At 50.3% G+C, this 497445-nt stretch overlaps 29 protein-coding genes and 6 long non-coding RNA genes across 58 annotated transcripts in view; 16 read left to right on the top strand and 19 right to left on the bottom strand.

Moving 5' to 3' along the window:
* Positions 1-2653: 2653 nt before the first annotated feature.
* LOC147652020 (uncharacterized) lies at positions 2654-21653 on the bottom strand. The gene is made up of 3 exons (XR_015289916.1): positions 21184-21653; positions 8646-8879; positions 2654-6015 (listed from the first exon to the last, which is right to left on the bottom strand). It is a non-coding gene; the product is annotated as an uncharacterized LOC147652020 (long non-coding RNA).
* Positions 21350-37626, top strand: MINPP1 (multiple inositol-polyphosphate phosphatase 1). The gene is made up of 5 exons (XM_086900017.1): positions 21350-22218; positions 22836-23024; positions 23907-24004; positions 24960-25093; positions 33948-37626. Exons 1-5 carry the CDS (start codon positions 21678-21680, stop codon positions 34345-34347), a joined length of 1362 nt encoding a protein of 453 aa, XP_086756143.1. The 5' UTR covers positions 21350-21677; the 3' UTR covers positions 34348-37626.
* A 9875-nt stretch (positions 37627-47501) lies between these two features.
* Positions 47502-73089, top strand: PAPSS2 (3'-phosphoadenosine 5'-phosphosulfate synthase 2). 2 transcript variants are annotated; one of them, XM_086900008.1, is made up of 13 exons: positions 47533-47611; positions 60975-61080; positions 62464-62699; positions 63386-63524; positions 63786-63904; positions 64024-64137; positions 64779-64890; positions 66516-66536; positions 67995-68200; positions 68851-68986; positions 69927-70195; positions 70681-70910; positions 71081-73089. In XM_086900008.1, the coding sequence occupies exons 1-13, from the start codon at positions 47591-47593 to the stop codon at positions 71220-71222; spliced, it is 1851 nt and encodes a 616-aa protein (XP_086756134.1). In that variant the 5' UTR covers positions 47533-47590; the 3' UTR covers positions 71223-73089. The 2 variants fall into 2 exon arrangements, with proteins under 2 accessions (XP_086756135.1, XP_086756134.1); XM_086900009.1 differs by lacking the exon at positions 66516-66536 and having other exon boundaries at positions 47502-47611.
* Positions 73090-74618: 1529 nt separating this feature from the next.
* On the bottom strand, positions 74619-90757 carry ATAD1 (ATPase family AAA domain containing 1). 7 transcript variants are annotated; one of them, XM_086900012.1, is made up of 13 exons: positions 90562-90757; positions 89712-89797; positions 89028-89272; positions 87952-88939; positions 86153-86328; positions 84848-84946; positions 84497-84617; positions 82503-82703; positions 81787-81893; positions 79990-80079; positions 78440-78490; positions 76865-77001; positions 74619-76035 (listed from the first exon to the last, which is right to left on the bottom strand). In XM_086900012.1, exons 5-13 carry the CDS (start codon positions 86312-86314, stop codon positions 75915-75917), a joined length of 1089 nt encoding a protein of 362 aa, XP_086756138.1. In that variant the 5' UTR covers positions 86315-86328; positions 87952-88939; positions 89028-89272; positions 89712-89797; positions 90562-90757; the 3' UTR covers positions 74619-75914. The 7 variants fall into 7 exon arrangements, with proteins under 7 accessions (XP_086756138.1, XP_086756137.1, XP_086756139.1 ...); XM_086900011.1 differs by having other exon boundaries at positions 87952-88921; XM_086900013.1 differs by having other exon boundaries at positions 87952-88921; positions 89028-89163.
* On the top strand, positions 80149-83697 carry LOC147652019 (uncharacterized). Its single transcript, XR_015289912.1, has 2 exons — positions 80149-80387; positions 81420-83697. It is a non-coding gene; the product is annotated as an uncharacterized LOC147652019 (long non-coding RNA).
* Positions 90758-91003: 246 nt separating the features above from the next.
* PTEN (phosphatase and tensin homolog) lies at positions 91004-138492 on the top strand. Its single transcript, XM_086900010.1, has 9 exons — positions 91004-91560; positions 107366-107450; positions 111169-111213; positions 115964-116007; positions 119165-119403; positions 124781-124922; positions 127436-127602; positions 134539-134763; positions 136087-138492. The coding sequence occupies exons 1-9, from the start codon at positions 91482-91484 to the stop codon at positions 136270-136272; spliced, it is 1212 nt and encodes a 403-aa protein (XP_086756136.1). The 5' UTR covers positions 91004-91481; the 3' UTR covers positions 136273-138492.
* Positions 138493-163945: 25453 nt separating this feature from the next.
* On the bottom strand, positions 163946-169649 carry LOC147652018 (uncharacterized). Its single transcript, XR_015289645.1, has 4 exons — positions 169580-169649; positions 168787-168936; positions 168062-168166; positions 163946-167790 (listed from the first exon to the last, which is right to left on the bottom strand). It is a non-coding gene; the product is annotated as an uncharacterized LOC147652018 (long non-coding RNA).
* Positions 169650-183098: 13449 nt separating this feature from the next.
* On the bottom strand, positions 183099-236557 carry RNLS (renalase, FAD dependent amine oxidase). 2 transcript variants are annotated; one of them, XM_086899048.1, is made up of 7 exons: positions 236413-236557; positions 236209-236305; positions 234928-235070; positions 234165-234323; positions 193231-193404; positions 186279-186454; positions 183099-183409 (listed from the first exon to the last, which is right to left on the bottom strand). In XM_086899048.1, exons 1-7 carry the CDS (start codon positions 236522-236524, stop codon positions 183212-183214), a joined length of 1059 nt encoding a protein of 352 aa, XP_086755174.1. In that variant the 5' UTR covers positions 236525-236557; the 3' UTR covers positions 183099-183211. The 2 variants fall into 2 exon arrangements, with proteins under 2 accessions (XP_086755174.1, XP_086755175.1); XM_086899049.1 differs by lacking the exon at positions 193231-193404.
* Positions 236558-242500: 5943 nt separating this feature from the next.
* LOC111931631 (lipase member K-like) lies at positions 242501-249686 on the top strand. The gene is made up of 10 exons (XM_023930331.2): positions 242501-242735; positions 243833-243948; positions 244087-244204; positions 245063-245261; positions 245518-245627; positions 245782-245918; positions 246336-246473; positions 246571-246642; positions 247677-247745; positions 248621-249686. The coding sequence occupies exons 2-10, from the start codon at positions 243844-243846 to the stop codon at positions 248852-248854; spliced, it is 1182 nt and encodes a 393-aa protein (XP_023786099.2). The 5' UTR covers positions 242501-242735; positions 243833-243843; the 3' UTR covers positions 248855-249686.
* A 4526-nt stretch (positions 249687-254212) lies between these two features.
* On the bottom strand, positions 254213-257802 carry LOC111931611 (lipase member M-like). Its single transcript, XM_023930315.2, has 9 exons — positions 257689-257802; positions 257268-257385; positions 256629-256827; positions 256406-256515; positions 256030-256166; positions 255732-255878; positions 255178-255249; positions 254876-254941; positions 254213-254801 (listed from the first exon to the last, which is right to left on the bottom strand). Exons 1-9 carry the CDS (start codon positions 257785-257787, stop codon positions 254568-254570), a joined length of 1182 nt encoding a protein of 393 aa, XP_023786083.2. The 5' UTR covers positions 257788-257802; the 3' UTR covers positions 254213-254567.
* Positions 257803-265843: 8041 nt separating this feature from the next.
* On the top strand, positions 265844-272289 carry LOC111931629 (lysosomal acid lipase/cholesteryl ester hydrolase-like). 2 transcript variants are annotated; one of them, XM_023930328.2, is made up of 10 exons: positions 265844-265972; positions 267425-267514; positions 267995-268160; positions 268873-269071; positions 269279-269388; positions 269711-269847; positions 270234-270377; positions 270814-270885; positions 271464-271529; positions 271963-272289. In XM_023930328.2, exons 2-10 carry the CDS (start codon positions 267431-267433, stop codon positions 272194-272196), a joined length of 1212 nt encoding a protein of 403 aa, XP_023786096.2. In that variant the 5' UTR covers positions 265844-265972; positions 267425-267430; the 3' UTR covers positions 272197-272289. The 2 variants fall into 2 exon arrangements, with proteins under 2 accessions (XP_023786096.2, XP_023786097.2); XM_023930329.2 differs by lacking the exon at positions 270814-270885 and having other exon boundaries at positions 265888-265972; positions 271963-272281.
* A 7114-nt stretch (positions 272290-279403) lies between these two features.
* LOC111931630 (lipase member M-like) lies at positions 279404-286935 on the top strand. Its single transcript, XM_023930330.2, has 10 exons — positions 279404-279529; positions 280371-280486; positions 281428-281545; positions 281877-282075; positions 282844-282953; positions 283247-283392; positions 283945-284091; positions 284603-284674; positions 285630-285695; positions 285812-286935. Exons 2-10 carry the CDS (start codon positions 280382-280384, stop codon positions 286043-286045), a joined length of 1197 nt encoding a protein of 398 aa, XP_023786098.1. The 5' UTR covers positions 279404-279529; positions 280371-280381; the 3' UTR covers positions 286046-286935.
* LOC147652017 (uncharacterized) lies at positions 283230-287232 on the bottom strand. Its single transcript, XR_015289644.1, has 2 exons — positions 283806-287232; positions 283230-283659 (listed from the first exon to the last, which is right to left on the bottom strand). It is a non-coding gene; the product is annotated as an uncharacterized LOC147652017 (long non-coding RNA).
* A 428-nt stretch (positions 287233-287660) lies between these two features.
* Positions 287661-290298, top strand: PAOX (polyamine oxidase). The gene is made up of 7 exons (XM_086899044.1): positions 287661-287820; positions 288143-288635; positions 288715-288914; positions 289144-289399; positions 289499-289611; positions 289687-289844; positions 290129-290298. The coding sequence occupies exons 1-7, from the start codon at positions 287676-287678 to the stop codon at positions 290267-290269; spliced, it is 1506 nt and encodes a 501-aa protein (XP_086755170.1). The 5' UTR covers positions 287661-287675; the 3' UTR covers positions 290270-290298.
* A 364-nt stretch (positions 290299-290662) lies between these two features.
* Positions 290663-293837, top strand: MTG1 (mitochondrial ribosome associated GTPase 1). Its single transcript, XM_086899047.1, has 11 exons — positions 290663-290810; positions 290909-290973; positions 291097-291201; positions 291285-291365; positions 291563-291619; positions 292316-292406; positions 292487-292548; positions 292702-292798; positions 292969-293050; positions 293155-293267; positions 293352-293837. The coding sequence occupies exons 1-11, from the start codon at positions 290696-290698 to the stop codon at positions 293447-293449; spliced, it is 966 nt and encodes a 321-aa protein (XP_086755173.1). The 5' UTR covers positions 290663-290695; the 3' UTR covers positions 293450-293837.
* Positions 293838-294044: 207 nt separating this feature from the next.
* SPRN (shadow of prion protein) lies at positions 294045-295086 on the bottom strand. Its single transcript, XM_086899045.1, has 2 exons — positions 295006-295086; positions 294045-294545 (listed from the first exon to the last, which is right to left on the bottom strand). The coding sequence occupies exon 2, from the start codon at positions 294536-294538 to the stop codon at positions 294128-294130; it is 411 nt and encodes a 136-aa protein (XP_086755171.1). The 5' UTR covers positions 294539-294545; positions 295006-295086; the 3' UTR covers positions 294045-294127.
* Positions 295087-295392: 306 nt separating this feature from the next.
* On the top strand, positions 295393-297643 carry ECHS1 (enoyl-CoA hydratase, short chain 1). The gene is made up of 8 exons (XM_086901345.1): positions 295393-295532; positions 296187-296384; positions 296456-296583; positions 296664-296763; positions 296854-296958; positions 297036-297155; positions 297241-297308; positions 297392-297643. The coding sequence occupies exons 1-8, from the start codon at positions 295412-295414 to the stop codon at positions 297455-297457; spliced, it is 906 nt and encodes a 301-aa protein (XP_086757471.1). The 5' UTR covers positions 295393-295411; the 3' UTR covers positions 297458-297643.
* Positions 297644-298021: 378 nt separating this feature from the next.
* Positions 298022-299439, bottom strand: LOC147652015 (uncharacterized). The gene is made up of 4 exons (XM_086901346.1): positions 299181-299439; positions 298954-299026; positions 298798-298856; positions 298022-298439 (listed from the first exon to the last, which is right to left on the bottom strand). The coding sequence occupies exons 1-4, from the start codon at positions 299378-299380 to the stop codon at positions 298127-298129; spliced, it is 645 nt and encodes a 214-aa protein (XP_086757472.1). The 5' UTR covers positions 299381-299439; the 3' UTR covers positions 298022-298126.
* An 861-nt stretch (positions 299440-300300) lies between these two features.
* ZNF511 (zinc finger protein 511) lies at positions 300301-303630 on the bottom strand. 2 transcript variants are annotated; one of them, XM_023945830.2, is made up of 6 exons: positions 303356-303630; positions 303157-303230; positions 302164-302365; positions 301944-302068; positions 301431-301616; positions 300301-300906 (listed from the first exon to the last, which is right to left on the bottom strand). In XM_023945830.2, the coding sequence occupies exons 1-6, from the start codon at positions 303509-303511 to the stop codon at positions 300837-300839; spliced, it is 813 nt and encodes a 270-aa protein (XP_023801598.2). In that variant the 5' UTR covers positions 303512-303630; the 3' UTR covers positions 300301-300836. The 2 variants fall into 2 exon arrangements, with proteins under 2 accessions (XP_023801598.2, XP_086757470.1); XM_086901344.1 differs by having other exon boundaries at positions 301216-301616; positions 303356-303585.
* TUBGCP2 (tubulin gamma complex component 2) lies at positions 303515-325218 on the top strand. 6 transcript variants are annotated; one of them, XM_086901337.1, is made up of 19 exons: positions 303515-303664; positions 304247-304392; positions 304871-305043; positions 305720-305848; positions 306136-306312; positions 309205-309364; positions 309747-309954; positions 310539-310738; positions 311164-311353; positions 311886-312031; positions 312629-312809; positions 313714-313894; positions 314101-314273; positions 315307-315435; positions 315875-315995; positions 317808-317951; positions 318403-318531; positions 319208-319371; positions 324896-325218. In XM_086901337.1, the coding sequence occupies exons 3-19, from the start codon at positions 304894-304896 to the stop codon at positions 324999-325001; spliced, it is 2688 nt and encodes an 895-aa protein (XP_086757463.1). In that variant the 5' UTR covers positions 303515-303664; positions 304247-304392; positions 304871-304893; the 3' UTR covers positions 325002-325218. The 6 variants fall into 6 exon arrangements, with proteins under 6 accessions (XP_086757463.1, XP_086757466.1, XP_086757469.1 ...); XM_086901340.1 differs by having other exon boundaries at positions 303623-303664; positions 304247-304697; XM_086901339.1 differs by having other exon boundaries at positions 303655-303962.
* A 1361-nt stretch (positions 325219-326579) lies between these two features.
* On the top strand, positions 326580-338771 carry ADAM8 (ADAM metallopeptidase domain 8). 2 transcript variants are annotated; one of them, XM_086900620.1, is made up of 21 exons: positions 326580-326697; positions 327766-327875; positions 330860-330936; positions 331137-331215; positions 331313-331389; positions 332639-332825; positions 333194-333259; positions 333358-333426; positions 333931-334100; positions 334179-334260; positions 334792-334940; positions 335140-335317; positions 335957-336046; positions 336278-336473; positions 336594-336693; positions 336775-336961; positions 337049-337126; positions 337212-337296; positions 337388-337502; positions 337579-337789; positions 337952-338771. In XM_086900620.1, the coding sequence occupies exons 1-21, from the start codon at positions 326628-326630 to the stop codon at positions 338096-338098; spliced, it is 2523 nt and encodes an 840-aa protein (XP_086756746.1). In that variant the 5' UTR covers positions 326580-326627; the 3' UTR covers positions 338099-338771. The 2 variants fall into 2 exon arrangements, with proteins under 2 accessions (XP_086756746.1, XP_086756745.1); XM_086900619.1 differs by having other exon boundaries at positions 337579-338228.
* LOC147652014 (uncharacterized) lies at positions 328525-338449 on the bottom strand. Its single transcript, XR_015290084.1, has 2 exons — positions 338195-338449; positions 328525-330922 (listed from the first exon to the last, which is right to left on the bottom strand). It is a non-coding gene; the product is annotated as an uncharacterized LOC147652014 (long non-coding RNA).
* A 345-nt stretch (positions 338772-339116) lies between the features above and the next one.
* Positions 339117-352026, bottom strand: ERLIN1 (ER lipid raft associated 1). The gene is given in 13 exon segments (XM_086900629.1): positions 339117-342074; positions 342076-342219; positions 342392-342471; positions 342740-342829; positions 343297-343388; positions 343936-343994; positions 344417-344490; positions 345265-345390; positions 346675-346736; positions 350070-350116; positions 350485-350566; positions 351417-351572; positions 351984-352026. Coding segments are annotated over 12 exon segments (1092 nt in total). The 5' UTR covers positions 351530-351572; positions 351984-352026; the 3' UTR covers positions 339117-341951.
* Positions 352027-352174: 148 nt separating this feature from the next.
* CHUK (component of inhibitor of nuclear factor kappa B kinase complex) lies at positions 352175-367190 on the bottom strand. The gene is made up of 21 exons (XM_023930318.2): positions 367035-367190; positions 366871-366965; positions 365302-365416; positions 363771-363840; positions 363031-363119; positions 362684-362773; positions 362370-362494; positions 361870-361977; positions 361441-361576; positions 360517-360711; positions 360016-360118; positions 358932-359055; positions 358319-358470; positions 357389-357450; positions 356381-356490; positions 354963-355012; positions 354746-354842; positions 354198-354345; positions 353719-353858; positions 353067-353163; positions 352175-352460 (listed from the first exon to the last, which is right to left on the bottom strand). The coding sequence occupies exons 1-21, from the start codon at positions 367188-367190 to the stop codon at positions 352434-352436; spliced, it is 2289 nt and encodes a 762-aa protein (XP_023786086.2). The 3' UTR covers positions 352175-352433.
* LOC147652013 (uncharacterized) lies at positions 358532-362001 on the top strand. Its single transcript, XR_015290085.1, has 2 exons — positions 358532-359140; positions 359374-362001. It is a non-coding gene; the product is annotated as an uncharacterized LOC147652013 (long non-coding RNA).
* A 15-nt stretch (positions 367191-367205) lies between the features above and the next one.
* On the bottom strand, positions 367206-375435 carry CWF19L1 (CWF19 like cell cycle control factor 1). Its single transcript, XM_086900627.1, has 14 exons — positions 375331-375435; positions 375120-375204; positions 374806-374884; positions 374294-374395; positions 373369-373583; positions 372527-372645; positions 372274-372358; positions 371610-371750; positions 370659-370770; positions 369848-369927; positions 368803-369012; positions 368301-368420; positions 367506-367603; positions 367206-367429 (listed from the first exon to the last, which is right to left on the bottom strand). Exons 1-14 carry the CDS (start codon positions 375351-375353, stop codon positions 367285-367287), a joined length of 1614 nt encoding a protein of 537 aa, XP_086756753.1. The 5' UTR covers positions 375354-375435; the 3' UTR covers positions 367206-367284.
* Positions 375436-376414: 979 nt separating this feature from the next.
* Positions 376415-382432, top strand: DNAJC9 (DnaJ heat shock protein family (Hsp40) member C9). Of its 2 annotated transcripts, XM_086900628.1 has the most exons (6): positions 376468-376949; positions 377008-377651; positions 377884-378021; positions 378144-378398; positions 379059-379142; positions 379545-382432. In XM_086900628.1, exons 2-6 carry the CDS (start codon positions 377472-377474, stop codon positions 379674-379676), a joined length of 789 nt encoding a protein of 262 aa, XP_086756754.1. In that variant the 5' UTR covers positions 376468-376949; positions 377008-377471; the 3' UTR covers positions 379677-382432. The 2 variants fall into 2 exon arrangements, with proteins under 2 accessions (XP_023786093.2, XP_086756754.1); XM_023930325.2 differs by having other exon boundaries at positions 376415-377651.
* Positions 378549-391638, bottom strand: FAM149B1 (family with sequence similarity 149 member B1). 4 transcript variants are annotated; one of them, XM_086900622.1, is made up of 15 exons: positions 391358-391480; positions 390641-390745; positions 390404-390515; positions 389342-389484; positions 388843-388962; positions 388109-388291; positions 386975-387162; positions 386586-386716; positions 385982-386035; positions 385437-385549; positions 384961-385140; positions 383905-384034; positions 383465-383590; positions 382872-382953; positions 378549-382152 (listed from the first exon to the last, which is right to left on the bottom strand). In XM_086900622.1, exons 1-15 carry the CDS (start codon positions 391390-391392, stop codon positions 382079-382081), a joined length of 1776 nt encoding a protein of 591 aa, XP_086756748.1. In that variant the 5' UTR covers positions 391393-391480; the 3' UTR covers positions 378549-382078. The 4 variants fall into 4 exon arrangements, with proteins under 4 accessions (XP_086756748.1, XP_086756751.1, XP_086756749.1 ...); XM_086900625.1 differs by having other exon boundaries at positions 391093-391441; XM_086900623.1 differs by lacking the exon at positions 385982-386035 and having other exon boundaries at positions 391358-391638.
* Positions 391448-400596, top strand: LOC111931610 (protein ecdysoneless homolog). Its single transcript, XM_086900621.1, has 13 exons — positions 391448-391662; positions 392266-392383; positions 392737-392824; positions 393789-393967; positions 394649-394844; positions 395757-395885; positions 396033-396158; positions 396898-396983; positions 397729-397835; positions 398243-398420; positions 398867-398934; positions 399012-399232; positions 399747-400596. Exons 1-13 carry the CDS (start codon positions 391467-391469, stop codon positions 399975-399977), a joined length of 1923 nt encoding a protein of 640 aa, XP_086756747.1. The 5' UTR covers positions 391448-391466; the 3' UTR covers positions 399978-400596.
* A 4440-nt stretch (positions 400597-405036) lies between these two features.
* Positions 405037-408156, bottom strand: LOC147652011 (C-type lectin domain family 2 member D5-like). The gene is made up of 6 exons (XM_086900618.1): positions 408098-408156; positions 406838-407339; positions 406385-406480; positions 406115-406284; positions 405830-405930; positions 405037-405737 (listed from the first exon to the last, which is right to left on the bottom strand). Exons 2-6 carry the CDS (start codon positions 407133-407135, stop codon positions 405620-405622), a joined length of 783 nt encoding a protein of 260 aa, XP_086756744.1. The 5' UTR covers positions 407136-407339; positions 408098-408156; the 3' UTR covers positions 405037-405619.
* A 7757-nt stretch (positions 408157-415913) lies between these two features.
* On the bottom strand, positions 415914-419101 carry LOC111931473 (uncharacterized). Its single transcript, XM_086900617.1, has 6 exons — positions 419038-419101; positions 417787-418289; positions 417348-417431; positions 417078-417247; positions 416793-416893; positions 415914-416700 (listed from the first exon to the last, which is right to left on the bottom strand). Exons 2-6 carry the CDS (start codon positions 418181-418183, stop codon positions 416583-416585), a joined length of 870 nt encoding a protein of 289 aa, XP_086756743.1. The 5' UTR covers positions 418184-418289; positions 419038-419101; the 3' UTR covers positions 415914-416582.
* Positions 419102-420141: 1040 nt separating this feature from the next.
* Positions 420142-423488, bottom strand: LOC147652010 (C-type lectin domain family 2 member D5-like). The gene is made up of 6 exons (XM_086900615.1): positions 423320-423488; positions 422059-422561; positions 421500-421583; positions 421230-421399; positions 420933-421033; positions 420142-420840 (listed from the first exon to the last, which is right to left on the bottom strand). Exons 2-6 carry the CDS (start codon positions 422453-422455, stop codon positions 420723-420725), a joined length of 870 nt encoding a protein of 289 aa, XP_086756741.1. The 5' UTR covers positions 422456-422561; positions 423320-423488; the 3' UTR covers positions 420142-420722.
* Positions 423489-432103: 8615 nt separating this feature from the next.
* On the top strand, positions 432104-442112 carry LOC111931472 (microsomal triglyceride transfer protein-like). The gene is made up of 18 exons (XM_086900616.1): positions 432104-432288; positions 433335-433516; positions 433704-433847; positions 434338-434445; positions 434998-435114; positions 435941-436080; positions 436158-436311; positions 436476-436633; positions 436844-437009; positions 437414-437521; positions 437636-437848; positions 437937-438148; positions 438726-438823; positions 439483-439604; positions 439912-440139; positions 440421-440545; positions 440767-440937; positions 441202-442112. Exons 1-18 carry the CDS (start codon positions 432222-432224, stop codon positions 441347-441349), a joined length of 2661 nt encoding a protein of 886 aa, XP_086756742.1. The 5' UTR covers positions 432104-432221; the 3' UTR covers positions 441350-442112.
* Positions 442113-445089: 2977 nt separating this feature from the next.
* On the bottom strand, positions 445090-475586 carry ADAMTS14 (ADAM metallopeptidase with thrombospondin type 1 motif 14). 4 transcript variants are annotated; one of them, XM_086900611.1, is made up of 22 exons: positions 475478-475586; positions 474659-475065; positions 468154-468310; positions 467285-467481; positions 460298-460381; positions 458985-459141; positions 455997-456102; positions 455749-455892; positions 455058-455190; positions 454837-454950; positions 454538-454686; positions 454185-454360; positions 453228-453361; positions 452805-452928; positions 452615-452695; positions 452229-452392; positions 451609-451774; positions 450789-450921; positions 450449-450656; positions 449740-449866; positions 449168-449281; positions 445090-447993 (listed from the first exon to the last, which is right to left on the bottom strand). In XM_086900611.1, the coding sequence occupies exons 1-22, from the start codon at positions 475548-475550 to the stop codon at positions 447668-447670; spliced, it is 3474 nt and encodes a 1157-aa protein (XP_086756737.1). In that variant the 5' UTR covers positions 475551-475586; the 3' UTR covers positions 445090-447667. The 4 variants fall into 4 exon arrangements, with proteins under 4 accessions (XP_086756737.1, XP_086756738.1, XP_086756740.1 ...); XM_086900612.1 differs by having other exon boundaries at positions 458994-459141; XM_086900614.1 differs by lacking the exons at positions 474659-475065; positions 475478-475586 and adding an exon at positions 468429-468529 and having other exon boundaries at positions 458994-459141.
* An 11421-nt stretch (positions 475587-487007) lies between these two features.
* The window catches only part of PALD1 (phosphatase domain containing paladin 1), a 21807-nt gene continuing 11369 nt past the window's right edge, over positions 487008-497445 (bottom strand). Inside the window, exons 11-20 of the mRNA XM_086899073.1 lie at positions 496831-496926; positions 496535-496669; positions 495654-495770; positions 495391-495570; positions 494744-494941; positions 494325-494465; positions 493662-493733; positions 493382-493522; positions 490047-490202; positions 487008-487345 (exon numbers count right to left, since the gene is read on the bottom strand). Of these exons, the coding sequence (XP_086755199.1) occupies positions 487196-487345; positions 490047-490202; positions 493382-493522; positions 493662-493733; positions 494325-494465; positions 494744-494941; positions 495391-495570; positions 495654-495770; positions 496535-496669; positions 496831-496926 (1386 nt within the window). The 3' untranslated portion in view covers positions 487008-487195. The remainder of the gene's footprint in view (positions 487346-490046; positions 490203-493381; positions 493523-493661; positions 493734-494324; positions 494466-494743; positions 494942-495390; positions 495571-495653; positions 495771-496534; positions 496670-496830; positions 496927-497445) is intronic.

The following is a 497445-nucleotide window of genomic DNA, read 5'->3' as shown; positions in this document are numbered from 1 at the left end:
CTGAGGCTGGAAAATCCCTCCCAGCCCATGGAGTCCAATCTGTGCCTCATCCCCACCTTGTCCCCAGCCCAGAGCACTGAGTGCCACGTCCAGCCCTTCCCTGGACACCTCCAGGCATGGGCACTCCAAAGCTCCCTGGGCAGCCCCTGCCAAGGCCTGAGCTCCCTTGCCATGGAGAAATTCCTCCTGGTGTCCAAGCTGAGCCTCCCCTGGCACAGCTTGAGGCCGTTTCCCCTTGTCCTGTCCCTGTTCCCTGGCAGCAGAGCCCGACCCCCCCTGGCTGTCCCCTCCTGTCAGGGAGTTGTGCAGAGCCAGAAGGTTCCCCTGAGCCTCCTTTGCTCCAGGCTGAGCCCCTTTCCCAGCTCCCTCAGCCCCTCCTGGGGCTCCAGCCCCTTCCCCAGCTCCGTTCCCTGCCCTGGACACGCTCCAGCCCCTCCATGTCCTTCCTGGACTGGGGACCCAGGAGTGGACACAGCCCTGCAGGTCTGCCTCAAAGAAGCCACCCTGAACCCTTCTGAGCATTATGTAGTGCCCCCAAAATACTAAATTCTGGCATCAGTGTAAGCTTGCTCAGTGCAGCTGAGGTGTAGCAGGGTGTGAGTTCTCCTCCTAAATCCGTCTGGCAGCTTTCCAGTACCTAAAGATAAACCTACAAGAAAGACAGAGAGTGTTTTAGTGCCAAGCCAAGGGGGAATGGCTTCCCACTGCCAGAGGACAAGGTTAGATGGGATATTGGGGAGAATTCCCTTGGGATCCTGGACTGGGATGAACACATCCGGTCCAAGATCCCCAAAACCAGAGTGTAGGGTGTTGGAGCAAAGTCTGCTATCTGCCTTTATTTCACTCTGCATGAGTTCTAGTGGCCATTTGGCTTCAGTTCTCCTAGAGCTCTGGAGATGTGAGAAGTCAGTCAGTACTGATAAAATCACAGTTAAAATAAAGTCACAGGACAATTTATCTTAAAATCAGCCCCTGGGTTCCACCATCTCCAGATAGAAAGAGGCTCAAATTTTGTGAGCACTAACACCCATTGCAAACCTTGCGCTTCACAAATTGTGACTTCTAATACAAAACCGAGTTTTTTCCATGCCAAAAGGTCAAAATAATTTCCTGGTACCCACAGAGGAGTTCCTGCGTGTGCTGAGTGTTCCCAGCGTGGGAAGATCTGCAAGGTCTGATTAAAACTTTTCCCGTATTTCAGGCATTTTTCCAGCCAGGAGACTGTGGAGATAGCAGAGCCACACATCCAGCTCCCCCTCTCCCAGGCATGGGAGAATGACAACACACATGGGAGGGACTGGATGTACCGGTGTGTCTCAGTAACACTAAGCAAGAGACATGTTTTGCTGATCTTGGCACATGAACAAAACAAAATATGAAAACCCTCGTGACTTATCCCAATCAACAAGTGATTGCAGATATTACCCAAGCAAAATTAAGAATTAAGCTTGAATAAATAGTAATTTATGCACTGGGACAGGTGAAACACAGTGGTGTCCTGGGCCTCTGTAAAGAGCTATCAGATCCTGTACTTTCTGAAAATGGAGTTGAGCCATTCTGAGAGAAAATTCTCTGCGTAATAAAACTCGAATTTAGAGCCAGCTTGGGAGTTATTTAAAGGTCTGCTGTGACCTGCAGCTCCTCACAGATTTTCATCAGCACCAGTGAAGAGTGGACAAGTTTTGTTTGACCTCAGGGTCCAGGCAGCAGCTTTCACCCTGTGCAAACTGTTCGGTAGTTAGGAGGGGAAACGCAGATGGAAGAGAATGGCTTTGGAGAAGGGTTCTGGAGAAATCCAGCGGAGTGGTGCTGTGGACACCAGATGCCAACAGCTTTGAGTCTCTCCTCCCTGAAGAGGGATTTACTTGTGAGTAGATCTAACACTGGCAGCTCTGTTCTAGTTTTTCCCAGGTGGATCAGGAAGAGTTTAGGAGTAGGGAAGGCTTTTGAGGGGTACTGGTGCATCTCCCTTTTGGGGAGTGGAGCCTTTGGAGGGCTTGGCAATCCCAAATCCAATTTATCTTTCCTTTTGCTCCCCGTTGTGTGATGCCATCAAGACAGGGACATTCCTTTAGGGGGTTCCTGCTTTTCAGCAGGGTGCTGTTTCCTTCCTGGCTATCATTTCTTACCATCCCATCTCACTAATGCTCTAATAGGATTAATGTTATTGACACTTCCCTCGGGGTAGTCATACAATAAATCTCCCCTTTCCGGGGTTGTTCCCCCAGGATGGGCATTTTCCCAGATATACGAACAGATAATACGAACCTGAAGCTTGTGCAAATTGGTTCCCCAGGAGCCTGACCTCCCTGTTGGGAATGACAAAGGGCCATCCAAGAGGCTTAGGAATAGCTGTCCTGGGCTTAATCCTGCTGAGCCACTTCTTTTCCTGAAAACAGCTTTTCCTGCCTGGCTACAACCAATCTCCAAGTGTGGGGGAGGTTCCAAGAGTGTGCCAGCACCAAGGCCAGGTTGGACAGGGCTTGGAGCATCCTGGGATAGTGGAAGGTGTCCCTGCCCATGGATGAGCTCAGCTGAGCTTCTCCTGCTGGAGCTTTGAATAAATTAATCAGATTAATCAGAATAAGCAGAATCAATGCGAATGGATCAACAGTGAAGTGCTAATATGTCACAATCATTAGGCATTGATCAATAATCCATAAATTAATGATGTTCCACTGGAAGAGATATTTTTATTTAGAAAGGTTGACTATTTATTTAGGAATGTTGACTGTTAGCACTCTGACGCTTTGTTAAAGAACTAATGTTAAACTAACTTCAGTAAAATTTTAATTACTTTCTTCTAACCTCACTCACAGTAGGTCCTTCTTGGAGGGCAGCAACGACCCTGTGCCCATCATTTATGCCATCACTTGATGACATCTTTTCCTCACTGATGGTATTTATGACATCATTTCTGTGGGTTTTATTATTTAGTGCCTTTATCCATGACACCATTTACACCAAACAGCATCATTGTCTTTGCGATGTCATTTCGGTATCATTTTGACTGCATGTGACATCATTAATTCAGTATCTTTACACCAAACCCTGATGTTTGATGGGGTTGTACTGACTGTGATGGTTTTAAAAGCCTTAGAAATAGAAACAGCCAGAGAGGTCATTGCTCCAAATGTGTAGAGTCCCACAGGGCTTTGTCCCTGTCCCCTGATGGCAGCAAGGGCTGTTCAGAACAAGGCAGCAGAGCAAAAAATCGGAATTAAACACATGGTGAATGGAGTCAAGCAAACAGCACAATGAATCCACATGCTGTGGCTTTAAGGAACTGCAGGGCATGGCTGTTAGCTGCAGTATAAATGGGAAAAGAGACCAAAATCTCTGTTTCCAAAGGATGCAGGAGATCCCGATTCAGCTACTTTGTTATTCAAGCAGTGATTAATGGTGGGGTGGCGTCATCCTCTCAGATCAAGGATATTAAGCAGTGATGGGTTGCAGACAAACAGCATTATAAATGCAAGATTGTTTCAGATCATTAGGAAAATACGTAAACTCATTTCTTTAATTAATCTGGCTTTAATGGCTGATTGCTTCTGATTAAAATAGCACGTGTCTGGGGGAAATGCGTCAAAATTGGAAGTAAAAGGAGAAACTCTTAATGGAGGGAGGGCAAAAAACATTTCCCCACTTAAAGAGAAGAAGAGAGAAAAAGGAAAAAGAAGTGTGGAAGATGGTAAAAGAAGGAAGACAAGACAATTCCAAGGGGAAAGCAAGCCAGCAGTTCTCCAGATGGGACTGGTGGGTTTTCCAGAGTTACAGGCTGTCATTGCCTTGCCAGAGCATCCCTCTGGAAGCAGAGTCCTGGCTGGGCTGGGCACTGCTCTCCCCAGGGTCCTGGTTACTGGACGTGTCCCCAGGCTTCAGGACTAGAAACAGGACAGCCCAGGGCACCAGCATTGCTGCCTTCAGTGGATCCATACAGCATTTCCTTAAGTGCCATGCCAGGCATTTCCCATGGGATAATGGAAGGGCGACAGAGGATGCCGGAAAACGCCTGTGGGATAAAAGCTGCAGCTGCCACTGGGCTGGAGATGCTGAGTAGCCGTGGGGCCGGCAGCGGGATGGAGCTGATGATTCCTGGTGTCCCGCTGCAGATATCCCCGCTCCCGGCTCCTTCAGCGAGCGACGCTTCTCCAGCATCCCGGGAAGTTATTCTCCCTCTTTCCCTTCCTGCTAACGGGGTTTGCTTCTCCTCTTAGGGAAAAAAAAAAAAGCTGTTTCCAGAAAGTGCTCTATTTTCTGAGAATGGCGGCTCCCAAGCTCATCAAATCCCTCATCCCCTTTCCTCCCCCGGCTCTCCCAAGGAGCGAGCGGCTGCTCCCGACCAGGCTTGTCAAAACACGCCAGGCGTTCCCGGGCTGGCACCGCTGCTCAGCGCCCCTGCACGGAGCAGGGTGATTCTGTTGTTAAATCACCCTTGAACAGCAGCATCAGCTCTGCATTCCCCCGGCTGAGGAGCCTGGCTGGGGAGGGCACGCTGCCAGCCGCTCCGGAGTGTCACAGGTGGTACGAGGTGACATTATCTCCGTGCTCCTGCTGTGGCAGGACTTTGGATCCCATTTGCTCTGAAATTCCTACCAAAACAATACCTCACGTGCTGCAGACCTTTGGATTTTCCTACGATACCTGTGCTGCTCGTTCCAAATGCTTCCCCCCTCCCCACTCCTCTTATATGAGCTGTGAATAAATAAACGTTGGAGTGGATGTGGATCGTTGCTGTGCTGCATGTCTCGGCGTGCTGGTTTCCTTGGAAAACCTGTGCTTATCCCCAGAAGGGTTTTCCAGACACACCAGCAGGGCTCAGCTGAGCCTGGAGCGGAGCCGGCACTGCTGCATCCCCCTCCCTGCACATGGAGCCTGCGTGCTCGGGCAGGTCCAGCAGCCCAAAAGGCATTCATTATGGAGTCATTAAAACTCAGTTACCTCTCCAGGCAGGAGTTAGGAGAAGGAAGCCTTGCTCTGGGAAATCAGCAGCACCAAGGTGGGATTTTAGCAGTGCTGTGGCTCTGCAGTGACTCAGGGAAGCCTGATTAGTTCCAGGCTTTCAAGAGACATTAGCTTGTGTCTGCTTCCTATATTCACTTTGCCAGCAGGTTTATTCTGCAAGCAACATCCTGAAATCCTGGGAAAACAGGAGGGAATGGCTTTGCCAGTGCGCAGGGCTGTGTTTACAGCATGGCAGAGGCTGGGAAGATGCAGATTTCTTGAGGGAAAGAGGCTAACAATAAATTTATAAGAATTGTTTCCTTGGGACTATCTGGGGCTTCCCGTGATGCAGCTGTGCTGTGAGCAGAGCCCATCCCAAATGTCCCCAAGATGTCTCTGAGCAGAAGGGGAGGCCATCAGATCCCCCTTTGCCTCCTCCCCTCTGGCTGTGGAAGCCTGGCTCCCACAGCCTCTCCTGGCTTTCCCTGGCTGCCACCCACCCCTGCCAGGGTGTCCCCAGGCTCGCTTTGCTTTGGAGATGTTTTGGAGCCCCAAACTGGTCCCAGTGCCCAGCCAAGCCCTCCCCAGTGCAGAACAGGAGGAAATGCCCCCACTTAATCCGATATCGAGTTGATAGACAGGATGATGCCTCCAGATCATCTTCAAGTCACCTCCTTTGGAGACCCAGGAAAACCTGGCTGTCCCCCTGTGCCAGGCCACTGAGCTCCAGACCCTGTCACCTCCGTGGTGCCCAAGGGGCAGGAGCAAAAGGATGCCTGGAGGCCCCCAGTGAAGCTCTGTGTGGTTTTCTGCTGAGCCCAGAGACATTGCAGACACCAGTGGCAGCTCTCCTTCCTGCTCAGTCCCGGGATCCCATCCTGGAGACTTTTTCATATCATACCCTCTGTTTGTTCTTCACCTCACGTGATTTTGGGAGCTGCCATTGCCAAAAAGCGGACTGGGGGTTCTTTGTTCCTGTTGTGCTGGCACCCGGGGAGGGCACGGGTTTCATTCCCAAACTGGATTTTCTCGGTTTTCCCTGTAGGGGCAGCAGTTGCCTTTCAAGCCAGCCTAGAGGAAGAAAAAGATCCGTATTTTATAAAAATTCACTGTTCCCAGTGAATGCAGCTCTGATACCAGGACTAAGGTCAGAATGAGCCTCTGTTAAGTGGGTTTAGCAGTTGTCATGTTCAGCTCAGTGCCTAAAGCCACCTAATGATTTGTGTTCTGTGTCCCCAAGCCAGCGCCGTTCCTCAGATTAGCATAAGGTCTATAAATCAAGCTTCTTTTGATGATGATGGTAATAACAATAACAATAATAAGAGATATTTTCGTTGTCCTGATCGATTTCAGGCAATAGGCTTGCCCTGGAGTGGGGATCTCCAGAGTTCCCTCCCCAAAACTGCTGCTGTCATGCATCAGGTGAGGGAAATTAAGGTCATGGTGTTAGAGAAAGGTTCTTCCCCCAGAGAGTGCTGGGGCACTGCCCAGGCTCCCCAGGGAATGGTCACAGCCCCAAGGCTGCCCGAGCTCCAGAAGCATTTGGACAGCCATCCCAGGCACAGGGTGAGACCATTGGGGTGTCTGTGCAGGCCCAGAAGCTGGGCTTGATGATCCCTGCGGGTCCCTTCCAACTCTGGGTATTCTATGATTCTGGCCTTAGAATAAATCTCTGTCTGGATCCTCTCATCCTTTCAAGGAAACATCAGATAAAACAGGTGGATATCCTCTTACCAGCGTGATAAAGATATAGAATCAAATAAACCTTGAGGGCATCAAGTTCTCCATGTGAGGACGAGCATCAAACTTTTTCCCAGCTTTGGGGCTTCTATAGTTTTTCCCACAACAGCCTCTGGATACAATAATCTGGTGCTGCTTTTGGGAAGAAAGGAAACAAGGGGAGAAGCTGAAGATAAGGTTCTCATTTTGATGGCAAATGTTGGCAACTTGAAGATTTAACACCAAAGTCCAAGTGGAGCAAGAGTACATTACTTGAGTGGGATTGCAAAGTAGTATAAGAAAACTCAGAATGATACAACCTCCTCACTCCTGCTGAGCCTGGACCCCTTCAACATGGCCACACAATTTATAAGTGTAAAAAATAATGTCATTTCCACCTCTGCTAAAGAAAGAGAAGGCAGCTCAAAGCAGCTTGGTGGCTCAGGTATTGCTGGGGCTCAGACCTTCCTCTCTCGGGCCAGGGGTGCCTTTCAGAGGAGAGGATGTGGGAAGAAGCAGAGGGTGTGTGGGAAGAAGGCGGGAGGTGGAGCGACTGCCATCAAATCCAGCGGGAGTTTTGTGTGGAGCACAATCCCATTAGCGGTGTTATTCACGGGTCACGGCCCGAGGGCTGAGGGTTGAATGTGTTTGTTCTGCAAATTGGGCTAATATTGTGAGGAGCATGAAAGAGGATGTGTAAACGTGTGTTTGGCCTCTGTTTGGAGATCACAGCAGAGAATGTTTCCTTGAAATTGTATTAGCTCAGATCCAATTTTAGGGTAACTTACAGCTAGGAAAGGCTTGCATGTCTTTAATAACAACCACGATCTCTTTAATGTTTAATACATCAGAAATTAGAGCAAAAAAAGTTTTGCTTTTGATTTGAAATGAGACAGCTGGAACCAAATGAAATCTGAAGCTCCTCGAATCAGCCAAGGCTTGGGCTTTGTCCTGGAGGGTGCTGTGACACCCAGGTGACCTGGCAGCCAGCAAAGGGAGAGGCTGCCCTGAGATTTTTGGATAAAAATGCGGATTGTGGAGATGGCATCATGAGAGATCACCCAAAGCTCAGGTTAGCACAGCAGCCTCACCCTAAAACAAGCTGTAAGTAGCTGAAACGCCTCTGGTTAGACGGGCTGTGCTGGAGTCCAGATTTGGAGCTGGGGATTCTCACAGGGCTGTATCAAACGCCACTGCCAGTGTGGTGGCTTCACTGTCAGACCTCCTGGCAATCACTCCCTTTGCTGCTTTCACTTTTCTGATGGCATTGCCATTGACTGTTGCCTCTGTCCTGGCTGGAAACAATTTTCTGCAGCAGCAATTTGATTTCCATGCTCAACCATCACTAGGTGTAATTATCACCACCGTAGGAGCACCCTTGGTGCAAGGAGGATTTATTAGACATGATTAATAAGCACAAATAGTTTATCTGGTGTCACCTGGTATCCCATGTCCCTCAGAACTCACCCTTGTGCACCAAGAGTTGCAAATGTCCTTCAATGCCTGTTTAAATACACAGCAGCAGTAACCCAGGGCAGATAATAATAGTCCTGAACCGAGCACTAAACCAGGGGAAAGCTGGTTCTAGCTGAGTGTGGTGTCGTATTTTTGATGCAGGAAGGGAGAATAATTCCTGTTGGGTATGCACATGAATGCAGATGTGATTTGGATGGCAGGAACAGGACGTTTAGAAATGGAAATCTCATTATCCTGACAGTAATTCAGGACTATTACAGGGAAGCTCAGGGTCTTTAATCAGTAACACTGTATTAGCATAACAGAGTTAATGGTGAGAAAGTAAAAGATACTGATTAAAGAACATTTTTCTCCACCTACTGATAGATCTGCCACCTTCTGTATCCAAACATCAGTGGGCCAAATCCTGCCTTTGATTTGCTGAACCCTTTTCCCTGAGCCAAGGGGAGCATAGGTGGGTGTGCCTCCTGCCCTAATCTGATATAGATATTTGTGGTGTCTGTTACCTTGGAAAGGTTCTTCTCTGGCTTCTTTCAAACCCCTCTGATGCTGAGGTGACAAGAGCTTTATTATCTCCATGCCCTGGGGGCTGTTATAGTGTAGTTCCCATAGGAATTGGGCATGGGGAGTCAGATGTGGAGGCCCATGTGGAGCACAGAGCTGCTGCAGCAGAATTCTCCTGGTGCCACTGGGCTTCTCGCAGCTTCTCTGGGTGTTTAACAACCCATGGTTATCTCCAGCTAAAATAAAAAAAAAGAACATGCTCTAAGGCCTTGGAGGAATTAGCTGGCTTCCCTGAGCGAGGGGAAGTGCTGACTTTCTGTGTCAGTTCAAAGTTATTCCCGGGGATGAATTAGCTCTTGTTCCGACCACATGCGCTGGAATGGGCTCCCTGACTCTGCTGCTGCCTCAGCAGCCAAATGCCAACGTGCATCAGGAGCCAGAAAGCCTCCAAGAGGAGATCTCCGACCCTGGCTGGTGGGATCAAGCTTTTGTGAAGTGTGTTTTCCTTGTGCAAAATATCTGGAGGCTTAAAATCATAACGGTGAGATAGTTTCAAATGCAACCAGCATTTCTTCTGGTTAAATAAACTCTGAGGAGCGCCCTTGTTCATTAGCAGAAAGATTTATAATGACTACAGAAGTTGCAAAAGGATATTTAGGCTGCCATCAGCAGCTTTGGTAGGACCAGAAAAGGCAGGGCAGGATCTTTAAAAACACAGGCCATTAAACACATAGACCACAAGTGTTTTGTTCTGTGTCTATTTAAGTCAGAGTAAAAATACACCAACAGAGGGAACAGATTGGCTTTTAAAATATTCCATGAGATAAACAACAGCTTTGGCTAAGTCCAACCAAATAAATTTTACCTAGAAGTTTAAGTAGTCTTGGAGGTCAGGGGAAGTGTTAAGGGTGATACAAACTTGTTCTACAAAAATAAACATTAGTTACATAGAATCACAGAATGGTTTAGGTTGGAAGGGACCTTGAAGCTCATCTCATTCTACCCCTGCCATGGGCAGGGACACCTTCCACTGTCCCAGGCTGCTCCAAGCTCTGTCCACCCTGGCCTTGGACACTTCCAGGGATCCAGGGGCAGCCACAGCTGCTCTGGGCACCCTGTGCCAGGGCCTGCCCACCCTCCCAGGGAAGGATTTCCTCCTAATAGCTGATCTACACCTACTCCCCCTTGTCCTATTACTCCATGGTTTGTAGTCAGAGGATCTGCTTCAACTCTGAAGTTTTTCTCAGGCTGAAATTATAGAGAGGCTAAACTAGAGGCTTTATGAAAGGAACCAACTGCAACCTCTTAGTGGAAAAGGGAGTATTTTACTGTTAGTTAGAAGAGCCAAGTGTCACCTCTTTTTTATTTTAATCTTATTCCAGCCCCGTGATTTCCCAAAAATAGACCCACTCACCAAGAACGTCACATTCATCTTGGTTCAGCTAATGATATTTATACTTTTTTATTGGATGGGATTAATTTTCCTATCCTGTTAATGCAGCATGTGATCATTAAATACCTTTACTGCACGCATAGACATATACTTTCTGTGTCAGAAAGGAAAGCAACTGGCATTTTAAATTACTGAGTGATAATTGTAGGTGGCTGTTTTCCATAGTGCTTAAGGAATTCCTTTCATTATGATAAATGGGTGTAAGGCTCCCTTTTTACACAGAATCAGTTCACAAGTGAATTTATTCGACAGTCACGGGTTGTGGGTCTACTGAAGAACATTTCCCACAAAGGTGCCTGTGTTAATGTAGTGAACATGTGTGACAGCACCTTATGGAGGAGAGGCACAGAGACTTCCCAAATGATGGGTTTGGGTACTAACTCCTTGTACAACTAATGCAGCAGCTCACATCCTGCCAAATTTCACTGAGCCTTATTTCACATCCACAGCTCAAGAAGTGCAGGGAGTGCCTAAGCAAAAAGAGATCAGTGGCAAGCACAGTAAATTATTATCCTGGCATTTTAAGTAAAAGGTTTTACAAAATCGATTCGCAGCCGTGCGCCATTAACGTATCAACTGCAAAAGTGAATTCCAGCATAGGAAATCTGCCAAAAAGAGGAGATTTTTATCCTGACAGGAGCAAAAGAAACAGACATTCAATCAGGGTAGATGTCAGTAAAGCCAAGAGAAATAAGAACCTCATTCTACACAGCACTGTTTCCCCAGACATAAAAAAGGTGATTAAAAAAGAGAGCCTCTAAAGCTTGAGTTCACAGCTCCTGAGTGGACCAGCCCAGTGCCTTCAACAAAACCACCACAGCCCCTGTAACCTCCCACAGAAAGCAAGAAGAAAACTGCTGGGGTTTGACCATGTTATATCAGGCAGCACCTCCCACGTGGAGCTTGTTTCTGTGCACAGAGGTTTGTTTCCTCAGCCACAACAACACAGAAAACTTGCCTGGGTCGCTATTTTTCCTGTCAAACAGGAATTTGAGCAATACTTTCCCCTGTTTTGCTTCAAAGGAAGCTTTCCCACCTCTTCCATTCAGCGTTGCACTGGTCCCTCATTCATGGGCTGTTTCAGGGAGATTCCTAAACCCTCCCAGTGTCTGTCCCAGGGCCGCTGGCTTAGTGGTTATGGTGGTGTTCCATCAAAGTTTGGAGACCTTGGAGGCCTTTTCCAACCATAATGATTCTGTGGCTGTGTGATTCCATAGAAGGTGTGCTACCCCACATCCACCCTGAACCCCCCAGCTGCAGTCTGGGGGTCAGGGGCCATCGGTCCATCGCTGTTGCTGCCAGGAAAGGTTTGGCTTTGACCAGTCTGTCACCAAAGACCTGCAAACACCCTGAAGAGGGGTAAAACATCCCATTCATTGTTAAATTTGAGTTTGAGTGGATTCTCCATATACACATAAAGAAAATAAGATGATTTTCACAGCTTTCTGCTTTCAGCACAGGACTCAAAGTCATTCCCAAAGCAGGACATGATAGCACCATTTCTCCACTCCCCCTATGTCCAGGTCCATGCCCCAAGCACTGCTGCACTGGGGCAGCCCTTTCCAATCTTGTGTAAAGAAGAGTAAATGACTTTACCTTAATGAATGGTAAACCCAGCCCACAACTCCCTTTTCCTTTATCCACGCTCACAGTGTTACTGACACACGCTGATTCAGAGGGGCAAGCAGACAAAAGTTTTTAATTTGTTACCCCAGTCCTCAATGGGGATGTTAAGGATTTTCCAGACAAAAGACTAAGACTCAGCTAGCCCCAGCTGAATGCCTCTTTCTGTTCATTTCTCTTTTGTGGTGTAACTGCTAACAGTGCTAAAAGAAAGAGCCCAATGACTGACGTGGTGCTTCATTCCCATTATTGGAATCTGTGCTCTGAAACACAGGATCAGCTGAGCCCTGGGCAGAGCTGGGAGCAAAACAACATATTTCCTCTGCAAAGCTCTGTTTGCCACCAGCCTGGCTTTGGGTGGGGCAAAACCTTTCCAAAAGTATAAATGGATGATATGTTTTGTTTGCAATCCACTCTGTCTGGGCAACATAGAAACTGTGCAATATGTAAGAGCCAAAACCAAGCAGAGTGTGAGTGCAGAGAGCAAATTTCAGTGTGAGAGTTACCAAAATGTACCCTCAGTAACTTCACAGGCAGCACCAGGCTGGCTGGGAGTGTGGATGTGCTGGAGGGCAGGAAGCTCTGCAGAGGCATCAGGACAGGCTGGATCCATGGGCTGAGGTTCAGCAAGGCCAAGTGCTGGGTCCTGCCCTGGGGTCACCCCAAGCCCTGCAGCTCCAGGCTGGGGCAGAGGGGCTGGAAAGGGCCCGTCAGGAGAGGCCCTGGGGGTGCTGTGCCAGCGGCTGGACAGGAGCACAGGGGGGCACAAGGGTCCCTGGGCTGGCCCTGCTGAGGGACCTCCAGGGCTGGGTCCAGTTCTGGGCCCTGAGAGCCCTGGAGGGGCTGGAGCGTGTCCAAGGAAGGGAACGGAGCTGGGGAAGGGGCTGGAGCCCCAGGAGGGGCTGAGGGAGCTGGGAAAGGGGCTCAGCCTGGAGCAAAGGAGGCTCAGGGGAACCTTCTGGCTCTGCACAACTCCCTGACAGGAGGGGACAGCCAGGGGGGGTCGGGCTGTGCTGCCAGGGAACAGGGACAGGACAAGGGGAAACGGCCTCAAGCTGTGCCAGGGGAGGCTCAGCTTGGACAGCAGGAGGAATTTCTCCATGGCAAGGGAGCTCAGGCCTTGGCAGGGGCTGCCCAGGGAGCTTTGGAGTGCCCATGCCTGGAGGTGTCCAGGGAAGGGCTGGACGTGGCACTCAGTGCTCTGGGCTGGGGACAGGGTGGGGATGAGGCACAGCTTGGACTCCATGGGCTGGGAGGGATTTTCCAGCCTCAGTGACCCTGGGATTCTGGGATTCTGTGATTGCATGACAACCAGTATGGACTGCCCTTGCATCCATAACCATGATGTACCTTTGGCATGGCTGCAGACTTTGGGGGAGGAGAGAACAAGCATGTGTGTTCATTTTAGCACTAAAGGGACTGGGAGTTCACTCTCAATATTTGCTTCTCCTCTTGTCAGAGTGTATTGGCAAGTATAATAATTTCATTTGCTTTCTAATGCCTCAAATCTAGAGGAGATGAAAGCTAAATTTCACAAAACAGGGGAGTGAAGAGTAGGCAGAGGAGCAAAGTGAGCAGCAGTGAGTTGTTACTTCCCATTGAAAAAATAAAAAAAGTTAACTAGTCCAAACTAAAAAGTTAACTAGTCCAGATAAGAAATTCTGAACTCCAAACTTCTTGAAATAATTCCCTACAAACCAGTTTTTTACACCTAGAAAGAAGTTAGCATGGCCTTCAGCCTTCTAAGGGTAAATGAGGGTGATCAGCATATTTTAAAAGAAAATAAAAATTCTGAGCAGGAATGAAAAATGTAGGTGGAATTGAAAAGCAGTATCACACAGATAATTTACTGCCTTCGAATTAGCAGAAATGTTACCAGAAAACATTTTGTTTCCTGAATCTATTAAAAAGCTGCCTTGGTCATGAAGAAAATCTGTCTTAGATGACTGTGGTAATTTTAGAAAGCTGCTGACCAGCCGTGACTGTACATCTGCTGAATAACTTGGCAAACTGCCCCTGTTTCCAGTCCTTCATCCTGGATGATTTAATAAGATGTGGCTTTGAATGCAGCATGATACAGTTGGATTCATTTCATGCCAACTCCTGACACTGATTTTTTCTGAAGCTCTTTCAGAGCTTTTCCCCCCCTGTTTTCCTGCAGGGATGGATTGCACTGGTCAGGGGAAGTCACACTATTGTTGTTATTATAACATTTCTTTTGTCTTGAGCAAGAGCTGGGTTGTAAAATAGTGCTGCAGGCTGGAACCCCTGGCTGGAAGCAGAGCAGAAGTGGAAACATCCCATTTCACCAAACCTAGTGTCTGCCATCAGAGGCAGGCAAAGCACCTCCTTCCTCTCACCAAGATTGCTGAATTCACCCTGAGGTCAGCTGGGTCATTTACTGCTGCGAGGCTGCTCCCAAAGCATCCCTTTCTATCCAAGAATCCTCCTGATGTCCGGTCCGTGTTCACTCCTGTATGGTTTGCAGCCATCTGAGTGCCCTCTCAGAAGCTGTGCACCAGCCAGCACTGCTTCCCTGTGGTCCTGCCCGTGGCTGGCTGTGGCTGTGGCTGTGTGTGGGGAGTGTAAATCTCTCCCTAGGTGCTGATAGCGTCACTTCAGACCTGCCTCAAACTCCTGTTTGCCGCTACGTGGCCGTGCCATACAGAGGGCTCCCAGCTGCCTGGAGATCTGCTGGTCTGTTCAAGCCTTTCTCTTTCTTTGTCCTACTGAGCTGATGAGTTTGCAGCAGAAATCCCTTCTTGCTGCAAGAATTTCTCACTGTTAAGCTTCATCCTATCTCTGACTTGTTCTCTGTGCTGGGGCAGTGTCAAGCTTTGTGATGTCAAAAACCAACTTCCAACCAAACTTCCTTACCTTGGTCTTCTTCAGGCCATCCAAGCCCAAACCCTGTCTGACAGAGCCATACTAAAAACAATGGCACTGGATTAATTCATTAATTCATTAATTGCTCTTCCTAGTTCATAGAATCCCAGGGTTACTGAGACTGGAAAATCCCTCCCAGCCCATGGAGTCCAAGCTGTGCCTGATCCCCACCTTGTCCCCAGCCCAGAGCACTGAGTGCCACGTCCAGCCCTTCCCTGGACACCTCCAGGCATGGGGACTCCAAAGCTCCCTGGGCAGCCCCTGCCAAGGCCTGAGCTCCCTTGCCATGGAGAAATTCCTCCTGGTGTCCAAGCTGAGCCTCCCCTGGCACAGCTTGAGGCCGTTTCCTCTTGTCCAGTCCAATTCTTTCATGATTCACTATTCTGAATAGTCTCTTGCCTTTAGCATGCTTGAATCTTTGAGCTTTTTTTGTGCCTGTGGTTTGGTGAACATACAACCAAGAAGTTTACCTTTCTATAGATACAGCACAGATCCACATAGTTTCTGTAGTTTCTGTCCTCCTCTTACTACATGGAAAAAGAAACTCTTATTTAAATTTGTTGTTACCCTTGGAAAACCCCGTTCAGCTGGGTTTTGAGGCTTTCTGAATTTATCTCGGGGTTTTTGAATCTCCAAACCATTCCACAGCCTGAGTGTTTTGCTGCATGGGGTCATGCTGCTCCAGAACTGGAAGGGCCTGCCATGTTCCAGAAAGGCAAGCACGTAATTATGGGGTGGCCATGCTGATGACGCCCACAGAGGGTAAAGCCACACTGCAAGACCAGAAACTCTGCTTCCAAAGAGGTCAAACCACTTAGGATCCCCGGAGGTTTCTGTGGTTTCTGGGAGAACAGGCTGTGTCACACACGTTTAAATGGTGCTTGCCAGAGGGGAGAGCATGTGGAGCACTTTCTCTCCATTAGGACAGCATGGATGAGATCTGAATTCAGCCCTTTCTGCAGAAAGCAATAATTATATGTGTCATTCCTTTTCCAGTTCTCCCACTGATAACCAAAATGTGGCATCAGCTACGGAATTGGTTTCCTTGTGAGAATAAACTTCTCCCTACACATGTGCCCAGAAGGCAAAGGACTGCCCAGAAGAGCAGAAAGTGCATCTGAAGAGCCCACACTTCAAAAGGAGCAGCAGGGACCTGGCAGTGCCCCCAGATTAAAGAGGTTTGGCACCCAGAGTACAAGTGTGCCCCCAAAATCAAGCATCACTCTGCTGACATGGCTTTGCACTGGTGAGCTGAGATGTAATGCCAACTGAGAGAGAATCAAGAGCTCGGGTTTCTGGATGCCTCCATCCCACCCAGCAGCAGCAACAACACAGCATTGCCTGCTCAGCACAAGCACCAGCTGCTGCATGTGAGCCAGGGAAGTTCAGGGGGAAGAGGGACACCCTCCTCATGGGAGGCAAGGTACACAAGGAACTCCCAAAGGTAATGTGCTGCCACATCACCTTCCAGTGTGAAGGTGTGACCCAAAAGCAGGCTGAGTTGCTCCAAGCCCGCACCCTCCACCTCCTCTGAGTCTGCACCACACCCCTTCACCTTCCTGCCTCTCTCTATGCCAGATCAGCCTCCCAGCAGCTCATCTCTGCCCAGCCCACACCTCATGCCCAGGGCCAGGACAGGGACACACTCACGGAGATCTGCTCACCTGGGCTGCTGTGTGAGCCCTGGCTGAGCTGAGCCACTGCCAGCCTGTTCCATGTCTGCAGGGCTCATCCGCTTGAGAACGATGAAGTTGAGGTGTCTGGAGGATGCAGTGAATTGGGATCTTGTGGGTTTGCTTTCTGCCCTTGTGTTGGAATTAATTTGTTTAGGGGGAATAACTAAAACCAAAGGAAATGAGGACATTCAGCTCTGGGCCACCTGGGTTAATGCACACCTTGTCGGGAGGTGACAGCAGAGCAGCACTCCCGTGTGTCTGACTTCCTGCTGCCTCAGCTCTGTGAGGCTCAAAGGCTGGCAACAACCAACTACAAGTGCAAGGTGCTGCACCTGGGCCAGGGCAACTCCCAGGATCAATCCAGGGGATGAGCAGCTGGAGCAGCCCTGGAGAAGGACCTGGGGGTGCTGGGGGTGAGAGCTGGGACCCAGAGCCCCCCCATGCCCTGGGCTGAGCCCCAGTGTGGGCAGCAGGGGAGGGGGGGGATTCTGCCCCTCTGTCCCTGTGCTCAGGTGAGACCCCACCTGCAGAGCTGCCCCAGCCCTGGGGCCCAGCACAGGAGGGACCTGGAGCTGCTGGAGAGAGGCCAGGGGAGGTACCAGGATGATCAGAGGGATGGAGCAGCTCTGCTGGGAGGAAAGGCTGGGACAGCTGGGATTGTTCAGCCTGGAGAGGAGAAGCTTTGGGGTGACCAAATTGTGGCCTTCCAGGGCCTGAAGGGGCTGACAAGAAAGATGGAGAGAGATTCTGTACAAGGGATGGAGGGACAAGGGGCAATGGCTTCCCAGTGCCAGAGGGCAGGGATGGATGGGATATTGGGAAGGAATTGTTCCCTGGGAGGGTGGGCAGGCCCTGGCACAGGGTGCCCAGAGCAGCTGTGGCTGCCCCTGGATCCCTGGAAGTGGCCAAGGCCAGGTTGGACTTTGGGGCTTGGAGCAACCTGGGATAGTGGAAGGTGTCCCTGCTCATGGCAGGGGTTTGGTACTGGATGATCTTTAAGGTTCTTTCCAACCCAAATAATTCTGTGATTCTATGATTATTTCCTCTCCTAAAATCATGGCCACTCATCAGATAATGAGGAATGACTGCCAGCCAGCAGGAAGAGATTCTTGCTTAGAGAACTGTTCCTTGGCAGTGAAGGAATGAGTTTGCATGGAAAAGGAAAGCAGAACACAGAATTAGGGGCTGACACCTTTCCTCCCTGGACCATGTAATTAATATCTTTGGGTTTAAAAGCATTGCACAGAGAGCTGAAACCATGCCTCACTCGTACAGGTGCAGGCAGTGAGTTCTGTACTGTGGGAATTACCCCAGTGCTCAGACTGGCAATGGGAGCATTTTCTTCATTCCTGGAAAAAACAGCTAATGGCACACACTTAGCTGGGGACCGAGGAAAATTTAGGTTCTCTGTCCTTTCAGTGCTAAAGAAATATACTTCCATTAATGGCAATTACAGGCCACCAAAGCAGTGAGGAGCAGGAGGGTTTATAAGAAAAAAGAAGAGAGGTTTCAGAAGAGGTTGGTGCATTAACTTTCTCAGTTGTGTTTTGAATAGAGCTTGGTTTGGAAATTGATGCATCTCTACAGAAAATCCATAGATGAAGCAGAAACAAGGAAATTATTCAGGACAGGACTATCTGATTGCACTGCAAGAGAACAAAAATAATGCTGCTGTGGAAATGTGAGTCATGAACTAACCACCCTCAGCATCACCAGAACTGAAGATGGAAAGAAAAAAAATAAAACAAAACAACAAATGAGAACACAAGACAGAACAATCTGATAATGTTGCATTTGGAACAGGCATGTTTGTGAATGGTTTTGGCCTCTGATTTAGATATAAAGAAAACACAAGGAGCAAAAAAGAACGTTACAATACTCATGGAGGGTGAAAATGGCAGTGTGGCTGTTGTGTAAATGCTTTGTCCAGAGTTTTGGGATATGCACTAGAGATGCTGTGACTCCTCATAGAATTATATCTTATTGATAAGATTTTCCCTGTCCTAAAAAAAATATCCTGTGAAACCATTCAAAATACATATCTGAACAATTTCATGAGATACAATAGGATGTGATGATTTAATGTGGTGTGAGAGGAGCAAGGAAGGGATTTTGTGGGGTAACTGTGTCCTTGACTACACAGAACATAGAAATCCCTTTCTGAAACAGAAACGGGGATCACAGACTATTTTTTTATTTAATTACCCTTTTAACATCACATTTACAATCCCTAACAAAAAACTCTTTGAGTTCTCTTTTTCTCCCTCACGCACAGCAGTTCATGTGCACACTATAATATGCAAAATATTATATGTAATATGCAAAATCCTTTTCCTACTAAAACCAACTGCAGATTTCTTACAGTGAATAATTATGCAGAAGATGGAATGGGTATTTTCCTCGGTATTTACAAAATACCCTCAATAGGTTTCAAAGCAACACTGTATGTAGTCTCACGCTGGTTTTGTTATAAAAGATGATAGGCTAGAAGTGACTTGTGGTAGATATGTCTAATATAAACTAAATGAACCACAGGAAAGGGGCCAAGCAGCCCTGCACAGCGTCACTGGGACACAGCTGAGTCACTCTGCCCTGCTCCAACAGAGAGCCCATAATTTTGCCCAGAAGCTTTAAACCATTTACTTATTCTCATATTTTCTTTTCCCTTTCACTATTACAGGCTTTCCCTAACCTGTTTGAGCCTTAGCATACTCTTGCATTAACACTTGCTTTTGGATATTGAGAAGGTGGGAGACAGGTGAGGTACACACTTTCAAACAGAATTTCACTAGTGGACTAAACAGATCATGAAAATTTATTTATTCACTGAAAATTCTCAGCTGCAGCAGCACTAGGCTGAATATGCAGGCAGGGAGTAAAGTCTGACTCTGTATAAAACACAAGCCTCCCCAGGATGTGCTGTGGGCCAAAAGCTCAGATAACTCTGTTTCCTTAGCTACATGCTGGTAGCTATTCAGTCGTGAGGGTTTAGCTGAAAATGGGTATAATCAGCATGGGGATGTTTTGCTTATGCTTTTGCCCAAACTGTTTTATAACCTGATGTGTCACCACTGTGCTGCTCAGGCTTTTCCACAGGATGCCTCTTTTTTTTCTTTGCTTTTCTAAGCCTCTCTAAGCTTTTCTGGATAGGTCATTACAATGCCATCATTCCATGCTGCCAGCCTTGCCAGCGGGATGTGACTGTGGAGTGTCTGCAGGGAGGGCTCCCAGCAGGGCCCAGCCTCTGCTCCGGGGGCCCAGCAATGGCACCAGAGCCACGGGCAGGGCCTGATGGCAGCAATTCCCCCTGGCCAGGAGGCACAACTTCTTCCCTGGCCACTGCCCAGCCCTGAACACATTGGCCACAGAGGCTGTGGGCTCTCCGGCCTGGGGCTGTGGCACAGCTGTGTGCACACAATGCTGTGCCCTGTGCTCTGGGATGGCCCTGCTGGAGCAGGGAGGTGCCACCAGCTGCCCTCTGAGCTCCCTTCAGCCTCAGCCATCCTGGGATCCTGTGTTTATAACCAATTCTGGTGGTGCTCCGGACACAGCTCCCAGCTGGAAGCATCCTTCCCTGGCTGCAAACTTCATGCTGCCACTGGTTTTTACCAGCTGCTTATTTCTACCTGCTCTTGACGGGAACAAAAAAAACGTGTTAAAAAGAGTTGGGCTCGTGTGAGGAGACTCAGGGGTGTCTTTACCATGCCACAACTCCCTGACAGGAGGGGACAGCCAGGGAGGGTCGGGCTCTGCTGCCAGGGAACAGGGACAGGACAAGGGGAAACAGCCTCAAGCTGTGCCAGGGGAGGCTCAGCTTGGACACCAGGAGGAATTTCTCCATGGCAAGGGAGCTCAGGCCTTGGCAGGGGCTGCCCAGGGAGCTTTGGAGTGCCCATGCCTGGAGGTGTCCAGGGAAGGGCTGGACGTGGCACTCAGTGCTCTGGGCTGGGGACAAGGTGGGGATGAGGCACGGCTTGGACTCCATGGGCTGGGAGGGATTTTCCAGCCTCAGTGATCCTGGGATTCTGTGGTTCAGTGATCTATGTGTGTCCCTTCCAACTCAAGACATTCTACGATTCTATGGAAAAACCCACATGCCCCATGCTGCCAACCCCTGCAGCAGCCGCCTTCAATCCCCTCATACCCATCACTACCTTACTTTGAGTGCAATCCAGTTAGTTTTAAGAAAAAAAAAAAAAAAAAAAAAAAAAAAAAAAAAAAGCCAGAAACACCCATGAAAGACCCTTTTTGGCTTTGGTTGCCCATGTTGGAGGACAAAGCAAATTCTGAGGGGAGCTGCAGACGTGAGCAGCATTCCTGGTTTGGGATGAATTTCTGCCATTAAGAAGCAACAGAGAGGAGATTGTACTAACTTTTTAAAAATCTCTCTTTGCCAGAGCTTCTCTAATGATGGAGATATGCACATCATAGCTGAAGTTCTCACAGAGCTCTGAGAAACAGATAGCTTTAAAGTTTGCTTCCACATCCCCACTTGCCCCATTCTCAGCACAGCCTAGGTACAGGGTTTTGACTGAAGTGGTCTTAAAATTTAGCTAATTTAAATGCTAATTAGACTAATTGATGAATAAAACATGGTAGAGATTGGCTAGGAAGTTTCTGCTGTTGCTTTACATTATCAGATAGATAAATTCTCTAAAACAGGACTCCAAGGGACAGCAGCACATTCTGTTACCCGTTGAACAAGGTGTTATTTTCGGTAATTCTAAACCATGGAGTTGGTAATACATTGCACAGCTGCATAGAAGAAAGAGAAGCAATTTTAAATTTTTCAGAACTAGCACATCTTGGACACTGACTACCAAGAAGAAGGTTAGGTTGTCCTGAGCCCATCTGCTTCACGGGGTTTGCTCTGACTTTCATACACAGAGAAAGCCAATGTACCTTGTCTCTGCCTCTGTTTCCCGACTGCAGTCGATGCAGTTGTTCTGCCTCTACAGAGGAATTAAACCATTCCCCTCGTCTGACTCTGCATTGGCATTTTTGTTTTTACTGAGCTCCGTGAAGTCAGTGATGCTCCATAGCGGCAAAGCAGATGCAGAAATAGGTCAGACAGCTCATGGCTCCCCTCAGGGCTCCCTCCTCCGCCTCGGCCCCGCCTGGCTGCGAGTGTCCCGGGCTGGACGAAGCCGTGAGGGGACGCGTGAAGCCGAGAGGGCCCGGGTGAAGCTGCGATGGGGCAGGTGATGCCGTGAGGAGCCATGAGGAGCTGCGCTGTGCCGAGTGTAAGCCGTGAAGGGGCGGACGAAGTAGTGAGGAGGCGGGCGGAGCCGTGAGGGGACGGGAGGAGCGGGGCTGGGGCGGTCCCTGGGGCGGCTGAAGCCGTCAAGAGGCGGCCCCGCTCCACCTCTTCCTGCGGCAGCCGCGCAGTTGCAGCCATGGCGCCTCGCCGGGAAGCCGGTCTGCTGCTGCTGCTCCTCGTCCTGCCGCCGGCGAGCGCGGGGCTGAGCGGCTACTTCGGCACCAAGTCCCGCTACGAGGAGGTGAACCCGCACCTGGTGAGCGACCCGCTGTCGCTGGGTCCCGGGGCGGGCGGGTCGCTGCCCGCCTCCTGCACTCCGCTGCAGCTCCGCGCCGTGCTCCGGCACGGTACCCGCTACCCCACGGCCGGGCAGATCCGCCGGCTGGGCGAGCTGCACGCCCGGCTGCTCCGCCGGGCCCCGGGAGCCGCCGCCTGCCCCGCCGCCGCCGCTCTGGCCGACTGGCCCATGTGGTACGAGGAGAGCCTGGACGGGCGGCTGGCGCCGCAGGGCCGGCGCGACATGGAGCAGCTGGCCCGGCGCATGGCCGCCCGCTTCCCCGCGCTCTTCGCCGCCCGCCGCCGCCTGGCGCTGGCCAGCAGCTCCAAGCACCGCTGCCTGCAGAGCGGGGCGGCCTTCCGCCGCGGCCTCGGGCCCACCCTCGACTTCGGCGGCGACGGTGAGTGCCCGACACCCTGCCCTGGGGAGGGCCTTGGCTTTTACTGAAGGACTGACGGATTCGCAGCTCTCCCAAGGGGATGGGAGACTCCTGTCCCTCCTTGAGGGCGCGCCAGGTGCTCTCTGGGGGCCTGCTCCCTGAGGGGGTGAGAGAGCCCCATGGCCTGACTGAATGACTCCCGTGTCCTCCCTGGGGGACTGGGGCAGCCCCTGGCCCTCCCTGAGGGATTCCCGGCTCTCCCAAAGGGGATGGGGGTGTCTCACACCATCTCTGCTCTCCCTGAGAGCTGGGGGAGCCTCGATCCAACCCTGAGGGGGCACCATGATCTCTCTGAGGGGCTGGGGGACTCCAGATGCCTTCCTGGGTGGCTGGAAGAATCCCTTCCTGAGGGAGCCCCCCATGCTCCCAGAGGGGTTGGGGATGTCCCCTGCTCTCCCTGGGGTTGAGGGAAGCCACAAGACCAGTCCCACATCCCCTATGCCCAGGTTGAGGGGGACCCTGCATCCCCTCCATAGGGACTGTGGTGAGTGGGCTGTCCCTTGGAGGGTGTCACGGTGGCCGTGTGCTGGTACCCTTGGGGATGGTGGTGCTCCTCCTGATGCCCACTTTTCTTTCAGAGGTGGAGGTTGAAGTTAACGACTCCCTGATGCGGTTCTTTGATCACTGTGCCAAGTTTGTAGCCCTGGTGGAGGAGAATGACACGGCCATGTGCCAGGTGAATGCCTTCAAAGAGGGGCCCGAGATGAAGAAGGTCCGGGAGAAGGTGGCCAGTGCCTTGTGTTTGCCGGTGGAGGAGCTAAATGCAGGTAAGGAATTCCTGTTACAGGTGGCTTCGGCTCCAAGGCTGGCCAAGAACAGACTTCCAAGATGTGTAGTTATGCAGAGGAGGTAATTTAAAGTGGCTGTCGCTTGGAGATGCAGTCTCTAATTAAGTGCATGAGACTGTAAGTCTGTGTTGGTGTTGCAGTAATGAATGATTGTTGGATAGCAGTCAGAAGAAAAAGATGTTTGAAAACATCTTTCCTTCAGCTGAAATCAGTTTTACCTGGTTTTGGAGGGATTTGAGTGTTTTAGTTTTACTTTCTGGAGCAGGTGTAGCTTTTGTGAAACGCATTACAACTCAAGCACGTAAATGACCTGAGGAAAAGCAGCCCTGTGTGTCTGTGTGGTAACTCACCTGTCCAGAGCAGAAGTGCCGGGTTTCCCTGTGTTTTCAAGTGGTGGGAAAAGCCCCCCAAAATAAGTGTTGCTGTTGGGATTGCAACATTAGGGACACTCTGGAAACAAAGTTCAGCCTTGTGCTGCTCCTACTCAGCTGCTGATGTGGAGGGGAAGTTGTCTAAGACCTCACAGCTACCCTGTGCTGACTCTTCTGACCTGTGTGGCTGCACCAGCAGCTGACACCTGTTACACATCAGCAGGTGGGCAGCATTTAATGTGAAATGCTCTTGTTTTCCCCTTGCAGTGATGTAATGTGAAGTTTGCAGTCCAAAATTTTGATTTTGCGCAATAATTCTGCTAAACTGTGTATTTTTGGTGCTTCTTTGTCCTGCCAGTTATTTATTGGATTTCATTGTTTGCATTGTGAAACAGTAATTGCAATTCATTTTAGAGGTAAACTGAGGAGAGGAAGTTGCTGCTTGTGTAGCAGTGGTTTATCTCTTGTTTGTTTGTTGGATTTATTGCAGATCTTGTTCAAGTGGCTTTCCTCACCTGCTCATATGAGCTAGCCATAAAAAATGTGACCTCCCCGTGGTGTTCTCTCTTCAGTGAAGAAGATGCTAAGGTACGTGGGGCTTGGAGCAACCTGCTCTAGTGGAAAGTGTCCCTGCCTGTGGCAGGGGGTTTGGAATGAGGTGATCTTCAATGGCCTTCCATCCCAAACCATTCTGTAATGTGTGTTTTTCATATGATAGAAGCATGTGGTCACATTCACTCTGGGGTACATCAGATGAGGTCTTCCAGGGCCTCTAAGACTCTTCATTTGGTTTTGGGGAATATCAGCTCTCTTAAACCAAATAAGTGACTCTTGACAAAACCCAGTAGAAGCCAAATAAATAAGACAAATGTTTGTTCCTCTTTTTTCAAAACTGTCTGATGTAACTTCTGATGTTCAGTAAGGCTCTCCCACAGCCGTTAAGGAAATTTGCACCCCTGGGAAAAGAGGAGACCTTTGCATGGGGTAGGTGTTTGGCTAGAGGTTGGGCAGTTAGGAATAAGTGATATCCTGACTAAGAGGATCAGGGTCACCATGGGCTTCTGCTGAGACCTGCTCTGTTCAGTCTAGTTAAAAATAATTTAGCAGGGAGGTGGGAAATGACTGTGATGCCAGGAATTGTCAGGAAAGGCACAGAGAATGAGCAGAGTACCATGTGCTCTTGCATAATTCCAAGGCACATTTCTGTCTACTGGAGATGTGCACGTGTCTCTGGAACGTGAAAACAGACAAGCTGGGCTGAAGTTATGGGATGGACTCTTTGGGAAGAATGATGAGCCAAAGGCAAAATCAGAAGTGCTAAAAAAGCAGTGGATAGTGGTTGTCTTGTGATGTGAAGCATCTCACCTGTGATTGTTGCCAGACGCTGAATTTGGCCACTCTTTGGTCTGTTCTGTTGTCTGGGTTTGTGCTGAAGTAGTTTCAACTGGAGCCTCAGTGTTTGGGGTTGTTGTCATTGCTGCAGGCTCTGAGCTTTCTGTTTTCCCTTGGTGCAGTAATAAAAACCTGTGAGCTCTAACTTTAGGTGCTGGAATACCTGAATGACCTGAAGCAATACTGGAAAAGAGGATATGGCTATGACATCAACAGTCGTTCCAGCTGCATCTTATTCCAAGATATCTTCCAGCACTTGGACAAAGCAGTGGAAGAAAGCAAAAGGTAAATCAAGACGCTTCAGTGCTTTGGGTGGGAGCTTTCTGTGGTCAGTCCTGAGCTGGATTTCATGTGAAAGGAAGTTCAGTACTTCCAAACATGGCAACATTAGGGGAGTTGGAGCTCAGGGAATTTTAACAGCAAGAATACAGTTTTTACTGGAGCAGTTTTGCTTTCATTGATGCTTTTGTGCTCAGCTAAAGTATTTCCATCTTTTAACTTGCTGGTCCACACAGGCCTTCAGGGGACAGCCAACTGCTGTCTGACAGTGGTGTTCTCTTCTTGCAATTTGAGAGGAGACATTGAGTTAAAATGATGAGCTTTTTTTTGTTAAAAATAATTTGTTGCTTAAATGTTAATGTACAATCTGCATGCATGTTCTTACATAAACTGAACAATTAGAAATTAATGGTTAGTAATCGGTCACATGGATTAATACCTTAGCAGATTGGCATGGAAATTTTATGAAAGTGCAGGATATCAAGGATAGGATTATATAATGGAAGGAGAGTGACCAGTTTTGTTCCCTTTTAGTGTCGTTTCCTCTTTGAGCAATGAGAGCCTTTCAATCCTTAAATTTCACGCACTAGTTGTAGCTGTGTGTCTTCACTGTATATAAAACATCCCTGTAAACTTAATAATAACAAATTTTTAAAAACCCAGAAGCTGTAGTTGGAACAAAGAGGTACAGATGAAGATTTCAGCTTTATTTGAAGCTGGATCACCAGCTGCTAAATTGGGAGGTGGGAAGAGCAGGTGGCTGAGGCAGAGCTCCCGAGCACCGTGGTAACTTTGTGTGTTTCAGCATTGGCTATGGAAGGTTCAGTTGCAACACCTGGGGCTCTGGTGTTGTTTTGCCCTCACAGAGGGAAGCAGGCAGTGAGTGAAAAGGATCAGGACCCTAGATCTTGCAAAATTCCAAGCCGGGTGAGCAGTCTTCAGGATGAGCCTCATCTTTAACAGGAACGGGAGAGCCGTAGGAGGTAGCTGAGCGCCACAGGAATGTTACTCCCTTCCACAACAGAAGGTGGCAGTCGTAAAGCACTGGAGACCTGGGAATAAGCTGGGTTGGGTAACCCTGGAGAGGATGTGGGAATCTACCAGAGCCAGCTTGTCTCTCTTGGAATCTAGGGAACAGAGATGCAGCTAATCCTATTTCATCTACAGAGAGAGATTTATCTCTTTTTTCATCTATGGAGAGACACCCTGTGGCAGTGTGAGAGTACAATGAAAACATACAAATAGAAAGATATGCCAGTCTCTTCTTTCTTTTTATGGTGATGATCAGCTTCAAGACAACAGATATTTTTGCAGCATTATCAGAAAATGAACTTTTGTGATGATGAAATGTCTTTCAGTGGAATGTTGTTTCAATTTAAGTGTTTAACATTGATTTATAACTGGCTGCTTGCTCTAAAAATTTAAGAACAAGAAAGTACTCTAAAAATTAAAGGAAAAGAAATTTACTTCCAGGGCATTATTTTTGCCCCAAAGTCTCTTTTTCTTCTTGGAAAGCTTAGACTGGGCTTTCCAGAAGTAAAAAGGGAAGCATTTATGTTCTGGGAAGAAGCTGAAAGATCTGGATTATCTGTTCTGCTCTAGAATTGGCAGTGGAGAGCAGTGTTGGCAAAGCTGTATTTTTGTAGCATACTTTATGCATTTATGTTCAGTAGCTTTGTTCTGTTTTCATTCCCAGTTATAGTGAAATTAAAAAGAGAGCCTGCTTCTTCTGTGACATGATTGTGGCCCTTGCAATCTGCTCACCAAACTTAGTTGCCTTATCAAAGCTTGCTTTAATTTCCTGGGGGAATACCCTTCCTGCTGATTAGTCTATGATTAAGAATATGGTGAATGTGGTAATAAATACCTATTTCTAATTAGTTTCACTTTCAGTTTGCAGTGCAGAAGTTTCAGATGTTTTCAGGCTTTTCCACTGTGTGAATTCCAGTGTAACTCTGGTGTTTAAACTAGCAATAGTCTCTTCTGTGCAGGTCTTGCTGTACAGCAAGATGGTGTTAAAAGCTGTGAAAGGGGTAGGCTGGGGGCCAGGGCTCTCTTTCCTCCATACAAATTTTCCTAGTTACAGAAATACAATGAAATTTATCAGAAGAGAGGTATATAAAATGAAACCATTTCTGCTTAGGAAATACTTTGGTTAAAAGTCTCACTCATTACGTATCAAACCCATGTGATTTGCTGTACTGAAATGGTATAGCTGGGCAGTTGTCTTACATCTTCACAATTATAAAGAATTGTGTTTTTCCCTGCTAGGGATAGAAAATAGCCAGAGAAGCTGGTGAAGAGTTACTTTTCATTGCTGGTGTTCCCAGCATTGAGCATTCTCAACATTCCCATTGTTGAGAAATTCAGGTATTTTGGTACTTTATACAATATGAAGCTGCTCGTCTGATTTTAAAAATCATTGCAGCTGCACACTTGGGCAGAGGTGGATTTGCAAATCAGTTTGTGGCACACTTTAAAGCATATCAGCTATTCACTAAAGCTGTTTTAAACTGCCTGTATTTTTATTTTTTTTTCCTTCTAGCTTCAAATATTTAACGTTAATATTTCTTGCTGGTGAAAGAATATAAAGTACCTGTTATTGCTTGTACTGTCCAAATGGGTTACCATAAGGCACTGGAAACTGGGAGGATGCTTTATGCAGCCCTCTCAGTATTTATAGTGTGTATTGATAAATACCAGCCTAGCTGCACATGATGTACTGCAGAATATTTGGTGATGGTTTCCTTTGAGAGAGTAAATGGGTCCAAGGTATTAAAATAAAAAATACTTACTTGAATTTGAATATGTTTCAAGATCGATTGAAGTTGATCTTTGTGAGTTATACCACAAAGATATACGGTAAACAGACCAATTTGGCAATTTATTGGTAGCTTTTATTGTTGCATGTAATTTGCCCTTCTCTTTGCAGGTCACTTCCCAACACAATAGGTAACATTACAGGAGTCATTTACTGCTGTGCCCTAATTGCTCCTTCCAAACCTATGACTCAGTACAAAGGAATAGAATGGATGATCTAAAACCACTTCACAGTTCAAAACTTTACAAAGGGAACTGAGCAAAAAGCTTCTGTGTGTACAGTAGCAATGAAATAATTAGATTGAAAATCCCCTTCTGCTCAGGTTCAAAATGTTCTCTCAGGTTTTTTTTTATTAAAATCCCTTCACTGCTGCTGGGATGACTTTCATTAATAAACAGTTGATGTTTCAGTCAGCAGCTCTCTATCAGAGCTGTGTGGTTGGCTTTGACTGCTCCATCTTTCAAAGGTGGAACTTCTGACATGACTAAAGGGAGATTTTGGGGAAAGCCGGAGTTGTTAAATTTACCACAGATCCTTGTGGCATATTCAGCAGGATCTCTGTGTCTGCATTTCTGAAGTGTGTGCTGGCATGGCTCAGAGAGCTGGGCAGCCCAGGGTCTCTCCCCTGGGAATGTGGCTGTTCATCTGTCTGCCCAGAACTGGAGATTTAAAGTTTCTTGGGCCTTTCAGTGATGTCCTCAATCTCACATTAATCAATTAATATATGCTTGCTCAGGATTGATCTGGAAAGGTATCTGAGCATCTTTGGTAGTCTTACCCTTTATGTAAGAACAAAAATCCCAAATTAAACAGTACCAGACAAGTGAGCTGGTCTGACCAGTGTCCACCTTGGGCAGCAAGGGTTTGGCAAGTGCCATCAGCCATTTGGTTTTGGCTCATGATGGATCAACACTGAGCATTGTGCTGCTGCTGTAGCTCTCTGAGGTCTGAAACAATGGGAGAGGTGGTATCAGCCAGGAGAGAGGCTTTGAAAGTGCAGCAGCTCTGCAGTGAAACGCAAGGAGGCCTAGCCTAATTAGCTCTGAGTGATTTAAGTGTTGTAGGACTAGATAAGAGCCTTTTAATCAGGGTTTTTAATGAGTTTTGTGGTCCAGTCAGCTCTTCAAGTTTGCTTTTGTCATGAGTGAGCTTGTTCCTTGTTGCAATAGAAGAAAAATTTTCTCTTGTCAGTATTAGTGTTGGCATTTTGTTGTGTTGGTGCTGATTCTGGGAATTATTGTCTGTCTTCTATTTATGGTGGAAATTTTGACATATGAGGACTTACTACCATTTAACTTTTTTTTATTCTTCTTCCCACTGGTGAAAACTCTCTGAGCTTTAACACTGTTAAATATTTGTGCTGCCTTCTGAGTGCCACCACTGCCCTCCCTGATCTCTGCTGCTTCCTGCTATGTTTAGGGTTTGCCCAGTTTTTTTTTTCCTCCGAAATAAATCACAGGGGGAAGTGAGAAGGATGAAGGATCCCATAGTTGAAAGCAGGTTTTGGAGTCCTTTGACCTGACTTTTCTATTAGGGAGAAAAGGGACAGAATGTGGTATAAGCTTGCTTGTTAAACAGGTGTTAAAACTTCCCTCCAAGAACTGCACAGAAGGTATTTTTTGAAGGTTGGCCAGTTGAGCTTTGCTGCAGGAAATGTTTCATCTTACCCCATTATTTCCTGGGGTTTGAGTTATTTCTAATTGAAAGTCCAATCCGTGCTTAGGAAGTAAACTTTGGTTAAAAGAAAGTTCACTTTTTCCATATGGAAAATGAACTGTCAGTAGTCCTGGGAAGAGTAGGAATGATTTGCTCTTGAGGATGGGTGAGCTGATGCAGAAGATTCAGAGTTAAACCCAAATCTGCTGAGGTCCAGGAGAACTAGAATTTGCCTGGATGATAAATCCCACGTCTGTGCTTCTCCACAAAGCTTTTTTCCCACTGTGGTGAGACTTAGCTTTTGGGCTTGTGCTGCTGCATTGTTCAGCACTTTGTCCAATTTCATCTGTGGTCAGATTTACTTAAAAGGTGAAAAAAGACAAACCATGAAACCCCAATGTGGGCAGTTCAGGAAATGGCACATCTCTCCGATGAAACCAGTTTGTGCTCTGCCTACTGAGAGCCCTGCTGCTCATTTGGAAGTGCCCCATGTAATGAATATGAGATCAATTACTTTCAAACAAGCTCCTAATATTTTATGGCAGAGTTTTATGCACAGTCCCTTCATCTCCCTTCAGAGGTGGGAATGAGATTTCCTCAGTGGGCTTTCCCAAGCCATGTACTAGTAAATAAAAGGGAGGGGAAAAGTGGATTGGAATGCCATTAATAATTGCTGGAATATGATGCTGGGAACTTTGGTGCTTCCATCAAGATGCTGAGTCATTGATAGATTGTGAGGCAAATTGAGCATGGAAACACCAGGCCTGCCATTTAATATTTTATCAGCCTGTGCTACTGTTTATCAGTGTTTTGTTGCTTGCTCTGCTTTTATCAGAAATGCAGTGGCAGCTGTAACCTTTGCCTGTGTGTATTATCTGAAGAGGTAATCTGTCATCATTTTCCCCACAATTAAAAATACTGCTCTTTAACCTTGATGGCATTTTGATTGCCATTGCTGATGATGGGAAACTACATCTGATCTGGAGCCTTGACCCTGGAGACTGAACAGGGAGTGCTGGAGCTGTCTGGGAAATCACCAATACTGGTGAAATACCAGGCATGCTGGGTTAAAGAGGCTGTGGAAAACAGTGTGGTATCAGGAAACAGTTTTAATCCTCATTAAACTAATCCAGTGGGATAGCTCTGAGTGGGAGAGGTTTGTTTTGCCTCCCAAGGCTGTTTGGCCTGTTGGCATGAGGATTTTGTGAGGCTAAGGCAGGTGAAGGAAAAGCTCAAGCTACACTGAGAATGAGAACCTTGTTTAGTCCTTCTTTTCCTACTTCTTCCCTTGTTCTTAAAAACTTGTCTGTGCTGTAATTTGCTTCCTGCTTTGCAAACATATGCCTTGCTGGTTTATTTATGATTTATTTTTTCCTCTCTTTTTTTTTTGTGATTTACTTCCATTTCAACATTCCTGCTTGGCATTGGCTGGAAAGCAAAGCCAAACTTTGCTTAAAGCCACCGTTGATAGCCAGAATGTGTTTGTTTTTTTTGTTTGTTTGTTTTTGTCTTGGCATTTCTGAAGCCTTTTTTGAGTGGTGGGATGTGAAATCCATTCCCTGTGGAGCCACTAATGCCTATTTAATGTTGTTCTGGAGATTCTAGCAGCATATTTGCATTCCCAGCCTCCCTCTTAGTTAACAAAACAAAGACCACCATGCGGCTGGGATGACATGAAAGTACAAATAATTAAACAATGGTAAAATTAAAAGAGCAGCTCCAGGAGATAATCAGAATTCCAGACCAGTCTTGTTGAAATAATACTCCAGACTAGTACTGCTGAGCACCTTGATGAATCTGATACACCTGAGAAGTGTTAGGATGGCTCTTTAAAAGGAAAACATTCCTCTTGGAGCTCTTGGGGGGATCAGCAAATATAAAATAAGGTGATCTGGTAGCTACAGTCATGATTTCCAAACATCTTTCTGAACAGGTTTCCTTACCTAAAGGTAGGGTTAAGGGGAAAGGTCTTTGCACAGGGAAAAAATTGATAAAATTACGTGAAATGGAGGGTAGAGACAGCTAATTGATTTTTCTTAGTAGAGATAGAGCTGAAAGAATCTGACCTGCTCTGAATGTTGTAAATTACCTATGAAAAAGAGGTGACAAGGTCAGTGGTATTGCAAATTTAGCAGTTTTATTCAAGATAAATGAGATGAAGTACTCCTGCTAGGAAGATTATGAAAGGACCTGGTGAGACTGACTGGGCTGGAAAACTGCAGAGCTGTCAGGTAATCCATGTGGGGAAAAATGATCTTCTTATCACCTGTTGGTTGGATTATTGCTCAGGGGTTGAGTTGTTGTAGCTGTTCAGGATACCTCAAACTTCAGGAAAATGGGGCTTGGAGCAGCCTGGTCTATGGAATGTGTGAGATGATCTTTAGGGTCCCTTCCAATCCAAACCATTCCATGATTCCATGCTGGATATCATGAATTAAGCAGAGTGCTCATGGGTGTAGCATCAATTTCTGTGTAACTTATGGTTCCTGCATATCTGCATATTCTGATTTAAAGGGATATAGCTCATGTGGAAAATTGTGGAAGGACTAAGGTAGGATATCTCAACTTGGAAAGAACACTATTGCAAAGCTCTGAGTAGAACAGATGAAATGGGACATGGCATCTACAAATAGAAAAAAATTAAGAGCAGTGTGTGAAGCTGTGCAACTCCTTGCTACAGGACATTGTATGTGCCAGAAATGCATGTGGACTGAGGGAAAGATTTGGCAAAGGAGTGATTCATTATCTAGAAGCCACCTTTGGCCCTGGAGACTTCTGAGCTGGAAATTGGAGGAGATCAAAGGAATGGCCTTCTGGTTTCCTCCCACAGACATCTGTGTCTTCCTGCTGTGACAGGAGGGATGTGAATGTGTCCTTAAACCTAAAAATACTTCCCTGCAGGTGTGTGTGGATGGGAAGGATACACGTGAACTGGTCAAGTGGACAAGAGAGGGAAGAGAAAGGGATTCAAGAATCCAAAATCTTTACAATTTTAAAATGAGTGAAGGGATCATAAATAGCAAGGGGAGAAGATGGGCAGGATCACGGATTTTGGAGGAGCTGGAAGAGTGTGGTGAATGTCAAGATCTTGGTGCAAAAACAAAGGTGGGAAAAAAGACAGTGTCCTTCACAGGGAACTTCTATGTGGATTGAAGGCTGCTTCTTTTGAACAGAAAACAGAGGCAGGGTTTGGATATATTTTTTTTTAAGGGATGTTTTGTCTAAAGGGAGAGTCTGAGGAGTAGAGTCAGAAGGGCTCAGGCTCACCAGAGCATGGTACAAGGTGTGTGTCAGACTGCAGAAACACCATGGCTGCACTGGCAGCTGACAGGCTCTATCCTGGCCCAGCACTGAATTCCTGCTGAGCTGATCAAAGTTCCAATCCACAGGCAAGTCTCCCAGTTAGCCAGTTTTCCATTGCTTTGGGTTGGAGCGGAGGAAACGCCTCCTTTTCTGACCAATCAAGATGTGCCTCCTGAAGGCTAAGTGTGTATTTACCTGTGCTAGATCAAGTGACCATGGGCCACTTGGAAATGATCCCCAAAAGCCATCATCCTTCTCTGGAGCAAGGGTCAGGTTTTCCTCTTGGCTGGTCCTTCCTGGCACAGCAAACCAGCTCTTATCTCTCCTTTGGCTGAGCGCTGTGTAACCTTTTATTACATAAACTGTCCCCTGTCATGGTACCAGTCTGGCTTGATTTGCTGACCTGTTCCTGAGGGAACATCATCTCCTTTTGGACTGCTTGATGTCCTCAGGAATTGGTAATAGCAGTATTCCTGCTGGTCATTTGGACTGCTAAACTGGGGAGGGACAGCTGTTCTCCTGCATCACTGGATCACTGTCTTCAGACTAAATCTGGTAAATGCTGCTGATGATTTGAAGGAGACTCTCTCACATCCAATGAAGGGCTTGACTGTGTGAGCTCCATTCCCTTCCCTGGACACGCTCCAGGGCTCTCAGGGCCCAGAACTGGACCCAGCCCTGGAGGTCCCTCAGCAGGGCCAGCCCAGGCACCCCTGGGCACCCCTGTGCTCCTGTGCAGCCGCTGGCACAGCACCCCCAGGGCCTCTCCTGACGGGCCCTTTCCAGCCCCTCTGCCCCAGCCTGGAGCTGCAGGGCTTGGGGTGACCCCAGGGCAGGACCCAGCACTTGGCCTTGCCAAACCTCTCACTGCGTTGGCCTCAGATCAATACCTGGAGAAAGTTTAGGAAGCTGTATTTAAAATATCTGTAACAGGCTGGAATTCCCAAACAGGTTTTCCTCAGGAGTACCACAGGCTCAAGGCATCCTTCAGCCGTGGTCGCTGGTAGCTGTGCAATGTGTTGGTGTTTTGTTTTAAAGCACAGGTTCTTGCTCATCCCTTATGCTTCTTTTCTTTCGTAGCTCCAAACCCATTTCTTCACCTTTGATTGTCCAAGTTGGGCATGCAGAGACCCTCCAGCCCCTGCTTGCCCTGATGGGTTACTTCAAAGATGATGAGCCTCTCCTGGCCAACAACTACGCCCGGCAAGCGCATCGGAAATTCCGCAGCGGCCGCATCGTGCCTTACGCAGCCAACCTGGTGTTTGTGCTCTACCACTGCGACCACGTGAACGCCTCCCAGGAGGAGTACCAGGTGCAGCTGCTGCTCAATGAGAAACTGCTGTCCTTCCAGTACTCCAACGAGACCATCTCCACCTACACAGACCTCAAGGACTACTACAAGGACATCCTGGAAAACTGCCACTTCAAAGAGGAGTGCGAATTGCCCACGGTCAACGTCACTGCTGTCGATGAGCTGTGAGGGAAGGAAACGGAACGGGCCTTCATCAGATCGGTCTGGCTTCAGTTCCACAGGTGTTGGGATCAAGCACTTTGGATGATTTGCTGCTGCTGTGTTGACTTTCTAACCTTGCAGATTTGGGGGGTTGTCTCAGCTCAGTGCACTGGTTCTCTGTTGCATAAGCAGGACTGCGTAAACAACTGCTCTCACAGGGAAGTTGTAACAAATGTGTGATGCAAGACACAAATACCTGTCTGTTTATGTGGGAAAATAAGCTGATTTCATTGGTTACTGCTGTTATGAATGGGCCATAGATGGATTTAAGAGCTGGGGCAGCTTCTATTTTATTGGATCTAAGGGTGGTTGCACTGATTCAGTGTTGCTTTGTGCTCCCTGTGTTTCTAGCTGCTGTTTTCCTGTGCCATGCATGAAGTATTTCAAACCTTTTTTTGATCCTTTTCCCAAGCTTCTAGAAGGGAGAGGGTGTACATAGTTCTTCTCCACAGCTGCACAACTTCTGCCTGGACAGCACCATTTCTATTTTGGGCATTTTAAAGCAGGAGGAGTTCCTGCATGCATCACCTGCTTGAAAAGGGGCAAGGAATTAAAGGTCTTAAGGTCATCATCGACCCATCCTGCATAGCAAGTTAGTCTCCAGGGTAAGTAAATGATCTTTAAAAAGAAGTTGGAGAAAAGGAAGTGAAAGTGAGGCAGTGGAAAGTAGCCACTCTTCCTTTAAGGTCCTCTGGGACATGCAGCAATTATTCTCTAAATACTGTGGAGTGTCCTTTCACTAGCACCATCAATTTCTGGTGTTATTTGGGCTGAGGCATTCAGGTTAGGCTGTGCCATAGCTTTGAATCTCTTAGTCCTGGCCAGGTGCTGACAGTTTTCCTACCAGCTCTGGCTGGAAAGCACCTCTGATATCTCCTGCCTGAAACAGAATTGTAGCTAACTCTAAATCCAAGTTTTTGAATTGTATAAAGACTGGGCTGAAACTTGACTTCTGTTGGCTTTAAGGTGCCAAACAAGCTGCCATTTATGTAGGCCTTACACATTTGATGTGCCACCTTGCTTTTGAAATTCAGGTGGTTTTAAAGAGGTGGATGGCACTGGTGATATTTTAAAGCAACTGCACTTTAAGTATGTTCCCTTATGCCTGAAAGCTGGGGAGTATTTTAGGGTTCAGCAGTGTGACAGTAAAAGGAAAACTGAAGATAACTGATGAGAAATGTCTGAATTAAGTCAGATAAAAATTCAAGGGAATGGCTGTTTGACCAAGTTGCCCAAAAGTAAATGAGGGCATGGATTTATGGTGCTGGTAGCTCTTGAAGTGTGCACTCTCACCATCTAATGAGCATTCAGAGCTCACCCTGAAAAGTGGGGTTTATTTTGCTGTGTTTCCTGGGCAGGAGGTGAAGACTGGGAATAAGTGATTACCACAGTATAACCTGCAGCAATTGAGGGTATAAATGTCTACTGTGCACCTGATAAGTTCTTTCTGTAGGCTCACCCCCAGAACTGGAAACTTAACTGCTGCAAAAACAGAAAAAAAGTCAAATTCCAAGTTGAGAAGTTACACTTAGTGTATGGTTTTTACTGATTTTTTTTCTCCTGAGGACTCAGCCTTTTGTCACTTTTTTCTTCTTAATGAGTATGAAAATCACTTTGTATTTACATACCTGTAAGTTAAGGAGCAATTGAACACCTGGTTTTTGCTCTCTGAGTTAAGGGCATTTCCCTACCTGTGTTTGTAGGGCCCTGTTTGATTAGTGCACCACTTGCTGCAGAGACCAAGAGATCACTGAAGATACTGATTTAAATGTTTCAGCTCTTGCCTATGTTAAACCAGCAGCTCTTTCTGAGGCTGGGGAAATGGTTAGGGAGGAGTTCAGTGCTGCAACAACCAGAGGAATATAGGTCAGGATAATTGTCAGCCCCTGCATATGACTACTGCTCAATCACCTTTGCATGTCTCCTTTTTCACATGATCCTACCTTGAGACTAAGTCAACTGATGGAAATGGTTGTGACAGATTGCAGTTAGGAACTTCATTGCAACATTTTAGTCAGGCTACAAATGAGCCTTTGTTTAAAGGCAGTTAAGTTTGGAAAGAGCAGATAGGAGAGTGAGAAAATCCACCTTTGAACAAATATTTTTTTCTATGAGTCAGTGATGATTCATGAACAGAAGGGATGAAAGCCTGACTGTGTGAGATGAATGGAGGATTCTGTTGTCAGTTCAGCAAGGCTGATTTTAAGACATCACATTTGTTAAAAGATACATCCTTCTTCCTTATGGAAGGAAGACTACATTGCACCTGACTGCTTTTTTGATTGTGTGCCAGATGACGTGCAGGAACCGAAAAACTCCTATTGTGGAGTACCCTTTTTGCCTTAGCAGGTTGATTGTATGTTTAAGTTCTGTGGCTGATGCCTCAGAAGCTTCACCTTGGAGCCTGGGTCCCTCATACCACCAGTGTAACAGATCTCTCTTCAGTGGCTGTCAGCAATTATCTGGAGAGGAAAATGTGCTGCTGGGGCTCTGATCTGTGTTTAGAGGATGCTCTGACTCACTCCTTTGGCAGAATTAGAGGCTCGGTGTGGAAACTGCACCATTGTGGCACTATAGAAGTGTTGGGACATGTAAATACTCCAGGTACTTATTCTGGTTCTTAGCACGGGGGAGGTGACTTCACTCTGATCCTTTTGTCTAATAAACAAAGACATTTGTTTAGATACTTAAACAAAAGAGAACTAAAATGGATCAAAATACTTATCCAAAGATGGGCACTAGCTCAGTGTGTAGTGTTTGCTCAGGCTGCCACATCCCCTGGCAGTGCACATTCCCACATCCTGCGAAAGTCCTGCAAGACAAATAAAGCTTTCTCCTCCTTCCTGTGGCTCTGGAGGCTTCATCTCAGACATCTGTCAAGGACTCTTTGCAACCTTTCTGAAACTGGAAGCATTCACTGATGGGAAATACCAACAGTGTTCTTGTATGCTGGCCTTCAATATGTGTGAAGTACAGTTTAATTTGTTAAATGGTTAATCATTCTGGCAAGCGATTTTTTTTCTGTCTAATAAGAGCTGCTGTTTTTCTGGTTAGTGTGGAGATGTCAAATATGGATTTGTAGATATCTGGTACTAACTGGATGAATTTGGAGAATTTTTGGATTTTTAGTGCTGTGAAATAAAACTGCACACTTTACTTCATCTGTTTTCTGAGAAGCAATAATGACATGATCTTTGGAATCATGGTTGTGTTTTCCTTCAAAATACAGTTGGGAGGTTGCTGTTACATGTGTTGGTGTCTCTGATTATTTTAAGCCATCAGATTTCTCAGTGGCTAATAAAAAATGCCTTAATTGGGTTTTTACACTTACATTTCCAGGGGACTAAAGATTTACTCTTGTTTCCAGGAACCCTAGTATAAAAAACAGCAACAATTTCCTGACAAGGTTTTTGCAGATGCAAAAAGGGGTGCGGTGGCTGGGATGGCATCATCTTCGATTAAGAGCTGTTTCTGTATTTTCTGTGTAGATGTATTAGTCTGTAAAACAGCTGGAAATGGAAAACAATAGAGGATGTTTTGTTCAAAACAGGGAAAAGCCCTCCAGACTGTGCAGTCACAGGCAAAGGAGTGAAATGCCTCTTAAACTGAGACACCACATAGAACTTCAGGGAAGGAGCATGGTCACCACCATCCATCTCCTCCACTCCCTGTTTTTTGGTTCTGTAACACGTTAAAGAGTTGTTTGTTATCTAAGTGCTTGTTACCAGGTGCTGCTGATGCAGGAATAATGGCTTATCTTTAAAGTGTTAAATTCTTGCTTTCCTGGGCTTTAAATTATAGATTTTTCTCCTGACCTCACCGGCCTGGGGTGAAGGTCAGGACTGAGCATGTAGCATTCATGGTGGTGGACTCATTTATTTAATTTAACAATTCCTTGGGGTTTAAAGGGACCATTGTTTTCCTGACATTCTGTTGAAAGGTTAGAGCACACCTCTTACTGTCTTCAGTTAAAAAAAACAAATCCCTCATCTTCAGGAAAGGAATTGTTGTGAAAGGAATAGTATGAGGGAGTGAGGTGAATCTTGTATTTCTTTAGGGGTCAAAAAAGCTCTGCAAGCTTGTCCACATTAGTGGCCTGTAGCTCTCAAATGCTTCCCTGGCTATGATAGCAGAGAGATCCTGAACCTCTTACAGAAACAGTGTGCCCAGGTGATCCTGGGAACCACTCCAGAAAGAGCATCCAGGTGGGATGAGGCTCAAGGTCATTCTGGCTTTTGGTGGGACAGAGCAAACATTCCCTATCCACTCCTGGTTGTGGCTACAGGGTTTTTTTTACCTGAGGACAGTGCATTTGTGTTTAGCTTGATATAGTTCTCTTGAAGAATTCCTCTTCTTTATGGCTCTCCTGGTGCTTCCCTAACCCAAAGGCTTTCTGCCCCTCTGCTCAGGTGGGACCCCACCTGCAGAGCTGGCCCAGCACAGGAGGGACCTGGAGCTGCTGGAGAGAGGCCAGGGGAGGCACCAGGATGATCAGAGGGATGGAGCAGTTCTGCTGGGAGGAAAGGTTGAGAGAGATGGGATTGTTCAGCCCGGAGAGAAGCTCTGGAGTGACCCAGCTGTGGCCTTCCAGGGCCTGAAGGAGCTACCAGAAACATGGAGAGAGATTTTGAAAAAGGACCTGGAGTGCCAGGACAACAGGGAATGGCTTCCCAGTGCTAGAGGACAGGGATAGATGGAATATTGGGAAGGAATTGTTCCCTGGGAGGGTGGGCAGGCCCTGGCACAGGGTGCCCAGAGCAGCTGTGGCTGCCCCTGGATCCCTGGAAGTGCCCAAGGCCAGGCTGGACTTTGGGGCTTGGACCAGCCTGGGTCAGTGGAAGGTGTCCCTGCCCATGGCAGGGGTGGGGTTGGATGGGCTTTAAGGTCCTTCCCAACACAAACCTTCCTGTGATTCCATGACTTGCGTTGCAGTAGGATGTGGTGGATGCTGGAGCTCAGCTGGAGCTTTGGGAAGGTCCAGCTCCTCTCATTTGAGTCTCCTGCTAGACTGGAATTTCAGCCACGTTTCCAGGAGCTGTGATTGAAAACCGAGAGCTTCCAACATTCTCAGTTAGCAGAGTTGGTTACCATATGCAAATGGTGAGGCTTGGCATGTGTTCTGGAGAAGTTCTTGTGATACAGATCTTGTTTCAAGGTTGTTTTCCTCAACACCAGCAATTCATCACATTCCTTGGAGCACTTTTATTGGGAGAGGAGTTAAACGCTTGACCTTCTTTGCATCCCACTTACGCTACTTGTGACTTTGATTTTCTTTTCCCCACATGGGAGGGGCTCATCTTGCTTCTTTATTCTTTGTGCTAAAGTTATTCTGTTCTTCTCATTGCTACTTTGATTTTTGGCTTCGTTTTGCCCTGTGCCTATAAATATATTTCCTGGGCCACACTTGCACGCATTGCTCAAGGTGAGGCTGTGCTGTTGACTTGAAAAGGAGTGAAATGATAATTCTTGTGAACTTTTCTAGGTTTTTATTTCACACTTCCCCCGCATAAAATTGCATCCCAAAGATGTCCTCTGTGTATGATGTATTGCTCCTTCTTGCTATTAATGCTATTTGCTGCTCTCTGAGGATTTTGGTTGCCTAAAAATACTTCTGAAAATTGGAACAACTTTTTATTTATAAATGCTCAATATCTTGTGTTTTTTAATGATGGTAGTTAGAAATTAATAATTGGTTTGTTAGAATAAATATACAAGGGGTGAGGTAGAGGGAATATTTTTAGACAGTCAGATATTTCTGTCCAAAGCACAGGGAGGTGGCTCTTGATCCTCTGTGATTCCCCCTTTGTGCTGGATCAGCCAGGAGAGAATTGGCTTTCTGGGCTGCCAGGTCATGTCCAGCCTCTCATTCACCTATCAGCTTTTTAAATTAAACCCCCTAAGCTCCAGTTCCTGCTTTGTGTGCCAGAAGAGAGATTTGAAGTCCTTAGGTGTTTGATTTTCAGCCTGTAATGTTATACTCACCCTTGGTCTCCCTATTCTGTGTCCTGACATAGTCATTGACCCGCCTGGTCCCTCTGGAGATGCCACTGGCATCTCATTTCAGTCTTTGCTTTGCGAGGTCTGATAAGTTGGTTCCTCTCCATCTCTCCTCCTCACCTGACTGACTTCATGTGAGTGCTGGCTTGTTTCACTTCAGTTCTTTTGAACTTTAATGACCACCATTGTACTTGGTTTGCCAGATGCAGTCTAACAAACAGCTCGCTGCTGGCATGTGGGGAGATTTCCCCACCTTTTTTTTCATGGGAGGGTTAATCATTAGGCCAGTGAGGTTTTTATATTTATTTGGTTGGTCAAGGGCTGTTTTCTGTGGCCCTGTGGAGGTTTTGTGCTCTGGTTCCCATCTTCTCCTACAGAACTTTCTCACCCGATACCACAGGACATTTCTTGCACTTAGATTTGTGTAGAATAAATTTTGTTTTTGCAATATAAAGAGTGTTGCTACCTGTATCCTGCATTTCTCCATTTTCCTGCAGGCCTGATGCTTTTATTATCCAGGCCCTGCTTCCCCAGGGCCTTGTGCTCCCAGCCCTCTCAAGCATGCGGTATATGCAAAGTCCTGCTGGGTCTTGGTGTTGCAGAAAAGCCTTTGGGGTTCAGATTTCATCTCCCATAACCCAGAATTATCAGGCTGTTTGTCAGCCCTCGTGGGCCTTGGTGTGGCAAAGAACAGCACGTCTTTCCTCTGCAGGAAATGCAGGCTCTGCCCCAAACCCACCAGCGAGGGTGTTTGGTGTCCCCTGGTATCCCCAGGGTTGATTATCCCTGGGGATAATCAGGAGGTTTCCCCTTTGCCTTACTTCTCCTGGGTCTGAGGTCAGGTGAGATGGATCCTCCAGCGTTCCCTTGGAGCAGATCTCCTCTGTCTCCATCTGCATCCTTTCCAGGCAGAACTGGGAGCAAATGCCACCCCCAGCATGCCATGGCCTGACTGTCCTGTGCTCCATGTCCCTGCTCAGGCAGGTAAGAGGTTCAGCTTAACTCAGACTAACTCAAAGGGGTTCTTGATAGGTTCAGGTTCTTTTTTTCTCTTTTCCCTCGGGAGGTGCTGCGTGTTGATCAACCCAGCTTTGGGCACAGGGCTGGAGTTGGATGTCAAAGCCAAGTCTGGGGGCGTGCTTGGAGCTTCCAGCTGGATGAGGCAAGACAAGAGCAGAGGCTCATGTGACCTACTTCTTCAGCTCTCACACACAGCCTGCAGAGCAGAGACCTGAGCTGGAGGAGACAGCTCTGCTGGTAAATGAGGAGCTGTTTCCATGCTGTGCAGCAACAGAGCGCTCTCAGGAGATTTGACCTCCATCATGGTTATTGGGCCACTTTGCCCAGAGCAGCTGTGGCTGCCCCTGGATCCCTGGAAGTGCCCAAGGCCAGGTTGGACTTTGGGGCTTGGAGCAGCCTGGGACAGTGGAAGGTGTCCCTGCCCATGGCAGGGAGTGGCACTGGATGGGCCTTAAGGTCCTTTCTAACCTAGGCTGTTGTATGAAAATCAGTGTTTGAATAAAGCACCCAACACCTGTCACAAACAGTAAATTGTCACCCTGATTTTTTAAAGCTTATCACTGCTACCTAAGAAGGGCATTTGTATGAGAGTGGTAAAAAGGCTTCTCTGGATTATTCTAAAGATAGCAAAATTGAGATTGAGTTTATTAAACCAGAAGAAGTTTCCCTTCACATGGTTTCCTGCGAGAGCAGTTGCTTTTCTTGGTTGGTGGCAGCACACATCTGTCATGGTTGACAGCTTGTCTGGAAATCTGTGTGACAAATCCCACTAGGAAATGGCACAGGGGGGAAAAGTGCTACAATCCAGTAGCGTATTGCAGATCCTAAATCTGCTTCTGCACAGGAATGAAAACAGGTGGGGACTGTGGGGTTTTCCCTGTGCTGGCTGGAAAGGTGCTTGGTGTTCCTGTTCCCAAGTGTCTGGAGATGGAGGGAGTGACAGGTGGGAGCTGCTGTCACAGCTGGCTGCTCTGTAAAAGGCTTAGGGTGAAATTAGACTTCAAAATGTGATAGGAGCTGACTTCTCTACCTGCCTGTACTTGTCCAGCCCTAACACTGCCCGGCCCTGGAGAGGCTGGATTTTAAATTGGCCCTTCCTTAGCTGATTCTCCTTCAATCACAACAGTCCTGGTGGCAGTTTTAGCCAGCCTGGTATCTTTGCAGATATCTTTGGCCTTTTTTTCTGCCAGCTTGCTTTTAGAAGAAGATATATGTGTCTTCTAATCTGACTTCCTGAGTTCCCAGATTACTGCAGGGAAAGTGAGTCTGAAAAAAAAAATCAGGAGCTGAGATATTTATTCTGGTATTGTAAAAGGAATAAGGTAGGGATATAGGTCAAAGTCTGTGATAGGGATAAGAAATTGCATAGGGCAAAGGCAACAGACCTGTAGCAGATAATTACACTCAATAAATAAATAAATATCTTTACTGCAATATGACACACCACAAAAGGATAAGGATCCTTTTGTGCTTCCAAGGAAAGATACTTGTTAAGTCAATATTCCCTTCCTTGTGGAGTGTTGTCCAGGCCCTGGTAGGGGTAGGTATTATATGTTATATATTTTGTATCTTGCAGCTGTGGTGTGCAATCGGAAGGAGAGCATGAGGTCTCTCTGTAAATGGGAGCTGGGAGTGCTCTGGGCTCTGTGGGACTGGCAGGGAAACCTCAAGGGCACTGCAAGTTTATAGACAGGCAAAGGGAAAAAGAAATATGAATACAAAAAAAAAAGAAAAAAGTGGTGAGTGAGAAAAGTCAAGGACCCCTGTCAGAACTTAGTTTACAGATCTGGTGGGTAGAAGCTGATGGCAGCAATTCCCCCTGGCCAGGAGGCACAACTTCTTCCCTGGCCACTGCCCAGCCCTGAACACATTGGCCACAGAGGCTGTGGGCTCTCCTGCCTGGGGCTGTGGCACAGCTGTGTGCACACAATGCTGTGCCCTGTGCTCTGGGATGGCCCTGCTGGAGCAGGGAGGTGCCACCAGCTGCCCTCTGAGCTCCCTTCAGCCTCAGCCATCCTGGGATCCTGTGCTGAGCAGTGCTCAGAGGAGAGGACACATTTGTACCCACTCTGAAAGAGAAGGTGACAGAAGCAGCTGTGGGACTGTGTATTTTGCATTTTTACCGTTTTCCTAATGTTTATGGGGATTTGGTATGTGTGGGATGCCATCCCCAAGGCTGGACCAGCTGCACTGGGAACCTTCAGAGCTGTCAGTGCAGCCTGGAGGGCGTGTGGGAAAGCAAGATCCTGCTGGGGGCAGGAGTGGTTGTGTCACTGGGGCACTAAAAACCCAGCCTGGCAATCCCAGCTCTGGGTTGTTTATAAAGTGAGCTCTGCAGCACTATGAGAAGACCAAAGTAGGTGCAGAGCTGGTTCCTGGCTTGGGCTCCTCTCTCCCATTGTGAAATCCTGGCAAACTGGTTTTGAACTTGGTTTCTGGCTGTAGCAGTCCCCAACAGCAGTGGGTGTTGCCAGTGCTGGAGGCTTCAGTGGCTGATTTCTTGTCGCTTCTGGAGCTCCTGTTCTCTCCAACATCCTTCTGAAAGTTGGGGATGATCCCGTGTGAATTATAGAACAAGGAAAGGAAAAATATTTCCTGTTCTCATTCATGTCCTGATTGCTGACTCCAGGAGGTAATGCCCTAACCTGGCTCTCTGGTGCTTCCAGCAACCTGTGCTGTGCTTTCATAGCTTATTTCTGATTTGACATCTTACAAGTGAGGCTCTGGGGCTGCAGATCCACCCTTGACAGAATTCAGCCCCATTTGTAAAGGGTGAAAGGTGAGGTGGATAAGCTGGAAGAGCTTGTTGGGGCAGTTCAGTATCTCTGGTATCTCTGTGCGCTGATGCCAGAGGTGTTACGTGTGTTCACTTGGGGAATAATCGGATTTCAAAGGTACCGATCCTAAGGCACTGGGGACACGATGAGCAGAATTTGTCATACTCCCAGTGATTGGAGGATGCTCCATTAACTGGGTGACAGCTTCCTCTGGCACTTTGGAGAAACAAAGCCAGAGAATCTGAGAAGAAATGGTGCTGAAGGCAACCACTGTGTCTCCATCACTTGAAAAACTAAGCAAGGCACAGAACCTTCATCTGCAGGTTCCCTGGCACTGGGAAAGCAAATTAACTAGAGCAGAGGCTGCAGCAGTGGAGTGCTTTTCTCCTGGCAATCATCAAATAAGGGAATTCCTGCAAGGATTTAAGAGTATACTTGTGCAAAGTCAGAGACAGTGACCTCTCCCCGTGTCTTCCACGTGGGAGAATTCCACAAGGCACAGCCCTCTCCTTCCATGGCACTTGCCCAGAGGCTGCAGCACTTCTGGGGCTGACACCCCAGAGCAGAAAGGATGTGGCCTCTTAATTTCCACCTCTGCTACCTTGTAGGTGGCAGAAGGTGTTGGTGAACCTATCCCACTGGTCATGGCCAGCTTGAGAACACTGACGTGAGCATTGGTGCTTTGGGGCAATTTCTTGGGTAATGCTGGGACAGGAATTTTGCCTAAGAAGGTGATTTGGAATGGGGAAGGTGGATGGAGCAAATGCCTCACAAGCAGCTGCTTGCTGGGCCTGTTTGGGGGAGTTATATATAGATTCTGCTCTCTGTTAGAGTAACAGGTTGCACAATGGGCTCCTAAGAGAGCTTTTTCTCTAGGAATTTGTCTCTTTGGGATTGGGGTGTCAGGGTGGAACAGACTTTGCAGGAAAATGCTGAATCCCAGTGCACAGGGGGAATGACTTTCTTTTGTCCTTCCTGGTAAGGAGAGGAACAACAGTCTCCTGCAGGCAGAGTGAAAATCCCCACAAATAAAAATATTCCCTGTAATCATAAAATCACAGAATGGTTTGAGCTGAAAGGGATCTTAAAGTTCATCCAATTCCACCCTGTGCCATGGGCAGGGACACCTTCTGCAGTCCCGGGTTTCTGCAAGCCACATCCAGCCTGGCCTTGGACACTTCCAGGGATCCAGGGGCAGGCCCTGCATGTTTTGCTGGGATGCTTCTGCTTTCTCTGGCTGTGTGAGGCTGAAGCTCTTGTTCAATAGTCCAGGAAGTTCTTTGATGAGAATTGAGTGTTGCTAATTTGCATCTCTCTTGAGGTAAGCAACTACTTTTTTTTTTTTTTTTTTTTCCTCTTGCTTCATTTCCGATTGTTTCATCAGTTACTTCCTTGAAAAGCCCCACACGAATTAAAACTTGTGACAACAGCCAAATATATTTAGTTATTATAGCTCAATGTAACGAAATTTCACACTATTCTTTGCACTGTGCTTGGGGAAAATAAGTGAAAAATAGGTGAAAAACCATTGGATTTCTTATACACAAAACATTTGCTTGAATTGTCAGGAGGTTACAAGGAGTCAGTTTAATTCCTAGAAGGGAAATAACTTTGATGAAGTTAGAAGTGAGGAATGATGCAACAAATGGAGATAGTGTTGACTCATTTTCTGTCTCACTGATAGGTATCTAGGGGACACATGGAGGTGTTACATGCTCTGGATGCTAATTTTTCTGGTACATTGTAACACTTGTTCTCCATCTTTTCCCTTTCCTTTCTACAGCTCGCTTTTAATGGGGAAAAAAAAAAGTTTTCCTTCAGAAATGCCCTCTCTAGAACCAGTTGTGTGTCAGGCCAGGATGGTTTAGAGCGGTCTGTTTGGCACCTTTTCCACCCTTCTGCTTTACTGAAAGTACAGGAAGGCAAGGTAACATGGAGAAGGGAGTAAAGATGTGAATTTAAATGTACCAGGATGGACTTTTCCAATGGATACTGTTCCGATTTCCCTGTTCTTCCAACCTTGCTGTGCTGTTTCTATGGCAGAAATTTAATCTGCCCTTAATTGAGAAAAACAATATGAGGAAAAGCAGGGAATGAGTGATGCTAAAGAACGACCCTGGTATTATTCAGCTGAGTTAATCCCGAATGTAATGCCCTGGGTTTAACTGGAATTACACTGGGGATTAGTTCAGCTGATAGCTGATCACACTCTAATAGCTGCCTGGCTTTGGAAGTTGGTTGAGCAGGTGCTGTTGCCTCCTTCCAGCCCCATTCCTTCACCTCCTTGTTTTTCCCACAGCGGGCCCCGTTCTTCCTGCAGCAGAACCTCATTTGAGGAACCCCATTTATCCTTTCACTGGTCCCTTGGGGTTTCCCATTTTCTGTGTTAGGACTTCACCAGGAGAATGAACCTTGGGGAGCATTGCAAAACCCCAACATCTTTTTCCTTTGAGGGGCTTCACTCGGGGCATCACCGGTTTTAAACTCTGCTGGGATGAAGGAGAGAGATGAAACAGGAGTATTTTACGGACAGCTGGTGACCATGTGCTGAACAGGTCCCAGGAGCTGCCCCAAGTAGGCTCAGCGTGTTGGACCTGGAGGGAGCGCTTGTTCTTCCAGGCTCCGTGAGAAGTGAGGTATCTCCTCCTAGAGGAGAGGCAGCACGGTTGGCACAGCCATCCTTGTAGCCCTGGGATGGATCCAGGGATGGGGATGGAGCAGGGGGGCAGTGGTCCAGGAGGACAAATGCCGTGCTGGATGGGACCATTCACCCTCAGGTATAGAATTACCCACCCACCAGGATCCTCCTTTCTCTGTCCCTGGCTCACGGGCCATCCTCAGGGCTGTGCTGTGCTTTCCCTTCACCGGGACATCACCTGCCCTTTCCTCTGTTTCAGCAGAGTGCTGGGGCCTGAGCTTTTCCAGCAGTGGAAAACTGAGGATCTGGGGCAAAGCTGTCATTCACGGGGTTTCTCTTCCCCTCGCCTGCTGCACTTTGTTTGCTGGGAGCCTCCTCCGTGTTTCTTTCCAACTTTTTCGCTATTTCGGCCAAACCCTCAGGGACCAGCCTCCAGCACTGCTTGGTTTTAAACATCATTTCTATCATCATCATCATCATCATCCTCGGGAGGTGCTTTTTCGCTGGTGTAGTACGGGCTGCTGTTCCTCCTCCCTCTCGTCGAGCCGTGGCAGGAGAGCCCCCAGCGCTTCGTTTGGGGTCGCTTTCCCCGGGCGGCTCTGCCGGGGTCCGGCCGCCGCTGCCCCGGCCCGGAGCGCCCTGCCCGCTTTCCCCGGGGGCCGGGCCGGAGGAGGCGGCGGCGGGGGCGGGCGCAGGGCGAGAGGGGCCGGCCCAGGGCCGCGCTACGTGTCCCGCAGCCCTTATAGCCCCGGCCCGCCGGGCCCGCCGCCGCAGCACCATGTCGAGCGGCGAGCACACGGTAGGGACGCGCCGGGCAGCGGGGGGCGGGCGGTCCCTGCCGGTCCCTGTCCCTCTCCCTGTCCCTTTGCCTGTCCCTCTGCCTGTCCTGCGCTGGGATCCCCGGGCAGCGGCAGCCGGGCCGCTCCGGCGGCGCTCCGGAGCTGCCCAGCCCCATCCATCCCTCGGGCGGCGGGGCACGGTGCGAGCATCCTCCGCCGGCGCTCGGCCGCATCCCGCGCCTGTCCCGCTGTGCCCAGCCGGGTGCCCCCTCCGGGAGGAGCCCGGCGTGAGGCCTCGCTCCTGGCTTTTTGGGTGTCCCGGTGCCGGCCGGGGAAAGGAGTCTCTGTGAGCGGCACTGCCGGGCTCTCGGCACCGCTGTGGAACGAGCGCAGCCAAGAGAAGTGATCACAGGCAGGGCACAGCTCAGTTAGAAATTAAAATTGCAAATCGCAGCCGCGGCCAGACATCGCGTTCCGCTTGCCAGCTGCCCTCCCCTACTCCCTGCATCTGGGATGGGAGCTCTGGGTCCCTCTGGCTGTGCATACGTTTTCCAGGTTTTAAATCAGAACCAGAAGAAATCTTGACGTAAGTCTCTCGGGCTGCTTTTTGCTGGTTGGTTTTCTTTTTCTTTAAGTTTGCCATAAAGTTTTCCGATGGATTTGATGCATTTTGGACACAGTGGTAATCTGTCCTGGGAGGAATGCACCCAAAACCACACGGAACAAGGCACGCCTGTGTGGCGGGGTGTTCTTGGAAACGCAAAAAGCTGTGGTTTAGGGATTATTTCAGGCAGGGGAGGTGCGAGCCGTAGGCTGTGTATGGGAGTTCTGTTTATTGCTGGAAAAATGACCTTTATAAGCGAGTTTGTGACTGACCTTTGTGCCGTGGCTGTCAAAACAGATGCTATCAGCTTGACAGCTGTAGGCGGATTTTGGTGTCTTTATCTGCCAGGTATCTGATGGAGTGAGAAAAGGCGTGATTTCGCTAATTACAAAAGGTTTGGGGAGCGATGGTGATGTCCCATTAGTGATCTTCCAGTCCCCTGCCAGGAAGATGCGGTTGCACAGAACGTAAAGGAAGTTCTGTCTCCGACCTGCAACCTCAGCAGCTTCTCGGTTTCAACCATCTCCACTTTATATCAAAGGCAGGGATAGGGAATTTCACTTTGTTCGCTTTGACTTTTGTTTTTGTGCCCACAGACGATTTGTCGTGACGCCTTTCATAGCTGCAACAGCCAAAGGTGTTCCACTTTAAAATGAAGACACAATCATTTATCCTGTTGAAATCTCAGTTGATACAGCAGTAGGATTATCCTTCTGTTGCCCCTTCTTCTTCCCCATTCTTTCTTCTCCCAATAACACAAATCCTTATTACTCCTAAATAATCCTTGTTGCTACAAAAACCTCGGGTTTTATCACAGTTCCGTGATGTGAGCGCTGTTAATCTTTGTCCCACAGACCAGGTTCTGTGAGGCTGGTTGTCACCAGCTTTATTCACCAGCTGAGGGGATGTCAGAGCTGGGCTTTGCAGGTGATGTTGATCAGCTGTCAGTTTTGGAAAGGCAACAGCAGTGCCAGCTGTTGTGAGATGAACCACTGTGCTATTTGGCAACGTTCCTCATTTTGCAAGTTGGATAACTAGAAGGCCAGGATTTAAATCCTAAATCCAGCCTGAATAAATGTTCTCAGAGTTTGAATGTGGTGTGAGGATGTTTTAATTGCACACCTATTTATTAACTGATAATACGGTAAGGTGTAAAGAAGAAAACTTTTTTTTTTCTTTTTCCACTTCTGCGTGTGCTGTCCTTAAAAATGGCACCTTAATTCTGCCTGGTGTGAGGACCAGAGCCTTGGTGTGCAGGAATCTCTCTTTGGCCGGTTAATATGGAAACGCTTTGTGCTCTCTTCATTTCTGCTCATTTCACTGCAAGAGGCATGAAGTCCTCTACGTGCCAGGCAGCACCCTCCTGTTCCCAGCCCTCCCTGACAGAAAGCATTGATTTCTGGCCAGTTTCAGGACTGACTTTTTGGGCAGAAGAACGCTCTGTAAGGATGACCTTGAGGCCTTGGTGTTCCTCACACAGCCCTCCTGTGTGCCTCAGTGGCAAAGCCTGCTCTCAGGAGCAAGCACACCGTGAAGGGAGTGCAGTGAGGGAGGTGGGGCTGTGGGCCTGCTCTTGTTTATTGTGTGGGCTCTTGCACAGCGTGGCTTTCAGGGCTGAGGGGCTCTTTGAGCTCTGTCGAAAGAGCAGCTGGTTCTCCCCGCAGGTATTTCCGCAGCTCGCTCCCTGTGCCCGCCGAGCGGCGTTTTCCTGAGGGCCAGGAGGACACGGCCGGTGCCCTGTGCTCCAGGGAAGCTCCAGGGAAGCTTGTCACAGAGGCCAGAGCCACAGACACAGGGTGACTCTGCCCTGCTCTGTGTCCCCAGGGCTGTGTGGGAAGTGCAGCTCAGCGCATCTCCTGGGATGGAGGCGTTGGGTCCTGCCCCCGGACAGTGAAGTTTCTCTTCGGGTGCCTTTGCAGCTTTTTGGGTGAAGTTTCTTTTCAGGTGCCTTTGCTTTGCTTGGGGAGAATGAGAGCCCGGTGCTGAAGCTGCCTGTTTCAGGGGAAGTGTTTCAGGGTTGTCACCTGCCTGGGCTGGCAGAGCATCTCCAGGAATCCGGCTGGTGTGGCATCCCTGGCTTGCAGCGGGATGTGCTTCCGCAGCCCCGCGGGTCACTCGGGCTTCTGCTAGCTCACTTGTGCTTGGGTAGGGCTTATGTGCAAATGGTGGGGGCTTATTTAAGTTTCTCTAAAGAGGAGCAACAAACCCACAAGATCAGATGTCAACCCTGAGGAAAGAGGCTTAGTTTCTTTGCCTAAAAACTACTCTCACGGTGAAAAAAAAACCAGAGCTGCAGGGCAGAGTTCAGATGGACTGAGTGATACCCCAGGCGGAGCAGGAACATATGTACATCTCCATCAATTTAACTGCCAAGCAACATGAAAGAAAAAGCTTATTAAAACACCCAATCCGTGCATTCATCTCCTCTCACATTTGGTCTTAACTGTTGCCTTGAATGCAGAGAGCAAAACAACTTGAAAGATGTTTATTTTCAAAGCAGCTCCGAGTAGCTCATCGCAGTGACACTGCCTGGGGGACAGGGCAGCAAAGCCCTGATTTCAGGGAATTAGTGTGGCTTGCCCTGCGTTGAGTCACTCAAGAAAGTGACTTGTCCAAAACTCATGTTCTGTCCAGCGAGTCACAAGCTGCTTGCTCTTACAGCATGATTTATTCTGTGGAGCACGCTGCCCAGCTCACTGCACCGTGACATCCAAAGGTGATTGTTTTCCAGCTGCTCATTGCATGCTTGGGATTTCTTGGGTTATTTTCTGTTACTTTGGTTGCTTTGTATCTCTTTTCTTCGCAGACCGTGGAAAGGTGAGCAACTTTTGTTGCTTTATTGATTATAACTTTCATCCCTTTTTCTTCCAATTTCTTCTAAAGCCCTTCCCTATTAGAAAGTTCTCTTTTCAGTCTCTTGCCCCCACCTTGCTGTTTCATTCTCTTGGGCTGCCAGTGTGGCAGACCAGTGTTTAATAACTACACTCTGCTCTGTAAGAGCAGGCAGGCTCAGTTCGGGGGATTTCAGGGAAGAAAAATTGCAAATTCCTAAATACAAATGCCTTCTCCTTTCCATGCTTGAGCCCTCCAGGGGTCGGGGAATTAAATAAGCGTGGTGGTGTGGTCTGAGCACCTCTGCTGGTGCTGCTGGTGGTTGGAGAGGTGCTGCCATCCGGAGAGGGGTGGCCAAGGCACAGAAACCCGGCTGTAACTCCTGCAGTGGGAGCACTGGGAGCCAGCGTGTTCCTTCCTGTCCTGCTGCTGGGCTCCGGCATAAACACAGCCTCCAGCCTCCTCTGGTTCTCAGGCTGCACAGATCAAGTCACAGCCGGTCACAGGTCCGTGCTAAAACCCCTAATGCAGGTGTAGGTTTCCATCCATGCCCCTGCAAGAGCATTTACTCCATCAGCAAGTGATGCTGAAGGACCCACACCACCCAGACATGTGCACTGCAGCTGCAGCTTAGATTTAGGCCACGGGGATTTTGTTTTTCTGGAGGGTTTTCAAGACAAACACTGGAATATTTGCTTCTTTTTTTAATTTTAACTGGGCTGATATTGAGACTGGAGGGTGCCTTTAGAAATGAAAAGCCCTTGCCTATCTGAAACCAAGTGTTTTAGATAAACTTACAGCTCTATGTGTCCCCAGAGATAAGAAGCGTGCAGGGCCTGTGTGAATGCTTGAACCTGTACTTTGGTCACGCTGCTCATACACTTTGCTTCTCAAAAATCCATTAAGAAAAAGGCTGTGTAATTCAAGTTACCATTTATGATTTTGCTGTTATCGTGAGCAGGGTGTCACAGCCGAAGGGAGTGAGAAATAGCTCCTTAATGGTTTCACAGCTTAATCATTTCCAAGTGAAAATTTACACGGGGTGTATCATTAACAAAAGGAGGGATGCAAAAAAAAAAAGCCCTGGGTGTGCGTCATGCCACGGGATGCTGGGAGGTTGGGATTTGCCTGTGGGGCTGGAAGTTCCTTGCTAGCACTGCCTCCTATCCCTCCCAGAGTGGTCTTTGCTCGCAGCTTGGCTCGGTTACAGCTCCATGTGTCAAAAGCTTTGTCTGCTGAGTGGGTGCCAAAATGCCTTTAGAGAGCAGAGCTTGAGGAAGGAGTTGGTTTACACGGATTTGATTTTATTTTCTGCTAGCTGCAGCGCTTTGGGGGTTGTTGAGATGAGCTTTTTCTGTGCCTTGCTGGAAAACAGCAATCTGCACCCACATTTCCAAGACTTTCTGACCTGGAGGTCTTTGCGGCCTCTCTGGCAGAACAAAATGTTTTCTTCGATATCAAACTGTATTTTAGCCTCCCATTGTGGTGCAAAACGTTTGTTTGGGTGGGAGGTCATTTTTTTGGCCTGCCCAGCCCTTCTGATGGGAAGATCATTAGGTTGTATTGCCAGTGGGCATGGGAGGAGGGGGGAAAAAGTCATTTTTGAGGAGGGCTGAGCTGGGCACCCGCCTCTGGGCATGATGAGTCCCTCCAGCCACGGCTGGGGCAGCTCACTGCATCTCTGGAAAGCTGATCTGAGACCCTGGGGATGGATGGGAGGGGTGTTGAGCTCTCAGAGGTGCAGTCTGAAGTCCAGGGGGGGCTGCTCTTCAAACAAGCGATGTCATTTTTACGTCTTAAATATTGTGGGAGCTGAAGTCTTCATCTGCTGTCGGTCTCATTCACCACTACCCTTCTGTGGTTGTAAAATTGGGGTGATGCCGCCCTCTGAGAGATGCTGGGAGTTTGCATGAACTTTTGAGGGACCAATTAACAATAATCTGCGAGGAAAATGTGGAGCTGTCCTTGGACCAGCCTTTGAGCAGCGTGGAATGGCCAAGGGCTGTGTCTACACCTGCTTTGGGAAGGGGTGGGGGAAATGCTGAGCATCCACTCGTTCAGGAAGAGTCCAACATCCTCAGTGCTGACCTAGGCCAGGGTCTAGGTGACCCTGTGTGCACTCACACATTTGAAAGCCCATGCTGCAGCTTGTAGGGCTCAGATGCACAGGGAGATGGGGCAGGAAAACTTCATCCTCCTGAAGTCCTCAGCTTGTGCTTGTCTCCTGAAGCTGGTTTTCTAGAGAGGTGCATTCAGTGGTACAGCAGTGAGAACAGCCCTGTCCTTATCCAGCAGGAATTCCAAGGGGGCTGAGGAGGTGCTGAGTGAGGGGACGATGTGGCCCTGTCTGTTGTTCCCAGCAGCAGCTGAGAGTGGGAGCCAGGAAAGAGTTTATGGCTGGGACACCAGTGCATTGTCCCCCTTTCCACTGATTTATGACCTGAGATACCAGAGGCTGTGCCTTTCCTCCTGATAGTCCTTGATGAATTTTCCTTCCCTGAATTCATTGTCGTGATTTTTTTCCAGCCTAGTGAACTTTTGGCTCGCCAGGCAAAGTTCCCCCATTTAACCATGTCCTGTGTGGTGCTCCTGGCCGAGTTCCCCTGCGCTCCTTCCTGCTGCTGCTTTTGCACTTTGAAAGCCCTAAAAAAGGTGCTGAGGTGGAGAGAGGTGTCCCATGGCCAGCTGGTGACCACTGACCACTGCAAAGTCAGGCACACGGGGCACAAAACTCCGGGTTCAAGGGTGGGCATCCAACCTGGAGCAGGGAGAGGCACAGTGTGGCCACAGCACTGAGAGCCCACCAGCCTGGGCTGGAGCCCAGCTTTTCCCTTTCACCAGGTCCTGCAGAGGAGAGGCCTCACAGAAGAATTTCTTTTACAGAATCCCAGGATCACTGAGGCTGGAAAATCCCTCCCAGCCCATGCAGTCCAAGCTGTGTCTGATCCCCACCTTGTCCCCAGCCCAGAGCACTGAGTGCCACGTCCAGCCCTTCCCTGGACACCTCCAGGCATGGGGACTCCAAAGCTCCCTGGGCAGCCCCTGCCAAGGCCTGAGCTCCCTTGCCATGGAGAAATTCCTCCTGGTGTCCAAGCTGAGCCTCCCCTGGCACAGCTTGAGGCCGTTTCCCCTTGTCCTGTCCCTGTTCCCTGGCAGCACAGCCCGACCCCCCCTGGCTGTCCCCTCCTGTCAGGGAGTTGTGCAGAGCCAGAAGGTTCCCCTGAGCCTCCTTTGCTCCAGGCTGAGCCCCTTTCCCAGCTCCCTCAGCCCCTCCTGGGGCTCCAGCCCCTTCCCCAGCTCCGTTCCCTGCCCTGGGCTCAGAAATAGATGTATTTTAAAACCTGATGAAGCTGCCTGAGACACAGATCCTCTGCAGCTCCTGCTGCTTTTGAAACCACTGGAGCTTCTCTAAAGACAGAGGATTTCTTTCCTGAGAGGGATGTGTCGGGCACAGTAAAAGGTCTCACATCACTGAGACCTGTTTTCAGGTTTAGGGTGCCTGTCCTGCCATGGCAGGAGGCAGGGCATGTACAGTTCCAGATTTGCCATACAGAACCACAACCTACTACTTAAATTCCTGAATCTCATATTCAGGGGGGAAAAAAACCAATAAATTTACACATGAATACAATTCCTACCTGGAAATCTTTATGTCACTGAAGTTAATGTGTGGTCAGAATCTGTACCTGTGCCTTCTTTTCCTCTTGTCCTTGCAACCTGAGGGGCTGATATTCAGTTTCTCATTTCTGGAACAGGATCTTTTTCTCCAGGGGAAGGTAGGGAAGCAGAGCTGTGTGTTCTGGGTGGTTTTCCTGGCAGGCATCAAACCAAGGCAGTTCTTCTGCAATGTCAAACCCATTGTTTGCAAAAGGAGCAGGGGCCCAACTGCTCAGGAGGGTTCATCTGGGGGAGATCATTTAGCAGAGCCGCTCTGAATATTAAACATTGGGCAACCATGGAGAGGTTTTTGTGTTTAAATTGTCATTTTTGTCAGTGCCTGACAAAATGCTTTGTTTGTTAAATATTTGTTGCCCCTGCAGCTGTCCTTTGAGATTTCAGGAATGAAGATGGTGGGGGGGGTGATTGTTTTTATAACATCTGTCCTGGCCTTACAAGTTTATCCCAAAAATGCAGGAGCACAGGATGAGTCACTAGCTTTTCTGCATCGAGGAAATTGGAGTAGTGACATCATCTCATTCCAAGATAAGGAAACGCCTGAGCTGGGAGTCTTCAGAGAGGCAGATTTCAGTACCCAACTGCTGATTTGGACTCACAGTGTAGAAATCAGCATCTGATTTGGGAAGTTACTGGAACGTGAGCCTGGTTTTGTTGATTTTCTTCCCTTTTTTTCGTGTGCCAGCGTTGTATAAAACTCGATTGTGACAACCCAAGCCCTGCGAATTTATGCCAAGAGGAAAATATTTGAGCTGCCATCAGCAAATAAGGTCTTGCTAAGGGCTCAGAAATTCTTGTGGCTTAAGAAAACACGGCTTCAGTTTAACAGCAGCTTGAAAATCTCGTGTGTTAGCGGCGTTTGGCACCTCCAGCTGTCTGTCTCCAGGCTGAAAGGCCGCTTGTTTTGGGGCACTGGGATGGCTCTGCTGCTCTCTCCTCAGGGTTTCCTGTATTTCATTCCTGGCAGGGCCCTGGGGGCGATGCCAAGAGGAGCAGGCTGCGAGTGCCAAGGAGAGACTGAGTCTGCTGGGCTTTATTCAGAGCACGGGGTGGAGACAGGGATCCCAGTCCAGCATCCTGCCCAGCACAGGGAATGCTGGCAACCTCAGAGCTCGGTCTGGAGAGGTTCCTGCTCACCTCCAGGAGCTGGGAAAGGAGGCTCATCCCATGGGCAGGGAACAGCAGGGACACCAGCATTGAAACAGGGAGGTGGTGGCACAGCAGGGACAGCAGCAGGGAGGTGGTGGCACAGCAGGGACAGCAGCAGGGAGGTGGTGGCACAGCAGGGACAGCAGCAGGGAGGTGGTGGCACAGCAGGGGACAGCAGCATGGCAGCAGGAAGGTGGGCAGTACGAAAGATGCTTGCAAGGTCCCACTTCCCCATCCGGGCCTGCATCCTGAGGGGTTAAACGGGCAGAATTTCCAGGGTAACCCTGCCTTGCTGGGGTTTTCCCTTGGGGAAGAATGGGGCTGGGTTTGAGGCATTTTCTGCCTCAGTGCAGTAAGTGAATATTTGGGGAAAGTCCATGGGTTTTGGGTTACAAGAGCTAAGCTAGGATGTGAGAGATGCCAAGGTTTCTCCATTGTTCTTCAATACGATTGTAATTAAATCTTTGCTGCCACAGACAAAACCCCACTTTTCCCTCTCTTCCTCCTTTTCTTTGGAGTATCCCTTTTGCTCTTCTTCAGCAAAAGACTTTTGCAGGAGGCTTTCCCCTCTGGTTGCTCATGAATACAATATTGCCCTTTTTCCAGAGCAGCCCTGATAGAAGAAAATAATTTTTTAAGGAAAAATTTGATAAATGTAATTTTTATACTTCAAATGCAACCGGTATGAACAAATATTTTTAATTTATTTTTTTTTTTCAGTATGATGGCAGGAGTTGGGAGAGTTTCTTTAATGATAGGGTAGCTCCCTCTCCTGAGCCTTAGGGAAATGTTTGACTTCAAACTCAGAATCAAAGAATCTCCTGGGCTGGAAGGGACCCACAGGGATCATCAGGTCCAGTTCCTGACCCTGTGCAGGACACCCCAATAATCCCTCCATGTGCTTGATCCCACAGCTTGCCTGTGCAAATGAAGGCTTGCTTGATCATTCTATTATTTTAAAAGCCCATTCTACCATTTGCAAATAGGATCAGCTGAAAACGTTTTGAAAGCCTCTATTTTTATTTTGATCTAATTTTTCCTTCCTGGAGACATGTCCAGGCCGCGGTACCGAAATAGGGCGTGTGTAAAACGCTCGACTGGAAAAAAAATGAATCATATTCCTGGTGCTGTGAGCTTGCCCTATAAATAAAAAGGCAGCTGGGGGAGTCCTGACCCTGCCCTGGCTGTAGGGTCAGGGTTTCCCCGGGGCCCTGAGCGCTGCCAGCTGGATGCTGGTGCTGAATGAGCCGGACGGGTGAGTAACGCGCCCTTCGCAGCGCGGAGCTCCGCAGCCTCAGCACCATCCCTGGTTTTGGGAGCGAGTCCCTCTCCGGAGCAGGATGCTGCTGCAGCTCCTGGACAGCTTCCAGGTCTGTGCCTGTGCCAGCTGCAGCAGGCAGGGGTGAAGTGAGGGCGCCGTAAGGACACGGGCTGGGACCTGCTGGGCCACCGCCACGGCCAGCGCGGCTTTCTGGTGCCTCATCTCCTTCTGCAGCATCACAGAGCTCTGCCCTCTCTGAACAAGGGCTGGCCTGAGGGTGTTGTGGGGATCTCTCAAATGTCCTTCATTTCCACCCCTCAGCTGTGCAACGTGGCACTTGCAGTTGCTTCTTGCCGTGCTTCCACTTGTGGTGCAGCCATGGAGGTGCTGGTTGAAGAACCGGGGATGTGGAGGCAGGAGGAGCTGCTGCCCCAAGGATCAGAGTTTATACTTGGATTCCTAGTGGGAGATGGCAAAACATCCATGCAATTTGTTGGGACAACCCTAAACCCAAAAGGGCACCGGAGCTGGGGAGGGGTTGTGATGAGGAGCAGCTCAGGGAGCTGGGAAAGGGGCTCAGCCTGGAGCAAAGGAGGCTCAGGGCTCAAGCTGTGCCGGGGGAGGCTTAGACTGGATATTAGGAAACTTTTTTTCATGGAAAGGGTTGTAGAACATTGGAATGGGCTGCTCAGGCAGGTGGTGAACCTGAACACTTCCACCATCCCTGGAAGTGTTCAGAAAACATGTGGATATGGCTCTTGAGGACATGGTTTAGTGGTGAACACGGTGGTGGTGCTGGTTTGATGGTTGGACTTGATGATCTTAAAGGTCTTTTCCAAGCTCAACACCTCAATAAGTCTAGGATTATAAATATTTATTGTCTGGTGCATTTTCTGTTAAATGTGCAGTGGTTCTGCTCCCAGCAAACATCAGTGATGTCTGGGAGAGGCCCCACAGACCTCGTGCCTTTAACTGTCAGGTGAGAAGATGCTCCCTGATAAGATCTCCTTGAGTAGTCACATGTAATTTATGTGGGCAAGCACAGCTACTCCCTTCCAGGGCTAATTACTCCAGAAGGAGCTGAGGTCACTTTTTTGGATGCTATGAATTGAGCAATGGTGGCTCTCAGAGCAGAGGACACTGATGGCTCCTAATTTCCAGCGAGAGTTTCCTATCTCAGAGGCCACATCTCTTTATTCAGGAGGATCACTGGGCTCTGGCTGCAACCTGCTCTCACACAGCAGGGCAGCACCTTGTCCCACCAGAGTGGTTGATGAAAAGCGTCTTCCCTTTGGAAATTGAGCCAAGAGACCCTTGATGGGCAGCTCAGTCAAGCCTGATCCTAAAGACAGCCAAAATCTTGGTGTCTCCCTGTTTGCCAACCTCATGGAAGGGTTCAGTGGGAGGGGAGACCAAAAGCAGAGTTAGGATTTGGTTTCTTGGTCTGCTGCAGCCTCAGTCCAAGGTTTGGAGCGACGTGTTTGTTTTTTTTCTCATTTCCTGGATGAAGTAAGGCAGGGTGGGCTGAGCACTGAGCTCATCCAGACAGGGCCAAACAGCAGATTTCCAAGGAATGGGGAGAGTGTGGTGGTGTCATCTTTAACCATCTGTCTGGCAGGGGATGCACGGCCCTTCTTTGGAGATGCTGCTGGGACATTTATTGCCTTGTTTGGAGCCTTGTTTGGGGCTGAATTATAACTCAGAAGTTCCTCTCCCAAACCTCATTTCACTGACCCAGACTATTCCAAGACTTGCTTTCTGGTGTGCTAAACTGTCCCTGCTTTAGGGCCCAACATCCAGGTTTATTATTATCTACTTAAACATGTTTGATTTGCCGTGACAGGGTTAAAACCCCAAGAGTCAAATCAGTAGCACAGCCCTGCATCTGATTAAACCCCATCCCCTGCTTATCTCTGTCTCCACACCCTCTTGCAGGACATGCTCTTCCCAGGCAAAATCTCTCCAGGATTTGCTCTCAGGCCATTAATGATCAGTTTTCCTGGTGCCTTCATTCCCTTCCACCACGCTTCATCTCTGGCTTCCCAAACCATCCCTAGCTGGTGGATGATGAGGTGGGAAGTTGGTCTTTCCCACTCAAGAGTCCATTCCCAGCCCAGCCATCCAGTTGCTCAGGGTTGGGAAGAGTTTCCTGGGAAGTTTATGAACAGAGCAGAAAAACCCGAGGGGTTTGGTACCTTCTGGAGCTCCCAGCAGGTGGGAGAGGTGTGACAGTGTTGCTGAATTGCAAAAATTCCCTCCGTGGTGCTTTCCCAAGCTCCCAAAGGTGCCAGCATGCAAAATAAGAGCTCTGAGATGCTCACCCAGTGCAGATTTATGGCACAGCAGCCTGTACTTAGAACACTTTCCTTACATCAGCCGTGTAGGAGTGTGCCAGATCCTGCATCTTCCCGAGGCACGGACGTTATCGTGGCTCATCTCCCGCGGGACACGGCCTCAACCCCTGGGGATGGGAGAAAATTAATCCATGGTGGTGCTGTCTCACCTCTGCGAGCTCAAAATGTTCAAAGTTTTGATACCCACACCCCCCCGCAGAAGAAAATACCACAAAATGGAACAAACCACAGAAACCAAGTCTTGAGCTATTTATCTCTTATTCTCTGAGTCACAGCATGTGCAGCATTCACTCACCTTCTCAGGGGCAGGTCTAGAGATGTTTTGGGCTTTTTATAGAAGCGCAGGATGGTTTGTGTTGGAAGGGACCTTAAAGCCACCCAGTGCCACCCCTGCCATGGGCAGGGACACCTTCCACTGTCCCAGGCTGCTCCAAGTCCCATCCAACCTGGCCTTGGACACTTCCAGGGATCCAGGGGCAGCCACAGCTGCTCTGGGTGACCTCCCCAACCTCACAGGGAAGGATTTCTTCTGTATAACTAACCTAAATTCCCCCTCCTCTTTCAGTCTGAGCCCATTCCCCTTGTCCTGTCCCTCTGATGAACAGTCCCTTTCCAGCTTCCCCGTAGGCTCCCTCAGATACTGGAAAGTTCCATGAGGTCTCTGTGCAACCTTCTCTTCTCTCTCTCTCTCTGCATATGTATCCAGGATATATTTATATCCTTGTATCCTCCTTGTTCTTTCCCTTGCATGCCTCAGTTGGGAGCATCATCCTCACAATTAACAGGGTCCTGTGGATATTTCAAGTGGAACATTCCTTGTGGAGGTGGTGTTGTTGGAGCTGCAGGGCACAGCCAGGCTGTTTCACCTGCAGCCCTGCAGAGGCTCCGGGCTCAGCAAGGTTAGGAACCACCAGGATTAGGAAGCACCAGAATTCAGGCCTGTGGCTCAGCGTTGTGCTGGCACTTTGTTTGCTTGGGAACGCAAATGGACACGTCAGGGGTGGCTTCCTCTGCCTCCCATGGCGTGCCCAGCTCGGTGCTGCTCCTGCCCCAGCTGCAGTTCTCCTGTTACACAGCCAGTAAATTAGCACCTGAAGTCGCTCTCGTTTTTCAAGCCTGATTAAAATAATAGGTGAGTCTGTCTGTGTTTGAAACTGTCGAGAAGGCAGGGAGGCTGTCTCTGCCCAGACTCTGTGTCCTGCCTGCCCGCAGGGGGATCAGTCACCTGGCAGTGCTCCTCCAGCAGAGCCAGTCACCTTCTCCCTCCTCCCTGCTGGCACAAAGGCATCACCACCAGAAGCACCCTGGGCAGAGGCAGAGAACCTCCAAAAAATGAGTCTGCGCTTCTGAGGCAGAAATCCAACTCAGGCCAAAGCACCGGAGTTCACCATGCTGGCTCATTAATGAATTCGCATTTCCCTCCCATCCATTTGTCCCAGCAGAGATTTCCTTTTGCACTGAGAGCAGCAAAGGTAACAGAAGCGCTTTGTTCTGCTCTGTTTTCTCAGAGATCCACCAACGTGGTTTACCAAGCCCATCATGTCAGCAGGACTAAGAGAGGACAAGTTGTCGGCACCAGGGGAGGATTCCGAGGCTGCACGGTTTGGCTCACAGGTATTTTTGGCTGGGTGTGAAAGCGTGGCCTCACCTGTGAAACTCCATGAGAACGGCTGGCAGGTGGGGATTTGGGATCTGCAGGAAACGTCAGCGTTCCCTGCGAGCCGGGAATTGCAAAACATCCCCACGTGGGAAACGCAGACACGCGGTGCTGGCGCAGCAAGATGTTCTCCCTGGCAGCTGCTGCCCATAACTAATGTTTTTATGGATTTCCCAGCTGCTATCAGGCTCCTTTGAACATGTCAGAGGCCCTCGGGGTAGCACTTGTTGTTCCCAAGTGTGTATCTGAGGAAGCCTTGGCTCAAATCCAGCCAGCCTTTGGCAGTGGAACATACCCAGGGCTGTCCAAAACGCGGATGTTTTCATTCAGGAGCGGTGGGAAGTTTATTGGGACATATAGGTCTGCTGTGTTTGAGGCAGCCACCTTGTCTGGAGAACAAACACTCCCAGCCACAGAGTCACGCTGAAGCGATCCCTTGCATTTGTTTTGTTGCCCTTCTCTTCTGCCTTGAAGTATAAACTCATTGTTTGAGGATTAAGGGCTGCCAGAAATGACAGTTGAATTTCTCATTTCTAATATTTAGACAAGTCTGTCTTTTGCCAGTTGTCCAGTTGTTCCTTTGCTTGTTAAATATTGGCATTTTCTTTGGCTGCTGGAAGATGTTGAAGGACGTGCTTGGAAGGATTTGTAAAGCCATTCTGATTTGCCTTCCTGTCACCTTAGGTTGTAGATCCTGGATTAAAGCACATTTCTGTTCTGTTCTCCTCCTCAATTTTGAAGTGCCCAATCTGCTTTTATATAGTTTCTGAAACCAAAGCCAAGGCAATTTCCTTCCTTTTTTGAGTATTGCTCAAAAATCTCGTGTCTGAAAGGTTTGAGCTCGCCTGGCTGACGATTATTCTTTGAAATACGCACCTAGAGAAGGAGGTGACGAGGGGCCTTTGCTGCTGGAGCCTGTCCCACTCCACGTGGCTGCAGCAAGAGCCTCTCCTTGGGTTCAGAATGGGAGAGCAGTTGGCTCTTGACAGTTGGGAGCAGGGGAAGGAAGATGCAGAGAGACCTGAAGGAATCCAGCAGCATCCTTTCAACCCTCCCCTGCATCCTGGAACCCACGTGTCCCAACACGGCCCGGCAAGAGGCACTGCTGGGTTGGACCCCCTCCGAGGTTGGGCTGTAGCTGCTTTTCTCATGCCCTTCAACAAAAAGGGTTGAAAAGGGCTCTGTGGAGGACAAATTCAACTTCCATTAGGAAGGAATGAGGTGAGGGACTTCAGACAGAAAGGAATTTGGTCCGCCCGTGTCACGGCTGCGCTCTCACTTTCAAACCTTGACGGTCTCTTGACCTCAAACCTGACCCCTCACTTTTCTGCCTCCCCCAGGCCTTTCTGGAGCTGGCAAGACAACCATTGGCTTTGCTCTGGAAGAGTACCTGGTGGCTCACGGCATCCCGTGCTACTCCCTGGACGGCGACAACGTCCGGCACGGCCTGAACAAGAACCTGGGCTTCTCGGCCCAGGACCGCGAGGAGAACATCCGGCGCATCGCCGAGGTGGCGCGGCTCTTCGCCGACGCGGGGCTCATCTGCATCACCAGCTTCATCTCCCCCTTCACAAAGGTAAGAGATCCTGCTCTCTTCTCAGCTTCACCTCCGAGGATGAAGATGATTTCTGGAGAGGGTTTCCTAAATCCACCCTCGGATGCTTCGTAGAACACCACTGACACACGACAGCACGCGAGCAGAGCCTGGAGGGCTGGATAAATTCAGTGTTGCAAATTGATGAAAAGCCAAGAGGAGTTTAAGATCTCCCTGCTATTAACTCCTCAGAAGCAGAAGAGGGTCACAGAAGCAGCATCCTGTCCTAGAGCTGTCGCTGCTCTTTTGGAAAAAGATTTGGCTGCGATTTTCTCTTCCGTAGCTGCTGTTATCAGGCTGATGCAAGCAGTTCCTTTCTTCGTAGAATCAAGGAACCACTAAGGTTGGAAAAGACCTCTAAGATCATGGGGTCTGACCCTTTCGACACAGGGCAGATAATTATTCACAATCTAAAGTTCTGCTGTTCTGCCTAACAAAAAGATCTTGAGGTTTTGCATGGGAAAAGATGAAAACAGATTGAAGTTGTAGATTTTGACAATTTTTTTTTTAAAGTATCTTTAAAAGAAAGGAAGAAGGTGAGATGAAAAACCCTTACTAGAACTAGTGTACATTTAATAAAATCTGTAAGAGAGATTAATTTACTTGTGTCAAAGTCCAGGGAGGTTTTTATGCTGCAATTCATGTTTTTCCCATCTTTCTTCTAACAGGATCGTCAAAACGCACGAAAAATTCATGAGGCAGCTGGACTTCCTTTCTTCGAAATCTTTGTAGATGCTCCTCTAAATATTTGTGAAAGCAGAGATGTGAAGGGCCTGTACAAAAAGGCAAGAGCTGGAGAGATCAAAGGTACAGAGGAGTGGGATCTTATTTTGCCTTTCGCTTGCCAAAGCTCTGGCTGCCTCGTCCTGGCAGTGCCACAGATAGGGGTGGGTGTCTAAAGGCCCTTTGTAGTGCACAAGAGGATCCTGTTCCCCTAATCTTACTGTCACAAGTGTCACTTGTACCCAGCACGGTTGAATGCCCCCAGGTTGTTTGTATAGCGTTCTTGGCTCTAAGGCACTGATTGTTCCATTCAATAAATTTAATTTGGGGGTTAATTGCCCGTAGGATTCACGGGGATTGACTCAGAGTATGAGAAACCCGAAGCTCCGGAGCTGGTGGTGAAAACAAACGTTGCTTCGGTGTCTGAGTGCATCCAGCAGGTCGTGGAGCTCCTCCAAGCACAGGTGGGTCACTCTTGTGTCACCATCACTGGCAGCTTTGGAAGCCTGCTTTGGGACGTCGCCTTTTTGGTGTGCCTGTAAAAACCAGCGTGTTACAAGCGCCGCCTGTCTCTGTCTTTCAGAACATCGTGCCCCAAGGCTCAGTCAAGGATGTTCTGGAGCTGTTTGTGCCCGAGGATAAGCTCAGCAGTGTCCGGGCTGAGGCAGAGAAGCTGCCAGCGGTGGAGATCACTAAGGTATTGTCACACACGGGTACTGACACTATTTATTCCAAGGGTGGAAACTTCCAGGAGGATGTTTCCAGAGGGATGTGTGTGTTCTTCTGATGGCCCTGATCTTTTGTGGCTGTGGTTTATGGCGAGCTGAGGTGGGATCCTGATCCTCAGCCATTTTCTGCCGTGCCTCCACCCTGTGCTGCGATCTCCTCTGCTGTGCTCGTACAGCCCCACACGTTCAAACTGCCAGAGGGCAGGGACAGATGGGATCTTGGGAGGCCCTGGCACAGGGTGCCCAGAGCAGCTGTGGCTGCCCCTGGACCCCTGGAAGTGCCCAAGGCCAGGCTGGATGGGGCTTGGAGCAGCCTGGGATAGTGGAAGGTGTCCCTGCCCATGACAGGAGGTGGAATGAGATGGGCTTTAAGGTCCCTTCCAGGCCAAACCATTCTGGGATTCTAAATCCTGCTGTGAAAGTGCGTGAGTCTGGCTTAAAAAGCCCCGAGCTACATCCCCCGTGTCTTTCTCCTCCTAATGAATGTGCTGTATTTGAAGCAAAACAAAATGAAAATGCCGTTTCAGCAGAAGGGAAGGAAAAGCAACCTCTGAGCGTGACACGGTGACAGGAGTGTGGCAGGAGTGTGACCCCTGGGTTTGTTTTGCAGCTGGATCTGCAGTGGGTGCAGGTGCTGAGCGAAGGCTGGGCCACTCCTCTGACAGGATTCATGCGGGAGGCAGAGTACCTGCAAGTGCTGCACTTTGGCACCCTGCTCAACGGTATGGATCCCCTGTGTCCTGCTGTCCTGCCTTGGGGCACACACCAGGGCTCCTGAAGGTGGCCAAGGTCACCCTGCTGTGGCCACAGCCCTGGCTCACAGCTCTGACATCTCACATGGTGCTGCTCAAACCTTCCAGGAGTGGTTGTGTGGCTCCTGTCGTGCTTGGCTGTAGCAGGGTAAATAGAGATGCAAGCCCAAAGCCAAGGAAGCAGGGAGGCTGCCAGGCTGAGCTGGGGGTGGGAGGAGAGAAGGCTTTGTGGGAACAGGAGCAGAGCCTGTTTTGCCCCCCACCCCATTTCCCTGCCTCTCCAACATGGTAAAGTGAATCTGATTTCCCTATGCAGTCACCTGTTAGAGGTGCTTTGACCCTGGAAGAGGCAAAGAGGGCTCAGGTGATGAGCATCCCCAGCTGAGACTGGGGCACAGCAGTTTCCACTCCGTTTCTCAGCTGTGGACGCTGTTGCTGTGACTTCACTTGGGGCACTCACATTGGGGTTTGTAGACCTGGCAGTGATCTCTGCCCTCGGGGACCTGGGTGAGCAAGTCCCTTAGAGCCCTGCATGCCTTCTAGAGGATCCTGTGGTCGCACAGGGCAGTGATTTGCTGCTGCTGCTGCTCAGATTTGGGCACCGTGCAGCAGAGGCAAAGCTCAGGACTGCTCACTTTGCACCGCAGGAGTGTCTGTGTGGGGGCTCTGCTCCCAGACACACCACAGCCTTTCACCTCCTGCCCAGTGTGCAAACAGCATTCAGAAGCACATGCCCCTGTTATCAGAGCCTCCTCTGTGGTCTTTGAGCTGCCTGTTGTGCCTGGAGGGGTCACAGAGTGCCCTGGGACGGCCACGTTGCTGCAGAGCCCCGTACTTTGCGCCGGAGGCTCAAAGCGTATCTGGTTTTGGGGTGCCCCCACCCAAACCTGCTGACATCCCTGAGCACATCTCTGAGCTCTGTGGGTGGATGTTCAGGGTTTGTGGAGCTCTGTGGGAGCAGGGATGAAGGCCAGGAGAGCAGCTTTGCAGAGGGGTGAGCTCTCCAGAGCGAGGTCTGTGTAGCAGAGGGCAGCAGCATCGGTCCCTGGTGCACCCTGTCTCCACAGGGGTCTCCAAACTCTGCATCAGTGTGGTCAGGCCCCCAGGGTGACATCTGAGTGGGAAAGAGAACACCCAGGTGCTCCTGCACAAGCTTTGGGAAGTGGTGGAGGGCTCCATCTCAAGGTGCTGAGGCTGGGCCTGGCACTGCCAAGGAGAGGCCTGAGCCTGCTCTTCCCAGAGCCATTGTGCCCTGGGCTGGGCGATGGTTTGGGCAGCTCCTGTGGTTTTTTGGGAGCATTTACTCAAGCTCTGCAGTAAATCCCTCCTGAATGCCCCAGCAGGTGGGGGATGTGCTTTGTGCAGGGCCGCCAGGAAGGGAGGGTGGATCTGCAGCAATGCACCGGTGACCCACAGCTGTCGGCAGGGGTGACAGTGACAGTGGAGGTGCTGGTCACACTCGGTGTGAGCTGTGCTAGCACTGTGGAGGACCACAGCCACACCAACAGGAGCTTTTAAATGCTTTGAGTCTTGAAATGGTTTCTGTAACGTGCCCCTGAGCATTAATTATCTTAATTATGTTTGTGTTCTCCCAGGAAAGAGGCGCACGGTAGCTGGTATGTATGGAACCCTTCTCAGGCTCTGCACAAATTGCCTCAATTGAGATTCTTCTTGGCTATAATTTTTTGAGATTTATTAAGAAAACTAAACTATTGAAATGATTATGAAATTATTTGCAGGCATGACCCGTTTATGATCCAGGCAGTTATGACATGGCCCGACACACCCTGTGTCCTAGGGACCAGTCTGCACAAAGATCCCAGTTGTGTAATTTTGTAATTACCTGCACTGGAGTGATCTTTGGTTACCTCTCCATCCTGCATTTGGAAAGGGAGCCTGAAGATCCTCGCTCTCAGCAGCATTTGTTGGTTTCATAATACATTTTTCCCCCGGTTCTGGCTTCATTGATTCATTATTACTATGATTTAAATGTATGAAGCTGATATTGATTGGATCCCATGTGAATATAATTATGATTATTCATGAAAATTGCTGCCTGGCTGATGAATGATACCCAGTCATGAATTTAAAGTAAATGCAATATTTTAATAAAAATTAAAGTAAAAATCTATATCATAGTCAAAAATCCTCAAATTAGAACTCTCAAGGGCCCAAACTGATTTCAGTCAGATCAGAACAAATTGAATCAGTGATTTGTTTGTGACTGGAAACCCACTGGAGAGACGTTTCTCCCATATTAATGTTGGAATATCCAAGGAGAAATGGGAGGACCTCAGCAGGACACTGGGAAATTGGGAGAGCTGGTTTAAAACCAAGATGATTTCAGGCTATTTGGGGACAACACTGAAATTAGAAACTATGTGTGCACTTAGAGACTCACACAGAAAACAGATTAAACATGGGCAGCGCAGAGATGTAAAAGAAGACGAGTAGCAGTATAGAGATAGCCAGAGGGAAAAAACCAAAAAGGAAATAAAACCCAAAAAGGAAATAAAACCCAAAAAGGAAAAAAAACAACCCAAAAGGAAAAAAAAGACAAAAAAGGGGAAAAAACCCCAAATTAAGACTGAGTGTGGTGGAAGAGGCAGCCCAGGGGGTGTGCAGGGAACGGGATGCTCCAGGGAACACCAGACTGGAGCCATCTCCACAAGGTGGTTCTCCTGGAGGAGCAGGCATTTTCCAAGCACACTGAAAATTTTCAATTAGCCAGGCTTGTGTTGTGCAAGCACATGTAAATTTTTCACTTTCACAAGCAGCTAAGGAAGAGGAACCAGGGAAAGGCAGCAGGAACTGATGAGATGCCCCGGGTGCCTTGGAGACATCTCTGGCCCTTAGATAAGGAGCTTTTCTACTCCTCTACCATCACCATTTGCCAGCAGCGCAGAGAAAATGCTGCAATGGCCGATTTCCCACGGAAACCTGTGTTCACCGTGTTCTGGGGCTGGTTAAATTCTGCGTTAAATTCAGCGCGGGCAAGGTGTCCAAGCCTTCAAGGGCTGCGAGCCCGAGCGTCCCCTTGGGCGTGCTGAACTCCTCTCCCCGTCTCTCGGCAGACGGCGTGGTGAACCTGAGCATCCCCATCGTGCTGCCGGTGTCTGCGGAGGACAAGCAGCGGCTGGAGGGCAGCGAGGCGCTGGCGCTCAGCTTCCAGGGCCGCCGGGTCGCGGTGCTGCGCGGCCCCGAGTTCTTCGCGCACAGGAAAGAGGAGCGATGCGCCCGCGTCTGGGGCACCACCTGCCCTCGCCACCCGCACATCCAGGTGGGAACCGGGCCTCCCTCTCCAGCTGAACGTTCCCAAGGGTTCTGTCCAGGGTGATGGGGTGTCTCTCTGCGCTTGCAGCCCTGCTCCTTGCTGGGAAGCACAGGCAGGACTGAATTTTTTGGCTGTTCCCTACAGGCAGCCAACAGGGTTGTTGGGTTTTTACAGCTCCTCTCTTCTCGCTTAGTCTGTGGTGGCACAAGGGGCATCATCCCTCGGGCTTCACACAGTGACCTGAGCTTTCTGCTTAAAAAGGCTACAGCTGTGGTAGTTCTGTCCCCTCCCTTAAAACGACTCGTTTAATTAATTAACAGCAGGCCTGCGCCTTGCAACAGGCTCCTTCCTCCTGCGTATTCCCGGGAGGAAGGAGCAAAGAGGGAGGTGGAGGAAGGTCTCTGCCTTCCTGTAGACTGCTGGCTGCCAGAGGGGAGCCCAGCACCCAGCTGGGTGGGGACTGGGTGGCTGCTGCCCCCTTGACGAGGTTTTGCTGCCCGTGGCATTCGGTTCAGGTGGGCACTGCAGGGATGTTTTCCACCTGCCAGAAGGGAAGGCCATCAACAATGGGGTTGAGCCTCACACTTCTCAAAGGAGACTGGGAGGGGGACAAGGTGTGCCGTCCCCTTTGCACTGAAGGTGTGTGTAATTCCCAGATGGTGATGGAGAGTGGAGACTGGCTGGTTGGTGGAGACCTGCAGGTCCTGGAGAAGATCAAATGGAATGATGGGCTCGACCAGTACCGCCTGACCCCGCTGGCTCTCAAGCAGAAGTTCAGGGAAATGAATGCTGGTGAGTGCCCTGGGTTACACCAGTGACAGTGACAGGGCTCTTCCTGCCCCACCAGGCCTTGGTGCGATCTGGATCCCAGATCCCAGCATGATCTGGGACTTGCTCCCAAGCTCACAGCACTTCCAGGTGGCTTCTGGATGCTTCCAAGACGGGGCTGTTTGGGGGGGTGGGCAGTAAAGGAGACTCAGGGCACGGCACAAAAAGTAGCACAGGGTCTCTTTGGCTAGGTCAGTGCTTGGCTGTGTCCTCCCACAGCTGCTCTGGGGGCTGGGAAGTGCTGAGCAGCCTGTTCAGGTCCCCCCTGACAGGTCAGATCCTTTCTGCACTGACCTGCTTGGCCTTCACACCTGGGGCACAACTCAGGTAGACACCAGCTTCTCCCAGCTCTCTGTGCCATGGAATCCTAGAATGGTTTGGGTTGGAAGGACCTTAAAGCTCATCTCATTCCCTGCCCTGGGCAGGGCATCTTCTACATTTCCAGGCTGGATTGCTCCAAGCCCCATCCAATGTGGTCCCAACAAGCTGGCAAAGGTCAAACACCCACCCTCACCTTGGGGAAAGAGCATTGGCCCTCCTGAAGGTGGCACTGAGCTTGGGGAGGTGACAGATCACTTATGACATCAGTGAAGGTGTCCAGTGCTGTGCACAAACATTGCAGGAGAGCTGATAGGGCTCCAAAGGAAGGGAATGGAGTGAAAATAACCTTGGGAGGGTGAGGGTGAAACACTCAGCTGAGGTGTTCAGGGCCTTGCTCATGTGGAGACAGGACACACACAGGTCTGTCATGACTGAGGCAGGGCACACATGGGTCTCTCAGGATGGAGGCAGGGCACACATGGGTCTCTCAGGACGGAGGCAGGGCACACACAGATCTCTCAGGACCATGTGGAAGCCCAGGGTGAGGAATGAGGCCCGTCACCCCCTGACCTTTCCCTTCCAGATGCTGTCTTCGCGTTCCAGCTGCGCAACCCCGTGCACAACGGGCACGCCCTGCTCATGCAGGACACGCGGCGCCAGCTCCTGGAGAGGGGCTACAAGAACCCTGTGCTCCTGCTGCACCCCCTGGGGGGGTGGACCAAGGACGACGATGTCCCTCTGGAGTGGCGCATGAAGCAGCACGCGGCCGTGCTGGAGGAGCAAGTCCTGGACCCCAAGTCCACCATTGTGGCCATCTTCCCCTCTCCCATGCTCTACGCCGGCCCCACGGAGGTAACACAGCCCTTGGATGCTGAGCAGGGCAAGGCAGGAAGCCTGTCCATGGGAGCTGTGCTCCCAGCCTGCCTGTGCAGCTCTGGAAAACCCTGGGAGGGGGCTGGAGCCGTGTCCCCACTCTTAGCTCCCTGCATGGTTTGCCTGCACTCGCTGCTGCAGTGTTCCCCCCACAGAGTTCCCATCCTCTCCTGGGCTGGGGAGAAGGGACAGAAACAAGCTTCACCTTTTTCTGGCAGGCAGGAATGTTCATTTGTTTGTCCCCAGGGGTTTCCCTTCTGTCCCTAAAATCAGTGGGCTGAAAAGGGGCAGATGCTGAACCTCCCCTTCTGTGTGCTGGGGGCCACCGCTTTGGCACGCTGAAAATTCAAACTGCGACCTCCGTTCGCCGCCAGATCGCACCCGGCCCGATTCCCACACCCTGCCTGTGGGTCCCCAGAGCCTCCCTGTGCCCCAGCCCTCAGCCCCTGTGCCACTCCCTGCAGGTGCAGTGGCACTGCCGAGCCCGGATGGTTGCGGGGGCCAACTTCTACATCGTGGGGCGCGACCCGGCGGGAATGCCACACCCCGACACCAAGCAGGACCTGTACGAGGCCACGCACGGCGGGAAGGTGCTGAGCATGGCCCCCGGCCTCACCTCGGTGGAGATCATCCCCTTCCGGGTGGCTGCCTACAACAAGCTCAAAAGAGCCATGGATTTCTACGACTCCAAAAGGTAACGCAGCGCTTTCTTCAGAAGGTGGGGTTTCTCAGGCTGAGAGGCGGTAGGAGCGCATTCCCGCAGCTGGAATTGTGTTACGGACACTCCAGCTCCTCTGGGATGAGGAACCCTGGGGGGTGACTCAGGCCAGCTGTGCTGATGTCTCCTGTCTCTGTTCCGCACAGGCACGACGATTTTGACTTCATCTCAGGAACACGCATGAGGAAGCTTGCTCGGGAAGGGGAAAACCCCCCGGACGGCTTCATGGCCCCCAAAGCCTGGAAAGTCCTCACCACGTACTACCAGTCACTGGAAAAAAAGAATTAACTCCTCCTCCTCCTCCTCCCCCTCCCTGGAAATACCTGTATTAAGAGTGAGCAATGATCGATTGATTCCCTGTGACGCAGATCACTTGGCGTGACCCTGGGATTTTCCTACCTGGGTCAGAGTGTTTTTTACCAATCAGAAATACTTGGAGCCTGGTCCTTCTCCCCCTAAAGCTGCTGGGAGAGTTCCCACAGAGCTGGAAGGGATGGGGAGCGGGCCCGTGCCACCGGGATCGTTGCGGTGCTGCCAGGACCACACAGCAGCTCCCAGTGCAGAGGGGGGGCCTCGGACCAGGGTAAATCCTGCCTGTGCCCTGCCTGGAGCAGAAATGAAGAAGTGCCTTTCCACACTGTGCCTTAGACAGGGTTTTGCTAATTAACGGCAGAATCTTTTTAATGCCCTTTTTTACAAAGGACTTTCTAAGATCAGCTGTGACCAGTGCCAGTTCCTTGTGGCTGAGCCAATTCCTCGCTGCTTCTTTCCTCCTGTTCGACCTCTCTGGTCAAACAAACCCCAGGCTGCGCATTCCTGTTGCTCCGAGTTCAGCTGTCTCTGAGACTGTGCCATGCTGATCCCTGCACCCACAGCTCAGCAGGGGAACTGTCCTGGGAGGCACCATAAAGCCCTGAGAAAGCTCTGGACAGCAAGGAAAAGTCAGGGATGCTGTCACTGTGCTTTCAGGTGGGCAGGATGGGAGCCCCCTTCCCTCTGCCCACACTCCTCCCATCCCAAAGGCAAATCCAAGACAAAGCAGCAAAGACACGGCGCGAGGTGGATCTGGAGAAGCAGCTGAGAGGAGGCTGAAGCTCCTGCCCTCATCCACACCTGTGTGGGTACAGGTGACCCGATTCATTCCGTGTCTGTGGGATGGGGCTGCTGGGGACAGCCAGAGGATGGCAGGAAAGCCCTCGGGCCCCTCATCCCTGAGGGGTGCTGCTGCTGAGAGCCGGCGCCCAGGGCTGCTCCCAGCTCTGGCTGTGGAAAGTTACCCCGGACTTTATCTCCTTCCCCACCCTCATCCTGACATGGACTTTGCCTATGCCGTGCCTGAGGCTTTTCCGCTGACTCCAGCTCCTGGCTGGCCAGCGGGGGCTTCCTGGGACGGGGCTGCTCCTGCCTTGCCTCCCCAGCTCTGAGGTGGCAGCAGAGGAAAACAACCAAGCACTTGGTAAAATGACAGCAATGGTCTCACTCGGTGATTTTTGCAGCTGGTCTGCTTTAGCAGCTGCCCCAGGACCCGTCAGGATGCGTTCCCAATGAGCGGGGACCAGCGTTCCTCTCCTCTCGTGCTCTGGTTTTAATTCTGGATGGATCCACGCTCAGCAAAACCAACCCACTCCCACTTGTGCTGCAGGAACCTGCTCTGCTGAGGCCACGGTGTCCAAGCCTTTGTCTGTGACTGGAAAATATCCTTGCAAAAGGGCTTTTAAGTATTTTTATTTTTTTTGGAGCAAAGCTGTGTTTTACCCCAGGGCAGATGCTGCAGCCTCCGTGGGAGCTGACAGTGCTCCAGCCTCATCCAGCCAGCCCCTCTGGCAGGAAGCCAAAAGCAATATTCCCATTTAGGATTTTTAAGGAGTGAAACAGCACTGTTGCTGCTCATCGTAAAATAACCCACTGTTAAAAGCTGCCCCCCCCCAGTAAATCACAGCCAAATACAGATTTTGTATTATCATTTTAAACCAGCGTAGTGTCCTGATTACCTCTGATTAAAACACGTGGACTGGAGGGTTTATAGTCTATTTATTAAAGACATGAGACTGGAATTTGTACCTCAACTGATGCATCTCATGATTTAATATATTCTGAACTCGATACTCTATGAAACACTCACTTTTAGTACAAATAAATATTTATATGTGTGAAAGTAGCTCTCACTTGGTGATTTTTGGGTGGAAATTTGCTGGAGACTCGCTCAGCCTCGGCAACGCTGTGCTTGAGCTGCTGTCCCTGGAGCTGTGGGAGAGCTCTCTTCCCTCCTTCAGAGAGTCAGGACCAGATGCTGAGGCTTGGACCAAGCCTGTGGAGCCGTGGAATTAAAGCAGCCACATTCCAAACCACGCCGCTTCCTCAGCCTTTCCAGGAAGCTGCCAGAGGGTTTGTGCTTTGACAGGGACTCCCGCAGCAGCAGCAAGAGCAGGCAAGTATGGAAGAGTTCCTGGAGCAGTGGGAATTGCACTCCAGCTGCAGGAACTGCCCCCAGGGGCAATCAGCAATTGCTCCTGGTGCCTCTCAGGCAGCCCCCGATGAGCTTGTGGGCAGCAGGGAGAGGCAGCTTTGGAGGCACAGGCTCGGATCCGAGCTCAGGCAGTGACCGGGGCTGCCCCCGGCTGTTCCTGTGCCCTCCTGGAGTGACACTGAACCCCTCCAATTAAAGCAAATTAAGACCTGTCTGTGCTGGGGTTTCACCAAGCAGGAAGCAGCCTGAAGAAAGGCAGGAGGTGCAGGAGGAGCTTCCCAGGCTTTCCCTGGAATTTCTCAGGTGGAACAGGCCCTAGGTGAGAGCAGGCCCTGAATGCCAGAGAATTTCCCCAGCACAGGTGCCATTCCAACCTTCTCAGGGATTCCAGGAATTCCAGCACTAATGGCAGGGTTAAGGTTACTCATGGACTCCCAGAATGGTTTGGGCTGGAAGAGACCTTAAAGCCCATCCAGTGCCACCCCTGCCATGGGCAGGGACACCTTCCACTATCCCAGCCTGCTCCAAGCCCCATCCAACCTGGCCTTGGGCACTTCCAGGGATCCAGGGGCAGCCACAGCTGCTCTGGGCACCCTGTGCCAGGGGCTGCCCACCCTCCCAGGGAACAATTCCTTCCCAATATCCCATCTATCCCTGCCCTCTGGCACTGGAAAGCCGTTCCCCCTTGTCCCTCCATCCCTTGTACAGAATCTCTCTCCATCTTTCTTGTCAGCCCCTTTGGGCACTGGAAGGCCACAACTGGGTCACCTCAAAGCTTCTCCTCTCCAGGGTGAACAATCCCAGTTGTCCCACCCTTTCTTCCCAGCAGAGCTGCTCCATCCCTCTGATCATCCTGGTGCCTCCTCTGGACTCATTCCTGGATTCCAGGTCACCCAGAGCCAGCACTGGGCACTCAGCCCCAGCACTAAAGTAACTTGTGGGATTAACATCCCAGATCTGGATTTTTCCCATTTCCATAGCCCAGCAGTTCTGCTCTGCCTAAATTCCTGCACCTTTGTGTTAGACCTCCCATTGCTTTGTGATACAGAGAAGAAATCTAAGCAATTATTCAATTATTTTTATCTTCCCCCTCCCATTTGGTTTTAAGACTGGGACAAACTCAGCCCTGGTGCATCACCCAGCCAGCATTCCAGAGGGCAGGGCAGCAGGAAGCAGGCCGAGCTTGAGGGACACTGTCACCAGCCCCTGACACCATGTCATGCCAGGGCTCCAGCCCTCCTTATTTCACTTTATTTCCCTTTGCAGTGCATTTGGTTTTACATCATTCTGTGCCTCCAACGTTTCCCTCCCCTCACAGGCAGCTGTGACACAGCATCCCACCCCTGGGTTTCGAACAATTAATTCCCTTTACAGACCTGGGGTCAATTAGTGCACAATTCATAGCATTATATGAAAAAACCTGAAGTTCTTGACTATCTCTGACAAATAACTTCACAAAAAAACAAACATTTTTGCCACTCACATTTGTAACCCTTGGCCTTTATCACAAGAGAACAAGAATTCACCAGAACTGGTACCAGCAAGGACAGCACGTTGCTAAACCACATCAATAAGCCCCAAACCCATTTCCTCCTCTTTATATTCACAGATCTGATCATGGGACAGAGTCAAACATCACACAATGTTCCTCCCCTGTGCCTCAGGGCTGTGACACTTGAGGGGACGGTGCCACAGTGGGGCTTGCAGAGACCGAGGGAGAAGCAAGTCCTTGGGACAGTGCACAGGAGCTCAGAAAGCTCAGAGGGCATGGGGCTTTAGGAAAGAGCAAGTGGGATTCTACTCTAACTGCTCACAGCAAGTGAAAACCAAAAACAAAATCAGCCTTCATGTAAAAAGCCTTCAAAAGCAGAATTCATAAAAAAATTAAAAGTATTCAAACATTCTTACATAATAGTTTGCTATCTTGACTAAATGGCACCAGATTTCAAGTGGTCATGTGGAAGAAAAATCAGTAGCATTTCAAATGTTGCTTTGTTCTAGGAGCAGTTTCTATCCTGGCATTTGCTGCTAAAAGGTAGAAGTGAACTGAGTATCGAGGAATCTTTCCCCTATGCAGCTTCTGATTTGGTTTGCTTCAGGAAGTAGAAAAGATTTTCCATACTCAAGTTATCTACAGATTATGTCTATATATAAAAAAAAGTGTGGCTATGTACAGGTCCTGCACTCACACACCCATCTGTACACACACAGCCCGTGCCAGGTCCTGCCCCCTGGCTCCGGGACCACCCTCTCCTGCTGGAAGGCTCCAAGGGATCCCTGGGGACAACACGCAGGCACTCGCTCTTGGTCTGGGCTGAATTGTTCCGCTCATGATCTGTGCTTCCACTTCCAGTTGGAATTGCAATAACTTAGAGGTTGTTGTTGTATAAAAACGATTCCAGGAACAGAACTCCCTTTGCCACCCCCATTCCCACCCCCTGACACTGGTTTTGCTAACTGATTACAGAAGTCAAACTAAATCACTTCAGGAACTGCAAACACACTCTTTCCTCTTAATCAAACACGATCTCCATGGCCAGGTTCTGCATGGAGACGTCCTTGGATTTCCTCATCTTCTCGATGGCCCTGTGGAGATCCTGCTGCTGCACAGGCCGGATCTCATCTTCATCATGGCTGGGGAAGAGAGAGGAACAGCCAGGTGAGGGTCCAGGGGCTGTGAGCAGCCATCCCTGCAAACAGCAGCTCTGACATGGATCCAGCATCAGGCTGGAATCCCAGGATCACTGAGGCTGGAAAATCCCTCCCAGCCCATGCAGTCCAAGCTGTGCCTCATCCCCACCTTGTCCCCAGCCCAGAGCACTGAGTGCCACGTCCAGCCCTTCCCTGGACACCTCCAGGCATGGGGACTCCAAAGCTCCCTGGGCAGCCCCTGCCAAGGCCTGAGCTCCCTTGCCATGGAGAAATTCCTCCTGGTGTCCAAGCTGAGCCTCCCCTGGCACAGCTTGAGGCCGTTTCCCCTTGTCCTGTCCCTGTTCCCTGGCAGCAGAGCCCGACCCCCCCTGGCTGTCCCCTCCTGTCAGGGAGTTGTGCAGAGCCAGAAGGTTCCCCTGAGCCTCCTTTGCTCCAGGCTGAGCCCCTTTCCCAGCTCCCTCAGCTGCTCCTGGGGCTCCAGCCCCTTCCCCAGCTCCGTTCCCTGCCCTGGACACGCTCCAGCCCCTCAATGCACCCAGGATTGCTGCAGGAGTGGCAAACACCACAGGGATGTCCCAGCACCGTGTCAGCAGCACTGAAGGCTGGCACTAACCACTGCAGCAGCAGGACTTGGTGGCTCAGGCCACCTCCAGCTTGGGCACCTTGCAACAACCAAGGTGCCAAAAGGAATAACAATAACTGAGTTGTGGTGGGGGGAGGCACTCCTGCTCTGTGTGACCCTCCAGGCAATCCCAGCCGCAGTCAGGGAGCACAAGGAACAGCTGTGAGAGTGCAGCAGGGCCCCACGTACACGTCCTCCTCGCAGGCGTTGTTGACGTACTCCCGCACGCAGAGCAGCGCCGCGTCCCGGCACATCTCCTTCAGGTCGCTGCCCGAGAAGCCGTCGGTCTCCTTGGCCACCTGCAGCAGATCCACGTGGCTGTCCACCTGTGGGAAACTCCAGCTCAGGCCACCACTCCAAAGCCACTGCCTTTGGTCCCCACGACAAGCACCGGTCACCTCCTTCCCAGAGTTTTTACCCTCTCTGAGATCATCCTCATTGGACATTTTTGGAGAGCTGAATTTTTCCCTTACTCTGAACCTCCCAGTGAGGTTCACACCGTTACAGGAAACTGGTGTTTCGGCTCATCAAACCCTGCCATCGATTCAAAACCCCACCAGAACTCCACATAAACCATTGGTATGTCCTGCACTAACCACGCTCCTGCACGGATCTGCCTGGAAAAACTGGATCCCAGGAATAGTGACCCCTTTTCCCTGGACTCTGTTGTCTGTTCCTGCTTTACACAGCCCCAAACCGGGGGATTTAGAGGCAAAATAATGTGTCTGCCTTGGTGCACTGGGTCAGGCTGAACTCTTGCCAGTCAAGACCCCAGGTTTATTCCATCTTTTTATGGAATTTCTGATTCCTTTCCCACCATGAGCATCAGTATTTCCTTTTCAAAAAGTTAAAGCCAAGGCAGTCCAATAAAAGGCTGAAATTCTGGGATGACTTCTCTCAAGAGGGGAACTATTCTGTGGTTTCAATCAGGCAAGGAAAAAGGGGGGAAGGGCTCCCCTTGCCATGTGAAGTCTGGGTTTGAGAGATCCAGTTCCTCTTCCTATGGGATAACCGATACAGGCTGGTGTTTTTACCTCCCTGAAAACCTTATTTGTGTGCTTCCCTGCCAGATGCTGCTGAGCTGCCATTTTTAGGCCTCTTCAAAAAATTTATGTTGGTTTTACCAATAAAAGATATTTATTAGGCTGGAGCTCAGCCTAGAGATACTTTGCAACATTAACTTGAAGGCAATTAGTGCTGCTGACTAAATTTGGGAAGAAGCTCTGATGACAGCGATCCCCTATCCTGTCACAGACACTTCCAGCTGTGCTCACACCTCATCCTTCCCCTCTCCTCTCTCTGAAGGAAATTTGAATTATGGATCAAGAGCAGCACTGTCAAAGTCATTCCTCTTTGCTTGACCGGGGCTAAGAAAGAGTTAAAGAGTCAGCATCTTCTCCCTGCTTCAAACTGAAATTTCCCTTCCCTGATCTAAACATGATTCACCTTCACCTTTCTTAGAGTGAAATCTCTTCTCTTGTAACAGAGCAAGCAAACAGAGACAGAGAAATGGAGTCATTCTGCTCAGAGGGGGTGATTCACCACACAAGCCAAGGCTCCTGATCACAAAGGAGGCAACTCCAGGGCTTTAATGTAAGGCCACACCTAAACCCACAAAAGATTCCCAAGTTCTCACCAGAAAGCCCTGGCAGATCATCTCAGCCTCACTGCAAGGCAGGCAATTACAAACCACACGTTCTGCAAGGCCAGAGCTGCACTGGTGGCAGCAATGCAGCCATGAGCCACCAACAGGACGCTACTCACATTTTCATTCTTCAAAATCAGCTTCAAGATCGCCTCTCTTTGCTTCAGAGCCTGGAACAGAAGAGACTGAAGTTACACCAGGGGGCAAAAATAAACACTTGTGACATCGCAGGGCTTTCAGTCCCTTCAGTTCCCTGGCCGAGGACACGTGACACGCACTGAGGAAACCTCTCTGATGGCAAATTCAGCTCCACAGGTGATGTGTGGGAAATTCTAAACCTGATAAATCACACACTCTGTGAGGAGGCTGCTGAAGAATCAGCTGAGTCCTGAGCAGATCCTTCCTAGGAAGGTCAAACACAGCCAGCAAAGACTGGGTTTTGTGCCTGCCAAACCTCACTTACACCATGAAAAAAGGGGAAAAATTTCCCCACAGATAATCTGGCAGCTGAACAGTTGCTACTCTGTCCCAAAACCCACTTCTGCCATTTCCCTCTGCTTAGCAGGTAATTTTTGATGAGTAATTTGGGGCCTTTTCATCTCGAACTCAGTTATAAAATCTGCAAGGCTTTCACTCCTGCCTGTGCCTGTTCCCAATCCACAGCACATCAATTATTCCACCTTCAGTAAGAGTCAGGGCCAGCCTGGGCTGATCACAAAGCAAGAGAGAAGCTGGAAGCTCATGGCAGGGCTGTAGTGGGGTAAGGAAAATCTGTTCCCCAAATGACACCTCCTGTGGTAACTCTGATCCTGGGAGAGGGAGCCAATCCCTGTAATATCCCAGGGCACACAATTCATCCTTCTAACGATGGGGCTTGATAGAATGACACAACAAAGTACTCAAATCCACATCCCTGGCCCCTGCTAACTTAAGGAAGAGTTGGAGATGAGGAAGGTGTGTGGAGCAGGTATGGAAGAACAGCAGCTCCCAGGTTATGCGTGCTGTTTCCAAAGGGATCCACTCCCATGGAGTGAAAGTCAGTTCCAACAACACAGGCCTGGGAACACAACTCCTCTCTTCTTGCACAATCAATAAGAATTTTACTCCTCCAGTTTGGTCTCTGAGTTTCAGCAGAAATGGATGATTTCTGTAGCCAGAAGGGAATTCTGACAGCCACAACTGAACTCCTGATAACACTGACACAGAAGTGTCTGGTGACATCAGCAGGCACTCAAAGGTGACTGAAGTATCTGGAGAAGGATGGCAAGAGCAACCTTTGGAGGAAGGACAACCTTGTGACAGCTGCCTGATTGATAAAGAACTTAATAACTGGGGCATAAATCATGGAATCCTGGGATGGTTTGGGTCCTTAAAGACCATCTCGTTCCAAGCCCATCAGAGGCAGAACAAACCAGGTTCTCCATGCTGTCTATTGTGGAAAGGCCTGAGCAGAACAGAGTTACAAACCAGCCCTTCCCAGCTGCAGCATCCAAACAGCTCCATTCCCAGAGAGGAGCAGGGATGAGATCAAAACTTCACCTTAAAAAGCCGAGTTATGGACATTCTTCAAACCCCCTAAACCCAGCTCAGCAGAATGCAGCATTTCCTGGAGGAAATCCCCCAGAGCTGTGGATTTCTCTTCCGGTGGGGCAGGCCAGGCAGGACTTACGGGCTGGTTGATGTGGAAGCGGGTGGGCATCCTCCTCATGATGGCAGAGTCCAGGTCCTGGGGCCGGTTGGTGGCTCCCATCACAATCACCTGTGTGACACCACAGACACCCCTGAAACCAGAGCTGGCAAACATCCACAGGCTGGGAATGTCAGCACCAGCCAGGGTATTTCCCCCACTGTATCAAGAGCACTGACATTTAAAGAAGTTCCATAAAGGTTTCCTGGCAGTGATGTCAGCACAGGCAGCTGGAGAGAGCCCTGGTGCCACAAATACCACCTGGGGGGAGATTTCTGCACCAGTCCAACTTGAAAATTCAAACCCTAAGAAGGAACTTAAAACTTCTGCTTGTGATGTCACTTTGGTGGATGGTGGAAATCCAAAGATGTTTTGGGAAGGTATTTAAAAATGTGCTGAAAAAAGAATCACAGAAGGTTTGGGTTGGAAAAGACCTTAAAGGTCATCTTGATGTAAGCCCTCCATGGGCAGGGGCACCTTCCAGGATTCCCCCATAGCAATGGGTTCACCTGGCAGCTTTCACATGCACCCAAATGGTGTCTTTACTTTTTTAAACATTCAAAAAAAGCATTCCATGACCCACAGGTTAGCAGTGGGTTAAAGGTGTCCAAGCCAAGCCCAACAGCAGGACAGTGTTTACCTCCCTGGAGCACTCCAGTTCTTAATTCCAGAACAAATTTACTCCCCATTCACAGCAGCTTTGTTTCCCCATTTCTTACTCTAAGCTGTGTACATGGTAAACACCCAGGCAGGAGAGTGAAAATCGGCAGGGTGATTAATCTGGGCTCCAGGGGGTTTCCTGCCCTGCTCCTGCCTTTGGGCCAGGCCCAGCAGCTCCAGGAACGCGGGCCAGCGGGGCTGGTGGCCCGGCAGAGTCACCCTGCCACCTAGAGGCACTGGGATTGCTGGCATTATTCTCTGGGCATTATTTTCAGCCAGAAGGCAATTTCCCCACCTGCCCCGAGTTCCTGTCACGCTCCAGATCCAGCCCACAGCTGAGTGTGGCTTCCAGATGGAATCAACACATCCACCTCAACCCAATTCCTTGCAATTTCTTCCAAGCATTTGGGATTTTTGTTTTTCTTACAAAAGGCAAACGCTGCTGAGCTCGAGAGACCCCAAATCGTTTCACTGCAGGGAATGAATAATTTCATTTGCTCCAAGGAATTGTGAGTGTATTGGGAGAAAAGGTACTTGGAAGATAATATCAGTTTCCAGTGAAGGGTTCATACCATCGAATTTTTACTGATGGGATGCTTTAACCCTCCTCTTGTTTTTTACTCATTTTGGGAATAATCAGCTGAAAAACGTCTTTGGCACGAGCTTGGGAGAGGAGGAAAAGCCATTTATGGAAAAATACACGTGAAAAAGGCTGAAAATTTTCAACTTAGAGAATAAACCGTCTGTTTCAGGGCTTTAAGAAGGTCATCCCAGGTGACAGAGCAGAACCATGGCATGCAGGCTTTCTGCTACATTCAAGTCATTCAGAATCCCAGAATTCCAGTGAAAACCATTCCCAGGTTTGGGATGGGAGGGACCTTAAAGCCCATCCCATCTCATCTGAAAATACCACTTCTTGATTAAAACCAAAGTAAGCACAAAGCCAATCTTCCCAGGAAGAACAATGATCTGTGGATACAACTCCCCTCGTTCCCATAAAGTGCTGGGAATCACTGACAGGTAAAGAAGCCTTTGGCAATCCCTGTTCCCAAGCAGCTCCACGCACAATATCCCAGCTGAGGGTATCCCATCCCTTCTCCCAGCACCCTGAGGACTCACCTGGCAGTTGTAGTCAGTGTCCAGCCCATCCCACAGACTCATGAACTGGGCTTTCATCATGGCCGTGGCCTCGTGGTCGGTGCTCGATCGGTTCCGCAGGAAGGAATCTGTGCCAAAGGAGGGAAGCAGTCACTGCCAGCCCAATTCCTCAAGGGAATGCACACCTGGGCTCTTCTCTTAGCTCATAAATGCATTTTTAACCACCAGTGTCAGCAAACAATAAGTGCTGCCAAGGGTGGAGGCAGCACAGTGTACTCTCCCCCCCATTCTTAAACCCCCCTTCCAAAGGATGCTACACAAGCCATCACAGGAGATTGCCCCACATCTTGTGCTCCAAATTTCCACCTTCCTGAATTCATGGAAAGCAGCCTCCCCTCCTGTTCTTCAGACTTGTGAAATCACTATTCCAGAACTCTCCTAAAACCATATTTTATTGCCCAGTACGTGCCCTGACAGCAGAAGCACTGAAGTGTATTTGTTGCTGGGTTTCCCTGTGAACCAAAAATAAGTAGAAACTTGTTTTACTTGTGAATTCCTTCACTGCCACCAGGAAAAAAAGACATTGTTTTTCCTAATGTGCCACCATTCCTTTACAATTCTATTTCTCTTACTGAGCCTTCACTCTTTCTAAGGATGACAGTAGATCCATACATCACTGAACCTACGGTTCAATGTCACTCTGCTATAACTACTGATAAAAAAAAAGAGATTTTTACCTATTTCATCAATAAAAATGATGGATGGCTGGAGCTTTATGGCCAGGGAGAAGACAGCAGCAGCCAGTTTTTGGGATTCTCCATACCATTTATCCGTCAGCGTGGAGGGCTGGAGGTTGATGAACCTACACCCGGCTTCCTTGGCCGTAGCTTTGGCAATCAGGGTTTTCCCACAGCCAGGGGGGCCATAGAGAAGGACTCCTGGAAAATTCACAGTGTTAATGCTTTGCTAGGACAGGCCTGGAGGTGTCCAGGCTCGAGTTTGATCCAGGTCTTAGAAGGTAAGAAACCAAACCACTATTCCATTAAATCAAGAGGTTTTAAGATCATCCCTATTAAATTACAGATCAGAATAGCTGAAGACAGGAATGGTGAAGTTGAGAGGAGACACATGAAAGATGACTGGTTTATTGACCCTGCCCATGGCAGGGGGGTGGAACATCATCTTTAAGGTCCCTTCCAACCCAAACCACTCCATGACTCCTTTTTATTCCATTTCCAGGACTATAAAGGTTACAGAAAATTAACCCCTATTTATACCCTGTCAGTACCTGACAGGCCTTGTTTATATCTCCTCTCAGTCCTGCTAATAAAACTTAGCACAGAGGAATGAGGAAAGGAAAAATCCATCACACAACAGACCCACAGACATTTGAAACAAATTACCCACAATTAAACATGACATTTTGTGTTATTTTTAAACTTGTCACAGTGCAAGAATTCACAGGAGTGTTTTTCTAACACAGTTACAAAGAAAACAATTTCAAGAGCAACATTCAGTCAAAAGAGCCTGAAACACAGGAAATTATTAAGGTTTTTTTCTCTGTTTATGAGAGTGATGCCCACAAACATCATTACTTTGGAGCAGTGACTTGCTATTAACACCCAGCACAAGCCACTCGTAAAACTGGGGAGCAGCCCGAGCTGGAAAGTCTGCTTTAAAAAGATAAATAAAAAAATTCATTTTTTCCTTCAGCTCATTAGATCATGGAATTCATGTAATTTTCCAGACAGCTTCAGTTTGGGACTTACACAGAACATAGCCTGGAAAAACTAAACCAGCTACCAAAGTGCTGCATTTTCCACCCCTTGGGACACAGGACTGAGGTGGTCACAGAGCCAGGCAGTAGTTAAGAGCTCCAGAAATCAATATTCCAGGGAACAAAACAATAAACTTGTTTTTTTCTGTCCAACATTTTAGGTTTAAATTCTGCTTTTTTCTTTTCTTTTGCAGTAACATATAATAAATATGGCTGTAGGGGTTTCAGCAGAGTCCAACTTCTGTTTTACTGTGGAAAATGAACCCAAATCCAGAGAGAACCGAGGGATCTCCAGAGGAAAAATGGGATGTCTGTCTTTTGCTGAATGATGGGAATTTCTAGGAGTGCCAAAGCTGTAGAGCAGAGTTAGAGCTCAGCTCTGCCAAAGGACAACACAGGGTGTAAAGACAATAAAAATGACAATTTAGGCAGTTAAAAGTGCAGGATTACATGGATTATAATGGCCTGGAGTGACAGGACAAGGGGAAATGGCTTCATGCTGAGAGAGAGGAGGTTTGGATGGGAAGGAATTGTTCCCTGTGAGGGTGGGCAGGCCCTGGCACAGGGTGCCCAGAGCAGCTGTGGCTGCCCCTGGATCCCTGGAAGTGTCCAAGGCTAGGTTGGATTTTGGGGCTTGGAGCAGCCTGGGATAGTGGAAGGTGTCCCTGCCCATGGCATTGGATGGGCTTTGAGGTCCCTCCCAACCCAAATCACTTCATGATCCTGTGATTAGTGCACAAAAATGGACCACCATAACCAAAATCCAGCTATTGCTTCTTTACCAAGATGAAATTTCTTCACCAAAGCAGAAGAAGAGGGGAAATCTGAGGGTTTCCCCTGGCATCAGTCCTAATGTTTGCACTTTGACCTTTAACAACCCACTTCCCTTTCTGAGAAACTGTACCGTTTGTGTTTTAAATACCAAGGTATAAATCCATCACATTCCCTTCCTACCTTTGGGGGGCTGTAAGAGCCTGGAATTCTCAAATAAATATTTCTTCTTGATGGGCAAAATGACAGTGTCTTTCAAATCTGTGATGACATCATCTAAGCCTGCAATATCACTCCAGGTGACCTGCAATGGAAGAACAGTGTTGGGAACGATCAGCATTGATCCTGCCTAGAAAAAGCACCCACCAGCTTCAAAGGAAAAAGGAGAAGGGATTAAAACCCTCTAATCTCAATGATGCAGTTTGAGGTTTAGATCACAGGAATATTTCCTGTGTGTTTCCACAGAGGTGCAAATGATGTAATCCAGAGACAAAGGGGAATTTTGCAGGTCTGAGGAGCAGGGAAGCTGCTTACATGCATGCTGAGTGGGTCCACCAGGTGGGCAGCAATGCTCATCTCATACTCAGTCAGCTTCACATTCTTCACTCCTATTTGCTTCATTAGCTTTTCAGCCTGGGGGAAACCAAACACCAAGAAAATCAAGGGAAAGAAATCAAATGCTTCATTCAAAAATCAGCTTTTTAAAAGAACTGCTGTTTGTGGTTTGAAAAGCTTCTCCCTAAGAGATGAAATCTTATTTTAAGCAGAAGGTTCTGCTGTTTCCTAATGACTTTGTTGACACTTGAGTGAAACCAAGTCAGATGTCTCAGTCCCCATCAAACAAATCCTGGGGCTTTCACATGCCCAAATCCTCAACTCCTCTGTTATGACCTAAGAAACGACCAAAACAAACCTGGAAACACAGAGTGTGCCCCACAAGCCTCGACAGCACTTGGGGAGAGTTGCGTATTTTTGAACGAACCAAGGAAATTTTAATGTAGTTTTGAATTCCCAGAAGTCACTCAATTTCTAATATGTGTTCAGTGGGTTTTCCCTAATTTACGAGGAAAACTCATTGTGTCAACACACTTGTACATTTCAGTTTCTACTCAAACTTACAGTAAGTCCAAGAAGGTTTTGGGACAGTGCAGCCTCTTAGATAACAGCTGGCACTGAACCCATTGGGAAAGCTGGCTTTCAACTAAAAAGCTCATTACAGAAGGGAAACCACCCAACACAGATTTAGGTTGTTCAAAACCTGTGAAATTCTTGCCAGTCAGAAACCAAACGAAAAAAACCTGCCACATTTCCAAAGCAAACCTTTAACTTTTGGTTCTGAAGGGCCACTAAAGCTTTTCCAGAGCACAAATCGTTCCATTTCAAGACAAGGAACGAGGCTTTTCATCTTTTCCCCTTCCCAAGGCACTTCGACTGCTGGTGGAGGTCTCTGCCACTAAGATGCCAGAAATGCAGAGCTTTCAAGTTCTCTTTTAAGAATTAAGTAATCTCTGCTCAAGGTTTTTGAAAACAAGCAAGAGGCTGATGATTTAAGGCCACTGCTGCTCAGCAGAGTTGTCAGAAGCAGAGATGGCACCAGACCCACAGACTTGCTGAGAATCAGAGCCAACAGCAGCCTCTAGACCAACAGCTTTGCCACCACTTCAAGCTAGAAATTGTAATTTGTTATAAAATTGTTGCTTGTTATATACTGTAATTTGTTACAAAACACGAGCCCTGAAAAGACCAACAGCCTAAACCCCGAGACTGACTAAAACACTTCAGCTTCCCACAGGCACACTCCTCAATATCCCAGGGAAACACTGCAGAATGGAATCCTACCTGCTTCTGAGCTTCCACTTTCTGTTTCCTGGTGGGGTCGATGGCATCCACCATCCACTTGATGGTGAAATAGGTGACAGCCCCAAAGATGGTCAGGCGGAAGATCAACCCCACCACCTCGTTCCGGCTCAGGGGCCGCGAGAACGCCTCGGCGTGGACCATCCTCCTTCCCAGCTCTGAGGGGAAAAGGGAAGCACAGGGAGGGACAGAATGGAAAATCACAGCTGGAAAAGAAACACCTGCCCTGTGTTTAAATGCTGTTTGATAGAAGCTGCTTCGCAGGGACTTTGGACAAGGGATGGAGGCACAGGACACAAGGAATGGCTTCCCAATGGCAGAGGGCAGGGACGGATGGGATATTGGGAAGGAATTGTTCCCTGGGAGGGTGAGCAGGCCCTGGCACAGGGTGCCCAGAGCAGCTGTGGCTGCCCCTGGATCCCTCAAAGTGTCCAAGGCCAGGTTGGAGCAGCCTGGGATAGTGGAAGGTGTCCCAGCCCTGGCAGCAGGGGAGAAATCTAAGTTGCCTTCCAATCCAAACCATCCCGGGATTCTGTGCTCACAAAGTTGACATTCCCATTGAGGGAACATTTTGGGACTGCTATTGACCCTGAATGCTGAATCCTGGAGCCAGGGAAATCCATTATTTAACCAGAGAGGTCTTTTCCCTAAGAGGAAGTTTACAGGAAAGGCACCCGGCTGCCACATTAAGGAGCAATCAACGACTTGCATTTGATTAAAATGAGGTTAAGAGCTGGAGCCTGCACCTGGCAGGATGTATGGGGAGTTATTAATATCCCTGGAAACCTGAAAATGCTGGATGTGGCACACAGCTATCCAGGGAAAAGCCTGACTGCTGCATGAGCCAAGCCCAGAGAGCACAGCACCCTCAATCTCGGGAACAAAAGGCACAGAGGGAAAGAACTTTGCTAAAACATTGGAAAAATGACTTGTAAAATCAGGGTCCACTTCCTCCCCAGCTGGTGGGGGTGATCTGCTTGAGAACCCCCAAATCAGTCCATGGACACTGCCCCATTTTCCTGATGCAAGGGCAAAACCAGCAGCAATTCTTTTGGCAGCTCCTGACGCTCCCTGGCCATTCTCCAAACCAAGCTGGCAGCCAGGACAACCCTGGAGCACCCACAGCCAAATCATCCCTGGATCCCCCTCCCCAGGCAACTCTGGAGCCAAATTATCCATGGATGCCTGCTAAAGGACCTAAGGAAGTCCTCCGGAGCTGGAGGATTTTTGCATGTCCTAGTCAACCTGACTTATTAAAATAAAGGGGCTCTGTAGTCACCGAACAAGGAAAAAACCTCCCCAAGAACCCCGTGCAGAAATCTCCTTCTTATGCAACCCATGCCCTGAGGGCCAACCGAAAGGAAAAGCTTGAACACGAGAGAAATTGAAGCATAATCTCGCTGAGCAAAGTCCTAATAACTCACAAACGCTAAAACCTGTAGGAACTCAGCGTTTCTTTTCCCTGAGGCGAGGACTCTTCACTCCGGGCCCGCTGCGGCTCCGCTCTCTCCGTACAGGCGCAAAAGGGAAACCAAAAGCGGCAGCGGCGCTGGCTCCTGTTCCGCTCCGAGGGCAAATCGAGGCACTGCCGGGAAACCCTGGCCTGCCCCGGGGAGCCCCGCAGGGCCCGCCCCAGCGCGGGGATTGTCCCCGGTGGCGGGCAGCCCGCCCCGTCACGGCTGTCCCGGGCAGGGCCGGGCCGCGCCGCCCGTGACCTTCCCGCCGCCCGGCAGGTGCGGCGCGGCGGGGCCGCTCTGCCTCTGTCCCGCCGGGTCACTCACCGTGCGGCGGCTCTCCGGAACTCCGGGGCAAGGGGCGGGACGAGCAGCAGGAGGAGGAAGGAGAGGAGGAGGAAGAGCAGGAGGAAGAAGCGGAGCAAAAGCCGGCGGCAGCAGCGAGGGCCCGGCAGCGGCGCGTCCGGCACTTCCTCCGTCCGTGCGGCGCTCGCTGCCCCGCCCAAAGGTTCCGGCCGGCGGCGCCCCGCGCGAAGGTTCCGCCCACCGGATGCGGGGCAGCTCCAGGCTGGGAAGGGCCGGGATCGGCCGGGATGGGCCGGGATCGGCGGTAGCGGAACGGAGCGTCCAGCGCGGCTTCACCGGCACCCCCGGGGCCGCGGCTCCCGCTTACAGCGTGTAATGACAACGGGAACGCCGCTCTATCGCCACGAACGCGTAAAATTCAGAGAACGTAACATATGCAACGCGTTAAGAGAAATACAAGAATAAATATATAATGTATGCATAAATATAATACATATAATATATAAAACATGCTTATATACACATATTTTATATAGATAGAGATATAATTTATACATACATATGTGTACATAGCAGATATGAAACATATCTAACGTATTTACAACATGTACACAGTGAGAGAAGAATGTCCAGAAGAAAGGTGAAAATTACAACATTTATTGTCTAATAGCCGTAATTAACTCAAAGTTTTGGCAATTTCTCTTCAGCCCTTGTGCTCTAGAGCCAAGATTTTCCAGCAACAGGACAAGAGGAAATGGCCTCAGGCTGTGCCAGGGGAGGTTCAGGTGGGACATCAGCAGGAATTTCTTCAAGGAAGAAATTATTTTGATTTGATCAGGCAAGTCCTCCCTTTCATGCTGCTCCTGCAGGCTTTGATGGTAAAAAAGATTATAATCTTCTAGAGGTTTTTGTTTTTCAGTTCATGTTCACCATTGTGTTCGTTCATTCCTGGAGGAAAATACTTGGGACCCTTCTGGTTTTCTTCCCACTCCTGAAAATAAAGGGACATCTGTTTTGCTGCAATTAAGGAGAAATGCAAACACACACACACACACACACACACACACACTCTCGAGGAAAAGCAGCTCAAAACTTACGTTTTATCACTGCTGTGGTGGCAACCTCTGAAAAAACTCCCGTGGAAAAATATCTTTTAAAGATGTGGGGAAGTGCAGTGTTTCAGAAGCCAGCCAGGGTCGTGGCGATGCAGAGGGTGTGGATTGGAATGGGCTCCTGTTTAGCCAAATATTGAGGGATTCTGATCAGGATTGTGACTGAATTTGGGATTCCTTCCCAACGTTCAGGTGGGCTTTCCATTCACAGCTCCAGTGAAATGGACTGGCTGGAGAAAAAATGGGGTTATACTGGAGGGAAAAGGTGGTTTGGTGGCAGCTCTGTCCCCAAGCCCTTGGCATGCCTTGGATCATGGAGAGTGCTTCCCACATAAAGACAGATCCAGGAGGTGGAAACATGAATTAAAACTCAGACATAGAATGAGTTGGGATGGCTGGGAACCTCAATCTAGCTCATTCCACCCCGTGCCATGGGCAGGGACACCCTCCTCAATATTCCAGGTTGCTCCCATCTGGCCTTGGACACTTCCCAGGATCCAGGGGCAGCCACAGTTTTATCAGTTTGGGGTTTGCAGCTGGAGGAAAGGGGGAGTGAGGAAATCAAGGGGGCCGAGAGGGACCCCTGTGCCTGGGAGAGCACAAAGTTCTCTTTGAGGCCAGTGTTGGCACAAGGGTAAATGGATGCAGACCAGTCCCGAATATATTTACCCTGAAAACCAGGAGAAGGTTCTGGGAACGGCTTCGCAGTGGGAATAGTGGTGGCAAAACATCTCAAGATGCAACTCAATACGTTTCTGAAAGGAATTATATAATAGAGCATTTGCAAAGGCTGGAGGCTGCAGCAGCCTGGGAAATCCCTCCACCTTATGTCCCACTTTATTTGGAGCCCTTTAAAGGTCGTTTTCCTGCAAAACATGAACGCTGCTAATTCCCAGAAAGTTACTAGAGTAAGAAGAGCCTTGTACAATGGGCTTTATCTCCTAATATTTTAAAGAGTTACAGAGAGTGATTTAGAGATTTACAAACGGGACTTTCTCCCTGCCAGGGTAATTATGATCAGTGTGGGAAGCAGAACGGAGCGGGACAGAAAGCTCCATGGAAATACCACGGGCTGCTGGGCCAGACGGCCTGACCTGGGGGGACTGTCATGTCCCCGTCCCCGAGCTTGGCTACCCCGAGGACATCAGAAGGAATTTCTTCATGGAATGGGTGCTCAGGCCTTGGCAGGGACTGCCCAGGGAGTCTCCGTGCCTGGAGGTGTCCAAGGAAGGGTAGGACGTGGCACTCAGTGCGCTGGGCTGGGGACAAGGTAGGCATCGGGAACAGCTTGGAGTCGATGATCCTGGAGAGCTTTCCCAACCCTAATGCTTCTGCGATTCCGAGGGCAGCAGGTGGCCGAAAGCCCCCTTCCCGGTGGCTGCAGGGGGCGACAGGCGCTCGCTCACCGCGGCTTCTCCGCTCCACGCCAGCCCCGGGGGGCGTGAGGGGAGGAAGGCGAGCTCCCTCAAGACGCCGGGCTGACCGCCCCCCCCCCTTCCTTTTTCCCGCGGGGCCGCACCGAGCTCGTTCTTTCCCTTGCTTCTTCCCGCCCAGCTCGGCTGAAGAAGGACGAGAGGCGGGCGAGCGGGAATCCCGGGGGCTCTGAGGGGCTCGGGGGGCCCCAGGACCGCGCGGGCCCCTCACGGCCCCTCACGGCCACTTCCGCCCGCGGGGGAGGCGCCGCCGCGAGTGCCCACGTGACCCAACGCAGCACCACCGCGGCCGTCTCACTTTACCGCCCGTATCCCTCCGCTCGCAGCCCACCCCCCCCCTCTCCCCCGCCCCCTCCGGGGGGCGAGGGGGGCCAGACGGGCGGAGAGGTACGGGCGGCGAGCGCAGTGCGATCCGGTCCCCGGTCCCCCCGGTCCGCCGCTTCTCCGCTTCTCCGGTGGCGGGGTGGGAGGGACTACTTTGTGTGTTGGCGGATGCGTCGCGTGGGCGTGGCGGCGCCGCCCGCCGTCCCTCTCGGAAGCCGCGGCCATGATGGGCGCCCCGCGCCGGCGAGCGCTGCGGGCCGGGGGATGAGCGCGGCCGTGCCGCCCTGAGGAGCCGCCGCCGGGAAGAGCCGAGGGAGCGACCGCCCGGCCCCCGGGGCGGGAAGCGGAGCGGGGCCGGGCCGGGGGCGCGCCCCGCGTCGCTGTCACCATTGCCGGGGCCCGGAGCGCCGCAGAGCTGCTCCCCCCGCCGCCGCCGCGCTCGCCCCAAACACGGCGGCGGCGGCGGCACCGCCCGCAGGGGCTCGGCGCGGCTCCCGACGCGCTCGGAGGAGGAGGAGGAGAAGGAGGAGGAGGAGGGAGCAGCAGCCGGTGCCGCCGCCGGGAGCCGGGCCCGCCCGGGGCTGAGCCGCCGGAGCATCAGCGCCCGGGGCCGCCCGGTGGTGCCTCGCGGCCGCCGCCCGGGCCCTGCGCGCTGCCCCGGAGCGGCCCCCGGCTGCCAGACATGACCGCCATCATCAAAGAGATCGTCAGCAGGAACAAAAGGCGATACCAGGAGGATGGCTTCGACCTGGACCTGACCTGTATCCTCCTCCCGCTCCTGCTCCCGCACGTCCCGCGATTGCATCAGACCCGCGCGGCGTTACCTAACGCGCTGCCCCGGGCCGCTCCGCCGCCGGGGCTCGCCCGGGCCGCCGCGCCCTCCCCCGCCGCCGCCGCCGCCTCGGCCGCCTTTTGTCCGGGCCCGGCAGATTAACGGGAGCTCCAGGATTAACGCCAGCGCTCCTTGCCGGCCGGCCCGCGGCCCCCCCCGAGCCGCCGAAGGGCAATGCCCCCCCCCTCCCCCCGGCCCTGGAGCCCCTGGCCGCTCCGGAGCAGCCGCTTATCTCCGGCTCTGTTGGCTTTTGGGCTCACGCACCAAATGCGCCCGACCCGCCGTGATTTGTGTCCGCAGCGCTTTATTTTTTATTTTTATTTTTAATTTTTAAATTTAGTAACTCGTCTTGAATTGCGATTATAATCATGGCAGGCCTGTGGCTTCCCTCGGGTTGCTTCAGTCGGAGCCTGTGTCCTCTGCCCTGATTTCCAGCCCTCCGCTAAGTCAGAGCTGTACCTTAGGATGCAGCAAGGCTCTCCATGACAAGAGATGGCAATCGCTCCTTCCAAATTAAAAAAAGCTAAAATACCAACCAAATCCCACCAGTCATCTTTTTTTTTTTTTTTACCGGTGAACTACACGAGGATGTGTCAAAAACGAGAGCGCACCGGGTCTCGTCGCGGTGGATTGTATAGAATATTTATTCTGGAATAAGTAATTAGCGTGCATTTACGGCTAATGAGGCAAAACCCTGTGTGCCGTTTTGGTGGCCTTTGGAACAAATGTGCTGGAACAGCGTCAGGCAGATGTTTAGCTTGGAATGCCCTGCAGGGTTCATGGTGGGTAGGGGCTCTGCTGTGGACAGGGCCTTGCTGCGTGGTGGGGAAAGATTGGTGCCGTGGGAAAGATTTTTGGGGTAAGAACTTTGCTTAGAAGTTATAAAAATGAATATTGACAGTAGTGCTCAGAGCTGGACTTCTCTCTCTGGAGAGATGTTTCTGTTCTGCAACAGGATTAGGTGGAAATATTGGGTTTTGGAGCAATTACATCCTGGTCTGAGCAAGTACTCTAAATAAATCCAGTTTTTGAGCAGGATCAAAGCTGATAAAAGCTGCTGCTGGTACAGAGCTCTTGCTTTTGCACTGAGCCTTGGCCTAAAATTTTGGTGGCTTTAAAACAACTTGAAAGGTTCTGGACTTTAGCAAGCAGCTGCTTAGCTTTTAATTAAGAACTCAGCAGGTCTGGTTCATTATTCCTGCATTATGTTGGTGATAAAAATACTTTTAGGCCTGGATTTTTAGGTGTTTGCACTTGGTGATTTTGTTGGCTGTTGGCATTATGGAAAGAGTTAAGTGGTGACTAAGCCAAAAGATTTTTGCCTTCACAGTTGAAGAGTTTGGTGTTTCAGGTATCTTTGCCCAGATGTGCACTTGGTAGAGAGAGATATTTTGGCCCAAACACATCTTTTTAACTGGTCATATGCTCCCAGCAACGAAATTAGTGAATGTTGAACCTCAACTTCCTTGCTCAAGATTTCCTAATGATGTGTCAAATGGAACTGATTGCTTATTTTTAATTTTTATCCTTAGAATTTTGTGGTAAAGAACCAGGCCATTACACTGGGCTTATGCTGGCGTTTCTAAAAGGAGCAGCTGGCTGCAGTTCTGCCATGAAATTTATGGAAAAGATGGTATGGTTTATAAATGATAGAAAAAAATATCATAGGAAGAGGTGGATTTTTTTGTAGCTGCACATTTTGAACAGATAAGTAATGAATGAAGACTTCTGCCTGTGCAGTGCCATGGCTTTGCTTGAAGACTGATGTTGCCGCAGAAGCGAAAGTTAAATTTTTTTAATCACTTTGTGCAGGCTTCTTTTTGCAGGGCTCCGATGGAAATGTTGCTTGCCATTCCTGGTAGCTGGGAAATAACCTATTTATTCCTTACACACATGGCCATGGATTTATCTCTCCAACCATGTGGTATTAAGGGGAAAAAAGAGAAAATGTGGAGGCCAAGTGTGCTGTTGAGCAAGGCATGGCAGGAGGACCAGCTGTTAGAGATGCCTGGTTAGTTCAGGGTAGCTGCCTCTGTCCAGCTAAAAGGGAGAGACAGCCAGGAGTTGGGCAGCCCAATGATTTGGACACTTGGCTGGGATATGGGAAATTGAGTTCTGTCTTCCTCCTGTAGCTCCAGAACCCTCAGCAGCTGGTGCTCTCCTGGGCTTTGGGAGCTCGAGAGTGAAAGGAATTGCAGTGAATGCAGGTGGGGTGCCTGTGTTCTGTGCTCTGCCCTTTCTCCTAGCCTTCTCTGAAGGAAGCTTCCTGTCTTGGTGTCTCCTGTGGCCAGAGACTTCTGGGTATGTATATTATCCAAAGGCCTTGCAGGAGCTCCTAGGTGCTGCAGGCTGGGTGAGGTGATGAAGTGCCAGAATCCTTGGCTGGGCTGTGTCAGATCCTTTTAAAAGTGATCTTGTATGTGCATTACAGGACATTGTGCTTGGAACTCTCAGTTCCTGAGGAGTTGGTTAAGAATCCTTGTGTGTGTAGTGTGGGATTTCAGCAAAGGGAGATAGCATCTTCCCAAAATCTGTGCAGAGTATGAAAACAGGCCTGTGTGTCTTTAAAAACCACACTGCTACTGCTTTTCATCTAATCAGATGTTCTCTCTGAGCAGTCTTTATGCACATCTTGGAAAAAAATATTATGAACTTAGAAGAAAGGGTTTTAAAAATCAGATATTTCTTCCTGATTTATTTGGGTTTCTAATTAATTTCTGCAGTACTTGATACTTTTTGGTGCACATGGATGAGAAGGAAAGTTTGAATTCGCTTCTTTCATCTCTGATGGTTGCATTTCTTGATGCTGCAAGCACCAGAATGTTTTCTGAGGCACTCTGTGGGTAATTTCTGAAATTGTGCAGCTTGGTAATGCCCTGATTAGTGCAGGGAACAGCAGAGAGAAAACAATTCCATGCAGCAGTGTGTGGATTGCCTGTGCCTTAAGAGCTCTGTGTGTAACTGAGTTTAGCATGTGAGAAAAAAATCGTGTAACTGCTTCTTGTGCCCGTCCTAGCTCGGGTTAAACTTTGTCTCGTGTCCCCAGGCCTTCTGATAGGGGTGAAAATGGGCAGCTAAGCTGAGCCCAGGGCTTGACTGAAGCATGTGGAGCTCGTGACCTACATAGTGGTACAAACTGCAGCAACATTCAGGCGAGATGAGATGTTGGGTGCAGTTAACACGTCTCACACGTCGTTTGTCTCGTGGAATGAAAGGCAGGGAACGCTGAAATTGCAGGAGGAAGCTGCTTAGAATCTCTTACTGCTTTATGCTATTTGCAGTCCTAAAGCTCTTTGCATTTTTAATGAAATTTTAAATTATGGGACTTGACTCAAAATGGCTCAGCTTCCAGGAAAAAAAAAAAGTGAATTAGTGGCATGAAGTCCATACCGTGTTTAAAAATAGAGCCTGAGCTGGAAATGCCATTTGTTTAGAAGACTTGGTCTCATTTTAAAAATGAAGTTTGTTAGAGGTTTTGTAACAAGTTTGTCTTGCACACAAGCACAGGGAGGGTTTAGCAGAAACTAGAAGAGACCAACTAGCAATGCATTTTATTGGTGGGAAAATATTTCTTTGTTCTGAAGTAAACCATGTTACTTAGCAGCGTTTAGAGCCCGACAGACTCATTTTGCTTCTGGAGCCTGGGATGATGTTGGGTTTTGGACAAGATTAGTGCCAGTTTTGCTCTGAATTCATCCCAGAAGTCTGTTTGCATAGACAGCACTCCAGCATCCCTGCTGGCTGGGGACTCATCTGAGTTTCAGTTCCTTGCTTGTTACAGGATGTGTTTGATTCCAGGAAGATTGCTCTTTCTGCACTTAGCAAGGATGAAGGGTTTTGACCTATCCAGATGGAGAAAGCAAGGTGGTGATTGCTGCAAATGTGTTTCTGCATTTTCTCTTCTGGGCTTAGACATGGCCAGGTCGTTTACTGTTCCTCACAGCCCAGCAAACCCCAAACCCTGTGGCATACTGCCATAGTTGTGTGGATAGGGGTGTTGGGCAGCTGAAGCCTTCAAACCCCACACTCCAGCAGGTGCTGTGTGGTGCAATCCCACCCAGGGTCACCCAGCCCCTTCCTGCCCTGCTTTTTCACTGCTTTTATTCAGAAAGGGACTTAGAGGAGGCCCTCACAAATTACAGCACTTGCTTAAGCATAGTGCAGGATTCTTAGGGAAATGCTTCAGCTTGGATCATCAGAAATCATCAGTGTATGTGGAGACTGTTTGCACAAGCTGAACTCAAATTAAAAAATACCTGTCTGTGCACACTTTTAAATGGACAGAAGCTGCTGAAGTGGTGGCTGTGTGTTCTTCTCAAGGTGGGCAGAGAAATGAGTGGACCTTGTATAGTATTTCTTACATGGTGACCTCTTAAAAAAAGCCCAGCCAAAGTGATGAATGATTGGAGCCTGCTTTTAAGCTCAGTTAATTGTGTGAAGTCCTCAGAACATCCAGAGCTTTGCTGTTGAATGTGAAGAGGGTAATGCTGAATCAAGTGCCAGCTTTGCTAGGACCAGCACTGGGTCTGAGTGTTCCTTTATTAAGGAAAAATCCAAGTTTCCTCTTGCTTACACTAAGACTGATGAGTTGTTGGCACTTGAGGAGTTGTTTGGTGGGGTTTGCTTGGTGAGGACAGTTCTGTCACTGTTGAGGACTTGTGAAAATCCCACCCCACGTTTACTCTGTGTGGTTGGCTGGCCAGCACCAGCACTGGGTCCAGCTGGAGTCTTGGAGGGTGGTGAATTTTGGAAATGCATCTTTCTAGGAATCTCTGCTAGTCAGGAAGGCCTTTCTGTCCACGGGATCATTCCATCTGCCTTCCTCTGACCTGGGAGAGGATGTAGCTGTGAGTGTGGAGCTTATGCAACACTGGAACTGCTGTTGCTGCTGCAGTATAATGCATGCACACAGATTAGTTGGCTCTTGATGACTGCTAGGCTGGGGCTGACAGATTTCTTTAGGACAAAATTCCTGTTGCTACCCAGTGCTACACTTAAGATGCCAAGAAGAACTTGCTTGTCTTACCAAAGTGTTGTGGAGCCTGGTGTCTGCTGTAGAGACAGTGAGTATTGATGTATTAAAATACTGTGTAGAGGAGCACAGAATTGTCTTAATTTTCTCCCAGAAGAGAGGTGTCTGTATTTTCCATTCTCTTCCTTGTCCTTGGTTTGGACACCCAAGTCCTCTTTGGTGTGGAAGCAATTGATATCATTTATTCAGTAATAATATGGCTGAAAGGGTGTTGTGTTAAAACCCCTCTGTGCTAAAAAGCATAAAGCCAAAACTAAACTTCAGGGAGTACAAATACAAAGTTGAAATTTTATATGTAAAGCTTCTGTCTACCAAGTTTTTTCTGGTTGTGAATTGCTGAATAGTTCCTTAAATGAAATTATATTTTTGATGGATTAATGTTGTTGCCATATTAATGTTGCATAAGCTGACAAATTATAGCCTGTTACCTTAGCCAGAGTCTTCCTCTATAACAGGTTTAAGCAGGAAAATGGTTGTTATATAATGATTTAAAGGACAATTGTTGTGTTCAGACAAACTGGAAGAGAAGGGAGGGAATAGGCAGCCGAGCTGTCAAATCCCTTAATTACATTAGAGGCCAAAGATACTGTCATTCCTCATAACTAACTCCCTTCCAAAGCCCAGCTCCTTTCTAGTTTGGAGCAACTCAGAGCTCTGTGTGATTTTTATTCATTTGCTGTACCTGATACAGGGTGGATGTTGAAGATTAATTTATTGCACAGCTTTTTCAGGGGGGAAAATTTGATATAGCCTGGAGTTGTGTATCCAGTAATTCCTGGATATGCCCTCTGCCTCATCTTAAATCCTAGGGGAGGTGTGGGCTCCTCTGATTTGGCACTTGGGTGAAGATTTTCTGGGATTAAAGCTGTGGAAGTTTGTGCTTTCCTGGGAGTTACTGGAATGGTGATTTCTGTGCTCTAAGAAGGGAATTGATTTGGAAATGTACGGCCCTGTAGAGCAGGATGTCTTCTGAAACATGGATTATTTGTGGCTGGTTGACTCTGCTTTGGGTTCTGTTAGTTTTTAGATGTGTCTTAGGCCCAGGTTGATATTTCAGATGTAAACAAATCCTTGTTCCAGTTTCTAATTCAAGCCAGCATCCTCTTTGCTCCTGTCGTCATCCGCCTTGTTTGCTGTCTTGCCTGTGAGGCCCTGGGATAAAAAAAAAATAAAAAAAGGCATTTTTGTAGAATGGAAGTAAATAATTGTGCAATTAGGCCCTGTATCATGCTGCATAAATCTAGGTTATCTTAATAACGATTCTTAGGCAATGTAGCTCAAGTGGTGGCTCTGTGATTCAAATGGTAATTGACTGTGCAGCTAAAAAAATTAAACTCAACTGCTCTGTGTTTGGGATGATGACTATTGCAAAAGCTGGCATTGTTCCCTTTAAAGATGAACTCCCAGCTCCACAGCCCCAGCGTGCAGCAGTGCAGAAAAACTGCTTAATATCCAGTTTTTTGTAGTGAAGTGCTTAAGAAATGTCTTTATAAACTTAATTCTGCCTTTGTGGAGCTGCAGTATAATAGCTTTTAATTGCATGATTAATTTTCTTAGAGGCCTCTGCTTAATTCATTGCACTGCCTGGGTATATATTGGGCTACAACTGAGGATTTGTGTATCTTCTGTTCTTTCATTTCTTGTGTGGGTGAGTTAGAGAAGTAATGTCCCTTTTTTTATGTTAGCATTTAGAGGAGGGAAACACCAGATCTCGTTTGGATAAAATTATCTACTTGGGGCTTACTGTTTGAGGAATGGTTTATTAGAATGGTCTTGTGTCTAGTTTGGCCACTCACCTTTATCTTCTTTTGATTAAGGTTTGATAAATCCATACAAAGTCTACTTTTTGTAATTTCTGTTCTATGAAGGTTTTTAGTCTGCTGTATTTGTCCTCCAGACCGATAGCTATTTTAAATTCCCTTGTCTCTGAAAGTTTTGGATGTTCTTTCAGGCTTGCAAAAAGTTGAGTCTGAGCCATTTTTCACTTCCTGTCAGTAAATATCAAAGTAGTGACTCTTCTGTGCTGGCTTCTCTTTACTGAATAAAATTCCTGTGTTTTTCTGGGGGTGTTTGAGGTTAGGACATGCTTAAGTACACAGTGGTGGTTCAGGGAGATCCTGCAAAGTGGGGTGGTGTGCTGGAAACACACGGTGACAGCTCATAGCTCTGATTGAAAGAGCTCATGCTGAGTTGGGTTGGTGGTTAAAACAGGTCAGTTTGGCACTTAAAAACTCAAATTGAGATGTGGCAGTCCAGCTCCTCACAGCACTGGTTCCTGTGCTCAGTCCCTGTCTCACCTCATGTGCACACCTGGATGTGGCACCAGATGCTCTGGTTTGGGTGACAGGAGGGGGATCAGTTACACATTGGATCTGATGATCCCAGAGGATTTTCCAGCCTCAGTGATCCTGGGATTCTGCTCCATTGTCCTTGGGCCACCATATGTGGTTGCAGCTTGTTGGGATGCCGGGCTGGCTATGGAAAGATGGGGTGTGGCCTCTTCCACAGTGTCAGCAGAAATAAAAGAACCTCCTTTACTGGACCTCTGCATCTTTCCCTCTGGAAATCTGTTGGGATTGTAGGTCTGGATTTGGGGTTGAGTTAGGAACTGGAGGCCCAAACTCTGCCATCACAGCTGAAGAGTTCTGTCAAACCTGGCATCAATAGTACAGAGTCTGATGCATCATTTGTTATGTTCCCATTTGCTCTTAGCTCTTTCTGAATGGAAAGAGCAGCTTTTCTGTGTCCTTTAATATAGTCAGCTATTTTAGAGGGGTTTCATGAGTTGGAAGGGATTCACAAGGATCATCAAAGTCCAGCTCCTGGCTTTGCACAGGACACCCCAGCAATCCCACCCTGTGTCTAAGAGTGTTGTCCAAACACTTCTTGCAGCTCTACACAGGAGCTCGTGTTACCTTTACTATCTGCATGCTTTTGTATCTATATTTATGATTCCAGACCATTTTGAAATGGAAGTAGCAGGTGCCTTTTTCTCAGCCTTTGTCAGTACAAGCTGTTCTCCAGAGCAGCCCATCATCTTTCATGCCTTTGTTACCATTTTTTCTATTTGTGCTGTGAGGACTGTGGGGTTTTTTCCCCAGTCTTAACGTGACCCCATTAGCTGTTCAGCAAAGCCTCTGTATGGCTGAGAGTTCCTGGACACATTTCCTACACCTCACAGATGAAGGTAGGGACTCTTGCTCTGGGATGACCTCCAAAATGCAATACAGTAAGCAGGTCCAGAAGTGAGTTGTGGGTGTGGACAACCTGACATATCCTCTTGAGGTGGCTTCTGATTTATTTCTTTATGCTGTGGGAATTTGAGGTCCCCTCCAGACCTGCTGTCAGCCCCACGGCCTCGTGTGGACAGGTTTGCCTGCCGGATGTTGCAGTTATCCCTTATCCAGGTTGTTGCATTTAAATTGCAGGCTGAAAGCTTAAAAAAACTAAAGAATGGGGGAAAAAAGAGTCCTTGTTGGAATATGGAACATCAAGGGGTTAAATACATTTTTTCTAAATGATAAAATGTTTCAGCCACATCTGAGTTGGTCCCTTTGCTTGTTCTTCAAGGCACAGATGGTAGAGTTGACAAGTGCAGCTGGCTGGCTACAAGGAATCCTCCTTTGCTCTGAAGAACTTTCTTCCTGTTCATTTCCTCCATACTTCCTGATGATCCAGGCTCATAGAAAAATACTAAACTTATTTTGCATTTCATGCTGGCTAGTGGAAATGCTGCCTGTTAAATAAAGAAAGCAGTCATGGCTACAGCTTAAACAGCATGTATGTCAGGGAAGTATTCTAGATTTGTCTGGGTATATTTTCCTATGTCATTTTCTTTTTTGTTGTTGGGATGCTGTCAAGCAAATGGCACTAATAAGAGCTTGGCCATTTGTCAGGGCTCTTAAATCTGTTTGAGGATGGAGTGTGGACACTTCTTGTAACACTCCCCCCGTAGCTCCAGGCTGTCAAGCTGTTGAACAGTTAGAACAGTACTGTTTTTTTTCTCTCTTGCTGTTGCTCTGTGGACTTGTTTAAGCTGGAGTTAAAGGGCTGGAGGTCACCAGGCGAACGTTTCGTCGCTGGCAGGCCCAGCTGCGCCGCCAGACCGCCTCACACGGCTCCTGCAGCCAGAGTTCCTGAAAACTGCAGGCAAATTCAGACAACAAAGCAACTTTGAGAGACTTCAAAGCCACGCTGTGCCTCTGCTCCCGGGCTTTGCTGTCAAACGGGACTTGGCAGTGACAGCTTGGCCACCCCGCGCTGGTGGCTGGGTCCCCTCGCAGGCAGGAGGGTGAGGGGTGACACGGAGCAGAGCTGGCAGCAGATGAGGAGTGGGCTGGTGGGGAGCAGATTAAAGCAAGGCCAAACCTCCCCTGCCTGAACTGGAAGTGAAAATTAGCATTCCTGGCAGTCGAGAAGCTTTTTTTCAGGCTGTAGATTCCCTGATTTAAGTCTGTTCTTTGTTAAATGAAGCTCCTGTTTGGGAGCTGGAAGCTGAGGGTTGGGAGAAATGGGCTGTTGTTGTTTTACGTGCAGGTGTCGGGTTCAGGGTGTACAGTAAGGTTTTTAGCCCCAGAGTGCAACTTGAACAGCCCCATCATTCACAGCTTCAGGAGCACTCAGCTTCTTTGAAATTTCTGTTCTAAAGAAAGATGAAATGTAATGCTTGGTAGGTCTTCCTGAAGCCTTTGATTCACAGAATCCCAAAATGGTTTGGGCTGGAAGGAACCTGAAAGCTCATCCAGTTCCACCCCCTGCCATAGGCAAGGAGATATTCCATGCTGTCATGTCTCTCCAAGCCCTCTCCATCCTGATCTTGAACATTCCAGGAATCCAGGGGTATCCCACAGCTTCTCTGGGCAGCCTTTGCCAGGGTCTCCCCACCTTCCTAGGGAAGGATTTCTTCCCAATATCCAATATAAACCTACTGTCTATCAGTGGGAAGCCATTCCCCCTTCTCCTTTTGTTCCAGGCCCTAATAAAAAAGATTTGTAAGATTGCAAAGGGCTATGAGTTTTAAAGTTCTTTTTAATTTGTGTTTTGATGTAAAACCTGTCTCAATGTTTGGTTTAAAAAGTAAATTCTGTGTGTAAATTCTGAAGCACTGCGTGCTCTGGCCTGTCTGTAAAGTAGGAGATGAGGTCACTTGTTCTTTGTTTTCCTGTTGTAGCCACCTTAATGAGTGGAGTGAGGATCAGGGGTTAAATACTTGGAAATACAGGATTTCATAAAATCACTCAGACATTCTAATGATGTTATAGTTACTAATTGACAATGTTGATCATTGTAGAAAAAGCTGCAGCTGTTGGTTTTTGCAGCTTCCTTGTGACTGTTTAAGAATTAAGAATTGGTAAATATTTTGCTATGCTTTTTTGGCCACCTTCCATTATTAGGAAAAAGTCTGAATTTGTGAGCAAAATCACTTACAGGACCAGCATGAGTAATTTACTTTTATATCTCCATGTATGTAAAGAATTGCAAGTGTATACTGCATATTCTTTAATTTGGTCTTGGCATAATGTGAATATATAGACAGCTATTTTTGAAAGTGATTATAACAGCTGATTTGCATAATGATCCAGGATTTTTTCTCATAGCAACTGGAAAGACTGTCATCTTCAGCAATGTGGGAATGATTTCAGGCTTTAAGGAGAATGTTTTGTTCAATCTGTGAGCAGCATTATAGCAAAGGCATTTCTGAAGTGGCACATGGGTTATTTGCATTGGTCTGGTTTCAGTACTGACAAAGCATCATTGTAGCATTGGGTGATTTAGCAGATAATTGGCTGCTGTGATTTTAAGGTTCCTTGGGCACAGCACAGTGTTGTCTTGGCTCCTTTGGAAATGGAGTTCTGTAGTTGGTGATAAGAACTTGAGTGGAGAGCAGTGTTCTGGTGTTCTGCCTGTGTATCATGAGGCACCACAGTACAGAAAAGATGTAAAACTGCCAGAGAGTGACCAAGGGAGGGACATGGGGATGGGGAAGGGCCTGGAGTGGCTGCATGAGAAGCAGCTGGGAGCACTGGATTTGTTCAGCTGGAGGAGACTGAGCTCAGAGCTCACCAGGGGCTGCAGCTCTGCTCTCTGTGACAGGGACAGGACGCAGGGAAGGGCTGGAGCTGTGCCAGACCAGGCTCAGGCTGGAGATCAGGGACAGGTCCTTCCCCCAGAGGGTGCTGGCACTGCCCAGGCTCCCCAGGGAATGGGCCTGAGGCTGCCAGAGCTCCAGGAGCGTTTGGACAGCGCTGCCAGGGATGCACAGGCTGGGATTGCTGGGGGGTCTGGGCAGGGCTGGAAGCTGGGCTGGATGATCCTTGGGGATCTCTTCCAGCTGAGGATATTTGTGGTTCTACAATCATGAGTCTCTCCATGGTATTTTTTTATTTTTTTAATTATCAGCACTAAACTAAAATCGCAGCTTCCATGTTTACAACACTGAGGAAGTAGTGAGTACTTTCAAAACTGTTAGAACTGTTTCTGGGAATGAGTATCTTCGGAAAGAGCTACTTTGACAAAATGTGGGATTTATTTTATGCTGTTTAGAAAGCCCATTTCAAATCCTTGTAGATCCTTGTGGGTTCCTTCCAACTCAGCATATCCTATGATCCTATGAAATTTTGGTAGTTACACCACTGTGGTTGACTTTGTTTTTGCATATGTTGAACAGCCTCAGTAAATGACTGAGGCTTTTTCCATTTTTGTTTTCCTGTCTTAAAAAAAAAAAAAAAAAAAAAAAGTTTGGAATTGATAATGAGCTTGTTGCACGTTTTAAATGATCAGTTCTCCCAGATTTCTAAAATTAGTAGTATGATTACCAATTTCATGATGACTCAGAGTTCTTCCTTTGAATGGAAGCCCAGCTTCCCAAGCTCTTGTGTACAAAATCTCATCTCGGTAGTGAGTATCTTAATTTCAGCTTTGGAAATCAATGTTAAATGAAGTGAGGTGTGAAAAGGGGTGTCTGTGAGCTGTTGAGCGTGGCTGGTGAGAGCAGAGCTTGCTAAAGGAGGTGCTCAGTGGATAGTTGCTCCTGAACTGGTCTTTGCAGTCATCACGGGCTGTCCCCTGTCCCTGCAGAGGGGTTTCATTTCCCAGCATGGAAATAAAAACAGGCTGGGAGGGATGCAGGAACAACTATCCCCTTTGCAGGCCTTGGGGTATCTTTTCACAGGATGGGTGGAAGAAGTTGGCTTTATGACAGCTTTTCCATTTAAGTGATGAAGCTTCTATTTCTGCTCAGAGATTTAATTCATCTGTGCAAACAGCAGCTTCCATACTGTTCTTCCATCTTACTGCTCCCTAAAGCAAATGCATTCTTTAGTCGTTGAAACAACCACAGGAGCTTCAAAGCAACACGTCAAGGCTGCCAGAGCTCCAGGAGCATTTGGACAATGCTCTCAGGATGCACAGGCTGGGATTGTTGGGGTGTTTGTGCAGGGCCAGGAGATGGACTGGGTGATCCCTGTGGGTCCCTGCCAGCTCAGGATATTTGTTGGTTCCATCTCTTCTCCATGCTGTCAGGAGCACGTGTTGAAAAGACCCCAGATTCTCTTTCTCAGCAGTAAGAATGGGTTGTCATTACTGCTCTGTGCTTTCCACGGGAGCAGATGCAGCCTGGTGCCTGGAAGGGCGTCGCTGGGGCCGTGTCCTTTGGCACCAGCCCTGTGCAGACACCAGGGTGAGTCAGCAGTGGCTGTGAGCTGCATTCCAGTCTAATGCTTTGAGATAATCACTGAGGTGCTTCAGGACGATTATATTTAGGTGGGGGAGACATTGGCTTGCCTATTTAAGAAAATAATCATGTTTTTCTTAAAACAACCCTTCATCCCCATTCAGCTCACTGTTGGATATTTAATTTTGAGCAACACTTGAGGTTTTTGTGCTGTCACGTTGCAAAGCCCCAGAGCACAGTAAACACTTTTAGTGAATCAGTGTCACAGACTCACAGAATAGTTGGGGTTGGAAGGGACCTCTGGAGACCATCCAATCTAACTCCCTCTCCAGGCAGGGTCACCTGAAGCAGGTGACACAGGAGCACTTCCAGGTGGGCTTGGAACGTCTCCAGAGAGACCCAACGCCCTCCCAGGGCAGCTGTTCCAGTGCTGTGTTATCCTCCAGGGAGGTTCTTCCTCATGTCAGAGTGGCCTCAGTAAATGGATTCATATTTCCCCTCCACACACCCCGTTTGATTTCTTTACTCGCATATTGGGGAACACCTTTTGCAATTCCCACTTCTGGTTAAAAAGTAAAGACAGTTGTAGTGGTCACAGAATCATGGAATGATTTAAGGGACTTTAAGCTCATTCAGTGCCATGCCATGCCGTGGAATTCCACCATCCCAGGCTGCTCCAAGCCCTGTCCAGCCTGGCCTGGGACACTGCCAGGGATGATGCATGGATCAGCTTAAGCATTCCCAGTGATTCCTGGTTGTCAAGGTGGTGATCAGTCAGAGGCTGGACTCCTGATCCTAGAGGGCTTTCCCAGCCTGCTGGATCCCTGAGCCAGTCCTGCAGCAGTTTGGAAGCAGGAATGGCTGTGAGCTGTGCCCTCACCCTCGTGCATCGCCCTTGAGCAAAGGAGTGGAGCAGAGAGAGCCGGGAGCCAAGCGGGAATCGCGATTCCAACAGCCTGGGAGCGCCCCGGTTATTTTGGAACTTTTTATCTCCCTGTGCCTGCGTGTTCGGAGGCTTTGGTGTTTGGAGCAGTGTGTGAGCAGGCTGGGAACGCTGCTGTTAAGATGTTCTGTTCCCTTGGCTCGGGGGGTGTGTCTGCCTCAATCCCATCTTGCACCAGCTGGGAATCCTGGAAAGTATCTCCTGTCTCAGCCCCTCGGAGAGGAGAAGCATCTGAGCATCAACCACAGGCTGCAGTGCCTGAAAAAATGTAGGAAAGCTCTTGATTGCAAATAGAAATGTGAACAAGTCACAATTTGGTGAAGTTTGGGCATCTGCCCCATGGGTGATAGTGTAACTGAAACTGAGTTTTGTTTTGATGTGTCAAAATTATTTTCCCTCTGTTGCCAGCACCAGGGCTCATCTTCTACACAAACTGCTGTGGAGAGCAGACTGATGGACTGGATTATTTTGCTGTGATGATTTATAGCTTGTGTAGCCCCACTGCTCAGAGCAGGATGCAAGAGGATGGGCTCTGGAGGATAAATGCTGGAACTGGGAATAGGGAGGAGTCAGGCTGAAATTGGGAAGGAGGAGGGAGTGATGGGGTGTATTAGCCAGGTAATTCACAGTTAATATATTATAGAACCAGTTTCTTCCGTTTATGGTGAGGAATAACTGATAAAACAGTGAAGACATTGCTAATTATATAGCACCTTTGTTAATTAAAGAGGTGTGAACTGCTTGCTGAGTAAAATAGATCAGAGGGAAATTCAAAGTTTGTGATTTGAGGTTATCCCAAGCTCTCTAAGTTAAGCACTTTAATGTTTGAGGTGTTTGGGTTTTTTTCCCCCAATATGTGTTTTTTAGTGTTTGGGCAACTACAGAATAAATTGGAAACCAGACACAAACCTGTTTCAGTGTCTGTATTTAAAGCAGCCACAAATATTTATTTGGCTTACTCCAAAGCTTTTTCATATTTTTCTCTTTGTCTATACAAATGATCTGTTGAATGGCCCAAGCAGACCAATGTCTATTAATACTTGGATTACAACACAGTAAACGTTAATTTTTAATTTTTTTTTTTTTCAAGAGTACAAAACATTATTTCCGTGTATTCAGTTCCTAATGTTTTTCTGAAGCCTTGCAGTTAATGGTGTCAATGCAGAACTTGGTCTGTGCTGCTCTGCTCTGAGGACTTGTGGGAATTTTGCAAGGGTGGAGTAAAGTAGTTTGTGTCCTACTTCAGGCTTTTCTTCGTGCACAAGTAACTGGAATTTTAATATCTTGGAAGCCGATGCAGTGTCTCCCATTCTGATGTGATTATTCTTTGGAGCTTTGGTATATTTTGACCATGGAAATAAAAATGAGTCTTAAAAGGGTGGGATAATTTAGGTTGAGAGGGCCCTCTGGAAATCACCTCCTCCAGCCCCCCTTTTTAAAGCAGGGCCAACTTCAAACATATCATGCTTTGTTCTTGCTCCTTCTAAAATTAGTTTGAGGAGGAGTATGTTAATGTGGCAGGGTATGGGCTGTTTCGAGCTGCTGCTTTCATTTCTGGTTCGCTTTTCAGCTGAGCTTTTTCACTACATTATCATTTCTAATAATGCTTTAAACTTGGGAGGACTTTCTTTTTTAGAACCGTGTTTAAAAAGAAATCCATGTATCATTTCACCACAGGGAAAATAAATACCAGTAATTTTCTAGCAGTTGTGAGTTCTTTACTACATCAACTCTAAATGTAAACTTAAAATTTTCTTATTTGCCCTTTTTCCTTAACATTGATTTGTTTGGCTAAGAGGTACTTTTCTTAAATTTTTTTTTCCCTGGATTGCTTTTGGCAAGTGAATCGCAGATACCTCAGAATAAGAAATGAGAACATTTGCTCAGAAGTGGGTAATAGTTGGGGTTTTTTTGATAAGCAAGGTATATAATCCTTTTCAGATCTGCACATCCCTACACCTATTGCATGCAGTCTCTTGAGTTGTTGCTCTGATTTGGGTACAGCTACACATTTGATTAATATCCATTTAATGCTTTTGTAGACATTTCACATGCTTTCTAAATATTTCCATAACTTGCATATTCAGATATTTATCCAAACATAATTGCTATGGGCTTTCCTGCGGAGAGGCTTGAAGGGGTGTACCGGAACAACATTGATGATGTAGTAAGGTAAGGCTTAATTTTTCTTTTCCTTAACTTATAAAACTTGGAATAATCTTTTCTATACTCATTTATGTCCTGCTGAGGGAAGGCTGTGTGTTCTGACTTGTAGAAATGCTGAGATTTTTTGCATCTTGCAGATGTTGCCTTAATAGCTTTCCTGAAAAATGTTGGGAACAACAAAAAATGGCCAGGCTGCTGTTCTGGGTTGATCTCAAATGCATATAATCTGCTTTTCTAGTGTGAAAAATTGACTTCAGTAAGTTGTGTTGGAGTATAAAAAGGTTATTTACTTTTAGAAAGACACCAAACCATGCATCTCTTCAGTGTCAAAAGTTTCCTCAGGTAGCTGATGGTATTTCAGGATAAGTTTGCCCTTATCCTTTCTTAATCGATAAATGAAGTGTTTGATAAGGAAATTTTGAATTCAGATAGTAAATATAGGTGACTTGAAATAAAGGCTTGTAGATTAAGATTTGTGTTGAATAATTATGGAAAAGGAGAAAGATGACCTAAAATCTGTTACTGCTGGTAAAAAAATAACAAACCTATAGGTAGTCATTTTTAATTCCAAATAAAGTCATTACTCTGAAGTGCTGGCTGCAATTGAAGGAGAGATGGGGAGTGTTGTAGGAATGCTAATGTAATTAATTCAGTTAAAAAATCCTACCTGGAGAGTGTGAGAGGTTGCATTAAAAACTAAACACTTGGCAGAAACTGCAGAAAGTTTGTGTTTTTAGGATTAAAAGTTGTGATTTTCTGAAGCCATGGTGCTTTAGAGAGTCATGAGCTCCATAGGTCTGTGAGAGACTCAGCCTTTAGGGTGGAGGATCATGCAGGAAGGTTTTCAGGGAAGGTAATGGGCATGTCTGGGCAAGGAGATTTCTGCCCTACTCAGATGAGACCCCACCTGGAATTCTGGTGCCTCCAACATAAGGATGAGGACTTGGAGCAAGTCCAGAGGCCACTGAAATGCTGATGGGGCTGGAGCCCTGGCAGAGGTGGCACTGGATGGACTTTAAGGTCTTTTCCCACCCAACCTGTTCTGGGATTCCATGATTGTACAGTTGCTGGGAAGCAGAACTAGGGCTGCTGGAGTTTCTGTGGGGATTGCATCCAGGCTGATACAGAAGTGAGCTGAGCTCCTCGGTTCCCACCCTGGGAGGACTCGTCACCCTCACCTGACAGTCTGGAGGCAGTGGCTCCCTGCACAGCTGCACTCAGCTGGGCTCCAGGGGGTTGGTTTTGCATGTTCCACTGTCGTGATGAAAATCACCATCCACAAATAGCACTGAGAGTGTCAGAGCCTGGAGCTGACCTGGCTGGGGGAAGTGCAGTGCCTGCATTCTCTGCTGCCTTGCTGAGAAGTCATGGCTTCTCCAGAGCTGGGCAGATCAGTGAGGGTCAATGCAGCGGGCAGGAAGCACTCATGGAGAGAGGGTGTGTGTGTGGAGGGGGATTGTTAACAGAGGGGGAAGTTGTGTTCTTTAATTCACACAAGATAACATTGCTTGGAGAGGTTGGGGCTGTCCCTGGATCCCTGGAAGTGCCCAAGGCCAGGTTGGACAGGGCCTAGAGCATCCTGGGATAGTGGAAGGTGTCCTTGTCCATGGCAGTGGGTGGAACTGGATGGGCTTTAAGGTCCCTCCTGACACACAGACTCCACCTCTCCAGCCAGCTTTCTTTCCCAGCAGTCAGAGGCCCTTTTAATGAAGTTCATGGAATATCCAGTCCCTGATGAGCTCCACCTTTGAAAATTGTGGGATAGGGTCAAAGGCTGGACTTTGGATCAGTCACAGAATCGTTTTGGTTGGAAGGTATTTAAAGATTATCTCCTTCCACCCCTGCCATGGGCAGGGACCCCTTCCACTATCCCAGGCTGCTCCAAGCCTGTCCAGCCTGGCCTTGGACACTTCCAGGGATCCACAGCTTCTCTGGGCACCCTGTGCCAGGGCCTCCCCACCATCACAGCCAAGAATTTCTTAGTATTATCTGATCTAACATGGAAATAATGTAAATAAATATTGATAGGCAGGAGTCTTTGAAGGCTCTCTTCCATTCACAGCATTGATTTCAGTAGCTTCTGGATGAAGGAAAACACATTTTAGTGGTTGAGTAGGTAGATATGTGTAAATTAGATTTTAGTACTGGAATGCCTATATAATTATTAAGCTGTCCATAAACACTGATCAAAAGGAGCAGTGATCACCTAAAAGCATCATCAACCAAATTAAGATAAACAGAGATGTAAATTAAGTGGCTGCAGGGAACTGGATGCTCAAGTATTATTACATTAGTTGTCTTCTCTTTTTAAACAAGAATAAAATGTGATCATGCAGCATTCTGCATGTTGCAGTCCTCATCTGCTCCAGTCATCTTTTGATTGGGGAGTTTTTTCCAAGTGCTTTTTATGCAGAAATCCAAGGTGCTCGAGCTGCCGAGCAATTGGTATTGAGCCAGGATCCAGCAGTGGGCTTTTTCTGAATAGCTGATACCCTGACAAATTCCAGGCTAATGCTGGATGAGAAGTACAACCTGCACCGCTGGCTGTCTCCTGTGACTGACGCTTGGAGAGGTTTTGGATGGAATTTTGTCCTTTAAAAAATCCTTGCCTGGAAGCTTATTCTCCACTGTGTGGATATTCCTAGAAAAGCAGAGCCAGCTCTCCTCGCTCTCCGGTGTGTGTTAACAAACAGAACATCTCCTGAAGCAAATCCCCGTGTCCACCATCTTCCTGAGGCTCTCCAAGGCTGCCAACAGGGGCACCAGTGGGAGTCAGGGAGTTTTTTTCCTGATGGACTCGGAGTTTCACACTCGGTGCTGCACAAGGAGCGCTCACATCTGTTCCCATTTTAGCGCAGGCCTTTAACCACAGAGCTGTTCTAGGTTCTTCTGGAATATTATGACTGATAACCAGAGCTTGTTTTTGCTTGAGCTTTCCAGGATTTTAGCAGCTAGTGTTTCTTTTCAGTTTGAACAGCATGTTCTGTCATGGCTAATTAAATTCCTTCTGGCTGATGTGCAGATACACACTGTTGATGATGTTAAGTGTAAACATTTGCATGTTATTTCTTCTTGCACATTGCCAGGTGACACATCATATATAATCACAGCAATTCTGATGAATCATGCTTGCAGTTTGGCTCGCCAAGGCTTGTATGGGAAGTTTGTCTTCCAAAGTGAGCATGGAAATGAAATGAGTGTGAAAAAGTGTAGTGGTCTTCCTTCCAAAACACAGAATATCACTGGGGACAGACTTCAGTGGCAAATAATAAAAAAACTGGGATTAAAGCGAATGATTCTCTTTAACTGCTTTTCTTCCTTGTGGCAAAGTATTTTGTATAGGTAATTAAATAGGAATTGTTTACAGATACCTGGTGTAATCAGTGCTTTCTGTTTGAAATTAGCCAAGCCTTCCTCAGCTTCTCTACAGTGATCTGCAGGTGTTTTAGCAATCAGGAAATCAGTCCACATACAGTAAATATTTCAGTTTCAGGTCAGATCTTGGTTCCCTTAGTTGCATTAGTCATGTTATCCATGCTGTTGGATTATTTGGATGACTGAGGTTCCCAACGTGCTGCCTCCTTGGTTTTTGGGGTTCTGCAGGGCTGGGACTTGGAATGCAGAACTGCACATGCTGGCTGGGTGGTGCTTTAAGGATGCTGTAAATTAAGGTCAATATTATTCACTGTATATTAATGCATATTTTTTTTTTTTCCTCTTGAAGGTTTTTGGATTCAAAGCATAAAAACCATTACAAGATATACAATCTGTAAGTATGCTCTTAAAGATGCATTCTCCAAAATAATGACTTCTAAAAATAGCTGAGGAGTGCAAGTGGCTTGTTGCTGTCCTGAAGCAGAGATAGAGATGTTTTGCACATTTCTTAAAACAATTAAGCCTGATTGAGAGCACTGGTACTTCATTTAGTGGAGCTGAGTGAGGTTAAATGAAATGCTGGTGTGTATTCATGTTACTTGAACGCTTTTAAATGACTTGGCATCCAGCCCATCTGGAGCTTGGGCCATGTGATTAAAAAGTGAAAAGTAATTCACAGCAGGCTTTCTGTTCATGTATTAATGTCCATTTGCCAAATGAATATTTTCCTAATTTTTTCTCTTATTTTTTAAAAAAATCAAACTGCATTGGTACCCAGACTCTGTTTGCTTCTTCCCTCTTCATGTCTGTCCCTGTTTATTACTTTGAAAAAGCTGTTGGAGCAATTAGTGGTGGTTTCTGACTTCTCTAAGTATAATGTTTTCCTCTGAAAATTTGGTTCTGCAGAAAGCTGTAACATTTAAAGGAGTTTTCTGGTTTTGGTTTTCTGTTTTTTTGTTGTTGCTGGTCCTTCATCTAATTTATTTGTTAGCTTAGTCTAATTTCATTTGTATAAATGATTTGGTGATGTCAAAGAGCCGTGGTTTTCCTACCCCTCATTTTTTTCTTAAAAATCTAAGTTGAACATTGATTTGTTGAACTGTTACAGCTTTATTATTTTTTTTAATAGATACGTTTTTAAATATTTCCAAGTAATAGAAAAATTACTGTAGTACTGAAATCCAGGCAATGCATGACATTGTTATCTGTCAGTCATTGAAACAAATATTTAAAAATAAGGATTTAAATTTGCCTCTAGGTTAGCTAAAGGATTGTGGATCAATCAGCTGTTCCCTGATATTGGAGGGAAGTGACAGTAGAAGCTGAGGAACTTTACAGTGGTCATTGAAGGTGTTGTGGGGCAGAAAAATATACATAAAAAAAGAGACATTGGTCACCTTTCATAGAGTTCAGTAGCAAAATTATATTTTCCAGCTTAGGAGCTTTCCAGAGTGTCATCCTTTTAATAGATGGATAACATTTCCGGGTGGAAAGGCCAGTGCTTCCCAGAAGAGCTGATGGCTCCTTGGCACGGAGGTGCAGGTAGAGGAGGTAATTCCTGGCTCTTTTCCTTTGGAATCTTCTGGAGCTCAGCTCTGGAGATCTGGATCATTTAAAATCAAACTGTTCTGCTTCATCAGCCCCCCCAAAGCTTCCTGGCAGTCCCTGCTTGTTTTGAGGAGCAAAGCAGAGCATGGGCAGCTAAGTGCAATCTCCTGCTGCTGCCTGGGGCCAGTGCAGCTGTCACCTGCTGGCAAGGGTGGCTTTGGTGTCCCTGACGGGGTCTGGGTTCGCTGAGCCCCCTGTTCCAGTGTGCCTCCAGAGGTGCCAGGTAACAACTGGAGGTTGCTGGAGGAAATTTGTCAGAAAAGAGAATTTTGGGAGGACTGATGAGCATCTTTTCAAGTACCACCTCCCTGAGGAGCTCCTCGCTAAGCTTCCACTTTGCTGTATGCCAGCTGCCTCATTTTACTGTAAAGAAACACAGCTCAGTCCCCCAGCCCTGCACAGGAAGCTTTAAAGTTTGTAAGTGAGAAGAGCAGCAATGAGACAAATGCATTTGACTTTTCTGTTGTTGCTCTGTGTGTTTTCAGCTGTGGAAAAAACTTGTCCAGATGTGCCAGAGGTTTTTGTCTTTGGGTTCTTTATATAAAAATTGATTTTCTTGTTGTTAACTGCAAAATGATCACAAATCTTCCTAGAATTACTTTGTTCATCCTCAGATGAAAAATTTTGGGGGATAAAACTGTCCAGAGAGATCTTAATGGTTGTGCAGGCAAAATTTATACACATAAAATGCCATCAGGTGAATTGTGGCAATGTTTGGTCAGGAGATGGGAAGAATTGCATCCATCAGGTATTCCAGAGAACTCAGTTTCTTCAGATTAAGTTGATCCTTTGTAAATAGTGATCTATTGTCAGTGTTTCAAAAGAGGAGGTGGGAGTTCAGAGGAGTTATGTGATTATAGTCAGAATTATTTCAAACTCTGTCATGGGATTTGAGTTCCCTTAAGGTAGCTGTTCCATAAAGTTGATAATAGTGTGTGTATTGCAGTTTCATCTAAAAGGATTTAGAGATTTTTCTGAAACTGTCAGCTCTGCCCCATCTTTACATCTTGGCTTTTAGCTTCCCAGCAGTTTGAGCAGTTTCGTTTTCCTCCTTGTGTTGCTTCTGTCCTCTTTGCCTTTAACCCTTTGCTATTTCTTCAGTATTCTCCTTAATTTAAATCTGTTCTTCCACTTGGATCTCTCAACTTCCCATGGTGACAGACTGTCACCTGCCCTGTTGTAATCATTTCCATCTTCTCCAGTGGGTTTCCTTGGACTGTCCTGCAGGCAGGTGGTTAAAGGAAGGAGCTGTAATGAAAATGGGGATTTTCTGTGCTTGCTGTATCCCTGGGGCCGAGCAATGGCACAGGAAGCCCCTAGTCCTGTCAGCAGTGGAACCATGACTGATCAGGAGGGTGCCTGGCTGGCAGCACTTTGCTTCTGGGCTGCTTTAAACTCACTTTAACCCTAAGGAGGATCTGAGGAGCAGCCAACCCCCCTCCTTAACCCCAAAAATGTCAAAAATATTCAGGTTTCATCTGGACATCTGATGCTATTTGAGTTATAATGGCGTTTAAAAACCCCACCCCAAATGCATTGAAGCATTAAGCCCCATCAGTATCCCCCAAAGTGGGTGTTGGTGGGATTTCTGCTGCCAACACACAAAAATTTAGTGCAGTTGAGCAGGAGCTCTGCATTGGTTGTGCTCAGCTCCCAGAAGAGTGCAGAGAGAGGGACATGTCCATGTTCTGCACTCAGTTTTTATCCTTGGTATCAATAAAACTACTTTTTTTATCCCTCATAGTATTCTACTTGATGATACTCTATCAAAGTTTCAAATTTGATGAGTTTTCTGTCTGTTTGTGGATTTTTTGAAATGTTTTGAGGACTTTCATCACTTACTCCCCATTTGAGTTGGGTGTTTCTTTAGAAGGAAGCAGGAAACTTTCCTGGATAAGATGCTTTGTGTTAACTGCTTTGCTTCCTAGCAGCTTCCACAGTTCCTGTGCTGCTGGCTGCTCCATCCCTCTTGGATGTACATCCTGCATGCAGCCTCTCTGCTCAGAGGCTCAAGTGCAGATAATATTTTTGTGAGTCCCCTCTGCCAGTTTAACCTGGTCACTTGTGACCCAGAGAAAGTGTCAGCAATGTGATTGGAGCTTTGAAAGCTGCCAGGCTTTTCCCTAGCAGAGGGTAGAGCCAAGAAGGCTCTGGAATTCAGGGAAAGGGAAGCAGTGAGAGCGTGTGCAGCCTCAGTAGCCCTGCCTATGTCTGTGTCATGGGCAGAGCTCAGGGCAGCTCTGGGAGGCTCCAGTTACAATTGCACAAGGAGGAGCCCGAAAGTTTGAATGTCTGAAAGTGTCAACTAAGCTCCATATGGCTCCAAAGGCTGCAGTCATACCTGGTAAGCAGGGGTGAGTTCATAGCAGTCCTGAAACTGCTGTGGGAATTGGAACCCTGTGAAAAGTACATGCTGTAATCAGAACCAAAGATCTAGGTGTGATTTGTCTACTGAAATGACTCCAGTAGTTGTGTTTCAACCTGGTGTCCACTTTCATAGAATGGTTTGGGTTGGAAGGACCTTAAACATAATCTTGTTCCAACTCCCTACTGTGGGCAGGGATGCCATTCACTAGATCAGGTTGCTCAGGTCCCCATCCAGTCTAGTCTTGGCAGGCTTTGAGGCAAGATTATTCTCAATTTTCCTTTCTGAACTGCACTTCCACTCACATCATCTTCCCTGCAGGGAGCAGCTCCAAGGAAAATTCTGGAGGATATCCAATCTTGCCTTCTTTCCCCTTACCCCAAGATCTGATCTGGTTGTTCCCTAGTGTGCTGGTTTGGCTGGTTTAGAGCCCAGCTGAGGGTTTGGGTTTCTGTCTCATCACTGGTGTTTATCCCTGGGCAAGGCAAATCCAGTGTGGTTTGCTGTGCTCCTGTCTGGCTGGAGAGGGTCTCTTCGAGTGGGCAGGGACTGATGTGGCTGCAGAGCCTTGAGAAATGTGTCATTTGCCAGCTCTGAGGGGGAAAGTGGCTGACTGGCCTTCAGGGTTCACTTAAATTCAGGAATCAATGCCGAGTGGCAGAGCAGTGTCACAATCTCTGCTTGATACAAGTGATAATACTCAGTGGAGCTTGAGGTGCTCCTGTGATGTCCTTGTGATCCCCATTGCTCTGAGCACCCACGCTGCTGCTGAGGCACCCTGACCTGTGTTCTGAGTTGAGGATCCCCTGGATGAAGGTCACAGCTGTCTGCTCTCCGTGTGTTTGGCAGCAGAAAGCTGCTCCAGTGCTGGAGCTGCTCATGCACAGGGTTTCAAGGTAATAATACTTAAATGAATTGAGTCACGTTGACTAAAACATAGCCACAGACTGCAGTTACCAGAGGGGTAAGTATTTGCCTTTCAGTAAAGTAATTCACATTTTAGTGAGCAGTCTGCTGCAAAACAGTTTGTTGGGGTTTTTTTTTGTGTGTGTGTGTAACCTGTAGTTTTAAATCATAAAGGTGATGGGCATGCATTATTTCCCTGGGTGTGATAGATGCTGGGAGTGCCTCAGAGACTTGTCTTGAACTCTTGTCTATTTTTCTTTTTCAGATGTGCTGAAAGACATTATGACACCGCCAAATTTAACTGCAGAGGTACGTTTTTACTGCCTAATGTGTGTTCTCTTTAAACCTCAGTGAATGAAGGCCTAAAGGAGGAGCTGATGAATAGTCATGTAGGAGATTTGGGCACAAGGAATGATGTCAGATTGCTTTGAGTCATTGGAAAAACTTGCTATATTCTTGGTGCTTTGAAAAAACCGTGTTCCTGACAGTTAAAGATCAAGATCTAATAAAACGTCTACAGTTGCAAAAAATGTGTTACACAGAAGTTTCATTTCAGTGAAGTACAAACTCCTTGTACAATTTACATTTACAATGTGAGGCTCAGAGGAGTCTGGTTTTTATGAAGGATGAAAATGGAGAACACTTAAGCCACTATCACTATGTGTGTAAAGCAACTTTTGGAAGATCTGGAAGAACCTTTAGATGCTAAAAAAGAGATAAATTCCCATTTGATGTCTCTTAGAGATGGGTTGGGTCTTAGACACTGCAGAGCTTGCCAAAAGCAGTGAGGAATCTTTCAGAGGTGCCTTTTGACCAGGTCCTTGTGAGTGGATACTGATGTAACTGTTGTGTCAGTGTTACTTCCCCAGGTAATAAATAAATTTAGATTTATCCATGTTCTTTGGGCAGAGGAGCATTTCTTGCTCAGAAGTTCCTGTGCTTCAGATGAGGGTAGATGAGGAGTCCTTGTGCCTAGGGAATCATAGGAGATGAACAAATTTTGGGCTTATTCTGCATCATAGCAATGGCTCAACTTCCGTTTTTCATTAATATTATTTTAAACCATCCATCTAGTTATGAAGAGGCTTTAGAACGTGACCAAAATGTAATTGGCTGCTTTAATGCCTTAATATAGAAGGCCTGAAATTGTCTTGTTGAAGTCGTCAGCGCTTCTGATTTGCTCTTACGATGTTGAATGACAGTGCCCTGAAACCTCACTCCATACTCACCAGCCAGAAAAAAGTATTTTAGGATGTGCTTGAGCAGTGCTTTGGGTAAGAAGAGAAGAGGACATGTTCTAATATGGCCAGAACATATGTTTGCTTTAATTTCTGCTTTTTGGTACGGGGGTGCTCAGCTCCCTTCGCTGTCAATCCCAGCCCCAAATGCTGTTTATGACAGTACCTTTCACAGCTCCTCTGCACAAGACATGCTGCATTTTTTAATGTTCATCCCCGAATTAGTTAACCTCAGATAACCAAATTGGTGACTCAGGACTTCCCTTAGCAGAGGAGCAAAAGTTCTACTTGAAAATCTTCTGAAGAGAACTGACTGCAAAGGGAACTTCTGTTTTGTACTGACCATGAAACACCAGAATAGTTTGTTATTCACCCAGGATGATCTTGCATCACATAAAACCCTAAACACTAAAATCTCTTCATCTTCTCTGGGAAGTAACTTTGTGTCCATGGTTTTTCCAGTTTCTGAAATCCTTCCATGCTGGAATTGTCTTCTGCTTTGCCACAGAGTTTCCTTTTTTTTTTTAAACTCTTCTGTGTGCTATGGGATTCTTCTTGATATATGTAGGGGCTGGGATAGAGCAAGCAGGATTATTCTCCAGGCTGTGTGTTCCATTGTAAGGAATCAAAATCCATGGAGGAATGAACTGCACCTTCTCATGGCCCTGCTCAAGACTGTACAGCTTAATGTTTCTTTCCTCTTAATCCCTCCACACCATCCCAGGGCACCCATTTCATCTTCTCACTTCAGCTTTGAAGAAAGTACCACAAGGTTTGCCTTTGATTCCAAATCTTGGAGAGCATCTTGTGACTACTTGGGAGTTTCCAGGCTGTTCTTTCAGGACTTCTTTACTTCCCTTCTCATGGAAACCTTGCTGGCTGTAATTGTGATAGATTCAAAGCTGTACAGACATTTTTGCAGCTCCTTTTCTTAGGGATTTCTAAATAAATCCCATCCTTAGGGTCTCGTAAAACTTTGGGGGTCATTTGAGGAGCCTTTGGATCTTCTATGTGGAAGAGTTTGTGTGTTCACATTTGTGAACATGTGTGGGCTCTTTAGCAAAGATTATTCACTTTATCAGCTTCCCCATTTGTTCTGGGAGATGAAGGGGGCAGTCTGTGCTGTGAGTGAATAAATTCGTTGATTCCTCCAAAAGGATGTGGACTTGTCCTGCAATCCTTCAGCAGTTCCATAACTTCATCCCTCGCTTGTGCTCTTGGAGTCCTTGGGGATTCATCAAAAGGAGTCTTGCGTGTGTGACTACAGAGTGGTGCTTACGAAACCAATACAGACACTTGCCAAAAAAATGAAATGTATTCATTTTTAGCCCAGAAAAGGAAATGGTGTTTCTAGCTGGGAATTTTGAAGTGAACTGGAGTTGTATTTATAAGATCCCAAGGCTGTCGGAGGGGAATTGGGGTGCACTTCATCAAGTGCTGTTCTGCTGAAAGCAGAACATTGTGTGTAGTTCTGCTGGTCAGGGTGATATTGTCCCTCATCTCATCTGAGGTGGGAGAAGTTTGGGTGTTTCTCTCTGCTTAATGCTTATTTTTTGCTCTCTTGAGTTTTCTTGCATTTCCTGCATCGCTTGAAATTCTTTTCATCCCTAGATGGAAAAGTGTGTATGAATACACCCATATCAGAAAGGACAGCATTGTTCAGTGCTCTGACTCTAAACCCGACAAGTATTGCCAGTGCCTTACCTGAGATTTCTCTCCCAATTACCATTTTTGAAATACAGAAATGACAGATTTTTGTTTCACAAGGCTTTTGAGCAGATTCTGAGAGTTTTTTCCCAATGTAGACCCAACTGTGTTCGGTAGTTTTTCAGCAAAGTTCCTGTTGTCTGCTCAGTGACTGAGGTCTGGCCTTGCTCTCTCTCAGCAGGTAGTTTAATTATTGCTGGAGTAATGGCTTTTCACAAGGTTATTCTGTGTGCCAGCACGCTCTTAAATTCTAGAAAACTCATGTTACAGAGCCTGTGCCACTCAGTTCAATAGAGGGGTGAAATAGTTGATCAGTGGAGCAGGATGCCTGCTTATGGACTACTGGAGAAATGTTTGCAGTGCTCATGATATACTGAATAATACTGGAATTAAAAATGCATATCGATATGGAAGATGGTGGGGGGGAATAATTGAATAACTTAATTTTTACATGCTTGTCACAAAGGTGACCTGAGCTTGCTTTGCCTTTTGAGGTTCTGATGAACTCCTTCTCCCTGCAGTTGCACAGTACCCTTTTGAAGACCATAACCCACCACAGCTGGAGCTCATCAAACCTTTTTGTGAAGATCTTGACCAGTGGCTAAGTGAAGATGACAATCATGTGGCAGCAATCCACTGTAAAGCTGGAAAGGGACGAACTGGTGTAATGATTTGTGCATATTTGTTGCATCGAGGGAAGTTTTTAAGGGCCCAAGAAGCCCTCGATTTCTATGGGGAAGTAAGGACCAGAGACAAGAAGGTGAGCTGTTGCTGTTCTTCTGTCCCTCTACCTGTAACTAATCTGTAACTGGCTGCTTTTTCCTCCTTGAGATCCATTTGATGCTCAAACCCTTTTAAGTTGTGATGTCTGATTTAGCTCCGGTAGGATTGGATCAGTGCGGTTGGAAATGGAAACGCTGTCCTAAGCAGCAGTAGCCTTTAGTCACAGCTCTAAACCAGCCTGTCTTTTCACATGTCCTGTTCAAGAAGACCTGGACAGTTGATTTTAAATGGCTTTTTCAGCACTGTTCTGCTGCATGGTGCATCAGAGGGGCAGTGAACTTTCTCGTTCAGCATTTTCTGCCCAAATGAGAGGATTGTTCTAGCTGATTTTGCCTGAATGGATGAGTTGTTCATCTCCTCAGGTTCTCTTGACTGCTGTGGTGGGGTTTGGAGATGCATAGGGGAATATCCCAACTGGAAGGCCCTTATTGTTGGGTGCCCCTTGTCAGTAAAGGGTAGTTAATTGTCATTAATGACAATTTACCCTCCTTATTTGAAATCTTCTCCAAAGATGATAAGATACGACTTTTAAGGTAGTTTCAGCAAGTTTCCCTGCTGGTCTTCAATATTTCCCTGAGTGTGTTGGTTGAGCATCCCAAGGGGATCATCCCTGCAAGCCAGTTTCAACCTCCTCAAGCACAGAGCTCTCCCTGCTCCTGGAGTATTTACAGTTAAAGTATTAATTTCACAGTGTGTTGGTCTCTAATAAGAAGAGCTCATGTCTGAAGGCTCTTGAGAGCAGAAATGTCACCTATGAAATTTTAGAATTCGGCTGTTAATTCAGTGGAAGGAGCAAGTAACTCCTCAGTTTGCTCTGCTGATAAGGTGGAGCTGTTTTTCCATGTAGTGCTGAGCTGGTTGTGGTGTAATCTGGAGTGGAGACAAGGTCAAGATTTCCCATCAAAACTTTGTGGCTTTTGGTAAAAGTGCATGAGAGAGACTAGGAATGAGCAGTGTGCTGAATAAACAGAGTAGATTACTCCTGCTGATAAGGGTTATCTCCAGAGCTGAATAAAGCAGCATGAAAACGACAAATACACAGTGAAATGCTGTGCCTCAGTTTCCCTTTTGTGAAAAGAAGGTTGTATTTCTTCAGGCTGGGGGTAAGGTCAGTTGGGTGTTTATCAGTACCCCAGGGGTACCTTGGGCATCTTGGAGGGAGGGAGAACTCAGTTAAACAGGAGTAGTGAGAGCCTTGTTTACTTGACTGTAAATACTGTCTGTAACCAGCAACTTGTTTTGGTTTCAGTGTCTCTGCTGCAAGAGTTGACTTTTTTCCCTTCCTAGCTCCACTTGAGCATGGTTATCTTGATGTGGCCAGTGAGCAGCATGTGATTCACATAATCCTTCAGTAGTGTTTATAAACAGGTATTCCAGTGCAGGTTTCTGGAGCCTTTTCTTCCCTTGTGGCCCATATTTCAGCGTTATATGTCAAGTGCCGCTCTCTGATTTGATATTTCACCACACCTTTGTATAACTGACTTCCTCAATTCAAAGTCAATGAGGCATCAAAAGAGCTGTTTGTACAAAGGGACAAGCAAATGCCTTTTTTCTTTCCTTTTGGGCCAACACAGGTATGATTAAGGCTTTAATAGGGACCAGATTTTCTTGGTTTACAGCGAGGACAAGGTGCCCACTTTGCACGTGTGGCTGCTTTGAGCAGCCCAGCTCCAATCACTGCTGCCATTAATGCTCATGGCAGAGAGCTGCTGCGAGGGCTCAGGCTGTGCTGGCAGGAAGTGTGAGTCTAATTGCAAGAGGAAGTATGACTAATTGGTCAAGAGCACAGCTCTGAGTACTTCTGGAGCCAGCTTTTCCCAAGTGCCTGCTGGGAGAAGCAGCTCCAGGGAGGCCTTTGCACCATCAAGTGAGGGTTGTTGTAGGTGAGGCTCAGAGTTGCTGCACAGGCTGTTCTTGTGCTGGGCAAAAAGACATGGCAGAGGCCAAGGTGTCCCTGACCAAACCCTCTTGTGGTGTATTTTATTTCCTCTACAAGCTGCCTCTTTTGGCTTCTGAAACTCATTGGAGTGGGGGGAACTTAGTCAGAAGAAGGGAGTGGTGAAGACTAGGATGTGTGGGCTGCATGGTTGTGTCTGTTGGTCTCCACCACTGTAGAACAGGAGTGATTCTTTCCTTTTGAACAAAAGGAGACAAACTGTTTTCTGAAATGGGATAAAGAACTGTGCTTGTCTGTTGTCAGAGGTGGGGAAGAAGTAACTGCCCAAAAAGCCCTCTAAAGAAGCTGCTGCTTCCAGTGTTTGAAGTGATTAGTTTATCCCACCTCTTCCTTATGACAGGCACTGACACCCTACTGTGGTGGTAGAGACTGGCAGCTTACCTCCCTACAGCTGGAGGTCTTAATTTACTCCTGCTTCTGCCTTGGAGGGTTTTGTGGTGAGGATTAGGCTTGGAAGGAAGCTCAGTGGGTAGGGATCAGCTGTTCAAGTGCTGGAGATGATCTGCTCGGGAGCATTCTTTGAGCACCATACAGTTTTATTTTCAAGGATGGCTCCTAAGAGTTCTCATATGGGAAAAGGCTGAGAGAATTGGAGTTGTTCAGCCTGGAGGAGAGAAGCCTTGGGGTGATTTAATTGTGGCCTTCCAGTACCTGGAGGAGCTGACAAGAAAGATGGAGAGAGAATCTTTACAAGGGCCTGGAAGGACAGGACAAGGGGAATGGCTTCATGCTGACAAAGTAGAGTTAGATGGGATATTGGGAAGGAATTCTTCCCTGGGAGTGTTGGGAGTGCCCAGAGAAGCTGTGGCTGCCCCTGGATCCCTGGAAATGTCCAAGGCCAGGTTGGACATTGGGGCTTGGAGCAACCTGGAATAGTGGGATGTGTCCCTGCCCATGGCAGGGGGTGACACTGGATGATCTTTAAGGTCCCTCCCAACACAGCCAGCCCGTGCTGTGTTTCTGTGGTGTTGCTGTATCTGAACAGGAAGTGAAAACCAATTACTTCATGTGAGGAAGCCTCAGAATGACCCTGTGAGCAGGGCAGAGATGCCATGTTGGTGTCAGAGCTCGCCAGTTGTGGTGTCTGTTTGTTGGACGTGCTCAGGTGCCAACCTTTGCTAAACCTGATGCCCTAGGCCTGCTCTGAGGCTGCAGCCTCACTCTCCCAGTGGAGTGTGTTCCTAAAGGGAATGTGGGAATATTGTTTCCAAAATATTTGTTCTTCGTAGTCCTACCTGTGCTACATTGAGAGGAGAACCAGGAGCAGCACTTGACAATGTTTGGGATGCCCTGGGAAGCTCTGGCATAGAGACCAGAGGAGCTTATCTCACAGCCATGTAAAATGGTGATAGTGATAGATGGAAAACACAAGCTTGAATTACTTCCCTGTGCTTCTGGAGTAAAAGTGAGTGGTGGCTGATTGCACCCCTTGGAGCATTGTTAGTTTGTTATGAAAGTGTTCTGCTTGGAATTCAGACCTTTGGAAACGGAGAACTGCGTTCTGCTTCAGTGGGACTGGTTTTAGGGTCTCGGGATCTAAGGGCTGTATCTCCAGGGAGTCAGACTGTGGCTGGAGGGCTAAAACTGCCCTGTTGGCTGAGAACTGGCTTTGCTGTGGGATTGACTATCAGAAAGTGCTCCCTTGGTTCTGCTCCCAGCTTTGCTTGCCCTGGCCAGGTGTCCTGGGGTTTTTCCATAGGACACATCCATTACGGAGCAAGGAAGCTCTGGGCAGAGAGGGATGTGTTCTCTTCACCTCTGCTTTCCTCCTGCCTGGCAGCCCTGGCAAGCACTGCTGGCCTGCTCTGAGGCTGGGATTTGCTCAGCCCTGAAGCTCAGATCCCAGGAAAAAGAAGTTTTGAACTCCCTCAAGGAGTGGATGTGATAAGCACTGAGGACATCTGAGCCAAAACCATGGCCAGTGTGCAAGGCTGCTTGGGAAGGTCATTGTGCAAGTGCTCAGGGAAAGGTCTTTTGTGTAATATAGAAGCAGCTCAAGTGATAAGGAGACATAATTATCAACTTTCTTTTTTTTTTTTTTTTAAATGGCAGGAAGTGACTATTTCCATGTGTGCAGAATAGAGATTTACTAAATTAAAAGCACTCTGGCTACTCTTAGCTTCTGGCTGTTGTGAGGTGAAACAGATGAAACTAAAAGTTTATAGAAAAATGAGGTCTAGGTTTTGTCACAATGTTCACAGACTTGTGTATGAAAATTTTTTGTTTATCTCCAGTTTATTCCAATTCCACATTCAGTTTTAATCAGATCACTCACTGATGCTGTTGAAAGTCTGCAGTAACAGGTCGTTCTAGATCATGTAATGCATTTTCTGGGAAATGAAACAGGTTTTCATCTTTATCAATCTTACTTGAAAGTATTGGCTTAAAGAGCTGTTCCCTTATTTGAAGCTTTGAGCTGATTTAAAATCAGTAATAAAAACATTCTTAGATTTTATGCTCTCAAAGCAAATGTTTACCTCAGAGTTTGAACACTTGGGCTGTTGGGCCTCTTTTAATGAAACTTCCACATTTTTGGGAAAATACTCCAGGATGTTTTGTAAAGAGAAGGCAGCATCAGTCTTGAGTACAGTGATATTAGCCAAAATTAGTCTTTTGACTTAAAATGGTGTCAAAATGTAATTCCTGTAGTGGTAGATTTTAGAATTCCTAAATATAGTGGTGCTTTAGAGTATATTCATGGCACCTCTTGTTAAACATTTGATGCTCTCCATACCCAAAAAAGGAGCAGTATGGGATTATTTTTGACATGACCCCCAGGGTGTCTGTGGTGTTTGTTTTTAAGAAATGGGAAACATCTGCATTCTTTGCTTCATGGCTGGAGATGGATGTTTGGAGAGCACAGAATCACAGAAGGGTTTGGGTCAGATGGGACCTTAGAGGGTAGCTCCAGCCTTCCTGCAATGTTAGGGACACCTTCCACTATCCCAGGTTGTTCCAAGCCCCATCCATCCTGCCCTTGGACATTTCCAGGGATCCAGGGGCAGCCACAGCTTCTCCGGGCACCCTGTGCCAGGGCCTGCCCACCCTCCCAGGGAAGGAATTCTTCCCAATATCCCCTCTAACCCTACCCTCTGGCACTGGGAAGCCATTCCAAGTTCCTTCTCCATGTTTCTTCCATGTACCCTTCAGGTACTGGAAGGCCACACCCCAAAGCTTCACTTCTCCAGGCTGTGCTATCCCATTTCCCTCAGCCTTTCCTGGTGGGAGAGGTGCTCCATCCCGAGATGTGCTGAAGTAGCTGGCAAAGCAGTGCCCTGCTCTGTGTGCTGGGGGCTGGTCAGTAGTGAATGACCTCCTTTGGGCTGGAGGTGATGGGCAGGAGCCCTGTCAGTGATGCTGATCAAAGGTTTTTGACACTTGTTTTCCCTCTGTTTAGGGAGTGACAATTCCCAGTCAGAGACGCTACGTGTACTACTATAGCTACCTGTTAAAGAATCACCTGGATTATAGACCAGTGGCACTGCTGTTCCACAAGATGATGTTTGAAACAATTCCCATGTTCAGCAGCGGAACTTGCAGTAAGTACCAGCACCCCTTCACCTCTGCTAGGGAACCTGTTGGCATTTTGGATGGGGTGATGGCACCAAGAGCTGCACATCTTGGAGAAAGTCACGTGTAAACACCTCACAATCCAAAATCTGCTGGCTTAGTGGGCTCTGTCCACTGGGATCCTCCCAGGTGTAGTCTGTGAAGGACTCATGATTGTTTTACTGTGGTTTTAAATTGGCAAGTGTTTGAATGGTTTGAAGATAAGTGATTCCATATGTAGAAGCACTGAGGCTGGAAAAGACCTCCAAGATTGAGTCCAGCCTGTTACCAGTCCCCACCTTGTCACCCAAACCAGAGCACTGAGTGCCACATCCACTTGTTCCTTGGACTCCTCCAGGGATGCACCATTCTATGACTCTTTGGGTATTTGCTCCTTAATTTTATGAAAAGCCTCCTTTTTTTTCAACACAGCAACTCTTGGGAAACATGAATTGCTGAAAAACATTTGCCTAATGGCATGTTGGCTTCCAATACAGCAACATCATTCTTCCCATGATGTTCAAAAAAAATAAATGAATCAGTTCAACTGGATAAATATCTAATTAACTCTGGAATAAACTTTTCTTTATGTGGAGGTTTCTAAAGCATTAATACACCTGTAAATGATTATTCTCATCTCCTGATACACTGAGTTAGTGAGGAACAGCAGATTTTGTGAAGCTTTCAAATACAAAAACAAATTCTGCTCTGTCCTGTGGGCTGTGTTGCAGGGCAGTGACTGCCTTGTGTTGCGTGCTTGTTTTTTGTTGGTGGAAAAAATCTAATGGTTTTGCTATGAGGATTACAGTAATGTGTAATTAATTCCAGTGCCTCCTGTGGCTTTGATTAAAATTGCCCTGTTAATATTGTTGTGAGACAGTACCTGAACATGTCACACACACAAGAAACAATTGAGCAGCTTGTCAGGCTGTAACCAGGAAGGGAGGGAGGAGCCTCTGCCAAAACCCCTCTGCCTTAGGGAAGAGAGGTGTGGAGGTTACAGATTTCTGCAATTACCACTTAGTTAATGTTTTGGATGAACTGTGCTGTACTTGTGAGTCTGAGCTGCTCAAGTGAGCGCTGACTTGAGTGTCCATGGGAGGCTGCTAGGGTGGTTTTTACACCGGAGGATGTTGGGATAGACAAGGAATTGGCCAAGCACCTGAGAAGATAAATTAACTACCAGGCTCAGCAGTTGTGTGCTGCAATATTTTAAGTTTCTGTGGAGTTCTCAGTGATTTTTCAGAATGTGAAATCGATGGTCTGTGTTGTGTCTTTAGTTGTGTTGTCAGCTGTGGTGGGAGGAATTTTACCAACGTGATAACTTTCAGTTTGCCTTGTTTGTTATCATTCTGATGCTATAAAGTCATGCACAGAGCAGAATCCAGCCTCTAGGGCAGAATGAGGGGGTGACAGAGTTTCACAGCTCTGAGGATTCGAGGGAGATAAGGGCAGGAAGAGAAAGTTGTGTGGAGACCTCACAGCACCATCCAGGGTCTGAAAGGGCTACTGGGAAGCTGGAGAGGGACCTTGCAACAGGAGCTGCGGTGATAGGACTGGGGGAGATGGCTTGACACTGCCAGAGGGGAAATTTAGGTGAGATATTGGGAAGGAATTGTTCCCTGGGAGGGTGGGCAGGCCCTGGCACAGGGTGCCCTGGGCAGCTGTGGCTGCCCCTGGATCCCTGGAAGTGTCCAAGGGCAGGTTGGACTTTGGGGCTTGGAGCAGCCTGGGATAGTGGAAGGTGTCGCTGCTCCTGGCAGGGGTGGCACTGGATGGACTTTAAGTCCCTTCCAACCCAGACCATCCTGGGGATTCTCTGAACCTGGCAGTTATAGTTTCATCACTGGGCCCTTCAGCAGGACAGTGTGGGTGTGGTTAGTAGGGACTGCCACACCTCTACAGGGGTGTCTGATATGACCATTTCCAAAGCAACTCTTCCTAAACTGGACCAAAAACCTGTTTTAATTTCAGTATTACCCCTGCAGATTTAATTGGGGGAGTTATGCCATGGCTGGAACTTCTCTGGTGATGGTGATTTACAGGACTAGCTTAGGCTGTGCTGGTTAGTTTTCAGCATTAATGTTCAGTTTTGTTCTTGTTTGTTTATGTAAGAGTAGAGTCAGTTTGACATGACCAGCCACTCTACAATTGGAGGAAGAGGTGAGAGTGAATAAAACCTCTCACTTCAGTCTGTGTAATAGAGAGGAGAGGGAAAATGCAAGGAACAGTCAAGTAGTTGTTACGTTTTACATCATTATATTAAAAAGAAATAACATTTTAGGATCTCCCTGGTGTCCTGAAAGTATTGCCATGAAGGACAGAAATCTCTAAGGTTATTTCCAGTAGCATCTGGTGAAGTTTGATCACCTGTGCTGTTAAACCCTTAATGGAAACTTAGTTAACTTTGAAAATACCATGATTTTGTTTCTGCTCCCACTGTTGTGCTTTTTGACACTTTTGAGTCTTTTCTCACCAAGTGGCACTCTGTTTTGTCACACAGATCCTCAGTTTGTGGTGTACCAGCTCAAGGTAAAGATATTCACCTCCCCTTCAGGACCCTCACGACGTGAAGACAAGTACATGTACTTTGAATTCCCTCAACCTTTGCCGGTATGCGGTGATATCAAAGTGGAATTTTTCCACAAACAGAACAAGATGTTGAAAAAGGTTGGTTTCCTTGCTTTTTCTGGAAAATGTTGTCGAGCCAGCCCCTGATGCTGGGGGCTGGGGTGTTGGTTATTTTTCAAGGATGTTTAATCACAGCATTTAATTCTTTGATGTCTGGTTTTCCCGAGGAGCCGGTTGACCACAAAATGAAAGTTGGATGTTTGGGGAGTCGGTGAGATTAAGTACAAAGGTTGGATAAAAATGATCCTGGGTCTGTATTGCAGTCATTTGGGTAGTAGTGAGTAATCTAATTGAGGAAGAAACATTCACCTTCTAAAAATAGACTTGCATACTGAGCAAGTTAACTCCAGCTGTTTTCTTCACTAAATTTTCCTGAGGTTTGAGCAGGCACAGAAGACCCTGTCTGTGCTGTTGGCTGATTTGTACCCATCTGTCAAATTTAGCTGAATTTCTGAGATAATTGTGTTCCCACGCACTTTGTAAAAGTATCTCTGCAATCTCTCCACCACCTCTCTGTTCCCAGCTGCAGTGCCTTGACATGAGAGGTTTAGAGAATTCCCTCAGAGCTGAGGGTTTTATTAGGGTCTTAGTTGTGGAAAAAAAAATTAATCTAGAACTCAGTTTGAAGCCAAAGTCAGTTCTTAAAGCTGAATCCCTGAGTTTCTTTAGTTCTGGTGCTTGTGGAGCCACTTTGGGTCTACCAGAGTGAAAGGTGAGGATGGGACTCAGACGTGTTGATTAAAGGCTGCTTTGGTTTTTGCTACTTAAAATCCTTATCAGTACTTACTCCCTGTTGAATTGAGGTTAGGAAACTTTAGAGCATTCAGTGAGTGAATTCATAAAAGTAAGAAATGCTAAAGTGGATCAGGAGATGAAGAAGTGGTGAGGTAACATCACTTAGAGCTGTGCAGACATGTTGTACCTGCCAGCTGTGTGTGAATGCACACATGCACACTGTTGTGTGGGCTTGGTAGTGTGAACAAGTTTAATTCACATGCTGGTGTCTGCAAAAGTTTCTGGACAGTTCCTTAGTGGCCCTGTTTTCCTTCTCTGCCTGTTTGAGGAGATGCTTTAGTTGGTCAGTGCAGTACAGAGACTGTAAAAGCATTTTAAAAGTAGAAATTCTACTTCAAAGCCAAGATTATTGACATGCAAGCAGCCAGTTTTGAGAAGAGTCTTTTAAAGGAGCACTCAGATGAGTACTGTGGGCTAAAAATGAGTAATGCAGGGAGGAGATGATGCAAAACCCCAACATCTGAGACAAGGTCCTGCTTTATCTACTCTCTCCTATCTGGACTGTGAGTTTGTTGTTTCTTTGTCATCTCCAGTAACACATGGATTACAGACACACCTGATGGGAAGTGCTGTGCTGCCCTGGCCATCTCTGAAATACCAGTGTGCAGGTCAGCTGCTGGGTCTTGGCTCTGTAGCTCCAGGAACAAACTCCTGTATTTATTTTACCTCTGGACAGAGCACTGAGATCCAGAGACAGCACAATGAGAGCCCCTCATGAGCACACACAGTTTCTGCAGTATGGGTTGGGTCTTCAGGAGTGTGTAGAAGTGCAGAACCACAGCAGGAGGATTACTGTGCTGGAGTTTCATTTCAGGGTGTCAGATTGTGGTTTCATTTCTTAAGAATCTTTGTAGCTTCTGAGTAGCTGGTTGATTTCTTTTTATTTTTTCTTCTTTTTGTCTATTTTTATCAAACACCTGAACTATTTGGGTTCTGTGGATTATAGATAGTGCAGAGGTGCTCAGTTTCTCAGTGGTTTTGGCCTGGTAGAGCCAAAGAAATGGTGAAGGTCGTTCTTTTCACATCTGCAAACTTTTCTGAGATGGAAATTGCTCCTTCATCACCCAGTAAAAGAACTACCTTGATAATCTGTCTTAAATATCTGTTGAATCAAGTGTTTTATTGCCTCAGCTTTCAGTATGAATGGAGGAGAAAGGAAAATAGGTGTGAGATGTTCCACAGTTCTGGTAACAGACCTCTCTGAGCTCTGCTACAAATGCAGGAGCTGATCATTCCAAGAGGTCCTTGGACAGGTTGTTGCATAAAGTGAATGAGGTGAGAACAGGGAAAAGGGGAATATTAGTGCCAGAAGAACTCACCTTGGCTCAGATTGAACACATTTCTCTGTCCAGGTGTTTCACATCTGTGCTGTTTCTTATCTGCATCAACTGTCTACACAGCTTTTAACCAAAATCCCAAACTGAAGGCCCTCCTCTGGGGAGACTTGTATTTTAAAGATCCCTTTATGCAATGATCACCTAGTTCATGAGGAACAGCATAATTAGGTGTAACAGCATCTTATCTCTCAGAGATTCTGCTTTATTAATCAGGTTTATGAAAAGTGGAATTTAAGTCTTTTGCCTGTCACTGGTTCTTGTTCTCCCCAGGTTTTCTGTTAACAGATTATAGCTAAACAAGTCTTAAAGACATCACATATTGACCAGTCTGCATTTTAACTTTAGCATAATATAAAAACCTAGTAAGATCAATTGAAAGTGTAATTCCTGGTCCATTCTGAGCCTCAGGCTGGAGAATGGCTGTGTCTCATCTCTGGAGATGCAGAAAACTTCTTTGCCCTGGCTCTGGTTTGGTGTTTGGTAACACAGATCTCAGCTGAAGTGCCCCAGATTCCCTCACCTGTACTTGCTTCCAAATTTCCCAATCCTTTGATGAACAGCATTATCTGCAGAGCTCTCTGTAGGGAGGGCTCTCCTCAATTTTGCTCAGGCTCATTTTGGATAAAATTATGCATAAACCAAACCAAACCTGAATGACCAAATGACTTCAAGCACCTAATGTTACAGAGTCAGTGTGAGATTTAAAGCAGCCACTTTTTTTTAATAGCAAAAGCTAATTTAAGCAAATTCAGTGGCTTTTGGGAGCTGACCTCAGCCACAGGATCATTGGTGCCACTGGGGAATTGGTACAGGGCAGGCAGCCTTGGAAAAGTTTCATCCCTTCCATAGTTTCTGCCACCTGGCATCAGTTAGAAGTCCCCAGCTCTTGGTCTTTTCTTGTCTAATCAAGTTGTTTACTTTATTCTCAGACTATTTCTTCAGTGAGCTGTAGCTACTTCCTTTCAAGAATGAAATGCATGCCCACATGAGAACAAAATGGCTTGAGGCTCGAGTGCCGTGACTCTGTATGAATTTCTGATGGTAGAAGTTAGTAATTTGGGGGAATTTTTTTTTATTTTTTTTTTGAGCATGGCTTTTTGCTGTAGCTTGACTGTTCCTCCATCTCAGACTGCTGCTGTAGTCACTCTAGTTTTGCCCCCATGGATCTGTGCAAAGCCTTTTTTTTCCAGTTATTGATGTTGACATGATAATCTGAAAGTATTTCAGAGTATCCTTAGATCACTCGGTTCAATGGGAGTCTGTTTAAAAATAATACAGAAATCTCCTCATCTCCAGAGCCTGGGGCTGAAGGAGACCTTTTTTTGGGAGTCCTCCCAGTACAGATGAGAGGGAAATGTTGATGTGGGTTTAATTTGTGAGAGTCAGTGGTGTTTTATCCCCAGACTCCAGCGTAGGAGGGCTGACAGCATTGTTTGAGCAGTTGCATTTCATCTCTCAAGTCTAGAGATAAGTTCTGCTGCAGAGTTCAACAAGACTTTGGGCAGTTGCTGTTAAGCAAACGCTGAGGAATGAACTCTGAAAATGTCAGAAGACTCAGTGTTGATCTGAAAATGGTACAGGAAGTTCCATCGGGCAGGCCTAGGGAACAGGCTGAACCATGATCTCCATTCTTGGAGAGCATCTCCAGACCCTCAGCGGGTGCTGCAGAGGGACTCTGAGTGCCTGTAGATCTCTCAGCAAAAGTTAAGCTCTCAGGAGGACATGGGAACTCCTGATTGATGGCTTGAATCCTGAATTTGCATCTCAGTCTGCAGCTAGAGACCAGCTCTAGAGTGGAGAATGCTTTTCTGTCAGTCTGTGAAAGTGCACGAGGTAGGGACAAGCACTGTTTGTCAGAATTGTGGGATTAAATCAGCCTCTGTCTCATCTGATACTGCAGTGGAGATTTATGGCACAGATTTGGTTATGGGAAGAAGTACATCTGTGGTTTATTTTTTTTTTTTTAAGACAGATGTCTGTGATGTAACTGGAAGTGAAGCAAAACACATTGAAAAACAGTCTCTAATACTTTTTTTTTTTTTTTAGAGATCTGTTCATTAACTTGTGTTATGTGAGCACTTGGTCTGGTATTTTGATTTGCTATATAAAGCCTGAGTTCAGTTCATGCCTTGATTTTTAAAATTCCTATCTTTGGCCCATATTACATCATCTTTCCTCCTTGTCTCCCATGAAATATCTTGGGTCCTGATGCTTTAGCTGAATGCTCACTTTGAATAATGGATTTGCTCTTCGGAGAAAACAGTGACACGTTATCAGCCTGAAGAGCTAATTCCAAAAAACATGACCAAGTCTTTCCTCAATTTGAGTGGTGGCCATGCCATGTTCCAGGACCCATGAACTCAGTTTATTAGGCTAATTAAGTTGTGTAGTGGGAAGGAAAGGAAAATAACTTGATGCTTTAAAAAGCTGGAGGGAGATAAAAGGAGAAATGACCAGCTCAGCTGAGTTGTATTGTTTAGTTTGAGTCCCTGAAGACTTCTGCAAATTTATCCCAAGGAACACAGATTAAAAGCTGCCTAGTGAGAGGTTTATTGTCTGTCAGCCCCTGTCAGTGAAGCTGAGTTCCCCCAGCCCCTGAAGTTCCAACTAAATGCCTCCTGGTTTTCCACTCGTGGAGCTGAAGATGAGGCATGACAAAACTGTGCCTTCTGCTGGCATTGATTCCCATCCAGTGGCCTCTTTTTCTGTGGCACTGCTTTCCCACTGGTGACAGGAGCCATTCTCCAACCATCCATCCCCTGCAGCATGTCCTCCCCTCCCTGGAGATGACACTGGTGGTGCTGGGGACCAGCACCAGGGGGATTTTCAGCAGGAAAGCTGCTGCTTGTCTCTGTCTTGACCTGAGCAGGTCCTGTGTTTTGAGCAGGAATAAACATCTCACCTCCTTGGAGTCCTTTCTGAGGAACTCACTGTGTGGGTGAGGAGGAGCCTGGATCAGGGTACCATGGGGTTGTCTTCACAGGGATTTTGTCTGCTGCCTCCTGCTCTGGGAGAGAGACATCATCAGAGTGACCCCAGGATATTCATCCTCAGCTTCCAGACCCGGGCAGGACATTTCTCAGGCTGTTCTTGGGGAAAGAGGAGAGTGTGAAATGTATATGCAGGGCCTGGCAAGAGCCTGCTAACTACTGCCTCCCATGGATGGGCTCCAACAAGGCTTCTTCAGAGATGGGATGGCTTGAAGGGAATCAGGGGCAGTGGGAAACAGCTGTCAGACTCCCCCAACAACTCACTTGCTAGATGAACTTGATTCCCAAAGTGCTGGAGAGAGAGGCATGTGGTAAAGTGGGAACTCAGCTACCAGAGGTGTTCCTGGCTGGATTTTTAACTTCTGTCTTGGGGTCTCTCAGGTGCTTAGAAAAATGCAGACAAGCTGGAAGCGGTTTTGTAGGCTTTACCTAAAATACTGAAAATCAATCTGCTGCCGTTTGGTGGAGAGGGACACTTGTGAATTCCCAGTATCTTGTTTGAATAAATTTGTGAGGAGGATGAGTGTGAGTTAAGTAGTCCAGCTCTTCCCTGTCCTCTTTCATTGGCTCAGGAAAATGCTGTGGTATTTTGCTGGTGCCAAACTGCCTTCAGCAGGAGGCCTGCTCGTGTCACACATGCTGGAATCACTTCTGTTCCACCTCTGTTTTCCCCCCCGCTTCCTTACTAGCAGAGATGAATAGGAAGATAGGGCAGGACATGGATTTTTCCAATAAGAAATTGGAATTAAATCTCCTTGGTAAACCAAAATATGTAAGTTAGCTCAGAAGGAGTGAGTTTGTGTTCTGTTCCTGTGTAATAGCAAGGAATGTTAGATTCTGGAATGGGTTACTTTCCTTGCAGCTTTAGCAGCAATGCAGGAATACTGACCATTGTGGGAGGAACTGTCCATTCCCATCTTTGATCTTTGCCCTGAAAAGCCACATCAGAGTCACACAGAAGATTTCAGGTGTAGAGAGCAAGTGGATGTAGCTCAGTGTCAGATGGAGAGGGGTTTGCTGTGCCATCAGGACCAAGCTGCCAAGGAGAGCTGACCTTGGAAACATCAGCTCTGGGCTGGCAGAAAGCTGCTTCTCCAGAGCCTTCAGGATCTCTGATAGAGGGATGTCCTGCCTCTTGGTACAGCTGGAGCTGTGGCAGAGTGGAGAATCAAACTGCTGATGGTTGTCTGTCAAGTTCTGCTTAAGCTGAACATCCTTCAGCTGTCACTGCCTCAGCTTCTCCCTAAAATCTTCCTGCTGAGTGACGGGACAGCAGGCGCTGGCTCTGCCTTCCTCCCAGTGCTGTTCAGCAAAAGTCTGGCTGGGTGAAAGCATCTCAGCAAAGCACCCATGAATCCTTTGCTGTAGTAGTAAAGTAGTTGCTCAATTGTAGCTAGATCTGTATAAAAATAAGAAAATCTTTCTGTTACAGGGGAGATTCAATATTGCTCACCTCATCTGATGAGGTTGTCTGTTGGGTTCAGGGATTGCTTGGCAAGGTGTGAGGAAAAAAAAATAAATCTATTTATGCCTTGTGATTGCAAGTTTTAGTTTACTGAATTTATTATCATCTGCTTTTATTGCAGGTATGCTAGTTTAAAGCCCAGCTCTCAATGAGTGATTCTTAAAAGCTTAATTGGTTAAAATTGAGCTTGATGAATGCAGATTTTTGTGTGTTGTCCAGGAGATGTGGTGAAAATGTCTTTGCATGCAATGTAACAAATGACAGACTGTTGTCCAAGTTTTGCCTGATATAACAGATCTGTTTTTGACCAGATGCTGATAGCAGTCTAATTAACGTGCCATTAGTGAATACTAAAGCAAGCTTGTTTTCTGTGTTCTTCCTCCCCCAGGACAAAATGTTTCACTTTTGGGTAAATACATTCTTCATAGGACTGGATGAAAATTCAGACAAAGTAGAAAATGGAAGTCTAGTTGCAGATCAGGAACTTGATGGTATTTTCAGTACAGAGCGCTCAGATAATGATAAGGAATATTTAATCCTTACATTAACAAAAAACGATCTAGACAAAGCAAATAAAGATAAAGCCAACAGATATTTCTCTCCAAACTTCAAGGTCAGTATATTTTATTTGTGAACAAAGCTGAAAAGCTGCATGATTTGTTTGTCTTGCCTTTGGAGGGACCCTGTGAAACTGCTGTGTAGAAGCTGAGTTCATGTGTTGGTATTGCCATCACTTAGCAAAGCTTTGAGCTTTGTACTTCTGTCTGCTTTTTGGGGAGCTGATGGATGTTGAGCAGCTGGGGTTGAAGTCTGCAGGTTGTTCAGGTGTTTATTGAAGCCATCAGAGGTGTGGGAGAGCTGGTGACCAGGTGCCATCATCCCTGCTCCAGCTGCATTGCCTGAGTTCTGGGCTGGGCACACTCAGCTGCTGAGCTGATTTGCAGCAGCGCCTTTTCCATGGGAAGCAGAGGGGGGCACAAGGATGATTTGGGGTCTGGAGCATCTCTCTGATGAGGAGAGGCTGCGGGAGCTGGGCTGGGTCAGTCTGGAGAAGGGAAGGCTGAGGGGGGATCCCTGTCTGTCCCACACAGACATCTCCAGAGGGTGTCAGAGGAGGCTGCCAGGCTCTGTTCTGTGGTGCCAGTGACAGAGAGAGAAGCAAAGGCCATACACAAAAACACAAGTTCCACCTCAACATGAGGAAGAGCTTCTTTCCATGAGGGTGGCAGAGCCCTGCAACAGCTGCCTGGGGTGGGTATGGAGTCTCCCTCTCTGGAGACATTCCAAGCCCACCTGGAAATGCTCCTGTGCCTGGGCAGGGGGTGTTGGACTGGATCATCTCCAGAGGTCTCTTCAACCCCAGCTGATTCCAGGAATACCTTACCCAGGCAGTTTAGCTTTGGGGAATATGAGCCATTGCCAGCAGCGTTTTAAACACGAAAAAGGCATTTGTAAGAATTCCAGCATTTTCTAACTTCCTCATAAAAGATCAGCCAGTGCTCATTTGAAGGTAATGGTCATAGCTGCTTGGAATATTGCTTGGATCAGACTTCCCACACATGAGATACCCATTAGAGAGTGTTTTGTTCATTCCTGTGCACTCTTGCTGCAATCTCCTGGTGCTCTGGGAATTGTGGAGGGCAGGAGGGTGGTGGTGTGGCCTGGTGTGCTGGGATATCCTGCTGCTGCAGCTCAGGAGCACCTGAGCCCTCAGCCAGACACAATTCCTGCAGCTGGGCTGGAAAAATCCTGCTGCTTTGCCAGGCCTTTGTTTTGCCAGGGGTGGTGTTGAGAGGCTGGCAAACCTCTCTCTGGGGAGAGCAGCACGGGTGTGACTCAGGGTAGCCAAGGAGCTGTGCTGTTAAGAGCTGCTTTGTTGCCTGTGCTCAATTGAAGTCTGGGTTCCCTTTTTAAATGTTGTTTTTTCCTTCCCCAGGTGAAGCTATTTTTCACAAAAACAGTAGAAGAGCCATCAAACCCAGAGGCTAGCAGTTCAACTTCTGTAACACCAGATGTTAGTGACAATGAACCTGATCATTATAGATACTCTGACACCACTGACTCTGATCCAGAGAATGAACCTTTTGATGAAGATCAGCATACGCAGATTACAAAAGTCTGAATATTTTTTTTATCAGAGATAAAAAAAAAAACATACAAAAAAACCAACCATGAAGACAGACAAACTTGAATAAACTGAAAAAAAAGAAAAGGACCTTTCTAAATGGCAAAAGGACATAGTGTCAGATTACCAATTATAGGAACAATTCTTTCCTGACCAATCTTGTTTTGCCCTATAAATCTACAGGGTTTGACACTTGTCCAGTCGGGGGGGTAAAAGAAAGGTTACGTAGCTCTTATGTATATACCTTTTTGTGTCAAAGGACATTAAAACTTCAATTAGGAACTATAAACATGGCACTTTCCCATTTTATTCCAGTTTTATAAAAGTGGAGACAGACCTAATGTGTATGCGTAGGAATTTTTCCTTTTGTGTTCTGTCACCAAACGAAGTTTCAAAAACCGAAAAAAAAAAAAAAAAATATTTACAGGTTCACATCCTGCCCCTTTTTTTTGCACTTGTGTGGCAACAGAAAAGTCTGCAGTTGGCTAAGAGATGTTTCTAGAAGGTTTTTCCTACATTCTAATGCATGTTTTTTGGATGGGGGCTGGAAGGTGATGCTCGGAAAGGAGCGTGGCCTGTGTACCATATCCGGCTGTTCCATGCACCTTTCCTCAGCATGCTGCCCTAATTCATCCGGGACAATGGGTGAGGAGTCGCCGCTGTCACTGCTTGTTGTTTGTGCATTTTTCATTTTTTTTAAGTGTAATGGTGCTAGAAAAGGCAGCTAGAGGGAGTGATTCTGTCTAGGGGTACAGGAATGAACCTTCACGACACCCACGAGACCTGCGCAATGAAGGGAGACCAGGAATTGGGGTCACGAGAAACAAAACAAAAATAAAAAACAAAAGGAAACACAGCAACAATGACTTAACCATACAAATGTGGAGGCTATCAACTAAAGTAAGAGCTTGAAACAAATGGTTACAAAATTTGACAATGATTTATTGGGATTTTTTCTGAATTGTAATGGCTGCTCCATCTCCTGTGTAATCAAGGCCAGTGCTAAAAGTCAGATGCTCTTAGTGCAAAAACATCAGTCAACATCTTACATTTATATTAGTAGTTTTTCAATCATATTCCTGCTGTGAATACTTCATGTGCTGCCTTGCAAGCTTTTTGGTTTTGTTTTTTTTTTTTTTCCCTCTCTCATGAATATAAAAAGATTTTGTAATGGTGCACAGGAAATGTCATTGGAGATTCTCCAGGTTAGTGTTTGTTTGGAAGATTTCTGATGCATTTATTCAATCAAACCTCTGTCAGCCGTTCCACCCCTTTGACCCTACACATTCTATTACAATGAGTTTTGCAGTTTTGCACACTTTTTTTTTAAAAAAAAAAAAAAATGTCATTAACTGTTAGGGAATTTTACTTGAATACTCATTACCTGCAATGTTTTAAAAACGGACATTACACACCAGAGACAGGAAAAACCAGTGTTGCAGTAAATTCTCAACGCTGTAAATGAAGATTAAAAAGCAGAAATGCATTATACAAAAAACATTTAAAAACTAGAAAAAACAACCCCTTCAACCACCCAACAAATTGTTTTCCTAAACCAAGTGGCAGGGTTGGATCATTTGTTCCTAGGGACACAGGTAGGGCTCAAAGTTGGCTTCTGGTGGACGATTGTCATGCCCAGCCTGAGGTGACTCAGGAGTCCAGCTGCTGGTGTGTCCAGATGTGAAGTCACTGCCAAAACGGGCCTCTCTAAGTGGGCCATGAACAGCTGACCCCAAATTGATGCTTTTTTTTTAGGATTTAGTACACACATCCCTCCACTTAATTAACTTTTTGGTGCTGACATGGAAGTTCATGAGCTGTGTTCTCAGCCAGAATTATGAATGGGATCTGTCAGAGCCCTGCACAGCAGCATTAATGGTTGGAATTTGAACCACACAAGGCAGGACTTCCACTAATTACAATTGGTAAACCAAGGTGTAAAGGGCTTTAATTTTTTATTTTTTTTTTTCTTATCTGGTTTCTGTTGGTCAATTCTGCTCCTCAGATTCATGATTCTAACAAAGCTGGTAATATGTTCTGACTTACAGGTTTAATTAGACTTTAATGGATCAAGGTTCAGTGCTCATTGTGACGAGCAAGAGGTGGTTTTCCCTTGGGAACAGGAATTTTAACTCTTACCCTTCCAATCGTGTTTCACCCTGTCTGGTTTATAACAGTTGAAAGTTGTGTTGGCTTAATAAACCAAACTGTTCTTGCTTGGATAGTATTGGGATCTTGGCACTGCTGCGTGTCCCACTTTGGATAATCAGGATTGGATGGTGCAGTTCCAGTCGGTGACGCCGGATCGGGAATCAGGACGCAAGGATGGGCTTTTGCACTGTTATTTTTCCTTTGGAATGTGAAGGTTGGAATGAGGGTTTTGAATTTTTTGTTTTTATTTTTATTTTTTTTTTTTAATTTTTTTGGATTTTTTTTTTTTTTTTTTTTAATGTTTCGACGTCTTTGAAAAGCCTTGCTTACATTTTATGGTGTAGTCATTGGATATGGAAAAATGGCATTATATATATATATTATATATATAAATATATATTATACATACTCTCCTATACTTTATTTCAGTTACCACCCCCATAGAAGTTGACAAGAATTGCTATGACTGAAAGGTTTTTGAGTCCTTATTAAAACTTTATTTATGACAGTATTCATAATTAGCTTGAGCTGCATTCTGTAGGTAATCTTTCCTTGAGTTTCCGGACTGTACGCTTCAGCCTGTTGGGATATGCAAGAGCTTACATGTCTGAAACTACTTGAAGGCATCACTTTGGTAAGAGCTTAACTGTAAGGCCCTGAAGCATCCCCTGGGCTTGGGCAGCCCCAGTGAAAAATCTTTGCCACAGCTGCTCCTCCAGGGCAGCTGTGCAAATACAGCCTCCAGATTCCTCCCCGGGGCACACATTGTAAACTGAAGTGGAGTTTACATGCAGCATCAAAATCAGCTTTCCAAATTAAAAACAAAAAAAAAAAACAACAAACCCTTCAAATAATCCAAAAAGAGGATGCTGGTGTGCAAGTTCCATGTTTAGTCCTAGCAAGTGTGTGCAATATGTTAACGATGCCTGTGGTTGCCACGAAGTGCCTCGTTTACCTTCTCAATACTGTTGGAAAGTGTCGTGCATGCAGATGGATGGGGTGGGACTGTGCACTAAAAGGGGCTCCAACTGCAGCGTTTTGGCAGAGCTGCCTTTCTCTGCCAGTTCAAATTTCCAGTCTGTTTTCATATAGCATATATATATATAGATACTAAAAGAAAAAAAAAAAAATCAGTCTGTTAAGCAGCCTTACTCTGATTCAGCCTCTTCAAATACTATTGTGCTGTGCAACAGTGGCTCTGTGTGTAACTGAGAATACACAAAAACCAAGTATGACATGTACAGGATAATGCCTCATACAAATCAGATGTCCGTTTGTTATTGTGTTTAACAACCCTTTATCTCTTAGTGTTAAAACTCCACTTAAAACTGATTAAAGTCTCATTCTTGTCACTGTGTGGGTGTTTTATTGCAGTGTTCTGAGCTTGGAGAACAGCTGAGACGTTGTGCTTGTAAAGCTGTGGAATTTGGAGTGCGCTGCTTGGAGCCAAGGGCGCTCCTTGTGCATCCAGGGGTTTGAAGGGAGCTGCTGCTCCAAAGCCTGGTGTTTTCCAGAGGTTTGAGCAGTGCAGAAGTGGAAGTCCAGACGTGTGCAGGGATATCAGACCCTCACTTTGTTATCCTGGTGAAGGGAAAGCACCTCCTGGGGCATCAGACCACACGGGCAGGTGCCTGTCCCCAGTGCCTGAGGAGCTGCAAGAAGGATGGAGACAGGCTAACGACGAGGGCCTGGAGTGCCAGGAAATGGGGAATGGCTTCCCAGTGCCAGAGGGCAGGGATGGATGGGATATTGGGAAGAAATCCTTCCCTGTGAGGGTGGGCAGGCCCTGGCACAGGGTGCCCAGAGCAGCTGTGGCTGCCCCTGGATCCCTGGAAGTGTCCAAGGCCAGGTTGGACTTTGGGGCTTGGAGCAGCCTGGGACAGTGGAAGCTGTCCCTGCCCATGGAACTGGATGGGCTTTAAGGTTCCTTCCCACCCAGGCCATCCTGGGATTTTCTATTTAGTCTCGCAGAGAACTTCAAAATGCACCTTATAAATAAGTTAATGTTGCATCTGCTGCATAATGAGACGTGAGTGCCACCTGAGAATTCTTCTCCTGAAGTAGCTTTACATTGACAATGAGATGCATTTTTCCCTATAGAATTACAGGATTGTTAAGGTTGGAAAAGCCCTTTGAGATCATCAAGTCCACTCTCAGGACAAGATCAAGTAGGTAATTCTGGGGTTCTTCTGGTTGCTTGGCTGTTTTCAAGCCAGATTTTCAAGTGGCACTTCAATCCTAGGTGGTGTTCCCTGTTCCCAGGGTTCCCCCTGGGCTGCAGGAAGGTGAGAAGGGGTGGGGAGGTGCTCTGCTGCGCCCCCAAATCGGGTAACTTCAGGTGCCTCTTGTTACTCCTCCTTCCTTCCCACCACTGGTAAGGCCAGCTTGCTTTCATTTGGCTGAGCATCTCCAAAAAACGCTGGGTTCTGTTTGGGAAGGGAGGTTTTGGTGCTCTGTGGGGTGGGTGCAGTGTTGGCCAGGTGGGTCTGACCCTGCAGGTGAGTGGCACTGGGAAGGGCTTTGCACCTCAGCACGTGCTGCTACCCAGGCTGTTAAAGCATGTTCCTTTTGGTGAGCTTGGTTTGTGTCCAAAAAAATGACAGCAGGGTGGGAAGATGCAGAGGAGAGTAGTCTGAACAGGGTTCAACATGATGAGGAATTTCTATAAATATATATATACATATATAAATATATATACAATATAAATCCACAGAGATCTCTCTCTGTGAGGGGATTCTGCTCTGGAGACAGGTGGGAAGTGCTGTGGACAGAGGATTTTATTTGACTCTGACACTCATCCCACTGACTGAAAGTCCCATGGCCCAGCCCCCAGCAGCTAAAGGTGGTTTCTAGGCAAAAAAAAAAGCTCATTTTTTCCACTCTGGTGACCGACGTGGTGACAGAGATTCCCAGGGAGGTGCTGGGTGGCAGCACAGAGGACAGTCCCTGTGCTCCATCCCCACACCTGGGATTTCCGTGTCCTCTGAGCCCTCTGCAGCTCCAGGGCCTGGCTGAGCTTTCCCAACCTCTGGCATCAGCAGGGAGCAGCAGCTCAGTTCCTTCAGCTCCCTTTCCAGGCAGCCACGGAGGGGTGGTTAATAATTAATTGTGTCTTCTTTTAAAGCTGCAGCAGAGTTATAAATTGCACTCTTTCAAGAAGGAAAGGTACTGGTGGGAGAATTTAAACTCCTTTTCCTGCTCCACTGCTCCACCTGGGTGCAGTGGGAGCTGGACTGAAAAAGAAACAACCCAACAAACCATTCCAATAGATTGTGACTCGATGCAAAGGGAGGGGGGTTGAGTAAGGAGTCAGCTCAGTGTCCTCTCAAAAACAGAACGTGAATTGCTGCTTTGGCTTCTTGTCACCCTCGTTCTTCGCTATCTTCTCAAACCCCATCTTTCCACATCTGTCCCTGCTAATTCTGCTCCTTTCTTTATTTCATACAATCCTGTGCAAGGCAGATGAGAAAATCCCTTTATTTTGAACTGAAGGTCCCACTAAAATAAAAGCCATTGCTTGTTTCTTTGCCTTTTGCTCCCTGTTCTTTGAGGCTTTTCCTTGTTGGGCTTTTTTTAATGGCATTTCATTGTTTTTTCCATGTGTTTCTTCTCATTTTCCACTTACCTTCTGTGCTTTCAAACTTTTCAGCCACTGCTCTGTGTTGCAATATAGGACAGGTAATTATTTTCTGCCTGGGTTTTTTGGGGTTTATTTTTTTTAGTTGCTTGTTTTTGTTTGGTTGTGGTTTGGGTTTTTTTTTTTTTCTTTTTGTCTACCGAGCTTTATTCTGAAGGCACAGCAGGGAGAAATGATTTTAGGGTTTTTTTTTTTTTAAAAAAAAAGAAAGAACAGCTCTGAGAAACATTAGGGTTGTGCAGGTTCAGCAGATGTGTTTGCCTTGGTGAGCTCCTGGTGCTCTGCACAAACCTGGATGTGTTTATCCGGCCTAATGGGAGCGATGAGCACATGGACTGGACTTGTGATGAGCAACCTGAATAAAAAAAGCTTGCTAATGAACTGCTGGGCTACACTTTCCAGCTGCAAACGTTGCTGTATGGGCTGTGCTGGCTACAGAAGTATTAAAAAAATGGGCTTAGTGGGGTTTATTTTTACTTTTTGAGGGCTCCTGTGCTCGGTAATTTACTTTGTCTCCCATCCCTAAGCCCTGAAATTTGTGGCACTTTGCCTTCAAGTTTTCCTGCTCACAGAGGAGTTTTAAGCTGATAAAAGGTGGTATTTCAAAGGCTGAGCTTGGTGCTTTAAATTTGTATAATTCAGGCTGCTTCAGGCCCTGCTGGTGTTTTTGTGGCCTTTGACAAAATAATTGTAGTGTCAAGGTTATGTGGGGTCTGGAAGAGGCTGAAAGCAGCTGGGAAACGCTGGATTGAGGAATTCCAGCAGCCTGGACAGAGAGAGATCTTGGGCTGCCCCATCCTCCAGTGGCAGGAGGAAAATGGCAGAAGAAAACGGGAAGGATTCTGTCATGGAAATCTCTGCAGGAATGAGCCTCTTAAATGGAAATTAATGAGTTTGGAGGAGAAGGCGGCAAAGGCTTTAATGTAAATCAGGATTTGGTAATGGGAGAGTGAAACCTCGTGGGTGGAGGCATGGAACTTGTGAGGAAAGGGGTGATGGCACATGTTTATAGAGATTTGCTGGGGTTTTGCAAGGATGGGATGAAACAGCTGATGAGAGGTGTCTGAGAGGCATCTGGAGGGCGGGAGATGCGTTTGAGAGGTTGGCTTGGGGATCCTTCGCTTTAAAAAGTGTTTGAAACTATGGAAACAGGAGGGCTGACAGCTCCAGACTGGAGTTGGGACTGCAACCAGCTTAGGAAAACGTTGAAATTTGCGTTGGAGGATGGTAAAGATCACGCAGCAGTGAGAGGAGACTGATAACATCCACTCACCAGCACAAAGAAGAGTTATTCCCCTTCCCTGAATGTCAGCACTTGGGAAGGACGTGGCTTTTTTCCCTGGAACCTGAAAAGCAGCTCTGGTCCACGTGTTTTGAGTGTTTTATGAGTGTCTGAAGTGGTTCTCAGCCCTCACTCACAGGTGGGCACGCTTCAAACCAGCCTGCAGCTGAGGCCTGGGGGCTTGGAGGCTTCCTGGAAAAGCTGCAGCCCCCCAGGAAAGGGAGAGGGCTGGAAGCAGCTGGGAACCACTGAGCTGAGGAACACAGAGCAATGAGAAAAAGCCAGATAGGAAGGTTGGAATTTTTTTTACCCCAGCTTGTCCATCATCTTGGCTTTCATCTCGTTTGTGTCGAGAGGAAGGCAAAGCTTGGCACAAGAACTCCCAGCTCTCGTGTTTGTGCCTTGAAGCAGGAGAAGGGATGGCACCCAATGTCTCTGGCCTTTTCTGGGGCTGGGGTCTGTGCTGCAGAACTCCAGGGAATGCTCCAGCTTCTCCTGAAGGTTGAAGCATTGAAGGAAGATTCTGCAAGGAGCATAATTTGCCACCTTCATCTCTTTGTCAGCTCCCTCTGACAAGCTTCATTTCCCGAGAGTAAGATCTGGAGAGGTTATTGTAGAGAGGAGTATGATCAGATCTGCCAAACTCTGACATTCACATAAAGCTCTACCTGTTGGACAGAATCCTGAGCTTTGGCACAGCATCTCCTGACCAGTATCTGGAAGGCAGCTGGATGCTGGAGGTGGAAGTATGAATTCCCCTAAGCCAGCTCATTCTTCATGTTGTGTCCTTTGTGTCCTTGGTGAAGGTCCCAGCCTGTGGTCAGGAGCTTGCTCAGGTTTGTGCGCTTGGCAGAAGTTTTTTTCCTCTCCATCCATCCTCATTCCCTCTTCTTCCCTGTCCCCACAGCAAAAAAACTTGGGAGTAGGAAGCTTTGATCACTTTGGTTCTGCAAGGGCAGCATTTCAGGCCCCTCTGGGGAGGTGGGGTTTGATTTTTAGGGATTTGACAATGTGCTCACAACAGCAGGAGGTGGATGGGTGGGCACAGCCTCAGGCACCCCCTGAGGTGGATCTTGGCAGGGAAGATGCAGCATGAGGAGGTGGATGTGCCCTGGAGTCACTTCCACCGGCCCAAGAGGGACTGAGTTAAGCGATGTGGCTGGGAAAGGAAATCGTCTGGGGGACCTGTGGGGTACAAGAGTCCTCTGGGAGCAGCTGGGGGCTCTGTGGCTGTACCTACACCCTCATGCAGGTGCTGTGGCACGAGCTGGCCAAGAAGTGCTGCCCAAAACCCCCATGACCAGTTCCTGTCAGGGTGTTCAAGGTGGGCTTTTGGCACAGGTTAGTGGCCGTGGCCTGATGTCCTCTCTTCAATACTTGACTTCCCTTAGACAGGTGCGTTTTTCTGACAAAGCTGATGCCCTTTTTGGGATGGAACACTGCCCAGTTTGTCTGTAGCTGAGTTTTCGTGTCGTATTCCACCTCCTGCAGCAGCTGCATGGGAGCTGGGTTGGTCCTGCATGGTTTTAGCCCCAGGGCAGTGCTCAGGGGCCGGGCACCTCCGTGCTCTGGGTTTTATGCTCTGTATCTGCAGCTCTGGGTGCCTCCTCTCCATCACCCTGCCGGTGAGCTGACTCAGAAGTGGCCCTGCTGCTGCTTGTGTCCCCTCCTTGTGAGAAAGCCCTGGGTGCTGGGCTCCTTTGCACATGTGTTTGTGGGGCTGCAGGCGTTCATTTCCAGCCCTGCAGAACCGTGCGCAGCAGAGCCTGTGAAGTGCTGCCCAAGCCCCCTCTCGCCTCCTTCCACGTGGAGAGCTTTCTTAATGAAGAGTTAAGAGACCTCAGGGACCAGATGCAGCTCGGTGATGGAAACAGTTGCACAATAGAGTGCTTGATTAATGCCTTCTGACTTTCCCAGGAGTTGAAGTCCTCCAGACAAAGCAAGCTCGGCTTGACTGCAGGGAGAAGGGAAGGCAAGAGGAGAGGTGAGAAGTCTGGACAAGGAGGTGTGGGGAGGTAAAAGGAGCTGAATGTCCACGTGTCAGTATCTGAAGGAAAACCTGAAAAAGAGGAATTGAACGGCCCACTGCTGACTGCTTGCTTTGGGTGGTTGGTCCTGTGGTTTTATTTAGCTCAGTGTCTTGCTGTAAAGCCTTAAAACGTAAAAGTAACAGTTTTGAATGCACACCTGTGTAACTGCACAACCATTTGGGCTTCTGGCTCACAGAAATGGGTGTCCTGCCCTGGGGGCTGGAGATGGCTGCTCAGGGGCGAGTAAGGGGATACACATCTGAGACCAGCCCCTCACCAGAACTGGCTGGTGGCTTCCTGAGCCTGGAGCGGTTTGTGTATCGAGCACGTTCTTCTTCAAGGCTCCCATCTCCCCCTCTTGGCACCCTCTGCATCTCTGGACAAGGGGTTTCACAGGAGCTGTGGGGGAAGTGAGGGAACATCTCCTCAATCCAGTCAGGCGCTTCCAGTGCTTGTGCTAGAAGAGGCAGCGGAATGCCATCCCTTCCTCCTCCTCCTCCTCGCCCTGTTGGAGATCTCTGGCAAAGCCACCTCCAGGCTGAAGTGTCCAAGCCTGAATGCAATACTTCCAGAGGAAAGGCATCTCCAGGTTTTCTGCCACGGCAGAGCCCCTTTCAGGAGCGAGGCTGTTTCCTCCCCTCGTGGCGCAGCTGTGGCTGCAGGACCCATGCCTGCTTTGCATTCCCCGAGGGGTCGCTCAGTTTGGGTCACCATCCTTGTGACTTGAGGTTTGGTGGTGACACAGGCAAGGAGGGTTCTCCCAGGGGTTTCTCCATGGCACAAGCCCTGTGTGGGCCATGGCCAGGTGCCCGTGTCACTGTGCGTGTCCCCGGCGCTCATCGCTGCTTTCCCTCTCTGCCCTGCGTGTTGAGTTTAAAATCACGAGATCAAAGCCAGCACTTGCTATCTCCAGCATCTCCAGCACGTGTTTCCTTTATTTTGAAGCCCATTAAGTAGTTTAATTGGGAGATGGGTGCTCCTGGATAAGCATTTTGAATACATGAGCTGCTTTAGCCGTGCTCATGCCTCATAATGATTTTTTACCTCAGGTGACAGTCGCTTCTCCCCCGTTTTCTCCCTCTTGCTGCATTTGTGAGGCGACCCAGGCTTTTATTCCCTGCACTTGCTGGAGACCAAGGTGTGGCTGTGGCACTGTGCAGGTGTCTGGGGAATGGTTAATCCCCTCCTGCAGGGGTGTTTTAAAGATGTCTGTGCTCTGTTCTCAGCTGCCAAGCCAAGCCCCAGTGAGGATTTTACTCTCTGCGTCCCTAGAGGTGCCCAGTGCTCTTGCAAACAGGGTGTGCACAGTCTCTGGCCACTTTGGTTTCACCAGGGCTGCAGCTTTTCTGTTTTTCTGTTCCAATTGCTGCCAAAAGCTGACTCTTTATCTCATCTGTGGTCTTTCACCACGAGCTGATGTGGTCCCCGCTCTGATTTGTGCCTCAGCCCCGCCGTGCTCGGCGCAGGTCGAGCTGTGGTCTCTCAGGGCCTGTTTTCCCCTAGCCTTTGTAGCAAAAATAAATAAAAGCAGAGCCACTTGGTGCCACGTGTGCTGCTCTCACCCTCCTCATGTCGATATTTCTCCCTTTGGGGTTGTGATCAGCTGCACCCCTGTGGTCTGACCTCCTCCAGCTGGAGCTGCATCCTCAGCTTGAGCTACAGCATCTTTTTAAAGGCTTTTCCTCCCTTTTCCCGAGGTAAAAGATGCTGATATTGGACCATTTCAGCCTGGAGGTGGCAGACACCTGGCTTTCATCCAAGGGCTTTCATGGCAGGAGCCAAAGCTTGAGGCTGAATCCAGCACCTGTGGACCTCAAACCTGTGCTGATCCACAGCAAATCCTAAATCCATAGGAAGTGCCAACAGCCTTGGCTCTCTCCTCCATGGCCAAGGCTGCTGAGCACAGGGTTTGTCCCGCTTTTCTGATGTAGCTGGATTCCTGGCAGCACGTCATTATTAATAATTTCATGAGTTAGACCCTAAATAAGTGGCCTGAGCTGATTTTTTTTTCCTCTCCCTCCTGCCCTCCTCTCCCTGTGGCACACTGTCAATGACCCTGCTGCTTGCACAGAAAATCCCTGTTCAAATGGATGTTTTCCCATGAGAAACTGTTGCCAAATCAGTTAATTTTTTTCCCCCCCACCCCATCAAAAGAAAAATAAGTCCTGAGCCAGAAAGGCTCCTCACCTCTTCAGTTTAATGGCAGTGAGCTTCCAGGCTGTGCTGTGAGATCTGCCCACAAGTCTATTGAACAGAACAGGATTTTTTTTCTCCCCCAGTAAAAGGGGATACTTTCAGGAGGCATTTGGAGGTGTTTTCACCTCCCAAAGAGGGCTGGTAGCACACATTTTATTCCAAATTCAGCTCAGATGAGGAGGGACCAGAGTGTGCAGGCAGAGCACGGTCTCCAGCCAAAGGGCTGGAGCTGATGCAGCAGGAGATTATTGGGGAATTAAATCCAGCAGAGTGGCCTGAGGGAACCTGATGCTGCTGGAAATCACAGGGGCTTATCCAGGCACGTCTGCTTGACCCACACTGAGGTCTCCTGTTGAGGGATGTGTTTTCCCAGCCTGCTGCTGCTCTGGGGATGTGACAGTGCTCAGAGGTGGGAGCTCTCCCCCACACCTGGCCCGGGTGTGAGGCTCCTTTTAGACCCCCCCAGCTGCCAGGGGGGGATGTTACTGCTTCAAAGGTGAGATATTTGTGCCACGTGCTTGTGATGCTCTGCCCAAGGAGTGTAAATCATGCCAGAGGTTTTCCACATTCCGTTCATGAGGTCTCCAGTAGGGTCCCACAAACCAAATCTGCCTGGAGGGATTTCAGTGCAGCTGAGAGTCGGTGAAATTTGGGATTTGCCCTTCCTCTCCCTCTCAGAAAACAGCCCAAAGGCTCCCAAAACACCACAGATGTCTTTGAAAATGAAGCTCCCCATTTGCCTTGATGTAACCCAACCTCAAGTTGCTAAAGAAAGTCAATTAAACTGAGAGCAGCTCCTAGTGAAATTAAAATTGGGTGATTTGTGACTGACTGGAACTGAGTGTTTTCAGTTGAAAGGGACCTACAATGATCAAACTGAGTATTTCAAGCTCTCTGAAAATTTCCCTGAAAGTCTCCTCTCCACCAACCATCAAACATGGTTTCATAATTGTATATAATTTTATTCACTATATATATAGAATATATATATATAGATACCATTATAGGTAACTTATAGTGCATACAGTCAGGTGAAATACTGTATATCTTCTAACAGGAAGTCAAAAATGGTGGTTTTACCTTGGTAAAAATGTCACTGTTGGTGACTGTGCTTAGTGAAAGCTCGTGCTCCAAACAACATCAGTTTTGTCAGGCGGCACTTTCTCTTTAAAATAATAATAAAAATTAAAATAATTAAAATTTCTCTGTGGAGCTACCCTTTCTCACGGGGCACACTGCAGAAACAAGCTCATCACTTCTGATTTCACCCCGCAGAGTGGGAGGCAGAGGGATCCCAGACACTTTCCCACTTCTCGGGACACCGGAGCAGCTCTGGGATGTCTCTGCTGTCTGTGAGATGTCTCCTGACCAATGTTATTTGTCTGAATTCCCAGGAATGCTGCTGCTTGTTCTTCAGAGCGGAAAAATGTTCTATTTTTGGCCTGACAACCTTTTTTCTTTCTTTTTTTTTTTTTTTTTTTTTCTTTTTTTTTTCTTTTCTGGGAATAAAATGATTCAAACAAAGCATGGCAAGGGTTTGTTTAGGTTTGAGTGGTGTGGGATGGGGCTGGAGCAAGGCAGAGCTTCAGGCAGGGACAGGAGGAATCTATTACTGCTCTCCTCGCAGTTTAAGTGGATGGTGATGGGGATCCTGGCGTGTCAGAGTGGAGGCAGACGTGGATATGTGGGAAAATGTCTCTTGGAGCAGGGAAAAAAAAAAAGATCAAAACAAACGGGTAAATAAACACAGGAGCATATGTCTCAAGACTGGGGGGAAAAAAATGAGATTGGATCAAAACTCAGCATCATTCCAGAGCTTGAGGTGGCCCTGGGAGAGCAAAGGCAAGGAATTGTGGCTGCCCCTGGATCCCTGGAAGGGTCCAAGGCCAGGCTGGACTTTGGGGCTGGGAGCAACCTGGGATAGTGGAAGGTGTCCCTGCCCATGGCAGGGGGTGGAATTTTGGGTCTTTAGGGTGCATTCCAACCCAAACCATCCTGGGATTCTGCCACTCTAATTGCTCCAAACCTCAAACTGCTTTAAGCTTCGCAGGTAAAATGGGGTTGGAACCCCGAGGTAACGTTACTGGGAAGGACCAGACCCGACCATCCTTTAGGAGGTGATGGCTTAGGGAAGGGCTTGACCAATTTGGTGTTTTGCTGGTTTCCTCCCATGATATGTGATAGACTAAGCCTTTCTCTACCCACTTTTTAAGCAAAAGCAGCAACGGGAGGATCTCAAGCGCGTTTGGAGTCGGCGGTGAACGCGCGCCAAGCCGCCCTCCTCCAGAAACTGCCCCGCGCGAGCTCTGCCTTGAGAACTCTCAGGAACACTTTGAAGTAGGGCTGAAGCAGGAAGTTAATTAGAGCTGCTTTGATATCTTCCAGCGTGTTTTAACAGCTGCTTCGGAGGCAGCAAGAGCATGGTTTAGCTCATGCTCCTGAAAGTCCACGCTGCCCCTACCAAAATTCCTCCCTGTGTCATGGCATGGCTGCTCTCTTGTGCTTCCCTGAGAGCTCAAACTCGCTTTCACGGGGACTTGGGCAAATGAAAAGGCCAAACCTTATTGACTGTGGTTTGTAAAATTCTTTTTTAAGTAGTAACCATAATAATAATAATATTAAAAATAATAAAAATCCCTTGATGCTGGGGTGTTGCAGCCACACTCTGAAATTTCCCTGTTTCTCACTTCTGTTTTCAGTTGTCTTTCTCCCAGCTCCTCCAGCAGGCTAACATTTTCCATGGCTTGTTCACATCTAAATGGCTTCCCAGGATATTTTAAAATGAAATCATTGCAGTGAAGAGGTTCAAGCTGTCTCTTCTTGGTGGGGAACCTCCATAAAGCCCAAAAGCAGAGGTTTTGACCCCGTTGGTCCACCCTCTTGGGGGAGAATGCTCAGCTGAACTCTTTTGCTGTGGTGATTAATGGTTGACTGGCAATTTGCTGCTCTGTCACGGAAAATAAACGGCTCTTCCACAGTTTTTCCTCAGTGCAGCTGTAACCTCTATCCTCCTTTCTTGTCTTTTGGTTGATCTTCATTCTTATGACTGGATTCTTGTGTTGTTTGTCACCATTTTTAAAAAAAAATAATCATAAAATCATATAATCACGGAATGGTTTGGGTTGGAAGGTTGGGTTAAAGCTTGTCCCATTCCACCTCCTGCCATTGGCAGGGGCACCTTCCACTGTCCCAGGTTGCTTCCCTTGGTCAAAGCCCACACTGGGTTTATCTTAAGCAAGGCCAATGTCTGGGTATGGATTTTAAAAGGAAAATGAAATTTTTTTGATGGCTGTAGAAAGCAAAACAAATAAAGCAAATATAAAGAAGGGGGGGTTCTTTTTTCCCACCTCTTTTAGCTCAGTGCACTGTACCTAAAATTGGGGAATACACATCTGTGGGTCACAGCGTGAAAGCCATGACTTTCTCCATCATGGAAGAGTGGGAGATATCCCGGCTTTCCCATTGCTCCTTACTCTTCCTCTTTGGGCTTTGTGGGAGCTTTTAGGGAAATGTCCTGGTGGGTCCAGGCCGAGCCTGGGGCAGGCCAGCAGAGGCCGTGGAATTTTGTCTCTCTGCTGGAGCTTGCCCAGTTACCAGTGGCAGGAGGCCGAGGGTTCACAGGGGCTCACGGGACCGAGGTGTGTCCCCATCCTTGGGGTGAGTTTCTGCTGGAAGGGCATCCTGAGGCAAGGCTGGAGGCACTTCCCGAGCCTCTCTCTTTCCCACTTGGATCAGCACCGCCCCTGCTCACCCCTGGCCCTGGGCCCGCCTTCTGCAGCCACTGGAGCAACATCTGCTGTGCCCATCAGTGCCTCTCCCCTCCTGGCCTGCAGCCCACGCCGTGGCTGCCGTGGATTAAGGACAATTTCCCGACCTGGAAGCGCAGGCTGGATGGGGCAGAGCACGGAGCGGGTGGACGCACAGCACGGAATCACAGCTCTGGCAGGAGTCTGGGGAACTCTTTGCTCCCTCTGAATTTGGGATCACCTTCTGAGTAGAACTCATTGAATGCCCCTGCACCTCTGATCCCCCCAAATCCAGTTCTCTCCATACTTTCTTCCCATTTTGCTCCAGCAGCTGTTAGCACCTGAAGTCGCTCAGGGATGACTTAACTCCCCTGGAGCCACTTCAGTGACGCACAAATCCCCCCTGGAGGAGCCAGGATCCCCCTGCCTGGCTGCTGGATGCAGAGCCCAGCTATTCCTGGAGCCATAAATCCTGGCACCTCGTTAGTGGCGGGCCAGAGCCGGGCCGTGGGACTGGCGTTAATTACATGGGGGAAACGAAGCGATCCTGAGCCATCTCCTGCCTCGGGTGCAGGAACCAAAGGCGTGACCAGGAGAAGGGCTTGGGCAGGAATGCCAAAGTGCCAAGTGTCCTTCTGGTGAAGGGCTGCTCTTGGAACTGATGCTTCTTTTGGGGCCGAAAATCGATGCTGCGCTTCCGAGTGTCCCTGGAACCTGCTGTGGATGGCTCTGGATGGGCTCCAGCCAAGGCACTGCAGGGTGTGGGGGGGAAACAGGCAGGAAAGATGGAACCCTTGGAGCTGATCACCTCCTGGAAGTCAGCACTGCTGCTTCTGCAGTCTTCAAACCTGCTCTTTATTAGCATCAATTATGAACTCTCTTTGTTGTGCTATTTGTATTTTGCAGGAATCTTCACTGGTTTGTCCTGCCATGGAAAACCGAGCTCTGTCAGAATTTGTGAAACACTTGTCTTCCTGGAAAGAAAAAGAAGTTTTTAAAGTCTAACTGTGGTTGTTTTTTACATAATCCATCCCTGGCACCGTCAAAAATATTTTTTCACCCAGTGCCACGGATCTGTGACCCCTTAAATCTCCAGAAAACCAGTTATGTTCAGATGGTTTTTAAATTATCGAGGAGTTTTGGCACGTCCCCTGTGAGGGAAGAGAGCAAGAAGGAGTAATGTGGTGAAGTGTCCCAGTGCAGGAGAGGATGGGTCTTGGAACCAGAGAATAATTTAGGTCAGAAGAACCTGCTGGGGGTCTCTGGCCCAACTTTACCCCACGCCATGCCAGCTGTGAAGCTGCGTGGTGCCAGAGCTGCAAGCCTGTGCTTTCCAGTGGCATTACTGGGATCAGGTGGGATGGCTTTCCTGGGATGTCCGACTCAGAATTCAAAGCCCTGCCTAGAAAAGCACTTGGCCTCCAGGATTCTGCTTCTTGCAAATAAGGTCTGTCACCAAACCACTGAAAATGTGGAGAGGGAAGGGAGAAAATCCTCTCCAGTGCCTGCAGGTCAATGTCCTTCCAGGAAAATAGAAAAAAGGGAATAATGGAGTTTGGCTCACGGATGAGAACAAACATGAAACCTCCCTGACTGCCTCAATTGCCATCTGCAGGAGAGGGAGAGGGGAGAGCGTGTTTACCATGGCAGGCTCCAGGGTGATGCAGGCTGTCAGAATTATAAAATATTCTTGGAATTGCTAAATGTTATAGACAGTAATTCCACCTCGGAAAGTCTCCCGGTGCAAATGAAATCCATTAAACAAGGGCTCGGCACCAAATGAATCTGGGCATCGCTGTAGGAATTAGCTGCTCTTTGGTCCCAGTTCGTGGGGAATTGCTCAAGGACGTTTCAGTGGATGTTCCAAGGCCTGGTCGGGAAGGCAGGGCTGGCAGGAAAAGCTGGGTTGGTGTGGAGGGGGAGACAAGAGAGTTTGAATTCCCTTCAAAGTGGAAACCACAGCAAGCCTTGAAACGGGAGATGGAAATAGAAGCAGGGAGCACTGGATGTCCGTGGGGTTTGACCTGAGGAGAGAAACTGCATGGGGATACTGGGAATAAATCCTTCCCTGGGAGGGAGGGCAGGCCCTGGCACAGGGTGTCCAGAGCAGCTGTGGCTGCCCCTGGATCCCTGGAAGTGCCCAAGGCCAGGCTGGAAGGGGCTTGGAGCAGCCTGGGACAGTGGGAGGTGTCCCTGCCTGTGGCAGGGGGTGGCACTGGATGGGCTTTAAGGTCCCTTCCCACCCAGGCCATTCTGTGGGATAAATTGACCAGGAAGGTGTTGGAGGTTCTTGAAGTCAGAAAAAGACTCTCCCGTGGTGGGGCAAACACTAAAATACCCTCCCATGTCAGTGCTTGAATGGAAAACAGCCAAAATAATGCCTTTGTCTTCTGGATAAGGAGCTCCTGGCAGCTTTGAGGGAGGCTGAGGAGCTTTGAGAGAGGGATGGTGGCAGCTCCCAGAGAGGCTGCAGGAAGAGAACTCAAGATGCAGCCTGATCTAAGACCTGGCAGCAACGAGGGGAAATATTAATCCCACAGGGTGGGAAATCCCAGCAAAACACCTTGTTCAGCCCTTCCTGCTCGGGGCTGGCAGGTTTCAAACACCAAATCTCGTGCAGATGAGATGTTTGGCACCTCTCAAGGTTTTATTTCCGTCCTTCAAGGCAGACTGAATGTGACACATCTAAATGTGTGCGAGGCATGCATTAACAGGCCAGAACTTGGCTGCTGGGTCTGGCCATCCCTCAAACAGAAAATAGCCCCAGGATGGGATTCCCACAGCCAGGGTCTGCCCTGGGCTGTCTTGGCCATGCACTCTTTTTTATTAAAACACAAAAAAAGTATAAAAATTGTCGGTGGTATCAGCTGTCCTAGGAAGGGGGGAAAAAAAAAAAAGCCTTGATGGCATGGTTGCCATGTTCTTATGGATTTTTTTTTTTTTGTGCTGCTGAGCTTTTCCCAGTGCTGGTCCCAGTCCCATGGCAGAAGTGCTGCTTGGTCACAGTGCTGGGGGTGTGCCCAGCCCCACAAGTCCTTGGCCATCCTGTGGCACAACTTGTGGTGGTTGTTGCTGCTTCTATTTTACCTCACTTTGGCAAAAACTCCTCTGGAAATCAAGAGGAAAAGAAAAGGGGAAAACAGATTGATGAAAGTGGTCATGTAAATAAGAGGTTGCCTGTGAAAGAAATTAAGATAGAGCTGAGAAAAGGTGAATAACTGGGGATTTGGGCAGGTGCTGCTGAAGCCGCTGTGTTTGTCGGCTGCCAGTGCCATGGAGCTGAGTAACAGCCTTGGGAGAGAGCCAACCAGATGCTAGCTCTAAAATAAAAAGGGAAAATTATAAAAAAAAGAAAAAAGGAAAAGACACACCAGAATCCAACATCTGCTGATGGCCATGACTCCCATCCCACAGGGCTGGGAGGAAGGCACAGGCTGCAGCTTCTGCTGCCACCGGCACCTCCTTGGCTGGAAAACCCCTGGAGAAACCTCTCAACGTGGCAAACCTTGGTGTCCAACCACCTCCTGCCACCTGCTGCCTGGCACAGTCCCCCTGGGGCTGTGAATCAGCTCTGGGCTGGGAAAAGGGAAAAGCCCCGGTGGTGGGATGGGTGCCCTCAGCTGAACTTCCACCCGGGGTTTGTTTAGGCCACATCCCTCCCTCACATCAGGTTTAAATGGACACTGGATGGGCCTTTTTGGGAAGGCTGAGACCTTGCTGAGCGTTCAGAGGGGGAAAAAAAAGCAGGATCTGCCATGACATCAGCCTGGGTAAAGTTTGATAATGGGAAAGACTGGGGAGGGAGGCCCCCTTGGAGGTCCCTAACCTTGCATCTCCAGCAGGTTGCTCACATCCAGGTGAGTCCTGGCATCCCTGAGGATGGAGATCCTCCTCTGCTTGGAAACCCATCCAAGGGATGCCCCCTCTCCACACACAGGGAAAATCCCTCTTCTCCAGTCAGTGCTTAATGCTCCCAGGTAACAACAAATCAAGAAGCACCACTGTCAACACTCCAATTTGTGGTTTATATTCCACAAAGAGCTTAAAATTCCTGCTGGGATCTGTTCTCCCTTTGAGAAATCCAATCCGGCCCGTGGAGTGACAGAGCATGACCTTGTTGAACCGTGATTCCCCACGAGCAGCCAAACCACTAATGATGGACATGTGGTTATTTTTGGAAGGGGAGCTCCTGTTACTTGGTTTGTTGTCACTTTTTCTTGAGTGAATTTGGCCGTGGAGATCTGTGAGGGTTTTTTTTTTTTTTACTGGATTTGATAACAGGGACCAAATTGAGGCACTCAAAGCTTCAGTGTGGTTTGATACTTGAACCAACACACTGAAATATTTCCTCTCAGAGGGAACTTAGGGCAAAGCAAGGGTTTGTCTTTCAAATAGAGCAGTGATAAGGGATGAAAAATCATGAAGAGTGACAGGCACGCAGAAAAATCACAAAATATTCAGGAAATTTATAGTAAATTATGGGTTGGCTGCAGAATTATTTCCCTGCTGGCTAAAATCTAAAGGGACCCGTCCCTCTGGTTTTGGCCCTGAGGGTGCAGACTGGACTTGCTCTCCAGGAAGCTAGCAGGTCTAAATTCCACTGAGATGCTCCCAAAAAGCTTTTCTTTAGAGGGAAAGCCGATTCCATTTCTCACAGGCAGGCTGTGGTGATGTAGACCCAGGGAAAAGGTGGCAAAGAAGGAATATGTTCATGTGACAAACTTCAGACATGGGACCCACACGGGAAGTGTTGTAAGGGAAAACAGGGATGGGGAGCAATTTTCAGGATGGGTTTAAATTTTCAGGTAACAGGCACAGTGTTTTGAAAGGGACATAAGGAAATCCTCCCTGCTACACCCATTTCTCCTCCACAAAACCCAAGGAACCTGTGGGTGCCCTTTTTTTCCCCCCTTTGCCATGCCTTGCAGAGGTGCTTGCAGGCGTTTGTGCACAGCTGTGGAGTCGAGATGCCTCGTGGGCTGACTGCAGGCACCGAGCTTTGAATGACTGATTTTATTTAGAAAGTTTCAAATCCACTTACTTTCCAACTGTGCTGGTTGTGCTCATTTATTAACTTCCTTCTCCACCTCATTTACTGCCTGTCAGATGTTCACACCCAGGAAACGTGCGCTTGCATAACTGAAACTTTTGCAACTTCAGTGTTCAGTGGGAGCTTAAGCTTCCAGTTACAATTTCTTTTCAGAAGAGGTGTGTTTAGCAGCCTCGGCCCTGTGTGCAAACCTGTAGTAACAGCGTGCTGGTAACTCCTAGGCTGAGTAAAACAGACTCACTCTCTTCCTCCAACGGGCTCTGAAAAACAGCTCTGTGTGGCACAGGAATTTTTTGTTTTTCTGGGGAGGGAGGCAAGGCAAACAAAGACTTTTGATCAAAAATATGAAGAAATGACAGGTTTTGTTCCTGATGCAGGTTTGATTCTTGAATTCACTTGTTTCATTTGTCTAAACTCCACGGGGAAGTACCTGTGGTAGGCAAGCGCTCCTTTCAATTTCACTTACTGAGGAAAAAAAAAACAATAAAAAAAAACATTAACTCAATGTTTTTAAGAATTCTCAGGGAATAATCTTGCCCATCATTCCAGTGTGAGGGTATGGAGGGTGCAAGTACAGTGAAAGCAACCCCCCAGCTTTGCCTGTGCAGACATCAAGATGTGGGGGAGCCTCATCTGAGCATGCTGAGACAAACCTCCCTAACTGGGGAGACCCTAATTTTGAGGTGTTTTTTTATTGTGAGTCTGCAGGGTCAGGGGGCTCCGCTTCCACCTCTTGGTGAACACAGACAGACCTGGAGACCTGGAGCTGTCCACGGGGAGCAGGTGGGCACAGACCCCAAGGTCTCATGCAGAGACCAAGGGGATTTTTGTCTACCCCCTTTGGGTAGAAGATGCCACAGCTGCTCTGGTTCTCTGCCAGGAGCAGACTCTGATGATGGGAAGGTTGCCCAAGTCCGTCCTGGGGCTCCCAGGCTGAAATTTGCTGCTGCCTAGCCAGGATGGATTAAGGAATTGTAGGGGGAAGGTGTTGTTTGCCTGTGGAGTCAGGGAAAGAAGGAAAGCCTGCTGTCTAGGCCAGCTGTGGGAGCTGCAGAGAGCCACCAGGCTGGACAGCTTCAGCTCCAGGCTGAGCACGGGGAGAATCTTCAAATGGAAACCTGATGTTGCCTTGTCTTGGGCAGCACCTGGAGAGAGAGAGAGGGGCTGCTGGATGCTGTCACCAGCTGCTCCAAGGCTGGCAGTGTGGTCTCCTACTGAATCCTCCCTAATCCAGAGAGCAGAGCAGATGCTCCACCGTGGACCTAGCCCGTTCTGGGGACAGCTACAGCTCTTGCACACTGTAAGAGCAAATTGATTACCAGATTAAACACGTGTTAGAGCATGCAATTCTTTCTTTTTGCTCGATTGCAATCTCAGAAGAATAGATGGCCACAAAGATACAGGTTAAGATTGTGAGGTAGCAGGGTGTGGAGGTGCGTGCACTGATGAGAGAGTTGCATGGACTTCATTGTGTTTAACAGTTGTACTGAATTTGCAGTAATTTATCACAGATGTGGTGCCTGGGCAGGCCCTGGCACAGGGTGCCCAGAGCAGCTGTGGCTGCCCCTGGATCCCTGGCAGTGTCCAAGGCCAGGCTGGACTTTGGGGCTTGGAGCAGCCTGGGACAGTGGAAGGTGTCCCTGCCCATGGCAGGGGTGGCACTGGATGAATTTAAGTTCCCTCCCAACACAAACCATTCGGGATTTCCATGGTTCAGCATCAGTGCTTTGCTTGGAGAGAAGTGTGGGTGTTGCCTGCTCACTTCACATGCTGGAGACCTAATCTGAAACCACAAACCAGAATTTGTGCCCTGGCCAAAGAAATGTGGGAGATGTTCAGGGCGCAGCGCTGCCGCGTTTGACGCACGACGGGCAAACGCCACAACGAGAAAAACCACAAAGGTTCAGGGGTAGGATCAGAAACACCATTTATAACCTGGGCAGGGTGAAAAGGGATTAATTTCTGCTAGTAGGTCAGGGAAAAGTGTGCTCCAAGCCTGCCAGGTGACCAGTGACAAAGCAGTAAGTGGCTTCCCAAGGAGAAGGTTGAGAGCCTGGTGGGATCGAGGGCGCTTTGCAGAGGACAGCAGAGCCTAAGGGATTGTGAAGTGGGGCCACAAGCTTGGAAGTGAAACTGCAAGTAGGATCAGCAGCCAAAAGGTTTTGGGAACTTTCCCTGTGGTGATCAGAGGCCTCACAATGTGAAAATCCTGCAAAGGGAAATGTCTCTACCAGGGGTCATTTTACCTTGCCAAACCCAGTAATTTAAAGGCAGCCACAGGCTTCAAGAGGGGGGATCTCAGTCTGAGAAGAAGAGATCCCAGAGAGAAGATATCCCACACCAAGTACTAAACTGAAGGTGAAAAATCTGGGTTCAGATCCAGGGGCTGAATAATAGGGGGAATTAAAGTCTCATCCCAGAAGGCTGCTGCTTGTTCCTACAGGCTTCTGAGAAAAGCTTCAGTTTTAATGAATAAAAATTTTTCCAGGAACAACATTTTGTTGTGAAAAAATCCTCAAAAGTACCTGAAATCATAAGCTTTTTAAGGAAAAGCATAAATTATTTCCAGCAGGGTGGGACTTGTTACTAGAATTCAGTGGGATGTTTTGGTGTGAGAGTTTGTTAGCCTGGGGCCATTCTCAGTGCTCACAGGTCTCCTGGGCACTTGTTTTGCAGATGGGCTGCTCTGCTGCTGCCTTCTCTGGAGATTTATGAACTGCTCTTATCCTTCTCATCAGGAGTGTTTCATAAATAACCCTTGTGATCCCCCAGTTCTCGTATTTTCACCTCTTTTTTTTCTTTTTTTTCCTGTGGGGAGAGAAAATGGTTGTTCCCTCCTGAGAAATCCCAGCTCTGGCTGATGTTATCTTGCATTTCCCCCTTGTAGTTTCTCAAGCTCATTTTGTGGTCCTGAGCAAGTGTCTGTCAGGGCATCTGGGGTTTGGTACAGCACACACATCCCCTACTTCTGAGCTGAGCTAACATGGAACCATGGAATCCCAGACTGGTTTGGGTTGGAAAGGACCTCAAAGCCCACCCAGTGCCACCTCTGCCATGGGCAGGGACACCTTCCACTGTCCCAGGCTGCTCCAAGCCCTAAAGTCCAGCCTGGCCTTGGACACTCCCAGGGATCCAGGGGCAGCCACAGCTGCTCTGGGCACCCTGTGCCAGGGGCTTCCCCCCTCACAGAGAAAGATTTATTCCCAATATCCCATCTGACCCTGCTGAAGCTGGAGGGTTTGGAGCACAGGTGTGATGGGGAGCAGCTGAGGGAGCTGGGAAAGGGGCTCAGCCTGGAGCAAAGGAGGCTCAGGGGAACCTTCTGGCTCTGCACAACTCCCTGACAGGAGGGGACAGCCAGGGGGGGTCGGGCTCTGCTGCCAGGGAACAGGGACAGGACAAGGGGAAACGGCCTCAAGCTGTGCCAGGGGAGGCTCAGCTTGGACACCAGGAGGAATTTCTCCATGGCAAGGGAGCTCAGGCCTTGGCAGGGGCTGCCCAGGGAGCTTTGGAGTCCCCATGCCTGGAGGTGTCCAGGGAAGGGCTGGACGTGGCACTCAGTGCTCTGGGCTGGGGACAAGGTGGGGATCAGGCACAGCTTGGACTCCATGGGCTGGGAGGGATTTTCCAGCCTCAGTGATCCTGGGATTTATATTTACTTGGTACACTTGATAATTTCTACCTTCCCAAATCCCTCCTTTTGTTTTTGTTGGATGGAAGGTTGGGGAGGGTTCCTTTCTCGGTGCTCCCTGGTGTCCAGAGCGGGAGGAACAGCCCTTGCAGCAGCTGCCAAGGGAGGGAGACGCGCGGCCCGGGGAACACGGTGTCCTCCCTGCAGCACAGAGCCCGGCTCTGCTGCAGCTTGCTTCAGGTGGCTACATGTGGGTAGGTGCCACGAGTGACTCACAGATGACTGCAGAGCTAAAGACTCCTTGCATGGGGTTGATCTGAGGTGAGGAGAGAGGGAGGAAGGAGAAATCTCGCATGACTCTCTGGACTGGTTCTTTGAGGGTGCTGGAGAAGTCACTGGCCTGTGGAATTCCCTCAGGCAAAGTAGCGTGCAGCAGATCATTCCCAGAGATTCCTCAGTTCTCAGCAACCAGGGACAGGACCCAGGGAAGGGCTGGAGCTGTGCCAGGCCAGGCTCAGGCTGGAGATCAGGGACAGGTTCTTCCCCCAGAGGGTGCTGGCACTGCCCAGGCTCCCCAGGGAATGGGCACAGCCTGAGGCTGCCAGAGCTCCAGGAGCGTTCGGACAGCGCTGCCAGGGATGCACAGGCTGGGATTGCTGGGGGGTCTGGATCAGTGATCCCTGTGGGACCCTTCCAACTTGGGATATTCTGTGATTCTAAAGCTGGGAAAGCTGGGATGACCAACACATCCAGCAAATGGAACATTTCCTGACGGGTGTCTGAGTGCAAGCAACGCTTTTATTTAATGTGCCAAATTGCTGTGAAAACCCCTCCAAAACAAGAATTGAGCTTGTGCATCCAGGCCATCCTACAGGAATTTATTTATGTCTATGGGAGCTCTGTCTTCAAGCTTGCCCTGTTGTCTCCTGCTCACCTCTCTTTTGGAGGACCAGAAGGGTTTTGGAAGAGTTGGATGTGGTTCCTGTAGATTTTAGAATCAAAGAATCCCAGAATGGTTTGGGTGGGAAGGGACCTCAAAACCCATGGGCAGGGACACCTTCCACTATCCCAGGCTTCTCCAAGCCCCAAAGTCCAGCCTGGCCTTGGGCACTGCCAGGGATCCAGGGGCAGCCACAGCTGCTCTGGGCACCCTGTGCCAGGGCCTGCCCACCCTCCCAGGGAACAATTCCTTCCCAATATCCCATCAATCCCTGCCCTCTGGCACTGGGAAGCCATTCCCTGTGTCCTGGCCCTCCATCCCTTGCACAGAGTCTCTCCCCATGTTTCCTGTAGTTCCTTCATGGTTTAGAAGACCACAGTGAGGTCACCCTGCAGCCTCCCCTCTTCAGGCTGAACAATCCCAACTCTCCCAGCCTTTCCTCGAAAAATGCAAATGAAAAAAAAAAAAAAAAAAAACCAACACGAAAGCTCAAGATTCCCCCGTGTCCTGCAGAAAAATCTTAGGAAATTCTCCCTGTTCTTGCAGCCCTGCATTTCCCAGGATCTAAGATGCCCATCTTCCTGTAGTGGCTTGGCTCTAACCTGGACATCAGCTCCCGCTTTGGCGTGCCAGGCTCTCGGGATGGTGTTGCAATGTCCTTTGGGCTGTGGGAGCGGGGAGCTCTGGAAATCTGCATGTTTGGGCAAGTTCAGTGCAGTTGCCTCTGCTGGAGCCTGACTTCCTTCCTTGGACAAAGCCCGAGGTTTGTGGGCTCCAATAACGTGGCAAGTCACCAACTTGGCATCTATAGGAACAAGGAGGGCGCGGCCCCACTCCCATCGCACAAAAAATGTCAGAGCCTGTGGAGAGGAGACAAAGGTGGAAGCAAGACACGGTTTCTTTTCTTTCCTCCCAAAGCCTGTGGTGTTTCTGGTTGCTGAGAATGATTCCATAAGTGCCAGCATATGGGGAAAATTTGGGGGTTCTTGTAAAGAGTTGGGGTCTGAACCTATGGCATTTGGGCTGGGGAATTCTTCTCGGGAGTGACAAAACTCCTTGTCATTTTAACGCCTGGAGCCGAGGTAATTGAGGTTGGTTTTGGTGATTGACGCTGATTTCTTGGGTGAAGGAGGTGTCTGTCCGTGGGCAGAGGCTGTGGTCACCTCTCCTCATGAGGTCATGGGCCACAGAGCTGGTGTGGGATGGCTCAGTTCTCCCTGCCAGCCACAGGGTGACCAGGGTGATCTCCAAGAACAAAACTAGCCCAGCACGGGCTGTTCTTTCTTTTCCAGCCTTTTGGCACGCTCAGAGCCATGTTTTTGAGCCATCCCCTGTGGCCACGTGGACGTTTCCTTCTGACAGCAAGAACAGAGACTGGTGCAACTTCTGGTTTCCAGGAGCTTTATAACAAATCACCACAAGTCACAGAACTTGTTGTAAAGCGGAGGCTTCGTGTTTCACTCGTTACCGTGGCTCCAAACGTCAAAGCAGCGAGAACTTCCAGCATCATTGTCACAGTGCTGTTCCCTGGGAGGAGAAAATGCCATGGGTCTGCTGGGAATGACAAACAATGCTGGCACAGGGAGAGGCAACAGGGCTGAAATCAAAATGCTTGTGTTTATAATTGCTTTTACCATGGTCCCTGGAAGGCTCCCGCGGCAGACGCAGGGTCCTGTAGGGTGAGGGGCTGAGCAGGAATAGAACAGGGCATAATCCCAGTCCCCAAAGGGTTTGAGGGCTGTCAGGCTCCTCCATCAGCCAGACTGACACCACCACGCTTGGAGACCATGTCACAGACAGACACAGATTTTAATTGGGAAAACAAAAAAAAAAAGAAAAAAAAAGAAAAAAAAAAGAAAGAAAAGAAATTTATAGACTTCTTTTTCAGCTGCAAATTAAATTTCTTCTGTCTTGTCAACGGCTTTTGGATGGCCACTGCGGAAGGATCCTTTTGGTGAGACAAAAGGGCTGCAGAAATAATAGAAATGAACGTCTGCAGCTGAAGAGCTTGACTGAGACTTGAAAAGTTTGCTTTGGGTGGCAGCCAGGTCCTGCTGAGGTCTGCAGGAGTTTTGCTCTTGGCCTCGGTGGGGCCGAGCTTTCACCCTTGGAGATCACGTCCTGAGGAGAATTCAGTCTAAAATAATTCTCAAAACTTGTATTGTTTGACTCCCATCCAGGGGTTTTTTTTGGAGGCTCAGTGGCTTTGTGCTTCTCATTGACTCGGATTGCTCCCCTTGGCATCTTCCAAGGATGAGCCCTCATCGGAGGCTCAGGAGGCTCAAGGGAGGGTCAGATGTGAACAGGCCTCAATCCGGGTTCCCAAACCAACAGATTCTTTAATTTGGGGAGTATAGGACTTGCTGGGCGTGTGCTGAAGCCACGCATTTTTGGAGGGAGCCATAGCACACGAGAGAGCCACACCATGGTCACAGCCAGGACCTGGTGGCGTCATCGGGGGATCCTTCCCTGCCCTCTGCCCATTGCCCATCAGGGGCAGGCTTTTGGAAAGGGAAAGAGGGAAATGGTAAAGAGCAGTTGGATTCTTACTGTATGTGCTCGCTGTTCTTGATGATTTTCCCCTCCTTTTTTAGGGATGTGGTGGCAGGAAAAGCAACTTGGTCAATTCGCAGCCCTGAAGCTCCCAGAGATGCCAGGCTGGGTTTTCCCCACCCTGCTCTAGAATCACACTTAAACAGAATTATCAGGATTGAAGGTTTGCCTCCTGAAATCAGTTGGTTTCACAGCAGACCCTGAGAAATTAGTTTCTGTTTGGTTTTGGTTTTTTTTACTGAAAGAGGGTGTGAAATCATTTTAACAGGAGCCTTTTGGAAAACCTTGAAAACTGTCTAGTAAATAGATTTATAGTGTATAGGCTTTCTTTTGTTGCACTTGAAGTTGTCCAGCATGGAGTGCATGACTTAGATTCAAAAAGTAAATTAATCTGTGAATCAGTGACTGCAATACAGGGACTATCAACCACCAAGAGGGTCCTTTAAATCTCTGCTGAGCTGGGGCTCTCTGAAAACTGTGGCCTTGCGTGGGGAAGAACAATAAGAATAAAAGGAAATCTGAGAATTATTTGTCTTGTAATTATTTTTAGAAAAATAATTTCTTTTTTTTTGCTGGGAGAACTTTCATTTTCCCTGCTCTCAAATAAAGCAGTGATATGGTCCTGCTGTGCCTCAGGCTGTCCGCCTAAAATAAAGGAAAGGCTAAAAAGATGGACCATCTGGAAGCCTGTGCAGAAGGAGCGTGCCAGAGCAGGCTGACGTGCAAGAGCATCCTTTGGATGTATTTTTGAACGCTGGTCAATCCACTGAGGGCTTTTTTTATCATTATTTTTTGTGATGAGTCGATGGCAACTTCTCAGAGGCTTTTGCTGCGTGTTGCAGTGCTGGTGGTTATTCCATTAGAGGCGGAAGGGGAATTCTGGGACACGCTATCTCTCCCTGGAAGCAGCCTAAGGCTGGCACCAAAACCTCCCCTCAGCTCTGCAGGCGTGCTGAGGGGCTGTGGCAGCCCATTTCCCTCAGCTTTTTGGGCCGAAACTCCAGCTGGGAGTGGCGATTCCTCTGAGCCAGTGGTCTCCAAACATTTTTTATTATGCTCCCCCTCTCTGCAAAAACCATTTTTAAGCATGCACCTCAATCTCAATGCATCCCTAAGGAAACAAAGCAGATTTATTTTCTGGGGGGGGGAAATGTTGGGAAAATCTGTTTTTTTTTATAATGCTGGTGGTTCTGGGTTGATGGTTGGCCTGGATAATCTTAAAGCTCTTTTCCAGCCTTAATGATTCTATAATTTTTGGTGGAAATTTTCATGCCAGAAGCCTGACCAGCTCCTCAAAGGCTCTCAGTGTTCCAAGCAACCCCCACGAGGAGACGATTCCCGGTCTTTTGGAGGGTGCTGGAGAGGGACACTTGAAGGCAGGTAATTCTTTTCAAAGGACAAGTGATGGCACTTCCCCTCCTCTCATCGTGGCCCATGTAGAAAGTGCTGAAAGACTGAAGGGCAGCACAGTGTGGGGGCATTTGTGCTGTTTGCTTCTCCAGCCACACGCACAGCCCTGTCCTTTTTATAGCGCCGCATATGGCACAACCATAAATTGAATTTTTCCTCACAATCCATCTGACCCGTATCATTCTGTTGGCTTTGGCAGAGCTGATTCCAACAGGCTGAGGTTAGGACAGAAAATATGCTCCAGTTATGGAGGAGCCGTGGATTCCCAGCCATGAGGAGGCACAGACTGCTCTCTTTTGTGCTGTTTATTGGTGGCACGCGGCTGGCACGGCTTTGGGTCGCTTTTGTCTTCCATGGGGTGTGATGCAGGTGAAGTAGGTGTCTGCCTGTGCCCACCAGCCTGGTCTGGAATGCTGTGGCTGGTGGCTCTGGCTGTGCTTTATGGAAAACAGGGACCAGAGCTGTCCCACCCCTGGGCAGTGGGATGCTGAAGGTGTCATTTCAGAGCGTCACACAGCAAACTGGGGCAACAAAACCACTGCAACTGGTGAGCTGAGCCTGCCCTTGTGTTTAGAGGGGGAAAAAACCCCTTTGGTGGTCTCTAAACCTCCCCTCACTACGGCCAGAGCTTCTCCCTTCATCTTGGACTCTCAAAGGAAGAAACAGCACTGATGGGCTGCTGACAATTTGAGAAGATTAGAAACTGTCCTACAAGATTAGGAAGCTGCAAAAAATGGGCTGTAGCTACTTTCTTTCCCAGTGCTCTCAGCTGCAGCTGAGAATCTAGACCAGACTTTATTTTTGGCAAGGGGGAAAAAATAAATCTCCTTTGATACTGTGCAAAAAAAAAAAAAAAAAGGAGGGGGAAAAAAAAAAAAAGAAGCAAGTAAATGTTAAGCCTTGTGCCTTGAGCAAGGATCTCTTCTGGCTGTACAGCAGCAGCATTTTAGAGCTGAAATCCACTTGCTTTGATCGCTGATGGGGAAAAAAAAAAAAAAAAAGACATAAAAGGGATTTATGGTGAAATAATGGATTTGATCCCTGGTAATCCTTTCTTTGGGATTAGACTTGGAATATTATTTTTGTGATCTCTGGAATTAGACTATGCTGGCGTAACAAACCAGAGCATGTGAGTTGCTCTGCAGGATGAGGGTGAGCTGTGAATAGAGAATTACTTGCACAGAACAAAGCAGATGATGAATTTACAGTTCTATTTTTGACTACGCAAGGTCCACAGGCAAGTCTAAAACCCAGCATAAAACCAACCCCGACCCAGGGCAGAAAAGACCCCAGGCCTTCTCTTCTTTGTGGCTGAGCTGTTGTGATCTCCAAGGACTGCTGGTTAGGGCTTCTTTTTTGAGGATTTTCCCATTCATGGGAATTTAGGAGCTTGTACCCGCTCCTGTTGGTGGACACGAGATTTAAAATGTCACTGGAAACCTCCTTGGTGCAGATTTTCCCATGTGGCCACGGTGCCTTCCAGGGAAATTTGGCAATCCTGGCTTTCTCTGCCCAGAGGGTGAGAAACACCCACAAACCTCAGGTCTCCCAGCACGGATAATGTGCTAAGAAATCTTCCCGGGCAGGTCGTTTTTGGGTCTCTTCAAACAAAATAGGTGCAAAATGTGCTGTGAAGCCTTGCTGTGGAACTTTGAACTCCCAAATCTTTCGGAGGAAGCTGTTCCAAGGAGCTTCTAGGTTTCCCTGCCAAATTTCAGCTTTCTGTACTCAGGGGTAGCTTTTAAACTGGGGGGAAATTCTTCAGTGTTGGGCTTTGGAACAGCTGCTATTTAAAAAATACCAAAACCACAGATAAAAGCTGTGGGCAGTGAGCAAGCTAGGGAAAGGGAAAAATATTCACTGCCTGCCCCCATTCCTGGGTGTGCTGCTGGAATTGCAACCTCCCTTCTGCTCTCAAGGGTCACTGAACTTTGACCAGGCTCCCAACCTCACCCTCACCTTGGGGAATCTGTGGCCACAAAGGCGTGGCTGAGGAAGGAGCAAGGAAATGAGCTCTGGAGACCCCCTTGGGAGCTGCTGTGGTGCCCTGTGCCAGCTGCTTCCCCAGAGCGGCTCTCTTTTGGGAGCTGTGGAGATCCCAGGACAAGTTATCAGCTTCCCCAGCACTGCCTTTCCTGACAAAATGCCACCTCCTGAAAGTGCTGGGGGAAGGATTGCTGGGCTGGCTCCCTGCCTTTCCTTTGGGAAGTTATTCATGGAGCGCTCGGTTGGGGATCCCTACCAAAAACCACTTGCACGGATTTCTGGGCAAGGCATGCCATGTAATCCCCTAGGAAGGAGCCAGTGGCTACAACCCATTTTCCAGAGGTAAAAGAGTCTCCTGTTCCCTCTGGGGGGTGGAAAATGTGCTAATCCTTTCCATTTTTGGCTCAGGGAGGGCAAGCTACCTTTCCCGGAGTGGCAGGGTTACGGGCGACGGATGAGGAGCTTGGAATCCATCCTGCTTGGCTGATGCTCAGGAGCTTCCCTGCAGCACTCCGTGTCTGGAGGTGGTGCTGACAGCCCTGTGCACAGCCTGCAGCTGGCACCACTCCCCTGGATCCGGCTGTGCCACCTGGATTCCGGAGATCCAAGGGCTGGCATGGCAGCGTGTCCCCTCGGAAGCCTCGGGAAGCCGCGGGAAGGGCGGTTTGGGTGCGTGGAAAACCCCAGTTACGGTGGTACCAGCTCTAGTTCAGTGAAGGGTCTGAGCACCAAACTTCATTTGCTTTCTAGATTTGCAGTCCTTGATCCCAAATTCGCTAGCAGCAGGGCGGTGATGCTTGGGAATTTTCCTGGAGCTGATGGAAGAGCAGCCTGCCTGCACTGGGGATTTGTGCCAATCCAAGTTACACCTGGAGGATCAGCAAAACTCATGGTTTGGGGTTCCTGGAGTAGAGAGCAGACAACAGGAGAGAGACTATTTACAAGAATGTGTAGTAATAGGACAAGGGGCAGCAACTTCACACTGAAAGAAATGAGGTTTAGGGTTGAAATTAGAAAAAAATCCTTCCCTGTGGGGGTGCTGAGGCCCTGGCACAGGGTGCCCAGGGAAGCTGTGGTGCCCCTGGATCCCTGGAAGTGCCCAAGGCCAGGCTGGACAGTTTGTTGGAAGGGGTTCCTGTTCACAGCAGGGGTATAGAACGAGATGATCTCTTACCGATCTTTACTTTCAGGGAGGTGTGTGTTTGGGCTATTTGTGGACACAGCCTTGCAGAAAACAACATGCCTCTTGTGCTTTTTTGTTCTGGTAAATTCTTGAGACCTGAAATGTAGAGAGATTTCTTTGGTTTCCAAAGAAACCTTCACCTCTGGCTTTTATTTCTACCTTCAGTTGTTTGGCTTTTGGAGCTCCTCCCAACAGTGGTTTGAACCAAAACCACAGACTCCTGCCTGCTGAAAAGGAGGAGCAGAAAAATCCAAGGAGAAATAACACTTCAGCATCACTATCAGATCTCTACCATCTTCAGTCTCAAAGTCCTCCTTCCCTTTCATTAGATCCAGGCGAAATGAAATACTACCAGCGGTTGCTTTGCGTTCTTTCCATTCCCTGTTTTCCCCCCCTCCTCCCCTTGACTGTGAGTCAGTGCTGAGGTTCTTGGAGAGGCTGGGAAGAGGAGAGTGCCTGATTTCCATGGGCACAGGGCCTGCCAGCATCTGGCCACAGCTACAACAAGCAAAAATCATATGTGGTGTTTATGGTTAGGAAGGATCTCTGTTTCTTGACCGTGTGAGGCATTCACGGTAAGAGAGAAAAAAGGCTCAAGGTTTTTTTTAATCAAAAGTGACTGTCTGATAGAAGAATAAACCCAAGGGAAGGGCACTTTTGTTTTCCAGAATCAGGCCCAGTTCCACCCCCCAGGGATGGAGATTCATGGCACAAACTGAGGTTGTTTTGATCCTGTGATCCGAGGGCTGCCAATCTTCGTCATCTCTCAAAATATCCATGAATTTTTGGTTTTCACGCTGCTTATCTGGGTTGGTGAACTGTTGAGTGTTATCCCATTATAAGTCAAGGTAGGTCTGGTTCCTACTCTGGAAACACACAAAATTAATTGCTTTTAATTAAAAATGACCTAATAGATAATGACTGTAGACACCAAGAGTGCCTGTCCTCATCCTGTGAATTTCTCAGAGCACAGATACCATATCTAAAGAGGTTACAGGGAAGATTAAAAAAATCCTGTGAGGAATTTTTTACCTGTGGCCATAAATCCACTGATTTAGAGTCAGAGACCTCTTTAGCATCAGCTGAAGAAAACCCAGGTGAAGGAAACAGGTACAGACTGCAGAGCAAACTGGTGGTCCAGCCTCTAAAAGCCATCTTTTAGAGATGGTGCCAGGCTGAAAAATGGTATCAGCTTCTGCAGTGGCAGAGGGGAGCTGGCTGCAGACCTCCTCCAAGCCCCACAGGCTCCTGGGGAAGCTGCACCTGCCCTTGCTGACTTCAGGCTGTGTTCCTATCACTGATACTGAACATCCTCTGTGACAAGCAGCAGCTGATGGGAAGCATTTCTTCATTCTCACAAACCATTACCCCCCACCCCCCAGACAGATTTTATGAAGCGTGGGAACCTAAAAGCTGAAGTTTAGTTTCCATTGCTGGTTGGTTTAGGTTTACAGAGTCATTTTCCTTGCCCAAGTGGAGCAGGTTTGTGTTAAAAGTTGTTCTACAGACCTGATTCCTCTCTGTGGCCCGCTCACCTTGCAGGCAAGGTCAGAGCTTGCTGATCTAGCAAGCCCTGATTGTTGCTTTTCCCCACCCCTGATCACTTGAAAGGGTTTCTCAAACACACCTGCGTCATGACCTCGATTTTGATAATCAGTCTCATGAGGGAGTTTTCACACAGAGGCGAGGCAGCTGTGGGGAGGTTCTGCTCCTCTCAGCCCCCTTAGCGCAGGCACCAACCACAGCCTGCAGGTGAGATGGCAGAATAATGGCACAATGGAAGGGAAATCACTAATTTCTGAGCGAGTCCTTTCCTTTGGGCTGCAGTGGAAGTAATGTTGACCTGCCAGGGGAAACCTTGGCATTAAAACAGGGGAAAGATGGAGAGGGACTCCAGGACCTGGAGGGACAGGACACAGGGAATGGCTTCCCAGTGCCAGAGGGCAGGGATGGATGGGATATTGGGAAGGAATTGTTCCCTGGGAGGGTGAGCAGGCCCTGGCACAGGGTGTCCAGAGCAGCTGTGGCTGCCCCTGGATCCCTGGAAGTGTCCAAGGGCCAGGTTGGACTTTGGGGCTGGGATAGTGGAAGGTGTCCCTGCCCATGGCAGGGGTGGCACTGGATGGGCTCTAAGCTCCCTTCCAGCCCAAACCATTCTGGGACTCCATGATTATTTCCCCTTTGCAATTCTTCTAGAAACTTTCTCCAAGGGACAAATAGAGGAACAGCCAGATCTGGGCTCTAAAGTGCCCTCTTGCTGCTCAATGAAGGTGCACTGCAGTGGGGACCTTAACTTGTGTCCCTGGAGACCCAGCTGGAAACCAGCCCGAGCCAAGGATGGCACAAGAGCTGCTCATTTCCAGATGTGGATCCCTCCCTCCTTCCTGGGGCTGGCCTCTCACCTCATCCCAAGGGTTTAATCCCCAGTGCAAAATTCACATCCATGAGGTGAGCTGAGGTCTCCAGCTTCCCCTTTTAAACCCATGGATGCTCCCCATCCAAGCCAGCAGATCTAGAGAGAAGGTCCTCGATGCTGCAGAAGGAGGGAACCTCCCCTGCCCTTCTTGCCACGTGTCAAAATGTTAACACAGCCCATGTGTCCACACACAAATAGGAAAAAATATCCTGCCCAAACCAGCTGTGCCTCCACGGGGAGCAGCCTCAGTGCTTTCACGTTGCTTAAGTGGGGTGTAAGGTTAATTAGGAAATCCCTGGAACAGCCCTTTGAAGTGTAGGGGCAGCCAGACTCACTCTTTCCTCTTCCTCCAGCTGTCCCAGCCCCCAGGCAGGGCAGGTGGGACTGAAGAAAGGACTTTATGGCTGGGGAAAGAGTGGGAATGGGTGGGAATCCCACCAAAGATAAGAGGGCTGGCACCATGGGGCCTGCCAGAGGGGGCAGGAGAATCTCTGATGATGCCACTGGAGATATCAGGAGTTCCTGGGACCTCAAAAATGTTCAGCAGAGCTGAGGCTGAGCAGGGGTTTGTGTCAGGAAATATTCCCTGTAACTGTGTGTGAGAATTTGCTTTTTCTGGGGTTTTCCAAAGTGTCCCTGCAAAAACACGTCTCCTTGAGCACAGAGCCGTGGCTAACACAGGGAAAGGTGCTGGGATTTCAGTTTCCAGATGCTGAACTCCAGCATCTTCCCAGACATGCTCCTAAAAGAGCACAGTAATGGAGTGGTTAAACTCCATTAAACTCCATCCCCGCTGTCCAGTACTGGATACAAGGACACATCCACTGGCTATAAAATACTGGCCTCATCTCCTTGGATTGATGCTCCCTCTGTTATTTTAGTCTTATCAGGTTTATAGCCCTCTGAGGGATGGAGGCCAAGCTGTCCCTGATGTAAAATAGAAGGAATCCTGCACAAATGAGGATATTTACTTTATTAGCATTTTGGCTCATTAACCAGGGCAAACCCCTGGCTCGCTGCCCCTATGTGAGGCAAAACCAAGTGATTTCCTTGTCAATGCAGGTTTTTGGAGCTCCAGGCTCATTCCTCAGGATTTAAGCAGTGTTCAAAGCACAGCTGCAGGTGCCACCATCCCCATCCCCATTTCCAGGGGTGTCCCTGCCACGCCCCAGGAACACCAGGAGCCCCTGGTGCCAGTGTGGATGGAGCACAGAGGGGATGTTGGTAATTCTAGGGGGATTTGGGGTCTGGACTCTGCACAGCCAGAGCCTCAGATTCACCAGCACAAGCTGCAGCAGTGGAATCCCCACATGACTGAAATCCAGGCTTTTCAGCACATTCCTTTGGCTACCTGGGAAAAAATGGGATATGCAGGATGGTAAAGCTTAGGGACAACGTGGAAGAATCAATTTGTTAACTGGGTGCAAAGTGATCCACAAAGGGAAAATAAGGAAAATAACCCAAATTCTACCCGTGAGGTGATTGGCTCCGACTGCTCTCAGCACTCCAGAATGACATCCCTACATTCTGATGGATGGTCTCTGGAAAGAACAGGAGCATCCAAACAAAGCCATAATGCCGTGAGGAATTGCCAGTAGAGGAAGGGAGAGCACCACGATGCTGCAGCACAAATTCACCACACCCCTGGGACTTGGATACTGGGAGCAGCTTTAGTCTTCCCATTTCTGAAGGGAGGTAACAGAGCTGGGAAAGCTTTGGGAAGGATGAAAGAACTGGAATGGCTTCTGTAGGAGGAGCTATTTAAGCCAGATCTGTCCTGCTGCCTATGACAGGCCCTGCTATGAGAAATTCGAGTGAAGCAGAGGGCACCAACTTCAGCTGGAGACAGGTTCAGGTTGGGCAGGAGAAGGGTGCTGCTCTCAGGACACACATTTCCCCTGCAGAGTCCCCTAGTTTTGGGGATGTGAGGAGCTTTGGTGAGTTTAAAAGGGTGATGAAGGAGTTAATGAACGAGGAATTCCTTCCAGGGTGCCGATGGCTTCCAAAATGACCCACTTCATAAAATCCCTGAGCAGCAAAGTGCCAGAAGCTGCGAGAGCCCCCAGGTGAAATTTCCCCTGCGTGTTTTCCTTGTTCTTACACCTTTCCCCGGGTATTTGGGCAGAGTTCAAGACGGGACACTGGGCTCAGGGGATTTGCAACAATACAGACATTGTCACGCTCTTCTGACACAGGAAATCAAAGAGACCTTCCCTTGTGAGGACGGATGTGATGAGCAAGTGATTTCTGCTTTACATCCTCATTCAAGCTGAGCACCTGATGATGAAGCCCAGAGTTCAGAGACTGAGGGATGGAAAAATTCAACTCCCCCAAAGCATTCTGTTTCAGAACACCTGTGCTCCCAGGTTTCTGAGTAAAAGAACTACACATAGGCTGCCTCGGGATCCAACCGCTGAGCAATATTGGCAGGATAAAAGCCCAACCAACCAAAATGCTGAACAAGCAGAGAAACTTGAAACCTGTGCCACTTGCAACCTGTGTTCACAGCTTCTTTTGCCAGCAGAAAAGGGTCACGGGCTTCTGGGTGATTCACTTCGTGTCATTTGGCTCCACCTCAGAGGTGAGGGTTTCGGAATTACTCACAGCCCCGTGCTAACGGATGGCTTCGTGTGATGCTACTGAAGTTTTGCACCCTTTGAACCCAAAGAGGTACAGAGCAGGTGACATCAAAATGAGACCTCCAAGCTCTTTTTTTCCCCCCAGTTTGAGGCAGGTTTCATTCCAGTGAGCCCTCGTTTCGGGCACCGGAGTTGGCTCGTGGCTGATATTGATTGAGACTCAGCAAAACGATCTCTGGGGAGAGACAAATGGGCTTTGATTACCTGATGACACAAGAGCTCTTAACCATCACCCAGGCATCACAAATTCATTTCCAAAATACCAGGGCCTGTCTTCTCTAATCCATCTCGCACAAGGAAGGAAGAGGTTTTGGTGCACCAAAGGGGGCCTGGGCAGGATCTGGCAGAGGTGGAACAAGGTGGAGTGAGAGGGCTCAAGCATCTAAAAAGTACAACCCTCTTTTGACTCCTTAGATGCCTTTTCCTCCCCTCCCTCAATTTCTTCCCCAGGGAAACTGGAATCTGACACAAAAGAATGAAAGAAAAAACCCCAAAGCTTTGCTTAAGCCATGTATACGAAACTCTTGTAAACGGAAAGTTTGGAAGCCAGAGAAAATTGCTTGTTGTGCCAGATAGGGCTATTTTCAAAGTCCCCAGGTGTATTCCTTTGCCCTTCTCTCATTAAAAAGCTACAATGGATCCTACACAGATGGGTTTTTTTAAAGGTGTACAGAGTTGCCCAAGAAGATGGAGGGATCCAGGAGATATTTTTGTGAGGGCTGTGGTGCCTCAGCCAGGCTGGGATGCAAGCTGTAGGCTTGGCTTATTTTCCCACACTTCTCAACTACATGGCCACCTTTGTTTTAGCTGTGAAGCCTCCCTGGCCAAACAAATATTTTTATTAATACTCATCGGCAAAAATATAAACAGATACTGAGTTAGAAGCACGGGCTCAGCTCTGATTGTTTGACCTTTAGTTTCTATTGACAACAGCAAAGTAAACAATTTCTGTGGAGACTCAGTGCTGATTTCTGCCACAAATAAATAAGAACTTGAGATTAAAATGGTGAGCTTTAAGTTATTGAACAGAGACCTGAAGCCATTGAAACTGGGAGCTGCCCTGGAAGTACTGACACCGGTGGAGCAACGAGTGTCCCCTGCAAAATGCTGCTCTTTGCTCATCTTGCAGGCAGGGAGAGGTTGGATTAGGGTGGATCTGCCCAGAGGTGTGGACTTGAGCTAAAGAGGACTTGAGAAGGCTGTCTGCCCTCCTGCCCAGTGCTCAGGGTAGGTTTTCAGAGCCAGCAGCTCCCTTGAGGAGCTCAACTGGGCAGGGAAAGTTCCTGTGCACAGTTCTGGTGTTCCAAGAAAAGAAGGACGTGGAACTGTTGGAGCAGGTCCAGAGAAGGCACCAAGCTGCTGAGGGAACTGGAGCACCTCCCCTGTGGAGCCAGGCTGGGAGAGCTGGGGCTGTGAGAAGCTTGTGTGGAGACCTCACAGCTCCTTGCAGAGTCTGAAGGGTCTACAGGGAAGCTGGAGAGGGATTTCATCAGGAACTGGAGTGGCAGGACAAGGGGAAATGGCTTCCCAGTGCCAGAGGGCAGGGATGGATGGAATATTGGGAAGGAATTGTTCCCTGGCAGGGTGGGCAGGCCCTGGCACAGGGTGCCCAGAGAAGCTGTGGCTGCCCCTGGATCCCTGGAAGCGCCCAAGGCCAGGCTGGACTTTGGGGCTTGGAGCAACCTGGGACAGTGGAAGGTGTCCCTGCCCATGGCAGGGGTGGCACTGGATGGGCTTTAAGTTCCCTTCCAACACAAACCATTCTCTTCACCAGTAATTTTATGATTCAAGCAGAGCAGGGAAGTAAAACCCCATTGCTTTACGTCCAGACAGGAAAATACCGAAACCCCAAACATGGAAGAACCTTCGCTGAAAGTAAAAGGTGAAAAGCCTTGGTTTTAGCATAGCTGCAAGGAACACCAGGCACTTTGAGCGTTGTTCAGTCCGTGCTGGGGATGGCTGATCCAGCAGGGAGCCCAAGGCCTGCTGTAGTCGGAGGGTTACGGTAGGCCCGTGTGCCGCCCTGACCTTTCGGGAGCCGCGGTCCGGCCGTCCCTCCCATCCCTCCCCCACAGCCTGGGACAGCTGTAAACATCCCCATCATAAAGACACGATTGTAAGATCCTATTTATTTGCCATTAGGAACCGGCCTGGCACGGGCTTGGGTTGCCCGAGGGGCTGGGCGGGCAGGGCCTGTCCGAGCCCTCCTGCCACGACCCGGCCGGGGACCGTGGCGTGCAACAAACGCCTCTGGTCTGTCCCTGTGCCCCTCCGAGCAGGGCCTGGCGCCAGCATCCCTGCGACGGCTCCTGCCAGATGGAAACAACAACCCAATTCCCTCCTCGCCTCTCACCAGCTCTTCCCAGCCCTGCTGCTCCCCCGGGTGCAGGAGCCGAGGGTGGGGAGGAGGGCAGGAAGTTGCTGACGCGTGTGGTTGGATTTCGGTTTGAGCCCCATCCAGAAAGGAGCACCAAATATTAGTAAACAGATCAGGAAACATTTCCGTGTCTGGCAATAACTCCGCTTTTCCAGGGCAGCCATCTCCAGAGGTTTTTCCACCAGGGGAAAAAGACCCCTCTGGGTTGCTTTGCTCAAACTGGGGCAGCTCAGCTTCTGGACCCCCTTCAGATCCTGCCCTTCCAACCCAGGTCTCCGGGCAGGTGCTGCAGCGGGATTCCGATCCGAGTCCTGCGCGCTCCCGGACATCCCAGGGGATTACAGGATCCACGTCCAGCATCCCCAATCCAGGCTGAAAAGGAAAGGATCAAGATGCTTGGCCTATATTGCTTTGGAAAAGAAGATTATGAAGCGGTTTCCTTGCCGTGTGTTGAAGAGGGAATTACTGTGCTCCGGTGGGCTCCTCGGGGCAGGGACAAAAGGCCTGTCAAGTCCTGCTGCTTCAAGCTGCAGTCGGTCCCGTTGGGAAAAGGACACAGGAATGAATCCAGCACTCAGTGAAATCCTAGTTTTACCATTTCTCAGCATCCTGGGATGAACCCAAACTGCTCCTCTTGCAACATGTGAGGGAAATGTAGCAGTCCCTGATTCTGGAGGACTGAACTGCCCCAAACCTGTGTTTCTGTGCTCTTCACCATGACTTCCACTCAACAAATTCAAATTTAGGGGCTTGGATAAAAAGCACGTGGTCAAGGGCTGGTTTTGGAGAGAAGATCTCGTTTTTGGGCACAGCACCTCCCACTGCAGGTGTTGAGGGATGTTGATGTGGGATGGAGGTGCCACCAGCATGAAGAACAGGAACTGAGAGGATGAGGGACAAAGGCGAGGCTTGTAAGGGGAAAATAATTTCAAACGAGACCATCCTGATCCACAGCCAACAGCAAGCCTAAAAGCCAAGGAGGATAAAGAAACAGAATTTGTCTTTTTTCATGTTGAACTCCATGAGATGGTGTGAGAAACCATCTGATCTAACACCTCCTGTGACCAAGTCACTGTGACTGCATGAATCATCCCACGCAGACACCTGGTGATGGCAAAGGTGACACTGTGACACCCACAGCTTGCCACTTATTTTGCCACTGGTTGTTTTCACTGCTGCCATCAGTGCTGCCTGCAACAACTAACAAATGGCATGTCCATTTGGGGACCAAATCTCCAGGGAGATGCCACCACACCTTGTGCTCTCACCATTTCAGTCTCCTTCCTACACCTCTGTCCTGCTTTTTTTGGTTTACAAAGATAAGGGGCCTATCTCACTCCAATCCCTGCCATGGGCAGGGACACCTTCCACTATCCCAGGCTGCTCCAAGCCCTGTGTTTGGACACTCACAGGGATCCAGGGGCAGCCACAGCTCCTCTAGGCACCCTGTGCCAAGTCCTCAGCACCCTCACTGCCCATCCTGGGCATCCCTCAGCCCCAGCAGCAGGGACAACAAAGTGAGCAGGTCAAGTGAAGCCTGCTGGACCAGCTTTGCCAAAAAGCCAAACCTGCTGAGGGAGCTGGGAAAGGGGCTCAGCCTGGAGCAAAGGAGGCTCAGGGGAACCTTCTGGCTCTGCACAACTCCCTGACAGGAGGGGACAGCCAGGGGGGGTCGGGCTCTGCTGCCAGGGAACAGGGACAGGACAAGGGGAAACAGCCTCAAGCTGTGCCAGGGGAGGCTCAGCTTGGACACCAGGAGGAATTTCTCCATGGCAAGGGAGCTCAGGCCTTGGCAGGGGCTGCCCAGGGAGCTTTGGAGTCCCCATGCCTGGAGGTGTCCAGGGAAGGGCTGGACGTGGCACTCAGTGCTCTGGGCTGGGGACAAGGTGGGGATGAGGCACAGCTTGGACTCCATGGGCTGGGAGGGATTTTCCAGCCTCAGTGGTTCTGGAATTCTCTAAACACCAACCAAAAGCATCCTGAGGGAATTCCTCACGCAGCCTCCCAGCACAGCTGGGAAGCTAATGCCGGATTTAAGGGGCTTTGCTGGGAATGGGCTGGAGCTCAGTCGCGTGCTCAGCTCCTGCAGGGCTCATCTCCAGCTCAGCCTCGGCCCGGGAAAGCGCTGAACGTGCCGGGGCGTTTTAACGAGCTTTCCAAATGGTTCCTACCCCTCTGCTCCGAGGCCAGGCTTCCATGGAGCAAACAGAACTGTGCCGAGGCGTGGATGGAGCCGGAATCCTTTCCTAGCCCTGGCCAACTGGGAATAAGAGTTACTTCTTTATAGCAGATGTGTAGCTCAAAGTTCACCATAAGGGCACTCACATCGAGAGCACAGCGTGTATTGTTCTGCAAGAAGGCTCAGCTCAGCCCTTCAAAAGACTCTGGAACAACTAATTTCATTATTCAAAGAATAAAGTGAGGCAGAGGGAGACAAAATTAACCCTCTGGCCGCTCCCTGGAAGCGGGGATTTCTTTAGCACCCTGTGCTCACAGATGCATGCAGAGAACCTGCCTCGCAGTGTCCCAGCTCTGTTTTTCTCACTAGTTTAAGAGCTGGATATCTTATTCTTCTCAAAATGACTACCTGGACCCAGGCCAGGCTGAGCACCCCCACATGAAGGCCTCTGTGTGTACACTGCATCAGAGAATATTCATCTCCATTTAAGACCCCCAGGGAAAATCAGAAGCAAAAAATAATTTATTTTTTTTTTTTTTAAATTATCCATACAAAAAAAAGTTTGTTCTCTTACTGACCAAATTCAAAAACAATACTTGCAGGCAGGAAGGACAAAAGAAGACAAGTCCTACGAGAAAAAATCACCTATTTTTAGGCAGATTTGAGCAAAGAAAAATCCACTCCTCCAAACCATGTCCCCTGCTTGCCCAAGGATCTCTTGGCCGTGTGGCTGGGGCATGAACTGTCCCTGAAATTCTCCCTGCCCGACCAAATTCCTCTCTCTGGAGCTGAGCTGCTCGCTCAGCATCAATCCTACCTGTGAGTTAAGCTCTAAGGGAAAAGCCCAGGACACCTAAAGAAAATCCAGCCCAGAGCAGCAGGTTGATAAAGGGTCGGTCAAGGACCAGGACCGGGATGGGTCCCTTGCATTTGCTGTTTCACTTCCCAGTTCCAGCACAGGGTGCAGGGGGTGGAATTAAGATGAGCTCTTTTACCTGGAGAAGCAGCCAGGAGCCATCTCCAGCCACATTTGGGGCAGAAACCCCAGTTTTCTCCAGAAACCCCGGGTTTCTCCTCAACCCCCAGCTGCTCAAAAAATCCTTTGGCGAATCCTTTGGCAAGGGCTGGAGCCGCGATATTTGATGGGATTATTTCTATTTGTTCCCATCCTGCCGTGCTTGCATCCTGCATTCCCAAACTGGTCCCCAGGACCGCTTTTAACCCAAAGGAAAGTGGGATTTGCGCTACACAGGTGCAAACCCCAAACGACCGGGATGCAGGGCGCTGGTGATGCAGGGTTTGGACCATGTTCCCTCACAGCCCCGTGGTTAATGCAACAGCACATCTGTGAGCAGCTGGAGAACAAAAATCGCTTTGTCCCGGCGTGTTCCCGAGGCTCCATCCCTCCCGTGCCGGGGAGCCGCCAGGTGCAGATGGTCTCTGCAAACGGGAACTCGCTCAGCTTCGAGGCGCTGAGCTGGGATTTTCTGCGCTGGGAGAAGGTGGCGAAGGAGAGAGTGGCTGATCCCTTCCTCTCCTGCCAGCTCATCTCCTTTCCCTGCGCTCCGGGCAAGGCAAGCAGTGCCGGGACAGAGGCTGACCTGTATTCCAGCGCTGACTGCCCACCACCTTTCTAAAAAAAATTAATTAAATAAATAAATAAATATTTTTTCCCTTCCAATCTGGGCTGAAAAAGGATGGTGAAAGCCGAAGCGAGCATCACGGCCCTGGGTGGCCGCAGCTTTGCTCCGCAGCCGCGGGTGCGCCAGGGCCCCGCGGGGAGATGCGGGCGGCTGATAGCGAAGGAAGGAAGGATGCTCCGGGCCGGCCGAGGCAGGAGGTGCTCTGTGCACTGCAGAAAATGTCACACGGAGCCGTGGCTGACCGCAGAGTCCCCGGCTGGGCCGTGGGGTGGCAGGGGCACGGCGGAACGGGCTGGCTTTCCCACAGCCTGGGCTGCCCGCCCGCCCCCCGGGAAGCCTCGGCACTGAAAAGCGCTTTCCCAGATGCTGGGAGCAGTCGGGGACAGCCACACGCACCTGGCTGGGTTTTCCCGTGGTGACGCTCAGGATGAGAACTGGGAAATGAGGAGAATCACCGGGCTTTCCAGGGGTCTCTGCGGGTCTCACCACCACAGCCTCCAAGATGACAGCAACCTGCCCTGCAGCCCTTTGCTCCACATAAAACCTCTCCGCTGGGCTTGAGCCGTAACTCTCTCCCTGCTTCCATTTATTTGCCTCCAGGGGAGGAATTTTGCTTTTCAAGAGGAGCCTCCCTCCTCCTCCTCCTCCCCGGCGGAGGTGTCACCACCGGCTGATTCCCACCTGGATGCGGGAATTAAGCGCAAATCCCAAGGATGCTGAGCGGGAGGCGCTGCAGGGAGCGGCGGCAGCAGAAGGCTCCGGGATTTCAGGGCTTCGGCTCTGCCACACAAAGCGGCTTAGGGACGGCACAGCTGAGCCAGAGGCTGGATTAGAGACAAAACCGGCTCTGGCTCCGGGGAAATCTCTGCACAGGGGCTCAAGGTGCTCGCTGGGCAGCTCAGAGAGCTGGTCCTTCCCTGGGAGCATCTGGGCTCCTGGTTCCAGCACAGCCTCTGCAAGACATGTCACAGCCTCCTTCCTTGTGGCATGTCACAGCCTCCTTGTGGCATGTCACAGCCTCCTTTTGGCATGTCACAGCCTCCTTCCTCATGGCATGTCACAGCCTCCTTGTGGCATGTCACAGCCTCCTTTTGGCATGTCACAGCCTCCTTGTGGCATGTCACAGCCTCCTTTTGGCATGTCACAGCCTCCTCATGGCTGTCACAGCCTCCTTTTGGCATGTCACAGCCTCCTTCCTCATGGCATGTCACAGCCTCCTTTTGGCATGTCACAGCCTCCTTCCTCATGGCATGTCACAGTCTCCTTATGGCATGTCACAGCCTCCTCGTGGCATGTCACAGCCTCCTTCCTCATGGCATGTCACAGCCTCCTTTTGGCATGTCACAGCCTCCTTCCTCATGGCATGTCACAGCCTCCTTGTGGCATGTCACAGCCTCCTCATGGCATGTCACAGCCTCCTCATGGCATGTCACAGCCTCCTCATGGCATGTCACAGCCTCCTCATGGCATGTCACAGCCTCCTCTGGAGGCACCGGCCCCTCGGAGTCGGTCACTCCGGAATTGGCAGCCGAGCCCAGGCAGGTGCCAGGCTGGGGCTGGTGACCCTTTGTGTCACCCTTTGGGTGGCACAAGTTGAGGTTGCTGCTCCTTGCATTGACTCGAGGAGGAAACTCCTCTGCCAGGGTCAGCAGCAGAGACCCCTGCTTTGAGCCTGGGGCTGTACCTGCACAACACAGCCCCTCCACCAAGGGGAAATGTGGTCACAGGGGTGCTTTCAGCTGGGCAGAACCTCCCACCTGCAGCTGCCTTTCAAAAGGAATTTTTAAAAAAACAAACAAACAAAAAAAGAACCCCAAACAAAAACCCCGAGTCTCCAAACCTAAATTAATCTTTCGATTTATTTTCATACGCTTGCGCAAAAACACGGCCCAGGTCTCTGGAGACAGAGGAGACTTGTCTGGCTGATTTCCTGGGGTTTTCCCTGGATGGATGTGACTTTTGATTAACTGGCAGATCCATCCATTGCAGCCTTGTTCCCACATTCCCGCTGTAAGAGCAGTGGCCTGCCCTGCCAAGGGGCGTTCCCTGGGTGGAAGTTACCACAGCTGGGAACTGCAAACCCATGGCCCAGGCTTTCCTTGCGAGGAGGAAGATGAGAACATCTTGGTCTGGGAGCTGGAAGGCTCCAGTTCTGCTTCAGGCAGTGGCTGGGCACAGCTGAGGGCAGACACAGCCATCCCCCTTGTCTGGGAACAGGGAGAGAGTGGCTGGAGTGGACGGATCTGCCAGTTAATCGAAAATCAGGGATGAAATCCCAGGAAATCAACCAGACAAGTCTCTTCTGTTGCCACCCTCCTGGACACAGTGGCCTCTTTGAAACATCTCCCTGTCACCCGCCTTGTGTGGGAATTCCACATCTCCCTGCTCCCACATTCCCAGGGAGCACAACACATCCAACAACTTTTCCTCTCCACCTTAAAAAAAAAAACTCCAAGCAATTTTTATCTAAATCATCTTAATCTGGAGGGATGCTGCAGAACAGAGGCGTTTTGGTAGACTGGCACGGTATTTCCAGGAGGAATTTCTTCCAGGAAAGGGAGCTCAGGCCTTGGCAGGGGCTGCCCAGGGAGGTTTGGAGTCCCCATCCCTGGAGATGTCCAAGGAATGCCTGGACATGGCACTCAGTGCTCTGGTGACAAGGTGAGGATCAGGCACAGCCCTGAGAGGGCTTTTCCCACCTCCATGAGTCTGGGATATGAGGAAGGAGCAATCTGAGACTCACCAGGATTTGAAAAAGCTCCAAATTGAAAATCTCATGACTCTAAGAACATCTCTGAATCTGTGATTTGCTTATTAAAGGTACTTTGAGGCATCAGGGTGACCAAAAGCTGAGGGATTGCTGAAAGGACAGAGTCAGAGACATCTCCACTGACCTGTCACTCCTGGTATCAGTGGCTGCTGCTGATACAAAGCCCCTGGAAGAGCATCACATCTCTTCAGAGAAATCCATCTGAGAGGAACAACACAGTGTTGAGTCAAAGACACCTTACATCCAGTTTTCTGCCTACTTTTAAAATTAACAAGTCTTAAATTCTTAGTGTCACTTAAAATACTCCACTAGAAATGGCCAAAGGCATTTTGTAAATCACAGTGGTCAGGTGCTGTGATCCAGGATGTCAGATTTGGGTGGAATGCAGGGGTAAAGCAAGAAAAACAGAGGCTGGACTGTACTCTGTAATGGTTTAAATTCTGTCTGCTAAATTCTGTTATTTTTAGTGCTGTGGTAGAGAGCTACCAGACTTGTTACACGTGATTTAAGAGGAAGGGCAAGTTAAAACCCAGTTTAGAATAAATGAGTTATTCCTTGCATAATTTCTGAGTAATTTCTGAACCCATACCGTTTCACCCCCCTGCCATGGGCAGGAACACCTTCCACTATCCCAGGCTGCTCCAAGCTCCATCCAGCCTGGCCTGGGACACCTCCAGGGATCCAGGGGCAGCCACAGCTGCTCTGGGCACCCTCCCAGGGAACAATTCCTTCCCAATATCCCATTTATCCCTGCCCTCTGGCACTGGGAAGCCATCCCCCCTTGTCCTGTCACTAGGACAAGGAGTAAATAAGGAGTTTCCCTGGAACAAACTCTGCAGCTTTATGGATTTTTGTGCCACTTCAAGTCAGGGTCCTCTGTTTGATGTAATTTTCATTATTTTGTAAAAGTATCAGGAGACCTGGCAAGAGTGCTGGAGCTCCATGCCCCTGCCTAGAGCCAGGGAAAGTCTTACTTCAATCAAAATAACCACTCTCAGCACAGATCCTGTAAAATTCAATTTAATTCCACCCCAATAATTATTCCAGCACACCGATACATCTTCCTTTATTTGTTTTTTGTAAGATGATGTTCAAATTCAATCCATCACAGCAAAATTCATAGCAAATCTAGAGGAAGTTTAGCAGCCTGACTTTGAAATTGCTGTAAATGAGGCTCCACAGCCTGTGCAAGGCTCATGGCAGACTCCATGCAGCCATCGAAGTTGGAACGAGTGAATCCATCACCCCCACAGATCAGGAGAGGCTGAGTGTGAAGAATCATCTGTCCTGGACAATTGGGCACAGCCCTTGTAACCTGGAAATGAAAAACATGAAGGGAGTGGGGAGAGAAAGTCTTTTATTCACCTGAATTTCACACCAGAAAGGTCTGAATTCCTGAGAAGCACATCACAGAACCACAGAGTGGTTTGGGTTGGGAGGGACCTTAAAGCTCATCTTGTTCCACCCCCTGCCATGGTCAGGGACATCTTCCACTAGCCCAGGGTGCTCCAAGCCCTGTCCAGCCTGGCCTCCCACTCCAAAAGCCAGATCCAAACATTAACCATCAAAATACTTATTTCTGGGAGTTGAATAATTAAGAGTAAATTAAGAGTAAAACTTTGTTGTGTGTGGAAATTCAGAAACTTTAAGAGAAGCCAGTCTCAGCAGGAGTGACTCGTCTGACCCCGGTGTAGAGATTGAAAAAGGTGTGAGGGTGATCTCACATCAACAAAGTGGGGCTTGCAAAATCCCACATGGGTTCAACACAGGAAAGAGACCCTCCTGTCTCTGGGACCACAGAATCCCAGGGTCACTGAGGCTGGAAAATCCCTCCCAGCCCATGGAGTCCAAGCTGTGCCTCATCCCCACCTTGTCCCCAGCCCAGAGCACTGAGTGCCACGTCCAGCCCTTCCCTGGACACCTCCAGGCATGGGGACTCCAAAGCTCCCTGGGCAGCCCCTGCCAAGGCCTGAGCTCCCTTGCCATGGAGAAATTCCTCCTGGTGCCCAACCTACTAAAGCATGATACAGAGAGTACAGTTTTCTTTTGATCATTTCTTGGATTCCCACCCAGTAAACTGTTACTGTATCCCCTCTTGGGACTGTCAGCTTCCAAGGAATCTTGCTAAATCCAGGGCATTTTTCCACGGATTCAAACGTACCCTCAGCTGGCCACTGAGGAGCCAGCCATTCTCTGCCACTGCCAAGTGTGGATGAGCTGCAAAGAACCCACATTTATGTTGCTGGCTGCATTTTCTGCTACTGCTGTTAGCATCTCTTCAAAGGACAAAATCAGCAAGCCCTTATCCTTTATTCAGCTTAACAGAGGAGTCCATCCAGGTATGGCAAATCCAGACAGAGATTTCCCTTGTGACCAGTTTTAGGTCAGTTCTTTATTTACTCCTGAATTTTTCTTACAGATTCAGCTGAGTACAAACAATGCAGAAGGACTTGGCAGAAAAAGTCTTTTTTGAGCGTCCTTTCTTCTTGGCTACCCAGTGCTCATTTGATGCTGGCTGTACCATACAGCTCCTACCCCTCCTGGTATTGGGTCAAAGGTTGGAATTGATGATCTTGGAGGTGTTTTCCAGCCTCAGTAAATCCACATGAAGTGACTCTGCCAAAGACACACGGTGGGCTGGGAAGCTGTTGGCTCTGAATGCTAATGGTGCCTTCACCATAATTAGAGCAAGGGGATCCAGAACTGCAGCTGTGCTGCTAAGTAGTGTCAGTAGAATTTTGGAAGTCCTAATCCCTCATCTGCCATGGATAATTGTAATGTCTGCATTTTAATCCCAGGATTGTGTTTGGCCATGTGAAGGATGTTACAGCCGGATTTAATTAACAAGTAGGATAAATCCCATCTAAAAGAGTCAGGGGAAAGATGCACCCATCTTAACAGCTCCCCTGGCCTCTGTGGCAACTGCTTATTATAATTGAAAGTAAAGAGAGCTATTGGAGAAAGAGGGAGCTCTGCCCCAGATATTTCATTTAGGCAGTGATTATTTTATAGGGTGGCATTAGAGATCTCTTTACTGAGATAACCGGTCTGACCTCCTGGGGCTTATTTGCAACCTAAGACATATTGACATTCATCCACCAAATTACAGACTGCTGATAATTCCTCCTGTGGCACCAGCAGCTGCTGGAGTCAGAGCAACAGAAGCAGGAGCTGGATGGGGTTTGGAAGCCCCTTCCAGAGCTGGATCCAACTCTTCTCCCCGCTCCCACCCACAGCTCTCGTGAGCACCAGCAGTCCTCAGCAGCTAAGGCAGGAGAGAAGAGCAGATGCCACAACCAGGGAACCTTAACCTGGTTTTCCCAAAACCTCCCCCCTGAACTGATAAAGAGGGACTCAGAGAACACACCACGATTTTGATGTGTTTTATATAAATATTAATACCCGTGCTAAGGTTGCTTTTGCAATCCACCAATACTTTACTCGCAGAAAAATAAACTTTGTGCTAACGACACCAGGTTCCCAAATTGGATGAAGATCAAGGGGTATGAGCAGACTCCACAACAACCATCCACAGAAACTTCAAAAAAGGAAAAATTTTTAGGGGACTGCTTTAAAAGTAAATATTTTGCGTCGACCTCCACCGTTCAAATTCACCAATGTAATTAAACTTGAGAGGCTTTGGGTAAACATGGAGGTACACTCCAATACTTCAGGAAATCGCCAACAATTTCCTTGGATTTTTAAAAGAAGACAGCAAAATATGCACATTTTGCTATTATTACCCTTAGGTAGTTTACTTTCAAATACTTTTTGCATAACATTCTGTTAAATTGAGCTAGGCCAAATCAAATAATCACAATTAGCACGTCTGTACTTCTGCTCTTCTGTGGTAGGGTGGGAATTTTGCTAATAATACCACATACTTTTGGATGCAGAGAGATGCATTTAGTCATGATTTTTAAGCACCAGTGAAAATCCCACTGAATTACGTGGGATTTACTTCCTTCCTGTACATTACTCCTACCCTACTTACCAAGAGAGCTGCATAACTCACTGCTGAGCCAGGCCCAAAATGTTAAAAGAAATGGCTACAAACGACCTGGCTTTTGCTGGCCAGCTCTGGATGCTGCTCATGGCTACGTGGAGGAATGTGTTGTGGATATTGAGCAACCATCCCCTCTTCTCCTGCTCCTCGAGGAACACACAGCCCCAGCAGGGAGTACCTGGGAGTATCTCCATCTCTGGCACTTGATGCTGCTGGGTTTGGGCAGGGAGGGCACAATCCTCTGCAGGTGGCTGAGGATGATCTGCTGCACCTCTGCAGGGTCTGAGTCCAGGTGCTCGCTTCCAAAGGTCACTGTGGTGTGCACCACGACTGAGGGCCCGATTTCAGGAGATTCTGAAAGGAAAAAAATAAAGAATTTAAGAGGAGAGGTGCTTCTGAAGGATTGCTCATTCATACCTGCCTTCCCCACATGCTGACAATTGTGCCTCTGGCCTAGGAGTCAGTAAGAACAAAAATATCTGTGGTACTACCCTGTTCTTCCAGGTGGGAAAAAAGCACAAGGAATAACAACCCAAGTTGTTCACAACAAGAACACAAGCCAAAGAGGACATCTCTGCAGCAGCCTGGTTTTGGACACTTCCAGGGGTCCAGAGGCAGCCACAGCTTCTCTGGGCACCCTGTGCCAGGGCCTCATCAGCTTCACTGTAAAAAAATTGGGTTTTTTATCTCATCTAAATTGACCCTCTCCCACAGTTTAAAACCATCACCCTTTGTCCTGTCACAAATGCTTGTTCTCATCTTTTGTCCATGGAATCACAGCTCTAGTGCTGATGTTGATTCCAGCAGATTTGGAAAGGGCCAGGCTTTGTTACATTTGGGGCTGGTTGCAGGTTCTCTGCAGCAGGTGACTCCTGTCCCCACTGGCATGTTGGTTTGTCACCTTACACATGTGGCCTAAAAACCAGCAGCCGGAGAATTTGCCTGGATTAGGGGATTTTTGGGCTCAGGGACTTCCCTGTGCCAAGTCAGGATGAGGATCCAACAGATCCTTGTGTGAGTCACTCCCGCTCCGATGAGCAGGATGGAGCAAGGACACGACGTGGGTTATGCTGCATTTCAGCTGAGCTGGTTGTTCAATTAAGTGAATCCCTCTCACTCCCTTTCCCAGCAACTCCTTCCTCTGGAAGCAGAAAGCCTCTCCTGGTTAGACCTTTGCCTGAGTTCTTAGAAGACTTTAGTTTCAGCCAATGCGTTTTCTGACGGAGGAATCCACGAAGAAAGAGGCGGCTGAGCACTTTCTGACCATTCTGGCTGCTGGGCACAAAGCTTGATAAACTCCTTATCACCGCTCTGCCACTCAGGAAATCTCCAGCCCCTGGAGCCAGAGATCCCCTCTGGGAAGATGACACATTCCAGCTTTCCAAAGGCAACCAAAATGTCTTTCCCTGGTGAGCTTCCTGTCCTGGTCTGATCACTCCAGAGCTGCAGCAGTGCCAAATCTGCTTTAAACTCCTGTGGAAGGAACCCCTCTCTGAGTCTCTTTCTTGGGTGGGCCGGCTCAGCCAACCCTTGCACTTGAAAACGTGGCAGAAAGGGCAGTAAGATGTTTCCTGGTTTCGCAGCTACCACAGGACATATCTCTGTGGGCATCAGAAATGCTGCTCAGACTTTCCTTCCCCTTTTTGGGGCAGAAACCAGGTATTCTGATGTCTCCACAGACATGGAGAGGGACAGAAGAAGACCAAACCCCTTCCTGTGTGAGCGGAGCACCCCTGGGACAGGGCCCTGAGCGATGGAAAACTCCATCTTGACCTAGAACCTGGGAATGAGGGGAAAGGTTTCTGGACTGTGAGCAGAAGGCGGGAGCCATCGGCTTCTTCTGAACGCCTTGGGACTGTCTCAACAGTCGTCATCAATTCCCAGCTGGAGGAATCATACAGGCTGTGCAGAAAAAGGGAAGGAGAGACTGCTGACAGTGAGAATTCAGACAGGGATAAGCCTGCTGGGAGTATTAGCTCCTAGAAAAAGGATGGGGTTAATAAAAAGTGCCCTGGAGAGGAGCACAGAGAACGGAGCCCAGGGCCACGGTGGCTTGCAGCCCAAGGGCATCTGGAGTCAGGAATGTGGCTCTGAGCTCTGAGTAACACATTTAGTGCAGAACTGTGGTGTCCTGGTCCAGCTGCTCTCACTGTCACAGGGGGATGAAAAGGCTCCAGGCAGTGACAACAAGAACAGCCCCTGGTGCCAAGTCCTCCCACAGGGATCTCCTCCTGCCCTGGCAAGTTCTCAGATGGTGCTAAGGGTGTCAAGCCAGCTCCTGTGGGGGCCACGTCCTTCTTACCATCAGTCTCAGGGATGGAGCGAGACACAGAAATTACAGTAAAATAAAACATATGAATTTATGATTACAACAATGAAACAAGACATATGTTCTTGGAGAAAGCCCATGGTGGATCATCTGCCCACCAAAATATTCCCCCAGGCAAAATGCAAAATCTACTTTTCTGTGGTGAATCTATGCCAAGGTCAGGGTTCAGAGTCCCTAAACTGAAAAAGTACTTCAGAGATGTGATGTGATCCCTGGACCTGAAGTTCCCTTAGCAGAGAGAACCCCACCAGAGCATGAAAGCCACAAGATCCATTTGGGAAATGGTCAGCATGGTGTCTATCATGTTCTGGGAGCGTGACAGGTTAGAAAAGGAACCGTGGAAAAGGAGGAATCGGCAGGTTAAACGGATCTCAAGGTGCCAGGATGGGGACAGAGCACAGTGCTCTTGGGACTAAATTAATGGGGCACCCTAAGCAGGACCCACCTGCTCTTCAGCTGCCAGAGAGAGGAGACTTGGCAAAGACAGGGAGAAGCAGCTATAGCTCCTACTATCCCCAAGAAAGCAAAAGGCAACTGTATTTTCCCAAACAACAGAGAGAAAACCATGTCTGATGTGGAGCACATCTGTGGCTCACAGACCATGCAGATCCCATAAACCCCCTGACCCTCAGGAGAGGGAGATCTGCTTTCATAAAGGTATAAAAGTAAGCAGCCACAACCTGCAGCTCAATTTGCAAGCTCCACAGATGCATCCACAAAACATCCACAGAGAGGAAGGAAGATTTTTTTACTGGTTCAGCTGTGCTAACATTGAAACTTGCAGGGCAGCAAATGCAGACAGATCTTGAAGAATTTCCTGTCTTTGCCAAGGGGGCTTGCTTAGATTCGCTTCCCAGTTCACTTGTCAGTGTGTTCAATAAATCCTCACCAGAACATTGTCTGACTCAGAGCCACAGAACTTCAGGAGGAACCTCTGGAGGTCTCTAGTCCAAGCTCCTGCTCAAAAGTGGGGCCAGCTTCAAAGGCAGATCGTTTTCTACGATTGTTGGAGTGCTCAGGGATCGTCCAAGAGTTACAGCCTGGCCTCCAGCAGAAAACTGTCTGTGGATGTGGTGGGCACACATCTCCCACAGGAATGCTCTCCCCATCTTAGGGGAGCAGCACTGAGTATTTTTCTCATGTTGCTGCCCAAAACCTGGAGCCATAGCGGATCCCGATAAAAACCGAGATGCGGTCGTTTCCTGACCCTCAGGAGTTTGTAAGCTTCCTGGGGAGATGTGTTTTGTCATCTGAACCCCATTCTGGTCCTGGGTAGCAGGAGAGGAGGGGAAAGGGCTTTTGCCACACCAAACAAACCCTGGGAGAGGGAAATGCTGCTGGGTCAGTGTAGAGGGCAGCAGGGAAGCTGGACGCCTCCAGACAGGCTGGAACTGCATCCCTGCTCCCTGGGAGGTGCCAAAAGAGATGTGCAGGCCTCATAAGCCCTACCTAAAAGTTTAAGAAAGTGCAGTAATCAACTTTACAACACCTAGAAAGCAAGAGAGATGGAGGTTCACTTTCAAAATGCCACGCTGCTGTTCGGAAGGAGAGCCAGGAGCTTCTCCAGTTATCCTCAGAAATTCCTGTGGCTCCTAAGGTCACACATTCTCCCTAGAATAAAATCTCCTGCCTGATAAGGCACATTTGGGAGAAATCATAGAAAGAACGACACTAACTTTTTTATATTCAGAAACCCAGCATTTCATTAGCCTTACCAAGTTTCTGATTATTTTTCTAAAAGGCAGGCAGGGCTGGCAGAGGGTTACAACACAACGAGGCAAAAACTTAAATAGTTCTTTTAACTCTTTCCTCTTCCTAAAAATTCTTTTTTTTTCAGGAAGGAAAGGAATCTCTGTTTCAAAATTAAAGAGGGCACTCAGGAATTATACAATGCTAAAAACCTGTAAGGCAGATCTTCCCTTTAAATTACATAACACCGCAATCCTGGAGCAAAAGAAAGGAACCACTTCCCCTTTCATGTGTCATCTATCTTTAGTCCTCCTGGAATGCAGAGAGATGCAAAGACTGCGGTATTCCAGAAATAATTTATGCTGGAGAATTCCCACTGTCCCCCCGACCCGGTATAAATATGGATGGGGTGTTTGAGGCAGCCAATCCCACAAAGTGTTTAATATTCATGCACACCACACGCGGAATTCAGCACACGCTTCTCGTGGGCTCCTCCTTATGTAACATCACCTCTGCAGGCAGGGACGGGATTCTACCGACAGCAGCTGGGATCCTCAGCTGATGGAAAAAGCCTTCCCTCCTGGAGACTCCTGATGGCACCAGGAATTGGTGGCATCAGAGAAATTGCTTTATCAAACCCATCCCGCTGCGTGACTGCGACGACAGGGCCGGTTTGTGTCTCGCCGGTGCAATGTGAAACGCTCCTGTGTTGGGTGTCTCTGCCTTACTGCCACATCTCAGACAAGTGACAAGGACAGCCTGGGCTTCCACAGCCAGGGCCAGCCTTTGCCTTTTCGGCCTTTTGAAGGCTGGACTACCTGCTTTAGGGGGATGTTATATATGTGAGGCCCTCAGCAGAAAGCTCACAGGATCACAGAATCATAAAATGGATAGAAGATCGTCCGGCTCCAAACCTCCTGCAGGGCACAGCTATCAGCTGTGGTTACTTCCTCTGGATTTCTGTTGTTCCAGGCTGTTTATTAAAAAGCTACTGTTTGAGGTGGCAGTGAGGGTGAGATAAACCTCCATTAATTGTGGATACATCAGGTGAAGAAACAACTGGAGAAAGCGATGGCTTTTTGGGAGCGATGACTGTCCTGGAAGATCTCAGCTGCCCCGGCCAGCCATTCTGTTTCCTCTGAATGTTTACTTTTTTTGGTTGCCACCATCCCCTTCCTCAGATGAGTCCAAATAATCAAGGTTGAAGAACAGAAGAATGGGAAGGTGGACAAGAGGACTGAAGCTAAAAGGGACAGCGAGGTGCTCATGTGCCTCCCACTGAAATGTTCTGGAGGGCAGCTGGAAACACAGGAAGAAAAATGCAGATGCCAAATGCTTGCATATGCGCTAAAACAAGCATAAAGGAACTTTTTATTCATGTGTTTTGGTTGCAGAACTTCACATGTAAATAAATTTCACACTCAGCCTCCCTTGCCTGTGCTGTCTAAAGTCTGTCTCCTAGGAAGAGACGCACACAAAGTTTGTTCTTCTTGGAAAAAATTGCTCATATAAACAGAACTCTCCCCCAGTTAAAGGGAAATTTCAGTGAGAAAGGTATGTGCCAACACTGATGTTCTGGTGCTTTCTATGTATTTGTTAACAATATGCCCCAAATAATGTGCCTTGTACATGGTTCAATTGCATCTGGAGACAGCAAAGCTGTTTGATAATTCCATCATAGTTCCATGTTTGTTGTTCTTGGTGCTGGTGCAAAGAGAAGGGGAAAGCATGGGTGAATTCCTCCTTGACACTGGTGAGGGTAAGATCAGCAGGCCCTATTGTCTATCAGGTATTTTTCGTTGAACATGACAATGGCAACAGGATCTCAGATGCAAGAAAATCTCCAGCTGAACACTGTCAGTAACAAGGAGACAATGCCAGAGAAAAAAAGATCACTCTGTATTTGGCTTTCCTTAAGCTCCTTTTTTAACATATCCACTGTTCAGTCCCTGCTGGAGAAAGCACATCAGGGTGGATACATCCTTGTTTTGGCCGGTCCAGCCATTCTTCTGTTTTGTTTTCACTCTTTTCAGATGAACAGGCTAAATTCTTAAGGAAAACAAATTTGAGCTTCCACAGGGGGATGGAGAATCTCTCCTACAAGGAAAGGATGGGCAAGCTGGGAATGTTTTGCTTGGAGAGGAGAAGGCTCCAGGGAGAGCTCAGAGCCCCTTCCAGCACCTAAAGGGGCTCCAGGAGAGCTGGAGAGGGACTGGGGACAAGGGATGGAGGGACAGGACACAGGGAATGGCTTCCCACTGCCAGAGGGCAGGGATGGATGGGATATTGGGAAGGAATTGTTCCCTGGCAGGGTGGGCAGGCCCTGGCACAGGGTGCCCAGAGCAGCTGTGGCTGCCCCTGGATCCCTGGCAGTGTCCAACGGCCAGGTTGGACAGGTGGAAGGTGTCCCTGCCCATGGCAGGGGGGTGGAACTTTGGGTCTTTAAGGTCCCTCACAAGCCGAACCATCCTGGATTCTGCGACTCTAACTTGTCTCCAAGTGTTTTTTCTCGAGTTATTCTATGGCACCACACTCCTGGCGGGTGAAGAACATTTAATAAACGAAACACACCCTTCCTCCACTGCCATCCTCCAGAAAGAGAGGAGAAGGGTCTGTCTTGGGGGATATTCATGCAGCACATGCAGCCATTTCAGGGACTCTCCCTGATCACAAAAGCACCCTGGCTAACTCTGAACTGGGCTGAGCAGCTCCAGTCATACAACTCATTCCTGCTTCCAAGCCCTGTGGAAAGAGCAGGAGCTGCAGAGTAACTGGTGAGGGGAGACAAACTGGCGAGTGCATGAATCAGTGTTTAAACAAAGGAACCCCAGCTCTTTCTTGGAATAGCAACATTTTGATGTCTCCAATCCCCTGACAGTGGTTTCATAAACGCACTAACGTAAACCATGTGCTGGGGGCTGATTTTCTGAGGGCCGGCCCGCTCTCATTGTGTGCTTTATTACAGGCCAAATGTGACATTAAACGCCATCCGCTGCGGCTTGGAGTTAAATACTCGCTCTGTTCAGAATAGCAACACTCAATTAAACAGCATTTCTCATGCTCTACACCCTCCATTGTGGCTGTGTTTAAGGGAAATAATGGGAGCACTGACCTATATTGCGTTTCTTGTTATCGATGGAGATGAAGCGTATGCAGGGATTACCAGTGATGTACTGAGCAGCCCAGGGGACAGCAATCCCTGTCCCAGCCTCATAAAACAGTCCCAGGGCATAGCGAGATGAGTAGCTCACAGATTCCAGTTGCTGCTTTTGACTTTCATTAATTACTGTGGAAAAAAAAAAAAAAAAAAAGGAAAAGAAAAATCAGACAATCCCTCTCAGAACATTAAATATGGGAATGCTGCGGTTAAGCTGATTATTTCCCTTCCTGAAAATGACCAGACTGCTAAAACTAAGAATTTAATATTAAGCCTAGTGCTTTGTAGTATTTTTTTCTGGGACACCTCTTCATGAAGTTTTAATGGTGCATTATGCAGAGTGTGTCCTTCACACACGACCCTCCCCCAGCTGCTGGGGGTTCATCTCCCAGCTCCCCCTCAGTTTCCTCTGACTCGAAACTTCAATGACTTCGGTGACTTTTTGTTTCAAATCTTTCCTCAAAGGGTGAATAAATAGCAATAAAATGCTTGGGTTGCCTTGAGGACATCGAGTAAATGGCCGTATGGCTCGACAAGCACCAAAATGACTTCACATATCAACAAAATGAACTCAGAGCCTCTTGAACCTCTGGGGAAAAGAGCCCTGTGGCTTCTGCACTGCAATTCAAATGAATGAAGAAAACTCTGCACTCAGCATACAATAGGCTCGTAGTAAAGCTCAGCTCCTTCAGCTGAAGGTATTTCAAAGCAGTTTAGAAAATTTCAGAGCAAGTAGGAATCCTAATTCCTCCCTGTGATTAACTCTTCTATCTTCCAATTACAGTGAGATCTGCTTTTTGCAGCAATTTCATAATCTTCATAAAAAGCTGCACAAAGCAGCATTAGCCCCACTGTAAGCATTCAAATATTTAATTTCATGCCACAGAGAATCCCACCAGCTTGGCTAATTGTGGAGTCTCCACGTCCCTCTTCCTGTGACTGAATGGATGTCCAAGGCTTCTGCCAGCTGGAGCAGCGCACGCAGAGACAACAGTTCAGCTGATGTTGTAGGAAGGAAGGAACAGCTCACCCCACAATGGGTCAGGCTGACCTGGCCCCACCTCCCTGCCGCAGCAGGGCCATCCCAAACTCATGGCACAGGATTGTGTCCTGCCAGCTCTCCCAGCTGAGGCTCCTGGTGGGTCCCCCCCACCAGCCTGACCCAATGCCCAGCACACCACAGCATCACAAGTCGGATTCCACCTCAAATCCCACCAGAAACCGACCCTGAAATGTCCCCAAGAAAAAAAAAACAACACAAAAACCTGAAAACACTTGGGAAGTACTTTTTTTTTTTCCTATTTCCCCCACAAATATGCTTGGGAACAGAGAAATGGGGAGAGCAGGAAGAAACACTGACCAAGCCACAAAACCTGGGGAGAGGAAAGGAGGAGAAATACGGCATCTGGCAGAAGTGGTGGTGGTGGAGGTGCCAGGTGGAGGAAGCAGGACTGGCTGAGCATGAAGGGCTTTGAAGAAGCTCCCTTTCCCTCTCCAGTTCTCCCTCCAAGAAGGAGCTGAGGGGTCCAGCTGCCTCTCACCCCTGCTCTCAGATCTTTCCAAGAAGGATCTACTCCAAGGTCACTCTGCTCTCTTCACCCCTGGGATCCAGGGCTCCTGGGTGCCTGGGGCTCCATGCCAAAGGCCCAGAGCAGCCTGGCACGCCCCAGGCAGGGCTCTGGCTTCCATCCCAGTTTTCTGTGCTGTTCAAAGGCTGACCCAGGCACTGGCAGGACTGCCCCAGCTCCACGAGTCTCCTGCAGGCTGTCACCTCCATCCTCCTCCATCCTTCCCCTCTTCCACAGCTTCCCTCCAGCTACTGCAGCCCTCAGGACAGGGGGATTTCTGGTGTGGCTTGGAGGGGAAGCCAGGGCATTAAGCAGGGCTGTGGGGCAGGATGGAGGGCTGCCCTGGAGGAAAGGATGCCAGCAGGAGAGGACCTCGCACATCCCACCCTGCTGGAAATGTTCTCTGGCCTAAGTTCCCGCTAAAGCCGTGAGTTTAACCCAGTGCCAGCATCCGGGAACCGTCGCGGGGCTCCTTTCCAGCGGGAACAGCGGCGGGAGCGATTTCCCCAGGGCTTGTCCCAGCTCCTCCTGGCAGACCAGAGGAGCCCAGGCAGGGAACAGAGCTGCTGCTGAACACATTCAACACCGCAGAGGGGACAGATGTCACGCAGAACCCCCCTGGCCCCTCTCAGGAAGGAGCTGTGCCCAGCTGGGCTCCCAGATGCCCATCACCACCAGGCCCCTTCTTACAGCCACCACAAATAATCACAATGCATTGCACATTCTTGCTGCTCTTCCAAAGAATATCAAAGTCCTATAAACAAGCAAACAAACATGAAGTTGTAACATCCCATCTAAAACACTACCCTTTGCCCAGGCTACTCTGGCTACTCCTTTTCCCTTAGGGAAAGGAAAATAAACAAGACCTCCTCCAGCCTGTGAAGCAAATTCCCTGCGATGGAGCTGAGCTTCCCTGCTCCTCAGGGTGGGAATTTGCTTCAGGTTTATTACAGGGAGCAGGTACAACCTTCACAGCATTCGGTGCTGCCAAAGCTGAGGTGGCCAGCTGGCTCTCAAGTACCTCGTTTGAGAGGTACCATGTCATTATGGAGCTGTGTCCACCAGCTCTGAAGCTTCAGAAGGTGTTCAGGATCATGGGGATGGGTGCTGGACAGCAGAGAGGGGATGGAGGATAAGCTGAGATTTTGGCAGGTGTAAACAGACGGAGCCTGGCCGGGGAAGAAGTGGAGGAAGGACAGGAGCCCAGCTGAGCAGGCCAGGAGAGGGGAGAAGAGAGAAGGCAGGCAGCTCCAGGGCTGTGACTTCCCAGATCAAAGGGCTGTGAACAGCCAGGGCAGCTCATTCACAGTAGCCAGGGAAGGAAGAGCATCAGGAAGGAGTGACTTTCCCAAGCCTTGAGGAGATGGGATACCAGCCAGGCTGAGGAGAGCCTGCTGCAGTGCCCAGCACCAGAAGGTGTTTTGGGGGCAGTGAGAGGCTGCTCACCTGGTGAGATGTGAACCCCAGACTCACTGAGGAGCTCAACAATCCCAGGATCACTGAGGCTGGAAAATCCCTCCCAGCCCATGGAGTCCAAGCTGTGCCTCATCCCCACCTTGTCCCCAGCCCAGAGCACTGAGTGCCACGTCCAGCCCTTCCCTGGACACCTCCAGGCATGGGGACTCCAAAGCTCCCTGGGCAGCCCCTGCCAAGGCCTGAGCACCCCTTTCTGTGGATAAAGGTCCCTCCAGTCTCAGCCCTGCCCCATCCCAGGCTAAACCAGAGCTGGGAGGGAACTGCAGGCTGGAAGCAGGAGGGCCCTGGACCCCAGGCTCAGGCTCAGGGCAGCTGCACCAGGTCACTGAGGCCATGACAGGGCATCCCTGGGGATGGGGATCACCCACCTCTCAGGTCCCCACCCCAGAGCTGCTCCCCTGGGGCTGGCTGGGGTTTGCTGTGCCCCAGCTGCCCCTCTGGTCTCTTTCTGAGCACACCATAAACCAGAACTGACTAAAACCCTTCATCCCCAACAGTCAGCTTCACACCCCAACATTTGAAAGCGCGTTAATTCAACTACTGATGTGCCTTTGCTAACTAATTTCCTTCACTACTGCTTAGGTTCTTTAAAAAAAAATAAAATCTATGGTTCACTGGGCTCTAAGCAGCTGCACATTTACCAAATCCAGGAAGTTTTTATAGCTTGGGAAGACAGGCAAGAAAGTGACGTCAGATTTGAAATCCAGCAACAAAAAAAGCAAAAACAAAGCTAAGAGTTGTAAGATTGAGGTTTTCCCCCTGCTCCATCCATTATGCATTGCAGCAAGGCCAACAAGTTGATCTAAGGACATGGAGAGAACCTTCATTTTGAATTTCCATACTTTTATTGGTTTAAATGAAAACCAGACTGTTGTTTTAACGCTGGGTATGAAACCACAAAATAACTATTAATTTTTCCCCTTCCAACAAAAACGGTTAAGATGATTTTAATAACATTTTGGAAGAAAAAAACCAAAACAACCCTAGCTTTCAGAACACAGAATTGCCCAGCATACAGCCATAGCGATATTTTTAAAGCAATGCATGAAGACATGAAAATCTTGTATTTTCCACTGCAAGATTCAGCTACAGCTGCACTGCGAGTGCCACTGAAGTGAGAGTCCTCTGGAGATTTCATCACATCAAAGCAAGGGGCATGTACACTTTATTTGCTGTTTCTGCAGACACTGACAGCAGACTGGATTACTTATCTGTAACACTCAATAAATACAGCCAGGGCCTTTTATCTGCCGTTCCAGGGCTTTAATGTCACCTCTCTGCCTCACTCGTGCTGTGGGAAGGAGAGGACCCAGAGATCCCATTAGGGCCAGCAGGACAGAGGAGAGCCAAGGCTGGAGCTGGCAGGCTGGGAGCACGGGCACCACGCCAGCCAGGCATCCAGGAGGGAGCCCAGCCTCCCAGCACCGAGCCAGGGAGGCAGAAATAAACCCAGCTGCTCCCATGGCCAGGAACCTGTGACTGGGGTGATCAAGGTTTAACCCTGGACTTTTTACTCTTTTGCCAGAAAAGTGCAGGAGGAGATTGCAGTATCAGGGAATCACAGACTGGTTTGGGTCGGAAGGGACCTTAAAAATCATCTCTTCCCACCCCCTGCCGTGGGCAGGGACACCTTCCACTATCCCAGGCTGCTCCAAGCTCCATCCAACCTGGCCTTGGGCACTTCCAGGGATCCAGGGGCAGCCACAGCTGCTCTGGGCACCCTGTGCCAGGGCCTGCCCACCCTCCCAGGGAACAATTCCTTCCCAATATCCCATCCATCCCTGCCCTCTGGCAGTTTGAAGACACCCTGCCCTGCAGAGAGGCACTGCAGGAGTGCACACCTGGATCCCTCACCACCTGCTTGTGGCAGCTGCCAGAGGCTCCAACAAGGGCTGGGCTCCCACCTGCACTTTTGGGCGAGCAGGGATGGGCAAGAGCCACAATGGGTCAGTGCAGGACTCAGGCTGCTGGGGTAGGGAGAAACCACATCAGGACTGCAGGGAAAAACAGGTGCTATGATGTGAGATGTATTTAAAACAAGGCTTGTTTTGGAAAGTTTCACTATTGCTAATGCAGTGCTGCTAAAAGCTTGTGGAGACTCATCTCCCCATGAAGTCACCACACGACGTCAGAGCGCAGCTGGGACACCTGGATCCAGCTCTTGCATTACCCTGAGGGTGTGTGGGAAAACTTGGGCACAGAAACCAAAATCCTGGCTTGACAGACTTCCAGGCATGAGAGGGAAAACCCTCACTTTGTTTCACCAGCCAGTCTTGTCGAGTGGCAGAGGGGATTTTGCATCCTGGCAATCACCAGCTCCACCAAAAGGTAACAAGCAGCCAGAACTATCCTCTGCTTTAGTGCACAGCAGCTACTGCCTTGTATGTTCAAAATCACTTATTAAGGTATTGCCAAGGTCACTGTAAATCCAGAGCTAAATAGACATGACCAGCCACCAAAGCAGTAAGGAGAAAAAAAACCCTTGGCAGTACTTTTAAGGAATGAAAGTGTTATTAAAACTGCAAAACATGAGGATGCTGGACTTTCTACTTCAGGAGAAGATTGCTCTTTTTTGTCTTCTTTCACTGTAAACTTCTTATTCTAATAGTTCCATTTTGATGGGAACAGTATTAGAGCCTGGCTTGAACTTTGTGACTTTTTCACTGCCCAGCCACCCTGCAGCTTCCAGAACCCGAAACCTTCCACCTTCTTCATTTTTTCTCACACTTCACTTCAGTGACCACCTGCCTCTCCAATAGCTATGCCCTCAATAACCCCACCACTGACCCTATGCCCCAAAAGGTTTTGTGATTTCCTTAGACTGCTTTCCTTAAGATTTTACTTGCAGCAAATCCACACTCATCACTCCGACACCGCTGGTGACAGGGCATCTCTCAGTGCCCAGTGACCACCACTGTTCTAAAAGCTGGAAACTGTGGTAAAATGGCTACAAAGGTATTTTCAGCTCAGGTGTGAAATTAAGGGATCTCAAGAGATTCACCCAGCAGAATGGGCAGCTCAGATAATACCTGCAGGGACAGTTCATTGTCACAGCTGCCACCGCTCTGCTCGGCAGGCGACTTACTCAGGTTGGCACATTATCACAACAAAACCTCCTTGGATGGCTGCCTCTCCTTCCCCAGCAGGCTGGCAGAGACCTCTCCCACTGCTCTCCAGGGTCAGGAGCTGCTGCCCCGAGCTCTCCAGCTGCGTGGGGACAAAGGACAGGCCTTGCAGCCCGTGCCACTGGCCCTCTGCCACCGCGCTGACCGCCTCCTCAAGACGCAGCCTGCTCCTGCTGCTGCTTTGCGTAGGAGGGAGCAGAGGTTATGAGAAAGGCTCTGGTTTTAAGCTCAGCTTCCTTATCAAACAGCTCAGAAATTTTGGTTTGTTTTTTTTTTTTAAAGGCAGCAGTTAACAGTTAAAAGCCAGCCATGGCTGTGTCTGCACTGAAATGGTCACAAAGCGGAGTTATTGTGATATTCTCTGCACTGCTCTGGAATAATCCTGCTCAGATCCAACACGTCCCTCACCTCTGTGTGTGTGCAACACTGAGGACCTAAATAACTACTTCAAATCACAGCAGCCCCGGCTCACTTGGCACAAAGCTTCATTATCTAAAGTCTGTGGCACATGAAGGAAAGGCACGTTTGGAAATGTAGATGATGAAGTGGAAAAGAGCTGCTGGGGGAGAAAAAGGCAGCACAAGTGAGTTTTTTTATGAAGTTTCTGATTTTGAGAACTAAGCTTGGATAACTGTCCATCAGCTGCTCTTGGTGAGATTATTGGGAATTCATAGAATCACAGGAGAGCTGGGGTTGAAGGGACCTCTGGGGAGCATCCAGACCAACACTCAGCCAAGACAGGGCCACCTGGAGCAGGTGGCACAGGAGCACTTCCAGGTGAGCTTGGAATGAATCCAGAGGGAGACTCCACACCCTCCCTGGGCAGCTGTTCCAGTGCTCTGCCACCCTCATGGAGAGATGCTCTGCCTCGTGGTGAGGTGGAACTTCCCGTGTTTAAGTTTATGGCCACTGCTCCTTGTCCTCAGTATTTCACTCAGTATTAAACTAAAACCTTGCATTTTCACGAGGAACATCTCCATTAATCTGTTAACCAACAGAGAAATGGAACTGCAGCTTTTCCAGAGCACAGGGCAAAGCTGGCACAGGGGCTGAGAGCCACCCACTCCTGTCTCCTGGAGGAAGGGCAGGAAAGAGGAGGGATGAGGAACCAGGGGAGATTCTCTGTGGCATCTTTGCCAAACACTTCAATGCTCAACTCATACTTCTTTTTTAAAAAAAAAACAAAAAACAACAAAAACTTTGATCCAAAGAAATAATACTTTTTGTTACTTTTAATAGACACAGACATAATAATGTTTAAATCTGGTAAACCACTATCCTCCATCCCCAGTGCCATAGTTTATTTTTACCCTGCATTACACACATCCACACTGTTCCCTTCAGCCAGCGTGCTCACTCTCAGGTGGGTTTAATGCACACTCTGACATTAGATTCACATTTCCTTGGATTTGCATTAATGAAGAAAACAACTTTTCAGCCTGGTTATTTGGAGGACTGAGCTGTGAGGACAGAGGCTGACTCTCAGCCCAAAATCTGGTCGTGCAATGCCCACACACCACAGCACGGAAATGCAGCTCCCCGTGGGTTATGGCATCCATGGTTTTGATCCAAAATTAATGACAGTTGAAAATCTGAACCTCTGCTAAGCTTCCACCCTGGGAAGAACAGGATATGACATTTATAAGCAAGTAAAACTAAAGGAGAAGACAATAACTGAGTGTTTTTCACCATCCAAGCCCTTCCTGTGGTTACAGCACAACCTGCCTGGGGAAAGGAAGCCAGTCCTGTCATGGTTCAAAATGCCCACATTTCAGCTGGGACATTTCTTCCAGTTTTGTTTGGCTGTGGAGTCACCAGCACAGAATAACTCCTTCCAGCAAGGAATTAAGAGCCCCAGAATTTTCCAGGAGATTTTGGATATGCCTGGAAGTTAAGATTCACTTAGAAAGAACCCTGAGAAATTAGTCAATGAAGTCGAAATAAAAAGTAAAATGCACGTATATAAAATAAAATAAACTCCAGTTCCTGCTTTGTAAGCATTTAGAGGGAGATGTAGATTACACACATGGCAGGCCATCGTGTCACTCTGATTAGCAGCACTGCAAATCCAGTTTCCACACTAAACCACACTTCTAGTGTGTTATTCTCACAGAGCCCACTAGTTCCTGCGGTTTGCACTGATGTTGATAGAAACTGAAGACACCTTCAAGAAAATCTGATTTATTCTGGGCTCTCTACATAGATTTAAGACCTTACCTTTGAGGAAAGAGACTTGGAAAAGTTTGGCTATTAAAAAAAAAAAAAATAAAGCTCATTGTCACATTTCCCCCGGATTAATTTGCAAATTAATTTGCAGAAGTTACTCTGTAACTTGATGTAGGAAGGAAGCTCTTCTAAGTCCTCTGTAATGACATGGCACAGCAGGAAGATGAAACTGGATTAATTTGCAAATTAAGCTTCCTTCCTACATCAAGTTACAAAGCACTACACACAGTTCTGGTACTCTCCGGTGCCAAAACGTAAAAGCTCATTGCTTACATAATCACCATCATAAAACATTTAGCAAATAACTTATTCACCTACTGTACACAGCATTGAGCTGAATACCAAAGCCAAGAGGATTTATTTTCTTTAAATATTACACCAGTTGCTGAAATAGCATTAAAAGCTTTTCAAGGCAACAAAGCAAGAGGTTGGATTATTGCTGCGTGCTGTGACTCGGGCAGAAGAAACACAGACAGAAATGGAATTAGATCTGCCTGGTGCTTGTGGTTTCCAGGCTGCAGCTCCTCGTGGAAGACCCTAACAGCCTGTAGGGCTGGGACACAGCAGCTGGGATGCTCCCACAAGGTCCCAGTAAAGACAGACTCCTGGAAACACCTCCCTGTTTCCCAGCTCACCTCAAGCCCCGTAAAGCAATACCAGGCAGTGCAATGCAGCTTCACAATATCAGACACTAAAGCTATTTCCATTTAAATAAGAACTGGAGGAAAATGCTTTCAGGCATTAATTATTGAGGAAGGATTCATCTGGCCTCTGGAAATTTCCACTTAAGATGAGATATTAACATATTTTCTTCTCTTTTTAAAGTGCATCTGGTTCATTACCACGAGGATGCAGAAGGAAGGAACACAGGGTAGAGCTGTGCACCTTAAAAGTCAAAGAAATTGCATTCAACTTTGGAAAGAACCCCCCTTGGGGTGACTTTTAGGGGACTTTTTCCCCCACCATTCAGGCCAGACTAGTATATAGTATTACATGACTAATACTGAAGTTTTGGTATTACCTCTACTTGGACCTCTGCTTTTGAAATTTTCTGAGTCACTCCAAACAGCCTTCCTGAGCTTCCCCCAGTGCCTGTGCTGGGAGAGAGCTTTACACCCCTAACACAATGCAGCTGTCTCTTCCAGGCTGAGCAGTGCCAGGCCACTGAGTCACCCCTTGCTGAGAAGTGGCTCCGTGCCCCTGGCCATCCAGCACCTCTGGAGCTCCTGGAACGCTGCACGCACCAGGGCACGCACTGCTGGACACAGCAGGCTGTCTCCAGCAGCACCAGGGCATGCACAAACAGCAGCAACCTCCTGAAAAGGAGCTCCAGGGGCTGCTTCTGACCCAGCTTCCCTTCCACACTGACCTGCACCACGGGTGCCTTCCCAAGGCAAGGGTTTTCTCGTGTTAAAACCGAATTATGACGCTCTTCCTCCTGGTGTCGTGGGAATTATCAATCACACTCCTCCTTAAACAGCAGGACTGAAGTGGAAGACACAGCCAAGAAGTGGGTTTGCTGCCATACCCTCCTCCCTGACAGTCCAGCTATGGTTCCCATATGGTTTTTTTACTGGTAAGGAAAGACTGTGTTAAATACTGAAGGATCTGTCTGCTGCTTTCCTTAGTTAAGAAAAATGGTTGCTGGGGAACTAAGTGACCTTACACATCTGTAGGGAATTTCTGGACGTTTATTCTGCTGCTAATTCTCAGCATTAAGCTTTGTTTTCTCAATTCATCATAAACAGCCTCCCTTTTTTGATATTATTAATGACTGTGAGTTTCTATCTGTCACACAATTTAGCTTAAATGCTTCCAGGCTGCTTCTCTTCGTTCCAGGGGTTTGGCCTGAAGTTGCCTCTGTGTTTTACCATCCTCAGATGGGTCCTCTACCAGCTCTGCTCATTTCCACTCTCTCCTGTCCAGAACCTCGGTGCATGCTGATGGGTATTCTGCAATCCCTGAAGCTGGACACCTGACTTCTCAAAGAGATGCAAAAGATGGTGGTACAAACAAAAATATAACTTAGTATGGTTTTCTTTTATGAAATCTGCAAAGAATGATTCCCTTATGGAGATGATTCCTTACAGGAAATACCTGATCAGCTACCCAATCTCTCCTGCTTCCACCACAGGAAAGCATGGACCAGTATGGAAGCAAAGAAGGGAAAAAAAAAATAAAAAATGCAGCACAGAACAAATCCCAAAGAGAAAAGGGGCTTGAAGGCAATCTTAATATAAAAGGCTGAGAGAATTGGGATTGTTCAGCCTGGAGAGGAGAAGCTTTGAGGTGACCTCACTGTGGCCTTCCAGTGCTTGAAGGAGCCAACAAAAACCACTTTTGGTTTTTTGGAGAGATTCTTTACAAGGGATGGAGGGACAGGACACAGGGAATGGCTTCCCAGTGCCAGAGGGCAGGGATGGATGGGATATTGGGAAGGAATTGTTCCCTGGGAGGGTGGGCAGGCCCTGGCACAGGGTGCCCAGAGCAGCTGTGGCTGCCCCTGGATCCCTGGAAGTGCCCAAGGCCAGGTTGGACTCTGGGGCTTGGAGCAGCCTGGGATAGTGGGAGGTGCCCATGGCAGGGGTGGAATGAGATGAGTTTTAAGGTCCCTTCCAACTCCTTGATGTTTTATGATTCTATGACAATCCTGAAGCCCCTCAGGAGAGAAGAGTTGCAACAAGGAGATACTTTTCCCCATCTGATAAAAGTTCTGTGCTCTCCCTTGGATGGGTGAGCTGAAAACCCACGAAATACCAAATCCTACTGTTCATGTCACCACCTGCTGTGGAATGTGACCCCTGACTACAAGGCAAAAGGATCAAGATGACAAAATTACCAGTGAGAAAGGGAGGAAAGCCACTGGCACAGCGACATGCCAGCGGTGCTAGAAAATTCATGACAAATCACACACAAATATTTGCAAAAAAAAAAAAAAAGGACTAAATTATATTTGGAGGAAGTCTGTGATTTTCTACTGTTGGGAGAAATCTTCTCATCACAAGCTGAAACACTGAATCCATTTAAATGTAATTTAAACTCCCAACGAGGCTCTCAAGCCGATGCTTCCAAAGGCATACAAATTATTTCAGAGGGTAAACGCTCATCCCACTGAGACATGGCCAAGAGAACTCTGCTTGGTTTGTCAACACCTGTAAGACAAACAGGAGGGAGGTGCAGTAGGTTTTAAGGGAAGAAAGTAGGGGATAAGGCAGAGAGGTGACACAAGGCAAAGACCCATTTCCCTCCTCATCACCAGAAAAAACAAGTATTTGCTTAATACAATCCACCACAACTGTGCCTGTGCAAACACAAAACTCCACTGCCTGGCACTAGAAGCTTTCTGATTATCATCTTTTGCCCAATCATGTCCAATAGCTCCCTGTCTCAGCCTTTAATTCACCCCAGACACTTTTTAAAATGTAAAAAAGGTAAACTGCCTTACCAGTACTTCAGGGGGTTATGGGGAAGGAAATAAAGCCATAAAGTTTATTCTTTCAAGAGGAAAATACAACTTTTCTGAAGAGAAAAGTCATTATAAAACCTAGTATCTAATGAGAAAGTTTATTTTTAGAAGGCTTCTGCACTGTAATAATTAGTCCAGGAGAATCTGGGACACACAGTTTCAGGAATCCTCATCCTGAGATAAAGCTACATAACACCAGAGCATCACAGGGCTGGGGATCTTCATAATCATGTCACAAACATCTACAGATCCAAATTTGGATGGAATTTAAAGTTTAACATTCATAATATTGTGTACAGGATGATAATAATAATAATAAAAAAAAAAAATCAAATCCATTTACTTTCATCTGGGAATTATCTAAGCAGTCTTATAAAGCAAATCCTCTTGCTGGGGAGGAAGAAGCTATTGGACAATGGAAAATGCCAGGACTCACGACTGCCAGCCTGGACAGACGTTTCCTGCAGGAAGAAATCCTCATCCATCAGATCTTTTACAATTTACATGACTCTCATCTTCTCTAAAAATGGCCCTGACAAGCCATTCCCTTTTTTAAACCCACACCAAGTTCTGCTGGGTTTAATAGGAACCACCAGAACTGCAAAAAACACCGTAAAACTCCCCACAGAAATAAAGAGACCCAGGATATATAAATGCCACTTACACATGCCACACTGACACCACCCATGGACAGAGCACACGTGAGGTTTGGGGCTTTTTTTTATTCTGGGTAGTTTTTAATCAAATAAGTTGTGGCCATATTTCTTTTTGGGGTCTATTTTGCTTTTTTCTTTTTGTTTTTTTTTTAGCTGAATTAATTCTAGACTTTCTGGGCCTTTCCTCCCAGAAGTTCTAATAAAGCAAAGACTGAAAAGCTGAAACAAACAGTTTTATCCTTTTACTATTTTTAGAAGCCCATTTGAATTCTTATGTGCATATTTCAGTAACTAAAAGGGCAAGGGAGAGGGGAAAACATAATTTCTGATGTGTTCCAGCACTGCAAACAGAAGAATCTGAAGTGGATACAAAGGAATAGGCAGGAGAGAAAAGGGAAGAAACTGGGACTGGGTAAAGGAGCAGGGAAAGAAGCAAAAGGGCAGATGAGAAGGCAGGAAAAACAACATTAAATACATGGCAATAAGGCAGGAGGAAAAGACAACAGAATACAGTAGAGGTAATTTACAAACAAACAAACAGATTTACAAACAAAAAAAAAACGTTTAGGGAAAAGCAGTTTTCAAAAAGCAAGTGAAAGATGAATCCAGAGAAACCTGAACTAAACGAGGAAAACGCAGAACTGAAGTTTTCAGAGAGAGGCAGTCCAGAAGGAAGGCTCACAACTGAGATGAACAGACACTTCTGTGCATTCCCATGCCAGATGTTCTGTCTCCCTAAACTTAGAAGAAACAATGGGATGAATCTTTTTACTGAATTGGCAGGGTATTTTATTTTCGATTACGCGGTTTAAAAATTAACGTTGCCTTGGCCGGTGCTAAATGTCTGAAAGTCTCTTTAAAGATTTCCACTGCAACTGCTGAAAAGAATCATCCAGAGAGCTGCTGTTCTCCTCCTAAATATGCTCTCTGTGTTTTATTTACTCTTCTGAACTGCAGAACTGTAACAGATCTCGCTACCAAAAGTACTTTAAAAAGTTGTTACATTCTGTATCTGAATGCTCAGCACCACCAGCAGCCCCAAGCAAGCTCAGAGCTCATTCCACCTTTTCAGAAAAGGCTGAGACAACACACAACCCAACCTGAAAAATTATTCAGGCCCACCAGGAGATGAGAGAGGCTAAAATACACTAAAAAAAATAAAAAAAAAATAAAACAAATGCAGAAATTTTCAAGGCCAGCTCGGATGGGGCTTGGAGCAACTGGGTCTCATGAAAAGTGCCCCTGCCCCATGGCAGGGGGTTGGAGGGGGATGATTTTTAAGGTCCCTTCCAACCTAAACTACTCTGTGATTCCCTGATCCTATGAAATGGGCGAGGAGCTGCCAGTGGGTATTTTTAGTGGGTTCCTGCAGAGATTGGTAAGAAGTTTAAAAGAGCACAAACAATTTGATCACTGAAAATTAAACTGCAATGGAAACCTGCAAATGGTACAAAGTCTGCCTGAGCAGGCAGCCCTGCACAATCTGTACCTTCCATGCAGGAAGCTGGAGTAGCAAGGAGAAGGAGAGCTTCAATTTCTGTACAGAACTCATCAGATGCATCCTGAAATGACAAATCCTGACCCTAAAAAGGAGCTGGAGGAAAACACTGTCTGGGAGATGGGATAATTAAGGAGGCTCAGCACTCCTCTAGACAGAGAATTCCCATCTCTAAGAAGATCAGCCAGCCCCAGAAAAACACCTCAAGAAGCAGCAACTGGAAAGAAAAGTTTTCAAAAGCAGGTGGTTAACTAACAGCTGTTCCATCCTTGATGGTTTCTGCAAACCCTGAAGGAATTTCTCTGCTGGAGTGCCAGAGGGAACCTAGGTGTGCTCTACTGCCACCTGAGACCAGGCTCAACACAGGATGTGAAGGAAGGGATGGCCTGTGACAGGTCAGTGAAAATACACTGACTGAACCATCTTTCAAACTTCAAACAATTTGTGAGGCCCGTGCAAAGTCTCTCCTGTCGTGTCAGCAGCCTAGAGGGGCTCCAAAAGGGCTGGAAAAGGACTTTTCCCATGGGTGTGAAGTGACAGGACAAGGGGGAATGGCTTTAAGTGAAGAAGAGGAGGTTAAAAGTGGATATTAGGTTTAGATATTAGGAAGTTCTTTACCCTGCAGGCATGGGGGGAGCACCCCCTCTCCTCCCCCTCCTGTAGCAGCCTGGATGTGAGCCAAGATCCAAACACACCTTCCCCAGTTACAGCCCTGGGTCTAGGGCAGAGCAGTGACACTCCCTCACCCCCTGACAGCAACTCTGCCTCTTCCTAGGGCAAAGTCACACCACAGTCACCCATCACCGATGCACACAGGGGCACAAAGACAAAATCACAGCCCTGAGGGCCTGCAAGACGGGCTGAGGCCAGGACACGGAGAGCTGGGGGCAGGACAGCCTGTGCAGGAGGCACTGGGAGCACTGGGGGCACTGGGAGCACTGGGGGCACTGGGGGCACTGGGAGCACTGGGGGAGCATTGGGAGCACTGGGGGCACAGGGAGCACTGGGAGCATTGGGAGCACTGGGGGCACTGGGAGCACTGGGAGCACTGGGGGCACTGGGGCACTGGGGGCACTGGGAGCACTGGGAGCATTGGGGGCACTGGGGGCACTGGGGGCACTGGGAGCACTGGGAGCACTGGGAGCACTGGGGGCATTGGGGGCACTGCGGGCACTGGGGGCACTGGGAGCACTGGGGGCACTGGGGGCACTGGGAGCACTGGGGACACTGGGGGCACTGGGAGCACTGGGGGTGCTGGGAGCACTGGGAGCACTGGGGGCACTGGGGGCACTGGGGGCACTGGGAGCACTGGGAGCACTGGGGGCACTGGGGGCACTGGGAACACTGGGGGAGCATTGGGAGCACTGGGGGCACTGGGGGCACTGGGAGCATTGGGGGCACTGGGGGCACTGGGATCACTGGGGGCACTGGGAGCACTGGGGGCACTGGGGGCACTGGGGGCACTGGGAGCACTGGGGGCATTGGGGGCACTGGGGGCACTGGGAGCACTGGGAGCACTGGGGGAGCATTGGGAGCACTGGGGGAGCATTGGGAGCACTGGGAGCACTGGGAGCACTGGGAGCACTGGGGGCACTGGGAGCACTGGGAGCACTGGGAACACTGGGGGAGCATTGGGAGCACTGGGGGCACTGGGAGCACTGGGAGCACTGGGAGCACTGGGAGCACTGGGAACACTGGGGGAGCATTGGGAGCACTGGGGGCACTGGGGGCACTGGGAGCATTGGGAGCACTGGGGGCACTGGGGGCACTGGGAGCACTGGGAGCACTGGGAGCACTGGGAGCACTGGGAGCACTGGGAGCACTGGGGGCACTGGGAGCACTGGGAGCACTGGGAGCACTGGGAGCACTGGGAGCATTGGGGGAGCACTGGGAGCATTGGGAGCACTGGGGGCACTGGGAGCACTGGAGGCACTGGGAGCACTGGGGACACTGGGGGCACTGGGAGCACTGGGAGCACTGGGGGCACTGGGGGCACTGGGGGCGCTGCCATCTGCTGCAGGAGAGCCAAATGCCAGCGCTGGGACACAGCAGAACTGATCCCTCCCCATTCCCTTCCCACACAAGACCGGGATGTGGGGCGGTGCTGGACTGGGCTGGGCCCCATGATCTCAGAGGGCTTTTCCAGTCTCGGTGACTCTGTGATGGTTTTGTTACATCAGCAGCACATGAACCTGCTGGAGAGAGGCCAGGGGAGGCACCAGGATGAGCAGAGGGATGGAGCAGCTCTGCTGGGAGGAAAGGCTGGGACAGCTGGGATTGTTCAGCCTGGAGAGGAGAAGCTTTGGGGTGACCAAATTGTGGCCTTCCAGGGCCTGAAGGGGCTGACAAGAAAGATGGAGAGAGATTCTGTACAAGGGATGGAGGGCCAGGACACAGGGAATGGCTTCCCAGTGCCAGAGGGCAGGGATAGATGGGATATTGGGAAGGAATTGTTCCCTGGGAGGGTGGGCAGGCCTTGGCACAGGGTGCCCAGAGCAGCTGTGGCTGCCCCTGGATCCCTGGAAGTGCCCAAGGCCAGGTTGGACTTTGGGGCTTGGAGCAGCCTGGGATGGTGGAAGGTGTCCCTGCCCATGGCAGGGGTGGCGCTGGATGGGCTTTGAGGCCCCTTCCAACCCAAACCATTCCTTGATCACCAAACTTCAGCTTCTCCAGCTCCCAGGTCAGGCTTTGAAACTAAGCACATTTGCCTTCTGATTTTTTTCATTTCTTTCAACTTCTCTCACTAGCATAGAAAATATAATATTTAATTTTCCAGACATGGTCAAAGCAGCTCAGAATTGAAGGTGACTCTTTAACTCTGGATTAAAAAAACCCAAGCAAAACAAACCAAAACCAAATCCCCCAGATGCTACAGAATAAAACTGATACTACTGTAACCACATGAAAAATACTATCATGATAGCTGTAAAAACAGTATTTCTAGTTTTGAATAGTTGCATGACATAATCAAAGCTCTCTGACAAAAAACTGCCAGAGGGGGAAAAAAAAACAAACCAACTCTTGCAGCCCCACTCTCAATCACTAGGATTGGAAACTACTTATTTTCGACAAATCCCTTCATTCTGTGGAACTTGGGCTTGTCACAAAGGCAACAGAAACCCATTAAGTGAGTGGTCCAGGCTTCCAGGGTATTAGGTCTCTTCCCTGGATCAAGTTGTGTATGTCTAAATATAATCCAGAGTAAAGCAGCTAAATGTTATCACACTCATAGTAAGTAACAGCAGAGCTTTTCAACTTAAATAGCCAAGCCAAAATAGGAAACTTCTTCTGGAGGAATAAAAACACCAGGAAAACCTTGTTGTGTTTCAGAGCATGCTGCTGAAATCCTACTGGCACAGGTTCTGGTTCTACAGAAATCTCTGAACAAGCAGTTACTGAAGGGAAATTCAATTACAGCTCAGTCTCTTCTGCAGGGACCTTCTCACCTGACTAACCAGAAGCCAGAAAAAAAACCCAATCCAACAAAACAAAAAAACCAAAAAAAAACCCAAACAGCACAACAGAACAAGGGAAACCTGTCCAGTTATCTAGAAAAAAAAATTCATTCCAAAAATCATGTCCTGGTGTGCTCTGTTAGTTCATACATAATGCACTTCCCTCATTAAAATACGTTATTCTGACTTTTTCCTTTGGCTGAAAACAGAGCGCAGCAGGACAAGCGTATCCTAAACATGTGGAGAAGCTGCAGTTTTGCTTGGCATTTACACTCTGTCCCTTCCTACACTTGTCCTGATTTACAGGAAGGTTATTAACAGGCAGGAGTTCTCTCTTCTGCTGTTTGAAATCCATCAAGCACTAAAGCCCCAGCCCTAAGTGAGGCTTTTTACTTTTCATCACACAGACAATAAGATACATCAGTATTCAAATTACATCAAATTACAGAATGACCATAATGGCTATTTCATGGTTAAAAATACCCTAAGCAATGCAGTCAACACCAGCCACTTCAACAGGCATTGTTTATAGAACTGCAAACTCTTCTTTTTATAAATAAAGGTTTCATCTATATGATCAAAGAAAGATTTCTATGCAGCCACTCTATTTTTTTTTTTTAAAAAATAGCTTTTTAAGTTCAGAAAACACTTAAAGAATGAAGCTTTCCTAGTCCAAGTCTCAGCCTGCAGCAGATTTTACAGTTGAGTAATAAACCCTTTTAAAATATGGTTTATTATGGAAATACTGTCAGAGCCTTAATTAAAGTAGGCGCCACAACAGTGGAGCTGCTTACACAACAGATGGGCTCTGCAGAGCACACCAGGCACCCCCTGACCTGGGCATGGAGGGTTCTCCTCCCATCCCACCCTGTCCAGTGGCACCCTGGCAATGGGATCACATCCCTCTGGAACAGCACCTCGTGTCCCCAGCGGAGCTGTGAAACCTCCGACACACCTCCTGCAACACCACGGAATTTAAAATGGGGTCTTTACAACAGAATTTAAGGCCTGAGATTTAATTCAGTTTTGGCTCAAATATGTGGCATAGATCATGAAGAGTTAAGATCCCATGTCAGCAATATTTTGTAGTTTTCATTAAAAAATCCTGGCCTCACAGAAGTCAGTTTTGCCCACAGCTTCAGAGCCCAAGTTTTACCCAAAGTAAATTGGAGAATCACCTGCTCATTAGGAAAAAAAAAAAAAAAAAAACCCCAAAAAAAAACCAAGGAGGCTTTCAGAAAAATGATGCTTTATGACAAGAATTTGCTATATGCTGATAAAATGGGCGAAGACTGAGAGAGTCTGGTAAATGTAAAAACCTCAGCATCCTTCTATTGAAGAAATTCAGAATCTGTGTGCAAAACACATTGAGGGCACCTAATGCAAGCAGGAAAGTTCCCAGAACAGAGAGCCTCCCATCCTTCTGCAGCCTTCATTCCAGCGTGTGCACCATGTGTCTAGGTTTAATCCCACAGTTCCTTATCCCCAGGCAAACAGGATTCTTTCCCAGTCAATTATGTTAATTGCAAAAGAACTCGCCTGTCCCCGGGGAAACTGTGGGAAGATCCTGCAGGGCCACGCCAGGGATTCCAGCCACATCCTCGGTGTCACTGCAAACTCCAGGGGAGGAGGGAGGAAAGGGGGCTTCTGCCTCCAGGTTTAAGGAATGCTGGCTGTGCCAGGAGCCTGCTGTGAGGAAGAGGCTGAAGGTTCTTCAAACAGATGGTGCTTTCTTTGTGTTTTCATCTCCAGGGTACAACACAAGCACAAGTCTCCCCCCTAATTTCTGCAAATGACCCCATTTACCAACTTCTTTTTGTACTTGGTCCTCTCCCCCAAAAAACCACCAGGAATGTGAAGGACAGCAGGTATACAATGACAGGAGAAGCAGACATATGAAGCACACCTTCATGTGATTTTAAATCCGTGATTAAAATGTGATTTTAATCTTTCACTGGTTTATCCAGTGAAAGAACTGCAGTGCAAGGAGCCCTGGGCAGGACACATGAGGAGTTTTGGAAACCACGCCTGCAGATGAAAAGCTCAGGGACTGTGCTCTGTCCAGCCCACGCAGAGGAGGCCAAGGAACAGCTTAATCCCACAGGGATTGCACAAGTCTGGGAAGCAAACATTTGACAGAGGACTTTTCACTCCGGCCGACGCAAGCCCAGCAAGACTACTGGCCAGCTAAAGCCAGGCTTCTTTCAAGGCAGGATTTAAAGGGAGAGATAAATCTATCAAAGGCAAGGAATGGAAGACCTCTTGCCCTTCCCAAAAGCTGAAAAATCACAAGCCAGAGCAATCCCCACTCAAACGTACCAAGCATCCTTTGGCTCATCCATCACTGAAAGTGTTTATGCCAAGATTGGATGTTTCTTTCCAGATTGGCCCCAATTAAAACAGTCTTATGGCCTCCAGGGGACTGTTTTATCTGGTCAGGGCGGTCCCTCTGGGCTTTCTAATCTGTAATCTAATTTCCAATCGTGGAACAGCACTGCTATGTGCTCTCCTTGGTTCCATCCTTGGAAGTGTCATGCGGTGCAGGATGTGGTAAATAAAAGCACATAGCACTTATTTTTAAAGCTGGCTGGGCTGAGATAGGGAGGAAGGACTATTTGTGGGTGGTTTAAACGAATGTACTATATTTAATTCATGGCATTCATCAGATGACACAGCAAGAGGCACAGAACAAGGATCAAACAATTAAGATTTACTGAGAAAATGCAATAATTCTACTTGTTCGGGATGGCTAAGGACGGCCAGCTCCTCAGCCAGCCACGAGATTTCCATTTTCCATTCATCAGTTTCCCCCCAAAGCCTGGCAGTGAAATACATATTTATTCACGTTGGGTTTGGTGACATCATATTTAAGAACATACCACATCTCCCCGTCCCGCTGACAGATCCTGGTGTGTAAAATGGGAGCAGAACTGAAAAAAATAACTTTGTCTGAGCCTGGGCCCTCAGCACTGAGCTGGTCCCAGCTTGCTTCCCATCACTTTGAATTCTTTCTGCATTTGCCAGAGTGGAGGTGGCCAAGTGAACCTTCTGCCTGCCCCACACTATCAGGCCACTCAAAAAGTTTGGTTAGATTTTTATGATAAAAATGAACAATAAATCTACCTGGCCCAAGAATGTTTTGTTGTGTTTTTTTTTTCTTTTCACGACTGCCCTATTCTCTCTCCAATTCTCCACACAATCAACAGACAAAAGAAGGTCTTGCATGTTTCCTTGAAAAGAATTCTGTAATTAGAAAGAAATTTGACTGATACAAAGTTAGCTCAGTGGAAAAGTGCAAGGATGGTGAAATGATCAAAGTCACTTGTAAAAACAGACAAAACCAAACATTTGCTCATGTTTATCCAATGGGTCTCCCATAGAAAAGAAACATTAATGAACATTTAAATAAGACATTTCACAGCCTAGATAAAAACTGTATTTAAAAAAAACCCTAATTCCAAATCTCAGGCAATTTAGGAGTATAAAAAAAACCCACTGAGCAGTCTCCTACTTTTTTATATGATAAGCAAATATCTGTTTATTAAATATCAAGCCCCCAATTTTCATTCCACGGGAGCTGTATGTATAATTACTCTCAGTTTTTCTGGAAGGCAGCACTGCAGGGCCAGACAGTCATTCTTTTAAACCACTGATGTCTGTGCTTCGTGAGCTTCTGAGCAGGAGCTCCTTTAAAAGGAACATGAAAGAACTAAACACACATAAAGAGCATATTCACAGCCAGACAAACAATAAATAGCTCAACGAGGCCAGATTGTGATAGCACAGCAAAGACTTGTCTAGCGTGTGTGCGTGTTATTTAAAAGTTCAAAAAGTCACATACATTTTTAATAAACCAAAACCACACATTATGAGTTCATTACTGCTGAGTCTTCAGAGCAATAGCTTAGTGGACTGGAATAATAATCCAAGCTGGAGTTTATGACGTTCCATGTCTTTTTCTGCACGACGGATTCCAGCCTCACGCAGCTCTGTAACCAGACAATTCCCACCCTTTGCTCGCTCAGCCTGGGATTCCCATGAACTGCAAACTTCCTCCACCGTAACCGAGAGGAACTAAATATAAAAAAAAAAAAAAAATCATGCAAATCACTACCCAAAACACATATCTGTGCCTCAGAAAGAGAAAATGAAAATAAAAGCCCTGCTGCTGTTCGAATTCTGCATCATTCTCCTCTCCCGCTCCAGCCAGAAAGACAGAAATGGCCTGATTGCTTTGCTGGTGAAGTTGTGATGCATTTAACAAACTTCCACCGTCCCTGCCATGTCCCAAGGCCTGTGAGCTGTGCTCATGCTGAATAACAAAGTCCACAGATTTGGGAAAAAAGCTCCTGAAAGCAGAGAAGCGCAAATGTAGCTGTTTAGCCACCCCAACTCAAATTTAAAATAAATTCAGTTTGTCGAGCGAGGGACCGAAGGAGGAATGGCAGCGTCACCCCAAACACATTTCCTCTGTGTGGGGAGCATGGAAATGTGAAATCCAGGCAGCCCATGGAGAAAATCTGGGTTATCTGCACCTCCAAAAACTGTGACTCAGCCCAGCCAGGGAGGGCCTGGCCCTGTGTTGTTTTTTGGGGGTTTTTTGAGGGTTTGGGAAAGGCCCTGGAGGGGGATTCCACCATCCATCAGGCTGTGGTACACTGAGCAGCCCCCCAGGGGGAACTCAGCTGGTCACTGGGCCAGGGCTCATTTTGTCCCTCTGTCCCAGAGTTCACCTCTCTGGGATATTTGAGAAAACCCCCACGGCCCAATTTTATCTTCCTGGTGGTTACAAGGGTTACAAAGATCAGCTACGCTGATGTAGTTACCAAAGAGCTTCCAAATTAAAGGGTTTAAACCCCCTAAGGGAAACAAAATAACTGAATTAATCTTATAATACCCTTCTGAGAAATACCCAGTGATGCACCTCTCCTACAGATCCAGGCTGGGAGAGCTGGGGGTGTTCACCTGGAGAAGGACTTTAAATTTTTTATGAAAACTTGCACTTGGGGCTTAAATTAGCGAAGAGAGTCACTCTGGCCCCTGACTTACAAACTGCACATTTACGTGAGGGGTATCAGGAGCAAAATAGCCTCAACTATTTCATGTTTTCCTACCAACCAATAACATAAATTTGAACACTCAGAATCATTTAGGTTGGAAAAGGCCTCCAAAACAGAGTCCAACCTCTGACCGAGATCCCCACCTTGTCAGCTCACAGAATTCATTTCAAGGGGAGGAATTTAAGACACAGCTTTCAAAAAAAAAAAAAAAGACTCCAAAACCCCAAAAACCTTGTTGCTGAACACTTCTTTGCATGCAACTGATGGCATTATCAACAAGTGAAAATTAAGTGTAAGGCCTGCACTCCCAGATAAAATTTCTGCTGCTGCTGCTTCCAAGCTCACATCAAGTTGTGCACACGTGATGGAGGGAACAGTGAGGCAGCTCAAAGCTCTCATTACTTGCCCAAACAGGCCTGTATTTAAAGGCTGCAGGAATAAATCTGAATAAAGCTGATCTTTCTGCTGTTCAGCTGCTTCTGAAGTGAAACCTCTGTCCTGATGTGATCTGAACTGCACCACTGGATTCACTCCAAAATTTCATGCATTCTCTTCAGAATTACCTAAAGCTGAAGCTTGCTACAGTCACATCTGGTTTAGCCCTCAGCTGTGCCTTACCAACTTGAATAAAGGGATGAAAACAAAGCCTCAGTGAAAACCAAAGCCACAGGTGGAGCTCACCTTCGAAATTCTGAGCTGGATTCTATCTGCTCATCATTCCTGTGCTTCCCAGCAAAAGTCTTTAGCACTGTTTATTGTAATGGTGTGGGTTTCAAGGCAGGACTCCATGTCAAATGGTCTGATGGGGATAAGCAATAGACAATTTATTACTTATCTGAACTGAAAAACTCAAAACAACATAACCAAATAAAGTCACCTCAGCTGAAAAAGAAAGAGAAAAAAAAAAAAAGTAGTATCAGTTCCCGACTCAAAACACGAAATTTTATAAAATATCACTTCTAGAATGCTGCATATATTGGGATTGGCAGAATAAAAATTAGCAAAGAGCAGACAGACTTTGCCCTTGCTATTTCCCCCCCCAAATTATGAAAAGTAACACAATGTAAATTAAAATGAGAGGAAACTTTGCAGAAGATGTTTTGGGGTTCTTGGGCATTAAGAGTCCTGAATAAACCAGGAGGAAAAAAAATAGAAGGAAAACCAGAAAATGTTTTTTGCACAGCTTCCAGGATGCTTAATCCCCCATGCTGGCTGTGCACAGGAACACACAATATTCTCTTCACCCTCCTAAAAACACTTCTGAGGAAGTCACAAATCACAGAGCAAACGTCTCCAAACCTTGCACAAGATTTCTAATCCTAAAACAATCGATGACTCACGACTTGTAGCGTTGGTGAGTGAAACTGCTGACATCAAAACCAGTGCCAGGGGTGAGCTGGCATGATAATTATGCACACTCACTTTCAGCTAGCCAAATGCCTCCCAAAAATAGAACCAGAGATACCAGGATTACCAGGATTCCTAGTTATTTTTTTTTTTAAAAAAAGAACATTATTGATGACAACTCAGCAGAAGGTTTCCATTCCACTACAAGTGGAATATTAAACTTTTAGTAAAATATTAAGAGTATTGAAACTGAAATTAAGGACTGGCCCCCCACAAAAAAATTCCTACTTGGCAGTTCTGTCTTTTGTTCAAGTGTGAAAGATTTACAACTCATTAATTAGCTTTTAGGAGGTGTTTTATGTGCCCTGCAATGAATGCACACCTCACAAAGGATCATCTGCAAAGAGAGATACACACTGTAAATGGCACTGAGAGGTTCTGGAACACAAGCCAGTGTTCCATTTGTAAAAGCATGCTGAAATTTAGGGCTGGACGTCTGACACACAATCACACCCGTGCAGCACTGCTTGACTTCCTACACCACTAGAAAACAAGTGAGAAAATGCAGAATTGTGTGTGAAAACAGAGATGCATCCGGGAGGTCAACACACATCCAAACCAACTCCTCCAGCAAGAAACTCATCCTGTGCCCATGCCTTGCAGCTTCTGCATTAAAAACACTCAATTTACACAAAGCTGAATTTATTCTCCCTGATTTTCTTACATTCCCAGGGTTTCCACATTCCTCCTTTTATTACCCTTCTGACTTGAAATTAATTAACGCAGAATTAACACAGGTGGCATTTCCACTGCTTTCTGCAGCACCTCAGGATAATCCAGGGCGAGCCACAGGCTCATCACCCTTCCAGTGCACAAAAAGGCAAAAACAAAACCACTTATTTGTGCACAATTCACCTCAGCCTCCCCAGCCCTCCAGCGAGCCACTTCCTTAATGCTTCCTTAGAGATCCCCAAGCCTAAAATACCTAAAATACACCACCTTTGAAAAAAGCAAAATCCCTCATAAAGCGCTAAAAACTCAGTCGAGGCACAGAATTTGCACAGCCCCTGAAATGAACACTTTTACATAGCAAAATGAAGCATTTTTGGCACCAACTGTTCCCACAGAAAGGGAAGGCTCAATCCAGTTTCCCCAAACAGAGGAAGAAAAAAAAAAATAAATTAAAAAAATAAAAATAAAAATTAAAAAACAGGCAGGGGAAAGACATTTTTAGATCATACAAAAATACAAAGAACTGATATAACCCACAAGGAAGTGTGGCTTGTGTGCACCACTATTAATCTATCTTGACTGAACAATATATATATATATTTTTTTTTATTTTTTTTTATTTCACTCTTCCGCCTCCACTTTTTGTTTGCTGTTGAGGACAGATAAGTGCTCCTGGCAGTATCTTGGCACAGGCATTTCACTGAACAGTAGCTATTGTAATTAGCAAAAAAAAAAAAAAAAAAAAAAAAAAATTAAAAAAATCAAAATCTTAGTCCCTCAGGTTCTGAGAATTTCACTTTGGGACCATTAGACTGAAAGGTCTCTAATTCCAGGTTCATGCTGGAAAAACAACTTTTTGTGGAACAGCAATAAACCCTTCCTCTGTACAGAGTGCTAACCCAGTCAATGAGGGGGTTTAAAATTCTGATTAGACCCTGCAAGCTTCTGCCAATCCTGTGCTGTGTAGGCAAACATCAGCCAAGACAAAGAATCCCACTCCTGGATGGTCTTTTAGATCCCTTCCAACCCAAACCATCTCGTGGTTCTGTGATTTTACCAACATCAAGGTGCTGGAATCATAAAAATAACCCTGGAAAGGAGAGTGCTGTAACAAGTACCCAGTGATGAAGAACTCCCAGCACTGGGAATCTTGTGCAGAGGCTGAGATTAAGAAATGGATGGGGAGTTCTTGCTTTACCAATGTGGAAAACAAAAACAAACAAAAAAAAAAAAGTCTGACACATTGGTTTTCACACAGAGAAATACAGAAGGGACTGGCTCATCCCAGTAAACATTCCAAATTACGGTGTGCACATTTTGTTTTTAAAGGGTTTTTTCAAATCAGTTCACAGCTGTGTCATCTTTTGTACCAGCTTTGTCAGGGCTACTAAATTAGCTTTTTTTATTTACTCTGAAGTGTCTTTTTAGGGAAGATTTAGAACTGTGCCAAGAAATAAAAGTGCTAAATCTTCTCAGACGTGAAGGTATCTTAAATAACTGTGTGGCTGTGCCTTTGATCATTTCAGGGGATAAGCTTGGCAATGCTGCTGAGAGAAGTCATCCCCTCTATTAGTTCAGCAGATCCTGCACAGAAAAAACAGACACACTTTGAGGCTCACCAACCTCCCCTGCCTTTATCAAGTCTGAAGTAGAAGCTGTAATTGGCAAACCAAGGACTAATTGAGAGCAATTGCTCCCACTGTAACTTGATTATGTTAATCAAGTAACAGTTTGGGGGGGGGGGGGGGAAATAAAAGGGGAAAAAAAAAAGAAAAAAAAGATGGTTAACAGTAATTATCTTTCTCTTCTGCAAAGCTAATGCATGCATCATCCTCCTCTTTGCTAAAACCTTTTTACTACACAGGCATCTGTTACTTTTCCTTTCCAGCTGACTGAAATCCTGCCTGTGGAGGTGACATTCAGGTTTTGGAGGACACAGCCTCTGGGCTTTAATTTAGCTACTTGTTTTCCTGGGGGAGAGGAAAAAAAAAATAATCAAACTTCTTTTTTTCTTGTCCCCCCCTTCAGTTGGAGTTATTTATCCCCTTACTATTCCCAGCAGCTCTGCAAAACTCATTTCCTTCGTTTTTTTGGCTTTCTGGGATAAAGAGGCAATTGCACCCTTCAAACCTCATCATGGTGGAAGAACACAACTGAGGTAAAATCTAGTTATGATAAAAGAGTCAGTGGAAATTTGGCAATTAACTCTGAGCAGGATGAGCTGCACGAACTGCCAGATCCAGGGTAACCTTTCTTTCCTGGTGATCAAACTGTGACAGCAGAGTTCTAAAAGTAAATTTATATTTATTTTTTTTTTAATACACTTTTCCAGGATTCTTTTACCCCCCACTTCATCAGGGTTCTGAGAAGGCTTTGCTGCATATTCATATAAATATCCAGCATGTTCTGGCAAATCCTTCTGGGTTTTTTCAGATGCTCAAATTTTCCATCAATTTTAATAACGAGCATTTTTTCTGTTGACTGCTTCTCACTTCTTCCTTCTATTCCAGAATTCAGGTATTCCATATTTTATTTCCTCTTCTTATGTGGGGGACTTTTTTTTTTTTTTTAAGTTTGCATGGATAGTTCCTGAATTTTACTGGAGGTTTGTTTTTTTGGGTTTTTTTCATTTACCAAATTTCTCACAAGATAATTTACCCAAACCCAGAAATTCACAGTAACTGAGTCAGTGTTGTCTCCTACCAATTTCATCTCAAACAACTGAAAGCACTCAATTTAAAATTAATTTTTGAATAAAACAAACACCCAAATTGCAGCTAAACATGTGCCAAACCTTGCAGTGCACTTTTCTGGTGAAGGATGTGCTCCATATGACAGAGGGATAAGGAAGAGGCTCAAAATACCTTCCCACAGGAACAAAGCCTTGCTTCTTTATTGCAGCCCATCTTCTCTTTTTGATTCAGAGAGCTTCAAGCAGCTTAGCCCATCAGTATTGTGAGCAATAATTCTAATTAAACCCCACCAATAATGTTGATGGGGGAAAAAAACCCTCTCTAAATGTAGGTTTTCCCAGAGCCAAACAAATAACATTACAGAGCTGCAAGCAACCAGTGTAACAAAAGAAGGTGAGGTGCCAGAAGTTTCAAAAAGGAACTGATAAAGCCCTCAAGACCCCATTAAAATATCCTCTGGGCATGATTTGCAATCTGCTCCACTCCATGCAGATGCTGGATTAAAGCATCTGAGCACAAACCTTAATCTGGGGGGCTGCTTCAAGATGGGTTTCCCTCCCCGCCACTTCCAGGGATTCAGCCTCCAGGGAAGGGAGAAGGACTTGACAGGAATTTCACATGAAACCTGTGATCCACCAGCCCAAAGTTTGGGCTCTGCAGCTTGGAAGTGACACCCACAAGGCCCTTTTCCCCTTCTCTCACCCCCCTTTTCTTACACTCTCTTCTAATCTGCTGTAATTGCCACTAGGCAACACCCCCATCAATTTTTAGCAATATTGCCAAATATTCAAAAGGTATTTCCACAAGCTGGCTCCGGGCATATTATAGCATCCCTGTCACACTGCTTTTTCCACGGATCACATCCTGCTATTACCCTGATGGCTGCACCCCTCAACGAGCTGCCAGCTGCCCTGCAAAGCAGTCCAACAAGGGACCCTCAAAAATGACAATTTGTTATTGCTCATCCCCTTGGGAGATGCCGTGATCCAGCCTCGTGAAAGCTGAGCGTTGTCTTCCACTTCCCTCTTTCCCAAGGCGGCTTTAGGTGAAGGAGGCAGAACCTGCAGGCATGTGACAGTCAGTGTGATCCCTGAAACCACAGAACCACACCAGCAGGGCTCAGAAAATGCGTGCCTGCTAAGCCTCACTGCAACCCTGGCCTGAAAAAAAACAGGAGAAAACCGAAAAACCCCAATCCAACGACAACCAAAAAAAAAAAAAAAATTAAATTAAATAAAAATTGAGGGAGAGAAGTGAGTACAGGGGAGAACTTCAAAGTCAAAACTGGAACTAGAAACAGAGAGTATCAACTCTTCTGTAGCTGTCTATTGTTCTGGAGTGTGACTCAGCAGAACAAAGGCTTTTGTCTTCATGGAGAAACGGAGTCCATACTGCACAGGATGTGGCAAAAATCCACTGTCTGGAATGTGACTGGAGCTCCATTTGCTTCCATGGGGAATTTCCCAGGCTTTAGAGAGACTGCAAATCACCACCCTGTTCCACATGAGCTGAAGAGAGCAGGGTAAGACTCTGGTTTTCCTGCACTGAATGAGAAAAAAAAAAGAAATTTGCGGGAAAAATAGGTGAGCGTGAGACGGTCGTAGCTGAGAAAATTCACTTTTGCACTTGCATTGAATAAACCTGAAAATACCTAGATTTATAAACTGGAATACTCTGGGAAGGACACAGGTACATGACAAATCCTGTGTCTCCACCACGACCCACCACTCTGAAACTGTCACCATATAAAAGTCACCGGGTTTAAGACCAATATCTATATTTGAAATACTTGTACTTCCCTTTTTATATCAGTCCTGTCACATGCATAAATGCTAAAGGAGGCTGAAAGGGGAACATGAACAAACAGCTTTTAAACCATCAATTGTAAAAAAAAAAAAGGAGATGTTTTAGCAGAACCAAAAAATGCAGCACTTGGATGTGATCAGACCCAGAGGCTTATCAGCATTTTGAACACCACGTGGCAGAAAAAACAAGACAGCCATAACTTCATTCAAGGACAGATTTTTCTGTCCATGCACACACCACAGTATCTGTGTTGGGACTGATTTCTCTCACTCTTCCTCTCCAAGCATTCCCATGCCATCATCAGTGAATTTTCTGATGAAAATACAGCATTATTCTACACCCCGAAATCACGCAAAGCAGCGTGCTCGAGAGGTGCATGCTTTTTTCTACCACACAAAAGTTAATTTCCTTTGGTTTCATGAAGTCATGTTTATCCTCAGTTTGATAGAATAAATCTCCACCTCCTTCCATGCACTTTTCCTGTTTTTATTAAAATCCTGAGAGCAGTTTTCCTTGCAGAGTGGGTGAGTGGGAGTGTGGAGCACAAGTAAGCCCTGTCTCTGTACGTCACGGTTGTGAAACACATTCTAAATAAAACCATATGCTCTTAGAAGGAAAGTTTCATCTCTCTCCCCTTTTGCTGCCTGCTCAGGTTGGCCTCAGTGAAGGACTGAGGGAATGCAAACATATTTATAGAAAGGTTTGATGAGAAACTGATAAAAACCACACTCATTTCTTTATTCGTTCTGCTGGCTGAATGTACAGGGCACTTAATTTGAAGGAGAATTTTATGATTTGGCTTCTTCTCTTGCATTCTCCCTTGAAACAGTTGTGAATTGGTGTCAACTGGTACCTGTGATGTTTTAGTGTCTGACACTTCAATGATTTTCAGAGCAGATACTTCACGATGATGGGGAGGAAACAAACAAAAAATCACTAATCCACTGTTCTAGCAAAAAAAACCCTTAATAACAGATTTATTCTAGAGCTGGTTAGAAAGTTCTGTAGTTTGTCCTCACATTTAAAACTTCCATGATGCCCTGTGTGGCTCTCAGCTATGAAACCTAACAAGTCACTCTGTTAAATCTTTGTAACATTTTGCAAAATGTGACATGCCACGGCAATAACTGAACCCATGTTCTGCTTTTTCCTTCCCCATTTTCCCTCAAAATACGTGCCTTGGTGACAGAGGGAGGCTGATACAGGAGCGTGGGGAGCAAAGATAAACCACCTCATTTCTCCCTCGTATCAGGACTTCTTTTGGTGATCAAAAACACGCCAAAGGGGAAGTGGCATAACTTTTTTCTCTGTATGATATTTAATTTCCCGTTCTGGGTTATGCAATCATCTCTCCCACGAGCAGTGTTCTTCCCATGGCCTGCACTAGGTATTTTGGACACATCTAAAGCCCACTGTGTGTTACCTTTTATTTTTTTTCTCCTATCCTGTGGCCTCCCAGCTGTTGTTCAGGCTGCTCTCAAGAAAAAGGGTGAACCCAAAAGCAACGCTTCCCAGAGCTGCAGTTGCATAATCACGGAAAAAGGAATATTGGGAAAGCAAGCCAGCGAGTCTGAAGGGTCAGGTTATTCAGGAGTCCTCATCAAACCCTCCTCAGGGTTTATCTGTGGGGTCAGCACTGGCTCCCAGGCTGAGACACTGATAAAGGGAAGGCAAATTTCCCCCCCACAAGCCGAAGCTGCGCTGTCGTGCAAACCACAGCCACGCTACAGAGTTCTGACAGCTAAATGTTGTTAAATGACTAAATTTCCATTAGTAATAGGGATTTTTGCTTGTTTTTCAAGCAGCTTCCTCGCCTGGTATTCACATCTACCTAAGACATAATCACTAACAGAGATGGCTAAAATAATAAAATACAATTAAAAGCTGTGTACATTTGTAATGCTTCGCCCACAATCAGTTTCATGTGGCTTCGACTGGATCACACGTTCTGGGTGTCTTCTCTGGTTTATTTCTTTTGTTTTATCACACATTCTTTCATTTTGAGTCCTGTCTCTCCTGTCACGACTTTCCAAAGGATTTAGACACGCAGCCAAGCATGCTGCACATGGAGCACATGTTCTGGGAGCACAGATAAATCAAACAAGCTGTACCTGATTGCAACTGGCCCCTCCTCTGCCATAATTTTGCCAGCTTTCATAAATTGGACACACAATCAAGTGTACAACTTAAAAAAACCTGGTTCTCCAGTCTCCTTTTTTTAGCTTGTGAGGAGGGAAGCCACGGTGAACAAATCTTAATGCTCAAAATGTGACACAGTGGAGGGGGAAAATAAAAACATGATTCCTAGAAAGTTATTGACAGATCAGCTGCAACCTACCAGAGGCTGAAAAAAGATACCAGATGGAATAAAAAATCCTTGCTATTAGTACATCATACCAAATGCTGTATTCTGAAGCCAAACTCTGCCCTCCTCCTGTTGCAAGGAACTGTTTCTTAGAAAATTGCTTTTATTGATGGTGACTATTGACTCTAATAGCTAAATGTGACAAAGAGAAAACAAAAAATAAACAAAAAAAACCCAAACCAAAACCAAAGCAGAAATACTGATGTCATGAAACACTGTCCACACTTACCTGCCTTGCAAATCCCATTAAGATAAAAAAAAACAACACACAGGTACTCATTTAAAACTGAACCTCAAACCCCCACAAACTGTTACTAATACCAAGTACCCTGACATTTGACTTCACAGTAAAATACAAGAGATAACACACACACACACAAAAAAATACAGTAAAATACAAGAGAGAATAATAAAAAAAAAAAGTGGGGAGATAGGATTTATGGCTGAAGGCAATGTGACAGAAAAGAAACCGAAAATTATTTAAAATACATCCAATAAGAACATCTCTCATTGCCTATGAACACACACATATCAGCAGCACAATTCCACTGCCAGAAGATTTATGCAGGCTTAATAAATACAAAGCCAAACCCCTTAAAACCAGTATTGATGTAAACCTCAGTTCAGGCCAGCAAACCACCTGAAAATCCCACTCAGACTGCTTCCAACACTACCACAGGTTTTTGAGCACTTCTGAGACACGAAAGCCAAACCTTTTCCCAAAACTGCTCACAAGGAACTGTCAGACCCTTTCCCTGTGGGATTACTGAGGCATTTTACCACCTCCTGGGTGTCTTAAAAAAAAAAAAAAAAAATTAAAAAAATGATGTGTTACATTTCTTTTCCAAATACCTGCTGGTGTTTCAGTGCCTGAAGCAGCAAACACGGCGTCGTGACTGTCACCAACAGGCAGGGGGAGAGCTGGGAAAAATCACACGGAATTCTGAACCGAGGGGCAAAAAACTTGGAGGAGTTAAGTTTAAAAAGCCTGCCACAACGATGACCTCTGCCAGTATTTTAAGCAGCACACAAACTGAGATTAGGATGCCTTCCTGGAAGCATTCTGACAGCACCACAGATATGTAATTTATTAGTTCAGCTCTTCCCAAGTGTGCAGATGCTAACTGAGACAGGATCCTGCAGCACGAGCACGAGGCAAGACAGACTCACACTGACATCTAAAGGTATCATTTACCATCTGATGCCTTACAAAATGTCTGCAAAGGACCAGCACCTTGTAAAAAAGCTAACAAGACAGAAGAAATGTCAGTATTTCATTCTTAATGAGTGTCCAAGGCCAGGCTGGACTGGGCTTGGAGCACCCTGGGATAGTGGAAGGAATCCCTCTTGCCATGGAAGCTTAAAGGTCCCTCCCAAAGCATTCTAGGATGGTCTGCACATAAACCCCAATTCTGAGGCAAATTTCCTTGTTTAAATAAGAATTATGTGGCATTTTCTTCCAACTAGAAAACTAAGCTTTTGCTAAATTCTTGGGGAAAATGACGCATTTTTCCATGGAGTTGGGCACAAATTCTAGCTTGAAAACAAGCGGTCATTTCAAAGTTAACATTTTTTCCTGCTTTTATGTTGGTTTTGAGCGTGATTTCCATTAGAAAATGTGAATGCTGGTTTTGCAACCAAGCATGGCTTAAATGAGAAGATATGAAAAGGTTTCTCATTGGTGTTCCTGAACACACCTCCTACCGTGCCGGAGAGAAACGGGCATGGAAACAGACAGAAAATCTATTTCTTTTGTGCTTTACAAACCCAAACACCACCTTGTTGTTCTGTTTGCCTGTGAGACACTCAAACCACTTGCTGCCTGCACACAGTTCACTGAGTAAAATTTATTTTCCTGAGTCTCCATAGGCATCCACCCCGTTCTCCCTAACTTATGAATCCAGTGGGAAGAGAGCAGTAAATCCTTCTTTATGGAGAGGTGTGCACTCACACGCATCTTGGCAGAGCTGCATTTTTAAAGGATGGCTTTGGGAATAGAATTGGAGGCTACTGGTGCCTCAGGACTGACTCTGGAAAGCCTGATCTGCATATCCCTTGCTCATAAATCAAGTGAAGAAATAGCTTTAATCCATTTCAGTAAGGCAGTGGGTTCTTTACACTTTAAATAAATTTTGGCAGCAGAGTCCACTGCTACAACAGGAGGTGCTTCATCAGCTAAGTCAATAAAGGTGACCAATCACACCCTCATTTCTCACCCAACCTATCCCATTTCCTAAATTACAGCAGCCCTTGAAGAGAGTTTATCAGGGCTCTCTCTTTTTTAAAGACCAGTTGCAGTGTTTTGAGTATCTCTGACAAGGTGAGTAGAGGAGAGAATTAAAACCCTGAGGAAGAGCAAGGCAATCAGCAGTAAACTCAGGCTTCCCAGGCAGCACAGGTAAATCCAAAACCATCTATAACATCTTACCTGATGGCTCAGGGAAAGGAGCAGAACTCCTTTTCCACAAAAGGTGGCTGAAGGTAAATTATTCCTAAGGCTTCTTTAATCCAAGACCATACCAACACTCTTGGAAATTATGAAGCCACGTGGGGAAAGCTGACAGCAGGCTCCATGCAAAATTTAGGTTTGACTCAATGGAGCCAAAACCTCATTAGGTTTAAAATTAGCATTTTTTTCCTCCCTGCTCTAATCCAGATGTGGACCACAAAAATAACTGAGAAGGTCACAGACGTGTCCGTGGGAGGTAAAGATAATCTTTGTAAAGAATGGTCTCAATTACAGTGATGGGAGTGGCCAGCAACTATTAAAATATCCTGCAGAAATCCACAAAACCCCCTCCAGTCCAGAGGCACTGCCTAAACTATGAGAACACATTTAAAAAACATTGTCCATTGAAGGCTTTTGTCTGCCTACTTGATTGCAGCACTAAAAAATAAATAAATCCCAAAGCAAGCAATTAAATGTAAAGACTGCTTGCAGAGCTGCACCAGACTTTTCAAGGGTTTTCAGATCTATAAAAGCCATAGTTTGAGTGGCAGCTTTCACATCAAAAAGAAGGCTGTAAAGTCCAAATCAGCTTGTGGTCACCTTGGCACATTTTTCTCTCTCAGGTGTGCCCAGAAGGTTTGGTAACAGGAAAGGAGGCAGAGCTTTTCCAAACACGTTTTTCCAAAAAAAACCCCAAAAACCTGAGGGAAAAGCTTGCAACAAAAAAAAAAAAAAAAAAAGGATTTTATTCAAAGGTAGAGGTGACATGTAACATTATCACTGTTTCCCAAAACCAACCATCAAACTATTTTAGATTCAGGATTTGAAAATTCAAGGCTGGTAAAAACGCTCTAACCTGACTTCCTGAGGAATAAGATCTTATAGCACATCCCAGCTTCCTACATCACAGAAACCACCAGCTCATTAAACACATGTCCCACAAGGCACAAATAAAGAAGTTTCAGAATTGCTCAGTTTGGTCTCATTTTTTGGCAAGGAACTATTTCTTTTTTTATTCTTTTTCCCCCTCCTTTTAGGCTCATGGCAAAAAGCAGCTTTGGAAAGATTTCTCCATCTGAACATAACCCTTGGAGAGAACCAAAGACTGGGAAAAGCTGAGAGGTATCTGTGTTTATTGTTGGGATAAACAAACTCCAGAGCATTTATTTGTTCTGTTCCAAGTATGTCCTGTGTTCAAATCCCACCACCTTTATCATCTAGAAAACAAACCAAAAAAAACACACTTTGTGCACATGGGCTCAGGTTCAGCTGATCCAATATGTCTGTGGTCCCATTCTCTATTTTGGGTACTGGAAGGACACAAAAAGAGCTAAAGAAGCATTAGATAAAGGTCTGTGACCAAGTGCCCTGGTGCTGAAGGACCCTGCCAAACCAGCACAGGCTGCAACAGCAGGAGGAGAAGCACGTCCAGGTTCAAGGAATTACCAACAGCCACGTCAGGCAGACTTAAAAGTGTCAGCACACCAAAGCAGCCCTGCCTTACACGTCAGAAATAACTTTCTTTTCAAACCAGCTCAGCTAAATCAGCACAATCTGCCACCAGTTTAATGTGCAGGTGCTCTGAAATCCCTCCTGGGACTGCACAGGAAACCTAAGCTTAGGACTCAAAGCGCAGAATCACGAGCATTCCGAGGGCTCAGCCACAAGCCTGGCCCCTGAGCTGCTCCCCTACCCTTGCTGGAAGAGCAGAATGTGCCAGCAAGTCTGTGGGCCACATGGTGAACTGAGGATCACACCACTCAGCCTGCTAAAAATAACTCCCCCACCCTTTTTTTGTGGGGGGAGAAAGGGCAGGGAGGGGGGCCGTGTGTCTGTGGTGCCACAGACAGCTGTGCTGCTGCAGCTGGGGCAGGAGCAGGGACTGCTGCAGGAAATGCTTTGGCCACGTCTCCAGGCACTAAAAGGTGATGCTGTGACAGAGCAGGACTCACCCTTCTCTGCAGGGTTAATTTTTTAGAGCTGGCACCCTGGTCTGGCCAAAGGATGGGCTCCCCTGGAGTGGGAAGCAAGCCTGAAGACAAGGAGATGCATATTTGCTCTTTCAGCAAATTGCATCTGGCCTTTTTCCTTCTTGTTTTAACCTGAGATCTGTCAAATAAGTGTTTCAGCTTTCCACCCAAGGCAGGCAGGCAGCCTCATCTGAACAGCACCAAAATGCAAAGCAGCCCTTTACCTAATAGAGATTCCACTCTCCTTTCCAGGCCTCTCGTGCTCACACACGTGGGGTTTAACCCCCACACTTCCCAGATGGGCAGGGTCACTGGGATCAGCATTGGACAGGTCCCCAATGTGCTCAATAACTGCAGAATAAGCACTGTAGATATTTAAAAGAACCAAAAAAACCACCTCAAAACAGACTGAGTCAAACAGACACTGAAGAATACACACGGCCTACTTTCATTTTTATTTTTTTTTTCTCCTGATGTGCAATTCCAGCTCTGGCAGCCTTTATTTTTAGAAGTGCTCCCTCAGAGAGGCTATAGCCGAGCTGCAGCAGGCAGTGAGCACGGAGGAGATCTGCCTGCTTTGAAGGCTGCCAGAGAGGTTCTGGTGGCAGCTGCTCCTCCTCAGACACTCCCCTGCTCCCCAGATGTGCAGTCCCACCTTCTCCCCCCTGCCTCCCTCACAGCTGTCAGACCACTCCACGGGCAAATCCAAAAACAACCTCCCAAAGGAGGCACCAGGATGATCCAAGGGATGGAGCAGCTCTGCTGGGAGGAAAGGCTGGGATTGTTCAGCCTGGAGAGGAGAAGCTTTGGGGAGACCTCACTGTGACCTTCCAGTGCCTGGAGGAGCCAACAAAAAAGATGGAGACTCTTTACAAGGGCCTGGAGTGCCAGGACAAGGGGGAATGGTTTCAAACTGGAAGAATGTAGGGTTAGATGGGATATTGGGAAGGAATTGTTCCCTGGGAGGGTGGGCAGGCCCTGGCACAGGGTGCCCAGAGCAGCTGTGGCTGCCCCTGCAAGTGTCCAAGGCCAAGACAGGCAGGAGGTTTCCTGCAGAGGGATGCTCCACGTCCTGCTGCAGCACCAGGATGCTCTCCAGCCAGATGAGTGACAGGTTTGAAAAGGACCACAACCGAGAACTCCTCGTGTTTCCAGAAAGCCCAAGTATTTCCACATTGTGGCCTCAGCTCCCTGATAAGCAACCAACAAATCAGTGTACATGTTTACACTGGACATTTCAGCTCTGTTAGGTAATGAGAGCTCCAAGCTGGATAAGCCCTGCTTAGATTGCTTGGAACTGGAACCGCAGAATTCCGAATTTATCGTCGTGCTATCCAAAAATAAACACATTCACTCAGCAAGGACTTGTGAGTCGTGAAAAATTATCAGAGTTGTGCTTTCCTAACTCACATTATAAAGCCTTCCCACGCAAATACAGCCCTGTTTCACTTGTATCTTCTCATCAGCTTGTATTATTTAAAACATGTGGGACATTCACACAGATGGAAAAGAAAAAAAAAAAAAAAAATAGGTCAGGCTCAAAACAAAAGCCAAGCCATCCTGTTTTATTAGCAGCTTAAACATGCAGAACTGCAATTTGAAATTCCAAGGAAAGCAACGTAATGAAAACATTCTGAACACACAAATAAAAAAAAAAAACTACTGCAAATCGCTGCAACCTTAAATTGCTGTGTTGCCAAATGCCTGAAACCAAAAACCAGAGCTGATAAGAAGGGTTCTCCAACTGATCTGAAAATGCATGGAAAGAACTGCATTGCCCAGGGATCCTATGGAGCCTGGGATATAAATCTAGGATTCTTCTAACATCAGCAGCCTGTATAACAGTCCAGCACCTGGGAAATACTACTGGGCAATGAACATTTGCAAAATCTTGTCCTTTCATTAGCAAAGATCCTACTTTCAAGTAAATTTATTCCTTTCCTTGAATAAAAGACCTCAGAAACATTTATTCATATCCCTTTTATCTTCTGCACAACCCCAGTATTTACTACTGGAACATGTAAAGCCCAAATCAGTGTAAATTCAATTTATTTATTCATGCTGAATGTCCCAAACATCATTCGATTGCTGCCACCTATTGTTGTTCCAAACATGCTGCAAGGAGCTAACCCTTTACCCAGCAGCTACTGGAAATCATGCTGGAAGCACTTCTGGCTCTGCTGCTGCTAAATATGCAACTGCTGCATCTATTTGGGTGTGATAATTGTAGAAAGAATGAATAAAGTTTGGAAATTAAGGCTCATTTTATATATATATACACACACTATTTATTACATTATTTATTTTATATCTATCTTTAAAAACTGGGTATGTTTACACACTAACATCTCCATTAATCTAAGACTTGGCTTTTCTCTCACAAGAGAAGCAAATCTGGAACATTCATTTCTCACACAGCCCATATAAAATGGTAATTTTAGGTTGCCAAAGGCCACTTAATTCTGTCTCCTCCTAAATGCACACAATGCTTCACAATGTCATCATGTTCAGGCTCATCTAAGAGGTTAAAGGACACAAAAACTATCCAGTCTGGTTTAGTCTGCTGAGTTTAAGTATTAAAACAGCAACTTTGCCACCGAATGTGAAATTTAAGAGGTTATTTCAAAATATTAACTTTCCAAGTATTGTGTAAATAAGTGAAAACTGTTTTCAAAAAAAACGTGGGGGGCAAAAGACCTCCTCCCTCAAAGAGAAAAATGGTGAATTCTTGGAGGGGTAAACTCCCACCTCTGGCAAGTCATTTGAACTCTCCAACTCAGGCTCTTTTACACACAAATGTCAAAGGCTAATTCCAACCCTCACTAATGGATCAAAGCATCCCCTACTCCACCCAGCTGTTCTTTTGCTCCTCCTCCTCCTCTCCTGCAGCCTTTATCCACACATTAATGCCAGCAATATCTCATCACAAGCCAATTAAAACTTCATCTGGCTTTGAACTGGGAGTAAATTATAGCCAAGTGGCTCAAGAGGGCCCTGGCACAGCTCCCCAGCCAAGCACTTCAACCCCTGGCAAAACTGCCCCAAAAAGGCATCCCAGGGAGCAGCCTCAGAGGGGGCAAGTGAAGGGAGACCACGGGGGATATGGGAGAGGTTTAAACCCTCCCATAAATGCCTCTGGTGGAGAAGCTGCCAAAGCAGGGATGTTACACCGAAGCAGTAAGGGCTACAGAGCAGAACCGTGCAGGAACAGCCCAAACTCGCTCCTTTAACACCCCTCATCCCAAACCACAACAGCAGCTGGGATTAACACTGCCCAGGCACATCTTTCTCTTTGCTCCAGAGTCCTTCTTCTATTTAATAAGGGCCTTCCAGACCAGCAGGGAAGGCAGCTGTATTCCCAAATCCTGCCCCCTTCCCTTTAAGCCGCTCGCCCGCCTTGGCGGAGCGGCCACACCTGACCCTTGCTGGCCACACAGGAGGAAACCCTCCCCTTCCTCCAGCTCTGCACAGCTCCTGTTCCATCCCACAGCAGCAACAGGAGCCCTCTCATCCACAGGGACAGCCAGAGGGAAGTTTCCAACAGGCAGCAGGAACCTCCCCTTCCAGGAGCAGCAGGAATCACTACCGGGAATGGGCAAATATGGCTCCTGTTAGAATCGCCGGATTCTGCCCCTGGATTTGGGAGACCAGAGCATGCAGATGACTGAAAAGTGTCAGTGTGGAGGGGAGGGAACACCTATTCCTTTCAACAGCTGTTGTGAAATTGCATCTTAAATCCCAAGAGAGGTGAATCCAGGAAAAGTTCCCTTCTCTGCCAACAAAACTCGGCTCCCTGACGTGCAACCAAAACAACGCTGATGTTGTTTAGACACACAGCGATGCACCTGACCCTCTGGAAGTCTGAAACAGATCTGAAACTGCACCCTGTTCAGGCTCTGAAACACCCTCCTCATCTATTCTTCCCCTTGGCCTAAATCAAGAGGAGTAAAGACAGCCATGGCTCCAGTGCCAAGGAACTCTGGGGCAGGGGGAGTCAGTGCTGCTGCCTGAGGTGCAGAATGAACAGCTGGATGGACATCTGGAAGCTGGTCCCACACAGGGAACAGGCAGAGAGGGGAAGAGAAACAGGAAGAAGGGGAGGAGAGGACAAAACTTGCTGGATTCAGATAAAAGTCAATCCTGCACTTACACGGAATATGAAGAGAAGATGTTGTGGGAAGCATCTGACAGCTTCAGCTCCCCCAAGAGCAAGTGAAAGGAACTGTTCACCTTAATTACACCTTCTGAAGGGGAGCTGCCTGCTTTCTGGACAAGAAAGGATTTAAGAAAGGATTTACCCCAAGAAAAACAATTTGCAAAGACATCAGTGCCCTGAGAATGCCCTGAAGAAAAGGCCCTGAGATGCAGACTAGCAGAACCTCGGGAAGGCTCAAAAAAAAAAAACAAAAACAAACCACTCCCTCTCCTTTTCTTCTATTTTTTATTTATATTTTTCTATGCTATTCCTTATTCTCTTTTTATTTCTTTCACTATTAACCAGAGCACCTCAATAAGGACAGAATGGGCCAGACCCACCATTATTTTCCTGGGTAAAAGAACAGGGGAAATGGAAAGCCTCATAAAACAGCAACTAGCAGGGAAGTCCTGTTCTTACAGAACACTTACCTACTTAGGCACAAAGCTTAAAACCAGAGGTTGTAATGAAAATAATTCTCTTTAAAGAAATGCTCAAGAAAACTTGTCCAATTCAGTAACTATATGCAAGCTGAACAAAGACAAGCCCTGCTTCAGAAGTCAGAATAAAAAATAAAGATCAGATTGAAAACTGGCTCATCTGTTTAGATATTTGTGCTGTCAGGGTGTTTCTGGTGACACACCACATGTATGGCCCTGAAATTTCCCACCTCTTATCATTCCCCACCCTGTCATGATGGAACAATTATGCAGCTCAGACTGCTGGGTGTTATTTTTTGCTTCACAAAATGCTCAAACGCTATTTTAAATTCGACACCTGCGATTTTGAGGTCTAAACTTACTGTTCACAATGTCACCTTGCAGCTGGAGAATCTGTGGGACAGGCATGGTGAGAATTACCACATCAAACTGTTCCGGGGGCCCTGCTTTCCTGGAGACTTCCCACCTCCCATCCCGCAGGGAGATGTGAGTCACCTGCTGCTCATAGGACACATCTGCACCTGCATGGAAAAAAGCAGCACCTAAATACATGTAGCAGTGAATTCCACAGGGAAAACGCAGAGAGAGAGAGTTATTTACAAGGGATGGAATGACAGGACAAGGGAGAATGGCTTCCCACTGCCAGAAGGCAGGAACATAGCTAATTATTTACAAGATTAGGGTTTAAAAAAACCAGCTGATTAAAAAAAAATATTAATAGAATTGCATGGAAGAACCAAACAACTCTCACAGCTCAAACTTTTCTAAGCAGGATTAAATTCGTCACTGAACTGTACATATGACACCTAAGGTAGTAGTCAGAAAGTTTAAACTCCTTTTCCAAAGGACTCTCCACCCAGCAGGCTCAGATCCTTTCTCCAAAAGACAGCTCACTCCTCTGCCCCCAGTCACACAGCAGATATTCTGTTTGTATAGAGACTTTTATACCTGCAGGACTCAGAAATTCACTGAGCTCACCGTTTATCCACCCAAGCAATTTCCAGACACACATAAACCAAAAAGGAACTTTAACATCCTCATCAGGGATTTAAATTTGAAAGACCATTCAAAGGCACCGACAAAAACACAACCATTAAAACTTTCCCCTTCACACAAAGGCATTACCTGACTGTTCTAAATAGTACTTGACAACCGAGGAGATGCCCTGGGGTGCCACGTAATTTTGGGAGCCTTCTCTCACCACCATTCCTTCCACGGGAGCGGTCAGTGGCTTCAGGATGCCGTGAGACACAAGCTCCTCATAGAAGCTTGAAAGGAAAAAACACACAGGGATGAAAACTCGCTCAGTTTCCCATAATCAAAGTTAAGACCAGCCCCACTTTCGAATTTTACCAGGCTGCATTTCAAGGCAGGTTATGCACAAATGCAGCAATAAAAGAACATCTTGCTATTGCATTGGGCCTGGCCTTTTAGCTGACAGCAAGGCTACCTGTGATGGAACTGCCAGCGGCATGACCCGGAGGCAGAGGAACACACGGCAGCTCCCTGAAGCTCTGAACACCGGCACAAACCCCAGAGCCACTGCGGGGTGCAGGAACACTCCAGACACCGAACACAGGTGCCCGAAACGCACTGCTTCCCAGGCAAATCTTGCATTTTCACACCGCTGCTACACCTCCATCCCCTTCCCCAAGGTACGGTGAGCTACCCGGGCATCTTTCATCCCAACCCATGAGGTTCCCAGCTTTCACCCTTCCACTGTCCCCGCGATCCCGCTGGTGGGGCAGCGAGCGAGCAGGAATCCGGGTGTTGCTGGGGGGTTAAAGCACGGCACCTCTGCTTGCTGCGGGGTCCCTGCTGTCCCCACGCCGGGCCACCAACCCCTGGCACCCCGCGCTGCCCACGAGTCTCCGACACGTAGAAGCAGGAGATATAAATCTCCTATATGCAGGGACAGCATCACCTGCGGGATGGGCGGGATGAGCGGCGGGGGGCGGGAGCCGAAGCGCTGGGGGCGGGGCGGGACCGGGCGGGGCGGGACGGGGCGGGGCGGGAAGGGGCGGGGCGGGAAGGGGCGGGAAGGGGCGGGAAGGGGCGGGGCGGGGCGGGACGGGAAAGGGGCGGGAAGGGGCGGGAAGGGGCGGGGCGGGAAGGGGCGGGACGGGAAGGGGCGGGACGGGAAAGGGGCGGGACGGGAAAGGGGCGGGACGGGAAAGGGGCGGGACGGGAAAGGGGCGGGAAGAGGCGGGAAGGGGCGGGACGGGGCGGGAAGGGGCGGGGCGGGGCGGGAAGGGGCGGGAAGGGGCGGGAAGGGGCGGGAAGGGGCGGGACGGGGCGGGAAGGGGCGGGACGGGGCGGGAAGGGGCGGGAAGGGGCGGGAAGGGGCGGGACGGGGAGGGAAGGGGCGGGACGGGGCGGGGCGGGGCGGGACGGGGCGGGTCTCACCTGAGCCGCGGCCCCGCAAGCTCCGGCTCGCAGGTGACGAACTGCGCGCCCAGGTCGGCGCTGCCGCGGTCGGCGCGGGTCGTGCTCATGCGGCCCCCTGCGCGACAGCCGGTCAGTGACCGCCGCGACACCACACCACACCACACCACACGCGACACCGCACACGACACGCTAGGCCCGGGTTCCCCCCCTCGCCGGACCCACCTGCTCCCCGCGCCTTGTCCCAGACGGCCACCTGTCCCCGCGGGGCCCCGCGCAGCAGCGCCGCGGCCGCCGCGCCCGTCAGCCCCGCGCCCACCACCAGCACCCGCGCCATGGCCGCCTCACGCCCCGGACACGCCCCCGGACACGCCCATCATGTGGCCACGCCCACCATCTGACCACGCCCATTATATGACCACGCCCACCATGTGACCACGCCCACCACGTGGTCACGCCCTCGGTGGGCGGGGTCTCCCGCGCCGCTGCGCGCGCCCGGGGTAAGCCGCGCCTGTGGGCGGGGCTAATGAGGCCACGCCCACAGCCCGCGCCTGCGCGCGCTCGGGAACCCGCGGACACGGCTGTGTTGGGCACACAGCTGGACAGACAGCCGTGTACGGACACACAGCTGTACACACACCTGTGTCACACACACCTGTGTCACACACACCTGTGTCACACACACCTGTGTCACACACACCTGTCACACACAGCTGGACAGACAGCCCTGTACGGACACACGGCTGTACACACACCTGTCACACACAGCTGGACAGAGACCCCTGTACGGACACACACCTGTGTCACACACACCTGTCACACACACAGCTGGACAGACACCCGTGTACGGACACACGGCTGTACACACACCTGTGTCACACACACCTGGACAGACACCCCTGTACGGACACACGGCTGTACACACACCTGTGTCACACACACCTGTGTCACACACACAGCTGGACAGACACCCCTGTATGGACACACGGCTGTACACACACCTGTGTCACACACACAGCTGGACAGACACCCCTGTACGGACACACGGCTGTACACACATCTGTGTCACACACACCTGGACAGACACCCCTGTACGGACACACACCTGTGTCACACACACCTGTGTCACACACACCTGTCACACACAGCTGGACAGACACCCCTGTACGGACACACAGCTGTACACACACCTGTCACACACAGCTGGACAGACACCCGTGTACAGACACACAGCTGTACACACACCTGTCACACACAGCTGGACAGACACCCCTGTACGGACACACAGCTGTACACACACCTGTCACACACACAGCTGGACAGACACCCCTGTACGGACACACAGCTGTACACACACCTGTCACACACACAGCTGGACAGACACCCCTGTACGGACACACGGCTGTACACACACCTGTCACACACACAGCTGGACAGACACCCGTGTACGGACACACGGCTGTACACACACCTGTCACACACAGCTGGACAGACACCCCTGTACGGACACACGGCTGTACACACACCTGTCACACACAGCTGTGTCACACACACCTGTGTCACACACACCTGTCACACACAGCTGGACAGACACCCCTGTACTGACACACGGCTGGGCACACACCTGTGCTGGGCACACACCTGTACACACACACACACCTGAACGTGCGTGCTTGCCTGGTGCACACACCTATACACAGCCCCCTGTGTCACACACCTGTGTCCCACACACCCATGTCACACACCTGTGTCACACACTCCTGTGTCACACACCCCAGTGTCACACACTCCTATGTCACACACCCCTGTGTCACACACCCCTGTGTCACACACACCTGTGTCACACACCCCTGTGTCACACACCCCTGTGTCACTCCTGTGTCACACACTCCTGTGTCACACACCCCTGTGTCACACACACCTGTGTCACTCCTGTGTCACACACACCTGTGTCACACACCCCTGTGTCACACACCCCAGTGTCACACACACCTGTGTCACACACCCCAGTGTCACTCCTGTGTCACACACCCCAGTGTCACTCCTGTGTCACACACCCCAGTGTCACACACTCCTGTGTCACACACACCTGTGTCACACACACCAGTGTCACTCCTGTGTCACACACACCTGTGTCACACACCCCAGTGTCACACACACCTGTGTCACACACTCCTGTGTCACACACCCCAGTGTCACTCCTGTGTCACACACCCCAGTGTCACACACTCCTGTGTCACACACACCTGTGTCACACACACCAGTGTCACTCCTGTGTCACACACCCCAGTGTCACACACCCCAGTGTCACACACTCCTGTGTCACACACCCCTGTGTCACACACCCCTGTGTCACACACCCCTGTGTCACTCCTGTGTCACACACCCCAGTGTCACACACCCCAGTGTCACACACTCCTGTGTCACACACCGCAGTGTCACACACCCCCGTGTCACTCCTGTGTCACACACACCAGTGTCACTCCTGTGTCACCCACACCTGTGTCCCACACACCAGTGTCACACACCCCAGTGTCACACACTCCTGTGTCACACACCGCGGTGTCACTCCTGTGTCACACACCCCAGTGTCACACACCCCAGTGTCACACACCTGTGTCACACACACCTGTGTCACACACACCTGTGTCACACACACCAGTGTCACTCCTGTGTCACACACTCCTGTGTCACACACCCCTGTGTCACTCCTGTGTCACACACCCCAGTGTCACACACTCCTGTGTCACACACCCCAGTGTCACACACCCCTGTGTCACACACACCTGTGTCACACACTCCTGTGTCACACACACCTGTGTCACACACACCAGTGTCACCCCTGTGTCACACACTCCTGTGTCACCCGCACCAGTGTCACTCCTGTGTCACACACCCCTGTGTCACACACCCCAGTGTCACACACTCCTGTGTCACACACCCCTGCCAGCAGTCCAGGCGTGCTGCAGAGCTGGGTCTGTCCCACCCTTAGCGAGCAGCCTGTGCCATAGCGAGCCCTGCCCACCTGGAGGTGCTGCCCGGCAGGTGCTGCTGGGGCAGGGGGTGTGACATCTCCCCGAAGGTGCTGGGGGGTCCTCTCCAGCAGCTGGCCCGTGTTTGGCAAGGAGCCACGGCTGGATGTGAGGAAAGCGGGCTGCTGGGCCCAGAGCAAACAGTGCTGAGGGGTGGTGACATTGCGTGCCATGCCTCTGCCCCAGGAAAACAAACTCCCGTCCTCAGAGCCCTGAGAGTGGGCAGCAGGGGGAAGGATTTGGGTTGCTACCCTTCCCCAGCTGCGTGGGTGAGAGGAGATGTTCCAGAAAAGCTCTGATAAGATCCTTGTGGTATGGGGGACACCAGAACCCCACACTTTGGCAGAGGCGTTTAGCAACAGCCCGGTGTGAAGCTGCACAGAGCTGCTTGAGGCACGGGCAGGTGCTGGTGATGCTCATCTCCAAAGGGAGCTCCGAGCTGGCCTCAGGGCAGGTGTTGTTCAACAGGAGAACACCTTCTTCCTGGAGAGAGGTGGGAGCCCCTGTCTCCCCTTCCCGTGTGTTGTGGGGCAGCCATGGAGGAGGAGGATGTGTGCTCGGTCTGGGACTTCTTAAAGAGAAAATAAAAGCTTGGCTGTGTAACTGACCATCCAACATGTAAGAGTGGGAGGTTTTCTCTTCTTGACACCGTTGCCCTGGAAAGAAGCCTCAGGAGGTTGTGTCCCCTCCTCAGCACCTCCTGCAGAGTTGTCACCTTGTCCTGTTCCCTGCCTGCTGTGGATGCCTCCCTCCAGATTCTGCTGCCTCCCAGGGGTTGCACCTCTGCAGGGGATTGTCACCACCATTTCCTTGAGTCTTTGTGAAAAGGGGATTTCTCAAACCTCACAAACACTCGGCCTGCTGGCCACTGGATGGCTCTGTGTGGGAGATGTGCTTGGGGATGGTTGATGGCACTGGGCGCTCACCTGGATTCTCACTGCCAGCTCGGCATGCCAGCGGGCTCAGCAGAGTCTCCTACATGTAGAAGCAGGTGGGAAAGCAGTCACAGGGCCACAGAACCATGGATTATCCTGAGATGGAAGTGACCCACGGGCTCGTCAGTCCAGCTCCTGGCCCTGCACAGACGCCCCAACAATCCCACCCTGTGTGGAGCTCTGGCAGCCTCAGGCTGTGCCCATTCCCTGGGGAGCCTGGGCAGCACCCAGAACCCAGAACCTGGGGGAAGAACCTTTCCCTGATCTCCAACCTAAGCCTCCCCTGGCACAGCTCAAGTCTTTCCCTGGCTCCTGTCCCTTTCAGAGAGCAGAGCTGCCCTCAGGAGGAGCTGCAGCCCCTGGGGAGTTGTGACCTCAGTGTTCTCTGCTCCAGCTGAACAAACCAAGTGACCTCAGCCAGTCCTCGTGTGGCCTTCCAGAGCCTTCCCCATCACCTCCTTTGAATGCCTCCCAACACCTATTAGAGGTAGAAGAGTATTAAGACATTATTACGATTTAAAGAGCTGAGGCCAAAAGAGGAACACCAAGAATTAAGACAGAAAACCTGGCAGTGATTTTACAGAAAACCTGATGATTAAACTTGAGCACGATGGGTAGAGCTGAAGTTTCCACTGCAGTGGAAAAAGCTCTGTGCTCACCTGATGAACACGTGGGCACTGCCAGCGAAGAAAACAGGAGTGATGCAAGAGAGGGCAGCAGGAGTTGGGTGAGAACTCTTGGATGTGTGACACGTTCCTGCTTTCGGGCTAAACACCTACCTGAAGTATGTGCTGGTGGCAGGTGGCTCTGGATGAGGGCAGGGCATGGGGACACTGATCAGGAGCTGTAGCACAACAGCCTTACTGGAAATGACCTGGGAAGGAAGGGTGGTGGGCACCAAACTGGATACAAGCCAACAATGTGCTCTCCCTGCAAGGCTGGAGAACCCCAGGAGTGGCCAAGGGGCCACCTGGCCACTGTCACCCCTGCTCTTCGGTGCAGGGGAGGTGACACCTGGGTGCTACGTCCAGTTCTGGAATGCCTGGTGAGAGGGGCGTGAAGGTGATCCACAGAGGCTGACAAACTGCAGCAGGAGGTGGAGGGAGCTGAGTTTACCGGGTCTGGCTGTGCAGTGAAGCTCAAGGGACTCTCCTTGACCCCATTCTGCCTCTAGAGTGGTGGTGCTTCAGCAGGAGCTGCACAGGACCCTCGGGAGGCCGGAGCATCTTGTAAGGCCTGTGACAATGTCCTGCTCTTCGAGTGCTGCAGGACTCTTTTGGGTACAGCCTTCATCTTGCCCCTTCCAGTACCTCCAGATGAGTGTGACCAGAGTTACTCTGCCCTTTCCCTGGAGTGTAGATTTCCATGATGTGTTTCCTCAGAAGGTGAAAGCCAGAGGTGACTTAGTGCAGCGTGGTTTCACTGCCCCAAAAACAAAGCCACCCTTAACCTCCAAACATCTAAGTTACAAACCCCTGTTCTACTGTGTGTTCATAGAAGTGGGACAAACTGACACATCTAGGTGCGTGCCTTGGACACATGTCAGGGCCATTCCAGGCTGACAGACAGAAGACACCTTTCCCTACTGACCTTTCACCGCAATTTCCAAAGCAAAACAATCTAGGAAAGAAGGGCAGGAGGCAGTGCCAGCCCTGGCACGGGCGGTGGAGAGGGATAACTCTCCCTCTTGGCAGGACACCTGTAGGATAAGGCACTCAGGTACTCCTCACACCTCCCTGTAAGGGTGTGAAGAGAAGGAGGTTGCAGTGGGCTGACACAGCTCCATCCCCCACCCCAAAGTGGGGCAGGTGGAGGGAACTGGGAGAGCAAAAGTGAGAAAACTGGGTGGAGGGATAAAGGTACTGAGTGTTGCTGTGGCAACTTGGCTGTGTCCCATCCCTGTGCTATGAGGAAAGGGAACTCCATCCCAGCCTGACCTGACCCAGTACAGATGTTTTCAGCCTGTTGCCTGGGATTTAATCTCCATCTCACATGTGGCATCTTTGTATAACAAGAAACATCATCATTTCTAAACCACAGCTACTGGAAATCCATTGTAGACTTTGATCTTTTCTTGCAATAACTTAATTATGTCTCTTGTAATAACAAATAAATAAAACCACCATTGAAATGGGAAGCTGGAAACTTTCTTCAGCAATATCAATTAAACCACTTTATCAATGGAAATCACCTCCAAACGTCCATAGTCATTTGACTCTGCCTAAACAGTATTTAACCGGCCTCCACAAACTAATTCTGGGGAATTGCGCTTTCTAAACTGTGGTGTTACATAACGATGTATATGTTCTGTGTCCCAGGGTGATTACACCCCCCACCCCACCCTGCAGCCAGTTCAAAAAGGGCTGTCTGCAGAGGGATGCAGAGCACTGCTCCTTGCACCAGCTAGGGGTGACAACCCATCCTCTGACACTGCCGTGTGCCACATCTCCATCTCCTGCGGGCTGGGCATCTCTTCCCTGCTGTGCTGCCCATCCTGCCCAGGGGCTGACATCTCCCCATCTCCTGCTGCAGGAGCTGTGCCACCTCTCAGCTGGGCTGGGCTGCCTTCACTTCTGGACAGGTGAGTGTGGGAAAAGCATGGCTAGAGCCAGATCTAAACGTGGCTGGCAATGGCACTTGGGACTCGTGGCACTTACAGCCCATGCTTGCCTCAGAGCAGGGGACCAAAATCTGATTTGCTGGGTCGGTTCTAGAGGCTGGTCCAGACCAATTTTTCTTGTGGCATCCAATGTCACAGTTGTTGGAGGGAGCAATGCTGCAATCCCAGACCTTTTGGTATCTGTTTGTGATGCCTCCTGCCCGTAGCTGTGTGCAAAACCTGCTGTTCCCATCTGCCTCCACCAGCTCCTGCGGCAGCTGCAGTCTCCAGCACAGGGTGAGGGGCTTTTTAACCTGCCTTAAACTGTATCACTAAGGGACATCTAGATCTGCTGGGAGATGCATCCCTCCCCATTTTGCATACAGATTTGCACTTTAAAATGTCCTTCTCTGGATCAAATGTAATCAATTCTTGTCTTTTCCACCATGATCAGGGAGAAGGGCAAGCGGTTAGAGATTTTCTTTCCATGATTTTATTTCTGTTTAGGGAGGGAAGGCAGTGTTGGATCTTATTTATCCTCCCTCTCCCTCCTGGGGAGGTTAGGGCAGTGGTGTCAACAGGTGATGCAAACAGCAGGGTGATGGGACAGAGCTTTCCCTCTCAGCCATCCCCTTTCCTGGAAGAGAGACTGGAGAAGTGGCACTGCCCAGTCACCGATAGGACAAGGAACACACAGCATCCTTTGGGTATCAGAATGGCTCGAAGGAGGTCTCAGCAACCTGGGGTAGCAGAAGGGGTTTGGAATGAGGGGGGCTTTAAAGTCCCTCCCCAACCCAACCCATTCTGTGATTCTGTGATTTTAACCTCCTGCAGTTCCCAGTGGTCTGCAGAGCACTGCAAGGATTGTTGCCTCGCCTCTTACTGGAATTCCCGAGTGTCTGTCCCACCTCCCTGGAAACATCCCTGCTGAGATGTGTTTCCTAAGCCACCCCACGCGCATTAACGCTTCTGAGCCCTCATCCGGGCCACCAGACCGGGTCTGGTCCTACCTGGGGTGTTCCCCTGCCCTCACCTCCCCTGCCCCTGCTCTCCCTGGCACTGCTTCTGTGTTGTTCCAGGCACAGTGAGGATGTGGCTGGCTCTAGCTCTGGTGGCCGTGTTCCACGGGATGGCATCCGGGGAGTGCCTCTTGAATTCCCCGTTTTCTAAGAACCCAGAAGCAGAGATGAACATCGTGAGTATGATGGCATTGGAGCAGAGAGGGTGGGAAGGGTCCAGGAAACAGCTGCTGATTAAATAATTATAGTTAAATATCACATTCAGGGATTTCCTCCCCTTGAAAATGTTATTATTGGCTTTCCTCTGGTTGCAGAGTGAAATGGTCTCCTTCTGGGGCTACCCCAGTGAGGAGTATGACGTGGTGACAGAAGATGGATACATCCTTCAGCTCAACAGAATTCCTCATGGGAGAGGAAATGCCGGGTGCCAAGGTAAAACTGGTGCCCTACAGAGCACACAAACCTTCACTGGGATACCAGGGCTTGTGCAAGAGGGTTTTCAAGGCTCCCTGTGGCTTGGCATCCGTAGCATCGGTTCTGATGGACCAGAATTTGTTGGGAAGGCTGATCCCTTGCCAGGGGTGTTTCCTCACCCCTCAGGAACCCCTGAGCAATGAATGTCAGGATCCCAGCAGCGAGAGGCAGCCCATCCATCCTGGTGGCACACCTTGGGTTCTCTCTCCAGAGCCTGGCTCCCAAAATGCGCTCCTGCAGCCGTTTGATGGATCAGCAGACGGGTTTGGTACTCCCTGAGGAGCCTCCAGGGGATCCTCCTGTCCTGTGAGGGGGGGTTAGATCCACGAAAATTGCATTTTTCCTCTCACATCCCCAGGCTCCTCCATGGTTGCCTACAGAGCTCCCCGGGCAGCTCAAGTTCTGCTTGAATCCCCAGAGATTTTGGGGATAAAAGCCAAGATAATGGCTCAGCTTAGCAAATCTGCTTTTTAAATGAAATCTAGAGGAACACTGACACAAACCTTCACAGATTTTGGCTGCCATGGGGATAAAACTTTATAAACTGTCTCAAGAGGCGACAAACAGCATTAAAAATAAGGAGTCATCACGCAAAATCAAAAATAAAAGATTAAAGAAAAATTTTCAATTAATAAAATAATAATCGCTATAATAATTTATGTACCTCGATAAAATAGAATATGCTAGAATATTAACATTTATACTATTATGTGGTATGTAATTAATATTAAACGTATTATTTAATGTTGTAAAAAATAATAAATTCATATTGATTTTTAAATTAAATTAAAAATAAGGAGTCATCATGTCTTGCAGGTGTGAGACCCGTGGTACTCTTGCAGCACGGTCTCCTTGCAGAAGGGAGCAGCTGGCTCACCAACCTGCCCAACAACAGCCTGGGCTTCATCCTCGCAGATGCTGGCTATGATGTCTGGATTGGAAACAGCAGAGGCAACACCTGGTCCAGGAGACACCAGGTCCTGACTCCCAAACAGGATGAATTCTGGGCTTTCAGGTAAATGGGTCTGAGGATCTCAGAAACAGCCGAATTCTGTCAGGGTCACGCTGCCCTAGCTGGGGGATGAGTGGACCAGGCTGGAATGAAGCTCATCCAACTTATTTTGAGTGAGAGACCCTTGTGAAAGCTCAGTGGGATGAAGAAGTTTGTGGGGTGGCCCTGCCCTCCCTGCTGGTACTGTGGTTTGCTGCTGGTGGCTGTGCACGTGGAGATGCTGCCCCTCTCAGCAGGATGTCTGCTCTTCCTTCTGCAGCTTCGATGAGATGGCTAAATACGATCTCCCAGCCATGATCAGCTTCATTGAGCAGAAAACAGGCCAGGAGCAGCTGTATTATATTGGCCATTCCCAAGGCACCACTATAGGTGAGTGAGTCCTTTTGATGATATCACGAGAAGTCTACACCCCCTGTCTGATTTGTAAAATCACTCACTGAAATTAAACTATGTGCATGAGTGTCTTGAAAGACTAAACCATTTTTTCTTTTTTCTACTTTTTTTCCAACCCCCACTCCCCCAGGTTTTATAGCCTTTTCCACCATGCCCCAGCTGGCTCAGAAAATCAAGGTGTTCTTTGCTCTTTCTCCTGTGACCACGGTGATGTTTTCTCAGAGCCCGTTTAGAAAACTCTCATTCTTTTCTGACTCTGGGCTTAAGGTTGGTCTGCAACATGTTCTGCACAGCCAAAATGTTCTTCATAGGGATTGTGAAATTAAAGTTATTTACAGAGAGGGGAGCGCTGTGCTGTTTTCATAATGAAGAAAATCGCACCTCACTACAGAACCTGAATTCACTCCCCAAAATGTTCTGGCAGAATTAGATCCAGAATGCTGAATAAAACTGATGCAGAAGCTGTGAATTGAGCCTTATCATTTAACACAGGAGCATTATGAGTGTAGGAGATCATGGCCATGAGAAGCAAGGAACAGAAACATTTAACTGGGTGCAAGGGAGGCTTCACTATGGGCAACCTTAATGTGTGTGGGGATAAAATAGAAGCTGTAAAGTTGGTGGTGCTTTGGGGAAAAGCACGACCAGCCTTGCTGTTTGCTGAGCACATTTGCAATTTTACAGGAGCTGTTTGGCACCAGGGAGTTCCTGCCACACACTGCCCTGGGGGAGCTGGTCCTCTCCAGGTTCTGTCTCTGCTCAAAGGTCTGCAAGCACATCCTGTCGATGGTTTTCGGCTTCAACTGGAAGAACACAAACATGGTACGTGGGAATAAATCTGCAGAGAGCCCTTCTGAAGGCCAAAGCCAATGTGGAGCCCATGTGAATCCTGTAGTGAAATGTGCCCGTGTCCTTGCAGAGCCGATTCGACGTGTACGTGGGACACACCCCGGCAGGGTCCTCAGTGCAGAACATCATCCACTGGCTGCAGGTAAACCTTGCCAGGTCCCTTCCTGAGCCAAGCAGAGTGTCCCTGGTCCCTCGTGGGCAGCCTGCTGTGCTGGGCAATGCAAGACACACCTTTGTCAGATCTTTGTGGGTTTTGTTTTCACCCCCTCCCTAAAAGGCTTGGCAGATTTTTGGGCCGAGAGGCCCCAAAGGGGCCTTGATCTGTCAAGAGAAACTCTTGGAGCTGAGGACCCTGAATCCACAGCAGGCATGCTCCAGGGGTTTTATTTCAAACCAGCTCCACTCTTGCCCTGCAGCCCAAGCGCCATTAGTGGTCAGACTGTGGCAGAGGTGCATTTGGATAGCAGCCAATTAAGCCTATTAGCGATAAAGCAGATTATTTCTCCTTGTGGGCATGAGAACAATCACCACCAGAGCCCCTTGACACTGCAGTTGTGTTCTGCTGCAGTCCTTTCTTCTTCCCCGAGCTCCAAATTAGCACTTTTTTTTTTTTTTTTTACACAACCTGTAGGTTGCAGGTTCAGTCTGTGCACCTTTTCTGAGTACTCAGGGCACAGCTTCTTCCCTGTGTGGAATTCCTGCTCAGGGACCCCAGAAGAACTTTGTGGGGTTTGCAGCAAGAGCACACACTCCATTTTCTGAAGTGCTGCTGCCCAGTGAGGGGGATCAAGCCACGGCCACCTTGACCTTGTACTGCTGACAGTCCTGTTCCAGTTAGACAAGGGATGTTCAGAGGCTCCCTCTGTTTTTGATTCTGCCAATTCTCCAGCCCACAAGGAATATTTAGAGTTCTAAACCCATTTTCTGCAACATTTTAACCTCTTCCCATCCCGGTGTTATCCACAAACACTAGAAACATAATCTCTGCCCATTTCTCCAAAATCACCGCAATAATTACTTGTGCTGGGCCTAGGGCCAGACCCGTGAGACACACTTGAAGAATCCTGCCAGTTCAGCCACAAAAACTAACTTTTGAGGTTTGACTTTTGAGGGTTGGCTGCACCCCCACAGAAGTGTGATTTCACTCAGAGCACTGCATGTCTGAATTTGCTGCAGGGAGTCCACGGTGGGGCACTGAGAGCTTTTGACGGGGGGCACATGTACAACAACCTTCACTACAGACAGGTGAGGTTCTCCAATGGCCACGGCCTTCCCTCTCCCTGTCCTCTTCCCATCCATGCCTGGGCTGTCTCCTCCTCCCTTCACAAACTGGAAGTCAGGATCTCTGCTTGGAACAGCAGCATTTTCCATTCTCAGCTCTGTTCTACCAACACCTTTCAAATGGAATAAAATGCTTTAAATTAGAGGCTTTCCACTTTCCAGAGTTTCCAGAGTCTCAAGTTACACCAAACCGAATATTAGGAAAAATGTATTCTCTGAAATAGTGGTAAAGCCTTGGAATAGAAGCAAAAAAGGAAAAACCCTTCTTTCTTCCTTAAACAACAACAACAAAAATTGTTCAGAAAGCACTGTGCTTCTTAACTTGATTAATTACACTGCAGGTAACGAGAGACATTGCTGACAAATCACCTCACGGCAAGTCCTCAGGGTGTGCAGCTGAAACAACCCTCCAGAAATGCTTTCATTTCAAAAACTTGCTTCCAAACACCTCCCTGCTGTCCCTGGGCTTCAGGAAATCACCACAAACCCCAGCAGGGGCGGCTGGGAGGCACCTGTGGAGGTCCCCAGTCCAACCTCCTGCTGGTAGCATGATCGTCCAACAGCACTAAATCAGGGCAGCCAAAGTTCTGCTTCCAAATCAAAACCATCCAGAGTATCAAAACCATCTGCAGTATCAGAACCAGAATTTCTAGCCGGGCAGAACAAATTTTCTAATTAATTTTAGTTAAATTAACTCGCTAAATTGCAGCACGTAAGGCTACGCTGCGTCTCTATAGAAGTTTCTCTTCTTTCTAGAAGAAAGGTGCTCCAGTTTTTACCTCCTTCCCTTCCCAAAGAGTATTCCTGGCCTTTGTGAAACCTCTCTTCCCTCTCCTCAGACTGGGGCCCCGTTCTACGACGTGAAGGGCATGGAGGTGCCGACGGCCATCTGGAACGCGGGGCAGGACTGCCTGGCCGACCCCCGGGACACCGCCCTCCTCCTGCCCCAGGTCAAGAACCTGGTCCACCACAAGATGATTCCCGACTGGAACCACATGGATTTCGTGCTGGGCCTCGATGCCACCGAGGTTTTGTACCGGGAAATCCTGGACATCATGAAGAAGCATCCCTAAAGTTGCTGGTTTTGCTTGATATCAGATTTATGGTTTTTTCCTGATTTTTATTTTTTTTTTTTTTTCCTCATAAGATTAGTGCTGTCTCTAGAGGATTTTGAAATTTCCCTCTATCTGGATCACCTGAATATAGTTGATTAAAATGTTCTGCTTTTAACTGGAGCAGTGACAGGGTGGGGAGAGGAGCCTTCCTGCTATTCCTGGCTGGCACTGCATTGCCTTTCTTTTTCCACTTTTCCTTCTCTTTCCTTTAGGGTTTTTTGGGATTTGTTTTGTTTTGTTTTGTTTGTTGGTTTGGGTTTTCTGTGGGTTTTTGGTTTTGTGCCTCCATCAGTGACACAAAGCTCGTTGTTGCTGCCTCAGGTCCAGCACAGTCATGCTTAAAACCATTGAGGAGGATGAGAAGGAGATCCAACAGATCTGTGATTTTGCTGCAGCCGTGGGCTGCAGTACATAATCCAGAATTAGGATCCCAGAATGTTTTTGCGTGGGAAAGGACCTTAAAGCCCATCCACCTCCCACTATCCCAGGCTGCTCCAAGCCCCAAAGTCCAACCTGGCCTTGGACACTTCCAGGGATCCAGGGGCAGCCACAGCTGCTCTGGGCACCCTGTGCCAGGGCCTGCCCACCCTGCCAGGGAACAATTCCTTCCCAATATCCCATCCATCCCTGCCCTCTGGCACTGGGAAGCCATTCCCCCTTGTCCTGCCTCTCCAGGCCCTTGTAAATTGTTTCTTTACATCTTTCTCCCTTCAGGTACTGGAAGGACATCTCCCTAGAGAAAAAACTGTACTAGTGGTTTTGAATTCAATAAAAATTGTAATTAATCATATTTTTAATGTGGCTGGGTTTGGGCTTTTTATTTTTGTCTCAGTGACTGAGAGGTGAGAAATGAATAAATCCTGAAGAGAAATTGCGAATCGGATGGTCCAGTGTGTGATCCTGGAGCAGAATGTGTAAAATCCAAATAAAAAGGGGCTTAGGGTATTCACAAAGTGCCTGTGTTAGGGTTTATCTGAGAGGTTTTGGTAATAAGATTGAGTGGTGATCTCAGAGGCACTGTGATGTATTGATGATTATTTTCTTTAGCCTGAAGGAAGGGCAGTTATTTTGCAGCAGTAAAAATTTTGACAGAAAAAAAAATTCTGTCAGCCAAAATCCTGAGGCTCATCAGAAAACCTCGATAAACGCTTCAACCACCAGAAGAAACAGCTTCTTTCAGGGAAGGAGAATCCAGCTGTGAGGCAAAACAATATTTTTTAATCTTTTTTTAAATTATTTTTTTAATTTTTAATTTTTTATTTTTTATTTTTATTTATTTATATTTTTTTATTTTTATTTATTTTTTAAATTTTGTTATTTTTATTTTTTTATTCTTATATATTTTTATTTATTTTTATTTTTTCATTGTTCTTTGTTCTTTGTTCTTTTTTCTTTGTTCTTTTTTCTTTTTTTATTATTTTTCTTTTTTCCTTTTCTTTATTTTTTTCTTTATTTTTCTTTTTTCTTTTTCCTTTGTTCTTTTTCCTATTTTCTTTTTCCTTTGTTCTTTTTCCTTTTTTCTTTTTTCTTTTTTCTTTTTTCTTTTTTCTTTTTTCTTTTTTCTTTTTTCTTTTTTCTTTTTTCTTTTTTCTTTTTTCTCTTTTCTTTTTTCTCTTTTCTTTTTTCTCTTTTCTTTTCTTTTTTCTTTTTTCTTTTCTTTTTTCTTTATTTTTCATTATTTTTATTTTTTCTTTGTTCTTTTTCTATTTTCTATTTTATTTTTTATTTTTATTTTTATTTTTATTTTTATTTTTATTTTTATTTTTATTTTTATTTTTATTTTTATTTTTATTTTTATTTTTATTTTCATTTTTATTTTCATTTTTATTTTTATTTTTATTTTTATTTTTATTTTTTATATATTATATTTTATATTTTTTATTTTTATGTTTTTCCCCTGCTTGTCCTAAGCCATTCTCTTCTGAAAGGCAAAGCCAACAAGCAAAATGAAAACTTAATGGCATTTATTTATGAAGAGAAGCTTGCACTCATTACAATTTCCTGGCTTACCACAAAGCCACTTTGGTTGCAGTAAATAATTCATGATTTAGTTCTTTTTTTGCCCATTTTCTTCCTAAGTATGTCGCTTCCTCCTCATTCCAAGAAGCTTTCTGTAAAATTGTCTTTTTAGGTAATGCTCTTCACCTAATCTGGTTATTCAGTTTGTTCAAGACAGTCCATTTCCAGTAAATACTCTTCTCTCTGCTAAGAAAATTGCTCCTAAATTTTATCAGGTGATCAGATTATGGGATTTGGATATTGTTTGCTTTTCTGTCTTTAACAGATTCTCTAAGCATCTTTCCATAGTACAAATTCTTGCTTAAGTTAATCCTGTTTAAACACATCTCCTTTTTTAAAAAAAAAGAAGTCTCTCTTCAGTTCTGCAGAAACAATTTGCCCAAAACCAAAAAAAAAAAAAAAAAAAAAATTTAAAAATAGCTTCACTTGGTATTTTGCCATGGGAACAAAAGGGCTTTTCCTTGATTGTTTTGTCTCCTTTTGCTGTGCTTAAACATTTTCTTTCCCTTTCAAAACCCTGAAACAAAGCTGTGACCCAAATCCTGGCTGAAATGAAAATAAATCATCTGCCAGCAGTGGGAGACATTTGCAGATGAGACTCGTGGCACATGGCAGGACCCAGAAAGTGTAGAAATAAATGAATAAAGAACCCCCAAACCATCCCCAAGTAAAATAAAAGGCTAAATAAAGAAACAAACAGCCTTTTGCCACGGGGCTCGTGGGCTCCTGGGAGGTTTGGTGTGGCACCAGTGACAGCCAGACCTGCTGGCCCTCGGCTGCTGAGCTTCTCTGATTCTGTGAGCAGGTTGATTCTTCACTGAAAGGATTGGGAAGCAATACAAAATAGAGGCCAGGACTGCAGATCCTCACAGTTCTGTGGCTGGAATAACAGGAGCCTGGCTTTCTTTCACTTGGAAAAGGTACTTGAAGTGTGCAGCCTTGAGCACAGACGTGATCCACCCTCACCAGCCTCAGCATTGTGTTTCAAATCGCTGGCAGCAGGCTCCCATCCCGGGTGCCAATTCCTTACTTTTGGCAACCTGGTGTTAGGCAATCTATTGACAGACTGACTTCCAGGTGGATCCTTCTCCTTTCCCTCTTCAGATGCAGGTCAGGGGTTGGAAAATCTTCACGGAGCCTGAGCAGAGAGCCCAGTGTGGCTTGTGCTGGTCCCGGTGCTGGTGGCACCAGCAGATGCCTTCCTTACGAGGATCGATGCTTTGAGCCCAGCTTTGCAGCCCCACAAGCTGCTCAGCTGACGTCAGTTTGGGTTAGAGAGCATTGCTTTATCCTTTAAACATATTTATCTCTCTATTAAAAGGCGGGGGATGCAGAGGTTGCAAATTAATCCCGCTGAGGTTTAATCTGCCCAGACCGTCAGCATTTTTATTTTCTTTGGATTGGAGGTCCTGAAACCTTCTGCTGTGGGTGTCTTCTGCCACGTGCAGAGACTTGCAGGCAGAATCCTGCCCAACTCCACAAACAACTGCTGGCCAGCACAAGTAATACAGAGATGGCTCTGTCATAAATAATGTGCAATGAACAGAATAAATTAATCCCACGTAATAAATAGATGGGGCTGCAAGGCTGAGCATACCCACCTCACCTGATGAGTGGCTCTGCTGGCTGGGCACTTATCAGGGAGGTGGGGAGATGCTGGTGTCTGTTCCTTGGAAAACCTTGAGCTGCTGTTTCTCATCATCCACCTGGCCAGGTTTTCACTCCAAGGCTTTTCTCCAGGGTCCTGGAGTTGCTGACAAGATAGGAATAGCTCAGTCCTGGTCACTGGGCCACACCAAGGATGCCCTGTTGATGCAGATGATCTTCCTGGTGCCAACTTCTGGCAATCCTCTTCCATTCCCACCCTGACAAGGTGAAAGGCACATGCAAAGGATTCCTCCATCCTGCTGCTGGGCTGCTCTGCTCCTACAAGCTGGCAGATGAATGGATCTGGTGATTGCAGGGGTTTTCTCTGAGTAGCCCTGCTGATGAGGTGGAATCCAGAAAGTGAGAACCTGAAACTAAGTCATGGCACTACCAATTCCTGCCCTGTTAAATGAGGCACAAATGTAGGCAAAAAATTATTGTAGCTTTGATCCCAGAGTTGGTAACGAGTTAACCCCTCCAGGGGAAACAGAGTGGCTGAAATTTATTCCTCTAGTCATGACTTTCTTTTCCATTTCAACACTAAGGAGCTAAACAGGATGAGCAAGAAAAGTTTGGCAAGAACCCAGGTGATTGGAGAGGGATAGCTGGGTGGATTTGAGAGGTGCAAAAGGGCTCAGCCTCTCCTTGCACATTTCATCACCGCTTTTTGAACTTCACACTGTGCAGCAAGGAGGATCTGGCAAGGAGAATCTCCTGCTTCTCTGCCCTTTGCCAGCTGTGCCCAGCTCAGAGCCGCTGGGCCAGATGTGGCCTTTTTCCACCAGTGGCTCTCACAAGGTCACTTTCCTCCCCTCCTGTGCCTAAACCCACAAACCACAGCACGTGCTCAGTTCCTGGAGTAAAAGCTCACTCTTGGATTGCTCTCAGCCTGCAAAAGCTGAAAAAACACCCCAACACAGCAGACCTCCTGCAAACCCAGCAGGCCCAGCAAGCCGAGGGCTGGAGCTTGGCTGTGGTGCAAGACTTTATTGAGATCTCTACAGACACAGAGGGCAGGCAGAAATCACAGCATCGCATTTAAAAGTGTCAAATCAGTGTGGAACAGGGGGACAGGAGACATTTTCACGCAGGGCATCCCTCACACAAACCCCGTGTCCCGTGGGAACAGGAGGCTCCTCCATCCTGGGGCAGCACATGGATGGATTCATGGATGGATTCATGGGTGGATTAATGGGTGGATTAATGGATCAAATCATGGATGGATTCATGGATGGATTCATGGGTGGATTAATGGATAAAATCATGGATGGAATCATGGATGGAATCATGGACAGAATCATGGGTGGATTCATGGGTGGATTCAAGGATGGATTAACGGATGGATTAATGGATGGATTCATGGATGGATTCATGGATGGATTCATGGGTGGATTCATGGGTGGATTAATGGGTGGATTCATGGAAGGATCAGTGGATGGATTCATGGATGGAATCATGGATGGAATCATGGGTGGATTCATGGGTGGATTCATGGATAAAATCATGGACAGAATCATGGATGGAATCATGGACGGAATCATGGGTGGATTCATGGGTGGATTAATGGATGGATTTATGGGTGGGTTCATGGATGGATTCATGGATGGATTCAAGGATGGATTCATGGATGGATTCATGGATGAAATCATGGATGGATTCATGGATGGATTCATAGGTGGATTCATGGGTGGATTCATGGGTGGATTAACGGATGGATTAATGGATGGAATCATGGATGGATTCATGGATGGATTCATGGGTGGATTCACGGGTGGATTAATGGGTGGATTCATGGAAGGATCAGTGGATGGATTCATGAATGGAATCATGGACGGAATCATGGATGGAATCATGGATGGATTAATGGATGGATTTATGGGTGGGTTCATGGATGGATTCATGGATGGATTCAAGGATGGATTCATGGATGGATTCATGGATGAAATCATGGATGGATTCATGGATGGATTCAAGGATGGATTCACTGATGGATTCATGGATGGAGTCACGGATTCTCCTCCATCAGAGCCACTATCCGCCCGTACATGCGCTGCGGGGCGTTCAGGCCCCAGTGGTGGTCGAAGTGGTTCCAGTCGGGGAAGTGCTCGTGGTGCACGATGTTGGTGAGGCGGGGCAGCAGCCGCTGGGTCTCCACAGGGGGAGTGACCCAGTCGTGGCCCCCGCTCCACACGGCCACCGGCACGCTCATGGCTTCGATCCGGTAAAAGGGCGGCGTCAGCTGGGAAGGGGGAGAGCATTCCTGTTATCTGCTGGGGTGTGATTCCCCATCCCCATCCCAGCCAGCCCCTTCACCTGGTTGTACTTCTCCATGTTTCTCAGCCCGTAGTCAAACTGCTTGAACTCCGAAGATTTTGCAGTCTGGAAGGCAGAGGGAAAGGGTTAATCCAGGTAATACCCTGGATCTACCCCCTGCCCCGGACAGCTGTGGCTTTTGAGACACCTTGGTGCAGCAGCTTAAAAATCCCTTTTATCTCTTGGCTTTGATTCCACCTCCTTTATCTGTTTCCAGGGTGAATGAAGCAGCATTTGAAAAGAACACTTTCACAGATTAAAATAAATAAAAGTTTAAGTAGTTATAAAATCAGAGTCTCTACCTGTCCCCAGTGCAGAAGATTTTTTACTGATGTATAGTCTGGAAAATGAGATAGGTACACATCCAGTCGGCTCTACAGGAAAAAGAAAGTATTTTCTAAGTGAGTTGGGAAGGATGAAAATCCACCTCGATCCACACTGATGAAAATCAAGCATTCTGTCTCATAACTGTGATATAAAAGTTATATGCTCTTTATTCTTTAGTAGCTTTATCCTGCTCAGAGCTAGAAGCAGCTTTCAAAGGTAAGCCACTCAATCAGTATCTTAAAATGGAAATACAACTGGTCCAGTCATTCTTTGGTTATGTAATGGAAGAAAATAAAAAAACAAATCAAGGGAAGAGTTTCCTTTCCTTAAGAGATCAGACCACAAGTGATTCTCTCTTAGCAAAGACTCTGCTAGGTTTAACACCCTGGCACCACTGCAGGGAATCTCCAAACAACCATTGCCTTGCACCCCTTATTTTGTGGGTTTTCACTCATTGTTGTGCCTCATTAATCATCTCCAGGTAATTAAAAAAACAGAGAGGGCTGTGAGCTGGACATGGTGCACCCACCATGTTCAAGTTGTCCCTGTCGAAGCCTCCGACGAGGAAGATGGTGTCGGTACACACTTGAGCTGCCAGAGGCCTGCTGCACTTCTCAACCAGGAGCGGCTTCTCCTTCCTCCCCACCAGAACCAGCTCCCTGGTTCCAAATATTTCCTGCAAGAGCACGAGGGAAAGTTAGGAAGGATGTCAGGAGCTCCAATGCTCGACGGAGGAGCAGGATCAGCACACAGTGGCAGTGCAGGGGGTGGGAGTTGCCAAAAGCCCCAGGATTTCGGCAGTAACAAGCCAGAAACACCTCCTGTACCTTGAGCAGCAGGTCTGGCAGAAAGGCTAGCTTTAACACAGGGCCCCGGGCGTGACGGAAGGTGTACAGAGGAGCCAGGGCAAAGAAGAGTTTGATTTTCTCGGCCAGATGTGGCAAGCTGGAGAACGCTATGAAACCTGAAAAGCAGCACGAGGTCACAGCACAAACCCCAGCTCACCCCAGACCCAGGTGTTTGAGGTGCAGGGTTTGAACAAAAACCGCTCCTGGATGCCAGCACAGCCTGGGATAGATGAGCAGGACGTGGCAAACCTCTCCCATGCAGAAGGGTTGGGAAGGCAGGGCCAGCGCAGCCCTGCTGCCAGCAGTGTCCAGTTAGGGATGGGCATTGCTGGCCTCTCCCCCTCTCCTCACTCACCCAGGGTGCTGCCCTGAGCGTGGCCGATGTAGAACAGCTTCTCCTGCTCACTTTGCATCAGGATGAAGTCCACCATGGCCGGGAGGTCGTACACGGCCATCTCGTGGAAGCTGCGCGGAAAAGGGAGAGCCTGGAGGAGATTCCCACCTCCCTCCCCACCTCCCACCAGGGGCTCAGCGCTGGCAGCCCTGCAGCCCAGCCCTGCCCTTGGTGGCCCCCTGACCTGAAATCCCAGAACTCCTCGGAGCCGATGGATAGGCTGCGGTGCCGGCGGGACCAGCTGTTGCCCCGGTTGTTCCCGATCCAGACGTCGTATCCCGCGTCCGCCAGGATGAGGGCCAGGCTGCTGTTAGGGAAATTGTCCACCCAGTCGCCACCATCCAGGCAAAACCCATGCACTATCAGCACAGGGGTCCTGGGCCCTGAAAGAGGAGATGTTGGGTAGTTGGCAGAAGAAGACATCTTTTTATGCAGAAATAAAACACCACTGTACGTCTTGATACTGTTTGCTGCAGGCTTTGCATTAAACGCCCCCTTCTCCCATTATTTCCCTGGTTGTGCTGGTGGTTTTTGTGTTTGGGGGACTTTTGCCATCCCAGACTCTGAGGCTGAACCTTGGAGCTGCAGGGAAAGAGTCACTGGGGCTTTGCTGGGTCACGCTGCCCCATCTCAGGTGCAGCAAAACACAGTGCTGAGCTCCTGAATCCCCAGGGGCAGCTCAGGGCAGCCAGGAAGAAACTCCTCATTGCTCTTCCAGCTGCCCAAACCGTGCCTGAAGGCACAGCAATTCCCACTGTTCCCTCTTGCATCAGGGCAGGGGCCAGGGTCACAGCTGGTGCCCCCATGGCGAGGCTGAGCCCACCTGAGAGCTCAGCGTCCTCCTTGCCGTGGGGAATCCGGTTGAGGCTCAGGATGTAGCCGTCCTCTGTCATCACCTCGTACTCCTCGCTGGGATAGCCGTGGAAAAGGATCTTCTGGCTCTGCAGGGACAGTGGTGAGGGGGCAGAGGGTGACCCAGCACCCCGTGCCTGCCTCAGCTTCACCTTCTCCTGCCACCCACCTTCCCCAGTGTCACCTGCACCCAAAGGAATCAGAGAGGCCAAGCTCAAGCTGAGGGCATGAAGTCAGTGACTTCAGGCAGGGCAAAGATGGGAGGTTTTTGATGCCCCAAGCCCCACAGAGAGGCCAGGTGCAGATGCAGGGAAGGGGTGAGCCGAGCTGGTCCCTCGGGAAGGACTTTGGGCATACCCGTGGGGAAGGGCGGTGTGTCCCCCAGCACTTACGATGTTCATGAACCTCTCAGGGTTGTAGAACGCTTCAGCAGCTGGGATGGCATCTTCCAGCCCCTGGGCCAGGCACAGGGCCACCAGCAGCCGCCACATCTGACCTGTCCACAGCACCTGGGGGATAACGGGGCCGGATGAGCAGGGCTGGGGGTGCTCCAGGGGCACAAGGAACACTGTGCAGCCCCAGCACAGCCAAAGCCTGATGCTGCCACAGGGAGCAAGTGCCTGCAACCCCTTGTGCAGTTTGGAACCCACCCCAAGCCTCTCTTCCATTCTCATCTGGTCCAGCTGTAATTGCAGTGTGGGACAAGTAGCTTCCCACCACCCCCTGCCTGGGAAAAGCATGAGGGTGCCTCCAGGGAAATCCTTAGGCTTTCAGGGAAAGCATTTCAGGGGAAGAATCCTCCCCCAGACAGGAGGGGTCATGTCAGAGCTCCATCCTGCAGGAGCTTCCCTGCTCCATCCCTGCCTGGGATGCTTTATTGCCAGGTGCTCCTGGATCCATCCCTGCCATCCACAGCACCAGCCTGAGGCATTCCAGAGCCAAGGGCAGGTCCAGCAAAGTCTGTTTCCCTGATGATCCTGCTGCAGGAGCTCAAGATGGCTCTGTGCCCCCCGCCCCGAGGGTATTTTCCCTGTAGCCTTATTGCACATTAAAGCTTTCCTGGGCTGCTCAGGAAAACGGCAACAGAGCAACTGTGTGGGCCAGAGCAAAAACTCCCTCTCACAGCAGAAAACAGAGCACCAGCTCAAGCCCTGCCCTGGGTCCAAGCCCTCCACCAGCACCTCGGTGCCTCCATCTCCAGATGCAGGCGAGAAGGGATGTCCTGGGATTAAACTGCTCTGCTGGGACGAAGAGGTTGGATTGCTCCTTGGTCCCACAGACAAACCACATGGCTAAACCTGATCTCCCTTCGTCCTGCCCAGCTGCCCAAACCCACTGGCCACAGCTGCAGGCTGGACTCAGTACAAATCAGCGCATTTTGGTGATTTTAGTCCCTAAAATCTCTCAACCTCAACCTGTGTGTGGAATGAAGACAGAAAGGACGGCAGGAAGGCAGGAGCTGCAGTGGCTCCTCACCCACAGACGCTGCAGGCCATGCCTGGGGACATCAGAGGCTGACCAGTTGCTGAAATAACCAGTGAGCACTGTGGGTTACAAGGGATGGAGGAGCCAGGCCTGCTCAGGAGATGCCAGAACATTGTGATCCTCAGTGCTGTTTTCTTGTTGCTAAACCCACAGCAGTTTCACACCTGTTGCATCCTCTGGTTGAGCTTGTCACTTAGGAAAGAGCTTCTTTCCCTTAGGGCTACATCTGCTGTCCAGAGAGGTGACAAATCCCTGCCAAATTGTGCCCCCATGGTCCATCTCCCTGAGATCTGCACCCAGCCCTGCACTTCACCACGTGCAAGGGGACCTTCCACTGCTCCGTGGCCATCCTGCTGGTGTCCCAAGGTGTGGCAGAGAGGGAAGGATTCATCCCTGTGCATGCCTGAACAGCCAAAATGACAGTCCCCACTTCCTGCACACAGCCTCGGGGTCACACAGGTCGTCAGAGCTGTGTCCATCCCCGGGTGACCAGGACAGCCCAGAGCATTCCCTGGAGGAGGAGAGGCCAGCCCAGCCCCAGATCTCAGAGCTCAGCCAGGCAGGGCCAGCTCCTCCAGCCATGAACCGCCCATCCCTGCAGGCAACACATCCCACCATCCAAACCCAAACTGGCACTCAGCTCTGAGTCCCTGGGCATGGGAAACCAGCCTGGAGGAGGGCAGAGGTGGGCCCTGCTCGTCCTGTTCAAAGCTGCTGTTCCCCAGGCACCAGCCCTGGGTAATGCAACCCAAGCCCCTGCACCCCATCCCTCTCACAGAGCCAAAAATGGATGAAGACACAGGAAAATGTCTAACCACCGAGTTCTCCACACATAAAATGCACAGCTGGGGTGATAATAACACCTCCTGACTCGCTTGGAATCCTTTCTTTCAGCAATAGCCTGTGCTAGGAGGAGAACAGGAGAACATCAGCCTGACCTGCTGCTTCAGGCCCTCCGTGCAGCCGGTGGGGTTGGTGGCACTGAGGGAACCAATCCTTCTGGCTTATAAAGACACCCAGAGAGGCTGGGACCTGTCCATCAACACCTGGAAGCCCAGTCCCTCCCCAGTCACACAGCCCAGTGATTCAGACACCGCATCCCAAGCCCCAGGGAGCTCAGCAGCAAAGAGCCACATCCTAAAGTTTGGGAACACACAGATCTGGTGGTGTCCTCCAGCTGGGAGCTGCATTTTTGGCATTCCTCGGCATTCCAGCTGCTTTGCCTGTGCTCTGGGGCTGCCAGACAGGTCACTGGCTGCTCATCCTGGCTTTCCAGGGGTTGGTAACACGTGTCAGCTCTGCGTGTCAGCACCAGGCTCAGCGACAGGGCTCAGGGACCGTGCCTGGGTTGAAAAGAAAGGGGCAAATCTCACCCAGGAAAGGAGGAAGAAACACCACTTGCATGTGACAGTGACTGAATTTTGTCAGTATGGACATCCTGAGAGCGGATATCAAAAGGGTGCAAAGCAAATCTTCCGTGGGCAGGGGTGGCAATCAGCCCTCCACCATGCCCCACGGGCTCCTTTAACCAGGTTTTTCCAGCCCAAACACCTCTCCTCCTGCCAGGAGAGCAGTGGTGGTGGTGGGAAGGGACCTTTAGGGTTTCCATCTCCATCCCAGCCTCCTGTTCACCCTGGTTTGGGGTGATACCACTGCTGAGCAAAATATTTCCTCTATCAGTGCAAAATACCTCTGGCTTGGATAGACACCCGTTTGTTGTGGTTTTCACCAGCAGAATTATTGTTTGGGCTTTTTCCTGGATTTAAATGCTGGCATGAAAGAGCAGGATGAGGCACTTTGCAAGAGCTGTGTTTAATTTTGAGGCCTTTGGGTGCTGTTCCCCACACGGAGCTGAGGTCCTGGGGGAAGGAGGCTGGTCTGCTAACAGCTACAGAGAGCTGGCAAAATGCTGGGTTAGGAGCTCCCTGCCCTGACTGGCCCTTCAGGCAGCACCAGGCACGGACCTGACAAGGCAAAGCTGGGCATTCCTTCGAGAAAAGAGAGCAAAAACCATGCTGAGAAGTGCCAGAGAATAAAGTAGGCTTCATCTTCAAGCTGACCTAGGGATATCCTCCACCAGCAGAAATGATGAGGCTCCCCTCCCTCAGCTTCCCTACTCCTACAGCTTGGGCATTTAACATCACTCTAGTGACCCCCACCAAGGTCACCTCCTCCTTCCCACCACCCTGGAGCCCAGTGGCTGGGGGATGCTCCCCAAAATCTGCCTCTCCCTAGCCCAGACCTTCAGGCTGTGGCTCCCTGCAGCACTCACACCGTCCCCAGTGTCCCTGGCTGCCACCAGAGCAGGGGCAGGCAGGAGGCTGCTGAGATGCACAGAGCTCTGCAGACAGAGCTGCACAGACCTTCTCCTTCTCCTTCTCCTTCTCCTTCTCCTTCTCCTTCTCCTTCTCCTTCTCCTTCTCCTTCTCCTTCTCCTTCTCCTTCTCCTTCTCCTTCTCCTTCTCCTTCTTCTCCTTCTCCTTCTCCTTCTCCTTCTCCTTCTCCTTCTCCTTCTCCTTCTCCTTCTCCTTCTCCTCCTTCTCCTTCTCCTTCTCCTTCAGCAAAGCCAGATCCCACCAGGATGTGGGCAGGGGTTAGGGTTAGGGCTGCCCTCGGTCCCTGTGTCCTCACAAGCAGCTTCTGGCCTCCAGGCTCACCTTCATCTCCCTCAGTGGCTTGCAGGAAGCCTGATGAGCCTTTCCTGGTCCTTCAGAGGTCCTTCCTCTCCCCAAATCCCCGTTTTTCCTCTGTGCCTCTCTGGACAAGCCGAGAGCCCACAACTCACCCTTGGCCTTCCCCCCTTATTTCTCCAGCCCCTGCCCCACCTCCTTAACCTCTCCTCCTGGACAGGCTCGGCCACTTTCGGGAAGGATGACTCCATACCCTCCAGCTCCACTCAAGGCAGAGGAGATGTGTTTCACCTGCAAGCCCTGGGAGGGGATTATCCCCTCTGTTTGCACTGGGGAGGCTGGATCTCCATGCAGAATCCAGATTTGGGTTCCCAGGGACTACTGGGACACCCCCACATCGGAGTGAGCCCAGAGATGGTGGGTGGAGGCCGAGGCCAAAGTGCCAGGACAGGTTGGGTTGGCTCAACCAGACCCAGTGGCTTATTCCCCCTGCCCAAAGGGGTCCCAGAGGCACCAGGGTCCTGTTTGGAGAGGCAGGGAGAGAGCACCAGAGGCACAGCTGCAGCACAGAGAGCCTGGCTGTCCTCAAGGAAACAGCCTGAAATGTGTGAGCAGGGCAGCCCTGGGGCCAGGCCCTGAGCCTTGGGGGATCCCCAGCCCCAAGGCAGCTGTCTGACAGGCTCAGATTGTAGTGGGTTGCCTGGCAGATCCAGAAAACTTCCAGAAATCTCCTCTGCTTTTCCTCTCAGCCAGGGCAGAGAGCTGTTGGCACAAATCCCTCTCTGCATGTCCCAGTTGTGAGCTCCTTGTGCTTGTGCACAGCCAGCAGCCAGGACAATCCCAGCTGGAGCCAGGACACGCTGTCCCCCACCAAGCAGGAGCTGAGGGACACTGAGGGGACACGTGGATGGGAAGGAAGCTGGGAGCAGCAATGGCACACCTCCCTGCTCCGCCACTCTCAGCCCAGCACCCAGGGGACAATGGCCTCTCCTTGAAGCCAGTGAGGTCTTTCCACCCCTGACCTGTGCTGGTTTCCAAAACAGCTCCAGAGGGAGGGTGGGGAGGGGTTTAGTGATTGCAGCAGTGAAATGATCAGGTAGGGAGGGAGCTCAGCACAGAGCCTTGCTTGGTTGGTTTCCACCTTTGCCTGGTGACAAAGGAGGAAAGCAAACCAGAGACAGGGGTGGCCTGGGGTTTTGGGGTTGGGTGGGATTTTTTCACTAGCAGACTTTATATCCTGTCTCTGACAAAGCAGCAAAACCTGAGCCCAAGTTTCTCGCTAAGTTAAACTCAAGAGCGCTGGCTGTGCACACAGAAAGGGACATCCCACCCTCTCTGCCACAGAAGGAATGCCAAAAACCTTTCTAATCAGCTGAAAAGCACAGAGGATCCATGGAGGGGCCTATTCTCCCCCTCCTGCTCCTCCACAACTGCAGGAAGAGGAAAGGTAAAGCCAGCCAGGGCATTGTGGTGACGCTGGCTGGCAGCAGCCTCTGGCGACCTCTAGTCCAACCTCAGCCCCCATCAGGGACAAGCTCAGAGCTGCTGAGGGCCTGAGATTACAGCAGGGCTTATCAAGGCAACAGAACTGCCCCTCTGAGCCCGACAAAGCAGCACAAACACAAATGCTGTCTGTAACCCTGCCAGGCTGCCTTTTCCCATCCTCTCCCAGGAGGGAGCTCCATCCCCACAGAGCTCCTGTGGCCCTGGGTGGCCACACAGGCACCTCCTGCTCAAGGAGATGTGGACAGCCATGGGCTGTTGGGTTTGGGGATTCTCCACATACCAAACCCTCAGGGTTTGGGCAGGAGCTCGTTCCCCTCTGCAGCACTTTCACAGCACCCTCTGCTGCCCTGCCCAGGCTTTCCTGTTTCCTTTGGAGAGCACCATCCCATGGACAAGGATCTCCCCAACACCTCAGTGCCCACATGGCCGGGCAGCAGCCAGATGAAGTGCAAGGAAATGTAGGGAAAAAACCCCTGAGATGAGAGCAGTGTGGGGCAGGGGGTCTCTGGTCCCTCCCTGCCCCCGTGAGGGGTCACACCAGTCCTGTCCTAGCAGCAGCACTGGTGGGAAAGAGGCCCAGTGTTCACCCCCTGCTTGCTTTCCAGTAATCCCCTTCTCTCCCCATGCCTTTCAGTGGGTGCTTGTTGGAGGAAAATGAAATAACTCTTAAAACCCATGGAATAAGCTTGGCTCAGAATTCTTAATTATTTTATTTTATTTTATTTTATTTTATTTTATTTTATTTTATTTTATTTTATTTTATTTTATTTTATTTTATTTTATTTTATTCTATTCTATTCTATTCTATTCTATTCTATTCTATTCTATTTTATTTTATTCTATTCTATTCTATTCTATTCTATTCTATTCTATTCTATTCTATTCTATTCTATTTTATTTTATTTTATTTTATTTTATTTTATTTTATTTTATTTTATTTTATTTTATTCTATTCTATTCTATTCTATTTTATTTTATTTTATTTTATTTTATTTTATTTTATTTTATTTTATTCTATTTTATTCTATTCTATTCTATTTTATTCTATTCTATTCTATTCTATTCTATTCTATTCTATTCTATTCTATTCTATTTTATTCTATTCTATTCTATTCTATTTTATTCTATTCTATTCTATTCTATTCTATTCTATTCTATTCTATTCTATTCTATTTTATTTTATTCTATTTTATTTTATTTTATTTTATTCTATTTTATTTTATTTTATTTTATTTTATTTTATTTTATGATTTGCTCATGCCTTAACAGGCTGTGCAGTGATTCACCCTGGGGGGCACCCCACTGATGTGATGCCAGGACCAGGAGGGGCCATAGGAACCTTTCTGATGTCCTGTCCCCAAAAGGAACTCAGATTCTGTAGGTGGTGGGAGGAAGAGTGAGTGGGGTTTTTTTTCTGGTTTGGGCATACCCAATCCTGTTTTTCCACCTTTCCTCCTCTCCCTGCAGGGGAAAAATCAGATTCTTCTCTGAGCCACTGCTCATTTGAGGGTGGGAGGGCTTCTGGCACTGCCTCCAGCAAGTCCCTGGTAAAGACCAGTCATTACAGCTCCAGAGAGAGGTGGAAAGCTACTGAGGCTTTCCAAAGCGTGTCTGCATGTGGGCAAGCAGAGGTGGCTGGGCCAGAGCTGGCAGGGGTTGGCTGCAGGAGAGCTGCAGGATCCCACAGGGTGCACAGTCAGCACCTGGGCAAGGAGAGGAGAGGTGACCACCGAGGCAGAGGAGCCAAAATGACACCCAGAGCTCGTGTGACCCATCCCTGCAGGGACCTCCTCGGGCACCAGGCAGCTCCTGGCCAAAGGCATCACGAAGGGAAGCCTGGCAAGATGTGAAGTCTCCATCCACAGCTTCTTCCCTCCCTGGGGTGTGATTTATTTTTATTTTTTATTTTGTACAGAGCAGCCCCTGAAGTCGCTATTGGGACTGGGAGGTTCTGCATTTCCAGGCTCATTCCGTGCCAGGGGGCAGCAGGAAGAGCCAAAAGGAGCTTGGATGGTTTTCCCACTGGAGTTTGGTGGGATGAGCTGGGCTGGTCCCACTCAGCCCTCAGGGGCACCAGCAGCAGCCCAGGGCACCAGCAGCAGCCCAGGGCACCAAAGCCAGTCCCAGAGCACCAAAGCCAGACCCAGGGCACCAAAGCCAGTCCCAGGGCACCAAAGCCAGTCCCAGGGCACCAAAGCCAGACCCAGGGCACCAAAGCCAGACCCAGAGCACCAAAGCCAGTCCCAGAGCACCAAAGCCAGTCCCAGAGCACCAAAGCCAGACCCAGAGCACCAAAGCCAGTCCCAGAGCACCAAAGCCAGACCCAGGGCACCAAAGCCAGACCCAGAGCACCAAAGCCAGCCCCAGGGCACCAAAGCCAGACCCAGAGCACCAAAGCCAGACCCAGAGCACCAAAGCCAGACCCAGGGCACCAAAGCCCAACCCAGAGCACCAAAGCCAGACCCAGGGCACCAAAGCCCGACCCAGAGCACCAAAGCCAGACCCAGAGCACCAAAGCCAGACCCAGGGCACCAAAGCCAGACCCAGGGCACCAAAGCCAGTCCCAGGGCACCAAAGCCAGACCCAGGGCACCAAAGCCAGACCCAGGGCACCAAAGCCAGACCCAGGGCACCAAAGCCAGACCCAGGGCACCAAAGCCAGACCCAGAGCACCAAAGCCAGACCCAGGGCACCAAAGCCAGACCCAGGGCAGGTGGAGAGTCCGGAGTCTGCCCATCCTCGGGGTCACAGAGGTCATGGCCCATGCCAAATGACTCCTTCGGGTGTAAACAGCCAATTTGTTACAGCTCTCAGCTCTTCTGCAGCGCCACGAAAACATTCCCAGGTAGGGAGGGTGTCTGCAGACTGCAGCCCTCAGGTAAATTACACCTTCATAGGAGGAGGGATCAGAGGGAGAGGCGGCTCCTGACGCTCCCGAGCTGGGAGCAGAGGGAGCAGCAGCCCGATGAGAGCTGGCAGCGGGGACCTTCTGCTCGGGGGACATCGGGGACAAAGGCTCCCGCATCTCTTCTGCCGCAGCCCCCGGACCGCCGCGGGTAATCCTTCCTCCGTGGGTGCCAGCCCTGGGGACAGAGCTGCAGGCACCCGGAGAGCCCCAGGGGAGGGACAGCAGGGCTTTCCCGGAGTCCCGGCTCCAAAGGAATGTCCCTGCCCGGGGATGCGACAGCGCTCGGGCAGGGCGCAGGAGCGGGATGCTGCTGGAGAGGAGAGGGGACACAAAGAGGCATCTCACAAAGGGAATGTTTTTCCGAGCCGACTGTTGAGAGGAAAGGGCCATCCCAGGCGATTTGGAATTTGCGTGCCCTTCTCCTGACGCCACGCCGCAAAAATGTGCTCGGTCTCTCCTCGCTTTTTCCAAAGGCTCGCCCTTAAAATAACGAGTCCGGAGCCTCGTGGAGCGATCTCGTCCCCAGATCGAGCCCCGGGGGGCTCAGGGTGATGGGGGGAGCCCTTGGTGGCCCGAGTGGGAGATGGGGTCCCGGGGTGTCCCTGCTGTCCCTGCTCCGCTCCGGGGACAGCAGCGGGAGCAGGTGATTTTCTCCCCCGCTGCCAAACCTCCTCCTGCAGCACGGGGGGCCCGCAGGAGGGAAAGGGGAGGATGGCAGAAGCGACAGAATGTGCTCCCAGGTCTCCCCTGTTTCACCAGAGGAGGAATGGGGTGCGTGCGAGAGACCTGGAGCGTTCAGTGGGAACTCGGCCGGTCCCTGCCAAGCTGCTCCACAGAATTGAACCCCTCCAAGTGGCTGAGGCAGTATTTCTGCTGAGAATTTGTCACCTCCAACAGATTTACCCCTTCCTATATGGCAGGGGTCTGCCCACGGCAGAGGGTTTGGAACAAGATGATCTTTAAGGTCCCTTTCCAGCCAAAGCATTCTGTGATTCTGTTTCTGTGAAATAAAACAGCAGTGAGATGTTCTGTGGTAGGAACAAGCTGGGGAAGACACCAAAATCCTTCCCAGGAAGAACAGGGGTGTCCTGAGATGGCATTTCACTCAGGTCTGCAAAAAACAAGCCAGGAGTATCCCAGGGTCTCTCTCAGCCATAAAGAGAACACAAACAAACCACATCATTTGATTTCTTCTTGAGAACACTGCAACTTAAAATTGGGTGGTTTAGCTACCAGTGGAACACAACAACCTCTTCTTCCAGCTATCCAAGACATTCTTTTAAATGAATGATCTATAATCACACCCTCGAAAACCAGGTTTGCCTGGGCACATACCTGTGCATGTTTCTGAGTGTGAGGGCCTGATGGAGAAGGTGGGAATAAAATGTGATGGAATTTGGACTCTGGCTTTGTTCAAGATGAGCAAAATGAGCCATTTTCAGAACCCTTTAGAGGACTTGAGTTTTAAAATGGTTTCAGCCTGTTGAGGGGTCAGGTTGATATCCTGATGGAAGTGCAGTGCACATCAAGAGAACTCCCCCCCAGCTCCTGTGCCAGTGCCAGCAAAGCCTCTCACACTCCTCACGACAATGTTTTGCAGAGCACCATGATGTGGCTGTTCCTCACCATCTCTTGTTCAATGTTCATCGCTGCAAACTCAGAAGAAAACCCCGAGGTGTCCATGGATGTTGTAAGTCCCTTCTTTTCCTGCTTGGTTGTGCAAGCTACCTGCGCTGTCATTGTCTGTGCAAGACCCACGGGCCCTGTGTGTCTTCACCGAGGATTTTGTTAGGCATTTGTCTCCCTGTTCTTACGTACACAGACATTTATGGCAGACATTTGCTGGGGGGGTTGATTCCAAGTCAGCAGGTTTGGCCAGGACAGCCTTCTCAGGCTGGGAGTTTGGCTGTCTGTGCTGCCCTGCTCTGGACTGCAGCACAGAAAGTGACAGCTCTTCACCAGACCTGCTCAGGGAGCCGCCAACAATTCTGGCTGAAGTCGTGGCATCGCCACGGCGTCGGTGGAAGGGACATTGGGAGGTCCTGAGCCCACCCTCCCCCTGGAGTCACTTCCAGCACTGATGGCTTTGCCCAGCCAAGCCCTGCCACCCCTCAGGACAGAGACCCTCCCTCCCTGGGGACCGTCCCATGCTGTCCTTCCCTTCCCACAGGGCGAAATCGTCCGCTACCACGGGTACCCCTATGAGGAGCACGAGGTGCTGACAGATGATGGCTATTACCTCACCCTGCAGAGGATTCCCCACGCCAGAGAAAACCAGGAGAGCTTCAGCATCTCCCACAAGGCAGGAGCGCAGGCATCCAACATGTTCTGTCCCCGTAAGTGCCACAGGAGGCTCTGCCTGCTCCGGGCACCCTGACAGCTTTGCTGGGCCGGAGGAGGCCCACGGTCAAGGCTACCTCACCATGGGCTGGGTCCTCCAAGAGGCAGCTTTCCCTGAAGGAAAAATCAGGCAAATAGCCCCGGGAGCAGAAGAGATGTGGGTGCCCACCATGATGACCTTGCTCTGAGAGGATTTCCTCCAAAGAGGAAGGAGAAAGAATGGGACAGAGAAATCTCGCCCCAGGTTTTACCTCAGCTCAAAACCAGACAGTGGAGCAGCAAAAAGCCATTAGTCAGGAAAGGAAACCAAACCAGGTGGCCAATCCAATGCCACCTGACTCTTTGGGATCCTTCCTGTGTCCAGTTCAGTGCCATCTCACCATTTTGGGATTTTCCTGCACTGAAACCCCTGTTTCAAAGTAATGGTGGTGGGGTGACGCCCGGTTCTCGGCAGTGCCCCCCTCCCCTGGGAAGCACGTAGGTATACGCACATGAATATGGCAAATAAGTGTAAAAATTCCCCACATTTCCAGTCTCTGCCCTGGCCTTCTTCAAAAACACCTCCCCAGAGAGACTGAGGACGGAGGTGGCCGTGTCCCTGCACTGGTGTCACTTCCCAGGGCGGAGCTGCCAAAGCAATACCTGGACCTGAATGATCAACTTTTGCTCGTGGTCAGAGAAAATGGTTCCTTCCTCTTCTTCCTCCAGCTCCAAAGGCCGTGGTCCTCCTGCAGCACGGCTTGGTGTTGGAGGGCAGCAACTGGGTCACCAACTTGCCCAACGCCAGCCTGGGCTTCATCCTCGCCGACGCTGGCTACGACGTCTGGATCGGCAACAGCCGCGGGAACAGCTGGTCGCGGAAACACGAAGAGTTTGAATTCTACCAGCAGGAATACTCAGCCTACAGGTATTTCCTGTGAAAGTGGAGGGTGGGCAGGTCCCTGGTACCCTCAGCAGTGTCTGCAGGCTGGAGGAGGGGTGCTCCTGACAGGCACACCCTCTGCCAGTGGGCAGAAACTGGGTCGCCCATCCCTGCCAGAGCTCTCGCCCGCGCCCAAGTAGCCACGGCAAGTTCAGCAAAAGTGATTTTGCCGTGTGCCTGTCTCCCCTGCAGCTTCCATGAGATGGCCATGTATGACCTTCCAGCCACCATCAACTACATCCTGCAGAAAACAGGGCAGGAGCAGTTGTACTACGTGGCTTATTCCCAAGGCACCACCACAGGTACTGAGGAGGAGGGGGAGGAGAGCAGAGCTGGCAGAGCCACATTGGCTGTGCACTCCCAGCCTGGGAGTGTTCCTAAAACCTTGGTCAGGGAGGGTAATGTCCAGGCATTTCCAAACAACAAAAGGGAAAAGAGCGGGTAATTGCTTTAACAGAAGGGTTTTGAGCAGTGGCAGCCCCAAATCGGGCGCATCACATTGCTGCCAGAGCCCAACCTGCTGGAGCCACCTCTGAGGGGCCTTCTGATGGGGACACACACCTGGAAGTCAACAGCTCCCTCAGAAACAACAGGGCAGGGTCTGCTTCCTTCTCCCTCACGCAGGTTTCATTGCCTTCTCATCCATTCCCGAACTGGATCGTAAAATCAAGATGTTTTTTGCCTTGGCTCCCATCACCGTGAACTCAAACATGAAGTCACCCTTGGTGAGGGTGTTTGACCTTCCCGAGGTGCTGATTAAGGTATGTCCTCGGCACACCTGAGGTGTGATGGGGAGGAGGGACTGGGAAGGTCACCTGAAACACGCAGTGCTCGTACATCACCTCCGTCTCCCTGCTCTGAGTGTTCGTGCGTGCGCTGTGAGCCTGGAGGGCAGGGAAGTCATCTTCCTGTCCAGCCTTAAACAGAGAACTATTCATAGGAACTGGTTTGGGATCCCTTCTCCCAGGAGAAACCTCTCCTAGGAAGGTCAGGGCTCTTCCAGGGCCGTGGCCATTTCTGAAAAGCCAAAATGACAAAGCACAGCAAAGCTGCCAGCAACTTTCAAGGGTGAGCAAAGAGGTGGGGAGCACCTGGAGGCAAAAAAAAGAACGTGAAGCCCACTGATACACCCCTCTGACTTCCACAGCTCATTTTAGGGCACACGGTGGTCTTTGATAAGGATGAGGTGTTGAAGCAAGTGATTTCCAGAATGTGCACCTACCCCATGCTGAAAACACTGTGCTCTTTTGTCTTTTACCTGCCCGGTGGGTTTACCAACAGCTTGAACGAGGTACGTACACCCCAGCTCCCCTCTCAAGAGATCCGCTTTCTCACTCTCCCAGCCTGAGCTGGCATCTGCCGCCTCCACGTGGCCTTTCACCTCTTTGATTGGTAGAAAAATTCAGGCTGGAGGCACCTGGGAAGGGTGGGGGTTTCTCAAGTGAAGCGTTGGTGTAATTCCTTAATATTCCAAGGAGGAAGCATGTTAGGAACAACGCATAGAGCTACTGCCATGAGTTGAGCTTCGTCTTTGCAAAAAAGATCCTGAGCACGAGATATGGAGCTTTTCTTTGTCTTGGAAACAGACTCCTAACATGGCCCAGCCTCCCATTTTTTGGGATTGCTCAGCTCTGTGTGAGTGTGGCTACTGAGCAGGTTTGGTTTTATTTCTGACGTGGAATTTTTTGGGGGGGCGGAGAACAAACCTCTCCAATGGTTTCCCGCAGAGCCGCGTTGATGTCTACCTGGCCCGCTACCCTGATTCCACATCCCTAAAAAACATGTTGCACTGGCGCCAGGTAACGCTTCGTGTTCTCCTCTCTCTGCTCAGGGGTTGGGAATTATCCCCAGCCTCTCCCCCTGCAGAGCTGAGCAGGGAGAGAGAGGAATGCCGCCCTGGAACACTGCTTATTTATTTATTTAAGTTATTTATTCCAACAAAAGAGGTCCAAGAGTCCTCGGGGCTTGTAGAAGGTGAAACAAAGACTGGTGATAAACCAGGACAGGAGATGCCAGAGCAAAGGCTGAGGGTCAGTAATGACCCTAATGACCACTAATGACACAATTAATTATTGAAAACATTCTGCTCACGTCCTTCTGCTGGTGGCATTGACCACAACACACAAAAAACTTGTCCAAAGGTGTGATTCGTGTCTCCTTGGACGTTCTTGGTTGTACACCAGGTTCTTCCCCATGGGTTTCCGTGCCGAGCTGGGCACGGGGCTGAGCTCTCCTCCCAAAATCCAGTACCAGATGTAAAAATCGCTTATCTGGGCCTCGGTGGCAGGAGGGAGCAGTGCAGTCCCCTGTCACCTCCTTTCCCTTTCTTAGAGACCCCTCCAATGCGTGGATAATAAACGTAACTCTCCTTTTCCAGCTCTATCAGACAGGGGAATTCAAGCGTTATGATTATGGCAGTGACAACGTGCTTCATTACAACCAGGTAAGAGAGAGCCATGCTCAGAGGGAAAAATAAATGAATATTGCAATGAAAATATGGCTGTGGTTGAGACAGAATTTGGAGAATTGAGCAGCCTGGTGCTGGTGGAAGGTGCCCCTGACTGTGGCAGGGGAGCTGGGACAAGATGATGTTTGAGGTCCATTGCAACCCAAACCATTCTGTGGTTCTGTGAATTCCACGGTATTTATGGAACTTAATTTATATGGGGGAGCAAGTTTGTCACTTTCTAATAAAAAAAAGTCACTCAGTGGTGACATTTTGACCCTCTGGTGAAAAGAACAAGAGTCCAAGGCATAGTGAGGCTCCCTGGTGATAGTTCTTCTTCCATCCCTTGGGATACGGGAGAAATTCCAAGCAGCCATCAGGATACACTTTGAATTTTTGGCTAGGCCTTTACCTCCCTCCTGTCTTCCAGACCACTCCTCCCTTCTATGAGCTGGAGAACATGAAAACCCCGCTGGCTGCCTGGTATGGGGGCCAGGACTGGATTTCAGTCCCTGAAGATGTGAACATCACCTTGCCCCGTATCTCCAACGTGGCCTACAAAAAGTACATCCCCGAATTCGTCCACTTTGATTTCCTCTGGGGCAAGCAGGTCTACGAGCAGGTGTACAAAGAAATGCTTGACCTGATGGAGAAGGGCACCTAGAGCTGGAGCAGTGGCAGTGGTTGTTGGCTTCTCAGTGCCTTCTGGGGCTTCTTTCATTTGGGGGTGCGGAAAAAAAAAAAAAATGAAGAAAAACTGTGGGGGAAAAAACTCAATAAACTGCTACACTTGGTCTGAATTGATATTACTCTGGACAGTGAGGAAAAACAGCCAATCCAATGACTGGGAAGGCACTCTGGATTGAGGTTCAGTAGGCTGAGGTTCCCTGCACAAGTTGAGCATGGCCCTCACAGCCCGAGTCTCCCGTGTGCCTCACTCACAAGGGGTTCCAGCAACAACCAATTTCGGTGGAATTTGGCTCCTGGTGGCCATTGTGGACTCTGGGCTCCTTGAGCTTGGCTTCCCAGCTGCAAACAGCTGGAGAGAAGCTGCGTGCCCTCCTGGATGCTGGTGTCCCACCACAGGAACAGGTCTGCTGGGATGAAACCGTGTGGTGGACGGATCCTGCGTTGCTTTATTCTCCTTCTGGCAACACTTCCACACCAAGAATCCCAAACTCCTGACACTCACTGCCTTCTTTCACGTTCAGAAGGAGCTATAAATTTCCTGCCTGGTGACAAGAAGGAGTGGCCAAAGGTTTTTTTCCATGAGAACTGCCCATTTTACTAACAAAGGAGACATCTTTCTCAGATTCATGCTGATTTGGATAATCTTACTTATTAACAAAGGAGTTTCAATAATTTCTACCAGGAAACACCATTTTGCACTACTTTAAGCTATTCTAAGGCACAAACCCAGCTGCAAAGGCCACGTTTTGGTGCCTCTCAGGGAATTCTTTTGTGGGACACAGAAGAAGAGTGTGGTAGAAAGCAGTAACGAGTCTAAATCTGTTTTCAGCTTCTGGATTAAATTGTTAATAATACTTTGATCAGAGGACGAATTGTGAATTTGCTGGTTCGTGTAACTATCTTCTTAGGATATGCCTGGGGGCAAGCAGGGCAAAGGATAAGGTTCTCTTTCAAATAATTATTATTACAAATATTATAATAATAATAATAATAATAATAATAATAATAATAATAATAATAATAATAAAAAAAAAAAATTGGTAGGGTCTACTGGGCTCTGTGTTTGTACTGTTAACTAGAGGTTAAAACTCTGGAGAAATTGTTCCCTGGCAGGGTGGGCAGGCCCTGGCACAGGGTGCCCAGAGAAGCTGTGGCTGCCCCTGGATCCCTGGAAGTGTCCAAGGCCAGGCTGGACAGGGCTTGGAGCAGCCTGGGATAGTGGAAGGGATGGAATGAGACAGGCTTTGAGGTCCCCTCCAACCCAAACCATTCCAGGATTCTGTGGGTATGGGGGTTTTCAGCACAGACATCTTACCAGGTGCAGGTGAAGGACAGCTGCTTGCCCAATGCTCCTCCTGCTCAGGGATAATTTCCAGGCTGCTCAGGCTGGCAGATGCCCACAGTGCCACCAGCATCTCCCTGCCAGGAAGAGGTGGGTGGTGAGGAAGGTATGGAGCCCAGCACAGCTGCTCTCTGGAGCCAAACTGTGGGGTTTCAGCAGCTGAGTTCCATCCAGGTGTCTGGAGATGGTGGCACAGGGCTGGTGGTGCCTTGTGGGGCAAGTGCAGTGGGCTCTGCTCGAGTTACCACCTCTAAAGTGTTTCACTTTCCACCCTTGCACCTGGAACTGACCACAGAAGAAAAGAGGACGGGGTGAGGTAATCCCAGGGTGCAGGAATGAGGCTATAGGTTAGATGGGATCTGCCTGGATTGCCAGTGTTTAGCTGCCTCACTTAGGATATTTGTAATGACATCTTTTTCTGTGTGATCAGCTGCTCACAGCTGGGCTGTGCCCTGGAGTAGCATCTTACAGGACTGCACCGTGCTCATGCCATGGGTACCAATGCAAATGCAGGACAGCCTCTCCACCTTGGCAAATAAACACACAAAGATGCTGGCGAGATGTTTGCCCTGCAAACTTCTGCAAAGCTGGCAGGAAATTAGAATCACAGAATCCTTAACAGACCCTTAAGATCATCAAACCCAACCATGCTCACCACTGAACCACGTTCCCCACCTGCCGTTTATTCAGGTTTAGTTTAAAAGGGCTAACTTTTAACTTCTGAAAACTCATAAAAAGTGCAGAGTTTAGTCTGTTTCTGTTCAGGTTATGAAGTTTCTGCCACTTCTGTAATTATCTGGTTCAGTGTTTGCAATGCCTTATCATCATTCTCCCGTGCCAGAGCACTTTGGTGAAGTTGTGGCTGGATCAGGTTGTGGTGCTTGCTTCCCCTCTGCTGTTAAAGGATCAAAAATGGATGAAGAGGTGTGTTTCGGAAGAAAATTGATTTCCAGGGATCCAGGAGCAGCCCCAGCTGCTCTGGGCACCCTGTGCCAGGGCCTGCCCACCCTCCCAGGGAACAATTCCTGCCCAATATCCCATCCATCCCTGTGCTCTGGCACTGGGAAGCCATTCCCTCTGTCCTGGCACTCTGGGCCCTTATAAGCAGTCTCTCTTCATGACTTTTATATCTCCTTCAGGCAATGGAAAACCACAATTTGGTCACCCCAAAGCTTCTCCTCTCCAGGCTGAACAATCCCAGCTGTCCCAGCCTTTCCTCCCAGCAGAGCTGCTCCATCCCTCTGATCACTTTGGTGGCCTCCTCTGGACCTGCTCCAACAGATCAATGTCCTGCATATCTCAGTCCATGGAGATCAATTCAACCTCTCACACTCAGAGCTTCCAAAGCAGCACAAAGCCTTCACCACCCTTGTTCTCCTCCCTGCGTGGGCAAGCCAGCCTCAGTCACACACCTCCACGTGAGGAGGACATTGGTCACTCAGCCTCTTATTCAATTTTCTTCCAGATGTGCTCATGCAGAGCGTGTCACATGAGGCCATGAGGGCTCAAAGCTGTGTCACATCCCGCTCAGGGCACAGCAGTGTCACCGTGCTGGCTGATACGGATCATTTCCTACCATCACACACTCAGTGCAAAGGACAGCAGCACACACAGGAGCTGTGCAGTGGGGCACAGCAGAGGTGCTGAACAGCCCTACCACAGCCTCCTTCCCACAGGCACAGGCTTGGAGAGAAGTGGTGCTTCTGCAAGTAATCCAGAGATTGCTCTGGTGTCTGCTTTAAGCAACGTGCTGGCCTGTGGGGTTATTTAGAAACTGATTGGTCCCAGAGTTAATCTAGGACAAGGTTTCATCGAGTTATGACAGATGGTGCGCTGCCTTTTCACATCTTTTTGATCCTTAACAGCCTGCAAACAATTTCCAGAGGCATTGCTGAGTAGATTCAGGCTTTCATTTGGTTGAAAACATTTTGACTTTTTTTCAGGAACTCACAGAAATTTCTGTGTTACTGCCAATGTAATTTTCAAATTTTCTTTGGAGTTTGCTAGCTGAACCTCTGAGAGTGAGAGACCCTGGCCTTTGAGACTTGCATTTTCATGTGATGGGACTTCAAGCAGGTGGGAATGGTATAAGGCCATGGAAAGCTGCAGTTAGCTGAAATCAAGATCAGATGTCATTTTCTCCAAAACTTCACAAGCCAGCGTTGACCATGATGATTCTTCTCCCACTGACAGAACGGGAGGACACAGCCCTAAGCTGTGCCAGGGGAAGTTTAGGTTAGACATCAGGAGAAAATTCTTCACTGAAAGAGTGGTTGGGAGCTGTAATTGTCTGCCCAGGGAGGTGGTGGAATCACCATCCCTGGACTTGTATAAAAGAAGACTGGACATGGCACCCAGCGCCATGGTTTAGTCGATGAGGAGGTGCTAGGTCACATCTTGGACTTGATGATCTCATAAGGGTCTTTTCCAGCCTAGTTCATTCTGTGATTGATTCCCTGGAATCAATCCTGTGGGACATGTTCCTGCTCCCTAAACATCTCTGATAGCCCTGATCAGGGCTTTGGCAAAGCTGAGCCAGATCAGCTTTTCTCCAGGATGCTGGAAAATTATCTCAAGAGCACTACTGCACCAAATTTGAAAACTGTAGGTACTTCTTTATTGAGAAATTTTGCTCACGTTGTGCCAGGTCTGTTCACCCACAAACCAAACTCTTTTAGCTGTAAAATACGCTTTAAAACCAATTGTTCAATGAAGAGAGATGAGGGAAGAAGTAGAGGAAGTTCAGGGTTGTTCTGGGATCTTCTGAACGCAGGAACAGGGGGGGAATTACTGGAGAAAAAGCACCAGTGATCACATCTCCATGATTTCCCAATCCACATTCAGGAACATTTATGCTTCTGTTTATTGCATTTCATTGTAGCGAATGGAATGATTGCCCGAACAACTCCAACAAGGTGTTGTGAAAAGATCAGCTGCTTCCTCAAGCTCCACTGTGCAACTCCAGCACAGGCAAAACCCTGCCAAAGGTAACAATAATAACCAGAGATATCCCAGCCTAGCCAAAGGGACTTTAAACTGGGAGAGCTACAAGCAGATAAGGACTGCTTCCCTCGTCAGGTTCTTTTACTTGAGCCATGCTCTCCAAGGTTACTGCCAGGGAGTTGTGCTTATCTGGCAGGAGTTGCACAAGAGCTGACATTCTCTCATTGCTAAAATCAGGGTGATACTCCCTTTCCCAGCTCAGGATGCCAGGGACAGATGATTTGTGCCTGGTTTACCCTTGTGCTCGGCAAGAGGCACCAGCCAGCACCCTGGGCACACAGCCTGGTGGCTGCAGGAGAAAACAGCAGGGCACCAGCTGTCCTGGGATAGCCCAGGACAGGATGAGCTCCAGTCCCTGTGCTGAGGGCTGAGGAACGTGCCACGGTGTGCCTCAGAGGAGGTGACTCAGCAGCAGCAGACCTGCCCCTGTAAGGTGGCAGTGGGGACAGAGTTGATGCCAGGGGCTGTTTCTCTTCCTGTTGTGCCAGCAGCAGGTGGGGTTGCAGTCCTGTGATGCCTCAAAGGAGAACATGAAAGGCATCCAGCAGCAATGCTGCCTAGTATCTATGAAGTGTGAAGCTAACAAAAGGCTTCTGCAACACACCACACCAGAAGATGGAGCTTTTGATTCTTAAAGGGCCTCAGAGGCCAAGAAAAATACAGGGTTTGGGTCTCAGGTGGAGCCCAGGAAGCAAAGGATAACTCGTTGGCTGGAAACCTTCGCCTTCCATGTCACACCTGGACACACATCCCTCTGAGAATTGTGGAATCCTAGCATGGTTTAGGTGGGAAGGGACCTTAGAGATCACCTCATTCCACCCCCTGCCATGGGCAGGGACACCTTCCACTATCCCAGGCTGCCCTCCAACCCAAACCAGGGAACAATTCCTTCCCAATAGCCCATCTAAACCCAGCCTCCTTCAAGTCCTCAAAGGTCTTCATTCCTCCCTTTGACTAAGCTACACAGGAGCTCCTCAGTAAAAATCCAGCTGCTTGTTTTTGGCACCTTCTCTCCTTCCAGCACAGGTAGGATAACTCCAGGTGCTGAATCACACACTCACCTCAGCACTGACACACTGTTCCAATGGCCTCATTCCACAACCTGAGGATGGCAGAGAAGTCTCTGCTGCCTTTCCAACCTCTTTTACTTTATTTTATTACTACCATTACTACTACTTAGTAACTCTACTAGAGAGCAAGTAGTGGAGTTAGAAGGCAGCAGCATGGGCAGCAGGAGAGGGGGGATTCTGCCCCTCTGCCCCACTCAGGTGAGACCCCACCTGTGCACAGTTCTGTGCCCCCAACAGAAGGAGGGCATGGAAGTGTTGGAGCAGGTCCAGAGGAGGCCAAGGAGTTCCTGAGGGGACTGGAGCAGCTTCCCTCTGGAGCCAGGCTGGGAGAGCTGGGGCTGCTCAGCCTGGAGAAGGGAAGGGTGTGTGGAGACCTCACAGCTCCTTCCAGGGCCTGAAGGGATACAGGGAAGCTGGAGAGGGACCCTGCATAGGGAACTGGGGTGACAGGACACAGGGAATGGCTTCCCAGTGCCAGAGGGCAGGGATGGATGGGATATTGGGAAGGAATTGTTCCCTGGCAGGGTGGGCAGGCCCTGGCACAGGGTGCCCAGAGCAGCTGTGGCTGCCCCTGGATCCCTGGAAGTGTCCAAGGGCAGGTTGGCCTTTGGGCCTTGGAGCAGCCTGGGATAGTGGAAGTTGTCCCTGCCCAGGGCAAGGGGTGGAATGAGATGGGCTTTGAGGTCCTTCCAACCTAGATGGGCTCCATTCCATGATCCGCTGACTCTTTGTAGTGGGATTTTTGTGCTCACAAGCGAGGGAAGACATTTCCCAAAGCCCAGAGCAGGTGCAGAAGGTAATGAAGGAGTGAAGGCCCTGGCCACGAGGAGGAAGACACCCACACAGCCCCTTGTGCCAGCAGCTGTGGCACCAAGAGACAAGCACAGGCTGGAGCAGGAGCAGGAGCAGGGTGCGTGCTGGGGCTGCGTTTCACAGCTCACATCCCGCTCGCGCACCACGGCTGGCAGCAGCGCTGGGAGGCAGCCCAATCCACAGCCAGGGAAGGCACGCTCCAGCAGAGCCAGCCACAGGTTTCTAGGTGGCTACCAAGGCAGGGAAAGGCGTAGGTAGGCAGTCACGGGCTGCAGGTGGGGAACAAACACCTCATCTCTGTGGCTTTGGCCAAGCAGAGGTGTTGCACCAGCTCTCCTCCACACCGCTGGCTGCTGGTGACACCTGCAGCCTTGTGCTTTTCCAGAAAGCTCCTGCAGAGCTTTTGTGAATTGCCCCTTGCTAACACGACACTGTCACCTTTCACAAGGGGTGGAATGACCATGTGTGTCCCATCCAGGCAGGCAGCGAGGCCTGACCTGTCCTTGTTTGTCCCTGGGGAGCTCAGCATGCTGCTGAGGCTTTGTAAAGATGGTAGAGCCCCAATTTTTTTGTTGCACCAGGAACTCTTCTAAATAACTCTGGGAGACAGGAAATTACCCTGGGAGTTAGGAAATTACATTTACGAAGAAAAGCTGTTGGCTTTTTTGTTTGTTTGTTTTTAATTCATCTTGGCTATCATGAGCTTAAGGTGCAACTCCATAGCTGGAATTCCCCAGCGCCCCGATCCGGGAACGCAATCCTCTCCACGCACGAAAGTCACAGCCACACCGAGGGAGGTGCCACAGGAGTGATCAGCACACATCTGTTAATTGGAAGGCACGTGATGAGGGACAGCAGTGTGCCAGCGTGGCTGGGCTCTGACACAGCGTGGTCCTTTTATCTCTGGTGGTGACAGAGCCACCAGCACTGCCACCACCAGCCTGCTCAGACCAGCCAGTGGGCTCTGCCTGGTAACGTGTTTTTCCTCCGTGTCCTTCTGATTTGTGTCCTTTTGGAGCTGCCCCAAGAAGGGGAAGAGCATCTTTTTTATTTTAACTTGCATCTTGGTGGTACCACAGGTAGGTTTGCTGGGAATATTTCCAAGGGCAGGAAAGTCTCGTGGTGTGGGAGATGCACTGGGAGCAGAAGGAGGGAGGCAGAGAGTAATTCACAGTTTGTGCTGCTGGGCTGAACTTAAGCTCAAACTTTTGAGAGCCTGGCAAAACATTAGAAATCAGATATCATATTAATTGTGTGCCTTAAAAATAGGCTTCTGCTCAGCTCAGGAGCTTCTAAGGTGGTCAAAAAGGTTTCTGGTTTTTTGAGGCTACACTTATTTAATCAATAGTCTTCTTATGAGACTCTACCAGTTCCAGTTCATAGGGTCCTTCTGTTTACAGTAGGTTTTGGGTACAAAAGCTAAGCAATAGAGAAACAATAGAGAAAAGTATAGACATAGTCATAGCCCAGTCCCACTAAACACTTTCCTTCCACAGCCTAAACTCCCCCTTTAGATTAATTTCCTCTGTGAGACAACTGGTCCAATGGTATTGGTTTAGTTCTGGTTTTGCACAGCTTGTTCTCTTCTCCTTGCCATTAAAAATATTAAAAAGGCTCCTGCCTAGTACCAGATCCTGTCTGTACAGAGGACTATAAAAAATTCTCATGTAGACCACAAAGAAACAGAAATTGGGAATTCCCTCCACTTTCACAGCTCAGAAAATGATACGTGATGAATTTAACTCATCATAACCAAGTAGAAACAGATTTTTATATCAATTCTAGCAACAATAATAACAACGATAACAACAGCAGCATCAGTGTTACTGGTTTTGCTGTTGTTAATCCTGTTGGTGTTCCTATTCCTGTTATTACTATCATTACCATTATTTTTTTGTTGTTGTTACTATTATTATTTAGACAGGCACAAGATGTGGCTGTTTCTTGCAATCCTGGTTTTCCTACAAGCACCCACGAACGCTGAAGATGCCACCAAGCAGAAAAAGGCTCTAAATCCTGAGGCTTCCATGAACACTGTAAGTCAGGAGAACTTTGAATTTGAAACTTTTGAAAGCTTGGGCACATTCAGCTGCAGGAGAGAGGGGTGGAGGGCACATGGAGAGGGCTGAGCTGCTGTGAGATGATGCTGCCTCCCCACCATCATTAACAAGCTCCTCCTCCCAGCAGAATTAAGTTCATTTAGCAGCAGGGCAGTTGGAGATGGGGATAATCCCAGACTGGATTTGATCAGATATCTCCCCAGAGGGTAGATATTTGTTTGTGGCTCCTCTCCTTCAGCTGCAGCAAATCGCTCAGGGCCGTGTCCAGGTGAGCCCTGGGAGGCTCTGAAGCTGGGTTTAGCAGGACCCAAGCCGTGCTAAATTCGCTGCATTTAATCTTTCCTGCCAACCTGACAAAGGGAGGGAACAGCAACGTGTGGGGCAGGACCACAGCTGGATTTTACCTGGAAACTTCCCAGTCTGTGGAGTTTTCAGCATAAATAAAGCTCAGGCAGAGCCTTGGGAGCCCTGCAAGGAATATCCCATGGGGTTTATCCCACTGCCCTTCCAGTCAGCCCAGCTCGGCAGGTTCCGTCTGCCCCACCACCTTATCTGCCCGGCACATCAGCTGGGAGCCTGATGTGACATGTGCTGCTGTCGGTGTCAGGCGTCAGGAAATCGGTGCCAGCCGTCAGTAAAGCGGGGTCAGGCGTCAGGAAATCCTTTCCTTTTCAATCGTCGTGTTTGGAAGCGTTTCAAGCCCCGCAGCCGCCCACGGCTGAGCATCTCCCCTTCCCTCGGGCAGATCACTGGGGTGAGGTTCAGACAGAGCATCCTCTGTCACAAAAAAGTCCCTAGCTGATCCCAACACAGCCTGGGCACAGCCCAGAACTTCGGTTTTACCAAGGGTGGTCTCTTCAAGTCATATAAACACCTTTGCTATGGAAAGTTTCCCACCTGGGTTTTCCTTCCCCCAGAGCCAAATCATCTGCTACAGAGGGTACCCCAGTGAGGAGTATGAAGTCCTGACTCGTGATGGCTACTACATCCACCTGAACAGAATTCCTCATGGAAGAGAAAAGCCCGAGAAGAGAGGTACAGCTCTATTTGACTCAGAGCCAGAAAAAAATAAAAATGAAAAAATAAATTTAAAAAATAAAAAAAAAAAAAATAAAAAAAAAAAGCCCTGAATGTGAGCAGGGGAATGGATGAACCCAGACAGGCCAGGGGAATAGTCACTGTTAAAGCAAAAATCCTGAATCCGTGGGATTTCTCCAATTTACGCTCAGAGCCAGAACATACGGTGAAAATACACATTTTGCATGTCCTCTGGCAGCGCAAGGAAGAGTCTTTACTGGCCTTAATTTGGGGTGAGTGAATAGAGAGAATCTGGTTCAATTAAATGTGCTGTTTCTTTTGCACCCAGGGGCCAGGCCAGTCGTGTTTCTCCAGCACGGATTATTTGGAGAAGGCAGCCACTGGGTGGAAAATCTGGCTAACAACAGCCTTGGCTTCATCCTAGCAGACTCTGGCTACGATGTGTGGCTGGCAAACAGCCGGGGGACCAGCTGCTCCCGGAGACACCAGCACCTTTCAGCTGACCAGGTGGAATTCTGGGATTTCAGGTGGGCTGCAGCACGTTACAAAAGCCTGGCGATGTTCTCTGCCTGTCCCCAAGCTCTAGGCAGAGGTGGGTGCCTCTGAGCAGGCAAGTCAGAGCGCCTGATCCCTGGCACAGCCTCTCCCGGGGGAGGATGGAGGGACCTGAGCAGACTTGCCTGCTGACACGGTGCCAGCACCTCCCTGCAGCTGCCGAGAGCACAGGGGGGGGACACAGAGACAGCAGCCCTGCCTCGTCCACGGGGACACCGCTGAGATGTCCACAAGTGTCACTGCCACCTCCCCTGCTCCTAGACCTTCTTGCCCCTTGTCCCCTCTTTTTAAGCTGCTACTGCCTCTCCAGAGCTGATCTTCAGAGCAGAATCCACAAGCTCGTAAACAGGCTTTTAGAAAATCCTCACACAGCAGGTCTGCCTTTCACCACGTCCCACCAACAGGCACACGGGCAGGAACCGGTGCTCCATTCCCCTCCGGGAAAGAGCATCCCAAGGAGCAGAGCTGGTGCTGTAATCCTGGTGGGAGCCAGCCCTGGGTCTGCAGAGAGGCACTGGAATGCTGGCCAGGCTCTGCACAGTCTATTTACTGCTCAGCACGGCCGTGGGAGGCCTAAGCTCTTTCAGGGGAGGATGATGCCATGGCAGGAGGGATCCATGCCAGCAATTTTCTCCTGGAAAAGCAGCCCAGGATGTAAAGCTGAGCAATGCAAGGCAGCTCAAGGTAAGTTTGCTCTCCTGCTGCAGCCTCATAGCCAACATCCCCCTCCTGTGTTGCAGCTTCCATGAGATGGCAATGTACGATCTCCCAGCCGCCATCGACTTTGTGCTGCAGAAAACGGGGCAGAAGCAGCTCCACTACGTTGGCTACTCCCAGGGCTGCTCAATCGGTGAGTTCCGAGGGGTCACCCATCACCCTGACTTGAAAAACTTCATTTTGCTCAGCAGAAAGCAAAGGCATCCCCTCCATTGGGGCTTAAAAAGTGCCTGGTCAGCCAAGGGAATAAAGGTGCTGCCTCCCTTTGGGCATCTCTTGCACCAACATTTAGCAGGAAGGTGGCAGGAGATCTCAGATTTCCAAGCAGAGATCATGAATTAAACAGACCTAGGTCCATGTGAACCCTCAGATTAAGCACCTGAGGAAAGATGGAGCAAGTCTGAGGTTGTTTTTCTGTTTTCTCAGCGTTTATTGCGTTTTCATCCATGCCCGAACTGGCTCAGAAAGTCAAAATGTTTTTTGCCCTGGCTCCAGCAGCGGTACCCAAGAATGCCAAAACTCCACTCATGAAGATACTGCTCCTCCTGGACAACAAGCTCAAGATGATTCAAGTAAGGGATTACCCCATGCCCTTCTGCCCCAAAACTGGTTCTAGAGAAGGGATCATGCCCAGATCATGGTCATGCATGGTTTGCATGCCCGTTTGCACCCCTGGGGTTCTGTGATGCAGCAGAAAACAGTTAATTCCTGCTGATTTATTGGCACAGGCACCATTCAGCTGCACATACAGTCCTTGCTGAGCGCATGTCTTCTTTCCATCTGTAGGATAAACGTGGTCTTTACATGGGGGCACTTGTAGGGTCCATAGGCTTGAACACCTGGAAAAGAGCAGCTTTGCCATGTTGATTCCATGAGAAACAGACCCAGTGCTTGGAGGAGGTGGGAGGAAAGAGGAGAGTTGTGAATATTGATTTCCCTGTCGTGTGTTCAGTCAGCATCAACTCCTGCACCGAGCTGTACCCACCTCTGTGGAGCAGCAGGGCAGGGGGGCAGTAGGCTTGGCTCCTGGATATTCCCTTTACTGCCTGGCTGCTGGCACAGTCCAGGAGCTGGGCTGCAGGGAGGAAAAAGCAGGAAAGGCACATCGCCCTTTGCTCCCGCAGCTGCTGCTGGGCAGAACGGACGCGTCCCTGCGGATCAGGAAGCTGTGGCGCTTTCTCCCGGAGCTGTGCAGGCACACGCTGCTGCACAGGCCCTGTGCCAACCTCCTCTTCCTGATGGGTGGCCACAACGAGAAGAACCTCAACATGGTGGGTGTGACATGCCAGTGGGGACGCTGCTCTGCCACCCGCCCTGCCCAGCCTGCCACAGCCACTCGCTCCCCCATGCTCGCAGCAAGCAGACCCTGCATGGGCAACACACGTCCCTCTGCCACGTGCTTTTCCTCACGGATCAGGAAAAGCCCCCAGGCACTGCTGGGTAAATGTCAGTGGCCAGGTGGCCCTTGACAACACCTCTGGGGTGCAGCCCCTGCTCTGACCCAGCTGCTGAAGCAGCTTCTGGGTGACCTCAGGTGGTCACTGAGGCCTTTAGCACAGCCCCTGAGCCCAGGTAAGGTGTCTTCCAGAGCTCATCCCCCATCTCTCTCCTCCCGATGCTGCCTCACAGCAACTGGTTTTTAATGAAAATTATATTCCTGAAGCTGGTCCAGCTCTTCAGGCAGCGTGACTCAGCAGTGACTGCTCTGGGAAACACCTGGCAGCTGCCACTCCACTCCCATCCGCTGGAAAACAACAATAGCTGGGGTATGTTTCCTTGCAGACACGGCTGGATGTGTACACATCCCACTATCCGGAAGGCACCTCTGTCAAAAACATCATCCACTGGGCCCAGGTAGGATCCCTGACACGTGGATGGATGCTTCACCCCCAGGATGGTCCCTTCACCAAGAGTCTGCTGTGCCCAGGGCAGACATGAGAGTTCAGGGATCTCTGACACTGGCAGCTCCTGAGAAAGTAAAGGCAAGAAATAAGAAGAGGTGCTGGATGCAGGATGAGCTGCTCTGGTGCCTCTGGGGACCGGGGGACACTGCCGTGTGTGTCCTGCGCTGTGCCAGGCAGGACAAGGGACAGGATGGGGAGGCCACAGATGGATGCTGAGAGACCCCAGGAGCTGCCAAAACAGAACTTGGGTGCTGGTGGGTGAAAGCCCAAGGAGAGGCTGGGGGAAGTGGATGAGGAAGAAAAGGGGGACCCAACAACATCTCCCCCGTCCAAAGGGGTCCTGGGCCCCCTGGAGATGGACTCTGCAGCTTCAGCACTGGCCCTGCTGGAAATGGGGTCAGGCTGGAGAAACCCCACCCATGTGCCTCCTTGCAGAGCCAAATTATAGGTAAGGGTAGGTGAAAAAAGGATGATCAGGTTGTTGAAGGCACTCCAGCAGCGCCCTGCACACTCAGCTGGTGGTGAGCAGGATTTCAGAGGGAAGAGCGTGGCACCAGGGCAGCCAAGGAGACACATGGAGCTCCTTGGTTTGTCAGCCCATGGCTAGGGACAGGCATGGAGCCAGAGCTCAAAATTCCACCATTAAAAAAGGTGGAAAGCCTGGCTTTGCATGGATACCATCTCCTCCTGCAATGTCCCACGGGTGAGGACACCGACACCTTTCCTTGTCCTGCTTGTCCCCAGCCAGCTGGCACGATTGGAGATGGGCAGATGGAGGGCAGGCACTTACACAAACCCCTTCTGAGCACCCTCTCATGGCAGGCACCTCGAGGGGGCCAGGAGATGCGAGACCCACACAGCAGCACTCGCTGGCCTCCCAGAGCAGATCCATCCTCTCTTCCCAGGTGATAAAATCTGGAGAATTCAAAGCCTTTGACTACGGCAGCAAGAACCCAGCCGTGTACCACCAGGTAGGAGCTGCAGTGGCAGCGCTGGCAGCTGGAGGTGCTGGGTGGTCTATCCAGGGTGGTGCAGGGACAGAATGGCTTGCAGGGATTGACCAACTGAGACCCCCGTGTCCCTCCAGGACACACCACCCTTGTACCGCGTGGAGGAGATGCCGGTGCCCACAGCGGTGTGGTCCGGAGGGCAGGACTGGGCAGCTGACCAGAGGGACATCCTCCTGCTGCTGCCCCGCATCTCTCACCTCGTCACCTACGCCCACATCCCCGACTGGAACCACTGGGACTTTATCTGGGGCCTGGACGCCGCTGGGCGCCTCTACAGCAGCATCCTGAAGCTGATGGAGGAGTCCTGGTAGAGCGGCGGCTCCCGGGGGAGGTGCCGGTGGCCTGGCCCCTGTCCCTCAGCTGAGACAGCTCAAGGAGGGGGTGGGACACTCCCTGCTGTCCCCTCCTTCCTGCTGGCCTGACACGCTTGTGGTGATGGTGCTTTCCACTCATCCCTTGGTTCTTGGGGTCTCTCCTCCTTGCTTGGGAGCTCCTCAAGCACCGGTGGCACCGTGCTGGGAGCAGCACCGGGGTCAGCCGAGGCACCGGAGCAGGCAGGAGCCACCAGCCCTGCTGGAAGGGCCCCAACATGATGGTGCTGACCCTGAGCTGTGCCAGGGGGACATGGGGACCCTGCCATCACCCCATAGTGGCTGTGCAGTGGATTAGAGCACCCAGCCTTTGAGGAGGTGGGAGGGAGCTGGGCCAGTTGAGTCTGGCTGTGGGGGGGACAGGCTGAGAGGAGCCCCCCAGGTGTGGCACACAAAGGAACAGAGGAGGTGGATGAGGCCAAACCCTTCTTGGCAGCAGCAACAGGTGATGCAATGAGGGGTTCTGGCCCCAGATTGCAGCCCAGGGGGATTCAGGTTGGATTTGGAGAATCCTTTTTCCCCAAGACAAGTCCCCAGGGAAGTGGAAGGTCTCTGTCTGGGCCATGCCAGGCACTTGCCTGCATTGTTTGGGCTGGGACTCAGGGGCCAGCGGTCCTCAGGAATGTCTGCTTGGCTCAGCACCAAGACACTGGGAATGATCATCCCTCACCCCTGGGAGCTGGTGACCCCAAATGCCCTGGGCTGGCTTGCAGGACCACTGTCCCCCCAGGAAGCTGCTGCCAGGCTGATGTCTCCAGCCCATCCCACTGTGCTGCTCGCTGCAAACCCGGAGGTGGGGAAAATCCCTCCAAAATAAATACTCAAAGATACTCAGGAGCCTGTTCTTTGACACACTCAGCTCTTCCTTGCATGTGAATATTTTCTGGGGAGCTGCCAGGGCCAGCAGGGACACAGTAACCCTCTTGCTGGTAGAGCTGGGTGGCACGGTGGGTTCTCCCAGGGTCCCAGCTGGGGACTATCCCAGTACATCCCAGTACCCTGCCCCACCCCTGGGCAGGCGGTAGGAACGCTTGCTGGCGAAAAAAAACCCACCAGACAGCCTTGGGAGTGAAGACTCTTGTATGCATGAAGGTTTGGGAATCACGGGTGGGTGGGAGCGCTGGGACTGGCCCTTGTGGCAGCTCTGCTGGGATGTGTGGCAGGATGTGTGGGGCATCATCCACTGCTCCTCCACCTCACCAGGCTGGCCCGCCACGGCACAAGGTGGACGAGGCGGAGCAGAGCAGGGAGAGGAGGAGGGTGAGGAGGTGGTCACGACCTGCCCCTGCTCCAGGAGGGGTCCCCTCTCCCACCCCGGCCTTCTCCTGTCCTCCATGGGCACCTGGTTCATCACCGCACCGGGACCCACGGCCATCCATCTATCCATCCCATCCATCCGCGCCTGCCTCCCTGCATCCGTTTCCCCATCCATCCCTCCCTCCATCCCTTCCTTCCTCCTCGCCTCCCTGCCGCGGCCGGGGCCGGGGCCGGGGCCGCTCCGGGGGCGGTGCCGTTGGCGGCGGGCGGTGCCGGCGGCGGCGGAGGGCGGTACCGGCCGGCGCGGGCGGCCATGGAGGGCAGCGGGCGGCGGGTGGTGGCGGTGGGCGCGGGGCTGGCGGGGCTGGGGGCGGCCCAGCGGCTCCGCGGACACGGCTCCCTCCTCCTGCTGGAGGCGGCGGCCCGCGCCGGCGGCCGCGTCTGCACCCGCCCCTTCGGTACGGGCGGGGAGGCCGGCGGGAGGCTCCGGGAACGGGGGGTGGGCGGCACCGGGGGGCGGGCCGGGGCAGGGGGCGGCTGTACCGGGATGCGGGAGCTGCACCTGACGCACCCCGGCCGCCGGGGCCGGACCTGGGCGGGCTGGACACGTGGCGGGGGCGGCCGGTCCGGCGGGCAGCCGGGGATCGAACGGAAGCCGGTCACGGGGGGCACCGGGGGCGCGGCAGGGCCCGCCGGCTCCGGCCGTTCCGGGGGTCCCGCCGCGCCCCCAGGGCTTCTCCGCGGCCACGGCTCGGGGTGACCCGCTCTCCCTCCCGGCAGCGTCGGGGCTGGCGGAGATGGGGGCACACTGGATCCACGGCCCCTCGCCGGGAAATCCCGTGTTTTGCCTGGCCTCCAGCTACGGCCTGCTGAGCCCGGAGGCCGCCCGGGAGGAGAACCAGCAGGTGGAAGCGGGGGGTCACCCCCCGATGCCGTCCGTCACCTACGGCAGCTCGGGGAAGGTGCTGAATGCCAAGGCAGTGCGCGAAGCCCGCGACCTCTTCTACGCCCTCCTGGCCTCCACCCGCGCTTTCCAGGGCTCCAAGGAGCCGCCGTGGCCCAGCGTGGGCCAGTACCTGCGGGCAGAGATCGCCCGGACGGTCCCCACGATGGCGGGGGGCCAGGAGGATGCCCGGCGGCTGCAGCTGGCCGTGCTCGCCGCCTGCCTCAAGCTGGAGTGCTGCATCAGCGGGACCCACAGCATGGACCTGGTGGGCCTGGAGCCCTTCGGGGAGTACGTGTCGCTGCCCGGCCTGGACTGCACCTTCCCAGGGTAAGCGCGGGGCTCCGGAGCGGGACGCGGAGGAGCGTTCCAGGGGCCGCCGCGTCTCCAGCGGTGACTCCTCCCACAGTGGCTACAGCAGCTTGGCCGAGCGCCTGCTCTCGGACCTGCCCGAGGGCACCGTCCTGCTCAACAAGGCAGTGAGGAGCATCCAGTGGCAAGGGTCCTTCCGTGAGGAAGGGGACGGTGCCAGGGTTTTCCCCGTCCGGGTGGAGTGCGAGGATGGAGATGTCTTCCTTGCTGACCACGTCATCATCACTGTCCCGCTAGGTGAGGACACCAACACCTTCCCTTGCCCTGCCCGTCCCCTCCAACCAGCCGGATGATGGGCTGGAGACGGGCAAGTGGAGGGGAAGGATTGCCTAAAGCCCTTCCCAGCCTCCCCTCTCCCACTGGGAATAGGTTGGAAAGGGGTTTTGGGGAGGTCAGAGCATCTCAGACACCGTTTAGGAGCCCAGCTGAGAGCTGCCCCGTTGCCTGCCCAAACTCGTGGCTGCAGGTTTCCTCAAGGAGCACTACCAGGAATTCTTCCAGCCTCCCCTTCCCGAGCGGAAAGCACAGGCCATTCGCAACCTGGGATTCGGCACCAACAACAAGATCTTCCTGGAGTTCGAGCAGCCTTTCTGGGAGCCCGAGCAGCAGCTCCTGGAAGTGGTGTGGGAGGACGATTCGCCCCTGGAGGAGCCCAGCACTGACCTGGAAGCCAACTGGTTCAAGAAGCTCATCGGATTCGTGGTGCTCCAGCCGCCAGAGCAGTAGGTGGCTGGGGATTTTGGGTATCCTCCCGCCCTTCTCTGGGCCGCCGGTGGGCACGGGGAGGGGCAGCAGCTTTCAGCCCCGCATTCCCGCCCCAGGCACGGGCACGTCCTGTGCGGCTTCATCGCGGGGAAGGAGTCGGAGCACATGGAGACGCTGAGCGACGCCGAGGTGCTCAGCGCCATGACCCGCGTCCTGCGCACGATGACAGGTGCCTGGGCCGCGCTCCCCGCCCGCCCACTGCCCCGGGGCACTTCCCGATGCCAGCCCTAACCTCCATCCGCAGGGAATCCGAACCTGCCCGCGCCCAGGAGCGTGCTCCGGTCCCGCTGGCACAGCTCTCCCTACACCCGCGGCTCCTACAGCTACGTGGCCGTCGGCAGCTCGGGGGACGACATCGATGTGCTCGCACAGCCCCTGCCCGAGGACCCCCGGGACCCCCGGGTGAGGGGGACGGACAGACGGGGGTGGGGACAGGCCGCTCCGGGAGCACAGGGAGGTGCCGGCCCTTTGCGGGGGTCACCAATGCTCGGGTCACCTGCTGAGCTCCGCGGGGGTGGGGGCATTTCCATAAAGGTCGTGGACAGGCCGCTCCTCCCAGCCTCCTCACGGCGCGGGGTGGGCGCCTAGGGAAGGGAGAGTGTCCGCTTCTGGGTTTTTATTGCGGGGCCTGAGGATGTTCCAGCGGAGCCCCGCGGCCCCCGTGCTCACCCCCCGCCTCTCCGCAGCCCCTGCAGCTCCTCTTCGCCGGCGAGGCCACGCACCGCACCTTCTACTCCACCACCCACGGGGCGCTGCTGTCGGGGTGGCGAGAGGCCGAGCGGCTCAACCAGCTCTTCCAGGCGCCCGTCCCCGCGCCTCACTCGTGAGGCAGCAAAATAAACCCGGCTGCTTTGCCCTCCGGTCTCTGCTTTATTGAGAAACCTCCGCGCCGGCGGCTTCTTCCTCTCCGTGGCGGGGTGGATGCGGCGGGGATGGCTCCACGGGGCGGTGCTGGTTCAATACCAGTTGGTGCTGGAGATGGTGAAGCGGGGGTCGTCCAGCGGGTCCTGCGTCGGGCCTGGCCGTGGGGTGGGCTCCGGGGTGGGCTGAGCGGGTTGGGGCTCAGAAACGGCGGCACGGGGGGTGCCGGGGCCAGCGGGGGGCACGCCGTGCCCCCCGCGGGCCCCGGTACCCCCCGTGCCGGCGTGAGGCGCGGCCGAGCCCCCCGGAGGCCCCGGTGGCGGCGGCTGCGGCTCCGCCATTGCTGTCACTGAGGCCGCTTCCGGTCGCGGCGGAAGTGACGCGCCGGAGCCATGAGGGTGTGGGCAGCGCTGAGGGCGGCGGGGACGGTGCCGAGAGCGTTCCGCGAGCGCTTCGACTTCGGCGGCCGCGATGTGGCCTCGTGGTTCCCGCGGCACATGGCCAAAGGTGAGGGGCGGCAGCGCGGCGGATCGAGTTCCTCCCCCTCCCCCTCCTCGCCGCCGCGCCCGCTGCGCGCTCACCCCGCGCTGTGCTGTGTGCTGCAGGCCTGCGGCAGATGCGCCTGGCGCTGCGCCGCGCCGACTGCCTCGTGGAGGTGCACGACGCTCGAATATCCTCCACAGCTGCCGGAGAACCCCCTCCCCTGTCCCTCCAGACCACCCTTGCCCCTCTCCACCCCGTCTCCATCCCCGTCCCGCTACGCGCTTGCAGTCACTGTCCTTAGCGCAGCCACATTCCGCTGTCGGGCCGTAACCCCGCGCTGCAGGAGGCGCTGGGCATCCGCCCTCACGTCCTGGTGCTGAACAAGATGGATCTGGCTGATCGCCGCCGGCAGCCGGTGAGCGCCGGGGCAGGGCCGGGCGGGGGGCAGCCGTGGTGTCGCAGGCAGGTGACAGCAGTGCCTCTTCCCGTCCCCTCCAGGCGGTGTTGGAGCAGCTGAGGCAGCAGGGATGCTCGCACGTGGTCTTCACTGACTGCCAGCGTGATGTCAATGTCAAGAAGGTAGTGGGGCAGCAGCCCAGCCCTGCTCCCTGGTGAACTCCCAGCCCCTCGGTGCTCCAGCTGGCTGCTGCCTTTCCAGCTGTCCCAAGTCCTCTGCTCAGCCCCTGTTGTGCACATCTCGCTGGCACAGTGTCACCAAGCGAGTGGCTGTGCCAGCCAGGGCACAGAGTGACAGCCCTGTCCCTGTTCCTCTGCAGATTGTCCCCATGGTTGCCAAGCTGGTGGCTGATGGCCCACGCTACCACAGGGCCGAGGTGAGACACGTGCACAGGGTGTCACAGAATATCCTGGGTTGGAAGGGAGCCACAAAGACCATCCAGTCCAGCCCCTGGCCCTGCACAGACACCCCAACAATCCCAGCCTGTGCATCCCTGGCTGCGCTGTCCAAACGCTCCTGGAGCTCTGGCAGCCTCAGGCCGTGCCCATTCCCTGGGGAGCCTGGGCAGTGCCAGCACCCTCTGGGGGAAGAACCTTTCCCTGATCTCCAGCCTGAGCCTGGCCTGGCACAGCTTCAGATGTTCCCCAGGTCCTGTCTGTATCACAGAGAGCAGAGATCAGAGCTGCCCTTGGGAAGAGCTGCAGCCCCCGGTGAGGTCTGACCTCAGTGTTCTCTGCTCCAGCTGAACAAACCAAGTGACCTCAGCCAGCCCTTGTGTGGCCCTCCAGACCCTTCCCCATCCTTGTGTCCCTCCTTTGGACACTCTCTGACACCTTTACATCTCTTCTACATTATGGTTCCCCAAAACTGCCCCCACTGCCTGAGGTGAGGCTGCCCCAGTGCAGAGCAGAAGGAGGGTCACCCCCCTCTCCAGCCAAGGGATGAGGCTGCTCCCACATGTGCCAGAAGTGCCGGCAAACACTGGGATAATTCCCTGTGGCAGCTGCCTGTTGCTGCAGGGGTGGGTGGTTGGTAACCAGCTGCTCCTTGCCTGTGTCTCCCTGGCTTCCAGAGCTCCGAGTACAACATCCTGGTGATCGGTGTGCCCAACGTGGGCAAGTCCTCTCTCATCAACTCCCTACGGAGGCTGCACCTCAAGAAGGGTATTTCTGCACGGTGCCAGGGCTCGGGGAGGAGGTGGGCACGGTGCCACGTGTGTCCGTGACTGTGTCTGTCCCCCCAGGCAAAGCCACTGCGGTGGGGGGTGAGCCAGGAATCACCAAGGCAGTGCTGTCCAGGATCCAGGTACCGTCCCTGCGTCCAGGAGACCTCCAAGCTCACCGAGCTGATCCTGGAGGATCACTCAGGTCCCCTTTGCAGCAAGACCTTAACTCAAGCTCGGTGCCTCAACTCGTTAGCCGTGTGGTGCTAATTACCAGCCCTTCCTCCCCATGCCAGGTGTGTGAAAAGCCCCAGATGTACCTGGTGGACACCCCTGGCGTGCTGCCCCCCAGGCTGGGGGATGTGGAGACGGGCATGAAGCTGGCGCTGTGTGGTGAGCTGGAGGCTGTGGCCGGGAGCAGTCCCCAAATGCAGCCTTGGGGCTTGCTACCCAAGGCTGGGGTGACACTGCTGCTCACAGCCCCTGGGTGTGAGGGGGTGGAAGGAAGGTTGGCCAGGGCTCAGCAGGGCTTAGGGAAGCTGGGGCTTGACCCTATTTTCCAGGAGCCATCCATGACCATCTGGTAGGGGAGGACATCATGGCCGACTACCTCCTGTACACCCTGAACAAGCAGCAGCAGTTTGGGTGAGCCAGCGGGGAGGGGTCCCAAGAGAGTGATGGAGATGCCATCCCCAGGGAATTTTGGGGGGAGGCAGTGCCAGCAGGGTGTGAGCCATCTCCTCTGGTAGGTACGTGCAGCACTACAGGCTGGACCAGCCCTGCGACCACATCGAGCCCCTGCTCAAGCACGTGGCCCTCAGCCAGGGCCGAACGCAGAAGGTGAAGGTGCTGACAGGCACAGGTGGGTGATCTGGGGTGCAGGGGCTGGGATTCTGGGGGATCCCGGGGCAGCTCATGACACTCCTGTATCCGCTGCCATCTCCAGGGGACGTTAACGTGATGATGCTCAACTACCCAGCTGCTGCCTACGAGTTCCTGCGGGACTTCCGAGCAGGACGCCTGGGCAATGTGACACTGGACTGAGAGCTGTCACTGGGCAGGCACTGCCTGCAGCCATGTGGGCTGGGAACACCCTGGTGCCCCATGGGGCTGGGGACACCTCAGCAGGGAGCTACGGTGTGTGATTGAAGCGGCTCTGCCAGGGCTGTCGCCGGTTTTGGGCAAGAGGCAGGATGGACAGGATGCCCTGTGGTGTCGCTGTTGTGATGCTCCCGGGGAGAGCTGTGCCCGCCCCGGAGAACCTGGGGAAGGGCTGGTGCCTCCGACTGGCACTTGGAAACCGTCAGGGAGCTGTTTCCTCGCAGGGGTTTGGGCCTGCGCTGGAGCCTCCATCGCGAAATAAAGCCTGCGTGGGCAGGTGCCGGGCGCTGGCCATCCCAGGGTCCCGCCCCTCGCCCCGCATCCAGCCACACCTGCTTTCGCCCGGTTTTATTGCCGTCTCCTCGGCCTCCGGACACGGCGAGGCCGCGGACAGGGGCGCGGTGCAGAGGGGTGCCCGAGCCGGCGGGGTTTGGCTCGGTGTGGAGGGGCGGTGGCGGTGGTGGTGGAGGGTCTTCCGCGGGGGTCCTGCCCCGCCGGCGGTGGGTGGCCATAGCCCCGGGAGCCGCTGCTCGCCCGGGGCATGGGGCTCAGCCCCGGCTGGGGCGGCCGGTCCTCGCGGCGTCGTGGGTGAACGGGCACAGTCAGGTCCCCCAAAATCCATCAGCGGCGGAGAAGGGCGGCCAGCGGGCACAGCCAGGGCAGCGCCCGGCCCGGCGGGGTCCCGGCCGGCGCGGCGGAGGTCCAGGCGCTGGCGGCCGCCGTCCAGTTGCCGTCGCGGTACTCGACGCCGTCTCCCGCTTGCAGCTCTCCGGACAGCCGGGCCCGGCGCAGAGCCGCCCCCGCCGCCACTCCGGCCGCCGCTCCCGCCGCCGCCGCCCCCGCCACGCGCAGAGCCGCCCCGGCAGAGCCGTACCGGGGCACGGCCGCCCTCGGCCGGCTGCGGGCCGCTCCCCGCGCCGCGCCGCGGGCCGCCCCCCGGGCGCCGCCGCGCCCACCTTTGCCGGCCACCGTGTCGCAGAAGGTGGCGGCCAGCAGCACCAGCGCCCAGCACGCCGCCGCGCTCCGCCGCATCCCGCACCTGCCGCAGGGAGGGAGGGAGGGAGAGCCCCGCCGCTCAGCCGCGCCCGGCCAAGGGCGGGGGACCGCGCACCGACGTGTCCCGCTTGCGCGGGTGCTGGGGCCGCGCACGCACCCGTGTGTCACGGCACACGCAGCCGCCCGCGCGTTGCATAAACGCGCTCCCCCCACCCCTGTGGATGATGCTCCCGCACACGCTCGCTCCCGCACGCCCCTGTGGATGATGCTCCCGCACACGCTCGCTCCCGCACGCCCCTGTGGATGATGCTCCCGCACACGCTCGCTCCCGCACGCCCCTGTGGATGATGCTCCCGCACACGCTCGCACACGCGCGCTCCGCAGAGCCCTGCGGATGATGCTCCCGCGCACGCTCGCACCCACGCGTTCCCCTGGCTTCGCACACAGCCGGCCCCGGGGCACACTCACACCCCTGCCCCTCCCTCCCCGCCCGCGGGGCTCACCTGGCCCAGGGATGCCGCCGGCTCGTTCCGCTCCTCTCCACTCCTCCCTGGCCGCGCTCCCGCTGCCGCGCTCCCGCCTCGCCCCCCGCACTCCCCCCCAACTCCCCGCGCGGGGGGCGGCGGGGAAATCCCCCCCTCCTTACCCTTTCCCCTTCCCTTCCCGTTCCCCGCGGCGCCTCTAAAGCCCCACACCCCGCCGCCCCGGCCGCGCCCGCGCTCCGCGGGGCAGCACGGCGGGACCCCCGCTCAGGGCGGCCTTCGGGGTCCGCGCCCCCTCCCACGGCCCGGGGGTCCCGGCCCCGCCCCTCGGCCCCGCCCCGGCCAATGGGGACGGCGCCTCGCGGGGCGGGGCCGGCTGCACCAATGGGCGGCGGCGGGAGGGGCGGGGCTCGCTCCGCGCTCCGCCATGGCCGCCCCGCTGCGAGCGCTCCTGCGCCCCGCCGCCGCCGCCGCCGCCGCCGCGCTCCCCCGAGCGCGCCTCCCGCCGCCGCTCCGCGCCCCCAGCGGCGCACGGGGCTGCAGCGCCGGTGAGCACCGGGGCACCGGGAGGGGCGCCGGGAGGGCACCGCGGGTGGGTGGGCTTGGCCTCGCCGAGCGCTCAGACCCGGGCACCGGGCACGGTCGTAGCCCCTGGCGGGCACGGGCCCATCGACCTGCACGTGGTCCCTGGGCTGCGGAGCAGGCCACGGCACCGGGTCCCTACTCCAAATACGGTCTCGGCGCCGGGCACAGTTCCTGGGCTGTCCACCGGGGCTACAGCACCGGGCACCGGGACCCAGCACAAGGTACGGTCCCAGCCCCGGGCCTGTGCCCAGTGAGTTGCACGTGGTTCCGGAGCTGCGCTCCAGCACCGGGCACCGGGGCCCTGCGCCATGTATGGGCAGCGGCGCTGCATACCTGGGCACCGGGCTCCAGATGCCAGCACCGGCTGCCTGGACCACGCACACTGTCCCCGCACAGGGTGGTCGCGGGGCCGCATCTTCGCGGGCTAGGGTGGCACTGGGAGCTCCCCCGAGCCAAGCTCCCGGTGACGTCCCGGCGGCTGCCGGTGACCGCTGGCATCAAGGTCGCCTTTAAATAGCTCGGAGCGGCGGTGGCCAGGCGTTGCCGAGGGTGGCCGGGGGTCTGCCCAGTGCCCGGCAGCCGATGGGCTAACGGGCCAGTGCTGGTGCGGCGGGCAGGGGCCGCATTCCAGTACCTGCTGGTACAGAAGACGGGAGCACAGAAGAACGTGGGGCTGATCCAGCTGAACCGGCCGCAGGCGCTCAATGCGCTCTGCGAGGGGCTCATGGCAGAATTGCGGCGGGCGCTGGAGGCCATGGAGAATGACCCGGAGGTGGGAGCCATCGTCCTCACCGGCAGCCAGAAAGCCTTTGCAGGTAGGACTGGGGCCTCTGCTCACCCCTAAGTTTTGGAAGGGATTGGTGTCCCACTGCACTTCCCTTTGCAGCTGGCGCAGACATCAAGGAGATGCAGAATAAAACTTTCCAGGAGTGCTACAACAGTGGCTTCCTCGCCGGGTGGGACAAGGTCTCCGTTGTCCGCAAACCCATCATCGCCGCCGTCAATGGCTACGCCGTGAGTGTCCCCAACATCTCCCTGCCCCCCCCGCCCCCTCCCCGGCACCCCCTGACCCATCTCGGCCTCCCCTGCCCCAGCTGGGAGGCGGCTGCGAGCTGGCCATGATGTGCGACATCATCTACGCCGGGGAGAAGGCGCAGTTCGGGCAACCCGAAATCCTGCTGGGAACCATCCCAGGTGAGAAGCAGGCACCTGCCAGGGGTTTCCATCCCAGTTGGGGTGGGGACACCCGGGTATCCCTCTCTGTACCTTCCCTAAATGCCGCAGGTGCCGGCGGGACACAGAGGCTGACCAGGGCAGTGGGGAAGTCGCTGGCAATGGAGATGGTGCTCACCGGGGACCGGATTTCAGCAAAGGAGGCAAAGGAGGCAGGTGGGGGCATGGGACAGCCCTGGAACTGCAGGGGTCAGGCAGGGAGCCATCCCCCCACTTCCCACTGCCTGTCCTAGGTCTGGTCAGCAAGATCTACCCTGTGGAGAAGCTGCTGGACGCAGCCATCGCCTGCGCTGAGAAGATTGCCAGCAACTCCAAGCTGGTGGCTGCCATGGCAAAGGAATCAGTCAATGCTGGTAGGGGCTAGGGGCCAACTGGAAACTCCCTGGGGGGCTGCCAGGCCAGGCAGAGGGGTCTCCCCAACTTCTCCCTTGCTTTCAGCCTTTGAAACGACACTGACAGAGGGGAACAGGACAGAGAAGCGCCTCTTTTACGCCACCTTTGCCACTGTGAGTAGGGGGATGATCCCATGGCATGAGGGATAACAGGGCCGCTGCAACCCCCCCAAACCTCACCTCTCTGCTTGTCCCAGAGTGACCGCAAGGAGGGGATGACAGCATTCGTGGAGAAGCGCAAGGCCAACTTCACCGACAGCTGAGCCCAAGAGATGCAGGTCCCTGGGGTGGTGCAGGTCCCCACGGCCTCCTGCAGCCCGTCCACCCCCTGCCTTACCCCGCAGAGGGGACCGGGACCCGTCGGCGAGCAATACGTGTTTGGGGTGACAGCCAGCAGTGGGGACCACCTCTGCCTTCGCTATTAAAAGGTTTTCTAGGTGCTGCTGGGAGATGGAGCATCCTTGCTGCGAGGTCCTGCCTTAGCTGGGAAATGTTGGGCTTCACTGAGCCCCCACCACGCCTCATCTGACACTAGGCTGGGCAGGAGCAGCCTCGTGGAGCACAGGTCCGTGTGTTCCCCTGCAAGGGGACAGCCTGTGGCACCTTCTGGGGCACAACACCGATATGCTGAGTTTGTCTGGCCTCAGCCTCACCTGGGCTGAACTGAGGCTGGGGTGAGTCTGTCCTGAGGCCCTGAGACTCCTGTCCCAGGGCAGCATCCTCCCCCTGCCTGGTGCCTTGGAGTAATCCTGAGAGAGTTCCTGCAGGTTTGGAGGCCCTGCAATTAGCAGCAGCTTTCTGCCAGTAATGAGGAGCCCACCAGGATGTGCAGAGGGGAGTGGGTTTATTGTTGAGGCTCAAGGCTGGGTGGGAAGGGGCAAATTTCCCCAGGAAATCCCAACCCTCACTTCACAGCCCGGGCACATCTCCACTCAGCTGTGGTAGATGTGGTCACGGTCCTCCTCGGGGTCATTCTGCACCGCCACAGACAGCATCCGGAGCGGCTTGTAGATGTCATCCTCCCTGGCATTATCCTCAGGGTGGTAGAGGTAGTCACGATCCTCCTCCGGGCCATTCTGCACCTTTGGGGCCAGCATCCAGAATGGCACACGGGCACTGGCCTCCCTGGCATCATCTTGGGGCTGCTGGACTTGGGGTGGGGCCCTCTGAGCCCAGGCACTGCTGGAGAAGACCTTTATACCAGGTTCACCCTCTGATGGCTCGTTGGCTTCTACGCCCAGGATGCTGGAGGAAGGGAACAAAATCAGCTTGGAAAGGTTGCCAAATCCCACCCTGTCCCAGGGGAATCCCACCCCAGCGGAGTGCAGGGACCCTGGCGAGATTACCCACATCCCAGGAAGCACCAGTTAGGATCTCAGGGTGCAAAGGGGCTAACTTAAACTATTTGTTCCACAAAAGGAATAGAGAAGCCAGCTGGATGCTCAGGGAGTTGGCGTAATTCGGGAAGGAAGGGAGATGGAGCTGGGAGCTCCTGAATTTCAGGGGACACAAAGCACCAAGGGGGATTTATTCCCCATCCCCCCCAAAACACTTTCCATTTTGGGATGTTGGTTTTTGCAAGCCAGATGCGGGCTCTTCTTACATTTCCTCAGCCAAGTCCTGCTCCGTGGCCAGGTCCTTCCATCGGGAGCTGCTCAGAGCCTGTGGGGAGACAAGGGGGTTCCGAGGGGGGCACAAGTCACACATGGGTCCCCTCATCAGAGGGGGCAGCGGGAGGGCAGGCTGAGGCAGGGCTCACCTGGGTGCTGCCAGGTGCCAGCAGGAGGAGGGTGATGCCCAGCAGGATGGTCACACTGCGGAGCCCCATGGTCCTCGAGTGGAGAAGAGACAGATGGCAGAGACGTGGTGGCACGAGCCCTGTGGCTGGTGCTGGCCCACATCCTGTTCCCGTGCCCACAGTTCCTCCCTGACCCCAGCACCCCCTCTGCCCACCCCTTGTGCCCACCGGGGCTGGCAGGGACATACCTGTCCGTGGCTGTCTCCTGCCACACCTGCCTCGCACTTTGCCCGGCCCGTGGCGGCCCGGCCCACACCTCCCTGGTGGCACTGGGTGGATCCAAGTCCCTCTCTGGTGGCACTGGGTGGATCCAGGTCCTGCTGCTCAAGGAGATGGCAGCCTGTGCACCCCACCAGGCAGACAGGTCCATGTCTTCCTGCCAGTGCATGATCTCTGGAGAGATGGGAAATTCAAGTTTTGGCTTGAAATAAGGATTTTTGACAGCCACTGCCAGCTGGGAAATACTTTGTTGGACTCTGGGAAAAGCTGGTGGCCCAGAAGAGAGTCAGCCAGGAGCCCTGAGGCTGTAACTGCAACTTCAGTGTGTTTTTTCCAATAGCAAGGTGAGGCACTCAGGAACCCTGGACTCTGGGAAAAAGGTTAGGACTCGTGGACCTAAACACATAAGCAAGAGCAGCCTGGGCTGCTGCCTGACCTTTGTACCATCACAGGCCTAAGCCTGCAGGCATCACCAGCAACACAGAGCCTGCTCCCCATTCCCAGATATCCCAGTGTGGGGAAAAAAAGCCTCATTCTGGGCTTTAGTGTTGGGAAGTGATTTTTGGTCCCTGGGCAATCGTGAGGCTGCAGGGTTTTCCTGCAGCACTCTCCAGAGCCCACGGAGCAGGGATTAGGGCTGGACAAGCTGGATGAGTTTTAAACAGAGCGAAGCTTTTTAAAACTCATTGGGAAATCTCCTACATCTCCGTAAACATCATTCCCTGCTCCCATTTGCAAGGATTTTTCAAAGCCCCTTTGATCTTCTATTCCTCACAGAGAGGGGGAAGGGAAAAAATGCAATTATGGATCCTAAGCTTCTTGGATAAACATTGTTCCAGAAACCTCTTTTTTTCCCCTTATGCACAATTTTTGAGTGTCAAGATTCCCCAGGACCCCAAAACCAGTGGCTCTGTGTTTCCAGCTTTTTCCAGGAGGATGAGATTACAAAGGAAAGGAAAGGCAACAGGGGAAAACAACCTCCATCCCAACCTGATTTCGTCAGTATTTGCAGCAGAGGGAGGGAGGTTCATTCCACACATCTGACCCTGCCTGGGCTTCAAAGTAGCACTTAAATTCTTTATGAAGCAATTTTGTAACAATTCCTTTTATTTATTCACCGGGTTGAAAGTCACTTTATTTTAACTCCCTGCGAAAACACTTCTCCTAGCCCAGATAAACCTTCCAGAGCAGGTGCTGGGCTGCAGAGACTTCATGGAGATGGAAAAAGTCAGAACCAAGGACCGATGGGGTTATTTTCCCCCATTTTCTGTTCTCAGTGATTCCAGCTTCCATACAGTCATGCTGTCATCTTGTAACTTCTTGAATATGTGTTTTATCCCCAAGAGGCAAAAACTAAAACACCCAATCCTGTGCAGCCTCAGCTGCAGGACAGTTTCCTTAGCACCTCACCACACTGGGTTCTGGGTTCCCCTTCCTAAAATCTTGAGGATTCTTAACTCAGTCAGATGGTGCCAGTTCTGTTTGACATCAGGAACCCGTGACCCAAATGCTGGTAGAGCTTTAATTGGTTTGGGTGGTTCATTCCATGGAGTGGGAACTGGAAATATCCCTGGTGGCACTGGCTCCATGCCTGCTCATCTTGCACAAATCTGCTGCACTGACCTTCAGACTTTCTTCCGTGGGCCTTTAAATCCTCGGGTGGCACCTTGTCCAAAGCAAATTGTGGATGGGATCCTGGAAAGGGAGACAGGCTTTAATCCACGTTAACAGCCCAGCCCTCACAGGCTCACTGGGATGCTTAATGCTCTGTGGGGCATTGGAAGCTCCCAGAGTGGAAAGAGCAAGGTGTGGGAGGAGCACGACATACAAATCACCAAATAATTTAAAGAATGGGTGAAATACTGGTTGGATTTCCCGTGTACCCTGCACATTCCTGTCCTGGAGGCCTCTTCACAACAAGGTGTGTTAGCAAATGTAACACTTGGGCAGTTGCAGTTGGTTGATAATGAGGAGCAGGAGAGCAGAAGCAGCATCCTGCAATACCTTGGGAAGAGATCAGGTGGGCAGACAAACACAGCTTCCACAGCACACCCATGTCCTGCTCTTCCTCACACTTCCTTCTTTCAAAAATGGCTTTGGAAGCACACATGAGATTCCTGCCTGTTTCATCTTCAGGATGAAGAACACCCCAGTGCTGCAAAGGGTTGAAAAGATGGAGTGGTCCCAGCCCCATCTGCTCCAGAGGCCAAAGTACAGACCTGGATTTGTAGAGTCGTTTCTCTGGCAGTGAGGGGCCAGAGCTGGCTGCAGGCTGAGAGATCTCCATGTTCTCCTCAGGCTCTGTTTCCACGGGATTCACCTGGAATTGCTCTGCCATGTCCACGCTCACATCCATGGGCACGCTGGCACCCTGCTCCACGGGAGAGTTCCTGTGCTTGGAGCCACTGCAGAGACAAAATTTGACATCCTGGCTCAGGAGCTGCCACGTGAGCCCAGAGCCAAGGAAATCAAAGGTACTTCATGAGGAAACGAGTCCATCTGGGATGGATTTCTTCCCAATATCCCATCTAAGCCTGCCCTCTAGGAATGGGAAGCCATTCCCCCTTTTCCTGGCACTCCATCCCTCGTACAGAGTTTCTGTCTCTCCCATAGCTCTCCTCAGGCACTGGAAGGCCACAATAAGGTCACCTCAGAGCTATTCTTCTCCAGGCTGAACAATCCCAATTCCCTCCCACTTTCCTTGCAGGATAGGAGGAAAGTTCTGCAGTTACCTTTTCACTTTCTTGGGCCTGTCAAACCGAAAATCAGCAGGGTAAAGGTGCACGGTCACCAAGTGATCCTTCCTGTCCTTGCTGCTCTTGAACTTCTCCGTGCAGCCTTCCACCAGACACTGGTACTGAAAGGCAGGGAGGAGAAAGAAAAAAAGACATAACTGGGAAAAAAACAAGGGCAGACCAACCACGAGGCAAGGGCTGGGCATGGGCAGCTCACCATATTTTGCTTCTCGGCCATTATCTGGAAGAGGGAGTCGTGCCACTCCAAGATGTGGATATCCAAGAGATTCCCAGAGGGAAAGGAGCGCTTGCAGAAGGAGCAGACATTCCTGTGCAGGGTGTTGTAGTGGTGCTCGTAGCCCTCCAGCGTGTCAAACACCTGGCTGCACCCAGAGATGTGGCAGCTGAACTCGGACACCCTGCAGGGAAATCGGGACATCCATGCTTTAAGCTAAATCAGAGCCTTAATTTCAGCTGCAAGCATCCCCTCTAGATGACTTTATCAGAGAATCCCAGGATGGCTTGGGTTGGATTGAACCACAAAGCTCATCTGATTCCAACCCTTTATCATGAACAGGGACACCTTCCACTAGAGTCACACCTGCAGCCACAATACTCCTGGCAATTTTTGGGACTAATACTTAAAATGCTTAAATGCATCCAGGTGCAATGGAACCAAGATCATGACGGTGCTGGCAGCTGGGAACTTATTTGCCATTGGAAACTTATTAACCATTGTGGCTTCAGGATCACTTAGATCATCCTTCTGTTAAACGGTGCTTCGGTGAAGAATAAACAAGCCACGAGGTAATGAGCTGTTTGACCTAAAAGTTGCAGTTGTGGATGACAACGCTATGCTAATACCCTTTTTTTTTAAGAAGCATCCATAGGTGAACCTCGCTCGCACAACACTCAAAAAGTACTTCCTGGATTTTAAATGCAAGAACAAGACCAAGATTGTCCCCCAGGTTGGAGCTGTGCCAGCTTGCAGCAGCCCAGAGCAGCTGTGGCTGCCCCTGCATCCCTGGAAGTGCCCAAGGCCACGTCGGACAGGGCTCGGAGCCACTTGGCCTAGCAGAAGGTGCCCCATGGCGGGGGAGAGGAATGAGATGATCTTTAAGAACCCTTCCAACCCAAACCATTCCCTGATCCCATGACAATCGGACTCAGAGCTCGCCCGCAGCTGTGGCGACGAGACCGCCTCACTTACTTGGGTCTCTCGGCCACCTCCTCGAGGCTGGTGAGGACGCCCTGCAGGTAGAGGTGCCTGTGCACGTCCCCATCCTAGAGAGGAGCAGAGAGCGGCTGTGGGCGGGCGGGCACGGCCGCAAAGCACAGCGCAAACCCTTCAGCTCCGGGGCAAGCCGCGCTGGCAGCGGCCCCCACACAGCCCCGCGGGGCCGCCTCACCTCGAAGAGCGGGTGTTGGGGGCCGAGGCGGAGGCGGCGAGGGGCGAAGGTGAAGGGCGGCGTGGGCTGAGGAGGGTGCGGGGATGGGGGATCCTGAGGGAGCGGAGGGAGCCCCTCACGGAGGAGGAGGTGAAGGCGCGGCGGCAGCGGCAGCATGGCGCGGGCACTGCGCGTGCGCGAGGCGCGCCGCCCGGTCCCGCTCTGCCCACCGCGCGTGCGCGGGGCGCGCTGCCGGCTGCCTGCGCTGGGGAATTGCGCATGCGCAAACCGCGCTTCCCGGCGCCAGCGGCGGCACTTCCGGGCGGGCAGGTAGGGACGGGACGGGATAGAATGGGATGGGTAGAATAGGATCGAATAGGGTATGGAGGGTGGGACGGGGCGGAGCAGGACGCGGCTGAGGTGCTGCCCGGGCCCCTTGGGTCATCCCGGGGATGGGGATCCCCTCGCTGTTTGCCCGGGGCCCGCCCGGGTTTCCCGCGTTGCGGCTGTGCCGGTGCCCCCTCAGGCACTTCCTTGTGTCCAGCCGAGCCAGCCCAGCTCCCGCAGCTTCTCCTCATTCCCCACACCCCTGACCCCCAGGCACTTCAGCAGCCCGCGGGAATTCCCGGTAGGATCAGGGCCCCAGGTGGTGGGGCAACCTGGGCCTTCAAAGAGATTTAAACTTGGGCTAGACCAGGCCCTGCACAGCCTGTTGTAATTTGAGTCAGTTTTGAGTGGGGAGTCGAACCAAGGTTTGCAGGGATCCCTTCCAGCTTAAGTGATTCCATGATCTTGGCAAAACGAATCCTTGTGCTTGATACATGGATCAGATACAATCTGTGCAGGGTGTCACATGGAACTGCTTATTTATTTCCATGATTCCTGACTCGGGGTCTCGCTTCTGATTTACAGAATCACAGGATATCCTGAGTTGGAAGGGACCCACAAGGATCATCAAGTCCAGCTCTTAAGTGAATGGCCCATTCCAGGATTGACCCCACAACCTGGGTGTTTTTAGCACCAGGCTCTGACCTGCTGAGATCAACTCAGGGTTCTGTGTCAGTATTAAAGTTATTATTTAAATACTCTGCAGGGTTTGAGTGAAGTTAGTAAAGTGGGCAGTAGAATAGGAAGACCCGAAAATGTGAGAAAAACTGTTTTGGAGTGATTTCAGAGGCAGCAGCAGTGTTTAGGCTGCCAGGACTTCTTCCAGCATTCCTTCTGAGACGAAAAAATCCTCTGCTGGCCAGCCCCAACTTGAGATTCTCCCCCAGGCTTAGTTTTCCTGGGTGGAGCTGTCTCAGCTGCAGTAGCCCAGAGAAGCTGTGGCTGCCCCTGGAGCCCTGGAAGTGTCCAAGGCCAGGTTGGGGAGGGCATGGAGCACCCTGGGATGGTGGAAGGGGGTGGAATCAGATGGGCTTTGAGGTCCCTTCCAACCCAAACCCTACAAGGAGTACATTCCAGAAGCGTCTCCCTTGAGAGGGGATGTTTTCCCTCGGAGCAGTGGGATTAACCCCTCGCTCCCCGTGTCCCCAGGGCCGGCGGCCCGAGCCGGGAGCATGAGCGAGTTCCGCATCCACCACGACGTGAACGAGCTGCTGAGCCTGCTGCGGGTGCACGGCGGGGAGGGCGCCGAGGTCTACATCGAGCTGCTGCAGAAGAACCGCACGCCCTACGTCACCACCAACGTCTCCGCGCACAGCGCCAAGGTCCTGCCCGCCGCCCCCCGGGAACCTCCCGCCCTCCGCCTCGCTGCCCGGGGGGGAAAGGGGAAAACAAGAGGGGGTGGTCAGATCTGGGGGGTCACGGTTCTGGGTGTGAAGCGGGAAGGCTGGGAGGGAAAAGGTAGAATCCTTGAGTGTTGGTGGGAGGAGTGTTAGGACTGGGGTGGGAGCAAGTTCAAAGAGGGAGGTTATTTTGTAGGGTATTGGGCAGGAGTTGTTCCCTGGGAGGGTGGGCAGGCCCTGGCACAGGGTGCCCAGAGAAGCTGTGGCTGCCCCTGGATCCCTGGAAGTGTCCAAGGCCAGGCTGGACTTCGGGGCTTGGAGCAGCCTGGGATAGTGGAAGGTGTCCCTGCCCGTGCAACAAGATCACCTTGAAGTTCCTTTCCCACCCAAACCATTCTGGGATTCCATGATGAAATGAAAACGGTATAAAATGCAGTTATGTGACAAGCACCCAGCTTTTTTCTTTGAATATCTCCCAAATATTAGAGATTAAAACCTGTCACTCATGACCAGGCATACTTTTATTTGTTTTCATTTTTAAAAGCAATCCACCAGTCAAGCTCTAAGTGCTGGGAAGTCTCTAACTCTGTCTGAAACTTTGCAGCCTGAGCTGCATGTTTGCTCTAACTCCAGTTAATATTAATGTGGTGTTTTACAGGTGAAAATAGCAGAGTTTTCTCGAACTCCTGAAGATTTCTTAAAGAAGTACGATGAGCTGAAGTCTAAAAACACAAGACATCTGGATTCTTTAGTTTATCTGCTGTCCAAACTCACGGAAGACAAAGAGGTTGGTTCCTCGTTTAGAACTGAATGTTGAAGAGTAGCAACAATGCAATGATTTCAAGCACAGCTGATGGTAAAGTTCAAGAAACAACCAGTTCCAGCTTTTACTGAATTACTAAAGCCCTCCTGAGAGTTATGCTTCTCTTGATATAACTCACTAAGACATGGAAAACTGGGACAGAGAGATCTGTGGTTAGATTCACTACAGCCAGGGCATGGTCATGTGTTTCTTGCTTTAGATTGTGCTGCCCTGCATTCACAAAATCTTTTCTTTGTTTTTTCTACGTACAGACACTCCACTACCTGCAACAAAATGCTAAAGAAAGGGCAGAACTCGCAGCAAACGCAGCCACCAGCAGCAGCACGAATTTTTCCATCCCCTCATCCACCTCCAAGATGTCTCTGCAGGAGCTGGAGGAGCTGCGCAAGCAGCTGGGCAGTGTCACGGCCAACTCCAGTGCACAGCAGGTACAAAGCCCTTTCCCAAGCTCTGGGCACAAAATCTTCCCTTTTGTTAGTCACATCATATTAAATCTTGGTGCTGTTCTTGGTAGAAGTGGCCTTTTTCTATTCCAGTCAGTTAAGGTTAAATTCTTTTGAGATTATTCTAAAGTTAAATTCACAGTTAAGTTCTTCCCTGTGAGGAACAGGCTGCCCAGAGCAGCCCTTGCTGCATCCCTGGACGTGTCCAAGGCCATGTTGGACAGGGCTTGGAGCCACCTGTCATCATGGAAAAGGCAGAAGGGAAGAGGAAAACCAGCTTTAGACACAGGCTTAGCAAACATTTAAACATTTCACTAGCAGCAGTAGATTGTGGGGTCAGAGTGCAAAGGGGCAGTTTAATACTCAGATCCCAAATTCTGTTTCCTGTCATTATTTGTATAAAAAACTGTACTGTGGTGGCTTGACCTGACAAACAGGACAGAAAGGGGAAAAAATATGGTGAAAAACTCATAGGTCAGAATAAGGATATTTTGGCTGCAGAAGGCAGAGGAGCAACAGTGTATGGAGAGTTCTTAGGACAGAGGGGAAAGAGGAAAAGATGTTCAGAGGTCCATAGTGCCTTCTCATGTCTGGTCAGCATAATCTAACAGGGGACAAGCCTCAGATCACTTCAGGCCCTCAATGGGAAGAGGGATGGACCTTCCACTTTCCATGCTTTGGGTCTCTGGGCTTGAAGGGCCCTACATGAATGTGGTGGTGAAGAATTCAAATCCTAAACAAAGGGTCCAAGCCCTCTCCCTGTCAGCAGTGGTGAGACTTTGTCCCAGATACACTGAAATACTGCACAGACACTGGGCTTGACTCATCCAGATCCTTCACAGACAATCTGAGGCAAGTGGGTGATTTAGATCATGAGGGGAAGATGAATTTCCAGTGAGATAACTGATCTTCTTACCAGGATTTGTGTGTGAACTTGCTAAAAGAGGAAAGACCTGGAAGTGCCGTTCTCTGGGATGTGCAGTTCACAGCCAGAGGGATTGAAATGCCATTGCAAGCCAAGATTTGTGCTTCCCTGCTGCTCCATTTGTGGTCTCTTCAGACTTAAAGAGCTGGAACTGTGTTAAAAGGCCCTGATGGGCTGGTGCTCAGCACTGGTGAGTCAGTAAGGGCTGGGACAGGAGGACATTGCTTGGAAGTGTTCGTTCTGCTCAGCCCCTGACACAGATCTTGTGTCTGTGAGGGTCACAAATGGAGCTGGAGGTGTTCATGGACCTCAGAGACGAACACTTCATCTCCCTCCATGGAAGCTGGCACTGCCATTGCTCAAGGTGTCACATGCAGGTTCATAAGCATGGCAGTGGCAATCTGCCACCCTGTGTGGGAGTGAGGCTGAGGTGCCACCTGAGGGCCGTGTTCTCAGCCCTGGCAGTTTTCTCCAGGCTGTTGTTGAAGCCTGTAGTGACAGTGACCTAAATTTCGAGTTGCAGAGAGAAGGTGATTCATGCCCCTGAGACATGTACTTTGTCACCAGTGCCACAAGTGCTGTGCCATCTGCCCTGGGATTGCTTGGCAGTGTCACAGAGATCCTGCAGTGATTGAAGTTACAGCTTGGACCGGTTTTGGTCCAGGATTCATCGAGCTGGGGAAAGTTAAGTGTTCCCTTTCAGGTGGATGCGTCCTTTATGGCCAAAATGTTGACTTTTTTGACCTCTGCCAGTTAACAAAGTCACACCAGAGCTGTTTGAACTGCAGCAGAAGTGCCCTGCCTCTTGTTATAGAATAAAATCAGAGTCATCAGGTCCAGCCCTGGATTGAATATCACCATGCCCACTAAACCATGTCCCCAAACTGATATTTCTGCTCATGATTTGAACACTTGCAATGGTGGTGACACCACCATTTCCCTGGGGAGCTTTTTCCAGTGATTAACCACTCTCTCAATGAAGAAAGTTTTCCTGCCTGCCATTTGGGAAGACCTACTGGTGGCTGCCCTTCTTCCAAGCAGAACATGTTCATACAGCCAGCTGAGGTTTGCAGTTCCCTGTGGGGGTTTAGCCATCCCTTGAATTGCTGGCAGCTTGCTTGATGCTTCCCATTTCTCCATCTGAAAGTCCCAGTTATGTTAGGGGAGCAGAGGAAATCGAGGTCCTTTTAGCAAATCACCCACACATGATGTAAATAAGAAAGTCAAATGAGCCTGTTCATATCCCTTTTCACACACACATCTGTGGAGTTTCAGAAATGGCCTTCATCAGCCCTGTGTTTGTGCACTTGGGGCTCCAAATGTTCATGTAGGTTGTGCATCTCACAAGCTTCCCCAGCTGATGATTGATCTTGCACTCCATTTATTTTAGTGTCAGAGCTGGGGGTGGGAAGTCTTTCAGTCTTCAAGAGCTCACTTCCTTCACCAGCTCCCACTCAGAGCAAAAAAACTCCATCATTTTCCAGCTCTCTGTGGGTGGATTTGTCTGGGTTGCATTTGGCATTGAGTTCAGAGGTGTTCAGTGCCGCTGGAATAGGATGTTGGTGCTTCTGGAAGGAGTTTCCTGCTTTCATGTGGTGCTCTCTCCAAACCTGCAGCCACTGCCTGGTGGTTGTTCATGTCACTGTTCTGCTTCCCTGGGTGTGTCCCAGCACCCAGGCCAGTGTGGACAGATGCAGAAAGGCATTGTTTGATATAGATAGGTGAAAAGTATAAAAAAATATGGTTTTTTGCAGTAATGGGGCAAATAGATGAGGTGGTACTGGGAAATGAAACCCCACACCATGCTACTGAAATATCAGCTATTCTGCTCTTCCATTCTTAAATCCATCAATCAGTTTGCAGTCAGTTTCTCCTTGAAATTAAACATTTCTTGGACTTCTGAAAGTCTCCTGGTTTTTTCCTTTCTTTCCCTCTCTCTCTTTTTCCTACAGCCTCTTGAACTTACACGAAAAATCCTTCGGGATAAGCAGAACAAGAAGAATTCTGGTCAGCCCATTCCAGTATTTCCATCCTGGGTGTATGAGAGACCTGCACTTATTGGGGATTTCTTAATTGGCACCAGTCTAAGCACTGACACAACAGTACCAATAGGTATGTGAAACACAGGGAAAACTGTATTTATTTGTAGTGTTTTGTTCTCATTCCCAAATGCTGTTCAGATGTTCACGCTCACCAAAACTTGGCACTTTTTTTTTTCTTTGTGACTGTATTTGAGCTGTTTTCTGGGTATTTGAATATTTTGGTGGCAAGGAGGTTGGGAAGTTGTTGGTGTTGGAAGTAGCTGGGCCCTTTTGGGTGGAAGGATCAGCAGCAGGAGCTGTGGTCACAGATGGTGGATGTCTGATCCCATCTACTGATTTGGGTATAAATGAGCACAGGATTCTGTTCTCCAGGTGTGCAAGGTACAAGACTGAAACAGGTGGATGATGGCACTTACTATGTATCCTTTTTTTTGTCTCCTCTTTGGAAACAGGCACTTTGCCATTAGCCTCCCAGGAATCCATGATTGTGGAGGACTTGCTGTACGTTCTGATTGGCGTGGATGGAAGGTACATCACAGCACAGGCCCTCGTGGGCAGGCAGAACCGAGCCTTTTCACTCGACCCAAACCTGGACTTGTCCATCAAGGAGCTGGTGACCAGGATTCTTCCTGTGGCAGCAAGTTACTCTGCTGTCACCAGGTAGAGAGCTGGCTTTTGTCAAGGGAGGAGGCTTTCCTGTGAGAACAGAGAATCTGCCATTGTGCAAGTGTTAACTTCCATGCTTAATTTAAACTACGGGGGTATAAAATGAGTGACAATTTATTTGGGTCAGTTCTAGCTGCATTTCCTTTGCTGGGTTTGTCCTCTGTGCTGCCAGTTCGCTTTTTCATTCACACACCTTTGTTCTTTCCAGTCTTGGCCTTGGTAACTTCAGGTAAAATGCAGTTAGGATGTATCTGCCTTTGCTGCCTTCTCTTCCCACTCTGCTTTGAATTTCTCCATATTTCCTGCTTTTTGCTCCCCTCTGGGCATCCAGTTGTGTGCTGGTTCAGTTTCTACACACTGCTTATACAAATGGTTCTAGTTTCCCCATGGCTGGAGAGGAAACATCTTCCCACAGCTTTCCCTTCTAGGAAATGTGGGATGGGAAATAAGGGAGAGGGACTGGTGTGCTTTTCAGCACGGGATCCACTGGTGTGCCTGCACAGTGTCCTGAAGGCACAAGTTCCTGAAAATTATGCAAGTTACATTGCCTGAAAGAGTTTTCATTTTGCTTTTTACAGGTTTATAGAGGAGAAGTCTTCCTTTGAGTATGGACAGGTAAATCATGCTCTGGCTGCGGCCATGCGGACTCTAATCAAGGAATACATGATATTAATTACCCAGCTGGAGCATCTTCAGAGGCAGGGCCTTCTGTCACTGCAGAAGCTGTGGTTTTACATCCAGCCCACAATGAGGACCCTGGAGATTCTGGCTTCACTTGGTAAATGTCCAAAATACAATCCTTACATTTTGACAGCTTGTGAGGGTAGCCAAACAGGCAGGGCATGACTCATTTTGATTTCCTGTTTCATTTAAGAAGAAAGCCCAGGGGAATTGTACTCATGAGGGCACTGTACTTCTTCTGGAGAAGAGCATTCAGTTTCTAGGGCTGAATGTGCCCTTGGCCTTCACAGCCCTTGCCCTTTCCTTCAGCTGTATCCACCACTGCTGCCTCTCCTCAGCTCCTTTCCAAACTCCTCTCCAGTTCTGTGTGGGTGTATAACCAGAAGGAATCCCTAGTCCAGCCCCTTGCTGACAGCTACACAGGCTGCTCAGGGAGCCATGTCCAGTCTGGGGACCATGTAGGGCTTTGTCTGGGAACTTTTCAGGATTTAAGTGTCTTATATTGGTATTTTTAAATTCCAGCTACTTCTGTGGATAAGGGTGAGTGTATGGGAGGATCAACCCTGAGTTTGCTCCATGACAAGACTTTCAATTACACAGGGGACAGCCAGGCCCAGGAGCTGTGCCTGTATTTAACCAAGGCAGCCAGCGTGCCTTACTTTGAAATCCTGGAAAAGTGGATATATAGAGGCATCATTAATGATCCATACAGGTAAAGAACAGTTAAGCAATGAAAATGAAACGCAAAACTTCAGAATTACTGATGTGCTTTGCCAAGTCTGCATCTCCCAGGGGCCTGGAACAACCCTCTCAGAAGTGTTTTGACTTTTGTAGATTGTTTCGAAGCATTTTGCTGTATTTGATAGTTTGTGCAGCATTTCTGTTTCCCACATTTTCAGAATCCTAAGGTGAGGGCAAAGCTGAGGATAAAATACCTGAAATTAGCGCCTTTCTGCTGATGAGAGGTGGACAAAGGCCAGTTTCCTCACCCCTGCACTGACAGACAGATAATGTTTAGCCTTGGTTTATGAACCCTGTAAAATTCTGTTTCTCATTGCAGATCAGAGACACTGGATAGTGCTTTCCCTCTTGCTCCACAAGCAGACTAATTTCAGTTCTTGATTGGATGTGTCCTTAGGAGACCTTATTTCTGATAGATCACATTACCAGTTTGCAGGTCAAAAAAAAAAAGTAATCCTCATTGTTCCACTTCCTGCCCCTAAACATCTGCTTTAACTGTTCAGTGAGTTCATGGTGGAGGAGCATGAGCTGCAGAAGGAGAAGATTCAAGAGGACTACAATGACAAGTACTGGGATCAGAGATACACTGTTGTCCAGCAGCAGATTCCCTCCTTCTTGCAGAAGATGGCTGACAAAATCCTAAGCACAGGTAGGTGCTTCTGCTGTGAGAGGAACCTCGAGACCTTGTGTAAAGAGAAAGGAAATGTTACTGTGCCTCACCACTTTAGGGGGTTGTCCAGCTGAATTCAGAGCAACAGAAGGATCAGATTTAGAAAGAACCCCAAATCCTATAAATAAAACAACACAGGAGCCCAGCAGCAAGGGGAGCTGTCTGTCTCACTGCTGTTTTGTGGGTAGGTTTTCTAGCTGGATGGAGCTGGGCAGCTGAGGTTTGACTATCTCAGTGTTAATTTAAGTATGCAATCTCTTATCCTCGTGCAAAGCCCTCCAAAAGTGACTTGTGAAGGAGAGCAACAGATCTGCAGAGCTTCAGGCCACCTGCAGAGATGTTTTGTCACCACTGGGAAATTAAACCATTTCTAAATCCCCTTAAATGTGATACCAGGTCCTTATTTTAAAATTCTGTATCATCTTTTGAAAGGTGCCTAAACCCTTTCCAACTTCCAGCACAACGTAGTGTAAACATTTCTCAGCATATCTTCCTCTTGAAGGGAATGGTTTGGAAGTTTCCCTGTTGGCCATACAGCAGGGATGAGTAGAGGACATTCTTTCTTTTTAATTTCAGGGAAATATTTAAATGTTGTGCGGGAATGTGGGCGAGATGTCACCTGCCCTGTGGCCAAAGAGGTCATCTACACTTTAAAAGAGAGAGCCTATGTGGAACAAATAGAAAAAGCATATAACTATGCCAGCAAAGTTCTTCTGGACTTCCTGATGGAGGAGAAAGAGCTGGTGGCTCACCTAAGGTTGGATTCATTTTACCAAATGCGTGATAAATAGATTGGTTCTGCTAAGGGACATACGTTTTTGAAGTTAGCTCTGTTCTCTTGGGATATTACCAAGGTGTTCTCTGTATTTCCACTTAGAAAGGTTGACCTAAAAAAACAAGATTTGGGCTTTTTTCCCTGAAGAGGGGGAAAAAAAAAAAATAGTAAAATGATAGAAATGTTGAGTGGGAAAGATGTCTGGGGGTTTCTGGTCCAGCTTCCTTGGAAAGCTGTTGCCAAAACTAGGTCAGGGCTTTGTCTAGATCAGGAGTCTGGAGCCACACTTTGTAGTGGCTGTGCTCCTGTTTTTGCTCCAAAACCTGCAGTTATCATGTGTGATCTCTGGCCAGGCACTTGGTTAATCCTCAGGCCCACCTCAGAGCTACTTCCAAGCTCTGTGCCCACTGCACATAACTCTCCCTGGTGCCAGGTGAAAAATCAAAGTTTATGTGTCCTGTTACAGCAGAAGTCTGCTGGATTTAAAAAAAATCAGCAGATATTTGTCCTTTGAGAGGAGTCCAGGATTCTGCTCAGAATTGGCAGCTGCCCCTCAACTGGAGGAGATTTGAGAGAAGAAACCCCAGCACACCAAGGGGTTTCTCTGCATTTTTACAGGCAAAAAAACCCCAACAAAACAGCAGCAGCAGCCCTGATCTGACTGCACAGAAGTGTCCTGACTGAGGAGGTAGGGAGGAGGAGACATCCATAAAAGACTAGTCTCCAAACTGGTTATTTATGGCTTCCTGCTCTCCAGAAAGAGAAACATCTTGGGATCAAACCCCACAGGCTCGTTGAATTGATTTCATTTGTTCCTTCAGGTTTGATATGGATTAACCCAGTCCTTCAGAAAGGTAATCAATTGTCCCTTTGTTTTCTTGAGCAGATCTATAAAACACTATTTCCTGATGGATCAAGGGGACTTCTTTGTTCACTTCATGGATCTGACAGAGGAGGAACTTAAGAAGCCTGTAGATGACATCATAACGACGAGGCTGGAGGCTCTGCTGGAATTAGCCCTGAGAATGAGCACAGCCAACACTGATCCCTTCAAGGATGATTTAAAGGTGAGAATGGGTGGAAGCAGAAGATAATTGACTTTGAGCAGCAGGCCTGCCATGGTTTGGGGAGGTCTGTGTGCCTGTGAGAACCTGCTGTGTCCTAGGTCGGTGTGACAACTCGAGAGTGACTTTAACCACAGGCACCTTGCCGGTTGTTCCTCAGTAGTTGTGGGTATCCTGTGGCTTTATTTTTTCCTGCTCTTCCCTTACAGATTGACTTGATGCCCCATGACCTCATCACGCAGCTCCTGAGGGTGTTGGCCATAGAAACAAAGCAGGAGAAGGCCATCATCAGTGCAGACCCCACGGAGCTCACCCTCAGCGGCCTGGAGGCCTTTTCCTTCGACTACATTGTGAAGTGGCCCCTGTCCCTCATCATAAACAGGTAAGGCATCAATCCACTGAGGGAAAAACAGGCATCTACTCTCACAAAGAGGTTTTCCATGCAAGAATCAAACATTCCTCAAGCCTGGAGAGCAGAAAAAACCTGCACTTTCTGGTGCCCCTGGTTGCAGACTCAAAGGATACAGGCTGTTGCTACTGTAACAGGCTATTTTGCATTTAACCAAACTGTGAGGGACCAAATGGTTCGTTTTTTCTGCAGGAATTTGCCTCTTGTTTCCCTGGAGAAACACTGCTGTGAGCCACAATCAAATGGGACAAGCAGAGTGGCAGATTCGAAATTGCTGAATGCCAGCAATTAACTCCTCCCTTAATTTCCCCTCTGAAAATTCCATTGAATCGGTGAGACTTTCCTAACGACGCCGCGATGCTTTTGGAATTTTGTCTCTTCCTTCCCAACAGAGTGTGCTAGCTCTGGTGGTAGCTATGGAAGTGAAAATAGGATTTGGTAAGGTTTCCTGAACTGTATCGACTGGAGCTCTGCAGACACCTACGCCCAAGTGTCTGAGCACAGACCTGAATCCAGTCCCAGAGCTATAAATAAGCAGCCCCATCTGCTTGTGACAGTGCGTTGCTGGTGGGGTAATGCTGCCTGTAGCTTGGTTACAGCTTTTCCTCCCCTCTTCTTGGAAAATTCTTGGGTGAATTCTAAACTCCTGGTGAATTCTTGGGTGACCATCGCAGCCTTAGCACGGTGGGTACAAGAGCACAGTCTCTGAACCCTCCCTCCCAGCCCCTGTGTGAGTGACCCCTGCATGGAGCTCGAGGGAGCTAAGGAGCCTGGTGATGTACCCACTGGCAGGAAATACGGAGGAGGGTCTCCTTGGAGAGGAATTCTTTGGGATGGTTGCAAATGTGACTCTCTTGCTTCGGTTCAGCGCAGATCCGCGCACGTCTGAAGGCGTGAGGAACATATTGTGTAAAGTCTCTTTACCTCTGAGCAGCCTCAGCCTTCACAGCTTAGTCTGTCAATCAGAACAGGCCTTCATCTGGATGGGCTTCTCATTTCTTTCCAGGAAAGCACTGACAAGGTACCAGATGCTTTTCAGACACATGTTCTACTGCAAGCACGTGGAAAGGCAGCTGTGCAACGTTTGGATCAGCAATAAGACAGCCAAGCAATTCTCCCTGCATTCAGCTAAGTGGTACAGCCTTTTTTTTGTTTGTTTGTTTTCAGTTTTGGGTCTCCTTCTTGCTCATTAGGTATTTCATGACATAGCTCAGACAACACTGAAGTCAAAAAGATCCTCACAAATGTCTTACAGGCTCAGAGATGTCAATTTGTAACATTCTAGGTTTCACTCAATACTTGCTTGTAAAGTTGCTTTAATATTTAATATCAAAACTTTGGTTTTATATAAGCATATACTTAAAGTCTGTGACAGGTTCAAAACTCAACTAATTGAGGAAAAGCCATGGAAAATAATCAGAGATGGTTTGCAATGACTTTATAATCCCTCTCACACTGCAGCAAGGCATTTGCTAGGACAGAAATATTTAGCTCTGCTTGGCTGTGCAAGCCTGGTGATAGTTCTCCATGGCATTTGCTAGCTCTGAGCTGTGTGGGTGTGATTTCTCCCCTAGGTTTGCTGGTGCTTTCACACTGCGGCAGCGGATGCTGAATTTTGTGCAGAATATCCAGTATTACATGATGTTTGAAGTGATGGAGCCAACATGGCACATTCTGGAGAAGAACCTGAAGCTGGTGAGTGAAGTTGGAATGGAAATCTTAACAAATGTAATGCCTAATGCCAGTGGCTGCAGGTGTCTGTTGATTTTGCTGGAAGTATTTAAATATCTGGGAGCTGCTGTTCCTGCCACGTTGCAGAGTGCTGCTGTTCTGCACCACCTTTCTGCTTGATTAGTCACACATCCCTTTCCTGTGCTGCATCCCCCTGTCTCTGCCCAGCTCACACTCCCTATTATGCTCAGGCAGGTTCTCCTCAACATTCCCTACACGGGAGAAAGAGCTGTGGAAAAGGAGGGTGGATGCAGAGTGCAAAGATCATAAAGCAGTCCAGGCATCTCCAGCTGATTCCTTGGCCGAGTTAGAAATAGAGCCTGTGCTTTCTCTTCCATGAAACTGCCAAGGACTGGCATGCTGGGAATGTTTGGTAAAAGAGGCCATTACTACTATTATTATTATTATTATTATTATTATTATTATTATTATTATTATTACTATTACTATTACTATTACTATTATTATTATTATTATTATTCCCTCTGGTTGTCACTCTGTGATCAGACACTTCTGGGTTGCACATCGCTCTTAAACCCTGAAAACCACTCATCTGAGGTACCAAACAACACAACACCCCTGCAGTCAGCTCTCTTGGCAGCTGTCTGATGACCCTTGTGGATCTCCAGCATCAACTGATCCTGCCCTAGTTCTTACTGTGCCCTGAGGAGCTGTTTTGGGGCCAGCTAACCAACATTTTTTGATGCCCTGTCATGTTTTTTTTCTGGAGAATTCGCAGGAGGGAGCAGGTCTAGGATTGTGAGTGTCTCTGTATGTTAATGACAAGAACTTCTGAATGAGAAGAGTTCATATGTCAACCTCCTGGATAATCTGGGAATTGTTTCTTAATTTAGTTGCGAGTTTAGGCGTGCAATATAAATCACTCCATTTACTTTACTTGCATGGAGGCCATTGTTGAAGTTATCCTGTGCCTGTTTTCTCCTTTCATTTGTATTTTTGGGGAGGGTAAGGATGATCCTCACTGGTCTCATGTAGTGCCTTATGGTGCATTTTATTTGTCACACTTCTCTCTTGTGCATTTTCACTTAAAGATAAGGTGCTCTCTTCCTAAAATTGTAGCTGGGATCTTCATCTTCACGTCATCATCGTCTCCATCAATGCAACTTCATCATCATCTTCACTGCATTAGAAAGCTGCATTTATCCCTGTTCTGCAGTAGCTTAAAGGGTTGTGGGAGGGGTTTCCTATAATTTAAAACTCCAGACTGAAACAGCCTGTTGGAATAGCAGAGATGAACAAAAATCTTACAGAATCCTCGCAATGCTGTGTGTCCCAGCTCCTTATTGGCTCCTAAAGCAAATTTCTGGATTATTTCTGGGTAGCCTGTATGTTTTAATGATAAGTTTATTGACATTTAAGAGTCTTCAATTTGTGTTTCTCTTTTCCTCTTGTTTTCACTGACTTTACTGAGGTTCTGGAGGTGGGAGTGCCCATGACAAGCAGATTTAGAAACAAAGGAAATGCAAGTTCATAAAGCAAATAGCTCCATCCTTTCCAGGATGGGGCTTGGGTGACAAAAGCAAGCGCAGTTTGTGGGGAGGAGAAGTGACAGATCAAAGGTTTAAAGCCTGTGAGGGGCTGTTGAAGGCAATGATGCAGGTGCAGTCTCCATCTCAGGATGTTTCTGGGAGGTACACGAGGAGCTTCTCACCCTGAGAGGTCCCTGGCAGAGGCAGGCTGCTGGGATGGAGCTTTGGGATGGAGCAGCACAGCAGCCCTGGTTTGGTTTGTCACTGTTGGGCTCTCCTGTCACAGGCATCCAACATTGACGATGTCCTGAGCCACCACACGAGCTTCCTAGACAACTGCCTGAAGGACTGCATGCTCACCAACCCAGAGCTGCTCAAGATCTTCTCCAAGCTGATGTCTGTGTGTGTCATGTTCACCAACTGCATGCAGGTGTGTGCAGCCCCCCCGTGCCACAGACCCTTTGCCAGCCCCACGTGGACTTGTCTCTGTTCCCCCTGCCAGCAGCTTTAGGGCTTGACAGCTCACACCCTCTCCCAAATGGTTTCTGTGGCTTCTTACTCCAGAAAATCCTCATTTTTCCGTGTTGAGATGAGGTTCCTCTGGACCAAATTCCCTCTCTTGAGGCGTAAGTTGTAGCACTCTGTAGAGACCCTCTTTTGAGGGTGAGCTGATGGGCACATTGCAGCCAGCATCAGGGAGCCCACAGCTTTCCTAAAACCCGCTTTCCAGTGGCTTTAGGGGGATCTGTGTATCAGCTTGCTGAATTCAGTCTCAGAGCTAGCTTTCCTGGGAGTTAGGGGGTGGCCAGAGCAGAGCCCACCGTGGAGCACAGAAGAAACGGGCTGTAACCGTGTCCCTGGCATGTCTGTGCCCTCACCAGAGGTTCACCCAGAGCATGAAGCTGGACAAGGAGATGGAGAGGCTCACCCTGGAGCATGGCACCATGCTGGGCCCGCCCACCGAGGAGGAGCGTGCTGAGGAGGCTGCCAAGAAGAAGCTGACCAACAAGGTGGGGCACGGGGAGACAGCTGGGCTGGCACTCTGGCCAGGGTGGCCACTTGCAGACAACCCTTCCTGGTTTCTAGACCACCTCTGACCCCAAAAGTACAGTCTTTGTGAGATTGTGGGCAGTGTGGAGCGCTGCTGGAGTTCTCAAAGTCTGCTTTGAAGCCACATCCAGGCTTTCTGAAGTGCCAGCACCTTCCCATTCCCAGAGTGTGAGCGGGGCTCTTTGCAGCCCATGGGTTTCATAGCTGGAGGAGCTGTCTTGTCCATATTTCTCTGTCCAGATGCACAGGGGATTTGCTCTGTGGTTAGCAGATCCTCCTGCCCCTCTGGAAGCCCCTCTGGCACACATCTGCAGCACCACTGCAGTCACAGAGCTCCAGAGGTCACAGCCTGCCTTAGGTAACACACATTTTCTGCCTTCTGGCTTTTCCTCCTGCTTGAAAATGAGCAGAGGCAGCATGTGTTTGTGGATAACTCAGCTGGGGTCTACTCTGGGCTTCTCCCAGCAGTGCTTTTAACTGCCAAGGACTTGGAAAGATTTTACTTCAGAGGGTGAGCAGCTGTGAAGTTCGATGGCAGTATTTTTGAGCAGGTTAGGGAATGGAGGGAGTAATTGCAGCCCCTTGGCAAGTGCAGCTCAGCAAACACATGGGGCCACTCTGCCTTTGTCTTGGCAGCTTTTAGCAGAGCATGCTGACAACCTGCACCTCACATCTGGCTTTGAAGCCACCATCAACAAGTTTGACAGCAATTTCTCCACACATCTGCTGGACCTGCTGGACAAACTGAGCGTGTACAGCACCAATGATTGCGAGCACAGCATGCTCAACATCATCTACAGGTAAGCCAGGCTTTTTCTATCTGTGACTTCCCCTCCTGTGGGGAAATTCCTGAGGAAATGCTCTTTAGTAACTGAGAAATGTGTGTGTTTAGGAGCTCTGAGCAACCTGGGCTAGAGGAAGGTGTCCCTGCCCATGGCAGGGCGTTGGAATGAGATGGTCTTTGAGGTCCCTTCCAGCCCAGACCATTCTGCTTTGCATTTCAACCCAGGGCTGTAGAAAAACCCCAAAACACCTTCCTTTGAATTAAGTGAAATAATATTGTAAATGTGGTGTTAGTTTTCCTGGGGATTGTCTGACTGTGGAGACAGTGAACAAACCAATTTCCAAATACAACGTAAGGATTCCAAGATGAGAAAATCGCACGAAGGTTTGATCATAAAGTGTCTATTTTAAGTTTCCATATTGCATTTATTTAAATAAGCAGCTTCTTGGAAATCAAAATCCCTTTAGAAATACATAAAGGTCAGGTACACAGTATAGGGGGGAGAGAGAGAGAGCAGATGGAAGTTTTGCTGCTGGGTTTATAACCACTGTGTTGTTTTTTGAATAAAAAAAAAAACCTCCTAGAAGTTCTGCTCCCTGTCCATCTGTACTGGGTATCTTTTATGGCTGGCTGATAACCCTCACACCTCTGTTGAGATGTGCTACACCTGAAAGCAGAGAGGAGATGTTTCACAAATGTATTTTTAAGGAGATTGTTGTCCCCTCCTGGTGCCGTTTCTGACAGCATCTGACAAGGCTGTCAGGATTCCTGGTACTTTGGAAGCACTGCTAGGTGAAGTATTCCCACAGGAGACTGTGCTTCCAATTGTCCTTTTCTTCTGGGAACTTCTTGTCCAGCAGCTGCCACAGGTTTCCACAGGCCCTGGCAGTGCCCCAGGGCTGCTTGGTGTTCTGAGCTCTCCTGTCCCCTGTCAGGGGAGGAGCTTCCAGCCACCAGAGCTGCCCCTGTGGGTGGTGCTGAGTCCCTGAAATGGGAATGTAGGTGAGGACCCCTTCTCCACAGCCCTAAGAACTCTGGTTTGCTCCATCTCTGAAGTGACCAGAGTCAGAGATCATCTTCTCATCTTGAAATTTCTCCAAAAAACTTTTTGTGGCTGTGAGTGCAGGCCCCAGCTGTACAATTGGTTGTTGTTCCTTTCAGGACTAACCAGGGCAGCCAAGTCTCTCTAGGACCTTTTGGGAAAGGCTGGTGTGGCTTCTCAACATTTTATGTCACCCTTCATCTGCCTTCATGCCAGGTCATCGTCATCAGGCTGTTGTAGGTTACAGGCAAGATCCATCTGTAGGAAAAGGCTGGAAGGATTAAACTCTGCCCTGGCTGCTATCACTCCTGGGTGTCACAGGAGCATCCAGACTCAGCTTAGATCCAGGGATTGGGACCACAAGCAGTTGAGACACCCAGGCAGGAGCATTTACTGCTCCTCAGTGCTCCAGCTCTGCTTCCTGCTTTATCCTTTTTTAACATCTTTACCCCCTCCAGTACAAGTTCTAACAGAGGGGCTTGCTCACGGTGCTTCATCCAGGAGATCTGGATGGCAGCTCACTCCATGATCCCAGGGCACACAGGACATGGCCAGCACAGTGCTGAAAACCAAATTACCTGTTCTTGTCGTGGTGTCAATGTCACACGTGTGCCAGGACAGGGGGACGAGCTGGTGCTGCACCCCACAGCCTGGCTGTGTGTCCTGCCCAGGGTGCCACAGCCAGGAGCTGCTCCCCCAGTGTCACAGCCCACATGGGGAGTCAGCTGGGGCCAGCAAGTGACTCCTGAGCTGTGAAACCTCTGCAGCTGGTTCTTCCAAGTACAGAAAGGTTGGCTTTTGCAACCAGCACTTCCTGCTTCAGGGGAAAGGAGAAGTGTGGTCATACAGATGATGCAGTGCTTCTCTCCGTGGTTTGTGCTGTGGACAGTGACCTCAGCTGTATCCAAAGGCTCAGAGGAGAGCCTGGGTGCTTTTCCCTGCCTTATTTCCATGCCCCAGGCCTTGTGCCACCAGGACTGTTCTCATCATCAATTCCCCCCCAAGACTCTGGACTCTCTGGGACCGCTTGAGTCTTCACCAAGTCATTGGCCCTGCTGCCCTGCCCCATTTCCTTAGCAGAAATACTGGATGTTAACAGCCCATGGGACCTGCCTTTCCAACCCCACAGGCTGCTCAGGGGTGGTTTGAAGGGTGGGAGCCCCACAATGAATGCCCAGAGGTGACATTTAGCTCCCATTCAGGTTGGAGGGATTGTTGGCTCGAGGCCTGGGCTCTATGGCAACAGGAACCCAAGAAGCAGAGTGGAGACAGTTGCCATCTGAAATAACATATCTGACTGAGAGAGTTTATAAGGAAGAGTTTATAAGACATACCGCTCTTCTAATTTATAACCTTTCTATGGGGCTGCTTTCCAACAGGGATCATCAACATGTCAGATAAATAACAAAATTCACAGTTCTGGTACTTGCTCATCATTTCTTTGATCCTGGTTAACACTTTTTCATTTTGTAGTACTGAGTAACTGAGGCATTTCATTTTGTGGCATCAGACAATAGGAGATGGAGATGCAGAGGGTTTCCTACAGAGCTCACAGGTGACAGATCTCTGGTGTGCCCAAGTCCTCCTCTGGTGTCTCGTAGAATCAGAAAATATCCTGAGATGGAAGGGACCCACAAGGATCATCCAGTCCCTGCCCAGACACCCCAGCAATCCCAGCCTGTGCATGCCTGAGAGCATTGTTCAAATGCTGCTGGAGCTCTGGCAGCCCCAGGCCGTGCCCATTCCCTGGGGAGCCTGGGCAGTGCCAGCACCCTCTGGGGGAAGAGCCTTCCCCTGGTATCCAACCTAAACCTCTCCTGACACAGCTCCAGCCATTTCCTTGGGAGTGCTGACAGAGGGCTGGCAACTGCAGGAACTCTTCAGTCACATTCTAAGAAATCTGATAGATCAGTGTGGTTATCAGTTCCTTTACCAGTTTGGAGGAAACTGAGCTCAGAGTAGGTCACCAGGATGTGGTGCAAACCCCACTGAATCCAGCCACAAAGCAAGAAACTGCCGTGCAAGCATGTGCTGAGGAAGCACCACACGAATTCTGAAGAAATGGTTATGGGGGATCACTTAAAACTAAAAATGGCCAAAAAAAAAAGCCAAGCAAAACCTGCAGGTCACTGAGCTGGGAATGAAGCAGCTTTAGAAATGGAGCAGGTCCTCAAAGCAACGAGTCCTGGCCTTGTGTTTGAATCAAAACTTGGTCAGTGCTCTCACCTCAGTGTCAGGTTTCCCTGTCACAATTCCTCGAGGACGAAAGCAAAGTAAAAGCTTCTCAACCAGGAGAGAGCAACAGACAAATTCCATCTGTCGAGGCTCTGTTTTCTCCAGGCACCAAAAAATGTCAAGGAACAATTTGTTGCCATTTGTGTGAGGTTGTTAAGCAACATGAAACTCAAATATTGTGCCCATTCAGTTGGTACTGGAGCAGCCTAATTTGAGAAAGGGAGAGGGTAACTTTTGTGTGATTCATGGGTTTGCACTGACTGCTCAGCGATCCGGGGCACACGAGTGCGCAGGCTGCGGGTGCTTTGGGCTCTGCCACGGGGAGGTTGCAGCAGGCTTGGGGCTGGGGGGCATCACTCTGGATTATCAGGGAGGTGGGATTGAGGTATCCCTGGTGTGGAGTGCTTTGGAGAGGCTTTTCCATGTGTCACTTGTGGTTGTGGCTGAGCATCTCCTGACCAGTTGCTCATACTGGTGAACTGTGGATCTGTGGGAAGCATTCTGGTGTTAGCCAGGAGATGGTGGGGATGGAGACCCCAGGATGATGGGGATGGAGACCCCAGGATGATGGGGATGGAGATCCCAGGAGATGGTGGGGATGGAGACCCCAGGATGGTGGGGATGGAGACCCCAGGATGGTGGGGATGTAGATCCCAGGAGATGGTGGGGAAGGAGACCCCAGGAGGTGGTGGGGATGGAGACCTCAGGATGATGGGGATGGAGACCCCAGGATGATGGGGATGGAGATCCCAGGAGATGGTGGGGATGGAGACCCCAGGATGATGGGGATGGAGACCCCAGGATGATGGGGATGGAGATCCCAGGAGATGGTGGGGATGGAGATCCCAGGAGATGGTGGGGATGGAGACCCCAGGAGGTGGTGGGGATGGAGACCTCAGGATGATGGGGATGGAGACCCCAGGATGATGGGGATGGAGATCCCAGGAGATGGTGGGGATGGAGACCCCAGGATGATGGGGATGGAGACCCCAGGATGATGGGGATGGAGATCCCAGGAGATGGTGGGGATGGAGACCCCAGGATGATGGGGATGGAGACCTCAGGATGATGGGGATGGAGACCCCAGGATGATGGGGATGGAGATCCCAGGATGATGGGGATGGAGATCCCAGGAGATGGTGGGGATGGAGACCCCAAGAGATGGTGGGGATGGAGACCCCAGGATGGTGGGGATGGAGACCCCAGGATGATGGGGATGGAGATCCCAGGATGATGGGGATGGAGACCCCAGGAGATGGTGGGGATGGAGACCCCAGGATGGTGGGGATGGAGACCCCAGGATGATGGGGATGGAGATCCCAGGAGATGGTGGGGATGGAGATCCCAGGAGATGGGGGGGATGGAGATCCCAGGAGATGGTGGGGATGGAGACCCCAGGATGATGGGGATGGAGATCCCAGGATGATGGGGATGGAGATCCCAGGATGATGGGGATGGAGATCCCAGGAGATGGTGGGGATGGAGACCCCAGGATGATGGGGATGGAGACCCCAGGATGATGGGGATGGAGATCCCAGGAGATGGGGGGGATGGAGATCCCAGGAGATGGTGGGGATGGAGACCCCAGGATGATGGGGATGGAGATCCCAGGATGATGGGGATGGAGATCCCAGGATGATGGGGATGGAGATCCCAGGATGATGGGGATGGAGACCCCAGGATGATGGGGATGGAGATCCCAGGATGATGGGGATGGAGACCTCAGGATGATGGGGATGGAGATCCCAGGAGATGGTGGGGATGGAGACCCCAGGATGATGGGGATGGAGATCCCAGGATGATGGGGATGGAGATCCCAGGATGATGGGGATGGAGATCCCAGGAGATGGTGGGGATGGAGACCCCAGGAGATGGTGGGGATGGAGACCCCAGGAGATGGTGGGAACAGAGACCTCAGCACTTGGTGGTGCTGTGTGGATTTGATTTGTACCAGAGCTCAGTGCTGGTGTGAACTCTGAGGTTTCAGGAGTGCTGGGGAGGTGCAGACACTGAGGAACCCTTGTCCACACAAGACACCTCTGTGTGGTCTGGAGAAGAGCTGTGAGCATTTGGTCCTTCCCAATGTATTTGGGACGCGCTCCTGACACATTTCCCTGCAAAAGGCCTGCTGTCCAGGAATGGGCACAGAAAAGGTGTCAGCAACACCTGTGGCACAGCACAGACATCCCATGAGGGGCCAGAACTCGCTGTGGGTGTCCTGGGGGAGGTTCCTGCTCACGCCTCTCTGTGTTTTGTCCCTCAGGTTGGACTTCAACGGGTTCTACACGGAGCGCCTGGAGCACATGTCGGCCGAGCGCAGCCAGAAGGCCCCGCCGCTGCTGCCCTGCCTGGCCGTGCCTGCCCAGTGACCCTCACCCCCATCCAAGGCAGCTCAGCCCTCCACACCCACCCCACAACCTGCAAACAAAGCCTGCAGGGTGGCCCAGAGACACAGGGGAATGGTCAGGCTCCTGAGATGTTTGTAATGTTTGGGGTTTTGTTCGTTTTTTTATTTTACTCTGTTGTACAATGATGTGTTTGTGTGTTGTAAAATAAATTAAATAACAACAAAAACAAACAAAAAAACCAGGGTTATTTTGTCTGTGTTAACAGAACTTGGGGTGCACATTATTTTGGATGCTCCATCCCTGGAAGTGTCCAAGGCCAGGCTGGACAGGGCTTGGAGCGGCCTGGGATAGTGGAAGGGGGTTGGAGCAGGATGAGCTTTAAGTTCCTTTCCACCCCCAAGCCCCCAGCAGAGGAGTTCCAGGGAATCCAAACTTTGCCTGGGGCAGTTTGAGAGCAGGTGCATAGAGGGAGGAAGAGAAATGTGTCCCAGGAGCAAGGGATAACCGAGGCACATGCCAGGGACAGAGGCCTGGGGGCCGGGAGTGGGGACCTGGGGACTTGTGTGGGGGCTGTGGACACAGCACTGAGTGCTCCTCTCCTCCCTCGCTCCTCGGCAGGGACCTCCCGGAGCTCTCCGGAGGGAAGAGCCAGGATTTGTGTGCTCCATTGCCTACAGCTGGTCCTCCAGCTTGGCAGAGGGAGAGAGACCCCGGGAGAGGGTGGGGACCACCAGCAAGCATTGAGTCCCACTAGGAGTCACGGGGAGTTCATTTTTTGAATCAGCAGCAAACTTCCAAGCGCCCGCTGATGACTAATCCCTAATCCTGTTCACACCCACGTGCCCGTGTCCGTTTCCTGGTCGGCCTGGCCTCAAACACCCAAAAATACGAACGTGCCCGGCTTATCTGCCCTGGCATCCCAGCTGCAGAGCCTGCCGTGACAGTGCAGCCGCCCCAGTGCCCTGATTCCCCCTGCAGAGCCGCAGGACATGTCCCACGGGGCCGGGGACGCACCTCCGTGCCCCTTGGACACCCCCAAGGCCATGCACACAGTCCCCGATGCCGCTCGGAGCGTCCCCCCACCCCGATGTCCTGTGGGCAGCCTCCACTGATCCAGTCCCCCAGAGCCTCAGAGCCAGCCGCGATGCCCCACGATGTCCCCAGTGTCCCACCCACTGGTGTCCTGCCGACCTTCCCTGTCTGTGCCCTGGGTGTCCTCCCCCAGTGCCCCCTGCCCCCGCGGACCCTCCAGGTGCCCCCGTGTGCCCGGGGGCCAGTCCCCAGCGCCCCACAGAGCCCCACGACACCCCACACACCCTCCCTCCGGGGACAGCCCCCATCTCCCTACGGACCCCACCCGGTGCCCGCGGAGCCTCCCGGATGCGCCACCGACTGCCCCCGCTGCCCCGCGGACTCTCGTGATGTCCCCTGGCCGGTCCCCAGCGCCGCATGGCCCCACCCCACTGTCCGGGGGACAGTCCCACATCCCCCCCGGTAGCCGTGCCCCCCGTGCTGCCGCCGTCCCCCCGCCGTGGGCGGCCCGTCCCGGCGCGCCCCGCCCCGTCCCGTCCGCGGCCGTGGGTGAGTCACGGCGGGCGGGGGCTGCCGGCGGCGCGGCGAGCGGGGGCACGGCGGGACCTCCGAGCCATGGCCCCGCCGCTGCTGCCGCTGCTGCCGCTGCTGCCGCTGCTGCTGCTGCTGCTGCTGCCGGCCCGCGGTGAGCGAGGGGTCCCGGGGGTCCTGGGGGGGGCGGCGGGGAGTTTGGGGGGCGTGCGGCAGGACCCCGGCGTGGGGCAGGGATGGAGGCGCCGGGATGCAGGCACCGCGGGATGGGGGTGATCCTCCCTCCGCGGGAAGTCCCGGGGTGCCCCTCTGCTCTCGCCGCCCGTGGGGGAGGATGATGGAGCGGGGACGCCCGGGGCCAGGCTCGCTCCCTCGGGGCTGCTCCCGGGCACCCCGGCAAGGCGACAGGAGGGTCGCGAGGGTCGCAAAGCGGTGGCCCGCGGCGGGCCGGGGGTCCCCCATCACTCGGCCGCCCGTGACTGATCGGGCTCCCGGCCGTGGCCCCTGGGCACCCCCAGCCCCGGCACCCAGCCCGGCGTTCGGGGCTCCCGGGAAAAGCAAAGGCTTTATGGCAGAAATTCTCCGTTCCGACATGCAAGGAAGGCTGGGAGGGGGCTGAGCCACCCAGGCACCAGCCGCTCTCCCAAACAGCCCCCACAGCCGCCAGACGCCGAGTCACACGCGGTGGCATCACCATGGGGAGCTGGAAAAGCTCTCTGTGCCGCTGCACCAGGGGCTCGCCGCGGGTTCCCAGCCCCAGGGGGACTCTCAGATGATGCTGAGCGCTCTGTGGGCGCCGGGCTGGGGGGCTGCAGCTCCGGGGAGTTGCGTTCCCAGCGGGTATTTCAGGACTTGCTCCTCGGGCTCAGCCCCGTCTCCTCACGCTGGATGCTCTCGTTGCCCCCCGGCTTCGGACCCCAGGGAGCGGCGAGAAGCTGTGTCGGACGGGGAGGGGAGGGTTTAGGGTGGGTGTCAGGGACAGGTCCTTCCCCCAGAAGGTTCTGGGCACTGCCCAGGCTCCCCAGGGAATGGGGTCCGAGGCTGCCGCAGCTCCAGGAGCGTTCGGACAGCGCAGCCAGGGATGCCCAGGCTGGGATTGCTGGGGGGTCTGTGGGGGCCCGAGAGCTGGATCAGTGATCCCTGTGGGACCCTTCCAGCTCTGGGTGTTCTATGACTCGGTTGTGCCCGGGCATTTGTCTCAAAGCCCTCCGGCTTTTCCCAGGCTGCGGTGCCGGGCTGGAGGAGAAGCTCCCGCACGTCGGGCGGTACGAGACGGTGCTGCCGCGGGAGCTGCCGCTGCCCCGGGGGAAGAGGGACCTCTCTGCGCCTCCGGTGAGTCACAGCTCGGCACAGCCGGGGGCTGCAGCCAGCAGGGATCTTGTCCCACCACCAGGCTCAGAGCTGGACCCCCTGACCCAGCATTTGGCCAGACCCCCTCAGCCCCGCACCAAAAGAACGGCGAGCCGCCCGTTTCCTTGCCTTGCTTCCACCCCAGAGCACGGAGATGCTGAAGCAGTTGAATCAGATCAGCTTTTCTGGGCTGTTTTGGGACTGATTAGGACCTGCAGACAGCGGGGTGCACTCCTGGAGAGAGGGGCTGCTTTCTCCAGGGCTTGCTTTGGAGACGTGACCCAGCGGTGCCACCTCTTGCAGCCGTGCCGTGATCTTGTGACATCTGCTCTTTCCTTAAGGAGGGGTTTGAGAAGCCTCGTGGAGCTGTAAGCACTTTTCTTGCTGTGTTTGCTGAAGTTGGGGCTTTTTTTTGTCCTTTGGGACAGAGAAATAAGAATCAGAAAGTTGCAGAAATCCACATGAAAGCGAGCCCTTCTTTTTTTTTGTGCTGTTTTTCTTGGGAAACCTGGCAATTTGGGGGAAGGAATGGGGTTTGAGTCAGGAGTTTGGAGTGCTTGATGTCAACGTCCGTAGGATGCCTCGACCTCAAAGACACTTTCCTCATTGCCTTACAGTGAAATTCAGCCAATTTTTTTTATTATTTTTTTTATTATTTTTTTTACTCCTTTTCTAGACCCAAAAAGCGCCGATTTTAGCGCCTGGAGGGATGGAGGGAGCGGGGACACGCATTCCCTAGTGCCATACAGCACGTTCCTCTGTGATTCAAACCCTTCCTGATAAGCTAGCTTCAAAAACACTCCCCGAAAGCATCTGTTTTCCCTGCTCTAGAAACCTAAACTTGTCCACGAGACAAACATTCCCCAGGCTATTTAGAGACGCCATCTGTGCCGGGTGTGCGCCGGGCGACTCGGCACCGATCCCCCCGGAACGGGGAGCTCACCCACCTCGGGATCCCTCTGGAGAAGACATCTGCCACGAGCTGTGCACCTCGGGGCTGCCACGGGGGCTGTCTGATGGGGATTTGGTCTTGGCTTGCGTGGTCCTTGGACATCCCAAACCTGCCTTGCCCAGGGTGGGGAGCCTCCCGCTTTCCAAGCCCTTTTCATTTCCTCTTGGAGAGAGGTTAGGTTTGCTCTCCTGGTCATGGGGGTGGGGAAGAAGCTCTCAGCAAGGTTTGACCGCCACCAAGCCCCTCTGAGAGAGACATGGGTGGTCTCCATGCTGGCTCCTCCATAGGCCAGCAGGAGCCGATTCTGGGACACCTGGGATTGGTCCAGCAGGGCCACCCGCCAGGAGAGGCTTGAAGCAGACCCTGGCTTTGCTTAAATCCAGAAGTTCATCCCTGCAGGTGGGGTGGAGCCCTGGGTCCTGCAGCACAGGATCTCCTGGGTGCCAGCCTTGCCACCAGCACAGCAGGGAGAGTGGCACACCTGGGTTCTTTGTGGAAAGGGGTCTGGAAGAGTGAGCCCTGCCCCCAGTGCAGGGCCTTTTGCCTCTTCCCACCCAGAGAAGAAACACCCAGGGAAGAACACGGGACGGGACATCCCGTGCCCATCCTCTGCAAGCTCTCTGGGTCTCTTACTGAGACCAGCTGGAAGAAATCCCTCCTGTCCCTGCGCTCTGGCTGTGGCTGTGCTGGCTCAGCACGGCCACGGGGCTCGCAGAGCTGCTCCCAAAGCCTTCCCATCTGGAGCCCTTGCACAGCCCATGCTAATGAGGAAAGGGGTGATTCAGAGAAGCTTTATCAGGACTTCTTATTTTAAACTTGCCCTGCGGTCGTCTCCAAGAGACGCTCCCTGACCCAGCACCCCCTTCCAAGTGCTTTCCTGCCATTCCTTAAGACCTCTTCTGGCCTTGGCCTTGCCAACAATAACAAAGGATGGCTTTGTTGGCGGACAGGGGTCGGGACAGGCGGGAGACGCTGTTCATAAGAGAAGAATTTTCCAGGGACCCGCGAGGGCCCTGGCACGCCGGCCTGGAACTGCAAAGCGGGGAGAATCGGGGCAGCTGAGTGACAGGCAAACCCTCTCACCTGGCCCCGCTGGCACCGCATCAGCAGGGCTTTCTGCTCAGCCTGGCTCCTGCCAGGGTGCAGCTCATCCCCTTGGGAACGCTGAGCCGTGGTGTGACAGCCGGTGCTGTCATCCTCCCCAGGGAGAGGCAGCACACCTCATCCCCGAGGAATGCTGGCCCCGTGGGAAAGGTTTGCTCTGCCTTTGGCTCAGCTCTCTCCACACCTGGATTCTGCAAGGGCTGAGGATGTGCCCTCAGGAGGCGTCTCAGATCCCTCGTGGCAAGGGCACAGCCTGACAAGGGACCATCGGTCTCTCCCAGTGATCCCAGTGGGATGAGGCCTCTGGAGGTGGAGATCACAAGATAGCCCAGAGGGAAACGCTTTTCCCGTAGGAACATCTCCATCCTGAGGGCTCAGCTGGCTGAGCCACATCCACCCTGGCTCCCTCCCACCGGCCAAGGGCACCTGGGACACAGCAACACCAAAATGTGCTCTGGGAGGCCGAGGAGAGCCAGGGGAAGGCTGTTCCCCAAACGTGATGTGGCGTGTCAGATCAGTCTCTGCTGATAAGAGCCATAGGGATCTTTGTGGTTCAGCTGATGAGTAAGTGCTGAACTCAGGCCCCAAAAAAGGAGCTCTGTGACTGATGAGTAGGAAACCTCAGTCCCTGGCACGGCCATCTGCAGCCATGTGTCAGACACGGGAAACCAGACTTTGCTGACTCTGTCTCCTCGCTGGTGACCTGTTCTTCATCTCAGGATGTGCCGGGGATTTGCGTTATTGCCCACATGCTTTCTTCCTTCTCTTCTGATTTCCTGTGTCTTTGCTGGCTGCCTCCAGGGTGAGCGGCCGGGCTCTCAGCAGGGCACACACAGACCCTGTCCCCTTTCTGCTGCAGCTCTGGCTCCTGCTGGCAGCAGGTCTCTGACGGCACCTCTCTTTCCTGCAGAGCACCTACCCAGGCCACGTCCTCTACGGTGTCCGTGCAGAAGGCAGGGAATATCTCCTGTGGCTGGAGAAGAACAGGTGAGTGAGCGAGGGGTGGCCCAAGGTGGGGTTTGCATCCCACCCTTGCGTCCCTTCTCCAAGGTGTCACCACACCGGTGACCAAACCCTCAGCCCAGAGCACTTTATTCCCTCCTTGCCGAGCCCACCTGAGGGATCACAGTCCCCACATGCTGTCCCCCAAAGCAGGGTGGTGCTGACACCCCTTCCCCACCCCGCAGGGCCCTGCTGGGGCAGCACTACACCGAGACTCACTACTCGGCCAATGGCACGGAGATCACGGAGAAGCCGGACACCCAGGTAGGGGCTGGCTCCTTGGGGAGCAGCTTTCCCTCCCCTGTGGGGCCCCACCACGCTTGGGCTGCAGCCCCCACACCTCTGCCCTCTCTCTCGGCAGGATCACTGCTTCTACCAGGGCCGCGTGCGGGGACACCCCGACTCGGCAGCGAGCATCAGCACCTGCAGCGGGCTCAGGTAGGGCCCGGCTCCCTGGAGCCCTGCCCCTGGCTGGGGGACAGCAGCCAGCCTCGGCACGTGTCCCGGTGACCTGGTGTGACCGAGCTCTGGTGACACAGAGTGACCGAGCCCCGGTGAGCCGGTGTGACCAAGCTCTGGTGACCCAGAGTGACCGAGCTCTGGTGAGCCGGTGTGACCGAGCCCCAGTGACCCAGTGTGACCGAGCCCCGGTGACCTGGTGTGACCAAGCCCCGGTGACCCAGAGTGACCGAGCCCCGGTGACCTGGTGTGACCAAGCCCCGGTGATCCAGTGTGACTGAGCCCCAGTGACCTGGTGTGACCAAGCCCCGGTGATCCAGTGTGACTGAGCCCCAGTGACCTGGTGTGACCAAGCCCCGGTGATCCAGTGTGACCAAGCCCCGGTGATCCAGTGTGACTGAGCCCCAGTGACCCGGTGTGACCGAGCCCCGGTGACCTGGTGTGACCAAGCCCCGGTGACCCGGTGTGACTGAGCCCCAGTGACCCGGTGTGACCGAGCCCCGGTGACCCAGTGTGACTGAGCCCCAGTGACCCGGTGTGACCGAGCCCCGGTGACCCGGTGTGACTGAGCCCCGGTGACCCAGTGTGACTGAGCCCCAGTGACCCGGTGTGACCGAGCCCCGGTGATCCAGTGTGACCAAGCCCCGGTGACCCAGTGTGACCGAGCCCCGGTGGCCTGGTGTGACCGAGCCCCGGTGAGCCGGTGTGACTGAGCCCTGGCCGTGCTGGTGGAGTGAGAGCTCAGCTTTCCCCAGCAGGAAGGGAAGATGACATCCCTCTTCCTGCTGGAGGTGCTGACCCCGGCTGGGTGCCCGGCAGGAAAAGCGCAGGGCACTTTTGGGGGGCTGACTCATGGCAATGGGGTGACAGGAGTGCCCTCTCTGGATCCATCCTTAATGGACCAGCTGTTGAATCCTGGCACATTCCTGCTGCCTAAAGCACCGGATCCTCCCCGTGCTGTGGTGCCGTGCCAAAGCTTGTCCCCTCCCAGCCCAGCAGCCAGTTTGGCAGCTGTATTCCTACAGAATCCCAGAATCCCGGAATGGTTTGGGATGGAAGGGACTTTAAAGCCTGTTAAATCCCACCCCATGCCATGGGCAGGGACACCTTCCACTAGACCGGGGTGCTCCAACCTGGCCTTGAACACTTCCAGGGATGGGGCACACATCACAGGGGTGTGTGTAGGGTCTGATGCCTGACCCCTCTCTCCCTCTCTCTGTCTCTCCAGTGGGTTTTTCCGGGTGAATGAGACCACCTTCCTGCTGGAGCCGCTGGAGGGGGCGGTGGCCGGCCGGCACGCCGTGTACCGAGCAGCTCACCTGCGGGGGAAACGCGGCACCTGCCGGGAGCCCGGCACCACCCTGGAGTACGACCGCGAGCCCAAAATCCCCGCAGCCATGAAGCTCTACCGCTGGGTAGGGATTGCGTTGCTGCTCCTTCCTGAGCCGGGCTCCCGAGATGTCCCGGGGAGGATGGGGGCGTTCTGTGCCTCCTGGCGATGCCCCACGAGTCGCTGGTCGGGTGCCCCAGCACAGGCAGCTTTTGGTGGGAACATCCCCTCGGATCCTGCGCCGTTAGCAGGAGCATCCTCCCACCCCACGGGCTCTGCTGTGTTATCCCAGCAGCAGGCTTGGGTCCTGTCTGAAACCCAGCAAAAGCACATCCCAGAGCCGAGCTAGGAGACCTGCTAGCCTTGGGAGGTCCTCCAGGACCCGACACATCCCATGGAAGGGTCGGCTGCCTGGCTTGGCAAGCTGCAACCCTCCTTGCTCTTCCCTTTCAGAGATCAGGTCCAATACAAAAGGGTCCCCGGTACGTGGAGCTGGTCCTGGTGGCGGACAACCAGGAGGTAAAGTTGGGAGAAGCGGTGCCTGTGGGCTTGCTGTCACTCCCTGCAAGTGAGGAGCTCAAAGCCACCCTGGAAATGTCTCTGTGTCCTTCCCATAGTTCAGGAAGCACAAGGATCTCCGCACCGTGCAGAACCGCATGAAGGAAATCGTGAACCACGTGGACAAGGTGAGCCCGGGGCTCTGGACCCAGCTCCAGTGGGCACAGAGTTTGTGGGGTGGAGGAGCTGGAGCCAATCTCAGGCCCACAGGGGGCTGCTGCAGGGTGACAGCATCCCTTGGCCAACCCCGTGTGCAGCGTGGACACGACAAGTGGCTCAGCTCTGTCCATCAGGGAAGGGAATTTTTGTCCTGTAACTCCTGGGAGCACATCCCGTGGCCACTCTCAGGCTGGAGTGGCTGCTAACAAAGGGAGGGATGCCTCAGACCCTGGTGGGTTTCCTGATGGCTTTGCTTCAGCCTCAGTTGTTGGTCAGCAGTGTGGGAGCAGCAGCCCAGCCTGCACCAGCCAAGAGGGAGCCCAGAGGTTTGGGGGGAAATCTTGTCACCCCAGCTTGTGTTATTTATTGAGGGTGACAGAGCTGACATTGCCCAGTGAGGAGTTCCCCAGGACAGGTGGGACCTCCCCGCTGCTGCCACAGCCCAAATCCAGGCTCTCTCTGTCCCACCCCAGCTCTACCAGCCCCTTCGCCTGCGGGTGGCCTTGATTGGCCTGGAGGTGTGGAACCACAGGGACAAAATCACAGTCAGCCCCAACCCCGAGGTGACACTGGACAACTTCCTGCACTGGCGGGAGTCGGAGCTGCTGCGGAAGAAGCCCCACGACAACGCCCAGCTGATCACGTAAGGACAGGGCCACCTCGCCACCCTCCCGGCCCTGCCGCCGCCCAGGGTGGCCATTGTGGCATCTCAATCCCACAGGGGCGTCGATTTCCACGGCAACACCGTGGGGCTGGCCAAGAAGCTGGTGATGTGCACCAGAGACTCGGGAGGCGTCAACCAGGTGTGTCCTGTGCTCTGCCCTCCCTGCCCTGCGTCTTCCAGAGCCGCTCCCTCCTCCACCGGTCCCCAGCTTTCCCCATCAGCAGCCTGAAGGCTGGATTTGGTATCTCCGCCCCCTAAGCGGCTGACCCCCAGAGAAGTGCTGTGGACACCCAGCTGGGTACCTGGGGTACGCTTGGAAAGCCTCCCAGAGAAGCTCCATGGACACAGGAGCTGGGATTTTAGGAGGCTATCGGGTGGCTGGGACTGGCTGTGCTCCTCATTCCTCCCCAGGAGCAGGAGAGGTTGGCTGTGGGACCTGTGGCCTCCCAGACCCACCACAAAACATTATTTTTGGAGCAGACACTTTGTCTAAGCTCACTGACAGCCCTGAGAGACCAATCTGGGCGTCTTGAGGGGCCACGGGACCGCGTCCAGCTTGTGTCTTCCCTTACCTGAGCACGGCGGCGTGAGGAGACACCTTGCAGAGCCCCTGAAGCTGTGGAGAAACCACAGGGGCACTGAACCCACGCTGGGCTGCTCATCCCAACAGGATCACAGCACGAACCCCATCGGCGCCGCATCCACCATGGCTCACGAGATGGGGCACAACCTGGGCATGTCTCACGACGAGGACGTCGCCGGCTGCCGCTGCCCCATCCCCAAAGCTGACGGGGGGTGTGTGATGGCAGGGAGCGTTGGGTGAGTGAAGGAGCCAGGGGGACATCCCTGGCCACCAAACACACAGAGGTGTCCTGGGACGGGGTGCCCTGATGGGGTGAAGCCGGTGAGACGGTCAGGTCTGGGCGGACTTTCCACCCCACGCCACTGCAGGTGCCTCTGAGCCTGTGGGTTCCCCCTGGCTCTCTGCTCATGCCCGCTGGGTTTTGTGCTCCTCCAGGCTGGTTTACCCCAAGCTCTTCAGCCGGTGCAGCGAGCAGGACATGTGGCAGTTCCTGGGGGACCCTCGCACCAGCTGCCTGCTGAACGCGCCGCGGGCGGACGAGCTGTACGGGGGGCCGGTGTGCGGGAACCAGTTTGTGGAGCGGGGAGAGCAGTGTGACTGCGGCACTCCAGAGGTGGGGATGCTCCCCAAAGGGCTGGGGAGGAGGGTGAGGTGGGCAGCAGGGACCTGAGATCTCCCTTTGTGCTCCTGGTGCTTCTGCCAAAAAACAACTGGCGGAGGATATTCATGTGTGCCCCCTTCATGCGGCCGGCTGTGATTTTAGCCCAGGGAAGATGGACATCCTGCCATGTCCTCCAAAGAGGTGACCCAGGAGGGGACATCAGGGCATTGCTCTTTCAAGAGCAGCGCTCTGCTGTTCCTCATCCCTACCAGCACGGGGATGGGGGTTAGAATTGAGACAGACAGGCAATGCCTCCGGGATAAATCCCAGCCCTGTGCTGGGGCCTGAAGGAATGTTCCCCTGACCCAGGGAGCACAGAAATCCTCAGGTTTTCCCCTTCCTGGAGACGTGCAAAGGGGCCCAGGTCAGGCTCCCTCTTCTGAAAAAATCCTTCCTGGTCCTTTGGTTTGTTGTTGGTAACGGGGATAAAGAGGCAGCAGGAATGGTCCCACCTGGGATGTTGGTGTGGTTTTGGCCCGTGGTTCAGCCCGTGGCAGCTACACCACAATGGGCACCTGGTCCCCTCAGAAAGGAAGGAAAAGGTCCTTCAGGGGGCTCCCAGGAGGGATTCAGCCCATCCCTGTGTTGCAGGAGTGCTCGGACCGCTGCTGCAATGCCACCACGTGCCAGCTGAGAGAGGGAGCCGAGTGTGCCCGAGGGGAATGCTGCCAGGACTGCAAGGTACTGCCGTCCGCAGGGACGCAGCTCTGGCAGGTTCTTGGGTAGGGGAAGAGCCGGTCCGAGCCCCGGAGGAGTCTCCGTGCTGTGCAGTAGCTCAGCCAGCAGCAGAGTGTCGGAGTCTGGATCCACGGGGCGCCGGGAGAGGTTTCCCAGAGCAGGGTTTTGCTGCGCTGCGCTGCCTGGAGAAGTGCGAGCATCCGGGCAGTGCCGGCATCCCCGTTCTCCGTGCAGGTGAAGGCTGCAGGAGCGCTCTGCCGGGCCAGCAAGAACGACTGCGACCTTGCCGAGCACTGCAGCGGCCTCAGCGCCGAGTGTCCGGAGGACGTGTTCCAGGAGAACGGCATCTCCTGCCAGCACGGCAATGGCTACTGCTACAACGGGGCCTGTCCTTCGCACGGCGAGCAGTGCCGGGCGCTCTGGGGCGCAGGTAGGGCCCCCTCCCTGCCCATCCTCCTGCTGCGGGATGCGCCACGGTCCCTTCCCGCATCCCGAGCTGCGGCGCTGCCGATCCCAAAGCTCCGCCTGAGCCTTTCCATGTGTCCCGCAGAGGCGCAGGTGGCTCCCGACGTCTGCTTCAAGCACAACAGCGAGCAGCACGTCCACCTGCACTGCCTCACCGAGTACGGGAAGCAGCCCTGCAGCCCCAAGTAAGGACGGGGCGCTCGGGGGGGATGTCCCAGCCCTGCCGAGCTGCCGCCCGCCGGCGCTCACGGCCCCGTGTCCCGCAGGGATGTCAAGTGCGGCACGCTGCTGTGCCTGAGCGACAGCGCCCAGCCCATCCTCGGCAGCGGCTACTACTCCTTCGGCTACTTCTTCGGCCGCTTCAAGTGCAAGGCGGTGATCGCGGGCAGCGACGCCGGCGAGGCGGCCGAGCTGCGGCTGGTGCCCACCGGAGCCAAGTGCGGGGAGGAGATGGTGAGAGGCGGGCCGGGCCGGGCCGGGCCGGGGGAGGGTGAGCGCCGGCCCCAGGGCAGCCTCAGAGCCCCCCCCGCCTGTCCCCAGGTCTGCTACGCCGGGCGCTGCCAGAACCTCCTGGTCTACGGCGACAAGAACTGCTCGGCCAAGTGCAACAACCACGGGGTAGGCGATGCCACCGCCCCTCCCGGAGCTGCGGCGGGGCCCCGGCGGCTCGGCCACCGCCCTGACCTCTCCCCGCTCCTCCCAGGTGTGCAACCACAGGCGGGAGTGTCACTGCGACCCCGGCTGGGCAGCGCCCTACTGCGAGCAGGAGATTTCGGGGATAGCCGCGGGTACGTCCCGAGGAGGGGGAGCCTGGGGCAGGGGCTGGCCCCGGCGGGGAGGCGCGGCTCCGTCCCCGAGCGCCCGTGTTTGTCGCCACAGGGAGCGGCGGCGCGGTGCTGGCGGCCGTGCTGGCCGTGCTGGCCCTGGCCGCCATGGGGCTGGCCGGCGGCGTGGTGCTCCTCAGAGCCAGGGCGGCGCGGCGCTCCCACAAAGGGTAACTCCCGTCTCCGCGGCCCCGCCGAGCTCCAGGGGTGCCCGGAGCAGCCCCACATGGTCCGTGTGTCCCACAGGAGCTCCGGCGGGACCCCCTCGGGCCTCGCCAACCCGCTGTTCCAGGAGGGGGGCCGGAGGCGGCCGGGCCGCCGGCAGCTGTCCGGCCGGGCCATGGGCCAGCCCGGCCTGCTCAGCAGCAGCGCGGCCCCCCGGGCACACAGCCCCCTGCTCGCCCTGCAGCCGGCGGCACCCGGCCCGCAGGGGACCCCTCCGGGATGGTCCCCGCAGGTAAGCGGCGCTCCCATGGCCCCGGCCCGAGCTGTGCGGCCGCACCCGTGCGGTGGCCCCGGCCGGCGGCCTGGGCGAGGCCTTCCCCCGCTCCGCTCGCTGCCCCGCCCCGGGTCCCTCCCGGGGGCCCGGCTGAGGCACCCGGGTCTCTCCTCCCGCCAGGCGAAGCCGAAGCCGCCCAGCAAACCTCTCCCAGCGCTGAAGGGCAAAGTGCCGAGCCGCGGCGAGGGTCCGGCCGTGCCACCGCCGGCCTTTCAGCGGTGTCCCCCGCCGAAGGTGGCCCTGAAGCCGCCCCCGGGCAGGAGGTGACCGAGGATGCTCCATCCGCCACGGCGGCCGGCAGAGGAGCGGCACAGCTGGCTGCGTGGCACAGCTGGGCAGCCACCGTCTCGCTCCCACCCTTACTTGAATCGCTGGCCGGAGCCTCGGAGCCTGCCCGCGGTGGGCACCAGTGTTTACAGATCCTCCAGTCGTGCCTTAATGGACTCGGCAGCCGCACGGCTGTCCCAGGGGGAGCCGTCAGCAGGACACCAGCAGCGGGGACAGTGCCAGCTCCGGTCTGGAGGGCTGCCCCACGTTGGTCCGGGCTCTCCTGCGCCCTGGGAGCTGCTGCCTTCTCTCCCGACGTCCTGAATGTGTCCTGCTCCTCCTGCCCTTCCCTGCTGGGGCTGCGGAGAGGAGCTCCGTGCGTCAGGGGGCAGGAAGAGCCCCGGGAACACCGCCCTGGCCTGGGGACATCACACGGGGGGAATGTCACCAGGGGCTGCGGCAGGTCCAAGCTGGGCTTGGCCTCCCCACGGGGCTTTCATCTCTGGAGTTACTGTTCGAAAGGGAATTCCCTGGGAGCCTTTTTACCGCAGCCGTTTATTTATGACCCTTATGTGACCATTTTGAGCCACTTGCTGTAAAACCAGGCTTCCCATTTTTTGATATAATTTAGGTTCAAGGCTTTTATACTAATAAAGACTGAAGGTAGAGGTGTCATGGGGTGTGTCTGGGCAGGAGGGGACAGCGGGGTGGCGGCAGGCAGGGAGCTGTGCGGGGATCACGGAAGGGGGTAAAGGGTCGGAGCTGAACTCCAGCGCTGCAGCCACAGGGGCCAAACTGCAGCACGTTTTGCCAGCCAGGCAGAGCCAGGCTGCCCCAGGATGCTGCACCCCTCATGCTCAGCACCATCCTGGCACAGGCTCCTCACGGGGCTCGCAGCGTGGCAGTCGCTGCAGCCGAGGACATCCACACCATGCAGTGCTGCTCTAGGGGGAGAGGCAGAGGGGTCCCCCGCTTCACGTGCCACCAGCCCTAGGACACACAGAACCATCCCAAAAAATGGTAACAAAATAATTTTATTCTGCTTTATCAAAAGAACAGTGTGAATGTAAACCTGACCGTATGTATCGTGTTTCCTTAAGGAGATGCGCATCCAGGGGCAGACCCCCTTTAGTCACAGGCCCACGCAGGCCGTGGGAGCGGAGAGAAAAGCCAGTTCAATCCCAAAATCCTGGCTGCAGCCACGTCCCTGCTCACAGCTGGGGCTCAGAGGGCAGCACAGCCCAAGCCAGGGTGCCAAAGCCGTGGCCACCCCCTCCTGCACAGGCTGGGGCTGCTGCAGCAGGGCCGGGGAGGCAGGGGAGGGTAGAGGAGGCTGCTGCAGAAGGCACTGGGCATCACACATGCTGCTGCAGGACCTGGGTCAGGGGGAGCAGCCCCTGGGGTCCCTCACACCACACAGGCAGGTGGCTGATGCATACAGAGGGACACTGAGCCACCGACAGCCGCTTAAGGCAGTCATGCACCCACCCAGGGAGGCACAGCAAGGCTCGGATCCAAAGGGAAGCAGCTCTTCCTGCACTGGCCTGGAAGGCTTTCCTGCTCCCTGCGTGGACATCTCGTTCTGACCACTGCAGGAGAGGTGTGAACTGCCTGGCTATTGCTCCCAGCAGTTCCCCTCGTGCCCTTGTCACTTCCAGGCTGGCAGAACCTGCTCTGTCCAGCCATTCCTGGTGCCCAGAGTGTCCAACCCCAGTGACACACAAAGAAAATCACAGAGTCTACATCCCTGCCACCATTCCCTCCAGCAGTGCTTCTGGCCTATAAAGTCTGCCCTCATCCCAAAATCTGACCAAAGCAGGTGCTGCTGGGGTGAGGAGAGTGTGTCTGTGCCAAGGGCCTGCTGCAACACTGAGGAGGGGGCAGGGCAGAGATGAGACTACACTCCTTCCTCAAAGCCCATCCCACAGGAAAAATGGGGACCCTGCAAGCCAAGGAGCATTTCCAGGAGACATTTCAAACATTAAGAAACACACTGCCACTGCCTCTCTGCCCTGGTGCCCTGTTCCCTGGCTCCTGCCATGGCTGGGTTCCTGGGGCAGAGCACTGACTGAGCCCCGAGAGTTTGCAGGCAGATGGAGGACAAGAAAGACCACCCAAAACTGCTGCAAAGTCCTACAGTTATGTCTTACACCCTGCAGAAGGGACAGGGCCTACACAAGCCTGCTCTGCCCCAGAGATGGAGGAGAGGCAGGCAGGGCAGGGCAGGGACAGCAGGAGGCACTGTGTGCTCCTGAACTTCCCTGTGGAGGGACACTGCCATCCCTTAAAGCCCTTAAGCCACACAGGCTGGGGATGCAGCACTGCAAAACCCACACACCTCCTCTGGGGACATCACTAGCACAGGTAAAGCCGGTTTGGGTTGAATGTTTCTCAATAGCAGAAGTTAAACACACCCTTCCCCTTGCTGTGAGGCTGCAGATGGAGCCAGGGACAGAGGATCTCAACAGGTTGAGTGCCTGGAGCATCACCACCCCCCAGCCCCTCCAAGGGTGGCACAGCTGCTCTGAGGGGACGGGACAGCGGGAGGGATGCACAGGGAGAGGTCTCTGAACATGCAGCAGGCAGTGCTGGGGTGCTCCCAGCTGGAGAACAGCATTCCAGCTCTTGCCAGCTGCTTCCCCAGCCACTGCACCCCGGATCCCCACAGAACACGACGAGGGGCAGGTCCTAAAAGGAAGCACATCCTCACAAGCAGAGGGAACAAGGAGGAAAAGCGGAAAGCAGGTTTTTCCCAGCAGATTCCCCCCTCCCCGAGCACCTCTCCCTCACCCTGCCACAGCACACCAGGAGCAGGGTCAGATATATCACAGCACAAATCAGGACTGAAGATCCATCTGCCAGCAAGCCTGGCCAGGGGTGAGAGGACCAGGGACACACTCCTTGCCATGGCTGTTCAGGGACATACAAAGCAGGCCCCACTTCCTGGAGCAGTGGATTTTGCATGGAAGAGCAGCAATGCCTCACCTACTTTGCAGCTGAAGCGTCAAACATCTGATCTGCTGCACAGCAGGGACCTTTCGCTCTCCTCTTCACTTTGCCAGCACGGCAGAGCAGTGGAAATTCAGCCCCCTTTCCCTGGTGAATGACTTCCAGGGAGGCTGGAATTTGAGCAAAGACTGGCCAGGCTCTGTTCCCAACCAGCTGCTCCGAGGTGCTCCCGGTATCTGCTTCAGGAGGCAATGAGACTCAGCCACCCAGTGGGAGCACCACAGTCAGTCCCAGGCAGCCAGTGCGAGGCTCTTGCTTGGAGAGGGGGGTTGCAGGATCCCTTCAGAGGTTGCTTCCTCTGAGTTGTCATCTACCACTGCTGTCTACAGGAATACTGTGGCTGTGCAGATCCTACTTCAATAACCTATTCCACAGCAAACCACTCCTTGCCCTGAGCAGGAACACGCTGGCCAAGGAGAGTCCACTCCACTGGAGTCCTTGAGGAGAGCGAGACGGCGTCAGCAGAAACCTTCACCAAGCCAAGCTTCAGCGGCGGGACGAGGGGAACCTCCTCTTCACTCAGCCTCAGTCAGGAGTGCTGAGCAATGACCAGTGTGCAGCCACACAGCACTCAAAGCCACATCTTCCTGCAGAGCAGTGCCTGCTAAATAACTGCACCTACCCCGGGAGGCTTTCCTGCTGTCTGTCGTTTAATATTCCAGTATAGGTATGTTAGTACAGGATTATCCCTCCTTTGGAAGCACCAATTTAACAGGGGGAGAAACAGAAGAGGCAGAGCCCTTGCAATCTGTTGCTAGAAGAAAATCAACCCAACTGCCACCTATACACAAGATGTCCAGGCATGTGCTGCATCCGCCCCACCGACACAGGGCCTCGTCCCCGGTCACAGCCGGGCTCGCTGCTGAGCTACACCGGGTTCCCTTCTGCCTCCCTCAGCCAGTGCTCTCCTCGCCTCTGAGGGGGCTTTCTCCAGAGGTCTCTGGGGCTCCCTGTGCAGGAAGGCTGGTTTCATGGGCAGTCCTCAGGTTGGCCTGCTGGAAGGCACAGGAATCCAGGAACATGCTGGGGATGCGGTCGCCGAAGTACAGCTTGCTGTTGGCAGCTATCGCCTGGTACTTCATCAGCTCCAGATACTCAGGGGTCAGCTTCAGCTGCAAAGAACAGAAACCAGAGACTCTAAGAGAACTTTCTGAGCCCTGCAGCGCTAGGTTTCATGTCAGGCAGCCACCTCCTGTGTTAGATCAAGTGTTTTTCCAGCACTGCCCGGCTGAAGCTGATCTCCTGTGCGGAGGAAGAGTGAGTGACCACCTTCCCAGTGCTCACCTTGTTGGAGTCAGCCAGCTTCCGGGCAGTGTAGTACTCTGCATCAGCTTTTGCCTTCTCCCTTGCCAGGAATGCAGCATCTAACACAGCAGCAGAGGAGGGACAGGAAAGAAAGCATTAGGAAGTGAACAGCCCCATCACACTGGGGCTCAGTGAGCCCTCATCCCATGGACACCCGTGACAGCCTGCTCCTGTCCTGCAGCTTCCTGGAGAGCTCCATGCACAGGGCAGGAACAATCCCAGGGCACAGCCTTGCACCCTGCAGCACCCTCAATGACTTTAGCAGGCCTGAGGTTCCTCCACCTGCCACCAGCCCCAGCCAGCAGACGGCCCCAGCGGGGTGGTTACCTTCAATCTCAGAAATCCGCTTCTCCGTTTCCTTCTCCATGATCTTCTGCTGGTAGTGAATCCTGGCCACCTGTGCAGCCTTCTCTGCCTCTGCAATCACAACGGGCTCAGCTGGGAAATTTGCTTCTCAGGGCTTGAGACCAGCACCCTGAGCCCAGCAGCTGGCTGCAGGGTCTGCCACAGTAGGAGCTGGTTCCCTGCTCCCTCCCTTCCCTCTCAGTGCCAGTCTGTACTCTGAGCAGCAGAGTTACAGGAAGAAAACACAGTGCTGATGTCTGCAGAGCTGACATCCCGTTTACAAGCGTGATCCCTCTGGCACAGGGACATGGAGCTTCAAGCTCAAGCAGTCTTTCCAGCAGAGTGATTTCCTCTGTCCCTGCTGCAGGACAGAGGTGCTCCCTGCTCTGCTGCTTTGGGATTTTCACTCAGATATTCAAAACAACTGCTTGTGCAGCCTGACTGTGCCTCCCTCGGGGAGCTGTCAGTGATGGAAATGTCCTGCCCCAGCTCAGCAGGGAAGGCAGGAATGGAGGCTCAGCCTGTGCTGGTGACATTACCAATGAGCGCTTTCTTCCGGTCTGTCTCTGCCTCCTTCTCCACCACCTTCTGCCTCTGGGCTGCAATCAGCAGCTTGGTCTTCTCAGCCTCCCTGCAAGGGGAGAAGTGTTATCCTGGGCAAAGGGAAGGAGGAGCAGCTCTGCATGCCAGGAGAGGCCATGGGGACAAGGGGCCAGCCAGCTGCCAGCTCCCTGCTCACAGCTGTGGGGACTGGCTCTGTCTGCAGCTGTATGAGCACGTGCACAGCCCAAAGGAAGGGATCAACCCCCTCTCCATCTGCTAAGGCCACATCTGGATACAAGTCCAGCCTGAGGCCCTCAGGACAAGGAGCAGAGCAACATGGGCTGGGAGCTGGGCTTACTCAACCAAAGGTGAAGGGAGATCCAACTGCATCTCCTTCGTCCCAAGGGCATCCCAGAGATCCTGGAGGGGAGCTTATGGGCAAGACATTGAGACCCCTGAGCCCTGATTTCAGTATGAAAATGGAAAACAGAAGGCACAAGTGCACCTGGGCCAAGCACACACTCCCTAGAGCTCACCTCTCACCCCCCAAGCATCAGGAAAGAGCTTTCCAACGGCACTGTGCCTGTGCAGGACCCTCAAAACTAATTAATGCAATTTCATGTCCAGCTACTCACATTAGTTCAAAGTTTCTTCGGATGGCCTCTGGAATTTTAGGTTTTGTAACTCGCACAGCCTGTGAAAGGAGAAAAAGGGAGCACGTTTTGAATGCAACATTTGGATGCAATCCGAAGATTAAGACATCTCTTTGCAAAACCAGCTGCAGTGCTGTGGACAGTGGTGTCCAACCCTCCTGTGTAACACAGCTGAGCATGGCCACGCTCCCAGAGGTGCCCTACATTTTTGTTTCCTGCCATCCCTTCCAACCCACACTCCCACCAGGGGCAGAGCTCGTCCAGCCTGCCCTTGGACACTTCCAGGGATCCAGGAGCAGCCACAGCTCCTCTGGGCACCCTGTGCCAGGGCCTGCCCACCCTTAGCATAGAACATTCATCTCTCTGTTTAAAACTGTTGTCCCTTGTCCTGTCACTGCAGGCTTTGGCAAAAAGTCTTTCTCCACCTTTTTAAATATTTCCTTATTGAAAGGCCACAACCCACCTGGATAGTGAGACCTGGTGCCATGACATTGAGGTCTTTCTGCAGGGCCAACTTCAAGTTCTCATCTATCTGATCTGTTTTTGGAGGACAAAAGAGAGACTGATTGGTTCATCATATTTTCCCCCACAGCTTGTGTGGCAGAGTCAGCAGGCCTTGAAGTCATGTGCTAGTGACTAGAAAAGTTCAGCTGTTGATGATTTTGTATTTTCTGAACTAAAGGCAAATGGCTTTCAGCATCTCAGCAAAAAAAGAATGCTCAGAGCCTGTGGTAGAAGTCTATCCCTTCTCAGCACTCAGACTTGGAGTACATTTTTATTACAATTCTGACAACCTTTTATCTTCCATAAGCCATTTTTCCCCTGCTCAGCCACTCAAGAAGGAACAGAAACTGTTCTGTCTTTAGAGCACATATCCACCAGGGAGAATATGACCTGTGCTAATTCCTGAAGCACTGTGAAAAACCCTCCAGCTCTCACTTGTTAGAGACAGCCAGAAGGAAGCTGTAAAAGTACAAAAGTGAATCCAGCAACAGAGAAAGGCAGAAACAGAACAAGACAAATCCACTGTCACAGCAAAGGCCACAGGCATCACTGCATGTACAAGAGCACAGTGGCTGCTGTCTGCATCCAGAGTAGGTGGAAAAAGACTGAGATCAAATTCCCACATGCAGATGGGGAAAGACAAAGACACCTGAGTCACTGAAGTTACAGGGAAAGTGGCACATGGATGTTAAAGGAGCTGGATTCTTGGAGCACAGGGACAGCGTGGTCCAAGGGGCCGGCTGTAAGATATTCCAGGAAGGTTGCAGTGGGATCCCAGCTGGGATCACCCAGCTGCCATCCACTTACCAAAGAGCTCGATGTACACCTCCTGCAGGGTGTGGGCGCTGCAGAACTGATTCAGCTCGTGGTGGATTTTGTTGAAGATCAAGGTCTTGTCGTAGTCTGCGGTGTAATTCCTCACGATGTCGTACACTGGGGAAGGGAGAGAATCACCACAGGTCACCACTGGCACGTGTCAGGATGCCAGGGAAGCAGTGCAGCACTGGGAAAACACTGGTTTTCAGGACTTGGGCAGCCAAAGCCACAGCTGCCCTGCCCAGCTGTCAGGGAGAAAGCCTGCTGCACATCCACTAGTGCTGCATGGATTACACAACTTCAAGGAGCAGTCATGGAAAGATGTACTGCCTGGTCCTGTTTTATCACCTGCATAAACAAAGGAAACAGCAAAGCCTCACCAGGACCTGCATGCATAGGAACAGGTACTGCTGTAAAGTGAAAACAAGGATCATTCCCACAATTTAAGCCAACCAGATCCTGCATCAAAAGGAGCGTGGCCAGCAGGTCAAGGGAGGGAATTCTCTCCCTCTGCTCCTACTGAGGCCCCAGCTGGAATCCTGTGCTCAGGTCTGGCCTGCTCCCCCCCAGCAGAAGGAGGGCATGGAAGTGTTGGAGCAGGTCTAGAGGAGGCCATGGAGTTCCTGAGGGGACTGGAGCAGCTTCCCTCTGGAGCCAGGCTGGGAGAGCTGGGGCTGCTCAGCCTGGAGAAGGGAAGGGTGTGTGGAGACCTCACAGCTCCTTCCAGGGCCTGAAGGGATACAGGGAGGCTGGAGAGGGACCCTGCATCAGGAACTGGGGTGACAGGACACAGGGAATGGGTTCAGACTGACACAGGGGGAATTTAGGTGAGATATATGGAAGAAATTCTTTATGGACAAGTTGGTGAGGTCCTGGCACAGGGTGCCCACAGAAGCTGTGGCTGCCCCTGGATCCCTGGAAGTGTCAAAGGCCAGGCTGGATGGGGCTTGGAACAATCCAATATCCACTTGGGATAGTGGAAGGTGTCACTGCCCATGGCAGGAGGTGGAACAAGATGATCTTGAAGGTCCCTTCCAGCCCACACCCCTCCATGACTATAAATTACAACAGGAATTCACCCTCCAGTGCCTCAGCAATGCTGGAGTTTTGCATGAAGCTGTGCAGCTGAACAAAACAAGCTGTCTGTGTCTTTGGCTAGGTGAAATAAAAAGGCAAGAGGCTCCTACACAGGTTTTGTCTCTGCAGTTTTCTCAGGAGCCGAGCTGGAAGCACCTGGGATCAACGCTACAGGGCTGGGAGCCATAAGGGTAACAAGAAATGGAAACAGACAGGGAAGTTTTCCTGGCATGGAAAAAGGAAGACCTGAAAACCAAGACAGAGCTGCCACAGGGTGAGTGAAGACAGTCCCAGCTCTGCCTGTTGAACCAGGATGGGAAATACCTGCATATGGAGCCAGCTTATTCACAACTTCTATTCGGTCAATGTAGATCATAACACCACCACTGCAAGGAAAAGAGAGTTCATCAGTTACCACTGCAGCTGTTAACAGTTAACATATTTAAAGCAAAGGCACCATTATCCCTCTTTTACTACATTCTGAGCATCTTGCAATGAGATGGCAGCGAATCCCTGCTCTCTGCATAAACCACAAGCATGCTCCAGCAAGCCTGAAAGCACTTTCCTTCCCCTCTGTGATTTCCTACTCAACCAGACAAAGGAAAACGTTTCTGAACAGGAATGCAGCTGCAGCTATCAGGAAAACAGAGGGAAAGGCAGCAAGGGCAGCAGGTGACACAAAATGCAGACACACCTCCGCTCTTCTAGGCAGCAACACATTAAACAGAACAATTAAACAGAAAAAAACTCTTGGTTTGATTCACACAATCACTAACTCCAGCAGGAGCTTGGCAAGGCCCAGGAGAAAGGAAGGAACAAAGCCCATGGCAGACTTCAATCCATGTTCCCAGCTCCAGTGTCACAGTGCACGTGGCTCTCCAGGAACACCACAAGCACTTTAGCAGAGGCAGCCTGCAGGCAATCCTCTCCCTGAGGGAGGGTGTGCTGCCAAACTGGCAGGGAAAAGCGGGGGAATCAGGGGTCAGGCTTGTCCCCAGCCTCTGCTCTTATCTGGTGTGACTTTCAGAAAGTTATGCCCACCCCTGGGTACCTGTAACACCAGAGAAGAGCACAAACTCTACACTGAAGAAAAAAAAAAAACCCTTAACTTTCAACTGCCCTAAGTCTCTTGAGAGCCTAATTTTAAAGCAGAATACTCTTGTGATGATGTCCTTGGGTCAAAGGCATATCACAGAGCAGAAGCTTCAGCAGGAACTGTTTAGAGACAGCTCATTCCTGGCAGTGGAACTCCCACATTTCCAAACTCAGTCCCTGTGATGCTTTAACTCAAACATATCCCCCACGACAAACTCCAGTTGCTATTTTGCAGATCTTGATCTCTGGCAGCTCCAAGCCAAGTCTGCAGAAAAACAACCTGAACTTGCCTGTGGCTGCTCTTTTGGAAAAGGCTTCCCAAGCCCAGCCCGTGCTTGCTCCAAACCTGCTTCATGACAACTATGAGCTAAAAACACTGGTGATGGATGACTTTATCTGCTGCAAACCTGGCATTTCAATTTTAAAGGGATGTTAGAAAGAAAAAGAGAGTGTCTGCAACACCCTGGATCCTCTCAGGACTCATCCACAGCCCCGAATCACCTCTCTGGCAGGAAAGGGTCTGAAATGGCACCTCAGACCACTGAGGATTGTCTGACTCTACCACCACCTTCCACAACAACCCTGCCGAGGATCTCAGCCATTCTGGGACAATAAGTGGGATATTATCCACTGTTATTCCATTATTATGACTAATTCATAATAATGTGGTGTGGTGGGGGATAAGTAAATTTTATCAGTCCTGCTGGTCATGCCATTTGAGGAAACAGGTGCCACTCAGACCCCAAAGTCTGCAAGGAAGAGAGGAACAGGAAGAAATCCACGTTGGAAAGAGAAATCCATAAAAGGAGGATCAACACATACACTGGCAGAAATTTAAGCATAATTAGGCAGCCAGTGCTAATTATGGCAGCAGTTAATGTTGCCAGGTACAAACAGGTAAGGCAAAAATTGGGGATGGGACACCCACACAGATACTCAAAAGCTTCCCAATATAGATAAGTACACAGGGAACAGGAACATAAAGATGGTGGAAGAGAAACCCAGCCTTTAAAATCTGATGGTTTAATATGTAAATACAAAACCTTGAACTGTTTAGGATCTATTCTGGTAACAGACTTTGAACTGGGACAGTGACACTCCAGGTGTGCTCCACTTGCTATTTATAAGCTCATGTTTTACTATGGAAATGTGGATGCAAAGCTTTGGCATCGAGCAGCCACAGACTTTGGACTCCAAATGCAGTGAACTGAAAGGCTCCAGCAGCAACATCTGAAATATGGACAGGGCTACTGGGGCCTTTGGTCAGGAGTGTATTCAATTATTAACTGAGAGCTGTTTTCACCAGCTGTCTGGTGGTTTAAAGCACATTTTTACTGCCTGCACCTTCCCAACCACCTGCATTGCACAGCTGAACCCCACAATGCTGAAATTCAACGGGAACTTAATTTTCAGCTCCTAAATCATAGGAGCACAGAATGGCTGAGGCTGGCTCTGGCCTCAACCTTTGTCCTTTTGCTTGGCCTAAAGACTGTTTACCTTACCACAAAAGGACTCTGGACAAGGCCCTGAAGTGACAGGACCAAGGGGAATGGGTTCAGACTGACAGATGGGAAATTCAGGTGAGATCTATGAAAGGAATTCTTGGCTGGGAGGGTGGGCAGGCCCTGGCACAGGGTGCCCAGAGCAGCTGTGGCTGCCCCTGGATCCCTGGAAGTGTCCAAGGCCAGGCTGGACGAGGCTTGGAGCAGCCTGGGATAGTGGAAGGTGTCCCTGCCCATGCCCAGGGCTTCAAGGTCCCTTCCAACCCAAACCATTCTGTGATTCTGTGAAAGCTGCAGCACTGAACACTAACATTATTTACAGATACTCCTGAAAAACCTTTGAGATCTAAAATTAAATTCATGAGACTTTTATCAAGCCCAAAAGATGTCTGATACTGAACAACTCCAAGAAAGTTAATATGGTTTAAACCTGATCAAAATTAACTCTTGTTTTATTAACGTTGCCACTAATGCCCACCTTTTAATTTCAATGTGGTCACTCTGTGCCACCACTCCAGTCAACGCTGTTTTTGTTTTTAAAAACAGGAATTTTGTTGAGGACACTGAATGTAAAAGGCAAGGAGAATCACCAGGGTTTTTTTTACCCTGAAGAGTCATCAGTTTAACTTGTGGATGAACCAACACAACAGGATCCGTAACCCAACTCAACCAGCCCTCTCCTCCTTGCTACAACTCAAGCAGGTCTGTGCTGACAGAAAAATCAGCCTAATTATGCAGCAGGGATTTCATCTGGAAATTAACTCCCCCCAACATCAGGAGGATTCCCATTCCCTGTTTACTTCTGCCCACTGCTGGGGTCAGCACTTGTACCAGCCACAAGATTCAGAGTGGAAATAACCAGTCTGAGGGCAGAGCAAAGCACAAGCAACAAGGGGAGAAACACAGAAAAATTCAGGATAACATCACAATAAATACAAACATCCTCTGAACAGCAATTTCAGCAAGAGCCAACGTCCCCTCCTGTGCCTCCCATTCTGTTATGGTGGGATAGACGCATGTACATGGATTAATTTTATGGCCTTTACTTCCCACTCCCTGTGTCCCAGCACTGCAAATGGCCCCACAGAATGCACCTAGAAGAAATACAAATGGAAGCCATACCTTGTCCCACAAGGCACATTCTTCACTTCATCAGTCTGCAGCGTGGTCTGCAACACAAACACAGCCAGCGCTCACAAACCGCTCCTTTCCCTGGCAAGGCCCTGCTGTGCCCAGACTCCCACAGTGGGGGCACAGAGCCAAAAGTGCATCCTCTGCCTCCCCTGCGATGCCTGCAGGTGTGGGAAGAAGGCAAAGCTTCTCCCCACCTCCCTTTTGGGGGATGCAGAGGCAGCTGTGCCTGTTTCCCTGCTTCGGGAACGCTCAGGAACGTGGCGCTCCCGGGGAACAGCGGCAGCCACAGACAGGGACTGTCCCCCCTGAGCAGCACACTGCCAGGCCCAGCAACACACACACACCTTCCAAGCTCTCCAAGAGGACAAATCCTGGCTCCCCAGGGGAGGGAGAGGGCACTGACCTGCACGGATTTGAAGGTGGTGATGAACGGGAGCATGATGTGGTAGCCAGGGCCGCTCGGGCTGGTCAGCAGCGCACCGCCCCTGCGGACAGGGAGGAAAACAGGGAAAGGCTCAGGGAGGTGGGAAACGCCAAGGACTGGCTTTGAGAGCTTTGAGGGCGAGCAGAGACACTTCAAACTACCAGGGGTCACAGAGAATTGCATCAGTGCCCTACATTTACCAGCAATTCCCCAACAAAAGGGCCAAGTGCACTGATCTTTGCCTCCTAAACTTTGCGTGAGGCCGGTGCGCCATTAACTCCTGGAGCAGGCAGCTATTGCTAAACCCTGCCAGCATTGCAACACTGCTCAGAGCTGCAAGAACGCCGATTTCTCCTCTCTAAATAGTTCGCTGGTAACCATGGAAAAATCCAGCCGTGGATGTGATACTGCCAGTCTGGATTTGGGCACGGCCCCTCGCCCAAAGCACAAAGAAAAATCCCCCGGGATCTCACGTTCAACACGTTTGTGATTAAAGGGAAACGGTGCTGAGAGGGAAGGGCAGGGAAAACATTCCAAAGGACCGATAAAGAGGGAGCTCCGGCTGGGGAAGAGTTTGGGACAAAGGTGATGGCTCTGGCTGGCACAGGGCAAAATCAACAGATGTGAGAAGGCAGCACAGTCCCAGAGCTCTAAGCTCTGAAATCCAGCTTGTGAAAAGAGCAGGGAGGAAGGAGAAGGAGGAAAAGGAAGCTAAGGGTTCAGAGACCCAAACCCACGAGGGCTCTGCGTGGGGCCAGGGTGTCAGGGACTCACCAGCACGGGTGGAAGGGAGCACAAACAACAAGGGCTGCCCAGCCAGGGGGAAAACACCGGAGGGAAGCGCAGGACAGCGCATTCCCTGGGGCCGGGGATGAATCCCAGCTCCGGGAAGGCTCCCGGGGGCACCGTACCTGTAGTACACGGCCAGGTGTCCCTCCTCGACCCTGTGGATGGCGGAGTACAGCAGGAAGACGAGGAGCCCCGTGGCAGCCGCGGCCGCGGCCCCCGCCTGGGCCATGGCCATGCTCGCATCCCCTCCCGGCGCCGGGGGCTCCGCGGGCCCTGCCCTGCCACAGCAACACCGTCAGCGCCGGGCGGGACCGGCCCGGCACCGCCCCCGAGGGCCGGGAGACACCCGCGGCAAAGGGGACGGGCCGGGATGGGAACGCGGCCGGGACAGGGACACGGCCCGGCCGCGGAGAGCGGCACCGCCCGCCCTGCACCGGGGGCTGTGCCCAGGGACCTCCCGCCCCGCCCCGGCCCCGCGGGGCCCTGCCCCCGTCACCGCCCAACCCCGGCCCGTCCCTGTCCAGTCCCCGTACCCTCCCTGTCCCATGCCTCTCCCGCCCATGTCCCGATCCTGCACTTGCCCCTACCCCGTACGTATCCCAGTCGCTATCTCGGTCCCTATCCTGCAGCTGTCCGCTGTCCCTGTCCCGTGGCTGTCCCTAGCCGTTATCCCAATCCCGGTCCCGTACCTGTCCCGTTCCCCACGTGCTGCCGAGGCCGCGCTACCCGCCCCCGCCGCGCACGCGCCGCCGGCGCGCGGCACCATGGGCGCGCCGCGTCGGCGCGGGGTGATGACGTCACCACCAACCCCCGCCGGTTGCCAGGCAACGGCGTGATGGCGATGGCCGCGCGGGAGTGACCAAGCCTCAGTGTGTGTGTGTGTGTGTGTGTCTCACCATAGTTTATTATATATACACGCGCTATACATTCATGGGGCTCACGGCAGCGGCGGGCCCTGCTCGCACCCCCTGTCCCTGAGGAGGCTCCACGGGCCGGGCCCAGGCCAGTCCCTGAGGTGACAGCAGGTGGGTGACATGGTGATGTCAACAGAACACCGCAGTGTCCCACAGGGAAGGCGGCCGAGCCCGCACTCAGCACACAGAAGGCACTTGGGTGATGCAGCACTTCGGCTCCTGGGGCTACTTCAGCCAGCTCCAGTCGAAACTCTGCAAAGAGTAGCAAAAGATGCAACAGAGCACAGGGCCTGGCTACTGGATGTGTGACTTGTCTGATGAAAAATCAGTAATTGCCCGTAGAAAGGGAGCTCACAGGACTTAACACAATGCAGCACAGCACACGAGCCAGGCTCACTGAGCCCTGTGAGTGCATTCCAGTTTGGGAGATTGTGGGATTTTCCAAACTGGTAGCCAAAGGATGAGCACCTCCTCTCTCCTCTGAGGAAAGGCTGAGAGAATTGGGATTGTTCAGCCCGGAGAGAAGCTTCAGAGTGACCTCAGTGTGGGGCCTGAAGGAGCTACAGGAAAGATGCAAAGAGACTATTTCCATGGGCCTGGAGTGCCAGGACAAGGGGGAATGGTTTCACACTGCAAGAGGGCAGGCCTAGATGGGATTTTGAGAATGAACACATATCCATGCACACAGGCACAGGGTGCCCAGAGAAACTGTGGCTGTCCCTGAATCCCTGGAAGTGTCCAAGGCCAGGCTGGATGGGGCTTGGAGCATCTTTTCCCATTCAAGGAGTTCTTCACATCCCCAAGACACCCTTGGGTGTCTCCTGAAAGCCAGGTCCTGGCAGATGCACAAGCACTTACCATCATGCTGTTCTGCTCCTGCCTGACCTCCTGCAGAATGCTGCTGAAGAGCTCGAGGTAATTCACATTCTCTCGGATCATGTCGGCAAAATTTTCCCTGCAGGAAGAAAAAAGCCCTAAGGTGATGGATTTCAAGCACCAAAAGTAAAACCCCCATCAAAAGGTGCCCCCTCACCCCCCCTCTTTCTGGGGGGAGGAAAAAAAAAAACCAACAACAAAACTGAAACCAAACAACCCAAAAAAAGTGATTTGTAGTTTGTGCAGTGGTAGGTGACACAAAAACCTGCCTGGAGGTGGCAAGACAAAGGGAAATGGCTTCACACTGACAGAACACACTGGAAGTAAAATTGTTAATGAAGCCTCAGCTCCAGACAACTCAGCAGGGACTGAGGGAGCTTAAGAACCAGCTCCAGGCCCAAGGAAGAACGTGACATACATTAAATGGATGGCACAGTCCTTTAGCAGTGCATGTGGAACTGGCTCAGAAATAGAGAGGAGGGGTTTCTGAATAAAGAGTTCAACCAAATCCCTGATTTTTTCGAGCATTAGTGACACAAAGTCCCAAAACTTGTCTGGGAAGGATAAATCCCCTGAGATCCTGAAGCAGCCAGGCTGAGCTCCCTGCAGTGGCTGCTCCCCCAGCAGCTCATACCCATCTTCAGGAGCTGCCAGCGAGGACAGAGGGTGAGGAGCTGAATTCCCTGAGGAGCTCTGGGGGAGCCAGGTGGCTGCTGGAGTTGAGGCTGTTCCTTCCAGGCTAGAGCTGACCAACGATCGAGAGGAGCTCTGAGTCTGGAAGAAAGAAATTCAGAAGAATTTAGGTATAAAGGTTACGTAAACAAGATCTGGGATTACACATGAGCACTGTTGGTAACACAGACATGGGAACTAGGAGATGGCTACAGGCACTGTAATTAATGCAAAAAAAGCAGAGTACTCTTTAAAACACTTTAAACTAACCAGGAAAACACCTATTTAGTTTCTGCTTTTACCATCTCAGACTGCCCTTCTCTGCAGGAAATAAAGCAAACAACCATGGTGTGTGGCAGCTACCCCTTTTTGCTGAGTTTATTTTGATGTCTCCTGGCTCATGCAGTGGAAGGAAGTGCAAATAGCCCAGCAGCTACTCACACAAGCAATTTTCAGCAAATGCCATATTTCCCTTTGTCTTTTTCCCTGCATCTGCATCACTGAGTTGTCAGCTTCCTTGATGTTATTTAGAGCCACTTCAATCTCAGGGAGCAGGTCAATGATCTTCTGCTTGCAGCCCAAGAGCTTGCTGGGATTAAAAAAACAAACACAAAGTCACTTCCCAACACATTCTGGCAAAATCAAAAGCCCCACCTTTCAAGATTCAAGATACTTGAAAAATTAATGTACAAATCACTGTGGTATCTTCTCAGCTCTGTAACATTACTGCTTTTTTTTCCTGAAGATTTGAATTCCAACTTCCAACTGGTAGAATTTGCCTCATTTTTAAGTGAACTCTTGGATGCTAACAGTCATGGTTTAAAAAAATTCAGTGGAAACTCAACACAGAGGAGCAGAATCAATACTATGAGAAATGTGGATGGAGCTTTTTGTGCTCTGATCTCTCTGATTTTCTCTATCCTTTTCTACTACAAAGCTCCAAATGCTGCAAGCTGGATCTGTTTGGGTTTTTCGTCTGCATCAATTACCTGAGGTGTCCAAAGAGCTCCTTGAGGACACGGTCCTGGCTCTGTACTGTCTGCACAATGATCTTCACCATGTCTGTGCTGTCACTGTAGGCATGATCTGCAAGGGCCAGCAACCACCATGTTAGTAAATCCTAACAGCATTTTCTGAGTTTCAGCTCAGAACAATTAATCATGGGGTAAAAGTGTGAATCAGCCTTTAAATCATCTTCTCCCATACCTGGAGGTCGTGTTTTCAATTGCTTGTACAGGTCTATGGCTCTCTGTTCCCTTTAAAAAGAAGAATATGATTCAGGCAGGTGTCAGCAGCCAGGCGACTTAAGAAAAAAAGCACTGCAGTGAACTCAGACACTGAACCTTCTCCTACAGCTGGTACACAAGCATGGCCTTTGGAACACAGGGATGCTCTTTCTGTAATGGAATCCAACACTTTCCCAAAAGCTGTCTCTCATTTTCTCCTATTATGCAATTTATTCTCAGAAAACCACACCAAGTGGAGCTTATTTTCAGTTTCAAATCTTCACATGGCTCAGCTGTGTTTTCTTTCCCCCGTATCCTTAATTATCCAATTTCATTTCTGAAACTGTGACTGTACAGCTGCCTGAGATATTCTTGTTCCTGTTCTGCATTTTTTGCCTGAATTTTAGTGATAGTCTGTAAATGGAAAGAGACAGCTGCAGCACAAGCAAGACGACTGTGCTTCTCTTCTTCCCATGAAATGTTACTTCTCCCAAGTATTTCAAAAGCAGCCAAACTGAAAACTTCCAGCCTTGAACAAAATCCTCCCTGTTCTAAATCCCAGTCTGTCAGAAACAAGCAGCAGTTTCCCAGCTCTGACCCTGGTCTGCAGTGGTGAAATTACTTAAAAATAACGTTTAAAGAGGCATGATCCTGATTAGTTTGAGCTGCTGCTGCAGGAGGTGGCTTCTCCTTTGCACCACTTCCTCCCCTGTACACCAGTTCTGCTGCAACTAACCAGGATGAAAAGCAACTTAGCAAAGAGGGAGGGCGGAGAACATGCTAGAAGCAGGCACATTTCCTCCCTGAACAGTCAGAGTTGTTCTGAAGAGCTCTTATTAACAGATTTAATGGCTGTTCAATACCTCTCTCTTAGAACTGTCACTTGTGCTCTCAGCAGCAGCCCAGTAATTGTTTCCTATGTCCTCTCAAGATCAGAAATGCCATTAACCTCTTTCATATTTTAATACTTTCAAAAAAAAAAGGAATCAGCTTTCCAAATATTCAAGTACCTATGAGGTATTCACCCCTTGATTTGAAAATACTGAAGGTGTTTAACAGGGTTTTACAACAATCACGTAGTTTTCTCACTCAACAGTAAGAAAGTCACTCCTCTCCAACACAGAAGGTAATCCTCAGCTGAGACCAAGATTTATCTTAGCCTTGGCTCTTGTAAAATGAGGTTTCATAGTTCAGTGACAGGCAAGCATCCCACAAGTTGCGAGATCTTTCCTTTCACAAGCAAAATGATCTCAAATCAACTGTACACTGCTCTGTTCTTGCAGTTTGCATTTCAAAATCGCCAAGGGAACCAGCAACAGGGAGGGGAGAAAACCCCTGAGACACTGAAATACACAAAATCCAATTATATGCAGTAGAAATGAGAAGAACAGAACTTACAAACTCTCCATGACCTCTCCTTGGCGCCTTGCATACGGACTCTTCTGCAGCTCCACGATTTCGGTGTGCAGAGCCATGATCTGCTCATCCAGGTAGCCAATATCTTCAGCCTGAGGTGAAAAGTGGGCACAGATCAGACTGGAGGAGAGCAATCAAAGAGATAAAAATCCCCAGAACACTTGTTTGGATAATGGGCTTACTGCCTGGAGAGTTTAGGAGACAAAAAAGCTCTTTGATACAACACTGCTACAATAATTGAGGTTTTTGTTCTCAGTGCATGGTATCACCCACAACCAAACCTCTGACCACCAACACTGGCTGAGAAAAATCAGTTTCTTCATAAATCATCTCTCTGGATTCCCTCTGTATAGAGTGAAACATTTTCCATTCCTCACAAAGGGGCAAGGCAGGTGGAATAACAGAACATAATTCTCATGGTCTGCCAGGTAAATACTGGGTGAGGTTTCCGGTTGTCTGGAAAAAGCTGGAGACAGCCTTGAATGATTGTGCTAGAAGCAGCCACTCTTTTATCCATTCCTTAGGTAATAAAAAAAGAGATGACTCTAATTTAAAACTCATTTGCATATTTGCTTGCAGCATGCCAGTAATTTATGTCTGTACTCCTCAGTGAGGTCCTGCAATTTTGAAATCGCTGCATGGCAAGTGATTGGTTTTCAGCCACAGCAATGGGAATTTCTGTGTGCAGGAAGACTCCTGCTCTATGGCAACACCTTTTCTTTTGGGCAACAAGTAACTCGTCTCTGCATTCCACTTTCCTTTGTAGAGACCTGAGTCTGGTGACTTTTGTTGTTTTTGTCCAAATCCATTTCAACAACTTGGTGACAGGAAACTGTGTCTTTTTTAATGCACCTGCAATGATATTCCCATTCCCACAGCAGGCAGGATATGAAACACTGAAGGGACACAGCAGTGGCACAAATGACACATTAAATTCCTGTCACAGTCTCCTTCACACAGAAATAATTCAGCTTCTTTAGCATCCCCTACCTGTGCACACTGAGAGGCTTTCTCTTCCATCTCCTTCCAGGCTTTGAGCATCTTCTCTGAAGCTTAAGAAAACAGTGTTGTTAATTTAAAAAAAAAAGACATTGAGACACAAAAATAAAGCAAGACCTGGACTTTACCTATATTGGTGTACTTTGAACACAAAGAACATGACGCTGAACCTCCCAGCAGGAGTCATGACCCAGAGATCCCAGAGGAAAGCTGTATCTCTCTGCTCAGCCTTAACTCACACGCAAACCCTTCGGTAGGATTTCACTGCTTGAAATCACTGGCCTAAAACAACTCTGAGTCCTCAAACTCCACATTAAGCTCAACAACTGACACTTTTGATTGAACACAGACTGTCCAAATCCAGTTCACAGTGTCTTTCCATTTTCCATCATCATCCTTCAGCCCAGTCATAATTTTTGACTCAGGTTGCATTTTTTAGCCATATATATTCAAACTATGTGTAAATCTTGCTATTCTCTCCTCAACACTGTTTCTGGGACATGAAACTGCAGCTGGTGCTTTTTCAGCCCATCTCTCATCCTGACAAATGGTTTCTCCTGACAACAAGCACAGCAGCTTGTTAGCACTGTCAGCAAGTGCAGCACTCCCTTAGTGCACTGCCCTCCACTTAGTGCCCAGTCACAACTCCAAATGAATCAGACTCTGAATGAATAAATAGCAAATATTTACATCATCAGTACTATTAATGCTCCTGTTTTCTGCTCTCAGTGGAGAACAGCTGACCACCTGTCTCACTGTCACTGAAGGTCTCCAAAAACATTCTGGTTTTTATCCTCCTGCCTTTGCTCCTGACAAACTCTTCTCCTGCACCTCCCCTAGGTAAAATATACCCACATAAAGATGCTGAGCTCCTTTATAGGATCACAGGAGACACCCAGACAAGTATTCCCCAATACCTACATATGCCATAAGCCATCTGGTCACTGTATCTCTCCAGGTCGAGGCGAATGCTCTGGTGGAAGAACTCCAGCTTTGCTTTCAGCTGCTGGGATGCTGACACCATGTTGTTCTTCATTTTGATCAGGTTTGCATTATACCGAAGGAGGCTGAGCCTAACAGATGGAACAAGGATAGCACACATTAGCTGGAAAGCCCACCTGGACTTAAAAAAGAGGAAATTCTGTTACTCTAAGGGTGACTGAGCACTGGCACAAGCTGCCCAGAGAGGTCATGGAGTCTCCACCCTTGGAGATATTTGAGAGCTGTCTGGATGTGGTTCTTTTTGAGCGAGGATTGGGCTGGAGGACTTCCAGAAGTCTCCATCAACCTCAGCCATGCTGTGGGACTCTGAATATTCAAGTGTATTTTGGTTATTATCAATGTCAGGCATTACCCAGTACAATTCCTGGAGTGGAATAAGCTCCCATCCCAAATACATTTTATAATGTAAAGGCACAGAACAGCAGAGGGCTGTAAAACTTTGGGGAACCAAAACTCCCTGAGATGCATGATTCCAGGCAAACAGACCCCGTGCTGGCATAGCACTGATCCCTCTGAACGAGAGACAACTCACATGGCAGCTCTCTGTCCCTGGAAAAGCCTGCTGTAATCCTCCTTCAGCCCAATGACGTAGTGAACCGCTTCTGCCCACACCTTGCGCAGCTGAGGGATTGGCAGCTGGATTTTGCTGTCCTGGACTGAACACAGGAGAAACACAGTGCAGTGACAACTCTGGAAAAGGACAACATTGCTAATTCCTGCTTCAGGTGCCTAGGAAGCCAGGTAAGTTCTACTCAATTTCTAGGTGATGCTGCTGAAGCGTGCATGAGCTTCTTATGTCACAGCTCCCCAGGTATGTGACAACCTGTGACTGAGCAGGTAAAACCTCATGGTGGGGTTTTGACCAACAAAACAATAAAGTCCAAGGTAGCAAATTTAGTTGCTCCACTTAATCCATTGATACTGGTCACTGTCCTGATCTGTTTCATCTGAAAATGTCTTCAAACCTTTTGTAGGTTTCCCCTCAGATTTCCTGATGTGGATGTTTAAGAGGAAAAGATGTGTTCTCACAGAGACAGAAACTGGCAGTACACTGGGGTATCAATAAACATGGTGCAAAAAGCCAAGAGATTCAGCACAATGGTGCCATGCAATGAGATTCACCAGAATAAAACAACCCAGAACACAGAAAAACCTGAGTGACACTAGAAGATGAGGAAAACCAGTGGAGACAGGCCAAAGAAAATTAAGTTACTGAACATGCTGTAACTGCATGTCACAAGCTATTTTCTTTACAAGCAGTATCCCAGCAGACATCTCCTGTCCCCTGACACTACTTTTCTTTCCTAGAGGTACACAGTTAGTCACACAGATAGAGATTTATGATAAATAAACCTTCAGAGAGGTCTATTAGGTCGTGCAATGACCGCTGTCATCTCTGGAGACAATCAGAGCAAGCAGAGAAGCAGCTAAACACAGCCTAAAAGCACAAACTGTTGATGCCAGGGCTATGTCATCAGGACAAGGTGTTAGGCTGCTTCAGGTTCTTAAATGGTTCTCTTTGAATCAGACAGAACCCTTCAAGACAACACACAGGGGTTTATAAAGCAAATTTTATTTCATTTTGCAAGAGAACAGCACTTCTCCAGCACACTCACCAATGTAGTTGACGCAGTCAGACAGACTCCGAGAAGCAAAGGGGCCATCATAGACAGTTTTGCTTTTATCAAACAAATAGACCATGTAGCTGTCCCAGCCTCTCTGGGAAGAAAAGAGAGTATAAGCAAGAGAAACCCCAAAAAGAGAGTATAAGCAAGAGAAACCCCAAGCAACTCCTACTAACCCAGTACATAATGAACTACTTATTGTGGGCACTCCCTCTTACCAAGAGCCTTAAAAAACTTACTTTGATAGATCCCACAGGAAGACAGAACCCTTTGCCAGCAATTAATTAAATATTTAGGCATAATTAATATTTAATATTAAGTATTTATTCTGCACAACTACAAAACCTGCTTACATTACCCAATTAAAGATCTTTAGAGTTACTACATTTACAGAGCAAACTGTCTCCTGTGGGAGAAGATTTAAGCAGTTTATCTTCCCTAAGATTTTAAATTCTCTGAGAACACAAAAGATACGACCAGAATCCTTCTTACCACGCCATCAATAACACACTGGGAAGCAGGTTTCCGAGGGTCCAGGCAAATCCCTGTTTCCAACAGCAGCTCCTGATTTCCAGTGCTTATTCCAGTTTCAAGCTCAATGCGATTCTGAAGGGAATGAAGGCTTTCCTCAGGATGCAAAAGGAAAGACACAATCTTGGCAGAGGTCATGTTTAGGATGTGTACTATCTGTAAAAAGAGGACAATAGATTACAAATCCTTGGATATCAAAGACAAAGGCACACAAGCCTGGGACAGAGCACAGAGCAGAATGAGAGCATCATTTGGTTTTACTAACCAAAATAATCAATTCAGGAGTAAAGCCCCACATAAAAAACACAAAGCCTGGGCCTGTAACTTTTAATGTCAGAGAAAACCACAATCCAACACACTAACACCCTTCACAAGCCCTGCTGCAGTTTATCACATCAAAATTATCCTCCTAATTCTAAACAGGCTTGCCTTGTCTAGTCTGACTCCAGCAAAGCTCAAGTAATTATCTGAAGAGGAAAAATCAGGTGAATATCACCACTGTTCTCCTACAGGCATTACTACTATAGTACATGAATACACCTGGAGGGAACAGCATCCCAGGGAAGTCTGGGAAAACTTATTAGCAAATAATAAACCTTTATTTGATCCTGGCAAGCCCTTTCCAGGATAACAAACAGTAATACAGGGTTATCCTTCTACTCCAAATGTAAAGCTAGAGATTAATATTGCAGGAGATGTTTTCATCTCCAATATGTACCGGACTGGCTGTATATGCACTCACTTCCTGATACCAAGAAAAAACAATTTCTCCTGACCCTGGAAGCTGGATGATGTCAGGATTACAGCTTTACTCTGCTGAACACACTCTCTGTCCTCTGGGATGCTTTCAGAAGGCCTTTAAAGCCTGTAACAGCCCCCACTCACCTTCAGATTCAGTATGTGATCCATTATTAGGAAACACCTGGGACGACTGGTCTCAGGATCTGAACCTCCACCCCTCTGCTGCGGATCCCAATTCAGCATCAGCTGCAACCAGTTCTCCATGGGTTCTACAATCAAACTAAAGCAGAAAGGCTGTAAGGAAGGGGAGGGCTTCACCAGGCTGAAGCAGCCCAGCTTCCTGGGCCTCTCCTTGTGTGCTCTATTCAACAGGCTCTATGTGGGCAACTGGCACCATAGAGGCCAAAAAAAGAGCCACTGGCTACAGGCTATCCCTTAACAGCAAACAGCAGCTTGCTAGGAGCTTGAAACACTCTGTAGAAAGAAGGAGGAGCTCTCAATGCTTGGGATAAAGGAGGAAGAGCCCTCAGTTTAGCAGACCAGAGCTGTCCCCTGGAATGAGGACATACATACCTGCAGAGGCTGTGAGGCTGCGGCAGGTGGGTGCTGAAGCGAACCTCCCCGTTCATCTCCTCAGAGGCAAAGATGTGCTTTGGGTCCTTCTTCTTGATTTTTTCATGCCTGGAAAATAAAATCCTTTGTGTATATACTGAGGAGTGTTACTTTTGTAAGGGAGCAACCAAAGACAGCAAGGAAGTGCCAGTGTTCATCAGCTTTAGAAAACAAACTCATCTTTCAGGACAAAGATGCCATTTTCAATCCACCCAGAACATTCCCATGTGGAAGACAGGAGCCCTTCCAATTAACCCTGCCTCTGGAAAGGTTTACCTCTTCTCTTGTTCTAACAGAAACCCAAGTTTCCTATTTTTTTCTGTTTCAGAACCACCTTTTAAAAAACCATACACTCCAGGCACAGCAAGACAAGCAGAAACCTCCATATGCAGCTTGAAGTCTTTCTGCACAGTTTTAAATATTAGCACTTCCAAGCACCTCTTCCAGGAAAAGTGTCTTACCAGGCAAATGGCTGTAGATTATGTAAGAAAGGTCTAAATCCTGCGATGCATTCAAACACCATTGTCCCAAAGCTCCAGTAATCAACAGTAACCGAGTAGGATTTGTTCTCAAAGAGTTCTGGAGCCTGAAAACAATCATAAAAAGACACTCTGACTTTTCTGCAGAGACAAAGCTGTGTCCAGGTGTGGCTCCCTGAGAGGGGACACCCATGGGATAGGTCCCCAGGATCTCCATTTTTGGGTGTTTTAGCCCTTGCCAGTGCCAAACCAAAGCTGCCCTGCCCCAGTGCTGATGACACTAAAAAAAGTCTTACCAGATATTGCAATGTTCCAACAAATGAAGTGCATAAACTTCCTTGATCCAGATCCTTTGCATATCCCAGGTCTATTATTTTGTGAACAATCTGTAAACAGTTTAAACAGTTCATCAGAAGAGCAAATGCTGAGAGAAAAAAACACCAAACAACCCAAAATCTGCTCAGTGACAGCCACAGAATACTCTCAAGAGGAAAGCCAGAGCGGAAATTCTGGAGAAAATCCATTACAAAGCTTTGGCAACAGTGTTAAAAGCTTTTAATAAATGTACAGTTGGGTTTTCAGTCCAGTTCAATGTGACAACTTCCAGAAATGACAGTGGAAACACACTCACCACCTGACTTACCTTCCCACCTTCATCCTGAAGAACAATATTTTCAGGCTTTAAATCTCTGTGTATAATTCTGTTCTCATGCAAATACTGGATACCAGAGCCTGAAAGACATGTGCTTGATTTAAGAGAAAATAAAATTCACATTGATTAAACATACATCTGATAAAAACCTAATGCTGGGGGGCAAGTTCCCAGCCTTCCACTATTTACCACCACTCACTTCTACATTTAACAGCTTCCAAACCTGTGTTTCTTCTCCACTGCGTTTTCACATCTTTGCAAAGACATGCCAAAGACACCCAACTTATTATGAAAAATAAACAAAAAAACATTCTGGAAGGGGAACAGGGATAAAGCAAGCAGAGTTGCTCTTTATTTTAGGAATTCAGCTGAAAGCCCTCAAGAGCACTGAAAGGCCAGAAGTCCAGGCCAGTATTCTAAAATACTTTCTCATGCCAAAACTAGAAAAAACACTGCCAAAACACTACAAGAAGTGTCAGGTTATCTGTAAGTTAATTAAGAATACAAGGAGCTTTCCTAGAAGATCTTTTTCCTAGAGAAAAATTTCCACTGCCCTTTATCAGACAGCACACCCCTCCCACAGTGCCCAAAAAAAACAGGTACTTTCCAATGGGTCTGATTTTTTTTTAATACCCTGTTCACTTTAGTTCCCTTTTCGTGGTCAGCTGAAAAAGGAAAATACCACTACACTTAAGAAAAAAAGCAAACAAAGGAAAGCATTAACTACATACCAATGTCACTAAGCAGAGAAAGGATCTGACTTTCCTTCAGCCCACAGCAGTTTTCTGGTTTGTTCAGCAGCTACCAAAAAAAAGCAAAGGATGTTCAGATCAACACTTGCAACAGTTAACAGCAAAAACCAACATTTTCCATCCCCTGTTGAAACTATCCAGCACAGTTCAAGGATCATTCCAGCTGAATGGGACAGTTGACTTTGTACAGTAAAATCATGGCAAGAAAACAACTCAAGCAAACCAAAAATTCAGCAAGCAAAGGGGTAGGAGATAAAGGCAGGACCACAGGTCTGCAGGCAGGGGAGGCTCCCCCTCAACATTGCCTTAATGAGCTGTGAACAAAAGCAGCTTCAGCAATTTCTGACTTTTACTGCAAACAAGACTTTATGAGATGACTGAGGTGCTTCAGCCCTCACAATGGATTCACAAGGAGAAATTAATAATGAAATGAAACTCAAATGATGCCAAACAAAAGAAAGATTTTAAAAATACAATCAGAAATAAAAAATATTATGTTTTTTTCTTTCCTTTAAGGAACAAAGCAGTACAGAACATCAGATGGAATGAAGCATGTTAAAGCATCCTAAATTGTTTCAGCATCTATGCCACCACACCTAAAGATTCATCAGAAACAAAGTGACCAAACACTGCACTGCAAGTAGAGCTAATTTCTCAGCCAGAGTCTCTGATCTACCTTCAGGGAGCCTCCAAACTTCTGCAATAATCCAACAGCCAGATAGCTCTGAGAACACAGCCAGCTGCCTGTGTCTGCAACTCCCAGGTGCTTTTTCATATATGCCCCTTCTTTTACTGGGACTTAAAACCTGAAAGTGTCTCTTGGACTGTTTTTAACAACTCAAAACCATATAATGAGATGGAGTTACTGCATTCACCCGCTGCTCACATTCCCCAGGGCTGTTTAACACCAGTAACAAAAACTACAGAAAGTGAGTTTCCTGATCCCATAGATGAGGTGATTTCTAAGCAAATCCTGACAGGGATTTGCTGTTTCACCCCTACAGAAGTTGCTGCTTCCTGAATCCAGGTGTAATGGAAAGGGAGCATGAACTGTACCAGGTTATGAAGCCACTGCCTGGGGAACTACTGAAAGGCTCCTTTATTTTTGGGTGTTGCCAGTGTGCAGACTGGCAGTTCCCAGGAATAGCGAAGGTTTAGAATCCCTGGAGGCCCCAGTCGAGGCTCATTCCCTGTGCTGAGAGCAACACTGGATACATGTGAATCCAAACCAGTCACACTGAGCAGACAGAGACACAGCAGCTGCACTAATGCTAAAGCAGCTTTATGAAAGGACACACTCTGCCAGGATGAAAGAGTATCTGCCCTTGGGTTGCCCTCTGGTTTCAAAAACACAAGCCTCATTTCCCACACGTGGCTTTTTCCCACTCTGCATTTACTTCCTCACACCTGTACCCAAAGAGAAGCAGCACGGAGCAGACCTGGTTACAGGAGCAGCACTAGCACAGCTCGTTTGGGTTATGTGTTTTATTGAGAGCAAAGCAGGCGTTACCTTGCGGAGGTCGCCCCCCGAGCAATACTCCATGGCCAGGAGAGGGACGTCGTTAACCAGGAAATTCATCTCCTCAGGAACCTCACAGGCTCTGACCACGTTGGGATGGTTCAGCCTAAGCACATGGAGAGCTGGATGAAAACTCTGACTCCTCTCTTGGGAGAATGAGACAACAGATTGCCAGGCAATCACGTTTTATGGTCCAGAGACAGCTTCTGTTCCCCACAGGAATCCTTGCTCGCTCATCAGGTGGTACCTACCAGTTCCCAAATGTATAAAAATCCATACCTTGGGAATACACAAACCACTGATGAACAGAAATGATGTCTCAAAGCCAAGGTACAAGACTTTGATGATGAGGATCCAGACTCAAGTTCTGAATGCTTGCACAGTCCTGGCAAAGTCATTACGTGCATGTGTGTGTGTGCTGCTGTATGCAGGAACAGACTCCCCCTGGCCCAAGCGTTCCACAAGAATCCCTTAACCCCTGTGTAACTGCACCAGGCAGGTGAAAGCCACATTCAGAGGAAAAGAATTACCCCTACAGCTGAATTCAAACAGCTGCTTCCTGACTGTCTCTAATACACACTACTCTTGGGAATAAATGACATATCCAGAAGGAAAAGAAGGCAAATTATTTCTCTCTACACCTTCCAAAGCCTCTGGACGCCAATGCAAGAGCAGCTTGTGACTCAGTGGTTGTTTTCAGCAACCAAATCAGACATCACCAAGCCTTTACTTACAAATTCATGTTCCCTGCAAATGGTTTCCCCCCATGTCATAGCACACGGTGAGCAGGGTAACAAAGTGACAGCAGCTCAGAAAAATCCTGAACAGGGTCACTGCAGGCCTTAGGGAGGACAACTCAAAGCACCCCTGCTCCCACCAGTGGGACAGAGGATTCTCTGCTCCAGGATCACTCTCTCTCTCTCTCTCACAGTTCTGTGAGACCCAAACACCCTGAGGCAGCCCCTACATTCACGAGACCAAAGCTGTCCAGGCCTGTTTCACCTGCTAGAGAAGGAGGGTGGGCAGCACAGAGCATGGACTTTCTCACAAGGAAACGTAAGGAGAATTTATTCTTTGGATTCGGCAGCGTAACAGAAAAAAAGCGATTTCAGGATCCCCCGGTTGCTAAATCAAAAACAAAGGTACCGCAGGGTATGGGAACATGTGGGTGTTCCCAAGTCACAACATCAAAACTCAACCCACAGGGTGGTGTGAGTTTGGAGGAATTTCGGATGAGTGAACAGCCCAGACAGCACAGCAAGGCAGGGGGCTTTGAAGTTACCAACTCCCGAGCCAAGGCATGAGCTGGGACATGGGGATGAGAGATAAACCAGCACGGGCATGCCAGGTGACAAGAGATCCAGGGGCTGACCCCCGCCGGTTCCCACTCTCAAGCTGGTCCAGCAGCCGAGGCACCAGCGGTCCCCACAACATCTCCCAGCCGGTCCAGGGGCTGACTCCCCGCACTCCCCTCTCCCGGCCAGTCCAGGGGCTGACCCCGGCTGTCCCCTCTCCCCGTCTGTCCGGTGCCGGGCCGGGCCGAGCCGTGCCCGCACTCACTTCTTCATGATGTCGATCTCATGACACCAGCGGTCCTTGTTCTTGACGCTGAGCTCCAGCCGGCACGATTTGATGGCCACGCGGTCGCCCGAGTCCTGCGGGACACAGCGCCGTCAGCCGCCCCGGCCCGGCCGTGCCCTCCCCGCCGCCCGGCCCGGCCCCACCTGGTGCTGGTACAGGCACACGTTGCCGAAGCCGCCGGTGCCCAGGCGGTCGCGCATCTCCCAGGGCCCGCAGCCGCCGGCCGGGTGCCCGCGCAGCGCGGCGCCGCCGGGGGCCCGCTCGCCGGCGGCGGGCGCGGGGGGGCCGCCCCGCTCCATGCTTCAGCCGCTCGCTCCGGCACTCCGCCTTTATTGCCGCGTCACCGCCCGGCGCCGCCCGCGCCCGCCCGGGGCCGCCGCCGGCAGCGCCGCCTCAGTCCCGGAGGGAGAAGTCGAAGGGCTCGAACTCGCGGCGGAAGGCGCGGGCCTGCGCCGCCTCCTCGGGCCGCTGGGCGGCGCACTGCCGCCAGTCCGCGCGCTGCGGCTGCGCCAGCAGCGCCTCGCTCGCCAGCACCTCCCTGCGGGAACAGCGCCGTGACGTCACCGCGGCGCCGCGGTGACGTCACGGCGCGGGGGGGCGGGGCCGGCACCCACCTGCCGAACTGCAGCGGGAAGCGGCCGCGGATGCGGTGGAACAGCTTCTCCCCCGTGTCCAGCTCCACGTAGAAATACGGCACCCCCGGCTGGGCCACCTGCGCGTCGGGAATCGCGGAAACAGAATCAGTTCGGCTGGAAAACACCTCCCACAGCATCGCCTGTGACCACCGCCTTGTTAACTAGACATGGCACACGTCCCGTCTGTACCCTAAACACCCCCACCACCTCCCTGGGCAGCCCCTCAAATGCCTAATCACCCTTCCTGGGAAGAGAGGCTCTGAGAAGAGCCACCAGGTGACAGGCACACTCTCCTCCCAGCCAGTTCAGGGGCTGGGGACCCAGCTGTCCCCATGCCACGGTCCTCTTTCCTGGGAGGAAACTTGGAAAAATAACTCCACAAGCTGCCTGAGGTCAGTGCCCGACATCAAACAATACCTTCCATGGGAGGAAGGAGCAGTGGGTCACTTCCTGCTGGGATCACCTCTGATACTCTGTGGTTTAATTCTGCCCTGAGTGACTGAACAAGAGAAGCAGCCAGCTCTGATCATTCCTAACCTCATCTAGGTCACCCCGGCCTAGTACAGCACATTTTTGGAGGACGAGGCCACGCTCACATTTCTCAGCTGAAAAATCATCTGTTGTTCATCCCAGAGCAGAACACCTCTGGCACATCCCCAAATCAAGCCCATGAGGTTCTGCCTCCAACAGCTTAACCCCAACCCCACAGAGTGACCTGAGGGGAACAGCAGCTTGGGCAGGACAGAGGGGAAGAGGTGAAATCTGGCCCCATACTTGTGCGATATCCGAGTGCTCTGGGATTTCTAACAGCTCAATCTGCTGTTCCTGTGCCTGTGCAATAAAAGCCTCCTTGATGTCTTCAGAAGTACAGAGGTCCAGCGGGACAGGAATCACCTGGAGAGGGAGGACATTTCCATAAAAGAAGACAATGCATTTGCAGAAAGTCATCACTCCATCACTGGAGCTCGTGGGCTCCTCAGTACAGCTCAGCCTCATCACACAAGACAGGTGAACACCCATCTCTACAGGCTTAAACTTATGAGACTTTTTTTCCTGTAGGAGCAGGACAGAGAGCTGAAAACTCAAAGCTTGAAAGTTCTCAGCACAGCCTGCTCCTTTCTCATCTCTGTGGTAGTTCTGCTGCAGCTCTGATACGCTTACAGACCTGCCACACACAGCAACCACCGTGATAAACCCCAAAATGACCCTTTCAATACATTTGGAGTTTATATTCAGTGTAAGTTTATGTTTTCCCTGGGCAACACCCAAACCATACCTGTAGCTGCAGATGCTGACTCCTATAGTTTCTTTCAAATAGGACATATCTCTTTCCCTTGCTTCTGAAAAATTCCTTTAGGGCAGCCTTGTACTTGGTCACTTCTTCCAGCACCTCTGAAGACAAGTCCACCACTGATTGATAGTGCCCAATTGGCAAAATCAGGACGTGGTCAGGTGACAAACCCCCTTTGGCCAGGGCAAGGTAGCACTAGAGCGAAACAACACACACCAGTTACTCACTGAGCTGTAGGAGTTTACTCTCTGACTACTCATTAGGAGTAGCCCTCAGCCTCAGGAACAGGAGAGTCTTCTGTGTTGCTTATCAGGGATTGTTTATTAGCCATTTTATTTGAATTTATTTTTATACTGAATTTCTTAATCACGAGAGGAATGAGAAAGAGATGAAGGGACTGCCAAAGGACAAACAATATAGTATCTTTTAAATGCCAGAGAATGCCTTGTCTGCAGGGCAGCTGCTGAGTGAACTTCACCACTGAGGCAGGAATTTCTTATTCTGACACAAAAATCCACCTAAAAATTTAAACTAAGCCTGTGGACAAACCTGACCCTCTAAGTGGATTATGCTATAAAGGAGCAGTATCTTTAAGCAAAGTGCATAAAAAAATGATGGACTGAGCTTCAAAGTCAACATCTTGAAGTACATCTTGGAGATACCCTCTTTTTTATCTCTATGGAACAAAACTGTAACCAGCCACCTCACAGAGTTCTGGCACTGGTGCATCCTGCAGCCAAAGCAGGTTTCCAGCTGGAAAAGTTTTGCCAGATGGTTACAGAGGGCTGGCACAGCAAAAAGTGTTCTGGCACTGGAATCCAGCTCTGCTGCTGGAGCAAAACTGGGCCATGCTTCACTTTTTAAGAGTTTATGTGTTTGTAGAAGAGATGCAAAGAAACTGAAAGCAAACCTAAAAGCCAGCTGCAAATAAAGTTCATTTGTTTTAAATTTAAAATTGGAGATTGGCATTTTGTTTTGCCATGTCTTAGTGTGATTCTGACCTAGCAAAGCCCAAACTGCTGGTACTTACATGTGTGCCAATACTGACAACCAAGTGCTTCTCCACCTCTGGGCTGGCCAGGCAGAACCAGCAGGGCCCTGTGGGCTGAGCTTTGTTGGGAAAGAAAACAAGGATTAGCAGAAGGGATATTTGTCAGAAGACAAATCACCTGGAATTTTCCAGCCACCCTTCCCAGTTTATAAAGTGCTGAAGGTGTCAGAGAGACGCAGCTCTGGCCAGGGAAACTCCAGCAAGAGAGGAGGTGGTGGCAGTCACACCCTGCTCACTGCCATTCTCCTGGAATGCCCTAACCTAATGAAGGAGGAGTTTAGTAGTTCCAGGAGTTAGTAGCTGCAGCTCACTAGTAAGAAAACACCAGCAAATTTAAGCAAACAGATACAATGAGGTAAAATTACTGCACAGATAAACACAGGGGCAGATGCTGTCAAACACACTTGTCAGTTCTGGCCTATCCATCACACCCAAAACACCTGGATTCACACCCAAAACACCTGGATTCACACCCAAACTGTGATGCCTGAGCTGAGCCTTTTGGAAGTGCCATGTTGGGTTCAGAGGGTAAATGCCATCAGCCCAACCACAACCACAGACCCAAAGGGCTTTGGAACTATGCTCTTGACCCTTCTTTCACCTACTGAAGCCTATCTTCCCTTGGAAACAAGGGACCCTTGATCCTCCTGCATTGCCCCAGCAGCTGGCAGTGACAGCTCTCTGGCTAGATGACACCTACAGCTCAACAGCTTGACAAACAGCTTGGAGTGATGTGGTCCATCCAATGCCTCGAGGGAAGAGCTCAGGAAAAAAGCATCTTCACACTTACGAGGTTTCTTGGCTTGCTTAGGTTGTGAGTCCCCTCTCTCTTTCCCCTCTGAGGGACGTTTCTTTCCCTGATGCTTGTTCAAGTCAAAGAAAAACTGACAAGCTGGTTCTTCCTGTTTAGGAAATGAAAAGTGAACAGGATGTTCAGTTAGAAATGTACCACGGAAAGTGACAGGATATTTAAGTTTTTCCTGAAGAGCTGCAAACCACTTTTGAAAAGCACCAATATCACAGAATCTCTGAGGCTGGAAAATCCCTCCCAGCCCATGCAGTCCAAGCTGTGCCTCATCCCCACCTTGTCCCCAGCCCAGAGCACTGAGTGCCACGTCCAGCCCTTCCCTGGACACCTCCAGGCATGGGGACTCCAAAGCTCCCTGGGCAGCCCCTGCCAAGGCCTGAGCTCCCTTCCCAGGAAGAAATTCCTTCTGAATATCCTGGAACAGAATTACCTGTTTTCCTAGTAGTGCAGCAGACTTTGCCTGCTTCAGTCAGGGAAAAACTTCTGGGAGAGCTGCCCCAAATCATTATGCTCTCCTATTCAGCCTTATGCTGAACATTCAGAATTGCCTGATTTTATTATGGATTATTCAAATATTTTCATTTAACAGCCAGTGCCTAAAGAATGGCTTTATTTCTTAGAGATGTTAACCTGTCACAGACTCAACAGAGGTTAAAAACATTTGACTGAGTTACTCCATACAGCCAAATGCCATTAGAAGGCTTTAATGCTGAAGGGGAGAAAACTCTGTCCCCATTTTTCTTACAGTCCTCCTTTAAGAAGTGGAAGGCAATAATAAGATCTCCCTGGAGCCTTCTCTTCTCCAGGCTGAACACCCCCAGCTCTCCCAGCCTGTCTCCACAGCAGAGTTTTAGAGATATCCCAAAGGGAAAGCCAAGCAGTGTTGTGAGCACAGAGAGTGAGCCAGGAATGTGGAGGAGCACAGGGTGGTACCTCAGCAGAGAGCGGGGCTTTGCTCTTGGGAGTCTCCTTCCTCAGTTTCCGGTAGGGATTTTCAGTGACATCCTGAGGCTGCTTCACCAGCTCTGCGGGGTCCATTGAGCTCATGGGCACGATGCTGAAGGCATAGAGGTACTGCAACAAACACAGGGGCTCAGGGGCAAGCAGCTCCTGCCATGGCTGCACCTCTGAGGAGATCACTTATGAACTAAGATACCCCAGAACAGCTCCACACCGCTCAGCACATCAGTGTTTGTGCCAAAGCAGGGCATGGAGAAACACCTCCTGTGGCAGTGTCCCACACAGGAGTTCATGGAGTGCATCCTTGATCCCTGCCTGTTTAAAGGCCTTCTTTCTGGCCTTTTTTTGTTACCAGGCCTGGATCCTGTGCATCCCTTAACTACCAACCAATATTCTGTAACTTTCTTAAGGAGAGAAGAGAAATGGGTTAAAAACCTCATGGCAGAAGTTTGTTATTTTTAGTGGTTTGTGCCTCAGAACACAATGTCACAAAAAAGACAAGTGGTACCTCTTACTCAAGTGAGACAGATCCCTCCACTCCAGCCAAGCTTTTAAGTGCCTGATGTTGTCATCTAACTGGTCTCACTGCCCTTTTATTGTACTTGAGAAAAGAAAAAGATTCAAGAGTGTTCAGTACCTTTTTCTTGCTTGTATTGCCAACATCAGCAAGTGCAATGAACCTGGTCACGTGCTGTGGGGTCTCCTGTAGCACCACGTGATTCCTGTAAGGAAGCAAAACTTGGCTGTACTGGCACATAAAGTACTGAAAGGACAGTGGGAGAACTCTTGTCTGCCATGAAGATACACAGACAGCACATCAATCCTCCTGTGCTCCTTAAAAACCGAACCCCTACTTGAAAAGAAGTGAGATTTCACATGATTTTACAAACCTGTAAGGAAGTCTTTCGTAATAGGCCTTCTCCAGGGCAGCAAAATGGTACCTTGGTTTGAGACTTGCAGCTAGATCTGATACTAACTTTGAGCCACACTTCTTGGTATCTATTTCTCCCTACAAAATACAAACCAAGCTTTATTCACACCTCTCAAAGAGCAGGGAAAAGAAAGGTTTAATATACTTCTCTGTAACCCCAAGTGAGCACACTTCCAGAAAATTCATGCCAAGGGAAGTCAAACATAGAATCACATATTAAACAACTACAGAGAATGGCCAAGGGAATTTCTGAGATCTGAGTTTTCTTTTTATGCCAGAACATCCCAACAATCCCAAATTGTTTCTCTACAACCTCCAAGGGCAGCAGGGTTGGTTATTATGATGTGAGGGAAGGTTCCTCATGCATTTAAACTAAGGATTGTATCTCTTTTTGGATGTTGGAAGAAACTGAGAGGAAGCAAAAAAAGTTCTTTTGCCACATGTGTGTGGCCTTGCTGTCCAGACAGATTTCAAATCATCTGAAAATCTCTTCTGCTGAGGAACATCAACACAACAAAACTGGACACAAATGAAACAACGCCCTCAAAATCCAGACTGATGAAGAACCAGACCACCTGGCTGGTGCTTAAGGAAATAAACACCAAAACACTCAAAAAGCACCAGGCACAGATAAAATGCCCTGAAGTCTCACAAATACCCCTCCCTTCAGTCCTTCCATCTCTGAGAAGAACCAGAGCATCTGCTTTCCCTGCCAGCTTTGTCAAGCACTCAGAGAGGGTGAACTGCCAAAGGAAGGAGAAAGGCAACCCTTTGTGAAATCCCCCGGAACTGAACACTCACCGTGCTGTTGGCGAAAGTCCCCACCTCTCTGGGCCAGGGGGATGTCAGCAAGATATCCACACCCCTGAAGTTTGGGGTTGACAGCAGAGACGTTTTCAGCTCGGCCACGTCCTTGGCGCTGAAGCTGTGGGCGGGCGCCGGCTGCTGCTGCGCCTCGGTGCCGCTCAGGTACGCGATCTGCAGCCCCGAGCAGCCGCTGTACACGCCCCTGCGGCCTGCAGCAACACACACACAGCCCTGAGCTGCAGGCAGGGCAGGGAATCCCCTGGGACAGACTTGTTGCCGCTGCAGCTGTCCTCACAGGCAGTCATTTTCTGTGCCCAGAGTAATGGCATCGCTCGGTGGCACAGCTCAAACCCAACCCTGCCCACAACGGAGCTATTCAAACAAGCCCCAGTCTTCCCCCTCCTCCCTGACACCTTGTTTCCCAAAAACTCATCCACAGCAATATGAAGTCTCAGCAAAAAGAGCCAAGTGCCTCTACTTTGTTATATTTTTGGCCTGGAGGCAATTCTGGAGAGAACCTGGTTTTTCCTTTTAGCTTTGCTGCATTTCGCTTGTTACCTCTGCTACTCCAGAACAGCCACACAGCAAAATCATATCGAAACATTCTCCTACAGAGACAGGAATGCTCTGGGAGTAAGATTCCCTCAAGGAACAGCCTCTTGTAACCACTATTCCTTCTGGTTAGCAAGTTCAGTATCAGAGAAATGAAAAAAAAACCCAAACAAATCACAAAAGCAAGGTTTTCTTTCACATTTTACACAGATTGTACCGACATCAAATTCAACTCCAGTCTGAACCACTGGATAAAAAAATGCCACTTACAACTCCCAGAAAAAGAAAGGTGGGAGATGAGAGAATGTTCATGAAAGCCCCAGCAGGCAAAGGCAGCTCCCTGACTCCAAATCCCCTGCAGCCTTACCCAGGTAAGTGATGTTCTCAGCTAACTCACAGCCGCTGACATCCGGGAAATAGCTCAGGGTGTCCTGGTTGTTAGCACCAAGCACGTAGGTTGGGATTGGAGCTGTGGGAGAAAACCTCATGTACTCACTGAGCTTTAATTCCAGTGCACCAGCCCACATTGCCCAGGAATCACAGCAGGAAATCCCATCCCAGTCAGACCCTCCACCACACCTTGGGAGCAACAAGCACAGGACAAGAAACCTTCCTGCAGAGTGAGTCCCCAGCCTGGTGATCCCAGAGCTGCAGGTGGGGAACAACCTCTGCTCCACCCACATCGCCCTCCCCTAAATGTGTAAGATTAGCCCCAAAATGATGCACAGCCCTAAAGACAAGGGTGTTCCAAACCAATCCATCTTTCCCTCCTGTGTGGGGTTTCCCTGCTGGAGTGTAACTGCTTTAACTCCACAGTGCCCAGCCGTGGCTCCTGAATCCCAAGGTGGGCTGTGAAGTGGTGCCACCCTCCTTCCTTACCTTTCTTGGCCCCTGAGAGGTACTCGGCCCATTCTGCCTCGGAAGCAGAGCCAAAGAAATTCCCGACACACAGAAGCATCTAAAAACACCGGATAAAGCGGGGGTTGCCATTTCACAAAACACACACGAGGGCTTTGCTTGCACCACTTCAGCAGCATTTGGTTTACTGAAGTGAAGATATTCCTTACACCCACCGAGCACCGCCGGCACATCTCCCGCACAGGAACCCCACCTCGGCCGTCTGGGGACGGGAATGGGAACCCCGCGGGAAGGGCACCACGTCCACCTCCCCCCACAAGCCCCACAAGCCTTACGTCGAAGCGGCCGCTCTTGGCTTGGATGGCGCGGACCCGCCCGAAGATCGCCTCCAGCCGCCCCTCCACGTCGCCACACGCCAGCCTGCGGGACACCGCGTGGTCAGAGCGGCCGGCACAGCACGGTGCGGTCTGGTCCGGCCCCAGCCCCGCCGCAACCTCAGCAGGCCCTTCCCCCATCCCGCTTCCCGTCCCGTCCCGTCCCACTCACACGCGCAGCGGCGCCGCCGCCATCACGACGATGCTCGACCCGAACCTCCCGCCACTTCCGGGTGCGCCACTCAAAGCGCTCCGCCACTTCCGGGTGCGCCACTCAAAGCGCTCCGCCACTTCCGGGTGCGCCACTCAAAGCGCTCCGCCACTTCCGGGTGCGCCACTCAAAGCGCTCTGCCGGCTGCCGGGTGAGCGGTGCCCGAAGCCTGACAAAACGAGCTGGAATCGCCGCAAGTTTAAATCACTGCAGGAATCGCCGATATTCCCCATGCGCGTTATCTTCATCGTGCTGCGTTAGTGCTCCAGTCAGTGTTGGCAGTAAATTTAGAAAGCCCGTGAAGAAGTAGAAGAGGTGATCGGGTAAGAGAGGAGTCGTTGTCTCAGAAGTGGCTGAAATAATTACTGCAGCTGACTATTTACACCGATAAATTATTCTAATGTTCATTATATATGTTAATATATGTAAATACTATATTTCGATGTTTATGTATAACTATTACGCTGAGCTGTACCAAAAAGAGCACTTAGGCTGTAAACACCAGACAAGTTCTCCAGTAGTTACCAGCTTTTATATTTTATTATAATAATGCCTAAAGAATAAACAATGCCTTACCAATAGCTTTTATAGGGGATTTTTAAATGAAATGCTTCTATATTTTTATTAAGGTTTTACAATGTTACCATCCGAATTCTGTAAGCAGGGGCTGAAATTTGTGTTGATGCTGTTGGGTTTTGTTCCTCCTGTGGTCTCGGGACCGAACCCTTCCACATTTCAACAACAGGCAGGAGAAATGTAAAGTAGTAACTTTTATTTTCTGCATCTCACCTGGCCTGAATGAACCACAAAATAATCACGGAATGGTTTGGGTGGGAAGGGACCTTAAAGCCCATCCAGTTCCACCCCCTGCCATGATCGGGGACTCCTTCCGCTATCCCGGGTTGCTCCGAGCCCCAAAGTCCATCCTGGCTTTGGACACTACCAAGGATCCAGGGGCGGCCACAGCTTCTCTGGACACCCTGTGCCAGGCCCTCATCACTCCCAAAAGCCAGCAAAGCCGGTTGTTTACCGGCGGGCAGCGGGAAGCCGAGGAGGAGTCCATTTATTTTACTGACGGTAACTGGACCGAAGCGCACGGGGCGGTCGCGGGCAGGAGGCCGCGGTCACCGGCGGCTCCAGCGCGTCACAGAGTCAGCAAGGACACCCTACGCGCTCCTGCCTCGCTCCCGGCCCGATCCCATCAACTCCAGCAGGTCATGGACAACACCCGACGAAGAGCTCCCCGCCGTCCCGAGCTCTCCAAGGGGCGGAGAGACCGCCGCCCCTCCGCCGTCACCGCCCCTAAGCGGAGCCACCCCTCAGCTTCCCGTCATCACGGCCGGTCCCCCAGCTCCCCTCAGCGGCGCCGCCGCCGCATCGCCACCGCTTCCCCTCAGCGGCGCCGCCCCTCAGCCTCCCATCGCCATGGCGGCTCCTCCACCGCCTCTTCTCAGCGGCGCCGCCCCTCAGCTTCCCGTCGCCATGGCGGCTCCTCCACCGCCTCTTCTCAGCGGCGCCGCCCCTCAGCCTCTGGCCATCATGGGGGGCCCCCATCCTCTTCTCAGCGGCGCCGCCCCTCAGCCTCCCGTCGCCATGGCAGCTCTACCATTGCCTCCCCTCAGCGCCGCCGCCCCTCAGCCTCCCGTCGTCATGGCAGTTCCTCCACCGTCTCTTCTCAGCGGCACCGCCCCTCAGCCTCCGGTTATCATGGCGGGCCCCCCGCCTCCCCTCAGCGGCGCCGCGCCCCCATCTCTTCTCAGCGGCGCCGCCCCTCAGCCTCCCGTGGCCATGGCGGCTCCTCCACCGCTTCTTCTCAGCGGCGCCGCCCCTCAGCCTCCCGTCGCCATGGCGGCTCCTCCACCGCTTCTTCTCAGCGGCGCCGCCCCTCAGCTGCTCCCCAACATGGCCGCCCCCCCGTCTCCCCTCAGCGGTGCCGCCCCTCAGCCTCCCCCCAGCATGGCGGTCCCTCCTCCTCCCTTCAGCATCGGTCCCTCCCCTCAGCTTCTCGCACGGGCTCTTCCCGCCCAGCGCAGCCGCGGAGCAGCAGCCCGGGCGCGGGAAGGGCGGGCAGGCCGGGGCGGTGTCGGTCCCGGCGGGGTAGGATGGCGCTGTCGGAGCAGTGCGAGGCCGCGTTCGGCACCGCGGATCTGTACGGCGTGCTGGGCGTGCGGCGCGGCGCGACCCCGCAGGAGATCCGCCGCGGCTACCACCGCGTCTCGCTGCGCCTGCACCCCGACCGCGTCCCGCCCGAGCAGAAGGAGGAGGCCACGCGCCGCTTCCAGGTGAGGAGAGACCGAGGGAGAAGGGGAGGGAGGGTGGAAAAGACAGAGCGAGGGACACCGACCCACCACCCCACGAGTGACCCCTCTGCCCCCTGAGTGACCGAACCCCGAGCAGCGGACCCTCAGTAACCAACCCCGACTCTGAGTGCCCAACCCAGTGCGCCCCAGGTGACTGACTGTGGGTGACTGACCCCCAAGTGACCGCTCCCCGAGTGACCCCTGCGTCCCGCAGATCCTGGGCAAGGTGTACGCCGTGCTGAGCGACGAGAATCAGCGCGCAGCGTACGATGAGACGGGCATGGTGGACGAGGACGCCGAGGCGCTGCAGGACGGACGGGACTGGCTGGAGTACTGGCACCTGCTCTTCAAGGTGGGAGTGGGATGGGGCTGGGAAACACAAGAACCCTGTTTTGTTCGGTTTTATGTGATTTCGCTTCAATCCACCTGCTGAGTAAGTCCTGTAACTCATAGAGCATCGCCTCCTTGCTCCAGGTCACCGTGAAAGACATCGAAGACTTCCAGAATAACTACAAAAACTCAGAGGAAGAGCTGGCTGATGTGAAGGCAGCGTACGTGAATTTCAAGGGTGACATGGATCGGATCATGGAGTCCGTGATGTGCGTGGACTACACGGATGAGCCCAGGATACGGGAAATGATCAAGCAAGGCATCAACTCTGGGGAGCTCCCATCCTTCAAGGCTTTTGTAAAGGAGTCGAAGCAGAAGATGATGTCCAGAAGAAGACGGGTAGGTTGCAGCAATTGATTCCCATAACCTTGTTCCTTTGGCAGAAGGAAGTTCCTGAGATGTTTGTCGCAGGATTCCTGGGCTACACGCCTTGCTGTTCACATCTGGTCACCTATGATCATCACCCCCCCACCCCAAATCACTGTGAAAGGCTTTTCTACTTCTTTATTTCCTTTTTATATGCAACAGCTTATTACAGTTTAGTGTGTGCCTGCATTTATCTACAAAGCTGTGAGTTGCTGGAGTTAACAAAAACAAGTGGTGAAAATACATTTTGGTTGACTTCTGGTAGGTGTGACACTGCTCTGGCCTAAATGGACTTGTGTGTACTTTTGGACACTTTGTAGAATGTTATATGCACATCATAGTAACTTTTAAGTTAATGTAGTATCTACCAAGACAAAAAAAAAAGGGTGTGGGAACAGGGACAGACATCACATTCAGCACCGTGAAAGAGCAGAAAAACATCCTGCTCTGCTCAATGGTGGAACCAGAATGGACTTTCCTTATCTGTGGCCAAACTTGGAAACCCTTGATACCTCCCCTGCAGCTATTTGTACACAGATGCCAAAAAAAAAAAAAGCATTTGGTAACTCCTGTAACACTTGGTCAGATAACATGCAAAATACTTCTTAAAAAAAAACTTGTTTGCTCTTTTAGGCAGAGAAAGAAGCTAAAGAGGCAAAAAAGACTAAAGATGAACTGGGCCTTAGTGGAGAAAATGACTTGCAAGCGCTGATAAAAGTAAGGCTTCTTCTGTTGCAGATAACTTTGTTACTGGCTTATAATTGTGTTTTCCCTGAGTGTCTTTGAGTTTGGATCCTTGCATCTTTTCTGAATTCATGAGGTTAAAACCTGGCCTTAATGTTAACTATGTGTTTTAATTAGAGTACAGTATGGATTTTATTACCTGTGTCTTTTTAAAAATTTACAAGAGTTAAACATTTGGAGTACTTAATGCAATAACTTCTAGCTTTAGGCAGTTTCACAGGGAGTTTTAATGATGATAATAAACTTCCTGTAGCTTGTATTTGCTGTTTAATACAGCCCAAGAATTTGTGTAGCTATCAAAGTTTGGTAGGATAAGCTGTATTGGGAAGTGACAAAAGGTTTGACTTTGTTTGATGTTCTTTTCCCCCTCCCCAGAGCCGAAGCAGAGCTCGAGAAAAGGAAATGGATAACTTCTTTGCCCAGCTGGAAGCAAAGTACGGGACCAGTGCTAAGAAAGGAGCAAAGAAGACCTCAGGCAAGAAAAGAAAGGCAGAAGGAACAGTGTAGACTGAAATACCAGGTTTCATTTTGTATGGAAACATGGATCTGGGAGAATTTTGGATCTGGAACTGTTCTGGGAGAACAGTTTTCCAGGCTCCTGTTTTGGACTGTGTGCATTGACTGGCTGTAAGTCGGAGGCATGAGAGAGTATGCATGCTGAACAAGACAAGGCATTTCTGTGCTACTGTCTCAAACCCTTTGGGTGCTCTACAGTTGAGATCCATGTGTGCTATTCACACATTTCTTCTGTAAAAAAACCTGCTATTTTTAAAGGTCCTTGCACATCAGCTCAACAGGTCTTTTTAAGATATCCCAGTAGTTTTATAAAGATAGTTTGGAAAATTGCGGATTTAATAAACATTTTTGGGTGGGTTTCTTTCAGTTTTGCATACTAGTTCTCTGTATGTTTTCTAAATAAGCTATTTAAAACAAGCCAGTTGCGTTGATTCTTCTGATTTCAGTCAAGTAAATCCCACACACTTCCAGGGAGGATCGTTTTTCAAAGGCGTAGGAGTCTCGAGGTGAACACTTTGGGAGCTGAAGGCCCTCACAACTTCAACAACAGCTCCTGGGGGGCAGCCAGAGGTAGATGGTCTCTGTTCCCTTATACTTCTCTCAAAATTAATCCTGATTCTGAGAATGTAGAGCATATCACTGTGTTTTGTAACATGGGGCTTGAAGGTTACTTTTATTACACAAAATAAATCTAGGAGCAGTCCCTGGTGTCAGCCATCTGTACAAAAAGCAAAAATGGCCTTAGGAGGCAGCTGCATTTTTTAAACCCACTGACTCCTCTAGGCTGTAAAACACTACATTATGTTAACAGAAGTCTATTCACATTTATTTGTCTGCTTTTGTAACTCTTGTGCTACAGAAAGCTCACTTGGTCCCTGAGGAATGGCACGGATACAAATGGGATGCTTATCTGCACTTTGCCTGACATAGCTGACACACTGCACAGTGTTCCAGAAGAGCAATTGTATTTTGGAATGGTTTAGTGAGTAGAAGTCTCTGGTGAGCATCAGCTTCTCTCTCTGAAAACTTTAGAGGTTTAGATTGAGCTCAGAGCTGCCTTTTTTTTTTGGTTTTTTTTGGTTTTTTTTTTTAAACTTCTGGAAATGCAAAGGCAGGTTAACCCAGTTCTATTTGCACAGTTCCCTGCTTTTGATTGAAGCATGCTTAGATCAACTGGACTCGTGAACTTCAATACTGATGAAAAATTATTAGCTAGTCTGGAGTGGGGGAAGTAAGGGAGCCACTTCATAAAGAATACTAACAAGTTGTTTTTTTTCTTTTGTGAACTGTAATTTGAAGAATAGTAAGATACAGGAAAACAGTGCTCTTTAATTGGACTAGAAAGGAACAACTCTTTTTGTGGGGTGTCCTAACTTTGTTTAAATGCAGCCAGTGGTTACCTCAGCTCGTTTTTACATTTCAGCCTGGCAGTTACTGTTTGGGAGTATGACCTTCAACTAATCACTTATTTTGAGAAGCCCATACTTCATGGTTTTATTTGTCTTATCTGGAGCCACAAGGCAAACTCCAGCAAATGCCTCTGTTAGGTCTGTCACACAGGGCAGACACAGCTCCTAAAAGCTCTATTGCATCAGTGGCTTCTGGAACTCTACCTTGGAGTGAATAAAACTTGCGTAATTATAGGTATTTTTACAAAGGGACACTGAGCTATTCTGTGAAATTACCATAAAATGTCTCACCAGGAAGATTTTGAGTACTGTCTGAAACTACTTGTAGTAAAAAGTTTCTTTTTTGCCTGTTCAGCCTTCTTCAGTCACTGAGGAAGAGGTAAAAGGTTTTATTATAATTCAGGAAGAGGCAGTGGTGTGCTGCCCTTGGAGCTGCCAGATCATCTGCTCTGCTGCCTTGGTTCTACACACCTGTGTTCATACTTGCTGCAGCTACCACAGCATTCATCACTTGCCTGAGTTCTTGCTTTTGCTAGTACAATATTGCTTTAAACATATTTAAACATATAAATACACTTTTTAAAAAATGTAAATCACTACAGCTGTGGAAGGCCAGGTTAACCTTCCAAAGGGAAAAATGAGCAGGTCCTGCAGTACCTGCCTGTAAGGACATGAACCTGTCACCAGCCTCATGGAAAACAGCACAGACTGAGAGTGTTTGTTGGGTTTCCTAGGAGTTGGGCTTCACTGGAGTGTATTCACCCTTCCACTGGAGCATCACTTCCTCTACTGGTAGGAAATGGAATGTTTTAAGTGCACCCCTTCTAATCTTTGGCAGCTGCTGCTTAGATTTATATAAAAATAACTATCTGTAAGGAAGGGTGTTTGAAAACTCCGTGTAAACAACGTTGACCTTGCTGGGAAGGAGAGGTGGTTGATGACTCTGGAGAGGGATGGATGGGTGGATGCTTCTCCATGGCACCCTCAGTGCCTCTCTTTGCTTTTTGTCCCTGATCCACTTCGGCCGTGGGCTTTCACAGAACCACGTGGTGGAAGACCTGACAAACGAGATCATGGACAGCCTCAAGACTTTGGGAAGGAATTGAGCATCAAATACATCTCCTCTAGCCTACAGCTAAAATATCTTTTTACTTTTAACACATGGCTATCAACTGCATTGCTTATAACTTCCAAAAAGGGCAGAGCTTGGGTTTGCCGAGTCGCTGCATTGCAGGGAGTGACTGCATTCCTTGATATTTCACTAAGTAATTGTGTCTGCAAAGCTTTTCTGCTAATTTAAATTGGTTTTGTCAATACAGCAGTCATAAAACTCAAAAACTCACCTTGCTTTTTTTTTTTTTTTTTTTTTTTTTTTGAGGGGGGAAGATACTTACTTTAACTTTTCAAGCACTCCTTGCTTGTTTAAAAACAAGTTACTTCAGTTTAAGTGCCCTTGTTAACCTCAAGTTACTGTTTCTATTTAAGATGACAACTCCTGCTTTGAAAACTTGGACACTGAGAGGCACTGGGGTTGATGACATTAAGCTTCTTGATTTAAATATTTGGTGGTAATAAAAAAATCCCAGCAAAATGCACCCAAACGTACTCTGGAGTAGAGTAGGACATAAGAAGGATAGCATCTGTAGAATGGCAAATTCAGGACACAGATGGAACTTTGAAAAATGGATAACACCTGTAGGAATGTACCTCTAGGAAATGCATCCCTGTCCCAAAAACTCCCTTTGATCTTACTGAACCCTGTGACTGATGAACATACCTGAACTTGTGGATCCTCTCCTCGTCCAGGATTGATTACTATAATCAATAACAGTGCAAGAACGGCGGCGCTGGGAATGGGGCTGGAAAAACAGTACAAGATACTTCTGTTTGCATGAAAAAAACCCCAGCAAGGTTATAATACAACTACAAACTACTTAAACGTGTATTTGGTAATGAGTTAGATGTTGTGACAGTCTAAGGAAAGTTTTAAAGAAAGGTCAAATCAACTTCAGAAGTAGAAAATACACTTTTCTAACATTTAGAATGATGACTGGGTCAGTTAGAGGCAGTCTTTCAATTTCAGAAAATTGTGCTGTTCCAAAGCAGATTTTAAAACTGCGGAGTCCAGGATGTTGAAATTATACACAGAAACCAATCAAGCAGTTAATTAACAGCTGTGCTGAAATTACAGCTTTCAAACCTTGGATAAAAACAAGTTGTTAGATCCAAGAAGGTATCAGTAGAGTATAGTTTCAATAAATTAAACCGAGAGTATTTGATACTGAAACAGACTGGACATTATTAATGTTAATTCTCAAAGCACCCTTTTCAGTAATTAAGGATGATGTGGTGTAATTAGCCATGCTTTACCGAGGATGTGCTGGTTGTGCTAGGCCTGGAGAAGGGATCAGATAAGAACAGCTGCTCCTGGAGCTGCTGGTGAGCATCTTCTTGTGTCGTGACACTGTGAGCACGGCTCGAGTTCCCTCGAGGTTTCTGCAAGGAGGAATAACAGAGTTCCATCTTTTTCTTAGGGCAGCAATACACTGAAAACAATCAACCCAGGAATTAAAGCTAATTTTCCAATTTTTACCTAGTCATGAGGAGGGAAACATTCAATTTGCATTAGTGAGAACTAAGCATGCAAGCATGGGTGATGCTGTTACTCAAAACTGATACAACAAGTCATCTACTTGACTTTCTGTCACAAAACAACAAATAAATTGGAACTCTTGGGCTGGATAATTTGACCAGCAGTGATAACAACTTCAGATTATTCAGTAATAAAATGAGATTCTTGTGCTTGTTACCGTTTGCCTGTGGGCTCCTGTGGTGCTCCCATGCTCTGCCACGGTGGCGGTGGTGGCAATGGGTGGCAGGGGGTGATTTCTGTTTAGCAGCAGTGGGGAGGGTGAGGTCACCTGCTCCTGTGCAGTCAGGCTGGAATGCACCAGTAAGAAGAGAAAAAACACAGTTAATATGTTTGGCAGGTGGAAAGGTGTAATATTGTAAGCTTCTTTGGCCCCCTGAAGTTGACTGTTTTGTAAGAATACCTTGGAAAAGCTTCAAACCATAATCTGCACTTTACAAAAGGCTTTCCTGGTGCTCTCTGCTTATATTTAAAAATATATCTTAATAAAGCAGAGATGTTGGTATTTCTTAGATTGACTGAAGCCTGAGGAAAGGCAACAGGAACATAAAATACAGAAAGGAGAAATACCAGTTATGAAGGGACAAGGAATAAGTCTCTCAACGGTATGTGACAAGAAAGCAACAGGCTGGATGAATTTATAGGTAAACTGCAAAACTAAAAGTAAACTACATCTAATTAAACTACTAAAATAATTAAACTACATGGAATAGACAGGTCTGTCAGATCCTGCATTGTTTCCTGATACCCTGTAAATGACTCCAGTCAGGTCATTGTGGAAAATAGAAGTTAAGATATTCTAGGTGTGACTAAGGGCACAGTAAGAGCCAGATAACCTATTTGAACATCTTTATAGTCCAGTCTGGGCTAGGACAGCAGCATGCAGTATGACCTCCAAAAACTGCAGACTTTTAAATTTATGTTGAAAATAGGCTGCAGGGAAAGACAGCCGCATCGAGGAAGAGATGGTGGCGTTCGCTTTGCTTTCAGAGGACAGACTGAGGTCTATGCTCGTGTGCAAAACTACCTGAACATGGAAATGTATGTGATTCACAGCTGGCAGCACACTGAACATCAGCTTCCTCAGGGGAGTTAAGTGCTTTAAGGGGCAGTTCCTCTCCTCACTCCAATAATCCATGTCCTCCCTACCCAGGGATGCTTTTCCGTGCTCTCTGACCCCGGTGCCCTGCAGGGAGAGGCTGTTTTGGGGACGTACAGGCGCCTGCAGACATCATCCCCGGAGCGTGGGGTCCCGATGGGGTGCAGGGTCCGTGGAGGGGCGTTCCTCCTCCTCGTGCAGCGGGACAGGGACGAGGTGCTGAGCTCCAGGGGATGATTTGGCCACATCCGGGTAGAGAGGAGGGAACTCGAACCTGGCCGTTTGTCATCCAGGTCCCTGACAACAACAAAAAGTTACAAGACCGAAAGAGAGATGGTCAGCATGCCAACTGCTGTTACCAAAGTGCTCCCCTACAGGTGAATTTAATCATAAAATACATGGGCAGAAATTATATGTGTGCATTTTTAACATACCAGTTTTCACAGAGGACAAATTAACAACCAACCAAGCAGGAAAATAATTAAGAATTGTTTTCTCTGGAGGAGGAATTTATCTTAAAAGGTTTTGGGTTGAATCCCTCTCACTGTGAGAGTGCTCCACTTTATTTACTACAGGTGATGTGTTGTTCTTACAGTGTTTTCTCCACTACAGGCAGGTTCCTTTGGTGTAACTGGATCCCATGGATCACCATCAAGCCATTCAGGTTACGCTGAGAACCACTACTTGACCCTTGAGAGAGGCTTAGCTGAATTTAAAAACAAAAAGTAAGTAAATTACTGTAAAGTAAGTAAATTACACACACACACATATTTACAGACTTCCTACATCAGTTTGGAGAAAAGTCAGTAATTTCTTCCATGATATCCATATATATACCCAGTTATATTACTTCCCCAGCTAAGGGATCTTGGCATCTAATTTTTTTGGAATGACAGTGCTTAGAAAACGTCCTAACACTTAATATTTTCCAACTGAGCAGCTCATTTGCTGATCTTCCAACAATGACTATAATTAGAAGCTTTACAAAAATAATTTTCAGCATATATTGATATTTTATGTCAAGAGCAGATCTGCAAAGTCCTTATCTGAGATACAGACTGATCTGGAAAAAGCCATCATATTCCACCCACCACAACAAGAGCAAATAAAAATAGCAGAGCTTTAATCCAATACATACTTGAGGTGTTTTTCTCCTCTTTTTACTTTTGCAGCCACCTCTGGGTTTTGGGCACTACACACACAGTAAGGGGACACAAAGGACAGGCAGGGGGAAGAAATAAAGGAGAAAGAAATAAAAAGAAATAAGACGGGAAGAGCTGAATTAAAATGGAATAAACAGGTAACATTTTGATGCTCACCACTCTAGAAGCAGATCATCTAAAGCAGATTATACAGTTAAATTCAATGTCTGAGAAAAAAAAAACTGGTCTAGAGCTGCAGAGATTTCTCTCTTGCTGGATGAATTAACTGTTAATGTAAGAATGGGATCATACACACACTCCTCAACCCCACTGTTTAATTCAAGCATTAAATTGTGGAAAGATCTACATCCTGAATCCACCACATGGTTGTCACACACAGATATAAAATATAGTTTCAAGGAAAAAAAGTAGGAATTAAAACTTCCAACTGAGTAATAACAGAACTAAAGTGTCAGAAGGGACAGCCAGCATTTACACAAAGTGCAAACTAGTTATTTACCTAAACACAACCAGTCTGTTTTCTGGGGTAACACTGTGATTCATCCCCACACAAAACAGCAGCTGGCTAAAAATCCTTACCAGATTTGATGTCACTGAGGGCATCTTTGTGTGTGGCACCCGAGGTAACAGTGCTGGCAGAGGATCCACCGGCAAAGGGCTTCTGGCATCTGCTCGGAGCGTTTCTATTTTTATGATATTCTTCTCATCATCTGTGCAAAGCAGCAGAGAATTCCTGTCAATGTTGGCATTGCTAGTCATGGACAGTGCTATAAATCAAAATTTTTTTAGCGTTCCCTTGGATGATAAGCTCTGGTAAGTGTCTTGAAGACATGTTTCACACGGTTAGCAAAATAATCTTTTTATTCCTACAGAAGAGATCATTCCCAAATACATCTCCCTCCCATGGCATCTTTGCAAAAATAGCTGAAATCCCCCTCCTGAGCCCTCCCTTTAAATGTGATCCTTACCAGAGGCTGACCCTTCCCAGTGCCTGCAGATCAATTCTTCCATGCAAACCAGGACTTCACTCCAGACATCATCAAATATAAATGTCAGCACGGAATCCTTCATGTAGGAATAGGGAGAGACAGGGGGAAACCCCAATTTCCGTCTGCCAGAGGATAGTCCCATTTTCCTCTTGTGCAACTCCTCTTCCCTGTAACAAAGTAAGTATTACCTGCACCAGAAACACACTGTGTCCTGCATTTACTTTTAGTTTTCCCACTGACCTCGGTGAGAAATACTGACCCACCCTGGCCTCCCTACACAGAATGATTATAAATCATACTCCATGAACAGTAATTCACCCATGAGATCAAATTCACATCAAAAAAATCAGTATTAATTGTTACAGTGATACTTCTTCATCACATTGTTAGGCTCCATATCTAATGACAGGACAGAATCCTGAAGGCAAGAGAATGATATTATTTGCTGCAGCAATGTCTCTCTAGCCTGGTAAAACCAAGAAACATAACAGTTTAAATTTAATGGTCCATGCAGATAAGTGGCTTTAATTATTAAAACCAATTAAGTACTCAGGAACTGACAGTGCTCTCCAGAGTCCTTACCCAGGCCATATGTTCATACTGTAGGGTTGAGTAATGCAAAGGGGTAAAAAGATAAAAATAGTGGTAATTGTTTCTTGAGAGGCATAAAATGCACTCTACTTCTTAAAAGCTACCACTGAAAAAAATTCTAGAAAGGTACAATTCCACCCAAAATGCCATTACAAAACAGAAGCAGCACATTGCTGTTGCATAACTAACAGCACTGAATTTGACATAGTATAAAAAAGAAATAGTGCTTAAAAACCATTATTTGTATTATTGTATGTGTTATTAAATACACAGACTCTTGGTTATGATGGAATGAATTATTCAAACCAAGCAGAAAAATGGACAGTATGAAAAATTATCAAAATATTCCTAAACATGATTTAGTGAAAGAAATGGTCCTAGGAAATAGGTTGGGAAAATTCCCAGTACCTGGGAAACCTCAGGCCTTTGAAAGCTCTCTAGAGAAAAGATAAATAAATTCATCAAGAATGTGTATCTTGACTGCAGGAACCCCAGAACACTATTTTAATATTCAATACCTACACATCTCTGTGGTCAAATGCCAAGTATTCCTCCAGTATGCCTTCAGAGAGAATGATTTCCTCTTCCCCTTCATCGCTCTCTGAGCAACACGAGGTCGGAGGCTTGGAAGGGTTGGCCTTTTTGTGAGCAGGAGCAACAAAAAGAGGCATCTTCTTGCCCAAAACACTAAATCTGAACAGGGGACTGTTTTCAGGAAGCAGAAATAAAGGTAAGTTGTTATTCCACCTCAGATAACTGAGAGACAGCACGGTTGTTAAGAGCAAGCAGTAGCAAGGCCAAAAAATTATTCATTACAGTAACAACTTTTGGTTTGGATATCTTTTAATTCTTGCTAAGGAACCTGAAACTTCAGGGAGAAAATACCCAAAGCTGATTAAAAAGCATTCTAAAACATTAAATAATAAAAGCAGCGCTAACATAGTGCTTTGCATTTTTTAAGGCCTAGGCAAATTTAACAGATGATTAATAATAAAACCAGCTTCAGTACACACATATTCTTAAGAAATCAGCAGCAGCAAAGATATTTCTATTTACTGGCCACTTCACTGTAGTCAGCAAAAGCACAGCTACATGTTCTTGCTATTCTAAGTATACTAAATTCAGTTAAAAAGGAAAAAAAAAAAAGCGTGCTTTGTTCAAAACTCAGCCTAACAGGAAGGCTGCACACTTCAAGAAGCAGAGAACAAACCTGCCTTCCCACCTTGTCACGATCCAGGCTCACTGCTGGTACTTACTCATCAGAATCCTTTTCTTGTGATGAACTTACATCTGAGGGAGCCAAACTGCCTGAGGCAGAACTCGAGTACCACCCATAGCCTTCATCTGTGGGGATCACCACCTGCTTCCCCACCACCCTGCCATGGCAAAAGCAAAGCATAAATACAGCAGAAAACCTTGGCAGTACGATTATTCAAGGGTGTAAGAACAGCAGCACAGCCCAGAAGTTCTCCTGGGAAGCTGTGCAGTTTTCCTAGTGACACTTTGAGTTTCCTAAGAGAATTCTGCTCTGTTAAAGCCGAGTCAGTCGCAGATAGCAACAAACCTCTGTCAAGGAACCACATGTGAGGTAAGAGGATGTTCACTAGTGACAGGCAGGCACATCACCAGAGTGATTTTTTTATCTCTACCCGCTGCATAACTGCACAAACCCACCCTGCCACTTGTTTTAAAAGCAACTGTGTGCATGCCCAGGCAGGTTGTGAAGGTACCAGCATCAGTCCATTAATAAAATACCTGAGATGAGGAAAGCTGGAGGACCACTGGTGGCATTCCTCTAGCAGTCCCTCAACATGAACGTTTTCTTTCTGCTCATACAGAAGCTCATCAATTTGTCGGAACATCTGCTGAACTTGTTGTGTGGCAGCTTTGTCAAATTCCTAGAGAGGAATGAAAATACCTCGTGAACAGCATTTGCAGGTTTTTTTTTTTTTAAATTGATCTTTTAAAATAGGATTGAAAAAACACAACTATTTGTTTAAAGCTTAGCAGGATTGCATAAGAAGATTTCAACTTTAAATCATTTTCTCCCAGAGATGATGCAGCCTGCTCTTAAGGTGGATGGCAGCCACACAAAAAGCTTACATTGACACAGTAGAAAAAAAATAGTAAAGCATTTTGAAATACCCATATTATTATATTAAGCTACAAAACTTAAAGAAATCAGAACAGGAAGGATAAAATTCAGTGATATTTTAATGCAATGGAGGATTTGTTGCTTCCAGAGTCCACAAACAACAGCAACACAAAAAGCAATGCAGGCAGGCTGGTGGGAAACACTGAACCTGAACGATGGTCAGGTCCTTGGTTACATGTAGATAAAAAATTTGGGTCAGTTCTGGGATCATTTAAATCTAAACAGCTCCATCTCACCTTCCAGAAGGCAACAGCACACTTGACTTTGAGAATATGAGAATAAATAAAACATTTCTAAATTAAAATAATGTTTTAGGAGCTTACTGTATTTTGAGAAACATGCAAGAATGTAGAAGTTTGATAAACTCACACCAAGCAGCTGAAAGTCATCCAGCCAGAATAACAGCATTTATAGATACACTCGTGCACTAAATGATTTGCATTTCCAAAATTTTTAGTGGAAATGCAGAATATTAACAGAACAGTACGAGCCTCGTATGTTTTGAACTGAAAGATGGAAAGAGGTAAAAGAGATGTTCTTTCTATAGTCACTACCATGATTTTTTGACAGATGCAGTCATTTTTATTCTGACATGTCTTTGCAGTGGTATTTCAAGTGTCTTTCTGTGCTAGATTTGGCTCGGATGATTATGTTCTACTCACGTCATAGCCCCAAGAGAAGACTGAGCTGTCTTCTGTGGAGGTGTCAGCACAACCCTGACTAGCAGTCCGTGGATCCCCATGATCATCCGATTCCTTATGGATTCCCGACTCCCTGAAACGCGCAGGTCGAGCCAAAAAAAAAATAAAAGCAAAACAGCCCACAATGAAAAATTACAGATCAAGTGTGTCAGTAAACAAAGATCAGAACAGCTGGATCAGATATGTCATGACAAGTACCTGGGGTTCTGGCCAAGGTTTTCAGCCGTGGGTGTGGCTGAGCACACCTGAGCCCGTGGCTCTGGCAGTGGGTGATTCCTCAAGGCATGTTTTGGGAGTCCTTGCCTGAAAAAACAGAAGTGGAACTTGGTGTTACTTACAAGAATAAACATTTACGGAGTTCCCAATGAGTTTTATAGGTTTTTCTTTCCTGCTTCTCAAGGACTGTGCACACATTTATTATTGCAAAGCTAATTCTTGTCGCCAAAGCTTTAAGGTGTCAAAACTAACTCTAGGATAAATATGGAATTAAAGGTCTTGGCTTTAAAATCAGTTAAATTTAAGCTTCAGATGTTATGAAATGGGCTACAGTTCCCTAGAAGCAGAGGCAACTCCATTATCTATGTATATTAATAAAATTTAATTAAATTAAATAGAACAGGAGTAAACGAGCCAAGTAAATCAGAACTGACCCAACTCTTGGGTCAGGGGGGAAAAAAGCCAGTTACAGGGATTTAACCGCGTTCTGTCACACCGGTGTCTGGCCGGGACCGGTGCTCAGCAATCCCGGGAATCCCAGGAACCCTCTCCCGTGGGGGACATGCGGTGAGCGGGCCGTCACGGGGCCCTGTTTGGTGCCGGGGGGAGCGCGGGCGGTGGGGCCGGGGGGGGATCGCGACCGGCACCGCGCTCGGGCTCAGGGCCGCGCCGGGCACCGGGGTAGCGGCGGCCACTCACGCCTGCACCGGTTTCCGCGCGTATCGCGATATCATCCTCAGCGCCGCCGCCCCGCCGCCGCCGCCATCGCGCCGCTCCTCCCGCGGGGGCGGAGCGCGGCCCCGGCGCGATGGAGGCGCTGCGGCGGCCGGCGCTGCCCGAGGACGCGGTGCGCTACCGCCTGTTCGCGGCGGCGGCGGCGGGCCCGGGCGGCGAGGCGCTGCTGCGGCGCTGCGCTGAGCTGGCCCTGGTGCGCTTCGCCCCGCTCCTGGCCGCCTACGTGTGGCAGCGGCAGCCGTTCCGCCTGCACTACGTGCCGCGCCGCGGTGAGCAGGGAGCGGGCCGGCAGGCACGGCGGGAGGGGAGGAGCGCCCGGAGGGGGCGTGTGAGGGAGATCTGGCGGCCGGGTAACCGGGAGCGTGTGAGGGACGCCCGGGGAACCGGGAGCGTGTGAGGGGCACCCGGCGGCCCGGAACCGGGAGCTTGTGAGGGACTCCCGGGAGCCGGGGGCGTGTGAGGGACACCCGGCGGCCCGGAACCGGGAGCTTGTGAGGGGGATCCAGCGGCCGGAACCGGGAGCGTGTGAGGGGCACCCGGCGGCCCGGTACCGGGTGCTTGTGAGGGGGATCCAGCGGCCGGAACCGGGAGCGTGTGAGGGGCACCTGGCGGGACCCCGTGAGGGAGGCCGAGGGTGTGTGAGGGGGGACCCGGCGGCTTCAGGGACTCACAGTGTCACAGCGTGGGTCAGGCTAGAAGGGACCCCAGTGAAGCATCTGGCGCCACCTCCCTGCTATGGCAGGGTCATCCCAGAGCACACGATACAAGATTTTGTCAGCAGGGCCTGGAATATCCCCGGTGAGGGAAACTCCACAGCCTGTGTGGACAGTGTGTGGTTACTGAGCCGCCTCTTGTCTCTCTGCCCCGTCCAGGCGAGACCCCGGCGCACATCGGCGGCACCACCCTGTTCGGGGATAACGTGGAGGATGAGTGGTTTATTGTGTACCTGGTCCGGGAGATCACCAGGGAGTTCCCGGGGCTGGCAGCCAGGTAAGGCAGATCCTGCTGAGGTGCTTTTTTGGGAGGGGTGCAAAGGGGTATTGCCTATGCTCTGAAGGTTCTGTCTTAATAGTCCCCATCCTTGGAGCGGTTTCCCCATCCCATACATCTTTGAAGTGTCCAAGGCCAGGTTGGATGGGGCTTGGGGCAGCCTGGGCTAGTGGAAGGTGTGCCTACCTATGCCAGGAGGGGTAGAAGCAGATGACCTTTAAGGTCCCTTCTAACCTAAGCCTTTCTGGGCTTCTGTGAATGTTAAAAAAAACAAACCCAGCAGATGTGGATTCAGAAGTGTGTTGTGCTCTGCAAGGCTTTTCCTTCTAAGAAACTAATTTCTTCTTGGCCAGGATTGATGACAATGATGGAGAGTTTCTCTTGATAGAAGCAGCTGATTTTCTCCCCAAATGGCTGAATCCTGAGAACAGTGAAAACAGGGTGAGTAAAACTTCTGTACAGTTGGCAAAGGGGCCACAGTAGCCTTTTATGTAGCAGCTAAAGTTTTCTCTTGCACCTCTAGCCAGGTGTACTGCCTCTGAAAATCCAGAGTACTTGTCTGTCCCTTACTGTTGTTCCCTTCAGGAGCATTCCTGTATCCACCTGAACTTTCTAGCTCTGCTAGAACCACTTGGATATTTTTATTTATTTATTTTTAACATATTCTGGAGTGTTTAAGCAAGAGGATTTGCTACCATCAGAGTAGGGAATGCTCAGGGTTGGAGTGTTGCTATGTCTGTAAGGACACAGGCTTTGTCTGGTATAGGTGAAATAATGAGCAGACACCTTCACCTGGATATGGATGGTTGCTAGTACGTCACTGGCAATGGAGTAGAATGGAAATAATTAACTTAGTCATTAGCAAAAAATTGTTTGATTATTTTTCCCCTTAATCCAAGATTCCTGAAAGGATTGGAACACTACACAAAAATTGATTGCAAGTGTGTACCTGGACTATCAGGCTCATCTTTTCCTTTTGTTTGAGGGAAAACACAGAGTGAGGGAGTTGAGGACATTGCATTCAGGGCTTTTCTTAGGATCAGGAACCAGCAGAGGTCACATGTAGCACCTGAAATAATGCTTTATAATCCCTGTGATGTTCTGAAGTAGTTAGGTTATGATGATTCTCCTGAAGCACTGCTCTAGTTGAAGAGAAACTTGGTATTATTGTTCTTAAGGAAACAAGATATATTTGACGAAACTTGCAGTTAAAATAGAGGGTTTTTACTGGTTGGATCATGGTATCTGGCATCTCGAATAACTTTTTTAAAAAAAAATCTATACTGTTTCCTGTATTGGCTCTCTATTTGTACTCTATATTCTAAATGAATGCATTTGTATATGAAATGAAATTTTCCGTCGCTCTGTGTGTGACTGTTCTGATGAGAGCATTCCTGTCTGCCAGGTGTTCTTTTACAAAGGAGAGCTGCACATCATTCCACTGTTGGAGACTTCGGAGCAGGACTGGGACCTCCCTGCTCCCTGCCCCACCATCCCACAGGCGTTGGCATTGTTATCCACCCGCTCTGAGGAGTTCCTGGCTGCAGAGCCCATCAGAGCTGCGCTGTATAAACGCATCGAGGGGTATGTGGGGGCTTTATTTCGGTCCTCTGCAACAGTGGGGTTTGGTTCTGTGCTCTCTGGGGTTTAAACATTTCCCCAGTAGGTGTGTTCTATTCAGAAACCCGCAGCTAGAGGGTTTTCCTGTGGCATTCTTGGAAAGAGGGGGATCAGTGTCTTGTAGGCTGTGATCTGGAGGATCTGACACTGGTTCACTGCTGTAATTCCACAATAACAAGAGTTACTCTTCCTTCACATCTTACACTGAAAAATCTGGAAGTTCCATGATCTTTTAGGAGCCCTGTGCAGGAGGAAAAAGAGTGTTTGACCTAAAATGTAGAACTAGCAGAATTGTCAGAGCTTCAGCTTGTCACAGCTGTGTCCATCCCTGTACTTTATTTTTTGCAAGGATTTGACTGTGTAACTTTTACAGAGTATGGTGAAGAATACTGCCTAGCTGCTTGTGTTGGTTAAGTTCACAGGGACTCATCTTACCCATGTGGGGGATTAAATTTTATTAGCCATGTACATTTATATAAATGAATTATAGAAACACACATTCTAGGCATTAGATTGGCCAAGTTTTGACTCCAGAATAATCTTCTGACCCGTGATACAGGTAAATATTAAAGTGAAAATGAGCCTCATGGTAGAAAAGGAGTGGTTTAGTTTGCAGTACACTTCCTACTCTCTGTTGCTGTTCAGGTATCCCGAGAAGATCCAGGCCTCTCTGCACCGAGCCCACTGCTTCCTCCCGGCCGGAATCGTGGCCGTGCTGAGGCAGCGCCCGTCCCTGGTGGCTGCGGCCGTCCAGGCCTTCTACCTGCGGGATCCGGGCGATTTACGGGCCTGCCGGCGCCCTTTCAGAACCTTCCCTGCCGACCAGCGAGTGATGACCCTGGTAAGTGCTCTCTAAAGCCTCTGATGACCCTGATAAGTGTTCTTCTAAAACCTGTGATGACCGTGAGAAGTGCTCTTCTGAAGCCTTGTCACTTAATTCCCTTCTGTAACTGACAAGGGTTCTGTGGCCAATGGTATAAACACATAGATTTGATTTAAAACTGCGGGTTTTATGTTGTTTTTGGGTTTTTTTTTCCCCCGTCTTGCTCCAGGGATGAATTTCCAGGTCATTTCATTAGCAGCTTCTCTGGATCGATGTGGCTGGACTTTCAAAGGGCTGATCGTGAGAGAATTGTTTCTGAAAGCAGAGGTTGTGTGTGATAGTTGTTCCTCTGCAGAAATGCCTGCTAGGTAAATTGATCTCCTTGTGTGATCAGAGCAGTTTGACAGCACTGCCAGCCCAGTGACCAGTGGTTCATTCCAAGGCTTTTCACCTTCTCAGCTGTGCTCACACAGCTCTGTGAAAGCTTTTATTGTTTCATGAGCACTGTCCAAGCACTGTTGTATCTGATGCACTATGTTACAGAGTTGCCCCACTAGACTTCTGAAAAGAAGCTTCAGAGCCAAATTTTGGACTTCTAAACTGTTTCCAAAATCTCAACTTTTAATCAAATTTAATTTTAATTGAAAATACACCTTGTTGATGTGAATACAGAATATTGAGGATTTTTCCTAATGTATTTAGACTGATGAAAGTTCATATTTACTTGGGTATTTCAATTTGGAACATACTTTGTAAAGCCTGAAAAGCTGTTTGTCAGAAAAAAATCTATCAAAGATCTATTTTGAATGCAGTCTCAGTTATTGCCTGTAACATGTGTGCCTTCAAACAGGCTTTAGTGAGCTTGGTGGGAGTGTCCACAACACAGTCACACTGCAGGGAGTAGGTTTTTTTCTGCTCTGACTGTTTCAGGTGACTTTCACTCGGTGTTTGTACGCACAGCTGGTGCAGCAGAAGTTTGTTCCAGACAGACGCAGTGGGTACACCCTGCCCACCCCATCTCATCCTCAGTACAGAGCCTACGAGCTGGGCATGAAACTGGTAATGATTTTTGATGCATTTTGTACTTGGTTTATGTATGTCCAGGAAATGAGTCGTTGTCAGGAAGTTGTCTTCTTGTCCAGGAAAATGTGGGCAAAGTCTGTCACACATTTGAGAACCTCTTCTTGTTGAATCTTTTATATCCAGGCTCATGGCTTTGAAATTTTGTGCTCCAAGAGCAGTAAAGTAGCTCCTGATGCCAAGAGAAATGTGTTAAGCGGTCCTCTGTGGGAGAGGTTCCTCAGGAGCTTGAAGGAAAAGGATTATTTCAAGGTGAGGCAGTGTGTCCGTGGCTTTTAAACATTCCAGGGAAAATATATTTTAGCTCTTGAACTTGTGTAAGGACTTGCAGCAGGGTAAGAACTTGAATCCTTATCTCTGTGTAAAATGAATTAGTGTCTTTAAAGGGGGCATGTGCAGTTTGTTCCCCTTTGAAAGTAATTTATTTTGGAAATTAAAAATGAAAAAGCACGTTTTGGGCATCGATTCATTCATCTAGAAAAAGAGGAGAAATACACTTGAATGGAGAAAATCACCATATGATTGTGTGAGTTGTAACTGATTTCATTGGTTTGCATTTAATTTCCACACCTCTAGAATGAAATATTCTTCAAGATCCATACATAACACCACAGATCTGTTTGGGGCCATGCAAGTGTAATTTTTATGTGTGTGTGGTTTTTGTGAGTTCTTGGGGTTTTGGTGAGGTTTTGTGGGGCTTTTTTAAAGGGTGCCTTTGACTAATTATTTGAAGTCAATAAATTGGACATAAATTGACTTTTTATTTGAAGGTTATGAAATTGGACAACTCTATTGAAATTCTTAGGTTAGTATCAAATATAGGAACATTCATGCTATATTCAGTTCCAAGTGTACATAGCAAAGAGGTTTTACTTGTTTTGGTTCTCTCAGCATTTCTGTGTGACAAACAGTCATCTTTAGGAAGCCTGACTGTGAGGAGGGAGGGGAAGGAGAATTGTTTGGATTCATGCCTGTGACTTGCATTAAATAGGGAGAAATGGAAGGATCTGCGAAGTACCTGGAGCTGTTGCATATGGCAGAAGATCACTTCCAGCAATCTGTTGCCCTGCCAGAAAGGTAAGAGCTACTTGAAATTCATGAGTATCCTATACTCTGTCTACAGATCCTTTAACTGACCTTTAAAATCCTTGTTATAAAAAACCTGAGCCCTTTTCTCCATCATACATTTGACACGGGTGCTGTGGCCAGGACATACAAGTACCAATTCCTCTAGAACACTCCACCAGGAGAAGTTCTTGCTCGAGTAACTCGTCATCTCGGTTTTGTGAGATGCTGAGCTCTTCCAAGTGGGTTGAGAGGTGACTGAAAAGCATTATTTGCTTGGTTGACTGTAGAAAGTGTAGAGAAGTTTCATTGAAAAGCAGCCCCAGTGAATAATAAATACAGAGTAACCTGTCTCCTTTGCTCAAGGAGCTGGTTGTAGATTTCTCTGAAAGATCAAAGCCAAAAAATAAATCACTACAAAAATACCTGAGGCTTTGCCAGCTCACAGTATCTTGACTGTTAGTTTTTGAGTTTCCAGTCTGTGCTGTTTGGGATCTGGCAATCTTAGTATTTACCAAGGCAAAATAAAGAAAAAGAGCCATGACAAATGGGCTTTGGGGCCATCAGCTGGGAATTGCAGGGACTGTGTCCTGTTTTAGCCAATACTCTGTGTAGCTCTCTGGTACTTCCCCCAGATTCATTTCCCTTTTGGATGTGTTTGCACAGAAGGAAAAATGAAGAACTCGAGTGAAAACCTGAATGCAGAGCATGTGATCTCATTGAATCCATTTCAGTAAATGATTTTTTTTTCTTCTAGCTCTGCTGAAGTGAGCCCAGGTGATGAAATCCTGACACTGCTACAGACAACATCCATTGATTTGAAGGAATTAGAGAGAGAAGCAGCTTGTCTTCCTGCAGAGGATGGTGAGCTGGGTGGGGGGAATTATTCCTATTACAGATGATTCTTTGTGAGGGGAGAGGGGGAATGTTGACAGCTATGAAGAGAGAGCAAATCCAGCCTTTATTAAGACTAAATACTGGATTGGGTCTCCCAATTTAGTGTGAGCCTTTTTCTTCTTCCACTTATTGGCCGAAGGATTCTCAGTGACCAGAATGGTATCTCTTAGTGTGAACTCTGCAGAGTTTTAAAGTAGTGAAATGAAATATCCACTCTTTTCTTCTCAGCCTCTCTCTGCCTTATGCCATATGTGACCCAGGATCAGCACAAAAACTTAAATGCAAAGTGGTTGCAGTCCTGTCAGTCAGCTGGTTTGTGCCCTGTTGGCCAGCAGGCCTGTGCAGAGTAACAGATCTGTCCTGTGTTCTTTCAGATGACAGCTGGCTGGATATTACACCAGATGCTCTGGATCAGATGCTGAAGGAGGCAAGAAATGAGTCCCTTCCTTCCACAAATGAGGAAGAGGAAAAATATGACTTGGAAACAGTTGCTGAGAGCATGAAGGCTTTTGTGTCCAAAGTGTCCACGCATGAGGGAGCAGAAATGCCATGGTAGTAGCACTTTGACTTTGGAGTGTGGTGTAGAATGTTGTGCTCTGCTGCAGCCCTGTGGTTGATTCTGTGATGCAGAGAACCAGGGTTTGAAGGTGTTCTGCTCAGCAGGAGCCTGAAGCAAACCCATAGCAGTGAATATGGACTTGCTTTAAATCAGCTTGGTACCACTCTGACACTGGTGCAGGTTAAAGTGCTGCAAGCTGAGCTGCTCTCTGTCACTCAGTTTGATTTTGTGGTCTTCAAAATCTTTCTCTTTAATGCCAAGAATTCTTCCACTCACTGTTTCATGTCTCATCCATACAGGCTTCAAACTTCTGAGGACTCCTAAGTTCAAATGTCCCAACTTCAATCCTGGCTTGAGAGAAATCAATATGGCTTGTGACTGTGTCAGGCTTAGGCAAGCATAAAAGTTTTATTTATTTAAAAATATTTTTGTATTTCAGGGCATCTGATGAATCCCATGTTACCTTTGACGTGGATTCTTTTACGAAAGCACTGGACAGAATTTTAGGTGAGATTGCTTCTTTATTTGAAATAAATCCCAGCACTGATTTCTTTGCTATGGTACTGACACAAAATAACACCCAGGGGCAGACTCGGAGGAGCTGGATTCTGATGATCTGGATGAAGAGGAGGAGTTTGATTTCTCAGATGGGGATGATGAAGACCAAATGGATGCTGGAAACCAAAGGCAGGAGCAGAAGGTGTCTCCTGAGGAGCTCCTGGGCAGTCTCAGGTCGTACATGAATGAGATGGACCGTGAGCTGGCACAGACCAACGTTGGGAAAAGTTTCACCAAAAAGAGAGGGGTGAGTATGCCTTGAGCTCTCATTTGTAGAAGTAACTTCCAAACAGGAAATGTGCTGAAAGTGGCTGTTCTGAGTGATGTGATCAAAACCTTCCCACGTGCCAGCAAAGTGGGCTGTAGTTGCACCATAATGAGTTTTTTTTCAAACTAAAGCTTACTTACTTTGAATTTGCACATCTTTCCCAAGACTTGGTTTCAGTGTCCTGTTTTTAGCAGTGGGGCAAGCAGCTGCAGCTTGATTTGTGAGTTCCTGCAGTAGTTTGCTCCTGTAGGAAGCTGAGCCAGGACTCAGCAACACTTTCTTCCCTTGGAACTTAAATCTGAGTCATGGGCAGTGGTGATTTTTAGCTGGCATGAGCACTTGGTGGCTGAATTCCTGTCTGTCAAGACTCTGGAACGTGCTGGACTTTGTTTGCTGCAGAATTGTTGTTTCTTTTCTCTTGTGGCTTGTCTTTTTTTCCCCCTTAGATCTGCTCATGCAATTTGATAAACTTTTCTCTTTGGACTCGCTGCAGGCAAGTTCTGCTGAAGCAGCCACATCTGAGAGTGCTGGCCCTGGTTCTGGAGCTGAGGATGCTGAGCTGGCACCTGTGGATGTGGACATGAACCTGGTGGCAAACCTGCTGGAGTCCTACAGTGCCCAGGCTGGGCTGGCAGGACCCACCTCGAACATTTTACAGAGCATGGGGGTGAATTTACCTGAGAACACAGATCTCGCTGGCTCGAGCAGCCGAGCAGAGCAGTGAGAGACTTTGGACAAGACGTGGCTGGCGGGGAAATGAAGCACAGGTGGATGAGCAGGATGTGGAAGAGGAGGCCAAAGGTTTTAATTTCCAGCATTCTGTTCATTCTGTGTCACTTCAGCAAAGTGAATTTACCTGCAAAAGCCTTCTGTTTGGACCCTGTCTTGGATGGAAATGAGATTTTCCCAGTGCTAACACATTTTCAGAAAACTGAAAAATGATGTGACTCGAATGAAACTTCTGTTACAAAACCTCTCTTCCATTTTTCCAATCAGTGATCCAGTTTGTCACATTTCTAAAATGTCCTTTTACACACTGCTAAGTGGTTTCAGTATCTGGGAAGCAGTTCTTGTTCTGAAAATGCTGCTGCCTTCAGGGGGAGGTGGGGAAGTACCACGTTACAGGAAGAGTCTCATGGATTTGGGAACACTGGTTAAATGTTGGGCAGACATTTAATCCTTCCCAAAAGCACCATGCTGCACTGTAAGAACCTCTGACAATTGCTCTAGGAGCCTGTTCCTTATTAAGCACGAGGATTTGAAGAGTAATTGGATCAAATATGTAAATATTGGCCAGAAGTATTTTTAAAATTTATTTCAATAAAAACAGAAATACAACTTGATTATTGGGGTTTTTTTTGAGGATATATATAGCTTCCTGAGTGAAGTATCAGTTATTGGAGTGAAAGCATTTTAATAATTGGTCATTTTCTGAATTCCACTATTGCTGAATGTTGGTATCATGCCAGCAGTAGCTGTATGTGAGCCCAGGCTGAACAGTTTTGGGGTTTTTTCAGTGAAAATGGGGCTAGAAGGCATGCACCATGCTGCTTTCATGTGGAATGAAAAATCTATTCTAGATATGACAACTTTTGTTTCAACAAGACAAATTTGAAGTAAAATACATAGAAATTCTTGATTTACACACATGAACAATGCAATCCTGCTGGGTCCAAACCTTCTCAAGTTTTCTTTTTTTTTTTAGCAGCAATTAATCAGTTGTCCTCCATTGATATTGTATAATTTACTTTGTCAACAGTTCAGGAAGAGTACTGGCAGGCTGGACAAGGATTAAAGATGGACAGCAAGAGCTGGGAGGTGTACAGAAGGTTCTGCTAGAGTTCAAGGAGTTTGGACTGCTGAGAGGTGAGGTGGGCTGCAGACTCAGACAAACCTGTGCTGGAAAAATGACATTAATGGGAGCTTTTGAATACAGACAATGAGCAGTTAGAGGTGGAAAACAGAGGTACTTGAACCTTGGAAAGGGTTTATGTTTGACCACAGAAGGTAATTAACACTGAAACTACATAAAATTCTCCACTGATGAGCAGTTAGATCAAGTTTAGATACTTTAAAAGAGACCTGAGTTTAGAACATGATCACATTCAACTGTTGTGTGGCCTGTGCTATACAAAAGATCAAAATAGATTGGGGAACTCTTGCAGTGAGTGAGGAAAAAGCCTAAGCTGAGGTTCAGCACAAAGCTGCTCTTTTGGAAACACTCCAGCTGATCTTGCTGCTTGGATAATCTCACTTTTCCATCAGTGGGACTGGGATTTCTCTGGGGCTGTGCTCATTCCAACTACTGACATTTGTTCAGCAGCTTCACACTGGAGACCTTCAAGGCTCTGCAAGTGCTCACAGCACAGTTTGCCATGGAAGAATAAGCATTGCCTCTTCCACTGCTTTGAAGTGACACACGAGGCATCTCTGCTTTTAATTTTGAGAGTATTTTTAGTGAAGGAAGCCTGATGGAATTAATTAGGGAAGACAAGGGTGGTGTGGTTCCCTTTCAGCAGATTTCTATCCAAGTATATTCTGAAGTTAACTGGTTAATTTTCCCTTGTCTGTATTTAAACTGGGGGAATCCCCATTCACCTGCAGTATTAAGGGTATCAAGTGAAAGAAACCCTGCCTTGGCCATTATTTCAGGGATATCAGTCAATGGGGAATCCCCGTGTTCTCGCTTAAATAGAACAGGGAACCTTCATGAACCCTTCATGATATGATTTTATCAGTCTGAAATGAGAGCAAACCCTCCATTTTCATCATCTTTGAGTTTAAATTGACAGGGAATCTCTGTTGTGCCTTATTCTTTAGGGTTTAAATTGATAGAAACCCCCACTGCTTCCATCATTTGAGGGATTTGTATTGAGGGGAGAAAAAGAGGCAGCAAAAAAGGGTGGGGAAAAAAAGTCAGGAAAAAAGGTGGGGGAAAAGGCGACAAAAACAGGCAGGAAAAGAAGGGAGTGGGGAAAAAAGGTGTGGAGGAAAAAAGGACAGCAAAAAAGAGCAGGAAAAAAATGGGGCAAAAAAGAAATGGGAGAAAAAAACAGAGGAAAAAGGCTGAAAAGAGTGAAAAAATGGAGATGGCACAGTGGTGAAAAGGTGACGTTTAAGAAGCAGGAAAGCATTTAGAAAGGTGAGGAGAAAAGGGTGTGAAACACGAGTTGAAAAAGGACAGGAAATATGAGGGGAAAAGAACAGGAATCCCAGAGACACTCCCACACACCCCAGGCCCCTCACCCCAATCCCACAGACCACCCCACACAGCCCCCAGGAGAGCCCCTCCAAATCCCACAGACCACCCCACACAGCCCCCAGGAGAGCCCCTCCAAATCCCACAGACCACCCCACACAGCCCCCAGGAGAGCCCCTCCAAATCCCACAGACCACCCCACACAGCCCCCAGGAGAGCCCCTCCAAATCCCACAGACCACCCCACACAGCCCCCAGGAGAGCCCCTCCAAATCCCACAGACACCTTGGTTTGGATTCTTGCAGTAACACACGGTAACAACTCAGCCTCTGGAAATGGGGTAGGGACAACCGGCAGGTGCAGGAGTCGGTGCCTGCTGTGCTTCCAGGCTGGGAATCAGCTGTGTGGGGCCATGCCATGGGAAGGAATCCCTAACAGCTCCCAGGTTTCTGGGCTGGAGCTAAGAAGGAAAGGGATTAATCCAGGCAGGAGAACGTCCCACGGTGTGTTACTCCTGTGAAGTGTGGACGGCTGTTTGGAATAGAGCCTCTCCTTCAGCCTGACAACGCTCCCAGAGGGAATTTCATAAGGGTACAAGGTTGAGAAGTGAGGAGCAAAGCTGTTGTGAAGGTGAAGCTCAGTTCATTCACAGAAATCACATAGGTCACTTGACCACTGTGACAGGCAGGAAACAGAAAATGGGAGATTTCCAGTAAAGTCTTTGTAATTTGGTGGGGAAGAAGAGTACTGATACCAAATGGCTGCAGAGATGGTGGTCTAAATTAGTTCAGACCAATTTCCCTTTTTTTAATTGGTGAGGGTTATTAACCTTACCTGCAGTTCTAAGGCCAAATAGTTACAGTTCTGGAATATATTCTAGTTTAATCTAGCTGTCCTCCATGCCACATACTCACAGCAGCCATAGTTACCTATCACATGATGTGTGAACTTGCTTCTGTCCCTTTCCCAAACCTCACCCTTCCTGGTTATTCAGCTTCTTTTTAATATGCTAGTAGAACTTCTGTGTCCCTATGCAGCACTTCCATGGATAAAAACACTGAAGAACACTACCTAAAGGATGCTACCTTAAGCTCAGCACAGGGACCAGTGGGAAAGGATGTTATATCAGCATTTCTGTCCCTGTGCCGATACTGCTCTCCCTGGGATGGAGCTGGGAGATCTGTGTTTGTGCTCCTGTGATCTTTCTCATGTCTGTCATAGCTGATGCCAGCCCCAGTTTTCCCACTGTAATGATGATTCAGGACATCTCTGAGTGTACCTGCTGGCCTTGAAAATACCTCTAATGGTTAATAAGAAAGGAAAAGGCAAGACACACCATTTCCATGTTGGCAACTTGGCTGTCCCTTGGTGCAGCTCTTTTAGTGACAACGGTCAGCAGCCATTCCATGTGTGGTTCTTATATTTTTCTTACACCATTCTATTTTATTCCCTTTACACTTCCCAGCCTGTTCTGTGCCCCTATTTTTGACCGGCACCACCACCCCAAAGGTCCCTCAGTGCAGTTCTTTTAGTCGTGGGGAAGCGACCACTGCTGGTGCAGTATTTGTAACATTTTACACCAGTCTCTGTGTTCTACTCCCATCAGTCCTCCAAGCCTTTCATACCATTCTTACAGGGTCGACTGCTGGTGCAGTATTTTCAGAATATTTTATACCATTCTCTGAATTTTATTCCCTTCACCTTTCCCAGCCTTTCCCGTGACTCTAACCAGAACTGTCGAGCTGACAATGCCTTGGCAGAGCTCTGTTGACGTAAGCATGTTGAGGAGACCCGGCAGTGCAGCTGTTTATTCTATTTCTTCTCTTAATCTCATTGCAGCAGCACGTAACCCATCCCTGAGTGCAGAACTTTCAGTGACAAGGGGCTGTCTCCACAGGCGGCTGCAGCCAGGGCAGGGGCAGGGCCAGACACATCGCAGCGCTGCCGGTGGCGGCGTCCGGCTCCGCTCGGACTCTGTCGGCCTTTGCAGTTCAGGCAGATAAAATCAATCCCAATTGTGGGCCATATCCACCACCTGCTATTGCTCCACTCTTTTCCTGGATGGACTGGACAGTTCTTCCTTTCCTGCCACAGCTCTGCAAAGCAAAATGCCCGCCCGCCCCATGGCCAACCTGGGCACCTTCCAGCGCTCCAGCCCTGTTTCTCTCCCCTTCCCTTTCTGCCTCCTCCTCTCCCTGCTAGCAAAGACATTTCCCCCACTGGCACCAGCTGCCTCCTCTCACTCGCTCCCATTTTGCTCATTTTGAACTACTGGAGCCGGACCCGCCGTGGGGCCGGGTCATGGTGGAGTGAATTCTCACAGGGATTGTTGGCCTGGGCCTGGCCAGGTGCCTGGGGCCAGCAAAACCGCTCTGTCCCTGTCCTCCTCACCCTGGGCAGGCAACAGAACACATCAGGAAAGGCTGCAGGGTCTCCAGAAAGGCAGCGTGAGATCTCTCACCCATCATAGGCATAACAGACACAGATTGTAGAATTAAAAATAAAATTTTATATAATATTTATGATAATAATTATCTTTTAAGTACTATAATAATATTTTATAATATAAATAATATAATTAATAATAGAATTAATAATAGAATTTATTATTAAACAGATCAGAAGTAAAAAATGAGAAGTACACCAAATCCTAAAAAGCACCTTCCCCACACTGTTCTCTTCTTCCTGGCCTTTCCCTCATCCCCCATTCCCTCCCTCCCTCCTCCCCACACAGTGGCAGAGGGATGTTTGGCCACAGTCACCTCATGTCACTGCTGCTCCCTCCGGGAGACAAATCCTTGTCCTGCTCCAGCCTGGGATTCCTCCCGCAGGAGGACACTCACATCCTTCACAACAGACAGACAGACAAGGCAGACAGACAGACAGACCATTCTTCCCAGTCAGGTGCCCGATGCCAAGAGTGGGATTTCCCATTTGAGCTTGCTGTGCCATGAGGGCAAGGCGCTCCCTGCAGGGAGCATCGGTGGCAGGAGGTATTGCCGAGCCTTTTCCTTTGGACAGCCAGGCCAGCGTTGGCAGTGGGGATGAAGAGGCACTGAGGTGACCCTGAGAGAAAGTGCGAGGCACAGGGTGCAGCTGAGAAAGGACAGGGCTGAGAGATGAGGCTGAGACTGCCCAGCGTGGAGAAGGTCCTTTCTCCACCCTCTGTCACTGGAGAGGAGTTTGGGCCTTGCTGCAGAGATACGGCTGCTCGTTGGAGCAGTCCACACTCCTGAATTTATCGTCGGCCAGATACACGCACTCTGAATTGCCGAGGACAGGAACCCTGCAAGGAGGAGCAGAGACGGCGCTGGCTCCCAGGGGAACCCTTTGTGCCCCTGTCCTCCCCCATGCCCTGCCCAGCTCCCCAGCACTCACCAGGAGCTGAAGTTGCTGCCGTCCACCCACTGCAGATGCTCGCCCCGTCTGCGCAGCCCCAGCCAGTAATCGGTGTTCCCGCGGAGCCGGAAGAACAAATCCTGCCACGGAGAGAGGAGTGGGAGCTGATCCGGCCCCTCGGGGGGACCCCTGCACCGTGGGGCTCCTTCCCTGCAGGGCCCTGGCACAGAGCTGCAGCCCCTGCCCTACGAGCACCCAGCCCGGCCCGGGAGCACGCCCAGGCTCCCCTCAGCCACCCCGCAGCACCCGCAGCCCCTCACTCACCATTTCCTCCTCCTTGAGAATGGCCAGGGAGGCCCCCAGCTTGGAGCACCGCTCCTGACCCTGCTCCCAGGTGCCGTGATCCCTTGACAAGTAGTAGCAGGTCCCGCAGTAGCCGACCCAGCCACAGGGACAGCCCGGCACAGGCACAGGTGGAACTGGAGCCTGTTGTGCTGGAGGGGGAAGAGGAGAAGGTGTGAGGATTCCCCTCTGCAGGGAGCAGGGACCCCTCTGTCCCGAGGGGCTGGGCCCAGGCTGCTGCCCCTCCCTTACCTGACAGCACAGCCAGGAACCACACGGCAGTCACCACTGCAGTCAGCACCACAGAACTCACCAAAATGACCACAAGACAGGACCAGAACCGCTTGCCTGGATCAGAAAAGAGAAACAGAGCCAGCCTTCGAATCTGTTCACCCAGTTCCTTGAGAGCACAGCAGGGACCGCCCCTAGCCAGTCTGCCCCTCACTCAGCTGGCAGCGAGAGAGCCAAGAGCCTGCACACAGCCAGGGACACAGGGCGGGGGACAGCCAGGGACACAGGGCTTGGGACTGGCTGCAGCAGGAGACCTGCACGGGCTTGGGGGCAGCTGGGGCTGTTCTTTCCAGCCACTGATGGGGCCAAACAGAGCACAAGGCCTCGTCCAGAAATCGGGAAACAGCCACACACACCTGCCAGCTCTGTCCTGGCGAGGTGACACTGTCCCCTCCCTAGAGGCCCTGCACTCACCCAGGAATCTTCTGAGGATTCTTTTGTGGACATTGCCAGCTGCTGATGTGCCCTGGGCACCCAGGGGCTCCCTCACACTCCCATCGTTGCTGCAGAATCCATTCTCTGCATCTTCACTCACTGCACGCTCCCAAGTGGCATCCTCCGCGTAGGACAAGCGGCTTCTTGCGCCCCAGGCAAGTGTGGAACCCCGGCTGCTGGCCCCTGCTGGAGGTGCAGCAGCTCCTTCACAATCCCATGAACGGAGCAGAATTCGCTCTCCTCCAGCTCGCAGCAGCCATCTCTCTGCCTGGAACATACAGCACCTCGATCCCGAGCCTTCAGGAGTGCCAAAATCGCCCTTCGGAGATCGGCCTCGGGAACAGCTTTACACCCACGGGGAGCAGAGAGGGACATGATGAGAGGTCACTGCCGGTCCCGGCCCTGCGGGACACCGAGGCTCAAGAGGACGCTGCCAGCTCAGTCCCGCGCCGTCTCCAGTCCCCGCACGCTGCTGCAGCACCTGCGGAGACAAGCGCGGCCTCCAGGAGTTCTCCGCTCCCCACGGCCCCGGCCGCTCTGGCTCTGCAGCCGCCCCAGCCCAGCTCCGGGCGGGGACAGGCGGGGACAACGCCGGGGAGCCGCCGAATTGCCGGCACAGGGCAGCTGCGGCTCGGAGCCCGCCTCCCCGGGGGGAAGAACCAGCAGCCCCGGGCTGCTCAGGATCGTGGCCCGCACCCCCTGCCCCGGCGGCTTGGAGCCCGGGGACACCGAGCGCCGGCACAGCCGCTTCGGCTCCCTGCCCGCGAACAGGGAGCGGCTCCTCGCAGAGGAGGCAGCGCCAAGAAGCCCCCAGCCCGAAGCAGGCAGGATGCGGCGCCTTCTGCCTCCACTCGGCCCGTGCAGTGCTCGGCACTCTGAGACACCTTCGAGTTCATCCCGTCGCAGCCCTGAGCCGGGCAGGGACACCTCCCGCCTGAGCAGCGGCGCCCAGCCCGGCACCGCACGGCCGGCAACTCTGCCGGGCACGGAGCGGCCACCTCCGTCCGACACGCGGAGCAAGCGGGATGAGCCATCGCTGCTGGGCCGCCGGCTCCTCGCCAGGGATCCGCGGCAAGGAGGAGACCGAGGGCAGCCGCTCCCTCCGCCATCTCAGGCCAGGGGGGACACGGCGGAACCCGGCACAAGGAACTCGCCAGACACCCCGCCTTCCCCCCTCACCGCGGCCCCCTCCGCCCGCAGCGAGCCCAGAGCTGGGGCACAACCGAGCGCGGGCCGTACCTGAGCTGGGACAGCCCCGGAGCTCCTTGGCTTGAGCCGCCGCCGCAATTTAAAGCCGGATGGGGAGGGGGCGGAGCGGCTTTGGCCGCCTTGAGCAATCAGCGAGCGGGGCGGGACAGCCGTGAGGGGCGGGCTCCGCCCCCCGGGCGTGAGGCGCTGAGGGGCCGGTGGAGGCGATGAGGAAAATGGGAATAAAAGAGAGAGAAAAGGAGAGAAAAAACGCCAGTGAAAAGTAAATAGGGAGTCAAAACGAGAGAAAACACAGGTTGGAGACTAAAGGGGCGGGCGGAGCGCGCAGAAAGAGAGGGAGGGGAGAGGGAGAGGCTCTCCCGAAAAAGCCGCGCTATGAACAAGGGCCCCAGGCCCGAGGAGCTGCTGAAGGAGCGGAGCCCCCGGGCAGCGGCTTCTGGGGGTCTCCACAGGCGGCTGCAGCCAGGGCAGGGGCAGGGCCAGACACATCGCAGCGCTGCCGGTGGCGGCGTCCGGCTCCGCTCGGACTCTGTCGGCCTTTGCAGTTCAGGCAGATAAAATCAATCCCAATTGTGGGCCATATCCACCACCTGCTATTGCTCCACTCTTTTCCTGGATGGACTGGACAGTTCTTCCTTTCCTTGCCACAGCTCTGGAAAGCAAAATGCCCGCCCACCCCATGGCCACCCCGGGCACCTTCCAGCGCTCCAGCCTTGTCCCTGTTTCCCTCCCCTTCCCTTTCTGCCTCCTCCTCTCCCTGCTAGCAAAGACATTTCCCCCACTGGCACCAGCTGCCTCCTCACTCGCTCCCATTTTGCCCATTTTGAACTACTGGAGCCGGACCTGCCGTGGGGCCGGGTCATGGTGGAGTGAATTCTCACAGGGATTGTTTGGCTGGGCCTGGCCAGGTGCCTGGGGCCAGCAAAACCGCTCTGTCCCTGTCCTCCTCACCCTGGGCAGGCAACAGAACACATCAGGAAAGGCTGCAGGGTCTCCAGAAAGGCAGCGAGAGATCTCTCACCCATCATAGGCATAACAGACACAGATTGGAGAATTAAAAATAAAATTTTATATAATATTTATGATAATAATTATCTTTTAAGTACTATAATAATATTTTATAATATAAATAATATAATTTATTATAATAATATAATTTATTATTAAACAGATCAGAAGTAAAAAATGAGAAGTACACCAAATCCTAAAAAGCACCTTCCCCACACTGTTCTCTTCTTCCTGGCCTTTCCCTCATCCCCCATTGCCTCCCTCCCTCCTCCCCACACAGTGGCAGAGGGATGTTTGGCCACAGTCACCTCATGTCACTGCTGCTGCCTCCGGGAGACAAATCCTTGTCCTGCTCCAGCCTGGGATTCCTCCCGCAGGAGGACACTCACATCCTTCACAACAGACAGACAGACAAGGCAGACAGACAGACAGACTATTCTTCCCAGTCAGGTGCCCGATGCCAAGAGTGGGATTTCCCGTTTGAGCTTGCTGTGCCATGAGGGCAAGGCGCTCCCTGCAGGGAGCATCGGTGGCAGGAGGTATTGCCGAGCCTTTTCCTTTGGACAGCCAGGCCAGCGTTGGCAGTGGGGATGAAGAGGCACTGAGGTGACCCTGAGAGAAAGTGCGAGGCACAGGGTGCAGCTGAGAAAGGACAGGGCTGAGCGCTGAAGCTGAGACTGCCCAGCGTGGAAGTCATGATATTTTCGGGCGTGTTGCAAGAGCTCAGGAGCAGGCAGGAAGGAGGCAGGTGGAGAGAGAAAGCATTTCCAGCGTGTTGTGACGGGTCAGTCGCAGCCGGGAAGGAGCGAGGTTGAGAGCCACAGCGGTTAGGGCATGTTGCGAGGGTTCAGGAGCGAACGGAAGGAGCGAAGTTGGGAGTGAGAGCATTTGGGGCGTTTTGCAATGGTTCACTAGCGCTGGGGAACGTGTCAGGATGAGAGGCACAGCGCTTAGGGCATGTCACGGTGTTTCATCGGCAACGGTGAAGGAGCAAGGAGGAGAGTGACAGCGTGCAGGGCGTGTTGCGACGGCTCCCGAGCTGCGGGGAAGGAGTCAGGTTAGGAAGCACAGCACTTAGTGGGTGTTGCGATGGTTCAGGATCACTGGAGAAAGAGCGAGTTTGAGAGTGACAGAATTTAGGGCGAGTTGTGACAGCTCCCGAGCCACAGGGAAAGAGTCGTGTTGATTGGCACAGCGGTTAGGGCGTGTTGCGAGGGTTCAGGAGCGATCGGAAGGAGCGAAGTTGGGAGTGAGAGCATTTGGGGCGTTTTGCAATGGTTCACTGGCACTGGGGTATGTGTCAGTTTGAGAGCCACAGCGCTTAGGGCAAGTCATGACACCTCAGAAACATCCAGGAAGGAGCAAGGAGGAGAGTGACAGCGTGCAGGGCGTGTTGCGACGGCTCCCGAGCTGCGGGGAAGGAGTCAGGTTAGGAAGCACAGCACTTAGTGGGTGTTGCGATGGTTCAGGATCACTGGAGAAAGAGCGAGTTTGAGAGTGACACCATTTACGACGTGTGGCGAAGGCTCCCGAGCCGCTGGGAAGGAATCAGGTAGCGAGCCACAGCGTTTGGGGCGTGTTGTGACAGGTCACTCGCACCCAGGAAGGAGCCAGGTGCAGAGAGAAAGCATTTACGACACGTTCCCACGGGTCACTCGCAGCCGGGAGGGAACGAGGCTAAGAGCCACAGCATTTGGGGCATGTCACGATGTCTCATCAGCAATGGGAGAAGGAGCAAGGTGGAGAGCATGCAGGGCGTGTTCTGACCGTTCCTGATCAGCCAGAAGGAATCTGGTTGAGAGCCACAGCATTTGGAGCGTGTTGTGACGGTTCATGAGCACGCAAGAACGTGCAAGGTGGAGAGCAACAGCGTTTAGGGCAAGTTGCGACGGTTCACGAGCAAACGGGAACGTGTCAGGCTGAGAGCCACAGCGTTTAGGGCGTGTTGTGATGGCTCACGGGCGCCCCAGAGGGAGCCAGGCTGGGAACGGCTCTGCTGACCCTACTAGGAGTGCTGGCACACGTGTCTGTGAGGCTGAAGGGTTCAATATTGCCTGGCAGGGGAGGTAGCAGGCAGTAGATGTGCCGCTATTCTCTTTCCAGGTCCCCAGTGGGAGTGCTGGAACATAGGTCCGTGAAGCTCAACAGTGAAATTCTGCCCAGGAAGGGAGCAGGCAGTGCATGTAACTCATCTCATGTGAGGGCTGGCGTGGCCTTTCCTCTTCGTACAGAGGGTGAACTCACTGTCCACTGCAAATATTCTCTTTCCAGCACAGATTCTCCTTGTGTATGTTGCACTAGGAAATGCATTTCTAGGTTGCCTTTTATTTAGGTTATTCTTCATGAATGGGAAAAGATGGTGAGCAGAGATGTGCAGTGCTTGAGACGGAGAAGGGCACACAATTGGTTACTCCAGTGAGCATCAAAGGAAAAGGATCATCCCACTGCCCGCAGCCCTGAACCTCACCAGAGGGAGACAATCACTAAATTGTCCTCAAATACATTTGAGACTAAATGTTACGGGGTTCTGTGTGGCCATGTGGTGGCTGCATGAATAGAGGACCTTTCTAAGGGAGTGTGGAGAAGAGAGTTGGGGAAGGGAGTAGAACTTAGGGTGGCATGTTTGAACCAATTGTGAGCACGAGTAACTCATTGGATGGCATGGGAAAGGACAAAAGGTGAAGAAAACTGCACCACAGTGTCCCACCCATCCTGGAGAGGAATTTGCCTCTACGATGAAATTTGCCCAAACAGGTTGATGTGCAGTTGTGTCCTGTGATTTCCATCAATTTGAACGGTGTTTAAAACGGAACTGCTCCAACAGCAAGGTGATTTTCACGCTCGCAGCTTAAATACCTGAGAGTTAAGGCACATAAGGATGATTCCCCAAAGTGCCCTTCTAGGCTTGCAAATAGATCACACAGAAGCTGGGGACTGGGTGTTGATGGAATCCTGGATTGAACGAGCATGAATACCACAATGGGAAGGTCCCTATCACGTACTGATTACTTGATAACACTTGGAACTCCTGGAGCTGCCTGCCCGTGGAGCCGGACCCGCCGTGGGGCCGGGTCATGGTGGAGTGAATTCTCACAGGGATTGTTGGCCTGGGCCTGGCCAGGTGCCTGGGGCCAGCAAAACCGCTCTGTCCCTGTCCTCCTCACCCTGGGCAGGCAACAGAACACATCAGGAAAGGCTGCAGGGTCTCCAGAAAGGCAGCGAGAGATCTCTCACCCATCATAGGCATAACAGACACAGATTGGAGAATTAATAATATAATTTTATATATTATTTATTATAATAATTATATTTTAAGTACTAATAATATATTATAATATAAATAAGATAATTTATAATATAATTTATTATTAAACAGATCAGAAGTAAAAAAATGAGAAGTACACCAAATCCTAAAAAGCACCTTCCCCACACTGTTCTCTTCTTCCTGGCCTTTCCCTCATCCCCCATTGCCTCCCTCCCTCCTCCCCACACAGTGGCAGAGGGATGTTTGGCCACAGTCACCTCATGTCACTGCTGCTGCCTCCGGGAGACAAATCCTTGTCCTGCTCCAGCCTGGGATTCCTCCCGCAGGAGGACACTCACATCCTTCACAACAGACAGACAGACAAGGCAGACAGACAGACAGACCATTCTTGCCAGTCAGGTGCCCGATGCCAAGAGTGGGATTTCCCATTTGAGCTTGCTGTGCCATGAGGGCAAGGCGCTCCCTGCAGGGAGCATCGGTGGCAGGAGGTATTGCCGAGCCTTTTCCTTTGGACAGCCAGGCCAGCGTTGGCAGTGGGGATGAAGAGGCACTGAGGTGACCCTGAGAGAAAGTGCGAGGCACAGGGTGCAGCTGAGAAAGGACAGGGCTGAGAGATGAGGCTGAGACTGCCCAGCGTGGAAGTCATGATATTTTCGGGTGTGTTGCAAGGGCTCAGGAGCAGGCAGGAAGGAGGCAGGTGGAGAGAGAAAGCATTTCCAGCGTGTTGTGACGGGTCAGTCGCAGCCGGGAAGGAGCGAGGTTGAGAGCCACAGCATTTAGGGCGTGTTGCGACGGTTCAGGAGCGAACGGAAGGAGCGAAGTTGGGAGTGAGAGCATTTGGGGCGTTTTGCAATGGTTCACTAGCGCTGGGGAACGTGTCAGGATGAGAGGCACAGCGCTTAGGGCATGTCACGGTGTTTCATCGGCAACGGTGAAGGAGCAAGGAGGAGAGTGACAGCGTGCAGGGCGTGTTGCGACGGCTCCCGAGCTGCGGGGAAGGAGTCAGGTTAGGAAGCACAGCACTTAGTGGGTGTTGCAATGGTTCAGGATCACTGGAGAAAGAGCGAGTTTGAGAGTGACAGAATTTAGGGCGAGTTGTGACAGCTCCCGAGCCACAGGGAAAGAGTCGTGTTGAGTGCCACAGTGCTTAGGGCGTGTTGCGACGGTTCAGGAGCGATCGGAAGGAGCGAAGTTGGGAGTGAGAGCATTTGGGGCGTTTTGCAATGGTTCACTGGCACTGGGGTATGTGTCAGTTTGAGAGGCACAGCGCTTAGGGCAAGTCATGACACCTCAGAAACATCCAGGAAGGAGCAAGGAGGAGAGTGACAGCGTGCAGGGCGTGTTGCGATGGCTCCCGAGCTGCAGGGAAGAAGTCAGGTTAGGAAGCACAGCACTTAGTGGGTGTGACAATGATTAACCAGCACTGGAGAAAGAGCTGAGAGTGCAGAATTTAAGGTGTGTTGCAACATCTCCTGAGCCACAGGGAAAGAGTCGTGTTGAGTGCCACAGTGCTTAGGGCGTGTTGCGACGGTTCAGGAGCGAACGGAAGGAGCGAAGTTGGGAGTGAGAGCATTTGGGGCGTTTTGCAATGGTTCACTAGCGCTGGGGAACGTGTCAGGATGAGAGGCACAGCGCTTAGGGCGTGTCACGGTGTTTCATCGGCAACGGTGAAGGAGCAAGGAGGAGAGTGACAGCGTGCAGGGCGTGTTGCGACGGCTCCCGAGCTGCGGGGAAGGAGTCAGGTTAGGAAGCACAGCACTTAGTGGGTGTTGCGATGATTAACCAGCACTGGAGAAAGAGCGAGCTTGAGAGCGACACCATTTACGACGTGTGGCGAAGGCTCCCGAGCCGCTGGGAAGGAATCAGGTAGCGAGCCACAGCGTTTGGGGCGTGTTGTGACAGGTCACTCGCACCCAGGAAGGAGCCAGGTGCAGAGAGAAAGCATTTACGACACGTTCCCACGGGTCACTCGCAGCCGCGAGGGAACGAGGCTAAGAGCCACAGCATTTGGGGCATGTCACGATGTCTCATCAGCAATGGGAGAAGGAGCAAGGTGGAGAGCATGCAGGGCGTGTTCTGACCGTTCCTGATCAGCCAGAAGGAATCTGGTTGAGAGCCACAGCATTTGGGGCGTGTTGTGACGGTTCACGAGCACACAAGAACGTGCAAGGTGGAGAGCAACAGCGTTTAGGGCAAGTTGCGACGGTTCACGAGCAAACGGGAACGTGTCAGGCTGAGAGCCACAGCGTTTAGGGCGTGTTGTGATGGCTCACGGGCGCCCCAGAGGGAGCCAGGCTGGGAACAGCTCTGCTGACCCTACTAGGAGTGCTGGCACACGTGTCTGTGAGGCTGAAGGGTTCAATATTGCCTGGCAGGGGAGGTAGCAGGCAGTAGATGTGCTGCTATTCTCTTTCCAGGTCCCCAGTGGGAGTGCTGGAACATAGGTCCGTGAAGCTCAACAGTGAAATTCTGCCCAGGAAGGGAGCAGGCAGTGCATGTAACTCATCTCATGTGAGGGCTGGTGTGGCCTTTTCTCTTCGTACAGAGGGTGAACTCACTGTCCACTGCAAATATTCTCTTTCCAGCACAGATTCTCCTTGTGTATGTTGCACTAGGAAATGCATTTCTAGGTTGCCTTTTATTTAGGTTATTCTTCATGAATGGGAAAAGATGGTGAGCAGAGATGTGCAGTGCTTGAGACGGAGAAGGGCACACAATTGGTTACTCCTGTGAGCATCAAAGGAAAAGGATCATCCCACTGCCCGCAGCCCTGAACCTCACCAGAGGGAGACAATCACTAAATTGTCCTCAAATACATTTGAGACTAAATGTTACGGGGTTCTGTGTGGCCATGTGGTGGCTGCATGAATAGAGGACCTTTCTAAGGGAGTGTGGAGAAGAGAGTTGGGGAAGGGAGTAGAACTTAGGGTGGCATGTTTGAACCAATTGTGAGCACGAGTAACTCATTGGATGGCATGGGAAAGGACAAAAGGTGAAGAAAACTGCACCACAGTGTCCCACCCATCCTGGAGAGGAATTTGCCTCTACGATGAAATTTGCCCAAACAGGTTGATGTGCAGTTGTGTCCTGTGATTTCCATCAATTTGAACGGTGTTTAAAACGGAACTGCTCCAACAGCAAGGTGATTTTCACGCTCGCAGCTTAAATACCTGAGAGTTAAGGCACATAAGGATGATTCCCCAAAGTGCCCTTCTAGGCTTGCAAATAGATCACACAGAAGCTGGGGACTGGGTGTTGATGGAATCCTGGATTGAACGAGCATGAATACCACAATGGGAAGGTCCCTATCACGTACTGATTACTTGATAACACTTGGAACTCCTGGAGCTGCCTGCCCGTGGAGCCGGACCCGCCGTGGGGCCGGGTCATGGTGGAGTGAATTCTCACAGGGATTGTTGGCCTGGGCCTGGCCAGGTGCCTGGGGCCAGCAAAACCGCTCTGTCCCTGTCCTCCTCACCCTGGGCAGGCAACAGAACACATCAGGAAAGGCTGCAGGGTCTCCAGAAAGGCAGCGAGAGATCTCTCACCCATCATAGGCATAACAGACACAGATTGGAGAATTAATAATATAATTTTATATATTATTTATTATAATAATTATATTTTAAGTACTAATAATATATTATAATATAAATAAGATAATTTATAATATAATTTATTATTAAACAGATCAGAAGTAAAAAAATGAGAAGTACACCAAATCCTAAAAAGCACCTTCCCCACACTGTTCTCTTCTTCCTGGCCTTTCCCTCATCCCCCATTGCCTCACTCCCTCCTCCCCACACAGTGGCAGAGGGATGTTTGGCCACAGTCACCTCATGTCACTGCTGCTGCCTCCGGGAGACAAATCCTTGTCCTGCTCCAGCCTGGGATTCCTCCCGCAGGAGGACACTCACATCCTTCACAACAGACAGACAGACAAGGCAGACAGACAGACAGACCATTCTTCCCAGTCAGGTGCCCGATGCCAAGAGTGGGATTTCCCGTTTGAGCTTGCTGTGCCATGAGGGCAAGGCGCTCCCTGCAGGGAGCATCGGTGGCAGGAGGTATTGCCGAGCCTTTTCCTTTGGACAGCCAGGCCAGCGTTGGCAGTGGGGATGAAGAGGCACTGAGGTGACCCTGAGAGAAAGTGCGAGGCACAGGGTGCAGCTGAGAAAGGACAGGGCTGAGAGCTGAAGCTGAGACTGCCCAGCGTGGAGAAGGTCCTTTCTCCACCCTCTGTCACTGGAGAGGAGTTTGGGCCTTGCTGCAGAGATACGGCTGCTCGTTGGAGCAGTCCACACTCCTGAATTTATCGTCGGCCAGGTACACGCACTCTGAATTGCCGAGGACAGGAACCCTGCAAGGAGGAGCAGAGACGGCGCTGGCTCCCAGGGGAACCCTTTGTGCCCCTGTCCTCCCCCATGCCCTGCCCGGCTCCCCAGCACTCACCAGGAGCTGAAGTTGCTGCCGTCCACCCACTGCAGGTGCTCGCCCCGTCTGCGCAGCCCCAGCCAGTAATCGGTGTTCCCGCGGAGCCGGAAGAACAAATCCTGCCACGGAGAGAGGAGTGGGAGCTGATCCGGCCCCTCGGGGGGACCCCTGCACCGTGGGGCTCCTTCCCTGCCTGGCCCTGGCACAGAGCTGCAGCCCCTGCCCTACGAGCACCCAGCCCGGCCCGGGAGCACGCCCAGGCTCCCCTCAGCCACCCCGCAGCACCCGCAGCCCCTCACTCACCATTTCCTCCTCCTTGAGAATGGCCAGGGAGGCCCCCAGCTTGGAGCACCGCTCCTGACCCTGCTCCCAGGTGCCGTGATCCCTTGACAAGTAGTAGCAGGTCCCGCAGTAGCCGACCCAGCCACAGGGACAGCCCGGCACAGGCACAGGTGGAACTGGAGCCTGTTGTGCTGGAGGGGGAAGAGGAGAAGGTGTGAGGATTCCCCTCTGCAGGGAGCAGGGACCCCTCTGTCCCGAGGGGCTGGGCCCAGGCTGCTGCCCCTCCCTTACCTGACAGCACAGCCAGGGTCACCACCAAAATCAGCAGCACAGGACTCACCATAATGGCCACAGTACGACACCTGAACTGCTTGCCTGGAGTGGGAAACAGAACCCGAGCCAGCCCTCAGATCAGTTCACCCAATACCTTGGGAGCACAGGAGGGACCCCCCTCAGCCAGTCTGCCCCTCACTCAGCTGGCAGCGAGAGAGCCAAGAGCCTGCACACAGCCAGGGAAACAGGGCTGGGGACAGCCAGGGACACAGGGCTGGGGACTGGCTGCAGCAGGAGACCTGCAAGGGCTTGGGGGCAGCTGGGGCTGTTCTTTCCAGCCACTGATGGGGCCAAACAGAGCACGAGGCCTCGTCCAGAAATCGGGAAACAGCCACACACCTGCCAGCTCTGTCCTGGCGAGGTGACACTGTCCCCTCCCTAGAGGCCCTGCACTCACCTAGGAATCTTCTGAGGATTCTTTTGTGGACATTGCCAGCTGCTGATGTGCCCTGGGCACCCAGGGGCTCCCTCACACTCCCATCGTTGCTGCAGAATCCATTCTCTGCATCTTCACTCACTGCACGCTCCCAAGTGGCATCCTCCGGCGTAGGACAAGCGGCTTCTTGCGCCCCAGGCAAGTGTGGAACCCCGGCTGCTGGCCCCTGCTGGAGGTGCAGCAGCTCCTTCACAATCCCATGAACGGAGCAGAATTCGCTCTCCTCCAGCTCGCAGCAGCCATCTCTCTGCCTGGAACATACAGCACCTCGATCCCGAGCCTTCAGGAGTGCCAAAATCGCCCTTCGGAGATCGGCCTCGGGAACAGCTTTACACCCACGGGGAGCAGAGAGGGACATGATGAGAGGTCACTGCCGGTCCCGGCCCTGCGGGACACCGAGGCTCAAGAGGACGCTGCCAGCTCAGTCCCGCGCCGTCTCCAGTCCCCGCACGCTGCTGCAGCACCTGCGGAGACAAGCGCGGCCTCCAGGAGCTCCCCGCTCCCCACGGCCCCGGCCGCTCTGGCTCTGCAGCCGCCCCAGCCCGGCTCCGGGCGGGGACAACGCCGGGGAGCCGCCGAATTGCCGGCACAGGGCAGCTGCGGCTCGGAGCCCGCCTCCCCGGGGGGAAGAACCAGCAGCCCCGGGCTGCTCAGGATCGTGGCCCGCACCCCCTGCCCCGGCGGCTTGGAGCCCGGGGACACCGAGCGCCGGCACAGCCGCTTCGGCTCCCTGCCCGCGAACAGGGAGCGGCTCCTCGCAGAGGAGGCAGCGCCAAGCAGCCGCCAGCCCGAAGCAGGCAGGATGCGGCGCCTTCTGCCTCCACTCGGCCCGTGCAGTGCTCGGCACTCTGAGACACCTTCGAGTTCATCCCGTCGCAGCCCTGAGCCGGGCAGGGACACCTCCCGCCTGAGCAGCGGCGCCCAGCCCGGCACCGCACGGCCGGCAACTCTGCCGGGCACGGAGCGGCCACCTCCGTCCGACACGCGGAGCAAGCGGGATGAGCCATCGCTGCTGGGCCGCCGGCTCCTCGCCAGGGATCCGCGGCAAGGAGGAGACCGAGGGCAGCCGCTCCCTCCGCCATCTCAGGCCAGGGGGGACACGGCGGAACCCGGCACAAGGAACTCGCCAGACACCCCGCCTTCCCCCCTCACCGCGGCCCCCTCCGCCCGCAGCGAGCCCAGAGCTGGGGCACAACCGAGCGCGGGCCGTACCTGAGCTGGGACAGCCCCGGAGCTCCTTGGCTTGAGCCGCCGCCGCAATTTAAAGCCGGATGGGGAGGGGGCGGAGCGGCTTTGGCCGCCTTGAGCAATCAGCGAGCGGGGCGGGACAGCCGTGAGGGGCGGGCTCCGCCCCCCGGGCGTGTGGCGCTGAGGGGCCGGTGGAGGCGATGAGGAAAATGGGAATAAAAGAGAGAGAAAAGGAGAGAAAAAACGCCAGTGAAAAGTAAATAGGGAGTCAAAACGAGAGAAAACACAGGTTGGAGACTAAAGGGGCGGGCGGAGCGCGCAGAAAGAGAGGGAGGGGAGAGGGAGAGGCTCTCCCGAAAAAGCCGCGCTATGAAAAAGGGCCCCAGGCCCGAGGAGCTGCTGAAGGAGCGGAGCCCCCGGGCAGCGGCTTCTGGGGGTCCCCACAGGCGGCTGCAGCCAGGGCAGGGGCAGGGCCAGACACATCGCAGCGCTGCCGGTGGCGGCGTCCGGCTCCGCTCGGACTCTGTCGGCCTTTGCAGTTCAGGCAGATAAAATCAATCCCAATTGTGGGCCATATCCACCACCTGCTATTGCTCCACTCTTTTCCTGGATGGACTGGACAGTTCTTCCTTTCCTTGCCACAGCTCTGCAAAGCAAAATGCCCACCCACCCCATGGCCACCCCGGGCACCTTCCAGCGCTCCAGCCTTGTCCCTGTTTCTCTCCCCTTCCCTTTCTGCCTCCTCCTCTCCATGCTAGCAAAGACATTTCCCCCACTGGCACCAGCTGCCTCCTCACTCGCTCCCATTTTGCCCATTTTGAACTACTGGAGCCGGACCCGCCGTGGGGCCGGGTCATGGTGGAGTGAATTCTCACAGGGATTGTTGGGCTGGGCCTGGCCAGGTGCCTGGGGCCAGCAAAACCGCTCTGTCCCTGTCCTCCTCACCCTGGGCAGGCAACAGAACACATCAGGAAAGGCTGCAGGGTCTCCAGAAAGGCAGCGAGAGATCTCTCACCCATCATAGGCATAACAGACACAGACTGGAGAATTAATAATATAATTTTATATATTATTTATTATAATAATTATATTTTAAGTACTAATAATATATTATAATATAAATAAGATAATTTATAATATAATTTATTATTAAACAGATCAGAAGTAAAAAAATGAGAAGTACACCAAATCCTAAAAAGCACCTTCCCCACACTGTTCTCTTCTTCCTGGCCTTTCCCTCATCCCCCATTCCCTCCCTCCCTCCTCCCCACACAGTGGCAGAGGGATGTTTGGCCACAGTCACCTCATGTCACTGCTGCTGCCTCCGGGAGACAAATCCTTGTCCTGCTCCAGCCTGGGATTCCTCCCGCAGGAGGACACTCACATCCTTCACAACAGACAGACAGACAAGGCAGACAGACAGACAGACCATTCTTCCCAGTCAGGTGCCCGATGCCACGAGTGGGATTTCCCATTTGAGCTTGCTGTGCCATGAGGGCAAGGCGCTCCCTGCAGGGAGCATCGGTGGCAGGAGGTATTGCCGAGCCTTTTCCTTTGGACAGCCAGGCCAGCGTTGGCAGTGGGGATGAAGAGGCACTGAGGTGACCCTGAGAGAAAGTGCGAGGCACAGGGTGCAGCTGAGAAAGGACAGGGCTGAGAGCTGAAGCTGAGACTGCCCAGCGTGGAGAAGGTCCTTTCTCCACCCTCTGTCACTGGAGAGGAGTTTGGGCCTTGCTGCAGAGATACGGCTGCTCGTTGGAGCAGTCCACACTCCTGAATTTATCGTCGGCCAGGTACACGCACTCTGAATTGCCGAGGACAGGAACCCTGCAAGGAGGAGCAGAGACGGCGCTGGCTCCCAGGGGAACCCTTTGTGCCCCTGTCCTCCCCCATGCCCTGCCCAGCTCCCCAGCACTCACCAGGAGCTGAAGTTGCTGCCGTCCACCCACTGCAGGTGCTCGCCCCGTCTGCGCAGCCCCAGCCAGTAATCGGTGTTCCCGCGGAGCCGGAAGAACAAATCCTGCCACGGAGAGAGGAGTGGGAGCTGATCCGGCCCCTCGGGGGGATCCCTGCACCGTGGGGCTCCTTCCCTGCAGGGCCCTGGCACAGAGCTGCAGCCCCTGCCCTACGAGCACCCAGCCCGGCCCGGGAGCAGGCCCGGGAGCACGCCCAGGCTCCCCTCAGCCACCCCGCAGCACCTGCAGCCCCTCACTCACCATTTCCTCCTCCTTGAGAATGGCCAGGGAGGCCCCCAGCTTGGAGCACCGCTCCTGACCCTGCTCCCAGGTGCCGTGATCCCTTGACAAGTAGTAGCAGGTCCCGCAGTAGCCGACCCAGCCACAGGGACAGCCCTGCACAGGCACAGGTGGAACTGGAGCCTGTTGTGCTGGAGGGGGAAGACGAGAAGGTGTGAGGATTCCCCTCTGCAGGGAGCAGGGACCCCTCTGTCCCGAGGGGCTGGGCCCAGGCTGCTGCCCCTCCCTTACCTGACAGCACAGCCAGGGTCACCACCAAAATCAGCAGCACAGGACTCACCATAATGGCCACAGTACGACACCTGAACTGCTCGCCTGGAGTGGGAAACAGAACCCGAGCCAGCCCTCAGATCAGTTCACCCAATACCTTGGGAGCACAGGAGGGACCCCCCTCAGCCAGTCTGCCCCTCACTCAGCTGGCAGCGAGAGAGCCAAGAGCCTGCACACAGCCAGGGACACAGGGCTGGGGACAGCCAGAGACACAGGGCTGGGGACAGCCAGAGACACAGGGCTGGGGACAGCCAGAGACACAGGGCTGGGGACAGCCAGAGACACAGGGCTGGGGACAGCCAGAGACACAGGGCTGGGGACAGCCAGAGACACAGGGCTGGGGACTGGCTGCAGCAGGAGACCTGCACGGTCTTGGGGGCAGCTGGGGCTGTTCTTTCCAGCCACTGATGGGGCCAAACAGAGCACGAGGCCTCGTCCAGAAATCGGGAAACAGCCACACACCTGCCAGCTCTGTCCTGGCGAGGTGACACTGTCCCCTCCCTAGAGGCCCTGCACTCACCTAGGAATCTTCTGAGGATTCTTTTGTGGACATTGCCAGCTGCTGATGTGCCCTGGGCACCCAGGGGCTCCCGCACACTCCCATCGGTGCTGCAGAATCCATTCTCTGCATCTTCACTCACTGCACGCTCCCAAGTGGCATCCTCCGGCGTAGGACAAGCGGCTTCTTGCGCCCCAGGCAAGTGTGGAACCCCGGCTGCTGGCCCCTGCTGGAGGTGCAGCAGCTCCTTCACAATCCCATGAACGGAGCAGAATTCGCTCTCCTCCAGCTCGCAGCCGCCATCTCTCTGCCTGGAACATGCAGCACCTCGATCCCGAGCCTTCAGGAGTGCCAAAATCGCCCTTCGGAGATCGGCCTCGGGAACAGCTTTACACCCACGGGGAGCAGAGAGGGACATGATGAGAGGTCACTGCCGGTCCCGGCCCTGCGGGACACCGAGGCTCAAGAGGACGCTGCCAGCTCAGTCCCGCGCCGTCTCCAGTCCCCGCACGCTGCTGCAGCACCTGCGGAGACAAGCGCGGCCTCCAGGAGTTCTCCGCTCCCCACGGCCCCGGCCGCTCTGGCTCTGCAGCCGCCCCAGCCCAGCTCCGGGCGGGGACAGGCGGGGACAACGCCGGGGAGCCGCCGAATTGCCGGCACAGGGCAGCTGCGGCTCGGAGCCCGCCTCCCCGGGGGGGAGAACCAGCAGCCCCGGGCTGCTCAGGATCGTGGCCCGCACCCCCTGCCCCGGCGGCTTGGAGCCCGGGGACACCGAGCGCCGGCACAGCCGCTTCGGCTCCCTGCCCGCGAACAGGAAGCGGCTCCTCGCAGAGGAGGCAACGCCAAGCAGCCGCCAGCCCGAAGCAGGCAGGATGCGGCGCCTTCTGCCTCCACTCGGCCCGTGCAGTGCTCGGCACTCTGAGACACCTTCGAGTTCATCCCGTCGCAGCCCTGAGCCGGGCAGGGACACCTCCCGCCTGAGCAGCGGCGCCCAGCCCGGCACCGCACGGCCGGCAACTCTGCCGGGCACGGAGCGGCCACCTCCGTCCGACACGCGGAGCAAGCGGGATGAGCCATCGCTGCTGGGCCGCCGGCTCCTCGCCAGGGATCCGCGGCAAGGAGGAGACCGAGGGCAGCCGCTCCCTCCGCCATCTCAGGCCAGGGGGGACACGGCGGAACCCGGCACAAGGAACTCGCCAGACACCCCGCCTTCCCCCCTCACCGCGGCCCCCTCCGCCCGCAGCGAGCCCAGAGCTGGGGCACAACCGAGCGCGGGCCGTACCTGAGCTGGGACAGCCCCGGAGCTCCGTCACCGCCACCTGGCCGGGCTCCAGCCGCGCTCGCCGCTCCGCTCTGACTCCAAGGCGGGTTTGGTTCCCACCCCGCGGCTCCGCTGCTACAGCTCATCTGCTCTGACTCAATCAGTGCAGCCGCACTTAAAAGCCGGGCTCGGAAGTGACGTCGCGGCCGTTCTGACCAATCAGCGAGCGGGGCGGGACACCAGCGAGGCGCGTGCCGAACAGGAGGGCGCTGGGGACGGGGAACGCATTCGGGCCAGGGCAGCGACGAGGCAAAGCGGAGGAAAGGAGAAAAAAATGTATAGTGAGGTAACGGGAGCAGCAGAAAAAGGGGGGGAGAAAGGATGGGGCAAGGTGAGCGGAAAGGGGAGGAGAGGAAAAAGGGGAGGCGAGGAGAGGCGCCCGCTGCTGTCCAGAAAAAGCCGCGCTATGAAAAAGGGCCCCAGGCCCGAGGAGCTGCTGAAGGAGCGGAGCCCCCGGGCAGCGGCTTCTGGGGGTCTCCACAGGCGGCTGCAGCCAGGGCAGGGGCAGGGCCAGACACATCGCAGCGCTGCCGGTGGCGGCGTCCGGCTCCGCTCGGACTCTGTCGGCCTTTGCAGTTCAGGCAGATAAAATCAATCCCAATTGTGGGCCATATCCACCACCTGCTATTGCTCCACTCTTTTCCTGGATGGACTGGACAGTTCTTCCTTTCCTTGCCACAGCTCTGCAAAGCAAAATGCCCGCCCACCCCATGGCCTCCCCGGGCACCTTCCAGCGCTCCAGCCTTGTCCCTGTTTCTCTCCCCTTCCCTTTCTGCCTCCTCCTCTCCATGCTAGCAAAGACATTTCCCCCACTGGCACCAGCTGCCTCCTCACTCGCTCCCATTTTGCCCATTTTGAACTACTGGAGCCGGACCTGCCGTGGGGCCGGGTCATGGTGGAGTGAATTCTCACAGGGATTGTTGGCCTGGGCCTGGCCAGGTGCCTGGGGCCAGCAAAACCGCTCTGTCCCTGTCCTCCTCACCCTGGGCAGGCAACAGAACACATCAGGAAAGGCTGCAGGGTCTCCAGAAAGGCAGCGAGAGATCTCTCACCCATCATAGGCATAACAGACACAGATTGGAGAATTAAAAATAAAATTTTATATAATATTTATGATAATAATTATCTTTTAAGTACTATAATAATATTTTATAATATAAATAATATAATTAATAATAGAATTAATAATATAATTTATTATTAAACAGATCAGAAGTAAAAAATGAGAAGTACACCAAATCCTAAAAAGCACCTTCCCCACACTGTTCTCTTCTTCCTGGCCTTTCCCTCATCCCCCATTCCCTCCCTCCCTCCTCCCCACACAGTGGCAGAGGGATGTTTGGCCACAGTCACCTCATGTCACTGCTGCTCCCTCCGGGAGACAAATCCTTGTCCTGCTCCAGCCTGGGATTCCTCCCGCAGGAGGACACTCACATCCTTCACAACAGACAGACAGACAAGGCAGACAGACAGACAGACCATTCTTCCCAGTCAGGTGCCCGATGCCAAGAGTGGGATTTCCCGTTTGAGCTTGCTGTGCCATGAGGGCAAGGCGCTCCCTGCAGGGAGCATCGGTGGCAGGAGGTATTGCCGAGCCTTTTCCTTTGGACAGCCAGGCCAGCGTTGGCGGTGGGGATGAAGAGGCACTGAGGTGACCCTGAGAGAAAGTGCGAGGCACAGGGTGCAGCTGAGAAAGGACAGGGCTGAGCGCTGAAGCTGAGACTGCCCAGCGTGGAAGTCATGATATTTTCGGGTGTGTTGCAAGGGCTCAGGAGCAGGCAGGAAGGAGGCAGGTGGAGAGAGAAAGCATTTCCAGCGTGTTGTGACGGGTCAGTCGCAGCCGGGAAGGAGCGAGGTTGAGAGCCACAGCATTTAGGGCGTGTTGCGACGGTTCAGGAGCGAACGGAAGGAGCGAAGTTGGGAGTGAGAGCATTTGGGGCGTTTTGCAATGGTTCACTAGCGCTGGGGAACGTGTCAGGATGAGAGGCACAGCGCTTAGGGCATGTCACGGTGTTTCATCGGCAGCGGTGAAGGAGCAAGGAGGAGAGTGACAGCGTGCAGGGCGTGTTGCGATGGCTCCCGAGCTGCGGGGAAGGAGTCAGGTTAGGAAGCACAGCACTTAGTGGGTGTTGCGATGATTAACCAGCACTGGAGAAAGAGCGAGCTTGAGAGCGACACCATTTACGACGTGTGGCGAAGGCTCCCGAGCCGCTGGGAAGGAATCAGGTAGCGAGCCACAGCGTTTGGGGCGTGTTGTGACAGGTCACTCGCACCCAGGAAGGAGCCAGGTGCAGAGAGAAAGCATTTACGACACGTTCCCACGGGTCACTCGCAGCCGGGAGGGAACGAGGCTAAGAGCCACAGCATTTGGGGCATGTCACGATGTCTCATCAGCAATGGGAGAAGGAGCAAGGTGGAGAGCATGCAGGGCGTGTTCTGACCGTTCCTGATCAGCCAGAAGGAATCTGGTTGAGTGCCACAGTGCTTAGGGCGTGTTGCGACGGTTCAGGAGGAAACGGGCAGGAGCGAAGTTGGGAGTGAGAGCATTTGGGGCGTTTTGCAACAGCTCTTCAGTACCATGGAAAGAGCGAGGCTGAGAGCCACAGCGTTTATGGCATGTTGGTACAGTTCAGTAGCACTGGAGAAAGAGCAAGGTTGAGAGTGACAGCCTTTGGGGTGTGTTGGGACAGCTCCGGAGCAAACGGGAAGGAGTCAGGTTGAGTGCCACAGCGTTTGGGGCATGTTGCGACGGTTCACAAGCACCTGGAAAGGAGCCTGGGTGAGAGCAACTGAGTTTTGGGTGTTTTACGACGGTTCACGAGCACCTGGGAAGGAACGAGCTGGAGAGTGACAGTGTTTAGGGCATGTTGTGATTGTTCACGAGCACCCAGAAAGGAGTCACGTTTAATCCCAAAGAAAAAGTGAATCAAGAGCATTTTTCCTTAATTTAGCCTCCTGAAGTGAGGTGAAATGCACTTTCCTCCTCAATTTCCCTCAAGAAGGACAATTATGGGGGCTTTTGGACATCTTTTTCATCTGTGGGAGTCCCTTCAAATGGTGAGTCCCCATCAATGGGACTCTTATAATGGCACATAAAGAGGTTCCCCTCAAGGGAAGCCCTTTAAAACCAGGCACAGCGGTGTTTGCCCTCAATTTGAACCTTAAGCTGGTGAAAATGGGGCTCTTTCCATCAATTTGCACCCATGGAACAGCACCACAAATGTATGCTCCTTCCATTTAAACATAAAAATCATGGAAAGCAGTGATGGCCTCCCAAGTAAGACAACCAGAATTATGGGAGAGATGTTTTCCTTCAATTGAGACCCTTCAAATCGTAGGTGAAAGGGGGATCCTGCCCAGTTCAAACACAATTATGGAAAAACGTTCCCCCCTAAATTTAAATCCTTTTTCTTCTCGTAACCCCCCATTTTTGGGGGGAGGGGGCACTGGGGAGGCACTGGGGGCACTTCCCCCTCCTGACTGCTCACTCCTGGGGCTGCTGCACTTTGCAGAGTGGTGAGGAGTTCCCTCCCAGTTCCCTCCCAGTATCCCTCCCAGTATCCCTCTGACTGGCAAGCACCGGGAGGGATGGTGAGAGCACTGGGAAGGATGTGGGAGCGCTCTCGCTTCCCAGTGCTCCTAATATTCCCTCCCAACGCTCCTTCTTGTTCACTCCCAGTGCTTCCACTATCCTTCCCAGTTCTCTCATAGTATTCTCAGCGCTCCCAGTTCCCTCCCGGTGCTCCCAGGACCTCTTCCAGTGCTCCCACTGGCAAAACACTGGGGGGCACTGAGTGGTCCGGTCGTGGAGAGGGAAGACTTCAGCTGCTAGGAGAGAAAACCCGACTTAGGAAAAGCATTCCCTGGAGGAAGGTGTCTCCCCCTCTTTTGACCACAGAGGGAGCTGAATCTCCACTATTAACTCCAGAAGGTTCAAGCTCCAAGTCCAGCTGGCAGAAATTTTACTGCCCCACTTCCCAGCACAATAGTCAGACCTGACACGTCTGAGGGGGGCAGTGCAGATTAAATAATTAACGGTGCTGGGTACCGTTCTCTCTCTAAACTACAAACACAGAGGAACAAAACCCTTAAAGAGGATGGATTTCTCTTCCTGGCATAAGAAGAGAAGGAGGAATCTGACAGGAATGTTCATCATTCTGCCGGGGCTTTGTCAAACACTCCAGCTCCTGCGCTTCGGGGAATAAGGAGTGGCTTATAGGAAGTGACTTTTTTGTCAGTGAGCATGTTATTATGGATTAATCTCACACTGGAAAACAGTCTTCCTACTCTCCTGCTCTTTGCATCACCCAAACAGTTTGGAGGCTGCTGCCCAGCGAGCTTCTGAGTTGTGTCTTCCTTGTCAATCTTATCAACACTTTGTTTAATTGTAAAAACATAAATAAAATGCAGCGAGCATCGGCCCAGGGTCTCAGGATTTTCAAATCTCTTCCAAAGAAATAAAAAAGAAGAGTGTTTCTCCAAAACCACAAAGTTCATGTTATCTACATATATTTTTTAAAAGGGAAAGAGAAACAGTAAAATTATCAATATCAATTACTGTGCCGGTGGTGCCCCAGCCTATTTCTGTTCTTTTCTTTCATTTGTAGCATCTTTAAGAATACTTATAAAACAAACAAACAAACAAAAAACCACAAAAAAACCCCACAAACCAATCAAAACCATTGAATTTAAGCTGTGTGAGAAGCAATCTGGCTGCAGGCTTATGGCACTCCACTGCCTGAGTTCTAGTTACTGAGCATCAGCTATTATTAAAATTAAAGCTTTTTTAAAATTTAACTGTAGGAAGAGCTGCTGGGGAGGGCCATGCTCAGGGTGTGGGATTTCACCAACAACTTAAGTTTTTAATCAAAAATTCAAATTTTTTATTAATTTTTTTTTTTAAAAAAATGTTTTAAATCCAAAATTCAAATCAATAGCGTTGGCAGAGCCTGAATTTAAAACCTATCTTAAAACTGAATTAAAAAGCAGCTGCATTGCCAGCTGACAAGATTAGAAAGGTTTCCTCAGCAGTTGTTGGGATTACAAAGGGAGAGGACGGAGCGTGGGGAAAGAAGGGGGAAACCTTCATTTGCACAGTGGATTTTTAACCATCGAGGTCACATCTCAAGGACTGGTAGAAACCATTGTAATCCCAAGAAAGGAAAAGCTTCCTGGATATTTTTCATTTCAGCAAGAGCCCAAGGAAGCCCTCAGCAGCAGGAGGTCGGGATAACTGCGAGGATGGTTTCTTGAGCAGAGTGTGCTCCTGCAAAGCCAGACCTTCACCCACAGCACCCAGAAGGTAGAAAAACAAGGATAGAAGAAAGCCTTAAGTGGGGAACAGGTTATCAAGGGTTGTATAAGGAAAGAGCAAGGTCTGGGAAACAGCACCTGGAAGGTGAGAGAGGAAGGAAATGGGGAAGCAGTTGAGGTTCTCTTCAAGTTTGAAAAGAGCAAAGAAGGGAGGAGAAGAGAGGAGAAGGGAGGAGGAAAGAAAAGGCTGGGACTAAATTCTGATTCAGCTGGGGCTGGATTTAAAGGTAATAGAGAGAAATTGCAGAAAGAGGAGACTTCTTTATAGCAGCAAAGTACTGGGATAAATTCACTGTAGAAACTGAGAAATCTCTATCAGCAGCTCTTTACAAAGAGTTCAGGCATCCATTCCTCATGGCAAAGCCAGGCACAGGAAATTGGGCCAGACAACTTCCCCAGCTTGATCCCAGCCCTATTTTCCAAAAATTACACAAAAATATATGCATTAACACAGCAAATTCTTTTTTTTTTTTTTTTTTTTTTTTTTATCTTAGCAGGCTTTGAGATGCCTCAGCTTGAGGTGCAAACCCACCCCCCATCACTTTGCTGTGCTCAGACTTTCCCCCTTTCCCCAACCCAATCTCTTGAGCAACCAACAACTCGTAGGGAGCCTGCCAGGCCAGGGCCTTTTTCACAGCTTGTTTCAGGCTGGGAAGGAGAAAAAAAAATCAAAAAGGAGGACAAAAAGGAGGCTGTCCTGGGAAATGCAGCCTGGCAACCTCCAGACAATAAAACACAAAGCACACAGACAGTGCCTTGCAAGTGGGGGGGTCACAAGCCTCTCCATGGGGCTGGTGGGGAGCAGCTGTTTTTATACATCCCACAACAGCCTCATCCCCAGTGTGGACTGTTTTCATCCACAAAATCCACAGGTATGTGCTTGCATAGGAAATTCCTAAATATATATATACACACACACACATACATATATGTCTGGTCCAAAACCAGACCTGTAAATACATATATTTATATAGTTCCAAACCTTTCAAATCCCAAAATTAAATGAGCAGAATTGATTTTATTTTTTTTTTTCCTTATAATTGTCTGGTTTCTAACCAGTTAACAAAAGCACCTGTCACTTCCCTCATCCATAGGGCAGGTGATTGGCTGCTTTGCAGGAATGCAAATCAACTCCTAAGGTGTTTGTCTTGTAGGAAAACCAGGAGAGCTGCAGAGTGTTTATTCGAAATGTTCATTTCTCACAATTTTAGCACAATGTTTATTTCGATTTGATTTATAATTTTTATTTAGTTTATTATTTATGTGATGAGTTCTAAGGGCAGGCCTCAAGTGCTCAAAACAGCTCCCCAACAAAAACTATTGCACAGTGAAGAGTCACAGTGCAAATCAGTGCTTTCCCTACCAGTACAATGGCAAAAAGGTGACAAGGCAAGAAAAAATGCTGGGGTGGGGGGGGAACTTTTGGAGCTGCAGATCATTTAAAAGAGAAGAAAATTGAGGTTTGCAGGCTTTGATGCAACAGCCTCTGTTGCATCCATCCAGGAGAGTGCAGGCTGGCCACCCTTTGCCAAAGTCCACCCTGATGTCACAGCTCGGTGGCAAGGTCCCCACGTGCCTCTCTGACCTGGGCATGGTGACCTGGTCACAGAGAACTCCCCTGCTCTGCTCTGCCCCTGGGTTTCAGAGCTGCCACACCAGGTTCTGCAGCTGAAATCCCCCATGGTGATTCTGTCCCTTCACTGGACAGAAATGGGAGATCACATTTCCTTTACACGAGGGGCTGGAGGAGCACCCAAGATTCCAGCAGCACTGATTTTAGGACCGTGCATCTGCCCATAGGTGTCCAAACTTCCCTCAGGCACCTTTCCAAGAGCATAGCAACCACAGCTGGATTTGAGAAGAATGCTTCACAAAGTTTCATAACTCCTGCTGGCTTCTTCTGCTTTATTCTTTTCCACAGATTCTCTCAGTGACAGAAGGAAAAACCAGGTTTGGAGAAAGTAAAACCAGATTTTCTCCCAGTTTTTCACATCCTTGTCCTAGAAAGTTTTGGCAGCCAAGCATAAATAATCAACCTGCCAAAGTTCAGTTCCACTTTGACTTCTCCTTATCAATAGGTGTTTTTTTATCACTGGCTATTTCTGTTTGCCTTTCCTCTCCAGGTATTCTATTGAGCTGCAGCCAGCAAACATTCTGGGACCTTCCCATCAGGGCTTAGACCGTCCACAATCACTTCACTCTGAAATACATCCTTTTTCCCTACCCTGGATAAAGAACTACAACTTTCTGTGTTCAGCAGGACTTTCATCCTCTGGTGTGCTTTGCTCTCACACTGCACTGCAGAGCACAAACCCCCCCAGAGCCATAAAAGGGATTGTGTTGGAAAGAACCTTAAAAATCATCCAGTTCCAACCCCCCTGCCATGGCCAGGGACACCTTCCACTACACCAGGATGCTCCAAGCCTCACCCAGCCTGGTCTTGGACACTCCCAGGGATCCAGGGGCAGCCACAGCTGCTCTGGGCCATGACAGAGGACTGAAAGAAAATGTTTTTTAAGGTCTCTTCCAACTCAAACCATTCTATGATTCTATAAAAGCTAAATTAAAATACTAAAGAGAAGAATATTTTTCCAGCTAAATATGGGGTATTTATCTATAAAGACCTCCAGAAGGCCAAGTGAAGACATCACATATGGGAAACCTATAACTGGAGTTTCCCCAGGTTGCTCTTAGCTGGATCTGCCCTGATTTTCTGATCACAGCAGTGGCCCTAGTGGTGATGCAGAGCTGGGAGAGCTTGAAAATGCCAAAACACCAAAGTCCTGGGGTTTTGATCCAGCTGTAGTATGCAGATCCCTTCCAGAATGCCACATGAAATGCCTCCCTCTTCCACTCCCCCATTCTTTTTAACAAAAAGCCTTCCCAGGACCCTGAGCTGCATCACCACCCCTTACTTTGGTGTGTTTAGAAAACAATTAAACCCAGCAATCAGAAAGTTTATGCATTTTTTAAAAAAATACTGCATAGTTAGTGGGCCAAGGGATTTAGAGATGGATTTCCTGAGCCCTTTCCCGTTTTTTTCTGGGGGTAGCAGTGCTCCCCATCCCCTCCAGCTTGGCCCTTTAAGTAACTTGAGCCTCCGGGCTGCAAATCCCAGTCTCCAACTAAAAGGATGGAAAAGCTGTTTCTCCCCTTCCCCCTTCTGGGTCTTTTCTTTTGAAAGCAACTATCTTCTATGCCATGATGGGAAGAGAGAGATCACCAAAAGACAGAGCAGCTTTCAGAGCATCCCACTCCCGTATCAGGACAAACTGGCAGCTTCTCCACCCTGCAATGCTTCTGACAGCGCTTTTTTTCCACCTTTCCTCCCCTCCCGCCAGCCTTTGGCAAACCTCAGCTGATTTCCAAACCCTCCGTGGCTGCTGGGGGTTGGTACAAAGGGTTTAATTATTTGCCTTTTCTTGGGTAAGGCGGGGATAGGGTTGGGCCCCATCGCCTGACACTGCTAATCTCGCCCACTTTTATTGTGCGGCCCCTCTCTCCCACCTCCCTTCCTCCCCTGCCTCCCTCCCAGGGATTCATTCCCACCATGAATCCGCAGGCGGTTTGGGGATGCTTTTCCCTGCTTTGCTTTTCCCTCCTGAGAGCAGCAAAAGGTAAGAGAGATTTTGGGCTGATTTAGGTCCAGGGATTCTATGGGGTCTGGATGCCTGGGGAGGTGAGATGCTCATCCCAGCACTTCCCTGGCTCCAGCCAAGCAGGGAACAGGGACAACAAGCAGGGCAAACTGCAAACAGCACGAGCATCTCCTGAAGGCTGGGAAATTTTGGGGATTGTGGAAGTCCTTCCTGCTGGGGGGGTGAGAAAAATGAGAGAACTGTAGCATTCTAATCTGCACACCGTGCAGAACCGTAAAAACTCTTCAGTCTGTCTCACAGAGGAAAGCCCCAGGGACTGAGCTGGATTTCCACTGATTCATTCGTTGTTTAAAGCAGCAAAGCTATAAAACATTTCAGAAGCCGAACAAGTGCATCACATTTGCAAGAGAATTTCAAGTGACCTCAAAAACCAGATTTGACTGGTTTTGTCATGGCAAAGGCAACCCTCCTCCTTTCAATCACACTTGTATATGAGCAGGAGAAGGGACTCCAAATAAATCTAGAGAAATAAGATTAAATCAGAGTTTTTGATCTAATGCTGTCCCATCAAGTTCATTTTGCCTTAGCACAAGGACAGTGATTTAATTGGAAGTTCTGATGGAAAACTCATAATATGAAGAATTTAGCTTATTTTCTCCCCTACAAACGTTGATTGTGCCCCAGTTAATGCCCAGTGCTGAAAAGGCAGTGGAAATATCCCTCCTGTCTGTTCATGCTCAGGAAACTTCCCTTCAAGATTGAAGTGTGTTTCTTTGGCATTTCCAAGTCCTGAAGTCCCCAAGCAGAGCCCCTCTTTGAACATCACTTTTTAAGGCAGGGCTGGAAACATGAGCAGGAATCAGCTGTCAGCCTGGAGAACACCCAAATTTCCAACCCACAGGCACAAATAATTCCCCATGAAAACCTTTCCATCAGCTGGACTTCCAGGAGATGGAGTGATACAGGTCATCAGCACCCCCTCAAGTCTGGGATGGAGGTTTCTGGCTATGGGAAGTGCTGGTGATCCATGACCCCTTACCTTCAGCATTTCCATCTTTCCTCAGGGAATCTGCAGCTGCTTTCTTTCCAGCCCAGGACCCTGTATCAGTACCGGTACAGCCTGGATGTCCAGCTGCACCACACCTCCACACCATCCCCGTGGGGAGCCCGGCTGCAGGCTCAGACATTGATCCATCTGCACCGGCTCTGGAGGGACCAAGGCGGGGAAGAGCTGCTCCAGGTGCAGGTGTGTGGGGTGGGACAGCCACCACAGCCACGTGTTCCTGCTGGGAACACCCCAGGAGGTGCAAACTTTTCCATTTCCCAGCTGAAAAATGACCTCTCTGACCAAATCCATTGCCTGCAGGTAAAATACACACCAGCTTTAGAGCAGGCACTTGGTCACTGCTTTCTGCCATCTTCTGCTGTTGTAGATCCGTGACCTGAGGGCCCAACACCACCCAGAAGAGGAGAGGAGCCAGGACAGCACCGGAGGTTCCCCTGTAGAGATTGCACTGAGCCCAGAGGCAAGGACAGAACTCCAGCAGCCAGTGTTCATCTTCTGGAACAGTGGCAAGGTCAGCTGGACACCTCCTGGCCTTGTTCATGCCCTCTGCAAAGCACTCCTGTCCTCATCCTAATTCTTCTCTGCCATGAAGCCCATAGGAGCTCCTGCTCCACCTCTGATCTCAGAGCAGAGGGAACTGGACAGAGTGGCCAGTGTAGGACTTTACACGGAGTCCCATCCTCCAAAAGGACCCAGCTGGGGCTGCAGAATCCCATGTTAGAGCTCTTCAGTATTGACCATGGGATATAAGCTCCTTTCTGACCTCCTCCTCTAAGGCTATGGAACTCCAGGGTGGGAAGGAAAGGGAAATTGTGTGGGCTTGCATCCACAGATCTCATGCTATTGAGTCATAAGGTCCTCCTTGAGAAAATTCCTCTACAGGGTGAGGGGAGCACACTGCACAGTGTTCTCAGGTCCCCTTCTGTCAGGGAAGGCAGCAGAGAGCCTGCAGAGACCCCAGAGATGTCCCCTCAGCCAGGCACCACCTCCTGCCCTCCCAGGTCAAAGCTTTCTATGGGAATGGAGCGGAAAACATCCTGATCTCCAACCTGAAACGAGGCATCGTCAGTCTGCTCCAGCTTCAGCCCCATGCTGGCACCACAGTGGAGGTAGGTTTAGAGCTGGGGCCACATCTGCCCAAAATCCTGGGATGCACCAGGGGAGATGGCCCTGGAGCCTAGCCAGCCCACCAGCTTCAGCAGAGGGAGTTAAAATTCAGGATAAACAACACCGGGTCTGCTGCTCCAACCAGGCTGTGAGCAAGGATGGCTCTTGGAAAAGCAGAAGACTTTAAATAACTTAATTTTCAGCAACAGGCACCCTTACAAAATCATAGCCTTTCCTTGGACAGTAGGAGCAGCAGAGAAAAAACTCCACAAGCATTCCTGCCAAGCAGGATTTGCTTTGCCAGCAGCCAGCTAGAACAACCTGTGAACAACACAAAATAACCTCAGAACCCCAAATGTGGTCGCAGAGATGCTGCTGCTGGTGTTAGCCTGAATTTGCAAAGATGCCTGGATGGACTTGGAGCTATCCAACCACCCCCTGATTTGGCCCACTTCCTAGATTTTGGAATGCTGTCCTCATTATTAGGTTGGCCTTCGTGCCTGTCCTCTCCACAGATTGTTTAACACACATGGTCACTCCTGTTTGTGTTTCAGGAAGACGCCTCTGGAAGCTGCCAAGTCACCTACACCGTGTCCAACCATTCCATCACCAAGACCAAAGATCTCCTCAGCTGCTCAAAGCCAAAGTCTGGATTCACCTCCATAAACAAAGCAAGTCCACTGCTCTCACTGTGGGGGGCTCAGCTCACGTTGAGTACAGCAGGGCCACCCCTAAAATCTTTTCACAGGTGGGCTTGGATTCCCATTCCCAGCTGGCTTCAGGCTTCTGCACCAGCTTGGAATGGAACTCTTAGACCCATCCTCAAAGTGGGATGCACCAACATCCCCCAGGAGGATCTTGTGCTGTCGAGGTGGGTAGGAGCAGGAAAGGTGCTCTGGGTCACCCCATGCCCACTGCCATTATCACTTCTGACCTGTCAGCTGGTCCTGCTTGGGAAGGTGGAGATACAGGGATGTTTGCTGGCTCTCAGACTCACAGGATTGGGGATTAGTTTGACAGAACTCTGTTTTGCTTAAAGCAGTCGCCTGTGTTCAGCCCTGACATAAACAGATGAAATCCCCTGTGTCTTAATGCAGTTATACCTGCCATAACCAAAATGTAAGGTTTTTTGTTAAAATATACAGATTCTACCGGATTAAATATAAAAATGGGCATCCCCACAGAGAACCCACAGGCTCTGGCAGGGGTCTCAACAGCACTTTGTTGTGCAAGTCCCTGTGTTATCATCACTCTACCTGTATCAGCCACGGGTGAGAGCATCCGCTTGCTGGTCCTCACCTGGTGTTGCCTCCTCCCACACCTGGGAAGAAGGCAGACTCTCATGGATTGTCCTTTCCTACATCTTGCAGGTGTAGTGGGTGACTTTGTGGACCGGAAAGTTCTTTTTCTGCTAATGTAAAGAGAGAAATCTCCTGGGGAGCAGGCAAGGGGAAAAACAAAGTTGCATTTTTTTCTCCTTGCTTTTCCTTTTCCAAGATTTTTGGAGTCGAGTGGCAGCCCTCCAGCAGAAGCCAGTACGTGGTGAAAGACAACCTGCTCCAGTCAGTCCTGGCAGAGGAAAGCCACGTGCTGGCTCCAGCCCTGAGATCCCGCTCCGGCATCAAAATCAGCTCAAGGTGAGCGAGGATCCCAACCGCTGGCCATGAAGGGTGGAAACCACAAAATTTTCCTTTGACGGTTTCTCTCTTCGCAGGCAGCAGCTCCAGCTGGTGTCTCCTGCAATGCCTGGGCCAGCAGAGGTGTCTGGACACAGCCTTAAGGATGTGCTGGCTGGCACAAAGGCACGGCCCCAGCCCCTGGGCATGGCCAGCCTGCCCTTCAGGAGAGTCTGCACGCACTGCACATCGGTCAGTGATGCCACCGACCACAAAAACTCACCAGGGGCTCTCCCTCAAGCTGGACACTCGTAGGATTTGGAGTTAAACCCCAGGGGTGCTTTGGTGTAAAGGTTATCCCACGATAACATGGGGAAAAGAGGCTAAATCCCACCTAACACACCTCACCTTTGCAGCTGAGAGCCTTCCTGAAGGATTTTGACGGGCGGAGAGTTAAAACAGACACCTCGAAGGCGGCGACAACCTGGCAGTTCCAGAGGTTCATCCAGATGCTGCGCAGCGCCAAGAAGAGGGACGTCCTGCAGCTGCTGAGGAGAGCGCACGAGGAGACGCGGTGAGAATCCCTGGAACCATCTCTCCAAAATTCTGTGTGCTGGGCAAGACAACTGGGGTCAGCTGGTGCTGCTCCATGCACCATCCCTGATGCAGGATGCCATCCTGAGTAGTGGCAGCATTCTCTGGCTTTTCCTAATGTCTGTCCAGTCCAAGCCCTGCGTGGTTTTTGTGGGCCATGCCACTGATGACTTCCCCCTTCCTGCTCCAGCCCCTTCCTCGTGGAGGCAGTGGTGGCCACGCAGTCGGTGGCTTCCTTGGCAGCGCTCTCAGACTTCCTGGATTTCAGCAAGGAGCCCAAGTCCCTCCTGGAGAAGTTTCTCTACACAGCAGCTTTCTCTCCCCGGCCTTCAGGAGAGCTTCTCCAGCTTGTCTTAGTGAGTATGGACATCTCCCTCTGTCTCTTCCCTGAGGGTCCTGCATCTGGGATGGATCCACACACACCATGGGACAAGGAAAAGGTTTCTGTAGAAATTGATTTCCCTGATCATGGGAGTGTTTTATGTGCATTTAACGGGAGACTGGTGATGGGAGTGGGTGCTCCTCAGAGGAAGAGAATTCAGCAGAAAATGCTTTGTATCAGTGCATTAGGGAAAATAAAAATTTAGAGCAGCAACATTTTATCCAATTAAATTATGCACAGCCTCCTTCAAGGCAGGTAAGAACTAGTTTTTCCTTACTTGCTTAAGAAATGCATGGAGATAAGAGGTAAAACATACTCCTCTTTTTTTTGGTTTTTTTTTCCTCCCTCATTTCTTTTTTCCTGCTTCCTGATGCCCAGGACAAGCTGGATGGGAAGCAGCTGGCACCTGAGATCTGGGAGACAGGAATAATTGCTGTGGGCTCTCTGGTGGGCAAGCTGTGCCAGCAGAAGCTCTGTGGGCTGCAGGTGGGTCCTCTGCAATCCCTCACACTCGGTTTTTTGGGACATTCCCCCAGTTCCAGGGGTGCCCAGAATATTTCCCATCCCTCACCTCCCTCTCCTCCTGCAAATCCCGAGCAGGTGGTGGAGCGTGGGGTGGAAACCATCCTCAGGGGGCTCAGAGGTGCCGAGGAGGAGCCCTTGGTGGTCATTTATCTGCTGGCCCTGGGGAATGCGATGCTCCCTGAGACCATCCCCACCCTCCTGGACCACGCCGAGGACGGTCCCACAGCCGTCACGGCCGCGGCCACCTCTGCCCTGCAGCGATTCCCCGCTCCCCACATCTCCAGCAAGGTAGGAGAGGAGCTTGGTGCTCCCCTCCCCACCCAAAGCCAAGCTGCTGGGGTGCATTTGCACTCTTTTAATTACCCCTTCTCATCAGGTGAAGCAAGTGATGAGGAGGATTTTCCACCAGAAGAGGAAGAGTTATGACAAAACCTGCCGCCTGGCCGCTGCCGAAATCCTTCTGGATAACCACCCCTTGTCCATGGATGTCATCAACATCCTGCTGGCCACCAGCGAGATGGAGACAGAGATGGCCACATTCCTGCTGCTGAAAGTCCAGAACAGCCTGCGTGACCACCACGTGGCAAAGTGGGGCTTGAGGGGATGGGTGCATTTTTCCCTCTGCTCTACATCACCTTTTTTCCCTCCTCCTTCACAATCCAGCTGTGGGTTTTGGACCAACACATCTTTAAGGTGTGCTGGCATCACTCTGTGGAGGCTGCCTGGACGTTCCTGGAGTAACAAAAGGGATGCAGATGCCACACAGCCCGGCAAAACCTGGAGTTCCTTGTCATCCTGCCCCGTGGCACTGGGACCCGGGCTTGTGGTTTCGGCAGAATCCTTGCAGCTCTGGCTCCCAGGGCAGTGCACAATTTGTACCTGCATTTATCTTCCTGTCTGCACAGAACAAAGCAAGCACTCACATTTTTTCTGAGCTAGGCAAAAGCTGCACAAAAATATCTGCCAGGTGCAAAAATAAGCCAGAGGAAAAGGAAATTCCAGGGTAGCCTATGTCTAATGCTTTTATTTTTCACTCGCACTGCTCTGGGCCGTCAGCAACCATGGGAAATACTTTGGCAAATTATACTTCCTTCTGTCAGTGATCACTGACTTTTTCTCTTCCCTCCCTCCCAATGCTGACATATCCTCTCCCTCTCTTTTCCAGGAAGATAATGAAAGACATCATGGGAGACCCACAGATAAATAATTACAATTTCTTCTCTAAAGTCGGCATCTCCTCTTCTTTCTCGGGACCTCTGACAGGTGACAGAGCAGAAGACACTGATCCCCTGCTCCCCTCAGAGGGTTAAAGGAGGGGTTGGTGGGAAAAGGCAGATTCCAGAGGAGGCTTCAGGTCTATAGAACGCCCCAGAATCTCAGGGAGGTGTCTGAGAATGTCCCACCACCTGAGAGATGAACATACCCTTCTCTAACACAAACTTTTCCCAAATCCTGCTGGTTTGAAAGAGGAGCTTCAGCTGGAGATGAAACCAACAGCAGATTGCTGGTGGGAGTTTCTGTGCTTTCCCTAACAAGACGAGGTGTTTCACTCCATTCCTCAGTTCCTTTAGTATTTGTAATAAGATCTTCAAAGAGGAGGATTCTTGTACTGAGATTTAAAAGAAAGAATCAAACTTCAGAGACTGCAAAAAGCAGTACTTGCTAAATAGCTGCTGAATTCTTTGTCCCTCAGCTCTTATTTCTGTCCCTCTTCAAATTAGCTCAGTCTGGCCCTGCCAGGGAGGAAAAAAACAAACAATAACCTTGCAATGCTAAATCATTTGAGAATTGCAGGAATGAAAGGAGAAGATGCAGAATGGAACCACAGGTTTGGGTTGGAAGGGACCTTGAAGATCCTCCTGTTACAACCCCGCTTCCACCAGTCACCCAGGGGTGCTCATGGACATCTCTCTGCCTTTCAGTCACCCAGGACCTGACTTCCACTTTTGGGCTGGACCTGCTGTTTTTGGAGGGTGGATTCCTGAGGAAGAGCGTCTCTGACTTCTCCCTGCTCAGCCATGGCCAGAGGCTTCGTGCAGCTCAGGTGCCAGCAGGAGAGGGGCTGGAGGGGGTGACAGCACCAACCCAGCGGTGCCACTGCTGTCCCTGTGTCCCCTCTAAACCTCCTTGTGGTGCTTCACCTCTGTGCTCAGCTCGTCCTGTGTCAGAAACGGCCAAATTCCCAAATCTGGTGTGAAACCAGACACTCCTGCTCTGGAGAAGGGAGCCCCTGCTAACCCCCCCAAAAAACAGAGGATGCAGCTCTGATACCTCTGGCTGCTCAGGGATGGCTTGAAGTCACCCCATCATTGTGGAGCGCTCCAAAGGGTCCCTCCACTTCTGTCTCCCAGGTCACCTTTGAAGCACAAGGGATGGAGTCGATGATGGGAGAGAACCTCTCGGAAGGGGAAGAGGAGCCAGAGCTCATGGCTGGGATGTCAGCCACCTTCTTTGACGTCCAGCTGCGGCCAGTCATCTTCTTCCAGGGATACACAGACCTAATGGCCAAGGTCCTGCTGAGCAGTGGAGAGCCCACCAGCGTGGTCAGAGGGAACCTCCTGCTGATGGACCATCACCAGGTACCGGGTGGGGAGGAAGCAGCAAGCTGTCTCCACACCACGTCCCAGTGAATCCAATGAAAGGAGCCTGTGGATGTTACACACCACAGAAACAGATCTAAGAGCGAGGTGGCACTGCCAGATGTGTCTTGGGGTTGGCAAGGCAGCGGGATGGCTTGTTCTGCAGCGGGAGGCTGGAGTTGGGACAGACATTCCCAGCAGCCACAAGGCCCTGCCGGCGTCAGCCACTCACCCAGGAGCAGTGCCTGGTTACAGGAAGCTCTGCCTTTTCCATCTTCCAGGTCATTCCTCTGCAGTCTGGCCTCCAAGTGACCGTCAAACTCCAGGGTGGGCTGGGGCTGGACATTTCAGCAGACATAGATGTGAGCGTTTGGGAGCAGGAGCTGAAAACCAGCGTCAGTGCGAGGTCAGCGGGCAGGAAACAGCTTGGCTCTGGGAGTGGGGATACCCTGGGTGGTGAGGGTGGATTTCCACAGCTCCCTGCTCTTCTGGTGGGTCCAGCCTTTCCTGGTGGTCACACACACGTTTTCCATGGCCAGACCTCTAATTAAGATGTTTGTGGAGTTGTTTGGTGCCCAGCGCTGGCCACTGCTCTGTGACCAGACCCTGCCCACTTCTCTCTCCCAGGGGAAGCCTTGCCATGGATTTCCAGGCAGAACTGGATTCCCCTTTCCTCCAAGCCACCCTGAGGAGCCAGACAGAGGTGGAGACCTCGATCCATTTCGACACCAAGCTGAGGTTTTCCAGCAGCCCTGTGCTCATGTGCCTGCAGCTGAGAGAGGAACAGGTCCCCTACAGGTAATCCCTGGGTACAGCCAGATCCTGCAGAAACACCCTGGTGGGCTTGAGACAAAGGAGAACTTCTTGGGAAGAGGAGAGAATTAATGGTTGCACTTACTGGGTCAGAATTGGTAGGGATGGGCACCACAAGCTCCTGACATGGGTGGAAGCACCATCTATAAGACCATCGGGAGATGGTGACTGGGCTGGTCTGGGAGGAGAAGGATGAGATCCACCAGCATCACAGCCTCCTGACCATCCTGCTGTCACTTTGCCCCACAGAGAAATCTTCACAGTTTCCCAGTCTGCTGGGAGCCAGAGCAGCACTGCTCGGAAAGGCCGGCGTGGCACCGTGCCCGGGAGGGAATTTGCCTTGCACCAAACCAATTCCAAGGTCTGCAATCTCCTGCTGACTGCAGAAAAAGAGTAAGGAGTCAGAGCACTTCGGGATTCTCCTCCACAACCACCTTTGAATTAGAAAGATGCTGCAATAAGGACATCAGAAGGGACCACAGGAGGAACTGCTGAAGAACAGACACACCCCTTGCCTCCAAACCTGCCCTCACAACCCAAAGGCTGAGATTTCCCCCTCCTGGGCTCCCCGCCTTCATGGGGAAGGGCCCTGCTGGAAGCCAAGCTTTTCCTCATGAAAAACAACCTTATTTTGCAAGTGAATGAGTTTCTGAGAGCCCAAGAAACCCTCCTGAAAGACTGCATCCCAAAATGCCATGTTTTCTCCCCATTTATCAAAGCTGTCAGGAGGGGACACATCTGCAGCCAGCTGTAAGTCCCCAGTGAAGGGAATAAATCATTTTCCTTGGTTGGGAGGTTGGCCTCCCAAGCTGAATTGTTATCATCCACCACCACCACCCAACACCTCCAGCACTGGAAGGAGATCAGTGAGGAAAAAGCAGCATTTCTCCATTCCTTCCTGATATAATAATGTGCCTTGGAAGTATTTTGAGCTTTTTTTTTTTTACTTTTTTTTTTTTTTGTGTGTGTGTGTATGTGTTACAAAATAAGTTTTTTAGTACAGAAAAGAGGGATATGGAACATATTTTTTAAAGTTATGAGCCTGAAATGTTAGCACTGAGTCTCCTGGCTGAGTGGAGGAAACTTGCCTGGTATTCCATCTGGAGACACCAACTACAGGCACTTTGGTTATGTACAGAAATAAATGCCATGTATTTTTATATTGTCTCTGTTTGACTCTTAACTTTCCTGGACACATGGATGGGAAGAAGGGAGAGGCACTTCCAGCAAGAACCTGCTTTCTAGGTCTGTATTTAGGGTGCTCCTTTTCCTCTTTCTCCTCATTTCCAACCTCCCCTGGCACAGCTTGAGGTTGTTTCCTCTTGTTTCTTTTTACCTGGCAGCAGAGCCCGACCCCCCCTGGCTGTCCCCTCCTGTCAGGGAGTTGTGCAGAGCCAGAAGGTTCCCCTGAGCCTCCTTTGCTCCAGGCTGAGCCCCTTTCCCAGCTCCTTCATCCTCCCAAAAGAGTCATTTCATCCAGCAGCGGGGGAAAGGGACAGTCAGGCAGGGTTGGAGTGCCAGATGTGACTCCTGCCCCAGGAATGTCGCAGGTGGAGCAGGGCTCTCCAGGAGCTGCAGGCCAGCAGTGACCTGCAGCCAGATCCGATGGAGATTTCGGACTCCAAGCCCTCGGCTCCGGTCCCCAGGGATGTCCCACAGGCGGCACACGAGGTCGAGGCACCTCTGCGATGGGCCCTTGGCAGCCCCTCACCCTTCTGACCCGGTTTTTGGTGGCAATGCCGTCCCCTCCTGGCCTCCAGCCTTGCCAGCACAAGCAGTTTTCCGTGTTTTCTTTCCCCCTGCACCTCTCTGTATTGCCAGGACATCCCATGCAGCCCTCAGGAGAGCACGTGGACACCGCTCACCAAATGGGGCCATAAAACATTATCTGCCTGTCTATTCCAGCTGGCTGCAGAGACAAAAATACCATGAGAAAGAGTGCACAGAAGTGAGGGAATGTGTCTGAAAGAACGGTGAGCATCAGCTCTCCTTGGGGATTTAGTGGAGAGGCAGCTCTGGAGTGCTGGGACAGAGCTCTGATCAGCCACTGCTCTCTCCTTTCTAGGCAACCTACGATACAAATAATTGTATTTCCTGACTGCTGGGCCTCAGAGACACCCCTAAACTCCACTAGAAATCAAAAAACCTCCCAGTTTATAACTCACCAAAGCAGCAGTGAAAATCCCAGCACTGAACTATGACAAGCCTGACATAAAGCTGCACATCCCAAACCTCCACCGCAGAGCTGGCAGCTGCCTTGGGACATGCACATCACACTGGGATCCCTGCAAGGCTCTCCTGGGACATGCACACGCTTATCTGAGAGCCACAGCGCCCTGGAATCGGTCTGGAGCTTCCAAGGAGCAGCAGCTGGCAGGGTGGCTGAGTATAACCTGCCCAGCAATGAGGAATGCAGGGGGAAAGCTGGGAAGCTGCAACGGGACGCAGCTGGGCAAACCACGGCAGCTGAGCAGATCCCGAGGAGAAGCTGGGGGGAAAAGCTCAGGGCCAGGGCTGGTGAGTCAGGCAGGGAGCCTGGGAAATGGCTGAGCCGAGCCAGCAAGGCTCCAGGGCTGAGATAAAACCCTTTGGCAAAAGCCATGGGAAAGAAAACTGAAGTTTTCCTAGAAGACTGTTCCACCCACTCCATCCTGGCCAGGAGTGCGAGTATGGAAGGGATGCACTACTTGCTGTAGGAAAATCAGCAGTGAAGAAGGTGTTTGGAGACACAGCCATGTTCCCAGTTCCCATGGGGACAAGCACCTGCTCTGCCCCATCTCACAGAACCATAGAATCCCTGACTGGTTTGGGCTGGAAGGGACTTTAAATCTCGTCTCATCCCACCCCCTGCCATGGGCAGGGCATCCTCCACCAGACCAAGCTGCTCCAAGACCCATCCAGCCTGGCCTGGCCTGGCCACCCCAGCAAGAAAAGCCACAACCACACCAGCTGCAAGCCTTGAAGTCTCTCCTATCCCTTAGAAACCCCAAAATCCCTCCTTGACCAAATATTTTTAGGCTGCTGCAGCCTAAAAACCCGAAGGTGTGGTGTTGCCGTGTGGAAGGGGAACGTCCAACAACAGACAGGTGGAGATTTTCCATGGGAAATCCAAGCAGGGTTTTCAAAGCACTTGAAAAAGCAGGCACTGCAAAGATTCAGAGGAATCCAGTGTGGCTGGATTTTAAGGAATGACCTGGTAGGGTTTGGGTTTGACTTTTTAAGAGGGGCCATTATAAACACGAGGGGAAGGGCTGAGTGACTTCATGCCAGAGGATGCAGCAGTTCCACCTTCACTCTGAGAGCCAGAGGCCTGCAGGAGACATTTGAAAGGAAAAGAGGAAAAGAAAACCTTTTTTTTGAGGGATTACAGCAGCATCAATCACCAGCACAACACCTGTGTTCCCACAGGAGGCATTGTTTTGTGTGAGTGTGGCTTTAGAGCAGCCCCGAGGGCAAAGCCACACTCTTCTCCTCTCCCTCCCATGCAAGTGCCACCAGTTTGCTCCTGACAAAAGTGGCACTGGGGACCTCTCAAGTGTCCCCTCCCAGCCATGCCCTGCAGTGCAAAGGGCAGGAGGCAAGGCAGGGAGTGGTCCTTGAGAGGGAAGCTGCTGCTTTAAGGATGGAGTGGAGCATCCAGAAGATCCATAAAATGGAGTAGAGATCCATAAACCGGGACAACTGAGGCAACACCAAACCTTGTGTGAGATTATGGTGAAAACCCCAGCAACAGGAACTGGTTTTTGGCATCAAACAGGGAAAGGAGGGCTGCCAAAACACACCCTGACACTTGCTCTCTGCCCTGATCCCTACCCTAGTTTCACCACTTCACATTTTTTTACCTGGCCATGGCAGCAGGGGCTCTTTTTGGCCTGAACCAGCAATACATCAATATTTATTTTTGCACTGGCTCAACTATTTATGTGTGTGTATATCTATATATGTATATATCTAGAGATTTTCTTACTCCTCAAAACAGGAGTGTGAAATCCTGGCTGATAAAGAGGAGGGTTGAAATAACACAAAGTAAATCCATTTCAACAACCACACATGGGTCACGCTCATATTTCCCCCTCCACACACACATCCTTAAAACAGATCAAGATCAAAACAGATCAAGATCAAAACAGCAAGAGATTTTTATGTGGATTTATTTTTATTTTCTTTTTTTTTTACATTATGTTAGAGTTCAAAAAAAAAAAAAAAGAACCCAACAAAATTAATAAATATTAAAAGTTAAAAAGCTCTGAATCTCGTATGTACAAAACTTTATACATCATGGTAATACTGGACAAGGTTACAGCACAAGAACGACTCCATGCACCCACCTGGCTTAGGAGGGTGCAGGGGACCAGAGTCATCCTCTCCTCCTGGAGACAGGACCAGAGACAAGACAAAGCCACCCAAGCTCAGCCTGCCTTCAGCTGGAATAAATTCCCCATCCCTGGAAGTGTTCAAGGCCAGGATGGGGCTTGGAGCAACCTGGTCTAGTGGGAGGTGTCTGTGCCCAGGGCAGGAGGGCTGGAACTAGATGAGCTTTACAGTTTTTCCCAAGTGAAACCATTCCAGGATTCCACGAAACACGCCGTGCTGGGTGCCAGCCCTGCAGCATCACCCACAGCTGGTGGGGGGGAGGTGGTCACAGCCTGCTTTAGATCTCCTCCACCTCCCAGCCTGAGGTCAGCTCGAGGAGCTGGCTCAGTCCCGAGCCACAGCTCTCCCCCGAGGTGTGCGGAGGAACCACTGCAAATATTCCTTAAGCAATGAAGCACCAAAGCCTAGGCCAGCACGGAAGGGAGGGGCACAGCTGGGAATTTCGGAGGAAGGACATCACAGCCCATTTCTGAGGGGAAAGGAGGTCTTTTTGTTATGCTCCTTGGAGAGCAAACAAAGCGTTATCTTTGGCACAATAAATAAACACTGGCACTCCCGTGGAGGGGCTGGCAAAGGGTGAATCCCTTGGTGAATTCATTCCAAGGGATGAATCCCACCCTGGTATCCCTGCAGGATCCCCTGTGGGTACCAATACAATGCACGTTGTGGATCTGGGCACTCCATGTGCCCACTTCCCACGGGGTGTGCCAGCTGTGTGGCTCAGACAGATGGGGGGGCTTTGTTCCACGTTTTGGGATGCCCACCTAATGCCAAAGGGCAGCACCCAGGAGCTGCCAGGACTTCCAGCCTCGGGTGCTTTGAGAGGAGTTGGAAATATGCTCATCCAGCAGGAGAGTGCTGGGAAGCTCCAGAGGAGTCCAATGCTTAAAAGGTCAGAAATGCAGAGGGGTCTCCATCCATTTCAGTCAGAGCAAGTTCCTCAATCCTGTCACAATCCATGCCAGACCGGGGAAATCACCTCATCAGCAAGCCCTGGATACCTGCAGAGCTTACAAACACTGTCCCTAGGGATGCCACATCCTACTCCTTGGACACTAGGGAAGCAGGACCCCCAGGGCCACATCACGGGTGGGCTCCCAAGGACATCCCACTTTGCAATGCCAAACTGGTCTGTCTGCCAAACCCTGCCTTCCTGGGACTCCACCTCCCCGTTCCCAAAACTTCCTCCCCCACAGATGCCCACCTTCCCCTGCTGCTGCACCCTAATTACCAAAACCATGGAAGCCCCCTCGAGGGACACCAATTTTGGGAGGTTTTTGAGGACTGAAACTTGTCAAGGCAAACCCTGTGCCCAGAGCTGGCCCAACACCCGGCGAGGAGAGGGCAGCCCAAGGCTCCTAAAGTGCTGTGCAATGTTTAGTACTTGGCACAATAATTTGTCAGGGCATTAATCACCCCCTTCCCAGCCCTTCCCAAGCAATGAGAGATGCAGATGAATCTTCATCTCTCTCCTCTCCTTGTAACTGCCCCTAAAATCCACTCCTGGTTTCCCATTTCCCCCTGGAAGCTGTTGCTGCCCCACAGGGACAGGGTCCAAGGGTGCAGGGATGAGGCTGGTGATCCTGGGGAGGCTGGGCATCAGTATCAGCTCAAGGCTGGCCAAGGGCAGTATTGGCTAAAAAAAAAGTCACCCCCTGGTGATGGGCATTTTTGGCCTCACTTTTTGGTCTTTGATCCATGGTTGGTATTGCTCACTCTGGAATCTCCCGGACCATCTCCTGCCTCCAGGACAGAAGCAGCTCTATGCTTGTCACGTTTCACCTTCCCCCAGACATGTTTCCCCCAAATTCTCTACCCCAAAAAGGACAGCCCAGAGCAGCAGTTTGGGATTTCCTCACATTTCCTCTCCCCACCTCCCTCCAGTTTCCTTTCCCACCCCAGATTCCCAGGATCCTCCCATTGCTATGCCCAAGCTCCAGGGCTGAACCACCAAGCCAGGACCCTCCTGTGTCCAGCACATCCCTGTGTTGCTGCTCGGAGCGGGGGGAAGGATTGTTGCATTTCAACATTAAAGCCATCCCCCTCCCACATCTTTGTAGCACCTTGGGAGGAAGCAGCCTGTCTTTTGCTCTTTTCCACCTTCTTTTTCCATGGAGCTGTCAAAAAGCGTTGTGGCACGGCTGGGAGGGCGAGGGGGCTCATGAGGAATGAGTGGTTCTCCCAGGAATCTCTAGGGGTGGAGCCAGGTCCTTCCCAAACCTGGCAGCACCACCCATGCAAACCACTGCTGGAAGTTGGGGGAGAGGAAAAAGACGGGGAGAAAGGGAGGGAAGAAGGAGAAAGGCTTCCCCTGCCTGACAGTGAGGTGGTCCCGAGCAGGTTACCTGTCCCCCTGGCCCCTTCCCGGCTCCCTCGGGGCTGGCAGCTCCCCTGGAGAAGCACCACTGCTGGATATCCCAGCTGCTGGAGTGGGGTCCCCCCCAGGCTCCCCCCGAGCCGGGGTAGTGGGGTAAGGGAAGAGCGCCGGAGCGGGGCTGGGAGTGGTGGTTCCCATGGGAATGCCGGTGACAGGGGCTGTGCCAGTGGTGGGGGAGGCTTTCTTCCCGCAGGATTCGCAGCAGAGCTTGTTGTATCCAGGGATGGAGCAGTAGCGAGCCAGGACCTCCATCTGGCAGAAGATGGACTTGTCCCCGAGGCAAGGCTCCCCTGGAGAGGGACAGAGCAGCACAAAATAAGGTGGCATTAGACTCCCAGCCCTGCACCTCTCCAATGGGATTCCCTAAGGGAACAAGGTACCCTTTCAGGGTGCTGCCTATCCACATAGGAAGAGGGCAAGAGAGAAAATGAAGCAAAAGTACTGAAGGATTCTGTTAAGGAATAAAAACAGAGAGCAAGGGATGACCCAGCTAAGAAGGACTCCAAGGGGGAAGAACCAGATGCCATCTCCCTACTTAAAAAAATTCCAAGGTAAAAAGGAAAGGCCATAAAAACCGGGAGGCAACACGGAAACTGCAGGACCTCATACACCACAAGATGGCAATGGAGCCACAAGATGGCTTTGGAGCAGGGTAAAACTCCCCAGGAGCGCTGCTGGATGCGCTCCCACCTCCGCTCTTCCCGCAGGAAGGTGCAGAAGTCCTGGGGAGGGTTATCCCAGGGAGCGCGGCCCTTACAGGAGCACGGGTGTTGGAGTCTGAGGCACAGATACCTGGCTCTGACATCCAAAAAAACACTGAATTTCATGTAACACCATGAAAACACCTGTTAAATAAAAAAACTAAGAGTGTGAGTGTGTAAATTAGAAAGTTTTCTTAAGTCACTGCGTGAAAAAGTTAAAGTTTAGCGTTTAAATTAGTTTAAAGTACAGAAGACAAGAGAGAAGATTTAAAATGTTGTCTCTTGTCCTTTCTTCTTCATCTTCTTCTTCTAAGAGTTTTTAAGTAAGTGGTTAGATAAAGAATGCTGCAGGGCAACACACAATTGTTAAGGTATAAAATCACTAAGAAAAATAATTTACTTAGCATTTGTTAATTGAGTAAAAATGAGTATAAAGATAAAAAAGCTGCGCATTTCAAAGACATTTTGCGCCATTCGAGCCAATTTAAGCCAGTTGAGTTGAACTTGAGCAAAAAGTCTGGAAAAGCCCACCAAGTCTCTTAATAATACATTAATAAACACGAAAAACAAAAACCTAACGAAACTTTAAAGCATTCTTCCTAACACAGAACTAAAATAAGCAAAACTCCCCGTAAAAAAGTATCCCAAAAAAAACTCAGCCCTGAAAAAAACCAAAATCAGGAGGGTTATCCCACATATAATGTGGGTTATCCCACATTATCCCACCCATAATCATGGTGGTTATTCCACCACGGGCACTTACTGGAGGAGATCTTGCTCACGGGGTTTTTGGCTCCCTCCTGGGGCACCCGCTGCTGCCCTTTGGTCGTGCCGTGGTCACCGGCATCGGCGCTGGCGGTGCTGCCGGAGAGCTTCCCTGCAGAGAGAGCACCACCATGCCCAGCAGCCGCTCAGGGAGGCCTGAGGGCACTCAAAAATACCTCAGCAGGGTGTTTGGTTTGTTTTGAGGGATCTCCTTAAAAAATTAAATCCCTTCAGCATCCAGCGTTTAAGCCACTCAAACCCCAACCAAGATAAACTCGAGGGTGCCCGTCTCCATCAGCTCATCACACGTTCAAACTGCCTGAAAACCCAGAACCAGCCAATGCCAGGGCTAAGAGCAGAGAAGTGAAATATTTTGGCTGGCTTTTAGCATTTTTTTTATTGTCAGCAGCACCAGGGATGTTCAACCCAACCCTGTCCCCGCTGGCATCCTCTGAAGCCACAAGCGGGCTGGAGGCATTGATGGGGGTTGATCCCCACCAGTTCATGCCCCATCCCAGTACCACCACCAACTCCTCCTCTTCCTCTTCCTCCTCCTCCTCCTCCTCTCACCTGGGCAGAGAGCCACGTGGCAGCCCTGGATGGCCTCTGGCTTGTCACCCTCGCAGCGTGCACCACCGTCACTGCCCTTGCACACCACCTGCCGCTGCTGGACGCCTTCCCCGCAGGTCACCGAGCACTGCGCCCAGACAGACGGACAGACAGACAGGCAGGCAGTCAGCAATGGCGTGGGGGCAGCCCCCACACCCCCACAGCACCCCAGGATGTGCTGATGGCTATTCCCCAGGTGGATACTGCTTTCTGAGATGGGGTTTCCCTCCCTGTCTCCCAAACGCTCACGCTCTCTCTGCACAGGGATGCTCTCCCCTCTCTCATCTTTTCTTGTTCCCTCATCCCGGGAGTATTCAAAGCCAGGCTTGGAGCAACCTGGTCTAGTGGAAGGTGACCTGACCAAGGCAAGGGGTTGGAATGAGATGGGTTTTAAGGTCCCTTCCAACCCAAACCATTCCAGGATTCTGTGAAAACCTCACTGTCTCTCGTACCCTTATCTCCACCAAGGCCAGGCCAGATGGGACTCTGAGCAGCCCGGGCTAATGGAAAGCATCCCTGTCCATGCCAGGGTGGGGGTTGGACTAGATGACCTTTACAGATCCCTTTTCACCAAACCATTCCAGGATTCTACTCTGTGACCCCTACAAGCACTTGACCTTCACACCCTTCCAGGTGTGACCTTCACAGCTCCTTCCAGGGGCTTCCTCACCTCGGACCAGGCTCCCGTCCTCCACTGGGCGGGGCAGGGCAGGCGGCCGCAGGGCCGGCGCATCTCGGGGCGCTGCCCGGGGCAATATTTGGTGTGCAGGGTGCGGTTGGTGCCGTCCTGCAGGCGCTGCACGCACTGCACCGCCCGCGCCTGCACCCCCAGCTTCCCGCAGGAGCGGCTGCAGGCGCCCCACTCCTCCGCCACCCACCTGCCAGGGTGGGAAGATGGACATGGAGAAGGCGTTTGTGAGGCGATGCTTGAGCTGGGAAGCGGCTGGAAACACTCCCAACGCAGCTCTGAGAGGGGTGGGAGCACCTTGGGCCACACAGAGAGGACTTACATGGGCTGGGAGCACTCCTGGAGGTTACAGCGCCTCCGGATTGGCTTCGGCTTCTTGCTGTTGTCGCAGAAGTTCCTGTGCACCATCCGGTTGTCGCTTTTCCGACGGCAGCCGTACTTGGTGTACTGGATGCCTGAGGGGGGCAGAGAGTGGGCAGGGAGGTGATGGGTGTGGGAGTCCCTCCAGCTTCCCCCAGGCCTGCATCCTTGCATCCCTGCATCTCCTGCATCCCTGCTGGGATATGAACTCTCAGATGCCACCACTCAGGCGGGAGCCAAGGTTTGCTGAGGATGCTCATGTGGCTGCTGGATCCCACCCCGGGGTCCCCCAGGCTGCTGTGGAGTGCACACAGCTCGTGGAAAATGTCCCAGCCCCTGGCAGGGGTTTGGACCAGGTGACCTTTAAAGGTTCTTTCCAACCCAAAGCACTCTGCTTCCCAGAGCACAAGGTGTTCCCCATGATCTGAGGGTCAGATCCCAGTGGCCATATGGAAGCTTTGCTTTCACCTGCAAACCTCACACCTATTTCTGTGCAAACTTCAGTAGTGGGCATCTTCAAAATCACTGTTTTTTGGCTCAAATCCAGTTAAAAACAGCCAAGGAATTAAAAAATCATAGCAGGTCCATGGGGAGAGAGACAAAGGTATGCACACACAATCACGAAAGCCTGTTTTTATAAGAAATCCTCTTAAAACGCTCACTTAAACTGCTTGGCAATAATTTCCCCTTGCCAGGGATGCCCCAGGGGGCTCACACACCCTCTACCATACCCAAGCATCCCCCCAGGCATGCCCTGCAGGCTGTTACGAAGAGGAAGTTACCTCCTCCACATGCCTTGGAGCACTGGGACCAGCTCTTGAGGGCCCACTCGTAGGAATCCATCTCCTCCAGCAGGACATTGTTATTTCCAATCATGGGCAGCAGGTCTTCGTGGATGATGTACCGGTACATGAGGCTGCTCCTCGCCTCCTCCTCCTGAGGGATGACCTGCAGGCACAGAGGGAGCAGTCAGAGAGGGGGAAGAACGATGCCATGGGAAAGGGGCCACGTGGCGAGGTGGCTTACACCCAAAACTGGGGACGAACACGGATGGATGGGAGCAACAGGCCCGCCATTCCCTGCATGTCCAGGGAACCCAGCCCCTAATTCCCCACATACCAGCATAACTAAAATGGGATTTGGAGTCACAAGCAATTGCTGCAGAGCAAAATGCAGCTGGACTCAAAGGCAAGTGCCCGAGCAACATGTCCTTGTGCCATTCCCTCACGCAGCTCGTCACCTCTTGCTTTTGGCTGGCTCATTCCCTGGATTTAATGACGTGCCCCACACTCTTCCTCCATCCCACATCCTTCCATCACCTGCCACATCACAGCTCAGACCACCTCCCCTGTCTGTGACAGTCATCCCCAAGCCCCCCAGAGCACGTGCCAGCCAGGCTTACCAAAACACTGATGGCCTCGTGCAGGGGACCGCTGGTTTTCAGGCTCTCCTTGCCTTGTTCCACAGCGTATTCCCACTCCAAGCCCATCTCAATGAACACTTGGCTTTTGGCTTCTTTGCCCTTGGCATTCAGGATGAAGTTCCCCGTGGCTTGATTCTTAACAACTGGAAGAGAAAGGAGATATTTTCAATATAATAAATAAAATTATATTTTCAATATAATAAATAAAAGGAGATAGTATCAATATCATTCCCTCCCTCAATATCATTCACTCGCTTTGGAGGGTGGGAATGACCTAAACAAGACCCCCTTTTGTGAAAATGATGAGAAAAGGGTTGAGAAAGGGTGAAGGGAAAGGGTGAAGGGAGGGACTGGGGCATGCTCACCGATGCTGTGGGATGCTGGCTCCATCTCTTCTATCTGAAGGTGCCTTGCTCCAGCTGGGATCTCAAACATCTTCAAAACACCTGAAAGGGAGGGACAAAGGATGGAGGGAAGAGAAAGAGCAGGTTTCATCCAACTGGACACATGAATCCAGCTTGTGAATCCGCTTCCAAACCCACCCAGCCCTCTCACCTGGCTGCTTGGGGGTCTTGGCCAACGTGCCCTTCACTGTCCGGCAGTGGGAATTGTCCCCACCACAGACCCCACACTTGTCATCCTGCTTCAGGGAGCCAACCTCCTTGTCACAGCCGACGTGCTGGCACCCAGGGGAGGAGAGGACAAGCCTGGGGTTACATGCCTGCAGCCCAGCCCAGGGTTACAGCCCTGCAGCTCAGCCCAGGGTTACAGCCCTGCAGCCCAGCCCAGGGTTACAGCCCTGCAGCCCAGCCCAGGGTTACAGCCCTGCAGCCCAGCCCAGGGTTACAGCCCTGCAGCCCAGCCATCCCCTTTGCTGCACACAGGCTTTTCCCCCCAAGACAAAACACGTGCCCCAAAGGAGCTGAGCTCTCTCCTGGCCAGGGAAAGGACAGGGACAGCCCCACAACAGCTCCTTACCACGCACTCTCCCCGGACGCAGACGCTGTAGGGGTCTCGGTAGCTGCAGCGGGTCCCGTCGTGAACAACCTGGTTCATGAACACCACGTCTCCCGTGCCCTCGGACTGGCAGATCAACTCACACTTCTGAGCATCTGCAGGAAGGGAAAGGGCAATGGGGAGAAAAAGGGAGATGGGGGGGGAAAAGGGGGTTGTGGAAATTCATTAGGGTGGGTGAAGACAGAAACCCATCTCAGCTTGTACTGAGCTGCCACAATTCCAAAGCCCAGGATATTCATGTGGCTGATCTCCTGAGCCCGCACTTTTGCCTGGTACACTCAGGAAATTAAAGGCAGGACAGGACACTCTACATGAGGCTGCAATGCAAGTAGGCAGCTATGCTCTGGAGCCAGGCTGGGAGAGCTGGGGGTGCTCAGCCTGGAGAACAGAAGACTCCAGGGAGAACTTAGAACCCCTTCCAGTACCTGAAGGGGCTCCAAGAAAGCTGGAGAGGGACTTTGGACAAGGAGAAAAGCCCAGAGTGACAGGACAAGGGGGAATGGCTTCAAACTGACAGAAGGCAGGGTTAGATGGGGTATTGGGAAGAAATTCTATATTGTGAGGGTGGGCAGGCCCTGGCACAGGTTGCCCAGAGAAGCTGTGGCCGTCCCTGGATCCCTGGAAGTGTTCTTCCAACTGTGAGTAACCTGGTCTACTGGAAGGTGTCTCTGCCCACAGCTGCAGGGTTGGAATGAGATCATCGTTAGGGGCCCTTCCAACCCAAACCGTTCTGTGATTCCGTGATTTTAAAAAGCTGGCTGCCTGATGCTGGCTTATTGCACAACAGTTTCCAGCTCAGGAGCTTCCCACCACCCAACATCTGTGCAGCTGGCACAGTCTCCATCCCAGGGTGATGGCCACCAGAGCAGAGTCCTCTGGAGGAATTTGTCTCCCTTGCTAGGACCCGCCGCCACTCACCGTCATGATGCTCGTAGGGAAGCCAGGAATGTTTGCTGTTCTGGTGGGTGTAGTAGGAATTGCGCTTGGAGCACTGCTGGGCACGGAAATCCTGGTAGGGCCCCGGGCACTCCTCGGCATTGCACACCTGGTACTCGTAGGTGGCTCCCGGGCACTGGCGCCCTCCGTACGCCGGGCTGGAAGATAAACCCAGCGGGCTGTAAGAGCGCTGGAGAGGGGATGGTGTTCAAGCCCAGCACAGCTCCCGCAGGAACGGATGTCCCCATCCCTGCCAACGAGGGGAAGAGCCAGGAACCTCTGGCTCGCGGCCACTTCCAGTTGGGAAGAGGGAGGGAGGCAAAGTCCAGACGTACGGCGGGTTGTCGCAGCTCCGGCTGCGGGATCGCACGCCCCCCCCGCAGGTCCTGGAGCACGAGCCAAACTTGGACCAGGAGCTCCAGCTGCCATCCTGGCTGTAAGGCTGCTCCGATGTCTTCCAGATGCAGTGGCCCTTGAAGCACCACTGGAAGGGAGGAGAAGGAATGAGTTCCAGACCTTTTCCAAAGCGCTCAGCACCAGTGGAGAGCACCCACAGCGCTACAGGAATGGTAAAGCACGGGAGGAAGGTGCTCTTCATTGCATCCCTCCTACAGGGAGCAGGACCAGCCCTCACCTTGCCAGGAGAGCACTCGGTCCCATCCAAGGGCGGCCCCTTCTTGGTCTTGCAGAAGTAGGGGTTGTCCGGGTGGCTGCACCACAGCTGCTTGCAGGGGTCGAAGGTGCGGAACTGGGGAGCACAGAGCAGCTGGGCTGGGACAGCAGCGGCTGGTGGCAGCCAGGCTGGCCGGGGATCCCGGGGAGGGGGGACGGAGTGGCCATACAGCCCGTACTCACCGCCGTGCACGTCTTGTAGCCCACGCCGAAGTCGAAGCGGCACTGCTCATCCATGGAATAATTAATTCCCGGCAGCTCGGGTAAGGTGGGCCACTGGTGCTCAAAGGGGTCATCCAGGAGGCAGTCGTAGGAGCTGCAGGGTCAGACAGAGGATCTCCTTCCATCACCCCATCCCTCAGCTCCAGGCCACTCTCCAAATTCAGCTACTGAGAAATTTGAATTATCATGGAAACCTAGAATGGTTTGGGTCGGAATGGTCCTTCAAGGCCATAGAGTTCTATCCCCTGCCATGGCAGGGACACCTTCCACAATCCCAGGCTGCTCCAAGCCCCATCCAACCTGGCCTTGGACACTTCCAGGGATCCAGGGGCAGCCACAGCTTCTCTAGGCAACCTCTGTAAGGGCCTCACCTCCCTCACAGGAAAGAACTTTTTCCTAATATCCCATCTAACCCAACTCTCTGACAGTGGGAAGGCATTCCCCCTTGTCCCCAGTCCCCCTCCAGCTCTCCTGGAGCCCCTTTAGGCACTGGAAGGGGCTCCAAGGTCTCCCTGGGGCCATCTCTTCTCCAGGCCAAACACCCCCAGCTGTCCCAGCCCATCTCCAGAGGCACTCCAGCATCTTTGGCTACCAAAAGCCACCAGCCATGATCTGAAGGGAGACCATGCCCTCCCAGTTGGAAGGGGCGTACTGGATGTAGCGGTTGAGCTCCTGTTTGCTGCAGCGGGACCAGTGGTAGCGGTGGAAGGCGGCCTGCACCAGCGGCGCCATGATGCTCCCCATGCTGGTCTCATCGGCGCAGCGGTTGCCCTGGCCGTCGTGCTCCATGCCCAACCTGGAGGGGAAAATCCCACGGGATCGGCGCCTGGAGCGCAGCAGGAAGCCCCCTGTGCAAGGAGAGGGGCAGCAGCACAGCCAGCTCTGCCCCCCAGCACTTACACGTGTCCGGTCTCGTGGGCGACGACGAAGGCCGAGGAGAAGCCGTCCTCGTGGTTGAGGGTGCAGCTGCGGAGAGGGTGGCACATCCCCGTCACCGGAGCATAGCCTGGGGCAAAGACAGGAGGGGAGGACAGAGGAGGAGAGGAGAGAGAAAACCTTTGAGAGAGGAGGGGAAAAAATGAAAAATTAAGGGAAAAAAACCCCCAAAACACAAATACATAGCCTGGCTTCACCGCAACAGCAGAGAAAACAGAGGGGAAGGCGCTGAAGAGGAGGGGCTGCCCAGGTCACTTGGATGGCAGCCCAGGACTTGCTCACCAGCGTGACCACCCCCATGCCAAAAGCCAGCAGAGGTTGCTCTGGGGCTTGCTGGCACCACTGTGCCCTAGTGCTGACACTTCTGGGCAGGCAGGAGGGCAGAAACAGCACCCACAACACCCTGTCACTGTGGGTGGCCACTGCCTCCCAGCCCAGGAACAGCATCCACCGCCTTCTTCTTCATTTAAAACAAATAAAGGAGGAAAGAGAGAGAAGGAAAGGCATGAGGTGCTCCCCAAAGCCCTGCCAAAACCACAGCCCTGCTCCCCACGGAGCGCATGCACCCGCCCCGGCCCCAGGACCCCAGCCCTCGATCAAGTGCAGTGCAGTGGGACAGCTGTGGGCAGAGAAATCTTCCCCCGCCCAGACAGCAACACATCACATCCATTTTGGTCACTTTTCCTTTCTTTTTCACCTTATTTCTGCCCAATTCCATTAGCTTGTTGGCAACACTCCAGAATTTACTCCCCCAAAGTTTTTTATGCTTTTTATTTTTTTTTTTTTAATTTTTTTTTTTTAAGGCTGACCCTTTTTGGCATCAAGGGAGTTAGTGAAGGAAGGACTTAAAGGTCAGAGAGGCAAAAGCAGGGCAGGACCATGCTGGATAATCGTGCCCTGGGGACTGGGATGCTGGAAGAGGAGAGTTCAGTGAGCCAGGAGTGGGCAGCAGCAGGAGAAGGGTGCTGATGAGCTGAGGGAGGTGCACATCCCTACACCCAACCTGGCCAAACCACGGATGGAGTCCCCCCATCCTTGTGGGATGCTCGATCCACACCAAGTCACTCTCATAATGGGGTTTAACCACAGAGGAATAAAACAAGGCCTGGATAAATCCTTTGAAAATACTTTTATCCCCTCCTGTGAAACTTTCCACAAGAAAGGATAAAGTTGTGGGAAGTTTCCTCTACAGGGGGAGGGCAAATCTATTTTGTCTAGGATGAAAATTGGATAAATTCCCAACCAGAGAAGTTGTGGATGGGAGATGGGACAAAGGAATATGAAAAGGTGGATGCTCACAAAGGTGGTTTTTTGTAATGAAGACTCCAGTAAGAATTGGAATGAGTATAAAAGATTCTCACAGGAGAACAATGGTGAGAAGCAACTACCTGGAAAATATTTAATTCTGAGCACAAGCATCCTTCAGGCCAGAAAATCCCCCTGTGCCACCCACTGCAGAGAGACACAGAAACTCTTTGGGTGTTGACAAGACCTCTACAGCAGCACTAAATAATTTACAACCCATCTGTCCACTGCTTTTCTCTTCAAGGGGCAGGGATAATTCGGTGCCACGCTCTAGTCCTTCATTCCACACATCCCTGAGCTTAACAGGGGTGCTGGGGATCCGCAAAGACTTTGTTTTGGGGGAAAGAGGCAAGAGCAAGCAGAGTTACTATTCCAGCAGCCCACTCAGAGGGAAATTCCCAGTGGATGAGGTGCTCCTTGTGCCATGCAGCACAGCCAGGCAAGGACACAGCAACCATGGGGACTTCCAGAGAGTCCTGGGGATGTGTGACAAGCAGAGAGCCAGGGAAAAGGGGAAGGAGCTGCTGGAGGGAGCACCCCTAGAGCAGGGCTACCCCATCGATCTCACGGCTCCTTCCCACCAAGGGGCAGCCTTGGGAGTCTGCCAAAAATGGTCCTCTCACAAATGCCTTTGGACACAGTCACTTTGCCAGGAAGGGTCTAGAAAAATGAAACAAAAGCTGGTATTTCACCCCTGTGATTCTGGACAAGGAGACCAGAGTCTCAGGCACAACCCAAGCTCTGCTGTTTGGTGGCCACAGCACCCTCAGGAGGGTTTCCAGCTGGATATCTCCTGGGGTTCATCTCCTGCTGAGGGGGATCCTTTCCAGGGATGTAATCCAAGTTAGGACAGGTTTCCTTCTCCACCTTTCCTTCCTCCAGCAGGAGGAGTTGTGCTACAGAGCAGGGTGACAATACCCACCCCATTCACGGCATCAAATGGAGCCTCCTGACGGAAATCCAGACCTGGCCACCAGTGTGGAAAGGAGGAGGAGATGGGAATTTGGAAGCAGCAGGCTCAGAACTGGGAAAAGTCACCTCTCATGATAACACCAATGCAGCTGTTTTCCCAACGGAGCCATGAAACGTCAGAAGGTTTTCCTGAAAATTGCTGAAGATTTTTATTAGCAAGGCCTCCAGCTTCTCAGACCACACCGGCACAATCTCTGCACCAGGAGGGTGAGAGATTCCTGCAGTAAAACTTCCTCTTTGGCCCAGGGTTCATGGAATGCTCCCATGTCCAAGAAATAAATCCACAGAAAAAGGGGTTTTAAAGGTCCTCCAGAGGACAGAATAAATTGATTGTCCCCATGGGGCTTCCTGTTGTATTTCATCATTTTTCAACTTGTTTTTATATTTTTAAGGCATTTTGGGCCAAGGGGAGCACTGGTAAATGGAATCAAAGAGCAGGAGAATAAATAGAGATTTTATCCATTCAGGTGGAGGCTCTGGATTAATTCTCTGTCTCTCTCTCTCTTCTTCACCATGTGGAGGGGAAAAAAAAAAAAAACAACACCGATTTTTATAACCTTTTTCTGGACCTTGCTGGCCAAGAAACAGACTGTGCTCGCAAGAAATCTTCTCACCCCTCGCTGGCTTTCCCCCTCGCAGCAAACTGCACATACCTGATCGAGACAAATACAGTACCTTGCATACCTGCAGGCCCAAAATCTTGCCTGGTGAGGAAGACGGCGTGGTCGTGGTACTCGGCGTGCTGCGGGTCGGAGCGCTGCTGCGAGTGCGCCCAGCGGCACACCTGCTCCAAGCTCCGCGACGGGTTCCCCCGCTCGATCAGGCTGACTGACTGCGGAGAGAGTGGGAAATCCACTGCTGGGGAAGGGAAAGGAAGAGGTGTCGCCCTTCCCCTGGAAGCCAAAGAGGTTTTATCCCAAGTGGGAGATGAGAAGATGCAGGAGGACTCGCTCGGGAAGCATCAGATCTAAACAGTGGTGAGCTGAGATCTCTCCTGCATTCAAACATCTGCTCCTCATTTCCTACATCGTCCCCTGAAGCTGAGAAGTGGCGTAGCTGGACAAAGCAGCTGCCTCCAGAGCTGGCTTTGGGGAGGATAAATCATCCCTGGCAGTTCCCATCCCGCTGTATCACCACAGCTCCAAATCCCTTCCCCTCCACAGATCAACCTCCAGCCCAGAGCACAAACGCTGCTGGGAGGAAGCCAGACGGATTGTTCTCAGCTAGAGATGATGTTCCTGGTCCCATGGAAGCCTCCAAAAATGGGCCAGCCTCCATCCTTATCCCTGCTCCTCAGGACCATCCCTGGATCTCAAGGATGTGGTGGATTTCTGCCAGCCAAGCATATTTCTACAATAAGGAAATTTTTTTCCAAGACCTAACCGGTCTTATTTGTGGATCGCACACACACAGAGACATCACTGTGTTGAGTCATTAACACCTTTGCTAGAACACCTCCTGTGGGACAGGGGCTTGCCCCCAAAAAAAGTACAGAAAATCACATTGTTTTTAAAGAAAAATCTGGCTGCTGTGCTCGAACAAGCCTTACAAAACAAGTGCAGCCTGAGAAACCACATAAAACTTCTCAGGAAACCTTCCCACGCTTTTCCTGGCCATGCCCAAGCCACACGAGAGCTACAGGACAGCTCAAGGAGACCCTCAGCTCCTCCTCACTAATGTGCAGCTCCTCTCAGTGGGGGAAGCCACCTTCATCCCATCATCTACAGAGCTCTGAGGAAGCCTCCGTGCTTTTCCCCACATCCCAGAGCAAGCACGTAACAGCAGATCACAGCCACCTCCCTGAGGGGGGCTAGCCAGGCCCTCAGCTCCCAAAAACCAGGCTAAGGAAGGTTCAAATTCACCCCTGCTCAGCACAGTTGTCATCTGGGCTCCAACAAGCTGCCACATTTTCCCAAGCCCGGGCTTGGCTAAGTGCTAAATGAACATTAGAGCGTCTCCCGCTCGCCACGTCGGCGCGCCGGATTTACCTGGCGATATCCCACCATGATCATCCTGACCAGCACGATGTTGATGTGAACGCCCAGGGACTCGTCGTGGTAAATTTCATCCACCTGAAGAAGGGAGGGAAATCCAACAAGGAAGAAATTCAGGCCATCCCAGCTCTCAAGCCCCTCCAACGCTGCCACGTTCCACGCCCTTCCAGGCTTTCCAAGACCAGGTGCAAAGATCTCATCCCCGCCTGCTCCCACTGTGGGAGGGGGATTTTTTTTTTCCCATTTTCCCACGTGTAACAAGCACAAAGTCAAAAAGCCAAGCTGGAACAAGCCAAAATTTCCCCAGGAATGGCTCAGATGGTCAATGACATCACCCATTTCCATCAAGGGCTGCGTTTCCTCCACCGCATTTCTCATTGAGCCACTGCCCCTTTGGAATATGAATCCCTCAGAGGGATGGAAATTCTCCAGCATCCAAAGGAAAAATGTCTTTTTGATACAATCCTTTGCCTCTCCCCAAAGCCAGGGCTTTCCTCAGTCGCATCAGTGAGTCAAACCTGACCTACGGCTCCAGAAATCCCAGGAGAAGGCAACACAATGAAGAGAACAGGGAGGGCTCATGAGTCAATGAGATTTGTACCATCCTCGGCTGTTAAAAAATGACCTTGCAAAGGAAATAACCAGCTACAACCTCTTCCTTCTGCGTTTCCAGGATGAGTAAACAAATTCTACTCCTAAACACTACCAAGAGAGCAGGACACCTCAGGGAAATGTCTCGGAGAGCTGAGCCCAGTGACACAGAGAGAGGCACGGAGTGGGCAACCACAAACCCATGTGAGACCCGGCACCTCCTGCAAAGCACGTGGGAAAACACGGCCCAGGGAGGAAAAACACCCTGATTTTGGAGAATGGGACTTTCTTCTCCCCAAAAAGCCTCTCAAACGAACAGTTCCACAAATGGGGGTTCACTGCAGAAGTCAAGGAGAACTAATCAAGACCATTTTTAATATTGAGTATAATTCATGTTTTAATTAAAATAGACTTTTTCAGCTTTGCCTGAGGAGGGACTAATTTGCCCTCAGCTCTGTCATAGCTTTCCAGACTAGATGGAGGTTATGAAGGTAGATTTATGGATTTTTTCTATTTTTTCCTACATTCCTTTGGGGTTTTTCAATCTTACATCAAGGGCTGGATGGCAACTACCCTTTTACTGCTACCCAAGTCCAAGTCAGCCATTCCCCAGCGTTTTAAAAGCCCCCCCAGCTTCCAGCCTGGGATTCCATTTGAAATACCCACTCAGGCCAGTTTTAAACCCAAAAACCCAGTGTCAACCTTTTCTCCATGACAACCAATACTCCCATGAGGTGCCTCTGAGCCATGCAGAGAGGTAATGCGGATCCTGAGCCTTGAATTCAGCAAAAATCAATTATAAAAATTAAAATCAACCAATAAACTGCCAGTCCACCCCCATTAACACATCCCTTCGGATGCAGAAGCTGCAAGGGCCGCGGGGTATTTTATTCATCAGTGTGGAAATACAACGCTGGCCAACCCACCCTCAGCTCATCCCTGCTTTCCATGGGTGGGCTGCTCCTTCACCCTCCCCCTTTTGTAAGAATAATGAGAATATGATGGATTTTTTTTCTGATCCCAACCCTATTTTTGGGGGGATGAGCACAGGAGGGTGGAAGGTCACGCAGTGTTGCAGCTGCAAACATTACTCAGGTACGAAGGATCCAGCCCAGCGAGGAGCTGCAGCTCCCCAGGGATGTCAGGCTCAGCCCTGGGTTTTAGGATTGTAGGAGGCTTTGGCATCCCAGAGAAATCCCACGTCCTAAGTGTGATCCCTTACCAAAATATTGGTAATAAGGCAGGCTGGGAAAGTGGGGGAATTAAAATTGTGCTTGAAGAGATGCAGAGCTGGACCTTGGGCGGCAGTTTGGGGAACAAGACAGGAAACACAACCTTTTCTTTCACTTTCCCAAATCTTCACGCATTTTCCTTCACCCCCAGCACTTGTCAGGAACTGGAGCTTCAGACAGAAGATAGGTTTAGATGGGATATTGGGATGGAACTGAGGGTGGGGAGGCCCCAGCACAGAGAAGCTGTGGCTGCCTCTGGATCCCTGGAAGTGTTTGAGGTCAGGTTTGATAGGGTTTGGAACAACCTGGGATGGTGGAAGGTGTTCAGGCCCATGGCAGGGGGTTGGAATGGGATGAGTTTCACCTCCCTTCCAAGCCTTTGCATGATTTTAGGATTCTGTGGTCATCCACCAGCACCCTGCTGCTTGCTGCCTGCTCCTGAGGACCCCTCAATCCATCAGGCTGAGCCACGTTCCTGCCTCAGGGACCTCTCCACCAGCCACGATCTGACCTTGCTGTGACTGGGAGCATCAAGGGGAGCAGCACAGACCTCTCCCTTCCCAGCTGCACAGGATATTTTGGCAGGATGCTCAGTAGATATTGCTGTATTATTCCAAGATGGGATTTAATTCCATAAATCTTCCTTGTGAAGCAGTGTTAAATCCCACTCTCCTCCTGCTCACAGGGACCTGATGCTGCCTCTTCCCAACAAAGAGTTGACCTAAAGCCCAGCCCCTGCTTAGTCCAGGGTTTAGGCAGGGATCTGCACCTAACCAATACCAGCTCAGCAGCGACCTTTGGGGTTAATTCAGAAAGCAGATGTGGAACCAGACTGCCCAAGGCTACAGACTTCCCTTCACAGCCAGATACAAATAATTGATTGAGGGGGAAAAAGAATCATGTCAAAAGGGCTTGGCACTGGCTGCTGCAAGGGCTGAGACCGTGCAGGCCCCAAGTTTTGGGGTGGGACATCAGCAGGGCCAGCTTCCCCCAAGTGCTCCAAGTGCCTGTGGAAGAAGTGAGGATGGAGCTGGGGCAGCCAAGCATCACCCTGGAAATGGAAATTCACCCAGAGAGCATTTTTCAGGCTTGGCACAACTCCCCCTGCCCTCTGCAGATGCCATTAAGCAAGTCGGTGTCCTCGGAGAAACCTCTTCCCCCAAAAATACCTGTTCAGCAAAGGGTTCCAGTAAAGGGACCCACATCCCTGAAGCCAAGGGATAAAGATCTTCTTATCCCTCTCATCCACGCTCAGCCTGTTTCACACTGTCACCTGGCAAGAAATGCTCTCCTCTTTCATTTAAAATGGAATTTTCGCCCCTATGAACAGCCCAGCCCTTACGGCTCTCTGTGAGTTAAGGGCAAACCAGCAGGAACAGCCACCCCATAGGACTCCCCCCAACCCTGCAACACCAAGGAGACAGCAGCAACGCTTTACAATGCAAGGAACATGACAAGCTGGGAGCAGGGCAGGCTGCCTCCCTAAATCCCTGCAAACCTCTGGCCAGCCCCGCGTCTGCAGCCCCAGACGCGAGATCCCGACAGCAAAACCGCACTGGCAACGAGGTCTAGACCTCGCCGTTCTTCAGGGAAGGAAAACAAAGGGAGAGACACGAGAAGAATTTGCCAAAGCAGCAGAATAGCTGACATTTCAAAACGCCAGGATCGCTTACTTGGAACAGCCAAGTCATCTTTAAACTCCTTTCTTTTATTCCCTCGCTCGGTTTTCAGGCTGGTGGATTCGCCCTGAGCCTCTTTGCCGGGGCTGGGGGTTTAGGAAGGGAGGGGAAAGTCCCCCTTAGCACATTTTTGGGCTTGCACAATGCATAATGTCACCTCTGTGAGGGCTGACCCACATTATCTGTGGGGAGGAACAGAGGAAGGGGAGAATTGTTCCGCAGGGCGAGACCAGATTGGATCAGAGCTCTCTACAGAACAAGGCAGGTTGTCCCAGAAAAATTAGCAACAAACACATAAGCCTGTACAGAGAGTAGGGAAAAGTGCATGGACACATGAGAGACATCAGAGGTATTTTTTGTTGTTTTTATGGCATTATCAGTTAGCAAGGAAGTGGCTCATAAACGCCACACCTAAGAAAAAAACACACACAGGTTAAAATTAAAGCTGAAGGTTTAATTTTTGCTCCCAAACCTCCTCTTCTGTGGGGTCTCAGTAGCACTCTTTGTTGCTCTGCCCTTGGGAACAATAATTTCAGCTGGAGCCAGGCAAGTCCCAGCCTGGAGAGGGCTCTGACTCATGGGGTTTCCCTAGTAACCCGAAACAATGAGAAAACACCAAGTACTTTTGCATCCTTCACCAAATCACGGGCAATATCCGACAAAAGCCCAGGAAAGCAGCTGAGACCAGAGCCAGGTTTAACATAGCCATAGCTTGGCTTCTCCCCTCCACGTGGAGCCATCCCCAGACTTGAAAGGATCAGGGATGAGCAGTGGGAAATCTGGCAGAGAAAACTGAGAAACCCAACTCCCTGAAGGGCAAGAGACTGGAAATCAGAGCAAAGCACTGAATATTTCCTCTCCTCTTCCTTTTCTGGGGTGCTAGATCCCCTCCTGGTTCCCAGCCCTTGATCTCAGCAGTCACCATGGCTGGGGGATCCTAATTTGCCTTCCATAACATCACAGGCAGCCAGCAAGAGAGGGGAATGGCTTTCCAGAGCCACCACATCATCAAACATTCATCCCAAGAGCCCGACAGACCGGTTTTGGTTTAGGTGGATGCTCGGAGTGGAGACACGCTCATCGACTGATGGCAGAGGGGGAGTCGTGCCTTTCCCACTCACTCCAACCTGACCCCAAATTCCTGGGGCCAAGAAGGGAAGGGCAGGCTGGGAATGCAGGCTGGGAGCTAGCAGGGAAGGCAGCCTGCCTGCAGGGAAGCTCTTAGGTGCACAAAAGGAGCAGTCATCCTCATGTCAGCTTCCCGGCATGGACACAGCGCCCTTCATTGAAAAGCATCCACATTTCTGGCAATGAAATAAGGGCTGTGGGGTCTGTTTCTTTTTTTTTTTTTTTAAAAAAAAAAGCTTTTCTCCGTGACAAATCATTTATCACCGAGCTTCAGCCGACACAGAGATCCTAATAAAGGGTTTTGTGTCTTGGGAAGAGCCCCGGGACCCTACCTACAGCAGTGCTGGGAAGGGATACATGTCCCCCTGCTCCCTCGGCGCTCAGTGAAGACCCCCAGAAGAAGCCAGGAAAGTTTACCATTACTTCCAAACTCGCTGCCCCTTTTCCTTGGGATACATCTCGACAGGAAAACTTTCCCAGTTGGCTCCCAGCTCGTTAAATCCATTCCTCGTTAGAGGGCTGGCCAAGCCTCTCATCCTTCATCCCTTTGCCTCCAACTAATGGGATTAATGTTCTGCTGGGTGGTCCCTGCAGGCTCCTCCCTGCCAGCCCCCCGGCATCCTCCTCTCTCCCTCCCTCTGCCACCCAGGCCAGAAAGCAGGACTCTCTCTTTTTTTTCCTGCTGAATCGGGTGTTTTAAGGCAATTTGAGCCGGTAAGGAAACGAGGCGGCGCCAAGGGAAGAGGAGGCGGACGGAGGTCACGGCAAAGCTGGAAAGAAAAAGCACTAAAAAACCAGAAAGAAAGAAAGAAAGAAGGGGAAGGGGGTGGGGGGAGAATATATAGAAGGAAATAATACTTGGGGGGAAGTATTTGTTGCCTGTATTATCCTGGGGGTTCTCTCCCCCTCGCCTCATTAAAGTCTTCAGGGCCGCTTTTAATTGAATAGGCAGCGGGTCCTCCCTTCTCCCAGCGCAGCATCCCGGGCATTCACTCCCTGAAAAGTCCTGGCCGCGGGGTAGGGACCATGAAATGCGCCTGAAAACCGACCTTTTGATTAGAGCTGACAATCCCCAAAGTGCCCATCCCGCTCCCCCCTCACCCCCGGGATCGGAAAGGAAAAATGACATCAGCTCCGACCCCTGTAACGTGGGAAGAGGCAGAGGGCAGAGCAGGGAGACCTGTGGCTTCCCCCCGGCAGGAGGGTTTCATACACCCAGGAGAGAAACGTTCAGAGAGTGAATTTAAGTGATGCTGAGAGCATCGGACCGCAGGCATCGGGGTAATAAAAGGTGGAGATGGAAGTGTTTGCTTCTTCGACATTCTCCCTGATCGGGACCAGCCACTTCACTCATCCTTCACCCAAAACCCTCTAATCCCACAAATCCTCCCCCTCCCCACCTTGATAATTTCCCCCTCGTTGCCGTCCATATGGCAGAAATAATGCCCACACCAACAACCAACCACCCAAAACCATCTTCATAACTTGGCCATTCCAGAGCTGGTTGAGCCTTTTCAACATTTTTCCACCATTGTGTAAAAGAACACTTAGAGAAAAACATAGCTGAGGAAAAAGGATGGAAAACAAAACAAAACTGGGAGAGAGAAGGAGATCCTTGAGCATAGACCATATTTGCAGACATTCAAATGCTGGAGGAGCAAACTTCCCTCAAGACAAATGGATGAATAAATATTGATCCTTCCAGATCTCTCAGGGAATATGGATGCTTTTACCTTAAAAAGGAATAAAAAGGGGTGTAGGGAACTAGCACAGGCTGCTCCATGCCTCTGAGTGAGGAGAGCTGCAGGAACTGTAAAGCTGCTCTAAACTCCTTTTCAAACACATCCTGAATGGTTATCCAGCTGCACAGGTTTCCAAAAAGCTTCTGAAAAGCTATACAAATATTTCCTCTACCAACAAACGGTATTCAGAATGAATCATGAGCATCATCATTGCAAAACAAATTACAAACATTGTAATTTCTAACGAAGTAAGCCACGACCATTCTCTCTTCTAGCATTTGCTGAGACTTCAGTGATGAGGAGGAAACGGTCTCAGCCAGGAGGAACTTTTGGACTCAGGTGACAGACAGTGACAGGACCAACGTGCCAGACCCTGCCATTGGCAAGGGGAAGGTGATGGAGATGAACATCAAAGGGCTTTGCTTTCCATCCCTCCAATTCCCACAGCTATTAAATGCCAGAGCTGGCTGTGTGAAGGCACAGCCCTTCCTGCAGCACCGTTCCCCATCCCAAACCCATTCCTTTTCCCAGGATAACAGATTCACAGCGTCAGAAAAGCACTAAACCCAGGGAAGGGTGGGCTCCACACCCCCCACAGATGAGCCTTACTATGTTCATGAGGGTGAGGACATAGTTCTGGACGTGCTCCTTGCCATGGAATCGCACGACTGAGTCATCCACGGCCAGCAGCACCTCGATGTTGTAGTCATCCTTCCTGGCGTGGCGCCGCTTGCGCTCCGCGTCCCCCAGCCGCTCCGTCATCAGCTCCAGGGAATTCGGGAGCTCGCCCACCTGCACACCAGGCACTGGGCAGGAAAAGAAAGAGCCTTTCAGGTGACCTGACACCACGGTGATGCTCCACAAAGGTAGAAATTCAGCGGGGAGAACAGATAAGAGATTTAACTCTAACGGGATATTGAGGCTGGTTGCTGGTCCAGCTCGCTCTGTGGTGGGGAAATGGCTCTGAATTGTGAAGACCAGCCCTAAAAGACACATTAATGATTGGACTTGAGAGCCTTAAAAGGTTTTTTCCATGCTAAATGATTCTGTGATCTGTTAAAAAGTCAAATTGAGGCCGCATTTCATAGAATCATCACAGAATGATTTGGGGTGGAAGGGACCTTAAAGCTCATTCAGTGCCACCCCCTGCCATGGGCAGGGACACCTTCCACTAGCCCAGGTGGCTCCAAGCTCTGGCCAATCTGGCCTGGGACACTTCCAGGGATCCAGGGGCAGCCACAGCTGCTCTGGACAACAGCTTCCAGTGCCTCACCACTCTCACAACACAGAGGTGATGAAAGCAAGGCTGCAGCACCTCCAGCCCAGCATTTCCTTTCCATCTTCTTGACTTTAGCTGTTAAACTGAGCTTAAAGCCACAGGGTGAGATGTACAAGGACTTCTGGAAGGAGAAATCCTCTCCCCAGGTGAAATACTTATTACCAATGGCTGGGAAAGACCAAATTCCAGCAGCACCTACCTTCGGGATGGAGGTGGTGGCGTGGCTCGGTGCCGTCCTGCCGGATGGCCGAGCGCCGATAGACCACGTGGGCCCTCCCGTGCTCCTCCGCGTCCTGCTGGCCCCTCTCCAGGGGCTCGATGAAAAACTCATTGCTGTCTGTCCGAATCAGGCCAGCCTGGACTCCACAGAGAAATAAGGAAAAGGGTGGGGGGAAAAAACAGTGTGGTTTTATACAAGTGCAGGGGGATATACACACGCGGTATACTCGTTAAAGATTGATGCTGAGCACGCACAAAGGGGAGAGGCATCCCAAATAATCATGTTTTGATCCTACTCCATGACACCAGGATGGTTCCAATACCATGTTCATCTATGACAATCCTTAATTTCTCCTGTAGATGGGGGAAAAAAAAAATAAAGGAGGAAGGGAAAACCAACCAACCAAAAAAAACCCCAACCTGGCTGCAATTCAAGTTGTGTCTTTATATGGCTACGAAAGTCCGTTCTGTCTCATCCATGAGTTGTGCTGGACCCTGAACTCCGGGATACAAGGCTGAAGGGGCTCCCAAGACACTCCTGAGCCTCCCTGAACCCTCCCCACTCCATTCCTGAGGTGCTGTTAGGATATCTACCATTTCACTGACACCATGAGCTGCAAGAAGAAGAAGGAAAAAGAAACCATTCTCTCTGCCCCATGGAGTACTTGGGAATTAACACAGGGGAATCCCGTCAGAGCAGAAGCTGGAAAGCATTACCACTCCACCTCCCAAAAGCAGGGAAGATGAATGACGGGGCAAACATCGCTGGCAATGTTGTCCTGGCTACCGACCTGCTCCTAATTAACACCAAGCTCCCATCAAATCCCCCTTACATCAGCCTGAGCGCTCACACCCCGCAGCGCTGGCCGGCTCAGACCTCGGGCAAGGAAAAGGATCACCAGGATTTGGCTTCTATCCCACGGGCAGCCCCCCCAGCTGGGCATTTTTCCCAGCTCCCTCCATGGCGCACGCGCGCGTTCCTTCCTCCGGCGCTGCCCGCTGTTGAAGAGCTGCCTGGAAAGAGCCGGCAGAACATATGGATCTGCTCCTGGAGCAAAGCCTTCAGCTGCATGGACCTACTGGAGTCCTCATAAGGGTGTTGGGGTGTTGGAATGGTTCTCATCAGATCAAATCAAAGCAAAATATACACAGAGACGTGTTCTGGACAGAGGCGGGGGCTCTTCCAAAGCCGCCTGGCTTTTTGGGTCCCCTTGGTGTTCACATCCCATTGGATTCATCAGGCAACGGCCAACCCAGCCCTGGTGGATTCCATCAAGTTTTCTGCTCCACTTGGGTTTTATCAACTGCTTAACTCTGCTGCAAAGTGGGGTTTGGGCTGGTTTTGTTTTAGCTCCTTCCTGAGCAATCCAAATCCTTGCCCGACACGCGTATCTCAGGGTCCTCCCACAGGAGACAAGCCAGGGCAGGGATTGTGCCAGGGATTGTGCCCCAACCCTCAGCCAAGGAGAGGAAGAACACAGCCAGGTTTAACCAGGGCCACCAGGGAGGATGGTGGTGATGAGGCAGAGAACAAGCCAGGGAGTCAAACCATCAGTCAGGTTCAGAGATGGTTGGGTGAGGCCGTGACCATGACTGGCAGGGCACAGAATCACAGAATCCTGTAAGCTGGGACAACTCTCCAAGATTATTGAGCCCAACCATTGACCCAGCACTGCCAAGACCACCACTAAACCACATCCCCAAGTGCCACATTTATACACCTTTTCAACCCCTCCAGGGATGGGGAATACAAGCCTGTGCCAGGGCCTGACAACCTCTTCCATGAAGAAATTCTCCTCATTTCCAGTTCCAAAACATTGCTCTTTATTATACAATAAGAGAAGGAGCAGAAGCAGCCCCTGCCCCAGGAGGAGCTCTTCTGGGACACCACTACCCCCTCCCAGCCCTGCCACGGGGCGTTTCATTCGGGACCAGGCACCCCAAAGCCGGTTTATGGGTTTAGGGCCAAAGCCAGGACTTGCTGAGTCAGGCGGCCGGAGGAAAGCCGTGCCGCCGCGCCGGGGCAAGGCTGGATTAAAGTGTGAAAGAGCCTGGTCCCAAGCCACAGCCCACTTGGGTTTGAGCTGCTCTACAGCTCGTGACTAATTATATCTGGCTCAAGGAATAAAGCAGCCCAGACTTTCTCCCAAAGGTGGGATGCAACGCGCCGCTGACTCCGGGGACGACCGACGGCGAAGGGCGTAAGGCGGGGATTTTTGTGTCCATCTGATCAGAGCAGCCCAAGAAATGAAACAGAAGCTGCAGAGGTCACCCTGGCATTCATAAAAATAAATTAAAAACCCAAAACAACCCGAAAAATGCCACTGCAAGAGGCACGAGCCAACCTGCTTGCTCACAAAGACAGGCAGCTCAGGCTGTACTTCAGCATTTTGGGAGGGTTGTAACAGTAGAGAGGCAGTGGGAAAGGTCAGATGCCACCCAAAAAGTCCCATTTGGCTTTTCTTGGGCTTTTTCCAAGAGCTCAATCCCATCCTCGGTGATCAATCAGCCACATGCTTCCCACCCTTGATTTTAATTTGGTTTAATAGTACCAGATCCAACTAAATCAATTGGTGGGACTGTAATCACTGCTTTTTCCAACATGAGATGCTGCCTGCAGCTCTCAGCAAAGGTACTCCCAAACTAGAAAATGGCCCTTTAAAGACAATTCCACTGGAAAGAGGGAAAACATACATCAAACTCATTCCTGCCAGCTCACAGAAGGTGAAGTCTCCCCTCCAGCTCTCCTGTGCCTCCCCAGGCTAAGGGAGAGATGAGCTCCAGCCTCACTAAGGGGGACCCCCAGGACCCTGAGTAAGAAACTCCTCCTCCTCCACTGCTGGGCAAAAAAGCTCCAACTCCCCCAGGAATTCAAGAAATTCTGACACTTAAGACAGCTGAGATGTGGAAAAATTAATAAAGCTGCTGCACTGGGCCAGGGAAGCTAACAGGAGGGGGAAATCCAGCTGCCTGCATAGTATGTCTATTTCCTATAAGATTCACACATAATTTGGACAAAAAAAATCCTAGAAAACCAGGCAGTGTGGACACAGACACCACGGATAACAGCGCTCCCCTTCCATGCAGAGGGCATCAGGAGCATCCAGGGGTGCTCCGTCACTATTTTCATGCCCCTCTGCAGCACAGGCTTTGCAGCCCATCAAACACAACATTTTGCCTTCCTTGACTCCTTTTCCCTGCTCTTCGTGCCGAGGTGAGAGGTTTTTGGGGTGGCTACAGACCAGGTGACCCAAGCCAGGCCTCAAATGTAGCTCCTGGTGGAACGAGGACACGGAGACAAGCTCAGCACTAATTAATTAATTGGGTTTTCAGCCCAAACAGGGCCTGGTTTGCATCTCACTGCCAAAACCTGGGATTATCACCCGGGAGAAAAGCCCTCATACCCACGTAACACCCACACCAGCTGAGGCCAGTGGGACCTATGTGACCAAAGGGACATCCTGCACCCTTTTTCCCCCCAAAATTAACCCTACAGAGCTCAGGAGCTGCAAGGAGAATCCTGGAAGACCAAGCCACGCTTTTTTCAGCGGGTCATCATTTTGGGGGGCTGTTTCTCCCTCCATCCCCTATGAAATACTGCTTCTGAGGGCTTTTGTGTTCTGCTTATCTGCTGCCACCCATCTGAAGCAGGCCAGGGCCACGGGGATGGAAAACGCTGGCTCTACAGTTTGCAGAACTACGGCAAATCACCCCAGGGAAAAGCCAGGCACACAAATATGGTGTCTGTGGATGATAATCCTTCACCCACCCCTGCAACCAGCAAAGCAGGAAGGAAGCAAGGTCGACCACACGCTGCTAAAGCCGGCGGGGGGCAAAAAAAATCTGGGATGCCTCCACTGCAGCGAGACGTGTCCGCCGGCGGAGATTTCTGCCTAACGCTACTTTAGCAGTCAGGAATTTGGTGGCTTAGATCAGCTTTGAAATTACGTTATGGGCGACAGCATCTTCCCACCCTGGTACGAGACACCCTCGCAAAAACCATTGAAAGGCCAGATTCTCACGCGTGGATGCCCTGGAAGGTGCCGCGGCTTTGGCGGCTGGGAAAAGGATGGGCTCCCTTCCGTGGCTAAATACGGATTTAGGAAAGACTTTGGGTGGAAGCTCTTTTCCAAGAGCTGGGTTCGGGGTTTTTGGGGTTTTTTTTTTTTTTTCCCTTCCTCCCCTCCAGCCCGTTATTTATAATCTCAGTCTCCGTTTATACACGGTTTAATCTCTTTGTGTACACAGCCCTCATCCGCAGCATCCCGGAGCGCTTCCTCTGGCCGGGAACCGGCGGCCGAGCGCGGCCCCGCGCCTCCCACGCGCGCTGTGCCGGGATGCAAAAACCACAACCCCCTTCTGAAACCTCGTGGACAGCTTCCAGCAGAAATCCACAGGAATTCCAGGGTCCCTTGCTTATGGAAGAGTTTCCTCCAGCCCATCAGCGATGACCAACTACATCCCCCCCGGATTTGCTCCGCTGCTTCTCCGACAGCTCACAAACATCATCCTCCCATCCCATCCACGCCCAGAGCCAGGGTTTGGTGCTGTTCCTTGCTCTGTTTCCTAAATCAATCTCTTTTCACTGCTTTTTGGGAATCTTCTTGATCACCCCACTCCTCCAAGAGCGGATTGAAGTATGTTGGGCTCTAGGGAACCAGAGGCCCATACAGCCAGAAAAATCCATGGAAAAGAGAAACCAGCTGTGACGTTGGATGTATCACAAGGGCAAGGGAGCCGAGCACCTGCTTGTCCCCTCATCCTCGTGTCCTTCACCAGACCATGGGAAATCCCTGGTTGTAGCTCCAGGATAGTGATTTGTTGGCCACCAAGCAATAAATTCATTGTGGGAAATAGGAAAAAGAAAAAAAACACCAACAACAAAACCTTATCCTGGGGGAAAAGCCACTTCTTCCTTTACCCGGGCTTAAAAAAGGGTGGGCTGGGGCTGCCAGGATATGCATAAACCCACACGGAAAAGCATCCTGTGGTACAAGCTGGAAGTTCCAGCTGGAACAAGGATGACAACCAACAAGGTGTGCAAGGGCTGGTTGGGGAAAACTTGGGGCTGAAGCCCAGAAAAGCCTGGAAAATTTAAATTAAAGCTTGCTTGGGATTGACACTAACAACAGAGCGGGCTCTGGGGAAGGAAATTCCCCCAAAGCTGTGCCACAGCAGGATGCTGATCGCCTCCAGCATCCTTTTGCTCGTGGTGCCAAAGGGAATGAGATCTGCCATGGAACCTCGATCGTTGGTCCCTGCTCCAGACTCAGCACTGGGTCTGTAGGAAATGCCTTTAAAGCTTCCAAGCCTGCCCACGTCTGCCTGCCCCAGCTCAATCCGTGTCCTGGAGAAATGCCTGTGAGTCCACAGCCTCAGCCCATTCCCCAGAGGATGCTTCAAAAGGTGTGGATTACGTGCTAAAAAAATTTAATTCCTATACGTAGGCGAAAGATGTATTTCTAGCTGTGCTGCTCTATCATTTCTGCTTGTACAGCAACACCAGGCGCTGTATAAAAAGAAAGGAATGCCAAATTGTTTGTGCTGGTGGCCAAAATTGGCTTAAGGAACTCCCAGAATAAAGCAACTAAAAAAAGAGATATATTTTAAATTTCTTTTTTTTAAAAAAAAAAAAAAAAAAAAGGCACAAAGTAAGACATTTCTTCCAACCTGGAAGTAACTTTAAGTGGTAGCAGGAGAAAACAGCAAACTCTGGCACCCAAAACAAGATTTAAATTGGCTCAAAGGAAATCTGAAGGGCAACGGGCCAAGGGTATTAAAAAATAAGCGCTTCCCCAAGCGTATCAAAGGTAGGGAACCCACAGGCAGAGCAGATGCCGGGGATGAGGAGGTAACAGAGTCATTCAAAGGAATTAAAGCGCTGTGGCAGCAAGTTACTGATGCTGAACTGTGCTCAGAAAGCCAAGAGCCTCTGAGCCCTTGAAAAAAAAGCAAAGAAAGGGAAAAAAAAAAAAAAAAAAAAAAAAAGATGTCCTCCTGCAAAAAGATGCTTGGTAGGAGCCAGACTGCAACTAACAGTGATTTCAGGAGGTGCTCGAGCTCACACATCATTCAAGAGGCAGGAAAGGCAGAGGAAAAGTTCCCGGAGCAGTCCCCAGGTAAAACACGGGTGGGCAAGGATGGAACAGCATCACCATGAGCGTGGGTCCCCATCCCAGAGAACGTGGATGTAACAGCACCTGGGCAGGAGGCACTTCGGGCACATTTTTCCAAGCCTTTTAAATAAATATTGGTGCACAGACCACCCTGATGGGGTAGGTGGGTAGCACCCAGCGCCACATGGGGAAAGGGGACCCTGCTGCTGAAGGGCTGAAGGGCAACATACGGCACAGACACCTAAAGCATCACCAGAAAAATCGGCTTTCGGGACACCACGATCCATCTCTTAAGAGGAAACCACGCCAAAACACGGGCACAAAACCCACCGAAACAAACACAAAGCACCCCACCAGCCTCCGGCTTACCAGCCCATCGCAGTTGCTGATGGCCACGGCGGCTCCGGGCATCCCGGAGATGTCACCGGTGAAAAGGCAGCGCTGCTGGAGGGGTTCCCGGAAAAGCACCTCAAAATCCTCCTGCCACTCTGCCACGGCTCCCGGCGGCAGCAGCCGGTGGTTGGGCCTCAGCCGGAGGTGCAGCTCCTTCCCAAAAACCGTGACGTTGAAGTAGAGCAAGCGGCGCTGGCGGGACTCCTCCGGGGGGCTGCGGGGGACGCGGCGGCGGCCCGGGCCGGGGGCCGGGGGACAGCGGGGCTGCCCCAGCCCCGCCACCGCCCCGCCGGACACCACGTGCGACAGGAAGCGACCCCGGCAGTCGGTGCTGAACGGGACGATCACTCCATACTCGCTGAGTTTGCCGGCCAGGAGCAGCTCTGCGGAGACAGCGCCGAGGGAAAGGGGCCCGTGGGCACGGAGCATCCCGCTCGGGAGGGGGCCAGCACAAGCCGGGGAGCCTCTGGCGAGCACCGCCGGAGCTCCAGAAGCCCCACAGCCGCTTTTCCCTGCCGAGCCGGCTCCGCTTTGTAGTTTTAAGCGGCTGCGTCCAGCGTAGCAGAAGGAACTCGGGCTGACGTCCCCCTCGCTCGCCAAGCACGCCAACTATTTCTCGCCCAGCCTCCATCTCCCCCAATTCCCATTGAAACCTCACCCCCCCAGCACCCACACCCACACACCCACCCTGCCCGGCACACCAGCGGCTTCCCTCTCCCTCCTCCCCATCCTCCGGGCTGCAGCCACCTGTCACCCCCCCAGCCCGGGCCCCCCGGCCCGGGGCAGCCGCCGTACCTGGGGCGCTGCCGGCGGCCAGGCAGCCGTGCAGGGGGACGAGGCAGGAGAGCACCAGCCGCAGATAATCCATTTGGGGCCGGCGGCGGGATGCGGGGCCGGCGGGATGCGGGATGCGGGATGCGGGGCGGGCGGCGCCCGGCGACCGCCTCCCCCCCGCCGCCGGGGCCGCCGGCGCTCCCGCCGCCGCCGCCGCCGCTTCTGCCGCCTCCCCGGCGGCGTGGGGCGGGCCGGGGGCCGGGTCTGGGCCAGGGGGTGGGAGGACGGGCTCGTTTTAATTAAATTTCTTTGAATTTTTTATTTTTATTATTTTTTTTTTTTTTTTTTTAAAACATAGTTTTCTTATTAACGGCGCTGGTGGGGGGGGGGGCGGCGAAGTGAAAAAATAAAGTTCTCGCGTTGCCTGTGGATCGTTCTTTTCTTGGAGGTTTAAAAAAAAAAAAAAAAAGAAAAAAAAAAAAAGAAAAAAAAAAAAAAAAGCCATTTCGGGCTGCCCTCCCTCCTTCCTTTCCTCCCTCCCACCATCCCGCCTCCCCATCCCTCCCCGCCCCGCGGCCGCCGGGCTCCAGCGCTGCCCGAACAAAGGCGAGACGCGCCCGGAGCCGGGGAGCCCCCCCAGCTCTGCCCCTCTCCCCAAATCCCAGCTCCCGGCCCCTCGCTGCGGAGATGCTCCATAGGGAGAGCCAAATCGTCTCCCAGCGCTGGAGGTAAACATCCTGTTTGGAAACATCTGGGATGTTTTCCAGATGTGGAAACATCCCTAACAGAGAAATTGAAGATGCCCCTGGATCCCTGGCAGTGCTCAAGGCCAGGTTGGATGGGGTTTGGAGCAACCTGCGATAGTGGAAGGTGTCCCTGGCCACAGCAGGAGATCAAAATAAAATGAGTTTTAAGGTCCCTTCCAACCCAAGCCATCCCGTTTAATTTTTTTTCTTTCTTCCCTCTCCTCCTGTTTTTGGGGGGAAACAGACAGAAAGAGGATCTGGCCTTGCTCCTGGATGCTGTCTTGTTGGTTCTCCAAGGAAAACCCACACGCCTTGGCTTTTCCAAAGGGCATCGCCACAGCTCCGGAGCTGGGACCCCACAGTTCAATACGAGCTGTGCTTCCTCAGGCCCCTCCTCCTCCTCACCACCCTGACAAGGGGCAAATAAATCCAGAACTCCCCTAAAAACACTCAACAGCACTCAACAAACCCAGCACAGTGTTAAGAGGGCTTCCAGCATCCTAGAACGATGGAATGGGTTTGGGTTGGAAGTGACTTTCACAAGATCATCTCGCTCCACCCCTTTGCCATGGGCAGGGACACCTTCCTCTATCCCAGGTTGCTCCAAGCCTCTTCCAGCCTCGCCCTGGACACTTCCAGGGATCCAGGGGCATCCATCAGCACAGAGGAACAAACCCCCTGGCCCTGTGTGTGGCTATTTTTTTTCTTCTGGACAGGACTGCAAGGCCAGCTCCAGGGTGGGGGGCTGTGCTGCCACACCAGTAACACCAGTAACACCAGTTGTGCTGGTTGTGCTCGGATTTTACTGCCACGGGGCCCAGGTTATGCTGAGCAACCCAAAACCTTTCCCAAGAGGGAATTCCTGCCTTGAGGCACTTGTCATCCAAGCTGCCACAGAGGCCAGAGCACAATGGAAAAGGCAAGCAGGGGGGAAAAAAAACGTGCCAGCCTGCAGGCTTCCCACCAGGAATTAGGATTCTGGTTTGGGATTTCTTTGGTGGGACCTCAGCTGGAGCTTTGTTCCCAAGCCATCGGCACAGCAGTGCCCAGAATGGTAGGAAATGATCACCATTTGGGAAAATGCCCTGCTTACCTCCACTGCAGGTGTGGGAGGATGGTGAGGCTGCTGGGTGCCAGGAGGAGGATCCAGAGGTGGAGACCAGGAACCCCTTGGAGAGCGTCCTGCTGCAGCCATTTCTGGTGAGGTGCCACTCTGCTGTGGTGTTATCCAGGAGGAATGCTGCCAGAGCATCCCTCCAGGGGAGGGTGGAGAGCCTCACCTTCCAGCTGGGTGACTGGGTTGGGTTTTGGGGAAAACAGGAGAAGCTGAGGCTGCCGTGATCAAAATCCAGTCCAAAATTCCCTGTAGGTAAAGGCACCAAAAGGATGCCACCAAAAGGAGAGAGGAACACACTTACTTCAAGTAGAGAACTTCAAGCTGGAGGAAAAGCGGATTTTAATTCCCAATTTAAGTCTTTTCATGCTTCTGCTGCTTTGTGCAATCTATAATTAAAGAGGAGAAATGATCTGCAAGAGATTCTTTGCAGAAGAGATAGAAAATGAATTTGTGCTCCGAGCATTTTGGATGATTTTGGAAGATCACCACTGGAGCATCAAAGCTGGAACGAGCCCTTACTTTGACTGAATAGATTTATGATGAGACATGTAATAAAGGGAGTACTTTACTTGTGGAGGACAGCTCTGGAAAACAGTAATTACTGTTTTTCAGAGGCAAAAACTGTTTTCATCATCCACAAGATCTGTGAATTCATCCAGTCCCTCTAGACCTTTATGCCTCCCCTGATGCTAGCAAATCTCTGGCTTTGGCAGCATAAACTTGGCTGAATGACAATGGCAATGATCAACTTGCCTCACTTATTACCTTCTAAAAGTAATAATTAATTGTGTTTGGGTACCTATGACATGCTGGAGGTGAAAAGACAACTTCCAAGGGGATCTCTCAGGGTCCCAGATGACAAGATGCTCATTTGTCACTCACTCAGTGACACCAGCCCTACCTGTTGGCCTTATCTGCCTGAAAAATTAATACAATAATAATATTTGTGGGGGTTTTGGTGTTATCTCTATCAACACACCATCGTTTATGTCAGAAGAATTTGTTCATTCCAGCCTTTTTCTTCTCTGTTCTTGCCATTGAGGAGGGAAAGAGAAGCAGCAAGGCGACTTCCCCTTGTCCTTCCCCTCCTGTCCTTCCCCTCTATTCTCCTCTTTGTCTCCTGGCTTTGCCTTTCCCAGCCTTTAACTCTGTCCCACCCTTCTCCTTGACTTTAGGCTTAACCTTTTCCTTTCTGTTTTGGAGTCCAAATGGCTCCTTTTCCTGTTTTTCCCCTCCTGGGGTGCTATTTTATCTCATGCCCTCATTTCCTCCATGGATAACTCTGGAATTCTTTACGATTCAAGGCTTCCCTCTGCAGCCTGGAGATTTACCAGTGACATGGGTTTGAGGACTTTCCCATTTATTAGGCGACCTCTAGGCCTGGGGAGGAAGGAGCAGGTTTTCTTTCCAGCTTCCAGGGAAGAAAGCTGACAGCAGCTGCTGTTTTTAAAACCCCAAATCAGGTTCCTTTTCCTGCAGGAGGCTCCAGCCAGTATTCCCAAAGCCTGATTTCCATCTGGCAGTGCCAAATTCTGGCCATCCTGCCCATCTCACCGGGTACCACTGGGATTCAGAGGCCAGGTGACATGTTCCAAACCCCCTCCACCAGCAGCAGATGCAGCTGTTGGCCCCCAAATACAGTTAATCTTCATTTTGAGGGCTGGAAAAAAAACTTTCACTAAAGGCTGGAAGAAGAAAAAAAAAAAAAAACCAACAAAAAAAACCTCCTCAAATATTTAATTTGGTCTATTTTTGTGATTTTATGGGCACTGGTTGTTTTGCTCAGCCGTGCACACCTCCTGGAGAGGAGGGCATTAGGGCTAATAAAATTGTAATAATCTCCACCAATTACCTAAAGTGGCTTTTCTACCCATATCATCCTGAGTTTGGGAGCCAGGAGCTCGGGGTCTACCAGAGTGAGAAGACAGGGCTGTATTTCCAGCTCTAGCTCACCACATTTCTTCTTCCCAGAGATTCAAACCTCCTGTTTGTTAATCCAAAAGCCTCTGGAGCAGCTGCCCCTGCACTGGGGTTGCACAAGAACCTCCTGGGCACGGGCTGATTTCTGGCAAGAGGTGGTCAAAATGGCAAAAAAAAAAAAAAAAAAAAAAAAAAGAGAATTAAGAAGGAGAAGAAGGGGAGGGAAAAGTGTTTTGAGGTTTTAAAAGCAGCTGGAAGAAGGAAGGAGAAGCACTGGGAGGGATGGCTCAGCATGCTAGGCACAGGTAGGATGGGCAGGGATTTTACCTGGCGCTTATCCCCATCCTGGTGCAACGCATCCATGCTCAGAGCAAGGCAAAGGTTGGGATGGGGAGCATCCCAAACCCACCCTGCTCTCCAAAGGGAGGGATGGGAGCAGAGGCAGGGCTGTGGGTGAGGGAACATGACCTCATCCCTCAGACATCCCGGGATTCGAGCAGGGAGCAGCCGCTGCTGGGGCTCCGGGGCAGGAGGGGACACAAAACCCCCCCTGAGCATCTTCCCCTCCCTCTCCCCTGGCCGAAAACCAGCCCTTGTCCAGGATTTCAGCTCTTTTCGGGGGGAATTTTAGGAGCCCTGCTGGAAGAGCACGGTGGAGCTGACAAGAGAAGAAGATGCTGTGCTCCAGGAGAGGAGCAGGAGGAGCACGAAGCCGGCTTTTGCAGGCAGGGAGAGAGGGAGGGAGGGAGGGAGCTGACAGACACATCATCTGGTCTCCGGCTGCCCCGAGGCACGATCATTCCTGGCAGATCTCTCCCCCTAATCCCTACTTTAAGACCTCCAAAGATGGAGGGAGCCTCCAAAAACCCCCAGGAGATTTTTCTCTTCTTTTTTTTTTCTTTTTTTTTCTTTTTTTTTTTTTTTTTTTTTTTTGCCATGCCTTGCTTTTCTTATCCTGGAAAGTTTTCCCTCCTGGTTAATCTGTATATCTGCAAGTTTGGCCCTGTTAAAACACGAATCCTGATCTATCCAGCCACCAAACTCTTGCTGCCAGCATCCCAAAGATTCTGGATGCTGTCACAAAACCAAGTGACAGCAGCCACTGGCAGAGCTCTTCCACGAGGCTCCAAACTGGAATCAGAACAGCATTTTAAAGGTGAGGCTTCACCAGAGCTGGAAAATGAAGGGTTTTGTATGGATTTAGCACACAATGCCATGGATTTCTGAGAGGACCCAAGTTCCCAAGGCCTCTTTCCAGGATCCAGAAGAGATAGCTGGGTCTGCAAAGCGGCTGATCCAGCCAGGGTGGGAAACCACCTCTTCCTACCCTCTCCCCATCTCCAGCTGCTCTGCATCCCACATCTCCCTGTGAGCCCAGCATCCCACAAGTGGGGGCAGGAGGCCATTCCCCTGCAGCCAAACCCCTGGATGAAACAGGACAGCAAAGATGACAGGGAGTTACCACAGGAGGCTGACAGCAAGAAACCTCTGGAGAGGAACAAACTCCTGTATAGGCACATCATGGAGGGAAGAGAGCTCCAGTCTTCCTGAGGCTCACCTCCTGATGGCACCTAGGCAGTGTTTTTTGGGATCAGAGCCCTGTGCTCAGCCCAACCCAGACAGAAGGGTCTTTCCCTCATCCCACCAAACTGCATCATACCGCACCTCCCAGCATCGTTTCTCCTCAGCTACAGCTGCATCTGCAAATTCCTGCAAGATGTTTGCCTTGGCAGCCTTGCTGGGAGGTTTTCTAGGGGCTGGGAGTCCCCCCCACCATTGCCTTGCCCACCCAGGGATGAGCAGACAAGCTCAGGAACCCAAACTGTAAAGCTGGAAAAGGGATAAATGAGCCAGAAAGTGGAAGCCGACGCCGGTCCTGGCTGAGCTGCAAGTCAAAGGATGGTGAAACAAGGTCAGCGAGATTTATACCGACAGCCTTGGATGGCTTCCAGCCCCTACTGTCAGCGGCAGAGGCTTGGAAAAGAGGAGGGAAAAACTTGCTCTCCTTCTAGGAACCGCGCCGCAGAGAGAGCTCCGCCGGCGTGGCCGCGTCCCGGCGCTGGGAAGGCAGAAAATAACCCCCAAATCCCTCTTTTGCCAAGCACAGCTGCAGCAGATGTTGAGCCCCGGGTTGGCAGCACCTCGGTGGGACTGAGGCAGGGGTGAGGGGCTCCTGGCCCACAGACCCCTCCTTCCCAAAGAGCCCAAAGCTCCCTGATGGCCATGGCAGCCGAGAGAAATGGTGTCTGTGGGATGCAGGGGGTGTTAAAACCTCCCCTGCCGGAGCTTTAGGACCAAAACTCCACCAGCAGCACTTCAGCTCTGGGGCTTGGCACAGCCTGGCTGCTGGGAGCATCCATCCCTGCTGCCTTGGCATTCCCAGCCCTTCCCTTTCTCTTTTCCCTGCTGATGCACAATACAAACTAGGTTAACCTTGCCCAGCACCCTCCCCAGACGAGCCTTTCCCTCTTCACACATTGACCAACTCATTAATATTTTATCATCTTCCTGCTAAAATTAAGCTTACTGCCATGTAAACCCCAAAACCTTTGTTTTTTTGTTGTTTTTTGACCTCTTAAATCAAACTCCTGAGCATTTCCCAGTCCTTTGCTCATCCTCTCAGCCCATGGATATTTTTCCAGCATGACCCCCACCAGCCAGTGAGTGCTTTTGAGTGAACCTCATTGAGCCCCATCTCCTCTTTTAGCTTGAGCTGGGGAAAATTAATTTTTCATTTGCTTGGGGCCAGAAGCACCCTGAGGTGGTGGAAGACAGCTGCTTTTTTTTTTTTTTTTTTCCCATTCCCTTGCAATATTCATGGAAGAAAAGTGAGAAATAGAGGGAGAAAGTCATTCCAAGCCTGGGATCCGTGGTTTATACACATTTTGCTGCAATAAAAAAAAGCCAAGCCTGATTCTTTGCGTGATATCCGTAGGTTTTGGAGCTTTGGAAAACCTCCCCTTGCTGCCACCCTCTACACAGGTTAACATTTCCATTGCTCTTCTGGAAACCCCACTTCTCTGCACCATCCCCTTCCAGTTTATGATTTATTCCTGCCTCTGCTCCCCAAAACAACAGGGGTTCAGTGGAGCTGGGAGGGTGAAAACGGGGTGGAAAAGGGGAGTTTCTGGTGCTTGGAGGTCTGGTATTGTGCCTACATGGCTTTTATTTTTAGTTTTTCAAGCCCTGGCTCTGCAGAAGCATCTTAATTACTATTCTTCAGCTGTAAAATGAAACCCAGATGTGCTCCCTTTGCAGAGGTTTCACCAGGGGGTTCTGCCGGAGGGGGACATGCCTTCAAGGAAAACATGGAAATTATTATTATTATTATTATTATTATTATTATTATTATTATTATTATTACTATTATTTTAAGAGCTCTCACATCCAGGGCTATTCATGGTGGCCCCAAGCCAGCACGTGCCTCTTCCCCGCTGCTGTAAATAGAAATCATATCACCCACCCCCAACCCCAAACACCCTTAATTTTCCCCAAAATTAAAGGGAAACACTCCTGAGCTGGGCCTTGGAAAGCTGGGGAAGAAAAATAGGGGGAAAGGGGATTTTTTGTGAAAAACACAGCCCTGAAGCCTCTGATAGCTGCAGTGATTTGGCTGGGGCTGTGGCAGGTTTCCCCTTGCAGCCCCACGTGCCAGTGGAATATTGGCTCCTCGGCACATTTTCCCTTTTGGATGGATTAAAAAAAAAAAAACCATAAAGACACGTGAAGTTCAGCTTCCAAGGATTTCTACTGGCCCCTGAGAGGAGGAGAGTAAAATCCCTGGCTGAGGTCAGAGCAGCCCTGTTCCTTTTACCTCTGTGAAGCCCCAAGAGGGGTCCCCTTGCCAGGGCCCCTGTCTGATGGAAAGATGCAGGAAGGGAGAATCTGGCCAAGACCAGCTGTATTTTCACACTTTTTGGAATTAAAAAAAAAGATAAAATAAAATTATAATCTTGAAGGAAAGGGGATCTCCCAGGCTGATTTATTCACAGAGAGATGCTGGGGTGGGGATAAAGTTTCTTGCCACCTTGTCACCTCCCACGTGGCGGATTTAGATTTTTGTTTCTTATCTCTATTATTGTTCTCCTAGAATAATAATTAAAAAAAAGATTTCTGGCAGAAAGTTTTCTTTCAAATATTTCTCTGGAAGGAAGCAGCCAGTCCAAAGGTACAAAGCTCCAATGAAATATTCCTCACACCAAATAAGCTCCATCCAAAGGGAAAGGCTGAGCCGTGAGGAAGAACCTCTGCACCCTCATCCTCATAAGGGGAAGAAATATGAGGATACCTCCACTTCTAAGGCAGATTTTGACCTTGAACTCCCCATGGATCGAGTCACAGGGGTTTTATTCTGTTCCAGAAAGCTTTTCTTCTGTGTTTTTAGGAAGCGTTTTATATTAAAACACGCTTTAATAGGGATTTAAAAGGCAGGTGTTGTCTCTGTATGAACAGCAAATGCCATTCAGCCAGTGGTTACAGGTTAATTGTAATTTATAAAATGTTTTAATTTATAAAATGTTTTCATTTATAAATGTTTTAATTTATAAAATGTTTTAATGACACCCTTAAACACGACCTTTGCCATGAGACAAGAACAGGAGTGCAGCACATCTGCTGCAGAGGAAAGACCTGGAAAGGACATATCAGCACACCCCAAACCCTCAGGGATGGGGAAGGCAAGTAGAAGCATTAATAATCCATTAATTAATTATCCATGTCAAGCATAATCTCGTTAGGCAGGAGCACAGCTACAAACAGCCCCATTGCCACGTGACCCCTCCACTGTAGCCAGAAAAAAAAATGGGGGGGAAAAAAGTCATTAAAGCACTCACTGCTCTCATGACAATGGAGCCAGGCTCCCAAACTGGCCCAAAAAAATCCTGTCTGATGATGATCCAGGATATTTTGGGGTGGAGGAAGGAGCATCCCTCCTTTGCTCTGTGCTCAAGGCTTCCTGAGCAGCGAGGGGGAGAAAGGCAAGTGGAAAGTGGGGAGAGGTGCCCCTGCTTTGGGTTTGAGCTCGCAGGGAGGGGCTCAGGGCAGGGGAAGGAGGGAGAAGCTGATGGATGCAGCATCCTGGGTTCTCTGGTGGTGCAGCCTGGGGTGAGGCTCCCATGGCAATATATATAAACTTTATTTAAAAGTTTCTCTCCTCTGTCACAGGTAAAAGAGCCACTTATTTATTAAGGCAGCTGTGGGCCCCCTCTCCATGTTCTCCAGCTCCACATTTCACCTCTTCCAAGCTCCAGCAGCACCCAAGGCGGAATAAGGGGTGGATTGGGGTTTTTTTAAGGGATAGTAAGAGTTTCCATGACCTACCCCAGCCTATGGGTACAATCAAGGGTGCAGTGGGGGGATTTTGGGGAGTGTTGGGGCTTCCCCTTGGCTGCAACACAGAGCCTGGCTCTTTGGCATTCTCCTGTGAGCCTGCAGGTTTGGGAAAAGCCTTTGTAGAGAAAAATAAAGCCCCAAAAATGGGTGATGGCACCCAGGGCTGAAGGGATTCCCCATGGAGATGAGATGCAGGTCTGGGATCAGCACCCAGAGAGAAGACAACCAGCTACAGATCCGTGTTTTCTGCCCTGACATCGATCCCTTAGGAGTGCTGGTTGGGATTTAAATGTTTAATTCCCTACCCCAAAATAACCTCAGATCCCCTCAGCTGTATTCCCACACTCCAAACCTTGAACAAGGTGAGGAAAGTGGAGAATTAGGAGTTAACTGAGGGTGAGAAACCTGCAGAAAACCAGTTTTCATGAAAATCAATAAAACTGATCAATAAGCTCTTGTTTTTTTAATGCAAAACTGTTTTTTCAACATGAAAAGCACACTTTGAGTTTCTTTTTTTCTAGATATTTTTGTCCACACACCCTCTTGCTGGTGCTCCCCTGGGAAGAACTGCTGTTCCTCCAGGGAATATATCCCAGGGAGGCTGGGGGTCAGCTCATTAACCACATCCAATTAAGAGCTGCTTTTTACCCTCCTGCCATGGGACACCTTCCACTAGGCCAGCTTGCTCCTGGTTGTTATTATAGAGAATTTACAATATTTAATGTTTTTAATATTTCTAGAACATTTCTATAATTATTTCAGTATTTCTAGAATATACCTTGTATAGAATAATTCTAGACTGTGTATTTTCTATTGTTATATAAAATCTATATATATCATGGATACACAGCATATATAATAAAATGTATGCTATACATACATAATATATAGCATTTAAAATACATAATATACACTCAGTAACGATTCTATATTTTAGATATATAATGCACAACCCCTTGTTTGCTTTGTCTCTGCCTGAATCCTTTCAGAATTACCAATCCTTTACCCTCAGAGCAGAAAATCCAGGCCATTCAGAGCCAGGTTTTAACTTCTCATCTAAGAGAGGGATCTGGGTTTCTGCCTCCCCAGCCTGAGGAAAAGAAGGAATAAACACAGCACGGTTGATTTTTCACATTCAAACACATTCCCATCTCCCAGGATTTCACTTTTTTTATTCTTTCCCAGGCAATTGCTGTATCCCTGCTTTGGAAATCACTTGTTAGGATGGTGGGAAAGCAGAAAGGAGCCTTTGAGCCCCTCGGACCAGGTGATGCAAAGCTCCAGCCTTCATTACCAAGATTAAAAGCGGCTGGGATTTCCTAAGCAATTAAAAACTCTGCCTAATTAAGACAGGGCTAATAGGCAGGGGTTGCTGCTGGGCAGGAGAAGGGGATGGATTTTTAGCAAAAGAGCCTGCAGGTAATTGCTGTAGCAAGGCAGAATAAATGGGGATGTGAGGATAGAGAGGATGTGCTGCCTTAAAAACTAAAATAAGAGGGAAAACAGCATCGACAGCCTCTCAAAATTACTCAATCAACTCTCTGGCTGCACCAGCAGCAAGTTATCCAAACACTGCAACACTCAGCAAGGGGCAAAACATTCGGGCAGGTATTTCTGCCTGCAGAAAGAAAGAAAGAATTAAAAAAGCACGCCCCAAATGTGTGGCTAAGCCAAAAAAAAAAGAAAATGAGGGACCCTTTGGGACCTGGGTCTGTCACAGCCAAGGCTGAAGAAAAAGCAGCGCTTTGCTATTTTAAAATGTTGTTTTTCTTTCCAGCCTCCACCTTTGAATTTCTGCCACCTCCCGCCGCTGGCAGCGGATGAAAGCGGCTGCTGGGACAGACGGAGCGTGTGCTCCTGCTTTTGTGCTTCCCATCCCATTCTCTCCTCCCTCCAAGAGCCTTCCCCCTGCTCCCCCAGCCCCCAAGCTCCTCTCACCCCACTGTGAAGCCACTGGGATCCCCTCATTTATATCATCTCCCTCGAGTTAACCTCATTTTTAACTCTTTCCTTAAAAAAATAAAATAAAATAAAATAAACCCCAAACCCGGCGTTAATTTTGCTTTTATGCCTTTACTGAGAGGCTCAGACCTCTCAGCACCACCTTGGCACTCAAACTGGGCAAGTGGGACCCCAAAACTGGGTACCACAGCTGCCATCCCGACTAAAAAGAGTTGGGAAGAAGCAACAAAAATGTCCCAGCCTTAAAAACACCCAGGTTTGAAGTGGCTGGGATTTCTGTGAGTCCCAGCTCTGTCTGCAAGTGTTGATGGCTCCATGTATAGGTGGAGCCATAAATAAATGACCACATATATTTGTGTGTATATAGACATGTATATTGGTGTGTTTGTGCACATAAATTCACCTCTGTGCTTATAATTATATAAATTTGTGTAAATGCCGCACTGCCACAGGGAGAAAGCGAGGAAGGTCTTGATTTTTAATTTACAATATTTTTATTGCGTCCAAAAGAACCCCAGAAATCCTCCCATCCTAAGGCTCGCCCCTCCCTCCCCACACCCTCGGATTTGGGGAAAACAGTCTTTTTTTTTATTCTTTTCTGGCTCTTTTTTTGCTCTTCCCCACCCCAGAGAAAGCAGCAGGGGTTTTCCCCCCTCCCCAGCCCTACACGAAGTCCCCGCGGAAGGGACGGGACGCGGCCCCCTGCGCCTGCCAGCGACCCCGCAGCGTGCACAGGGCTTTGCCCTCCAGGCTCTCCAGCTCTGGGAATCCCAGCTGGTTCAGGATTTCATAGATCCCAGCCACTGCTGCCACCTGGAAACAGAGGGAGATTGAATTATTGAATTCCCCTCCCAGCTCGGGGATGCTTTTGCCACCTCCAGGTATCCCCCCCATCCCAGTACCACCCCCTTCAGCTCCCCCAGCCTCTCTGCAGCCCCAGCTGATCCATTTTCTAAGCCTCTTCCTTGCTGCTGGGGTCAGCCATCGCAGGGTTTGTTGGCTTTGGCACCCTCCTGCCAAAAAGCTACAATGGCGCCTTGTTTTTGCTAAAAACGCGGGGATTATGCGGCGGGAAGGGGCGCTCCGGGGGTCAAAGGCTCCTTGTGTCCGCAGGTTGGGTGTTTTTCCCTCCCCTCCAGCAGACAGGGGGAGTGGGGAGGGGGAGGGATGCAAACCCCACCTATGGGAGATGTGGCATGAAAAGGGGGCAGCACCTTTTGGGGCCACGCTGAAGAGATGCGGCACCAAAAGGAAGCGTTAAAAGATGCTCCAGCAAACCGGGGGTGGGGGGGACAGAGGGCAGAAGTAAATCCATGTGCTGGAAATGCAGCCCCAAAAGGTGCAGCACTAAAAAAAGAATGCACCCCAAAAAGGTACAGCACCAAAAAAGGATGCAGCCCCAAAAGATGCAACCCCAAAAGATACAGCACTAAAGGATGCAGCCCCAAAAGTTGTTGCTTTAAAAAGTGCAGCCCCAAAAGGTGTTGCTTTAAAAGGTGCAGCCCAAAAAGTTGCAGAATTAAAGGGACAGCCCCAAAAGGTGCAGCTCTAAAAAAGAATGCAGCCCAAAAATGCTTTAAAAGGTGCAGCTCCAAAAGACGCAGCACTAAAGGATGCAGCCCAAAAAGTGCTGCTTTAAAAGGTGCAGCCCCAAAAGGTGTTGCTTTAAAAGGTGCAGCCCAAAAAGGTGCAGAATTAAAGGTGCAGCCCCAAAAGATGCAGCATTAAAGGATGTAGCCCCAAAAAGTGCAGCATCAAAGGGTGCAGCCCCAAAAGGTGCAGCACGAAAGGATGCAGCCTCAAAAGATGCAGCCCCAAGAGGATGCAGCCCCAAAAGGTCCAGAATTAAAGGATGTCACCCCAAAAGGTGCAGCACTACCTTTAGTAGTGCTAATTTTGAGATGCAGCCTCAAAAGATGCAGCCCCAAAAAGTGCTGCTTTAGAAGGTGCAGCCCCAAAAGGTGCAGCCCCAAAAGGATGCAGCCCCAAAAGATACAGCACTAAAGGGTGCAGCCCCAAAAGGTGCAACACTAAAAAAGGTGCAGCCCCAAAAGGATGCAGCCCCAAAAGATACAGCACTAAGGGTGCAGCCCCAAAAGGTGCAGCACTAAAAAAGGATGCAGCCCCAAAAGTGCTGCTTTAAAAGAATGCAGCCCCCAAAGATGCAGCATTAAAGGATGCAGCCCCAAAAAGTGCTGCATTAAAGGATGCAGCATTAAAGGATGCAGCCCCAAAAGGTGCAGAATTAAAGGTGCAGCCCCAAAAGGATGCAGCCCCAAAAGGTGCAGCACTAAAGGACGCATCCCCAAAAAGCTGTGCGTTAAAAACCGCTGCGATCCACCTCACACCTCCCGCATCCAGCAAACAAAACAAAACAAAAAAAAAAAAAAAAAGCCAACAGCACAAAAAAAAAAACCAAACCAAAACCCCAAAATCTGCACTGAAGCTGCTCCAGCCCCAGCAATGCAAACAGAGGCATAACCGGGATGCCAGGGCGGGGCGGGCAGCAGCTCCACCCTTTCATCTCCCGCCCGGCGGATCAAAGATGCCAACAGGAATTAGCAGCAGAAGGAGAGGGAAGGGATGAGGATTTTTTTTTCCCACAGCAGCAAATCAGGGAGGTAATGGAGGTAAAAGATGAAAACAAATGAAGAGGAGTGATGGAGAATGTCAACAGAGGTGGTACGAAAAAGGAGCAAAAATGAAGATTGAATATAGTAAAATATAGTTGTGTGGTAATAAAATTTAAATAAATACCAGTAATTAATATATAGTAATAGTAGTAGCATTATTAAAATTATTATTAAAATTATTATTAAAATTGCCGTGTCTCCAGCTTCCCCTTCTCCTCCCTGCCTCTCCCTTCATGCAGAACCCCCAACCCAGGCACCAGCACACACCCCCCTATGCCCCCCCACACCCCTTGTACCACCTGAAAAGTCACTTTTCCAGGGAAATTTACACCCCCTCCACAACATTCCCATTCAAATCAACGTATCCCAAATAAATCCAGTGCCTACATCCCCCCTGAGCAGGAAATACGGGTAATTTAGGGTCTCTTACCCAGCCTTCCCCCATTCCATAAGGATCATTTAGGGTCTCTCACTCGCCCCCCATTCCATTTTTCCAGCTGGTTCCCAATTCCCTCGGATATCCAATGCCACCATCCCATCCTCCCAGACCTCCCACCCTCTGTGCCACCTGTCCTGGCCAGGCAGGATTGGCTGGAGGCCCCCCCAGCCCCAGTTGCTGCAATCGCAACAAAACCCCTGGGAAACTCCAAACCAGGGGGGAAGAGCAGGTTTGGGATGGGAGAGCTCCCCATCCATGTGCTGGGCTGCCATCCATCTCCAGTGGCTTTCCATGAGAGCCACCAACCCAGGCGGCAAAGGGAGCGCAGACAATCCCCAACAAGCCCAGAAATCACACCTCACTTAAGGATGGCTGCCTGCTTCCCTGTAAATTCCTGTATTCCCACGAGGCTGAGCGAGGTGGCAGCCCGGGAAAACCTCACCTCACGCATCCAGAGGCTGAAGGGCCTCTGCCAGGAGTCCTTCTTCTCCAGGTGCAGGTAGGCGTTGAAGAGGATGAGGAAGATGTAGCGCTCCAGGTACTGCAGGCTCCTCAGCTGCAGCGTCCGCATCTCCCTCTCATCCTTGCCCGACTTTCCCTGCAAGGAACAGCAGCCTGGATGTGGCACCTGTGCTGGGAGAGCATCCCAGGGCAGCTCCTGCATCCCAGGGGAGCTCCTGCATCCCAGGGCAGCTCCTGCATCCCAGGGCAGCTCCTGCATCCCAGGGCAGCTCCTGCATCCCAGGGCAGCTCCTGCATCCCAGGGCAGCTCCTGCATCCCAGGGCAGCTCCTGCACCCCAGGGCAGCTCCTGCATCCCAGGGCAGCTCCTGCATCCCAGGGCAGTTCCTGCATCCCAGGTCAGCTCCTGCATCCCACCCTCACCCACAGCCCTGGGAGAAGCTGTGGGAAGAGGGAGGAACACTTTGGGGACAAAAATAAGCGCATCCATCCAGCCCACTCCTGCAGGGTTTGGAGCTCTGGGCTCTCATTTCCTTGTGGTTTCCAGCTGGCAGCAACATTCCCAGAGCTCAAAAATAGGTGAGGGATGGTTAAATGTGGGGGGCAGGAGCAGGAATGGACAGCCAAGTGCAAACTGTACCCCAAACCACGAGTTCCTGAAGTGTAAAGCACTTCCCTAGGGAAAAACATCTCCCTGGAAGGCATTCCCACCTGGATCCAGTCTCTCTTTCCAGAGCAAGAGAAGCTCTGAGGTTGGTGGCCATCACATCTCCCAGTATTATTCTATATATATATAAACTATAAACATCTCTTTTATATTTTTATATGTACTATAATGTTATATACTATATTTTATAAATATATATTATATATTTATTATAGTATTTATATATATTATTTTATATATAGTATTATATTTATATATAAATATATACACAAACATAACACTATATTTTAAAATATATATTTATATATAAATATATTTATAAATATACACATTAAAAATATATATGAATATATAAAGATATTAAAATATGCACATATAAAATATATAAATATATATTAATACATAAATATATTTAAATATACAAATATATACATATATAATATATACTTATATAAATAAATAAATCTATAAATGCATAAATATCTCTCTTTTATATTTTTATATATACCATGTTATATACTATGTTTTATTTTATAAATATCTATTTATAAATATATAGATATATTTATAAATATACAAATAAATAAATATCTATTTATAAATATTTCTCTTTTATATTTTTATATATCTACCATAGTTATCTACTTTATTTTATAAATATATAAATATATATTTATAAATATATATTCATAAATATATCTCTTTAATATTTTTAGATCCACTATAATGTTATTGCAGTCATTATTTATTGTTTTATTAGATATTGTATGTAATTATACAGTAACTTTTATTACTATTATTACTGCCATTATTTTAAGCTCTGCACTCTGCCCTTCCTAGGAATTTCTAGGAATAAGTCAGAGCCCTGATCCCACAGGCCATCCCAAAAAAGCAACAATTCCTCACTCCAGCTCTGCCCTTGGGAAAAGGTGTCTCCTCCACCTGTGTGTGCCAGTATTTGCAGAGAGCAAATCCTATTATCCTATTATTTTATCCTGGAACTGTATTATCCTATTTATTTTTCATTCTATTATCCTATTATTTACCATCTTATATTATCCTATTTATTTCTTATCCTATTATTGATTGTTTTATTCTATTATGTTATTTATTTTTCTTCTGTTACTTATAATTTTATTCTCTTTTCCTATTTAATTTTCTTCTATTATCCAATTTTCTTCTATTACCCTATTACTTCTCGTTTTATTCCATTATCCTATTTATTTTTCTTCCATTCTCTTATTTACCATCTGATTATCCTATCATTTATCTTTTATCACTTTTTTTTTTTTATTTTCCTATTTTTTTCCTCCACATCAGGCATAGGAAGAGGTCAGAACAAACCAAACCACCCCCAAAACACCTATTCCTTCCCTTCTGTTTGCTCTAACCCTGAAAAGCATCTCCAAGCAGGCTCCCAAAACCCCAACAATTCCCATCCTTCTCTTCTCCAAGCTGCCCATCGCTAAAGGGAAAAAAACCCAATAAATTATTTTTATATTATAATAATTATATTAATTATAATAATTATAATAATTAAAATAAGTATATTGGGGTTTTTTAGATAAATTAAATGAATAAATTTAGATAAATTTGCTCAGGGCCAAGCCAAATCAAATGGGATGGATGGAGCAGCCAAGAGGGAAGTACAAGCTCTGGTGACAAGAGGCTCTTCCTTGAGCAGAGGGAATCCCTCCTTTTCTCACCTTCCCACCAGGATGCCAGCCTGGAAATGGGATACAGCCCAGGATCACCCCTGTGCTAGTCCTGGCAGCCAAATAGGTGAAACTCCCCACGTGGCCACATCCCCATAGTAAAGGAGGGAAAGCCAAAATTAAATTAAATTACTTATCCTAAATAAATTTCATAAGAATAAATATGACTATAAATTAATTAATAATCAATAATCACTACATCTGCAAACAGGTCTGCAGAGGTTTTCTCTCCCAGCTACCCCCAAAAAAACACAGAGGATCTCAGGAACCAGGAGGCGAGCTGCAGATTTCCCTGGGTGATGGAACATTTTGGTTTTTCCTCCCGTTAATTGAAAACACGGATCGATGGCAGCTGGAGCAAGAGCTGAAGGGAGGAATTGCCGGTGGGATGTGGCACAAACCATCCCAGGAACAGCACCAGGCCCTGGGCTCTGCCCTTCCAAGGCCCAGTGGTACAAACATCCCAAATCTGATGAAAATAATCCTCTTTGCTTCTTCATCAGCTCCACAGAGGCTCCCAAGTAAAACCGGGAGCACAGGCTCAGCTGGCCATGGATAAGTCCCAGGGGCTGCTCCCCTTCCCAAAGCTGAATCTCCTTCCCAAACTCCAGAGGAATTTGGGAAAGAGCCAGAGGAAGGGGCTGGAGGAGGAACGGGACAGACCAGTCCTGCCCTCTGCCGGCTGCGCCTCCCGGGATGGAAGGGATGGCGGAGCAGAGGAATTCTGCACGGGATGTGGGATGCGGGCTGCGGCCAGACAGGCAGGATTTTGGGATACACACAGCACAGCATCCCAGGCAGCCCTGGGTGACCGTGACAAGAGCATCTCTGGTGGCACAGCCTGAGAAACCACCCCCAGCTCCGGCAGGGCTGGTCCCAGAGCCTGGGTGCAGCCCCTGGAATGGCGCGGTGCCGATGGGAGGAGGGGGCTCACCTGGCGGTAGGTGCAGATGATGATCTCCCGGAGGTGATAGTGCATGGGGGTCATGGTCTCACTGACCGTGTCCAGGGCCATGTCCACCTCCTTCTTCATCCTGTGACCCTCAGGAAGGAGCTGGACCACCTTCATCACCACCTGGAGCACGGGCAGGAGCGGCAGGGCTTCACCAGGAGCCTCCCTGCCTTGTCCCACCACCCCGGAGAGGATCCAACCCCTCCCAACAAGCAGCCGTGGCTTGAGGTAGCCCTGAAACAGAGCCAGCCCCAGGACTCACCTCAAACTCCCCCTTGGTGTACTTGGCATCAGGCACACTCACGATTTCCTCCTCACTCATCTCAGGGATGCCCTGGGGTGGCCAGAGGGGATTGGGTCATTATGGGCTGCCCAAAAACGCCTGTGCCCAGCCCACCAGGAGCCCCAGCATCCCCCACCTTGCCTCTGCCAGGCACAGCACATGAAAATTTTACCCCTGCCCGAGGAGGGAGCCACATGTCTGGACAGACAGAGGGCTGTTCCAGGCCCTGGCTCAGGCTGCCCAGAGAAGCTGTGGCTGTCCCTGGATCCCTGGAAGTGCCCAAGGCCAGGGTGGACGGGGCTTGGAGCAGCCTGGGATAGTGGAAGGTGTCCCTGCCCACAGCAAAGTGGGGGAACTCTGTAAAGAAAAGTTCCTTCCAGCCCAAACCATCCCACGATTCCATGATCTCCCCTGCCCTTAACCCTTGGCCCTGGGGAGCTCTCAGGAAGAGGGTAAAGGCTCACCAGGGATTCACCCAGACTTCTGGAGCTCCCTGGGAGTTAGGCACAGCAAATGACAACATACAGATGTCCCCCCCACCACATTCCACCCAGCCCTGCCCACACTCCTTCCAACCCTCTGGGCTCTCCAGAGCTTCCCCAGAACCCCCACTGGGGGTTCCTGCAGCCTCTCAATACTCACATTGAAGTGCCAGAGGGTGAGGACAGCGATGACCATGGCCGTGGTGGTCCTGCCCCGGCCGCTGGAGCAGTTGAACACGAAGGCTGCCCGCGAGTCCTCGGCCAGGGCGCTCTTCATGGCCTCCAGCAGCCGGTCAAAGTCCTGCCAGGATGAAACCGGTGGGTTTTTAGGGATGCAGGACTTCCTCACCTTGGGGTGCCCTTTGTCCTACAGCCTCCAGGTTGGAATCCCGCTTTCCCTGCTGCCAGATCCATCCTTGCCCACCTGAAGGCACACAGCCTCGGCATGCAGCATCTCCTGGGGATCCCCCCCAGCCCTGGCAAGCACCCCACCAGCACTGAGCACCCAGGTGACATTCCTGCACAGCATCAGGGCTGGCTTGGGACAGAGGCAGCGGCTCCATCCCCTCCCCAGTGTACCTGCTCCTTGGGAGCACAGAAGTCAGGGATGGGGATGCGGCGGTAGGTGAGTCCCTGGCAGGAATTCTTCTGCTGGCTGAATATCTCCTGCGTGGTCAGGCAGCTCTTGAACATCTTCATCTGCTTCTCTGCCTCCAGGTACACCTCCAGCCACTTCTGGCACTTCAGCAGGTCCCCCTTCAGGGCAGCCTCCAGTTTCTGCAGAGGGTGGAGAAACCCTCACTGCAACACCCTCCCCTCCTAATTTTTGCAGGATTTTAATCCGTGTTTTTAGAAGCAGGCAAACACCCTCAAGCCCACACTGGTGCTGCCCAGGTCCCTCTGTGTTTGATGGGAGCCCCAGGGGCATCATTTCCCACCACGCCAGGCAGCTCCTCCGTGCAGCCATGCTGCTGCTGGCAGCCAAGCCCCTCCACTGCCTGTCTCCCCTGGAAATCCAGCTGGGAACATCCACTCCCCTTTCCCCAGATGCCTTTTACCCTTGCTCTCAAGGCATGCTATAAATTCTTCCAGGGCAGATCTCTACTTCACTCCCCTGCTCCCAAAGGAAAACAAAACCAGCAGCTCCAGAGGGTGAGGAACCATCAAAGCTTGTGGAAATCACCCATGAGGGTTCCTGGGAACATCCAGCATCTCCCAGAGCTCACCTCCAGCTGCTGGGGCGAGGCAGCAGGCACAGGGATCAGCTCCTCCAGGAGTCCCGGCTCCCTCAGCGTATAGATCTGCTCATTCCCCTCCAGGACCGCTTCCTCCCGGAGGTTGATCCAGACAATGCGCGAGTGTTTCCTCTTGGCATCCGTCAGGTACCGCAGGACGCTGCCCAGGGTCTAAGGAAAGGGTGGGAAAGGGTGGTGGGAGGGCTGGGAGCCCGATGTGGGGTCCCTGCCCGGCGTGGGATGGTGTCCCTCACCTTGGAGCTGGGCTGTGCCGTCCCATAGACGGGCATTTTGGGCACCCTTCGGAAGTTGGCCACGCTCATCTCCTTGGCGGTGCTCAGCACATCCGGGCAGAAGCGCTCATCCGCCACCTGGAACGGAGCCACGTCCAGGCAAGGCATGCCCCTTCCCACCCTCAGCTTTGCAGCACCCCACAACCCTGCTCAGGACAAGCCCCCAGACTTTTTTCCAGCAGCAGCATCCAGGGCTCAAAGCCCCACGGCGGCGTTTCCAAGGCGGGACGGGACGTGCTCTTCTCGCAGCACAACGGCCCCGGCCTCCGTCACCCCACCCAGAAAGCACGGAGCTGCTGCCCAGGCTCACATCACAGTGTCGCCCTGAAAACTCAGCTTCTGAGCTTGCTAACATGGCTTTCTAAGGACTTTCCCAGGACAGTAACTGTAAGCAGATATGTGTACATTCTTTGTTTCACATCTTGTGATGGGCATCTCTCATGGCCAGCGCAGTGAGAAAGTGTTATCCTGACCATCCAATCCCTGGCCGTGGTCAGAAGCCTATAAATCCTGGGGGGGAAAAATAAACTCTTCTTCTTTTCACCACACCTCGACCTGTGTCCGTGTGATCTGTTCATCTTCAGTGGTAACATCACGGGATGCTCCAGACACATCCCCGTGCACGGGGATCTCTGGATTAAGCCCACTGGGATTTATCCTCACAGGGGTCGGGCCAGAAGGAACTTTAAAACCACCCCTTGCTGATGCTGCCAGCAGGACCTGGGCCCAAGACCCCACGGCAGCCGCCCTACGAGGGGCAAACCCTTGGCCTCTCCCAGCCCTCCCCACCTGTGTGAGGCCCACGGGAAGGCGTCGGTGCCGGCTCTGCGGCGCTCACTCACCAGCACCCGCGCGCCCTTGGCGACGAGCTCGGCGGTGACGGTGAGCTCCGAGCAGTTCATGTCCGCCTGCAGCCGGTACAGCTCCGGGTGCCGGCACATCCACCTGCTGAAGCTGAGGGCAAAGCCCAGGGGGTACTGCCGGCGGGGGGCCGGGGGGGACGCACCGTCAGCCTGGGCTCTGCTCCCCCCTGCCCGCCGCCCCGCTGAGGAAAACCCGCCTGGGAAAGCGGGGAGGGGGAAATTGAAACAAAAAGAGGGCAAGGAAGGGGTTTTTGGGTCGTTCTGGAGGGTTTTACCTGCTCGTGAAGGTAGTAGTTGAAAGCGATCAAGTAGAAATAGCGTTCGAGGCTCTGCAGGGTCCTCTGGAGGAAATACTCTTTGGTGCTGCTCCCCTGGAAGCAAAGGAATCTGTGATGCTCAGTGCTGCAGCCTCCAGCAGCCCAGGAGGCTGGGAAAAAGCCCTACAGACACTTTGGATGAACTGTTTTATTTTTTTTAATGAAACATTTCCAGTTTCCCATATTAAATGATGCTCAAAGGCATAAACTCACATTTCAGCTCAAGACAAAAGCTTCCCTATCTTAGCACAAGGACACACTGGGAGCAGTTCCAACCAGCCCGTGCTGTCACATGGACACACTGTCTGGCTGGGGACAAACCCAAGGGGATGGGTCTGGAAAATGCAAGGTCCTATCCCCATTCCAGCCATCCCCATGGCCTTTAGATGAAATGCTCAGGGCAGGGGCATCCCTGGGGAGAGAGGGCTCCGTGCCAGCCACACACCCTGCAATATCCTTCATTTCCAAGTGTCTCCCCTTTCCATATGCAAAAGTGTCCTCATGCCTGTGTTTCCAGCAAGCTCTCCTCCTCCTCCTCCTCTTTAGCCACCTCCACAGTCCAGGAATATTCTC

Source organism: Cyanistes caeruleus, chromosome 8, assembly GCF_971803275.1.
Source record: "Cyanistes caeruleus chromosome 8, bCyaCae1.hap1.1, whole genome shotgun sequence".
In the NCBI taxonomy this organism is placed as follows: Eukaryota; Metazoa; Chordata; class Aves; order Passeriformes; family Paridae; genus Cyanistes; species Cyanistes caeruleus.
This window is presented reverse-complemented; position numbering and strand designations above follow the sequence as displayed.

Excerpts from the sequence above, each read along its gene's own strand:
- MINPP1 (XM_086900017.1), top strand. The coding sequence starts at position 21,678 with ATGGCGCCTCGCCGGGAAGCCGGTCTGCTGCTGCTGCTCCTCGTCCTG. Across the intron at positions 22,219-22,835 it reads CCTCGACTTCGGCGGCGACG|AGGTGGAGGTTGAAGTTAAC; the intron begins GTGAGTGCCCGA and ends CTTTTCTTTCAG. Across the intron at positions 25,094-33,947 it reads GCAGTGGAAGAAAGCAAAAG|CTCCAAACCCATTTCTTCAC; the intron begins GTAAATCAAGAC and ends TTTCTTTCGTAG.
- PAPSS2 (XM_086900008.1), top strand. The coding sequence starts at position 47,591 with ATGTCGAGCGGCGAGCACACG. Across the intron at positions 61,081-62,463 it reads CTGCACGGTTTGGCTCACAG|GCCTTTCTGGAGCTGGCAAG; the intron begins GTATTTTTGGCT and ends TGCCTCCCCCAG. Across the intron at positions 64,891-66,515 it reads CTTTGGCACCCTGCTCAACG|GAAAGAGGCGCACGGTAGCT; the intron begins GTATGGATCCCC and ends GTGTTCTCCCAG.
- ATAD1 (XM_086900012.1), bottom strand. The coding sequence starts at position 86,314 with ATGGTCCACGCCGAGGCGTTCTCGCGGCCCCTGAGCCGGAACGAGGTG. Across the intron at positions 81,894-82,502 it reads CATTTTTATTGATGAAATAG|ATTCCTTCCTGCGGAACCGA; the intron begins GTAAAAATCTCT and ends CCTTTGGCACAG. Across the intron at positions 80,080-81,786 it reads ACACTGACTACAACTGCCAG|GTGATTGTGATGGGAGCCAC; the intron begins GTGAGTCCTCAG and ends GGTGTCACACAG.
- PTEN (XM_086900010.1), top strand. The coding sequence starts at position 91,482 with ATGACCGCCATCATCAAAGAGATCGTCAGCAGGAACAAAAGGCGATAC. Across the intron at positions 91,561-107,365 it reads CTTCGACCTGGACCTGACCT|ATATTTATCCAAACATAATT; the intron begins GTATCCTCCTCC and ends TTGCATATTCAG. Across the intron at positions 119,404-124,780 it reads TAAGGACCAGAGACAAGAAG|GGAGTGACAATTCCCAGTCA; the intron begins GTGAGCTGTTGC and ends CCCTCTGTTTAG.
- RNLS (XM_086899048.1), bottom strand. The coding sequence starts at position 236,524 with ATGGCGCGGGTGCTGGTGGTGGGCGCGGGGCTGACGGGCGCGGCGGCC. Across the intron at positions 236,306-236,412 it reads GGACAAGGCGCGGGGAGCAG|GGGGCCGCATGAGCACGACC; the intron begins GTGGGTCCGGCG and ends GCTGTCGCGCAG. Across the intron at positions 186,455-193,230 it reads TAACAAGAAACGCAATATAG|AATCTCCTGAAATCGGGCCC; the intron begins GTCAGTGCTCCC and ends TTTTCCTTTCAG.
- LOC111931631 (XM_023930331.2), top strand. The coding sequence starts at position 243,844 with ATGTGGCTGGCTCTAGCTCTGGTGGCCGTGTTCCACGGGATGGCATCC. Across the intron at positions 246,643-247,676 it reads ACATCATCCACTGGCTGCAG|GGAGTCCACGGTGGGGCACT; the intron begins GTAAACCTTGCC and ends AATTTGCTGCAG. Across the intron at positions 247,746-248,620 it reads ACAACCTTCACTACAGACAG|ACTGGGGCCCCGTTCTACGA; the intron begins GTGAGGTTCTCC and ends CCCTCTCCTCAG.
- LOC111931611 (XM_023930315.2), bottom strand. The coding sequence starts at position 257,787 with ATGTGGCGGCTGCTGGTGGCCCTGTGCCTGGCCCAGGGGCTGGAAGAT. Across the intron at positions 256,167-256,405 it reads CGCTCAGGGCAGCACCCTGG|GTTTCATAGCGTTCTCCAGC; the intron begins GTGAGTGAGGAG and ends GCTGCTTTTCAG. Across the intron at positions 255,879-256,029 it reads TGCCAGACCTGCTGCTCAAG|GAAATATTTGGAACCAGGGA; the intron begins GTACAGGAGGTG and ends GTGCTCTTGCAG.
- LOC111931629 (XM_023930328.2), top strand. The coding sequence starts at position 267,431 with ATGATGTGGCTGTTCCTCACCATCTCTTGTTCAATGTTCATCGCTGCA. Across the intron at positions 269,072-269,278 it reads CAGGAATACTCAGCCTACAG|CTTCCATGAGATGGCCATGT; the intron begins GTATTTCCTGTG and ends TCTCCCCTGCAG. Across the intron at positions 269,848-270,233 it reads TTCCCGAGGTGCTGATTAAG|CTCATTTTAGGGCACACGGT; the intron begins GTATGTCCTCGG and ends TGACTTCCACAG.
- LOC111931630 (XM_023930330.2), top strand. The coding sequence starts at position 280,382 with ATGTGGCTGTTTCTTGCAATCCTGGTTTTCCTACAAGCACCCACGAAC. Across the intron at positions 282,076-282,843 it reads GTGGAATTCTGGGATTTCAG|CTTCCATGAGATGGCAATGT; the intron begins GTGGGCTGCAGC and ends CCTGTGTTGCAG. Across the intron at positions 283,393-283,944 it reads ACAAGCTCAAGATGATTCAA|CTGCTGCTGGGCAGAACGGA; the intron begins GTAAGGGATTAC and ends TTGCTCCCGCAG.
- PAOX (XM_086899044.1), top strand. The coding sequence starts at position 287,676 with ATGGAGGGCAGCGGGCGGCGGGTGGTGGCGGTGGGCGCGGGGCTGGCG. Across the intron at positions 288,636-288,714 it reads CTGGACTGCACCTTCCCAGG|TGGCTACAGCAGCTTGGCCG; the intron begins GTAAGCGCGGGG and ends CTCCTCCCACAG. Across the intron at positions 289,612-289,686 it reads CGTCCTGCGCACGATGACAG|GGAATCCGAACCTGCCCGCG; the intron begins GTGCCTGGGCCG and ends CTCCATCCGCAG.
- MTG1 (XM_086899047.1), top strand. The coding sequence starts at position 290,696 with ATGAGGGTGTGGGCAGCGCTGAGGGCGGCGGGGACGGTGCCGAGAGCG. Across the intron at positions 290,811-290,908 it reads CCCGCGGCACATGGCCAAAG|GCCTGCGGCAGATGCGCCTG; the intron begins GTGAGGGGCGGC and ends TGTGTGCTGCAG. Across the intron at positions 291,366-291,562 it reads GTGATGTCAATGTCAAGAAG|ATTGTCCCCATGGTTGCCAA; the intron begins GTAGTGGGGCAG and ends GTTCCTCTGCAG.
- SPRN (XM_086899045.1), bottom strand. The coding sequence starts at position 294,538 with ATGCGGCGGAGCGCGGCGGCGTGCTGGGCGCTGGTGCTGCTGGCCGCC.
- ECHS1 (XM_086901345.1), top strand. The coding sequence starts at position 295,412 with ATGGCCGCCCCGCTGCGAGCGCTCCTGCGCCCCGCCGCCGCCGCCGCC. Across the intron at positions 297,156-297,240 it reads AAAGGAATCAGTCAATGCTG|CCTTTGAAACGACACTGACA; the intron begins GTAGGGGCTAGG and ends CCTTGCTTTCAG. Across the intron at positions 297,309-297,391 it reads TTTACGCCACCTTTGCCACT|AGTGACCGCAAGGAGGGGAT; the intron begins GTGAGTAGGGGG and ends TGCTTGTCCCAG.
- LOC147652015 (XM_086901346.1), bottom strand. The coding sequence starts at position 299,380 with ATGCACTGGCAGGAAGACATGGACCTGTCTGCCTGGTGGGGTGCACAG. Across the intron at positions 299,027-299,180 it reads CAGGAGACAGCCACGGACAG|GACCATGGGGCTCCGCAGTG; the intron begins GTATGTCCCTGC and ends TCTCCACTCGAG. Across the intron at positions 298,440-298,797 it reads CAGGACTTGGCTGAGGAAAT|CATCCTGGGCGTAGAAGCCA; the intron begins GTAAGAAGAGCC and ends CCCTTCCTCCAG.
- ZNF511 (XM_086901344.1), bottom strand. The coding sequence starts at position 303,511 with ATGCTGCCGCTGCCGCCGCGCCTTCACCTCCTCCTCCGTGAGGGGCTC. Across the intron at positions 303,231-303,355 it reads CCCAACACCCGCTCTTCGAG|GATGGGGACGTGCACAGGCA; the intron begins GTGAGGCGGCCC and ends GCTCCTCTCTAG. Across the intron at positions 301,617-301,943 it reads AGGCCCAAGAAAGTGAAAAG|TGGCTCCAAGCACAGGAACT; the intron begins GTAACTGCAGAA and ends TTGTCTCTGCAG.
- TUBGCP2 (XM_086901337.1), top strand. The coding sequence starts at position 304,894 with ATGAGCGAGTTCCGCATCCACCACGACGTGAACGAGCTGCTGAGCCTG. Across the intron at positions 306,313-309,204 it reads CCAACTCCAGTGCACAGCAG|CCTCTTGAACTTACACGAAA; the intron begins GTACAAAGCCCT and ends TTTTTCCTACAG. Across the intron at positions 313,895-314,100 it reads CCTTCAAGGATGATTTAAAG|ATTGACTTGATGCCCCATGA; the intron begins GTGAGAATGGGT and ends CTTCCCTTACAG.
- ADAM8 (XM_086900619.1), top strand. The coding sequence starts at position 326,628 with ATGGCCCCGCCGCTGCTGCCGCTGCTGCCGCTGCTGCCGCTGCTGCTG. Across the intron at positions 331,390-332,638 it reads AGCACCTGCAGCGGGCTCAG|TGGGTTTTTCCGGGTGAATG; the intron begins GTAGGGCCCGGC and ends CTGTCTCTCCAG. Across the intron at positions 334,101-334,178 it reads GACAACGCCCAGCTGATCAC|GGGCGTCGATTTCCACGGCA; the intron begins GTAAGGACAGGG and ends TCAATCCCACAG.
- CHUK (XM_023930318.2), bottom strand. The coding sequence starts at position 367,190 with ATGGAGCGGGGCGGCCCCCCCGCGCCCGCCGCCGGCGAGCGGGCCCCC. Across the intron at positions 361,577-361,869 it reads CAGCCTCACAGCCTCTGCAG|TTTGATTGTAGAACCCATGG; the intron begins GTATGTATGTCC and ends TTTCTGCTTTAG. Across the intron at positions 360,119-360,516 it reads AGTGTGTTATTGATGGCGTG|AGAGGCTGGGACAGCTACAT; the intron begins GTAAGAAGGATT and ends TTTTCTTCCCAG.
- CWF19L1 (XM_086900627.1), bottom strand. The coding sequence starts at position 375,353 with ATGGCGGCGGCGCCGCTGCGCGT. Across the intron at positions 372,359-372,526 it reads TACGAAAGACTTCCTTACAG|GAATCACGTGGTGCTACAGG; the intron begins GTTTGTAAAATC and ends GCTTCCTTACAG. Across the intron at positions 370,771-371,609 it reads AAGCCCCGCTCTCTGCTGAG|GAAGAACCAGCTTGTCAGTT; the intron begins GTACCACCCTGT and ends TTTCCTAAACAG.
- DNAJC9 (XM_023930325.2), top strand. The coding sequence starts at position 376,587 with ATGGACAACACCCGACGAAGAGCTCCCCGCCGTCCCGAGCTCTCCAAG. Across the intron at positions 378,022-378,143 it reads ACTGGCACCTGCTCTTCAAG|GTCACCGTGAAAGACATCGA; the intron begins GTGGGAGTGGGA and ends TCCTTGCTCCAG. Across the intron at positions 379,143-379,544 it reads ACTTGCAAGCGCTGATAAAA|AGCCGAAGCAGAGCTCGAGA; the intron begins GTAAGGCTTCTT and ends CCCCCTCCCCAG.
- FAM149B1 (XM_086900622.1), bottom strand. The coding sequence starts at position 391,392 with ATGATATCGCGATACGCGCGGAAACCGGTGCAGGC. Across the intron at positions 389,485-390,403 it reads TCTTCTCTTGGGGCTATGAC|GAATTTGACAAAGCTGCCAC; the intron begins GTGAGTAGAACA and ends ATTCCTCTCTAG. Across the intron at positions 387,163-388,108 it reads GCATTTGACCACAGAGATGT|GGAAGAGGAGTTGCACAAGA; the intron begins GTAGGTATTGAA and ends ACTTTGTTACAG.
- LOC111931610 (XM_086900621.1), top strand. The coding sequence starts at position 391,467 with ATGGAGGCGCTGCGGCGGCCGGCGCTGCCCGAGGACGCGGTGCGCTAC. Across the intron at positions 395,886-396,032 it reads ACGAGCTGGGCATGAAACTG|GCTCATGGCTTTGAAATTTT; the intron begins GTAATGATTTTT and ends TTTTATATCCAG. Across the intron at positions 398,421-398,866 it reads GAGGGAGCAGAAATGCCATG|GGCATCTGATGAATCCCATG; the intron begins GTAGTAGCACTT and ends TTTGTATTTCAG.
- LOC147652011 (XM_086900618.1), bottom strand. The coding sequence starts at position 407,135 with ATGTTCCAGGCAGAGAGATGGCTGCTGCGAGCTGGAGGAGAGCGAATT. Across the intron at positions 406,285-406,384 it reads GTTCCTGGCTGTGCTGTCAG|CACAACAGGCTCCAGTTCCA; the intron begins GTAAGGGAGGGG and ends TTCCCCCTCCAG. Across the intron at positions 405,931-406,114 it reads TTCTCAAGGAGGAGGAAATG|GATTTGTTCTTCCGGCTCCG; the intron begins GTGAGTGAGGGG and ends TCTCCGTGGCAG.
- LOC111931473 (XM_086900617.1), bottom strand. The coding sequence starts at position 418,183 with ATGTCCCTCTCTGCTCCCCGTGGGTGTAAAGCTGTTCCCGAGGCCGAT. Across the intron at positions 417,248-417,347 it reads GACCCTGGCTGTGCTGTCAG|CACAACAGGCTCCAGTTCCA; the intron begins GTAAGGGAGGGG and ends TTCCCCCTCCAG. Across the intron at positions 416,701-416,792 it reads GGCAGCAACTTCAGCTCCTG|GGTTCCTGTCCTCGGCAATT; the intron begins GTGAGTGCTGGG and ends TCCTCCTTGCAG.
- LOC147652010 (XM_086900615.1), bottom strand. The coding sequence starts at position 422,455 with ATGTCCCTCTCTGCTCCCCGTGGGTGTAAAGCTGTTCCCGAGGCCGAT. Across the intron at positions 421,584-422,058 it reads AATCCTCAGAAGATTCCTAG|GCGAGCAGTTCAGGTGTCGT; the intron begins GTGAGTGCAGGG and ends TTCCCACTCCAG. Across the intron at positions 421,400-421,499 it reads GACCCTGGCTGTGCTGTCAG|CACAACAGGCTCCAGTTCCA; the intron begins GTAAGGGAGGGG and ends TTCCCCCTCCAG.
- LOC111931472 (XM_086900616.1), top strand. The coding sequence starts at position 432,222 with ATGAATCCGCAGGCGGTTTGGGGATGCTTTTCCCTGCTTTGCTTTTCC. Across the intron at positions 437,522-437,635 it reads AGAAGCTCTGTGGGCTGCAG|GTGGTGGAGCGTGGGGTGGA; the intron begins GTGGGTCCTCTG and ends AATCCCGAGCAG. Across the intron at positions 440,140-440,420 it reads TGCTGATGGACCATCACCAG|GTCATTCCTCTGCAGTCTGG; the intron begins GTACCGGGTGGG and ends TCCATCTTCCAG.
- ADAMTS14 (XM_086900611.1), bottom strand. The coding sequence starts at position 475,550 with ATGGATTATCTGCGGCTGGTGCTCTCCTGCCTCGTCCCCCTGCACGGC. Across the intron at positions 467,482-468,153 it reads CCACCACCTCCATCCCGAAG|TGCCTGGTGTGCAGGTGGGC; the intron begins GTAGGTGCTGCT and ends TTTCCTGCCCAG. Across the intron at positions 456,103-458,984 it reads TGGGCCTGCAGGTATGCAAG|GCTATGCTCCGGTGACGGGG; the intron begins GTACTGTATTTG and ends TCTTTGCCCCAG.